At 43.1% G+C, this 453,139-nt stretch overlaps 16 protein-coding genes across 29 annotated transcripts; 7 read left to right on the top strand and 9 right to left on the bottom strand.

The window, feature by feature from the left end:
* The first annotated feature begins 59,212 nt into the window (after positions 1 to 59,212).
* On the top strand, positions 59,213 to 131,175 carry CCDC92 (coiled-coil domain containing 92). Of its 3 annotated transcripts, XM_074159331.1 has the most exons (10): positions 59,213 to 59,729; positions 59,816 to 59,880; positions 62,069 to 62,145; positions 62,954 to 63,027; positions 72,199 to 72,260; positions 102,735 to 102,916; positions 112,190 to 112,292; positions 127,050 to 127,196; positions 127,597 to 127,638; positions 128,379 to 131,175. In XM_074159331.1, exons 8-10 carry the CDS (start codon positions 127,067 to 127,069, stop codon positions 129,152 to 129,154), a joined length of 948 nt encoding a protein of 315 aa, XP_074015432.1. In that variant the 5' UTR covers positions 59,213 to 59,729; positions 59,816 to 59,880; positions 62,069 to 62,145; positions 62,954 to 63,027; positions 72,199 to 72,260; positions 102,735 to 102,916; positions 112,190 to 112,292; positions 127,050 to 127,066; the 3' UTR covers positions 129,155 to 131,175. The 3 variants fall into 3 exon arrangements, with proteins under 3 accessions (XP_074015432.1, XP_074015434.1, XP_074015433.1); XM_074159333.1 differs by lacking the exon at positions 102,735 to 102,916 and having other exon boundaries at positions 59,581 to 59,729; XM_074159332.1 differs by lacking the exons at positions 59,213 to 59,729; positions 59,816 to 59,880 and adding an exon at positions 61,648 to 61,715.
* A 331-nt stretch (positions 131,176 to 131,506) lies between these two features.
* DNAH10 (dynein axonemal heavy chain 10) lies at positions 131,507 to 188,562 on the bottom strand. Its single transcript, XM_074159792.1, has 79 exons — positions 188,325 to 188,562; positions 187,905 to 188,012; positions 186,193 to 186,338; positions 185,270 to 185,375; positions 184,197 to 184,312; positions 183,595 to 183,712; positions 182,900 to 183,057; positions 181,942 to 182,172; positions 181,091 to 181,281; positions 180,417 to 180,615; positions 179,765 to 179,959; positions 178,968 to 179,138; positions 178,041 to 178,217; positions 177,565 to 177,690; positions 176,700 to 176,869; positions 175,818 to 175,969; positions 175,255 to 175,419; positions 174,398 to 174,605; positions 173,340 to 173,496; positions 171,679 to 172,155; positions 171,064 to 171,222; positions 170,617 to 170,733; positions 170,443 to 170,545; positions 170,031 to 170,209; positions 169,019 to 169,230; positions 168,547 to 168,703; positions 167,878 to 168,111; positions 167,656 to 167,778; positions 166,629 to 166,862; positions 165,882 to 166,105; positions 165,127 to 165,396; positions 164,849 to 165,032; positions 164,265 to 164,399; positions 163,723 to 163,875; positions 162,538 to 162,726; positions 162,288 to 162,434; positions 161,204 to 161,395; positions 160,916 to 161,034; positions 160,589 to 160,747; positions 160,127 to 160,262; positions 159,875 to 159,997; positions 159,235 to 159,369; positions 158,732 to 158,948; positions 158,137 to 158,256; positions 157,074 to 157,219; positions 156,486 to 156,638; positions 155,685 to 155,945; positions 154,836 to 155,008; positions 154,131 to 154,224; positions 153,424 to 153,591; positions 152,909 to 153,097; positions 152,080 to 152,251; positions 150,938 to 151,141; positions 150,065 to 150,145; positions 149,466 to 149,663; positions 148,669 to 148,830; positions 147,943 to 148,117; positions 146,905 to 147,086; positions 146,027 to 146,163; positions 144,911 to 145,128; positions 144,299 to 144,520; positions 143,549 to 143,696; positions 142,754 to 143,033; positions 142,168 to 142,397; positions 141,186 to 141,459; positions 140,664 to 140,768; positions 140,008 to 140,162; positions 139,089 to 139,243; positions 138,666 to 138,849; positions 137,662 to 137,862; positions 136,272 to 136,481; positions 135,797 to 135,892; positions 134,878 to 135,049; positions 134,270 to 134,401; positions 133,975 to 134,186; positions 133,724 to 133,891; positions 133,282 to 133,462; positions 132,068 to 132,213; positions 131,507 to 131,653 (listed from the first exon to the last, which is right to left on the bottom strand). The coding sequence occupies exons 1-79, from the start codon at positions 188,560 to 188,562 to the stop codon at positions 131,507 to 131,509; spliced, it is 13,761 nt and encodes a 4,586-aa protein (XP_074015893.1).
* A 299-nt stretch (positions 188,563 to 188,861) lies between these two features.
* ATP6V0A2 (ATPase H+ transporting V0 subunit a2) lies at positions 188,862 to 208,240 on the bottom strand. 3 transcript variants are annotated; one of them, XM_074159762.1, is made up of 22 exons: positions 207,979 to 208,095; positions 206,556 to 206,634; positions 205,070 to 205,167; positions 204,097 to 204,234; positions 203,009 to 203,109; positions 202,165 to 202,291; positions 201,285 to 201,367; positions 200,837 to 200,930; positions 200,302 to 200,514; positions 199,534 to 199,684; positions 198,638 to 198,777; positions 197,501 to 197,650; positions 197,075 to 197,086; positions 195,997 to 196,016; positions 195,305 to 195,395; positions 194,571 to 194,689; positions 193,897 to 194,107; positions 193,239 to 193,358; positions 192,850 to 192,969; positions 191,584 to 191,701; positions 191,066 to 191,237; positions 188,862 to 190,090 (listed from the first exon to the last, which is right to left on the bottom strand). In XM_074159762.1, the coding sequence occupies exons 1-22, from the start codon at positions 208,093 to 208,095 to the stop codon at positions 189,988 to 189,990; spliced, it is 2,577 nt and encodes an 858-aa protein (XP_074015863.1). In that variant the 3' UTR covers positions 188,862 to 189,987. The 3 variants fall into 3 exon arrangements, with proteins under 3 accessions (XP_074015863.1, XP_074015864.1, XP_074015865.1); XM_074159763.1 differs by lacking the exons at positions 195,997 to 196,016; positions 197,075 to 197,086 and having other exon boundaries at positions 197,493 to 197,650; positions 207,979 to 208,240; XM_074159764.1 differs by lacking the exons at positions 195,997 to 196,016; positions 197,075 to 197,086 and having other exon boundaries at positions 197,493 to 197,650; positions 208,012 to 208,095.
* A 772-nt stretch (positions 208,241 to 209,012) lies between these two features.
* TCTN2 (tectonic family member 2) lies at positions 209,013 to 219,579 on the bottom strand. Its single transcript, XM_074159765.1, has 18 exons — positions 219,421 to 219,579; positions 218,517 to 218,630; positions 218,164 to 218,237; positions 217,194 to 217,389; positions 216,859 to 216,959; positions 216,420 to 216,616; positions 216,065 to 216,188; positions 215,281 to 215,416; positions 214,607 to 214,672; positions 213,645 to 213,773; positions 213,298 to 213,375; positions 212,898 to 212,978; positions 212,486 to 212,597; positions 211,982 to 212,085; positions 211,447 to 211,603; positions 210,624 to 210,749; positions 210,046 to 210,134; positions 209,013 to 209,265 (listed from the first exon to the last, which is right to left on the bottom strand). Exons 1-18 carry the CDS (start codon positions 219,494 to 219,496, stop codon positions 209,150 to 209,152), a joined length of 2,076 nt encoding a protein of 691 aa, XP_074015866.1. The 5' UTR covers positions 219,497 to 219,579; the 3' UTR covers positions 209,013 to 209,149.
* Positions 219,580 to 219,915: 336 nt separating this feature from the next.
* Positions 219,916 to 225,665, bottom strand: GTF2H3 (general transcription factor IIH subunit 3). 4 transcript variants are annotated; one of them, XM_074159466.1, is made up of 12 exons: positions 225,296 to 225,665; positions 224,846 to 224,952; positions 224,077 to 224,240; positions 223,762 to 223,824; positions 223,486 to 223,515; positions 222,624 to 222,652; positions 222,465 to 222,539; positions 221,885 to 221,938; positions 221,588 to 221,656; positions 221,325 to 221,460; positions 221,206 to 221,242; positions 219,916 to 221,120 (listed from the first exon to the last, which is right to left on the bottom strand). In XM_074159466.1, the coding sequence occupies exons 2-12, from the start codon at positions 224,932 to 224,934 to the stop codon at positions 221,051 to 221,053; spliced, it is 816 nt and encodes a 271-aa protein (XP_074015567.1). In that variant the 5' UTR covers positions 224,935 to 224,952; positions 225,296 to 225,665; the 3' UTR covers positions 219,916 to 221,050. The 4 variants fall into 4 exon arrangements, with proteins under 4 accessions (XP_074015567.1, XP_074015568.1, XP_074015570.1 ...); XM_074159467.1 differs by having other exon boundaries at positions 223,486 to 223,524; positions 224,846 to 224,955; positions 225,296 to 225,373; XM_074159469.1 differs by having other exon boundaries at positions 224,846 to 224,955; positions 225,296 to 225,373.
* Positions 225,666 to 225,692: 27 nt separating this feature from the next.
* On the top strand, positions 225,693 to 231,308 carry EIF2B1 (eukaryotic translation initiation factor 2B subunit alpha). The gene is made up of 9 exons (XM_074159324.1): positions 225,693 to 225,777; positions 225,851 to 225,952; positions 226,071 to 226,207; positions 226,288 to 226,404; positions 226,879 to 226,991; positions 227,914 to 227,982; positions 228,601 to 228,676; positions 228,877 to 229,002; positions 229,443 to 231,308. Exons 1-9 carry the CDS (start codon positions 225,765 to 225,767, stop codon positions 229,596 to 229,598), a joined length of 909 nt encoding a protein of 302 aa, XP_074015425.1. The 5' UTR covers positions 225,693 to 225,764; the 3' UTR covers positions 229,599 to 231,308.
* DDX55 (DEAD-box helicase 55) lies at positions 230,083 to 238,275 on the bottom strand. Of its 2 annotated transcripts, XM_074159322.1 has the most exons (14): positions 238,137 to 238,244; positions 237,797 to 237,847; positions 237,621 to 237,707; positions 236,928 to 237,019; positions 236,752 to 236,814; positions 235,915 to 236,064; positions 235,254 to 235,443; positions 234,616 to 234,698; positions 234,089 to 234,220; positions 233,029 to 233,121; positions 231,972 to 232,086; positions 231,493 to 231,661; positions 230,829 to 231,121; positions 230,083 to 230,333 (listed from the first exon to the last, which is right to left on the bottom strand). In XM_074159322.1, exons 1-14 carry the CDS (start codon positions 238,242 to 238,244, stop codon positions 230,166 to 230,168), a joined length of 1,794 nt encoding a protein of 597 aa, XP_074015423.1. In that variant the 3' UTR covers positions 230,083 to 230,165. The 2 variants fall into 2 exon arrangements, with proteins under 2 accessions (XP_074015423.1, XP_074015424.1); XM_074159323.1 differs by lacking the exon at positions 233,029 to 233,121 and having other exon boundaries at positions 238,137 to 238,275.
* Positions 238,276 to 238,638: 363 nt separating this feature from the next.
* TMED2 (transmembrane p24 trafficking protein 2) lies at positions 238,639 to 245,369 on the bottom strand. 3 transcript variants are annotated; one of them, XM_074159672.1, is made up of 5 exons: positions 245,116 to 245,366; positions 243,527 to 243,719; positions 243,087 to 243,107; positions 241,012 to 241,119; positions 238,639 to 240,139 (listed from the first exon to the last, which is right to left on the bottom strand). In XM_074159672.1, exons 1-5 carry the CDS (start codon positions 245,293 to 245,295, stop codon positions 240,015 to 240,017), a joined length of 627 nt encoding a protein of 208 aa, XP_074015773.1. In that variant the 5' UTR covers positions 245,296 to 245,366; the 3' UTR covers positions 238,639 to 240,014. The 3 variants fall into 3 exon arrangements, with proteins under 3 accessions (XP_074015773.1, XP_074015774.1, XP_074015775.1); XM_074159673.1 differs by lacking the exon at positions 243,087 to 243,107 and having other exon boundaries at positions 238,640 to 240,139; positions 245,116 to 245,369; XM_074159674.1 differs by lacking the exon at positions 243,087 to 243,107 and having other exon boundaries at positions 238,640 to 240,139; positions 245,122 to 245,295.
* A 3,143-nt stretch (positions 245,370 to 248,512) lies between these two features.
* On the top strand, positions 248,513 to 273,976 carry RILPL1 (Rab interacting lysosomal protein like 1). Of its 3 annotated transcripts, none has more exons than XM_074159256.1 (8): positions 248,513 to 248,976; positions 252,608 to 252,758; positions 258,790 to 258,908; positions 260,245 to 260,463; positions 263,919 to 264,091; positions 264,632 to 264,724; positions 268,888 to 268,975; positions 271,456 to 273,976. In XM_074159256.1, the coding sequence occupies exons 1-8, from the start codon at positions 248,677 to 248,679 to the stop codon at positions 271,459 to 271,461; spliced, it is 1,149 nt and encodes a 382-aa protein (XP_074015357.1). In that variant the 5' UTR covers positions 248,513 to 248,676; the 3' UTR covers positions 271,462 to 273,976. The 3 variants fall into 3 exon arrangements, with proteins under 3 accessions (XP_074015357.1, XP_074015358.1, XP_074015356.1); XM_074159257.1 differs by lacking the exon at positions 268,888 to 268,975 and adding an exon at positions 267,974 to 268,049 and having other exon boundaries at positions 248,596 to 248,976; XM_074159255.1 differs by lacking the exon at positions 268,888 to 268,975 and having other exon boundaries at positions 248,603 to 248,976.
* Positions 273,977 to 275,106: 1,130 nt separating this feature from the next.
* SNRNP35 (small nuclear ribonucleoprotein U11/U12 subunit 35) lies at positions 275,107 to 275,904 on the bottom strand. The gene has a single exon (XM_074159737.1). The coding sequence runs from the start codon at positions 275,902 to 275,904 to the stop codon at positions 275,107 to 275,109; it is 798 nt and encodes a 265-aa protein (XP_074015838.1).
* An 805-nt stretch (positions 275,905 to 276,709) lies between these two features.
* RILPL2 (Rab interacting lysosomal protein like 2) lies at positions 276,710 to 283,682 on the top strand. Its single transcript, XM_074159449.1, has 4 exons — positions 276,710 to 277,108; positions 278,328 to 278,479; positions 280,817 to 280,927; positions 281,418 to 283,682. Exons 1-4 carry the CDS (start codon positions 276,743 to 276,745, stop codon positions 281,458 to 281,460), a joined length of 672 nt encoding a protein of 223 aa, XP_074015550.1. The 5' UTR covers positions 276,710 to 276,742; the 3' UTR covers positions 281,461 to 283,682.
* On the bottom strand, positions 283,075 to 294,541 carry KMT5A (lysine methyltransferase 5A). The gene is made up of 8 exons (XM_074159448.1): positions 294,403 to 294,541; positions 293,981 to 294,075; positions 291,674 to 291,830; positions 289,510 to 289,726; positions 288,602 to 288,686; positions 288,183 to 288,242; positions 286,906 to 287,096; positions 283,075 to 285,788 (listed from the first exon to the last, which is right to left on the bottom strand). The coding sequence occupies exons 1-8, from the start codon at positions 294,539 to 294,541 to the stop codon at positions 285,578 to 285,580; spliced, it is 1,155 nt and encodes a 384-aa protein (XP_074015549.1). The 3' UTR covers positions 283,075 to 285,577.
* Positions 294,542 to 300,139: 5,598 nt separating this feature from the next.
* Positions 300,140 to 334,219, top strand: SBNO1 (strawberry notch homolog 1). Its single transcript, XM_074159541.1, has 32 exons — positions 300,140 to 300,244; positions 306,770 to 306,903; positions 307,551 to 307,655; positions 309,334 to 309,643; positions 311,771 to 311,871; positions 313,045 to 313,141; positions 314,683 to 314,843; positions 315,862 to 315,995; positions 316,143 to 316,233; positions 317,144 to 317,305; positions 317,831 to 317,966; positions 318,044 to 318,149; positions 319,416 to 319,569; positions 320,772 to 320,954; positions 321,168 to 321,265; positions 321,944 to 322,095; positions 322,684 to 322,881; positions 323,175 to 323,345; positions 323,433 to 323,602; positions 324,466 to 324,597; positions 325,348 to 325,483; positions 325,906 to 326,018; positions 326,119 to 326,190; positions 326,670 to 326,769; positions 327,297 to 327,371; positions 327,623 to 327,769; positions 327,849 to 327,943; positions 328,159 to 328,251; positions 328,696 to 328,833; positions 329,507 to 329,583; positions 330,327 to 330,520; positions 331,467 to 334,219. The coding sequence occupies exons 2-32, from the start codon at positions 306,772 to 306,774 to the stop codon at positions 331,607 to 331,609; spliced, it is 4,176 nt and encodes a 1,391-aa protein (XP_074015642.1). The 5' UTR covers positions 300,140 to 300,244; positions 306,770 to 306,771; the 3' UTR covers positions 331,610 to 334,219.
* An 11,982-nt stretch (positions 334,220 to 346,201) lies between these two features.
* Positions 346,202 to 361,451, top strand: CDK2AP1 (cyclin dependent kinase 2 associated protein 1). 2 transcript variants are annotated; one of them, XM_074159339.1, is made up of 4 exons: positions 346,202 to 346,597; positions 356,714 to 356,820; positions 357,659 to 357,785; positions 360,599 to 361,451. In XM_074159339.1, exons 1-4 carry the CDS (start codon positions 346,390 to 346,392, stop codon positions 360,664 to 360,666), a joined length of 510 nt encoding a protein of 169 aa, XP_074015440.1. In that variant the 5' UTR covers positions 346,202 to 346,389; the 3' UTR covers positions 360,667 to 361,451. The 2 variants fall into 2 exon arrangements, with proteins under 2 accessions (XP_074015440.1, XP_074015441.1); XM_074159340.1 differs by lacking the exon at positions 346,202 to 346,597 and adding an exon at positions 348,091 to 348,300.
* On the bottom strand, positions 360,734 to 366,946 carry MTRFR (mitochondrial translation release factor in rescue). The gene is made up of 4 exons (XM_074159341.1): positions 366,917 to 366,946; positions 363,687 to 363,997; positions 362,751 to 362,993; positions 360,734 to 361,689 (listed from the first exon to the last, which is right to left on the bottom strand). The coding sequence occupies exons 2-3, from the start codon at positions 363,960 to 363,962 to the stop codon at positions 362,781 to 362,783; spliced, it is 489 nt and encodes a 162-aa protein (XP_074015442.1). The 5' UTR covers positions 363,963 to 363,997; positions 366,917 to 366,946; the 3' UTR covers positions 360,734 to 361,689; positions 362,751 to 362,780.
* A 307-nt stretch (positions 366,947 to 367,253) lies between these two features.
* On the top strand, positions 367,254 to 400,928 carry MPHOSPH9 (M-phase phosphoprotein 9). The gene is made up of 26 exons (XM_074159490.1): positions 367,254 to 367,437; positions 369,933 to 370,065; positions 373,363 to 373,513; positions 374,903 to 374,992; positions 378,041 to 378,561; positions 380,404 to 380,527; positions 384,083 to 384,173; positions 385,453 to 385,559; positions 385,982 to 386,107; positions 386,907 to 387,343; positions 388,156 to 388,314; positions 389,425 to 389,512; positions 390,318 to 390,533; positions 391,413 to 391,460; positions 391,830 to 391,894; positions 393,356 to 393,457; positions 394,256 to 394,393; positions 394,782 to 394,793; positions 395,112 to 395,287; positions 396,066 to 396,230; positions 396,563 to 396,683; positions 397,467 to 397,570; positions 397,719 to 397,736; positions 398,408 to 398,619; positions 399,124 to 399,192; positions 400,345 to 400,928. The coding sequence occupies exons 2-26, from the start codon at positions 369,959 to 369,961 to the stop codon at positions 400,444 to 400,446; spliced, it is 3,549 nt and encodes a 1,182-aa protein (XP_074015591.1). The 5' UTR covers positions 367,254 to 367,437; positions 369,933 to 369,958; the 3' UTR covers positions 400,447 to 400,928.
* The last annotated feature ends 52,211 nt before the right edge of the window (positions 400,929 to 453,139 follow it).

The following is a 453,139-nucleotide window of genomic DNA, read 5'->3' as shown; positions in this document are numbered from 1 at the left end:
GGAGCGGGTTTGCCGCCGCCAGCCCGCCCTTTCCCCCCCGGGCGTCGCCCCCCGAGGAGACCTGAGGCAATCCCCGCGCACGGCGGTGCCCCCGGCCTTCGGGAGAGGGGCCTCCCCACCCGCCATCGCGGAGCTGCGGTTCCCTCTGCTGATTTCCCTCACTTCTGTCCGAGTTTTCCCTCACTTCTGTCTGATTTTTTCTTCAGTTCTGTCAGATTTTTCCCTCAGTTCTGATTTTCGTCTCTCTTTCATCCCAAACCAGATTTTCCTCTCAGTGCTAAGGCACGTGGGCCGTGAGGGAAGAGCTCTTCTCAAGAGCCATCATCCCTCTTCGCTTTGAGGAGGCCGAGGGTGGCTTCACCGAGGCAGCGGGTGACCATGGCAATGTTGGCTACCGGGGTGTACAAGCCCACTGTAGCCCCTGTGCTGGCCGTACCCTCATGGCGGTGCTTAAGTCTCCCGCTTAGTGTGGCCCAAACCACAGTCTCTCGGACTGGCTCCACAGCTGCTGGCCCACTGCCACCAAGGAGCCATCGTGTGTTTGAGGCCACCATAAATACAACGGGGGGACATGCCGAACCCCAGCACAGCCGCTAGCCAGGAGGAGAGGCTGCTGGCAGAGGCACTGCCAGCACTGAGGGGAATGGAGAGTCCCTGTCAGCCCTCAAGATCCAGAGAAGCAAGCAGCGATTAAAGAGGTCAGGTTTGCTGAAGCCGATGCGGACATTTATTGCACAATAACTGGCTGACTGGTTAACGTTATCTTGTCCGCAGCCCTGGTTATGCTTTTCTCATCGTGTTTTCTCTCTACATAGAGTCCAGACTGTGAGAAATTTGGGGCAGGCCCACTCATACAGCTCAGCCCGGTGGAGCTTTACTCATGGCAAATAAGTTTCCATGGGAAGCTTACCACTTCAACCACCAGTTGAAATCCAACTGGATGACTCCTTTTGGTCCGAGTTGTCGGCCTAGCACCCAGCAGAATGGTGCTGGGTTTGTGGCTGTTTGTGCTAAAAAAAAAAAAAAGACAAACACAACGTTTGTTGTGGCAGCTGATTAAAACATGAGGGGTCTGGTATTGCACCTAGGGATGAAGGCTTTCACGCCCAAGCCCTGAAGATGGCACAAAGTCCTTGGAGGTAGGGGTTGATCCTAGAAGGGCCCTCACTACATCCTCCTGAGGGAGTGGGTCACACTCTATGGCGGTAGGTGAATGCACTCATAAAGCTGGCTTTGTTTAGACGTATTCTTGCTCAAGTCAAAAGGAAAGGCCAACGATGCCCAAACCCACCCTTGACTGAAATGAGGGGCCCTCCTCAGAGTGACTGAAGTGATCTGTATGCACTGAGCTGTGCAGAGGAATGTCACTGATTTATAAATGTCAAACAGGCACCGAGCAGCCCACACACAAACCTCAGTGAATTCTTACCTCTGACCCGCTCATCGGCTCCAGCAGCCGCACTGCCTGATTTAGAGGCCCTTACTGTAAAGGCTCTAATGTCTCACACAGGCTACGGCTGATCTGAAAATGTCAAAGGCGACCAAAGGTCAAAATTTCCATAAATTAGGCCCTGGCTTGCTACCTATCACGTAATAGGATTCCCTGGCCAGTTAACACTGTGAACTCAGGCATTCAGCCCAGTGGTTCCCCTGCAGCCCTGTTCCCTTGCCCCTCTCCTGAACCGACAAGACCGTATGTGCAAGGGGAAGGAGTGTCTTCAGAGCTGCTTTCCTCCAAGGAGAAAAAAGGAGCAGGACAAAGAGACACTGGAGAAGGGTGAGTGTGCTATCCTTTGTTCCTAGAGAGGTATATTTTAACTTGGGGAGCAGTTGGAGGGAGGCTGTGTTTTTTCTTGTTTTGAGAAACTACAGTCCAATTTTTCCTGGAGCTAAATAACATATATTTTTAAAGCTAAATTTCAGTACAACATATGCCTCCAGCACAGAAGTGGGTATTTGTGGTTTAGGGTTTGCTGGGCTCTAAACAGTTGAAACTCCAGGTATTGTTGAGCATTGCCAAGCATTTGTAGGGCTATTGACTTCAAGTATGACTGGCAAAACTGCTGCTGGGTTCTGCAGGGCATGTGTATGCACACACTATGGTGCTATTGTTATTATTGTTGTTGTTGTTGTTCTGCAGGGCATATGTGTACACATATTATGGTAGTATTATTATTGTTGTTGTTGCTGTTTTTAGTATTATTATCATTATCATGTTTAAAGTTAGTAGTGGGTTGCTCACCCAAAGTGGAGCTCTCTTATATAAAGCACAAGGTGGGTAGTGGGTAAGAAATTTTCCTGTCTTGATGGCTGTGATGGAAATGACTCGTTCTTTGGTCAGAAGATCTCCTGGAGCCACAGTATACTGCTCTTGGCCAGTGAAAATTTGCCTGAATGGAAACTTGGTAAAGGATACAGTGTGCAGACACAGAAGTATATATGGGGTAGTAGAATTAGACATGTTGAAACAGGACGTAAATATCACATGGCGCCCTACCAAAGGAGAAAAACAAGTGAGGGATTTTCAGTTGAGGCCGTGTTGCTCTACTGAAACCCTCCTTAGTTCAGCAATTCTTAATTTGCTGGAAGAAATCACTAGGGATTGGTACATTCCTGTGTCTTGGCTTGGGAACAGGGAAACTGGGCCCTTGTGTGTATGGTGGGACAAGGAGGAAGGAAAAGTCTGGAGGGAAGTTTTCTGGAGCAGCTGAGTGCAGACAAACAGGTGCAAACACAGTGGTACAAGGGCAGCAGTGTATGAAGGCGTAGGCTGTGGGACACTGGCCTTCACCACTAGCACTAACTCTGAAGGAATAACCCTGCCTAGCTGGGAATTAGTGTAAAAAAACAGTAAATAAGGAGTGAGGAGCCAAGTAGCAGAAAACTAGGGAAAAATCCAGCAGGACTGTATCTGTTAAGATTCAGTCTTAGGCAGAGGTGTATTTCTGACAACATTGATTAAAGAGAGCTTTAGGAAGTACACACATCTCAGAACTTCTCCAAGTTGTTTTTTTTTTTCATTGATCTATTTTGTTATAAAATGCAACCCCAGTCCCAGTCCTGAAACGGGTGAAGAAACACATGTGAAAAAACCCTTGTGCTTTGCTGGGAGCTGCAGGGGCTTGGTGCTGCTCAGGACCAGAGACGTGCTGTGTGCCAGGCTGGTGATACTTCACCTGCCATTTACAGCTCTTCTCAGGTAATGAGCAGAGCATCAGGGATGGGATGTGATCTGCGCCCTGGCTCACTGGGCTGCATTCAGTTGTCTGAGGTTTCCAGGTGAGGCTTTACAACCCAAAATCTGCTGAGGGCTGTGTGGTCTTTACAGATGCCTCAGTTAAGTGCTAGAATTTTGTCCACATGCTTGGATGTTTGTTCCTCTTTGCTACTGGGCTGCCTTGCTAAGTACCATGGGACTCATGTCTGGCACTCCTTGCACTGGTGGTATTCCTGAGATCCCCTTGCAGCCTCTCTACAACTCTGACCTTTTCTCTGCCCTCCTTCCCTGTGTCCAGGTTCTGGCTGGACTGCTGTGTCCAGCACAACTGTGCTACAACATCCAGTAGCCCTTTATGGCCATGAATATCCCACTAGTAAGATATATCATGAACGCTCAGATCAAAATGCAAAAAATGATGCAGCACATGTGGGAATTCATGAGAGAGGGACTGAGTGGGCAGTGGGGGCAGGAATGCAGACAGCCTTCCTGGTGTGAGCAGCCCTGCTTCTGGATAAAAGCTGGTATCCCTCCTTGAATCCACTGGGATTCAAGCCTCTCCTTGCTTTGATGAGTCCTTTGCCTCCTGTTTTCCTAGCGGTTCTCTTAGCTAGATTTGAGTACTTTAGGAATCTGCCGTCCCACAGACATGGCAGAATGTCAGCATCACGTGCTAAATTTCCTTCCACTGCTGCCAGGCTTGAAAGACAAATACAGTGAGGGAAGAAAGAGACAGGATACAAACACCTACATCAGGACTTTTTCTGAAGCAGGCTGGGTGGCGAAATGGGAAGAATGCTCGGAATGTCCATTCTGGTTCCCTGTCGAACCTAATCCTTCAGAACACCCACAGCATAACTAGTCCCAGTAAGAATGGCTTGGGCCACAGTTGGATGTAACTATGCTCTTTGAGTTACCTCCAAAGAGGTGCAGCCTCTCCTCTCTGCAGTATATTCCTGACACTAGTGCTGAAAGGCACCAAGGGGAACATGACCGACCACAGAGCAGGACTTAGGTGCATCAGGCCCAGATCACCCTTGCCTGGCACCTCATGGAGTTGTTAACCTCAGCCCCAAATGCTCCAAAGCCCAAGGGTGGCATACCGCTGCTCATTGCACAGGTCCAGATGATGATACAAAAAGCAGGAAGCACATCCGTAGTGCTGGACCTGGAAACCACATGCCAACAATGATTCATTTTGTAGGGAAGCATGGCAGAGTTCAAATCAAAGGAACCATTCTGCCTGAAAGCTAGAGGCCATTTATCAAGAGATAAAATCACCTCCTGACAGGTCTGCTCATTTATTTTTAGGCAGCCCCCACATCAGATTTTTTTTCGACCTGGACTCTGAGTCTTGGCTGTCTGGTCCAGTGAAAGGCACAGCCAGGAAGGAAACAAACTAACACAGGCAGCTGCTTCTCCCAGAGCTTCTCTGAGGAGATATCTGGTCCTCCTCACAGCATCCTCAAGTATGGCTTTGCCAAGTCACTACAAGGGCTTGCAGCTTGTTCCTGTCTCCTGTTAGCACTGTGTCAGTCCTGCACTGTGGGAGCAACCAGAATGTTATGCAGCTCCCTCAAGTGATGGCTGCACCTGCCCTGGCCCTGTTACCCTCACCAGATAAACAGTCCCTCCTAACAGCAACTTGGAACAAACTGTGTAGCGGGAAATGGGAATGAAAGCCACAAAATCTCATTTTCTAGGGTCATGAGTGCCTGCTCTTGGCAATAAATCAAAGAAGCAAATTCCTTTTGAATATCCCGGGCTTGACATAAAGACAGTGCATCTCCCAGGCAAGACAGTAGGCTTTGCAACTACAGTAAAGACAGATGATCTTTGAAGAACATGCACAGGGTTATATGGAACTGTTGCCTTCTCACGTTTGACTGCAGTTTGTACAGTTTGTACTACAATCAAGGTGAAAAAAAAATAACTGAATGCTGTATTACAGAACAAGCAAAGGATCTGAAGCACAGAGAAATCATCATAAAGACTCTGCTTGACTTTGAGTAGGGCACTACATGCAGACTGTTGGATTACCTGTGGAGTCCAGTTGGCATTTGCTGATATTGTTACATACTTGAGTCAAAACATACTTCCTTGCCTCACTGCCCCGGAGAAGGACCTGCCCGTTATCCTGTGAAATTTCCTCTGCTTGTCTGTCAGGGCTGCTGTGCTGTAATCTTGGAGGATAATCAACAGCGAAACCATTCATAAATCACAGCTAACAGAAAAGACGCCGATAGGGTCTTAAATTTCAAGCCTGCAAAGCCATCATTTCAACAATGACAGTCAAAGGAGAGATTAAGAATTCTTTTATATGGAAAAGTTTTTCTTGGAAAAGCAGCCCTCTCTTTGGTTGCCTGTAAATAGAGTCATGTGGATTTGATTTTTACATGGCCCTTCTGCCTGCTTGCAGGGAATGCTCTGCAACCCCAATGGGGCTGTTCTTGCACCAAACTGGCGTGTGGAGGGACCACAGCGGGATTTGAATAAGGCGTCAAAACCGAAGAGCTAAAGCTTTGCCCGGTGCTAGCAGAGGCCAAATGGGCTGCCTGTTTGGGAGGCAGTGGCAGGACATTCCAGAGAACCAGACCCCTCTTGGCTCAAATCCACCATGGCTCTGGGTCCAACTGCAGAATGGGAATAAGACCAGTGCCTTGTTTTATGGTGCAAGTGAAGCATTCAGAGATTATCTGTACTTGAACCTCATGGTGTTTAAGGCTGTAAGGGTATCGTGAAGTCTATTGCCAAAAAGTGAATGCAGGGCTGGATTAACACCCCACCTGGAGGGTAGGTGATCTCTCTCTGATCCAAACTGAGTCTCGTCTTGCTTTGTTCATTTGGACTAAGCACTATACTAGGAAGAAAGGAGGAAGAGCGTCTGTGTGTAGTTCTTGCCCTCCCTCCTGCGGATGATGACCAGCAGTGCTTGTAGCATCTGTCTTCAGGTTCAGAAGAGCAAGTCCCAGACAGGCTCCAGACTCATGCTCATGGCTGTCCCCAAACAGCCCAACTGGAAATGAAGTCTGCCTGCTCAATGCATCTCTGGGAAGTTGCATGGAAGAAGCATGGATAACAGTGAGGATAACTCTCACCAAGAAGAAAACAAAACTTTTTTTTCACGTTTTTTTTTTTTTAAGTGATCATTTAGACTGCAGGACCAGAGGAGAGATGTAAAGCCTCACTGATCAGTTTACAGATTAAATTCTTGACTCAACAAATAGGTGTCACCATAAGGAGTCTTATAGTTCATATTCTTGTGATAGTGTCATGTCTCCTTGATTTATGACACATTATTCCCTCCTGTAATATCTAACAATCAATGGCACATTTCTTCTCCGGGTATCCATCCCAATTAGCACATTTATAAAGCTTGGAAGGACAACCACAGCTCTCAAAATTGCCTGTTGAGATGTGGTATGTTGAAAACAGGGCATGACACAATGACATGTGATAGACAATGGGTGAGATGGCTTCACTGGTATCTTAGCTCTATATCCTACAGCTCTAAATCAGGGATTAGATGAAAGAAATTATTTGTGCACCATATGGTGACCTGAGGATTGGAAGGCCATCTTCTTCCAAAAGCGGTAGCTGTCAACCTGTCACTTGTGGAAGGAAACCAAGAAAAGCAATTCTAGTCAGCTTAAATTCTCTGTACAGGAGCTGCATCACTGCTGAGTCCACAAATGGGAAAAAAACAGTCAGAATTCACTGTTCTAGGGACCTTTTCAAGTTAAAAGTCTTTGGTTCCCATGTCTACGTTAATATCCCGCTGAAAACCAGTTGCTTCACGATCTCAGCATCTCTCCCAATGAAAGAACTGGAGCTGAGAATTGAGCCTTTTTGAAGGTTATCAGTCCATAGATGGTGGAACTCAGTAAATCTGTTGCTAGAGGTCATTTTGCTGAAAAGTTTCCTTCTTGTTTATCATTATCATTAGGCTCTTAGCAGATCCCTCACACACGGCCCTCTTCCATGGCTATCCAGGAATAACCCTGTATTACTGGAAATCTACTCAGCCTTTTCTGGTTTCTGTAATAATCAGAGACAGAGAGAGACTGACCTCTCTGTATGTGGTGCTCAGAGGGTCTGACCTGGGTACTTCTCATCAGCGTCTGACTGTGCTGTATCCAGCTGCTTAACAGATGGGTCTGAAACAACACCCCAGGCATGGGATTCAGGCTTGGGCTAGGCTGGTCAAAGTTCTCTCAAAAAGCATTTACTGAATTGCCATCAAGTTGTTAGCAATGGTGGATGGCCAAGTGTGGTCACCTGTCCCCTGACAGCTGGCCTGGGACCACTGGAGTAATCAGCTAAATTACCTTGAATTGATGACCTGCAGATTTAAAGCACTACAACCCAGTCCCCATTATGCACACAGCTCCCATTTCCTTTTGTATTTCTTTAATAGAAAAATAACAGGAAAAGCAATTACTGGCCATATGAAATGTAAGTTCATATAGTATTTCCTATAAAACTTCAAGCAACTCCTTGTTAAAGCAGATAAGTTAATCTATCTTTTGGTTCAGGTCACAGTAGGTTTTCAGCTTTAAATCACCATGGCACAGTAACTAATGGCGTGTACCATAGAAATTATGTTGAAAAAACAAGGTATCTGGGCAATTATTAGGTGTATATTTCCGGTGAAAACAACCCACGTAAAGACAGTGTCAGAGAAAAGGGTGATTGATCATGTGGATTTTGCTCCCTTCTGTTTTCTTGCCCACTTTCTCTACAACAGTAGTATTAACTGTTGTGCAATTATCGTAATGAAATCTGCTAGTGGACTTTTCAGCGTGAGGAAGCCTGGCACTGGCAGGAGGGACTCAACAGGGCTTGTTACCCGTGGAGGCTGAAACTGCACAGTAAGAGGAGGATGGTCCCTTCAGGCACTCAACTTTCAGAAAGACCAAGGTTAGAGCTTTACCACGGTTGGGTTTTTTCCATTTTGAATTCTTGGTAAAATGCCGTATGTCACAGTCTTCGCTCAGAGCTCATTAAAGTCAATGCAAAGACTCTTGTTGACTTTAATGAGCAGTGGTTTGAACCCTAAAGCTATTACATGATCAAAACTCCCACCAAACTGTAAATATGGAGGTGTTTTGTTTGCGTTGCAGATATAATATTTGGCTACAAGGCAAGGATGCTTGGGATTGATTTCTGTATAGTCTCTGTGTCTCTTTCAGATGCCCAGTAGTTTTACTGGATTGTTTATAATAATAATTTTGTTTATTAGGTTAAATAAATTGGCCAGATTCTATCTCAATGTAAAACAGAAGCAACTGAAAGCTACTGAAGTCATTGAGTGAATTTTGGCTTCTCTTACAATATGTATAGTTTTTGTTCAGCTGTTGGCTCCTGGTCTGAAAGAGCTTGTTCTCATGATACATCTGGTCCATCCACATGCCACAGCACCATGAGAAAAGTTATAACACTGAACCTGCAGTACAGATTTTGCAGTGGGAAGGGCCAGTCCATGAAGCAACAGGAAGCAAAGAAAATCAATGTGCAATAGAAAAAAAAAAAAGTGCAATACACACAGAGATATTTTATTTCAAGCCTGCTCAGAAAAAAAAAAAAAAAAAAAAAAAAACAGGGAGAAAATCAAAGCTTGGAACTCAGAGCTCCTCACAGAGTGGTATCGTTCTGAACAGCCTTTGGAAAGGTGTGTCACTTGTTCTCTAGACTGCCACAACACCCTGGGATGCTGTAAAAATAGCTGGCAGTGCCTGACTGACAGGCAGGAGACGTGTGACCCTAAATTATGATGTTTTCCTTTTCATGATGAAATGAATGCTGCCTTAGACAGAGGCTGAAATACATCTGTTTGCGGTGGGAGTGCCATTTTAGGCCCGTTTCTTTTGAAACTAGGATTGGAATTGCCAGGGATCAGCAGAGCTATGGGCTCACAAAGAGGGCACTGTCTTTGAGGAATCTTTACATAAGCCCTGCACAACCGAGGCAACAGGAGTTTGCACAGCTGCTGCTGGAAGCAAACGTGTACTTTTAGCTGACCTGAACTGGTGACTTCGGGCGTTAAATCTGACGCTTTCCAGATGTACAGACCTCTCCTACCACAGTCCCCAAACATTCAGTCCCCAGGTAAAAAGGAAAATAATAACAATAATAATAGCAATAATAAAAGGGCACTGTAAATACCACACTGTAGTTTATATTCCAGAGCTGACATGTACAGATCGCATGGTCCAGGTTGAAGGTGAGTGGCATTATCTTCTCCTAAGAGCCGTGTTTTGAACCACATTTGATTCAGAGCTAATTAGTGCTGCAGCTACCTTTAGTTCTCATCTCTGGTCAAGCACCTTCTTCAGAAAAGGTGGCTAAATATCTAGAGCTCTTATTACCTGCTGAGAATTGGCGAATATCTGTCTGAGCATTAGACCCTCAGGGAATAGCCTTCAATTTGTGCTGGGGCCCAGGGGCATTCACAGGACAAAGGCATCTTGCCAAATAGGTAGAAAATTAAGTTCTGTGCTTCATGGCAAAACAGAACCTTGCACATCAAGGGACAGACTTAATGATGAGGATGGGATGGGATGTTTGTGAAGTATTGTCACTGGACAAGTGACAAGGAAGGGGCTGGCTGCTCCCCCACACTGTGTCCTGATTCCATCTCTGCTGCTGCATGTTATAAGCTGTGCTGCAGAAGTCAAAGATTACTGCACAGGAGGCTCTGGGATGACATTGTTCACTTGATTCTCAGAAGTAAATGGAAGCTTATCCTTGCTCCTGACCCAGCATAAATTGTTTTCCTCCCTATAATGGTTATTTTTAACAATAATTCCCTCTCCCATGCATGTCTGCAGCCCTTGGATGTTGAGATGTTCTTAGGGAGGGTGATGGAAGGGCATGGGGTGCCTGAAGAGGATCATTTATTTTATTCCATTTTATTTAGGTGTGGTATTTATAAAGGCTCCAAAATTGGCAGTGAGAGAAAGGTAAATATTCTTCTGAACTGGAGACCGCCCTGACACAGACAGCTGCAGCCCAGCCTCTCCTCATTCTCCCTGCCAGTTCTCTCAAGCATGACCTGGTTTGAGGACCACCTTCAATGAGATCAAAAGGTGATTCTCCCAGTGCTTGCTCCACATGCCACATGACTTTCACACTGCCTGTCAACTGGGTGGTGAGTATGTGAGACAGGAATGAATTCTGGCCTCCCTCAGTTGAACCATGAATAACTCGAGGGAAAACAATGGTGCAATGAGAGAGCCTACAAAACCCTGGAGATGTGTTCTTGCCACAGTGAGCTGGGGCATCCAGGGAAGTGGTTACTCAAGACTATCTCTCATCAGCTGGCAATTCTTTAATCTCTCCAGCCTGGGGGATTGCCTGTTGTTATCCTGGGAAAGGATCCTGGAAATATAAGGCAGACGGCTGCTGAGAGAGGGTGGATGTTTGGTCCTCATTTCTGCAGGGCTTTTCAGCTACAGAGCAGTAAACTTCTCACATCTCCTTTCTTCCTCACCTTTCTTGCTTTCTTACTAATTGCAGTGCTGTGAAAGGGAGGTTTGCTCCCTTGAAACCTTTGTTTCTCTCTCTGGCTGTGAAGAAACACCAATGTTTCCAAATTTTTCATGGACTAAATTTCAAAACATCTTGTTTTGCAGAGGGAAGTACATTTTACTTTGACGTTTTTTGATCAAAAGTAAATGTTTTGGCATGCTCCAAATTGATATGCTTCACTTCGGTTTGTTCAATTAACCCAAAAAGCTTTGCTTTAACTCTGTTCAACCCTGAATATCAGCCTTGTATTGTATTTCCTCCTGGCAGCTCTCATCCAGGAACTTAATACTCATATTTTTCAGCAGACAGTATGTAGGTGCTGTCATGTCTCACAGACCTTAGAGTCCACTCTGCATCATGGCAGAGGTAGTCCTCTAGGAAACAGCCTGCAGGAAAGATGAGACGTCTAAACCGCAGCCCCAGTGAGGCAGTGTACTTATAGGGAAATGAGGTTTTAACGGTTTATTGAACACATTCAAACCAAAACATAGTTTTCTGATTTTGTTCCAACTGGCCCTGAAGAAAATACTGCTTCTTGACTTTTCTTAATTGAAAAAAAAAAAAAAAGTGTATTTTTATTTCTTTATTCTGAAAGGAAAGAAGGTTCAAAATCAGGATGTTTTTCTCCCTGAAAATTTCAATTTTGTGAAAACTGCCTTTTTACTGGGCAGCCTTCCCAAAGGGAATCCCCAGCCAGCCCCAGTGCTAATATCAGTGCACAGTCTTTGGAGCTGATCCAGAGGTCATTCACGCCATTAGACATTTTTATCGTGGACTTGAATAAACTTCGGACCAGGCTCTTTTGGCAGGAGCATATGGAGTCTGGAAACCTAAAAATAAATCCTGATTTGGAGCCGGCCACAGCTTTTCAGCAACCATGATGGTACTAGGTATTAGCCTGTCAGAGAGGAGCTGATGAGGTGATTTGGTCATCTCTGTGCCCAGAGCATCTTCTGCTGTTCGTTGAAATAAACAAGTGGGAAGATACCACTCAACAAACTCCATGTTAAGAGCTCTCGATGAAGAATTTCTTTGTGAAGCATCAACCCCAAGGCTTAGATGGAAGATGTTGTTTTGAGAGGTGGCCTGGTTTTCTCTTCAGGAAGTTTTGCAGCAGTAATAGCTCCTGGAATATATAACACTGTCATCCTCAGTCCTAGGAAATGGACAGGTCCCTCCATGATGCAGTTTGTCTGCAACAGCAGTTTTGTGGGCCAGCAACAGTTGCTGTCCCAAAAGAGAAGAACTGGGCAAAGCACAGAATTTGCACTTTTCCAAATTTGTATCCTGTCCGTGTTGTGAGAGGTTTGCAGGAATCAAGAGTGAAAAGAAAACCCTTGGTCACAACAAGGCATTATCCTCTCACTCACCCTGCTCATTGCTATGCACTGTGAAGGGATTGCTCTGCAAATATACCGACAGCGAATCTCATGCTGTAATTACCGTGCCTAAACCCTTTCATCTGGAGCCCGCTCCAACTCTCTGCAATGACCTGAGTCAGATCTGTGAGCGGTAAAAGCAAAGCATTTCCAGCTTCTCTATTTTATTTCTACTGCCACAAGAGTTTAATTGGGTCTTTAATTACTGTTTGCTGTCTGATGAATCATTAGAGCCGAACACAACTAACTGGTCACTTGCTGTTGCTGAGTTTGTATGAGTGGCCACATTTTCAGCAATATTGTTTCGATTCAAAACAATATTCTCATTTAGCACAGTATATATTTAGTAGTCTAGATGTAGTCAAATTTATGCTAATTTTCATGGTCTAATGCATCTTTGACTCAATTGGGAAACGGCGGGCAGAAAATGACAGGGATTTTGGCTTTATAGACCCTTCCCAGGATCAGTAATTCTCTCTGGGATTCCTCTTCTGAAAAAGGCAATTACAATGGAGAAGGAGTATGCTTGGCACATGAGATCTGGGAGGATACAGTGAAGAACAGGTGGTTGCACCATGCCAGGATATGAAGGCAGAGGGAGAGAGACAAGGTGATAAGGAAAGACAGAGAAAGTTAGAGGCTCTTGGTCAGGTGGCAGTGGGCTTGCTTATGCTGACAGATTGTGGTGGATGCCAATCCTAATTCCCACAGCGCTCATGAGAGCATCCTGCTGGAGCAATGTTGTTGGCTGTGGTCATGCCACCAGGCAGTCCATATAAAGGGCTCCATCTTCAGCTGGTTGGTTCATCTCCTTCGTATACATCTTTTTCCATCCATCTGGGTACCAGATACTTTGTTTTCTGCATGCAACAGCAAAGAGTTTGACTCATCCATGAGGTTAATAGCAGGCACTCTTCTTTTCTGTGGGTCCTTCATCAACTGGTTGCTGTGATTGTCCTGATTCCCAAGACAGCTCTCAGAGCTGCAGCAGTCTCTGTTGAAGGGTGTTAAGTTGTGGCAGTAATAATGCTGGCCCTGGTGAGAATACAAATGTGTAGTTTGTTGATCCTGGACTGCAAAGCAGTACTACTGCCTGGCAACTACACCGCAAGAGCTGGCAGGCAGACCTATTTCCAGCACACTTCTCTGAAAGGGGAAAGGGTGTTTTCAAATTTCTTCTTTCCCTCTCTCTCTTCCAAGTGAGAGCCTGCCAGGAAGCTTTGGAGAGAAGCTCTGGTGCTCATCTGTGCTTCCCAAGCTGAGTATGATGGCTGGGCTCTTTCTCCAGGACTTGGGCACCCAGCAAACTGCTAGGTCTCAGCAGTAGGTGTGGGTCACTGTGGGTTGAAGGTGAGCCAGCCCTTCAGCACCTGGGGTGGAGAAGGAGAAATGTGGTCTTGTCATTGCATGTTTTTGAGGGACTCCTCCTGCCAGATGTGAGGGTCACTTCTAATCATCCATTGGACAAACAGGCTAATTCTTAAAGTAAGAGCCAGGGTGTCAGATGCTCATGTTGTCATACATTGTCATAATACATTGTGTTGTCAAACATCATACACCGGTACCCCATCACTGAAGAACTGAAGCACACACCAAATGTGGTTGGGTGAATCGGGACCTCTGCTCAGTTGTCCTGTGGCTTACGGTAAATTACCTCTGCTGAAGGGCAGCAGGGACACATTCAGAGCTGGGGGCACGTCACACCTCCACTCTGCACTGTCCAGGGATGTGAAGTAACACATACAGATACCTCAAGAGAGAAAGATGCAGATTTCTGCCCTTTACCTGTTTCCTGAACCTGCAGTGTTCAACCCAGGTCCTCTAAATCAGGGACAGATTATATGCAGTTATTCTAAGGCTGTATTTTGTGTCTGCCTTAGTGGGACTGTCCTATCTGAAGCTGTGGAGAAATGGAGCTTATGAGCCGTGTCAGTCGCTGGCACTTTGCCACCATCCCCCGTACAAGGAAACCTGCAAACCCTTTTTGGGATCAGCATATTGTCCTAAGCACAATCATGTGTTCAGTGCACAGAGCAGTTAAATGTGTGTGTTAGGGGCCAACTTTTCATTGAAGCCTTGTCCCATTTCAGTCTCTCTCCTGAATGTTCAAGTGTTCAGAGGCCTGAGCTAAATATGAGTGAAAATGTGCCAGGGGGCTTTGCTGTGGTTACTCACCAGCAAAACAACTATGCCAGCAAATTAGGGAGAAAACAAGCACCACCTGATCTGTTCTTGCCCAAGGGCAACATTAATTTATGCATCCTGTTTGCTCTGTGTAACATGGGAACACATATGTTACCCTGTCCAACCAGCTACAAAAAATGCTGCGGACCCTTTGTGGCCCCTGGGAGGCCTGGCACTATCTTTTCTTGCTATGTAAGTAAAATGTTTATATCTATGGGACTAAACATGAATTAGACATTGCTCCATGGTGGAGCAAATGCAGGGCACAGAATGGCCGTCATGCAGATGTTCCTGTGTTTCTTTGCAATGTTTAAATGATCTGGGTAAATCTGGGGAGCAGCTACATCATACAAATTGGGGGAATAATGGGGAGGGGGTGCCCCCATGGCAACCCATCATGTTGTAATCCATGGCACGCCTGCCACAACAGATAGTATGAAGGAAGAGAGATCATTCACCCCTTCCCTTCTTCATCCTCTCCACCATGGCAGATCTGTTCCTGCTTTTGAGGCAGGGAAACCCCTGTCATTGTTTCCCAGCCAAGTTTGGCAGTGTGGGGAAGAATACACAATATTCTTTCTCTATTGAAACTGCACACCTCTCTCATCTCCTAAACCAAACCTCGTGTGGACTTGCTCTCTTGTTTCTCCCCACTGCAGATGCAAGCAAGGAAGGCAGCTGAACCTACAGTGTGACCCTTCCCATCCATTTTCTGAGCCAACAGTGATCAACAGTGGTCTCACATTGGTCAGAGCAACTACAACGGCTGCGGTTGTCACCATTTCTGGATGCCTCAGGGTATGTTGCCACTGTAGAAGACAAGCATGCTGGTTGTAGGGGATTTAGCTAGCCCAGGGGACATAAGCTTTGGAGACCTGGCAGCCCAGCAACTAACATCAAGAGGTGACAAGGCCTGGAGGGCTGAGTTGGTGACCTGGACTAGTACCTTGCTGTCTTTGCATAAAGCAGTCCTGCAATTGTTTAACCCTGCAGGTCTCCATAAGGGACCAAAGAACTGATCCAGTGTAGTTAAGGTGGCACTGCTTCCTATCTGCCCAGGGGTCATTTTTCAAGTGCACCCTCATGGTCTATGAATTTTCAGCAGTTTCTTCATTAATTTACCCTTTACAGCAATAACATCTCCAGCTTGGTTCTACAGTGTCTTTCACAGTTTGCAGTATCAGATTTACCTGTCAGTGCTCTTGTGAAGATGGAAAAGCCTCTGGGTACAGGGGGGCTGGGGAGGGTTCACTCCTTATAGCAGCAGCATGGCTTTGGTTTGGAACTGGGCTGGGACATCAGTTTGTTTGTCAGAGTTTGCAGGAAGTATACCCAGAAACACATCACCTGCCACCAAGGTACAGCTACCTCAGGGTAAAAGACGGAAGCTGTTTCATCATTCACAGAAACAGTGATAGAAGAATATAGCGTATAGCTCAAACTTCAGAGGAGGATCTGTGCTGGCAAAAGTGAATTGCCCTGTTTGAAAATGGTCTAGAGAGAGGTTAATGCCCAGGGATTGCAGAGGCACAACCTTGATTTTCCATCTGCTTTGATATCTCAATTAGCAGAATTCAGAGCAAGGGCAAGGGGGAGCAACTTCTTCGCTGTTTCCAGCTTTTTGGGGGGGAGAAAAAAAAGATTTATTTATTAGAATAGGCAGAACACAATTTAACTGAGAGATTGCTAAAGGAATTCAGAGCCTGTGGGATTTATGACAAGGTGATGAAAGAGAAACTCTGATAGTTACCCAATAAGCTTCTTTTTCCAAAAACATAAAGTTAAAAAAAATAAATTTTAAAATTAGGATTTTTTTTTATGAATGGGTTCTTGTGGTGTGCAGGCTGCTAACACTATCAACATTGTTTCTGTGGAACTCCAGGCATCTAATCAATCTTCATTCTGTAAGAAAACGTTCCAAATTATACGAAAACCACATGGCTTCTCCTGTTTGTAGGGAAAAACCTGACCTGACCCCATCTGTGCTCCAGAGTGGCTGAGTCCCCATCGTAGGACTAATTCCAGCAAGACCTGTGATCTATTTTCATTGTCCTAGCACTCAGAAGAAGGCATTTAGTGTAAGGGTGCAGCTTTCCTTAGGAAAAGGGGGAGTTGTTCCAGGGAACGTGTGGAGGGAAGGATGGGGCTGGGATCATTGCAATGCACTTCCAGGCTGTTCATGTCCTTTAGCATGCAGAGGTCAGGGCAGAGGCATTCCTGATCTTTGCCTGGTGTAGCAAGAGCATCATTTGCCTTACACTGACTACATCCATTTACTCCATCCTCTGAGATGTCCTGTAATTTGGTGGAGGCAGGGTTTAGAGTTTTTAGGGTCAAACCAGTATCAGCAGCTGTTTATGAGACACCTCTTGGGTGCCTCCAAGGCCAGGTTCGTTGCCCATCAAGGCTGTGAAGCAGAAGCACAGCTCTGGGACAGCTGGAATGCAATGCCCGAGCAAGCCCAGACCACACAGCCTTAGCAGGCTCTCCCGTGTGCCCTCTGGCCTGCTCAGGCAGGCAGTTTGCTGTTTGGAAAGCCTTGCTATGGGAAGGAGGCAGACAGATCAGCCTGGAGGCTGTATCCAAGGCCATTCCTCGGTCCTCTATTTAACAGCAGAGGACAGCATTGTAGAGTCTTGTGGGGGGCAAATTAGGGTCATTCTGGTATTTTCCAGGTAGCTCCAGTCACAAAAGGGGGCCAGTGAAATGAGTTGTCCAGCATCAGCCAGCAGGGCAGAGCCACAGCTTTCCCAGGCCAGCACTCCAATCCTGCCTTTCTAATTATCTGCTTGAGCTTGTTTTCCCTGGAGACTCCTTGCTGCCAGAATCATCCCCACAGGTTCCATTCCTCTGTCAGATGCTGGCATTGCTGTCTGCTTGTGCTTGAACGCTGGCCTGCAGGAGGCCAGCCCTTGCTGGTTGCTTCCATACAGCATGTTACAATCCCTCTTTAAATTGCAGAGGGGTTGGGAGCAGTCATCTTCAGACAACATCTCTTCCAACACTTTGAGGGCAATTGCTTTTATTTGACCTTTATAGACACACACATCATGCCACAGACATGGTGAGTGTAAAATAAGTATTTTTTATATGTATACATATAAAAATGCAAGTTCACAAAGTGAAGGCAAATTTTCCTTTGAAGAAAAGGGACTGCTGCTGAAAAGATGTTATCCTTTGAAGACTAGTAGCTTGTCTCATAAATTACCCTGCTGTTTCTTCAAGATCTTGTGCAGAAGTGTGGTGCATCCCGGTCACTAGTTTCAAAGCCCAGTTCAAACCAAAGCAAACTGCAACAAGTCATCTCTGGAAAGCAATTGAACTGTGAATAGCTCTGGAGATCAAAAGAGAAAAGCTACAGACAACAAAACAGTAGGCTATTCAGAAATAGGCTGCAGTGACAGGGCTTGCATCCAGTTTTCAAACTCCAGCAAACACGGGGAAGGTTTTAGGTCCCAGACCTAAACGAGAATTATGAAAATGCAGAGCAGTGTGTAAATAAAATTAAAGGCAGCATGATGTACCACTCTGGATCATCACTAACATCACCTTTAAACTGCCAAATGAGGAACTGCATCTAGTGGATGGAAAGGCTGTAAGTGGTAGAAGTCTGGCTTTGCTCAGGAGCTAGCATTAAATGGAGGTAAATGAACTCCCACTAGTCAAAGTATCTCAAAAGGTTGATTAGCCTGGAATTTAAGTGCCTAAGGACAGTGATGTGCCTAAGACCTAGGACTAGAATTAAGAAAGATTTGGGATTTATATCTATGTTTTTAGGGACAGGAACAACACAGTGTCTGACAGAAGCAATAGAAGATGCTGGTAGACCTATTGAGATATTATGGCAAAATCAGTTGCTGAGTTTCAGTCTACTGAGGTCCTCATATAAGAAGACCCTCCTCAGTTGTTTATAGTATAATTGCAATCATGTAGGCTGAAATCTGTCCTCGTGTTTTTCCTCTTGTATCCCTGCTGTCCCTGCTTCTACCTAATGCAGCTGTGCTTCAGGCAGTCAGTTGGCCTTGAGTGCATGAGGAGGCTTTAGTGGCCCTGACCAGCCTCACCTGGAGCCTCCACACACACTTTCTGCCTGTGGGCTCCATTTAAGTTCAGACCCGAGCTTCTGCTCTCTCCTTGAGCTATGTTGTAGGAATATGTGTTAGTACCTCCCACAAGCCATGTCTGTGCCTGGTGCTAGACCTTGTTGATGTGGTCCTTGACCTATTGGCCCCGTTCTTGTCTTGACCTCAGATGTGCCTTGTCGCTATGAACTTGCTTGGTGATGACTGAACTGCATCTGACCCTGACCTGCCTTTCCAGCTTGACCTCAGACCAGCCCCATCAGCATGGACTTGCCTGATGATCTGGACTCAGCTGATCAGCTGAAGTTGGCTGCCATCTCCATGTCTGCCCTGCCTGCTTCACTCAGGTATTGTGGGGCTGGGTGCTGTTTGGAGGGGGCCTTGTTACTGCTGTCCTTGTCACCATGGTTGATGTTTGGCTACCTGTCCTGGAGGGAGCAGTCAGCCCTTGCTGCTCCCTGAAAAATCTTTATGCAGAAGATGTCCTGTTAGCAAGGGAACTATTTTGAATAGCTGTAGCCTTTTAAGTCATAGCACCCTCAGGCTTTACTTGCTTTTCTGGCCAGATCTGCTTAAGCGTCTTCCTGTTACAAGACTGGGCCCTTCTTGCTGCTGTCTGAATGGAGGAGTCTGGCAGAGCTGGCGCTTCATGGGACTGTTAATGATACACTGCTGCATTTGACCTCGATTTAACTGCCCTCCCCAGCCCGTTAGGAGGCCAGAGGGCTGAAGACCAATCTTTTAGCATTCAAAAGTGCTAAAGCCCAGGTCTCACCCCACATGGTCTCATATGTAGACAGCGTTAGCTGGTGTGTAGCTCCAGAGTCTGGTGCAAGGCTCTTTGTTCCTACAAAAGAGGGAGAAAGAAAATAACTCCTCTGAGGTGAACTTGCCTGTACAAATGTTTTCCTACTCAATGAATGTTTTTCTAAATATAAAACACCTGCCATCTGGCTAAATACGCCTCAAGGTGAAAGAGGTAGTGTCTGGGGCAGGTAAGCCTGCCTGGACCTTCTCAAACTTGTTTGGAAAAACACAGTCAACTGGAATATCCTAAATATTGGTGCCTCAGCACTGCTTTTTGTTGCCCAGAAAGCTTGGTTACCAGCATTCACATGACCAGACTGAGTGCTTGATATATTTAGTGATGTGTAGGCTCAAATGTCTCTTGAGAGACCAGTCTGTCTCATCAGCTACAAAAGCAGCTTCTGCCAAGGCAGTTATCTGTATGCTGTGCTGAAAGCGACATGGTCTAGGTGAGGGATGGAGAAACACTTCACTATATCATAGAACAGTTTAGGTCAGAAGGGACCTTTAAAGGTAACCTAATCCAACCAGCCTGCAATGAGCAGGGACATCTTCAACTAGATCAAGTCGCTCAGAGCCCCATCCAGCCTGACCTTGAATTTTTCCAGAGATAGGGCAACCTGTTCAGTGTTTTACCACCCTCATTGTAAAAAATGTCTTCCTTGTATCTAGTCTAAATCTCCCCTCTTTTAGTTTAAAACCATTACCCCATGTCCTATTGCAGTAGGCTCTGCTAAGAAGTTTGTCCCCATCTTTTTGTAAGCCCCCATTAAGTACTGAAAGGCTGCAGTAAGGTCTCCCTGGAGCCTTCCCTTCTCCAGGCTGAACAACCCCAACTCTCTCAGTCTGTCCTCATACGAGAGGTGTTCCATCCATCTGCTCATTTTTGTGGCCCTCCTCTGGACCTGCTCCTGTCTTTCCTGACACCCCTCTGGCCTTGGACCAGGCTTACCCTTCTCTTGAGAATCAGCTTTATTTTTTTTCTGGGGAGCCATGATCAAGTATGGTTAATGACCCTGGCATTCAATGCGCTGCAGAGCACCCCTCTCAAAACTTATGGGGCAAAGGTAGGTAAGGGAAATGTTGAAGGTGTTCTGGTTGGAGTGACTACGAAAGCAGTGGCATTTGTCCCCTCATGACTGTTCCTGCTAGTGGCTTGTCCTAGGTCAAAACTGGAGCAGGGTGAGGCCTAGATTGCCTGACTCCTGTTTTTTTCCTTCCAACCCTGCGTGCTGTAAAAACCACTACAATTTTATTTGTCCAGGAAACCGAGGCTGCTCGATAGCCAAACTGATTCCCTGAATGAGGAAAAAAAAATATGCATATTTTGAACCGTTTGTGTGGAACACACATGCGCTTGCTCTCTCCTTCTTAAATAATGTCAAGGAAAACTGAGAAAATTCAGCAAGAGATCTGTCCTGCTCTTTCCTTGTCTACCTTATGTGTGTTTTTGTTTCTTTCCAAAACAGTTAGATTTCCGGACAAAGAGAATTGGGACTTTGCTTTGAGTTTCTTGGCTCTTCTCAGTTCACGTCTCCCTGGCCATTCCTTTATTCGAACAGAGCCTTTTGTACGCGGTATATGAGGTTGAACTGAGGGCAAATATTATTACAGTCTCATGTTCTGAATCGACACCAGCCAAGCCTCTCTCTGCACTGCTCTAGCAGGAATTCGTGTCAAGTTGTTCTCCTTCTCCAAAGGTTTGACTGTGCCCTTCAGCACAGTCATCTGAGCCCTTTGACTCTGCAGGGCAGGGCTGTGAACAGTGCTGTTGAGAAAAACATTGACTTGCAGCTGCTGCCTGCCTGACTAGGACTGGGATGCCCAGCTGAAATCCAGGTGCTTTGTCTGGGGAAGCTGAGCGCTGAGAATTCCACTGGCCTTCTCAGTCAGAAAAGAGAAAGCGACAGTTAGATCTGGGCCCTGTCCATGGACTGGGAGCAACACAGAGCTCAGAAATTAGAGGTTTGAAAGAAAGCCATTCCTCCAGGGACAGGGTGGGAAGAAATAATTGGAGGATAACATCCAAGACCAGCCTTGAAGCTGCTAATAGACTGTTCGTTATCTCTCCCTACTTCTTTCATCTGACTTTTTTACCATTTTGCCTTTTCTTGATTGCTTTCTCTTTCAGCTGGTCCACTAATTACTTCCTTGCTTAACTTTGAAGCCCTCAATGGCTGTTATTTATTTTCCCTTTTAGCTGGTTAATTGTTTTCATCCTTTGCTCTCCTCTTTGGCATAAGCAAAGAGAAGGAGATGGCAAGCAGGAGAAAAGGAGTGGATAGAGGAGGTTAAGCCAGTAAGGAAACTGGTGCAATCCCTTTGTGGAGACGTTTTGAAGAGACTCTTGCTCTAATCAAACATTCCTGTGACGGCAAGTGCTGTATATCTAAGGAAACTATGGCCTGTCACATGCTGTCCCTGGAGTGGAGTACATTGTTGGGAGAAACTTTCAGTGAGCGTTCGCAGTTTTTCAGGGGTGTTATCCTGCCTTAGTCTTTGGTAGCACACGAACTGGGATTTGATAGAAGCTGTAGGCAGTAGTAGAGCCCTAAGATATACTGAAGTGCTAGACTGTATACAGGGAGAGGAGAGTGAAATCCATGTGGCTGCCTCTGGGCTTTACAAAAAGGGCACTTAACTTCACAGTTTGGTGGAGTATGAAGTATTATGAGCCAATAATTGCAATATCCATCTAACTGCTCACCCTGCCCTGTCCTTCTGTGTCCTCATCAGGCTCCATCAATGTTCTTGTTGACCCATCTCTTCCCCTGCTTTGCAATTTATGGTTCAAATGCAGCCTTCACCCTGCCCCTCTGATGGAAGCCTGCATACAGATGTAGCTGGGTGTGGGTCTGGCTCTCCCTGGGAACTGGTCCTCCTTTGGTGTGACTGCTGTCTCCTGTGAGCTGTTTGGCAAGGCTTCTTTAATCTTGTGCACTTTGGAAAGTTTCCAGTCTCTGTCTTTTTCTGCCCCTTGCAGACTCAGAGGCTAATATGCACATTGCTTTAATTTGTTCTTCAAATGAAACCCATTTATACCTGTAGGTGCCTGGCTGTTAAGTCAGTAATTTACTTCACGGTAGCTTAGCGTGTTTTTTAAAATGCCTGTTTTGCTATGGGGTTTCTGTTCATTGCAAGACTGTGCAAACCTCTAAAACAGCACTGGAAAGAATTTCTTTGGAAAAAAAGAGGCCCAAGGTGAACCATACCACTTTTCTGTTCAACCATAGGGCCATAAAAGAACTAAAGGGTTGGTGCTGCTTTACAAGCTTTCCAAACTTGTAGATTCTGCCGTAGTTGGTTTGTGTATTGGCTAAGGATCTGCGGAGAAAGGGACGGAGGATGTAACATAGGCCTTCTGTCTGCATTCTCAAAATGGTACCAGTGTGGTTTGTATGAGGTGGGATAAGCTTCAAGTATGAAAGCATTTCTAATCTCAAAACATCTCCCCAACACTGACAGAGGACCTAAAATCTCTCTCCTTGTGAGAACCATGTTTTTTCCTGCCTCTCTAGTGACACTGCATTTTTCCGTGTCCCATGCCTCTGTCCTGCACCTGTTATGTTGTGGGCAAGGACAGCCCAAATCACAAGTTCTCTGATAGAGACTGGACATGCTCCCTCAGGGGATTTACTGAATGATCTGAAGAAAAACAGAAGCCAGTGCTTCAGGGCATACATGTTGGCTATCGACCCAGCCCTTGTGGTAGCTAGAACAGGTGATATTCAGATGCACTTTGGTTCTGTGCACCAGTTTATTGCCATTTCTCTGCTCCTCCAGAAATGAAGGCAGCAAAGTAGGACACTACAGATGAAGGACTATTTTGCCGGGGCTGTAGAGACTTGCTGCACAGACCAGATGTGTGCTTTCATACTGGGGTAAACTGAGAGCAGCGTAACTGAAATCAATGGGGTAGTGCTGGTTAATGCATTGGGAAAACAATGGAGATGGGGGGAGACAGGGAGCAGTGGGCCAAAGGAGGAGGGACTTGGGCTGAGAGGAGGCAGGAAAGCTGCATTTCATTCTGCTCTGTGCTAATGGTGCCGTAGAGCCATCAGCAGAGCTGCACAGACTAAAAGCACATGGAGGAATCTGAGCAGCGGCTGCCGACCGCAGCACCACCAGTTGTGCTGAAGTGGGGGAAGCAGCCCTGCACAGCCTATGAGGGCTGCATAAGCAGTAGTACATCTATGCTGCAGCAGCCAAACTTTAGTTTAAACAAACTAAAAGCTAACTAACCTCAAAGCTGCAGGCATTCATCAGCCTTCACAGAGGCAATGTGTCCTGGGGCCAACTGGGGCCATTGCCTGAGGATTTATTCCTGCAGGAGCCCTTGGTTCCCAGCTGGGTTAAAATTCTAGGCAGTCTTCTGAACAAAGCCTCACTGGTCTGAAGGGATCTGCTTCTGAGGCTGCTTGAAGCAGGACCAAGGATCTTTGTGGAACAATTCTACATACCCAGCATGGACAAAGCAGCACCAGTCCTTTTATAGTGGCTGAATTTGAGTGCTTTCCAACCCATGTGCTTTTACTTGGTCCTCAGATTTGTGGTCCCCAAATGTAACAAGCCTCCTTTCAGCTCTGTTTTTGCATACATGTCTTTAAAACAGAAAAGCAAAATATTTCAAAGCTTTCTCTGTGTTAGGACTGTCTTTCTGGTAGCATGGCTTAGACTGGATTGCTGTATTCCATAGAACTGTTCAGTAATAAATGGTATTTGCTTCATTGGCAATATTCCTCTCTCTGCTGGCTACCGACTTACAAAGCAATCAACTACACTTAGCTTTAATGGGAGGCTCAAGCAATCTGGTGGGTACTGACTTCTCTCAGATGGTGTGCTTTGAAATGAGAAGAGAATCAAAGGATACTGCTGCTTTCCTGGGAACAGGACAGGGTCACCTCTCTTGGTAATGTGAGGTTCTTTAGGACTTTCTAAGAAATAAACAAGACTACACTTTCAGCTCTGAAATCTTGGTAGCCTCAGGCTTTGGAAAGCTCTATTTCATTTAGTTTCTGGCATTTACTTTTGTTTGCTCGGACTATAAAGACCTTTTTATTCTGATCCTCAAGAGCTGTTTACCATTCAGCACATGTGGTCTGCATCGCTCACACTAAAATCTTTTGAGGACTTGGCAACCCTTTTTAGTTCTCTGATCAATGCTGGCTAAGGAACAATGGCAAAACCCCATGGAATTGTGTTGCCCAAAATGTGTTGCCCCTGTTCTGATTAACTAGCAGCCTCAGCTGAGGTAGGGGTTGCTGGCTTGATTTTTTTTCAGTAATGCTGGTGTAAATCTGGAGTCACTATGCTGAACTGAAAGCAGGTGTGTCAATGTAAAACCAGAGGACAACTTTGCCAGTCACTTACGTGTCTGCACAGAAAGTTAAGATCTGAGTTTTGCTTTATAACCTGATTTACAGCTTGGTGCTTCTGTGCACTGTTGGCGTTTTCCTTTGGTCAGTTCCATGGGCAGCTGTTTTCTAAGGATGCATAAAGCTGGCACCAAGGACTGCATCCTGCAGGATCCAGCCTGGACATACTCTGCATTGAGCTTAACTGAAATTTTCTGTGCATGAAAACCAAAGTTTGGGCCTTGCAATGGCTTTTCTCTGAGCTCTCAGTACTCAGGGTATCGAAGAATCAAGAGTTGGTTTCAGACCCCCTGTGTGCAGTTGAGTGGAAGAAAACATGGCCTTTCTGCAGCAATTCTAGTTTAGCAGCTTGGAAACTTATCAGTCAGAGAAGCAACTTCCCACTGCTAAATATTGCACTTTAAATGGCTAGGAGAGATGTTTTCTGAAGGCAGGGGGATAACTGGCCACACTAGTTTTGAAGGGCAAGAGGATGGGGGAAAGAAACAGCAAAAGATTTACAATGACTGCTGAGAATGTCATAGCAACAAAGGCATCCTAAAGGGGAGCATTTTGCTCCCAGCATTTGCCCCGAGTCAGCCTGTGCTCCTAAAGAGGCTGTTGTTGGCTGAATATGTAAGATGCAGTGGAGTCTCTGAGCTGACATGGTCCACTGAGAAGGTGCTGTACTGTGGAGTTGAATCCATATATGTAAGGACAGGTCAAATTAACTTTTTTTTTATGATTAAATCCCAATAGCTGCATCAGCACAGCTACACAAGGTTTCTCTCCTCCTTTTTTTACATTCTATACCAGCACCATCCTAGGTATTAATTTTAGAGGATATCTGCACACATGGGTTAGAGCTGACTGTTGATCTGAATTTGCCTTTCTCTAAAGCTTTCAATGTGCCTGAAGCTCTGCCTTTATAAGCTGGTCCTCTCTGTAAAAGAGCTAAACCAACAGTATAAATCCAGTTCCCTCTACCCTGGAACTGGGGGATTTGTGGGTCAGGTGTGGAAACTGTCACCTTCTATTAAAGGTGATGTGAACTTGTTGGGATCCCCAGCTTGGGGTGGAGGAAGCAAGAATCAGGTCTATTACTGGCTGTAGGCAGTAGCCAATTCATAAACAGTTACCATTACCTTTGTAGATGCTTGAGGGCCCACGTTTCACCTCATGCACAGAGGTCTGCTCACCACAGGACTGGTGCATTGGCTGTTCATGGCAATGAAGGGCTGAAACCAAGCCCTCAGTGCCCTGGTAGGACTGTGCTGCTGGAGCGGCTCCCATGAAGAAGGAGCAGAGGTTCTAGGAGTCCTCACTCTGGAAAACTGACCCTGCTGGGCAGGGAGCTGTGAAAATGCAGAACATAAAACCATCCGCAGCCAGATGGCTTCCAGTTGCAAAAGCACTGCACTGAAGCACAGTCATAAAATAACTAGATGGCATTTAATTTCACTGATGGTTTTGTGTGGCTTGTAGAGGCCACAGCTTAGCAAGGCACCTGCCTAAAATTAAGCACACTGCTACCTCTATGCCCTGCTTTGCTTTGCTGAATTGGAGTAAAAAGAAGTGTGGTTCTCTTCCTATTGGTTTACTCAAGCAGCAAAGTGAAATAACTGTCCACTGTGCTGGCTGGCTTGCACTTTTTAGACTCTGCTTAAAGAAAAAATAAAAAATAAAGGGTGCAAGTCATGGGGGGTGGGGGGAAAGTCCGTCACTTCCTCAGGAAACACCTATAACAACAGCGTTTGGAAAAAATATTCAAGAAAACCTCTCCTGTTTGATTTAAAAAAAAAAATTCTCTGCTCTAGCTCCACAGCATTCTCCTTCTATTTATTTTTCTTGAGACATGGTCCAATTTTTATTTTTGCTAAGTTAAATGAGCAATAAGTAGTAATCAGATGTTGACATAAAGTTATGTGTACACCTGCTGACTGCCTCATAAAGAACAAGAATGCTTTTAGTTAAGAAATGGCAAGCAAACTAAAATACAGCAATTAAGTTCACTAATAAGAAACCCAAGTTAAATTACATATATTTATTAAATCACACAAGTCTTCTGAATGACCTTTTTCATTTGATGGTGCCTGATGAAAGCAGTTCTGACTCAAAAATCTGGTATTCTTCAAGGTTTTGCCAGTCAAACTCCTTTGAATAGGAACTCTCAGATGAAAAGGAGAGAAGCTGTGTTGCACATCAGTGTAAATTCTTATGTCCTCAAGTCTGGGCATGTGACTATATTGGATTATTGATACCTCATTGAATTCTTAAAAGGTGTAAAATTATCCCTCAGTGTCCAGTCAGAAGCACTGGAGTTCCATGAATGAGTGAACTGTAGATATATGCATGCACCTGTGTCTCCTTTGACACTCAAGGCATTGAACTGAGGGCCTGCAGTGTGAAAATGTGTGAGTTGCTGCCATTTCAAAAAGCAGCAGACTTGCTGGCTGGGAGCTGGAGTGGGTCTAGTTCTGAGTGCATTAGGACCTGTGGGGATTTCTCACAATTTCTATGGGCCTGAGGCATCCAGGGAAGCAACTACAATGACCTCCACGCTGAGTGTGTCTCTGTGTGCCTGAGGGGACTCTCATTGAGAGAATTTGTAATTTCTTTTTTTTAATCTGAGGAAGCAGAACACGTATGCAAAGCAACTAAAACATGAAGTGGAGAAGGTTAAGGTTCTTAATGTAAGCATTAATGCCGTTCTAGTTGTAGAGAGCCTTTGAAGGGTTCTTTCGATGGCTTTCAGGACAATGGTGTTTTAGAGAAAAGAAGCTATCAAGAAGGGCTGGGATGATGCGGCTGGAATTTGACTGTGTTTCCTTCAAGGCTTAAGGCCAAGCAAATACAAACTTTGGGATGGTAAAACCAGAATACTTAATGTAAAGGGGGAGAAGAGAGAGGAGGGGTGATATGGGGAAGAAAGGAGGCAAATGCAGTGGGAGCATAAGTTCTTCCTGACTGCTATTGGAGTCTTGGATTAAGCTTGAGAATTGTGAAAGCATCTGAGTTTCCTTTGGATATGTTGCATGATGGGGTAACAACAATCTGATGGAGACTCAACCACAGCTCTCATAGAAATTTTGGGTCAAACTGAGGGTCCTCTCTAATGGTAGGTCATTCTCCCATTTGCTGTGTCCAGGTATTAAGCCCTGTAACTGGATGAGTAGATTCTGCTTCTGGTATGTACTCTGCTTTCATACTAAATGTGATCTTTGAGTGCTCTCAGAAGACCTTTTTACTCGGAATGTCGTCTTCCTGGGTTTGATATTGTCGGACTTAGTTTAATCGGTTTTCTCAAGCAGAACACTGTGGACTCATGTTGGGCAGTGTAAAGTATTAGACCTCTATGCAACAAGACCAGACCGAGTTCAGAGCTGTGACATGTCTGTGAACAGCATGTCAGTCTTTAATGGCTTTCCAGTAAACAAAAAAAAAAAAAGTCACAGCAAAGGATGAAGTTGATCCCCTCACCATAGGGTGAAGGGAGAACAGAGAAGTGGTCTTGAATTTCAAGTATGAGACTTGATTGTCTTTGAATTGAAACTCTGGGCCAAGAAAAATATCTCAGTAACAGGATATGTGATGTGATTTTTACAGCCTATAGCTGCTTCCTAGGTAAGACAGATACTGATAAGCTGTACTCATGAGGTGTATTGTGAATTCCAAAGGCATTCTTGGTAATGTCTCAGTGGTCCCTTGCAATGCAGTGAATACCACCTGTCTCACAGGCTGTATTAGTGGTTGGGGAGTCTGGGAGTTCACAGCTGTTGGTTAACATGTACTAATCCAGAAAAACCACATGACTGTTTTAGTCATGAGGGTAATATAGATGGTCATGATGCAGAACTAGGCTGTTGACATGCAAGTATCTTCCTGGTGTTGAATGGTGGTATGATTTTGGGGGCTCTGTACACATGAGATGCTATGTAACCGCAGGGCTGGACTTCGAAGGGCAGCCACTCACTCAGAAAAGGGCCAGGGTCTGGTCTGCTGTCACATTGAGCAGTCTTCCCAAAGAGGACCTCAGAATGAAGGCAGACTGGAGCAGTCTGGGCTCAGAGTTGGAACTCAGACTCAGACAGCATTTCTGAGCTGAGGAAGTCTGGTCTATCAAAAGGCTATTTGACCAGCCTGCATTCCTGCTGCTCCTCTCTGCACCAGGCAGTTTGCTTGTACAGCAGTTAATGGGGATGAAGGGACAGAGCTTTACTTGTTCAAATTTCAAAGAGCATTGCAAGGAATGCAAGAAGTTGTTGGGCATGTTAATCAAAGAAAACTCATATTCAGGAGTTTGATTTATACCTGTGCGCTAGACACAGGTCATGTAGGCTGGTAGATTGATGCTCAGGCTACAGGTTGTAAAACTTCTCACACGGATTCTGCCCTCTGCCCCTTCCAGCTACATCAGACTCTGGAAGCAGCTCAGATCTGTGTCCCAGATGCCTCACATGAAAGAGGGTCACTCTCATCCCATCAAGAGGCAGTTGCAAACTCAGTGTTGCTCTGTATCTTCTGCTTTCTCCTCTTTAGCACAACGCTGAAGGATTAGGACACCAAGCAGGCCTTGTACAGGATCTGACCCTGTAATAGAAGAGAGTGCAGTCCCTAAAGCTAAAAGAGTCCCTCCAGCGAAAAAAGCAGGGGGTATTTATCCCTGTCTGCCATATCTGCAAGCTCCAGCTGGGATCTAAAAGCTGAACTAACATTTTTGTTGTCATTAGTGCCTCTTTGTTGAAGGTCTGGATTTCACATAGGAAATCCTGCACTAGAATTGCTTGCAGAATATATCCTTCATGCTAGAAAACAGAGATAAGTAACACAATGTGTCACAGTAGTGTAGCGTGCCCTCCATCTGCAGCTCACAGTGTGTTAAGCAGACAAGGAAAGGCCAGACTGCCCACAGAATGTATTCTCATGCTTATGATGCTGTTGGGGAGATTAGGAGCCAATCCCAAATTCTGAGCTCCTATTACCAACCCAGCTCATTCATGAGGCCTCAAAAAATGCTAGTAGCTTTGATCCTTTCAAGTCCTAGCACATAGCTGGGGATGCCAAGCTCTGACTTCAAAGTCTGTCAGTCCCCAGATCCATAAACTGATCAACAAGCGCTTGCATGTCATCATGCAGAAGGTTTGATGAGGGAGTGGGGTGGGAGCACATTCCTTCCTTCCTTCCCCAAAGCTCCTGGGCCATGCCTGGAGGAGGCTGGATGGCTTTGGTGTGATTGCTGCTGGTCTTTTCTTTCCTTCTTCACATTGTAAATTATTTAGGTGACAGCATCAAAGATCAGAGAGAAGCACATGAAAAAAAGATCTCAAGTATATGCTTTATACTCCTTGGGATCATCTGTCCAAAGAGCTCTACTTGCTTTGTGGGTATGGGCCTGTATTCAGCCACAAAACATCCCTATAATAGTTTACAGCTGGGGAAACTGAGGCATGGGGCTGTTAAAACGTGACTTGGCTAGAGCATCTGCAAAGTCTCTGCCAGAACTGGGAGGAGCATTCTGTCCCCCGACAGCTCCCCTGCATCTGCAGGAGCATGCTTCCTCCCTCCAGCAGCTTGCCAAAGGCTACACGAGGGAGACCCTGCATCTACACATCTCGCCTGTGCTCTATAACATGGCAATTCTGCTTCTGTGGCGACTCACTGAGCAGCACAGCAGACCTGCTCCACATCTACACCCAGCCTGCTGGCCAGTCACCCTGGCCCTGTCTCTCCAGTGTATTACATATGCCCCTACCTCTCTGCATTCCCATCCCAAAACATCATCAGCCTTTTCTGCAAAGCCTTGGCCCACGTGCAGACATTTTGAGGATGGTCTGATCCACTTAAGACTTTCCAAATGGCTTTTCTTTCACTTATTTTTCCTTATTGGAATGGGAAAGGGCAAATGTTTAGAGATGCTCTTAGGTTAGACTTTCCCCAAGCTCTGCTGGGTTTGATGCTCTACTGTCCCTTTCCTGGGTCAACATAGAGGATTGTCAGGCTCCCTGTGGATGCTTTCTGCTCCGCTTGATTTATCCAGCCACCTGAAGAGGAAGGATGTCTTCTTTTGTTTCTCTTCATCTGCAGAGTAACACAGTAGGATTAGCCAGCAGTGAAGTTCAAGGTTGCTATAAATAGTTTTCTGCCTTGTCACGGGAGTTACCCGTTTATTCTATTTCTCTTCCTTGTCAACAGCCTTTCTCAAAGTTGGCTGTAGCAAAAGGTTTGGGAGCCTGTCACTGCACAGCTCCCTTTGAAAATGCCCAGAGTGCCTGTTCTAGCATGACTGCACCTCCCTGACTGGGGCAGGGATGTCTGATGTCCTGAAGAGCCAAGCCTGCTCTAGCCATCTAGTTTTATAAGTTAATAACGTGGCCTGCAGCCTGTTCAGTGGGCCCCTTCTCCTGGAATGGGTCGTCTTGGATCCTTGCTAGTTCTGCAACCTCCTTCTGCTTCCCCTAGGAAATTCTAGTCAAAGATCTCCAAAGAAGGGGGGAATTATTTTTTAATTGTGAGAGGAGAACAGGAGACTCTCAAATGTGATTTAGGCTTCACAACACTACTTCAGGAAACACATCGTAAAAGAATTGCTTCCTTCCCTAGTCTCTCTCCCCCACTCCCTTTTCAAACGAGTGAAATCCAGCCACCTCTGGGGTGGAACACAGCATCCACTGAGCAGCATGTGGTAAAACCACCTGCCCGCGTTAAACATGGAGCCGTGCATGATTTTGTCCCTCTTGGAAGGCTACAGAGAGTACAGGAAAACTTTGTAGCCGGCCCGGAGGGAAGTGCCAGGCCATGGCTCTTAGCTCGGACAAAGATTGCTTGTGCTGAGAAAGGTGGTTAAAGGTGAACTGAGGTTTCTCACAGCCCTGAGCCAGTGAGTAGCCCCTGTCTGGAGTTTGGTGGTTGTTGGCTCTGAGTAGGTCAGAGGGTGCTGGAGGAGGTAGGTGTCCAGTGAGAGGTTATAAAGTTTGCGCTCTTGGTAGATCCTACATTTGTGCCTGGGTGCTGGCGTTGTCTTCAGCATGTGCCAGAAGGGTTTTGGTATTGCTAAGGGGTGTATAAAGCTTGCATCAGGAGCAGAGAAAGGCTTGCTGGCAGAGACAGCACTGAAAGGGCAGAGATCTCAAAGTTACCCCTATCATTAGTAAGGTGGGACAGGTATTTATTGCTTGGGTACCAAAATTAGGCTTTTGGGACCTGCCACTGGCTATTTTCTGATGTTGTCCAAATCATGTATGTGTCCTCACAGGTTTCTCACCTCTAAAATAAGGACAAAGCGTTCCTCAGCCCTTCCCTACCACACCATACAGCTACGGAAAAAAACCTGGTGTATACTGGTTTAGATCTTGCATTATAACTCCCAGTACTGTATGCCTTTAACAGCAATTCAGTCCAATAGAAGAAACCAACTTATAGGAAAGCTGTAAGCATGTACTATTTGTAACCTCACCAAAAGGATGAAACAAGAATATCTGGTCTCTGAAAGAACACATTAAGGAAATCCTCTTTTTCTAAAGCCTTTCAAGATCTTACATTTTTCCTCCTGAGAGTTTGTATGTCTTGGGAAAGTGGAGCCACCATTGCTTAGGTAAACTTGTTAATCTCCAAGGGAATGTAGAACAGCAGACATTGGACAAGAAAACCTTCAGTTTGGTGTGCTTTAGGGAATGGAACAATCCATGCCTGGGATGAAATGCTTCAGCCAGGCTGCTCCCAAATCCTCTGGCATTCAAACAGAGAGAAGTAATGTGTTGTCTTCTTTTGGCTCTGTCTCACCCCTGTATCCCAAAATGCCCAGTGCTTCTCAACTCCATTCTCTGCTTGGTTCCTACAGTCTTCACATGCACAGGGACAGAAAATTAGCAATTAGAAATTGAACTGATGAAGATGATTCATACAGAGCTTTCAGACTGGATGGAGATTCCTAATGTCCTGCTGGTAGAGAAACTTGCTCAGAAAGGCTTTTTAATGCATGCAGGAGTTGAATGAATCCAAAGGGAAACAGTGGGCTGTTGGAGGGAGAATGGGAACATCATGTTCCCCAAATGATGGATTTAGGACTTGGTGGAACACCCCAACAGCTGGCAACCCCCATCTGTCTTGGGGCTTCAACCTCTCACTGTGTTCCTTTAATGGATTCTTAAAATTGGTGGGTGCCTGGATCAGCTGACCAGGTTATGGCCCCAGTGCTATTTTTATCTACTTATTTAACAAGCAGTCTGAAGAGCTGTAGCAGACAGGAAATAAAGTCCCTCCAAAAATACTGAAGGGTAACTTTTAAGACGTAAATTTTTAATTGCAGTTTGAACAAACCATTTTTAGTTTCCATGAGTCTGCTCCTTTCCATCTCCTCTGCAATCTGGAGCTTCGCCAAAGATGAACTTGCTGCGGTTGTAACCTTATGGGCCCATGAGTCTGTGACCCTGCTTTCCATGAGCTTCTGGCATCGCTGCTAAGATCATGCAATAGCAGCCACAGAGAGCGCCTCTTCAAATATGTGTATCTGCAGTTGGGCTAAGGGGAATCCAGAAAGAGAAAAACCGAGGAAATTGCTTTCCCCCCTCTTTCGGGTATAAAATGTTCTCTTCTTTCAAGTTAATTTGTTCTGTGAAAGTTCCCCTTGAAATCATTTTCCAACTACTTTGAAAGATCAAATAGATTATATTGAAAGCTACTGTAAGATGAAGTGCCCATTTGGATTTAATAAATGCTGGTTTATAGAGCTAGCCTCATTATTTCTTTGGGATAAACCTATGCAGAATGGAGGGGAGGAAGGATTTTTAATGTTTCTGAAAAATTTATCTCACGAACAGTAAAAACATACCATAGAAATATATCAGCCACAAAAATGACATCTTAAACACAGTATTTATTGCATTCTATATTTGTTTTGCATAAACTTTTCTGGTTTCTATTACACATATTGATTTATGGAGTTTATTTGGAATAAATGTAGTGCATATTTAAAACTAACAGAGCCCAAATCTGTTAAGCGCCCAGGAGCTATAAAACCTCTGTAAGGTTCAAACTGGGACCCTCCAAGTCCTTTTTATCGGAATATCTTTTTCCATTTAAAAAACGCAGAAAAATAATAAGAAAGTAGATAAAGAAAAGCAATTTGTGAAAATATATCTAGCCAGTGTTTCGACTAGAGTTGGTCTGAACTTTTTATTCAGTGTCTCGTTCTGTTCCTTAATGAAATGTTTTTTATCCAAATGGAAATTTTACCACGAATATCCTTTTTCACAGATTTTTTTTTTTTTTTTTTTTTTTTGGGGGGGGGAGGGAAGTGTGGGGAGCTGACAAGGGCTGGAGGGGATGGAAAACTTCTCAGAACACATTTTGGTTTTACTGAAATTCATGTAACTTTGGAATACACACCAAACTAGAAACTTCTTAGCAATTTTTCCATTAACTTCAACCTTCAGAAGTGAAGGGAAGCAAACAAGGAGCAATTTGCCTGTAAGCCATCGGTGCTTGATTTGTAAATGAGCTAATTGCATATTTTAGCAGGTTGGAGGGAAAAACAGTAAAACAAGGATTGTATTTATTGATTTATTTTTAAAGCACATAAGTTGCATTTATGTCCACTTTCCTTCTGATCCCCTGACAGGTTTGGCACCTGCCCTGTTCCTTCCTGTAACTGGATTACTCATGTACTTTTAGTGCATTTCTAGATTGGCTAAAATAATACCTTTTCTGTATAGTTTAGAGTGGGTTTGCAAGTCATCACAGCACAAGGATTCTCTCAGAAACCTAACTGATGTCCTTTACATGCCCACAACAAAGCACCTGGGACTTGAATACCCAAAACCAATGCAATTGCTTGTAAGTGATCTGCAGACTGATAATTATTGAGTGACTAAAATGTAGGATTATCCTGATTTTTTTATTCAAAAATTGTTGGCAAATAAAATCTGAGGCTTGTCAGCTTTGAAATAACTTAAAATTATACTTTAAACTGCATTTACTGCAAACATGCCTGCTGCCAGGGTCTGAGTGGCTGCAGACAGGAAGACTGTATGGTTGTATTCTGTTCATAACTAATCAGTGGGTTGTTCTCCCAAGTGTGTCATCTTTCCAAAAACCATCTGATGTTTACTGTCATGAGTCTATTTTTCACAAACTATCTAGAGTTCTCTCTATAAGAAGATCCAAGGCTATAGTCAGACTGTCGTTATCCGTGCTAAATGAAATGAGGAGGTTCCCAGCTACCTCCTGCCTAACAGCCTGACCAGTATGATCTATGTAGTCTCTCCCTAACCCGTCTGATCTAGGGGGGGATCTCTTCCAGGTTAGCCTCAAGTCAACTAACTGCAGGTTTAAGTTGGACTGTCCAGGTGAAGTCCTACCTGTGGAGTTGTTCTGCCATGTGTTCCAAGACAGCAATAAATGGCAGAAAAGAGGGATATTTTTAATCTAATCAAGCATAACACACTGGAATGCGGCCTCAGTATTGGCATGGCCCCATACAGATTAAACCAGGTTTCTTTGAAAGCCATCACACATGCTGTTGGTCTCATCATTGACCGTGTTTGGTGGATTGTGTGCTTGTGTGCTGGGCTCTTGCCCGACAACTTGTACTATCCCCTTATGACTCCAGTGTAATCTCTTGTCTGTGACCCCACCAGCAACCCCTGAGAAACCACTGAGAGCACTGAGGCAAGGTATTGCCTTCTACCTTGCCAAGCAGGAAGGCTTGTGCACTAAGTGACTGCCCATAATTAGACACCACTTGACAGAAATAATTGGCTGTGGCACATGATTGCTGATGTAACTGGGTTTAGGAAGCATCTTTTTCAAGTTGGCTGAGTACAGAGCCATGGGGAATGGAGCTGTGGAGAATAGCACTAAGAAACAAATTCTCTCCTTCAGCCTGTGTGCACAAAGAGCTTTGATCCCCAACTGTTAATTGCTGAAAGGACACACAGATCCCTCTAGCAAGGCCTTCCTTAAGCATTTGACACTGCACACTGGCAGGGGAAGAGCTTTGAGATGGCTGGGTTTGACCCACTCTGCCCCAGTACAGCTTTAGTTGTAGTCTTCTGTCTCTCAAGGTTTTCAAGCATGGGCTCGGATTGAAGTTTTTTTGTATTTTGAGCTGCTCTATTCAGAAGTTATCCTGAGCTTCAAAGAGCAGAGTTGTTTAACTTTTCTTTGCCTTACTTTGGAGGAAGACCTGGGCTGCCTGCTCTCTGATGTACTGCTTGTTGTAGTTTACAGCCCTGGTGAGAATAATGTGGTGTTAAGGAGTAAAAAGCTAGAGTTGGTAGGATATCTGCAAACTGGTAGGGGAAACTGGAGCCTCATTGCCCTATGCACTTAAAAATCTCCAGGTGTATTGGCAGAGCCCAAGAGGCTAGGTGTTAACTTCAGATAGCAAACCTGGGACCCTTGTCCTGCCCTGGCCAGCATGGCTCTAGCGAAATGGAAAGAAAGGATACTTTGAGGTGGGGACAGACACACTTGTGTGGGCAGCTGACCTGCAAGATAACAGGCCTGTTTTGAATTTGGGAAGGAATAAACAACAAATTGATGACCATGCACACAGAGGCTCACCTCACGATGTAGTGTTATTGTTCCTCTTATTTTCTCCCTGGTGCTTTACTGCTCCAAAGGTCATCTTTTTCTTCCCCCCCATGCTCAGAGGCTCTGCACCTCCACATGCTGCCCTGATAGCTTTCAGGCAAACACAGAAAATGGAGCCATAGGAAGAAAACCCCAAAAAGCAAGCAAAAACAAAAAGAAAAAAAAAAAAAGAAAAAAAAAGTATTTGGATTATTCAGACAGTACCAAAATTCACCTGTCTGCTGGTGCGTACATATAGAGCAGATGTGCCCCCTGGCACCAGTGATTTATTTAGGGAACTGTGGATTCACAGGCATCGAATGGCCTGCGTAGAGCTCTGCAGCGGAGGGTGACTGCCAGGGACAGAGCGGCTCTGACTAGTTGACACATTCAGGTGAGTTTGGTCTGAGTAGCAGTGCTTCACTGTGGCCTGATTGCAGGGAAAGGGGCTGGGACAAGTCTTTGTGAAGGTTTACTAGTAAAACTAATTGTTTTAAGGATCTTTCTACTAATGGACTGGGTAAGGTTCCCCAGGAAAGCACTCCCTGGGGCACAAGCTATTGCTAGGGGTAAAACCCAGGGGACTGGACCCTCATTTCCTTCTCCAGCTGCTAGTTTTCCCTCAGAAACCTGTTTTGCTCTCCTGGATAGAAATAACTGATGTACTGTAGCATGTCTTGTTTGTGATGACCCCCATCCAAAGCCTACTGATATAAGAGGAATGTTTTGCAGGGACTCAGAGGGATTTTAGATCAGACCCCAACCTTTGCAGCTACTTTTGTGTTGCTTTCCTGCCAGGACTTACTGACCAGCCACCAAACTCCTGAGAAAGTCAGCATGAAGTGTCAGTCAGGGTTCAGTTCAAGTGACAGCTAAATATGCCTCTGGAGATGAATGAGAGCTGACAGGCCTGAAACACAAACAACCTCAGACAAAGCCAGCCAGTGTCCACACCAGCTTGCTTTTAAATCATACAGTAGCCTTCAGCCATTAACACTTCAAACACTATCTAGCCCTTTGAAAACTCAGTTCATTTATTAGTGTTCCTGTTAATGTCCCTTCCACACTCTGTTCACAGGATTGCCTTCTGGATTGGTCAGATGGTGGCTTCTCAATCCTATGCAAACAAGGATGAAAAACAGTCTTGAAATGCTTTAGGAGAGACAGCAGGCTCCAGTAGTGGGATGCGGAGGTCTGGAGACTCTCACCTGCTCTGCTAAGTATGTGCTCTCCAGTTTTGGGTGAGTCATGGCACCTTCCTCTCTCTGTCAAGGTTGGGAGACTGCTCAGACACACCGTCTGCCCCTTGTTGGCTGTAGATAAAACTGGCACAGTGCAGTTCTGGGACTAGCAGAGAGTTTCTAAATTCAAAGCACTCCACTGCTAGTTCCTACTCACTGGCATGTGCCTGAGAGCCAGTAAATGCCTTGGATCTGCCACGTTGTGGGGTGTTACCCTGTCTGACAAGAAACATTCTGGGCTGTGAGCTGGAGGTGCAGAGCTGCACTGAGATCTTCAGAAGTCTGTCTCTGGGTTCTCTGAACTTAAGGGTATGTAGGGCCTGTGCCTTCAATTCAGATTCCCCACACAGCAACTCACCTGCACATTCCCCTTGCTGGGTTTGGAGATCTCCTCTGCTTTAAATCTTCCTGATTTAAAAAAATGCATTTTAGAGCAAAAGAACCCAACTTCGTTGTCTTTTTTCCTGTTCCGTGGACAGACATAGTGCAAGCAGAGTAAGCATGAATTGCACCATACTTGCTGCTCACCAGCTGGCCAGGGAGAACAGTGCTTTCTTCTGTCTGGGCTGGGGGGCTGGAAAGGTGAGGCTAGCAGCAGGAGTCAAGACAAATAGGAGCCTGTTTTTGATTTGCCATCTGACCCCTGCCAGCTCAGAGCACCTTGTCTGTAAGCATGACCTAAATTAAGCCCAAATGCCATCAGCTAGGCTGTTGCTTTCTCTCACAATGCAAGTGTTTCCAGGTACCTAGCCAGAGATTTATAATCCACTTCTAATTACATTCTTGTTTGTGTCTGCTGTCATGCTGTCTTGGTCTTTCTGTGGTTTGTTAAGTCCAAGAGCGTGCCTGGCCCTTTGTGCTCCCAGCATGTATGCACAGACAGCAAGGGGCATCCACGGCTGACAGCTTAGCTGCTGGAGGAGACCCGCTGTGCTGGGCTGTGTGTCTTTCGTGGACGAAATATCATGGGAGGCATTTTGGCTTGTTAAATTCTTGACGGCACAGGTCTGCTGTCCACAGTAGGTTCACTTGATAGAAATAACTCTGGCAGCAGCCCATCAGCAAGAACACTGCTTTTCTCTTAAATGTGAAAGGAGACAAAGGCTTGATGTTCCCTGCCCAGGCAATTCTTGCCTTTTCAATGGCAGATGACCAGCATCTTTCCCTAGCTGATCTTAAGTGCAGTTTTTTTGCTATCAAGCTGAAGATTAGATTCTTGTAAACACAGTCTGGAATTGATTACCAGTAATTAGCGTAGATTCTTCAGTCACAGTGCTGGAAGGACCAAGATGGAATAACATGCCTCGTGATGCCACACGTGGTTACACAGTGCTAGTCTGACTCTAGGGAGAGTGCTGGGCAAACTCTTTCTGAGAAGTCAGTGTCTTGTCCCACAGGGCTTACACGCAGAAAGTAAGCTTTTATTCTGAATTACAAAGTCTCTCCTCCAAAATACAGGAACAGTTTCTGAAGAAACCCACCTTATGTATGTAAAACCATTGGCTTCTCCAAGAAGTAAAACTGAGCCTTCACTTGTATGCCCTGTGCTGATTCTGCTGCTCTGTGCCAGGTGACACCACCATAGCAAGTGACTTAGATTCCCCAAAATTGCTATGGGGAGAACCCTAGTCTATATTAGTGGAAAAGCAGTTCCAAACATAATCTCTGCTCTATCCTCCTTTTATTTTCTCCCTGTGCCAGGAGTTCTTGAAGTCTGTCCTATGATTGTGACACTGGGGCAGACAAGCCAGGCAAATACTTTACACACACACACACTCTGAGCAAACCAGACATCCGGTATTTAGAAATAAACAGTGTAAAGAGATTTGGGAAATTCATTGTTCATGCCAAGGCATTTAAGAGGCATCTTGGTTCAAGTAAAAGCCTCAAATAATTTCCTTTTTTTTTTTTTTTTTACTTTGTTTTTTAACTGCTGAGTTAAAGTTACTGCAAACCAAAATGGACCATTTCTATTTCCAGTTGATCAAAATGAAGGTAACTTGTTTTCCACTAGCATTTCAAGGTGCTGATTTTCACCTAAATATTTTCTCTGTCAATGAATAAGCATTTTACTGATTGCAAAATGTTGTGTTAAAGTTTCTACCCATCCCTAGTGATTCACAGAAATTAAAGCTGGCAACTCTTCATCCTAAACTATTAGGTTTAATTGCTGAGGAAGAAAGACCTCCCCCTTCCACTACCCAATGCCTGGGTGAGCAGTGGTTGGAGGGAGACAGCGGCCATTCAAGAGAGGGTCAGATTCCGCTGTCATCTCCTGTCTGCATCACCAAGGGGCACTCAGAGAGCTAAAATCTACAGACACCATAGTCTGTAGACTGGACACTATTGGTCTGCAGTCCAGTAAATTTGGATCCGATCCAGTCTGTGTTGGTTTGCTTTGGGGTCAGCAGTCATTAAAGGTGATGAGAATCTTGGAGTGAGACCTAGTTAGCAATCCTTAAACACAGGAGTACAAAACGGGTGGAATTATTTCTTTTTAGCAGTAAAGTATAGTTGTGCAGTGCATCTGTCCTGAAATGTATGCTTAGTTGTGGGATTGTGGTTTGTCTTTGGTCATGCTGTATATTTTTAAAGAGGATTTGAGGCCAATGGTATATACTCTGTCTCGTGTGTGTGCTAGATTTATGTGGAATGGATTTGAGAAAACATGACAGATGGGAAATGGATGGATGGCTTTTTCCATGAAGGTTGGCAGTTTTTACCTGCTAGCAGCTTAAATAATGGAGGCTGGGTGGTGACCAGGCATTAACACTTGCTGCTGCTGTGAGTGCTTTTCAAGAAGGGAGCAATTACTTCAAAATTTGCTCTCATAGTAGTCAAGCTAGTATTTAGAATCTAACTTATCGTTCAGATTAGTTTGGGTCACCCATTTTCAGACCATTTGCAAACATGCTTATTGCTGATCCAGACCCAGTTTCTGCCACATTTGTATGTACAAGTTCTGCTCTGTTTGTAAATAGGGTTGGATTTTGATTTTTGGTCAACAATATGAAAATAGTCTAGGGAGTTCAGGTTATGAGTGCATCTGGCATTTGTTAGGGAGAATTCGGGCAATGGTTACTGTGTGTTACTGGCATAGCTGAACATCAGGAACTGGAACTATTTACTCTTGTAGCCCTAGAAGATGTACCTGGCCTCAGTCTGGGAATGAGGAGAACCTCCATTGCCTCAACAGAGAGATGGGCTATTACAGCTGGGGCTGAGTGAAGAGGTACTCCTCTCCATCCACAATAGCCGTAGGCCATTGGATGCTTTAAGAGGTTTCAACTCGCTGAGAGCAGAGAAGTGCAGAATGACACAGATAATTTTTTTTGCCAATTTCCCTGTTGAGATTTCCAGGCTCTTGTGATGCCGCTGGGATTCTGTTCTGGGAAGCAGATGAAGAAAGTAATTTCCAGAAACTTGACACCTCCTTTTAAGGAGACGAGAGAAGTGGAAGGGCAACAGTAGAACCCTCCAGTGCCCCAGCATGAGATTTTCATCACAATCAAGGTAGGTCTTATAGAGTCACTGCACCTGTGGGAACTTGTGGGGACACCGTGGTAGCATCCTTGTTTGCGTTTTGTCTTGGCATCTCTTTTCAAAGATTCAGGCACCTCACTGCCCTGGAAGTCTCCCGCATTATCTCTGGAGGCAGCAGTACTCTAGTACCATGTTTCATGATACTGTTTGCACAGCTGCAAATGGCACATGCAGGGCAGCTTAAAAGAAATATTAACTTTATTGATTAGGTACATGATACACTGGGAAATACCTCCAAAAAACCAGCAGTGTAGGAGAGAAGCGCAAAATGGAGGTTGTATGAATCCTGGATTGGTACATTTGTTGTATGCAAGATGTACTGTTGAAAGAGATGATGCTGACAGAGGTGTCTGCAGCTCCCTGCATGCTTCCAGGATATTTGAGTTGAATTCTGCCAAGGAGAACTTTTCATCCTGCAAGCTTGGGCTCTTCTGTGGGGTTGTTGGCAGTTATTAAAACGCAAACCCCTTCTTGCCTACAAATCCATGTGCTTGATCTTTCCAGCCCAAATCCTACAAGTAACATGCACTTGTCCCCAGGGCAGCTTGCTCAAATAACCACAGCTCTGCCGGAAAAAGGGCCGTTTGAGCCTCAGGGAATTGGGAGGAGAGGTTGAATTATTCCCAGCATCCAAAGACCAAGAGGTTCCTTCTTCAGCAAATGTTTTCAGTTCCCACTTGGTGAATTATTGCTAGGGATTTTTTTCCCTTCAGTGTTTCCATGAATGTGGTTGAGGCTCTGATCCAGGAAATGGGGGGGGGGGGACGGACCTCTGAAAAATGTATCGCACCATTTCAAAACTCAAGTGGAATTAATTAAATCCAAATTTCAACAGTGTGTCCAAAGTTGAGCTGGGCTCAAGACACACTTCAGAAGGTTTGATTTCAAAACAATCCCTTTGCGCACATGCACATAATTTAGGGAGGTTTCTGTGTATCCAGTACAAGGCAGGAACAGGGAGCTGCTGGGTACCTGAGTTTAGAGGGAAAAGGTAGTATTTGCAAGCCAGCCTGGAGAAAACCTTTTTCTGCCTGATTCAATTTATCCTAATCCTCTGCTCAGCAAGCTGCAGATTGGAAAAAGAGTCAGGAAATAGTGTTGTGGAAAGAAGAGCCAAGCTATTTGAAATGGAGATGCTGTGGCTGGTGCTCGCAGTTCTGCTAGCTGAAGAGGTAAAAAGAAGTAAAAAGAGCTAAGGGACAGTACAGAAAGCATTCAGGACATCAGGCTTGGGCTGAAGCAAAACAGTTTGGCAATGAAAACTTTTATGAATGGTGGGGGATGAAGGTCATTTCCCAGCTCCACTGCTGAAGTGGGGTTACCTGGCAGCTCTGAGTGCTCCCATTCCTCCATCTGATAAATTAAGATAATGTAATTTACTGTCCCAGGGAAAACACAGTGAATTTAAAAAAATAATGCTAGTAGCGTGGAGCTTTCTCAGATGTTTTTCAGAGCCCAAATGCCAAATTCTTTCCTCATTTTCATGCATGTGTCCCAGCTAGCTGTAAGAGTTACACATGGGTCAGTAAGGAGAAGAACTGGCTCTTTAATGTAGTATTTAATAAATTCTTTCTGTTGTGCCTGTTCCCTGGTTTTTCACTCCTTGAGGAGGAAATGAGCATCTCTCATTTGCTTTTGCCTTGTAGTGATGACCTGGGATAAAGTTGAGGGGGAGGACTCCTTCTACATGAGAGATCAGTTATACCTCTTCAGTCTCTGCAAATGAGGAGATTTTGCCTTTAAAGCCTGGGAACGGGAGTGGTTCTACCTCATTTCTGCCAAGCAGCAACACATGCTGCCAATATTTTTCCTGTGGATCTTCTGCCTGGACAGGGATGCTGGGTGAAGGTTCTGATATGGCTACAGAGACAAAATATCTCTTTTTCTGTGGAAGTTCAGGTGCACTGTGAGTTGATAAACTCCATCGCAGGAGATGAGAACTGAAGCATTTCTACCAGGCACTGCTTGAGAGAAGGGAAACGGTAGGTCTGTGCTGAGCAACGAGCTTTACAGACTTTACTTCATCACTACAAGAACAGTTTTATCTGTAAATGTAAGTCATTGCTACACATACTGCATAGCAGCAGCCGTACCTTGAAATACTGTGGGGTTTATTGGATGGGGATTACACATTGCCTGGAGCAGGCTCAGAGTCCCAGAGTCATGCTTGAACCCTGGAATTAAAGGAACTGAATTCAGGGCTCTGACAGGTCTGGGAATCTATATTGTTGAACTCAATAGCAGCTAGACCCGCCAGTAAAACAGCGGTATTGAAGGATGAGATGAATGCATTTGTTCCAAAGACCTCCCAGCCAGATGTTACCCCTGCTGTATCACATACAGCTTTCTTCAGGCACAGAGTTAACACCGAAACCTGAGCCAACTGATAACAAGGGCAGGCAAGTACTGCTGGGGCTGTGTGGCATTACCCATCCACCTTTTCCTGGCAGCTCTAATATTGGAAACACATTAACAGTGTGGTTCAGTAGTTCAGGAGCTCAACCAATACAAGGGCCATGCAAACATTTCTCCCTGCGAAACAGCTACTGACAGCCTGTTTGATGCTCTAAGCCTTTGGTGGATAGTTGGCATATCAGAAATTCATTTCCTCCCGCTTCCTTCTGCATTGCATCAGCAGTGTTGCAAGGCGTATTGCCTGACACCTCATGGCAGCAGCATGACCTGAAGCAGCATGATGAAATTGCTTAGCCACTTTGTTTTCAAGCTGAAGAAATTCCCTTTCTTCCAGCTCTTTTCTTTTATCCAACAGCTCAGGGAGATTTGGCTTTGTTTTCATAGTGTGGACTTGTCTGATGGAGCTGGACCCTGCAGCACCCTGGTACACTAACCTGACAGCATCTCAACCCAAACACTGCACAGACTGTGACTCTTCCAGCTCAGCCAGTGCCACCAGCCAGGTAAGAGGAAGCAGAGAGTTTTGTCACGGTGGAGGAGCAGGGAGGGCTGTGCAGGTTGTTGCCAGGACCAATGGAGTGGAGTAAGACACTTGCTTGGCTTTTGTCTCCCTTTTCTGTGCATCCCAGCAGTGCTGAAAGGGCTCTGCATTCCCTACAAAACCCTCAGCCTCTTGTCCACAGCCTGTCCACAGCTGTGTTTGCTGAGGGCATGGTTCAGCCCCTCATCCAAACCATGCTTTCCCATTCTCCTTCTCTTTTTTGCTTCTTCTCATGAGTGTCGCTTCTTTCTCTCTGGAGGAGAGCACATGCTGGTATATTCCCCACCAAGCCACTTCAGGAGGCTGCCGTGTCTCCTTGCACCCTCCTATCCCTGCTTTCTGCTGGTACCTGGCTCTCCTACTTTCCTGTTTGCTGAGGCCTCTCCTGTTAGTTGGTTCATGTTTCCTCTGTCACTTTGTCCATATACCCTGCACCCTGTTTCATTGCAGGTTTTTCATGTCTTTCAGAGGTAAAAAGGAAAGGGAGGAAATTGTATCAGTATAAAAATACAATAGTTTAATTTTTTTTTACTTGGCTGCTCCTGGAATGCTTTCACATGTGGCAAACATACCCAGACAATTAATCTTGTGCACCCACAGGGTGTAACTGTAAAACAGTACATGACAGATAAAGATGTATCTTCCTTCTCTATTTTGCTATGTTTTGGGGATTTTTTGGAACTCCTACTTTTGCTGTGTCGGGGCTGGTTTCCCCACCTGGACCTCCAGGCATATTCTAGTAGATATAATAAAAGCAGATGCTCTATGTCTTATAAAAATTACATATTAGGATCATCTTCCTCCCTACTGTTCCTCTTCGGAGCAGAGAGGTAGCCAAAGTCGACAGAAACTCATAAACATGGAAGAAGGATGGGAAAGAAATGACTCGGAGCACTCTTGTTCTAGCAGAGCCTAGGCTGAAGTGGTTCAGGACATGTCACAGGGTGCACTTGGTGCAAGCAAGCAGGCAACAACCAGCCCATCTGAGAGTGCTCTCTACGGCCAGACTGCTGACAGGTCCTGCATGCTGTGCTGGGGTAGAGCACTCTAAACCCATGTAACAAGAGCACATGCTGCTGTTTGAAGTGCTGGGGGCAGGAAACTTCTGGATATAGGAGCAGTGACTGTTCCTTTGTATGTGTTTCTTCTGGCTGAGCTGGCAATGTCAGACTACTAACCCCCTGCAGTTCTGGAATCTGGTTATCCAGCCCGGATACTCCCTGTCCTCTCTGCCTTTCTTTGTGCATCTTGCATCTTTCTGCATTCTTCCCAGTATGCTCTATTTCTCTGTGTTATAAGCAGATATTCTTATATCAAGGCTTACTATTTACATGGATGGGATTCAGCCTCTATTCAAAAGGCCCTATGGACATTAATCCTTAAGGGACTTTACGAGGACATAGTATGTCCTTAGAGAGTCATTCCAATATGAAACTGAGCCTGCTGGGCAAGGCAGCCCACTTTGGGTTAAGCTGCCTTATGCAAATTACAGACCTGTCTTTCACAGGGTATATATGCTTGCAGGGGCTGTGGGCGAAAGGAGGGAGCAACATGATGGACTGGGTTTTGTTTAACGTGTCTATCCGTATTGTAATTAAGTTGGTGCCCAGTGCAACCCATGTATGTACACTGTCCCCCAGCACCTGTATCTTACACACACGTACACTGGGTCTTCCAGACCTACCTCCCCACTACACAGCCAGGCTGAGAGGAAGGAGCTCAGCAGGCAGCGAGGATCCAGGCAACAGGCACTTCTGCTTATGCAATAGGCAAACATTGTAGTAAATAACATGTGTAGCTTTGTTATTAAGCTTGATCTTGTTAGGGGAGGAATAAATGTTCTCTGTGATCATTTTTCTTGTAGAATATCAACACAGGATAAAATTGTGGCTCTGGCTTTGCTCTTCCTGCTCATTAGAGCTCCATGCTGCTTCATGCCATGGCCTCAATCTGTTGATGTTTGCCATGACAGCTGCGTGTCCCCCATTTCCTTCAGACTCATTTTACACTTGATAGATGCTGGCAGTTCTTGGGTTTTTTTCTTGTCCCTCCCCCACACCTCTTCTCACTTTTACAAAACTAACTTTACACCAAATTGTGTTTAATTTAAAAGGGATGGTTAAGGCAAGATACCTGTTTGCTGGAAAGCAAAATCAGGCACATCTGGCATTCATTGACTTTTAAAGGCAGAGAAATGACACAACTAAAATGCAGATACAGAGGATTTCCAGCTACTTTTGGGGGGATGTTATTTTAGTAAATTGAACTCAGATAGATTTGTTCTACTTGCTCCTAGCTCTGGATATAGTCTGGACTGGGTCACTTCTTTAATTATATACCACTAACAAACTAATAATTTTTTTTTTGTCTCTGTTCATCTGCCTTTGTTTTCTCTGCACAGGGTGGCTGCTTTAAGGCCTGAAGATACTTCTAGAGCCATACCCTGAGTCACCAGCCTCCATGTTTCTGCCAGAAAAAGCTGTTGTATTACATCCAGAGCAGGTATGTACACTGTACCTGGAAACACTTGAGCTGGGGACAGAAAAAGCACTCACTTCACCTCCAGTTTCTAGGCTGATTTACAATATGGGGTCCAGAGAAATCACTTGGTCTGGTTATCTGGGCATACAGGTGGGAGTGAGAAAGATGCTCCCCTTGAGTTGGCCTGGCAGTGTTGTGCAGAGGAGCTGAGTGGTGCCCTGATGGCCTGGAGCTGTGAGGCAGCTCGAGCAATTCCATCTGATCAGTAGTTATAGAACAAAAGCCAGCCCTTTCTAACACTTCAAAACAGTAGAGCTTTATTTGAACTTGAAGAGAATAAATGAGTCTTTGGCATTATGTGGGGAGAGAAGACTTTGCTTCTATCTGCCAGTAGTGCATACTTTCTAATTCAAGAAGGAGCAGCAAGGCAGATCCCATAGACAGCATCAGGCGCAAACCCAAAAAAATCCTGGCTTTACCCATGGAGAGACTGAGAAGTTGGATCCTCTAAAACAGAGGCTACTTTATGAGTAGTCAGAAACTGGGCCACACGCAAACCGGGTATGTGAGGGTAGCAGGGCACTGCACTGTTTCTTTTGCTGGGGGATCTCCAGGCAGGTCAGCCTGGGACATACAAGCCCCTGCCCCCAGCAAGCAATAGATCACTCTGCAACAATCTTCTCATCTGTATACAACAGGTTTCATATCAGCTGCCTCAAACTCCCCACATCCCTCTGGTGGCAGTGGCAAGGTCCAGATGAGTATGAAACTAGAGTCTTATGCAGGGCAGCAGTATAACCCTCTCCAGGTTTCTCTTACTCCCCTATTTGCCATTTCTGGCTGAATCCTCTAATCCTGCTGGATCTTCCCCTGGGGAACTGATTGAAAGAGCCTCAATGGTTTAATCCAAATTGCCCTCCAGTTCCCTGGTGATGCAATTGATTGAAAGCAGGATTTTTACCTCTCTGTTCTGCTTAAAAGTATCCCCTGGCCATCAGGCTCTCCTGCTTTGAGATCTAAAAGTCACTGTGCAGGCAGCCAGTGGGCTGTATTAGCTTGACTTTCTAAGTGGATAATCCAACAAGACATCAGGAATCCCAGTGTGGCAATCCCAGCCTCAATCAGTCTTTCTCGTGGTTGTGGGCTATTGCAGTTTAGCATCAGGAGTTGTTTCTTCCAGCACTGAAGCTTGCAGTAGCAAACTTAAACATTTTTCCTCATGGTAATCTGCAGTGGGAGAGGCCCCTAGTGCCTCCCCATGACAGATTTTCTGTTGAGAATATCTATGAAGCTGCTGTCCTTGACGCAGAATTAACCTTAATTAGAGATAGACAGGCCTTTTCTAGAGAGAATGTGCTGAAATGCAGTGAATCCCATGTAAAAATATTATTCCTGATACAGACAAAGTAACTCTAAGGAGACAAAATTTGAGCTGACAAAATTCTGAGAGCTGGGTGAACTAAGGAGAACAGTGTGAGCCTGGGATGAAGAGGGTGAGAGAGACTGTGGCACATTGTACCTCAGTTTACCTGCTTGACAGATGAGTAAGGGGAGGATAAAGACTGGAGAGCTGTACTGCTCCAATTCCTATTACTTGTCATAATTAGTTGTGAACAGGGTAGGGAGAGGTTTTAAGAATTTGGTCCTGTTGCCATAAGCTCTGACCAACAGTGTCCTCCTGCCCACATGACGCATGGTGGTGAGAGCAGACTGTGGTGGATACTTTGCAGGTGGACTCTGAGCCAAGGCTGAGTCCCAGTTTGGCTGCTCTTCCTTGCAAAAGGGAAGGCATATTTTGGTTTTCCTGAGCTGTCTGCAGTGCCTCTCACTCCAGTCTGGGAGAGGTGCCAGCCCCTTCCAATGCCTTTCCCTAGTGAGCTGAATAACTCTTACTTCCTTCAACCTGCCTTGAGCTCTCAAAATAGCATCCTCAGGTATGATACGACATATTCTGTTGCCCTGCTGTCTGCTGCAGACAGTCTCCTCTTTCCTTCTGCTTTCCCCTGCTCCAATTTATACATAGCCCTTGGGACTGGCATCCTTTGTCATATTAGAGATGCTGCAGAGACCTGGGGATACGAGGAAGCAAGTCTTGCCGAGAGCACTGGAGTCTGCTATAGAGTGCTAATTCCCACAGCACTAGGATGCATCTTGGAAGGCTCCTAGGCACATTCTGGACTGGCTTAATTTCATTTAGCTACCAAACTTTCCTTGGCATTGGAGCCCAGCACATCCTATAGCTGGGTTTTACCTGAGGTCGGAGACCCCATCCTTTTAGACCCCCCTGAAAGTAGGGAATTTGTGCAGACTATGAAGCAATGTGATCACAAACCTTCCTTCTCTAAGCACTGACTCTTAGCGAAGCCAACCCTCTGAGCATGAGTGCATTAGCCCATTGGAACAGCGCTTCCTTGGCTCCCAGCTCCCCTCCATGGCTCTGGCAGCCAGATGCCATCTCCGCTGCCAAGTTAAGCCTTGCCATGCTGTATGATGGGACAGGCTGCTCAGCATGCAGCCAGAGACGGGCCTATTTGCACTCAGCTACTGAGCATCCCTGCAGACACCCTGGTTATTCCAACCTCCGTCCTACACAGCCTTCCATACAGGCTCATATTTTGCCTCTAGAACAACCTCATCCTTTCATCCACACTCTCTCCCTATAAGAAAACCCATGTTTGCCCCATCCTTCCTTTCCAAAAAACTGTGTCTGGGCTGCTGATGCCCTGTAGAGAAAGTGGAATGACTCCTTGAAGAGACTGGCTGCGAGGTAAACAACCTGGCCCAGGCAACTGTAGAGCTCATTTGGCTGGTTTGGCCTCTTGCAGACTCTCTAAAAGACATCTCCCCCTCCCTCCTTTGTGTTCCTGCCAAGTGAGCTCTGCTGCACTGCGTCCCTGATCTTTTCTGACATTAATTACCCTTTCCTGGCTCGGGCTGCCCTGTTTGTGGCCAGGAAACCAAACTCGCTTGTGCTTGGAATCAAAGCAAGCTCTGGAGTTCGGAGGGAAGAGAGGGCGTCTGCTTCCTTGGATGGCCAACTGGAATAAGCAGGTGTCTCTGAGCCCTTCCTACCCAAGGGAGAGCTTCTAGAAGTCTTTGCCCATTGCAGCCTAGGCTGGATCCGGCCAAATGCTGAGCACTTGCTGGAGTGGCTGAGACCGAGGGTAATCAGTGAGCTCTGCCCAGCATCTTCAGAAATGCTCCAAACAAACCCAGCACAAGCGCAATTAGGAACAGCAGTAGGACTAAGCCCTGGAGGCAGCCCTTCTCCTTTCACATGTGACTTCTTAGGCCACTAATCTCAAAGGTTTCTGCCTCCACTTTGCCTGGGTGCCCCTGGCCTCCCACCTCCCTGTCACCTCCAAGCAGCCGTACCCCAGCAAGGGGTATTGCTTCCAGCAGGGAGGTATGAGGTCCCAGCACCTCACATCATGCAGCCTGTGGCAGTGTGACAATCCAGGGATGGATGCTGCTCTAAAAGCACAATTGAAGACGATCCTGGCACCAGCCATATCCCCAGTGCCACCTACTTTCTCAGAGTGACAGTGTTCCTTTGGAGGCCAGAGCTTGGCTGGCAGAGTTGAACACTGAGACTCTCAGGCTCTGTTGAGGGAGTACAGTTTTGCTGCTGGGCTTTTGGAGACTGCCTAGCCTAAATCAGGAGGAAGAGGGTAAGTCAGAGAAGGGTAAACATGAACATGGCATTGTTCCTTGACACTCTTTCTACAGCGCCCTGAAGTTCCCATCACACACCCAAAGGAAACCAGCAGCACTTGGAGTGTTTAACTGCCAACTCACCAGTTACAAAGTCAAAAACCCTATTAACTCCTATGCTTATAGGAAATCCTATGCTTATAGACAGAAAGGAAAATCCATACTTTCCTTAGAGAGAGCAGCAAAAAGGAGCATCTCTGTGTGTTTGCCACATCTTTGAGCCCGCATCCAATACAAAGGGACCCACAAGGCAAAGTTATTTCTAAAATACAGCACCATCTAGTGCTGCATTGCAGCAGCTCACAGCAGGCGGCCCACATGTCCCCACCTCGGTACCCCACAGCACCGGGGGTCCACTGCTCACTTTCACTCCCCAGCGTAGGGCTGTCTGCCTTTTGGAGTGGGCTTTGATTTGGTTCGTGTGTCAGATGGCGGTGTGTTGTCTGAGGGCTGCCTGAACAAGTCTCTTTGTGCCTCTGTGTACTTGCAGCGTTCCAGCAGCCTCTTGCATAATTCATGGAGAAATTCTGTCAAAACTTCATCCAAACCCCAAATCATATGTGAAATGCAGCTGGAAACCATCTTTGCAGATTAGAGCCATTGCAAACATCCCTTCCCCCTGCTCCACCGCACCTTGTATTCCTGTGTGTTAAAGGCAGGCAAAATTTCTGGTGCAGAAATCCTGGTGCTAAGTGACATAAATATAACCAGTTATCTGAGGAGTGGCTGTATCCCTGTGCTCTGTAGAAGCATAGAGGGTGATGGACTGTTGCTGAAGGGGTAAGAAAGATAGTATCAGCAGTTTAAAGTTCACAATTTAAAGCCTTGCATTTGCACTGGAAAATAAACTTCAGGCAGGTTGAAAACTGCTAATCTGAAGTATCTCTGAAGGAGGGATTAAAAGTGCTGCAAACACCATTTCCTAGGTGTTGAAATTGCTTGGCCAAGAGCAGAACTGGCTGATTATTATGGAGTTAATTGCACCTGCCTTCCCATTATCTCATTGTAAAAAAAAAAAAAAAAAAAAAAAAAAAAAAAAAACCCAACCTGAAAATGCTTGGCTTTTCCCCATACACAAAATTCAAGGTTTCAAGTTAAGAACAAATTCTCTTCAAGTGATATCCAGGATTCATGCACTTGGTTAAGCCAAATCAAAGCACTCCTCTCCCCTTCCAAACCCAGGTACTATGAGGTGAAACCCTTGAGTTGTAGGAGCATGGGAGGAGAAACAAGTAGGCCAGGAAATGCTTGCAGGTGCTGTGTGATGATTGACTCTTGCTGGATAGGCAGGTTTCCTCCTGCTTTTCTAGGGAGGAGGAATGTTGTATGAAGACAACATAGTCTGGCAGTAGCTTTGTCTGATGTGACTATGGGTAGTATTTGGGATGGAAAAAGTTTGTTCTTTGGTAACCAATACCACAATGGGGGATGATGCCTGAGAAACTGTTTATTTCACAAGTGCATGATACCTTTTTCCACGTCTATTTGACCATTTAACCCCAAAGCAAACACGTTGTTTCTTTGCACCAGGCTTTGTTACTTCCCCTTTTCAAGAGGATGAGGCCAACATCAGCATGAAGGTGTGAGAATTTGGAAGCAGAACTGCTTGCTGTGTGCAAAAGGGGGCAGTTTCCTTGTGACACCAACAAAATCAAAACTACAAAGTTTATAGTTTGGAGCTAGCCCCAATGGCAGTAAATATTAAATTGTCTATTTAGATTCTTTTGTTCATTGAAACACAAAAGCCAGCAGTGTAGGAACTTGCTTTCCATGGCTTGCAGCAAAGGCAGGGTTGTAGGACTGGTATGAGCTAGTTCTCAGACACAGCTGTGCCTGAGACCCCAGGAGGTTCTCCTCTCAGAGACCCAGGCCACAGTCACGAATGGTGCAGCCTTGCAAATCCAGCTGGCCAAAGCATTTTGCTGCTCAGCCACCAGGAACACATTTTGTAGGTGCTGTGGCACCTGCATATCTCTTTGGTCTTACCTCCACATGTCAAATGAGCTTCTCGCTGATTTTTTGCTCAAACAGGAGCTGCTGCCTTGCACTGGAGCAGACTGGACTCTGGTCTCATAAATTCAGTGTCTGCCCAGCAATGTCCTGCCCTGAAGGAGAGAAGTTCCTAGGTCCTGCCAATTATCAAACACCAAGAACGTGTCCCATGGAGACAAGGCCACACAGCAGCTTCCATGTGTGAGCACTCCCACTGAGTCCTTCCTACAGGCAGTCCAAATTCAGCTGTTCACACACTGAGAGTTCTGGTAAGCTAATATTCAAATAAAAAGCATTGGTAAGGCATACCTCTATACCCCTCCCCTTAGCACTATCTCGGCCTTTCCTGGGTCAATGTGGGATTCTTCCCTATGTCTGCTCCTAGAGCTTTTATTTTTACTTCTGCCAGCCTAATTATGAATGTCCTAGCTGAGAGGGCTTTTCATTTCCTTCATTTGCTAGGCAACCAAGCATCCATACATTTCCGTAGGGGTCTGTAAACATCCCATGGTACATTCTCCTAATTAGAAAACAATGGCTGTGGTTGTGTTTACATTGCTATGCTTATTAGGAAGTAAAATGCTGGGTTGGTTTTGTGTTATGTGCAACCTGAGATTGTACATTTGTGTGCTGTTTGGAGGAGTTTTTAATTGGTTTTTAAGAAATGTGTCTTGGGGGTTTCTTGGTTTCTGAATCAACACAGACAGAGGGTTTACAGCTAAGCTATTGTATGAAATTACAGATCGCGTGTTCCCTGTGAACTTTCCCTAAGTTTATTCAACTCCAAAAATGCAAGTTGAGTTAAAGAGGGAAACATTGCATGGGTTCAGGAATGGGCCACCTCCTTGGGAGGCATTACTTGTTATCAGGCAGTGAGTTTCAGGTCAGTTGGGCAAGTATCTTAAAGTCAGTGAATATCTGTAAAAAGGATAATCAGAGATTTCCCACATTTCTAGGAAGATTCATAATATTCTAGAAACATAAAGGTGGAATCCATGAGTTCATTAGTTCTGATGTTCTATATAACACAGACTGTAGTAATCAAAATCAATTCCAGATCAATGTCTTTTGAATTGAATAAGTGTTTGAGAAAGGAGTCCAATCTTGCTTCAGAGGTTGCCAGTAGAGAAGGGTTGATTGCTACCTCAGTAAATTGTTCCAGTTGTTAGAAATTTTCACTTTACTGCTACTCTAAATTCTCACTTCAACCCCCAGCCACTAAATCTCATTATACCTTTTGTCTGCCAGAATGAAAAGCCTATGGTCAGTTTTGTTCCCCGTATTGCTGCTTCAACAGAATGCAAGATCACACCATAACAAGAAGAATAAATTGCGTATTGGATGTTTTTGCTTGAAACCTATTTTCTAACCTTTTAATTCCACTCACGGGCTCTTGTCTGAACTTTTTCCATTCTATCAACGTACTGTGAGTGGTACACCCAGGCCCAGGCACTGTATTCTGCCAAATGCATCAGCACCAAATGCAAAGGTGGTGGAATCGCTCTTGGTTACTGATGATGTTACACCACAGAACCACAGAAATGTTGATTGGAAGGACCATTTTTGGAGACATGCTCCCCATCTGTTGCCTGACAGAGTAAGGCAGGTCTTTACTGTCTTTGACAATCTGGACCTGGCTCCTTTCTTTATTAGCCACCCTCGCAAACAGCTGAAAGCTGTAGCACGGAGGATCAGCAGTACAAGGTCTGTAGAAGTCCCCATTGTGTTAGTTACTGAGGACGCAGACATACAGTGGCGTGCCTCTTTGCCCGGCTGCAACAGAAAGAGCCCAATTCAATGCTAACTCTTAAGCAAATAGTACGCTGACCTCCCAGTTAATAGAGCGGCCCTTCTTGCTTATTTTATTCCCGGTATTTGAACTGCAGCGCATTCCAGTTGTGTAAAAAGACTTTGCTGTTTGGAGCATGCTGGAGTCAGGTGGTGAGCATACCAACAGCCAGACAGGATACTGCGCTTCCTGCGAGAGTAAATACTGAAAGTCATGCAAAGCATCTTTCATTCTGGCTTGGCCGCAACAGCCAGTACAGCCGCTGGAAAGGAAGGACTTCACAGAGACAGAGAGATTATTCTCCTCTGGCTTAGACACTACCTGGCCTTTTAATCATATTTGAAAATCTGTATTTTTAAAGTCTGCTCACTTTGTTGGCAGAATGTGTGCCCACAAACCCCTTTCTGCTGGAAGCTTGCAGTCTCACTCAGGGATGTGCTACAGGAATACAACCAGTGCATGGATGCTCTGCACCTCTTAAGTTTGTGCCTCAGACTACAGCATGGGATGACTGAAGGAGCTCTTGGACTTATCCCAAGTCTGTGTTCAAACATAAACTAAGAGAGAAATGTGCAACTAAGAAACAGTCCAGATTTGCCTTGAGTAATTGCACTTCTGGACAGTCTCTGTTTTACTCTCTGGTAAAAAGGGCTCTAAGCACTTTTTGCCACCAGGAGACTGACACTGGGTTTGTCTTGGGTTGTTTGGTGGTGTCTTTTTTTTAAAGAGGCATTTCAGAAAGTCATCATGGAAGTGTCTAAAAGTTTCAGCAAGCTTCATAGAGAGCAGAGATAGAGCTCCTTTGGCAGAAACTACCTGATCTATTAAGTCATCTTCAGAGTTCATGGGGACTAACCTGAAAAGCTAGATTCCTCCCCAAAACTACATGGAAACCATTTGTTGGGCATTCAGGACACTTTGCACGTGGTGTGGTTGTTGACATATGAATGGACTGGAACAGATGCCAATAGCATCCTTATGGTTGCATTTTAAAAGCTGCATCATACACAGTCTTGAGGCCAGAGTGAATTGCAGCCGTTCCATGCAGTTTGCTGACATCTCCAGATGGTCATAGTGAGGATGAGCGCAGGAAAGCCATTGGGATCACAGTAGCCAGCAGATTCTGCAACAGATGGTTCTAACCTTTCATCATAACATTCAGGTGTTGTATTTTATGCTATTTGGGAGCCTCCCGTTGGAGTGAGCTGGAAGGAAATCAAGCCCTGTCTAGGCATGTTTGAGCTGTGTTTCAACAAATCCTTTAATTTCCATAAACAAGTGCAGTTAGAAATCTGGCCCTTTACTCCAGTCTGCCTTTGTTCCCATCTGTAAAACAGAAATGGCAGGACAGTCTGGCTCACGGGGGTATCTGAGGAGAGAAATATCACCACCGTGCAGGAGTAGCTCAGTTAAAACAAGTCACAAGAGCATCAATCCCAGTATCTGCAGCCAGGTCCCAAGAGGATTTTTCCATCACCTTGTGGAAGGAACTTTTCAGTTTTCTAACAATCAGTAAAAATGAGATTATATTCTTAAAAAAGCTTGCCTTTCATGCTGGTATCCACAAAGTTCATTATGTTCAAACAAGTTTTCCCAAGTTGCTCTATTATCTGTGTTTTCCTAATAAAGAACTGAATATTTTCATTTTTACTTGCAAAACTGTATTTACATCAAGCTTTGTTTTGATTTTATAGACTCTAAAACTATTTTTAGGGTTTTATTATTCATTGAGGCTTAAAGCCAGTGGAGTCATCTTGGTAAGTTAGACTTTATGGCTATTTTCATGAGATCCGACATAACATCAGTCCAGGCTTTTGGAAGGAAATGGCTTTCAGGGCTGCCAGTTAATTTGTGAAAAGATACTGCAAGGATATTCTCTCCCCATTGTGCATTTCTTCTCTAATAAAACTACAGCGTGTTCTAATACTTTAATGTCTGGAAGGGTTTTAATACCTCTTTCCCTTGTCTAGCAATGTTTTAGGTAAGGAATCTGATATGATACCTTTTTAGTAGAAAATACAATAGCTTAAAAGCACTGTGATATTTTCTGGAGTGTCTCCAGTTGATCTGTTGGTCTTTGACAATTGGTCGTATTTATTGTCCATGCAGTATTTTTAAAGTATTTTATGGGTTCTTCAGTGGAAGCAGAGATCTTTGGAGAAAAGGAGGCTTGATGGGGATGTTTTGAGGGTTGTGTCCTGCAATGGGCTCTGCCTACTGAGGTTTTCATCATAAATCCTGGTGATATAATCCCATTCCCTAGAAACGTTGTTCTGCAGATCCCAGTTTTTTACCAACATCAGTTGTCTCCAGTATCCCAATGAGAAGTGTATTAATGTGGCAGTTTCAGCATGGGAAAATGAGGTACTGGAGGGAGGCTGACTTGCACGCAGTCTGTAAGGCATCAGTAATGAACACAGATTTCCCAAAAATTATTCCTCCAGGAAGAAGCAATCACAAATGGGTTGGTCCTAGCATCTTAGATGCTGTTTTTTCCTTTTGCAGCATACTCTGTTTTCCAGAATCTTCCACCTTTTTTCCCCAGGCAGTAGACTTGCTGTGATGGTCCCAACCTCCTCTACAATACATTTGTAAGTTAGGAGATTTGGTACGCACCTCTGTGAAACACCAACAGCTGTAGCACACCTCTGCTCCCCCCCTCCCTGATATCTTATCTTGGCAAGCCCCTCACTTTACATACCTGACCATTCCTTGCAAATTGTTTCATTCTCCAACTTCACCCTAATGTTTTTGCTATGGTGTCTAAGCTGAGCTGAAGATCTGGTGAAATGCACAGTCCTATGTGATTAGCTGTGCCAGTAATAATTGTTACTGCCTGAGCTGGTTTTTGACATCTATTCCAAAAAGCAAAGATGTTTTTCCTCCAGCATCTATCACATTACTCCAAATAGCCACATCCTTTCAAAACATGCTTCTGTGCTGTTCATACCCTCTGTCTGGAAACCAACTGCTGTTTTTCATGGTCATATGCAATTATCCACTTCGTGATTTCTGCTTCTTGCTCACAGTTGCTGTCTTCTCCCACAGCAGGAAAATGACCAACAGCTTCATACTTCCTATACATCACCTGCAAGACAGCCCTGGAACCACACAAAGATAGGATACAGACTGCTGTCCTGTCAGGAACATCTGCAGGGAACAGTTACTCCTCCTCCAAGGAGACCCATCTATATCATTCTTGTGCAACAGATGTTTAAGGATGTGGATCAAGACCAAAGGGATTCCAAGATTATATCCCACCCTTTGCAAAAGGTACCCATAGGATCTTGGATAAAGCATTGAGTCTCCCTGTCACACTTCACCTTGTGAAATGCAAGGAGTGCTTCTGCCCTTAGTCCTTTTGTCTACAAGGACAGTAAATACTTCAGTGCAAGCACTCTATGGAGAGGCCCCAGTTGTGTTTGGGATTGGTATTACACTAGCCTTTATTGAAAACATAATTGGAAATGTGAGTCTTAAAAAGTTACAAAATATACCTTTGAACTCTATTCCTCTCCTTTTGAGGGACAAACCAAGGAATGTAATCAAGTATTTGGCAGAAACAGTAACAAATGCATGCTCAGCAACTTCTGAATCTTACTCACTTAATGCCATACTGAAAAAACTCTTCTAAATATTGCAAAAACTCACGGACTGGAAGCTTTAAAACTTTCTTGTAAATTACAGAGCTATTATAACACAAATTTATATTAAGGTTTCTTTAGTGCTTAAAAAAAACTACCTGTCCTGAAATGAAACATGTGAAATTAATCTATTCCAATTCCTTTTGCATTATTCTCCTTACAAGCTGGAAACCTAACTTATCTGTATCTGATCAAGTGCCAATAATTATAGTCTTTAAGCAAAAACTTACCCAAATTCCTGGCATGGTTTAGTTTCATGATAACCAAGTACAGATTTCCAGGGTGTTTCTGTAACTGATTTTGTATTTGGTGTATATTTATAAGAGATTTCTGTCATATGAGAGAGGACAGGGTCATTCAGAGTTTGGCTTTTCACCTAAATTACTGGTGTTGGTATTTACTTCCTGGTCATTTTCTTTCGGCAATGGGAAGATTATTGACAGTCTATTGACAAGAACTGGGATGTGACAAGCATTATACCTGGATATGAGGATGTTGCCGTGTCTTGGTTCTGGTACAGAGGGAGGGTCTGGAATTAAACTGCATGTGGTGAACACTTAGGGTGTGCATTAGTGTATGAGAGTGTTATCTACTGCTATGTTTGGGCCCTTGCCCCTTTGCAGTTAAAGGATTTCCAGGCTCTGCACCACAGAAAGATCCTCACATCAGCCCTGCCAGGCAGGCGGGTGTTTCCTGTCCATAAGGCACAGAGGTGACATGTCCATGCCAAGGCCAGAAATGCAAGCCCAGATCAGAGACTAGAACTCTTATGACTTCTGTCTGTATTATTGCGTTGAAGCAGCTTCCAGCAATGTGAATCACAGTTCAAAACTATCCTCTACAAATGCAGGTCAAAAAGATTATTATTGCCCAAAAAAATACTTTCACTCCATGTGCAGCTTGAAAGAGGTTGGTGCATACCAGGTAGAATGGAATAGAGAGAGATCGTGCCCAGTGAGGAAATCTTGTGGCCCGTGCACCTCTGTGACACCACAGCTGTGTCAGGATTTTTCTGTGCCATTCAAACCTTCCCACCGTGGCCTGGATTCAGCAGTTTGGCTGGGTGCTGTATACTGCATGTCTTTGAGTGATTCACTAACTCCTTGAAGTCTCCAGCTAAGCCAGCAGGAGCACAGCTGTTTATGCTTTTATCTTGCTCTTTTCTTTTTCCTTAGGGTCAATCTTAAAATGAAACTTGCCTTGAGAAGCAGAGGGTAATGTGGGAGCCTTTCTGGTTCTGCGCTTACTGGAATGGGTACAATCATTCATATTTTGCCCAAAACTCAGTGAAATAGTTGAATATTTTCTAGACAGCTGCCATGTCTAATCACACTTATTTGTGTTTAAATTTTGACGTATGGTTCCCATTTCTGGGAAACCTTCATGCCATCTAATGGACACAACATTATTTTAAAATTGTGGACGCAGGCAGAAACACTGCTTGACATTAGACTGATTCTGAAACAAGGTAACCCCATTTAGAGTTAATTATGACCCCTTGAGGGGAGCTGGCATAAGAAGCCCTGAGAATATTTACAAAATCAGAATGTTAGTCCAAGGAACATTTATTGGGCTTGAAATAAACCCACCTTTTTTCTTTTCTCTTTTCTCTTCTTCTTTTTTTTTTTTCAGTTTGAGAGGAACAAGTATAATTGAATTGGCAAAGAATTCTCTCTGACATTGATTTTTACAACAACTTTACCTTTTAGACAAAGTCTCACATGTTATTGATTTGAAAATTCATTGTGAATGTTTTAAGATCTGGTTTCTGTCTGCTCTGGGAAAGAGAAAGAACAACACGCAAAATAGTACAGTGTAAAGTACAGGTCAGGAGCAGAACAGTACCTGTGACGTTTTCCTGCTTTTAAACCCAACATTTGGCTGTGTGTGTTTCCAGAGCTTCTTGCTCCCATTGACTTATTTCTCTCTGCAACTATAACAGTTATGAAAGGGACACAAGCTACCTCTAGACTAATTTATGTGTGTGCCCATGCCCACATGCCACACTCTTTAGATGTCAAACAACTCTTTTAAGCGGGGGGAAATAGTAAGTCATCTTTGGAAAATACTGTCTTACTTTTGGTTTTGATTAGCAGTGTTCAATTACATGAAGGCATTATCACTGTATTAATGGAAGACCCCCACCAACTCTTGTGAGGTCTAGAGAATCACCTTACACCAGAAGAAACCACATCTATATGGCAGCGGTCTTTCCCCAGAGACTGAGAGTACTCAGCTGTTAGAGGTGGGTTTATGCTTTGTCTCTTGAGTATTTGTTGTCTGTAACACCGTACTTCCCCTCTATGGTTTGTTTTTTTTTTTTCTTTCCAGGCAACGTTAAAATGACACAGGACTGGACACAGAGCTGTTATGTACGTGGGACAGATACTGTTTAGGTAGGCATTAGGATATGGCTTGTCTGAGTGCTATTCAGTACTTCCTGAATTTTAATCACTCATCTTTTAAGATATTCAGTGAATTGCTTTTGACTCTGCCTTTGCAACTGGGACCTCAGGATGGACCAACTCAGAGACTCAGCAGCCTACTCAGTAACACAGCTCAGTCTCATGTTCTCATTGCCTCCCTACTTGTGATATTTATGGTATTTCACAGCTACATCATCCTGTGGTGGCAATCAAGGGCAATGCAATCAGAAATGAGTCTTTGTCCATTTTAGAGGTATGACATTATGAGATAATTTCTCCAATGTTGAGCAAGAATTGATCAACACATGTACAAAGGCAATGCCATGCAATCTCCAGGCCTCTCAGGGCCCACATTGTACAGTGTTTTATACATACATCCCAAGTTTATTCACATTCTGGAAAGCTTCCCCGGGAATGTCTACAATCTAGCATGTAGCATATTACAGCCACGTTGCTTAAAACACCCTTCAGCCAGCAACTCCCACCCCGTTCTCTGTAGCTGCAGGCTCAGATGAGACACAGTCTCCCGCAGTGCAGGTGTTTGCTCACCCTGCGCAAACACCGCCATCCCAGCAAAAGCAGTGTGTGAGCAGGCTCTGCAGGTTGTTAGACAACGGGTGCGTGGACCTGTTGTGGTTTGGGCATGGAGAACTTATCACAAGCCTCCATGGGGGTTCTTCCTTTCCTTTGCTCCTTAGGCTCTTTTGGAGAATAGGTGACCTGGAGACCTGGTACCTGGTACTCAAAGCTGATATGAAGCCCAGCCACATTTCCTAGATGGCTCTTTGCAAAGAGGAACTGGTGCACTGACCTGCCTCAGATGGCAGTATCCAGAAGTACAGTGGAAAACAAAAGAACATGGTCTGAAAAGAAACAGAGCAAACCTGAGCAATACGGCCTCCCTAATTCACTCATCTACCCAGATGCCCAGAAGCTAACCTAAGTCTAAAGGGCTGCAGTGTTTTTTTAAGTTGAATAGTTCTTATCATTGGGGACCAAGGTAATTAATTGCCTCAGCAAAGTGATACGTACTGCACCACATTGCTTGCAGAAGTCACTGATGCCCAGAAGCAAAGATAATGCTACATTCCCTCTGTTCTCCAGCCTCTCCCCTGAGAATTCACATCAGTAACAACCCATTAGATCTCAACACTGTGTCCAAGAAATGTGGCTAAAACAGCATTTCTTTGGAGGTAACAAAAATAAATGGGACTCAGAAGAAAAGCAATTTACCTAGGAAACTCTGAAAGCTCCAAACATCAGCATATCTCAGCTTTCTTGGGATTTTTTATTTTTATTCTGCATTTTCTAAATGGCATGGATTCAGTCCCTGTAGATGGGCCGTGACGGCGCACATCTGGTTTTATGGTTAAGGAAATAGCTGATTGAATCGATACACTCAACACAGCTGACTGGAGTAAATAAAAGAGGATTTGAAGGAAGCCTTGTTTTCCCCCAGATGGATGAGTCCACCTTCAGTGCAATTGCCCTGGTCAGTGGAGTGACACAAGGCGGGAAGAGCAGCCAGTGTATTTCTTCATGAACTGAGCTTGCTTGTTTTCTGTCCATAATAACTTTGGTTTTGTGGAACACAGCTCTTAAAAAGCAGCAACCGTTTTCTGCCTGACTCACCGCAGTCAGTAACAGAGAAAGCTGGTGGGCAGGGCCCACTGCAGAAAAGTGGGACTGACCCATTGGGTAAATAATTTCCATCGCTGGACTCCATGATCACACCTAGTGATCTGTGTGGAGCAACTGTCAGACACGAGCTTCTTTGTTCTTCACAAGAAAGGATGGGGGAAATGGTAGGAGAACGTGGTGTGTCCAAAAGGGTAACAGTGGGAGGTGTCGGAGGTTCAAACCTGGCAGCAAATCCTGCCTCAGTGTAAACCAACTTCAAAACTCCCATAGAACCCTGGAGTTTTGGAGGTCGCAGGCTCGTGTTTCTCTGCTCCAACCTTTTGGGCACAATACAACTGTAAAAATTATCTGTGGGGACATTTGAAAAAAAGTCCCAATAGCCTTTTGCAGTGATGGGGCAGCCAGAGTAGCATCTGAAGAGGTTTTGGGAATGCACCATGGACCCAACCTCTCAGGATGATACCCTGGGTGGGCAAAAGGCTACAAGCACCAGTTTACTGTTCCCTGTGTTTGCCAGGTGCGTACAAGATTCCCACAGAGCAACTGGCTGGCTGTAACCATTCCAGCAACTTAGCTTTAAGCTGATAATTGAAGGTAAGACAGACCTTTAAAAAATACCTCAGTTTTATTTGTTGTCTTTGCTGTCCTTTTTCAGACCATACACAGTCTTTCAGGCCCCTGTTTTCTTTCAAAGCCTGTATCGATCACAGCTGTGAAGTTATTGCCCTAGGAGTGGTTTTTCCCAGGCAGTGGAAAAGTTATTTTCATAGGCACCTCATTGTCACTTCATATTCTTGGGAACTACTTAAGAGCAGGATCTGTTAGCTTTATGACAAATCCCTTTATTTACATGGAGGGATGGCAGTTCTTGGTTTATCCCACTAAAACATTTCAAGAATGGCCTGCAAACATGAATGCTGGTGCAAGGCTCACTCTGAGCCATCCCCAGGGCAGTTTCTCTCCCAGCTCTCACTGCTGCAGCCTGGATCACTTCCTACAAATACAACCTGCACCCTGGGTTTTATCTTCTGTCCTTGCTGCAGCCAGGTCACTGTCTCATAAAATCCAAGCAAAGACAAGGTAGGTGGATTTTTTTTCTAATACCTAGGGGCTGTTGGTGCTCTATGGCCTTAAAACAGGAGAGCTGGTCCTCGTTTAGCTGATTTGACCTCTCCAGAGGTGCCTCATGAACAGTCTCTCATGGGTAATTCTTGTGCAAAGCTGTAGGTGCTCTCCCCACCCAGAGAGGGCAGGGGCTTCCTCGTGTATAATTGCACGATGAGTCTGAGCAATGGGTTGCTGGTCTTTCTGAAGGATTGTATGCAAGTGTGTGGTTTATACGGTATCTGAGAAAACATAAGACTGAGTTGATGCCATTTAGTAATGCCTTTTTCTCCCCTAGAAATCACTTGGCTCTGAGAAGAGGCATGGAGGAAATGTCTGATGGATTTGCACCAGAGAGGGCAGCTCTTGCTGGTAAGTGAACTTAGCAAAGAAAGTGATCAGTATCCTCATTGTGGCCAGTTCTGGGGAAGGTTAGTCTGGGTTTGCTTCCTATGGCTTTTTTGCTACTGAGTTTGCTCTCTGCATCTCTGCTCAGAGCATTTGGCCCAGCATTAAGAGAATGTATCTGCTGTTAATGGAAATTGTGTTTCTGAGTGACTAACAAGGAGGGACAAGGGAGGAGTTTTCCAAGCTCTGCTAGTGTTTCAGGGCATGATGTGGAGCAAAACAGACTGCCTCTCCGCACTTCGATTGATTACTCTTGAATAAAGTGGACTCTTGATGCCTGCCCACAGGGGCGTTAAAAAATGTAAAAAGTATTTGTAAATTAAAATGCTTGAATGAAAGGCTCTGGTATGTGTAATCTTAGAGTATTGCATTAAGTAGGAAGGCAAACTGTCAGGGGAGCTCCTGGCGTTACATGGAGCCTAGCTTGTCTCACTTAAATAGATTTAATAAGCTCTGCTAGAATTGAAGAAAGGTTGAATTTAAACATATTTATTTGAATTTACATAAGCATGCATCAAAGCGAAAATAATCCAGGCTCTTGGTTACTTTAGTCTAGTTTTTGATAGTTAATACTTCATCCGTTCCAGCATATCATAAAGTTCCTTTTCATGGTCTCAGAAGAACATAAGGAACTGAGTGAAAGGAGCTGAGCTTGTTACTCTGTATGTCTGGAGGCTCAAGGTAGAGCTCTGTCTGTGTTTCATTGGTTTTTCCACGTTCATGTTATGTCTAACTCTCCAGTACCCTTAGACAAATGACAAAGCCTAACAAAACAGTGATGCATTACTTGGCCTTCCCCTTCAGGACTAAGCAGTGACTTTGATGAAGGTAGAGGGAACTGCCACTCTGGGAATAGGTGATCATTCCGTGGTCAGTGCAGGGCTGACCAACCATTCTTGCCCCTTTGAGCTGTATTTTATGCTTTTGGTATGTGTGAGAGCAAAAGACGCGTGCTACGTGCTCAAAGAGCTAAGAGTTATTAATGAGCAGGAGATGATGTGGGCTTCCTAATGTCCTAGGGAAGCTGGGTGCCAAAGCAACCCTGGATGATCACCGTCCCCAACAGCAGGAGGTTCAGTCCTGCAGCTCTGTCCTAGTTGGACTTACACTGCTCCTGAGTGGTGTGTAGCTAAGACTTGCATGTTGGCCTGCCTTAACTAGGGCATTTCCCTCAGAAAGGAATATATGGCACTCTTTCTCTCGCTGGGAAATGACGAGAGGCCAATAATTTAATCTTTCTGTATCTCAGTTTCCCAGCTAATAAAATGGGGCTGCTCATCCTGCTCCCCTCTACTTACACAAAGCTTTATCACTCCTGGCAGCTTTATGCTCTGAGAACCAACCCTTAACATAGCCAACTTGTACATCTTGAGTGACATGGTCTCATCCCTTGGCAATCACAGTCGGAACTTAAAGGCCAGTCTGTGGTCAGAAACAAGAGTGTGTTTTGTTAATACAAGCTACAGCCAACTCTGCCAGCTGTTTCCATGCTTTTAGCGAGTGTTTCCTACTCAAATAGAGAAAATGGTTGATAGGAACTGAACCAGATACAGCCATTCCAGCTAACAGTGAAGAGTTACACCCACGGAGAAGTTGAAAAAGACGCTAGATGTCTCCAATGCAGTATGTACCAAGCTGCCAGATGTTTAGGATCCCTTAAGTAATCTAACAGGCCTTTTCAAGGCGATGTTACTCTTGAGTATCATGGTTCTCCTGAAAAAGCATTAAAGTGAACTAATTTTAGCTTTGAATTATGAGATACTTTTTTCTCCAACAGAAGGTGTCCCTGAGGACATAAGGGTAGATTTTTATTTCCAAAACGTTGCCTTTGTATATTTTTAACGGATCATCTGGATGAAGTTCTAATGGCTGGTTAAGACAGTCTGATTTATAGCAACAGCTGTTCACCTTTGTAGATGGGGAGATTCTTGGAGATACAAAACACGTTTATGAACTTGATATTCCACACCCAGGGTCAGGTTTTCTTGCCTAATTTTTACACAGGTGTAAATCCAGATAGGCTCCTGTGAAGTCAATAAAATTGCTCCATGAAAGGCATGGAAATCAGAGTTCCCGGAAATGGCAGAACAGTTATTTCTTTCTCCAGTAGACTGAATTTTAGAGCCCACAGCAATTGGAAGTGATTGGGGTTGAGAAATGTACCTAAGTAGTGATAGGGTGTTCCTGCTGAGTGATGGGGAAAAACGCTGATTCTTGCATGATGCCTGGGGAGCCATTTCTTCAAATGGCTGTAGAAGAGGGCAATCAGAGCGCCCAAAATTAGGAAGCAGAAAAATGAAAGAATAATGAGAGGGGAGATACCTTGGGTATCCTATTGTAACTCTTTCATATTTTAATCCCTGTATTTCAAAAGGTAGGGTTCCTACTGCTAAAACATGCTGAAAAAGTATCTTTAATTTTCAGTATTGAAGTCTCGAAAAAGAGTTGGCCACTCTAGGTTTAAAAAAAAAAAATTAAAAAAACCTGCTTTTAGACAGTTGTGTCAGCATATTTTTTTCATCTTCAGATCTTTTTATTATTTTATTTACATTTAAAAAAAAAAAAGCTTTGAAATTCTCTATGGCATTTTCTTGTTCTGGTTTAGCAGATACTTTTTTGGCTTTAGAAATAATAAATGTTTTACAAAAAGAAAAGAAGTTAAGTGCCTCCAGATCCTATAGAAGCTCCAACCCAAGCTTATCTTTGGGGACTTGCTTATGCTTTCTTAAGACAAAGTGTTGCTGGAGCAGCAGTATCCGAATGAACAACCAAGGCCATATAACTTTATTATTAGCAAATCTGCTGTATTTCACACATTCACACTCTCTTCACTTCCAGCTATTCAATCCACCTCTATAAAATACTTTTAGAGCTGACCTGTTGATGCCAGCTCTGATCTAAAATGCTGTGATGATTAAGTGTCCTCCATACTCCACTAAATGGAATAAATAACATTAATTCAGTATGCAATTGTCTGGCTTTTTCCCCTTGCCTTTCCTCTTCTAGTCCCCTGCCTTGATTCCCTTTGTTGCCTGCGCCTTTTGTCAGGATGTTATTTTCATAGTTGACCTGGATTTGCACAGAACTAGTAATGCAAAGGCAAAAAACAGCTGGAGGTGTAAGTGGGAAGAGAACCGAGAAGGCTTCTCAAGGAGATTTTTCTCTTGAAAACAGGAGAGGAGTGTGATATTGCTGCTTCAAATATCTGATGAACAAAGAAGGAAAGCATGAACCAGGGAGCTGGCAAGACAGCCAGGTCTGCCAGCATTAGTAGGTCCCCAGCAGTTTGGATCATACTGCAGAAAAGACTTTTGCCACTGGCTATCCTGGGACCAGGCTGGGACACGTGTGAACTCTCATGTGACAAAACACGACTGAACTGCTTTTCTCTGTGGGACACCCATGTCTTTGCTCTCAATGCAAATTTGTTCTTAACATGATTCCACTGGAACTTTTATTCTTTGACAAGGGTATTTTAAATGTCCTACATAAGGCTCTTCATGCAGAGAAAGGAAATTTGAGACGTGTAGTTCTTCCATATCACCTTATATTTGTCACAGGAGATATTAGAAAGCTGGCTGTTTGGCAGCAGGAGTCTGATCAAACCTGAACTCAGAAAAATCTGTGGCTTCAGTAAGATTGTTTATGGAGGATTCCTGGTCAGAATAGATAAGGCTACTTCAGTCCAGCCCTTGATTGTAATTCAGATACACAGAGAAGTTGCAAGGAAAAGTTACGTGCAACTTCCTTGAAAGGGCTTTTTGCTTTCTGCCTCAGGAGAGGCATGCACCATCTTGCCCTGGGCTTACAAACTATTGGGTTACACAGATGCTCACACTGAATGTGTGAGGAGACGGTGTTGGCTTTCCCCGCCTCACCCCCCCCCCACCCATCATAACAAAATGCATGTTTACAAATGCATCCTTTCCATAAAGTGAGATAGTACTTGGAAAAGTATTGTGTTTCTAGTTGTGCTAGAGTATCACAATGTATCCTAACAGCATCATTCTATCAGAAGTACCTTTGGTCTCTAAAACTCCAAGGCAACCTACTCTGCAGCAAGCTCTAAGGGGTGCAGAAATCCATCAGGATTTCAATCCAGGTCATACCTGGGAAGTGTGAGCATGATGCAGCATTCCTTGTGCATGGCTTGTTCCTTGTAGCAGCTATATTGGACTCTGGAAAAAAAGGCATCCATCTTTACTGCCAGCTTTCCACTGCTCTTCTCATGTGCCCCTCTCCACTCCTGTCTGCATTTAGAGCCCCAAAATGCAGCCAGGGCCAGGATTGTTCCAGAAGCACAATGTGTTCATGTATTGTTTTGGATGAGACATGGTAGAATGGTGCCACAATTTTCCCAAGTATTGAGAGCTTTCCAGCAAGTTCTGGCTGGTCGCTGTGGCGAGGTCAAACCATTGGCAGAGACAAATTCGGAGATGTCTTCTGCCGTTTCTCAATGAGTGTGGCTGGTTGGTTGTCTTTAAAGCATCAGCACTTCCTGCAAAACAGAAACAACAAAGTCTTCTCTAGGAAACATCCAAATGCTTTTTCGTTTTGGCCTTTGTGAAACCTTTTGAAGTCTTTCAGCTGAAAAACAGAAAGCTTCCCGGGCGTGCGTATGTGCATTTGTTGGTACTTTGCAACTGCTGAGGACCAAAAAGTACAAGAAAGTCCTGGGGTCTGTGCTAGGAGGGTGCAATAGTAGCTGAATGTGCAGCAGAATGTTGCTTTGAGCCCTCCCCTGCTGTTCTCCAAAAGAAGCTTGATGGCAAATTTGTCTTCCCAGCCACAAATGAGAAAATGCAGTGCTTCATGTTGCCTGTACTTTATAGTAACTTCACTGTAGTTAGTCAGGTTAATTTATCTTGGCCCTGGCTTTTTTTAATGCTCCCTGGTATATATTCTGCTCAAAGGAAAAGCCACCTGTTTTTCCAATCTGCTGCTATGTCTACATTTAAGAGAGGGGATCATTGTATGAAGTCCCTGTTCTGAATTGCATCCCTGTATCGGGATGCCAGTTTTGCCATGTCCCAACCAGCTCATTTCTTTTATAGGCACAGAAACTACAAGAAAGTCCCTGGAGTGGCAATTTGGTGACAGCTCTTCTGCCATTAAGGTTGCATTATAAGGCATTTGTACACTGCTTTTGTCAGCAGTCATAGTAATCTTCACCAAAAGCTGAGCAAGGGAGAATCCCAGGCCAGCTGGGCTGAAAGAGCTTTTTGTACCTGCAGTGCTAAACAGGAGGGAGGGGAGCCCTGGATGAGCTGGAGCTGAGGTTGTGCTTTAAAGGCTTTCTCACATAATTAAAGTTTTCAGGCCTACTTGGAAGGCAGGACACTGCACCACTAGATTTGTTCCTAGTACATTCTGGCTTGGTCCTTTTGAAGGACAGCAAGCAGCTTTTTTAAGTTTTCTGCTTAACAGTCTGTGCATGTGACAAGGCAATTGCATCGGCCTTTGGCACTACTGGGTTCCTAGGCCACCTTATGAGCTACAGGAACGAAAAGCTCTGAGCCACGCAGGTCACTGGAGTCCAGGGAGCAAAAATCTCTGTGACACACAAGTCATTGGACTCCAGTTGGTTGTGTCAGCTGCCTATCTCAAATAACAGCAAGAACAGATGCCATTCCGGTGAATTTCCTTATTTACAAGAAAATACTTCAGATTCCAGATGTTTGGTAATTTTTTGCATATTTATAAAGTTAAAATGTTCCTTTAGGACTCAGTCAGCATAATTATCAGTCTAGGGTTTTGCTTTTAAACTGTATTTGAATTTTTGTGAATGTTGTGTGATTTGTATGCTAGTTGCTCACTGTCTACACTGGAGGCCAGAAGCCCTTGCCAGTGACAGAAGACAATCTCACAATATGTTGATAGAAGTTTAAACTACTGTTAACCAAGTGATAGAGCCGATATTTCTTTTCCCTCTGCCTTCCATCTGAATCATAGCTTATAACAGTAAAAAACTTGATTGTTTTGTCCCCGAGCTGGCTGTGGAAAAGGGTTTGTGTGCATGCTTGCAAATTGGGAAAAGGTATTTTATGTGGCTCCCTGCACTTTCTGTTCTTATTACATGGATTATTCATCTCTAGATTTGAGAACGTCCTCTGAGCAATGAGTCATAACACACCCAAGACTTCCCTGGGGAGTCAGATGCAGACAGCCTTATCCAGAGCATCAGCTGTACCTTCGTTCTTTTTCCACAGACAGAGCAAAGGCCCAAGGGGGCATCCTGCCTCCCTGGAAGGAAGGAGTTTACCTTCTTTCAGCTGCCTAAAGACATGTCTGGTTTTCCATTATTGTGATGAGAAGATCTCATTACTGTCTGCAGACCCTGCCCATTTCTGCCTTAAAGCGATCACTAGTACTCCACTGCATGAACTAAAGCTTTACTATCCATATCAGGAGATACTGCACTGTCTCCTTTGCCTGTCTAAGGTGCCAACATCTGACTTCTACGTTTGTTTGCTCTGGTAGGTGCTGTGAATCTGTCCTGGTGGTCTTTCAAGTGGTGCATAGTGCAGGGTCTGAGGGGATGGAGAAATCTGAGCAGCATCAGAACTCTGATATATCCTCTCTTGGTTTAGCACATTTGCCAGTGCATAGCCACCAGACATGATTTCTCCCTGCTCACAGACCCAGAGCCTTAGCACAAATATATTAGTAAATCTCATTCCTTGCACAGCATTTCAAAAGTGTCCTTAATGGTATGGGAAATAGGCCCTGCGTGTGTCCAGAAGGGGATGGTTCAGGCTTGATCACCCATTTAGCCCTTAGCTTTGCTTATTTGTGCTGGCTCCTGCATGCGCTGATGGGCTAATTAGGCTGCCCAGTTCCCACTCCCTCTGTGCCCTTTTCTTGGGATGGGGGGAACGGCAGGATCAGGAGAAACTAGTTCCTTTGGAGGGGGGCTGGAGTGCAAAATGAACAGCTCACAGCCCTCTGACCAGCAGTATTGCATTCAGGAAGACTTCCCGCTCCGCAGGGGATGGTCTGCTCTCTTTATCCACCCTCTGACATGATCTTGTATCCAGGCGCTTAAGAAGAAGAAAAAAGAAACAAAATTGAAAGCTGCTATTTTTAAACTCTGCCTTTGGCTCTCTTTGCAGCACTCTGCTTTCCTCCCTGTGATTCAAACAGTGTTCTTTTGAGAACTAGGCACCAGGGCCCTGTGGTTTCCTGGTACTTGGAACATAAAATCTCCTAATTCTTCTCTCACAGCAAGCTTCAGAGGCTGGGGAGTGATTGATATTTTCTATCGCTTCATTAATAGTCACGGCACAGTAGTTTCCTAATCTGTTTTTGCACTGCTTTTTATTTTGAATAATTTGTCTTCCAAATTTTCTCAGCCCTCCATGTGACACAAAGCGAACGCTGTTTGCTCCCCTCCTGCCTTTTAACCAATGGGTTGAGACCTTGAGGAGCTGGTGAGACTGAGCTGTTTGAGAGCTGGGAAGCTTGGGGACCTGCCTTGAGGAGCTTCCTCGTGTTTGTTTCAACAAGCTTGGCAAATCTACTGGGGATACGTCTCCCGGAGGGATCTATTGCTGGGATAAATTGGGAGTAAATACTGCAAGGGAAAGTCTCCTATTGCTCTGCTGGCTGATACTGGCACCCATGGTGTAAGTGTTGCAATGCTGTCTGCAAGTGCAGAAGACAAAAGATGAGCGATGCCCCAGAGAACCTGCAGTCTGTGCAGGCAAAGGGAAAGAGATGCAAAGGCAGAAGGTACTTGAGTCTCAGACACCACTACAGCAGGCATCGATCACTGGTAGAGACCACCTCTACCTACCCCCTGCATGGTGCTTTCCTAGCCCAGCCCCACCACTAAATTAGGGATGCTGACCATGCGTGGAGGTGATGGGTGGATCTGGAAGATACCCTAGATCTATTAAAGTCTAGTTCACTTCTCTGCAAGGAAGGTCCATTGAGAGAACTGATGATGGCCATGCTCAGAGCTAGTCAGCAATTTGGAGCACATAACAGACCTCTCTGCGCCACTGCCTCAGGCCCTGCTGTTTCTTCCTCTTTGGTTCGTGTGGTCTTTAAGCATACTTGTGTACATACCAAGTGGATGGCACTGAGAATGTGTGTGCGTTTCATACAGAGAAATAGTGTATCACAACAGCTGCAGCGCTCTCATTGTGGAGGCTGTGGGTTGGTGGACTGCAATGGCCCAATTAAAGTGAAATCAAAACGCTAAGGGTCCTCTTGGGAAAGGAGAGCTTCGGCCTTTTTCCTGACAGCCTCTGCTCACTGCCATCACTGTGCACAGTGAGAGAGCTTGTGCCACAGTACATTTTCCCAGCTTCGTGTCTACCCTTGGCTCTCCTCTTCTCCAAATCGGACCTATTCAAAGTCCTCTGTGACTAAGATAATGCACATTTCCCATGGAAGGCAGTAAGATTCATCTAGTTGGCAACCAGCATGGAGAATCTGTAGTGTCTCAACTGTTTTTCCATGCCCCTTACACACCTCTGCCTATCGATTCTAGTCCAGGGAATTATGAGTTTAAAACCTGGATATTAGACCTATTTCTGGTGGTAAATGAGGTGCTCAGGGCACAGGAACTAAGCAAATCCCTTGCAGAGAAACAGGGTCAAGGAAAACCTGGGGTGTCTCCTGCTGACCATGCTCTTCTGCACCTCATCTTCAGGGATAAAGCTATCCCAAATAAAGGCAGGAAAATGCAGTGGGACCCATTTGCCCAGAGGCTTGGGCATCAGCCCATGAGATGGGGGGTGGGGGGGGAAACAGGGACAAGGGCTAGCTGTTCTGAGCCAACTCCTTGCTACCACACTCTTCAAGCTACGTCTCCACATTGCCTTGTAAACACCTGGAACATTTACCTGCAAATGAGCTGGCTTTCCCAGGTTAAACAACTCGCTGTGCTGCTGGGACTCTCTGGCATGTCTGCAAGAATCCTAAACTCACTGTAAATTGCTTTTTCATTCAACCCAACTTGGAAAAAGGCAGACACGCTGTAGTCTAAACTCCCCAAGAGTCTGTATTTGCTTTGTTCCTATGTGTTCTAGCACAGTCTGCTCCCCTGCGATTTAAAACAATGTGTCTTTGTGCTTATCTTCTGGGCTTGGCAAGGCAGTTTTTACCTCTTAGTTTTTGTCTCAACAGGAGAAATTGCTGTCTAACATCCTTTGTGGACTTCCGACCAAAACCATCCAGTGCAACATATGGTAAGTCATTCAACGTTTTATAAACTCAGAGTCTCAACTATAGTTATTTATGGGTGGAAACTGGCATATCAATAGTTTCTTTTTGGTTACAAGGGTAACGAATTCTGGCTTATGTTATTATGACATCTCAGTTTAGGTTTCTCCAGCCCTTCCTTACATTATAATGCCTTTGACTTCACATTTGTTGCTTCTGGTGCCTGCCACAGCAGCTTAGCGCTGTGGCGTGTCAGCAAGGCAAGAATCTCTGCCACATTCCCCTTGCTCCAAAAAACACAGGCCATTATTACTTATGTTAAAGGAGAAGGTTTGTGCCCTGATGTTACACGTGGCAACAGCATGTGAGGATGTGGCATTGGATGATGCTGTATGTTACTGCACTGATGTATCCTTTCTTCATCATGTCATTCTCTGAAGAAAAAAAGGGCTGAGACAGTAGATAAAGGAGTATGACTTGTGGGATGGCTTTGTTTAAGTTCTCTTGACTCTAGCCATCAGCACTTGACTGATGTCTGCAGCGGAGAATAGTTGGGACTTACTGCAACCTCAGCAAATGTGAGGGATACACTGTAGAGTGGTGGAGAGAAACTGTGTCAGCAAGCTCCATGCCAGTGCAGAGAGTTATGCAGCTTTCAGCTTGCGGTGGTGTTCTGTGCTGGGTTGTTGTACCACCACTTAGGACATTTCTGTGCCCTAATTCCAGTACAGATTTAGGAGGTAAAACTTTTCATAGTTGTTTGGATCATATGAGTTTCCTCTGTATGTCTATTTCTGGTATCTCAAAAACAGTTGTCATGCATTGCAGGGGTCACCTGGAAACTGGGTTGACTCTCTGCAAGGTGAAATGGTACCTGTGCTTGGGAGACTGACCCACCCTCTTCCCTGAGGGATTGTTTCCAGGCCACTCCTGGGAGACGATTTCTGGGTTTACACTCCTACTAACAAAGGAGACTCCCCAACCTGTTGGACTCTTCATCCAGCACCTCCTGCTAGCACTGAATGCACCATGCATGTTATGCAAATTTTTTTTTATTACTTCCAGACACGAGCTCTTCTTGAGTTTCCTTTGTGGCTGATGCAGCCCATCTGTAGTTTAAAAAAAGCAATGTTCAACTGTCTTGCTTTTAGTATTTTGTGTAGTGCTAAGCTCAGGTTACCACTGTAAATGTGTTGCTCTCACTTTGCACTTGATTTTTCCAAAGTCTGGGGCTTCGTAGTCTCTTAGTTGTTCCAAGACATGTCTGTTTTCTCAAGGATCTTTATTTTGGGTGTGGGGAGAAAGACTGTATATAAGAGGTTCAAGGGGAATGAGTAAGATGGAGCAGAACGGTCTACACAAGTAGCAGCATGGCTTGGAGCTCTCCTGACACAAGGAACTCTGGACCAGGTAGAGTGAGGAGGGCTCACCTCTGAGGAGGCCTGATGTGTGATCAGTCCAACAGCCATGTCTCCAAATTCTTCCTTGCTGCAGCCAGGATTGTATCTAGAGGGAGATGTTCAAATGCAGCTGTTCTGCCCGGTAGTTTTCCTTGTTTTAAGACAGCCCCTTGCAGGAATAACTCTAAGGAATGGATTGCGCTTCACCCCAGAATTTCTCTGTGAAGTTTTATGGCAAAAGTCATATGACTTAAAAGTGCGCAGCCCAAACCCAGGAATCTTCAATAAATCTGCCAGTAAAAAAAAAAAAAAAAAAAAAAAAAAAACAAAACTGCCCTTCTCCTTTTTTTTCAAGGGTCAGAATATACCAGGACAGTATTTAGGCTTATATATTGACACACTAACATCAAACATGCGCTGTCTCTTAGAATGTGGAACTACCAGAGACAAAACAAGACTCGGACGTTGGCAAGGAAGTACTCTCCATGCCTGACTGAGCTGACATTTCCTAATTGCAACCAGAGCACTTACTCTGTGCAAGAGTTTAAAAACTTTACCTTTTTTCCAAATCATAGTGGTTTGCCCCTGTGAAAGCTATTTCCCTCATTGTTCATTCTTCAGAATAATTACCTACTAGCAACATTCAAAATTTCTCTTCACCTCTCTTTTTTCTTTTTTTCTTTTCTGGTGTGTGTCACTATTTCAACTCTTTAACTGTCCTGCTCTTGGGTTAACCAAGCAGAGATGCTCAGAACTCTGCAATGCTTAGAGTTGGGCCAGGGAAAAGGGGTTGTCCTAGCATGGAGTTGCCTTTAGCCCATGGCCTTCATCTTTTCTGTTGGTCTCTGAGCTTTGACTCCCACAACCAAGGAAATGTGTACTGCAGTCCAGATTTACTGTTTTGCACTTGAGACAAAACCCTCCCCTCTAACTTTCGCATTCCTACATTTCTGAGTTCTGCCTAGTAGCAGAATTAGAATGAGCAAAATACCACAGGAAAGATGATGCTGAAAGAAGTATTTATTAACTGTCTTACCAGATGCAGAATGGTAGAAAGCATATCCAGCCCAGATATATCTAGCCAAATTTAACTGAAGGTCATGAATCTGCAGAGCTTTTCTGACTACGTGCCCAATAGACATGATCTTGCTTGATCACATCCTATCTCTAATGTAGACATTGCTTGACTGAACTCAGCATTTTTCCCTTCCAGTCGCGCTAATTGAAATTCAGCAAGGTGCTAAGAAGCTAAGAGCTTCCATTTTCAAAGAGGGTTAATAGTTTTAAAAGTTTCGATTTGGGAAAGTCTGAATCTTGAGAGACCAAACTTATCAGCAAATACCTTCCACCTGAAAGTTTGGTGTCTCTTGCAGTGCCTGGGGATGGTTCTGCCAAGTCAGTGGTCACTTTGGGACATGCATAGTGAGGTCTTTAGTCCAAAGTCAGGCTCTCCTGGAAGTGTTTGGCAGTTTGCCCAAGAACAGGGATGGGCAGTTTCTCAGGCCTTGATTTCAAAAAGTAGCAAAAACAACATGACCAGTTTAAGAATATGTCACGTCCCACTGATCTGTGTGTGTGCTTATCTTTAACGATGTGCTTTCAATGGATTTTGGATAAAAACCAAAAGGAGAGCTTTGAAAATTCACTCATACAGAGTAATTGTATTTAGCCTGTGCTGTCAGTTCACACCATATCATCGTAAAGAATAATAAATAAGCAGTCCACATTCTTACAGTAACCTTTCACTATTTAGTACCAGGAGGTGAGGGGACATGTGCCTTCCCAGACATCAGGTATGCCTTGGTGGTGGTGGGAGTGTTTACTTTTGTTTTTAAACTTGACGGTAGCAGTGGGGGGATGAAGTTAAAAAGCAATCATTCCGAGTCAAATGGTAAGACCTAGGAAAACAGATGTGGGGTGTGTGCCATGAGCCAAGATCAACTTCACAGAACTCAGAAGATTAGTTCTACAAAAACTGGAGGGAGGGGGGGAGAGGGATATTATCCAGTCAGCGTTGTGACGGACGGGAGCAAGGAAATAACTCTGAACAGTCAAACAACAGAATCTGCAGCACAAAAATCTGGTGCCGTTATTTTGTCATAGGTAGGAAATCCTTTCAATGGTATCTGAAGGGTATTAAATACTGTCTTCCTCTGACATAAAATAGGAGGGCAGAGGCTTTTATTTCTCTGAACTGCTTCGGTACTCAGCTCCAGAGCAAAATTGCCCTCCTGTTTAAAATCCTGAGCATATAGGGCTAATACTTGTCTCCCCTTTCCCTGGGACTTTTTGTTGTTGTAGCAACTTTTTTATTTTTCTGTCAAGGAAATATGAATAAAAAGTTTCACTTTGGTCAATACTGGCAAAGTATAACACTTTGGGACCTTTGAGTTAAAGAAAGACTCCACTGCTGTTCATGGGGAGAAGCCCCCAGTCTGAGCACCACGTTTTCCTGGAATCTACACAGGGCTTGCAAATATTATTCTGTTTATTTCTCTAGTGCATCCACTAAAAGCTCAGAGCAGTTTTTCAAAGCTTCCCACAAGCTAAACCAAGCCAAAGGTTCCCTGGCCCACAATCATCAATACTACTGAGCTGCTGCCTAAACTCTGCTGTTCTTAGATGAATTGACATCTCTTTTCTTCCAAGGGCTTGGCTGCAGCAGGCTTGTTACCTTTGTGTAAGGACTCTAAAGGACCATTGAGGTCTGAGCTTGTTCCAGTCTCCTCACAGGACAGAGATGCTACAAGAACTTTATTCACCTGTCATCTGAGGAGAGGCAGGTCCTGCCTCCCTCTATCTTTCCACTGGCACCATCTCTGCTCAGCTGGACCGGCACTTCTAGGGTTGTTAGGTGAGCCAGTACCATCGTGGAGAAGCCTTACAGCTCTGAGGAGGGACTTTCTCAGAGGCCATGGAGACAAAGCACTTCACAGCCTCAGCCATAGGGACAACCCTGGTTTGCTGTGTTTTCTTGTCCTGGGTGAGAGGAGGAGCGATCCCTGTGCATCTCTAAGCCTTTGTGCTCCAGGCAAGAGGCTCAGAATGAGTCTTGCTCGCTCTCTGTTGGCTTTTACCCCATAGAGAGCAGTAGTTAAACCCTACAGCCTAGAAATCCTTTGGGTTTTACTGTAGGCTGTAAAACAGGCTGGGGAGACACTGGCCTCTAGTTGTTTGTCTCCAGAGGTAAACTACTGTTCATACGATCCTAGCCTCTGGTTCTCAGGATGAAATTCTTTTTCCATGCCAGAAAAGCAGCAGCTCCAGCCTATGGGAAGCTCATTTGCCACGCTTGTGCTGCGGGCTTATTTTCCTCTACAGTAGCACCCAGCATCTGGCTGAAAAGCATGGCAGATGAGGCCCAGCAGGCTCAGTAAAACCCCTCCATCCCCTCACCGGAATGCAAGACAAAAGAGCTGCATCTCTAATAGATGGCTCAGGCTCGTATCTCCCTCTGAGGAGAACCATTACAAAAATATTTCCCAGATATTTGGCTGGGCATCTCACAAAACTATCCAGTTTCATGATGCTAATTTTCCCATTGTCTAGACAGTTGCAAATCCAGACAGCATTATCAGTATGAACCTACTGTGCACACACGTACATACAAAAGCCCATTTTTCTGCCCATGGTAGTTACAGGTATGTTCTTACCCATGAGCTGCCTAGTGGTGAACTTCTGAATTGCTCCAGAGTGCCTGTATAAATCTCTTGGAGTCCCCATTCCCCTGGCAGGGCTGGTGTTTGATTCAAGCGATACTAAACTGTGTAGATGCTCTGAAGGTTGAACTAGAGGATCTAGCCCCTCTCTACCTACCTTCTCCTGCACCCAGAAGAAAAATAAACTGTGCTCGGGGTTGGAGAGTGCTGTGAGCCAAGCCTGGGCGTCCCTCCTCAGGACAGAGTCTCCTGCCATATTGGTGTTCCAAGGATGAAAATGTTCTTTTGCGGTTTGTGTGCTGGAAATGTTCATGGAAAGACATTCTGGGGCTGTAGGCATGTAGATGAGGTCCTGCTAGTCTCTGATGATGATAAAATGATCTGTGGGCATTTGTTCCTTCTGTCTGGCTTGAAATGTTAAGACCTGTGTAGAGGAACAGCACATTCTTGTTCTGCACATCAGGGGTGCCAGCCCACATTTTGAGGCGGGCTGTAGCACCTTCCCCAGACTTTGGCATAATCGGTAGCTGTATTTATAGCCTTTCTGTGATGCCAAGGGGCAAAAATATAGGAGGAGCAGGAGCTGTATTTACAAAGTAATAACTTGTGAATGAAGATGCTTAGCCAGCAGCAGCATTTCCCCTCCTTTCTCTTCTCTAACTTGCAGAGTTCTTCACTTTCTTCTCAGGGCTTCTGTCCATATGTGCATGGCTCTCCTGGCCCACTGAAGTGGGGGTACCCCCGGCTTGCTAGGCTGTACTGGCAGCCAAGGCTCTGTGCCCATGTCTTTGGAAGGCAGAGGAAAGAGTGACACAGGTGGAATACAAAGGGCTTGGCTGCAGCTCCTTTCCGGCTTTGTTGGAGGGCACAAGGAGTTTGGAAGGAACTGCCCCTGTGCTCCTGGGATGTGAATCCTGCCAGGCAGCTCTTGATTATGTGTGGGGTTGCCAGAGTGAATCCCATGACCGAGGCAGCAATATTGTTCTACTAATGAAAATCCAGGACTTGTAGTGTCTGAACAGCAGTGACTTGGGTCTTTCCCTGGTGAGGACCACAGCCAGGCTGAGTGATCTGTTTCCAGGAGGCCCTGCTGACTCCTGAAGGCAAACAAAAGGGAAGGAACTGAAATAACCACAACATGGTGGGTTCATCATCTGCCTCAAAGATATCTGTTACTAGAGCCTGGGAGCTGCGAGCAGAGAGAACCTAGGGGGACCTGAGCAGAGCTGAGATAATGTCCCAGACAGCCAGTCCACGTGGGAGCGGAGGAGGAGGAAGAGGGCAGTTCTAGTTCAAAATCTATGGGGCTTTGCAGTGAAAGTGCTGGGAAGGGAGACTGGAAAAGTTCTTTCTTCCTCCAAGATAGCTGTGGTCTGTTCCCCAGCTGGACTCTTGCTCCGTATCTGCTCTAATCCACATCTTCCCTCTACCAGCTGGGTTTGTTTTGCAAACTCAAATCTGATCTCCTTAGTTGGTCCTGTGTGTCTTGCTCAGTTTTCAGGATTCCATGTTTCCACCATATAAATTTTACAGCAAAGCTTACTTGCCCTCCTGTAACTAAAAAGGGGAGGTACTGTGGCTCTAATAAGAGCAGACAGTCCCAAGAAATCTTCTAGTCCAAAGTATTTTACAGAAGGCTGGCTGCATCTGTAACTTGAACTGCTGCAACTCTCATTGTGATATTTGACTTAATGAAAAGTAAAAGATTCAGCCTCATTCAAGTTTTATGCCCATGAAACGAACCCAGCTCTAGGGAGGTGGCCATGTCTGCCAGAACAGTGTGTAACATGAAGAGAGAGGGTGTTTCTGAAGCTCTACACCAGAGCAAAAGCCAAGAACTTGGTTAGATTTGGTATGCGCTGTCATATTTTCCATAAATGTTAACTCTAGGTCCATCCTCACTAACTCACAGAGCCAGACATTAGTGGGACTGGAGATAAGAAAATATAACCCCCTGGAAACTCATGGCAGGAGATTCCTTACACTGACTGAAATGCAGATCCCTTCTAGGGTAAAACCAATGTGCAAAGGATACAGACACAACATAGACACAGGTAAAGTGAATTCATATTTTGAATCATGTAAGCACTCAGGTATTTGGTCTTTCTAATCACAGAATGCAGATGTGCAGAAAGTTATCTGAGATTGGTTTTAGAGGAGGAGGAAATAAATTTACCTAACTTAATCCTTAAATCTGTGATACTGAGCAGAGCTCCTAGGAGATGCAAGGAAACTTAGTTATTCTGTGCTCTTCTAATAGAAGTAACAAGAGCAGATATCTACTTAAACCTTCTTGAAACAGGTCTCTGTAGATGAGTCGCTGATGGACTTTGCTCTGCAGTTCTGTGTTGTGGGTTTATCCATGGGCACTTGCAGCAGTCTGTATACTCGATAGCACTACCAGCTGCTGATCGGCACATCTGAGCACAGATGTGCTTTGATCTGTGGGAATTCATTCCCAAGCAAGTCTCCCAGCCTTTGGGCACCCTTATTAGACACTCTTTGTGCACAGAGCTGCTAAGAAAGAGCTGTTGCACTTTAACCCCATGCATGAGTCTGCCTGAAACCACTCTAGCATCACTCTCAGGGGCAGAAACACCATATCAGGCCCTGAGATTTGAGAGGATTGTCCCACTCCAGCCACAGCCCTCCTGCACACTGCAGAAGAGCCAGGCCTTTGGCTTCAGTGGAGTGGGAAGGAGTTATTTACCCAAGACTGGCTGCGTTGGAAGGATGTGAACCTGAGAAGTGTTTGACTAACAGGTGCCCAACAAAGGTCATCAGAAAGACAGGTCCAACAAAAGCAAAGACAAGGCTTTTTTAACAGGTGTGTAGAACCACTGTTGAAAGACATTGTAATAACCTTTTCTAAGACTATGAATATCCCTGAGGAAAACCCATTTTGGCAGCAGCCTGGCCTTCTGTTTCCCATCAATTGTAGCTTTGTCTCTTTTGAAGCCCCCTGCTGCAAATGAGCAAACACCTGGCTGAGAAAAGATGAATGGAAAACATTGCCTGTGCTAGAGAGGTAATGGCAAATCCCATGCCAGGAGGAATAATAAACAGGAGATTATTGATATAACTGTGCTGGTCTCCAATAGGTTTTCCACCAGGCATGTAGAAGCACCTACAAAAGAGGCATTGTCTCTGCTGTCACTGCAAGGGAAATGGGAGAAATGAGTTGTGCCTTGACTCGAGCCCAGTGCAGGAAGGACAGGTTTGTGTCTGGTGAACAAAATTGATCAGTATCAGCAGAATGGGGAAGCAGGGAGTGAGAAATTGCTGGACTGTGAATTCTGAGGATCAAAAGGTGGTGTATTGCAGTTAAGTGTCCAACAGGCTGTTGTTCATTAGCCCAACCCCTGCTCTAAATCCTAGATGGTAGGCTGGGAATCAAACTGCGGATTGGGGTCTGATGGTTGAAGCACATCTTGCCCTGAACCCCAGTACACGGCTGCCGACTGTCCATTTTGCATTGCAACAAGGTGCAGATTTATGAACGTGCAGGAATCTGTGTCATGATGTTAGCACAGCCCAGGCATGTGGGGATTTTAAGAGCATTGCACCGATTGAATGTATTTGTTTCTAACAGGAATGCTAAGTTAGGCCTGTAAGTGAACACTGTTGAAAATGCCTGGCTCTGCAAGTGATATAATGCAGAAGAGATTCCTCGAGGGCAGGTCATTGCACTTTCTTCCTGAGATCTTTCTGTGACATTCTTCTACCTGGGAAGAAGGCAGGGCAGCTTCTATAGATATGAATCTCCTGTTCTGGGGGGCTTCACAGAAACCTCTTCTGACACCCCAATTACATCTCAACCTGATCAAAAGGGATGGGGGAAGGATGTATCTCAACAATACAGACACCCTAAAGTTTTGAGCATTTGCACCTCTTCTCCAGCCTCTCTCTTTGCTTCCCTGGCTGCAGATAACAAGCATTTCAGTTCCAGTTTGACTGCCTGATTCTTGGAAACCTGAGGCAGACAGCAGACTGCTCCTCCAAAGTGCGGTAGAAAAAAAGAAAGGTGGGTGGGAGGGAGGAGGAGAAGAACTATTTCCTGCAGTGAAACTCAATCCTTTTCAACTTAAAAATAGGAGGAAAACAAATTCCTGTGGGTCCTGCTATAAAAGGGTTTGACAGTTGCCTACTTTCTGCCCCACCTCCCAGAGCTCCCCATTTGTCTGATGTCTTGGTAAGAGCCCTCTTGAACACAAACGCAGATCTGTCGACTGCAGCCCTGCTGCTGGGGAAAGCGGCTCTGCTCCATGCTGGGGGTCAGCTCTAGGGGAGTGTAATGCACTGCGACAGGTAGCAAAGCCCAGGATTAACTGTTCTTTGTGTGGAGCTACCACACAACCAGGTATTCCTGGGCCTTTTTTCCCTGCTGGAAATTTTGTCCAAACCATTATAAAAGTGCCCAAGATTTCTGAGCATTTTTGCAGGCCCTGTCAAGCCAGGAGTCTCACAAGAGAGATGACACAAATAGCAGCCAGAGCCCCCACCTGTGCTTGCATCTCCTCATGGTGGTCCTCTAAGCTGTAAGCCACAGCCTGTGGCTTAGGAGGAGTGGGAGCTCTGGGCACAGCTTAATCAGACTTCATTGCCTGATCAGGCTTAATTGCCTCATAGCCAGAGCCATCTCCCTGCTCATCCCTGCTGCCAGACTTCTGCTCTCCTCTCTCTTCCCACTCATCCTCTCACTCCTTTCTGCCTCACCGCCTGATTTCAGCACTGGGTGACAGTGCCACAGACCCCAATGTAGCAGCCTCCTCCCCTGCCAGATCGCTCTCCCCCCTGTAAGTCCTGCTCCCTCCTTCGCTTCACTTTCTCATTCTATCTCTCTGCTCCCCTCTCCCTTCTCTTCTCCCTCTTTCAACACTGTGTTGACAGGGTAGAGATGAAGGCAGCTGGAGAGGCAGGTTTTCTTGAAGCTCCTGTTCCTCTCGAGGGAAGAGAAAGTAAAGCTTTAGGAGGCAGAAGAGATAGCCAGAAAGACTGTTTAAGTAATGATCCAACAACGTTCGCAATGGCAGCTCCAGCAAAAATGCTGCTGCCTGCGTTTCTCCTGCCCTGGGGGTGCTATCAGACCTGGTGTGGCCTGGCCTCATGACAGGTATCGATTAGGGCTGTGCCATCCTTTCTCTGTCTCCCACCATCAGCCGATGCTGCTATTGTGAGTCACTTCAGCTCTTGGCTACAGTTACTGCTGAAAGGGGGAACGGCTCCCAACAGGAGTGATTCACCATGCCTCACCAGCCTTCTTTGATCTGCTTCCAGTCAGATCACCTCGAAGTTGGAGCACTAGAGCAGAGCAGCTCCAGTGCTTTCTCATGCCCTCGCTGCAGAGCTACTGTCCTCCTCACTGACCTCCTTTAGACCTCCCAGGTTTGTGCTGTTAACAATTCACTGCATTCTTATGATTCTTCCCTCCTGAGTCAGTAATAAACCGCTTCTGGTGCAGATCTAGGGACTGCACTGTCGATATGGGTTCAGAGCTTGGCTGGAACAGGACCGCACGTCTCTAAGTTAGGAACCACTCTCAGTCCTCATGTGAGCTTGGAGATCATTGTGCTCTGGAGCCAGATAAGCTGTTAGAGCCACCCTGCCGGAGCCAATTAACACGGCTAGGTACTTTTCCAAAAGCAGAGGGGTTTTAGCCTATGTATTCAGGCCAGCTTCTGCTCTGAGTAACCACATTATGCCTCACTGTGCTTGAAATTAGCCTTGAGCTAATGCATTGTACTTTGTGTGTCCAACAGGCAGAGTCAGTTACCACAGCTCAGCTGACGAGCAGTAATTCATTAAGCCTCTGTAACTCAGTCACTACAGTCATCCAGTCTTAACAGGGCCAAATATATTCCCACTGTGATGTCACAAGACTACAAAATTCCTCTTTAAAATAAAAATTGTCTGTTGTTGCTCAACCCTGATAAAGCTTCAGCTCTTTGGCATCTATCCAGACCAGCAATCCGTCTTTCCAAAGTCTGGTTCTACCTGCATAGCCCAGAGTTGTACCTATCTAAGGAAAACAGGTGACTTAGAGGAATGCAAACCTCTCTCTTGTACAGACATGTGACCAAATGCAATTGAACTATGGTTGCTCAACAAGTAATTGCCCTTCAGCTGAAGCAACATCACCATTGTGTACATGGTTGTAACTTGCCCAGCTCTTTCACTTAACTTACGCAATGTGAGAGCCTTAGTAAGAAACCGATGCCTGCTGAACTAATCTAAACCAGCTAGGGCTCCTAAGCCTCTGCTTGGACAATCGCTGCTGGGCAGTCTGATGTGTTACTTGTACTGCAGCTTCTTTCCTCCTCTGTATCCAAAAAGTTAGTTTAATTCCCATCTTGCAGGCTGTTTAACTGTAATCATCTGGCTTTGCCCCAAGATGGCCAGAGTGCATGCACTAGACCCCTTTAAACCAGCTCTTTCTCATCCCAACAGACACCCCTTCCTGTAGCAAATACAGCATCAGCTTTGTATACCAGTTGAACTAACCAACCAGTGGCTTTTAAACTAACTTTAATTAAACTGCTGTAAATTTGCATGTAGAATGACCTCTGTGGATGTGTTGCAAGAAGCCCTTCACAAGGCAAACAAATCCATACCTTTGATAGAGAAAGCATGCATGCTTTTGTGGTAGGCTGTGGTCCAACTGCATGGAAGGCTTTATAGAGAAATGTGTTGGGTTTGTTGTTTTTTTTCTTTTTTCTTTTCTTTTTAGCTGGCGTGGAAGAAAAGAGAGGATAGTTTCCAACAGGGAGGATAAAACAGTACAAATTAAATCCATTCTCTGGCCAGTGTAACAATTGCAATTTCCTGCTATTCCTTGGAAGCTCTACAGCCCAAGAGGGAGATATTTCAAGACCGGTGTGTCAGGGATAGAAGCGCATGCATCTGGTTATTTTTAATGGCAGCTCTGTCCCTAATTTTCACTGCTGGCCTTGATGAAATGCCAGCTCTGCTTCATTAACCTTTTGTCAGCATGGCAAAGAATAAAAGGTGGCTTACAACACTAGCACCTGAGATAAAGCTCCTTTTCCCAACAAGCTATTGGAGGTCCTTAGCTATACCAGGCAGAGTTTTCAGTAGAGAAGAGAAAGAAGAAGGTAAAAACCCCTGTATGAAGGTTTGTGTAACAGAGTCTATACAAGTCTCATATCTGCAGTCTTCATTACTGTCTGATGTGTGTTAGAACCAAGTTTCAATCAAGGTAACCATTTTCCTCTACAAGCCAAGAAAAATATTGGGTTTATTTTCAGACCATTAAGAATAGTCTCTCAGAACAGCCCTGTTTTCCTTGCTTCATATGGGCTGCTTAAAAAAAGAAAAGAAAAAGCACAATTTCACAACCGTGGCAGCTGTGAGCTGCACATGGGTTAGACCCCAACAAACAAAATCTTCACTGTGCCTTGGAAGAGCTTTCTCAGGCCCCAAGACTTAATCCACCACCACAGCCAAAGGATTAGTGCTCCAGCGGTAGAGCTGGGCAAAAGACAGGATTTTTATTCTGTGAGAAATGCGGTGGGTTTAGGGTGGGAAGGGGGAGAAAACACAAAGTCAAACTTCTTCCAAGCTCTGGTTTGTAGTAGTGTCAGCCTTAACGAAGCAGTACAATGCAGCTCCGGCTCCCTCCTCCCTCCATCTCCTTTGCAGCTATGACCAGTTCCTACCAACCACAGTCACTGTCACGGCTGCTACCTCCTCCCTCAGCTTTTTACGGAAACATAATCCATCACTGTAAGCCCTGCTTGTGAGACAGCGGTCTGAACAATGTGTTCAGTCTGGCTGGTGGCTGCTAGTTATGGGAAGGCTCTTGGTAGTGCTGTAGCTATTGCATAGTTCGGCACAGCTCTTGTGCACCCAGAAGGCTTATTTCAGAGCCGCAGTTTCCAAGTGGTGAAAGACAGAGCTGTTTGCTCTCTGGGCTGCAGCCTCAGGAGGTCTGGATTTAGCTTATCATGTGAGATCAGGATCACTGCTCTTAAAATGTCAGCAGTGAGCTGTGGAGCAAAAGGGGGGAGGGGGAAACCTTCCCCAAAATTCGGGCACAGAAGAAAGTCTTGGGGCTGGGAGGTTTGCTGAGGGATAGCCTTTCTCTGAAAGCCTCTCAGTTCTCTGCCAGGTCCCCATCATCTTGCATCGAGGCCTCCCACTGAGGGATGGCTCACCCAAGGCAGTGCTAGCCTGGCCAAGGGGCTGCCACCGTATCGCCTGACTGGGAGCACTGGCTTACACTGCAGGCTGGTACCAGCAGAGCAGAAGGGACAGGTACAGTATCTTCCCTGGATGCCTGTAGTCACCAGCAGCCCTGGGGAGCACCACCACCTTGCTAGTGTGGTTGAGGAAAATCAGGGCTGGATGTCTCTCGTGGCTCCGAGGCCACCATACAGGGGGACCTTCATCTGAGCGGAGAGTTTATGCTATAAAACCAGAGGAGAGAAAAGGCGGAAGAGGAGTGAGGACAGAGATCTCCAAAGCCTTGGCTGGTCAGAGTGATCAAAGGTACAGGCTTGGTGCACTTCTGAGCCAGACTTGCTGCATGAAGCAGAGCTCTGCCAGGCTTCTTGTTGCTGAGGGTCTGCTCATCAGGACAGGCATCCAGATAACCAGAAAAAAGGGGTTTTCTTTTCAGGCAGCAATTGTGACTCTGCCTTTGCAGGGGATGGAGTCCCATTTGCTCCAGGCACTTCCAGCTGTACAGAGCAGCTAAGGACGGCACGGCCTCTTTGGTGCAGGGCTCTGGTTTGGTACCTCCCTGGTGCTGCTGGGGCCGTGACACTGCAGCACATGTGCCTGCCAGGCCACCAGCTGCAAGCCACTTGCAGAGCATCCCAAGGATGAGTGTAGCAGAGAGCTGAGGGAGCCCCGAGCCATAGGCTGCTTTCACTGCTGCACAGAGGGCTTGTTAGAAATAAGCCAAGTGTTCTTGCAGAGGAAGCAATCCAAGGCAGGGGAAAGTGAATTACATTAAAAACTAAGACCAGAGATGCTGGAAATATGGATTCTTTAAGCAGTGGTACAATCCTAGCTTCAGCTTCTGGCATGTTTCACATCTAAACACTCCCACCCTAACTGCATAAAGCAGCAGGGCTCTATTGCATGCCCAGGTCAGGGTAAACTGCAAGAAATTGCTTCCATTTAAGTGCAGTCACCTCCAGAAGGGGCCCTGGGCTGGCAAGTACTTTGCATAGAAATAAATAACCAGCCTGGTGTCTAGTCTGGGAGGGAACCTGGTGAAATCCTTGGAGTCCTACCTGCTTGCACCATAGCTCAGTGCATCCGGTTCTTGTGATTTGTCTTGTCACACTGAAATGGGGACAAGTGCAGAGATGGGTACTGATTTATTAGAAAATCCACCAAGTAAAAGCAATTGGCTGGAAGCCTGCTTTCTTGCAAACCAGAACATTTCTTGTCCACAACAGGTAGCACGTTCAAAAGCAATGCCAGCACACAAAACCCAGGAACTAGAGGCCTGTAATTTCCCTCTGCCATCTGTGGGTTACTGGCGTTGAGTGAACATTTCATAAGTTTCATTATGGTCTCAAACTGCAAGCCAGGTTCTCCAGGACATCTGCTGTAGGCAGGGATTTGGGCAAAGAGAAGAATCACAGAATCTTAGTAGAGAGGTTCTTGTTTGTAGAGCCTGGGCTGGGTCTTGCGTTGAGGTTTGAGTGAACCTGGGCCATTTAGGTGGGACCCACTGAAGCTAATAGGCTGTGTATGGTTTGGATTCAAATCTTGGCAAAACTAAACTCCAACCTTGAAGAGCACGTTTTACTCTGTAAGCCTGGAAGACCCTTCCCGAAGCTCACTAAGGAATACTGTGAAGGGATGGGTGCGAAGACCGGTCTTGGTCAGTGAGGGAAAGCCGTGGCTGTTGTTCTGACTTCTCCTCTCCCTGTGCTTCTTCCCTGGTTGCAGATCTTAACTCTTCACAGGCCCAGATAGTCATCCATGGAGGTGTGGGATTATTGTCTGTCCTCAGAGATATGGGGCTCCTTCCCAGCCCCTAGAGAAGAAATAATTTCCTTCTATTCATTGTACACCAAGGCAGCAAACTTGGGTTTGCTGTATTGGATGGGATTTAGTCACAAGGGTGGAGCATGGTGTTACCTTGAAGCAAAATTCTGAAGCTGCAGCAACAGGGTCTCATCAGAACTGGCATGTCAGGGCAGACAGAGATTTAACAGTAAATGTGGGATTATACAAACCATGGTAAGCTCCCATCACAGCATTCTTCAAGGCTGAAATGACCAGCTGCAAAAGCATCCATCTAGCAAGGGATGCATATGTGAAGATATGCACATCATCTCAGCTTTGGATAGGCTGGAAGGATGTTTTTCTCATAGGCTGAAAGAAACAAAGAGGATTAATCTCAGAAAAAAAACCTGGGGCACTATGTTGAAGTGGGTTTTCATCAGCTTTTGCTATTGTATGCGTATCTCAGGTTTACTAATGATTCAAATGAAAAGTAATCAGGAGAAGTGCTTGGAGAAGGAGATTTTCCTGTATTTATTTTGGATGCATGTCCAGTGGAAAAATATCTTCCCAAGCATTTTGCTTGGCGATGTGGCCTGTTTCATTTGGAAAACAATTGATGGTGATGATGAGTGGTGTTAGATGGGATCACTGTTTGACAGCTTTTTGACTTGCCTGCAAGTCAAAGCAGCAAATTCCATGTGACTGCACACGTGTGCCGAGGAGAGGGTGGGGAGACAGAGGCCATGGACAGGCTGTTTGACATGTTCGATCCGGTCTTTGCCAAATTCTTACCAGGCACGGTACAGATTGTTAACCTGTCGCCCGGTTTTGCCGCAGTGTCTTAAGTGGTTTGTTGACTGTGCAATCTGCAATTTGATGAGATACCCCTGGACACGCACTGTCCTCATGTTGCGGGTGAACTGCAGAGATCGGTTTAACCTGTTAGTGGGGAATTTGCCAGTAGCTCTGTGCATGGTGCATTACATGTTTACAGGAGCAGACTGCTCCCACTGACTTTCTGTTCCCCATATACAATGGGGTGTATCCTCATGCTATGAGGATACTCATCCTTGATGCTACCCTGACACCATATTCACCCCTTTCCAGAACAGCTGTACCAGCTATAGCTCCCCATCCCTTCTCTCCTCCAGGTGCAGTGAGGATAAAGGGAGTAATATGCAAAAAACCATCCTGTCCCTTAGCTCTCTGCACTGGCCATTGGCAACTCTCAGCAGAGGGACCATAAGGAAGGTTAAATCAGTGAAGACTATTTGTCTGTCTTCATTTCTGAAAAGGGAAATGCCATCTGCCACATTCATTCTCTCCCTCCCTTGCTGAGGGCTTCCCAAGCAATGGCCTCTGGTCTTGGTGGCACAAGGGATAAATCCAAAGCAACTTTGCTGAAGTCTTCAGAATTGCTCCCAGGGTAACTGAGATCAGAGCAGGGGCCCCAAGAGTTTCCTAAGCTTCACAGCCATAGCCGCAAGGCAAATAAAATGAGATTAACCAATTACAATTAAAATGAGAGAGAACTGCTTTTGACAGTAATTTTGAATTTCCCCTAAAACCACTTCCAGCTGTGACCTCCGACTCGCGCAGCGTTCGCCTGAGATCTGCCCCTGGTTGTTTGTTATAACTGGTGCTTTCAAGGACATTCAGTCCTGTCTAACAAGAGGTTTCCTAGGCAAAAAAAAATAAGAAGTGAAAAATGGAAGAGGAACTAACACAGGGCATCCCTGCAGCGAGGCCCAGACACGAGAGCCCTTCCAGCCAGCAGACAAGAACAGCCGGGTGATCTCCAGTGAATTAAGCGGAGTAGTGCTTGCATAGAATTCCCCCAGGCCCGGAGAGCTGTGTTGCTATCATGCAACTGTGAACCTCATTCTGGGAATACCCTAATTCACGCAAGTGTAGAACAGATCTCTGCTCCCACAGAGAAGCTGGCTGTGCACAGACCTTGCCCTTGCTTTGAGAAGAGAGCAAGGCTGTGTCTACAAGATTGGAATTATTATCATTATTCTTATCTAGAGATATCAAAAAGTTTGTTATGCAGCAGTGTCACACAACTGGCTCTCATCTTAAGAGCATCCAATCCTTTCAGACTACTTAATTCTTTAAAATGAGTAGATGTTTTTGACTCATTCTTTGGCCTGTGCTACCATCCTCTAGCCGAATTTTTCCAGGTGCTGTTCAGAAAACAACCCTGGAGGAGAAAATTTTGGAGGACTAGTGAGGGAAGAATAATATAACTGGGTGTGGGTTTTCACCCAGCTATTATCGGCAATCTGCAGTCTTCTGCAGATGCTCCTGCCTCTTCCCATCAGGAGACTGGAGCTTCCCTTTGGACGGGATCAGAGAAGAACAGCACTTCCAGCAAATCCTCTTCTCATTTCAAAACTGTGCCAACAGCACTCACAAGATTCAAGTCCCAGCTCTCTTTGGACAAGGGTGTCTTGCATTTAGTTAGAGATCGGGTCTTGCAAAAGGAGGAGTTGGGACTGGGGTGTTTGTTAGGAGATGCCTGTAGATTTCTGCATAGGCTGATAAGTGAATAGCCTCCATTGCCTGCATCCACAGGCACGTTCGCTGGCCATGAGTCATTTACATGCTGCATTTCTGCCATTCTGGCATTTCCACATTCAGCCCAGGTGGAGGATGTGCCTGGCAGAGGAGTGGCTGTGGTCGTGAGGTGACACACTTGAAACTTCTCCATCATGCAGTCAGCAGGATCGATTTCCCATGCTGCAAGGAGAACAGGGCTGCGAAAACAGTTACTTGAGCCAGTGATTAGGAGTGTAAAAATGTATATAAAGTTGCTATTTTTGCTCTTCAAGCACAGAATGTGAGAGGGAGAATAGACAGAGATAAAGAAAAAGGTGCATCATTTTAAGGCTGAGTAACCGGAGTCAGACAATGTATTAGATTATTTATACTGTGATCTGCCAGCTTTGAAAGCCTTCCAGGTGCTGTAGCACTCTACTGTTGATGTCAGTACCATAGACACCTTTCTTTGCAATTTCCTTTGTCATTAGTGATTTTTAAGGAATGTGCTATCCTTTAGAGATGAGGTCTGAAAGCAATTTTGGAAACAGGAATGCTGTTTGTGTAACGTACCCCCACACCAATTATATTTATTTAATTTGAAATGAATCAACTGGGTTTCAGTGCTGTCACACCTGGGTGACTTTCAAAACAGTTTTGTGTAAGCAACTGTCTGCCCACACTCAACACAGTCTAGTATCTTTGCATCTGCAAAGACCATTGTTTGTTTTCTAAAGTACCTGAGTTTGCATCTGAATTGCTACAGTCTGTTCTTAAAAACTTCTTATGATGGACGTTTTCCAATTCCCTAGGTAACCCATCCCAGGGCTTTCTATTTACTTTGCTTTTCCTACAATCCTGTCTAAAATTTCCTTGCTATAAATTAAGCTGATTTCTTCTTGCCCTTCCCAAGGTTCTGGAGACCAGTTGCTACCCCTTTTGCAAATATTGGAAAATCATTATCATGTTCCTCTCATTCTTCTCTCTTCTAGACTAAACAAATTCATTTCCTTCCAACTTTCTTTACAGGTCATGTTTTCAAAACCTCTTTATCATTCATTTAATTCTCTTTGCACACACTCCAGTTAGTCTATTATCTTCCTTAAAATGTGCTGCTCCAAACTGAGTGGATGGAGTCTCCCACTACAGGGCAAATCTCTTCTGAATTCTTATCAACTTCATGACATCCTGTTTTGAGTTGTAGTCTGTGCAGCCAGACAGAGCATTCCCAAAATTATTTGCCTTTTGAGCTATGTGTTCTTTGGTGATATTCAGGCCAAATCTCAGGGCACCATTAGATGGGCTCTGTCTTCAGTTCAGAGTCCCTCCACTGGGTCTCAGTATGGGGTGGTGCAGGTGCTCTTAGTTTAGTTTTCACAAAGCAAATCAGAATGGCTGAAACCAAAACTGAAAAGGATATGTGTCTTAGTCCCTCTCTCTGCTCAAGTTCTCCCATTCATGGAAAAAAAAAATAAAAAGAGGGAGAAAAATATATCCTGGACATACTAAACAGCCCCCATACCTGCCTCATAAGATCTTACAGCCCTTCAAAATATTTGCTTAATCTCCCAGTATCTTGGCAGGGTACACAGATATTAGCACTCACAGGTGTTCTTATCCATTGATCTCAAAATATTCTCCTCCATGTTTTAAACATGGGGAGACTGAAGTGTTTGGAGGCTCAGTTTTCATAGGCAACAATGATCCCCTGCTCCATTTAAAGTCAGTGGAAAATGTAGGTTGCAAGCCAACTGGAGAATTGGGCTTTAAGTGACACGCTGAGGTCCCCTTGAAAGTTAATACCGGAGCCAGGAGTAAGAGCCCAGGTTTCCTGAGTCTGTCTAGAGTCCGATGAGCAGAACCAGGCTGTCTCCTGCGTGGTCAAACCCATGCTCTAATTCCCCACGTAAAACCTACTTGGTTGTGGCAGGCATCACGGCGTTCTGGAGAAGAGTTGGGTTGATCACAATTTGCTCACTAACTAGAAATCTTGTTCATCTAGTATTTGGTTGCAAGTTGCATAGCTGAAAAGCCTGTTAAAGAAAACAAATAGCACCTGCGCCAAGCCCTGCCGTACTCCAGCAGTAAAAGATATTAATAGTTTCCAGCTCTGTATTTCGCATGTTGGCTTGCCAAAGCTCACCTGCTCTGTGTGAAACGGGAGGCTGCTCAATGCTGGTCACTGAACAAAAGGCTGGTCTGTAAAAGACAAATCTGGGGGAATTTTTTAAATTCCAAAAATAGACGGGGGGAAAAATGTGCCAGCAAGATGGATCTCATTTCATTTCCCAAATCCCTCTGGTCTCCAGAGTTCATTCTTTGCTCTTAATGTTTCATGCTATGGCTTATTTTAGTCTCCTTAGTGGAAAGTTTAAAACATTTACTTAAAGGCAAAGCTTCAGCTGGCATAAACTGTCACAGCTCCCTTGACTTGAGTTGCCTTCAGCAGAGGAGCTGCCCTTTAGCATTTAAATTGCTTATTAGAAAGTGGAAAACTGTGTTGCTTGAAATCATCTGCAAAGACTAAAGAGAAAGGAATATAAAGAAAGGGGGCACAGTGTGGATTTCAACTGAGAAACAGGCTTTCAACATGGACAGGTGCAAATAGGGAGCACTCCTGACACACACTACTCTTCAAGTCTTTCCTCAGATGTCCCTCCAAAGCAGCTGCCAGTGCTCCCCCTGCCCTCCCCGCAGCAGCCCTGAGGGGCTGGTGGTGCCGCATCTTGCTCAGCAGAAGGAATGGAGGCTGCCAGCATCTCTTGCAGGACAGCACAGGCTGCAGAGCACCAGCAGTTTGGAGCAACGGAGTGATGTTAAATGGCCATGCCCAAATGGTGCTCCTTTGTGCCAGGGAGATGTGTCCAGAAGCACTAACGGGGTTCTAGTAAATGTTTTCCAAACTGTTGATTAATTGGAGGAGGTCTGACTTGGAACGCATGAGCCCACTTGCTACAGCCTTTGGGCCAGCTGGCTCCCTCTTACACCTGGCAAGTGCCAATGCCCCGACCAGGAGCCATTCCACCTCCAAACTCCATCCACACAGGCCTGTTTTGCAGTAGCACAGTACTGCCATTGCTGTCTAGCTCCCCGCTCATCTCCATGCTCTGTTTCCTGCCTTGCTGTGCTGTTTTCTTTGCCTCCAGAGAAGCATCTCATTCGCATGGCACAGTGGTTCAGGCATAAAAGCCTGTCTCAAAAGTATCATTGGTCCCTAATGAGTGAGTCCCTTTTCCTCTTCTTGCTCTTGCCTCCAGCATCAGATTCAGCTCCCTCAGGCTGGGCTGCGGAACTGCTGCTCAAGCACAGCTCAGCTCCCCACTCCTGTGTTGTCTCTCCCTGCTCTAGCACAGCCCTGGTGATCATGCAGGGGTAAAACAATACTGTCACAGTTGCCATTCAGCTCAGCACTTTTTACAGGGAACATCTGCAAGCTCTTCTTTTTGTTCAGCACATCCTAAAGGGAATGAAAAAAAAAAATTAGCAAAGGTGCAATATGTTTTTCTTTACTGTCAAGTTTAACAAGCAACAGCCATCTGAGCATCAATCACTTTATGATGTTGGGTTCCTGCACTGGTCCCTCTGTCTTGCGCGTCCTGACTTAAATTGAACCCACCTCACTGATTCTCCGGTAAATCGCATCAGCAGGGCTGTTCCAGATTGACACCAGCCTGACTAAGACCAGAGGAGGCTGCCAAAGCCCAAAGGATGGGAACAGTTATTTTGCCAGCACCCTGGCTGGATTTGTGTCTCTGCAGGAATGCGTACACTTCCCTTTGCTTTTGCAATGGCACCAGCGTGTTGACGAACTGCAGTGCTGCTATTTATCCCTTAATTACTCCCATGACTCACATTAAAGTAACAATTTTCCATAGAAACAAACACAAGCAGAGCTGACACCACTCAAACTGCTTTTATTCTGGAACATGTTCTGTACTCTGGGTTTTGAGGGTGGCAACTCTGGAGGCTGCTCCACGTTCCTGGTGCCAAGGTTTGCCAGAGTTAAGGGAAAGGAGACTCACTGGGCACTCACTTGGTCTGGGATGGGGAGGAAGGGCTACAGCCGCTGGACTACAGCCTGCATGGGGCTGGGGACCACTCAGCATGCTGTGATTTTAGGGCAGATGGACACTAAGCATAGCTCAGGACAGTGGGGCTCCTGTCTCCAGTAGTTCCTGGGTGTTCTTAGGATATGTTCATCTGCTGATGTTCTTGCCAGGACACTCCCTCTGTTTTATTTACCTGTGGGCATCTCAACCTGGGATGCTGCTCTGTGTTTCCACTTGTCTCAAGAGGCTCAATCAGGGAGAGCAACAGGAGTGACATCCCTGGATCTTATCTGGGAATATTTGACCTGTTCTGTGTCGTATTAATTCCAGATGCTACTGTTGGGTGGGATCATCCCTGGATGAGTCAGTTGCTTAAAATAACTAATGAAATAAATAGCTGGCAGATCTCAACTGCATCCTTTGGGCCAGCCTGGCATCAGTTTTTATGTGGGGTCCTCATGGACTTCAAATCCTCTGAAGCTCTTTCCCTGTGGTTGACCCTTGGAAAGCAGTATGCGTACAGGAGGCTGGATGGTCAGGAGGCATCTTTTTTCTTTTACAAACCTGCTTGCCTTGCCTTGGTACTAGAGTTGTCAAAAATCACCCTAGTTCTGTTTGTGCAGCCAAGAGAAACAAGAGAGAGCCAAAACTGTTTGTCTGATTTCTCTACTTGTAGCTAACATTAGATGTGCCTGGTGATGGTGTCCCAGTGTCTACTCCTCCTGCAGGGCAGGAGCAGGGATTCCTTATTCCTTAGGGCTGTAAGTCTGCCCTAAAATCATTCAACAAAGGGAGCCCTTCCCAGGCAGTGCACCCATGGCAAAGTGAACATGTCCACGTTGGAGGCTATTTCCTAGCCTCCCTATAGCCTAAGAGGAGGGAAAATGGCCACACACTATCTCTTCCCAAGGCAGACAATTGTAATGTCCAACACAGATGTAGATACGGGAGGACTCAGAGCCCTTAGCCAGGAAACAGGGCCCCTTCACAAAAACTGCTACACACAGTCCTATAAAACAGACCGTTCCTGCTCCAAAATGCTCCTAGCATCATGGGAAAGGCAAGAGCGAGCAGGTGGATGGAGAGAGGAGGGATGTGGAAGCACAGGGTGATGAGAGCAGCGGCACTGTCACAGCACCCAGGGCTAGGAGGTTGCCAGAGGTACCTGCTTGTCCTTGCTCTGGGTTTTGCTGCACAGGCTGGGGAAAGCAGGGCACGATGGAGCTGAGGAAGCAGAGCCCTGGAAAGCTTGAGCAAGGCCAGCTCCAGACAGGCAGTGTGATGCTTTTGCCACTGCATGTTTTAAGAGATTGTATGATTTGATGTAGAGCCTGTTAGAGTTGGCTGGTAACTTACTTACACTTTGTCTGTGCAGATAAAGTTGCCTCCATATTATACTTCTGTGCTCCCCACACACATACCCTTTAACTTTGCAAAGTGTGGTTTAAAGAAAAAAAATTTAAAAATGCAACTTTGGCTGTGCAGCCTTCCCAGGAAATGCCTATAGAAACTGCCTGCGCAGGAAACATCTACAAAGGGAAGATGGGCGAGGGAGGCAGGCAAAGCCTAACAGACCTGGATTCTTCTCTGCAGCTTCTTCCCCTCCACTTCCTCGGGGCCGTTGGCTGTCTCTTCATTTTGCTTCCCAGGCCCCACACGTTACCAATGCCTTTCATGAGGGCTTGTCAGCCTCCCACCATGCCAGAGTCCCGTCAAGTCTCTTCTCCTCTGAAGAAGAAACTTGTAAGGGCTCAGTAGCCATGACTGAAGCCAGATTTTCAAACAGGGCCAGCGCTCAATAAACCGCTGGGCTTTTCTGAAAGTCTGGCTCTGAGGAAAGCCTTTATTTTCTTTTTTTTTTTTTTTCCCAGCACATAGGAGTTGAACTAGGACTGAATCAGTAATATAAACATTAGGCTGAATAGACTGAATATCTCTTCCCTAGAGGACTGCTCTCTTTGTCTGCCTTCTTTATCTCTGCCAAGGTGCTGATAACCAACGTGTGCCTTATGGAACACATGGCGGGACTCCCGTGGGACTGACAGAGCCCCATTCCATGGGGATTTTCAACTCAGGCTGCAGAAAGGGCTGTGAAGGAGAGAGTCGGAAGCAAGCTTTCACTGGCAGAGAGAGGGATGGAGCAATCAAACAGTTCTTCCAGCAGGCAGAGGTGTATTTAGGCAGTGCAAGCCCTTGCTTTGTGCCTGAACACCTGAAGTTTCCAGGCGTGAGGCCAGGATTTCAACTTCTCCTTAAATAAGGGTGTTTTTCGTCCAGTCAGGGAGGCAGAGTAAAGTGTATCAGCTCCCTGAATGTAAGGAGAGCTACCTGTGTGAGCAGGGAGTGGAACTTGCCCCTCTTCCCTTTTCCCAGTTCCTTTTGAATCAACTTTGAATGATGGCACCCACCAGAGAGGGGCCAGGGCAGGAGCAGACAGGACAGGAGGGATGCCAGATAAGGCCACAGTGCCATCATCTCTTTTCTGTCCCACACATGACTCCTGTTAATCATGGGACAGCCGCTGTTCGACTGACCACAGCACAGTGTTGTGGAGGCTGTTCCCATGGGTGCAGGGATCCATGCAGGTACAGCAGGATCACTGCAGCGAGAAAGGACAAACAGAAACAAAGGAACTAGAAAAAACCCCAATGTCTCCCCCATTAAAACCTTCCCAATTCCTGTGTCCTGCCACAGGATTATTGCCTTGACTTGCCTTGCAGATTTGCCACCAGCAGATTCTGCTTTCAACACAAGACTTGAAAATATTTACCATTTTTTGAAGTAAGAAGGCAGAGAAGACTCCCTTATTCATTCTCCTTCTCCAGGTTTAACAGAGAACTTAATTTGTCTGAGATGTGAAGCACCTTCACACCTCTACCTGAACTGGACTATTTAGCTTGAACACTCAGACTCCAGTATCCCTTGTTACTAGGAGGTGGCCCTGCCAAGGCCCTTGTTCTCCCACGATGCAGAAACATCTGCAAATAGCATCTACCAAAGTTTTCTTTTCCTTAGAGGTTGGTGTGGGGTGACACCAGCAAGTGGTTTGTGTTTTCACAGGTAGGGGTTCCAGTCTTGTTCCAGAAAAAGAGCTTAATTGCCTCTTGCATTTCTCTTGAATCAAGGACATCTCTTGAGCCCAGCAGCTTCAAAGACATGTCCCCGCACTCTATCATAACAACATCTAGAAAGCAGTTTGAATTTCTTCCAGCTGGCGTCATGTTACAGAGATCCCTATCAGCACCCGGGAGGAAAGAATTAGCAAGAAAAACAAGTGTCTCTTTAAACTTCAGAAAGAAAAAGAAAATGCAAAGAAAAAGGCCATGTAAAAAGCATAGACTTAGCCCAGTGGCATCCAAACAATGTGCTCTTTTCCTAGGGTTGTTTGAGGCAGAAAGGAGCCTAATGATTGGATTTTCTTGTGTCAGCTGGAGACTTTGAACGCTAATGGCAGGATTTTATCGAAGCCAGATGCATTTGCACAGGTACTGTCTATATGACCTCCCTCCCTGCCATTGGAAATGAGCACCTAATGTGAGTATTAACACAGTGCCTGTGGAAGCAGGGAGTCACTAGAGCAGACAAGCCAACTCACGTGGATTTTCAAAGGCATCTGCTTGGCTTTTCATGCCAAACTCCTTTCATGCCCCCCAAGGGACTGCTTGTGACTCTCTTCCCCCAGAAAAGCGTCACAGTTGCAGACTTTTCCCTTTTACCAGGACATCAAGCAGTCGGGCTCAGGGTAAGCAGTGGGAAAGCCTGGAACAGGCAGCTCCCGGAGTAGCAGAGATCTTCCCACACCCAAGGCGCTCCCCAGATCTCCGCCAGCCAGTTTTGTTGTGGTTATTGCTGAGCCGCCTCCTCTTGTGTAGCTGTCTTCCACCCCAGCCCAAGCCCTGCAGCCATCCTCAGCATCTTTCCTTTGGTACACAGACTGACTTGCTGACATGTGAACAACTCCTTCTAAAGAACAGATACCCTCCGTTTCAAAGAGCAAAGTCCCTCAGGCAGCTGGGGAAAACTGGCAAAGGACAGAGACTGAATTTGTTTTTGCTTTGCACTCCCTGTGGTTCTTCACACGAAGAAGCCAGTGGCATGAGATGGGTCTTGGGGACCAGAAGTTGGTGCCTTTGCGTGTTAGAAACCATTTCCGTTAGCAAGCCTTACAAGCACTCTCTGTTTCTGTATTTGTGATCCCCACAGTGCTATTTTTCTGCCTTTCCCAATACTTTTTCTTCTTCCCTATTCAGTCTGCTGATGGGCCAAGCCTCTTAGCTGGCTCTCTTCAAAGGAGGGTGTTCTAACATAATGCCATCACTTCTCATACTGTTCTTTTCTCCGGCAAATTTTCATTATGGTTGGAAAAAAGTCTGGCAGCCATCACCTCTGCTCTTTGATGACCTTTGGTTGGTTATTGAGCTATTACTCATTATTTAATTGTCTTCACTTCACTTCTAAGTAAAAAGATGGATGGATGGATGGATAGATAGATAGATAGATAGATAGATAGATAGAAGGATGAAGGAGGGGGCGAGCCATTTCTGGTGATTACTGGCCCAAGTCAAGTTGGAAGAGGTGGGAAATTGCATCGAGCTGCACCTATTTATACCTTCCAAGATACTGACTTGCTCTGACAGTGAAACATTTCTCACTACCAGAACTCAATCTATTATTTGCTTGGGTTTAGTGGGCAGTTAAAGGAAAACTCACAAGATGCAATTAAAATAAAAGTTACAGATCAATATTTCAGCTTCTAAGCGTCAAAAAAGTGAACTTGAGCATATGTAACTTCAGAGACAAACCTAATCTTCCCCTCTTGCTGAGAAGATTCACTTAGCAACAGTGAATGGGGCTTTCTTCAATTTGCTTTATCCTGTGTGTATTTAAGATAACCCTTTTTTTCCAGAATTTCATTTAGCTACTCATACTACAAACACAAGGACAGATGGTCACCAGATCAAACTTAATCAGCATTCTGTATGCTGGATTTTGTGCTTAGAAATTCATCTGGTTCTAGTAAAACATAGTCTGAAACCTGCCTGATGTTTAACTCAACCACAGAACTGTATTAAATTTCTAAGCCTCCCCATCCTCACAAGAGATTGAGAAGGAAACCATCAGGCATTTTTAAAAGGGGTTGATTAGGAGTTTAATTATCAGAGATCAAAATTTGCTCTGTTACTGTGTCTCACTGGAGAACAGCATTTTTAACGGAGGACTGCAGCCCAGTCTTACCCATTTGTTTCTTCTTGAAGTTCATCACAGGGCTAGATCCAGCCCTGGAGGAAGAAGATGCAGTTTTGTTTACACCCCCTTACACCACGCCGAATTCAAGGTCTAGACCTTGGCAGTCCACCCTTGGTCAAGGAAATTTGAACTATTTTCCCATGGCTTCTTCTCATTCCTCTTCTTCCTCAGGCTCTTCCCTTTTCTGCCTCTCACTGCTGTCAGTCGTTAGCCTAGCAGAGCTGAGGTCTGCGCGAGTGCCCCCATCTCAAGGAGTTGATGTTACATAGGCAGGACAAGGAACCAGCTCCCCCAGGGCCAAGGCCCACAGAGAAGAGCTTTCAGGCTTTATAAGCCTTTTAGGCTTCTACATGCCCATGAGCATGCAGATATCCAGGTGCATTAAAAGACATATCAAAGCCTCCTTTGCCTTAAAGGAAGACAGGGTTTCACCATGTGTCCATAAATCCTCTGTCCTTCAAGCTGGTGGTGGTGATCTTTTCGCCCTCTTCAAAAACACTCCGCTATTTTATCCCTCGTGCCCCAGTCTGTTAGAGACGTGTATACTGCTGCATCGAACTTTGCTGCCTTTATTTGTATAACTGTGGCATGGGGCTGACTGGCCAGAACCCAAAAACCACTCCAAATGGCACAGAGGCGACAGCCATCTGTGTCTTTTTCACATTTGGTTTCATTGTTTTAGGATTAAATCCAACCACTGCAACCTACAGTAACTCTAGCCTTCTCGAGGCTCAGAGCTTTCCATATAGCGCGGTCTGTGGTTTCACTGTGGAGAAGCAAACCTGGAAAAAAACTTGTTGGACTGGATCAGAAGTATTTTAGTTAGTGCAGCAGGAGTTGCCAGTGGTGAAAATAGCACTGCTGGAGCATGAATGAACGGAGTGGTGTTTCATTCTGTGCTCATTAGACAATTTAAGCCAAACTCGGCATTATGGTTGCACTGGGCAGTTTGCTCTTGAGATACGTTTCCATTGCCACGTAATAAATATAAATACTCTTTATAAGATACCCATGCATGGAAGGCATCTAGTGGTTGCTAAGGGTTATTCTGATGATGTATATTCAAAGCCCTCCTGTTTGGCATTAATTAGCACAATGTACTATTTTGCAATTTCCCAGCACAGACACATCCAGATTCCTGCTAGGAATTGGAAGTGGTATCACTCGCCACCCACTCTCCACCCAAGCCAGACAGCACTGAGACAATCCTCCCTCACATGAAGCTTCTGTCTCCCCCACAACCCCATGGTAGGGGGTATCAGGGGCTGTAGAGGATGCAGGATTTTTTTGCGTTACAAAAGCAAGCCATTTCTAACGGGCCTGAGGCTGGGATCTTCATGAAGGTCTCTCCCATGGGTCCCAAAAGCCCAGTGCCATTAGCTGAGGGCAACCAGAAGCTCTTGATTTGGCATGTGGGCTGGTGTATCTCTGATGTCCAGGTTGAGGATTGCTGCTTGCAGGAAGGTGATGCCCACAAGAGCTCAGACCCCTGAGGGACTGATGGGAGCTTGTGACCTACACGCTGATTTGGACCCTTCATGTCACAGCACTGGGAGGAACTTGTGCAAACCATTCCCTTATGTGCTTCCCATTTCTCTGGGCTTGGCTTCTCCAAGCCTACTACTGCTGCTCCTTAATGCAATACTAAGGACAATGCATAGGAGGGACTATGGAGGCTGGAATCTCCCCTTGCTAAAGACCAAGAGAAGGGGATACTTGCACTTTTTCTGCCTGTTTATCCCTGTTAGGTGTCTGAAAAGCATTTGCTGCCAGCCCCAAGCTGCAGACAGAGATAATTAAATGCTGTACCAACCAAACTGTCAATGCATGAAAACTTGTGTGTTTCAATGACATTGCATGGAACATAACATAGCTAAGCATGTAATTAGGAAAGTACCAACTTACACTCATATCCTTCTTCTGCTTAGGCATCCCACCATGGGTAGGTTGCCCTGCTGTTCGTGGCTTCTGAGTTCCTTGTACTGGGCAGAGAGTGCTTTTTCCACTGACTTTGGTACACCGCTATTTTATGCCTTCAATGCAAAGGCTCTTTTTTGCCACTTTCTTATTAGTGGTTATATCTTGCCTCATGTAAGGACCATTGGCCTCTGACTTCTAATGCTGGAGCTGTTCATAGAATCATAGAATCATAGAATGGTTAGAGTTGGAAGGGACCTTAAAAATCATCGAGTTCCAACCCCCCTGCCATGGGCAGGGACACCTCCACTAGAGCAGGTTGCTCAAAGCCCCATCCAGCCTGGCCTTAAACACTTCCAGGGATGGGGCATCCACAACTTCCCTGGGCAACCTGTTCCATCTGCATTAATCTCTTACACAATAGCCATCCTCTCAGGCAGGCTATATGGTGTGAATTAGGTCCTTTCCCGCAACTAATGAAGAGTTGGGACATTGTGAAGCACTGATGGGGCATGGTTACAGCCCTACAGCCAGCCCCTCTGGGTGCCCATCACACCCACCATGGAAGACAGCCACCGCTGGAGCCTGCCTCCAGCATCACCATCCCCATAGCTTCAAAGCTCCACTGCAACTCAGCCTTTCCCAGCACCATGGTTTTTGCACGCTCTCCACAGTGCTGTAACAGGCAAGCACCAGTTAATTTTCTTTTTTATGCCTCCAGCCTCCCTCCAGATAAATTTATTTTTTTAACTCAGAAGTACATTTGTTGCAAGTCAGATGCCAACAGCTCCCAGTGCCAAGAAGATGCAGTGCTCCTTCTGCTTGTTCTGTTTTCCTGTGAACTTTATCAGTTTTTGCTTGTTTCTCTGTGACCTTTGGAGCCCATTCAAAGTCATCTGCCTTTTGCTTTGATTTAATTTCAGTCCAGTGCATGTTGCCAGCTTATTTGTTGCCTATTTTTACACGTCACCAGCAAATCACCACCTCTTCATATTGTTTAGACAGTCATCAAATCTAGGCTTGCCAGCTCTTTTTGTTAATGGGCTAGGAGGGATTGTTACATCGAGCTGATGTGACCAGAAAGGGACCAGAAAGCTGCTTAATTCCAGCTAACAAATCTTTAAAGCCTAATGTGGGACTTTTATGGCTGGAGCAGGGTCTGGCCTATGTTATGGACCCAAGGTCTGCCTGTATGTCTGCTGTACCTCATCTTTCCACTCATTAGCAGGGCACTTCAGCTACCACAAGCACTGGCTCCACTGTGCTGGAAATGTATCCCTCAAGTTGTTGCACCAGAGATTTGGCTTGTGCTGGTTCTGGGATGGAGACAGTTTTTATTGTAGAGCTGGTTTGGACCTCCTGGGTCCTCTCCTACAGCTGGTCCCAGTTATAGGCAGCCTGGGATCAATGGGAGGTGAAGGAGCCTGGTGGCTTGCAGTTCTGGTTATTCCTACAATGTTAGCAAGAGCTTGGGTAGACATGGGAGCCTCAGGTGAGGTGCAGGGTCCACAGACCATGTTCAGGCTCAGCTCCAGAACCACGCAGCCCACAATGTGCTTCTTCCATGCCTGGAAGGCTCCACGTTTTTCATGTGCACTTCGGGAGAGCTATATTGAGGGCCATTTGTGGTGAACGGCAGGAGTACTTTCTCCACGACTTCTGTATGTTTTTCTGCACATTTGTCTGTGTTGCCATTACAGCTCCAGATATCCTGCTCAATGGCTCATTTAAGACCAAGATTTCTTATGTGGGACAGGAGTAAAATTCGAATTTCCCTCCGGTACAGAGGACATTCAGAAGGGGAAGGCATAGCACAGTTGACCAGAACCCAGACTTGTCTGGGCACCATGGGCATCTCCCACTGCATCATTCAGGACCTGAGGTATGTATTTATTTCTTGAAGCACAGGCATTGTGTACATAGCTTTAAACTATTCTGACTCCATTTTCTCTGTATGAGGCCCCAAGTCCCTAAATAAGACAATTTAAAGAGATAAGTGCTTACTGGTTAGATGTAACTGTGATGATTTTACACGGCGCAATGAGTGTAGCATTTTCAAAGACGGCCTGCACACTTCTTGTGCTCTCCACAGAGGTTTACTGTTATTCTTTCTCCTGTTGTTGGTTCCCTTCCCATAAATCACCAGAAGGAAAACTTGTGGCTGTGCCACATGAGGTGGGGAAAGCCCGTTGCAACCCTTAAACAAAAAGTATCCCACGATTAAAAAATGTTAGTGTAAACAAAACCAGCCTTTTCAAGTGCCCTTTTCCCCAGAGGCATGCCCTGCAAGCACTAACAAACAGGGCTGGCCTGGAAAAGTGGGAGCAGCACATTTACAGGTAGATGCTCAGGTCAGTGCAAAACCTAGTACAATCAGCTCTTGCCCTGCAAACATCCATGCCCTTGCCTAACAGCACAGACAAGTCCAGCCCCTGAGGGAAGAGGGGCTGGACGTAGGCTTAGCCGTTTGCAGTCCTTATTTTGCTGTCCTGCATTCAAGCCTTGCAGTATAAAGATTGGCACAGGGTTGTGAACCACATGCGGCAGAGTCTCCCTCGAAGAGGGCTAAGCTGCACTGGGCACCCAAGAGCCCAGGGTGCCTCTCACCCTGCCGATCCGCTGCCACAAAACCGCTGGCAACTTGTGTGTTAGCAGCAGTGGGGCTGTGGGCTCCGACTCTGGCTTCTTCTGCATCGCTCAGCCCCCCCAGGGCTGCACAGCCACATTCTGGGAGAACTTTTATGTTCCTCCAGGCCATCAGAGCAGCCAAACAGGCTGCAGAGGTCAGGGATTAGTCCTGGCTTGGCTTCGATATGCTCTCATGAGCATTACCCAAATCTCAAATCCACCATGTCTGCAGTTACGTACCTGATCCAGACTGAAGCTCATTTGCTTGCACAGCCTTGCAACAGCCAGCTCAGTTCAAGCTCGGTAACTTAATGTTTGCCAAGGTTTTGCATTTTGCACTGAGACCTCTGCTGCTGCCATCACCCACGATGCCAAGTCAGCCCACACATCCTCCTGCCACCCATGGAGTCACACGCTCTGAGGCAAAGCCTGGTAATATCACATCTGGGGGGTTACAGACCCTGGAGAGGACAGCCACTTACAGGTCCCAGGGACCCCGGCACAGCCAGACTGCACGGTTTAGAGTGTTGCAGGCACATCTCAAACTTCTCATGAAAGACTAAGAAAAAAGGCACCACCAGAACCCTAGGGCTAGAAAGAAATCTGGGACAGGCCTGTCTCTTACTGTTCCAGTGCCCACGTGTGGCCAAGCCCTGAATCTTTTCCTCTTTTGCTTTGTTGCATCCAAGTGCCGGGCAAACTCTTTGCAAAGAAGGCAAGTGTCCTCTGCTGGCTGCAAGCAAAAAATGCATGTGGTGGTACCCTGGCTAGGGACAGCACTGGAGCAGGGATGTGTTCTGTGGAGTTTGTGACCTGACTTTTTTTTTAAAGATGGACGATAAACCAGCTGTGAAATGGAGCTACAAGCTGCCCGCTTGCAGCATGGGCAAGGGAAGGGGGTCGGGGTCTCTGTGCTTTCAGGCTGCGGGTGCAGGCCAGGATGCAGCCCTTCTCGGTCCCATTGCTGGGGGGTGGAACTCCAGGTGGGTCCCCCAGTACAGCCCAGGTGGAGCTTGAGATGGTGGAGGCTGGGAAAGATGTACTTTAGAAGGTAGAGGGCAGCAGCATAAGAGGGGCAGGAGATCAGAGGTGCCCAAGGCACAGGAGCAGAAGAGCTCTTCACCAGCACAAAGCACATTCTGGGTAGTGCCGGCAGAAAGGACGTAAGAGAAGGGGCCAGAATCCATCATGCGTTTGTTCTCTGGGTTTCTGAAATAATCCCTCAGAGATCAACGGGGTTTCACATCTTTCCCCATCTGTTCTTAATCTGTTCACTTGACAGATGCCAAACCACCATACCCTTATGGAAAAACACAAAACAAAATACAAAGCCTTCTATCTCCTCTGGTTTTATTCAGAAACGTTCCCCGGAGCCTGGCTCTAGTCACGCCCCAGTCGTGTGAGGAGTCCCAGGGAGGAACCTGCACCGGGGACAGATCTGCTGTCAGCAGGGGTTTCACAGCAAGGCCCAGAGAAGGGGTGGCCAGGGCACAGGAGGTATCTGATGGAGCAGCTTTGTGTTTATACAAACCCGATGACTCAGGTTGGTGATTATCTGCTGCTGGCATCCCTCTGCTGCCAAGAAGCCTCCACCGACATCTCAGTCCTGTTGTTCCAGACTTGCACAGCCAGGGATAGGCGGGAGATGGGCAGAGAGAAGGGAACTGCCTTGCTAAAAGTCACAGAGCAGATAGGGGCCAAAAGGAAAACCAGCACCCTGAACCTCCCAAAGCCTCCAGTCAATTGCTCAAGCAGCCTGTTATCCCAGTGTTATCTCAAAGTTCAGCCCTGCAAAATCTGTTGAGGGTGTGAGGAACAGCATATTAATGGTACCCATAAATACTTTATTTAAGGCTGAGACTCAGTGACTACAGTACTGTCATTATCAGTGCCTGGATCGAACCATCTCTAATAATAAATAATACAGGATAACTCCCAACATCTAAAATTATTCTATCCTCATCCTATCGATCAGAAGGTCTTAGTGTTTGCAACAGCTCATACAGTAAATGGACTTCAACTTTCTTCTTTCCAAATACTGAAACTGGCTCTTTTCAGGACACTGCCATGTAATTTACAGCTCTATCACCAGCTCCTTAATAGTTGCCAGGTTCTTTGGAGTCCTTTGAAAGTGAACACAATAAAAAGATAAGAGTGGAGACTGACCACAAGTTTCACGTCTGCAGATTCCTACGTGTCTTTTTTGGTCTTTTCAGCCAGCTAATGGAAACCAATTCTGTGTCTTCAAGGCTAAATGATGAGGTTTTAGAGTTCCCCTGACTAGTAACAGCAGAGAATTGCTACAGATCTACAGCAGCCAAATGCCAGCACATCTCTACATGGAAAGGAGAGATTTGCTCTTTGCATATCATTTGCTTATCAATCCTGCCAGTCTGAAACCAGGTTTGAAACAGTGGCAGTTAAACATCAGCGCAATTTGATCATTACCCCAGGAACTGGATATTTATATTGGTTCGGATGAGCAAAAAGGAAGGCTGGGAAAAGATTCAACAGCTGTGATAGGAGAGGGAAAATGGCACTGTCTTGGGCTGTTAGCATCACAGCATGCCCTGCTCTGTTCAAACACTGCTTCACACCAGCCCAAGCCTACATTAATTTAATAAATTAAAACATCCTGTGTCTCCCCAGTTTGGCAAAGGTAGGATTTGGGGTGAAGGAGATCTCCTTTGCTTATTCTGCATGTTTTGCCAGTATCCCCCAACTCCCTGAAATGTCAAGAGAAAGATCAACAGAGCGAAACGTAATCTCAAAGAGAAACACAATATTTTTTAAAATGTCCTCACTGCAGCAATCATAATAAAAATACAAACCTGAGGTTTGTAAAAATCTAGCAATAAAACCACAGACATCTTTACAACTCCCAGATACACAGTGCTCCCCAGCAGCAAGCACAAAACCCTCCCAGATGCTGGGGAACAGGCCTAATTGTTTTACAGCCTGCAAAAAAAAAAAAAAAGGCCACACATGACACCAATTCACAGGTCATTACCAGTCACCATCAGGGAAGATAAAACAAAATCTCTTCATTCTTCCTCACCTAGAGACCATGGAGCATTTGAGTGGTATGGTGGTGGAATGCTACACTTACAGGCAAGTGCGTGTTTTAGGTTCATAAAGCAAGTTTAGATTTTTGTGCCGTTTCCTGGTTATTTAAAGCCCTTTTCTTTTCAAGCCAGATTATAGGCATCTGTGCTTCCCCAGCTAACAGCAAGTGTGTTCTGGTCCATGGGAATAGAGATCATCTCTTTTAAAATGTGAGGCAGGCCCTCAGGCAATGCTGCTCAGCTTCCCAGTGTGTTCTGGCAGGTTAGTTAATATTTCCGTGCCATGAATCTCCCATCAGCAAAAGGAATCTTGTATTTCTCCCACTCTTTCTCCAGTAAGGTTTAAAGCTCTTCACGTGGGCACTGCTTATTACGAGGAGGCAATGGAGGACTGTGGCAGCAGAGGGCTGGTTGTGTGCAAGGTGATCAGGCTCACCCGAGTATGGAGCAGGATTATAAAGCACAGAGTGCAGTTGGTGGGGGACTTTCTGGAACCCCTGCAATTGTTTAGCCTACTACTTTCTTACATGCTTGACTTCAGTTGTAGTTACAGCCAGGATTTTGAATTGCCTGTATTGCTGAGGGAGGCAGGCATCAGCTTGCTGAGATGATGGTATTGATTCAGCTATTGACAACTGCCATGACTTGTCTTTTCCTCTGTCTGCTGTGGGAATGAACCCATTTGGTAGCAATGATGGGAAATTACACAGAGAAAAAAAATTCAGTGTAAACCAGGCTAAAAAGTTCAGAGTAAACACAGCCTCAGTCTAGTACTGTATAACTGTCAAGTCACATTGCAGTAGGTTTCTTGATGCTGATAATTTAACAATTCTTTGGCCCAAGGGTACATCTCCCACTGCAAATCTGCTTCTCCAGAGCTGCTTTATCACTGACCTGAAAGGAAGCAATCATGGCTTGTGTGTAAATGTATGTGATGAGTGCTAATGCATGGCAATAGCTACAGCACATCTAGCTGGTCTGACAAAACCGACAAGGTTCTGTGCGCGTGTTTTGCTCCTTGAACACAGAGGTCACTGGCCTTTTTCCTGGTGATACATATATAAAGCTGTCAGTGATTACTTGTACACTTAGACTAGATTTTTATTTTATTTTTTTTGTAAAAGCCATAAAAACCAAAAGAAAATGCAGATGTCACAGGTCATCTTTTGTGCTAGAAAAATGTTTGTTCTTTTCCTCTTATTTCTAGGTTATTCACAACTTGTCCGTTGACTTTTGTGGACTGATTGTCTAAGTTTAGCTGCCTAGTTGAAGAGTTTTTTTGAAAGCTGTTCTGGGTCTTAATGACACTCTTTCTGATAGTAGTGGAAACCTTACTCCTCAGGTTCCTGGGAAAGGCCCACTATATACTTGAAAGGTGGGAACTGCTTTTGCCTGTGTTAGGATATGTACAATCGCAGAATTCTGGGTAACATCCATCTCATTAATTAATGCTGAAAAATAACAGATTTTCTAAGAATCTGGTTGGTAAAGTGGAGATAAGGGAGCTGATTGAGTAAGGGGCTGATGCCTTCTCCTGGCCAGCAATTCTAGCGGTGTTTTACATTCAGGGAGTAGGTCAATTCACTTGCATATTTAATGGATGAGATAAAGGCCGCTTGCACTAAATTAGCTTTCTGGGCAATGTAGGATACCAGGGATGCAAAATCCTTCTGGCTGCCTGCTGCTGCGGGGAGCTGCCTGCGTGCTCTTCCAGAGCATGGCCTGGCAGATCTGTTTGCAGATGATGCTCTCCTGTACTAAAACCAAACGCTGATGCTCCTGAGCATCCTGCTATAAAGCAAATGATTGCTAAGGCAATGCAGGCCAAGATGCCGCTTTGGGAGACAGCTGACCACGCTCTGCTCAGCACCGTTTCATTAGTAGTAAGTCACACTGCAGCAGAGGTACAAGAAGGATCTCTGTTGTGCTTCCATGTGTAGAGATGCGTGTGCAGCTCACAGCAGCCCGCTCCCACCTTCTGCTCCTCCAGCCCCATAGGTCAGGCCAGATTAGGCTTCTCCTAGATCCTGACCCGCTTTCCTCAGTTCTGCTCCTCAATAGATGGCTGAGCCTCAGTTTCAGGACTTGTCATCAGATGTTACTTGTTCTGCAGCAGGAGGCTTCCTCTTGCACCAGGAACCCCGCTGGCCTAAGTGTTGTGCAAACAAAGGAAAAACAATAACTAAAAACAGTCTCTGCCTTAAGGAGCTGACAGCATCTCCCTTATTTCTCCCAACCACTGTAAATAAATCCTTGGTAATGTCACTGTTCTTCAGAGGATGATAAAAGGAACTGTTGTCACTCCCTGACACTGGCTGTTCCTGCCATTCACTAAGCTTTCCCCTCCCTCTCCCATGCAGGGAGAAGTTTGTTAAAAATTAGATCTCATCTGATGACTGATAATTATCTTAGAAGTTGTTGGTAAGATGCAGTGAAGGGACTAAAGAGTGCTCAAGAACAGCCCTGCGGGAGGAACACTGCCTTGGCCGGCTTCACTGATCGGAATTAGGCCTTGGGTATTTTAACTGATGCTTCTTCAATAGATTGTCTGATAGCAAAGGTACTAAATAAGGATTAGTATAGAAATATCTCTGTACACGCATACACACATTTATGTATGTTTGGTTCTGATTTTTAGAATCTTCCCTTTTGGAACAGGGAGAGATCACATCACCCTTTAGATTTTAACATTTTGGTTGAATTTCATCCTGCTGCTTGTTCCCTACTCTGCCGCAAGCTCTGAGAAAAGACTCTGCCCAATAACCCTCCCCTTGTCCTACCCTCAGCCCACTGCTGTCGAGAGAAGAAGACTCATTCAACAACCTATGGGCTGTTTGCTTGCAAGGAGAGACAGCCACTCCAGCACCATCTCCTTCCCAAGGAGGTGAATGTGAAGCTAATCCCAGATTCTCATCTCAGCCACACTGATCTAATTAATAGTAACTCTTTTGGCTTTATAGGGTGGAGGGTGTCTGGATTTAGATCTGCGTTACCGGAAACAAACTCTGCCCAGCTGTGGATGTTGATATTACAGATCCACGGCAAAGAGAAACAACATCCACGTGCAGTGACACAGGAGATGTGATGAACCTTTTCTGCTTCCAGCTCTGCAGCCCGCTGCTGCCTCCTGTCCCTGTAATCTGTGCTCTTTAGCAAAACAAAGCAAGTAAAAGAAAATAAGGAGAGAAAGGCACCTTAAAAGCCAGCAAGAGTGGAAGATGCACTGCCTCTGATGTCCTGGAAAATCTCTGTCGGCGCTCCTAGTAGCGCCTGGAGAGCAAACCCGAGTAGAGAAAGCAGAGGGTAGGAGACAGATCACCTGAGACAAAACACAGGACAGGATCAGCCTTGCCCTAACCTCTCCCTAATATCTTCCTGCACTTACGTCCCATTAACTAATTAGCATGGGCTTTTTAAAATACACATGGTCCCTCCAACAAGTAGACACCAATCTCCAATCATCCTCCTACCTGGGCCCTCTCTCTGTCCCCAGGCAGCACAGTGAGGAGGAGAAGAGCCCAGAGCCGGCGCTGGCAGGCGGGTGCTGCTCCTGCTGCTCTCGGTGCTGCTGGGAGCCCTCCTTGCTCCACAGGCATTAGACTGTCTGCCCAGGCTTTGCAGCTGCTTGATTTATTTCTATATATAAGCTTTGAAGATGTTTCGTGCAAGCGACGTGGCACATTTCCAATGCAGCCAGGCCAGCTCGCGGAGGGCACGCAGGGCAACGTGGCAGGGGATCAGAGCAGTTCTTCAGCTGCTGCAGGGACAGACTGGCCAACCTGCAACTCTCTGCTTAGCAACAAGGTCCCAGCAATCCGTGCAGATGATTGCATCCCGTCAAATCCACCCATGTAAGGAGTTTCCTGCTCTGCAGAGCTTGGCCATATAGCTGAAGAATAAGCCGTGAAGGGGACAGAGGTCTTTGAACCGAAGTCCAGGACTCAGAGGTCCTCAGATCTGGAGTCTGCTTGCTGGAATTTCTGCCTGATCTTGTCAAATCATGGGAGTCAAGAAATCTGGATTTTTATCTCCGTTTCCCCATGGATTTTCTGTCTGACCCTGGGGCGGTTGCTTAGAGCCGGTCTTTGAAGGGATGTCTGCAGTTTTCACAGAAAGCTGCAACTGCAGGAAGCACTGATAGTTACACTAGAGATACAACCCACAGGCAACATCGGGCCTTAAGGACTGCTGCACGTCATCTCACAGCTTTTTGGGATCTCTGATTTTGGTGGAGCATAAACAATGTGAGATTTTACTGTAAGATGCTCCTACCTCAGAGCCCTGTGTTTGCACTTTTGATGACCTGGGGGTTTGAATTCCTGGGGAAAAACCCCTTGGCCATCCCTGAAGTTCAGGAGTTGTGATCAGGGCCAGAGCTTCCTCCAGCCCAACCCTTTGCAAAGGAGTCACTGAGCTATAATTAACTGTATTACACAGCACCCTCCTTTTCAGGATTTTTAAAGAGCTTTGCAGCTATTAATGACACATAATTACCATGCTCGCAGCACCCTGCAAGACAAAGGTATTCCCATTTTGAACACGAAGAAACTGGAGCAGCTCAGTGGGCTGCTCACCTGGCGAGGGGCAGCGGATGCTACTGCTGAAGCAGAGCAGCCTTTTAAAGGGTGACAAATTGGGGGTGACGTTTTCAGACTGAAACTTCACAGAACCAAAAACTTCAGAGAAACCAGGGGGGCATGGAAAAAAAAAAACTGCTTAGGGACTGTTTCAGTTTTATCTCTGAATGAATATATTTTCATCCCTTTGTTTCCAACACATTTTCCTCACGTGGGTTACAGGGGTCTGTTTCTGTTGTATGAATGTCACATCTTAAGGCCAGTTAATAAAAAGCACTTTCTTTCCAACAACACAGCTGGGGTTTTTTCTTCATCTGTGTTAGGTTATTAGGGATCCATATTGAATTTAACATCCTTCTGTCTTTCCTGCCAGGATGATTCAAATGACAAATGCCTTTCTTTTTTGGCACAGGTCCTACCTGAATCAGCTTCTCAGACTAGCTCATCACTTAATGGGATCCTAAATTAAGAGTCCACATTTTATATAAAAAGCTGGATGGATCTGCGATAAAATGGATGGAAAAGTATGAACAGGAGAGGGCTTGTTCTCTGGGTCTATGTCTGCCTGACATCGTGCACTGGTTCTTGAGCTCAGCCTTGCTTTGGGCAGCTGATGACAGAGATGCCCCATGGAGGGATGAGCAGGGAGCTGCCAGCGCTGCTGCTGTGTCCTGGGCTGGAAAGGTGCTGTGGGGACACTGCTCACACCCCCTCTGCAGCAGTGGGACACAGCAGCCTGCTCCTTCCCACTGCAGGGCCTGTCTCCATCACTGGAGAACCTCCTGCACCAGTCTTTTCACTTTCAAATGTCCATTTCAAATTGTTCTTCTTTGGTTTTAGCTTTGGCTAAGATTTAATAAGCTTTCTTAAAATATTTCCCTCCAGGCTACCATTGCACTTCATTTTCCCCGGATTCAGGAGCCGCAAGATGCGAAGCATGTGTAGATCCGTTCTCCGTTTCTTCACACATAACAGAACCACATTGAAGGTATGTAGATCCACCAGCTTGCAGCTTAATGTTGAATTTTATATTGGTTAAGGCCTGAAATCTGTGTTTGATATAATACTTGGTTTTCTTTAGAAAATTACTATCTCTAACATTTAGAAGCTTTAATCAGCTTTTTCTGTTGTCTGCTTACAAAATCAATTTTCTATCTCTTAAGTCCCCTATAATGAGGTATTTTCTTTCCATTACAAGCGGTGTGTGCAAATCTGCGTGCGAGAGGAATCATACTAGGCTTTTCCTATGTTTGCCATTCATGGGGGCAATGTCCTGGTCATGGGCAAATCCCCGATTGTCCTAACTGTCCTGGGCTCATCAGTTGTGCGGGAATTCCTGTGCGTGTCCTCCAGCGCACACGCTGCTCCTCTGAGCTGCCGTGCATCTGCCAGAAATATAATCCCGTGCCAGGGACGATGCCACACGGCGTCATCTCCCACAAGGATTTATGCAGAAAATACAGATGCACGAAGAGTGTCCGACCACGTGTGGCTGCGTGCCCAGGGCCGCCCAGCCGGGGGGCAGTTTCGGGTCGCAGGTGGACACAGGTCACGCAGAAACGATGCTGCAGGGCCCGGTGCGTGTGGTGGGGATGGAGGGGCTGCAGAAATCCCACCCCTGGCAGCTTGCTCCGCTGGGCCCTGGTGCTAATCTGGGAGGGGTTGTGGGGAAATTCACACGTGTGTGGCCATGAACTGCTCGGGCACACGGAGACATACGTGACACAGTGCCAACAGCACTAACATTCCCCCTCCTTTTTTTTTTTTTTTTTTCCCCCCCACATATCCACGTTGTCATGGTCCTTGGGCGTGTGTGCAAATTCTGGCCACAGGCGTGTTTCCAGTACCCCTAATTCCCTTACACAGATGTGTGTGTGTGCATGCACGCTGCTTCATGCCTCTACATGCATGTGCTGCTCCATACACACAAGAGACACACACACACCCCCCCTTGTGCACCTCTCCACGTACCCGCGGGCATGCGCGACCTTCACATGCTGCTGCTCAGGCACTTACGGCTCCCCACACCCCTACATACGTGTGCGCTACTCCCCGCACATACACGCACACACCTGTGCGCGCGCGGGTCGTGCGCACGCGCCTCCCCCTCCTCCCCCCGTGGGCGGGGCCAAGGCCGTGGCCGCTGACAGCGCTGACCCCCCCGTTGCCATAGCGACGGGCCGGGCTGCCGCAGCCGCACCTGCGCCTGCGCCGCCGCCCCCGGGCCCGGTGTCCCCCCCACCACCACCACACGCACACCTCCCCTCCTGCGGCCGGTAAGTGCCGGCCCTGCGGGGCGACCTGCGGCTCCTTCGGGCTGGTGGCGAGCGAAGGGCGATGAGCGCCGGCAGCGCCTGACCCGGCGAGGGGTGGGCGGCACGCTGCGGCTGTGGGGGCCTGCGGCGGGAGGGAGCCGCCTCGGCACCGCCGCGGAGGGCTGAGCAGGTGAGGGGACGGCGGGCGGCGGCGGCCGGGGCCGGCTGAGGGAGTGGAGGCGGGTGACAGCACCCTGTCCCCTCCACCGGTTGAGGGGGCGTTAACGGCATCGTGATCCCCCCGGGACTGGGTGTGGGGTGGGTCGGCGGCATCGGCGCTCCGTGAGGGGGCCGAAGCCTTTCCCCCCTCACACGCACCCCCGGGCCCGCCGGGGAGACCCTCCCCGCCCGCCGCCGCGTTGTGAGGCGGGTAAACCCCCACAGGCGGCCGTTGTCGGGGCGCCCGCTGTCCCCTTTCCGCGTTAGGAGGGGCGGTGGCCGTCCCGGGTCCCGCGGCGGCTGGAAAAGCAGCGCCTCGGGGCAGAAGGGGCTCCGGCGGCGGCGGGGCCGCCCGCTGTGGTGCAACGAGGAGCCGCCGCCGGGCGCGTGGGGTGGGCTGCGGCTGCCGGTCCCGGGGTGCGCTGGCGCCGGACCAAATGCCTCCTTTTCTCCCTTCAGAGCATAAAAGGCACCTTTTCTGGTTACTAGAGCAGCTGAGGAGAAAAGGTGTGATCCCGCGGCTCTCTTTACCCCTTATCTTCCTGGTGCTGCGGGCTCAGGGACAAGGACGTTTCTTTCATTTCTGGTTGCGAAGGTGTCCGGGCTCAGGGGAGCCGCCCGCCCGCTCACCGCCCTCCCCAGCCTCCCTCTGCACAGCTCAGGGGGGCTGCTGGCTCCCACCCACACCCGCTGGGGCAGGCTTTACATCGCATCCTCCTTCATCCTGCACAGTCTCCTTTTGTATGGTACGTTTTCACTTTAGAAAGTGACAAGAGTGTCATTATCATGGGTAACACAGGGCCTGCAAAGGGAAGATGGATGAATGCATACATGGATGGATGGATTGTGTACGTTTTGGAGTAGGTAGGGAGTAATCTTCATTTGAGACGAGGAGATTTTTTTTCCTTCCGAGGAGAATGTCTGTCGCTTGTGGACGTGGTAGCAAAGTGCACGGCGTCCTCAGACATGGAGATTCTTCCAGCCGCATAGATGCTGTTTCCCTACGCAGGACAGCAGGGAGGGGTGGGACAGCAGGGAGGAAGGAGGGGCCCTTCCCACCATGGGCAAGAGTGGTATGCCTCTCTTGAGTGACAAGAGTTTGCCTTATTAAATTCTGTAAAGGTGAGACAATGAAGGTAAATAAGAGCACAGAAGCTGAGGCAGCCCTGAGGATGGAATTGTCCGTTTTGATCTGCATTGCAGGTGCATAAGTAGCATGCAGGGTACTTGTTGGCTCTGCCTAGATGGTAAGATGCTTAACCATAAAAAGCTTTACTGATGCTTTTGCAATATAAATTATGCTCCTTAATTAAAAAAAAAAAAAAAAAAAACAAACAGACAAATGGATATGACTGTAAATACAGTGCCTTTTTTCCATATAACTTGCTTATTAGTGAATGTAATTCTGTAGTGCTTTATTATGACAACCTCTGGGAGAGGCTAGATTAAATACAGTTTTATGTTCTTAAACTGCACAATGCTTTTTGGTTTGTTTATTTAAAGCAAGTGCTTTATAAACAGATAATGGAAGACTTGTAATATTGTTAATTTTTCAAACTTTTGGTTGTACTGAGGTTCCAGCAGTCATTTTTAGTGAAACAACAAAGATCAAGAGGTCCTGACAGAGGAAAGTATCAGCTGTTTAAGTAGACAAAAAGAATATTGGCTAAACTGATGCATAGCTATTTGTTTTCATCCTATTACCATACTTCTGCTTAGTATATCTGTAGTTTCCTCCCCCATTCCCTTAGAAAAGATGAAGGCCTCATGACCAATCCAAATGCTGTAAGTAGTTTTCAGTCCAGTAGTTGTTGCAAATTCTAAAATAGCAATCTTATTTCATTCCTTAAAGTTGTTTCCTTTACTTGAGATTTCAGATATAATTTCATACTTTCAGAGCTCTTAAATGATTTTTTAAAATGTGTTTTGTCGTTAGAGTTACAAAAATCATCTGTTCCTCTGTGTGCCCTAATTCAACAGGCTGTAGGTATTAAGGATAATATATATTCACCCAGATCTACTATGTTAGTCAATCCTTTAACAGCAGTAGACAGAAGAAAAACTCCCCAGTGCTATTATTCCAGAATGTGGACCATAATGTAAAGCAAAATATTTCTTGAAATTATAAACAGTATAGTAGAGGGAATATAGTTGTAATAAACTAGTTTGCAAGTTTACTTCTGGTGCTGTGTCAGACTCTCATTTCTAGGTGTCTCAAAAAAATCAGGTGTTAAAGTAGCAAAACTTTGAAGGATTACTTTTATATCCACAGGATTCACAGTGTATTTTAATACTTATTTGTGTAAACGGAATACTGTTATGTAATTAATCTTTTTACTCAAGTTTAAACTCATTTTTCATAGTTAAGTTTAAAAAAAATGTAACAAATTGTAGATTACTTTGTAGAGAGAACAGACACCTTCGTCTTCCTGATACCATTTATAATGCTTAAGAATTTTTTTTTTGCTGACAAGTGACACTTTCTGTATATATTTGTGTATCTGTATATATATGTGTGTCTGTTAGTAGCAGTGGTTTTGGCTAGCAGTGATTTACTGAAAAATCAGCGTGTCAGCTTAATGTTGATGCTTTAGGGGAAATACTTAAATGTGTTCTGACTAGACAAGTGCATAGCTTTTCCTACTGCTGGTTTAAAAGGCAAAGCCACTGATGAAGAAAGGAAAAATCTGAGGGTTTTGCAGTTGAAAAAAGATAGTGGCATGAAAGGTCGCTGGTTTGGCTTTCTGCAGCCTCTTTCATGTCTGCTGCAGCACACAATAAAACATTGTGAAACGTTGAAAAGCGTAGATGTCTGTGTGCCTTATTGCAGCTTCCACACTGTTGTTATTGACACAAATACACTGCAATAAGCTAATGGTGTGTAACCATAACCAGTATTGTCCAAACGGGCTGTGGCAGAGCTTGTCCTGGCCCTGGGAACACTGGTGCTGAGCGCCGCGGCCCAGGGCCGGGTGGAGCTGAAGCGGGGAGGGTGCCCTTTGTTCAGGCAGAAATATTATCACTAGAGCTCTGGTTTCCTTTGCATCTGCAGCGTGCCCGAACAAACTCTACGCTCCTTTCTTGCGTACTAAGCTAATGCAATATCTGAAAAAGCAAATGAAGATAATGAATAGTGCCTTTAGTAGAGCCAAGTTTGAACGTTAGCCCCCTGGTTGCTACCTGCTCTACCTCACCTCTGATTCCTTCACTTGCTTGGTGCGACCTGGCGTCCTTTATGTATTTGGCTGTGTTACTTCAACAAATGTGTGCCTGATTAGTCTCTGTGCTCATTTCTAAGTGATATAAAAATTGTCTTCCTCTAAACAAGGATGTCCAGCAGTGTGGTAATGGGTGTTAGTCAGTATCTCCATGTGATCAGCGAATAATTTTCTCTAATGATGTTACACGGTTATCTACCAGCTCATTTCTCCTGGTAATGTTAAAGAGCATGGTACTATAAATGGGAGCAACACATTTAATTGCTATTAGAAGTGAGAGGCATGACAAAATATTGCTGAAAATAATGTCCTCGGAGTGTGTCAGAACTTCTGCAAGCTGTTCGTTTGGTTTTTTTTTTTAATAATCCTTGAAAAAAAAAGCCTTTTCTTTGGGTCACTGTTTCTTTCCTGCTATTGAGGAGCATGTTTATTCTCCCTTCACTCCTAGGAAACCTTTGGTTTCTACTTAAAATGTTAAAATAGTTGCTGCTTTGTTGGTCTTAATTATTTGGGTGAGAGACAGCATTTAAGATCAATGTTATTTAAAAACATTGCTTGACCGAAGGCTGTAAAATTTCATGGCTTCTCCCTAAACAGAATGATAGCTGCCTCCAGAAGGGCTCAAAACATGCCAGGGAACAGTAGCTCCTTGTAATCTGAGTCAGTGCCCAGAGGGAGGGACAAAAGGTGGAGCGTATTGCATCTCTGTGGAACAGAGGTGTGAGTTTAGGAAGTGTCTATCTGTGTGGAAAAAAATCGTGTGAATTATGTCATTAGCAGCAGGTTTCCTTTGTCATAAAAGCATGTGTGCTTGTTTGCTTTCCATTCTTCATAAAAGCTTGATTTAAGCTGCGTACTGTTTTATGGTCTCAATTTGAGATACCAGGGTTATGTAAGTAAGAGTATAAAGCACCTCTGTTTGAAATTCTTTGTCCTGACATCCTATTTACTTAAAAAAAAATAAAAATCTTTTACTTGCTTAAGAGAGGACTTAGACATAGGTCATCACCACCACTAGATATCCTTCATCAGCAGATCTCAAAACCTTTACTTTAGCAAAGCAGAGACCAGTTTTTGTGTTTGATCGTAGTTGCTGTTCTAAAATAATAAAATCAATGGCTTATGAAACATCATCACAGAATGCATTAGTAAAAGCATACTCCTCAGCCTGTTAAACTTGCCTGAAAAATAATTGTGCTATTCCGTAGAGCTGCTGTTCCAGTAGCTGTTCTCTGTAAATGGATCTCTCCTAGGAGGACAGATTTATTTAGCTTGCTGTAAGGCTTCAGTGTCTTTTGACGTGTTTCAGAAATATTCCAAGTAAGCTCTGAAAAAATCATAATTTCTGCAGTTCTTGCAGTAGGAGCTCAAGCTCAGGTGAGTGCCTGGAGCTGGCACTGCTGCAGGAAGCAGTTCTGTCTGTAGCACCCTCCCACCCTGGTTACTGATTTTATTTTTAACATTTTAATTTTTAATTTTTTTTTCACCTTCCCCATCAGCCACACAAGTGTTTGCAGTGCTGCATGGTGAACCTGTCACCTGAAAAATAGCCAGTGGAAAAACGGGTTTGTTTTCAGCTGGACCAGTTCCCTGACCTGGTTCACCAGGAAGGTGATTTCAGAGCGTTTCAGAAATGCAACAGTAAATACTTGCTCGGTATCTGCAAGTGGAACTGGTGAGACAAAGACACGGCTCGGCTGGATGGCTAAATAGTTGCGTGTCTGTGTGGTGGCAGGTTATTTTCCTGTTATGGGGGGGAAAATGCCCAACCAAGGTGCTTCTGTGAAACTAGTGTAGTAATTTTTTTGATTTGTGTTTCAGCAAGCCTTCAGAACTGGCAAATTTTGAAAATGACACAAATACATTTTCTTTGAGTTCTTATGCAATTCACGTTACTGATCATGGAGAATAAAATTAAAAGAGGACATGAAGTGTTCATAAGTGAATATTTGATATCTAAAAAAAAAAAAAGAAAGAAAAGCTTTGACTTTTCTGTAGCATAGCATTCTTTCTAAGCATAAATTTGTATCCTTGTACAAAAACCTCCCACAGCTCACCTTATTGCCTTAATTCCTGCTTCAGCTTTAAGTGAAGCTGAAGAACTTTCTTAATGGCACTGGAAGAAATAGAATCAGGCTCATTTATATGTGTAACATTGATATTGTGCTAGTCTAGGGGAATTGAATATTAATTTTCTTGTCATTCCGCTTCTGACAAAAGAGATTGTCTTTACTAGAAAAACTAACGTGTCTTCGCAACGTAACAACTGACTAGTTGTGATTGGGTGCAATTTGTGTTCTGTGGCTTTGACGGAGGTTATGTTAAAATAACATACTGCTTTATCCTCAGAATGAAGGGGTGAATACAATAGAAAGGCCATTCATCAGGAACATGTGCTAGAAAGCAGAAGAGAGCCAACCTGTTTCTCTGAATTATGATGTAGTCTTACTCATAAGGGCTTTTAATGTCCCTTTAAAAAATAGAAATTACATGGATTTCGTCCTTATTAAAGTGATTCTTTTGAAGTAATTGGCGTTATTTAGATGATACGTTCTTTGTTTCCCTAAATTGAATTATGCTCAAATTAGGTCATTTTCAGTGTTTTCTGCCAGAGTAAGCTTTTTCTTCTTGTCACCTGTACAGCCATAGCATTGGATACCCTGGTACTGGTCAGAATAATTGTGTCTGTAAAAAATGCCACTGCAGGACCATTTGATTTGATTCTCTAATAGTCTTTGTCATGGTAGTGATCTTAACATAGGATTACTTTTAGTCTTCTTCCATTGTGACAGCTCTGGGTTTCTGTGGTCTCAAGGACGGAGAAAACTCCATGTGAATTATTCCTGTCAGTCCTCATGACTTCAGGCAGACAGTCGGGCACTGACACGTAAGCAGTCAGCGATTTCTGTGCCAAGTACCAGCTTGTTCGTTTAGAGCATCTAGCAGAATTAAATCACTGCTACCAGGAGTGTGTCCACTCTGTTATTCTTTCCACTGCCATACCAATTGCTGTTGGAATAACAAAAAGATATTTTCTTACTAAAATACTAAACCCTGTGCTTCCTCAGGGACGTTCAGAGATCAACGGTAAGAGTCTGCAAAATCTCTGATCAGAAAATTGCAGGGAAGCCAGGCAAAGAAACAACTGAGTGAAATAGCATGGAAAAGTGTTAGAAATAGAAAAGGAGCTGAGAAAGCAAAATCATATCCTTCCTCTGGGAGGAGAGTGGCGCGTTTCCTTTTTCCCTTCAGTCATCTCCAGGAAAGAACTACTAATTTTACTTGGCTTAAAACACACAAACGAAAATAATATGAAAACAAGTTATTGGGACAATACTTGAATGTCAGTGTTGTTACACTTTAACACAGAAGGCAGACATTTGGAGGCGGTTGTGCAGGCCTAGCACATAGTCTGAAAAACATCACCTCAAGAAATATTGAACTAGTTAAAAGTGGTTTGGTCTAACGCACAGATGAACGAGGGGCGTCCATAAATCTGAAACTGTGTAATAGGCTGTTATTAAAGTGTGTTATTGCCGGATCTACATTAGTAGAAGTATAATGGTACCAGGTTGGGGGGTGGTCGGACTTAAAAGCAAACGTCCAAGCAGAAAGATAGCAAAGCCCTCAAGTTGGCTGGAGAGAGGCCAGGGTTTCCTTTATTATGTCCTTCAAAATGAGCTGAACAAACACTTTTGGGACAGCATATGTCTCTGGAGATGGAGAGCTGATCTAAGCAAAGACCAGCTAAGTGTCTGTCAGTTGGGCATTTTATCATTAGAGCTACATAATTTAGAAATGTTTGGTCGGTTCAGTGACAGTCTTTAAAATGGGGACAGGCTAAAACTTTGAAGGTTCTTACGAGAAGAATCCAGTATCCTTAATTAGTTCTTGAAATTGTATTTTGTCTAGCATAGAAAAAGCATTTTGGCAGCTCTTGTCACATTTTGAGAGGGACTGGCTCCTCTCAACTCACCAGTTGGCACCAGTTGAGAGGAAGAGGCCTGCCTGCCCATCCATGTTTCAAGAAGATTTGGTTGTGTGTTGGCAGGGAGCTAAAGCAGCTTCTCAGGTGATAGGTGCCCCATCCATGTCAAAGGAGGTTATTCTGTTTCGTTTAGTGGATACCAGACAGGAATGAAAAAGTTAAATGACTTCAGTTGCTTGGGCTTCATTCCAGTAGCTTTCTTTGGACTGTGTCTAAAGTCATAGATTAGCATCTCCCTCCTCTTACCTTGCAGCAGGGTATAGAGATGGCCTGATTTTGTGCAAAGGCACCTAATACACAGCCAGATGCTTATTGCCTTGAAGGATTTTGAACTCTATCCAAACGCTTAAGATCAGAAAAGGCCTGGAGCCTGCACGTCATCTACAAGACAAGATATAGCTGTCAAAATGTTAGCAATTGTTTATGGTGAGCATGTGATGAAGTTGCATTTTGGAAGCTCTCGTTTAATATTTTTAATTTTCAATGTAAGGTATTTTTTTTGGTTCCCTCTAAAGGAACGTGCACTTGTAAAAGAGGACTGAAGGCTCAATCTTTGAGCTGTCTCCAGATCTACATTTCTAGCTGTATCTAGAAACATTCTGTGACGTTGGTGATCCTGAGAAGTGAGAAACGTTGGCGTGTTTAGGGGTGGGTGCAGCAGACCAGGGCTTGTGTAACCGACAGGTTCAGCACTGTCACTGCTCGGTGCGAGTCTCCCTGCCAAAGAGGAGGTGTGTTGCCGATGCAGAGCTGAACACTGCAATGCCCCTTTTAATGTTTTATCATCCTTATCAAATGCCACGTGCATTGCACAGCTCCTTTTGTATAAGAAGTTTTTTTTCAAGCTGCTTTGGGGACGAGAGGGAAGGGGGAAAAGCCATGGTGACATAACTGTTCTGTGGTGTATGCAGTTACAGCGTTCTTCCCAGCATTGGCTTGATGTATCTGATGAAATCCAGCCAGGGATGGGTTGCTTTGAGAGCTGTCCCACTGATTTCCATGGTGAGAGAGTGAAGATTTGCTCATCTGGGCTATTAAGGGCTTGGCTGACCTCTGCGTTTTGCCATTTCGCTTGTGCTTTTTGATCATAGCCTTGTTCTTGGCTGCACATTCTTTCTTGTTTCAGAGAGTGGGAGATGAAATCAGCTTAGTGCAATCCCAGAACTGCTTTATAGGGTTTCCTCTTTGAAACCCCAATGGGAGACGTACCTGAATAGATTATTTTTTTTCTTTGTTTTTCTTTAGACTGACCCCTCCCAAGACCATGTTTTCTGTAAAACCTCAGCTGCCCGCGAGAGCAGCTGTTGGGTGTGATTTGTGGCTGAGTGCTATGCACCAACAAACAGCAGGTTAAGAATTGCTAGGAAACTTGGAGTAGCTGTAAAACCCACTAACCAAACTCACTGGAACTCAGTCAAAGCATCCGCATAGGGAAGCGGCAGGAAAATGTTCACTGACTTGTATTAAAAGAAACTATTAATTCTTTTTTGATATACTTGTTTCTTTTTCATTACATCTTCTGAGTCCATCCCATTTTAAAAAAATTTCTGACTGAGATTGCACGGGTCGGTAGGTCTCGCTTGCATTGTATCCTATGAGCTCCTGTCAAATTCGAGACTAAGATTAAATAAAATGTTTTATGTAGTTTTCATACCGTAGTAGCTTTCACTAATGGTGAGAATGCAGAATTAAAGGGTTCCTGTTAGTTTATAATAGGTTTTTCAAGTTTCAATGCGTGGTTTAACTTTGCGACAGTTGTCAATGTTTCTGGCTTTAAAAATTAGTTCATATTTTTGCCTGGTGTCCTTTGATCTTTACACAATCTGCATAAACAAGGAAGTTGATCTCTTGTAAGACGTTATGAAACGTACAAAATGTGCAAACTGGCTCTAAGTGGGTAAAACAGAAATTAATGCCTTTAGTGTTTTAATAATCCAATTGTTCAAGTATTTAATAATCTAATTATTCAAAACTGACTCAAGAAAACGAGCTGTATGCAAATGACTTCCCAGTCATAAATGAGCATATTTTCCTGCTGCTTTAAATTTAAATACATGATTTAGGTGGATTTTTTTAAGGGCGTAATCTCACCAAATTGTTATAGTTTGAACAACATATAGCACCGAGTCTCTGTTGAAGCAAGTAATGTCCCCTCTTGCCCTGTCCTGCAGAAGCATCGTGGATGTGAGCATCCAGGACGGTCACAGCTAGGGTGTCTGCTTCTCTCCCAGGTTCTGTCCCTTTACAAAATACCCGTGGTGTCTCCAGGCTCTTTAAGGTAATCTTTATTCAGGTGTCTGAAGAGACTTCTCTTATCTGGGCCAAAAGCAGAACAATTGTCATGCTGAGAGGGTTTTTCCCTCCTTTTAACCCCATGTTTCTGATCTTCAGAAATGGTCTGTTTGGTAAACTTCCCCAACACCAAATGAATTGGCTAGGTTGTTGGCCTAAGTTACTATATATCCTATCCATATTTTCAGTCTTTTTGTGTCAAATTGAGTTGTATTAGCTCTAGGAGCATAAAACAATTTGATGCTATTCTAGAAAGATAAATATTTTCTCTGAGTGAGGAAGAGGAGCACGGGAAGGTTGCAGAAGGCTTGTGGGAAAGTCAGCCCTCCTATGCTTTATCCTCAGAGGGGAGGGGCTGCAGCTAAAATTCATAATGAGTTGATTTAATTGCTCTCACTGATTAACTTACCCGTGCTGCAGGGGAGATGATGCTCTGGTGCAGGTAACGTTATTTTCTTCCTAAGCCTATAAAACTAGCCTACCTCTGATTATTGTTTGTTTCTTCAGAGAAGGTAATTGCAGTGTGATCTTTAAGATGCAAGAAATCAAGGTGGAAAAACAACGGAGGGGATTAATAGTGACTGCCTTGGTTTGCTTTTTCTAACATTTAGAAACCGGCTTTTTAAAACCACATCTATTTGCAAGGACTGAGCTATGAACACCGTTTGTTTTTGAAGTCTTTTTCTGTTCAGATCACAGTTACAGGCGTAAAGCCACTGTTAGTAACCACTGTGAGAGGTAAGGCTTCAGGATATTATATGTAGGCTGTTCTTTCCCTTAGCACTGTCAGAGCTTAAGTTTCTTTTGGAAAATACATTTCTTGATTAAAAAATCCCTCCTGAGCCCTGATGTGCCATGGGGTCTGAGCTCCAGTTATGGTGGGGGCATGGGCTCTGCAGGATTTATTCTGCTGTCATCTTCGTCCATTAAGAGTATGATCACTTAAGAAATCGGGTGATTTAGTGAGGCTTCTGTCTGTCTGAAGTCAGCTTTGCCAGCAAGATGATGTCGCTTTGAAAATACACAGCTAAAATACCATTAATCCCTAAAAGTATAATGGTGCCTACAGTGATTGCTATGGACTGTGTAGTCCACCTTAGGATAGCGCTCCGAGGCTGTGGGAGTGAGGGGGTACCACTGTGGGAGTCTCCCGGTGTCCCGGTGCCTCTGCTCCCCGGCTGTGGAAACCACTCACGGCTCAGACGAGCTGCTCTTCGGAAGTCGTAGAGCAAGAGCCTGTACACACAACTCGGTTTAACTCATTTCTTATTTAGTCAACCCAGAAACCTCTTTTAAGAATATTTTTGGTTATAATTTTTGCTTGTTTGCTAATGATGGTGATTGCGAAATGACCCGTTCCACTCAACAAACCACAGGTTGGCACCGTTACCCTCATTCTTCTTGAGCACTGAATTTAACCTTTGACCTCTGTCACAAAGTAACCAGAAGCTGTGTTGCCCCTTGCACAGAAGTGGATTCCTGTGGAGTCTTTTACACCTTCACTTTATTATATTTTTTTTTTTATAAATACATGCTTCTGTGAGGATAAGTCAATTGATGATGATGTCAATTCAGGTCACACATGAAGTCAGTAAGAGGGGGGGTGGGGGAGTGGGTGTGTGTATTTGTCTCCCTCCTCCCCCCCAAGATGTTTTACCAAGGCGCAGGAGCACCGAGTCTGCTGTTCTTTGTGAGAGTCAAAAGTATAAATTTAAACGCAGGGTTGGGTTATATTTAGGAGCGACAAAAGTATGTTGCTTTCTCTGAGTATATGTTCTACCAATTCTAAACTTAGAGAAGCAATTTTTTTGTCATAAACCTACATAGCAAAAAAAAATCCCAATGGAGAACACTTGAGACGACAAGACGAACCTTGTGAGGCAGCCGTGGGACAGAATTAAGGTCTATCTTATGCGTAGCATGAGGTCCCGTAATTACAGCCGTGGTTGTAATGCCATTGCAGATGGTTGTCCGGGCAACGGGAGTCCTGATTCTTTACTTATCTTTGTAACCTAAATACTATAATTGTTTTTACAAAACTACAGAGAGAACTGAATTTAGCCTTTACTACTGTAATGACAAAGCTAATGCTCCTCCTGCATCAGCAGTGCTTAACCCAGCCTCGTAACCGCTTCGTCAGCCTCCCACCTCTGTGGCTGTCACTCCGGCGTCCCCATGAGCCTGGCTCTCTAGAATTTGTCCGTGCACCTCTTGTGCTGTCACTGTGCTCCTGAGCTGTCTGAGAAGAAGGTTGGCTTCCCAGAGTTTTCAGAAAGCTTCCCAAGCATGACAGGTTTTTTGGCTAAAGGAACTTAAAGTGTAGTAATGTGGAGTTTTTAAGGACATGTGTTTCTAGAAAGTTCTTCTCCTGTAGACCCAACAGCCTCTCTAAACTCACAATGGATGGAGCAGCACCGTGCGCCCTGGCTGTAGCAGCAGATTCTCTGTGTGCAGAGAGGGGTAATGATCACACAGCGAAATTCAAGAACTACCAAAAGCATACGCGAGGGATTTCGTGCTTTGAGGCTGCAGGAGGATTGCGTGCTGTCATTGTTGCTTTTTCTCATTAGTATACTTATTTTAGAGTTGAAATTTCACTAGGAAACAGGACAATAAACAAAATTGTGTCATGACAGACTTGGTGACTAGGTATCACTGGGACCTTGTGAGTCCTCTTTGCGCTTCTCTGGGTGCTCCTCCGGGTGCTCCTTTAAATGTTGCAGAAGAGAGACCCGGGCACAGCCTGTGCTTCTCCTCGGGAAAGCATCTGGCTGTGCCTGGTGCAAGGAGTGATTTTTACCTCTCTACCAGGGAATTCATTTGGGAGTCTGTATCCAGCTCCACCAGACAGCTGTGTCCTGGGCGTTTGGCCTGCGGGTACACGGAAAACCATTGTTGCCTCATCAGGAGCAGCAGTAACACTGGGAGCGCAGGGCTCTTCAGGGGTGCTGCTCAGCATCGCACAGTGAACCAGCTCCATCTTCATTTGAGTCCGACACTGCTGTAGTCAAGGACTAGTTTTATACGGCTGTTCCGCAAGGAAAAGCCAGCGGTGTAACAGTTTCCCATGTACTCATAACCTGAGCAAGAAAAATCAGTTTGTTTTCTGTTTAAATGAAACATTGTCCTTGTCAATTGTCTGTTCCGTGTCACTGGGTCCCATCAGGATGCCAGTCTCCAGCGCCGTGGGGCCTGCAGCAGGTACGGGATCCTGCTCTAGGGCTGAGGAAACACAACAGCAGCCAGAGCTGGCTCTCATGCGGGTCCCAGCGAGCGCACCTCATCCATAATGGTACTGCTGGGCCCGGCTGCGTGCCACGCTCCCCGTGTCGCATTTCTCTTCAGAGATGGCGCATTTCAATGCTTTCTTCCTTGTTCTTGTCCAGGGATGTTACTAATTCCTGTATCCCTGGAGGTAGGTGGAAAACCCCCAACAAGACAGAGGGACACACTAGCCCATTTCTCAGAACTCCGCTTTTATCTTGTAACAGGATTAGTGACTTAGTCTGTCTGAAATTAATCCTTTAAATGTGTTAACTCCAAACAAATGAGTTCCCTCTGCTGCTCTGGCCTAGAGTATAATTAGGCTTTCTATCAACTTAGAGCACTTCTAATTGAAATAGTTGTGAAACAGAAAAACTTTTTGTGGCATTTGTTTGATTGCGTATCGATTCATTAATAGTAGAGTTCAGCTATTCCTGCTGATCCTGGCTGAGGATCTCTGGATGTGCACGATAACTGACTGCTACAATTCTACCTCTGCTTACTGACAGGGTGACTGCGCGTCAGGATGGCAACGTCAAACCTGGAGAACCAGCTGCAGAGTGCCCAGAAGAATCTGTTGTTTCTCCAGCGAGAACATGCCAACACGCTGAAAGGCCTGCACGCGGAGATCCGACGCCTGCAGCAGCACTGCACAGGTAGCCGGGAGAGGGTGCCGGTGCCGGTCCCATGCTTAATTATTTTCACAGGAACGGAGTAACTCCTTCCCACTTCAGCAGACCCTGGCAGCAAAGCCCAACACCGGGGTATATTCTGGGTCATCAGCACGTATCTCAGGGCACAACTGCGTGATCATTAAGCAAAGATTTTTCTTTCTTTTTTTTTAATTAAAAAAAAAAAAAGTAACGTGTCACCTGATAGTTCCAGTTGTTTCACAGATTTGATAACTTGCCGTGGATCTCCTATTATCGCTTCGGGTGGGGGGAAGAGTTACATTTTTATTGCTTTATTGAAGTATGTCAGTGTAAACACGCTCACCAGACGGGGTGTGGGGTAGATGATGTTGTTCTAACAAAAATAAACAACTTTTTTCCTCAGATTTAACCTATGAGCTGACTGTAAAGAGTTCAGACTTGTCAGGTAAGGAACACATAGCATTTTTCTTTTCATGTTAAGCTTCCTCATCTTTTTCAATGTTTGTGTTTTCTCCATTACCAGTAGGTGAGAATTCTTTGCACTTGAGATGTTGACTTTGTCATTTCAAAAGGTATAGGAGTAGTTTTTTCCTTTCCAGACTTGCTGTTATTTATGAAGTAAACGTCACAAGTTCTTAACAAGGTCACACAGGAAGGAGCCAGGAATAGAGTGTAGAACTGCTGGCTCCTCTCTCTTACCAAACAATCAGTTCCCTGCCTGTTCTATAGGAACAGGGAACATTAATTTTAAGGGGCAGAAGAGTAAGACTATTATTAAAACTTAGCTGGTACTGTAATCACACCACAAAGCTTTTATTTATATAAATATATATCACGGAATTGTCAGAGTTGGAAGGGACCTCTAGAGATCATCTAGTCCAACTCTATATTTGCTAGATCCAACTCAATATATGCTAGATCCCAGTTATTTTAGATGTATTCTGTTATCAACAGGTGAAGCACAGGAATAAAATATTCCCTGGGAGCAACCTCCTGGATCAGGGATAGTGTGGGACAGGACGTATATTGCGGATAAGAGAGAACACGGGCAAATTTAGCAAAGCAATAGAGCAACTTTGCACGTGCTCAACATTATGTCTTGATATCGCAAAGGAACCCTATTGCGCTGTTTCAATTAGTGGCTATTGTTAACTTGGAACACTTCTGCTTTTCCTGTTCTTGTAGGAAATGGTAGTTCAAGAAGTGATGAACTCAAAAGAAAGTGTGAAGATCTCGAAGCTCAGCTGAAAGTCAAAGAGGCTGAAAATAATGAATTATTGAAAGAACTTGAACAAAAGAATGCGATGATAATGGTGCTGGAAAACACTATTAAAGAAAGAGAAAAGAAGTATTTGGAAGAGTTGAAAATGAAAAGCCATAAGCTCAATATGTTGTCAAGTGAACTGGAGCAGAGAGCGAGCACTATTGCTTATTTAACTTCTCAGCTGCACGCTACTAAGAAGAAGCTGATGAGTTCAAGTGGGACTTCGGAGGGGACCCCTTCTGGCAGTCCTGTGTTGTCCAACTATAAGCCGTCCCCTCCCAAAGATAAACTGCCGGAGACTCCTCGGCGCAGGATGAAGAAGAGTCTGTCAACACCACTCAACCCTGAGTTTGAAGAGGCCTACAGAATAGGATCGGAGAGCCGGAAGCTGCTGCTAAGGGAGCCTGTGGATGCCATGCCTGATCCCACTCCCTTTCTGTTGGCCAGGGAAACGGCAGAGGTACATCTCATTAAGGAGAGGCCGTTAGTTATCCCACCTATTGCTTCAGATCGTGCATCCGGCGAATCGCACAGCCCGGCCCGAGAGAAGCCGCACAAGGCACACATCGGGGTGGCCCATCGCATCCACCATGTCACCCCGTCCCAGCCCCAGCCGGAGGTTGAAACGCTGGCAGTGGATCAGGTCCATGGAAGCAAAGTGGTCAGAAAGCACTCAGGGACAGACAGAACTGTTTGAGTAAAATCACTGAAATGCTCTACTCTGTTGCTGTTTATGCACTGTGATCCTGTAGGATAAATAGCACCTGCAGTAAAGTTTCTTTTGATGCCCCATGCATGCCAAACTTCTTCCAGATACATCATTAATAGATTATGCTCCTCTAATGAAACCTAATACGACTGTGTTCATATGGCAAGGTATATAACTACTAAATGCTGTGGCCAAATCAGGGGTACCTGACTGCTTGCTTCTGAGCACTGCTCCATTTATTGTAACTACACGTGTGGACAAAGGCACAGGCTGCAGGCTGCGTTATTAATCGATATTAGTGAAAACAAACAACTATAAACCTGCAGCAACATGTATTGGCTGTTAACGTTTGAACTACCAGTGGTTCTTTTGTCTTCACTGTGTACGTAAGCACTTCATACACAAACACTACCCTCCATGACAAAGCCTTTCTCACAGCAGCGTTGGCAATTCTGCAGATGTACATACACTGTAACAAGGACTAAGGATGTCTTTTCCTTCACGTGCACATGCTCTCGATGGCAAATTGTGTTCATAGTTTCTCAAAATCCTGAGAGCCCCAGCAAGCATTACTTGATTAATCCTGAATACTTGTTGGTTTGTGGCTTTAAGTAACAAGAAAAAAGGGGGGGAGGGACATGACACTGAAGCACTCTTTTAAAGGGTTAATGATCCTCATAGAACAAGTATGAACACTGGATTGTTTAGGGTTGTTTGTTTTGGGTTTTTTTATTTAATTGAATGGCTCTGTTGTTACAGGTTTTACAGCGGTCACTACACTGCACTTGTAGCACCTTCGATACTGGCGCAGAGCTCCTTTTCCAGGGAGAAAATGTAACTGGCTGTCCAATGTGGAAATGGGTCTTTATGCTCTAACCTGCACTTTTTTGTAAAGGGATTATTTATGTTTCCTGAAAACCTTAGACTTGTTCTGAGCATCAGCAGGCAGTGCTGGCTTCTACCAGCTTAGAAACCTGAGCTGTCCCTCTAAAATGTGTGTATTTAGTTTTAAATTTAACTGATGTCACCAACTCATACAGGAGGAGAACCTGGCATCATTGATTTTTATCCCTGTGGATTGGGACGGACTCGCCTTGCACTTGCCCTGGTTCCCCTACTCCTTTCTAGTGAGCAACAGGTAGGCCCTTCATCTCTTAGACTACTTGATTTTTTTTTTTTTTTTTTTTTTCCTAGGAAAGAAAGGCATACTGAGAGCTGTGAGAGTATGTAGTTTTGGGAAAGGAGCACAAATTTGACCATTTTTTTTTTTTTTCTTAAATTCTGATCAGCACCTCCAGCTCACCTCTGCTTCACTCTTGCCTGCAGCCTCTGAGTAGGACCAGCAAGAAACAATGGTTCCCAAATGCTGCTAAGCTTCTGATGTGCCTTCAAAAACTTGGAACGTGTAATCTCTGTGAAAGCTGATGACGGATCCCTGCCTGCCCTCCTTCCTCCCCCTGCCAGCTGTAGTCTGCCCCTCCTCAGCTTCTCCTGCTGCTGCGTGTTGGTGTGTGTCCCCCTCTGGAGCCTTGGGTGACACTTCCCCTGCACAGGCCCGGGCAGGATGACAGAAGCTGGTACCGCTCCGTTTCCTGTGCAGCCTGAGAGCAGGGCTGGTCCCGGGCACAGAGGGTCGAACAGCCACGAGCCCTGAGGCCTCCTGCCCCCTGCACCCTCAGACTCAGTCACTCGCTGTTTGAAACACCCCTCAGTGTTACACCGTGCCAGCTGCGTGGTAGGGTTTGGTTCACGAGTGGTGGGGAGGGATAGGGAAAAGCTGTGTTCCTGGAAAATGGTTGGTTAAAGAAAGCGGGTTTTTTTCTGTGGTTTACTATTTTTCAGTGTTTTGCATTAACCAGCAGCGGGTTTGGGTTTTTGGTTGTTGTTGCCATATTTTTATGGCGATCTGTTGTATGCCTGATCTACCCTGCCACTTGTTCAAGGATGACAGAAGGCACCGCTTCTAAGCACAGCAGAAGTGATGCTTTGGGCAATTAAAAACATTTCTTACAACCATTCAGGCAAACCTTAGTCTTTGTGCGTGCGAGACCAACTTATTACCTCTTTTATATACATACACATATTTCTATATATACACAAAGATGCCAGCTCTGAGCTTTTCTAAAAGGAAGTACAAATTATGAAAAACACTTTTCAACTGTGTTTATTGATTGATCGTACTGGCTGAGTTGTGTGATACTATTTGCAATCATCAGCCTCAGCGAACTCTACCCCACCCATGGGCTGAATCTTTGCCTAGTTTGATTCTCTCCCCCTCCATCACCCCCCAAAAAAAGCATTGGATTCTGTGGAAAAAAATCTAGTGCCAAGTTCAAGCTGTCAGTCCGCATTCAGGGTGAGACAAACACCTTGAAGGACCCAGTGGGAAATGTGCTTTGTCGTGTAAAGATCAGCTTCGAAAACAAGGCCAACGCCCATCGCGTTCCTTCTCTGGGAGGTGGTGTACACGGGGGTCCGGAGCGTGTTCTGCAAGAGCGTGGGGGAAAGGAGGACACTGGGTAGTGCTTGAAGTACTGCATGAAACTGGAAACAAGAAGGGCTTCTGGGAGAGATCATTGTCTTCAGAAATTCACTTTGTTTTTTGTTTTAAGTCTTAAACATCTGATATCCAGAAAATGTAAAGATCCTTTATGGTAATGGGTAGTGGGAAAATAAAAGTGTCCCAAGATGCCTGTTCCATTCTGCCTGAATGGAAAAGAGGCAGCAACCCCCTTGAGTGTAACCCTTAGAAAAGAGAAACTGTAGTGATGCCTAATGTAAGGAGAAGTATATATACTGGTGGTAATGATACACTGCTGCTTGTGCCACCAGCTGTTGGGGTGTGAAACCAGAAGGCAGTTCCTAAGCTCATGGACCACAGTGTCCCCAGAGGAGCCATACCTGGAGTTTGAGCCTGTGTGCTTCAATGGGGATGATCTTCAGGATGGGTAACTCCACCACCAGGACCCCGGGTTTGCTTTTGGTGAGGCAGCTCTGCTCTATGTCCCAGTCCGCTCCTTCCAGAAACAGGCCAGAAACAAAGCAGCCTGCGCAGGCACAAAATGCAACACGGTGTGTAAATTGAGCTACTAAAAAAATTCATTTTAGACAACTGTTTCTGCAACAGCTGTTCTTGGCACTGACAGCCATGACAGACCTCCCTACGTTTCAAACTCAGCTACATGGAGCTGTTCTCAGCTGTGGTCCTTGTTTTCATAATACAACTGCAACCTACCATGTTTAAATATATTTCTTTTTCAAATTACAATTGGCTCAGTTGTACTATACATGATAAACATTATTAGGAATAAATACTGATTGCTTGCAGTTTTCTTCCCCACAGTGGGTGCCACCCTCCAATTACTTGCCCAAGTAATAGCCAAATTGCAAGAGAGCTTTTTAACTCCTATGGGACTGCTCGTTAGATCATTTGGACAAAAGGGGAAGGGGTTGGGATAGAGTTGTTCTGGTACAAATACCAAGAATTTTGATTAAATGTCAGTAAATAAAGAATAGTCTAGGTAAGCCCCTGACCTGATATAATAAAAGCCCCCTTTTATTTTTAACGGTAAATTCGATTTAGCAAAAACAATCAGATTTTTTTTCCTCCTCTGTTCCCAAACAGGTCAGAAGCATCACTCAGCTGTCCCCTTCACACAGTTTGTCATATTTAGTAATTAGAGCATTGCTAGTCGTAGAGATTTCATAAAGACATATTTACACAATAAATCGTACATATTTGTATATACTTCTTGTTTAAATATATTGTAGTATATTATTTGTGGTGTAAATGGATCTTTATAAACCTGCTAGGAGTGATAATGTTCCAGCCATTAAGGAAAAAGTATATATATAAAGATAGAGAGCAAGGGAGAGGTGTAAGTTCAAACCCGTGCCTGTGAGGGAGAAGAGCTGAAGAAAGATCATGTTTGTGTGTGCGGGGGCTCAGCAGGAACCAGAACCCCCCCCCATTGCCTGTGTGAAATCACGTGACAAGTAAAACCAAGGGCATTGTCTGCAGAGGTATAACCCCAGTACGTTACTCAGTGCGCCTGGCAGTTTCTCACCAATTAACTACTTTCTTATTTTTGCCAAATAATCATAAAAACACCCACCTTGAATAGACCCTTCAGTGATGTCTTCTGCAGTCCTGCAGGTGGTTACCTCTGTGTAGAGGGTGGAGTGATCCAGGGGCCACCTGTTTCTCCTGCAGGTGGCTTGAACAAGAGCCGTCAGGTAAGATTCTGGGATGTGCAGGCCCGAGAGCCACATCACCTTCGGCTCACACTCGTTAACCTGCAATCAGAGACAATCTGCAGCACCTGGTTCTGCCACCACACCTCCCACTCAGCCCAGAGGCCAGCGCTCTCACAGACTGGCCACTGGCCAGTCAATCTTGCATCCACACTTGTGCCATCATTCATTATTGTAGGTGGCGACTGGCATTAGTTGAAGTAACTTGTCTAAAGCGGGGTGTGATCACTGACTTCTGCACCGATTGGCACAGCAAATCATGCAGATTAAAACAAACCTTTCTGGAGGGGCTCGCTCACTCACCCAGCTGGTGTACTGCTTGTACCGCGCTCTGAAGAAAATAATCCAATTGGCAAGTGTTTTGAGTGTGTCGGGGGCTAACCGCCGCCAGATGCCAGGAATCTGCCCATTAAAGAGAGCCCGAGCCACATCATCCAGTTCACTGCTCATTCCAACTTCCCCAGCCAGGGCCTGGAAGGACGGTGAGAGTCTCAGTGCCAGCCCGGGGCAGGTAAACCTGACTGACGGCTTCTCGTAGCCACCTTCTCACTTACACGTTGCAGTTCAGCCAACGACTTTGCCATTCGAATGATCAGCTTATTAAAGCGTTCCAGCTCCTGCAGCAGCACCACGGTCGTAGGGGTTATCTCTGGTCCAAAACCTTTCCGTATCTGGTCAAGATCGAACACTGGCGGGATTTTGTTTTCTATATCCTTAGCAACATTTGCAATATATTCATCTCGACTAATTCCTGCGCCAGTTTCACCTGAAACCAAAACGTTTTAGCGAGAGCTCGCTACCTCATGACACCTTATCTACAAACCCAATTCCAAGTAAGGGAGAACACACCTGTTTGGGGCTGCAGCTCAAGAAGATGAGACCATATATCACGGACTGCTTGTGTGTAATAACCAATCTCAGCGTTTGCGTGAAGGCCGAACACCTCTGGAGTATTGGCAAGTGGCAGAGATTCTATCGCCTCTGCAAGAAAAAAAACACGCTTCCTAAAGATGCGATATATTAAACCGCAGCTGCCAGGCAGAAACGAATCCTGCAGAGAATGCCATGAGCAACTTTTGTTAATGCTCTGCTTGCAAAAAAACCTACAGCTGGTTTGAAACACTGCAAGGACCAAATAAACATTTTAAAGCATGAAATACACACCCTCCCCATGGAAATGTATTGCTTAATAACAAAATTAACATGCCATTTACCTGTGGGGGGGGTGAGGTGTGGGGTGTGTGTCTTAATTTTTTTTTTAAAGAAATGAGGAGCTGGCTGGTAAGCTCACGCATAAAGAACAGTATCAGCAGCGGGCTATAACTTTGCAGTAAAACACACACAGTGCCTGAAGTTCCTTTCAACTTCTTATCCCCGGTAACGGACACACAGAGCGAATGTATACTGCAAGTAGACTTTTTAATGCTAACTTACATGGCAGGAAAAGCATTTCTTACCAACATAGTCATCTTTTACAGTCCCATGTGGAATTTTATAATCAACCGTGTCGTTTTTATAAAAATGAAACACTTGGAATGTGTCAAATATGAAATCACCGAGGTACTCATCCATATAGACGGTCAGAATACGACGATCAAAGCTATCAATTGCGCGCCCGCCATACATGACCTAAAAATCAGTGACATCAATATTATAGCACTGGCAGTTGGGGCAGCAAATACAGTTAAAAATCACTGAGAGGTCCAAAACGCTCTTTGCTTTTGCAGTGACTGCACTGTGTAACACTGTCTCCCTTACGGGGTACCAAGGACATCTCCTCTGAGCCCCTCCCAAGGGGGACCAAGCAGGACGTATTTGGACTCAGTGTGGATTTGGCTGCTGTGGCCGCTCCTCATCACCCGTCTTGGTGGTTTTAGTGCAACGGCACCTTCCTCAGGTACCAGCTCACGCTCGGCTGTGATTAAGTGCTGCAAAATAACAGTTCCCCTCAGGATTTCGTGTCACAGCAGCTACGCAGACCTGGCCAGCAACTACACGGCAGAAACCACACTCAGCATTGCGAGAGCTTTAGAAATCCGATCGTGCAGCTCTCACATCAGCAATGCCCCACTCTACTAATACTACTGTAACACTCTGCTCTTCAGTACCTTTCAGCAGAGGATCCCAAGGGCGTTCTCACTCAAAATTAATTAAGCATCGTAACTCCCCTGTTGTGCAGTTACACACCATAGCCCGATTTCATTGAGACAATGAGATTAAGCGACTTGCTCAGGGCTATGCAGGAGTTTCAAGGTTGCCCAGGAGAGATTCTGAGCCAAGCTCTACTTGAGGATACCGCCCATGCGGAAAGGGAAGTGTCATTTATCTGGATTCTTTTACCATCAAGTGTTCCTGAGTGACACTGTAGGCACTCACCTCACCAATAAGATACTTGAGACTGCTCCAGGGGATTTTATCATCATTTTGTTCGAAAGCTTTTGTCAAGTATGTGTTAAGAATTTCCATGCAGACCTAATGAAGTTGTTGGAACATGTGAGATAAGGAGATCCATAAATCAGCCATACATATCCACAGATTTTATTTAATGTAGTTCTCATTTGAAAACTAACAATCATTTCTTTCTCAAATAATTAAAAAGTTAAGTATAAATCCCTCTTAAGAAAATAAACCCATGAGAAAGGCAATATAAACATGAATGATTGGGAATCTCAATTTTTAGTGGCAAAAATTGACATTATAGAAGATTGGGAATCTACATGAGTCCACGGCAGCAGAAAAAAATGAGGCAAAATGTTATTGTGAGAAATTGTTAAATCTGGGTAGATTATATGTTTTCAAAAGTAATCTGAGCAACTCAGGGATGTAAGAGCAGTTGTAATTATTTTCTTACCTGGAAATCAGATTCGTTAAAATCATATGGTACATTCCAGCCAACCTTCCCAAACTTCCTTCTCTCCTGAACCACAGCATGGAAAAATGCCAAGACGTAGACTAAGGATTTAAAGGCAGGATGTGGGCACTGCTCTAAGGCTTCTTCAGGAATTTTGAAGTAGGTGGCTCTCATGTTCAGTTTCAGACCATTAGGTGGTTCTGTCACAACCTACCAAAATAATTAGGGAAGCCATCAATTACTGGGTAGCCTCAGGAGAACAAGCTGTAAATGCATTACGCGCTCTAGGTAACCTGTACAATGCAAGCTTGAAAATTTTGAACAGCTTCCCAAATTCGTATCAATATGGATTCTTTTCTTAAGTAAAGACATGAAAAACCTTTTAAGTTTATCAAGGTAAAGACACATATGTAAAGAGAAACTTGATACTATTTTAGAAATAGTCATGTTCTTGGAAAGACATTAATATTTATCATACTTGAAGATCTAATTTACTGAAATATTACCGGTATTTTACATATTTCAGTTTGTCCTGCATATCACCACAGTAAGATGGCTTAACAGTCTTTAGTATGGCTTTACTGCTGATCAAACTGAGGCAGAGCCAGCTTCCTGGCAGCTTTTTCAAAGTGCTATAAAACTTTGTTCTCACTGCTCATGGCTAGACCTAGAAAGTGCGTATTTGCAGACTTTTAAAGCTCCATTCAGGCTCACTTCTCCCTCTGCAGCACTAAGCTCTGCTGGAGGTGAATACCCCAGAGCTGTCACTGATACACGGCAGCACATAGTGGGTGGGTCTGTCATGCCACTGCTTTCAAATCCGTGAAATAAAATGATGATGTTGACTGCGCTGGTTCAACACAAAGCAGCCACAGGAAAGAACATTAGGACAGCATCATGGCTTCTGCCTTCAAAATAATCAGCTCAGCTTGCTCGTGATAAATGCTGCAGCCTCAAGTAGCAGCTGGAAACCATTATCCTATTAGGACGTCTGCTCCACTGGCACTATTGCCAGGCGAGACAGAGACCTCAGCTCTGCACTTCAGCAGCAGCACTGACAGGGCTATTTCTGTCTCTCCGGATATTCCTCACTCGCGGCAGCAGCTGAATCTGAAGAGCATTTGTTACGTTTCCAGGTTTACTCACAAACCTCTGCTGTGAAATAACTGCTTCAGAAAAAAACTGCTGAACAGCTTTCACCCAAAGGAAAAATCATAAGATAAACAGTATGATGAAACAAAGGATTTGGTTTATAAAGACAAAGAGCTAGTACCTACAGCCCAAGCCAACACACTGCACTCAGCAGTGCTCCCCCCAAAGCCGTTCTGTTCTGCTGAGTAAGAGTGGCAGGACCTGCCCCCCTGGCCGGGGTTTCCCCACTGCTGGGTACCTTTAAGGACTTCTGCAGTATTCCAATGGGGAAGCCCTTGGTCGGGTCAGTGGTCAGCCAGAGGCGAAAGTCTGGATGAGGCTTTGTGATGTTCTCCAGGGCCTTTTCCAGATTGATAAGCCACTTCACCAAAAGGTGACAGTTCTGCAACATCAGCCACTCTCCACTAACCACCACATGCTCCAGCATCTGCAAAGCAATCTTAAGAGAGGGAGAGAACTGTCCGTGAGTAACACGGCCTTTATCCTGCACGCAAACCGAACCTGGTGGGTTAGTGCAAGGGATTTCCTCCTGCTAGCCAGCACACTCAGCACTTGAGTTAGTCTTAGTAGGCTTGCCAGAATGCTCCTGACTGAGAACAGGCCTTTTCCAATACCACAAGTTGCTCTGAGGTGCTTTCTTTTTTTTTATTTCCTTAATTCCTTTTGAAATTAAAAGTCATGCAGAGCACTGAAGTATTTCAAAACAGTACAGGAGTGTGCACGGCCCAGAAGAGGGTGAGCAGCAGAGCCCAGGAAATGGTGGTCTAAAGGAATCTAACAGGAGTTCTCCCACTGACTGAATTCACAGTACGTTCAGTCAGCTGCCAAGCTTTGGACATCCCTGCCTTTGTGTCTGTAACAAAAAGGAAAGCTACAGGAAAGACAGAGAGAGCAGCAGGGTATCTTTTTGGTAACAAACACTGTGACTTCCAATCAACCCACAGAGTCACTGATTAACCTTTGAAAGGCTGCAGAGTCACACCTTTTCAGCTCAACTATTTTTTAACAGACGACAATATCATTTTGATTCTGAATCTTCCAATCAGCCAAATGTCCCCTTTCACACTACAGAGAACCATTATTCCCAGGCTGGCAAACTGTGTGCTAGGTCTGAACCACAAAGTAACTCCCTTTAAAATGGAGCAGGCCTTTGGAAAAGACATTCGAACAGGCCCGCAACATTAGGAGCATGATTTGCAAAATGCTGTACACAGCACATCCCTACCCTCCCAACGAAGTTACCTTTTCTTGGCCTTGTCCCATGGCTAAGAATTTGAGTCTATCCCCTCCAAAGCCTGTCCTCTCGGCCAGTTTCATGAGGTCACTGACGGGATCAGAGCCAGGACTTAAGATAAAAACAACCGGTGAGTGCGGACTGCTCTGCTCAAAGACAGCTTCAAAGCTGATCACGGGGGGCTGCACATACCTGGTAGGAAAAGAAGCACAATAAACTGCTAATTTACACAAAAGCAGCCATTTGTAAAAGATGACTTTTACACAAACATCAGAGCTCACTGCAGACTGCAGATGGAAATGATATGGAGACAAAACACACTCTGTTGTTTAGGCAAACTGCAAAGTCATTTACATAGTTGATTACAACTCCGGTTCTGTGGCAAATACCTGAATGGTGTGATTCGGATTTGAAAGAAGAGAGTGACTTACTTCTCACTCATTGTCAGACTAACATAGTCCATTACTGCCCGATACAGCCGGTCCACTCGGAAACACCGTAAAAGCAGGAGTTTCTGAAAGTTTGTGAGATTGTCCTGGTACTGCATGGGGAACGGCATCTGCTCCAGAGCTTCTGTATCATACCACTGGCAAGAAAAGATGGGAGACAACACAAATGGATCAAATGGCTCGATCAATGAAATTAGTAGGAAAGCAGACAAAAGCAATTTGATTAATGAGGGGCCAAGAGACACAAGGAGAACAAAGTCAATCAGCTGCAAAGGAATATTAAAAGATTAAGTGAATGCAAAAAATTAATCTTTTTCAGTTTATACTGTATTCAAGTCCAGAAACACATTTGTACTTTCATTTCATGTCAAGTAATTCTCTGAAGACACAGAAAATAGCATCTCAAGCAGAAAGTATTAACAGATTGCTTACAGAAAGACTTCTTATAAAGCAAGAAGGCATGGAATGAAACTAAAGGCAGAACAAAGGAAAGTCTGTGTTTGTAACTAGCCTATAGAACTCACTGCCACAAGAAGATCAAAGTACAATTGAGCAGTACAAAAAGTAACAGTGAAATGTTGACTGTTGAAATCAACAGCAAATATTCCACTGACTTAACAGGGCAAATAACTCATCTAAGGCATTTGACTGGAAAATAAAAAAATCTACAGTATACCAGGGAAGATTTTTTTTGGTTTGTTTTTTAAATAATAAGAGCCTTAATTCTACTGGAAATAAGCCAATCGCTAACCGAGGTCAAGAAGAAAAGCAAGGCCTTGACAGAAAAAGCCAGTGGTGACATGCCTCCTGCCGAGTGCTATGGCACATTGCATCATACTTGAATGTTTAATACCAAAAGAAAAACAAGGAGAGAGAACCAGGATTGCAGAAAAGCACGTACATTTTTCCATACATCTGGATTTTTTTCCACATCATCTGGAAGAGATTCAAATTTCTCAGGAAATAGTTCAGACAAGCGAATTAGGTCTTCCCAGCCTTGATCTGGAAGCCAAGCATACGGTTTCTTTCGTGCACTCTTCTCCAGGGAAATATTGCCTAGTCACATTCAGAAACCAGAGTGAATGTCCATGTCATAAATTCTCCAATACATGACCACACGTACAGTCCCACTGCACAGAGAAACCAACTGGAAATTTGTTTCTGGAAGCACTAAAAAATTAAACTGGTCTGCTAAAGAAAAGATGGTATTCTCCAAGTGCTTGCAAAAGGCAGTTTCATCTTTGCAAACATTTCTAAAATTATTTATACATAGTCAGAAAATAACTAAAGGTTCTTTTTCTCAGATAACATCCCAACAATTATCTAATGTGACATTTGTCAATGGCTGCAGATAAAGATTAGCCTCTTTGCTGCTTAACAAAGTGAAAAAATAGAAATAGTAGAATCCACAACTTTTGTAAATCAACACAGTTCAGCTATTTTCAGTGGTCTCTCTAGGTTCTAGCTTTACAGCAAATCATATCTGGTCAAAATCTATCTTCAAAAGATCTTACAGCTATTGCTACATATAGCTATATATTTAAATATTCACTTTACCTTTCAAAAAGAACTCAAGTTCTTCTTGTGGAACTCGGCCATCAGCTTGTTCTATCTTCACAGTCATATTAAAGGAGAACAGTAACTTGTGTCTCTCAAACAAGCCTACATTAAAAGGACAATATTTTCAAAAATCAGCTGCTAAAAATTGTGGAACTGCAGCAATCTTTAAATCCACATCCTGCATCTGGTCACCCTACAAGACCAGGGTGATCAAAGACAGGGGTTTGGATCAGGCTTAGAGAGTCAAAACAGCATCTGTGAGCTACATCCAGGGATGTGAGATCCATAGCTGCATTCTACCATTAGTACCGTTTCTTTAGAAGTACAATGGTAATATGCATAGTTTCTTCAAACAGAAACAGCAGGGAGTTAAGTATAAATGGGGACCAATGCTGAGAACTGAACATTAGTGAATTCACCGTTTGGTAGCTTGCCTCTTGGATGTAAACCAACTGAGGGCACGGCTTTTAACAAGCATTTGCACAGCCCAGTATCAGCCCATCGTGAAATTGCACTAACCTGTGCAGCCGTAGTTATAGGTGTTGAAAGTCAGTGTATCCATGATGTTTTTTAACCTCTTTGGAAGAATAGGACTGGGCATTGATTTCCGAAGAGAGAGTCCAAAAACCTCTAAGAAGGAGACCAGCGAGTACTGATACATGATGTTGACAAGGGCCATTTCGGACAAAACAGAGAATAAAATGGCCCCTCTCCTGGCAGCTGGTCTGTAGCCATCTCGAAGACGATCAATATCCACTGCCGTCGTCTCAGCCAGATTCAGTTTTTCAATCACCTAACCAAACATTGATTTTATACGCATGTAATTACTGCGCTGGTCCACAGTATGTATATTCTATCACAATAAGCAGAGCTACTCAGTGCCTGCCTCTCTATGTTGACTTTATAGGGAATCTGGGCAGGTAACCCTAAAGAAGTAGTACGAATTGTAAAAATCAAAAGTTAGAGAAAATTAATCCCACCCTATGTATTTATGAAAAGTAAAGGCAAAGATTTACACAGAATCATGGAAATAGTGTGGGAAAAGCCCTCTGGGGATCTTTAGTTCAACTTTCTGCCCAAAGTTGGACTATGACCATCACTAGATCAGGTCAGCTGTGGCTTTGTCCAAGTACAGCCTGAAAACCTCCAAGAATGGAGATTCTACATCCTCCTGAGTAACAAATACCTTAACTTTTAATTTCAGATCTGATACAATACAAGACAAAGGTTGTTTCAGAGCTGAGAGAAACACATCACATGCTCTTTGCTTTAGAACTGTAGACAATCCTTACTTTGGTCCTGATAAGGACTTTTCTGAAGATAGGATTTGGTCCTCTGCCGCAATAAAATACTGCCCAACACTGAAAGATGCAAAATACTCAGGAGAAAACTCTCCATTTCCTTTCAAACTAATTCCTAATTCAAGGGTGAAACATGAAGCACAATACAAAAGGAAAAAACATGTTCTATTATATCTTCCCAAAAAGCCCAGAGCCGGTACCTCAGTAGCTTTGTATTTTGTCTCTTCCAGGGTTTGCACCAAGTCCAAGTTGTCCAACATGTTTCCTGTGGAAGATGTCAGTTCCCGAAGGAGAGAGTCTTCCAGATCTTTCAGCAAGTTTCTGTTCTCACTTGTCTCCTGGATGAGATGTTCTCTCTGTTCTTCCAATTCCTTTCTTTCAAAACCCGTGATGACGCTGAGCAACTGATCCTCTAGGCCCTTTAGTGTAACTACAGATACAACACATGTACACAGCACACAGTCTTTTTTTAAATACAAGGAGAACTTCCACAAAACTTATTTCATCTCCATCATCTCATAAAACTACAGCAATGCAACAGAGTGACTTGGTTAATAACTCTGTATCTTAATTCTACCAAAGCATCCTAACCTGACAGGTGCAAGAAGAGATATTTAACTCAGTTTCAGATTAGAAGAGAGAAGTGAGAAAAATTTTCTGTTAAATCAGATGCTAAGTATAAGGGAGCCTATCTAGTTTCACTGCTGTTTCAGACAAACAGCCAGGCCCTAAACGTGCACTACAGCATAGTCACTACTTTGCAACTAAATACACACTTTTGCTTACCTGTATAATTGATAACCATAGCTTTGCCAAACACAGAGGGCGAATACTTTGGGTTCGATAATTTGGTGTTCAGGTACAATCTAAAATTACTGTCATAGTCAACCTCTTTGTCACCCAGGACAACGAATGTTCGCCCCTGTGCAACTTTGATATTCTTCTCTAAGACATTGTCTATCACAGGATCAATGTATTCATCAACACCGTACAGCAAGAAAGGGCTTCCATACTTTATGGCCAGTTCTAGTTGTTTAAGGAAATCTGGATCATTAAAGGAAGCCATCTGCAAGAGAATAATGGGAAGATATGAAAAGAGAACTGATACTCAATTTGCTCGACATTATTATTTTACAATTGTTGCCAGCACTAAGGAAGTTGCTCTTTGTTGCTTTTTATCTTTCTTACAGATGATGTAAAATGCACTGGTACAAAACAGTCAAGGTGCTTTTTTTTTTTCTGATCAGTTGAGAATCATTTCCATTTGGAGTACTATTCTTCAAAGTTCCACCTGTGCCTCTGTTAATCGTCCTACATGAAAACTCCATCCTGGAGCTAAGATAAAACACAATCTACACCAGCCTTTTGGTTATACTATTTCTGCATCAACTAAGGCTGGCCAAAATCCCAAACAAACCATCAGTCCCAAAGTATTGAAAGTCATGTGAACACTGATATTCACTATCCATTTTAGAGACACAATAGACAACACATTTGTCAGTACATAATCGGTTCCCCATTCAAGGTGAAAGATATTTATGCAGCTTTTAAAACAACCAGTAAGTGATCATTTATCTTTACCCTCAAGTTATTTTTTTTTTCTTTCTTCTTAATCCAATGTAATGCCTGTTGTTGTGGGTCAATACAGAGTGGGAAGCGGCTTGCATACGTTGTCAGGATGCCATTCTGGACAGAGAGCTCATCTGGAGGCAATCCTTGGGAAACCCACCTGGGAACAGAATAGATCAAATACCAGGCTGGGACCAAAACTCAGTGGGAGAGCAGCACATTTCATTTGTCAGTCAAATTATGGAATTCATTGAGCACACTATTTAGACACACAAGGAAACATATAGTATGTGTGATTGTGAGAACAGCGACAAAACTCCAGCTGACTCATTGTCTGAGTCATTTGTAATTACATCGACTTGCATTTGGTGAGTAATTCTGCAGTAGTTGACATATGGGCTACCTGGGCATGGGTTTAATTCCAGATTCATTGAAGTCAATGAAAAGATTCATGTTGGGCTTTGGGCTTAACACGTATTATAGATAACACCTTTAAACATCTCCTAAAAAGGTATTACATGTGTCCAGGTTCAGTGAATGTCCCTGGAGTGTAAAGTACAATGGTTTGTTATAAAAATAGTCTCTGTTAACCAGAAGAAAAACAATTTGTCTCCTTGCCATCTTTGAAACGGGAAAGTAAAATGGGCTCTCTCTGGTAAGGCTGTGCACCTCCACCCACAATGCCACTTCTATGCTACAAATTCAGACTCCCAGTTCACGATTTCACATTCGGTAGTCACTGGGCTTCTTGACTGGACTTACCTGCTAACCTCCACCTCATTGGTCAGGAGGCTTTCTAAGCTAAATGGTTGACTGAGAGGAATCTCTCGTGAGAGGATATCTTCTTGCCACACTTGATAGATCATTTCGTTACGAAATTCCCAGTTGAATGCTCCTTCATAGCTCAGAAAAGCAGCACAGAGTAGACAGTCTCCAAGCAGCTTCACCTTTCGTATTTCATAGTCCTCTAATTCCTTTGTCCACCTGATAGAATTATAAGGGAATCCTGCGTCAGTCTGTACCAGGTAGATGGGGTTTATGTGCAGAATTTCCATCTGCTGCTACTTTAGATGTAGGTTGAGACAGATCCCCAAATTTACAGTCAGTTGTCCTCTCACTGTTATGATGGCCACAGACACCGAGTTGATCTGAACCTTCTTCCTTTTAATCCGAGTTCATCTTTTTCTTCTGCACTAAAAATTGTTATTATTTTTCAAGAGCTAATCGGTATTAGCTCAGAACAGATAGTAGCTCTTCTCAGAAACAAACATCACAGGAAGTGACCATTTCCAAAAATCTCTCAATTTGATAGATTTTATCCCTGGCACATGACCCTCTGATGTCAAAAATGTTCCTCTTTGAATCTAGACTTACCTCTTGTTTTCAGATCTCAAGCCAAAGATGAGCTTGTCAGCAGCCTCTAATCTTCTCTGCATAATCTCTGCTTCTTCTTGTAACTGTTTGTTTTCTCTTATTGCCTCTTCATATTTGTTCCCCAAAGCTTTAAGCTCCTCCTGAATGGCAGCCAACTCAGCCTTTATCTTTTCCAGTTCCCGCTTACTTAAGTAATAGTTCCGTTCTAGCCTAGCCACCTACATTACATTATGAAGGAAATGTAAGAGTATGAGAGGAAAGAAGGGCTTTGGAGAGAAGTCTTAAGTTCTTAGATTTAATTTGGCTATCTCATATATTTCAAAGGGTCGTGATAATAAACAGCATAAGCCAAAATAACTAGCATTGTTTCTCACCCGCCTCTTCCCATCCCAAATGTATACATCATGGGCTGATATTGCAGTTCCAAAGCAGATAAATCTAGAGTTTTGTATCCAGAAGGTATAATATTAAAGCATGTGAGCAGTCCTGCTGACACTGGAGGTTAGCAGGACTGTCATCCTGTGACAAAAGAGCAGGTTTGTCTGCTTAATAACAACAATATTAAGACCTCAAAAATAGTCAGACTCATCATGTAGTGAATATACTTTCTCATTAGCCAGCTGTATATAATTACCTCTTCTTGAAGAAAGTTTCTCAGCATCATCTGTTGGACATTAGATTTCCTTTGGTAATACAGCTAATTTTCTAGTCGTTCTAAAAAAAGTTAGTCAAAGGTCTGTGCTTAAGGGACATCGATGTTGTGTACTACTGAGCTCTGCTCTCTGCAAATGCCATGTGTCTTGAAGTCTGTTTTTAGCAGACAGTTATAAACTGTGTTTTTCTAAGCATGTTAAATTACAAAATTCCAACTCAACATGTTCCTCCCTCCTCCGTCGAGCACAGGCAGGGATTGGAACCCACATCCCAGCATCACGACACAACAAACACAGCAATTTATAACTAAGTACCTGCCTCACTTGTACTGCAATAGCTCTCCTAAAGACCTCTTTTTAAACACTTCAAAGAGGAGAAATGGGCAGTGTACAAAATTGTCAAGTATTATTTTTCTCATCAGGATCATGCTTCTTCCTCTGAGTTTGAATCCACACACTTTACCTTTTCTCTCTTTGGCTTGACTTCTCTAACCACATCACAGTAGCTCATCACTGCATCAACAAACTTTAACATTCCCAGTCCTGCTCTGCTCACAAGTTCCATTTCATTGAAGGATGTATTAAGATTCTTTAACAGAGCTAAACAGACAAACACAAAAATATTGCAAGTGAATTGAATTACAGTGCAGAAATCCTCAGAGAAATAGCTTTCCCTACCAGCAATATCGAGTAATGCTGTGACAGACAACATGAAACTTTTGTCAGAATATTAAAGAGACTCAGACCTTAAGATGAAGCTACTGGGCTATAACAATACAAGCACAATATTGCTAGTGATTCCTCAAGTTCTTTCTCCACGAAGGGAGTGCATTCAGTAGTTGATCAGCATGTTTGAGGATCACAGTTTGTTTTCTCTGCGGCAATCAGATGCAATTTTCTTCAAAGAGCCAAATTCCCCTCTTAATGGAACTACTCTGGATTACAACCTAGTGAGCATGTGCAAAGTTTCACCAATTAGCTTTAGATATAGCTTATCTTCTTTCCACTCTGTGCATATCACATTTTAATTGCCACCACATGGATGAGGTCACAGTTCTACTAAGTGGCTAAAAGCAGACAGCAGGCCTGCTCAGGTAACCTGTTTGTTTCTTGCCTGCTCTGAACCTGTAAGACCCTTGCTAAGGTATAAACTGGATGTAACACATAGCAGAAGGTCTTTGTACTCTGAAAAATCCAGTCATCCCAACAGTGCAACATCTGCAGCATTGCGGACAGCGCTGTCCCTCTGCATAAAGTGAATCCCACCCTCCCAAATAACCCTGGAAGGACGCTGACATTGCTGCACATTAACAAGATCCTATGTTCATTCCAGTAATTTACCTCGGACAGATTTCACTTGGCTATGAGTAATTCCATCAAAATCTATCTCCATCAGGGATCGCAGGAAATTTGCCTCAGACATCATTGCTTTGGCTGTCTTCCAGTTTAATTCTTTGTAGCCTCTGATTATAAGAACACATTCCAAAACAACCTGCACCTGCTTAGGGGGTTTTGCAAAGGATCTAGAAAACAGATGAAGACAACAGTAGAGGAGGAAAAGGAGGAGACAAAGCACATGATGCCAGACACACATACTTCCCATTAAGAGAGTCATTGCAATGCAACAAGAGCTAGTACATAAGACCTCCTACACAAAGTGAAAAAGATAACCCAGGCCAGACAAGAAATTATTAACTAGTCAAAAGCTCAAAACCTATTTTTGTATTCAGACAAATTGATCAATGAAATACTAAAGGATTTCAACAGTGGAAGGCCTAAAATACTGAGCCATGATATTCTTCCCTAGGGCAGTGTAGCATCTGTCCGTTGGGAGAAGCAGTACAGGAAGAATCCAGAGATCTACGAGAGAAAGGAAACTAAACAAGTGTGGCAGGGAAGGGAGAGCCATTGCTGTTTCCAGGAGAGCCAAGGACTGGATGTGCTTTCATATATATCCCCAAACACAAGATCTACTATAAAAGCACAGCAAGAAGTTAACTCAGCAGAGAAACACATTTTCATGCTATCAAAGCATCCCTGAAAAATAACTGGTATGTGGTACTGTATTCACACAGAATAAAAACAGAGGAGGAACGAAGAGGTTTGGACAGCCACCACTCAGGCAGAAAACCATAGCAGTTTGTGGTGCATCAGACACAGGGTAGAGAATCAAACATCAAACAAAGGAGTGGAAGATCAGGCTTGAGGGTAAGTCCTAGGCTAAGAATCAGGGGATTCTGTTGTGACCTCTGCACCCAGACAACTGATGTCCTGACCGTTACCCACACACCATGCAGGTGAGAAAGGTGAGGCGAAGGTTCAGACCCTGCACACAAGGGTGTCTCAGTGAATTTCCAAGAGTACATCCAAATGAGTCACCTGATTTCAGTAACATCAGACTTGTCAAGCTTCTGAAGCTCCAGTTTGGCAGCTTCTAAAATAGGCGTGACTTCAGCCAAAGCTGTCTCAGCAGCCGCCTTCTCCGTAGCAATAATCTTATTCTGTTCCTCTATCTCCACAGCTTTTTCTTCAGCCAGTTTTTTCTTCTCCTCAGCTAGGAATTGTAAAGGCAGGACCATAAATGGATTATTCAAATGTGTATACAGAACATCCACTAATACAGATTTGCTCTTGGCTGAAAATCAGAAATTACCATCAGTTCAGTACCTTTTTGTTACTAGCTTGCCAATGTTTACAGTTCCATCACCAGGTTAAGAATACTGTTAGCGTTCCACACAAGAACATACATAATCTTTTTTCCTCCCATGCTTCCCTTTATTTTTCCTCTAATAGCAATTTTCTGAATCAGAAAGTCCCTTTCTTGCTAATGCTTCTTTCCCACATTACATCCTGCACCTTGGAAAGGGAAGACAAGGGCAGGAGAACATAGGTATTGAGTCGCGTAAAATACTGTAGGCCAAATATATCGCAAAGATGGCAATCTAGCCAGATAGGGGACCTACTCTTCTAGCATGACACTAGATCAGCACAGACAGAACAAGAGGGTTACCTCTCGAAGCAGCTGGAGCTCTTAGAGTGTTGGGTTGGGGTCAACCCAACACAACACAGACTACATGAGGTTTGCTTAGCCTGTAAACTACCTACCTACTTCTGTGTTTGCTGAAATCTCTTGTAACAAAGCTTCACAAGCAGCTGCTTTTTCCGCTAATATAATCCTTTGCTCAGCAAGTTTCTTGTTCAGCTCAACCAGCTGTACACTAGCTTCCTTCAGTTTAACTAAGCCCCCATCCAGCCGTTTACATTGTGCTAGGTAGAAAAAAAAGGGAGAAATGTTAGTGAATCATTGATTGTGTCCTATCACACAGCAACAGACAATCTCACAGAAGGTAAATATGCTTATATGTGCACTTTGCAGCAAGGCAACCTTGGTTATGAAAGGAAAATGACTCTGAGAGACTTTTCCTTTCCTAAGCCTCCTGCCCAAGATGGTGCTAATGTCACTTGAGCTGCCGTATAGTAACCCTGTACCACAACTTGCTTTCCATATTACATTGTTCATGTTTTATCCTCTTCACATATTTCAGTGCCCAATGAAGTATGAATAAGAATTGCTGCTTGAGGAATAATGTCAAACCTTGAGCTCGGCTAGGCTGGTATTAGATTTAATCAGACTCTTCCCCAAGCAGTGTCTGGTTTGGCTCAGGCTGATGCACAAAAGAATTTGAAGAGAGTCCACCGTTTGACAGACAGAGTCCAAACACTCACATGTGGCCAAGACACTGGTCCAATGTCAAAACCAAATGCCAGCACAGCATTTAAGATAGTACTGATAAAGTTAGTTTTGTATAATGTGGGTAATATGTGGAATTCTCACCATTTTTTAAAAAATATATATATTTAAACCCCTTATTAAAAAGTCGAAAGCATTTGCACAGCCTTACCTAAAATGAACTCGTTTTTCTCCTCCAGCAATTTTGCATAAGTATGGATAAAATCAAGGTAATTCTTTGGTGTGACATGGTTGCTGCGTCTCAGCTTCTGCAGAAACCTCTTGCTGAAGTCCCCTACAGATTCGTGCACCATGACCATATGCTCAATCACTGACTTGGAGTTCTCTGATGGGACGCGTGTGTTTTTTCCTAAAATTGGGCAGAAAAAATTAAAAAATTCAAAGGTTTTAGGTTTTTTTAAGAGTCTGCCAATTACCATGTTTCTTACGTACATCTAAGTCAGGCACAAAAATAGTCTTTTCTGGGGCAAAAAGCAAGATCAAGGTAGAGTCAGAAGAGAACCTGAACCTCCTGGGAGGCAGGCCACATTGTCTGCAGAGTTGGGAACTTGAATTTTAGCATTTTTTAAAATCTATTTGAGTAAGAAACTTCCATCCAAAACCATATTAGACTGGAATTTTGCATCACCTGTTTAGACACAAGCGCAATGGGAAATCAAATGATGAAATCTACAATGACTGCAAAGTAAAGAATATATTTCTTAGGCTATCCCAAGGGCGAATGGGTTAAAATACTGACATTTTACATACCAACAAAGGATTGCGCAACTGCACACAAGGCCTGGCGGGGCCAGGGTAAGAACCAGTCAATACCAGTGTTGTTGACAAGACCTTAAAATAAAAGGACAGTGTTATCTGAAAAATTCCTTCATAAAACTAGACCCTAATCTGCCAGGCAGTCCAGTGCTTAACTTTATTTGCATCAAGAATCTGCAGGATCTGTCTTATTTGACTCCTGCTTAGCAACAATATTTACCACAAAGTCAACACTTCCATTTTGATAGTAAACAATCAGCTTTGCACCTGTGTCCTGCTAACTATTCGTTAGGCTGTACCATAGTACAGGATGCACTCAAAAGCTGCAACAAGGTGTTTTAATGCTTGAGTTAGGTTTCCCACCCGTACCCATCTGTCACATGTCTCTTCAGTCTCCCAGGGCTCCTTGCAGCCACCTGCTTAAGTGTAGCATCCACCAGATTCCGGTGTTTTTTCTCTCAGAGGGTGTTTCTCTCACCATGTCCTTCTTTTGGCTTTGGATACAAAAATGTTTCTCTTACCACCATCCTTGTTTCATAATGATTTAATACCACGCATTGTTCTGTACAGACTACAGAAGAAAGGGTGCAGACATAGGCTGTGTATTTCCAGTTCAATGAGGATGACTAATTGATTTCTAACTGTTCAGCTGGAAAATGAACTGATCTGGTAAATGCTAATCAATAATACCCACCAATGTGTGGTAATTAACTGGAAAAAAAATCATGCACTGCAAAGACTTAATCATGAAACCTGTGCTGCTTTGCTTTAGCTGCCAGACATCTCTGAGTGTCCACTGGAGACTTCTTCTCTCCTGCAAGCCTGTATTTCATGAGGAAGGGACTAAGCAGTGTAAACAATTGATACCTGGGAAATTTCTGCACCACGTTCTCAGATCATCCCCAACTGGGGACATGCCCAGGACAATATGAAGGTTGTTTGCGCATTTGTTTACAAAATATTGCCAGATACTCTCTTTAGCTGGGTTCATGCCAGCTTTAGTAGCTTCATCTCCAATCTGATTTAGAATGGTGTCTTTTTCATCATCTGCAAAAAGGGCTGGCACCATTCCTGTAACATAAGGACAGAAGAATGCTAGTGAGAACAACCAGTAAGGGAAAGCCATATGGCTGGGGACAGGGAAGATGAGAAACCAGAGCTACAAATTTTAAACCTAGTTTGTAAAAATTATTCTGGGTAGTTTTGAATGAACCTATTAATCCCTCTTATGCTTCTCCTCCTCCCTCCTGCCCCCACGGAAAACGGAGAGACAGTACTTAGGATGATGCAAGGGGATTTTAAGGAATAATTAATTCATTTTTGTTTGGGCTTCAGTAACATACAAAATGTCACAAGAACATAAAGTTCCTTTAACTCCGCAAATAAAATCTTCATTAGTCTCTACAAACTGTCAGTTCACATTTTCATTCTCTCAATCACGTGGCTAATATTGCATAAGTTACCTAATGACAGACATAAGCAGAACAGGAACAGGGAAAACTAGACCAAGGAAAGGGATAAGATTTAACACATCTGTTTTCAAATCAGACTGTGTAGAAACTTCTATAGAGAGAGTGGTCACACAGTGCCAGCTGCTGCTCATTTTCAGCTGCTGCATTCACTAAAAGATACTAAACTACAGTTTAGGACGTGTGCATATATATATACATGCTTATATAAATATATATAAGCAGCTGCTGCAGTTCACGTGAATGCTATTCAAAAGCCAATGGGACAGAAGGTGGGTTTGTAGCCAAATGCAGCTGAAATCTGAGACTCCTGCAACATCATGATCACCACGAATTAACTCTATAGCCTTCCCAGACTCTAGGAAGATGCCAAAATGCCATTATTAAGGCCAAGATCATTTCAGGTAGTACTGAAAGGTGTAACTAACTAAAGCAGCAGAGAGCACAGGGTGAAACAGTAATAGCTGGATCAAGGGTACATTTGAGATTATGAGTCACAAGTAGACACTGATCAGGAGGAACTGAGGCTGCCTGTGTCACCTGAAGTTAACATGTTGTTGATGAGTTCCAGGAAACTCTCTTCTGCTACATGGGCATCTGTAAACAAGAAGACCATTGACTTGTTCTCAATACCCAGCTTCTGGTACAAATTTTTCAAATCTTCTCGGAAATTATTTTCTCCATATCCTCGACTCAAGATGATCTCAAACACCTAAGGATGCAAATATATACTGAGAAGACACAGATGAACCCAAGACTTGATGCTAACTCTAAATTTCCATCAGACTGAATGAAGGGGTTTGGTTTGGCACCTATCATCAGTAAATGTGTAAGTATAAAAAAAAAATCCATGTGTTACATTCTTTTTTAAAATTACATTTGTACAACCCTGCAGGACTGCACTTTCAAGATTGCTTTGTGTTCATCCTCCTTTTTTGTTCTTCCCTTCCAAGCCAACAGCCTCTGTAAGAGACTGAAAGTCCCTGTGAGAGAGGAACATTTCCTATCTGAAATATTGCAGTATCAATTCCAAGGTTTCTCAAGCAGCACTAGAGTGCTGCTGTAATACAGTTAAGTAACAAAAGCAGTAGTTAGGGACTATTAGTTGTTCACCCTCAAACCCATCCTTGTTTTCTGTCCCCAGTGCCAAATCCCGGATTTAGGCACTGACATCTTCCTGCCCAGATCACCCACAGTCATCGTCTTAGACTTCCTGGCAATCACCTCCCCTTGTTTTTCTCTCCACAGGGAAGAGATGCCAGCCCAATCTTATCTTGACTGACTGACTTCCCCTCGCCCTGTTAATTTAATCCTGGTCATAATATTGCTTTCCTTGTTCTTTTCACTGCAAAGATGCAGGGTCACTAACCTCACATCCAGCTGTATAGGCAGCCAGTCTTGTTAGAGACTGTTTTCCTGAGCCTCCCACTCCTATGAGCAGGGCATGCCCGCGATCCATCCGTATGATGCGATGTACATGGATTAAGTGCTCCAAAGCATCATCAAAAAGAACCAGATTCATTTTAATATTAAATTCATTATATTCCTCCAAAATCTCCTGCATAGGAAGGTAGACAGAATGTTACTAGGAGACCAAGGAACAATTAATAACATTAATAAAATAACAACCCATGTAGCAGCCTTATTCCTTTCCGCTTCCTCAAGGAAAATAAACTACTGGAAAACACTGCCGAGCCTGTAGCGGATCCTCAGTTTTCATTACTGCAGACTCCAAATGGGTAACGTTACTTGAGTAACAATTGCACATAAAATTCTCTGTGTACACAAAAAGAGAACAGATTTCCTACAGTTTGAGGCAGGCTTCTGCCCATTCCTCAGGCACAGAGACAGAATCAGGCACGGTTCCAAGCTGATGCACATTACCTGAAAGAGAGCTTTTGCTGCATCATAGTCTTGGATGTCTTCATAAATACGAGGTTCTCCTTCATTCAATGCCATTCTAAAATCTCCAAAAAGAATAGGATCCCTCATGGCATGCTCCAAGTCATCTATGAAATTCTCTTCAATCAGTTTTTTTATATGACCTTGTACCTTCAAGTATATGAAATGAGTCAGGAAACACAACAAAGCAGATTAATCCAGTAACACTCAGAAGGGTGATAATGCAGATTCTTGCTCAAATACTGACTGATTTCAATGGAATACTTATGTCACTAGAAGATCCACAGACCGCAAGCCTCCTATTGTGCGCTATGTATGATCTAAAATGATCTTTTAGGCAGTTCAAGAACCATTCAAGCCAATGGACTGCAGAAGTTTAAGACAAAAAAGGACAAACTTGTTAAAAAAAAACACCTGTGCCACTGCTAACCAATTTTCCTGGATGGGCAAACCAAGTGACACTTCCCATTCCTACAACAGATCCGCTCACTTAGTCTACCATAGTTCACTTTATTTTAGAAGAGAAAACTGCATGGGCCCGTGTTTTAAATTAATGGAGCAACATAGTGGTTAGACAAGTCTGCAGTCTGACTGCAAGACCCCAGTGCAACAATTGGTAATGTTGCTGTTGCAAATTAGTTGCCATAGTAATAGTCAGTGACTACTAAAAACTGAAAGAAATTACTCACCAATGCTTTGTCTGCTTCATTAATCAGCCTGTCATGGAAAACCCTCAGGCACTCATTTCTCCAAACTCTCACCATCTGGGTCACTGTTGGAAACCTACATTAACAGTGAAATATCAGACCGCACCAAATGAGCTGACGTGATTCCTAAGGCCATATGTTAATAACACTGACCAAAGTCTGGATTGACTTTTTTTAACTCTTTTTGGTTTTGTACTTGTCATAAGGACAAATAATTAATTTGTTTGCGTTTTTACCTCTGGATATCTTATTTAAGAAAGACTAATGTATCAGTGTTTGTCGTCGTGAGTAGGATAGGATAGGATAGGATAGGATAGGATAGGATAGGATAGGATAGGATAGGTTATTTCAGTTGGAAGTGACTTACAACAATCACCTAGTCCAACTGCCTGACCAATTCAGGGCTGACCAAGTTAAAGCATGTTATTAAGGGCATTATCCAAATGCCTCTTAAACACTGACAGACTTGGTGCATTGACCACCTCTGTAGGAACCTGTTTTTGTGTTTGACCACACTCTCGGTAAAGAAATGCTTCCTAATTTCCATTTTAAACCTCTCTTGGCACAGCTTTGAACCGTTCCCACACATCCTGTCACTGGATACCTGGGAGAATTACCTCATCTCCACCCAGATTCATCCAATATAAATAGGTGTAAGATCACTGAAGGCAATTTTTCTATTCTTACCTCTCTGGAGTTGTAAGAATAAGTCCATTATACACCCTGGAGAGATCCCGCAGGTTAAAAATGTAATGGAATTTGGAAGGAGTAGGGGGTAGGTCATGAATAAGCTTTTTATAAAGCTCCAAAGTACAGACAGTAATCTTGTCAGAGATGGCTGATACAGACTCATTAAACATCTGAAAACATGAGAAAGAAAAAGTGTTTTCATGAGACTGCCCATAGAGAACTCAATGCTATTAAATATATTCCAGTTTCCAGTTTTTAACCTTGCTTGGCATATTTCAAATAACTGAGGGCATACATTTTCAGAAATTCTTATTCCTGTGTAGTATGAACATTCTGCAGTTAAATGTTTCAGGCAGGATCCATCTTCACTCCCAAGCCTGCACGGTGCTGAAGACACCAAACTCCATGACTGGGATTTCTACAGCACTTCCATAGCAGAAAAAATAAACTGCTCTTCTCTTATATAATGTTGCAGTTTACTTGCTAGCAATGCAGTCTACTGCATTATATTAAATTTTTTGCTGCCATTCAGGAAAGGGTTTGCTGACTTTTGTGTATTTGGTTACAGGTACCATAAACAAAGGGTTCACAGCTTTCAACCTATGAAAAGCACGAGTTTTATAAATTATCTGCTGACTTGAAAGTGTACATATTACTCAAGAATTTATGAAAACAACGTAAACTCATCTCCTGAGAAAGAGAAGAGGAAGGGAAAGGTTTGCATGAGGTTCTAAACAAGAAAAAAACTGGTAACAGAAGATTTCCGTTCTTGTGATAACACAGAAATAAATGTCTATTTAAAAATAATAAGCCTGTTGAACAATCCTTTAAAAACAGTGAAATTACCGCAGTGTGGCCTTTCAGGATGGAGGCATAGATCAAATTCAGTGATTGCTCAGAAGGAAAAGGTATGTTAAAAACACTGAAGAGTGAGATGAATCGAGGGTCAACTTCATTCCGACCTCCTCCAGCCTTCCCCATGGCAGCAATAAAATCCAGGTCTCGAAGAAGTTTACAGTTCATCTCCTTACCACGGTCGTACAAGAAACCTTTTTCTAGCAGCAGCTTCAACAAGGCAATGGGTTGCTGCGTGCCATACTCGTCAACCTTTGTAACACAAAATAGTCAAGCTCTTTAACACACAGTACATCAGCGTGCCACTTACTGCTATAAATGTGGAAATATCCTGCTCCATAGTCTTTGTAATGTTCTCCTGAGTAAGTGACACTTTGTAAAGCTCTAGCACTGATTGTGAACATTCATTCCAACGTCTCCTATGGGAAAAGTGCCTCTTTTCTGAGATAAACTAAATGCACACATACTCTTTTGCCCTATTTGTAAAGAGGAAGAGATGGTTTCTTTAGCACACAACCTGCAACCAGTATCAGGCCACAGAGACATGATTTTAACAGCAGAAAGAAATGATCCAACAGGATCTCACTTATATATAGGACAAATATTGTAACAGACGGAAACATTCCCTACTGCACACAAGTCAAACTCTTCTAAAGATCCTAAGCTGAAATCCAGTTATGGACTTACCATGAATCTCCTCGACTTGTGATTCATTGGATCTGTATATGAAGGGACCACATCAGTGCCACCCCAAATGTTTCTGTACTACCTTGCAAAGTATTGACACCTTACCCTTGGCATATTCATATCATCCATGAAAACAATGAGACGTTTTCCCATAGGAGGGCCGTAAGTATCTTTAGTTCGTTTCTCTACATTTGTCTCTAGGTTTCTCTGAATGTCCATTGATGTTGTACGAGAAGAGAAGTTAATTACTAGCAGCAGCTGCAAAGGGGAGTAAATGAGTAAGAATGGATTTTTACCTGGTCTTTTTTTAACTAGAGCATTCAAAAATATTCTTTATATTAGACTGTCCAGACATACAGGAAACACTTCTCTGGTTCATTTATTCACTTGAATTACAGATGACAAAGAAAAGTGATCCCATTCTTAGCTCTTCGATAACATATATTTCCCTTATAAATTCCCCTTATAAATATATTTCCCTTATAAAATTGAATCTATATGGTAGAACAGAACAAAACATCTTTGATCCTGAAGGATTCTCAAATCATTCACACACTGTGGGTCTGAGCTTGCAGTTACGTTACCAAAGTCAATATTGCTACCCACAGACTCAGGCTTCACAATGCAAATTTAACACAAGGATAAAGGACAAAAATGCAGCTTTAAAAACAAGGCAAAATGCGTCATACATACATTAAGGTCTTTGTTCAGATTGCTTAGGAAGTTTTGTGTGGTTGCTGTTTTGGATGTACCCGATTCACCTACAAGTATAACTGGGCGTTTTATTTTTACCATCTGTTCTAGTAACCAAGTAGTGCGTGTTGTATCCACTGTAGGCACTGAAAAAGATCATGAATATGATAGCAGGTTAAATTAAAATGCAGTACAGCAAGGGGATTTATATTTATAGGACAGTGCTGGATCAGACTCTCAAGGTATTAACATTCAGTTGCACAAAGACATAATCTGAAATATCAACTCACTAACAATGTTGAAAGAAAATTTTAATTGCTCAACTATCTCTTTTCAGCTTTTATTATTGGGATCTTTTCTCCTATAGATATATTAAAAAAGAAATTATCTTCCATATAGGAGGGTCATGGACTGGTTAAGCTCCATTTAATCCCTATTTCAAGGATATAATCAGGATTTATTTGGATCATAAGTATTTTCCCAGAACTCTACAGAGATGAATTTTGTTCTATGTGAATAGCCTGCCATTGGGAGCAACTTTAGAGATCATATAATTATCCCTTGTGTCAGTGAAGTTAACCTGTGCTTGCTGAAGTATTACTATAAAGTAACCTGCATTAATCTGTCATTAACTGCGAAAAGCACCTGTCACCATTATACAAGGCTTGAAGTAACAACCAGTAACAGCCTTAGGAGTGTAAGTTTTACCTACCAAGTGCCTGAACCACGGAGCTGACGTTTTTCCTAGAGTTTCTGGTAAAGCAGACTGTGAATCTCCTGCTATTCTGGCTTGTAAAAGGGACTGTTAGCTCCTATTAACTGAAACAACCTTTTCATCCTTTCCTCATTTCTTTATTACACAGTGCTGTAAATATCAACTCTACTTCTGCTAAGCTACTATGACAAGAACACTGAAAAAATTGATTTGTGCCATCACAAGAAACTGAATATAAGTAGATGACCTTCAGTACAGAAAGAGGATGTCCCATGTTGTGCCATGCACTCAGTGGTGACACGTTATAAATTAAAGGCATATCATCACTGTATTTTATCTTACACTCACCTAGAATGTCAAGAAATTTCACTTCAGGCTTATGAATATATTCAGGAACAAGTTTCATCCAAGGTACCCACTTTTTTTTCAATCCATCAAAATGAAAGTCGTACAAAGTTGGCAGCTGACCTGCAAACCATTAAGCAACTGGAGGTTTTCTAGGACACTGAAATATTTCCTAAGAAAATAATCTGATTGAGATGAAAGTTAAGGGTAAGATTCTGGACCAAGTTGGGCAACACTTCACTCTGTTTACTTGTCATTTAACCCAGTAAGACATCAGCCAAAAGTCTCCTAGTACAGCACTTCGATCATACTATCCATTGTTAAGCACTTTCCACTGGCTTTCCTTTCATGTTTCACTTTTCCTTTCACTGTTCACCTCTTCAGCTTGGCACAGAAAAGTACTGTTCTGTGAGGACAGACCAGTGGCTGAGAGTCATCTAACATCAGTATCACTATGTGGTTTTCAGTGATAGTCCTTCAGCAAGCATATTTTGCAGCCAGTACAGCTAGCTGGAAGGAAGAATGATATTCTGCCTTCGTGGAAACTAACACTTTTCTAATAAATCAATGGGATTCAGACTAAATTACAAGATCCTACCTGGCAGCTCCCCTGGCTTAGCCAGGATGTTATCATCATGAACTGTAGACATGCAGGAAATACGCTTAACATTTTCATCAAATTTAATTCTCCCAGCATCAAGAAGAGCAGCACCTAAGGAGGAATACAAAGCTTCCAAGAAAAAACACTCCAGAACATCAGGATCATAAGGCTGTACCGTAAGTAGAGCTTTCAGCATCACAGTCAACTGCACCACCTGTTGTAAAAAAAAAACAAAACTGTAAATAAACTTAGTATGTTTTCAGCTGTTCGAGTATTTGCTGATATTTTGTCCTTACAGGTGTATCTACTGATACAAGCATCAATGACAGTAGAAAAGCACTCTTAGGAACTGTTTCTTTTATCTCTTGGTGCTCATCACTAGCAAACTGACATTTCAGCATGGACTCTACTTCTGTGCTTTCTTCGGGAGGTTTTTACTCTCTCCATCGTTCCATTACTTTTTCAATAAACTTTTTCAACCTTTGCTCTTTATTCCTTACCATATTTAAATCTGTTTGAGGAACAATGGTCTTCAGCCTTTCTTCATTTCTGCCATCCACAATTCCCTCTACAATCATATCAATAAGGTAGGGCACATATTTTTCAAAGAGATAATTCAATTCATTTCTCTCTTGCTGAGGAACAGAAAGGACAATAATTCAGCACATGGAAACTAGACAGCCAATTTTTGACAGCAAAGCTTCCCTTCAACACCTGGCTGCCCAAGTACAATTGTTCTTGCAGGAATCACTTCTACCAAAGAGAGGGTACAGTCACATGAAGAAATGTGACACTGTGTTTTCAGCAGGTGAGGATCTGCATTCATCAGGTGCTAGCAACTAAGCTGTCTTACTTCAGCTCCACGTGGACTTGACTTTTTAATCTAAATGTAACAAACAAAGACCTAAGCAATCTCACTGTTAACTCTCTAAAGATCAGGTAAACTTATTTCTTGGTTCTTCACCTCTCAGAAATAACCAGAAGTTAGAAAATCTAGGAGCTCTCTTTAGCCCTCTGCTGCAGGCCTAGCGATTGGATTTGTCAGAAAATCAGGCTGCCTTTACAAAGTTGTTTTTTTACAGCTGTCAAATGTTCAGTATTTAATACAGATACTCTCTGAACAACACCAAAAATTCCCACCTCATTTTCTCTTTCTTGGACCCACTTCTGCCAGTAGGGCTTGTATTTCAGATTTTTAGGATCTACAAAGACCATTCCACAGCGGGACACCGTGGCAGGAGATGCATACTGTAAGTCACCAACCTATAATATAATCATACAAGATAATTATCCACTTAAAAAAAGAACAGCCACAGTAACTGCTTTTCAGGCTTTGTAGACCCATCTGTATCTAACCCTTCACATGTATTAAATGGTACAGTCATTACTTACCTCAAACAACAAAGCACAGTGCGACTGAAGTCTAATGCGCTCCCCATTTGCCAGGGTCAATAACTTGTTGTCATCCATGACAGAATTCATGTTTTCAACCCAGAGAGCGTCCACATCTCCATCAAACAGAATGTACCTGTGGATACAGAAGCCAAGGGGCACTGACTAGTCTCTGATTTTACTAACGTACTTCAGAATTCAGATGTGCCATCAGTAGCGTCAATGTCAGCCCACGTGTTTTGAAGCCTCCCATTCATTTTTGATAACTGCATAGTTTCCATCCATCTCTCTGAGGCTGGAAACTCACAGAAGACAGAAAAAACTCTAGACACTTTCAATTTATTCAGCTTTTTGCTTTTTTTTTTTAATAGTCCAGTATCAAATATTTAAAATAAAACAAAATAAAATATTGATGTAAAGCTCAGTATCAAAAAATCATGATGATGATTTCTAGCTGTCTACCTTCGCTCTTTCTTGTCAGTAGGTCTGTTGATATCCCGAAAAATGTTTGACAGGACTCCATCCGTCCAGTCTCGTGTGGTAGGGTCAAGGATCCCATACAGCTCAATCACACTCATAGCTTTAGGGTTCAATGTGTAAAGCTTTGTCAATAATCCCAGCCTAGAGATACAGCAAGAAAAGCAATATTAAAATGACACAATACCATCTCATATTAACGCAAGCAAATATTATGGTCAGCTATTGATCTTGTCATGACTACACAGGGCTGAATAACACAGTCTATGCCATTTTACAACCTGATTTCCACGTATCAAATCCTATACTCACTTGTTTTGTGCCTGGCACAAAGTATTAATGACAACTGACTTGCCACCTCCAGTAGGTCCAACTACCATTGTAGTGTGACGAGTTAACATCGTCTCGTACATCTGAACTACTTTATCCACCTGAAAAATAAATATTGATTCCACAGACTGCTGTCCGTAATTCTTCCAGGTACTAGACCAGCAGCTGGTCTATATCAATTAAGCTTTCCTCAAGTCACTCCAGAGCACAAAAATGCATATGCAGCCTGATGTTTACAACAAAACCACAAGCAATTAATATTTTTTATACCTGGTCTGGTAAAACAACATAACCCCCTTCTTCCAGCACTTGTTCTACAGCATCATTAAAGTTAGGATAGCGGACTCGAGGGCAATCCAAGCCAGGAAACAGGTCAGAGATTAGGCCAAGGAAGAGAGGTACATCTTCAAACACAAATTTAGGAAGATTCATATCTCGTAGAGCTCTCATCAATACAAGTTCCTAGACAAAACATAGCAGAATCAATCTTTACCAAATAGCTAACCAACTATCTTAAATGTAGTAACTTCAAACATCTCTAAAAACTATTGCCTAATCACTTCAGGACAGCTTTGAGAATGTTTTCTTGGCATCAGTTACTAGAGGAAACAAAGGCTTTTATAAGGATTAAGCAGACCAATAGCTAAGAATAACACACTGCCTTTTTCTACTATATTAACCAAATGCCAAATGCCTGGAGTGGCCCACACCACGCCACAGCTTCCCTGATTTGATGTTAAAACAACAAACTGTTTTACAAAGATACCCAAGCTCTGTAATCCCCTTGAGAGCATCATTTAGACCCCAACTTCCTGCCAATCTGCAATGTGCATCTGTATGTAATTTCATAGGAGTTTCCTTCAGTGTCTCCAAGTTTTTAAGAAGAAATTTTTTGAAGAATTTCCCAGGCAACTGGGTATCACAACCGTACACATAGAAATAAAAAATGTGTGTAAAAGAAAGCCACCAAAAGCAATGTAATATTGAAAAAAAATAATTTATAAGTATACTGTACTATTTGAGCTACACAATTAACAACTGCATGACTCGAGCACTCACTGTTCAAAAAACACGTTTCACTATTCATCCAGAGACATTCATCTGGCTATTTGCATCCTGGACTTAACTTAAAATACCTCATTTTCTATAGATTTCCCTCCTTTGACTTGAGTTCGGAAGGTAACTTCCTGGGCATGATGGCATAATGAAACTCAGTAAGAACAAAGTGAAACAATAAGACAAATAAAACCAGTGCTCCGATTTCCAATGCAGACAAACCACAGCAGATGTGTAAACTCATCATCTTCCTAATGAAAAAGATGCTCTGCCTAGGGTAACTAAGTACCAAATCTACCTCACTGAGGTCTGCTGATCCTCTTTTCAGTTCTCCAGCCATCACCAACACTGACTTAAGGGCTCGCAGTCCAAAATCATAATGATGTTGTTTAGAAAGTTGTTCCTTTGCCAGCTTGTATAGCACTGTCATCTTTTTGGCAAGCTTCTGTTTGAGATTTAAGTTAGAGAATCACAAATGTGTAAGTCACAACCAAACACTGGCCATGCATACATGGGTGTGTACATGGGTATGGGTAAAATTTTCTTACTTTTGCCATAAGGAACCCTTCAGAAAAGAGCATGATTTCACAGATTTGCTGAAGGTCTGGTACAATAACAACCACAGGCCTGAACAAAGCTTTTACAGACTCGGGGAGCTCAGTCCGTCCAGCATAGCCAGGATTCATCGTAATAAAAATGCCCATTCGGCTGTCAAGGGTAATTTCCTGTCCTTCAAACTAAAGGCATAAGAAAGCATTAGAACAATGTCTGTTTAGAATTGAAAAAAATAGTACTATTTGCTCAAAGAGAAAACCAGCAATACTGGGACACCTACTTAGGACAACATATATTTAGCTTTAGGTAGCCATCCAGATACATTCATCCCACTATTTGTACCTTGCATATAAGCATCAAGATATTTCACACTTCTCAATCAAATTTTCTGTCTGAGGGTTTTGAATTTCAACAAACATGACTAAATAAAGCCTCACAACCCACATCAAGTTAAGTTACTCCTCTCCTTAATTACTACTATACTATTATCCCATTTACTCACTATTATCCTATTTAGCTTACTTTTATCCCACTTCACAAAGGAAGAACCTAGAAAAGGATTAGGAAATCAGCAAGGATTTAACATTTAGGGTCACGCAAATGATCAGGGGGCTGGAGCACCTCTCCTATGAGGACAGACTGAGGGAGCTGGGGTTGTTCAGCTTGGAGAAAAGGAGGCTCCGGGGAGACCTCATAGCGGCCTTCCAGTACCTGAGGGGGGCCTACAGGAAGGCTGGGGAGGGTCTGTTTACAAAGGCCTGCAGTGACAGAATGAGGGGCAATGGTTTTAAGTTGGAGAAGGGGAGATTTAGATTGGATATTAGGAAAAAATTCTTTACCATGAGGGTGGTGGAACACTGGAACAGGTTGCCCAGGGAGGTGGTTGAGGCCCCTTCCCTTGAGATATTCAAGGTGAAGCTCAATGAGGCCCTGGGCAACCTGGTCTAGTTGGGGGTGTCCCTGCGGACTGCGGGGAGGTCAGACTAGATGACCTTTGGAGGTCCCTTCCGGCCTGGACCAATCTATGAATCTATCTATGAATCTCTGAAACTGAGAGTTTGAAATCTTCAGCACAAATGAATTACAGAAGCATCATCTAATGATGGGGGTCTAACTCTGAATCTTGGCCACAAAAACAAGATCAGCCTTCACAATTACTCTTCTTTTTTAATTTTTACCTGAAATGTTTTCAACTGATTCATTAAAGCATTTCGAATAGTCTGAATCTGAGAAGAAATGACTGAAAGCACGGAAGCATCGATACGATTGAATTCATCAAAGCATCCCCATGCTCCACACTGGGCGAGACCAGAGAAAATTTTACCAACTGCCTAACAAGAACAAGAAAAACATCTCATCAATGAATATATAAAACATTCAGCATCAGCAAATTTTGGAGTATGCTAAAACTCTTAATGATTGGGTAAAACCTCTGGATTTTTCCACATGCAGAAGGTAGCAATCTGTCATAACATCCTGCAATAATTAAGAGGAGCTTAAACGCATATTATCTAGTCATTGCTCCCCTGCTTGAAAGCACCTGAAATTCCTTCAAGAAATTATTCAAAACAGACATTTTTTACCATTTTTTCATTGTCAATCAGCATGGTATCCCTAAGGGAGGCACTTATTCAGAAGTTCAGAATATGTCCTTATTGTGGGCACTGAAAAAGAGTTGTAACCGGCACTTTATCAGAGAACACAGATCTTTAACTCTTACTTTGAAATCCATGCCTTCTCCGCAGTTTGTCACTACACACAGCAAGCCCAGTGCTTTGGCCAGATCCTTGGTTGTTTCCGTTTTCCCTGTACCTGCTGGCCCTGCTGGTGCTCCTCCCAAAAACATCGATAAAGCCTTTGGAGACAGACCAAAAAGCAAAGCAAAGCTTGGATTACATTTATATTAGGTTGGTAGCAAAACCACAAATGAACCCTTGGGTACAAAAAGCCTTAAATTTTATCTGTGGATGCATTCTTTATTATCTTTGATGAAGGACATCACAATTGTTCTCAAGCATATTAGCCTTCACATTGACATCTAGGAGTTAAGGGAAAGTGGCAATAAAACAACTATCTGATGGCCTAGAAGTGTATTTTGAAAGGGTTTGTTAGTAGAAAATCTCCTTGAACATACACCTGTGTAAGTGTCAGATAAATACGATCTGTAATACGATCTGTAATACGATATTAGCCTTCACATTGACATCTAGGAGTTAAGGGAAAGTGGCAATAAAACAACTATCTGATGGCCTAGAAGTGTATTTTGAAAGGGTTTGTTAGTAGAAAATCTCCTTGAACATATACCTGTGTAAGTGTCAGATAAATACGATCTGTAAGCGGGGTGATCACAAGACGTCCATTCAGACCCATATACTCATAACCGTATGAAAACGTGCCTGTGCACTGCCGCACATTGAGTTCATCTGGCTCTCGGTCCCAGTAAAAACGCAGCTGGCTTTCCCATTCAAACTCCTGAGCCTGCAGAATGCTACACAAGAGAGACTTGCTCACATGAGGTAAAAGGATGGAAATACAATTTATGCATTTGGTATTTTTTCAATAGGTTGGGGGGCAGGGTTTACCTGTCTCTTACGAATGTATCAACAATGTCTCTGGCATGAACATCAATAATGAGAACAGTGTTGTATTTTTTCCTGTCGTTTTTGCTCAAAGGCATTGTAATGCGGGTAACCAGCTCATCAATTTGCCTATGCATTTTTTTAGCATAGAGTTTCATTGCCTGTTTTTCTCCCTTCTTCACTTTCCGAAAGACATCTTCTACCTCCCAAGTCCACCACACCTGATTAGCAGCCAGTACCATCATGCCTTGGAAAAGTAACATCCAATCGACTCTATGGGAAATGCATACAGTGAGGGAGTCTGAGTCTGTTTATTCTAACTGATCAGGACAGAAAAAAAAGAAAAGGTAAAAGAAAAAAAAAAGACATTCCTCCTATTCTCCTATTCCTGCAACAACTACAACATGAGCCAAAGTTTACAGAGATGTACAGAAGTCTATCAAGGTATGGTGTAGTATTTCAAAAGCTTAAGGAATACTCTGATAGAAAAGCTGCCTATTCCACGTGTAAAGATTGCCAAGCAGAATTCATAGTGAGCAAAACATACTGTGCACACAACAGTAAAAATAAAAACTCAAGACTTACGAAATTAAATATGATAGATAACACGTTTTTTTCTGGTCAGTTAAAATACTACATATGCATGTATTCATATCCTTCCACATACAGAAAAAAATTAAGTTTTATTTTTCTGTATTGCTACAGGCTCATAATAACATATAAGGTATTTATGTTATCCCTGAAACTGATTGTTTCACCTGCTTCTGTCTTCACAGTATCGAAAAATAGCTTCCTTAGTGAGGAGTCTGTTCGTTCGTCTCATTTCTTCTAGCACTGCTGTCATCCAAGTCTCCACTCTGCCTTCTGCAGCTACAGCCTGACGGAACTCCATCACCTCCCCCTCAGCTGATATCATGGCTGTTGCGATTTTCTTATCACCGTCCCCATCCTGAAACCTCAGGGAGGCTATGTTATCATACATCTGAAATGCACCAACAGAGAAACTCAATGGCATTTGAGAAACAAAGCTTCAAAGATTTAAGTGTATCTAACCCCCATTTAATCTTGAAAGAAGATTTCCGTGGAGTCTAAGAAAAATGGACGTGACTGTAAGTAATGAAGTACAAATGCTGATAGCTCAGCAACCCAACTGCAGAGTAAAGAAACAGCCGATCTGGCCCAAATTACATTGATTTTCTTTTCTAGAAAATAAAGATCTATCAGGAGCTCCAGGAAGGTTCCTTAATGATTGATCATTCTGGTGTATCTTGAATGTTCCTCTACCAGCGTTCCTCTACTGTAACTGCTCCTGGCCAGTATGAGAGCCAAGAGAGACTATCGATCAGATTTGAGTTGGTTATTCAGAAGCTTCTTCAAGATGCTGCCAGGATGCTCTCTGTATGCAATAAATATTAGTGCACCCTTAACAGCATGTACAGTATAGTCTGTTAAACTTTTTAAAGCACCTAAAAGCACAAGGCACAGTGGAAAGCCAGACATTGTACCTTAATCATGTGTTCCTGGACACAAAGTGGGTTACTGCTGCCAAGGATACTAAGCAACTCCTCATCAGATATAAAGAAAAATCTTGGGAAAGCATTTCGCTTGGAATCCAGATAATCATTCAAGCTTTTCTGACATTTCTCCAGCACATCGTTTATATGATGGAGGTCTGACAGACGATCTGGGGCTTCACAGGATTTTTTTATTGTTGGTTCTTTTACAGTTTCCTCCATTATCTATATAAGGAGAAAAGGAAGTTTAGAAATACTGAACAGCAATGGACTATACTAAATTATATTTAACTAGTGACAAAGCACACAAGCAGCACAACCAGTATAGGTTCTTACAGAGTGAATTAGACAGTTTTAAATATGTTTTCCTATTGCTGCAGTGCTGTATGAAAACATGAGACAGTATGCTTTCAAAGCTGAAAGCATGGAGATACTACTGTAAAAGCAAGTGTAAGCAAGAGAAGCCTGTATCCTAAATTATGCAAGCATATGCATATACCTGACCTTGCTCCTGTACACAGTGGTAGTTCAAGTGAAAGACAAACGTAGCATTTCAGAATCACAGTAATATCTCAATTTTTCGGATGGGAAAAAGAAAAGTAATCCATATTCATAAATGGGAGTATGTGTTCAGTATGAGAACAGTGGCATTATGCTTGTAAAGCCTTTTTAGCATGTATGTACGTCCTCAACCTATAGAAACACATCTAAGCTTCTTTTTATCATGGTAAAGGTAAAAAGATGTATCCAATGAAAGCAAAGGGGATTCTGCCTTCCCAGTACTGCCAGCCAGGGATCTCACCTCTGCCCAGCTCAGCTAAATCAGGAGAAATCTTCTGTGTATGACAGATGTGAAGTAAAACACCAGAGTTCCTGGGTTCCCCAATTTCATATTAAATTCATTAAAACATACCATTCTCAGAGTTACAAATTACATAGAAGACCACAGCTAAGTATGAAATTGGAATTAAAATGCACTAAATAATTATGCTGATCGTAAGTCAAGTCAGTTACTTGCCTTTTTAAAAGTCCTGTCTACACTGTCAAATATTTTGGCTTCCTCTGGAAGCTGTGATCTGATATCTCCACCAATAAAGATGCTCTCCAGGTACATCCATTTTCTCTGAACCACCATCCAGATCTAAGACACAAATGTTATCATCAAAGAAAAAAACCCAAACAATAGAAAAACCCAATTATAAATAATAAACATTATTTAGTCCAGCACTTTCCTCCCTACCTCAATTACTTCACCAATCAATGACAGAGTTTTTTCCCAGTGGTGAACAATTGAAAGGAAAGGACCCACAAATCGACTGCTCAAAACACTCTGAAGATTGACATTGTTGTCATCAAGAGTCTCTAAAATTTCATCTACAGATCCCAGAATAAAGCCTCGCTTCTCAGTGCCTTTGAAGTATGTTTGTACAGTGAATTTCAGGTGTTCCCATGTTTCTGCTATGTCCTTCACACCCTGCATGTGAGCATAAAAAGGTGCACGTTTTAGTCTTCAAAAACCAGAGAACTATAATCTCAGCATAAAAATTAAATCAATAAATTCAGCAAATTTTTTGCACAGATTGTCTAACTCTGGTTTATAAAGAAGGGTCCATTTCAAAATATCATGATGGAAACAGAATGGGTCCTTCTTCAGATCATTTTTCATAGGCCAAACTTGCTTATGTAATAACAGAAATCCAACATACTGTTGCCAAAGCTAAGACAGATAGAATTCTGTGCCACATGATAGCTTACTAACAGAGCTATTGCTCTTAGTTGCCATCAGTTACAGCACGGCAGCTCCGTGAAGATGGCTGAACTTGCTGTCATGCCAATACAAAAATCTCAAATAAAACACAGACTGTTGTCTTCTATGTCTTTTTAGTTTTATTATGATTTTTTGCATTACCTTCTCAATGCTAAGTTCCTTAACAGCAGTTCCCACTATTTCGCTGATAACGTGTGAGTGTCTGTGAAGTTCCATAGCGAACATATTCTCCAAAGTGAATGTTTCGGGTGCCATTTCAAAACTTGTTCCTGTTTTCTCCATGAGGTCTTGCCAATGCCTGTTTTAAATTGACTCATCAACAACTGTACCAACACCATGATACATTAAAAATGAAAACAACTGTAATTTAATATATAATAACAAAACCATGTTTAGCGCTCTACTGTTTAAACAAGAAGTAGTATGTTGAATACGTAAAGTATCCTAGTCATCATAGTCACCTTGCATGCTATTACACAAGTTCATCAAGCAGAAAGTGAAGTTTCAAGCTGCAGGATACAGTGTAACCCCGGTAACTGAAATTAGAAGTTTTAACAAAACAAACAAAGTCTTCCTATATAGAGAAAAAGGATTTATATAAACGAAAGCAAACCTTTCTCTTAAAGCTTCATTTTTCAAATCAAGCAACAAAGGAATGGAGTCTCGAAATGCCTTCATTTTTGTTTCCAAGTGATAGGCTACTGGCATACTGCGGACTTGTTTGGGCAGCTTTCGAAGGGCTTTAAGAAATCCTTCGATTCCTTCCTGAAGAACCTGGACATTGAGGTTTATCCAGAGTGTCTGAGACCATTCCTTTTTAGCTGCCTGGGAACAACGTCATCAGGAGGAAAAAAGTTATGTTTCCTTTTAGTTCTGACCAAAACAAACAAAATCTTTCCACTACAGTAGGATCTAGAGACCACAGTCAGGATGCAGATGTAATTGTATTAACATTTTACAAACGGAGAAAGAGACAGATTCATGTCCAAGACAGATTCATAGCCAGACACAACCAGTTGTATAAGAAATAATCAAAAGGAAATATGGAGAACAGGAAAAGCATCCTTAAGAGCATATTTTACGGGGCTCTTTAATTTTGGAAAAATAAAACTTATTAAAAAATTATTAAGAGCCTGAGATACCCACTGTCACCTGTACACATACTATATCCAAAAGTAGTTCCACTGAAATGATCAGGAGACTTGTGCAGTAAAATGCCACCCAATAATTATTAGGGGTGGGGGGAGGTCTGTTCCTATCTGATAAGAGTATGTGTTTGGTCCACTATGTACACATTGTTAGTCCTGTACTAACATCATTAAAACCATTTCATGGTTATAGTCAACTACAGGTCACAGCTTATTTCACAGAATCATAGAATCATAGAATGGTTAGAGTTGGAAGGGACCTTAAAGATCACCGAGTTCAACCCCCCTGCCATGGGCAGGGACACCTCCACTAGACCAGGTTGCTCAAAGCCCCATCCAGCCTTAGAATACTCAAAGGCTTAGAACAGAGTCGATAGTAACTAGAGGACAATGCAGCCTCTTCTTCTCTCCCTCACCTTTTCTGTATGTATGTGCATGAACACGTGGGCCTCTGTGTACACACAGCGTAATACTCACTCTTTGTAATTCATAAATTTCATAGATCTGCTTTAGACCTTTCATGTCATTCTGTGCTTTCATTAAGTCAGGGTACACTGTAGTTGGCATGTCAAAAAGTTTCTCAACACTGCCCAGTTCCAGATGAACTTTTTCCAGTTTTTTCACTTCTTTTTCAAAAATGGCCATGAGTTCCAATCCTGGGACAGAAGAGAAATTTTTTGATAAACAATCCTAGGAATCATGGGTAATAAGCAAGACAGCATTTGCATAGAGTCTGTAGAAGTAATCATACTACCAATGTCACATTCCTGGTTGATGAGTTTGCATGTTAATAAGGAAAGCACAATTGTCTTGTTTTACATAAAATTTGAAGAATTGTCCAAAGACTTATATTTTTAAGACATCACTTTACATACGTTAATCCATTTACCTTTATCAAGATCTTCCCCAACAGCACCAGGCCCCTCGGTCATGAATTTCTGGAAAAAAACTTCTATCTCTTTGCTGTAGTCTTCAATTTGTTGCTCTGTAATCTAAAGAGAACAGTGTTTAAATTGTTTTCCTTTCCATTTTTATTTTTTTTAATATTAACTACAAATATTACCTTTGTGAATGTTTGTTTTATGCCTCCAAGGTTGTGATCAACTTCTGACGCTTCAAAGAAGAGAGCCTCCCATTTTTCCCTAATCTCATCGGCCATCTCTTGCTCTTCTTTAGCTACCTAAAACAAAACAAGTAGCACCTCTCACAAGAAATTATTAGTTACAAGAGAGTGAGGAATATGTGCTCATATTATACATTTACAAAAGAAGCATTGAAGTGACCTGAATCAGATTTAAACACACGCAATATGTCCATTTTAAAGTGGAGATGCTGTTTTGAGAACAGGGTTTGGACTATACAATCTCCAGACATCCCTTCTAACCTCAATAATACCGTGATTCTGTAAAATGTCTTAAAAAAAAATGTCTTCTTCATTCATATGTGAGACATTTGTGCCCCTAGCTCAAATCTGAAATGTTTTATGAGATAAGGCATAATATGCACTTACTGGAATATTGTACATTGCAAGAGTTCGGTATCTCTCCCAGATGTCCAAATATTTCAGTTCCACCTTGAAGGACATGCCTTTGATCTCTGCAATTGTGCCAAGGATAATTCTCAGATCTTCCAGGGAATCTGGAGGTCTCTTAAGATTCTGTGATAAGCTCTGTAAAAAGTAAAAATAATTTCCAGAAGCAACACTGACAAAGCAAACAGGCAGAATTATTAGTCAAACGCAAAACACAAGTGAATATCCTGCAGATTCATTTTCTTTAATCTATGTGATAAAGATAACACACATGCACACAAAAATCAACAAAAAGTAAACCCCAGTACAGAAGGGATGTTTTTGCTACAACAAAACAGAAGTTGTAAACAGCAGTTTAAAGCGAACTTCAGAATCACCAGAATGAACCTTTTGCCAACACAGGAGCAAGAAAGTCCTGGGTTTTCAAGTTAATACTCTCTCCTGTTTCCCAGCTACGGAGAGGGAGAGCTCACCTCTTCACATATGACATAGCAGAATACACCAGACAGTTTCAACCAATTTGGAGCATGGTTCAGATCGTCACCTACTACTCCGTGCTAGCTACATCAGACAACAGGAACTGAAAACACCCACCTGAATTTCCTCGTGAAGACTGAAGAGTTCTTTTCTTGCAGACTCATTAAGCAACTTTCCAAGTGAAGTCACCCAGCCTCTAGCATTATCCTGCACCATGTAGACTAAAGGAGCCAGCTGAAGCCTGATACATTGCTCATCTTTAATCAACGGCTGTTGAGTCACTTCTTGAGCTACCTTCAGATAAAACTGCAACTGTTCATCAAAGGTGACACAAGCAGGCTTTTCTGCAGCTAACCTCTCTGTGACTACACCTTTGTCTAATTTCCACAGCAGCTGGTACTTCTTCCATGGCTTCAAATACTTGCTGAGAGAAGCCAGGAGTTTGTGGACATTCTGAGTGATGAGAACAGCCTGTTCAATTATCAGAGGGTTCTGGGAGACGTCACTGTAAAAGCTGAAAGTGATAACTTCATCTTCCTCGACATGCTGAGGAGGGCATTCAATACATGTACCATGCATCCATCGTACAAAATGCTAGAGTTTTCAAGACAGGATTGAAAAACAGTTACTTTGTAGAGAGCCATTTTAATCAAATCATTCATAGAATCATTTAGGTTGGAAAAGACCTTTTAGACCAAGTCCAACCATAAACCTGACACTGCCAAGTCCACCATTAAACTACGTCCCTAAGTGCCACATCTACACGTCTTTTAAATACCTCCAGGGATGGTGACTCCACCACTTCCCTGGGCAGCCTGTTCCAATGCTTGATAACCCCTTCAGTGAAGAAATTCATCATTATTTAGGAGATTATGTAGGAAGTGGCGTGAATGATTTATCAAATCAATTGTTTTTCTGACAGCAAGAAAAGAGATTACATTTTCCCATAAACTTGAGAGAAGAGTTCATTCCATCCTCACAAAACCTTTCTATGTATTACTCTCTCTGCTTTTAAAATCTCCACTGAGCAACAACACAGCATGACACAGAGAAACAGGTATTAGGTCAAACAGGCTGGACGCAGCAGTGGAGCAGAACAGCAAATCAGCATAGGAAGCACACAATCTAATTTTTCTCATTTCAGGCGACATCTGGAATCATTTCTCCATCAGCACACGGCAGGAACGCTGCCACAATATTTGGCTTCTCTTCTGGAAAGCAATTCAATATGAACATACTTATGCAGGGAAATACTGCCACATATTTGCCAGCAAGCTAGATATTTCATCTGCTGTAAACCTGCTGTCCTAGATATGTTCTAGATGCCCTTCTCCCAACATTTTCTGAACTGGTTTTTTTGCTGCTTTTGAGGAGAGCCATGATAATGAGAAGGCTACTCATATTCCTTATTCCAACAGCTTATTCATACATCAGAAAGCAACATCTGCAGAGCAATCTGAAAACCATTTCCTTCTGATGTATGCTGATTTACAGAACCAAATCACGTTCTTACACTGGCAAAACTCCTGAAAAGTAACATATAATTTTGCCTGAGTAAAAATTGCATGAATCTTTATGGCAATTTTTTTCCTTTGTCATCAGTTTGTAAAATTAGGACAGTCTGTAAAATTAGAACAATGTACTGGATATTTTGATTTCAAGATAAAGCAGTATGAATCTTCCCCATGACATTTATGCTTGCCCAAACATAAAGCAAGATTAATTCATTAAAATCATAAACAAACTCTGGTATCAGGTAAATCTTTATCAAAAATCACCTTAGTGACCTCAACACAGTCTTGGATACATTGTACAGTCATTTTGTCAATCTCATTGGCATTAGGTTGCAAGACTATCTCAGGAACAGATAAAATGGCTTCTGTTTGGAACAGTGGCACATTTGCAAGAACAGCTGCATTGAAAGCCTGCAAATTCCTGGAAAAAGAAACAAATCATGTCAAAGATAGTAATAATCAGGTTCTGCCCCCATGGAAATGCCCAACAGAGACTGCAATTATCAGGTATGTGCTTAGATATGTAAGCGGATCTGTCTGAAATCAGTTACCACCAATTTCAGCTGGAAGCACTGATGCGTATAGGAGCAAAATTGTCTTACTAATACTGATCTAATGCAAAAGCTAGATTAGCTAAAAGAAGCTACTGGAAGGAATGAATGGGGATACCTTGGTGCAAAAGGACCTTGAGACCATGGTCAATTCTATTGCAAGAGTCCAGCCAAGAAAGCACAATGAAGCTTCAGAAATCAGCTGAGCGTGGAGAAGATTCCAAAGACATGAGAAGAGATGGCTGGGAAGCTTTTATAACCCTGTAATGCTCTATTGTAATAATAGATTGTTTATAATATAAGCCTTTATAATATCTTGCTACAGGAACCTCCTTGGCCCCAGCTGATGCAGAAGAGGTAAAACTAAAATCCAACAAACCTTTGTTCTTGTACTGGTGTGCCCTGCATTACAGGGATACACCTGGCACCCAGACAGCAAGTTCTCAAAATTGTATTCTTTAGTAAAGCAAAACCTTGATTTAAAAAATAAACCAGGGATATGCAACTACACACACTGCAGAAAATGTATCTTATTTCTCTCTTCTGCCAACAACATGCCAATATCCATTTTCTCAGAATTCGGTTTCTCCTGTATGTTGTTATCAGTGCTCCATTCTTCACAAGAAAAAAAACAGTATAAATACAAATGTGTCTCAAACTGCAAATCACTGAGGTGTTCAAACAGAGTATCAGCATACATACTGATCATCAGATCCAGAAAAACACAAAAATGGAAGACTGAAAATCCATTAAAGCAAACAATTTACTTACTTCAGAATTAACTGTGTCAACACCTGATAAATCCTATTTTCCCAGTATGCGTAATAGGAAGTTAATTTTGGAGATTTGCCATTGTTCGTGTTGGTAACTCGTCTTTCCACTTTCATTAGCAATTGTGGAATTGCAGAATATTTTCTAACCATGTGTGTCACATCTTTTGCTCTTTCACACTTAACATACTCAAAAAATTCTTTCACTTCTGCAAAAGAAAAAAAATAACACTATTCACTGCAAAAGACCTAACAGACTTGCATACTGGAATAATTAGCTGGGCTTTATTTGTAAGCATGAAATTGATCTTGTGTACTGATAAAAATATCGCTTCTTAATGCTTAATTTATTAATATTTCAGCCCTCTGATTTTATATGGATTCAATTATTTAATAGCAACTATTAGATGTGAAAGCAACCTTTTTGAGACTTACAAAGAGTTGAAAGAAATTTGATCCATCACCCACTCAGTCAAGTGACAGGGAGACAATCGCCTCACTGCAATTTCCATCTGAGGAAACCAGTTCAGTTCAGATGGCCCAGAAGGAGCTGACACTCCATGCAGATTGCAGCTCTAAGGCTACACTACTGCATACAAGAAGGACCAAGGGAAAGCTAGAGCGAAAGCGATCAGAAGCAAGGTAGACACAAGTTAAATTACCTATTTGTCTCATTGACACTCTCAGCTTCAGGGTATTGAATCTCTGCTTGTGCTTCCTCTGCTACACCATGAAATACTACTGTAACTAGTTTTGGTAACAATTAAAAGGGCTGATCATAGCAACTCAAAACGCAAAGTAGCAGACAGAGCAAAATAAAATGTCACAGAGCTTGGAAATGAAAATATAAACACTTACTAGGAAGTTCATCACCATTTTTTGAAAGCGGAAACTTAAAGAGATTCGTTGATTCTATGAACAGAAGTGTGTTCTTTATGTCTTCAGAGTTATTATGAATCTGATGGACAAGTGATTCAAACTTCCTGATGGCTCTTGTACATCGGGCAATAAAGTCACCAATACCTTGAAATAAATCACAACCATTTGGGTGTTTTTATTTCAAGAATGCCTCAAAATCACCACAACCAGATGTTTTATCTCTGAGAATGAACTGATGCTCTACAAAAGGATAGGTTAGATGATTTCTCAACTAATCCTTCATCTAGCTCCCTTACAGCTGTTATCTAAAGATGAGTATCTATCCATTTCCACTTAGTGTTTAAATATAATAAAAACAGAAGAAATAGCCTCCTGGATCAGAGTCTGTCTAAACTACTATTCTTACTCTGGCTGCGGCAACAGGATGTACCATTTAGGGATACTTTGTTGTCATATAACGTAAAAAACAGATTGCAGAACTGAAGAGATCTTTTAACTGCAAATCAGTATCTGCGTCCATTTTAAAATAGTATCTCCATTACCTAAGGAGCTCCACGTGAGTCTTTTGTGCCCTAATTTGAATACTCTGCATATTTCTTGAATACGGTCATCAAGAAGTTTGGTTTCTGCTTCGTTCATTGTTTCCATTAATTTGTGATAGCGATCCAGCATGTTTTTCAATCCATTTGTATACCTAAGGAGCATAAGAAACACAACAGTAACAAAACATAAAATCATGATTTTCTGGAAATACAGCTCTGAACTCAGTCCAAAGAGCACATCACTTCCATCATCCCATTCAGGCTTCCATATATAGCAAAATTTGCAGAAATAACCACTGAATATGTGTTGATTATAAATGCAATTCATTTCCTATTGAAAACAAAAGAAAATTTTCATATGGCTCCACTAGTAGCTAAAGAAACTCTCCTGCCCCAACTCAGAAAAAGTTTTGAAGACAGCCTCAGTTTGAAGCACATAAGCGAAATCAACAGCTGAAGTTCAAAATGCAGTTAGGGCTCTTATCAGCATACCCGTGCACTAAATGCCTGTCATAACTTGGACAAAAGTGACTTACCCAAAGCTTCACGAGAAGAAAGCATCTGCAAGTTTAAATGTTAACTGAAATCTAAATGGTACTAACAATTCATTGCCAAATAAATTACTTCCCTTGGTTTTTCTCAGATTTGATAAGATGTTAATTTGTATGACATTGTCCTACAGGGACAAGGATGCAGACAGCGTCAGAGAAAAGCTTATTAGTGCAACATGGCTGTGAGCAATTTTACCCTTAAAAAAAAAGTCACTAAGAGCTCTCACGTTCCCAAAATTTGATGACTCAGGGCTCATTCTGGTTTGGAGTAAAATCACTTGAAACACTGCCATAAGTTTGTATGTGAACAGATATTCTGTTACAGCCTTACCTAAGATATTTTTCTTCCTGTAACGCCACGTATCTTGCTAGTTCTGGGACTGGAAACCCTAGTTGTTCCAGGTACTTTGTTTCAATGATAATCTCTCGGAGTATGGGAGAAAAATTCACTATGAAGCGGACACTTTTCTTTGTGGTGACAGGCTCCTCTGTTACAGAGCACTACAACACAAGAAAGAGCAGCAGAAAGGAGAGGAACACCAAGCTTACAATGCAACGAAAAGGTTAGCTTTTGGAGACGTTTGATAAGGCAGTAGCGAAAAGTGAGATGTCTGACATTCAGAGCTTGTGGAAATGCCTTTAAAATTCAATAGCAACCTCAGCATTCCAGTTTCAGAAATTATACACAACTATCTCTTCCCTGAAAGCTGATTACAAGAAACAAACCAAACCACCACTGTTTACATAAGGCCACAACCAGTTATAACAGAAATCCCAATGGAAGTTCATAGTCAGACAAAAGTTTTGTTAGAACAGGATTCTGCATGATCTCTGCTGGGAACCTACCTCTACCTAACTTCAGACCCAAGTTTTGTTGTAATGTCCCAAAGATGTTGCACCAAAACCCCAAAACTAAAAGGAATTACAGCACAGAAGAAAACAGAGAGAAACAACATTTACCCATTTGCCAGGTCATTCAGCAACTATGTCTTATAAAGGACAACAAACAATTCTGAGCTCCGAACTTGAAAAATTTTCCTTTCAAAAGCTGTGTTTAAGATATTGTTCTTAGAAAAATGTCACTGACCATCAGACAGGTTTCAGTTCTTCCCTGTAGAGGTGTGATATACTATCTTCCTGTATCTCACCTGCTCAGCAGTCTCTGGATTAACATGAGTTGCAGCCCCATCAGTGACAACAGTCAGCAGAGTATTTTTCAATAACAGTGGGAGTACATGTTCTGTCTCATTTCTCCAGTGACTGTATTTTTGATCTTCATACTCTTTCATCCTCTTGGCCACTTGAAGATATATTTGTTTTACCTAGAAAGGAAAATTCCGTATAACTAATTTTAAATACCATGAAAAATGTTCATCTGCCTTAATATACTGTCTTAATATGGTTTCTAATTTTTATTAGATGAGAGGGCAAGTAATGCCTTGTAATTAATACAGGTGATGGAGATTTTAGGCTCTTGAATTCTGTCATTGATTCCATCACTGTCTCTCTGGGAAACAGTAGGAAGGTCCCAATTAGCTTTTCATGTCTGACATGAGTCGCTGTGTGCAAAGACATTCTTGAAACTTCACCTCACATAAGAGCGCTTCTACATCTTTGGAAGAAGGGTATGAAGAAAGTATTTCTTCATTAAATATAAAAAAACCGAACATACTTCCTTTCCATGTTCACTAGCAAGCAAGCCCTCTACTTCTTGAAATCGAATAATAGTGTGTTTGATTCGATAGAAAAGGGATCGGGACCAGTATATTGCGCCAGCCACTGGAGGTTGATTCTTGTACAAAGGTGGATTCTTGAGGTTCTGCACAAACATTTGCTTAACATTTTCAACCTAGAAGAGAATGAAATATTGCAAAGAATCATTTCTCCCCTTGCTTGTCCATGGTCAGTATCTAACGTGCTACACAGCACAAGCTCTGAAGCTAATTCCAGCAGTAGGATAAAAACAATTCTTTTTTTTTTTTTTTTTTTTCCCATCATCTCTTGTTTGTATTAATCACATTACAGGGAATGTCTTCCTTTCTGTATCCCATGGAACTGCTATTGTGGCAGTATTTTCTGTAAGATCACATTTATCGTTAAACTCAATGTCCTTTGAAATATCAAGGAAAATGCTATGACATGAAAAGCTTTCCAACATACAGGCTTCAACGTGTCAGAAATTAGTTCTGGCTTCACGGTTGATCTCTGACACCTTTTGGTAATACCATGAACTTCTTGTCCACCACAAAAAAGTTGTAGGGTGTGAAAGATGTATTTTCTCAGGAAGGACTACTGTTGAACTGCTGTTCACAAGGTAAAGGAATAGCCAAAAGCCTTGTTACATTCAGAGTACATGCAAACATCTTTCAGTCCCATACAGTGCCACATATACATAGCTATGCACATCCATTTTGGCAAATTAACCACACTATTTCTCCAATAGGCTCCAAAAAACTGAGAGTAATTATTATGTTTATTTTGTAAAACTTGTCAGTCTTTCAGGTAGTAAAGGAACACTACTTAGATATATACACAGATTTATGAATTTCACTAGGTAAAGAGCTTGATGTATTAGATAACAAACCATTAAATTAAATACCTCTTTACAGTATTGGTCCAAAATATCATTGAACTTCATCATCAACTGCTTATTAATAGTTTCTCGAGAGCGGATGTTTTTGAAGTTTAACAGCATGTCAAAGGCAGCTTCTGCTGATCGAAGGGTCTTAAAAGATTCATCAATAAAGTTTTTGGTGTCTTCTTCAATAACCTAAACAAAGGAAGAAGGTGAAGGAATCCTATCACTTAGAGACTCATCTTGCAAAACCAAGAAAAGAAGGTTAAACGAGAATACTTTTTTATAACAGTGATCAAGCATATTTTCACTATTTGTCGTCTTATAAATTACTAACAAGCTGATGGCTTTTCAGTAAGCTGCAGGAAATTAATGTCAACTAATGTGTCTGCTGGGCAGGTATATAAAACACAAAAAACATCATAACAATTTGTACTTTGTGGGTATTCTTAGCTGAGGGGTGAAGGACTGAATGAATCCAGAAAAGGAAGTTTTACTTCTTTGTAGGACACGATTGACACATGTCAGCACATGAGGACAGGGAGGTCATATGTAGCCTCTGTTCATACTGTAGCAATTCTGCCAATGAACAAAAAGCGTGCTTCACCATTTTCAAGATAAAGTGAAACTATAAACACACACAACTTGGAAACAAAATACTGACTTTAAAAATGGTCAAATTCCTCACATTTTCGTTTACATATTTATTCGTATATTCTTTTCTTTAGCAAACTTACATTTTCTTTAAACGAAAATGTTGATATTCTAGAAGAAATTTGTATATAAGAAGTAATGGGGGGATCACAGTATGTGGTACTTACTGAAACTTCTTCTTTAAATTCTTCCACAATTAATTTCCAGTCATGCGCATTTTCAATGCTAAAAGCGTCAAAAGTCAGTTCTTCCATAGGACTAGTTAGTCCATTTACTGCTCTCATTAGATCATCAACACGATCTGGATCCCCTGTGACAGCTTTCAGTTCAGGACCAATTATATTGTAAAACTCTTCAATGACCTGTTAATTCAGAAGATCATATCAGAAAACTGTATTTTTAATGTGTTTTTTCCCTGCCATTTAACACATCATTCTGGTATTTCTTTTAAAAAAATAAAAACAGCTCAGAGAATGATCAATTTGTGCTGTGATTTACATTTCATATACTAAGTAGTTTTAAGTAGTTTTATGGAAAAAAAAAAAAAAGCCTGTGAAACGGTTGTTACAAGCCTGTATGTTCATAACAGCAATGTACAGAGTAATATCTTTCCTCAACCAGTACCTTGAGAAGAGTTATTTCATCTCAAACGTTAAGTTCAGCTTTGTTGGAATCAAAGGCACTGCTCAGGTCTTAAACACAAAGCCACACACAAAACTAAAGGCTGTTAACATTTCAACAACTACAACACAAAATAATCTCCTCTACAGAACAAGACACTGATCACACAATCTCTTTATTTATTGTCTATATTACTACCTGCAACATATCATACAGATCTTGACAGATTGAAGCCATATAATCTGTTTTTTCAAATAAACGTTTTCGGTCAAATTCCCAATGTTCCTCTCTTCCTGATGCTTCAATTTGGGCACGAACAGCAAAGTAACATTTCCTCCATTGTTCAAGAGTGCTTTTGGCATCCACTAGTTTCTTTTTTGCAGCAGCTCTATCTTCTCTATTAATTAAATCAAAACAGTTAAGATACTATAAATAAAAAGACTATAGATAGAAAATTATATCTCAACTGGATTAATATACCCTGGTTTAGCAGCTTCTAATTATAAAAGATCTAGGCAAAACTTATAACTGTAAAGTCTCGATTTTCAATGTGACTGACTTCGAAAGGAGATATTATTTCAGTACTGATTTTTGTGATATTTATGCCACTTTTTTATCACTATAATTCTATTGGCTTTATTAATTTATGTCCTTTCAAGGTAAAAGAGGACAAGCACCTATTTCTTCAGGGCTGATTCAGTAATTCATGAAAATTACAAAATAAATTGACTTTTAATTGATCTTCTAATACAACTTCAGATAGTAAAAAACGCTGAAACCTATTGGATGAAAGTGTTATCTAGTGTAATTCCTGTGAGACAAGTGAAATTTTTAATAAATACAGCCTAGTTAAACAGGAATCCAGTACTTACTTAAACAGTGTGTGTAAGTCCACAGCTTTGTACACTCTTTCTGAAATTTCCCATGCAATTCGTTCCATGAGTGGTACCATCCGTTCATCCTTGTTGTAATGCCGTGAGACAATCCATACCATTCTCAGGGTATTCATCAGCGTAGGAATTGTATCCAAAACAACATTAAATCCAGTGCCGTATGTTAAAGCCTATTAAATGTATTATAAATATTGTAAATAAGATGTCATGAAAATACACAGATACATATTCTATAAACTAGTATTTTTTCTATAGATACTCAAAGTTAAGAAAGTCTGTGACATTATTAAATAAATAACCAAGCAAAAGAAACACCCTGGTGCGTAAGTAACACACTTGGGTAAGGGCGTGCAAATCTGCATTGATTCTCCAAATGTTTTTTAGGTCCTGTCTCATTAATATTCTCTTTTCTGTAAAAGATGTCCCATGACTGGTTTTGGCTTAACTCTTTATTTGGATGTTTGAAAGATCTTCAATAAAACTTAAAAACTGAGACATCAGCTGTAATCAGTGATAGAAGCCACCTCAAAAATGGAGTAGAGAAATCTTTATTTTCCCCAATTCAGCTACGCCAACAAATTTTCCCAAGCCTTCGATTTACAAACCAAGCTGTTCACAGCTCTCGGCTTCTGCTTTCAATTATTAGAACAACTGTTACTCAAGCAAAATAACCAAGCCTTTTTTTTTTATTATTAAATATAGAAAAGCTAGAGTGTATCTTTATTGTTGATAAAAAGTAAAAAATAACCAAGAGACGATTATGTTAACAGAGAAACCAAACTCAGGTACCTACAATTAAAACTTCACAAAGTTTTCTTAAGGATATATACCTTCAAATGGCGTTCGAGAGTTGAAAGAAACTTAACATTATCTAGAGCTTCCACATGATGTTTTCTGAGGTCACTTAAGACTATTTGTAAATCTCCAGTATGCTGAGATTCAGCTTGCTGCAATATTTCCAAGACTTTTTGCACTTCTGGAAGCTTTGTCTGTTCAGTAAGAGCACTTAAATTTTCATTTCTTTCACGCCAGAGGTCAATTTCTGCAAGTGGACCATTACCCTACAAGTAATGTGGAATAAAATAAAAATTCTAAACTGCCATTACGCAAGAGTGAACACCTATAACCAGCACTATATTTGTTCCTTCTTTTCAATATGCTGTATGCTGAGAAAAACCTGACATGATTCAACCATGCAAAAAAAAACAGACAGAAGATCCTTGAAATCAAAAGTTTTACACACACTGAAGGGAACTGCTCCTGGGGAGTATATCCCTGAGTTGGAGCTGGAGAGTTCAGGCTTACAAAAGCTTAAGCTCAAGTAACTTTGTAGACATGAAATCCCTTAGTATGTTTAATGGTATTACTCATATGTGTAAGTGTTTGCAGAATCAGAACCTTACAATTGGAACTTTTTTTTGTTTGAGAGGACTTTTTTCAAGCAAAAATATAGTCGTGTATGTAAGAAAAAAATCACTGCAGCTTTTAATATTTCATGGCTATCTTTAGAAGAGTGCAGATAACAAAAGTGCTTTAGTTTTCCACAGTTATCCCAAGCAGGTAGGATCTGCAGTGAGTTACTTTATATTCTATTTATATTCTATTTCCCAGAGTCACATAGTTACTCGCTAATTTTGTTCTACTTTACATCAATTAGTAAATGGCTTTCCAACAATCAAACATGAAGATGGATTAAAAATGAGCAGAAACCATTCAAAGAGATTCTTGTGGGGAAATGAAGTAATGTCTCTGGGAATAAAAGCAGCTTGGTGTTACAGGCAACATTACCTCTGGAACCTTTTTCATTTGTTCCTCTAGAGCTACGGATATTAATTTCTGCAAGGTCATTGCATAACTTTCCAGAGCTTCAACCACTTCTGGATCTGTGGCAAGAGCAGTCACTTCTCTATCTAAATTTACAGTTGGCATCTCCAGTTTAATATTTCCTATTGGAAGAAAAGGCACATAGAATTGTCTTGTTCCATCAGCATAAGTAAAGTACAATCACTGAAATGGTTTATGCCTTCTATCTTGTTAGCTGCTGGAGAATAGGTAACATACTGCCTGCTCTGCCTATTTGAGAATATGGCAAAAAACATCCAGTTGCTTCACAGTTAACACAGTGCAAAGAAAGAGACATTCCTAGAATGTTTACCCTCTCTCCTGTTCTTTCTCCAGACTGTTTGAAAGACTATTGCTGATTTCATCCATTTCTCCATACTGCCTGCTATGCTTCAGGGCAGTAAAAATACTACTGTTATCAGCAAAGAGAAACTTTCTTCAGGTCTGGAGCTTCCCCAGAAACTGTATGTATTTGTGATTATACATAAAGCCATTCCTAGGTGAACCTCTTTCTACTGTCATGTACTCTAAAAACCACAGTGCTGGCGTAGGTAAAACGCTCGCCTTCGGTCTAGTCTGCTGAGTAACACTTAAGAATTTTTGCCTGTTCATTTGAATCTCATTCCTCATCTGAATATTACCGTTTTCCACAAGCTGTTCTTTCTTTTCTGTCTTGGGTAAATTCCCTTTTTCAGAATCTGTGTTTTCACTACTTTCCTCAATTTGCTGCTGACTAAAGGAGACAGCTGGTGAAAATGCCTGTAATTCAAACAGGTACCACAGATTACATGGTTCATTTTAAAAAAGAAAACAATAAAAGTCAGCTTACTAGCAATTCACTTAAGCAATGGATAGTTGTTCTAAAATTTAATTTAAGTGCATGTCCTTCCATTTCACCTCTTTACCATCATTCTCTCTACCTCAAGTTCTGCAGGGGAATAGCTCCAGCACGCTTTTACAAAAGTCAATCGGCACAAAAATAGAGGTATTTAGTGTCACACTCTTAAATGTTTCTCATATAGGGCTAGACAATGAAATAAAGCCCATCTCCACATCTTCACAAAAATTTGGGAATCAAAATCTCAAATAAGGATTAACAAAAACTTCATTTTGGCATAGGAAGGTCACTCATCAAATATTCGTATTTCTTATGTATGGTTCATATTGTCAGCAGAATACTAAATTGGCAAATCACTCACAGAAATACTCAAGACTCCATATATAAAAGATGTTACACATTTACCTGTGAGACGGCGTTCTTTAGCATCAAAAGAGACTCATCAGTCAGTATACCAAACTTTATCACTTTAGGAAGAACCTCATTAGCTTCACTCAGGTCATTAGGTTCAGCAACTCTTTCTAAACAGTATACAAGCAATTAGCATAAATCTGATTATTTAATACAGAAAGCATAAAGTCCTTTCCATAATAAGCTAAAACTCCAATAAAACACTTAAGTGTCATCATCTGACTCTAAGTCTTTACAATTCAGCCTTATTGTTAGGAAATGGTTTTCTGTTCAAACAAAACAGAGGCCTTGATTTGAACTCCTGTTCTACAGACAGACTAGGAAAATTTTGCACAGAACTGCCATAAAATGACCAAACACACTATCATAACTTTATTTTTTTCTCAATTGTCCTGTTTCAACAAAAACTCAAACTAACAGGCACAGACAAAATACTCTGTAGCTTCCAAAAACACGTTGCTGCTTGGTGAGTCCACATAAATGTTTATGCTGAGGCCAGTCTCTGGCACTAAATTAGAGTTAACATACTGTTGATTGTTCCTGGACTTATGTGTGGAAATACCCGTTTGCTTTAGCGTAGAAGCTGTTTCCTAGAGGGCTAGAACTATATACTGAGGTCTGATTGCAACCTGAACCACAGCCACTACAGACACTGGAATAAATATCAGAATAAAACATACTGCTGTTGTGAATCAGAATTCGAGTCAGGTCAGGAAGTCTGATAACCCAGTTGTGCTTATCACCACCTTACAGTCTAACTCTAACATACAGCTCCTCATCCTCAAACACTGTACACAGTTCTAGCAGTTGTAGTAACTAAATCTTCTTAGCTCCTCTGAATGCAGCTTCATCCTTGCTGGTAAAATGTGGGAGATATGTAACCTCCCATAAAATTAATACGAAGATCATTCCTGATTCCTGGTTCTACTGTGAGAGTATTTGTGCCCAGTTAATTAAGCTGGATATGCACTATCCCGAATCCCAGTCGCTATCACCTTTTTTCGATGTGAAGTAAAGTTCAATGCGACACTGAAAACACTGAGCCTGCAGTTATTCAGGGCACATACCTTTGGCATCTCTCAGAAAATATACAGTAAAATTTGATACAAACTCTTTGGGAATTTCATCAAGAGCCACATAGAAACACACTTTGTCAATTTTCTCTTCCTGTAGCTGAAACAGAAAATAAAAAGGAAGTATGACTACTACTGTTTGCTGCCACGTTTCTTAACAGCAAGAAAATGTTTGTGTGCTGTGAGCAATAGGACAGTATCATTAGTTTAGCTCCATTATCTTCACATTTCTGCCCAAGTAAACTACTAACATAAATGAAATGTTAAAAAATCACCCAGCTAACAATAAAAGTCATCAGCTTTGGAAACAGTGTTGATTTCCAGACCAACAGGACTAAGAGCATTAGTGCTTGAAACATAAGAAACCAGAAAGCACTTAAATGCCTGCACCCCTCCCCCGCTTTGCCTTTCTGAGACTGTGCAAGCATGTACCCCCCTTCCACCTGCATCTCAGGCATAAACCGACTCTAGTTAGAAACCCCAGACTCCATCCTGACCATCTAATTAGGTGAAAGACTTGCGGTACAAAAGCCTTTGCTCACTGTTCCTTACATGCTTCTCCCATGGTGTCTTATCTAGTGACTATTTTAACTGCAACTTTTCTTTTGTAAGCAACTCTGGGAATAGCTAACATGGTGCCTGAGTAACTCTCTGCTGCATTTTCTCACCAAAAGTCAGCATTTTGCCAAGAAAATTACCTTTGCAGTGTCTTGCCAGTCAATGTCAGAGGCTGTGGCAGACACCACAAGCCATTGCTTTTCAATGGAAATTCCCGTTCTCATAAAATGTTCTGTTCTGCTCTGAGTACTTGCTCTGCACTGTACCTCCTTAATTTGCCTACCAGTTTTACTGAAACATTTGCATCAGAAAGCCAGCATCTTCATATCCATAACAGAACAGTGAAATACAACACTTACCTGCGGTGTGTGTTCCATATTGTCAGTTGTAAATCTTTGCTCCAGTTTACCCAATTCAGACTGACTAGAGAGAGCTGATACGTGACCTGACACACTTTCATTGTCTGTAGGTTGTAGAGGGGATGCCTTGCTTTTTTGAGTCATACCTAAGAAAGAATAATACAAGAGAATTCAATTAAAAAACAGATATTCCGTGCATATAAGATGGATCCTTCCAATTTTCTTCTCAAACTAAATGACTGAGCATTTTCTTCCAGCTTCAGCATCACCTTTCAACAACCAGCCATCAAAACCTAGTGTTAGTTGTACATTTTCCCATAGGACAGCACTATTGCTGAAGAACTGAATCCAAATATGCAAGTGACTACACTGCACTCCACAGGTAACTGGGCTTTATTTAGAATATCCTTAACAGCATTTTCCAACGCAATTGTTCTTTTATGAAAAAATAAGTAGATTAACACATTTCAAGGTGAAACCACTTTGTAAAACGAAATGCAAACAATAAGGGTTTCATCATGCCAGATCTACAATGTGGAAAATGTTTATAATTATGTCATGCCCAAGAGGTAATGGTGAAAACACTGTAAGACAGGAACAACTGCATGAATTCCAGTGCCAGTCAAGAATTTCAAACTTTATTTTATACTGTCTTTCAGAAGGTGCACCGTGTCTTCTTCCCCTTTCAGCACAGGCTTCTAGACACTTACAAGTAGTGCAAAAAGGTATAGCTGCATTCCCAACTAGATCCTTTGTGTGCTGATATTATTGTCAAGCAATAAATAATTTTCTCTGTCTTACTGCTCTTGAGCATTAACCTGCAGCACTGCAGCTGCCTCCATTCAGAAGTGCAGAATGGGAAGTTGAATTTTATCATTCCTTTAGCCTACTTACACCCACACCAGGCTTCAGCACTTAACTTTCACCGTCCTTTTTTTGCACAGTATGAATAAAATTCTTTTATGGATATAAAATAACAGGCCATGACTCTCTGCTTCTGCAAGTAACTGTTTCAGAATCATGTGGGAGTTACATAGATACCAACAGCAGAGAAGAGAATTGAATCTCTGAGCCATAGAAAATCATTGCTCCCTTCTGACACCCATTCTGTCACTTTTCCTTCATTTTTTTTCCAATTTTTTTTGTGAAATGCTTCTCCGCAATACTGTGATTAAAGTACTAGACCTATCTTAACTCTTTACAGGACCACTTTTATCCTCAATAAACTACATCAGAATAAAGCAAAGAGCTTGCAACTCTTAAGACAAGGGGAATGAATTAATTCCTACTAAAGGGAACATACTCATTTTATTTGATAAAATTAATCTCTAACAATCTGAAATTACAAGGCCAGTAAAAGATGTCTCAGACAAAGACTGGATGCTTCCATCCAGTACATCCAGCGTGTTTGTGGGTTGATTTTGTTCATCCCAGGTCAGCCTCTCTCTTTCCACCTGTTTGGAAAAGATCTAAGGGCCAAACTAGGATAGGCTTCTTTCAAACGAACATCCTGAGGCAGAAAGTCCTGAGAAAATGTTAATTAGCCACACCACCCAGGTCACCATCCACAAAATCAGATCTGCTTTCATGGGAAAAGCAGCTGTTGAAGATACAGCTGGATCTGCTCACAAGAACCACGTTAGCTAGTCACGTTTAGCCCCCACAGCAGTATAGCCTGCAACAACTACACTTTGGCCATCCAAACCACCTACTTCCTTCTAACGCCACAGAGGAGGCTGCTTCAGTCAACTGCTCAGGAAAGTGGTCATCTGGGCCTTCCTCCTGCTGCTCCTCTGCAAACTCTTCTGTGTCACCTGTGCCTGCACACACACAAAATGGCAGGAAAGCGTGACAGAACCACTGGGCAGTGGGGATGGTGCAAATCCCACTAAGGCACAACCAGAGAGAAGAGCGTGGAAACGGGTGGGATAAAAGGGGTTCAGGAGGATTGGACACAGCCCTAGGGATGGAAAGGCAGGGAAAGGAGTAAGGTAATGGAGCTGGGACTCAGGAGGTGGGACAAACTGGGGCTTGAGAGAAGGGGAAACAGGGAGTTAGAGAGGGAAGGACGGAGTGAAGGTGCTTGTGGTCAGGCAGTGCCCAGGGGAGGACTATGCAGGCCGGGGCCTCACCCGCTGCCTCCTCGCCGTCCTCGCAGCGCCACTCGGCCCGCAGCAGCAGCAGCGTTGCGCCCGCCTCCCCCTCATCGTCCCCCTCCTCGGTGCCACGGTCAAAAAAGCGCAGCACAGCCCGTCTCTCCTCCCCGTCGCCGCGGTTCAGCAGCTCCTCGAAAGGCGCCGGATCGGTCAGCCCCAGGGCGGCGAGCGCTCGGTCCCGCAGCCACTGCACCCGCACATCGTCCAGGATCATGGCGGCGACCCCCGGGGCCCGACAGACGCCTCCCGGTGGCCACGGCAACAGCCCGGGGCGGAGCGATGACCGCCGCCCGCCCAACGCCTGCTGAAGAGACCGCCTCGCGCCCAACGGCCGCCTCGCGCTTCCCGCCCTCCCCCCCTCAGGGGCGTTCCGTTACCTCAGCCCCGGCCCCGCAGCGAGCGTGGGCGCGCGGAGCGGGAAGGGCGGCCCGGCCAGGGGGGGTGCATGCCCGTCCGCCCCCTTCAGCGCTGCCAGGGGGAGGGAAAGGGCAAGTACAAACGTAAGGGCCCGCTCCGAACTGAGCAAACTAGGTTTTATTCGTATTTTGTATTAAACGACCGCAAAATTTAACTTAGGCAGTTCTTGTGGCACAGGTGTTGAAACATTGTGGTGATAGCCCCATTTTCACACCGATACAAAAAATAATACAAAATGACCCCCTTTCCACCTATTCAGTATAAACTTTGTTTCAACATCAGGTAAGTAACACTGTATGCTGAAATTAAACAGGGATCGAGGCCAATCCTTCATTCCCCATGCAAAAATTACTAACGAGCAGAAACTCCCTGAGACCACGCTGTAAAAATGGAACCCGGGATAAAAACTTTTAGCAGGCAGTTTTGTTCTTTTATTTGTGTCCTCACCCAGACAGGATAAGGCTTTTTCTGAGGCTTTCAACCCACCACAGTCAGGGCCCACGAGATCCTTCTGATCTGAAGGGATCAGAAAGCGCCTCAGCACAGGGAAATAAGGGGGTTAAAAATTCCCCTTTCCACTTCTAATCCTGCCTTCTTCCATAGCATTAAATACCACTGTGGCTTCTGAAAGGTTAAAGAAATAACTGAGCAGAACTCAGAAAAATCAGTTAAACACTTCCGGCGCAATTTTAAATATGGCCAAAAAAAGAGCACGTTGCATTACTATATAAAAATTTACATTTCATAATCCTTCTGGAATAGGTACTGAAAACATACATTGCTTCTTGTTGCATTGCTGGATTGTTCCCAAAGTGCACGAGATGGTAGCTTAAGTATGTGATTAGTAATGAATATTTAATATGATACCTTTCAGATAACTTAGAAGTAACCATTCAAGAAAATAAACAGTCTCAATAAAAAAAAAACCACGCCTACACTGGTTTTAGGACAAGCAGTAACAATTTTTTTTTTTTTTAAGAATAAAATTAATTTACAACATTAGTTTATCAAGAAAAATGTACATTTTATATCTATATACTTTACAAGATGCTCCAGATCTGCTATGTATTTCTATGGGAGGTATATATTACAGAATTATTTGGCTGCATTATAAGGCAATCAGTGAAGAACACTTTGTCCTACAAGAAACCATTCACAGGTGAGATCCAAGCACATGATTATTTGCAGACAATTCCAACTATTTCCGCTGACAGCAACCAAACTACGCCCTATCATCTTTATTAAAATGTAAAGAAATGTGCTTAAAAGAGAAAGGCGTAAACTTGTATCCTCCACCAGAGTAGAATTTGTTCTGAAATTCCACCCTGAAACGAGACAAAAAAAAAAAAAAAACCAAAAACAGAAAATAAAAAAACAAAACAGAATCCGTAAATTAATCCGAAGTGACCGGTTGTCAAGGGATAGAACTGTGCAATGCAAGAGGCTGAACAAAGCCAACCCTAATCCTGTCCCTTTCGCTTTCTGTGCGCATATTTAACCTTCCTGTCACATACCCCGGCAAATGTTGTGGTTCTCAGAGACCCAAACACACCGACATTGAGCTCTAATGGCTCATTTCTCACTTCTTACTCTCATTTGGTTTTGAGTTAGTTGCAGATAATTGTTTTGCAAATATACAGTATCATGAGGACAATCTTCGGTAACGCACACAGCTCTGCCTCGTGTTTTTATACTATATGTCTGCCTTTTCTTATACTGTAAGTTTCATCAGGTTTCGAAGTAAACATTCTCTGAATCCACTTCAATGTGCAGAGCTCATGATATCAAGACAGGGTTAAAATACTTAAAGGCCAGCAACCCCACTTTAGCAAAAGTTTTGCTCACTAATATAAATCATTTCTGAAGTGATTCAGTGATATAACCAGACTTAAATTAAAAATACTTACCCACATTACTAATATTCTACAGTATGAAAAACTGTAATACTATAAATCAAATGTATTCATAGTCTGCACCAAAATAAACTCTGAATGTGGTAGAGGGTAATAGGCATCATAAGCCAATATAATATTTGAATTTACTGAAAATACTCCATACAAACTATCATATTCAACTGACAAGCCATTTATTTAATATGATTAAATGAATCATATTAAATATGATAAAATATGGTTAAATAAAGCCATTTATTTAATATGATTAAATAAATCTATTGAAGTAGCATAGGCTATTGAATTTTACACTTTTCTTCTTAATAAGGCATCTAATATTTTGACTCAAAAATTCCTCTTAAACAAGTCGGTATACATTAAAGTGGTGTAAAGAAAAAATGAACTTACCAGTGAAGTCGTATAGCATGGAGAAAAGCAGAAAGCCCCTCCATGACCAAAAGAATAAAAACCGTTAGCACAGCAAAAAAGGCTAGAACAGGGACTAGCAGTAAGACACCGTATGTTGCATCCACACGAAGACCCGCTCTCATCACCATTTGCCACAGAACTTCTGATAACTCTATTATAAAGAAAAGTTTTCATAGTTACTGTTGATACTGCACACGTTCACCCAGGGAGCTGCTCCGACTGACCTGTATTCCAGTTTAAACAATACTACAGGATCTGCTGAACGTGGCAACCCCCTGCCCCAGTTACTTGCCCCCCTTCCCTCCCCCGAAACACTTGAAGGTACATCTCAGCTTCAAAATAAGATCTACTGATGGCAAGATTTTACACCATTAGCAAGATAATTTCATAGTAGCATCGCTTCAAAAGGACAGGCCCCTCTAATCAGCATAAAAAAAAAAAAAAAAATCAAGACAGATGAAAAAAACCCAACAAACCAAAAAAAACCCCCCACTTACGTGCATGAGCAAGACTTAATGCCCAGAGTCTCAGATAGGAGGCCGTATTAGAAATACATCCTAAACAGTATTCAATGGTATGAATTGCTTGATTCATAAAGACATCTGCAAAGTTAAGCTAAAATATAAAAATACATTAGGAGAGAACAAAGACATTCATCTGCAAACCTCAATACAGTTAGAAGAAAATCTCCATAAAAGGGCAATACACTGATTTCATATCAAATAAAAAAAAAAATCTGCTACGCTTAAGATTCTTATTACAGAGACAACATTAAAAAAATAAACAACAGATGCTATGGTTTTCCAGTTAGTTTCCTCAGTTACTTTGCTGATAGACAGAAGTGAATGCAATTTATGTTTTCCACAAGGAATATGATCTAATACTTGAAAACTCTAAGTAGTAAAACCCGTCATGGTTCTAATTCCCATTCTATTGGTGTCGTAAGTTTACAATGTCAATTTTTGCATCTTTAAACCCAAGATTAATTATTAGTAATGCTAGTGATTAACTATGTTCATACTGTAAACTCTAAATCTACGTACTTGTTGCTAACAAAGAGTTCCAAGACTAATATTACTGCAAGTTTCAACATTTACTTTGCATGGAACTATGACACGTTTTATTTAAGCAAACAATCCTTGCATTTTCTATCCGTAAGAAGCAAGTGAAGCAAGTACTACTATACATAGTCTGCACATTGGGAAACTGAAGCTATCCTTTGTCTTTCAATTCACATGAAACCAGGGGAATCAGTCAAGACCTTTAAAGATTTGGCAGCGATAGGCGAGGACTAGGAACGCAGCCCCCATAGCAATAATCCTCATCACAAGATGTAGTTTGCAGGCATAAAAAGACTTTTGTCTGGATGAAAAGCCAAGATTAATTAACAGGAAACTAGGCGGTTGTCCTCTCGCCTTAATTTTAAGAATCCATAAAACCATACAAATCCCAAGCTTTTTATCCCATTCTTCCATTTAAGAAAAACTATAGTCTTAGATGCAAATAAAGCACTCTTCCTGTTCTCCACTTCAGAGAGATCGTGGTTTAATGTAGCAATTTGAATATACCAAGAAATAAGAAAATATAAAGATAAAATAGCAACAAATAAAAATAAGTACATTGGATTCAGGCATCAAGATCTTTGTAAAGGCTCAACCGATTTTCTTGAAAACTTCCAGGAACTCAGTGTGCAGGTTAGTCTTCTTGATTTTCCACTTCTAATTTGCTTTTAAGGACATACAAACTAGAACTTAAGTCATTACCTCCTCTGCGTCCCCCTCTCTGTGCCCACTGTCTGAATGACTGCTTCCTTCTTCCACATCATGAGATCTCAGCAGAGAAAGTTCTTCTTCACTTTCTTTTCGAATTAGCTTGTAGCCACTCTGCAAAATGGAAATGCATCGTGTCTTTGTTAAGAGGACTGACGGTGTCATTTTAAAAATTTATTTAAAGTAGTCACAGGCAAAGGCAAAAAGAGAGCTAGAGGAACAAAGCACTGTTGTGTGTTACAGTCAAAAACGTTCCAAGTTGAGTAGAAATAATAATAATAAAAAAAAAGTGAGTCCTAGTAAGGACATTTCAGCTGCTGTTGTATTGCATAGAGAGTATTCTTCTATACTGAAGAAATGTGTAAGTGTCTCTCAATACTCACCCTGTACATCCTAATGCCTCGGCCTCCACTGTGCAACCAATATAAATAAAGTGGTTTACCAAAAAGCATTACAGGAACAGAAAGAAAAGCAATGATAAGTAAAAACCTCTGTAGAGCAACCTGTTAGGGAGGGAAAGAAAGAAAATTAGATTAGATCACAAAATCCAAAGCAGGAAAAGCTTTCCCATTTTCCTCTAAAGGCCTGTTTAAGCTTAAGAAAAGCGCTACTGATTTCAGCGGGCAGGTACTCCAAATTGAACGTACACATTTTACTTAATCAGGCCCTTAAACTGGGTTACAGACATCCAGCATCTTCAGGACTGGGTTCTAGATTAGGCATTACTGATAATTCAGTTTTGTAAGATTAGGTACAGCACATACAAAAGCATCAAAACTACAAGTATGAGACTGTTCTTTAGCCTTAACTTTAATCTGGGAGATTTTGTTCTAGAAACAGGTATTTTCACAAGTCACTACGTAAAATCGTACAACCAGTTAAAGAGTAAATATATTATTTAATCATAACGTTTATCCAATTTCCCCTTAGTTTGATACATTCTGCTTCCTAGAGGAACACTCAGCCATCAGCATTTCATGACTGGTGTCACCTGCATAGGGAACAACAGCATCTTCAGAAGCTTGTAAGAACACTACTGACCTGTCCGGTGTAGAAGACCTCTGTATCACCTCCAAAAAAGAGGAACATGTTAATAAACTGGATCATAATACTAGGAGCAGATGTAGAGCCCTCTGCAGAGTACGCTAGCCATTTAAAGAAGATCAGAAACACAAGGTAGCCAAAGATGCACATCATGAATAAAAGTTCAGGAAGAAAAACCAAATAAATATTATACTTCTTCTTGAAATGCCTGCAAGATAATAATGGGGGAAAAAAATGAAAAATAAGTTTTACAAAGAAAGATCAAGATAAATACATGGCCCAAACATGATTTCAATGAAACAGAACAGTACCCAGCCCTTCTGAACAGCAAGACTGAAATTACATTCCAGAACCGATTTCTTCATATTCAGTGAAATTTTAACCAGGTTTGCCAGTGGAAACCAAGACCACAAGAGACACGTATCTCTATTTAGCAACAAGTGAAATAAAATCTTGTATTAATCGATGTCTGCAGAATTTTTGGCATAATACTGATACATCTTCTTTTACTGTCTTTTTTTAAGAACAGTTTTTACAGTTATTATTATTCTGTAGTTAAAAAATTGTTTCAGTTTCTCTTACCAGATTAACTTATAATTCAAGACTTGACAAAAACTATAATGTTACATTATCTTAACTATATGTATACTATCTTAACTTCTTGTACTTACAAGTGGTTAAATACCCCCAATACAACTCCAAACATCATGTGAGTCACGCCAAAAATCACAGACATTTTCATTTTGAAAGAATTTAAAAAACTGAGACGGTTGCTTGCCAAGTTCCATATCTGAAGAGGAGAAGACAAACCCAGCATTAAAGAACAGTGTAACAGAAGGAACAAAACAGCATCCTTTCTCTGTTGGAGACCAGAATTCTACCTTAAACGGGGATCACATGCGAAATTTGAGTTTCGTGAAAATAGTTAAATCTTTCTTTGACTCATTAAAGGTCTTTTTGAATGGAGAATGCAAGCAGAAACGTGGGTTTTTCTATCGTAAGATTTATTTTCTTAACTGTCGTGGTTTCAGTTGGGGTAGAGTTAAGTTTTTTACTAGCAGCTGGTGTAGTGCTATGGTTAGGATGCAAAGCTGGGAGAAGGAAGTGGGAGACTTTCGGAGTGATGGCGTTTGTCTTCCAAAGTAACCATTACACATGACACAGCCCTGCATTCCTCTACCTATTAAACTCTCTTTATGTCAACTCATGAGGTTTTTTCTTCCACTTTGACTTTTCTGATTCTCTCCCCCATCCAAAATGGGGGGGGGAGGCGGGGGAGTGTAAGTGAGCAGCTGCGTGGTTCTACTTGCCTGCTGGGGTTAAACCACAACATTAACACATACCAAAATCTAATTTACAAATGACTGATCATCACAAATGGGCAATTTAAAAGAATAAAACTAACCGGATCAATTCCAAAGGGATAAGCTCCATTGTATACACCAGTAACATTCGGATCCAGTGTTAAAAACCGATTAGACTTCAGATCATCAAGACTGCAGAGAAAGAAAAATACAGTCAGATCTGCCATTGTTTAAATGTAGTGACAACGTGTACTTTCAGTTCTGCAGGACACTGCTCCTGCTTTCCTTTCTATGACTATCGCTAACCCACTGCCAGACTTTAAAAGAATACAAGGATTTCTAAGCACAAAGGGCCTGACTAATAAAAACAACAGGAAAAAAAAAGTCTCTAGAAACTCATAATCTGGGCTTAATTCGCACTGTCTGTGAAAGAAAAGTTTCTGGATTTTATTTCTCACTCCCCTAGAATGGAAAGTTTCATTTTAAAAGCTCACAATTTGCTTTTATATAAAATTCACTAACAAATACCCAAAGAATAATAAATATCTCTTTTCCCTTTCTGAATCCGGATGAGTTTCCACTCTAACTTCATATAGTTTTAATTAACACAGTATTCACAACCTGTTCACACTTTTAACCAAAGTCAGTGGTTTTGACTCTACTATTTCAAGCCACTTCTCGTTTTGCCTCAAAAACAGGATGCAAGCTCTGAACGCTTAAATACCAAAGGGCCATGACACCTCAAAACAATGAGGTTACCCCACTTTGTGAAGAAGTAGGTTTGACAATTCACAAAACCAACTTTTTTTTTCTCTTTTAAACTATCAAGAAAAGCTGTGCAAAGACTAATGATTGATAGGTAATTAATTTATTTCATTAATTGTTAATTTTTTTACAGTAGATAATGCTGCTTGGCTATTTATTCCAGACGTGTGACCTAGGACAAATTTCTCCAAAACTAGCCCTGTGTTTTCTAATCCCCTCAGAGTCTGATATACATATTCAGAAACCTCTCCTGGAAAATACAGTAATTGGAGGCAAATTAAAACCATCAGCATAAAGATAAACCACAACAAAGGAGGCAGTTCGCTTTTAATGAATAAAAACAATACAAGACTTAGTGCCTTCTGTTAGGATTTTACAATACTACTGAAGCCTCCAGTGATTCATAAGAACACCTTTGAGAGACCACAAAAAAGATGCAGAACACACCCGAGGAGGTTTAGGGACAGAATAAACCCTAGAAATATCACTTCATATAATTAGGTGCAAGCTCTTATCACCAATAAAAAGATACTATGCCAGCTGCAGTTTTTAATGACTAAAAGCTCTCAGCTAACATATAGCATTAGGATACAGCAACCGAATTTGTTCCAGGAGAAGACCGATTGTCATCTGTACCAAATGATAATATTCTAGGAAATGTTCCAGGTGTCTGAGGACATGTAAATCCAGTAAAGCAGCACTGATAAATACGAGATTAACTTGATAGATTGACTGAGTTAAATATAATCAAATTCTAATAGTGGTTTTGCATAAAATTGTGTTCTCTGTGGATTTAAGATAATAAGCAATTTGATTTGTTTTTAAATAACTATTACTGCCTTTTTTATTTTAAGGCTAGCTGTATCACTTTGCCCTTAGCACACTAGCACTTACTACCTCTACAATTAGATTTAACAACAACTGCCTGAGCAACCTAGTGGCCTTCTATGATGGAGTGACTACATCAGTGGACAAGGGATGTTGTCTACCTGGACTTCTCTAAGGCCTTTGACAAGATCCCCCACAACGTCCTGCTCTCTAAACTGCAGAGATATAGACTTGATGGGTGGACTGTTCAGTGGAGGAGGAATTGGTTGGATGGTCACATCCGGAGGATACTGGTCAACGGTTTAATGTCCAGATGGAGATTGGTGAAAAGTGCTGTCCCTCAGGAGTCCGTACTGGGACCAATACTGTTCAGTAGCTTCATCAGTGACAGGGACAGTGGGATCGAGTGCACCCTCAGCAAGTTTGCGGACGACACCAAGCTGAGTGGTGCAGTTGACTCACCTGAGGGACGGGATACCATCCAGAGGGACCCTCCCCATGGCAGGGGGGGTTGGACTAGATGACAGTTAAGGGTCCCTTCCAACACAAACTATTCTCTGATTTTGCTAGATTTCACTACATTTACTTACTCCTCTCAATAAAAGGACAGTTAAAATGAGTGACCAAAAGGCTTAAACTGTTGCAGGAAATACATTTTTGTTTTAATGGTATAGCAAACAGAGGCACACTACTCACCGCCAAACCTTCTGCTCAAACATTGCTGAAACATTCCATCCAGAACCAAATATATTTAAGGACTTTGAAAAGCAGTCATTATAGATCAATCCAGTGTATACAGAAAACAGACCCATTAATAAAATGACATACCGGCCTTCAAATAACATTTTCATTATCTGCAAGTATTGGAAAAAAGACAAAAGAGAGAACATCATCTGCTACGTGAACAATCGTTATCTACACACTTCTAAGAGAAACACATTTTTGGCCATACCAAGACTTCTAAAAACTAAAAATTCTTGTGAATAGTCATAAAGGAATACGACGAAACCTATGGCCAACCAAGACGTAACACAGAGCATTTTGCTTTAAGCATGTAAATACGGGATTTACAAATGGCAGTCACCAGATGGGTACAGTTCATCCCCCACGTTCGCAGCTTTATGTCAGGTTTATATGCATTAGGAAATAGAACTAGCAGCAAGAATTATATTCTGAAAGACGTTTGTGGTTTAAATTGAATGCAGAAATTTGAAGTCCCCACACAAGCTCCCATGATACAAACAGAGACCTTTCTCATCGGCATTGTTACGCTAACGAATCGTCCTTTTAAACCACGTTTCCTTCCTGGGACTAGTTTTCAAGAAGTTAGTAATTTGCAGCCATTCTTAATTAAACATAATTCTAATGAGAGGTGCACGAGTTGCTGCATTCCAGCCCCGTATCATTAAAAAAATCAGTTAACATTGTTTAAAAAATTTCAAACTACAACTCTTTTTCAGAAACAAAAACAGAAGATGGAATTAGAAAAATAACTTTCTCCTCACATTAGTCACTGTAACCACATTCTGTAAAACACACACATCACTAACGAGCCCTGGCAGAAGGAAAGACAAGCCCAACAATATCAACTAATTTTTGTCAGTCTCTCATTCCATCTTGGTTATTTCTGCCCTTTCAAAAATAGTGAGTGAATCAGTTTGTTAAGATTATCATATTAATCTTGAGTAACAGGGTAACTTTAAACACAAAAAATCCCAAAACAAAGAAAAAAAACCTTGTCTAATACATGTGCGATAAATAGCACTTTTCAGAAACATAGTAAATATTCAATTGAAGTTATCTTTCTGGATGGGGAGTAAATTATTTGCAATTCCTTTTACCTCATCTTGTGATCTTTGTAATCTAGGGTGGTTTTCATACAGTATTGTCAGGAGTGCAAATATGACCACTAGTAGCCCATGCCCAAAGTCTCCAAACATAACCGCAAACAAGAAGGGAAAAGTGATGATGTTATAGAGAGCTGAAACGACAACAGAACAGATTTCAGGCACGCAGCACAATAGAATGATGTGGATACCTGAATTTTGCCTAAGCAATCCAACTACTTTAACCTTTCAAACAATTTTCAGCTTTAAGTTTGAAAGACAGTTCACCCACTGTTAGTAAGTTTTCTCCCACGCTGTAAATTTAACTTAGTTAAAAGCTTGCTTGTGTCTGACAACTCCACAGTTGAGCATTAGCCGACAATTCTGAGGATAGTAATATGAGCGCAGCAAATAAAAAACAAGCAAACTGTTCTTCCTCTGTAGCTATTTTGGCTCTGTACTACAACATACATTCTCCTATACACAGACAGACAGACAACTCAGCTGCAAAAATACATAAGGACATTAAACTAACTGGGCTACACAACAAACTGGATTTTTTCAAGGATGAGCTCTACGTTTCAGTAAGATCAATAGTCATTACCAAAGTGGGTTTTTTTTTCCCCCTAAATATCTTATCCAAGGTACAGCATATGAAGAAATATTATACAGCTATTATCAGTATAATATAATTGCTAAAATAACTCAGCAAAATCAGATCCCATCTTACTGCTCAGAGCACCATTTGTACTTTCGTTGAGCTACTGAAATTTTAAAACAGCTATTAATAAGCAGTATGGCTGTCACCATTTTGCCTTTACAAGTGTCCAATTCAGCAAGGTATTTAAACACATAAGGCGTCAAGCAGTAATGGTAGCACAGCTCACAGTTCAGATTTCAGAAGGACCAACCTGGATTAACTTCTCCATAGTTTCCAACTCCATAAGCATCAACGATGTTTTGGAACCCTGAGGTGAATTTATTGGTACGTATCAAAGTTGGAGGAGGTTGTGTTGTTGGGATGGTATTCATGAATGAAGAAATCGCAGCCCCACTCTTCCTCTAATTGCAGGCAGAAAGAAGATACATTTATATAAAAACTCAAATGATATTTAATCTAAACTAAATGAAAACATTTTCTCTATCAGCAGTTTCACTGATCCTGAAACATCCCGAAATTAAGCCCCAAGTTTAACGTTTATCCATCCGTGCCTTCTTAAAAAGAAATAAATCTGTTCCTCTAAGAACACTAATTATGTACAGTATTCTCATTCTTACTTTATATGAAATACCAAATGAGAATCATCAGTCAATATTATAAACCAAAAATTTAATAGTAAAAATTCCCTCTTGTAAAACAAAAAGATGGAGCCACATTCAACACAACTAACATCAGGAAATTAGCACCTCCTACTTCACTTCAAGTAGCATTGTGAGCCCAGTCAGAGTTGGGTCCAACAGAGAAGTTCTCATTCAAGAAAATAAGAAAAAAAAAGAAAACCCCTCAAAAAATCAACACAGCACTAAATAAAGGCTAATAATGAAATTGTGTTACATGAGTTCATAGATAGCCAGACCTACCTGTGCCTACTTTTAGCCTATTATAAATAATTGTTTTCTTTCCTTATCTGTAGTTCAAGACAAAAGTTTTAACATCAGTGAGCATTCAGGTGACTTACTGAACCTTCCTCCAAGGCATGGCGCAAATTCTGCAGATCAGCCACAGGACACCAAACCTCAGCGATTAAACATTTATTTGTGACATCAAAACTGCACAGGTTGAGTACATGATAAATGGCTTTCATCTTCTTCACTTGGATAACCCATGTATAGATGGATTCAGATGCTTTACACAAGACTTGGCGTAAGTAATCCTCAGTTTTATGCAGCACCTTGTCCACGGAAAAAAACAAAAAGATTGGATTGAAAATGTACCAGTGGTTCTGTTAACCACAGTGAGAGCACCTGCTACTTGTCCACTGCTGGATCACGTTTGTAGGAGGCCACACCAACCATGGCTTAGAAAAGAAACCTATGTCAAGTGCCCCAAAGTTTAATAGGTACATGCAACACAAGACCAGGGACGCGACATACAGTCACGTTCAGATCCAAAGCTGTAAGTATTTTAGAAATATATTCATGTATTTAATGCTGTGATTCATCAAACAATTTGGTGCAATAACTACAGCAAAGAGAATACTGTTATTTACTCACAATGTTAAGATCCTGAATACGAACATTTAGTCCTTCAACAACTGTCCTGCGCTCCTCCAGAGTGTTTGGATAGGGATACACGTGACAGTGATAGCTACAGAAAAATTGAAGTTTGTGTTAAATAACCAAACTAAAACAAAACAAATCACCCAACCCCGTGGCCCAGTCAAATCTGCAACACACCATTTAATAACCATGGAAGAGATTCAACTGAGAGAGTCAGTATTTTGCCTGTATTTAATAAGGACTGCAGATAAAATGACTCATACATTTATTTGTATATTGCATAATGATAAAAGTTCGACGCAATGGCAGGAGAAGGAACAAATTTAACTTCAAAAACCTTGCCTAAAAATCAACACTTACAAGGAAGGGGAGCAGGGAGAAAACCAACAAGAAAATAACTTCGGTATAAAGAAATTTTATCTATATTATTTTTATTTCTTACCAGTCACAAATCTTCTTAACTTTCTGGCCAATTTGTTCACCCCAATAGGACACTAAAAAAACAAACCATTTTGTGGTTTCACCCTAAAAAAAAAAAAAGTTGAAGTTTATTTTTGACCAACAACTCCACTGTGACAAAATTATAGAGCAAAATAACACATTTGAATAATTAGAAAAAGTTGTGTTAGTGCCATTTTAGTGCCATTTCCACTATTTTAGTGAAGATTAAAATATAAAATTCAAGTGTGCCAATCTCTTTTTTTGGTAAATTGGAGAAAAACAGAAAAATTTTTCAGGGAAAATAAAAGAGAGAGTATATTTTACCATCTCAGAATTACTAGTAACAAAAAAAGTCTTAAAAAATTAAAAATGTTACAAATTAGAATTGAAGCAAAATTTAAAAGTGACAGATTAGGTAGCCACAATTGCCGATTTACAAAAAATGAATTTTTCTAAGTTCAGAAAAAACACTCATAGAAGACCGACTGTATTCCAGGCTTTTTTTTCCTTAACTACTGAATGAACAAATAAATTTACTTTTAAGAGGTAATGCATTGTACAGACCTAGTTAATAAATATCCAAGCAGCCATTAATGCCACGTATTTTGATCAAGGTAGCCAATCATAAGGTCACTACTATAGCACAATGAAGTTCTGCACTCATCAAGCAGAACCATGATAAATTAATTGCCACTCCTATAGTTATGGTGGCGTCAAGACCTCTAATTTTGAAGTCTTAGAAGTTCTAATACTTTTAAATAGTTTTCCCTCCAAGGGCACTGGGAAATCACTTACATTCCCTGCAGACATGAGCAGCAATTCTTCCAAGTCTCAAGAAAAGTACAGAACACAATGAACCGATAGTTACAATATTTACTCACTGTATCTGGATCTTCCAGACACTCATCCAGCTCTGCATATGTAAGAATATGTAAACCTTTACAGACTCTCCACAGCATTTTTTCAAATGCTTCAACTTTTGCTATGTGAACTAACCCAGATATGAATCTACGGAAAAAGAAGAATTTGAAAAATAAGCTAAAATCCACAAGAAAAATTGAAGACTCAGCGTACATCATCACTCAGGATCACAGTAACAATAATTTAACATCTGCCATCTCTAGAGAAGAAAGCATCACGCTAAACTGGAAGGAACTGGTATACAAAACAGAGTCAATTTCTGTTTGAAAAACAAATAGATTGTAGGCCTGGAATACTATTTGACATAGTTCCCTTCTATGACAGTAAGGTTCTTAATTTTCACTTGGTAAGATACCCCTCTCTTAATGGTGTTGCAGAGACCAGTATCCATGTATCATTTTAAAGGCAAGTAGGCAACACATAATAATGTCACATTTACAACTGACACTGCCAACTGATTAAAAAAGTGTGTGCTTATCTTAAAAAAAGTTTGAACAGTAGAAGAAAGTAGTGATTTAGAGCATTTAAAGATTTTCCTTAACACATACATTTGGTTTGATGGAAATTCTGTGACAGTTTTTTTGGTGCTGTCCTACTTACCTCTTCAAATAATCCAATTTTGTTAGAAAGGTACATTTGGGCCAGACTCCTACCCTGTCTAAAACCGTTTGGCTCATCTGAAATCGCTACTCACACTACATTCCAGCTTTTAAGAAAACAGCCCATTATTTACAGCAGCTCATGGAGCAGTTTTGAAACAGCACAAAGTGACAACCTGCCATAAGTGGACTGAACCACACCTACCCCAGCTTGGCGCCCAGTCTGTGCATACAGTTGTAGTCCATTAATTGCTCATTTTCCACAGATGCAAATTCTTCATAATTTGCATGTAAACGGTTTTCATACTAGCAAATAAAAGAAAAGTCATTTAAAGCTTTCAGAAAAAAAATTATTTTCATCCATAGAATTATCTAGGTTGGAAGGGACCTTTAAGATCATCTAGTCCAACCATCAACCTAACTCTGATAAAAACCATCACTAAACCATGTCTCTAAGCACTATGTCTACCCATCTTTTAAATATCTCCAGGGATGGTGCCTCAACCACTTCCCTGGGCAGCCCATTCCAATGCTTAATAACTCTTTCCGTGTAAAAATTTTTCCTAATATCCAATCTGAACCTCCCCTGGCGCAACTTGAAGCCATAATTAATTTATTACTCTAAAAAGGAAAAGCTAATTACATAAATTCTTTCATTAAAAATGTAGAATCACAGAATGGGTTGGGTTGGAAAGGACCTTAAAGATCATCTAGTTCCAACCCCTACCATGGGCAGGGACACCTCCCACCAGCCCAGGTTGCTCAAAGCCCCGTCCAGCCTGGCCTTGAACACCTCCAGGGATGGGGCAGCCACAGCTTCTCTGGGCAACCTGGGCCAGTGCCTCACCACCCTCATAATGAAAAAAACTTTAAAAAACATACAAACTTTGCTGTGTTCAATTCAGACAACAGAACGATCTTGGGATCTCAAGCGCACTGCTCTTAGCAATTGCAGACACTGTTGCAAAGATTATACGGTAAGTTTCTTAGCACAATTCATGCACCAAAATAACACAAATCCTCCTTCATTTTCAGCAGGCATCAGCAGTAATATCCAAACAAACCACCAAAGAAATCACAAAGCTCCTCTAAGTTCAGGGCTGCATTTTGCTATGGATATGAAGACAGCCCAGCACAAAAGGCTGCCAGCCAGGTTCTCCAGGCACTGAGCACGAATAACAAACAACATACAGGGCTGTACAGCCCGACAGCAAGTCACGCGCTTAACTACTACTACTAACAGTATGCAACCAAAATGCCACACACTCCCCATCAAACAACATAAATCAGTACCTCATTTGTTCTCCTGACAAATCTCTGCGTGACCTCTAACATGTGTGTGTATTCTGTCAGTTCAAGCAGGTTTTTCCTCAACTTTTCTTTGTTTTTAGTCACTTCCCTCAATTCTGTCTCCAGCTTCTGCAACTGTTCCTAAGACATGGAGGAAAAAATGACACAATCAGTTATCCTGCTTTGAAAATCAGGGGAGGATGAGTTTTAAGCACTTGTTAATTTGCTGCAATGATGGGAATTTCCCAACTTTTTAATTAACTTAAGCTCCATAGGTTTTATCCCTCAGTCTGCCAAAGATTGCTTTGTATTGAGTACACTTGATCCTCCACAGGCATCTGTTAAGTCTCCTGTTCTGACCCTAATTTGTGTCCGAGCAAAGTAACGCAGATTTGGAATTAGAACTTCAGACAGTTCAGGGTGCAAGACACTTATCTATTCTATTAAATAGAATGACAGCAAAACAGAATGTCATTCAAAATTATATCTGCATTTTACAACCTTCTACTTCTAATGCAATACCAGAAAAAGCATTCAAAGAAAATAGCACCATGTTTTGCTCTGCAACCAGCACCGGATCCTGCAGAGCCTTGGGCATGTAAAATTCCCACATACCCTGGAAATTTTGGATGCTCAAAAAGAACCTTAGGTAAGTCAAAGATAGCAATTTGCTTGGAACAGTGTAATATACCAACCCATCAAAATAAAACAGGTTACTGCAAACCCTGCGAGTTAGCTTTGACTCTTTCACGGAAATTTTGTATTAATATCAAATCCTCACTGGCAGTCTTTGAAGTAACACTGGTAGAAAGAAGAAAAAAAAAATGGACAAAACCGAAAGCAAACGCTTCTGCCCTCCCTGCCACACCCCTATAATTTAAGTCATAGGTCATAAGATACCAAGTTATGAAGTTTGAATTAAAGTTCCAAGATCCAGAGCTACACTTTTGGCATCTGTTGTGTGGAAAAAAGTTACCTGGATTTCTAAAGTGTGTTTCAGCAAGGGGGCAGGAGGAGCAACATCGTCTTCAGGGAGTGGAATATCCGCCTTTTTAATTTCTTGAACTAAATACCCTGGAGTGAGAAGAAAGACAGAATATAACAGAAAGGAAATGGCATTTCCTTATGCTTCCTAGAATGCTGCAGAGTTGACCTTCAGCTGTTACTGATGGTGCTGATCACACTGCAGCATCAGGCCCAAGCTATTTTATTCATCTATTTTAGCAACACCACACACACATCTTCAAAAAAGAGTGGCTTATGAAGTGCTAGGAATAAACACACAGAACATTTCTGTCTTGGAAGTTTGCAGAAGTCAGCCATCTTCAGAGTCCTCTGATTAAAATTTTCCAACCACAAGTACTTTTTAAGCAGCTTTTAACATTTCATAGTATCTCTCTGCTGCTGCAAGATACCACTTTCTGCTAATCATGCCATCTGCCTAAAATTTAAGTTCTGCTCATTGATCCACGTTTGGAATAAAAAGTGTTCAAACAAGGCGGCTTAAGCAACCTTGACAACAAATACAACTCCCACTGGGCAGGGAGGCTGCCAAAATAGCTACTGGGGATGGTTTGGCATGATCAGCACATGCCTCTGACGAGATTCCAATAAAAAGAATCCTTTAACAGTGACTTCTCCTCGGGATACAGTGAAGAAATCTGCATCTTGGTTGTAATGCTCTGCATATCCTTCTCTATTCATTAACCACCATGTGAATACAATTATTAATAACTTGAGATATTTTTGAGGGTGCTTAGAAGTTCAACAAGATTGAGTTATGTAAGATTAAAAACAGGGTTTATTTTACAATCAAGGAAATATTCAGGATAAAGCTTCCATTTTCCTAGCAGGGTTTTAAGCAGCCAATACTGAAATGGTCTCAACTATTTATTGGCAACACATCAGCAACTCTCCCTCACCTCTGGGCTTAAAAAAAAAATCCCCAACCTATATTTAGCACATACATGTTGCAGTCTAAGTAAATTTTAGAGCTCACAAAATGAAGAAACAGAGATCAGTGGTAAAACACTGGAAGAGATAACCCAGAGAGGCTATGGAGTCTCCACAATTCAAAATCCCACCAGACACAATCAGGGACAACCTGCTCTAGCTGGAGGGTGACTAGGTGATCTCAAGAGGTCCCTTCCAACCTAAATGACTCCGTGATACACTCAAAACTGATGCAGCATGTCAAGACAAATTAAGGAATATATTTGTATGTTCTGACACAATTCAGTACTACAGTCAAGTCATCTCCAGCTCTAAAAATCTTCATAAAGCCTACATATGTGTATTTTTTCATACATATAAAAATTCTGTAAGACTACAGCGTTCAGATCATACAGGACTGAGAAGATTAAAAAACCTGTAGCTGAAACCTCCACTGTAGTTCCACTCTAGCAATGTAAACTTCAACAATGTCACAGACAAGAAGGAGCAGACATGAAAACAAAGCTCACCAAGTATTCTTTCCATTTCTTCACACTTCTTCACTTCATTCACAAATTTTCTCTGAAATACACTTACATTTGGGTTAAGCTGAAGGAGAAGGACAAAACGCTTATTATTTAAAATAGCAACGACCCCCCCAAAAAACACAGCTCTTTCTGTGACTTCATGGGGACAATTTTGCACGTATTCTATGTGCTCTCTTTTCTACAAAGTGCTTTTCAACTAAGATGTATGAAAACCTAGAAAGTCCTCAAACAGCAAGGTTGGTTTTATTAAAGCATAATTATCAATGCCTTTTGTTAGTTTTACTCAAATAACAAAATAACTAGATCAACTGGAGAAACCATTCCTAATCTTATGTCTAGAGTTTTAAAATACTGCTTAACAACTTCAAATTAACAAACCAACCTTTCTACAAGTAAATTTTTGTGATGGATTACCACAGAATCCATTTGAAATGTTAAGTTTTGAAATAACCTTTTTACATACATCCCCATATTACGAGTGTGCCATGTCTCTGACTATTTATTCAGCCTTTAAATCAGACCCACTAACACATTATTTCTGGAATAAGTGGTGTGCCAAATACCTGGAATGGCATCAAAATGTTAAACATCACACCCATGTAGTGATTCTTACAGGTTTGTCTCCTCCTACCTGCCATACCTACTAACTAGCTGTTGATTTAAATTCTCCCAGCTTTCATTTTGCAACCTATACTTCTGAAGAATACAGGAAGAAATTTCAAAGTCAGCACACGAAGATCATATAATTACAATGAGGCAACGCAGAAACAAGGTTAATTATTACCCAACCCAATTTTATGTCAGTCAGACACATAGTTTCCTCCAAGGTGAGCTGCTCCTCCAGGAACAGACATGTTTTACAAACCAAAAGTCTGCGGTGTTGGAAAAATAAGCCTACAGAACAGCTAAGATGTCTCTATCGATCTGTCAATGGGGTGGGTGTATGTATGAGCTGTGCATGTACACTCTGACTAAAGGCCGTGTGTCTTCAGGTGGGAAATAGGCTCTCCCACGGGATCCTACTGCAAAAAAATCCTAAGTTTAAACTAATTCTGTGGAAGAGGTAGGATACAGTCACCCCAAAACAGCCCTCCCTCAAGTCTCGGAGAGGCTGGGGCTTCACACCGACCTCCCATCGCCCAACCTTCCTCTCAGGCAAACGCGATACAGAAACAGCCATGTATCTGCAACTCAGAGCCGGGGAAAGAAGGAAGACGAGCCGTCTTGGGAGTCTTTCACATCGCACCATCGGAACGAAGGCTACACCTTCCCCACGGCAACTACCCCACCCGCCTCGCCTTTCCCCGCGTCGCCCACCCGCCGGGCCCCCTCGGGGTCCTTCTACCTCCCCCAGTTCGTCCCAGAAAGCCCCGCCGGCCGCTTGGGCCCCGCAGCCGCTACTCACGTCTCTGAACTCGGCCAGGCCACGCTCGCCCACCTCGCTGAGGCACTCGTAGGCCGAGCCGCTCTGCAGGAAGAGCTGCGCCAGGCACATCGGCTCGCCGCGGAACAGCGAGCCCATGGCGGGCGGGCGGAGGGTGGGCGGAGGGCGGTCGAGGGGCTTAGCGAGGCGGGCGCCGAGGCGGCGCGGCGGGACGTCCGGCGGTAGCCTGCGGTACGGCGGCCATGGCGAAGCGCCCCAGCCCGCCGCCGGCAGTGCGGCCAGCTGCTTCCGGGGGGCGGGGCCCCGGCGGCGGCCAACCGGCGGCGAGCGCGGAGGGGCTGCGCGGCCGCAGCGCGGCCAGGCCGGCACCCCCCGGGAGCAGCCTCCCGCCCACGGCCAGGCCGGCACCCCCCGGGAGCAGCCTCCCGCCCACCGCGAAGCCCGGGGCCGCGGGGCAGGAAACCACGGGGAAGGAGGTAAAGGAGAAGATACGTTACTAACGGAATTGTAAGAGCCGAACCACTGAGCACCGTATGTGGTCTACTGAAGGAAACCGGTCGTAAATGTTTTCTGTACCCTGTGTAGACCAGATCGGATACGGGTGGCCAAAGAGTTAACTGGAAAAGAGAATTACAGATCAATAAATTACAGATCAACCTTTCCACAGCTCCAAAAACAGCAGGGCATGACTGGCTGGCTGTGGAAGAGAACTGCCACCGTGACCCACTGTGCCAGGGGAGGAGAACACGCTTGACAGAACAACAGTCCATCTGTGAGGATGACAACGGTCTGTCCATAAGGACAACAACAGTCCATCTGTGAGGACTACAACAGTTCATCTGCGAGGATGACCATGGTCTGTCCATAAAGACCACAGCAGTCCATCCCTGAGGACGATCCCAGCCCCTCTGCAGCCTCAGGGCTGCCCTCACCATGTGCAGGGGGTGGTGCAGAGCCCACCCTGTGGGCATCAGCTCCGCGCTCCTGCGCACCCAAACCCAGAGCCAAGCGATTAAAAATAGTTCTTTTTTAAATAACACAACCATTTCCTGAGTACTGTAAGAGTATTCATTTTATGTGTCTTTAAAAAGTTTATATAAAACGTCTACAAAATCCAGGAATATTTATCCATACATTTTACCCAGAAGTACTTAAAATATTAACAAAAGTGGTCCTCTTTACATCAATATTTCTAAACCAAGGAGCTATTCCATAATTTAGAAAACCAAGGGTTACTCATCATCGCTGCAAGTAGAACAAGAAATGCCAATGACAGGCCTTTAGCAAGACACTGGGAATATGGTTCCCCTGCAAAAAAAAAAAAAAAGGAAAAAAAAAGTATTAGCATACAAGAGCTAAATTTTAGTTTAGACAACAACCCAAAGTATATGCATAGCCTGAATAAAATAATGGAGCACAAAGCAAGGAATTAAGATGCTTCATACTTATAAAGCTTCACACTTGGTATAACTTTAGTCCCTGAAGTTGTGCAGATAATACACACAGGCCGTTGCCTCTGTCCATGCGGCTCTCGCAACAGAGTGCAAGTGCCTCGATGCCCTTTGAAAGGCCAGATAGTTAATCTACAGTCTCCCCCAAAACATAATCCAGCACAGTTTTACACAGAGGAAATCTAAAAATTATGTTTTACCAAAATGGCAAATTTTTACTGGAACTCGCGTGAGCTGACTGAAAAACACATAAATGGCAAAGTGGGAAACAAAGTCTCCCTCCACCCTTCGAGGGCGATGACACGCACTGACAAGGCTACAATTACAGTAGGAAATGGTATCAGAATGCTGTCATAAAGTGATTTATTCTCCCTCCAAACTCTACAGGGGAGTGAAAAAGAATCTCTGCCAAACAGATATTCACAACATTTCAATCTTATCCACAAAGTCCACCTAGTAGTTATTTTTTCCACTAGTCTCGCTAAAAAATTAATGTATTATCAAGGAAAAAATTAGACTAACAGAAATTTTAATTCCCTGCTACAAAGCATTCTTTCAGACTAAACTCCACGCAGCTAATTATGTTTCAAAGAAATATGGCCAGTTCACGGCATTCCATGCTGCTTATTGTTTTTACCTGTGTAAAAGCGTGTCAATGGATAAAAAAGTTGTGGCCAGCACACATCCTTTCGATTGCAGTCAAATTCTGTATAATTAATCTGAAATCTGAGGAAAAAAGGAAAACAACAGGTTTGTTAACTACAGGACCAGAACACCAGCACAAGTGGAAAAAACGGAGTGAAAAGGTGTCCAGATTACAGGAAAAAACAAAACCAAACCTCAAGCTTCTTGTTACTCTCTTATGACTTTTTTCTTTAATAACAACAGGAGCCTCCACTCTACTCCATTTTTGACATTTCTAGTCAGATGTGTCTTTTTGTGATGAACGTTTTCAGGCAACAGAGAGTTTGGCAGCCTCACTCACCATCCCTTGTCCACTCAAGTAACCACCACAGAAGCTTGTCTGCTAAAACCAAATGACAGCTTTGCAGGGTGATTTACAGCCCTTCATGTTCTTCTGGGGACATAGCAGAATTGTTACTCAATAAATCTGTGAACCAGGCCTTCCTGCTCCACTAAACCAAAGTAACCTTTTGATCAATGCTATTCACATCTGCTTAACATAATGTGAAATATCCGCGTTTTTAAAGTTACCTTGTCATTGGAATGGGTGGCTGAGCTGGCACTTTAATAAACTGAACAGAAGCAGTGATAGGAAGAAAGCTGGTGCTGTTTTCACAGATAAGCCCGCACTGGAATTGCCATATGACTGTTGAGTAACTGTAAGAACATGCATAACTATTACTTGAGGGCTGTAAACACACATTTAGAGCCTAAACATAACCATGAAAGGACAAACTACACAGTATATTAGGAGGCAGTTAATGATCTCTGGATTTTCAACACCATACAGGGAGAGAACTTGCAAAGTCTGGAAATGTGGTAACATGGAATAGAATCCCATGTATTTGATTGGGATTGACTTGGGAGGGGGAAAAAAAAAAAAAAAGGCATTTACTAAGTAAAAATTGTCTCTTTCAGGAAAGAATAAAGCGTTTACCACAGCTCTCAAGAAGAGCTCTACATTGAGGTAGCCAAAACACAAGACAATGTTATCACTTCCACCACGTGACAAGAAATGAAAACGTTCTTCTGACGGAATGCCCTTCATATGCCAACTACTGGCAGCATCGTAGATTTTATTTAATATTTCAGTGAATTAGAAATATTATCTACAAGATTATCTACTGTTAACCATTATTATTTTTTTAATTATTATTTTCATGTCAGGGGGAAAAAGGCAAACCTGGTTGTGATCAAAGAATTTGGGCTGCAAATACAAACAAAAGGCATGTAAAAAATTAGAAATAACAAAATAACGTTTTTGTTTGTAAAATTTATTCCAGATGTGTTAGGTAAGCAAGTCTCAAAATGAAACATTTATTTGTCAGATAGCCAGAGACACAACTCTCTCTACCTGATCTGCACAGCAAGAATCTCTCGCCAGGGAATCCCTTGTACTGCACCCACATCAGCAAAGATTATGCGAATATTCAGATTTGCAGGAATATCTGGACAAATGCCTTTTAAGTTTCCACTGCTCACATTGGTATCAGAATTAAATGGATCAAGACCTATGGTGGAGAACAGAGTTATTTAAATGGTGGAGAACGTTATATTTTCCATAATTATATTATTGTCATAGTCCAGTAAAATACCAGTAACACACAGGAACACAGTAAAAAATACACATAAAGAAAAGGAGTACTTTATCAACAAAGAACTAAAATAGCAAGCCATATGTGTACTGGCTGACAGTAAAATACATGTTACTGTAGTATCCTTATACATATTGAGTTATATGCGTGTGTGTACATGTATATGGATGGATGGATGGATCCAGACACACAGATCAGTCTCTTTAGGCATTTATAATTACAGTTTGGTTTTATTTTGAGATATTTATCATATGGGCATGCTTATACTATAAACAATAACACAACCTCACTTACGTATAATTTCCACCCAGTCATTTAGATCACTGTAACTTGAATTGTCCCTCTTTCCAACATGAGTAGATTGTATTAATGAATTAAATTTCTCAGTTACGTTTCCTCTGCAAAATAAGAATGTAAAATTACACAAAGAGTAAATCTATACTGTCTGCCACTCTGAGTTGCAATATTATTGTATCATACAGTCAGTTTCCTCTAAAAGTTGTTATAACTCAACAGAAACAAACTTGAACTATTGAATTATCTGCTGAATGGAAGAAACGGCAAAGCATTCCACTCCAACATAATCCTCATTGGAATACACAGAGATCTGAGTGCAACCATTATTATAATTTCCTTTTTTTAAAAAAAAGTGAGACTACCAACCACAGGAAAAAGCTGAAATGCATGCATGACCATTTAAAAAGAATGTAACACTGCCAATAGTAGATACTTGTAGAGAACCATGTGATAAGCAACAAGAGGAATGCAGGGGAAAACAATTCAACCTACGTAGCTCACCTTAAAAGGCTGCAATCTTCGTTAATACCAACTTCTAAAATGCACCCAGAGAATGAATCTAGTCCGAATAAAACTGGTGTAGAAGTTGCCAACGTACATAAACCTCTGCCAGCTATGAAATGAAAATATCTTACTTGAGCTTTCTTATATCATCAACCTTTCGATCTCTAGCTTTCAATTTTGTGCAAAAATATCAAACATTAGAATGCAAATCACCAAGTGGCATAGTTCAAATATAGATACAAGTCCATTCAACTTAGTTTTCCAAGAAAGCATTAGAGGATTACTCACTGACTGGCTACGGAATAGTCTAGAAAAGCAAAAGTTGGAAGAGATTCTTAACTAAAATATGTTTAAAATAAATCATTTTAGCGTTAACTACAGTTGAAGTTGCAGCCTCCCAAGCCAGTACCTGTCTGCCAAATGTTTAGGCTTCCAAAAGTATCAGAAGCATTCATATTTGCAGCTTTCACTGGTTTTCCAACTTGGTAACCTAAACATAGAAGGGTAAATTGTGAACATCGCATAAGAGTCTTTAAACATTAGCATTGTTTGAATAATAAATGTCATCAGTCTTGAAGGAAAGAAACAGACATTTCCATTACAGTAGGAATATATTCACTTTAAATAATCAATATCTATACAACAAAAGCCTAAGAACCAATCACTGCTGTTACAATTTCCAGTTCATTAAGACAGGAAGGTGAGGGCTAGCAACAAAGATGTATGAAAGAGATAATAATGCTAACAATAATGATCTGTACCAAATTTTTTTATTTTCACTTTTAAGAGGCAAAATAAAGCATTAATACCTGGATTCCCAAACAGTTCTGTTGCATTAGTACTCTTTAAACTTTGAAATTTGACTGTGAATCTCTGTGCCAGTATTTCTGGTAAAAGAAAAAAAAAATTACTTTATTTTTAAATAAGGAAATTAGCAAAAAGTATGCTCTATGTAGGATACAAACTTCCATCTCTCATTAGTAACAGAATATTCAAAATACTACAAATTAATGGAAATCAGCCCCATAAATTCTATTTCCAGAGTTCAGGGAAAATTCTCTTTAAGAAGTATTAGTAAGTAAGAGATTCTATCACATAATTTCCACGCTGAAGGAAAAAAATTAAGTCAAAAACTGTAAAAGAAATGTCATGATACCTCCATCACATAAACTTCCGAGGAAGACTGTGACATTTATTCGCTCTATGTTCTTGTCTCTCCAAACGAATGTATAATGTTCTGCAAAAGTTACATTTTGACATAGAACCTCAGGAGCATAAAGGTTTTCTAGCAGAAGAAAAAAAAAGAAAAGCCATAATGAAAAGCACTGCTAATTAGAAAGCTGTGTTACTGTAGCTGAAAATCAACACATTAAAAAAATCTGGCAACATTCTGGAAATTACAACATTCCTCTTTTTGATAATTTATTTTACTGTTTAAGTCTCATCTTATTAGGACACTGTGAGAGTACAATCCCTCAGCTTATCAATATTTTAACATCAGTTCTAGGTCCTTTTGTAGCTAAATCTCTTCTGCAGAACCCAGCATGGGACTTTATATCACCAGCTGATGCACAGCTCTCAGGAATCCTTCTGCTTCTGTCTCCTTCCTCGCAGTGAGCCATCACTGCCCAGAAAAACACATTAGTTTGAATTCCAGTAGTTCCATTTGTGCTGCATTACCCTCCCACTGACTGGGAACTGTTCTGCATCAAATAACTGCTTCATCAGCTGGAAAAGGCCCTTAAAAAGGCATAAGAACTTTCAAAACAGAGACATATACATCTGCTTGCGGTCTGCCCATCCCACTTACATGCTTATCCTGTAGATTTTTTAAAGCGTTCCTTGTCTATGTTTATTTTTTTATTATTATTTTTTCTTCTCAAAAATTACTTGTAATGTAAGCTAAGGACTCAATTTCTTGACAAACTTTTAATGAAGATCAGGTAAATGAAATACTTTCTGCTTTGCAGTAAGCCAAACAGTTTACTTTTGGGGCATTAGATAATATACAAGACCCCTCCTAAGAACCACAGGAAGTGTTTTAGGCATCAAAGTCATCTATTTCTTAGATAGTCTGGGTTAGGTAAGAAACGTTTTTATTAAATGCAAGAGACGTACCACTTTCAGTGATGAATTTTCCCCTGTCAGTGATGGTTCTATAGATGACATTTTGTTGGATGAACTCTGAGAATAAAAAACAAACACTGCAGTAATCCTGCCTAATAAGAGAGGCAGGCATACTGTTTCACAAGGTGCAATCCTTTTTGTTATGAAAAATGAGCAGAAAATTACTTAGAAATTTATAAAAAACCAAGTAGTTTACGTATTTTGAGAGCATAGCTAGTTGTCTTCATGCAGGTAATCATATTATCTCAAACTCCAGAAGGACACTTCATAAGTACATGCTTTTGTAATATAGAAAGCAACTACTTCTCACTAATTCTAAAATGATGATACTGCACCCTTTTGACAGAAAAAGGGCTCTCCAACAGTCTGAAAATAGAAAGTAGGAAAGATGCTGCTCTTTTATGTGCAGCCATAACTGGTACAAGTCACTAGGAACAGGTAAATGTGAAACAAAGGCCAATTCCACTTTTTTTTATATCCTAAATCTTGGGAAATAGCTGGAAGGTCATTAGAAACAGGAATAGAACATTCCCAAATGCTGAAATAGAGCCACCAGGTAATGAAGATATTACATGCAGTAACTATGTCAATGGCACTCTGGATGTTCTGTTCTAGCAGCTCTGAGAAACCTAATCCACATTTCTGTTAGGGTTTATGCAGCGTACCTCCAGTACCGGAGTTTATCCTCACGTCGTGGGGCAGTCCTTCCTTGTAAGATGCTACATTGGTGAGGCATTTGACATCAAAGTTCTGGAGATAAGCTACGGGGGCATTTCCAACACACTGTCCAGCCATGGATTGCTGCAGGTAGTTCAATAGAAATAAGTACGTTGGACCCTTTTCTAGCCTCTTACTTTTAATTTTAAGACTATTTGTTAGTGAAATGCTCCAAGAATGTACTACAGCCATTTGACACTTTGACAAACCAATAATCTGATGTTATCAAAATACCTCAATCTGTAGTAAGAGAGGGGTTAAAATTTTAAAAGCACAGCTTTCAAAACAGTTTCGATGTATAGTATGGCTTCATCCCAATTTGTCAAAATAATTATAACCAACAAATCTCTCTAAAATGCAAAAGGAATTAGAATAAAGTACAACCAGATGACTTATATTCAAAAGGAAAAACAACAATAGTGCTCAGTAATGCAGCAGGCAAACCAAAAAATACAGAAATATGATAAGCCATAAACTATCAATTGGGATGCCAAGCTTGATTTCACTTCTTGAAATAATTAAGCCATTACCACTTAGGGGGATCAGGGGGATAATATTTACTTTTAATAATGATTTTGTGGTGGGTTTAGGGTTTTTTTTGTGAAAAATATATTCCACTATTTCACAACAGCAAATTGCAGAATCTGGTTACCAAGCCTTAAGGAGTGTGATGTAAGGAGAACATCAAACAAACCAAGAGTAACCAAAAGCTCCTAAACACGAAGTGATTACCTGGGGGATGGTAAAATACTCATTTTCTTCTGTCATAATTGGATCTCCTTGTCCATAACCAGTGAAAAGTTTCCCAGGAAAAGTTTGTAAAGAGATCTTAAATGGAGGAACTCTAGGTGTAGAACTGCAAACAAGTTTAAAAATTAAACAATTCTTTGCTCTCTACCTCACACAATTATACATTTCCTTTCATGTCCCATGTTCTTGTGTAGTACCAATGACATTTCTCCATTTGCACTTAAAGTTCATACCCTAAAACTCCAATTTCAAAATAACTTTCATTATAAAAACAGGTTACATTTTTGGTAGCATGCCTAATGCGTGTGTTGAGAAAATACATTTTCTTAAGACTTACACAGAGCCATGATAAAAGTAGCCAAGAAATGGTGTATTGTTAAGAGAAGACTGTACACAAAGGAAGGGAAACCAATCTGGGATATATTCCATTGACTGAGAAGAGCACAGCTGATCAAAAGGTGGGTTTACATCCCCACCAAACACTCCAGTGAAACATGATTCATTGAATAACTGCTTCAAGTCTGGGGTACATTCCTGAAAGGGAAAAGAATGGTCACTTTTTAGCACAGTAATTGCATTACCATAGGCATTATAGCTACATGAAACCAATTTTGTAGAGAGAGGTCCTATTTACTATTAGAAATACTGGAAAATCCAAACAAACCCTGTAGCCCCATCTGGTCTAAAGCATTCAGTACCTCTCTCTCGTCCCAGACAATAGAACAAGCCTAGAAATTTTGATAACACTTAATCAAAGTTTAATATGAAATAAGTACCGAATCACAGCAACAACGAACATCACAAGCCCCAGCTGTCAAATCACAAGGACAAGAGCCCAATGGCTGAAACACCTGGTTTGGGATGATAGTTGCATTTTCTGTAAAAGAATTTAAAACAAACAAAAAAGAAGAAAAGAAAATCAGATTAAACGGACTGGAATACAAATAAATAGACCATGCACATTGCAGTTTATTCTGACTTTTTTTAAGTTTCATCAATGATTATTCAGTACCTCTTATTGCTGCCCAGATCCCAATTTTTATTTTTTTCATATATACAGGAAAAGACCAGCCAAAATGCCTTTTCTTCTTTAGCATAACTAAACACTTGCCTGACACATTTCCTGTAAAAGAGGAGTTGGCATATATTTCAGCTTGAATCAGGAGATGAGCCAACAGCACTGAATCATGGCAAGCTAAAACCTGAAGTGTTTCAACCACACAGAGAGGTGTTGTGCAGCAGTCAGTGGCGTTGGGCAAACACAACTGCAGATTTCTAGTCAAGCTTATAGTCACTCTGGAAGCACTCTGAAAAAATGCAAAATAAAGTTTGACAGTTTTGACAGCTTGTATTAAATTTCTCTTATTTATACCATTCATCAGCTTCTGATAGAGAAGTTTCGCTCTACATCCTAGCACAGGATTTCGCTACTATCAGCTCTACAATACAATGATATTCATCCTATATAAAACCAGACGTTTGTTGAGAGTGGAATGACAAAGGGTTTGCTACCAAAATATGCAAATACAGGGAGGATATGAACTGTACACAGGACGTTTTAAGGCATGCACACAGATTAAGTTACCTCAGAAATGCCATGCACATTTCCAAAGAAAAGAACAACTACCAAAAAGTGAATTTCAGTTTTTACAGCTAACTTCAGCTGAAAAAGAATGACTGCAGAGTTGATAAAACCCCTAAGGAATTCTGTAAAACATAAACATATCACTGAAGGCAAAGCTAATAAATACAGATGTTTTAGAGCTCATGCCCTATAAAAGCACCACTTTTATTTCTGTTAGCTCCTTCCAGCAGATCTGAAACACTCTCAAATGCCACAGCCAGCCAGGAAGTACAGGCAGTTCTGGAGAGGAGGAGGACAAGACAGAACCAGTGTCAAAGCTGCACCTCAGCAAACCCCAGCAAAAGCAACCACAGAAAGAGATATGTCAAGGAAAAAAGGCAAGGGCAAGACATTAAAACTAGGCTGTTAATACATAAATATTTTGCTAGTATTTCCTTAGTCCTTAATATACGGCAGTTCAATCCTTCCCATTTTGAAGAATCAGTATTTTACATACCATACCAGGTGTTACAGTCAAATTCCAATCACCAGCTCTTTTACTTCCACTGCAATTTGCAAGTTGCAATTTTCCTATATCAAAATAAAAATTAAAAAAAGTATTCTGCTGTCATTGAGAAAAGACTAGAAAATTAGAAATACATTTAAACTCCTTTTGTGCCTTCAAGTCGGCGTACCCTCAGGCCCAGCTGACAAGGAGGCCTAATCAACAGAAGCCTTTTGGAGTTCCTATTTCAGTAACATGAAGTGTGTTACTGTTCCTCCAGTAATTTTAGTGGCAGAAAAAATATTCCTAATTCAAACATATTTATTTACATGCTATTTGGGAAAGAAAAATTGAAGTGTTCTTACCTGTCTCTTCGTCTACAGAACTCAAGACTATAGAAAAATTAACTCCTGAAGAATTTCCAAGAAAAAAGGAATTTACTCTGGGCCCTGACATATGGATAAATGAAGGCTGAAAGACTAAAAAAAAAAAGAAAGAAACAAGTCTTAACACACAGAAAAAGTTGACATCTGTAAGACAATATTTAGGTCTTACAGTTGGGCTAGCTTCTTACCTTCCTATACTTCAAGTTGCCACAAATAGCATGAAAATGCCTCACAATGCCTAGGATTGTATTTACATTCTCCCAAAGTGCTAGAGCAGTGGGTTCACCGTAGCTTTCTATACTTAAAGTTTGCATTTGTCAGGATGCGCAGTGAACACACAGCAGTACAACAACATTAAGGCAGGAGAGTGCAGCACTTGCTGGCCCATGCAGATACTACTCAGGTCAGACAACAATATATTTAGCATTTCTTGCTGACTTCAGGTCATGCTTTTTTGTGGTATCAGGGGTGTAGCACTACCCGTGATCCAGTAATTGCAGACTGCCTTCAGCACATGGATGTAGTTTCAAGTTTAGTGCTCCAAGTCAGGAGTTTCACTAGAATTTCCTTTACAGACTTTACCAATGTTGAAGGGTCCAACAGCAGCAGCTCCACGTTCCCCCCTCCTAGTCTCCTCCAGCACCATCGGCTTAGGCCACTAAAGCCCCACGACCTCCCAGCCCCAGGGGACACCCACACCATCCCCCGGGGCCTCCCCTCACGCCCACCCGGGCAGCCCCACCGTTCTCCAGTCAGGGAAGGTCCCGCCGCAGACCGACCCCCTCTTCCCCTCACCCCCGGCCGCCCTTTCAGCCCCCTTCCCTCAGCCGCCTCGCCCCCCGGAGGCCGCCTTTTATGGCGGCCCCTGACGCCCTCCACCCACCGGGGTGCCAAGCCCGCTGGCCGGGGCAAGGTGCCGCCAGCAGCAGCAGCAGCGCCCCGAGGAAAGCCGCCGCCATTGCGTCTAAGGAGGGCCGCGCCGCGGAGCCGGCTGCCGCCCGGCCGCCATCTTGGGCGCCAGCGCGGCGCCATGGCAACGGGAAGGGGCGGGAAGCGCTGGCGGCGGCGCGGCTCCCTGACGGGGGAAGAGGCCCAGGGACGGCAGGGGACCACCGGCGGGCGGCCACACAGCCCAGCGGTGCCGCCTCACATCCCCCTTCGCCCGGGAGCGACCGCACGGCCGAAAGCGGGATCAACCAAGGCAGCCCCGATCAAGTCCGACCCTCATCTCCCCACCTCACTCCACACAGGCCGCCGCCTCCTCCCTCAGGCACTGCATCCTCGGGCAGGTAGTGCTGTTACACTTTCACACAATAAAATCGCAGTAAAGCCGTGTAGCTCAGCCCTAAAAACATCTCTTATTACAGCAATACCTAACCACATTTTGAAAAAGCTTTTATTAACAAACGTTGTATACAAAGTAAATTATCAATACAGCCTTCAAACAAAATGGCTTTTGGCAACCCAACCAGCCAGTAAAAAACTGGCACTTATTACAACTGTTACATGGACAAAAACCTGATGCAATTATCAAGACATGACATAAATTCCTGTATATGCCTTGGGATAAAAAAAAAAATAAATTGTCTTTTTCTATGTGGGAAACAATTACTCTCTGTATTCAGACATCAGTAACACCAGTCACTAGCAACAGATAAAAACACCAAATTATACAGTAACCTTTTAAAAGTGGGAGATTATTTTTTTTGTTTGTTTGAACCAAAGCTATGTTCAGAAGTACACAGCATACCCTGACATAAAAAACACCAACCCAAAAGCACGTGTGCCTGCCGTCATATTACATAGAATTATTTTTTTCATTTCAAAATACAACCTTAAAGACTAACCAGCTAGTTCGCATTTATTGAAGTTATTTTAAACAAAGGCAGACCTTTTTATTCATGAATGAAGAGATACCCAATTGAGAAAGAAATACCATACAGACAGTACACTCAAAGGAATATGAATACAGGTGAGTGCACATTCAGGGGGACTAGCACTTTTTTAAAAAATAAAAAAGTGGGTTCTAAGCCATCTTGAAAATATTGGCTCAGTTTTTTTTTTTTCAAACTGATGCTGTTTCAGTCCAAAAATTGCTAGCAAAAGCTAGCAAGAAGTTGAAGTCCCTGAATAACAGTGCTGCAGTTCTGATCCTACACACCAGAAATGGTCATTCTTACTTTTACACCAGCATTATAAAAAGAATCAGAGCTTTCTTGTCTTTGAAAATAACTTGGAAGTGTGAAACTTTGCAGTGCCCAAAACAGCTGCTTCACAGCATCTGTCTCTTAACAGGCTGTAACTTCTGGAACAGCACAGGCTACACGGTAATACAGTGATTTGTTACTTAAAGGGCTACGTAGAAAACATAGGATTTAAATATTTATCCCTTAAGAAACAAGTAGTAACACTGTTACAGTTCTCTTTCATAGCCAATAAAAAGTGCCATCAATTTCTCAAATATATCCTATTTCATGGAATTACTGGAGGAGGTATGACCTATTTACATAAAGTTACACAGCTAACTTTAATTTCTTCTTCTTAGCTTTCATGACAGGTGGCAACGATATTTTGAAAGCAGTCCTGAAACAACATTAAAAAGGAACTGTCAGATACACTCAACATACACCCCACACCCACCCTTGAACCAAGAAGAAGAAACACTTACTCGCATGTGCTACAAATAGGACTGAAGTTGCAGAATACTGGGAAAAAAAAGAATCGGCTTTCACTAAAACAGTTCATTTGAACTTAAGAAATGAGATTCTTAAATATGTATAAACTTACTTGACAAGCACACAGAGCACACATAACCAATTTCAATGAGATTTCGGTGACAGAAGCATGCAGCTCTGTAGTCAACGTGAATAGGAGGCGGAAGGACAAGCTGGGACCTCTGCTCTTGATCGGGGAGAAATACCCACTGCGTGAGTAGACAAAAAATATTTCGCAAATTAGAATGGTACTGCTGTGTCACCTTGTCAATGAAGTCAGTAAGAATTCACGTCTGACAGAGAAAAAACACTGAAGTGTTTTTTTAAATGACTTACCAACAAATACTGCAGAAGGGATGGCATGTGGGGCACTTTCAAATATATGCCACCCGTAATGTCACAAGCCTGGAAAGCAGAGAGCGTGATCAGCTTGTTATGGTTTATGAAATTAACATATATTAATGGATATTTAAAACATGGATATTTAAAACATCCACATACTGCTCAAGGCCTGTATGTTGGAACCCACTCTTGAAATAAAGGCAAAAACAGAGCTTAAGAACATGGCAAACCATATAGCATGAAGTATCTACAAATAAACGTAAACAGCAAATAAGAATAGAAAGTCTGTACCTGTTGTAGAAGACCTGAATCAGAGTCCAAGACACAGGCATCAATCAAAATACTCTGCAAGAGATGAAACACATGAAAAACAAATTCAGCTAGAACCAATGCAGCCTCATCAGTGCTATTGTCATGATCTGTTTCTGCTATAAATACACTCCATATATAAATGTACGTGCTTTTGCAGCTGCAGGGGCACCACAGCCATAGGGAAGCTCTTTCACTTGATCAGAACACAAATCCAAATTTCCAGCACCTCCCTTCTAACACATGGTAATAAAAGAACTATCATCAAAGGTAACTTTGTACACATTACCCACAAGGAGGGACCAAAGGCTACTATCTGTACTTCTATACTAATCTTTAATTCATCTAGCAAACCATTTATGTTAAGATTTAGTGATATGGATCTGGGTTGGTTTGTTGTGGCTTTTTTTTTTTTTTAAAACTTGGTTACCACCTTTCACCCTGGCCATGACAGGCTTCACTTCAAGGAGTCTTTAACTAGATCATAAGAGAAATGAACAATCTTGTCGTCTTTGCACATTAATAAAAGATAATATCTATAAAAACAAAATGCCAGCTTCACCTGTTTCTGTGCTGCAAAGATCACATTCATGAAATTCATATATTGCAATGCACTGTCTTCTGCAGCTTTTATGACCTAAATAAAGCAATTCAGACTTGTTATTTACATAATATCACCAGACTTCAAAACTAAAAGAAACGTGACAGCAAAAGTTCTTACCAAAATCCTTGATTTCATTTCTTGATTGGCTATGTATTGAAAAGAAAAAGAAATACATGAGTACGTTGCTTCTATCAATCACCTGTAGTTTTGCCCTTGAAATTCTGTAGCATCTAGCATCTCAGACGTTAGATATCTAACATCTCAGTTAAAATATGCACATGAACTGTGTCCCAGTGGCATAGAGAGCAGCAGGAATATTTGGCAAGTATCTGTAGACTAATTCAGACTTGTTGTGAAAGTAGACCCGTTTAATTTATTGTCCAAAAGCAGTTAGATGTTAATCAGGAAAGAAGTGTTCAACGTTGTTAATTACCAGCTCACTGCTTGAAACACGTATCTCAAGTTATATGGTATTTCTCATTGATTAAAGTGATCCGAAATATATAGTTGATTCTAGTCCAATCTGCTCCTTGCAAAATTATTTGCACAAATAGCACTTTTCCCAATTATAGAAGTCACAAAAGGAAGACCAAAACTGAGTAAGGAATTCAACTATCAGCACAGCTCTGCAGGTGGACCCTTTGGAGGAGGATCTGTGCATTTTGTGACTTTGAAAAAGTTCCTCTCAACCTCCAGCTACCCTAAAGAGATTCCACTCTCAGTTTTACTCTTTTCACTTGCATGCAACAGAAAATCAGGATAATAATGCAGACTAATGATCAAGTCCTTCACTTCACCCAGACCTAATTTAAACTGAGCAACTTTAAATGATTGGGATAAACCTGTACCTATTATTGCCAATTTTGGAAATGGCCATGTGTCAAAACATACGCGTATTTGTTTGTACATAAATATGCATTTATATCTGTTATTCTGATTCAAACATTTATGTAGGTGCTCAGAACAGAGGGGGTGTTACCTTTTACCTCTTTGCTCATCTTGTTGATATCTACATTAGCTGACATTAAGGAATCTACATTCCGCTCTTGGAAATAACTCGTATCCATACCATGCATTCAGCACCTCACCCAACACACATCTTAATACACCACCACGGTTATTAGGCAAACATTTCAGTTTTGAGAATTATGACAGAACAGGAATAGTAAAACCTATATTGAAACATAATTAATATTATAAGAAACAGTCTTAAAAATACATAAAGGCTTTGAAGATTCTGTGATCAAAAGGATACAACAAAGTGCCTTAGCAAGTGATCCTGCTAAAAGAGTTTCTGTTTGCTGGCCCTTCATGTCAGCTGCAATACAAGAAAAGTTGCAAAAGTTACTTTTATATATAAAAGCTGGAGCTGACCATAACAAGCACTACAAGTTTTACCTTTGCAAAAAGCATTAATGCAGACGCCTGAAATGTCAAGCACAACAAACTAATCTACTTTAAAAATATTAAAATTCACATGATCAAAATTAAGGAAATTCCTACAACGCCTTAACAGTTCGAGTGTTTTGCAATTCTGTATATTAAGCCACAAATTTTTTCTTTTCCTTACTTTTTGTCATGAGGTCTTTAATCTCTTCTGCAATTGCATCATTTATGGCTGTTAACAATTCGTATTTTCCATCCTTGCTGCCAGAGCAATTGGATTCCACGGAGCTACTGCCATCTCCAAAGAGATCTGCAACAGCCCAACGCTTCCCAGGGTACAAGAAACGGCTGAAACAGAAGAAAGACAAAGGATTCATGCTTTGCCTTTAACTTTGTAAGAAAAAATGCCATACACTAATCAGCTGTACATAGAAATACTCTGAAGTATAATTTCAAATAATTTTAATCCTTTAGAAATTAAAGAGACTATATAAGGCAGGCAATCCTCAAATCCAAAATGAAGCAAAGCCCGCATTCGCCTCCCCTCTTTCAAGACACGTTTTAAGAGAACTGGCCAACAGGTACCACACCTGTGCTTAAGGGTATATCCTGAGACTCACAAGTGTCTGGGGAAAAACTATGCACTAAACAGGAAACTTCTGCCACTTGCATTGTCCCGCTCGCTGCATCTCTACCATCCCCTCTCTCCATATATTTTTAAGTTAAAGTCTATCTAAATCTTCCTTCTGTCTTACAAGCCTTTTTGTCGCTTCGTGTCATACGCTGTCAGATCATTTCTCTCCTACACAGTTTTAGTTCATTTCTGTTCTTAAGACGACACTATGTTACACATTTTAAACCTGGCTTCAGTTATATACTTCAATCCAAGAAATCAGGTGATAGATACAGGAAAGTGCACTTTAAACCTTTACACAATTTAGAAGCAACTATACCTTTCTTGCGTGTGACTTGCTATTACAGCGAGCTTGTTAGTACGATTCATAAATAAGTGCGAATTTCCCAGTACCATCACTGCATCCATGCATTTTGATAGAGTGAACTGCTGGGAAAAAAGAATAAAGTAGATATAGCACCATAACATTTACAGTTAAGTAATTCAGAAGAAATCCCTCAAGTAACTGCAATTAAAGAACTCGAGTTTTAAGATGTCGAAAGAACTTCCTTTCTTAATGGGGAGCATTTAGGAAAAAAGCCTTGAAAAATACACAACGCTGAGTCGCTATTTTTAAGAGAGTATTCTAAAATTCATTATAATCGCTTTCACAATTTTAGCATAGCTCAGAAATCAAAAGCTAATCCCATCTGTTGCCTAAAGATTTAAAAAAACTAAATTATTTCCTTCAGAAAGCTCCATCAGAAGTACCAACGCCCAGAGGATGTACCTCAGCTTCTCCTTGTGCCTTCTTCCCCCACCAGATCGGGTTGGTGTCGATGATGATGACCAGCAGGCTCAGCTCGTCATCTGAAAAAGCCACAACACGCCAGGGTCACCTCAGGCCCCCCGCGAGGGCCGACCAGCACCGGCTGAAGGCCCCCGAGCAGAGGGGCTCGCCCGGGACCGCTGGCAGCTCGGCAGAGCCGGGCAGATCCCAGCCCGCGGCGGGGACACAGGAAACCGACCACCGCAGCGGCCGAGGGCCGAAGCCCGCCGGACACCGGCGGCGGCTGCTCCCTCCCCCGCCGCCTCACCCGCGCTCATTGCACCGGCCAGAGGTGCCGGCCGCTCCCGGCGCCTGAAAATGACGCTAAGTCACGGCGCTACGTCATCCAGGCGCGTCACTCGGGCGGCGCCACGCCCAGGCGAGGCGTGGGGCGCGGCGGCGGCCGGGCTGGAAGCGGAGCGGCGCGGCCATGAGCACGGACGGTGAGGGGAGCGGGGGGCGGCCGGCGGGGGGAGCCGGGCCGGACCGGGCCTGACGCGCTCTGTTGCTTTGCAGACCTGATCGAGACCTTCCGGGCGCAGCTGAGGGACGACCCCGATGTCGCCTCGGCCGTGGCTGCCATCCGCGCGCTGCTGGGCTTCCTCAAGCAGGACCGAGGTGGGCCCGGGTCCCCCCTCAGCCCCGGGCGGGACGGGGACGCCTCTCTACCCTGGGTGGCCCCATGGGGAGGGCCGTGCCGGCTCGGCCCCGGCCATACGCCTCTGCCTCCCCGCAGGTGAGACCATCCAGGGCCTGAGGAGCAGCCTGCTGGCCGCCATCAACACCCTGTCTCGAGTGGACTCCTCGGTGGCCGTGTCCTCCGGCGGGGAGCTCTTCCTGCGCTTCATCAGCCTCACCTCCCTGGAGTACTCGGTAAGGGCGGCCACCCCCGGCCACGCTGCCCACCGTGGGGGACCCTCCCGCCTCACAGCAGACGTGGCCCTGTTTTCCAGGACTACTCCAAGTGCAAAGAAATCATGATCGAGCGCGGGGAGATCTTCCTCAGGAAAGTCTCTCTCTCGAGGAACAAAATCGCCAAGCTGTGTCACCCTTTCATCAGAGACGGTGCCGTAAGTAGGCTGAGGCAGGGCCGCTCTCGTTCCGCTGCTTGTAGTACTGGAAAAGCAGAAGGGGAGGAGGGGGGGAAGTTCACCAACATTCACACCGGCGTTGTCCGATGGCGATTTCTGGGAGCGCATAGGTGTAACATCACCCTTCGCTTTGTTTTGTTAAGACTCATCTCCCCCCCCTACTTCAGTTTCCATGCAATCCAACTTTAACTCGTGCTCTACTGCTTCTGAGAGGTGCTGAGGAGTTGCAGCTTCAAGTTTCCATTTAAAGCACTAAACCATCACCCCTTCCCCGCATAAAGCCCAGCTTGCAGAGTGGTTTGCTGTCCTATGATTTGTAGAATACGAGTGACGTACATTCTTATTTAACGTTGATGGACAGTTTTGTGACGTAAAAGCTGTGACACCGTTAACAAAAGTAAAGGTTTGCCAAAGCTCAGCAAGAAGTAATTCCTGATTATCTTTTTCTGACAGCGGATATTGACACACGCCTACTCAAGAGTGGTCCTCAGAGTGCTGGAAGCAGCTGTTGAGGCAAAGAAGCGATTCAGCGTTTATGTTACTGAATCACAGCCAGATCAAGCAGGGCGAGTACTCGTTAATTTGTCTTTTGTCTTGGTTAACAGGATAAGTTCCAGCTAGCATCAAATCTGTCATACCTTAAGAAAAGCGGCTAAGCTTGTTTGCAGCATTTTAAATGGTAATTGTTGCTAATATCATCATGTTATTCTGGACAAGTGAAAAAAACCCCAACAATATTGGCAAGTAGTTTCCAATACTAAATATTCTAATAAGAGTGTTACCTAGGTTTTCCTGAAAGGTTTACAAACTTTGAATCAGTGCCAGGCAACCTATGAAACGTAGGCTGGGCAGTGGGAGACAATTGATTTCTATTAGTCTGCTTCAAAAGCAGGCTAAAATAATCAGTATTATCTTAAGCATAACAACAAAAAAAACCCCACTATTCAGCTAACAACGTTGTTTGAAGATGCCAAATAAAGTATATTACTGATAGCAAAAGAGCACGCTTTCCCTCCTCAGAGCATACACCAGTAAGTGAAGCAGTAAATCCTGCACGCTGGATAACACACAACCATCTAACCTGTCTCTCGCTGAATCAAGGATGTTCAGCCAAGAGAAACACATAGGATTTTCCAGCTTCACTGAAATAACTTCTAGCAACACACCCCATGCTTTATTTCTTGTTTCTTATACTCTCTTGATGGAAAAGCTGAGACAGTTTAGGTAATCTGTCATCTTAATAATAGTTCATGGACTCATCTTTCGGTAGATGTAATCCCTGACCACTAAAACAAACTGATACTTTTTGGGGGTTTGTTGTAGTCTGTTTCCTTCCATTTCTGCACAATAACTTACTGTCTATTGGAGAGAACATGATAAAGTGAAACTACAAGCAAGGGAGCATGGGCAGTCATGGGTTTCAGTCTTTCAGACAATATTTTTCTAGCAATGTCTTTTCTAAGTTTCAAACTTTTTTTTTTTTAATAGGCAAAAAATGGCAAAAGCCTTGAGGAAACTGAACATTCCTGTGACTGTGATTCTGGATGCTGCAGTTGGGTAAGTCTGATCCTTAAATCTTAATATTGTTCATCACAATTTTATTTTGATAATGTTATATGTAACTTTTCTAGAAGCTTGTTCAAGCTACAGAGGTTGTTACTTAGTTTGTCATAGTCGTCAAACAAGTTAAACAAGTTACACCTTTAGGCGCACAATTAGGAGAATACACCTGCTACAAAACAATTATTTGATGTTTGCATGTTAGAATGAAACATGGAGTCAGACCTAAATGCAGAATTTGGGGATGAGGAGCATCCTCTGTATTTGGCCAAAGTTATTACGGTGTAGTTACACTTCAACTGTGTAGTTAGTATCTTACCACAGGCCCCCAGGTCCTGTCACTGAGCACCATTCCTGGTCAGATTTCAACTTCTTCCAGCATTTACAGAATTGCGAAGGTCAGCTGTGGCTGGAGAAGATACGGTTACTTAATATTCCTGCCAGGGAAGCAGATGAAAGCTCACTCCAAGGATACATAACAGCATGTGGCTTTACATAGGTAGATGAAGCTAGTTCAGAAAAGTGAACGACTGTTTGAATTGCTAATTTCTGTTCATCAGGTGTCATTTGTCATATTACCCAATAAGACTTGTTTTTTTTCCCCCCTTTGAACAGCTACATTATGGAGAAAGTGGACCTGGTGTTAGTTGGTGCTGAAGGTGTAGTTGAAAGCGGAGGCATTATTAACAAGGTAAGAGGTAGTGAGTTTATTACATCATTCTGTAAACTCTAGACTTTTAAAGTTTGGTTTCTTTGAAGAACTCAAGGCTTCCTGAAAAATCTTTTCTATTTGGACGTTATCCGGTAAATATCTATCTATTGTTGGAAACTGGGCAGTATTATGTTACGCTATCACTGAGGCTGCATGTTGTTTTCCACCTGTCTCCACAGATTGGCACTAATCAAATTGCTGTGTGTGCGAAAGCTCAGAATAAGCCATTTTATGTGGTAGCAGAAAGTTTCAAGTTTGTAAGACTTTTTCCTCTGAATCAGCAGGATGTCCCAGATAAGTTTAAGGTAAGAGAAATTCAAATTACTTCTTAGCCAGCTAAGATGCACACTTACGTGTCCATGAAAAATTTTCATCTAAGCATGTCTTCATTTATCTGGATCTCTCTACTGTAGCTTACTTTGCATGATATGGAGCTGCTCCACATTACAGACACGTCACGCAGCCATAATTTGTCATAATACTAACATTTAGTTCCTAAAGCAGTTCCTTTGGGGCACAGGGGCAGCTGAGGGCAAGAGGGCAAGAAACAGTTAAATCAATACATTTCAGAACTACAAATTGTACTTTATAAAGAAGATAAGCCAGCTAAGACCAAGGTGGCACCAGCCTGTGCCTCATTTTAAAGCAGCCTACCTCCTTCGGTTTTACCACAAACGTGCTCGAGACCCATAAGCGGTTTTAACTTGCAGTTGTGTCTTAACTAATGGTCTCTGTTTCCTTCTAGTACAAAGCAGACACTCTGAAAACAAGTCAGAATCTAACAGAGGAGCATCCCTGGATTGACTACACATCACCATCGCTAATTACGTTACTGTTTACAGACCTGGGTGTGTTAACTCCATCAGCGGTCAGCGATGAACTTATTAAACTCTATCTGTAACAGAGGACTGTGTACAGGATGTATCATCTTCAGTGACTGTCAGTTGTAAGAACTTGGAAGATGGTACGAGTTACGTGGATGCGGTAAGAAGATAACATTATTAGGATTAATGTAATTATCAGCCTTTTTGAGTTTTTAAAGCAAAACATTACATGTGGATGGACCACTGTTAAAAAAAAAAAAAATCCCAAACTTACTACAGCTTCTAAAGCCCTAAAATAAATTATTTTAAAGATGGGTGGAGTATTTTGCTATTGGAAAATAAAATACTTTATGGTGTATTCAAAGTCATTCTGAGGTATGCTGTTACTTCCTGATCTGTGGTACGTACCTGAAAAACATCAAAGTTAAAAATTGCACAAGGCTGCTAATGGCAATCTGCAGCTCCTGCCACACCGTACCCGAGCCGTGCTTTTAGCTGCAGGCTTGTTTGTATGTCTTTATGGATGCTTGGTCTCTATGAAGAAACGAGATCAGTTCTGTTCTCTGCATCATTATTTTGTTATAAAAATACAGTTTTATTGAAATTGGCAGTATTTCGATGTAAAAGTGGGGTTAGAATAACTGTCAACCTTCAGACTCTAAGTCAGCAACAGTTTCTGCTTTGAGTCTACTCTGGCTGCCTGTCAGTCTCTTCTCAAACTCTTCTTCACTAATTTTTCCTTTTTTTAATCTTTTCAAGAGTCTTGTGTCATTCAGCAACTCTTCCATATCCTCATCTTCAATATCAGAGCCCTGTTGACAATTGAAAAATAAAAAATTAAACACACCACCAAAAAGCTTTCATTCTATACAGCTGAACACAGGAGAAATTTATAACTCAGATTTTGCCATGAGTTTCTAAGCAGGAAATAATACTCAGTTTCTACCTGTGGAACTATCTACTCTCAGTTAAACTTGTTGAGAATTGAAAAAAGCAAAGAGAAAAGAAAATAAAAAATCTAGTATGGGCCACCATAATGCCATACCGCTGGATCTCTGAGAAATAAAAATCTGTGCTACCTACACTGGCAGCATTATTGACCACCATCAGAGGACTGAGAAGTTGTTTTAGTGTGGGACTTTAAAAAGTCTCTCTAATTTTTTTAAGCTTTGCCTGTCAACGTCCTAAAAAGTTAATTTACAGTCGTCAGTTCCGTCACACTAAAATCCCATGGCTCTCTGCCATTTGGAAGTATGTCCCTATGCCACAGTAATCACATGCAGTTTAATAGAATGGGCACAGTTTACCTCTTCACGCTTCCTTTTAGCTGTTACTTTCTTTTTCTTCTCCCTCTTGGCTTTCTGCTTTGACCAGGCTTTGTTCTTTATGAATTTCTTTTTGGCTCCATTTTCCTCTCTTTCTTTTCTTTGTTGTTCTAATTGCTTTTGTCTCTGTTTTTCTCTATTTTTGTCCTTAAATGAAATGGAGTCTGTATTAACAGTGACTGGAGTAAAGTCTGGAAAACATTTTCCTCTTAGTTCAGGCATCTTCGGCATTTTTAACAATGCAAAACCTTTGGCCAGGCTAGCAAAATCCAGATCTGTTAAAATAAGGATTTTCCAGTCAGTTTCCTGAAAAAGTTAATTTAACTTAGCAAGTCACGGGAAAAAAAAAACACATTCTCTTACTGTATTCTTTGCATTCTATAGTTAATACTAGTAACAAAGTCACTTTTATTTATGCGTATGTCAGTTTGGTCAAACTTGCTAATTAAACATTTTCTCTTGAAAACAATGAGAAACAAGTTGCTTGAGAAAACAGTTTTGTCAGAATCTGATACAGCAGATAGGAACTTTGAGAACAGGAATCGGTAGTTGAGGCTTGCGGACAATAACACTATGGTTTTTTCCCAAACTAAATCCTGTCTTCTGAAAGGAACAGTAAAAGGCACCAGCTGCTGCTGGGAATTACCTTTTATTCGGAAGATCAGATTACATTCGTGTTTGGCGTAAGCCTGGACGTAAGACACAAACGCTTTCATCCCTTTCTCAAACACTGCCCTGTCAGCGAGGGCCATAGACTGCAGTTTGGGAAGAAGATCCAACACGTTGGTCTGCGGTTTCATTTCCTGCATGGGACACTGAAAACCGGAACAGAAATAAAAGAAAGCCAAAGGAAAAGTTCAGCTAAATGATTCAAAATGCACTGTGTAACTTCAAACACACACTTCTTCTCCCGTTAATCTTCAGTCAATCATGTGGTAACATATAGTTACATTTGGTGATTAATAAGCAGCTCGTCTTTTTTTTTTTTTTTTAATTATGCACCTCTGCTATAACATTATCTATGCATATGACCTTGAGTCCTACAAATTCTGATTTCAAAATCCGTATCAGTAAGCCTGTCCCCTTGCCCTTTCCAGCTTTGGGTCAAAACAAAAGTCTACTAACCTTTTGGTTGATTGAGAGAAAGCTGATGTAAGATTCTTCCATGGGAAGCAAAAATACGAGCGCGCTGCCGACGTTGCCGATCCGTGCTGTTCGACCACACCGATGCACAAAGGCACTGAAATAACACAGCACAGCACTAACTGAACAGGAGACAGTCTGACTTTAAAGTATTAGACAGACAGCAAAAGGGGAAAGCTGATGGTGTGGAAAATAGAGAGCACTATACAATTCTGAACTAAAGCAGCAGGAATCAGTAAAATGCAGTACCGTAGCAGTCCCGCTCGATTGTTAGGACTGTATACAAAGACAAGGGGTACCTGTTTTGGGGACAGAGTTTAAGCAAGTTGTAGGGAGAACTGTAGAAGTTAAAACACAGAGAAAAGCACTTTTCATGTGAACTTTCCAAGTACCGTTCCTTGAAGAGCTCTGTCCCCGCTCTTATCTCTCTTTTCATTCACGCAAGTGTCTCACCTCTCATTTGATATTCTCATACCACGTGCCTCTTCGCACAAATATAAGTGGCAAACTCTCATTTGACTTACCCACATACAACACAAAGTCATTTGTGACTGTAGTCACAAATGTAGTGACAGGACAAGGGGTGATGGTTTTAAATTGGAAGAGGGGAGATTTAGATTAGATATCAGGAGGAAATTCTTTACCGTGAGGGTGGTGAATCACTGGAACAGGTTGCTCAGGGAAGTTGTGGATGCCCCATCCCTGGAAGCGTTTAAGGCCAGGCTGGATGGGGCTTTGAGCAACCTGCTCTAGTGGAGGTGTCCCTGCCCATGGCAGGGGGGTTGGAACTTGATGGTCTTTAAGGTCCCTTCCAACTCTAACCATTCTATGATTGTATGATTTCAATTCACAGCAGTTAAAAGAAAATTTGCAGTCTTCCAGCCTCCCTTGTTCATGCATTGTTCTGTGTGTTCACTCAGACTAACTTCCAGGCAGCGATTACATTATTTTCCGCAGCTGCATGTTCCCAGTTTATATCTAAACAGTACAATAGCACGACCACAAGTAGAGTAAAGGTTTTTAAGATCTCAGGTTGTACCTTGCACTGCTCGGAGGGTCATACTGTAAGACCCAGTGTACTTCTGGAATGTCTATGCCACGGGCCATCACATCAGTGCAAACTAAAATGCCACTAGAAAATAAAAAAAATCATACTTTCATTAAACTGTCATTTGAGAAGAGCCAGTCTCCTCCCAACTCCGTATTCTGCATCTACGCCGCAGAATGAGGAACAGAACTTTTTAAAACATTAGCTTTTTGAAAAGAGACAAAATATTATAAGGTAGTTGCAGCTTTCATCGACTAGAATTCTACATAACATTATGAAAATGTAATTATGAATATGATTTATATTATAGCCAACATATCATTAAGGAAAAAAATCAATTCCCTATTACAAGTTCTATTTTAAATCACTATTGCATCCACCACAGCTGAACATAATACTATAAATGTTTTAATAAAAGACCTAAGAGACTGACAGTTTTAGCATGCAATTTTAAACAGTTGTTCTTCCTGTTCTTCTTCGCCTGTTGGTAATTATTTTTCTTATAATGTAAAATGCTAAAACTCAGGTCCCATGCACTAAAAAAATGACAGCTAAATGGGAGTTTCTAAACAACATCCTGCAAAGCTGACACAGAACACTTTTCTGCAGGTAAATTACAGCATCACGTTGCCATATTCTTGTTCATATACTAATAAAATAGTATCCTGGGTTTCCACTCTGGTTACCAATCAGGAAGAGGTTATTTTCACTACCAGTTCCCTATCAATGGCACATTTATACATCAAGGCTAATGTGTGACTGTAGCACGTGACAGTACAGTATTATCCTAAATCCATGTCCCTATGCCTTCCATGCTGCCACACGGATTATCTAAATTAGCCTGGACACGCTCCAGTCACATTTTCATTTTGTGATCGTAATTTGAGTACCTAAACACAGTTTGTTATTATAAATATATTCAGAACGAGCTAAGAGCGTCCTTCTCCTCAGCACAACAACACTTAAATGGCAGAATAACTTTGTCAGACAAAATTCCACATCCCTTACTGTTTTTACTTTTGGCTGGCTTAGCCTATTCATATGTTCTTACCCTGGGAGTTTCCGAAACTCAGTAAAGATCTTGTTACGCTTGTGTTTCATTTTCCCATGAATGCTCATTATTTTCACTTGTTTAATTAAGGATTCCAAAGCCTTCCCATAGTATTCCACACAGGCACATGTGCTGTTGTGATAAAGGCAGACATAAAAGCAAAAGATTATGCTGCATTTTTTAACCAGTTTAGACGGTCAAGATAGAGAGGTCTGAAACCTTTCAAAAATATACACTATTGCCTATTTTTATTTAAGTGTGTACATCATTTTTATAATTAACATATAATTACCTATAAGGCCTTACTTTAGAAATGCATATAAAATTTATGTTTTGCTTAATCAAGTTCAACACAATCCTGACATGAAGCAATGATCAATCTCTTTTTAGGCACTATATTCTACAAGACATCTATTAAAATGAATCACTTTTAAAATGGTCACGTCCCTGTCCAAACAGGGCACAGTTTTGGAATTTAGGCAATAAAACACCATACTGTTTTCACGATGAAACACAAACAGAATTACCTGAAAAAGACTAGATGTTTTTCCTGTTTGTGCTGTCGAAGAAAATGCACCAACTGATTAAATTTTTCATCTGCTTTGCAGATCTACCAAAAAAAGAGAACCAAAAAGTAAGCAAATGGACTTGATACAAAGTGTTCTGCCAGTTTCCCCCATTCGCTGTGCACTGATAAATGCCTACGGACATAGTTTGTTAATACTGATCATTTGTAGCACAGTTCATCATGTGGAATATGACTCTCTCATGTATCTTGTTTTAAGTAAAAACAAATACTTAAGCTCCCAGTCTTCCATCCCCAATACCTCTCCCATGTTAGTTTCTCAGGTTTCCCTCAGCCACTTCTCCGAAATTGCCAAAGTCTCTCCCTACACCCATTCACTATAAGCAGGTGGAGGAGCCGCAGCAGAGCAGCTAGTTTAGGGTTACAACTGCTCCTGGCCAGCCAAACAGAACTCACACAGCAGCAAACAACAGGGTTGCTCATTCAGATCTTTCTCCTCAGCTTGGAGCTTTATGTCTTTGTGACTTCTGGTTCCTCTATTACTGTGATCTAACTGGCCAAGACTTAAAAACTTACTGACAGAACCAGGAAAAAAAGGAGAGGGAACAAGAAACTATCACAAAGCACAAAGGTTCACACCATGTAATAGTTCTCCAGGCGCGTTGGAGTTTTCTGTGTGTTGCTTGCTGCCACTCCCTTCTCTTTCACCGAGATGCGGACAGGATTCCGGAGACCTGCTCTCACCAGGTTCTCCACCTCTTGAGTCTGAGTCGCTGAGAACAGACCTGTCCGCCTCTGCTTGGGCAAAAAGTCCAGAATGGCATTTAAGCTGCAAGTAAGCACATGTAAAACGTAACTGTCCCAAGACTTCCCTCAGAAAGAAGCTTAATCATTGGTAATAAGAGTTTATAAACAAAGTAGCTCTTATTACAAAGTATAGAGCATCTTCTGTTGAGCTAATTATCTTAATTTTAAGAGAAAAGAGACATCAAAGCTTATTTGTTAAAGTGCTTTAAGCCATTCCAGTGCATAAATATTCAATCAAGCATTAATACAGCATGTGCTAATATACATCAAGAAAAAGAAATTATAAACTCTGTATTCATCAAGGATCCACTTTTCCTGATTCTCTTCTCCTCTTAGTAATTGCTTTATATAGTCTACAGAGCAAAGAGAGGTAAAAGAACAAAACAGAACAAATCTAACTTTAGAGGTCATTGTAGGCCATCCTCATTCACATCAATCATATATAAACTCATTTAAAACTTGACAAGTATTACTAGAATTATTATTTAAATACCTTGCTTCAAAGCCCATATCTAGAAGTCTGTCTGCTTCATCTAATACCAAGACATCGAGAGACTTCACACAATTTGCCAGATCCAGCCCATCTGCTTTTCTTCTGAACAGATCCTCCAAGCGGCCGGGTGTAGCTACAATGATGTTCCCACTGTTTGTGAACAAGACACACAGCAATTTTGTAACTGCAAGGTAAGGGCTTGGGGGGAGCTGTTAACACAATTAACATGGCACAAACCTGCACTCAAATTGACTGCATTCGGCAATAAAACAATTTCAGTTTGTCACCTCTAACCGTGTTCAAATTTCAGTGCCTTTCAGACACTATCTTGATGGGAGAAGAAACGCTCAGGTGAAAGCACACCATTTGTGGTAATAAAATAATCAGCAACTATGAAAAGCAACTATCAGCTAGAAGAAATATCTGGTACCTCTGTGCAAAAGCCAGTGGTAAATACGATTGCTTCAAAACTTCATCAACATCAAACAGTTCCAGAAAACTATTCATCAGCACCGTCTCAATCTCACTAGATCCTACGGCTAGTACATTTACACAAGAGGAACTGAAATATTCAGTGAAGACAGTTTTCAGCTCACCACGCTGCATGTTCTTCATCCAAACTTCACTTCATCAATGCTACCAATTTCACACATGATGCTTTCCTATTGTCTCATTATGAAAGAATCCACAATTTCCTCAGCATACACCCCAACAGACTCATGCAGTACCATCACATTTTAGCACCAGCAAGACCAAAGCCCTAATTTGGAAGCCCTAAAAACAAGGAGAAAACCACAGTGGCGAAGCATTGATAAAAATTAATGACAATCAACTCACCCGTGCTCTTTAAACTTTTCAACATCTTCCATGGGATTCCTACCACCAATTAAAAGAATCTGACTAAAACAATAAAGCAGAAAGATTTAGGTCATCTTTAAGCTTTGTTAGTTTACAAATGACACAAGTCCAAAGAAAAAGGAACTACGGTCACGACAAGGCTGAAGTTCACTCACCTAAACCTGGGGAAGTGTTTTGTGAAATGTGACAGCACCTCATTAATTTGAATAGCTAATTCTCTCGTTGGTGTGATAATTATAGCTCCAACCTGCACATGAAAAACAAAAGGAATTTATGGAAAAATAACAGACTGGAAGAAAGATCTGGGCAAAGTTCTCCCTTACAAGCTAAGTGAATATAAGCCACATTTACGATCCTAGTTTTAGACAAAACATTTCCAGAGAAATATAATAAAATATACAAAATAACTCAGAATGTCTATGAAACAGGTATTATACCAATGTGCAAAATACCTCTGCTAAAGAGCAGAATCTAATAATGGTATTTAATAACAAATAAGAGGGCAAGTTCTCCGTATGCTAAAATGTATTCAAAATCAATGGATGCTAAAAAGCATTCAAAGACTCTTGTTTTCAGTACATCATCTTATCTGGTATTTTAAGACACTCTTCTAACAGCTCAGAAACCAACAGGTTGATCATGTCAAGTTGTTGCTATATGTAAGTGCAAAGAAAGCACCCCAATATTTATTCTCAAGTTTTAAACAGTTTATCATTACTATATGAAAGAGCTGAGCACACAGTCATTTTATGTGTATGCAATTTTCCTTAATGGTACTTTTCCTGAAGTTGTCAGATCTTACTGGAACATCATAAAAGCACACTCAGAAGTGAGTAACTTAATTTTACCTGCATTTTCTTTAATTTTTCTTCCCGTCTGAGAAGAATTTCCAGTATGGGAATTACAAATGCCAAGGTTTTCCCACTGCCTGTCACCTGAGAGAAGGGAAACAGAGTCAGCCCCTTCCCGGCTCCAGAGACAAACCAAAGGAAAGCACCGAACTCGACCAAGAAAAAGCACTCACCGCTTCTGCGGCGACATCTTTGTTATTCATGAAGAGCGGAATGGTTGCAGACTGAAAAAAGAGAAACATCACACGAATGCCTGAATTTACTATGGTGGAAGTAAAGCCCACAGAGGCCCAACCCCCCAGGGACACCAAAGCTCTCTGTAAGCACTGCCCAGAGACAGCGACGGGAAGGCCAAGGGCAGCGACGTCCCTCTCTCTGCCACAGAACCCACTGCCGGCTCCGAGCTGCGGCCGAGTCCACAGACCCCGACCCGCTCCTGCTCCCTCTCAGGCCCTGCCTCCCCTTCCCGGGACAGCCGCGGGGCCGGGGGCCGCTGGCGGAGCGTCCCCTCACCTGCACCGGGGTCATGCGGGCGAAGCCGAGCTCCCGCAGCGCCTGCAGCACGCCCGGACTCAGCGCCACGGGCAGCGACTCCCAGCTCCCCTCAGTCACCGCCTCCATCTTTGAGGGGCGCCTGGGCCCTGCCGCCGCCAGCCCCGCCCCGCGGTCCGGCCTCGGCGGGGCCGGGCGGAAACAGGCGCCGCGGAACTTTGGTTCCGGCCCGGGCGGATTTTGCCTCCTCCATGGGATATAACCAAAAAAAAATTCCTATTTTTATGGCAAGCGGCCTATCACAGTAAGTTCTTCTGGGGGTCATAAAGAAGCGTTGCGACCCCCAGCTGCCCATCTATAGGTTTCCAATTACCTGCAATTTCTTCCACCTGCCCAAAGAGTGGGATGGCATTTGGATTAATCCCCAATATCCCAAGATATTTATAAGAAAGCTTTGTGCTAAACTGTACGTCTTTATAGTATCAAAGAAAAAAAGAAAGACAAAGTAACTTTTTTTTTTTTTAAAGAATTTGTTTATTTATCGAACCTGGGTCATATTTAGATTCACAAGCAATTTTTAAATGTACATCTTAGAATTCAATTTTAAGTGTTTTACACAAAAATATTGGCACACAACAGTCGCGATAAGGTGTAACAGCCACCTTTCTGAAGAACTGCTGCAAGTGTTTGCCCAAGGTTGAAAAAACTTTACCTGGAACATGAAAACCTGTAACAAATTTTAAATTAATTGTACAAAACTGTTGTGTGTTACTTGTAGAGAGGCTCCCCCCTGGAAAAGACCCCACCCCACCCCCAAAAATGATTACAACTAATATACATCAGTCACAACATAATCCTGGCTCAGCACCCACATCAGACGCTTCTTTAATTTTTAAACCAATCATCAGATACCGAGGAAAGTAACTTTATACAAAAACAAATCTACATGTGCCTGAAAAAGAAAACACACCAGTATTTAGCATTACGCTAATTATGATCAGATAATGGCAGAGACTGCCACTTAACTTAAATAGAAGGGCTGCATAGCATCGCAATAAACCCCCGGAATCGTTAACCCTTTGGCATCAGGAGTCCAGACATCCTGAACACTAATGCACCCCGCAGCAGCGCCAACAGCCTGAGCTTTGGACCTGCAAAAACCAAAGGGCCAACCATCGTCTGCCAAGACACTGCACACAATCGGCTTCGGTATAAAACCCGTGAACAGCTAAAAACGATGAACATTCAGTCACGAGAGGAGAAAAATGTATTTTCATACCAGCTATTTAATTTAAAAGAACTTCGGGAATAAGTTGATGTAATCAGGAAAGTTACTGAAGACTTTCTTTTAAATAGCAACTCGGTATGAACCCCAGCTTGGGAGCGGTCAGCTCTCTTCTGTTCATGATCAGAATAAAGTTCCAATCGCTTCTCCTTGGCAGTTTATGTAAGTGAAGAAGGGACTGTGTCAATTTCATAACACCTACTGCAGGGTTAAAGATGTCAAAGATGCAAAGAGTCGTGTTTAGGGCCTTGTACCGTTTCCCTAGATAGAACTGCAAGTACGAAAACAGGGCGGGGGGGGGGGGGGGAAGTTAGAAAAGACATCAACATTGCTTGTTACTACAGTGGAATTACAGCATTTGCAGCTCGCTTGGACCTGGCTTAGCGTACAGACTAGGCAGATTTAAGTGAAAAAAATTATGCCAATTAAGTGACAAGATTTCAGCACAGCTTTCGCTACAGAAGATATATAAAAACAATTCATTTTTAACTAGGAAGGAACATAAGCAAATAAGTTTTACAGTTCAGTAAAGAGGGTTCAGAAACTAATTGACTTTTTTGTGACCAGGATGTTTGGTAGACAGTGAACTGAAATCCGCAACCAGAAAAGTACTCTTAAACAACCCTTCGGACTTCAAAAAACCTCTTCAGGTAGTAGATTTGTCCCAGTGTCATGGCAACTAGTACAAGAGCTTCGAAGAATGACCAAAGAACCACTCTGCTGTTTGTGTTGTCATTAACTGTTCAGGAGAACAAACAAAAACAAAACAGTAGTAAGTTACAAAGCACTCAAACTTAAAACATACTTTGTCACTTAACTTCAATTTAGGACATAACACTGCAGCATCTCTCTCTATTCTGCCCACCTTCAGAGAGGTCACACAGAAGCTTTTAACTGCCAAACAGAAGCCACCTGCTTTTTCAAGTAACAGTTGCATATTACGAGCTCAAAGTCAAGCAGGGAATTTCTAATCTCTAAAGGTTCATCATTTTTGGTTCTAAAAATTCAGCATTTTCTTAAATCGTTAGTAATGAGTCACAAAACTGGGGGCATCCATAGGTTCAAAAACTTAAGGGGCCAGTGCTTTAACGTAACGTTTTATTTTCACATTAAAAGTACTTGCCCTTTATTCTCACCGGGTTTCTCCTAATGCACCACTTAGTGATCTCAGTCATATTTTAAAGCCGTATTTCAGAAAGTGAGGGTTGTGACTGGAGAGTTAACTATATTCCCTACTTGGCAACAACAGCAGTTCTGCACTATTGCAACAAAATTTTTTAAAAAGACTTTGGCTCAACTATTAAGCCACACCCACTTCAAGGATGAAGTAATAGTTTACCCAACGTGTGTCCCTGGGAACCATACCGTTACTGGTATCTTCATGAATATGCCATTCAAATAATTTACATCAACTAAGCAAAGATTATTTTGCATAAGAGTCTTCATCAGATGAGAGGCAAGCCAACTTAAAGAAGACTGGAACCATCAACTACATTCTAAAGGCAGGTCCTTTAAAACTTGGCTTGAAATAGCTTTCATGGACTTGTACTTTACATCACATTTTCTAAGTTCATTTAAGAGGGGAGAAGCATTTAAGTCAAAGACACATACTTGCTCTATGTATTCTTTCACGAACTTCCATGTACTCCTGTTCATGCTTTACAGCTGTCATGGCCACTGCTAACTCATTGATCATCTCTTCTAGCTTGTTCTGATGAGCTGCGGAATAATTTCAGAAGCATCAGAAAGTCTGTTATTGACTCAAAGAACAACTTGTTAAAATTTATGAAGAGTTACATTTCATTTCCTGTCGCAGAAGTTCTGAAAAATGCAGTCTGTACAGCTGAAAACTTTCTATCTTTACCACAAAGTTTAGTTTTCATAGCGCCATTTTTCCTAACACGTCTCTATGGTATTTAGTAAGTGGGAAAACATCTTTCTCCACATCCGACTAGACGGCAGAAGACATACAACTTAGAGTCAGTACAGACCACTTGTTTCTAATATCAGCATACTTTTCCAGAAAAACAGAACGTAAGAACACATGAGATCAAAACCACACACTAGTATCTATTTTGCCAATATCATCCAATGTATTCCAAGCAAATTATCTTAACATTACAGCTTTTCCTAGTTGTTAAGCTTGCAAAAATAGAACAACCGAGAATTTAGCTTAAGATCATGATGCTGGCAAAACGAGATCACTTTCTGAAGCAACGTATCACATCTTGTGATCTTCCTGTTCAGCTGAAGCAGAGCGTTCAGCAGCGACAATGCCAAGGGGGCCTGGCAGAGGGCGGGAACTGGCTTCAGGTTCTGGTCGTGAAAGCAGAAGAGGAGGAAAATACCAAACCAACAATAACAGAAAACTAGCTGGAGACAGTTCAGCAAATGGAAGGATCTGAGATCCCTGATTTAGTGATTTGACTGCCAATCGCAGAACCTTTTAAATACATTCCTGGTGAAAGAACTGCCCGCTTACAAATTTATAAATTATGCAACTAATTTTCAAAGTTTCCTAGCACCAAGAGAAGTTCAAGATATTGTTCCACATACACACCCTGGGCAATCAGCTCTTACAAAAGTCACAAAACCCAACATATTTTCCACTGAAGGGATATACTTGACTTTGAAGTTGCCTTATTATGTTTTTATTTACAAATTAAGTGTTTCAGATCACAATCTGAAAATAAAGCTATTCAAAATACATGCTTTATGGGGAACAGTCAAAAAGAGGACCAGAGTATAACACTCATACAAGCTACAACTGAAATTTTAAAGAGTTGTGTAAACCACACTCACTTTATCATCAGTATCCAATACTCATATTTGCTAATATCATAAATCCCTTATTTTCATGGCCAACTGGTCATTGCAATAAATGCAGTTTATTAGTAAGAGAAGAAATTACAGTTGCAGGGATTGTTTAGACCCACTCAAAAAAAAAAAAAATCAAGAAAAAGTGTTTGCCTCAAAAATTTAAAGCTGCACTAATATTCTTTACAACAGATATATTTAGACTCAAAATATTTGAGTCTTTAAAAAATATCGAAAGTTAGGAATTTGTTACTTTTTAAGTGATATCAAACACTCAATGTGCACAGTTATTTACTTGCTAAAATAGAAAAGAATAATTTATTACCTTTCTACCTACAGTTAGTGATTTCTAAATAAAACATTTAAACTCGTTACCCAATATATTCATTTATTTGTTTTGCGGCAAGTTGACAAGTTTGAAGTTTTTCCCCCCGTGCAACATTACTGATAATTAATAACCTAAAAGATTATTGCTTCCAAAAGCCCTTGATTATTCAACACCCATTTTAGCAACAAAAAGCAAACACCATCTAAAATACCCAGTGTTCTTGGATGCTCAGTGTTTTAGTTTAATTTCCCCTAAACTTCCAAATTAAGTGTTCTCTTAGCCATAAAGAACCACCTGAAGACAAACTGTCTCGGACAGTTCAAGGACCTGATCCCAAGAGCTGCTAGGTATATAAACCTCTCGATGAAAGCTTGCAGGTGCTCGGCATTGCTCAGAATCAGACCTTTTATGTAGTTTATTAAAAAGACATTCTCATGCTACAAACAAATGTTACAGAGAAAAAAGCAAACGTTAGCTGTTAGTGAATAAACGTATGCAAAAGACAAGATGCTAATGAGCTTTCAAAAAGCAGTACACATACCATCCCAGGTATCTCCACCACCTAGAGAAAAGTGTAAGAGATGAACACAAGTACAGGACAAAAGGCTGCAGATAAAACAGTAATTTACTCAGCTAAGAGAAATTTTTTATATTAGCACATTTATCAAAGAGCTCAACTAATGCATGTAGTAGCCTACATACTGCTGAGCAAACTAGAAATCAGAGAATGAAACTGATGAAAAGACTAAAGGATGAAAGCATTAGTTTCTGCAGATGGCCAAGTGATTCCCTGGTGATTTTGCATTAAATTGTGTAATGAGGTCTAAGAACATCCATATCCATTTTAGCTGTGCAAGAGAACAGCTAACTAAACAGCCTGAAGAAATAGGAATTCTGAGAATCCTACTCAGGTTCAGAAGTCATGCATGCAGGGAAAAGCCCCTGAATTGGAGCTATTTTTTTTCTAGGAGTCTTTCTCACCTTCTGTCTCCATGTCTTGCCCCTTTGGAGCTTCCCCAATATCAATAGTGAACATCACTATCTTGGGAGTCATGGTGGACATTCTGTTGCTAAAGCAAAACTTGTAAGTTCCATCCATGTGGGCAGCAAATGTGTATTTTCCACTGGACTCTCGATCGCCTTTATAAATTCCTTTATTATCAGGCCCTGTAATCTGGATGGGGAAAACAAAATATCATAAATTTTATTTAAAAGTCAGTGGTTTAAAACACACTGTTACAGCTCTGCATGCATATTCTGAAGTTATCCAGTCAGATTTACAAACACCATCCGTAATCTGACTAGTCTGGCTTTCTTCACACTGTCCCTCCCACAACTCAAAAGCAGTGATGCATTTTGCTGCACAGAAATCTTTAAAAAAACAAAACAAAACAACAAAAAAAAAACAACCAACAAACCACAAAACCCAACAAAACTTCTTGGTAAAGAAAGCCATACAAAAGCCTCTCTCACTGGCCAAGATTACTGACCTTCCGCATTCAAGATAAGAAGCATTCAAGAACAAGTAAACCATAAGCTATCGACAGCCCTGTTAGCCAGATTAAAACTGCAGGGGAAACCTTATCTCTGATGTTTGAAGGAAAACAAAAAGGAAAAAAAGAAATTCTTCCCTATATCAATACTATTTTAGACATACAGCTGTGCACTGTTGCAGTTGCCATTTCAAATGGACTGAGGGCCTGAGTACTGAGCGCTCAGGACCACTGTGATCTCAAGGCTTCCATCCCACCAGGCCACCAAACTCAGCTGCTGAGCTTCCACTAGTGACATTTGACTGGGATCTCACAGCTTCCCAACTCTGCCCTGTATCAGAGCGATATGAAATTTTAAACTATGATATCCACTCCCAGCAACGACTCTCACACGTTTGGGTTACCCCAAACAAACAACTATCTGCTCTTCACCAAGATGAAAGGAATTCTTATTTATTCTTCTCCAACGGATTTGATGCCTCTCATTGAAGGAAAGGTCTTACCTACAACTTCCAAGATGCCAATCAACCCGATTAAAGCCAACACCTTTTGACTCAAGGGGAGACACACTGACCCCAGAATAACCAACACGCTTTGGGAAAGAGTCACCCTGTTCGTCCTCCCCGACAAAAGGCTTATTACGACCAGACCACACCGAGCAGAAGGAAATCTCCAGAGAACGGCTCTGAAAGCAGGAAGACCGCCTTCTGCAGCAGCAGCAGGAACGACAGGCAGCCTCAGGAAGCCTTAGCCCCGGGAGAGGCACCTCCACCATGGGGAGGGGACCACCGTGCCAGGCCCGCTCCCGCCGCCCGGTGAGCCCTTACGCCCGCCCGGCCGAGGGCGAGCCCCGCGACCCGGCGGCACCGTCCCAAACTCCACCGGCGGTTCAAAGCATCCTCAAGTCGCTGCTGGCCCCTTCAGGTCACCGCCGCCCTCCCCGGGGCTGCCCGGGGCCGCCAGGGCCTCCCCAGGCGGCGGGGGACGAGTGCAGAGCCCGGCCCCCGGCAGCCCCACAAGGCCCGGCCGCCCCTCCCCTCAGCAGAGCACGGCCGGCGGCAGCGTCCCCCCCCTCACCTCCACGTCGATGTCCAGGAACCCCCCCTCCGCCACCTCGAAGATGAGCCCCATCTTCGTGCCGGACGGCACCCGCTCTAGGAAACACTCCTCAGCGTGCGCGTCGATGCTGACGAAGTAGGCGGCAGCCGGGGCCGCCAGCGCGGCCAGCAGCGCCAGCACCGCCCGCACCGGCGACATGGCGGAGCCCAGCGGGAGGGGGCACCGAGCGGCGGGCCAGCAGGAAAAGGGGAGGGGGGACTTCCGGTTCGAGCCACACCCCTTCCGGGGCACGGGGCCGCCGCTCATAGGCCGGCGCGGCCCCAGTGCCACGTACGGCCCGTGCTACGGTGGCCATTGAGGGACCGTTGGGAAAGGGCCCGCCTGAACCCGGAGGGCAGGGACCGCGCGGCGCAGGAGGAGGGGCCCCATCCTCGGCAGAAACCAATGAGGACGGAGCAGGAGCAGAGCGGCGGCGGAGAGGAGCCAATCGGGGCGAGGCGGGGAGAGCTGTCCTGTCAGACGGAGCCGCGCGCGGAACGGGATTGGGTGGGCAGCGGAGGGGGCGTGGCCTGCCAGCGAGGGGAGTGGCGGCGGGAGGTGCCTGAGGCGATTTGAGCGGGAAGGAGGGAGGGCGGCTGTCGCTCACCGCGGCCCAAGCTGCTGCTGAAGCTCGGGAAACCCAAACTTGCCCCAGCAAAGTGGAGATCGGGGCGGGGGGCATCTAACGATCAAGGAAGTAACGGGGAAGCCCAGCGTGCGGGGCTGTTCGTTGCACACAAGAAAACACAAGGCACACGGCAGGCCTCTGCGTCGCCAAGACAGGCTGTGCATGAAAAGCCATTCCCCGCATGGCCGTGCTTAAATGCCGATTTTCAATTAAACATTCCGGTCAGAAACACAGAATGTCGGGCTTGAGCTTAAGGAAGTCTGTTTTCACGACTAACTGCTTTAATTACCTGCAGGAGATCCCTCCCTTTGGAGTCCCCTTCTTTGGAGATTTTCAAGACCCTCCTGGATGCAATCCTGAGTAACATGCTCTAACATGCTCTGGGCAATCCTGCTTCAGCAGGGGAGTTGGACTAGATGATCTTTATGGTCCCTTCCAACTCTAAAAATTCAGTGAAATTCAGATGTAAAGGCTAAAGCACAATCTGCCTTTCCAGCGAAACATTTATGCGTGCGGGTTTGCCAAGTAAGCGCCCGTTTATTGTACTCCTGATAGTGCTCGGACCTTGTGTTTGTCTTCAGCTGTATGACAAATGGAATCCAAATGCTTGGTCTGCGTAAGTAAATTCTGCTCACCTCGCTCAGGCTGCCAGTTCTGAGCAGGCAGAGCCGGCCGCGTCAGTGCAGGCTCGGGGTGTGGACGCAGGTGGAAGGGAAAGCTTTCAGCAAGAGAAGCACGAACCCGAGGAGCTGCGGGTCACACTCGTGACGGGATGAGAGACCTCTCCTGATGACTCACTGAAAAATTCCATTGTTTCCAACGAGTTTGGATCAAGCCAACCCTGAATCTACTGCTTTCTAAAGCATAAACTGCTGTGCTGGTTTTTCCTTTATCTCAAAGTAGTTTTAGTCTTGCCACTGGCATGTTCTCTAAACTATTATTTTTTTCCCTCTTCGTGTATTTGTACATGACAGTGGGAACTCATTTAATACTGAATCCTGGCAGCATGAACTCTTTCCTCACCTCTAACTTGGACAAAATGGTGATTTCACAGCGTATCTGTTCCCCTGAGGTACTGCAGTGTGTTCTCCTAATGTTCTGCTCGTTCTGCTCCCCCTTCCCGTGCTTTCACACGTGGCCTCTGCCAGGAAAGGCTGACTACGCCATTACTCGTCCTCATGCTCCCTCTGGAACTTTGTGCAATATCCTGTGGTGTTCGGTTTTGGCAATACATTTCATGAACGATATGGAGATATGTTTTCACATGATATCATCGATTGTTAAGGTAAGTTAGGCAACTGAATGTCAAACTGAGATGTTCAGAGAATGTTTTGTTACCTTCCCGTCCGCCCAGCCCGGTGAAGGTGAGTGCCTGGGGCACGCACGAGGAAGCTTGAAATTGTGTAACCGGTGACAGAATGAGATACTGACACAGTATTGCTTGTAAAAGTTTCTCTGAGTGTCAGAATGTTGCATTTCACATCATTCATAACTCCCGTTCGCATGCGTTTGCACTTTGCATCTGCTAAAAATAGAGAATTAGTGCTGTATTCACAGCACACAGCGCGTATCAGTCATTCCAAGCTTGGCTTTGCAACCCCAGTCTCGTTTCCCCTGACTAGTCCCAGTGTTTGATGTTATTCATAGTATCTTGTGAAAAAAAATAGTGTGTTATTCCTACACTGCATACAGCAAGTGGCAGGGTTGGGACCTAAAATAATTTTGGGGCAGATGTACTTTATCTCTCAAGACTCATCCAGAGCACCTCTTACAAAACACTGTGAGAAGAACATTTAAAAGCGCGCAGGCACACCTGAAGGCAAAAATACTGAAAAAATTTAACCAGCGAAATTACATTTTGGTTTTAGTTTAAATTCCTCTGTAAGCAGATCCGTGCCAGCAATGTACGGAATCTCCACACATGCTCTGAGCGTGTGTCCAGGCCCAAGGACTCTCTCGCTCCGCTCTTGCAGATGGAGGGCCTGCAAACCCTGACGCCGGGCCAGTGCTCTTGGAGACCCCCGATGCCCTGAAGAAGGACTTGTTCGCCCCGTGATGTTTGCCAGCAGCCATCTGCTAGCCTTCCTCCTCTCTCTTGGAGCAGGAGAACACCTTTCCTTCCCCCTCTCTTGGAGCAGGAGAACACCTTTCCTTCCCCCTCCTTAGCCTTCCCCCTCTCTTGGAGTGGGAGAACACCTTTCCTTCCCCCTCCTTAGCCTTCCCCCTCTCTTGGAGCAGGAGAACACCTTCCCACCTCCTGTCCCGGTACCGTACAAGCCAACTTTGGATGTGGGCGCTGCTCTCACTCACAGACACACCGGTGTGGCCCCGCTGCTGCTGCGAACCAGCTTTGGTGCTGGGTTCCATCATCGTGGGATCCCGCATCCCCAACACGCGTGGGTGTGACTTCCGACCCCTCGGACACGAGGTTGTTCCCCCCGGAGGACGATGCCTTGGGTTGATACCAGGAGGAATCCGGCTGCTGAAGCCACTCAGCGCAAGACACAGCCAGCACCGGGAGCGCACACGGAGAGCCTGGCAGAGCCCAGACTGTCACCCCGGATTCCTCCCGGGAAACTGGCGGGGCCGGGCCCGAGCCGCACCCCCAGCAGCCCGGCGGGGCATGCGCGGGGCCTCCCCCGGCCCGCCCGCCGCCCGCCCTCCCGCCGCCGCCGCCGCCGCCGCCCGCTCCTCTCCCGCCGCCCGGCCAAGTTTAAACACCCCCCCCCTCCCCGCCCGAGCCAGCCCGAGTCGGCGGGAGCTACGTGCGGCAGCGGCCCGTCTGAGGGAGCGCAGCGAGAGGAGGGTGTGGGCTACCGGGGGAAGGGGTGGGCTACCGGGGGAGGAAGGGGCGCCCCGCGCGGAGAGCGCCCCGCCGCCGCCTATGAAGGCGCCGCGGGGCCGGGCGAGCCATGGACGGCGGCGGCGGCGGGGCGCCGCCCGCCCTGGAGAAGAACGCGGCGGAGCTGACGGTGATGGACGTCTACGATATCGCCTCGGCCGTGGGGCAGGAGTTTGAGCGGGTGATCGATCAGCACGGCTGCGAGGCCATCGCCCGCCTCATGCCCAAGGTGGTGCGGGTTCTGGAGATCCTGGAGGTGCTGGTGAGCCGCAACCACATCAACCCCGAGATGGAGGAGCTGCGCCTGGAGCTCGACCGCCTGCGCCTGGAGAGGATGGACCGCATCGAGAAGGAGCGGAAGCACCAGAAGGTGCGGGCAGGGGGAGCCGGGGGGACGCGGCGGGGCAGGGCTGTCGCAGCCGGTCGGGGGAAGAGCCGGGCACCGGCCCCGCCGCCGTCCATCCCCCGCAGCCGCTGGGGAAAACAAAGCGGGAGGCCGGGGTGCGGGGCCGGCGGGTACGGCCGGGGCAGGCTCACGGGCTCGGCGTGGATGCTGCCTTAGCGTCGCTGAGGGTTTGGGCGTGTTGTTATGGTTGGTTGGTTTTGTTTTTTTTCCTTCCCTCCTGGAAGTTTCCTTCCTCCTTCCCTTTCTCCACCCCTTCCCCAGTCACTGCGTTTCATTTCCCTCCTGTCTGCCCGATTAGGACTCCTGCTCCATCCCCTCTCCTGAGGAAAGGATAGTGCTGCTTCCTGCTGGGCCAGGAAAGGTCACTGGCAATAATACACTTCTCTCCAGAGCTGTGAATGGTTTAGCAGTCTAGTCTTCCTGGTGCACTCATCGGGTAGGCAAGTCATAGGAGAGAGATGGAGGACTAAGTGATTTCAGGGCAGAGTTAGAGCTGAATAGTAGGGAAGAGCACTCTCCCGGATTCCTGCTCCATCCTCTGATGGTAAGATGTTGTCCCTTGGCTTGATCTGGGGTGGTCATAGCGTTCCCTGACGCCGCTCCCATGAAAGCCCAAGGTAGAGATCATTTCCCATATCCTGTTACCCTCGTGTGGCAGGACAGCACGAACCGCTCCACTTACTGCTGTGGAAAGGGCAGATTTGAACCATCCAGATAATGGATTTAAAGAAGTGGTTCTTCTAGCCAGTGACAATGCTAAATCATCACTGCTGCCTTATGCCATTCCTGCTCACACACACAGATTCAGAATGAAGAGCAGACAGGGAATTTCTGGAAGAGAGACCTCAAACTTCAAGAGCTGACTTTAATTTAAATAAATTCAAGTTTTATGCTTTGGAAAGAGTCAGCTAGGGGACTTTTGCTTAGCATACGAAAAATTCAGGATAATTCCTGCAACATTTTGCAGAGGAAGCCTCAGGGCAGTGTTGAAAAGGATAGTAGAACATCTTTAATGTATAAAGCCCTGGTAAGTCTACAGAATGTGAAGTTAAAAGGTCCAGAGAATACATACAAGTACGTGTACCAAACCTGTGCCTTTGCCCTTCTAACAGATCTGACTTCGAGGCAAGTGGATGGTCTGTTGTGCTGGTCCCAGGCTGTGTCTGGGCCCTCTGATAGAATTAGCTCTTCCCGAGTTATCGCTGGCAAGAAGGTTTTTTTGAGGACATGTCACCTCTGGGAAGAGCTGCCATTAAGTCAGAGCTCTCCCCATTGATTGCACAGAGACTGCTGTGCGGCCAGTCAGCAGTAATGCTTGATCTCAGATATTTACTGAATGCTGCTGCATGGCGAAGTGGAAACTGAACTGGGCCTGGTAGCAACACTCAGTATCGTTGTACAAGTCGATGTTCTGTGTAGATGCTTCTGAAGTTCATGTATGTATTAAAAAGTTTCCTAAATGTGTCAACTGCATCACTTGCAGGTCTCAACTGATCCCCTGCCAGTTAACCATCTCACTCTGCCAGCTTCTCATAGCCATGAAATGGCTCACGGCGTGTTCAGACCATCCAGACAAAACTTTGGTGGAAATATATTTTTAACAGGGAAAATAAAATACATGATACATACATGCTTTTTTTTTTTAATCAAGTTGATTCCCAGTGCACCGAGTCCCTGTAGAACAGTAGTGTCACATCCATCTGTGTTCCAGCGTGAGGGTTTGAAGATTTAACTCTTTCACAGGACAGGTACTGGGCAAGCAGAAAGAACCAGAGACTGAGAAATAGTTGCGACCCAAAAACCAACCCAGACAAGCCTTTAGTGGTCCTTGCAAGCATCAGTTTATGAGATTTTAGAACTTAAAATCTTTAGATGTGAATCTGTTTTGCCCGTAGACCTGGCTTAGCACCACCTCGACTTTCCTGAGCGGGCTGGCACCTACTGGCCCGTTGATCTGCCTGCTCTGTCTGAAGCTTCTCCTAATGAGGGTTCAGAAGTTAATTTCTGCTCCAATTCATTGGGCTCTTCAATAGCAATAAGTAAGAAGGTTTGTCTAGGCAAACCTCCATATAGTTGTGTGTTTACAGAGCGGCCACACATAAATGATAGAAGTTTAGATAGTTTGGGGTTTTATGTGTGTTCTATTTTGTTTTTAGCAGTATGCTTATAATTGATGAGTGCGCTGTTTTATTATCTAACTAGGTCAGCATGTTATTTTCGCTACAGAGTTGTAATATGCAGCATCACTGTAAATAGTCTAGGTATTTGGCAATATAAAGTTTCATTACAGGTTTGCTTTTCTCTTAAGATAAAGAGTTTCATGTAAAATAGAGGTGATTCATGAAATTTTCTTTACTTCTTAATAATTAAGTCTATAGCTTACAGTGCCTGTATGTTCCTTATAATCTATTTGTCATGTAGTGTTTTCTGCAAAGCTTTTGGGAAGCGTTACAAAATGACAGCAACGCAGTAGTAAATGCTGGAATAAAATGGCATTTGGGCCCGGAAGTCAATAGGAACATGATTTCCCATTATCAGAGTATACATTCAAAGCAGAAAGCTATCCTTTAATCTCTCGGCAGAGCTTATTTTAGCCTCGAGCTGTGCTTGGCGGGGTTGTTGTCTGAATGTGTTTTGTTGTTAGGTAGGGAAGGGGCCTGCTGGATGAATGTAAAAGTCAGCAAGTGACTCAGCCTGGCTCCAGAGATTTGCATGCAGCTTTTTTTTTTTGTTTGAAGCACATACATGAAAATGGAGCAGAGAATGCCCCCCCGCTGCAGAAATATGATTTACGGCAAAGGCTTTTGGAACAAGCAAAGCTCTAAATACGACTGTTTTTCCTTGAGGACCTTATACTTTTTGTCCTAATTTGACCTTTGCGGGGATTGGTGACAGCTGCTCTTGACACACAGCGTCCTGACAAATGGGAGCTGTTTTGACTGGTCTCACTGCTGCTAACATAGATGCCACTCACGGCATTCCATATAGAACAATTTACATAAGAAGCAGCACAGTTTTGTCTTGTGTTTACCATGTGGACTAGGAGCTCTGGGTTTGCTGCACAGTATCCTGTGCTTATTCTTTTACACTTGTGTTTCATAACAGAAATTTAGACTAGAGATGCTACTCTTTCAAAATGAACATGCCCAACACCAACTCCCCTGGCCCACGCTGTGTGATGTTTCTGGGGTGTTTATAACAGCCTTTCTGGCTGCTTCTGGGGGTGCAGGAGGTGATTCTTGCTCATGTTTAGTTATCTTGCCTAACACAATAGTGTCCCTAATCTGGTCCTCACAGCAAAACGGGGCATAAGGAGCCATCCTTTGGGTAACTTGTGTGTCAAAAATATTTGCATTAGGAATTATCTCCTTGTGTTTTTACACTCAGCGTATAGCCTAAGGAGACTTTGATACTTGGTTCCTTGATGCTGGCATCAGGAAAGTACGTGTCTTCTAAGAAATTCAAAGTAGCCTCATTTAATTGTTTTCTGTAAGAATCATAGTAGGATTGTTAGTAGTTTGATCTGTAAATAGTCCAGTCAAAGACTCTTGACATGTTTAAAAATATAAATGTGTTGTCCCGGTCTACCCTTTAGGAATTAGAACTGGTGGAGGATGTCTGGAGAGGGGAAGCACAGGACCTTCTTACCCAAATTGCACAGCTGCAGGAGGAGAATAAACAACTGATGACAAACTTGTCTCACAAAGACATTAATTTCACAGAAGAGGAATTTCAGAAGCATGAAGGCAAGTTTGATACTTCAAATTCAGTACTTGCTTTTGTTACAAAAAGCAATACTTTATCAAAATATTTTGACTGGATATTCTGGCTTTTTTCCTATAGATTGATGCAGGTCCGGGTGTGGGGGGGTTTGGTGGTTTTATTTTTCCTAACTGAATAGAAAATCTCTGAATATGTGGTGATACTGAAGACATGACAAGAGGTGGGGGTAGGAGTGAAAGAAAAGGCTGAACAAATCTTTGGCTGAGAAGCACCTCTGAAAGTGAAGTCTAGCATCATTTTTTGGTCTATCACTGTTTTTTTTCATTTTAGTTTGCACTTCGCAAAAAACATTCTTAAGCCCACCTTATGCTTTCTAATACAAACGGAATAATCAATTCAGCAATGTTTATTTCACACCATTATGCACAAAAATAGGTGCAACTGTTGATCTAGTCAGGATAACTGTTTGTAAAGCAGCAAATCAAGATTTGTCTGAATTATCAGTCCACCGTATGGAGATTCTCTAAGAGAATATCATGATATTCTCCTAGAATAGGAGACACTGATTGTACTTGGTTTACCTGCCTTTAGGGTTCCTTCACTTATTTGGGACTTATAGCCAATTTAGAATAAGTGAAGATATTTCTAATCACAGAATCCTTTGGGTTGGAAGAGACCTTTGAAGGTCATCTGGTCCAACCCATCAAATCCATATCTCTGCAATTTAGACAGACGGATGTTGTAAGGCCTTTGACACGATCCCCCACAGAAGTCCAGATAGATGACATCCGTAGCTCTTCCCTTGCCCACTGATGTAGTCACTCCATCATAGAAGGCCACTGGGTTGGCCAGGCAGGACTTTCCCTTGGTGAAGCCGTCCCGAACCACCTCCCTGTCCTCCGTGTGCCTTAGCATAGCTTCTAGGAGGATCTGTTCCATGATCTTCCCAGACACAGATGTGAGGCCGACATGTCAGTAGTTCCCAGGGTCCTCCTTTCTACCCTTTTTAAAAATGAGTGCAAAGTTTCCCTTTTTCCAGTCACCAGGGACCTCATCTGACTGCCACGACTTTTCAATTATCATGGAGAGTAGCTTGGCAACTACAATGGCCAATTCCATCAGGACTCTGGGATGCATCTCGTCAGGTCCCATACACTTATGTATATAAATCCATAGACTTATTACGTATAATCCAGGGAGTGGGTGAATCCTAAAGAATTGAGACAACCAATTTGTGGGCAACTTCTTTCTTGAAATAGAATGAAGTTCAAGACACGAGGTTCTTACTTGCAAGGACAGGTAGATTTTACTGCAGCAACTAAAACAATTGCTGTCCTCAGCTCTTACCCACAGCTCAGCAAATAGCTCTTTCCCAAGAGCAGGGGCAGATGAAGAGATGTCTGTTTGCTCCACAGTTCATAGTACGTAATCTGAGGCTGCTGGATACTGAGCCCATTTCATGACACTTTGCTGGCATTTAAGCTGAGGAGTTGAAAAAAATGACTGTGCAGCTTTGGGGAAGAGGCAGCCTTGAGCTGAGAGATGGGGCAGACAGCTGAGAGTGGTAACAGCGTCGCTCCAGTGGCAAAACCTGCCTGTGACGGTGAGTCAGTCTGGAAGTGGGTGGCTTTCTGAACTATTTGTACATGGACGGGACTCTGTCCCACTGCTTCAAGCCACAGCTCCACTTTCACAGCTTCTGATTCAAGGTTCTGATTTTCAGTAAAGTCACGGCTCCCTCAAAAGGCATCCTGTGTGTAGCATGCAAAGGCACCAGCCAATCTGAAAACCAGACCACACCGCTGAGCCATTGCAGCTCTCCAACAAACAAAGGGATATCCTTTTCCAGACACTGGAGGTTGGGATTAAATGGAGGCTTCTGTAGGTGGATGAAACTCTGTCCAACACTGCAGAAGTTGCAGTTGCTTTCTCCCGAAGGCTGAGTACAGCTCGCTTGCCCTTGGAAGGAGTATAATGAAACCTTCAAAAAGTAAAAATTGTTAAACCTCTCAAGATGACCGATTTTTTTTTTTAAAACAAATGCAATGCTTTCAATTTAGGAGTGAATTAATGGCAAAAAAAGTAGCTCAACATCAGCCTTACAAACTCCACGCAAAACTTCAGAATGGCAGTGGTGAGTCATGGACCATGAAGACGATGACATCTTGTTATAAAGAGCCAACTTCCCCTTTGTTTTCTCTTCTTTTTTTTTTTTCTTTTTTTCTTTTTTTTTCTTCCAGAGGATATCTAGCTCACTGCAGCTCATGTGCTTGTATTTAAATATAGCCATACTCTTCACATGCAGCTAGCCAAGCAAATGCCAGGCATGCTTTTCATGTTATTTTTACTGTGTCTACCCAAGTATAATAACACAAACAAAACGCATAAACCCACGCCAGAGATCAGATTCTGGGATCACTGATATTCTTTGGCCAAAATCATCAGTTTAAGTCAAATCACATTAATTTATAGCAACCCCATCTTATTATTGGGACCTATTATATGAAACCCAACTGTTTTCCTTTCAGGAAATTTTGTCATTAGTGAATGGGGATAGATTTGTCTCAAGTGACTTGTTCAGATAGTGTCAAAAAGCAGTCACGCTGCTTTTTTTCAGTCTCCATCATTTGATCTGACGTGTAGCATCTGCAGAGGCTGGTCTTCAAGCTGAAAAGCTGAACACTTTGTTAGCTGGGCTAACTTTCACCAGACTCCAGTCTTCCTATCTCAGCGTGATTTAGTACTGTGATCATGTCTCCCCTTAGTGGCTAGCCCCTGGGATTAACAGCTTGCTGCTTACTCACCAGACAGTTAAAGGAGTTATTTTTAGCACAGGCAACAGAGGACAGTGATTTGGGTGTGCAAGACCCCGTCTAAACAGGAGTGTTCTGCACAGAGGGCATCTGCTGAGAGTCTGAGCAGAGCAGAGCAGAAGGACGTGTGGCAGAACACAAAATACACAGGAGGGGTTAAAGATGAGTCTGCGACATCCATTAATGCTACTCCTCCCGAGCTCAAACCGAGCACTGCTTGATGGTGCTGACTGATTGGAATATCCTAGTAACATGCCACAAGCAAACCTGCCCCAGCGTGTGTCAAACAGGACAAGCAGGCTGCCGCTCCATGGCAGCAAGGGGAGCTGCTGGCTCGGGCTGGCTCTGGTAACACAGACAAGCAGCAGGATGTCAACCCTCGTGTGAACCTCTCGTGCGAGGCTGCTGGGGAACCTACAGTTCCCTTTCCAAAGGGGAGGCAAACTTCCAGTCTGAATATTTAGGCAGTGGTATAGTGCCACAGGTCCTGACTGGCACTTTGGCCTGTTGTGATAGATGTTGTATAAGCATCTACGGTAAGCAGGTCCCCAAGAATGGTTTGGGTTTTTTCTTATTTTCCTTTTTTTCCCCTTTTTTTTTTTCAGCTGCTTTCCTTTCTCTTCCTCGAACAATGCTCTGATCACAGCAATTCACAGGAAGCTGCTCATAGGATGTGCCTAGGGAAGCCGGCTGGGTGTGCCATTTAAGATTTTGCAGATATTAGACTTTGAATCATTTAGAGATAATTACTTTACATTTAGGGCATTTAGTGATTTCCCTCTCCACTTCCCCAGTGCCTGAAGAATTGGAAGAAAATGTGACTGTCTGACAAACACTTCCCACCTTTCCTTTCCCCTCCTCCTGAAATGAAAAGGATAATGTAGTGATCTGTGCCCGCAATCGAAGTCTTTTATGCTCACCAAATGCTGGGGAGAAAAATGAGTACAGTGGGAGGAAAGGCAGTCAGCACCGAAATGGTACTTTATTCTTTAAATAGCACTTGCTATCTAGAGAGCTTAAAGCACCTCGCAAGTACTAATGAATATAGCTGCACTCACTATTCCTAGTTCCTACTGGGGTGACACCACCATTCTGAAGTTTCACTGCAGCCCCTCTGTACTTCAAGGCAAAGTTTTGGATTTTTTTTTTTGTTTTTAAATACAGCTGGTGTTTTAGGCCCCAGCCCTGAGACTGGCTGCAGACGGTGGATCCAGGAGCCTGTAGTGGGGTTTGTGGATGCAGTCACGTACCCGACCTATGCTGTGATAGCAAAGTGGGGGTCTTTCACAAGAGTTAAGTAGCAGGATGTCTCAGGGCCTACTTCTCCTCCCTGGTGAGTATAAGCTGTTAACACAGTGAAGAATTAAAGTTACCCTGCGTAGAACTAGAACCTAGAGCAGAAAGATGATAAGGACCAAGGTCTAGAAACAGAGTAGGCAGACTTCGCACAGAATTTAAAAATTTGAGGATGTAATAACTAGAATGTGAACACCATGTCACTCTCAGCTGTTTTCAGGGATTTGCAGCACAACATCTGAACCAAGTTCCCTGCCAGCCATGATCACCATCCCTTTTCCCAGCAGAGCAGTTACCCGTTCTCTGCTGTACCATAGCTCTGGGAGATTCTTTAGCAATGAGAGATTGGAGCTGCTGTTCCCTCTGTTTGTAGTAGTGTGCTTTTTATGCCTGCATGGGAACCCACAGCTGCTGCAAGAATGCACATCCAGCAGAGTTACTCCCTTTCTCTGTCTCTCTCTCTCAGGTTTGTCTTCCTCTACTATATTATCCATCAGTTCAAACTGTAGATGCTCTGTAAGCTGGAGTTCCTAGAGGCATGCAGCCTACATGCTCTTATGGGAGCAACTTTGGATTTCTCTGATGAGGGAAGAACACAACCAGAAAGCCTGAGCTGATGTTAGAAAGTAGAGACTGGACTGGCTGGATACATCTGAAGTGTATGCATCCTATTTCTGATGTGGGAACTGCTTTAATATATTAAAAAGGAAGTGGCTTTCCAGCCACCCCAGAGGGTATCACCATTCGCAGTTCATAGATGGAAAAAGCTGAGGACCCAAGTAGCTGCTTTGCCAAAGGTAATAGAACAAGACAGCAGCAGACCCTGGGTTTGAGCTCCTGCTTGGGCTGAACTTTCATCCAGAGCAGCCACACACTGCCCTGGTCACAGCCTCTCATCTTCAAGCCATCCTATGGGATGTTGCACAATGTGATTTCATGTGATAGTTTAGGACCATCAAACTGCATGTTTCTGTGCAGTTATCGGGAAAAGTCAGTGTAGTAGATTTATCATCTCACTGAGTTAAACCATCTGGTCTGTGTTTGCTCTGAAGAGCTCATCACTGTAGTGCCAGGAGTTCTCGATTATCTCCATAATGGTAAATAGTGGAAGAATGCTTCCTGTTTTGTGATTAGTGACATATCCTAATGATTCGTTGGTCAGATTTCAGGTTAATCTAATCCTTTATTTATCTTCACACAGGATCAATGTTGGATTCTTGGCAATGTTCCAAGCATCTTTCACGAGTGAAATGCCATGTAGTGTTTTTCTCTGAAGTACAATTCTTCTAAATGTGAATTATCACACAATAGAACGGGGAAAGGGCTGCAAAACATGGGAAGAAAATATGTGACCATAATTCAGACTAAATTTCTCTTCTAGATTCAGGGTGGGGTACCCTCTGAAGGTCCTGCTTCATCTCCCTTTCACCCAACACAAAACTGGGTTTCAACATAAAATCATTCTAGTCCAGTGCACCTGAGCTGGTTTGGATCTAGCTGCAATCCACAACAGTGACATGTTGTCTCAATTTTGCTGAGGATACAGACCATCTCTTTTACAATTTTCACTGGGTCTTGGCCAGCTGATTCTACCGATTATCACAGAGATAACCAAGCTCCCTGGGGCATACTGTGAACACTGGCATAAAACTACTGAGGCAGCAAGACGTAGCAGTGTCACTTCACTGTTAAAAATGTTTCCGAGGCCTGTCAGTTCCTTTTTTTATGGAGTTTCTGTGCAGTGGCTTTATGGAGTGGATTGTGTCATCTGTGTTCCCTGTTACCCTTGATTAACCTTCAAAGCATCTTCCAACAGCTTCTGTGTAATTCTACCAGCAGGCAACTTCCAGAGTCTTTACCTAACTATTTCTCGCTGTTACTGTTCTCAGTCCCAGCAGCTCCTGATTGTCCTTAGTTTTTTTTTCTGTGTTCTTTTTTTAACCAGGAATGTCAGAGAGAGAGCGGCAAGTCATGAAGAAGCTGAAGGAAGTGGTAGATAAACAGAGAGATGAAATCAGAGCAAAGGACCGGGAACTCGGACTTAAAAATGAGGATGTAGAGGCTGTAAGTGGCTCTTAGTCTTCCTATTTCTCTTCTTTCTCACCGCTACTTTCACAGTCTAGTTTTAGGTTAATGTAGAATTTGTCAGCAATGCCAGATTATTCATCCAGTAACTGAAGTGTCCAGTGTAACCGTGGAGTGTCCAAAATGATTAAGCAGTCTTCAGTGCAGACACACACCCTCTGCTGCACTCAGAAGGACCAGGCACACTTGGAATATGACTGGAAACAAGTGTAATAAGGAAGAAGATGGGGGAAGGACAGGTTGTTTTCTTTGTTTCCTTAAAGACCTGGTACCTCTCCTCTTTCATGGGAACAGGACGGGTAACTTCTCTGGCTTCTTGAATCTGCTTTGGCAGTGCAAACTTCCTCAGCACCCCCGTGCCTCACCTCACCCAGAGATCCCTGCTGTAGGTGAGCGGGCTACAGTATATTTTACATATGATCTCTGCAGAGTTTGGCAGCAGGGACTCCATGTGTGCCCTCCCACACCAGGGATGCAGTGTGGATTACCTCTTTGCACAGGAAGGGGGTAGGAGGAAGGGGCCTGAGCCCCACCCAGGTCACTTGCCTTTGCCAGCAGTGAACAGAAGGTCACTGAGGGGATGGGTGGCCCTGGGCACCACAGCACAAGAGACCTGACTTTAGTCTTAGATGAATCACACACTCCACTGTGACTTTGGGAATCACATGATGTCTTGGTTCTTTCTGTGTCAGAGGAATGACCTCCTTACCCATATTTTGCTTCCCATTCTAACGCTGCCTCATCTCCTTAGGCCATGGGACTTCTCTGGTGCTAGTGAGGGCCAGACCTAGATGATCTCTGCTCTACCCAAGTGCCTCTGGCGGGTCTGTGGCCTTTCAAATTGGTGCTGTCCATATAATGCCCACCAGGACACCTCCTGCCTTATGAAAGGGCCTAAGAGCTCAAAGCAAAGCCCTTATATTATAAATTGAATAGTAAAGATTCCTCTGTCTTGTCTTTATCACTTCTACTCTGGGTTAAGATTTAATTCAGAATCCCGTAAGCCACCCTGTTCTTGAAGTTTGCTTTTTTGAAGCATAGTATCAGGAGTGGTGGATTTGCTTTTAGCTGGAGAATTCCATGTGCTAGGGGAAAAATGCCTCTTTACTCTAGAAACCAATTAAATTTTTCTGACTGCAACTGTAGTAGATAATTAAATACTTAAAAAATCTAATCAGGGGGTGAGGAGGGGGGAGAATTTTCCAAATTAAATTCAACAGGTACCCACTACTTTTTCTTTAACATGATGTTTGGGACTTGGCCACCATGGCTGGTGGCTGAATGGATGCTGACCCATTGCATCAATGTTTTACAGCTTCAGCAGCAACAGAACAGGTTAATGAAAATTAACCATGACCTGCGGCACCGGATCACCGTTGTTGAGGCTCAGGGGAAGGCACTGATTGAGCAGAAGGTGGAGTTAGAAGCATATTTGCAAACCAAGGAGCAGGAGATGGGCAACCTGCGAGCAGAGCTGGGGAAGCTGAGAGAAAAACTACAGGGGGAAGACAGCGAAAATGGGGAGGAAGTAAAGGTAAGAGGCACTTTAAATCACTTTTTAAACAGCCTTTTAAAAAGCTTCGGACCTTATACCAAGTACCTCTTCTTTGGATAAATGTCATTGATGCACACCACAGGCAATGGTAGGACTTAAGGACAGCATCTTGTGTTTGGATGTGACATACAGAGAGCAACGTCACTCATTGCGCTGTGACAGGAAAGGCTCCGTTAGGGTGGATGATGACCCAGTGGAACAGACCTCTCCTTCCTAAAGGAGGAAACTGGTCACACAAGAGGCAGAGTGGCAGCACAGGTTGGCAGTGGGACATCTGCATTAGAGAACAGCTCTCCCCTTAGACTTGGCCACCCATGACGTGTCCTAGGATGTGTAACCTTTGGGTCACGCACTAGGCTGCAGAATTCACCAGATATCAGAACAAATCACTGCTTCAAAAGAGAGTGCTCTGTTAAAAACATCATGAAGCAAGCCAAAATCTCTGGAGTATCAGCTGTCAGTTTGTATTGGAGGCAGATAGTGTTTTGGTAGTGTTGTATTAGTATGTTTGGCTTCTTTTTGATTGTACACATCAACCCCTTTCCCCAGAGGAAAACAAACGGATCCCTTAAACAGTCTGGGATTTCCAAAAGATAAACAGCTGACAAGTAGCTTAAGCTTTGCCAAGTATGCAAATATGCAAGCCCTAATGGGTCCTGAAGGTGCAGTGCTTTATGATGGTGGTGGCATGTGAACCATAGTAGAAAAGAAATTGTGTCAGAAGCAGTCCCAGAGGCAATGCAGAACTCCCCACGCTTGGTCCTCACAATGCTCATGGCACTTTTGATCTGTCAGGACCGAGCTGGTCTATCGCTACCAAACCAACGTATAAATATTTGAAGGCACCTTTTAGAGGAATTAACTTTGGCCTCATTTCTGGTTTTGCTTCCTATCAGAATGTGTGCAGTGAAGTGTTACTAGCACACATTCATGAAAAGCGAACGTTACTGCTTGCATACTCAAGTACCTGCAGGAAGAGGCAAAGTGACAAGCTGCAAATTGCGGTGGTGCTGAGATCAGAGCAGCAGGGATGCAAACGGGATGCGTCGGTAAGGGCTGCAGCACCAAGCAGGATTGTAACTGCCTGACAGGCTGCAGCGGAGAGTGAAACATCCAACTCGCTTGTAGTGGGCAGGGATATATATCAAGAAGCAGAGGCAAAGGCTGATGGGGTGCCCTTGTCCCCCCGAATGTGACAACCAGTGCTGTGTTAACATGTCACTGCCGAATTGGGCAAGCACTGTATTAATAATGAGAAGGATGATTTCATTGCTGTTAGTTCAGCCAGGACACCCAGCTCGGTAAATGGGGCTGTGGAGCCTAGGACTGGAGCCAGCAGGAGTGAAAGTGTCCTCAGTCTCTGGAGAGAAAGGATGCATTCTTTACCTCGCTCTAACTCATCAGTTCCATGGCAATGGCGCCTCTTCTAATGAGAGCCGTTCCCCGTTCTCTTTGCCAGGATAACGGTTAGACAGGAATTGCAGTGGCAAGCAGAAAGATGGAGTAGCTGCATGCTCTGGAACGGACATTGCTTGTTGGCTTCAGTCAAGTACATTTGCATTGGCTACGGGCTGCTCAGTCTTTGCTGATTTGAGCAAAATCGAGCAAAAATAGCTTATTTGGGCAAAGGTGTGGGGCAAATATACAACCAAAAGAAGAGGCATCAGCTCAGACCCTAATCTAAAAGAGCAAAAGTGTTCGGGTAATTTCCTTTGAACCTCTTGTTAGGTTGCATCAATCTTTATTTATTGTAGTCTGTGTAAAGAAACGTGTTTGGATGAATGGGGTGAATCAAACAAGCAGACAATTGAACACCGCTCTGCTGCTTTGTCTTTGCAGGACAAGGACTGCAACCCCTGCTGTAGAAACTGGTATTACCTCAGCCTTAGCCCAGCCAAGTTTAACCTGAAACCATATAGCAAAACTGTTTCACAAACACGTGAGCTTAAAAGAGGGGTAGGGTTAGGCTTACAAAAAAGGGACTCTTAGCTCCTCAGATTTCCAGCTTGTATCCCAGCGAGGCATCACTGCAACACAGGAGCTCTGCGACTCTGATCTCTGCATCCTACTGGGAGGGCGGGTGGCTGACCTGGCTGCTGGCACCTCTGATTTCATGTGTGAGTTTCTAGTCAGTCCCTGCAAAAAGCATCGCGTTTCAAACGTACTTTGCTGGAACAGAGTGCCCTGCATTCATTTCCATTGTTAGAAATCCTGCAGACCTCTAAAGGCTTGTAGCTGCTCTTCAGCATCTTGATTCCGAGTACCCTTCCCAGAAGCTTGTGATTTCTCGTTAGCTGGTCCTCAGCTCTGTGCAGCCACCGAGTGGAACAGCAGTAGAAGACCTCAATGGTGGTCTTCTGTATGCTGTGCTTATACAGCCCACATTTTCACAAGCAGTTAGGGCCAAATAGTTCTGTGCAGGTGCTAGAGCCTGCCTGGGTGACAGGAATTCCATAGGCCTGGGAATCCAACCACGTGCCCAGACTGCAAGTTCTGGCTTGTTGGGAGCCACAGAAACTGGGGGGTGGGAGATAAAACTCCTTCCTGTTCCCAGTGAACTCTTCTCAGAGGAGAAGAAACAAGGGTACACATGTACAAATGCCTCATCTAGCTTTCGACTGCAACTTTCGTCCACCTTGTAGCTAGATCCTGGTGCTAACGCCAATCCTGCTTTTTTAATAAAGGCATTAAGGGGATATAAACTTAAATCTCCGGTTGATATGTTTACATCCAAAGGAGCTTTCTCTTTGTGGGAAAAGCTGGAAGGAACTGTCATGATCTTTGCTATGCAGCTTTTCCACTGTTTATATAAAAGGCTGATGTTTGATTTAGCCCATTTGTTAAGGATTTCATACTTTTAAACTGACTTGTTTATCAAAAATTGGACTATACTTTTTCAGTGGACCTTCTGGCAGTGTGGAATCCCCTGGATTTTCTCCACAAGAAAACTTCCCACTTATAAAGTGTCTCAGGTTGGACCCTGTGTTCAGGCCTGCTAGAAACAATTGGTGTTCGTTTGTTTTCCCAAACATGTAGCTCTGTGAAAGATTCCTGTGAGCACAGGGTTTTGATTGTCAGTCACAACTCTTAGGTCTTCCTTTTCCCCTGAAGCCGAGGTGAAGAGAGGTAAAATAGAGCTCAGAACGTCTTTCAGAGGCTTGCCATGGTCTCACCACTCCTGTGTGTGTCATCAGTCAACCTGAGCACAGGGAAGAACAAAGTGGTCAGATCACTGAGCTGTTCTTGCTGACAGTCCTTAACATCAAAAACTAATTCCTTCTACATTTTTTTCCTCTTAAAATTGCCGTGTTTCTCTTAAAAGAGGATTTAATAGAGCTGGAACGAAGAGGTTGGGAACTAGAATGATAAATACTTTAAGCTCATCAGACATGGCACTCGCACGGTGAATTTAAAGCCCACGTTTCGCTTCCTAGACAGAACCAAACAACGATGACTGCCTCTCAGAGTCAGAAAAGATGGCAATGGACTTGAAAGATCCAAATCGTCCAAGATTCACCTTGCAGGAGCTCCGGGATGTCCTTCATGAGAGGAATGAATTGAAATCTAAAGTGTTTTTACTTCAAGAGGAGCTTTTATATTACAAAAGGTAGGTTAGATCTCCTCTCCTGTTGCATGCTATACACAGAGGAGCCATAGGGCACGTCTAGAAACAATAAATGTTCTCTTAAGTGGTGTCTAACAAGCTTACAATTCTGCAAAGGCTTAAAGTAGAGACCGCAAGCATATGGCTTTAGTTTCAATCTGGTTCCTCAAAATGGGAAAAAAACTATGTCGTTCCCTAATTCCCAGGTTCCCCCTGAATCTCAGAAAGATTACAAACATTTAGTGCTTTTGAACTTCAAAAATGAAGATAAGAGTGGGTCTAAAATGAAAATTCTAGACCTTTTATTCAGTGCGTTCCTCTTCTCCCTCTCCTTGTCACAATGAGAAGAAAATACTGAAAGGAGACCCAGTTCTAGGTGCTGTTCCCTTGGTTGATAGAAAAATCTCCCATTGATTTCAATGAGCTTGGAACAGATCTTTTTGCATTTCTTCATCAACAGTACTGCTTCAGTTTGAATTTTAGAACTTTAAGCTCTTCCGTGGCTTGGGAGGAGAACGTTAATTACCTTTTCTTTCTTTCAAGTGAGGAAATAGAAGAAGAAACTAGATCCCCTCAACCTACACCCATAATTCAGTCAAAACCCTCAACTCAGCCTGAATCTGGAATCAAACGACTGTAAGTAGATATTTTCTAAGGATACTGGATATAGTCTGCAAATACTAAATGTTTCTTATGGGTAGGACAATTTTAAAGAATAAATTAAGATAAAATAAAAATAAAAATTAAGATAACCACATCCCTCATGTGTGTGGGAGAGACATCGAGCACTTGACAGGTATCATGAAACAGCAGTTGGCTTTGGCCAAACTTTGTGCCGGGTTCTGGGTCAACTTTCAGTCTCGGATTGCTTCCCGTGGTATCTTTTGCTCCCTACATGCAGACAGCGGCATGGAGCCCACCAGTAGTCCATGTGCTTATGTTTAAGGGCCAGACTGGTGTGCCCAAGAAGCCCACTCCGGTTCTAATGTTTCCTTCCTAAGTACACTATTCAGGACAACCAAAACCAGCAAGTGTCGCAGTGTTTTATTCTACCCAGTATGAGCTGGTGAGCTCTTAACCACACACACCTGATCTTCCTAGAGAATTTTCTTGTCTGGGCCACATAGTCATACTCCAAAGGGTACCAATTGTGGTCTTGTTCAGAGCCCTGCTCGGCCTGTCCTGTGTGCCCAAAACTGAACTCAGTGCCAGATCTCAGTGTTCCGGGATTGTAGGAACAATGATCCTGTTGAAGTGCAAGTCCCAGTTCCTTAACACACAGATCCTAAGGTGGAGGAGTGTCAGAAACCACTGGCCACCAGGTCATGCTCAGAAGATGTGCAAAGAGTGTTGTTCAGAAGTAAAACCAGCTGCAGACCTGTAGCCGTTGGGTGTGGAGAGCAAGGTTTCCCCACGACCTCGCTGTGCCCGTTTCCCTGTTGACCTAAGCCTGTAGACACCAAGTTGCACAATGTGTACAGCACGAAACCCTTGTGTTTGCTGAACAAATTCACTGCTGGAGAGGATGCCAGCTTTCTTGGCTATAAAGAACCCCACCTTCTTCAGGTGAAGTATTTAATGTCACTGTTCAAAACCTAACCTTACTGTCAGAGGCGTGCATTTCCTAGTATATCGCTTAATTACAAAATCACAGTGTTAGCTAATCCATTTGCCTGTTGCAACTCCCTCCTTGAACATTTACTTATTCCACATTAAGTCTTGTAACCTTATAGCAAGTCTTTGGATTTTTGTGATACTGGAAGTTAAACTTTAACTGCATAAATGATTTTGGAACAGTCATTTTTTTTTCCCACGTAAAAAGCTCTTCCATCCCATCCCCGTGTCCATAACCCTCAGCCCTTGCTTAATAACAGCAGCAGCCCAGTGAGAGAAAGCTCCATTGGAAAGTCTGGACTGATCCAAACCACCATAAAGCCAGGAGGGCACTTTTGATTATTTTCAGTAGCCTCCAGGCTCTGTCGGTGCTGCTCTGTTTGCTGAGAGAACCCTTCCTCTTACATCGCTAGAAAAGACACTTTGAGATTGGACTTAAGTTTTCATTCTGCAACTGCAATGATAGTAATAATACTTGGTCTCACAAGATCACCACCGTAAAGCCGCTCTTTTCTTTTAAATTTATTTTAGTATTTTTTAAAGCTTATCCTGTTGTTGGGGGGTGGGATGGGGTGGCTGGTTTCAGCTTACGCAGTTTGTGTAGATTGCAGCTTCCATGCTTGATTCATGAAACTAAGGCAGCATAAAAATGTAAATAGACGTTGTAAGACTGAGCACATGCTGACGAGGTATTAACTTTGACTCTGCCTTCTGCATACATGCATGAGCAACGCCCGGAGCCGTGGCAGGAGGCACCGGAGTGTTTTCAACCAGTTACCTCAGTGCTTTCCTCCTCTCGGTTAATTTATTAGTGAAAACCTGTTGAGCATCAGACCATTCAATCAATGCACATTTTCAGACACCTGTAATCTTTCTGTTTCTCAGATTCTGTGTCAAATTCATGTAACTAAAACCACACACAGTAAAACATAAAATCATGTTGTTTTGGTCCCTTTCAGGAGAGGCAAGAGTCCTCTTCTGCTGGCCAACGGAAGCACGTATTGAACCTGCTGTTAAGATGAAATTACTTTCTTTAGCTGTCCTGCTCTGTCCCCAGGTTTCTTTCTGCTCTCTCTTCATTTAGCCATCATATTAAATAAGGGAAGATAAAACCATCTACTTAAGTAACCTGAAGGATGGTAATAGTTTTTGGGTTTATCTTATTCTTGCAGCCTGTCTGGATAGGATTTGTCTAGTGTGGGTTTGTTTTCTTTTCCCCCTCCTCTCTGTGTGTGCTGTCAACAGTGTACGTGTAGATGGCCTTTAAGAAGACAGGAAATATCACTGCTGGGAAAAACAAAGAACCCAAGAGCAGCATCTGTTCTATCACCCCCCCTGCCCCACCTGCAGCCCCTGCCTGCTGTGAGCTGTCTCCAGAGCTCCCTACAGGCTCCAGCACCTCCCTGTAGGGCTGCCTGGGTAACACACTGGCACATAAACTCTCCAAACCAAAGACATGATGAAATCTTGTAATGCTGATATCTGCGTGCAGAGTGCCTTTAGAAATGAAAGGAGGATTGCTTTTCCCTCCATTTCAGACTCTTCCTCCTGACTAAACAAAAAGCTGAAGTACAAAAATAGGAGAGACTGTTGCTGTCCTCTCGTGAGAAGTTTCATGCTCACCTGTGTAACGTGCCCTTTTTTCCCTGACCACGCCGTATCTCAGGGAATGAGACACGTGTATATGTAGCCTGTGCCATCTAAGATGTGCTCAAGTGATTCTGTGCTGCCTCCCCATAAAGAAAGGAAAACAGAAGTTAGAGAAATCAACATTTTTTCACTCCCAGGGTTTGCATGTTTGGAGCAAACTCTGAGTTCTGATCTCCGACTGATTGATTTCTACATTTGTCTCTGCCACATCACATGTCAGAGTTTTGATGAAATAATGTAACCAGGAGGCTTTACTGAGGAGGAAAAGTACAAGGATTAAAAATGCTCCCTCTGTTTCGAGCAGTAAACGCCCTTTTGTTTTCTCTTTAAGGATACGTGTGTGTTTGTCACTGATGTAATGCCTGAAACAGCCATAAGTTTTCTTCCTATTCTTACAGTCTACAAAAGCTGATGTGTGTCTCATTTCTGCAGCTAACGGACTGTGCCACGAGGCCTAAAAATAGAAGTTCTAGTTACTTTTAACGATACAACAATGTTTGCTTGTTTGTTTTCAATTTGAATCTAAGAATAGGAGTTAGAGTGACCGTGTTGGGGGGAGCTGCGTTTGGTCACAAGTGAAATGTCTCTCACGATTTCAACTTAATCTTTAATTGACATTAGTCCACAGTTCAAAAAATTATTTGGCACAAGGGAGAACCTCTGAGGAGAACCCTTAGAAAAACAGAGGGTGTTCCAGGTACGGTGGAAGGTGTGTTGGGAGGTTGGTGTGGGGCTGGCTGGGCGTAGAGCACCGGGCCAGCGCGCGCTCTCTCAACCTCTAAGTTGCATGAACTGTATAACGATGTGTAGTAAAAGTGCTGAACTCTGACGAAGACGCAGTCTTGCCGCTGGCCAGTTGGAAAGTGTTGCTGCCAGAGTAGTTGCGAGGTTTCAAATAAATGTTTACCTGCCTGCAGTTGGCATCTTTCTGCATGTGAAGCACTGCAGGTTCCTTTGGAACAGATACACGGGCCCTTTAACCAAGTAGCTTGCATAGGAGGTTATTTCAAGATTCCCCCTGCGATACTGGTTCTTAACGTGAAACTATCAACTGTAACATTGGTAAAATCTTTAATGGTAATGCTGGTCCTGTCTAACCCTGTTTCCCCTGCAAATATCCAGTAGTCACGGCAGAGTTTTGTATTTCTTAACATACACCTTCATCCTTCATTTCATGATGTATGTGCCTGTTTGTCTCTTGGAAGACCGGTGTGCACTCTGCTCTGCATTGCTACAGGTAGTAATACCTTGATGAAATCCAACCCGGATTGCAGGCTGCCTCACAACAGAAAAGTGGTATCTTTTAGAAATTCAAAAGCAATTTAAACTCTTTCAATGACTGCTTTCTCTAAATAAGTTTTTCACTGAGGAGAACTGTCTTGGGTGATGCAGATCCACCTCTCCCTGTAACGTGTCCTGTGTGGTAATCCAAAGTAACCCTGTGTATCATGTTTGCCTCTTTTCTTTTTAATGGAATGCTTTTTCTTTCCCTTGCTCCAGTCTTATTTCTTCTGTGTCTGTACTTTCCTGACCAGGATCTTTACAGCCATAATGCCCATGGTAGCAGCTGGATTGATTCCAGATGATCCCACATTGCAGCCAATAAGAAGACTTGTGTCCCTTGTAGGATTTTTTTATTTTATTTTTTTTAAATGTTTGGTACCATAGTTTCCTTTTGCATGACCCTGTGTTAACATGTGCTGCTGGTTACATTCTCATCGGCTGCCTGTGGGATCACAGAAGGACAAAGTGCCAATCAGAATGACCAGTCAGTACACACCTCATCATAGTCCTCCATGCTCATCCTCCAGTATTGACATTTTGTCACCTTTTGCCTTAATGTTACCGTGCTGAACCGATCATTACTCCTTTAGAAAATTGCCGCAATATGCAATTTTAACCAGCATCTGTTAATTTTGCTTACTAAGCCTGCCTATTCACAATTCACACCAATGCTTTTTCAGAAACCCATGTCATTCTAATGACTTGTTAGAAATCAGTTAGTTAGATTTACAGAACGTAACGGCTGATATTTACATTAACTTCCAGTGTTAATTATAGGCTGTTGCTTCCATGTCTTTCTATCTATACACTCTATATTTTGTCTTTAATTATGTATTTTGGAATAGAATATACACTCTCAGTAATCAATTCTATCATCCTTTTCTTGGCTGTCCCTGGAAGACATGCGGATTGTTGTTAATGCAAAGTCTCTTTGGATTAGAACTGCTGCTTTAGTGATCTTCATATTTACAGCAGCAACACAGCATTTACATTCCCTTCCTCTCCACGCAGACGTGCTTTCTCCATACATCCTCCAGGAGAGTTTTCTAGGCATAATAACAATTTTCATTGTTTCAGAAGGAATTAAAAAAGCCTAACCCTTCTGCTGCGTGTAGAGATTTGACAAACATTTTTTTTTCTTACTTAATTTCATGGTAAAGTGAAAAATTACTGAACTTTGACATTTGAAACTTACTGCATAAATACAGCAGTCCTTTGTGTGGACTTCAAGATACCAAGGCTGACCAGGCAGGACCAAACGTGCTCAGCAGAAAGCCTCAGTGATTAGACACTTCTTTTATCCGCCGGAATCGGATCCGGCCCTGAAAAGACATAGCATATGTGTGTGAATGTATGAGCTCCTGTGATAAAGGTGGTAGAAAAGTATGAGGCTAATGAAGTGCAAAAGACTTATTTCACTATTAAGGCTGCACATTTGAAGCCGGGAAATGCAAAAGTTCAGGTCCTGCTAGCAACGTTGGTTATCTGGCATTGCACTCGAGTAGCTTTTTTTATATCACTTTCTAGTCAAGAAATAATTATTCTTAATATTCTTAGTATTTACCATCATGCTTACCTGCACCTATGATAGGGTATTTTTTCAGGAAAGCTGCCTTAAACCTCATCTGACACTCGGATACAGCCTCCTGTGTGACTAGAGACACTGAAGGCAGAACGCCCTGGTCTGTACAAGGCGGCTTGGACAGTTGGGATCATGGTACTGGGGGGGACACGAGGGAGTGTGGGGGGAGGATGAACACCGAGGACGGTGGGGTGTGAACAGAGGGTCAGGCTTATGCCCTGACAAATACTTCATCACCTGTCAAAGCTGAGTTTATATTTGCTTAGTCTCATACCGTAGAAGCATTTAGCTGTTCCTGCCCTGGATCAGAACTGCGTTGTACTTGGTACTGCGCAAGAAAAACAGTATTTACCTCCTAAAGCGCGCCATTAAACCCCAAAGGGCGTGCAGCCAATTCAGACCTTTGGTAGCTGGAACCAGTACTTTTGCATTTCTCAGCAGCCCCAAACGCTGCACTAACACCTCTTGTACTGAACTCATGACAAACATGGAATTTGCCTAATCGAGTAACTTCATCCTGTACAAATAAAACGATACTAAGGATTTTTCCAACTGTATTTTTTTAGCTCCGTTGTCAGCTGGCAATTTGTTGTTGTATTAAATGGCTGTTGGTTCATGTACGTCATTATCTTAGAGCACCCAAGCCGTGTGACAGGAAATGACGTGCACACTTGTGTGCATTCACTTAGAGCCTTCACCCTGCAAACTCTTGTGCACCTCCGTGCATTTATTCATTTATTTTTGCAGGAATCGAGTCTATGTATCCAAATCTGTGCACTTGATACAAATGTGGAGGCTTTATTTTCTTATCTGATGAACTTCACTGCTGACACCCTTAAAAACATACTCTATTTCTGCTTGATGGTAAATTATACAGATTTAATGCCAAAGATACCACTTTACTTATGCCAAGAAACTAACCCGTGTTGTGTCGCTTTTTTATCTCAGGGCTGGGGAAGGGGGGAATAAGCATCTAAAATGATACCTGCACCTTGGAGAGTCAACAGCTTTTAGAGCTTATTTGAAGCTTCCATAGCCAAACCGCTTGAGATTGCAATGACTTCATCTCTAATAACATTTTGACACGCACTCCCATCAGGCTTCACTGCCTTGATTTTTGCAGATGCAAATGGATTTTTTTGCTCGGTGTTTTGTTGTGCTGTGTATCGCGTCGGGTGTTTGAAGTATTTTCAAGATGGTAAACGGTTCTTCTTTCTTTTCCCTCCCCTCCTGGAAGGTTTAGTTTCTTCTCTCGTGATAAGAAACGTATGCAGGCATCACAGAAAAATGTCCACTTCCAGGATACTTTTGGAGAATGGTCAAATTCAAATAAAGATGACTCCTACACCGAACAAGGACAAGAAGCCCTGCAGCACCTGTGACTAAAAGCTTGAGGTGTTCAGTTTACCGCGGTAGTTCTCGACAGCCTAGTAACAAGAAGCTTCTGTAAAACAAATCCGGCAGCTCCTCACTCCTGTTTGCCTTGCACACCTCAGTGGCTGTGTCTCAGATGTACTCTTCAAAAGGGAGCCCTCACTGTTTTTCTTGGTGACTGTTTGCTGAAAACAGAATCCAAGCTCTGTAGTAACAGTCGCTGATACCCTGGGACATCGAAGCTTCTACATGACTTGTTTCGTGCTGAATAACAAGTCCACGGTCTTATTCATGCATTAACTACAGTAACACAAGCTTCTTTAAACCAAAAAAAAGGACCCGTGCCATTATTAGGAGTTTGTTTGCAGTGTACAATATCTAGTGGCAAAGACTCTTTTCCCCTGTTTGTTAACACTATCGGTTGTTTGCTTTTTATTTCTGTACGAATTTTTTTCGAGAGGGATACGACAGCCGGCCACTCTCCATGGCGGGTCTTAGCACTGCTGTGTCCTGTCCAGTTCAGCTGGCATCTGCGTTTCGCAGAGGAACCGCTTGGAAGTCCACCTGATACAAACTGATAAACTGGAGTAGCCTTGAGAGGGACAGTGCGTGTACGTTTCCCTTCCTGCTTATAGTGCCTAAAGCATGAAGAAACCCATGTATGAGGTGAGCGTGCCTTGCATTTTGCCATGAGTTCTGCAGTATTAATGGAAAACAAATTGCTTACAAGGAGGAATTCTAACACTTGAATTTTGTCCTTCTTACCGGGGACTTCCCCCTAGAGCAGCAGACACCTGCTGGAAAGGAATTAGGTCTCTTTCCCACAGGTGGGTTTTTAAGTCACACTCCACTTCTCTGTCCAGATAAGGCTGCCTAACTTCAGTGAGACACATCCTCAACGAGCTGACAAACACTATTTTAACTGACTTAGAGAAGAGGTTTTCTCTGACTAGTCTAAACACTACTTGGGCAGAGCGGATGAATCCTCTACGTGCAGGCTGCTCCCCTGGTTGATGTCTGGGGGGCCGGCAGTTACAGGGGCTTCACTTGCCAGCAAAAGCCAGTAAAGCTCCAACTGCCCCAGGTCCTGAACGTAGGAGGAAGCCTCAAGGGGGCTCCGGGGTGACAGCGAGCCAGAGGGTGCCGGCCAGTTGGCTTTAATACAGGGTGAGCCAAGACTGGGTGTATGGGCAGCAAACGGTTCTCGGCCCATCTAGAATGAAACTGCCAGGGAACTAGTTTTGCAGTGATGGGCTGGATGGGGCTCTGCTCCCGACTGTAACTGTGCTGTGTTTTGGACACAGACCTTCCACATCCTCTAGGCAGAGAAAGCGTTCACTGTGCCTCCGTGGTGTCACTGCAGTTCGGGGCAGGGGGAATGTGGCCTTATATGAAAGACATCTGCGTTGGAAATAGTGACAGTAGTGTCTGATGCTAGTATTAGGCAGATACACTTTTGCCTGGTTACGTTTTGGTAACATATTTTTAAGTTCTATGCTTACAGAAAGCTGTATCCCTTAAACAGCAGCACTTCCCACCTTGCCTGAAAAGCAACTCTTAAATGGGGGGGGAGCATCTTCATTTAATGATACTTTTGTTGCTGAGATCTCGATTTCATTTCCACATTAGAAAAAAAAAAAAAAAAAGTACACTACAGTTGTATCAGGCAGTTAAAATAAACTGTGAGTGATGCCTGTGGAGTCTCTCCTTAGCAGAGTTTACAGTCGTTCGGCACATTTAGAAGAGACGCGGTGATCAGAAACAATGCAAGAATGCAGCGATGCATGGCCTGAATAAGCACATCACTTTTGAAATCAGCTGAGAGCAATGAGCTGGGATAATAGAAACACACAGACTGAGCTGTTTCCCAGCACCTAAGCTGGTCTATCACAAAGGACGGCTCCCGGCCTGGTGCACGTAAAGCTCGTTCCGCCGGAGGCCAGGGCACCATTGTCGGGTGAAATGTGCAGCCAGTTCCAACAATGGCACTAAGCAGTACAGCCTTCCCCCACTCATCTCTGTAGCCCATTACCTCAAAAATCTAATTAATTACTCCTGACCTGCTAAGCATTAACCACTTTGCTGCTCATCCTCACGTAAGAAATGCTGAGTTGAACCACTCCAAGTGCCATCGGAAAGGATGGTGTGTAGGGCAGAGTATGTAAAGGCTTGAAGACCTGTCACGTATTGTTTCTCAATATTCAAGTAGAATCTGCTTTTAGCAAAGGGGCCAGGATGTTGTCAGGTAAGGGCCAGAACAATCCTGCCTGCAAAGCGCAGGATCACTGACGGGTTTTTTGGGTTGTTTTCTTTTTTTCTTTTTTTTTTTTTTTTTTTTTTTGGTTGAGCAGTAAATCATTTTAACAGTTTAATAAATATTTCTGAAAAACAAGTATTTCTGCAAGACTGGTGTCCTTTTGTTTGTGGAAAGTTAATACCATCTCTATGGATCTGTCTTTCCCCTGAAAAAGTCTCACACAACCCTTCATGGAAATAAAGCCTCAAACCGGGCAAGGTTCAGCGCTGGGCCATTCAAAGGCTGACTAAAAAAATACAGTTCTAAATACATTAGCAAATATTTAGGAATTGCCTATGATGACAACGCTACAGAGCCTTTTCTAGAAAACTCTAAGCTGCTCAAGGGAAGATGCGTGTCTGTATGTACACATCCTGGTTCTGAAAAAAGGAGAAAGGAGATGCTTTGCCCTGTTTTCCTCAATTCAGGTACAACCAGCAGCAAACCCGGTTTCCAGAACCAGATTTAAGCCCTGTGCAGGCAGGGCTTCACTCGCAGAGAGGAGAGGCCAGAGCGGGTGCAGCAGTGATTGTCCATAGACTGATCAGGAACATGAGAAGCTTCCTGTCCTGCTGACTGCTCCTTTGTGCACATTCCTCTAATAAAAGGGAATAACATCCTCCCATGATGTAAAAAAGAGATTGCTTCTCTCTCACCTCACATAGTTAAGGCCACAGTATTACTAAAGATCTCACCTGTCCCAGTGTTTTTGAGAAAATAAAGTCATTTCCCACCATCTTCTGTTTGGGGCACACTTTCAGAAGCCTACTTTGTTGTTATTCCATTACTATTTCTTCAACAAGTGGCTATTTCATAAAGGGCATCCGTCTCGCTAAATGAGTGTGGACATCGGGCACACAAACAATTAAGTACAGAGCTCTCTCGTGAACCCTAACCCGGGCAGCCGGATGGGTATCTATCGAGGTGTGCACTCAGTTTCAGTGGGATGCCCGTAACGTGGCACATTTCTTACATTCACCAGTTCAAAAATATTAATACAAAAGTTTATTTCCTCTGAAGAACAATTCAACACGTACCTTAACCGCATTAGCAACCGAACTACAGAGAGCTTCTAGCAGGCGAGTCACAGGCACAAGACAGCAGCAGCACAGCTCCCTGTGCAGGGAACACTGCTCACAGCCCCGAGCTGAAGGCCACGTCTGCAGCGGAAACATGGATGTCAGAGCAGACACCACAGCCCAGACAAGGCACCGTCACCTACCGATGCTTGTCATCCTCTCTTTGTTTCTTGGTATCTCTTTCCCTGCTCCGGTCTCTATCCCTGTCCTTCCTGTCTCTGTCCTTCCTCTCCCTCCCTCTGCTCCTCTCCTCTTTGGAGTCCCTGTCTCTCTCACTTTCACCCCAAGCCCACGACCGCTCCCTTTCCGGCCATCGCTTGTCTCTGCTCCTTTCATGGTCTCGGTCCCTTGTTCTCCAGTCCCTTGTTCCTTCACGAGACCAGTTTCTTTTCTCTGCTGAGCCTTCCCCATAGAAATCATTCTTCATGTTTGGCAAATTGATGGGCTTTCGGAAAGGTCTGTCCCGTCCTCCAAACCGTAGCTGCCCAGATTCTTTTTTGCCTCCAAAACCACCTCCAAGCCTCCGAGGAATCCATCCTTTGAGAGTTCTCTCCAGTTCAAAGTCCACAAAGATCTCATGCTGATCTATAACCAGCCTGTTGGCATCTCTGTGGGCCTTCAAGAGAGCACGCTCCTCTTTGTACTCAATAAATGCGTAACCCTTGGAAAATCCCGTGACCAGGTCTCGAACCAGACGGATCTTTCTAATGTCTCCATACCGGGAAAAGACCTCCTTTAACTTCTCTTCTGTTGTCTGAAGATTGAGCCTTGCCACGAACAGGGTTAGGTGAGGATCTCCTGTGACTCCCTTGTTGGGTACGTAGCGTGCCAGCATAGCCCTCCATATGGCACGGTCGTGGGGCTCCTCATCTGTGCCATCGATGCTCCCTGCTTTGAGGGGGTCATACTCCTTCGCTATGGGGGCCCAGTCATTCATTGTCTACCGGGAAAAAAACAAGCATCACACAGGTATTTTAAAAAGAGGAGCAAGTAGCGCAAGAAGCACTTTCAGCATTGCTGTATTTTTCAACAAAAAATACCCCGAAATTTGATAAACTTCAATAAACCGGCAATATGGCTGTTGTTTGAGTTCACCTCCCCGGGAGGAGCCACGTCGGGGAGCCCGGATCCGCCCCGGGCTGGGGGGAGCCCGGCGGCCCCTTCCCTCTCCCCGGCCTGAAGGGCCCCGCGGCCCCGTCCCGTCCCGTCCCGTTCCCCGCCCGAGGAGCCCCGCGGCCGCCAGGACCCCCCAGCCGCCGCCCCGCTCCCCTCACCTCGCCCGGCGAGGCGGGATGGCGGCTCTTCCCGTCGGCAGAGGCCGATTCGCCAGGCCGCGGCGGGCCGGGGGGTGGAGGCCGGTTCCCGCCGGTGTTAATTTCAACCCCTTTCCCCTCTCCCCGTCAGGCGGAGGCGCCACCAACACACACGGACACCGTCCCTCCCCGGAGCCGCCTCGCCGTGTGGCGAATGTGGTGATGAGGAACGGCCGATGCGTTCGCCTCCCTCCCCCCCCGGCCCGGCCCGGCCCGGCCCTGCCCGGTGCCGGTGCCCAGCCTGGTGCCCTGGGAGCCACCCCCGGCCCTTCCCCGCCGTGCCCTTACCGGCGGCGGGGGGTGTCTCCTCAGGAGCAGGCCGGGAAGCGGCGCTGAGCCGCGGCCTCCTCCATGGAAACGGCCGGGGGCGGGAGGGCTCGCTCCGCCCGCGGGCCCCGCCGGCAGCGCCGCCCGGCCCGGCCTTCCCCGGGGGAAGGAAGTTAGCGGCGGGCCGCGGCGGGCATGCAGCAGGGCCGGGAGGAGGAGGAGGAGGATCTGGAGGAGGAGGAAGATGATGATGATGAGGAGGAGGAGGGGGATGGCGGCCTGGAGAGGGCTCTGGAGAAGAGCCCCTTCCAGCTGACGGCCGGGGATGTCTACGACATCTCCTCCCTGGTGGGCCGGGACCTGCTGCAGCTGGGCGCCGGCCCGCGGGTGCCCGCCGCGCTGACCCGGCTGCAGTTCCGCATCGTGCGGGTGCTGGAGATGCTGGAAGCGCTGGTGAGCGAGAGCAGCCTGGCCGAGGAGCAGCTGCGGGCGGAGCGGGACAGCCTGCGGCGGGAGCTGGAGGCGCTGCGGGCGGCGGGGGGCCCAGGCGGCGACCAGCAGGTGGGTGCCGGGGGGCGGCCGGGCCGGGGCGGGGGGTGGCGGCTGCTGGGGGGGGCACAGGCTCCAGAGTCCACTTCCCCGACACTTGGCCTGTCCGCTTGGCCACAGGCGGGTGGTGACGCCCGCCCAGACACCAGATGGGTCAGAGGATGCTCTTTGCGCAGTCACCGGTCTCTCTCCTCACAGCAGAACGAGCCTCAGAGAGTTTGTTTCCCATCTTTGGGAAAGATCATCTCTCTCATCTGACAGAACGAGAGGGAATGGCTTCAAGCTCCAACAGGGTAGGTTTAGACTGAACATTAGGAAAGAATTTTTCACAGAAAGAGTGGTCGGGCATTGGAATAGGCTGCCCAGGGAGGTGGTTGAGTCACCATCCCTGGATGTGTTTAAGAGACGTTTAGACGTGGCGTTGGGGGATATGGTATAGGGGAGACCTTGTAGAGTAGGGTAGATGGTTGGACTCGATGGTCCCAAGGGTCTCTTCCAACCTAGAAGATTCTATGATTCTATGATTCTGTCTTTGTAGAAGGCCGTGAAGCCATTTCCAGAGCGGAGATCTCCAGTGCTGTGGCTCCCTCGCTCCTGTTCCGCTGTGGAGACTAACACCATGCTTTTAGCTCAGCAAGGTGCGGCGCTGGCAGAGGAGTCCAGACGCACACGGGCAGAGTTTCGCTGTACAGATCCACCATTTTACAGCTCCTACACAGCACCAGCCCCACAAAGACAATTTCCCATTCATGCAAAGGCTAAAACTTTGTCACTCCGTGCAAGGGAAACTGATGTCTGTGACCGAAAAAGCCATTACCACAAAGGTCTTAAATTAGGAAAGGAGAATTCATTTCTCACCTCTCTCTGCCACAGAGTGTTGGTGTGACGTTTAGACAGATTGCCCAGTCTCTCTCGTCATCAGAAAAGCAGATAAAAGCAGCTTCTTGGCAAACTGGATTGCAAACTCTTTGGGACAGAGATGTTGCTTTTAGCTGCGGTCAGAGCCTGTTGCAGTTGGGCTCTGTACTTGGCTGGGAAATGCAGGCACCAAGGAAATACAAAAATAATATGATAAACTATAATGAACTGGTTGGAAAAAAAATCAGGATTGCAATGAACTCATACTGGTTCTAAGAATTACTATGTATTTCTAAAATTCAGAGTTTTTACTCTAGGAGTGCTCTGTTTTTGACAGGTTACAACATCATGACCACCATCGTTTATTTTACAGCTCAGCCTTGGACCAGATAAAATGGTAATAGACCTCACAGATCCAAATCGCCCCCGGTTCACATTACAGGAGCTGCGAGATGTATTGCAAGAGCGTAACCAGCTGAAAGCTCAGCTTCTTGTGGTGCAAGAGGAGCTGCAGTGCTATAAGAGGTATATCCTGAAGCCAGCAAAGATCTAATAACAATTACTTTTGTCTGGGGAGCTTACCGGATCAGAGTACTGCGGGTTTGAGCACCGGGATTGGGTTAGGCACTGTCCAGACGTACGAGAGGCATCTGTGCTCCCAAGAGCCTACAAATGAGCAAAGAAAAAGGAGGGAAGGATGAAGTCTCTACGCAACATAATTTTAAAACTAAACTGCCTCTTACTCTGCGCAGTTTGCAGCCTGTTCCCATTAATTACCGCTGTAAGCCTACATGCGGTTACTCCCACTCCACAGACAAGCTGGATTCTCATGCACATGAATCGATCTGTGCAGCCACAGCAGTTGCACACGTACTGTTCTTGTCTAAGGCCATGCTACATACCAAAGAGCACGGGGGTTTCCATCTCGTGTTTAGTCAAAATTTCCTTCCTCCTCCAGCTTGCCGTCGGGGACATGAGCTTATCTACTGCTCCTTTGCTCCCGCAGGGGTTTGGCACTGACCTAGAAAGCAGAATGTTAGGCTCTTTCATCATCATTCAATATAAGCTGTGGGGTTTTTTTTTAAGACTACCAACAGAGGGTTGTGTTAAACACTTAAATGTGCGAAACAAGAAATATTTTGGGCTTTCTAGAAGGGACCAGCCTGGGAGAATCAGCGTGAGCCAAAGGGTGGGATGCAGGAAGGGTCTTGCTCTCGGTGCTACAAATTCCTTCACCACCAAGGCTGCTCTCCCCCAGCCTCTGCCCCTCATCATCAGGTTGTGTTATACACTCTTTGGGGCAAGAAACTACTTCTTAATCTAGACACAAAAGTCTGAGCGCATTAGATTCCAGTTGAGATGTCTCGGCAACAGCTTCTTAGATACAGTAAGCCCACCCTTTGCCTTGGCTGTAACAGGCAGGTTAAGCCAAGAAGTTAAAGTTAAATCCAAGAAGTCATTTTACAAACTGCTCGACAGGACTTCTCTCAGCACCGAGGGGCACCGCTTCCCTGGCTCAGCTGCCTGCCTTTGCTGTGCAGCCATTGGAATGGTGTCTTGCTTTGATTTCCCAGCTGTTACACAGCTTATTACAGGCCAAGTTAAAAATTAACAGTGTGAATGTTTTTAGGTTTTGAGTGATTTAAGTTGCAGAGCTGTGCACCCAGAGAGTGCATCAGGGCTGCTTCTCAGTTCAAGTAATTTATGTGCTTATCTCCTCGTACAGTGTTCCAGCTTAAGCCAAAACCACCTTCCCTTGAAACATTGACATAAAAATCTTAATTATAATTGTACAGCCATAAAGAGTAGTTGTGCAGGTGAAGAGGATTAATATATATTCTAAAATGTCTTGTGTGTATTGGATGCAAGTTCCATATAGCACACGGCAACTGACATCCTCACAGAGAATGGCTTAAACCAAGTAATGATATTTGAGGTTTACATTTTTAGTCATGATTACCGAGTAAAAGGTATCATGCAAATATTAGAGATCTGCAGTGTCACCAAACAGCTCCTGGTCCCATTTCTCTAAGAGGAGAATCTGCCTCAGAATTATCCCATGCCTGATATCACACCAATTTCTAGATGCTCTCCTGTATTTTTATGTCCAAGGTCCAGAGGAGTGTTGCTCGTTAGGAGCGTTGCTGAGCTACTTTCAGGCTTCAGCTACTGCAGTCACAAGCTTTGATCCACTCAGCTCTCCAGATAAATGAGGTCAGCTCAGGACAGTGAGCTGGCATGCTGTGAAAACACAGCGCAGTACGCAAGCAACCCCATTCCAAGCAGGGGAAACATCCTTTGGTAAAACTGAAGCTTTTGCCTAAAATAGGCAGTTACAACCTTGTAGAGTGTAGCAGATGATAAAATCTACAGCTTGGGCAAAGCCTTTCTTTTCTCCTCTGTAGGATGGAAAGAGGAACAGGCACCTGCCTTGCAGGGAAGCTGGGAATCTCCCATCTGTTCCCAGCTGCACGGTGTGAGCCTTCGTGGCTACGCTGAAGGTACCGCAGATCCACCCATGCAGAAACTCACCATCTGTGTCTGCGCCCTGCTGTTGTCTTTGGACTTTCGTACAAATCCAACGTGTAATTACGCTTCCCCTTCACTCCTGTTATGATTTGCCGTTCTTCCTCTGTGGAGAAGTCAGCTCGTTACTTGTTTGGTGTTCTCATTAAAGTATAGCTAAGCAACATTTTGTTGCAGTATTTAAGGAAAATAAGAGCAATTCATCACAAGAAATAGGCCAGGCTGCCATCCCTGTCCTGTGACCACCCATTAACCCACCCCTAGGCTGCCCAGGGAAGGGTAGAACATAGACAGGATAAACCCATGAAAAATAAACAAACCTTCTTCTTTTCCCAGTGGGATCATCTCACAAAGAAGGGACCAAACTGAAGAACTGGAAAAAGAGGCCAGTGGCAGCAACCCTGGCAGCAGCAAGGACAGTGAAGAGAAGACAGTCATCAAACGGCTGTAAGTTTGTCTGCATCTTTTTTGGCAGAATACGGGAGAACATGGCATGCTTCAGACTTAGTGAATCCAGGGATGTATTCTGAACTTTGGCCTACTTGGCTGGATATTGTTTTCTTCTGCTCTCCCTGTAAAATTAAAACCCAATAGAGAAACCCTTTCCTGTGGACAAAGCACTCCACAGGAAGGCAACCTCCACCCAGGCAAGCAGGGCGTCACTTTTTTCTAGGAAAAATAAGCATTTCAGGACAAAGCTATGTGATGCTCGCCTCCCCTGCTAGCACGTTAAGACTCCACTGTGGTAACGCGCCAGCTGTCCCCAGAGGGTTGTTTACATTGTGTGCAGCAGCTGTACGCAGTACCCACAAGCTCAGGCTGTGGCCCCAAAGTTCCCCGAAATAGCAGAACATGTTGACACAGCCAGCTCACTCCACGTTCCTTCTTTTCCAGTTGTTCATTGTTGTCTCCCTTTTGTTGTCTTTATTTATTTTAGGTTCTCTTTTAAACATGGGAAACAAGCATCCTCAAGAACTTAACCACTCCTGTTCAGAAATGGCACAGATGAGCCTTTAAGGCATTAGGGGAGTCAATGATGGGAAGAGAAAGCATCACTCCTACTGTAGAGAATAAGCAGTCTCACAAAAATTGTGTTGTATGATATTCTTTCAGAATAGATTTTACTTTGCCTTTTTTTTTTTTTAGAAACTGTTTAAGACAGACACTTTTTATATTTCTTAGATTCTGGCCAGACGTTATCCACATGTAGAGAACATTTATACAAAGGTGATTTTTATTCTTATTAAAAAAGCCTGTGATGATCTGTAGTACCCACTTATTTATTCTGTCTATCAAAATGCACATCCGAAATGATTTTGCAAGATGAAGGTATTTTTAAGAGCTACATACCATTCACAAGTGCATTCAGAGCAAAGGGCTGATCGCAGTCCTCACTGCTCTTACATAGAAAGTAATTATCTTACACAACACAGAACTGCTTGAAGAAAACCCCACCAAAGGAAGGTGCAGTTGGGCTGTGACAGCAGAGCCCCTGCACACACAGGAGTGGCCGTTTGGGGTCAAGATGAAAGATGGTGGCAAAGAGCACAGCAAGGGTAGAAAAGTTGCTGCATCGTCCTCTGCCCACATGAAGGACTGATGTCTTTTCAGAGGTGCAGATGTGCTCAAACTGGAACAGATGCACCAAACTTTTCATTTCTGACAGCTAAAGGTCTGCTGTGGTAGACGGTTGTATTTTTCATAAGCTCTGTTCTTTCAGTCATCTGTCACAAGCTGGGTATTAGCCTCAGTAATGAGATTTATCACTAGTGGAAGCATATAGGGCAAACAGAGGAGTAGAAAATCAGCTTGAAATATACCAATTAGGATCCACGTTTAGAAAAGTAGAATTTCCAGAGCAGAAAACTCTAACAGACATAAAAGGAGCAGTGACAGGTATCAAACTATGATCTTACTGTCTTCAGAAGTGTAAGCAGGCTCTGAAATCCTTTGATTCCCTCTCATACGCTAGCAGCATGAAAAATGTAGGACACTTCACACATCTGCTCAGATGCACAATGTGAACGCGGCTTTGCGGAAGGTAGAACTGCAGTCTCCTGCCAGAGGGAATTTGTGAGCAACTGTACGTTAGCGAAGCAACATCAAAGATGTCTGACCCAAGCAAGCTAGTCCAGCCAGGGCACAGAACCGCTGAAGTGATTTTGCCATCTTCAAAATATTAATAAGCCTTGACCATGTCCCTGTGACATATTTTCTAGAGTATGGTAGCAGGGAAAGAAGTCACTGCATTTCCTTAGCAGAGGCTTTGTATTTAGAGAAAAACAATCAATCGCACATCAGCAACAGCCAGGATACACCTCTGAGCTTAAGAGATGTTTATGCAGGGATATATTTTCTGATCACCTTTAAAAATGGGGGGGGGAGGGGAATTATGCCACAAAACACACTAATCCCTCTTCTAAGTCTTAATGAAACAACTGCAGGTAATAAACTGCACACATTAAACAGAGCTGTGCAAAAGTAACAACCTGCAAGGCAGGCACAGGAGACTGCCACAGCCCTAGGCCACTCTTTGCAGTTAGCTGAAGAAGACAATAATGAAAGCTGCAATTATTCTTTCCAGTTTACCATTTAAGATGCTCTTTATTAAAAATAAATAAATAAATAAAGGTGGGAGTTCACCAGTTAAAGTAGACAGGAGAACACCTCAACCTTTTTGAGCTAGTCTTTCTCCGGATCCATCACAGTTGCATCCACTCTGTGCCAAGTGAGCCACGCATTTTCTCTTAAAAGGGGAACAAATTCCTTGGCTTATGGCTACACCAGAAGAGGCTACAGTCCTGTTAGAGCAACCCCACTGCCTCTGGCAAAGCCACAGCAGCCTGACAAGCAGTTTAGCTTCCAACCAAGGGCATCTTTCCCTGCAAAGTGCTTTACATCTTGTTAGAAGATGAAGCCTTCCTATAAGGCACAGGGATAAGAATTCAAGTGGCATGTTTCTGTGAAAAGTATTTTGATATATATATATCTCAGTTCCTAGAAAAGTAAAGAATACATACTCAGTGCAATATCAGCTTTATTACCATCTTCCGATGCAGTGCTACTTGATTACCAGTTAAGCGTTTTGGAGAAGACAATTTTTTTAAAATGTAAAATAGGGAGAGATCTTCCCCCTTTCTTGTTTACAAAAGTGACGCTGAAGAACAGAGTTTTAAGCTATTTGACCTGATAGAGAACAAGCAAATGTTTAAATAAAAAAAAAAAAAAAGAGAAGCATTTTATTCCAATTTCGACTTCAGGGAAGTGCTCTAGTAAAACAGGATACTGTACATTGCTGTAGTCTCTGTTACTGAGACCAGAGGGGGAAAAAAAAAAAAAAAAAATCAGTGCCAACTCAAATAAGTCAGCCAACAAACCTTACCTGTAACTCAGTACGTGTAAGATAACAGGTCTCCAGTTAATGCTTCAGAAATGGTGAAAATACACAGGCTGTCTCTGATGAGCTTGCCTTGTGTTAAGTGGTAAATAATATAAAGCATTTTATAGCTAATCATTTTCACAGCTTGCTTTCAAAATGCTAATGATCTGCAATGGAGACAGGTACTATAGCAGCCACTTCATCAATAATAAATATATTCTTTATTTTACAGAGACATTGTCTTCAAGTTTTTAATTTAAAAAATACATCACTAAGCCACCTCTCTTGCTGCTGGAGCATACAACCAGGATGTTGTTGCTATTTGACCTATCACATAGGCAAGCATATAAGATTGTCCTAGAGGGCATTAGCTGGAACAGCAGCAGCCTTCAAGACATGAGGAACAGGAGACATTAACAGAGCCACAGATCCCTTGCTGACATCTTCCAGCAGCAAGCGTGGCTGATGGCTCACAGCCATTTTCATCTACACACATGCCAAGCCTGCCTTGGCAAAAATTCCAACTGGTAAGAATTCATCTTTAACATAAAGGACCCGCATTGTATTGCCCGCCTATATCACAGATTTGATTCTCCAACAGTAACGTTACAAACATCGCCAGATGCTAAGCATTCGACTCCCATTTAAGACAGTGGGACCAGACCAAGCTGGACAGACCTACAGGACCAGGCAATAAGGAATCTACTTTCTTCATTGCATGAACTCCATCAGTTTGAAGCTGCATATGAAGAGGACTCCTATTTTTGGAACCGCTATGCTCTACTTCAAGCATTCACAGTAAATAAATAGCTTCTGATGTGGCTAATTAGCATAGGAAGGTAATAAAAAACTTTTGGAGACAGCTTTTTCTTTTACATCTTGAAAATCCTCTGGGCGACACCTCCAAGAATCAGCCATCAATTATAAAAAGGTACCATCTTAAATTTTAGAAAATAAGTAATGTCAAACGTTGATTCTCTCTGTGAAGTTCTATCTTCACAATTCTGATCGGTATCAACCCAGTCTGTCAAAATCCATCCTCATTTGGCTTGGAGTCATTTCTCTGAGGAAAGCAGCCAATTTGACCATCCATTTCCCTCAGCGCCAGTGCATTTAAAGTTCATTGCCAACATGAGATACGACACTGGAAAAACTGGATCCCTACTACAAATTATTTGAAAACGATAGAAACAGTCCCATCCGTCTCAGAGAAGCCTGTCAGCACTGGGTTGTAAAAAACAGTCTGACAAGCAGTCAAGCCGTTGGATGTACGAGTCAGAGTACAGAAGTACATCTGCTGTCATAAAGCTAATGCCAAGTTCATCGCCCCACGAAGTGGAGCATGAGATTTCATCGCAAAAGCAGAAGCACAACCCAAGTGATTAAGTTTCTGTGCAAGTCTTTGAGTGCATGTTCAAGTGACCCTGGTCGCTATGCAGAAGTATTCAAATTTTAGGGAGGGTTTCCTTTTACAATATGGAAGTTTTGGCAATTTAAGATCAATTATTCAAGCCTGCCTGGAAAACTGTAATAGGTAATTAAATACTGCAAAGCAAAAAGGTAGTTTTTAAGGAGCTCGGAACACCATAAGCAGTCCACTAAGAAAGCTGAGGGAAGTGAGGACAGGGGGAAAAAAAAAACCAAACACATCCACTGGCTCCTTGCAGAGCACTCAGTCCAAAAAACAAAAAGAAACAACCCCAAACAAAGAAGATGAATTAGTGTTTCAGCCATGGATGAGCTTCAATGGAAGCTTTGCTTCTGTCTCCATAGTCGTACAACAGTTCTTCACCTGCTTTAATGTCTCTGGAAGCTATCAATATGAGATGAGGCACACCATCAATGTCATGAAGCTTTGTTTGACAATTGCCACATTTGCTGTGATTAATCAGTCTTCCCAGACGATTAGTTTCTTTTGTAGCATCAACACTGAAAGAACAAGAACAGAATGCAGGATTGCTGCATATCATGCAGTCACGCTTGTGGATAAAACCCAAAGTGCAAATCAGATAAAGAACTAGGAATCCACACAAGGCTTGAAAAAGTAAGGAAAAAAAGAACATTACAGAATATTCATATGGTTGAACAGACAGCACATAATATGGCAGTTTACCTAAATTAAAGCAATTCTGGGAGATTAAGTTAGCACACAAGCCAGAAAATGGTAAATTTTGGACTATGTTTTTGAGCTGCCTGTTTCCAAGCAGCTCTCAACTGTTCGTGAGGAACAGCAGAACCCAGATGTAGACCACCACCAGAAAGGCTTGATGCCTTAAATACTCTCCCCTCAAGAAAGCTGTCCCCAAGCTAAGTAGTATCCACTGAGTAAGCCAGCAAGAATCTCTACTCACACAGAAGGCTGAAAATGCCTAAATACTACATGCCCAACTTCCAGAAACCTGGATCCTAAAGCTCTAGTGCCCCTCATTGCACAAAGTACTATTACAACAGCTGTCATTATGGTATCTAGACTGGAAGTCAGACACTTAAAGTATAGGGCACTTCAAGGTAGTTAATGTACAGATTAAGCGACCCAAGCTCCAGTATCATCAGCCAAGGAAGAATGTAGTTGCTTTGAAAGAACTGGAGTTTGGGGCAAACGCCACAGCAAATAGAGGGATAAAGCATGAACACGGGGTGGGTGTCAGGTACCAGAGAAAAAAAGAGACCCAGTCAAAAACAGTGGAAGGAAATGTTTCTCTTCCAGTAAGTGTCCATACTGCTTTTCAGACAAAATCCTTGCAACTCAGGAAAAGTAGTTCATTTTACAAGAGAATAAATTTAGGCAGAAGTCTACAGCAGAGCCAGAAGTCTCATCTAAGCAGGTACAACTCTCCGTATAGCTTGTGCTGTACTTCATAGAACAGGTCTTTGAGTCACCTACCTTTTAGCCCAGAGGTACAAGAGGCTCTTGGACCATGAAAGAGTGCTCCAAAAAGATTATCCTAATTCATGGTTCCCATTAATTTTTTTTTTTTTTGCATGAAAACAAGAAAAGACTTAGCAGCATTCAAAGCCTCTATTGCTCAAGGGAAGAAAAGCTTACCAGTACGTTTTGCTGAGGTACTGAAAATAGTACATATAGCAGCCTGTGGATGGATCTTGAGCGTACAGAGCTTCTCGCTTTTTAGCATCAGTGATCTCTATGAGATCCCCATGATATTCAACTACAAATTCTCCTCGATTAAAATGTTTAGTAGCAATTACTCCTCTCCCTTTGCCATCGATGTAATCAATCTGTTGAGTTGAAAAGAAAATCAGCTGGGAAATTAGAAAGTATTTACATGACTGGAAATATGCTGTTTACTGAGACATGAGTGATTTGTCATTAAAAAATGCTATAGCAGGATACTTGTATTGCAGACAGCTGTAGAAGCACAATGCACAGCATTGTGGAAGAAATATAGCATGAGTTTGGGACACACCCTGAGTTACCAGGTATTTTGATACAAAGCCTTCTAATCAAAGAACTAAGAATTGCTTTAAATAAACCATACACAGAGAATAGTTACTTATTTCTGCTTTTAAACTACCTATTAGCTGAGGCAGTAAGCTTTTCCATTTCAGGTTCACCATCATCACCCTTCGCATGCACAGGTTAAAAAGTTTATGGAACAGAAAGATTGATCACAGAAAACACAATTATCACCCAGCAGTGTAATTTATTATTCCTGCCTCCCCCTGTAAATTGGAGAACTCCAAGGAAGTTCTCCTATCACTGTCATAGATGTGACAGTGGGAACTGCAGGCTGCTGCTTTTCAAGAATCGCAGCTCTCTGCACTTCCAGTAGATATTTCTGTTTTAAATTCTAAAAAGGGTGAGATCAGAGTAACCCAAATGGTAAGCACTTGGTCCCAATAACTAGTATTTGCAGTGGAAGGAAAACCAGTACAACCCATTATCCTAAGTGCCATAATGAAGACCCACAGCAACCGGCTGTAAACAGGCTAAGAGAACTTGTTACCATACAGACAGTATATATGGGTTTTGCCTTTAAAGCATATGACAATTAAGATGCTATATCTAACCCCATTTCTCAAAGCTAACCCAAGAAACGAGATACTGAAGGGAGCAAATGCATTTTCAGTAAAAACTATAAAGCTTCTTTAATATTTATGATTGAGACTGCACATACTTATTCTTCAGAGCCAAACATTGCCCATCCAAAAGGAAAGACAGCTCCAGTTTTGCTGCACTTTCATCTTACTATCGAGGCACTGCAGCAGTTCTGAGACTGAGTTCTGCTACCTTCTGCTTAAACAGATCAACAGCAAGATACCGTATAAACAGTACATGGCTACTTAGGCTGGCATTGCTGTTACCTTCATTCCTTCTTCCTTCCCACTTGCAATTAGCTCATCTATTTTCCTCCTCTCCTCAGTCTGCAGAAGAAACAAGAACAAATAAAACCACAGTGTTGTTGATAGCTTTTGTAGCTTATTCTATAGCTAAAAGGAAATTATTAGCCAGTGACACTCATTTTTCCAAACCATGCCACATTTCTAGCAAAACTGAATGGTAAAGAGACAGACTTCTGTCCCTCAACATATAAGTAACTAGATTCTATCCTAGAACTGGATCAGCATTTCCAAATTTTAAGAATGTTCTTAACAATAGTCACAATGCACAATGCTATTCATATTCGGCGAACAGAAACCATTTACACATAGTTATTCACTTCCTCAAATGTTCAATTACCCCACAACGTTGTAAGTAATGTCATTTTAACAAGAAGCACTACCTCCAGTTCAGATTTGCTCTTCCTGGAACTTCTTCTAACTGGGTAATAATCTGTCACTTTTCGATTTGGTGTCCTTCCTTGTGTTCTAAGGGATAAGAAAAATAGAGAAAACACACATACTTCAGACTATTTCTGAAGTTACACCTTTAGGACAGAGGTATCTAAGAAATTTTTATTTTCAGCTTGGTTTGTTAAAAGGTGATCGATATGAATCAGTATTTCTTGTCAGTAGTCTTCACTTCAAGCCAAAAGACAGATCCCCTTTTTGTTCCCCACAATATTTCCATTACTCTAGTACTAAGTCTTTAACAACAAGAATGAGATGCCATTGGAAACCAACTGAAGGTCACATTACAAATCTGAAGCCCCCCCGTGTGCCTTGCCAGAAGGCACTCTGAAATTTAGGTCATGAAAACCGCTTGGCAAGGAATTCATTAATGTTAGGTCACATTACTCCAATATCACAAGAAAGATTATCGGCTCAGCCAGGAAGCCTCCAACTGTAATTAATCTAATATTCTGTTTCTGACAAGATACATTCCCATTTGTCCACAGAAAAGTAGGTCTTTATGGCTCATTAATTTCTTTTTCTGTTGGTGATCAGCAAGTATTTCACTTAAAATACACTAGCCTTGCTTTCAAGAAAAACAAGAGTCCTCTGCAAGGTAGATAAATACTTTGAGTGCTATTTTGTATTTTCAAACATATTATTCTTGAGAAAACAAAGAAGCCTCCTTTAAGATTTGTTCCCCTCAACATCACCATTTGCTTAAAAAAGGCAACAAAATAAGAGTAACAATTAATTACAGGGTCTAAGGGTAGTTCCTGAAGGAAAAATGCAGATCAAAGCCTTCTGGTCCAAAAGGACACACAGAAGACAAGCTTTTACAATTCCAGAAGTCACTTACTTCCTCCTTGGTCCACGTTTTGCTTTAACCATCTTTTTCTGAGCTGGCTTTGCATTGGCCTCATCAGCGCAGTCTGAAGGCAGGGGTGTCTTTTGGGTTTCTACAGTTTCTTGGTTTTGATCAGAGGAGGGCACCGAAGCATTGCACCCACTTTCTTTATCTTTCTGGTCTTCTGGTTTCATAGCACCTTCAATTATATTGCCACCATTCTTTTTCTCTGGTGACAGGAAAATAAAGTAAGGCTCTGAACTTAGGATCATCTATACCAGAAGGCTTTACATGAATTCCAATGGTTTCTAGTCCAAGTTTCTAGTTCTGTCAAACAGGAGAAAGAGGAAGGGAATGATATGATCTCTTTCTACTAGAACCCAGAGACAGGCTGTTACTCTTCTTTTGACTAGTCATTGCTACAGTGCACATAGTACAGAGAGAGGGGTGAGCAGGGAAAGGGTAAAACAGAGCCCAAGTACTTCATCATGTGAAGTTTGTGACTTCTTTTAACTAAACCTGATGTCATGGTTTAACCCCAGCCAGCAACTAGGACCATGCAGACACTCGCTCACCCCCTTCTTCCCCTACAAGGGTAGGAGAAGGAGAAAAGGAAAGGAAAAGAAACCCAAGCTCGTGGGTTGGGTTTTTGCAGATCCCTGCCCCTGGCCAACCCCCATTTATATACTGAGCATAATGCCTATGGTACGGAATATTCAGTTGGCCAGCTTGTCCTGTCTATGTTCCCTCTCAGCTTCTGTGGAAAGCTGAAAAAGTCCAACTAATGTAAAACAATAGCTGGCAACAACTAAAACAGTATAAATTATTAGCATCACTCTCACACCAAACCCAAAACACAACAGCTACTAGAAGGAAAGTTAACTCTATCCCAGCTGAAACCAGGACACCTGAACACACAGCAACTTCAGTGCAGCGTCTGAAAAAAACACACAGTTTGCATCTGGCATACTAAATTATCAAGTTGCCATAAGCCAATCGACATCCTGCACTGAAGAGGGAAAGGAAGCCTCTCTGGATCCTGCACTGCTGGGATCAGTAGATGCAGATGCTGATACCAAGTGGCCAACACCACTCAGACAAAATCCACAGGAGCTAAAGGGCTGGGACTTACAAGAAGCCTACCCCCCACACAACCAACATTTTCTTGGTTGTGTGCAATCCTACCTCGACATGACCACATCCTCTTTTCTCAGCCAACTGATTTAGAGGTAGGTGAGCACGGCTTAAAGCTGTATAAAGTTTTTATTTAAAGCGAGTCACGGGGTTTAACAGTCCCATCTGCTAACACAGATGCTTCAATATCACTGGAGAAACGAAACACAGCTGTAAGGCCACAGCAGCGGGACAAGCCAAAGCCATCTTCATTTTGTCAAAATTGGAGAGCTAAATTAGGAGCTAGAGGCTCTATGTTGCCAGAAAACCTAGCACTCCCTGTGTTGAGTGGGACTTAAAATACCTGCTTGCTAAAAGTGTTTGCATCAAAACGTTTTGACAAATTACCAATGTTATTAAACACACCTTTAAACACAAGACAGCTTCCCCCCCCCCCCCCATAAACTTATGGAGCATTCCCATTTCTACTCGCTACAATGAAGCATCTATGAAGCATGGCACTCAGCATCCACAATCTGTGCTCCTCATTTTCACTGCCTTTAATTCACCCTGAAACTTTAAGGATTGTTTCTTCTTCTACCAGTACCTCTACCTCATACCAGATTTGACTTTGAATTGCCTTTATACAAATTAATATAAAGTAGTTAAATTATAGAATAAATCAGTTCTAGGTAATAAAACCAGCAAAAAAATTATTAGATAAACTGTCAAACACTGACCTCAAGATGGACGGTAGTAAGAGAATTGCAAGGAGATTAGGGCTTATTGACAATGCAAGTATTAGCTTTTTATATCCAGAGAGACAATGCAAACATAGCCAGACAAAAACCAGAGGAAAAATGGCCTGGTAAATCTGTGACCTAAATTTTGAAAAGGATAAGGGCACCCTCATCTTTGTAGCGTCATAGTTTGCCAATAGAGCTGTAGGGAATGCAACTGGGCCAGGGGAGGTGCCTGGCCTTCTCGACTATGTATTAAAGTTTTCAAATTGGGAGTGGGGGAGCACATTTAAGGAGGCAAGCAATCCAGAGATCAATCTTACCATCTCCTTTCCTGTAGGTTTCGTTTAGTGTTTTGCCCTGACATTTCACCTCGTGATACATGACAGAGTTTTCCTCTTGAAGCGGGGGGCGAGCACCAGGAGTTTTGTTAGGATTCAGGTAGCTGTAGATTTTGGATTGACCAATAAACACATTCTCCTAAAACAGACCCACACAAGAAGTCAGTACATCACAGAGATGCCAGGTTCATCAAGTCGGCATCCACAACATGCTACAAAGACCAGGGCTGACAACTGGCTCTGCTAATGCAAATTATGCTGCTTTAATGCATCATCCTTGCTGCTGTTGCTATTTCTACTAAGTAAAAACATAACGGTGGTAAGCACTCAGAGAACTTTACTAATACAAACTCTCAGTCCAAGAGGACTTTCATATGAAACGTGGCAGGATGGGGTAGTCATAACTAACTCCAGCCTCCACCCTGTGCTTCACAGTATGAACTCTGGTGCAAAGAAAAAAAAAAACACCAAACCAAAAAACCAGCCCTGAGTTCCTCGGGAGGAAGACAGCCTTAAAGAGTGCAAGCCAAAAAAAAAAACATGAATAACACAGCAAAAATTGCCCAGGCCTAGAACATACCTCTCATAGCCAGAGAGCTATGAGCTTACTCAAACACTCTTATGAGGTGTCAAATGTTACTGCAGTTAATTATTCACTCTGAGCAAGACAGAAGACAGGAATCAAGTCTACCTTGAGTGACACCTCTCAGTGAAGTCTGGGACATAACAATGCTACCTTTTATCCATTACATTTCACAAAATAAAGTGTAGAAGTTGTTCATGGCAAAAGAAACATTAAAGAGTCTACACAAAGCACTCACGCGCAGCCAGGAAAATGGTAAAACCCTCTGGCACGGTCAAACCCCACAGAGACCGGGGTCTGTACATCAGCTTGGGCCAACAGTGAGCAGTATCAAATTTAGCAAAGCTTAGTGGAATCGTGACACCTTTGCTTTTACCATCTCCTGCCACCTCGCCAAGTTTGACTACGCAGTGTATGTAGGGCACACAAATTTCAACTGTGAAATCTCGGTGTCGGGACAAGATGCAACTTGGCCAGAATAAGTTTGTCTTGGCTATAGTTTGACTCAACTAAAACCAATTTTCAGGCACTGCAAGCCAGTTAAAGCAACAAAAACATGCATCCATTTTTTTCAGAAAAGCACAAAGATTCCCATTAGTTAAAAAAATAGCTCAAATATAGCTGGCTAAACAAATACTCCAGTATGTGTAGTAACACAAACAGTAAAAAAAGTAAACAAAACACACAATAGAATACATAGGGTAATTTTAATAATTAACATAATCATGAGTAACAAACTTAATGTATACATAATTCACACACAAAATAAGACCAGTTAAAGGTTCAACTCTCAGTCCACAAATAAGCTTTACTAATGACTAATGTTACAGTAGAACAGCCTGAGAAAAAGCAAGTCAGTCAGAGACTTCTTGACCCCCAATATTTCTGAAAGGTCTATGAAAGGCGAGACCTGTTTATTAAACTACTGGGACTTTTAACGATGAAATAGTGTGAAAATACTTCATTTTAACAATTGCAAGCAGTGAACCCTGTGCTGCAGAGTTATCAAGATTTAGTGAAGAGTTTAAACACGGGCATTTCTGAAGAAAGCCATAAGCAGTGAACTGCAGCAGTCCACCTGCCAGTGGAGCCTTCTCATTTTTAATACACCACTAACAGGAAACTAACAACTATTTTTCCAGCATAGTTTCCTGCCCTCATTCCGAGCTCCCTGCCTGCTGCGCTCCTGGCGCTACCGAGATGCGGCTGCCACGTCTTTGTCTGTGCCAGGCTTAAGACCCTCAAGAGCAGGGATTTTCTCAGCGGAGCACAGCACATGAAGGGCTGCTGAGGAGCTCTAGGATTTGATGCAACAGCCACAAATATTTCCACGGGGGATTTTAATGCACAGTGACGATCAACCTCCGGCCAACTGCCTGTCACAGCACTACAGGACAGGGAAGATGGCACAGAGGGATTGCCGAGCCTGGGGCCTGGCTGCTGGCTGACAGCCCCGGCAGCGCCCCGCTCTTGCAGGGCAGCTGCGGCAGGGCACAGGGGAACACGGAAAGAGTCCGATTCCAGTTAAAGTTAACCCATTTCTGAATGATCCGAGGAGCCGCAGAAGCCAGGCGCCCGGGGCCGCGCGGCTCCCCGGGGCAGCCCGCAGGCCAACCCGCTCGCATCGTGGGGGGAAGCGGAGGGCGCGGCAGACCCCCGGAAGCCACCCGCTCTTCTCCGCCCGCCCAGGCCCGGGCAGTGCTTACCCCGCCGGCCCGGGGGCGGCCGGGGCCCTTCCTCTCGGCGCTCTCGGGACTCGCCTCCTCTGCGCCGCCCGCCCTGGCCTTGGGCATGTTCTTCCCTAGGAGCAAGGGGGGAAGATGGGCGCCTGAGCCATGTCCGGCGCGGCCGCCCGCGGTCATCGCCCGGCCGCCGCGGCCTGCGCCATGTTTAAAGGGCTGGATGCGGCAGGGCGAGCCGCGGCGGCCCAGCCCCTTCCCGGCGAGCTGCGCACACCGCGCGGGGGAGGAGTCCCGCCGGCCCCGGCGCCCCGCGCCTCCCGGGAGGAGCATCCGCACCGTGGAGATGCCCCGCGCCGCCCGGCCCCCGCCCTGCGGCGACAGCCCGCTGCGCCCCCGGCCCCACCGCGCCGCCGGCTCCGCTCTTCCCCGCCGCCGCGCCCGCGCACCTTTAGCCATGACCGCGGCGGCGCGGCCCGGCGCCCGGCAGCCCCCCGCGGTCGGGCTACGCCGACGGTCCCCGAGGAGCTCCCCCGCCGAAACCAACCGCTCCGCAGGGAGACGCCGCGCTCCCCTCCGCAGCCCCATTGGCCTAACGGCGCGCCGATAACCACTTCCGCGCCCCTGATTGGCACACGGAGCCGCACCCCGCCCTCTCCCTGTCACAGCGAGACGGTCGCAACTCCCGGGAACGGGGTTTAAATGTGAGTTCCCTGGGCGCTGATTGGCCCGTGCGAAGGGCAACCGGCGCTCTGATTGGTGGCCCGGGAAGCAACGCCCTTCCGCGGCAGGGCCCCGCCACGTGGGTACGAGGCGCCGCCGGCACGTCCGTGCCCCGGGAGCGGCGGCGGGACGGACCCCCGCCCAGCCCGGCCTCCGGTGCACCGGCAGTACCACCTCCCTCCTGTGTGCCGCCTCGCACCCCCGCCACCTCACGGCGGGGCCCGGGGGACCCCTGTTTCTAGCGGGGCTGTGGAGCTGCGCTCTGCGAAATTATTATAGTGCTTTATGCAACGTCCTGCTTAAATCTCCCCGGTGCAAATTTAAGTCTATTAGTTCCATCCTCAAAGCTCGCCTGGAGAGCAGACAACACTCAAGTGCTAAAGTCCTTCTATTCCATAACAAGGGCGGCTAAACGTGGCACCACCACAGAGCCGTCATCGCCAGGAACAGCTTTTGGCATTGAGGAGCGGAGGACGGGTCTCGTACAAGCCCTTGCGAAATCGGGAAAGTCTGGCTGCGAAGAGCAAAGCGGGCACGAGGCAAGCGGGCTCAGCGACCAAGGGATGCTGAATGTTCCTTTTTCGTCAGGGTATGTCATCATGGAACTACCACACAGGGCCTCCTTGGTGCTCCTCGTTAAGTAGAACGATTATATTGAGCAACAACATGTGACTAGTTTGTCTTATACAGAATCACAGAATCGTCATGGTTGGAAAGGACCTCTGAGATCACCGAGTCCAACCATACACACACACACAAAAAAATCAACCCTACAATCCCAGGCACTAGAGCATGCCCTGAAGTGCCACATCTACACGTTTCTTAAATACCTCCAGGGATGGCGGCTCCACCACCTCCCTGGGCAGACTGTTCCAGTGCCTGACCACTCTCTCAGTAAAGTCATTCTTCCTAATATCTAATCTGAACCTCCCCTGCCACAACTCCAGACCACTTCCTCTGGTCCTGTCATTATTCACTTGGGAGAAGAGGCCAACACCCACCTCTCTACAACCTCCTTTCAGGGAGTTGTAGAGGGCAATGAGGTCCCCCCTCAGCCTTCTCTTCTCCAAACTAAACATGCCCAGTTCCCTCAGCCTCTCCTCGTATGACTTGTTCTCCAGACCCCTCACCAGCTCGGTGGCTCTCCTCTGGACACACTCCAGCAGTTCAATGTCCTTCTTGTAGTGAGGGGCCCAGAACTGAACACAGCACTCGAGGTGAGGCCTCACCAGTGCCAAGTACAGAGGCACCATCACTGCCCTGCTCCTGCTGGCCACGCTATTCCTGATACAGGCCAGGATGCTGTTGGATTTCTTGGCCACCTGGGCACACTGCTGGCTCATGTTAAGCCGGCTGTCCACAAACACCCTCAGGTCCTTTTCTGCTGGGCAGCTCCAGCCACTCTTCCCCCAGCCTGTAGCGTTGCCTGGGGTTGTTGTGACTGAAATGCAGGACCCGGCGCTTGGCCTTACTGAACCTCATACAATTGGCCTTGGCCCATCGATTCAGCCTGTCCAGGTCCTTCTGTAGAGCCTTCCTACCCTCAAGCAGATCAACACTCCCACCTAGTTTGGTGTCATTTGCAAACTTACTGAGGGTGATCCCTGTTAGCTTTTTGAAGACCCACCTAACTAACCCCTGTGTGCCCAGGATGCGGGCTATCGGCACAGGGGACAGCTTCCCGCCCAAGGCTTATCTGCAGCCACAGGCGCTGCTTGTCTCTTGGGCATTCCTACAGCCAGTTCAGGATAGCGATACAACCAAAAACTCTGCTTTTCCTTAAGAACAAGAGAAAAAAAAAAACCCAAACCACTGTCAACTTCAGCAAGAAGGGATGGCCTCATCCCTCCCAGGCTGTCCCTTGGCAGCTGGGGAGCAGACAAGACACGGAAGTGGCTGGACCACAGAGGAGATACCAGAAGGTGTCTCAGTCTACCCTCTCTTCTTTGCGTGTCAGCTCTCTGCACGAACAAGCACTTTGAGAAAAGGCAAAAGAAACCCAGTTCTGTGTTATCACCATAATTTCTTATGTTTGCATCTTCGCTAACAAGGCACATATACGCATTTCCCAGAAAGGCACCCAAAATGTTCTAGGTGTTTCCCCGCAAACTCCAGCAGATTCAAGCTGGCATCAGCAGGGCATCACGTTTGATGAGCTCCTCCATCAAGGCAAGTACACCATGCTCTCCAGAGAAGCACCGGAGCCCTTCGGCAGACACTGGTCTGATTTTTCCACCCCAATTCACACTGTTCTTTTCACATAACTAGGATGTGACTGGAAAAAAATTATTTATAAATTACTAATGATGATTTCCTTCTTGCAGTAATTGAGGAACACTGTTCCTAATGTCCTGGGAAAGCTCTGGAAACATCTTTACTGTGCTTTTGCTCAGCTTCTGGGGGGTTGGATATTTTTAATATTAATTTTACGTATGTATATTAAACAAAGCAACCGAGTTTGCACTGAAGCTGCCACTAGAGGGCAAAGCAAGCCAAGTATTTATCTTCCGTAGAGCAACAAAGAAAACAACGTCATCCCTAATTGGCCCCCGCTACCAGCACGGTGGGATCACGCTATGAATTAACAAAACACGCTGAGCTGCGCGCCCCGCTCTCCCCCCCCCCTCTAAGCTCTCCTCAGGGAGTTATGTCCAAAAAAGCCAGTCCCGAGGGCAAGTTAAACTGCTGTCACACATAATAAGGCTGTAGCTCCTAAGAGGTCGCGTCTGGCTGTAACCGCCAGTCACCGTGACTCAGGGCGCCCGGCACATGGAGAGTGGTGGCCGGCTCCTGCGCTCCAGAGGGAGCAGCACGACTCCCACCAGCACCAGCTTTAAAAACCCAGTGACCTAAATATTATCTCCAGTAGGGCCGTGAGGGCAGCTCCTGAGAGCACTGTTTTAATGCAGAAACGTGAAGTTGTTTTCCGGGGGAAGGGATGAAAAATTAATAAGGCGTTGGATTTGCTCAGAAAGGAAAGGAAATCTTCAGAGTAAATACCTTCAGTCTAAATTTACACTTCACCTAGTTTAAAAAAAAAAAATCTTATTTTTTAGGACCTTTGAATTCAAAAGTTAACAATTTCTTTCAAATATACCAACAAGACACGTTTGTTAAATATTTCCACCTGAGAGCAAGTTCTTGCTGTAGTTCGCACCCAGCACCTGTCATATCTGCAATTAAATAACTATCACAACGTTTACACAAATTCCTTATTCACAAAATGAAATCCTGACAATTTGTGTTTCAGCCACTGTACCTCTCCATTAGCAGGCAAGTAAAAACAACAGCCTAGGGGTAACTGTTGAGTGTTAGAATAAGCGACATTATTTTATAAAGTGAAATAGTAAAATGTCAGCAGGTGCTAGCTACATTTCATAGTTTATAAAATATAACTACATTCAGAACCGTATCTACCAATGATAAAAAAGAGCACCAGTGTCCAAAAAAAAGTCCATTCAGTGGGATCCTTAAGTCACATGCAAAATCCTGGGGCATCAGCGTCCTGCAGGTAATTCCGCATGTGCTAATGTCACACCAGTAGGAAGCAGTTGCCACCAGTGGGATTACTCACCTCTCCCAGTTGAGGATGATCTTAAAGTCTGCTTGTAGGCCTGACGGATAACTATCTTTTCAACGCAAGACATCAAAATTATGTTCACTTTCTTGCCATGATTGTAGGGAGCTGCTTAGATGCATTTAAGGTTAGATACACCGCGTGGGAACTGTGTTTCATTGTGCCTTCATTCGAAGCGCGTAGAGGCCGATAATCAAGACACAAGCTGGCGTTTAAATTGTTCTTCTCATCTCTGGCCAGACTTCTATCGTCTTTTTCTTCAGTTAGTGTCTGAAGCATCACTGATTAATCTGAATTACTTAAGTCAGTTTAATTAACATTGCATTGTCTTTAAATAGCTTAGCCTAAATCTATCTAATCCTTTATTGGTTATCTTAATCCTTGTTGAGTTTGTCTAACAACAGAGTAAGTAAACTTGTACAAAATTGAATAAGCAGTACTGAACGTTTTAAGCAGACTTCATGACTTCCCACATTTCATTTATGTCTGCTTCAATTTTATGTTAACGTTCTTAAAAATTTTCGTGTTCTTACACAACTGGGAAAGAAAACATTGTAATGGAAGACTGTCTCTTAGCAGAAGTGTCAGTCTGAGGGCTTTAAGTGCTAATAAGGTCTCTCCAAATGTAAAACTAGTGTAAGTAGTCATCAGGTTTTCAAGCATCGTTAGCTCTTTGCAGCAGAAAATTTCACATTAGCAGCTTGTAAAATATTTGCAAAGGAAAACGCCTGTGCCAGCACATCCCCAGGGGTGTGGCAGTCCCAGGCTGGCCAGCACGACTCTGTCACCCCTCATTCTCTCAGGTGAGCCCAAGAAGCTCTTGTGAGGGGAACACCGGAGAGCCGTGGGACTATGAGGGAGCGGAGGGCTGTAGGTACCCCCAAGGCAGGTCGGCACATCATGCGGCAGTACTCAGGAGCCCTACAAACCCGCCTCAGCGAGCTTTCGCAGGGACGTACGCAGGCCCGGCTCCGCAGGAACCCCAGCGCCAATCGCGGCGGGATAGAAGCGAGGGGCCGCCTGAAGGGAGACGCGTTCAGCAACAGAACCACGGGCCGGGAAGGAGGCTGAGGCAACGCCATTTCTCCTCAGGCCGGCAGCCCCAGCGGGGGCAGCACCGCGCCCGGGGCCGCCTCAGCGCGGCTCAAACCGCCACCCGCGCCGCGCGCCGCCTGAGGCGGGTGCGCAGAGCGCGTGCGCACGAGCACGACACCCCTCCCTTCCCCCCCACCAAGCGTGCCCGTGAGCTGCACGTCATCGCGGCGGCGGGAGCCCCGCCTCAGGCCCAGAGAAGAGCCAGATCTCGCGAGAGCGGCCACTTAGCGCGACCTCGCGTCGGCCGCCATCTTGGGGGGAGCCGGAATCACGTGACCGCGGGCGGCCGTTCGCCTCCGCCTTCCCCTCCCCCACCCACCGGGAACCGGGCCCGGATCGCCGGACCCAGCTCCGGCCGCCGCCCTGGGGTTGGGCCCGCCCGCGGGGACGTCGCTTTTTGAGGACGCTGGAAACGCCGGCTTTTCTTTTTGGGAGTTTGCTGCCTTCCCCTGTTGCTGGGGCGGGGAGAAACGACGAGCGCCATGTCACGTGACGGGGGAGCGCGGGGAGGGCGCGCCGAAGCCCCGGCGGCGGCGGCGGCGGGGGGGGGAGAAGGGGGGATGGGCGCGAGACGGTGGCGGCGGCAGCCGGCCACGTGACTCGGGAGGCCGGGGGGGGGAGGGGGCCGCGTCACGTGGAACGGAGCGCGCGCCAGCGCCGGGCGGTGGCTGGTGTCACGTGGGGAGGGTGCGCCGCGTCGGGCGGAGGGGGGGGGAGGTGCGGCGGCGGTCACGTGGTGCGGCGCGGCGGGCGGCCCCAGCCCACCTCCCCTCCCCCTCCCCTGTGAGAGGGGAGGGAGGGCAAAGATGGCGGCGGTGAGTTAGAAAGCGGCGGGCGGCGGAGCCAGCAGCGGAGACTTCCAGGACTGGCTGCGGGAGGATCGAGAGCGAGAGAGAGTGAGTCCCGCTCCGCCCTTTCGCCTGGTGGTGGGCCTGCTTGGCCGCCGCGGCGCTCTTCCTGCGCGGTGGGGCCGCGGCGGCGCCCCCGGGGCTCGTTTCCCCTCAGGCGGCGGGGTGCGTGGCGGCGGAGGGGTGAAGGCGTCTGTGAGGGAGGTCGCCGTGCCGGTAGCAAGCTCCGCATTTCCTTCGGCCCCTCAGTTTAGAGCCGACCGCCCCCGCTGGGGGTCCCCGGTGGGCCGGGAGTGGCGCGGTGTGCGGGGGAGGGCGCCGCCGCCTCGGCGGAGCCGCCGCTTCCCTGGGAGTCGGGCAAAACTTTGTGCCGGAGGCTGTGTAGGGGCTGAGGGGCCGCCTGGGCGGGCGGAGAACCCCTCGCCCCGGCTGCGGGGGAGCGTTTCGGTAGCGGTTGGCGGAGCTGGAGGCGCGGGGGTGGGGGGCGGCGGTGGGGTTGGCCTCGCTTCCCCCCCCCCCCCCCCCCCACTACCTCCCTCCGCCCTGCTTGGGCAAAATGGCATCGGGACGGCGGCGTCTCCCCGCCGGGTCCGCGCCGCTCGCCTTTGTGGGTTAATTGTTAAGGTTTGAAATGGAGCCGCTCTGGGGAAACGGGGCGGGGGGGGGGTTGGGGGTGATTTATGGTGCTTGAGTGGCTGCGAAGGCAGCCGTGAGGCGCAACCCTTTCGCCCTTCCCCGCCATCCTGAGTGCTATTAAAGGGATCTTTAAAGAGGCGAAGGTCTGAAAACAAAAAGTCGCGCATGGGACACAATTACGCAGCCAATTCGGGCCCAACCCGGAAGTTTATGTCGCGAACACGTGTTGGCGGGGAAGGTGGCGAGGCCGGGAGCCGGGACACCCCCCCACCCCCCTCCCCGCCCGCCCCTCCGGGGGCCCCGCAGCTCCCGGGAGCCAGCGGCGGGGCCCAGCGACAGACCCGGCCTCAAAGTCCAGCCGCTCTTAACGAGCGCACCTCAAACAGAGGTTGCTAGGGTGAGTAATTGCTTAACATAAAAATGCCCTTACAGTCTGAAGGGGAAGAGGCCTTGTGGGTTTTTCTTCTTTTTTTTTTTTTTTCGGTTGTTTCATTATTATTTTTAGCTGACCAGGTTCCAGACTGTATTTGAGGGTGTACATTAGAACTCTGCTTCCTTCCAGGTGTTCGTAGGCTTGTTTTAGATGTTTGATACCTGTTAAAGATTAGGCCGACTGTTTAAACGTTTATTTTTTTTAAAAAAAAAAGGTTGAATTGATGTATTAGGTAACTTCAAATTGTGTCGTTTGTCCACGCTAATAATTTTTTATTTTTTCTACTGGCTCTAGAGTTAAGAATTAACTCGGTGATAGGCTGTTTGGCTTTTTGAGTACATAGGTTGTGTCTGGATTGAAATTATTTAAATATATATGTGAACGTTTTGCAAGCTTTTTGTTTCCTCCCCCTGAATTGAAAAACCCGTCTTGATCTAAAGCACAGAATTTATTATGGCAGTTGTGTAACAGCATGATATTTCAATTGTTTTTCTATACCTTCCTTACTAGCACGGTATGTTACATTTGAATGCAATCTTAGTCTTTAAAATGTGGGCAGTTTGTCTTGTTGTCCAGACAAGTTCTTTGGCGTCAGAACTGGCTGATAGCTACTCTAAAAGCTATTGAAGTAGGTACCAAATATAGTTAATGCATTTCTTGTGCCTTGAGATACACCTAGGACTGACTTCCAGGCCAAAACTGAGGACGGGTTCAGTGCTCGTATACTGTATTTATCTCTTTTGGGTTTTTACTTCTTAAACTTTCACTGCTACCTAAATTATGACCTCTGGCCATTTAATCCGAAAGCTAATTTCATGCCAAATCATTGCATTGTTTAGTCTCATTAACAGCTTCTGCATTTCACGTATTTAGACTGTGTATCCTGAACTACTGTATATTTTATAAAGCAGTATAAGAGAGCTTTGAGGCGGAGTTGACTCCCACAGTATCTTGAACTCATGTCCTTACAAGCTTTGACTTTAGAGAGAGAACCAGCATTTGAAAAACCGGTATGTTTTTTACAAGACTGGAATTGTTTTCACAAAAATCAAAAGTTAACTTTGTACATTTAAATGTAATGTTAACTACTAGTCTTGAGCTTAAAGCATGTAAGGATGGGTGAGTTCACTAATTAGTGTTTTAATCTTTGATTGGATGGTAACTTGGAAAAGACCAGAAGGGATTGGGATGGTTGGGTTTTTCCTTTTTTTTTGTTGTTATCCAGGTTGCCTTTTGGAGCCAAAAGCTGTGAGATGGGCAGAACCCATCTGGATATCCAGAGAATCGTTAGCAGCCCTTACACCTCTGTTGTGAGAGGCTGAAAATGGGAATGTGAAATTTTTAGGCTGATAATAGGTCACAGTTTAGGCAGCCAGAGAATTTGGGGGACATATCTATCTCCTCTCTATTGTCTCAGAATTTGTGTGATACTCTAAATGGCTTCCAGTATAGTTCAAGTGATGTGTATTCCTCAGGAAGCCAGTGGGAAAAACCCTCCTAATGAAAGGAAAACGAGTTGCTTAACCACACTAGTATCCCAGGCCAAGCATTAAAACCAAAGTTTGCAGTTTGGGTCTGCCACAGAGGCCAGTTGTCTGAAGGGGTTGGAAATAGCCGTGCCTAGTTGATTGTGGGGTTCATTAAGTTGCGATAGTGTAGTTAGTTATGATTTTTAAATAAGTCCTTCAGGTATATAGTGTTACAATGTGTAACTCTCAGACCTAAAAATCAAAAGGCCTTTCATCATTAAGGATTCTACCATTATTCTTCTTAGGGGAAATGGAGAACAGGTTGCTCGACATGTGTTTTAGAATATCTTTTTTTTGTTGTTGTTGTTTTGCTTCTTTGTACCAAAGCTAAAATGGAGGGAGGGAGAGAGCCAGGTTGGCATGGATACATGACATAATATTAAACATGGCATTCTGGTTTTGTATCTTTAAATCAGAAATTATTTACATAATGTGCACTGGTAGCAAACCTGTCTTTTTATCAAAGTTTTAGGCTCTATTATTCATAAAAATGCTTGGTGTGTTTTGGTAGCCCTTTTTGAAATGGCAGCAGTTTATATTTTTTTTTCTTAACACAAAGAAGATAATTGAGATGTTACTACTGTTGCAATTTTGTAAATTTTTTTTTTTAAGTTTTATCGAGCAGGTTGATTCTTGCTTAGTGACATTGGACAGCCTGACTAAGCATAGACAACCTTATCTGCACGATTCTGCGTTTTCAGAACAGTTCTTTGACTGGCGAAATGCTCAGGAAACAGCTTGTAGTATTCACAACTTCTTTTTTTTATAAGTATTTTCTTTTGGAGATTTTTAAGCTGTGGCACACAGGTCCTTATATAGTATTGCCAAAGCTGAGCTGCGGAGCTTGATAAAGTTGCTTTCACTTATGTTAACTAAGGAGCCTCCTACCTTGTAAGATTATGGAGCTGTTTCAGCTTGATAACGTTTTAAGCTTGACTACTGTATGTCACAAAAAATAAACTAAGGTGTCAAAATGGAGCTTCTCCTCTTTTTTTCTTCTCATTTAATTTCCTTACTAAATTAAAACTATACGAGGGGGAAGGAGAAATTAGAGGGGGGGGGGAGGGCAGCAGTGGTGCTTAGAAGTTTCACAGAGCCTAAAATTGGTGCTAAGTATTCAGTGATTTTTAATGTAAAAATTCTAGAAGTTTAGAATTCCTTTTGTTCCAGTTTCAAACAATGCAGCTTTGTTCCTAGTGTACAGAAACAAAATAAGTGAAACTAGTCAAAATTTCACTGTCTAAACTGTCTGACAGGCAAACAAGCAATTGCTGTTGTTTTACTTAGCTTTTTGCTGGATTGTTAGCAACCACTAATTTTTAAGACTCTTAAAATTGGGGTTAGCATCAATGAGAGAGATGCAGCTGGGGGATTTCTTATGTGACAACAGCTCTGCTAAGAAAGGGATGCTTTTAAACGGAAGGTACTTATCATGGGATTGTAGGAACTGCTATATTAGTTTTTCATCGATAGTCATCTAGTGAAAACTTTGAAGTAAGCAATTAAAGTATTATGCTGTGAATGTTTTTTTTCTGAACTTGGTGAGACTGTCTTAAGCTCTCCAAGCCATTGTGTTTTTAAAGGTTAAAAATGCAGAGTTCTGTGTCATTGTGGATGTGTTAAACTTGACTTGAAACGGACTTGATAGGTTGTGGCGCCATTTTAGGATGGTTAGGGAAGATGTGTGTTTGTGTGGTGTTGGCATGGGGGTTTTTTTTCTAGCCTTGGTTTTTGCTCTGAGTCTTGAACTTCATAGAAAGGCCTTTCCCTCGTATTTTGCAGGAGTAGACTAGAAATTATCTTGAGTAATTTTTTTTTTGTCCTAGTTCTTTTAAGTAAACAGCCCCAAGCTTCTGACTTTCCATGTGACTATTCAGTTTAGCCACTTACCTCTCAACCAAATTTTAGTCACACTTTCTTTTAGAGATGGCGTGATCAAAACTACATGCAGACTAAGTCATGACTTTTCCTTTGTACATTTAGGCATTTTTGTTTATTTGATCATGTTGAGCAAAGGTGTTGCACTGTGTGGAAGAGTGTTCATGCCTCTTTCCCAAATTGATACTGTAAAGTTACAATTGTAAAGTGTTTCGGAGCTGCTGGTTTGATGGGATAACCCCTGTTAATTCCCCTTCTGTAGAAAAATTCACCTTCAATGACTGCTCTCAATTTCCTAAACCAAAAGTACTGATGAGCTAAAACTTCATCTACAAACTTCATCTTTCTCATCTCACCTGTTTCTAATTAGTAAACAATGTTGTAAGCTTCTAAAGTTAGATATGATGATTGCTGTTAGTATTATAGTCTGATGAAAATTAAGGTTTTATCCCACCCAATTAATATATATTGTTTAGTCCCCCTTTTTTCTTTGAGATGGGAGGCTTAATCCTTCTGAAAGGTAAAGCTAACAGGCTGTTACTGATTTTTCTTGACCCGTTCAGAGGTCTAGGAGACAGACTAGTGGGAGGTGACATCCTTTGAAGGAGCTGTCACGTTAATTAAATCTGCTAGATGTCTTTTAATATTTCTTAGGATATTCTATACCTGATAACTACAAACTATACTGTTCTACCAATTCATCTCATCACCTCAAATGCTTTTTAAAAAAATATAGTCTAGTTTTGATGCAGCAAGTGGTGTTTAATGGAATTGCATGTGGTCAGTAGCAGTCCCACCAATTACTGTGTGTTGCTTTGCTATTCTTTTGGGTAGTACAGTCTTTGATGCTTAAAAGTATATCTTTCCCTTGTCCCAGTTTCTTACATCTACTATTTCAATTGTCCTACCATCTCAGTATTAGTCCACTGAAGGTATCTCCCTACGATTGGACAGACTAAAACTAGGAAGAGTAAGAATTAAGTGCCCGAGGCTTTATTTATTACAAGAATTACCTGTTCTGCCGAATGTGCTAAGTAATGTGTGTGACCAACCAGCTGGATGTGGCTGAGCTGCACATGTAGAGAAGGATAAGCAAGTGAATGCTGTTCCAGAGTTTGTGAATGAGTGATACTAAAATGCCTGCTTTAGAGTAGATGTTTGGCTTTGTTAGTTTTGATGTTTCGTTACCAGGGGTGTGGAGAATAAATGAAATTAATTTCTACTTGTGGTGTACCTTAAAATATATAAGCAACTGCTCAAGTTATGTGGACTCATTTAATTTTTGTCTTAGTACTAGGGCAAATGGGCTTCCTTCTTAAGGAAGCAAAACACATTGTCGTCCCTGTTCATCTTAAAACATAGAGTAGCTTTTTTAATAAGTTTTTATGCCGTCTAGAATAGGTTTTTGAAATTAATTTTGCTTGTCCTACGCATAAAGGAGTCTGTGACCTGATGTTAGTGTCCTATTTAATATGTAGTTAACATACTATGATAGTGGTACAGTTGTTCCTTTCACTATACAAACCAAAATTTCTACAATGAATGAATTACTACCTTATGTATTGGCAAGTAAGAAATAAAAGCTTTCCTTATAAGCTTTTTATTGCTGACTTGTTGTTACAAGATAAACTAAATGAGTTTTAATTGTGCTTCCCTTGTGCAGTGTGCTTCACTGACAAAGGCACATGATTAACATAATACAGTCTCACCATTTCTGCCTCTTGGTATTGCTTGTAATGCTTTAAAATGTAGTGTGATGAAGACTAGAAAAGGCATCTCTTTTTTTTTTTTTTCTTTTTAAGGTTATGGGTATAATAGCATTTTGTGTAGTAAACTCTTTCATTCTTCCTGCTTCTAAATGTGGTGGGTATATTGAAAAGATTTTAAAAGAAAAAAAAGAAAACCAAAACAAAATAGAGAAAAAAAAAATCTGCAAACAAAAGAGAGCAAATCTAGAAAGTGAAACTCTGTGCAAGAGACTGCATTGCGTATGCCCTTCAATCCGGGAAAGGAAACTTTAAATGTGAGTGTGTGTGTGTAGGCACAAAACAAATCAAAATTAAATGTAACTTGTACTTATGATTCTAATTTTCTTAGAGATGGTGGAGCCAGGACAAGATCTGTTGCTTGCTGCTTTGAGTGAGAGTGGAATCAGTCCAAATGATCTATTTGATATTGACTCGCCGGACGTGGTTCTTGCAAATCCAGCACCAACTCCAGCTGTTCAGCAGGTTAAAACAAGAACATAATGGTTTGCTAGAGGGCATAAGAGCTTGTGCTTGATGTATTGGGAGGGCGGGAGGGGTATCCATAACAAATGGTTAAAGAATGTGGAGTTTTCATAAATTTCTTGCTTCATAGTATTGAGATCAGAAAACGACTTGCTAATTATTTCTAAACTTTTATACAAAAAAGCAACCTGAAATACACTACTGAAGGCCATATAAACATAAATATACTTCTGGATGTTAAATGGGGGTATTTTGTCGTGTATCCATGGAGAACTTTAGTACCACAGGAGTCTAGCTGCTCTCCTATAAAATGAGCAAAAAGTGAAATATAACACAGTTAAGCTCCATGACAGCATTCAGTCTGCAAGAACATAACCATTTCAGACATAGGCTGAGAACAGTAGTATGTTGAATGGTGACATCACAAAACTAATTACATTTTCACCACAGTTAACTAATAAGGTGTTATATGTTTAACTTCTTCAAATGTGGAATCAACCACTTGATGATCTTTATTTTCAGTGAAACCTTTGTTAGCGAGCAGTTATGGACTTCCCCATTAACTTCCACTTTATGGGTGGATATTTAGTCTTGAGGTTTTTTCCTTGCTAATGTGTTTCCTGATGTGTACTTTCTTTCCTCTGCAGTCAGTGCCACTTAGTGCATTAGAACTAGGCTTGGAGACTGAGGCCACAGCTGCTGTGAAACAAGAACCAGAGACTGTATCAACTCCAGCCTTATTAAATGTTCGGGTAAGAGCTGGTACTTTGGGATTTTGTATGAGTGTATGTGGTGGGATAACCTTGGCTGGACACCTGGTGCCTGCTAAGCTGCTCTGTCGCTCCCCCTCCTCAACTGGAAAGGGGGAGAAAAATGTGATGAAAGGCTTGTGGGGTAAGATAAGGACAGTGAGATCAGCAGTTACTGTCATGGGCAGAACAGACTCAACTTGGGGAAATGAATGTATTTCCAGTTAATAACGGAGTAGGATAGTGAGACATAAGAACAAATCTAAAAACACCTTCCCACCATCCCTGCTTCTTGGGCTCAGCTTCACTCCAGGCATCATTACACATTGTCTCTGCCACTCCTTCCTCCTTAGGCTCTTCCCCTGCTCCAGTAGCTCCTTCACAAACATTTCCAATGTGGGTCCTTTCCATGGGGCGCAGTCCTTTAGGAACAGACTGCTCCAGTGTGGGTCACCACGTGGCCACGGGTCCTGCCAGCAAACCTGCTCTGACGGGGCACTTCTCCACAGGGTCACAGCGTTCTTTAGGCACATCATGCTCTGGCATGGAGTTCCCCATGGGCTGCAGATTGGATATCTGCTCCACCATGGACCTCCATGGGCTGCAGGGGATCAACCTGCTTCACCGTGGGCTGCAGTGGAATCTCTGTTCCAGCACCTGGAGCACCTCCTCCCCATCCTTCACTGACCTTGGTGTCTGCAGAGTTGTTTCTCTTGCATGTTCTCATTCTTCTCTCCCAGTTGCTGATTGTGCAGCAGTTTCTACCCCTTGTTAAATACGTTATTACAGAGGCACTACCAACATCGCATTCTGTCTTGTAGCTGGGTAGAACTGGCTATATCGGACATCAGCGAAGCTTTTCGCATCTTCTCACAGAAGCCACCCCTGTAGCTGTCCCACTACCAAAATCTTGTCATATAAGCCCAATACACTATGTTAGTAAAATGTACGAGACGTGTGATTGTAAAATGCCATTGTCTAGGTTCTACTTGTACTGAGACTGTGAAAGCTTAGTGTACCCCGGGCTTATATGATTTCTGTGACAACACAAAGAAGGACAAAGCAGTACGCAGAAAAACATTTTGACGTGTCCTGTGTGCATGCAAATTCTGAGGATAGGGAGATTGTGTAAACTTGTCTCCTCTACCTGAACTGTGTATCACCTTTTCTAGCTGCAGATAGGTCTGAGCACTGTAGTCTGGTGGTTGCACCTGAAGTGAGAATATAACAAGCAGCTCTGCAGGAAAGTGGATGTTGTTCAGCATGTCTGAAAAAGGCTGCATATGTATTTTAAGTAATCCAAGCTATTTACTCTGACAATTTTGCAGCTAGTTTGTATATGGCAATTCTCTTCAGCTCAGGGTTCCTGTATCTGCAGTAGTCATGTTTTTTGCCACCCTTCATCCTATTTTTTTTATTTCCTTTCTCTTACTGTAAAACAAAATTTAAAAATACCATTCAAAAATACATACAGCAATATATTGATAAATAGACACTTTTTGCTCAGACTGTTGCACCGCAAGGTAATGACTTTTCACATAACATGCTGAAGATGCTAGGTATTTCTTATTACAAGAGTCTTTTAGAAACTGGTGACTCTTATGCTCTGGATGAAAGGCTAATAAAGTCTGCTTTTTCTCCCCTCTGTCTTCTGAAAATTTCCTTGGTTCTTTGTTGCTAGCAACCACCATCCACCACAACCTTTGTGCTGAATCAAATAAATCAGCTTCCAACTTTGGGGACTACCATAGTGATGACAAAAACGACACCTGTTACAACTACGAGGCAGACTATCACTGTAGCAAAAATCATTCAGACCAGCACAACTACTCGCCCCTCGGTTGCAGCACCAGCAGTACGCAATGCCTTGACCACTACACCTTCAAAGGACCAGATTCAGCTGAAAGATCTGCTAAAGAATAATAGTCTTAATGAACTCATGAAGTTGAAGCCACCTCCTAATATTGCCCAACCAGTAGCAACAGCAGCAAGTGAGTTTTCTTCTTTCTTTGTAATTACAGTATTTTAGACAAATAGTGAAATAATACAATGTGAAGATCTTTGCACGTATTGTATTTTCATTGATTAGTAGAATATCACAGTAAAATGAAATGGTCCAGAAAAGCTGATAAATTCTATTCTAACTTTAGTAGTTTTAGAATTCAGGGTGAAGTAATATAAAACATCAGGCTTTAAAAAAAAAAAAAGTCAAGCTTCTAATTTACTGCAAGGAATAATGAAAATGACATTTTAGATTGCAGCTGGGAAATCGGTAAAATTAATTCATGAGCATTACTGAAGTTGATTTGGCTATCTTGAGTCTACATCAGTTTCTGTTCTACTGTGTGCTTGCAGTGGAATTATGACAAATGAGTACTTTTTTTTGGCATTTTCCAAACTAGATTTATAGTACATGCTGGTAGTCCTATAATAGGGGGTTTCCATAAAGCATCTCCTGAGAAACAGGGACAGAGATCATCTATGTTTCATGGGAGACATCAGATCTATTGTTTAAAAACTTAAATCCTAAACACTTGCTGATTGTTCCATTTACTTCTTAAATGCGGTGTTAACTTAAATTCCGCAAGTATTTTGTTACTACACTCCACATCTTCAGTTTGTGATTCCTTGTATGTTACTTCTAATATGTGGACAGCTTATATGGTCAGGTTAATATAAGGGGAAACACAACACATACGTGTTTTTATATGATATGATCCTTTCAGGTTATTCTGGTTTTAGCTTGAGGTTAAGATCATCAGGTTAAGTTTGAAAATACCTCTTGCTGCTTTTTCAGAAGGGTATGTAGGCTTTTTCTGCATTACTATATTTTTCATTGTCTCTGAACTAAGATTTACTGATTTTATAGGCGGGCTTGGAAGTAACCTATTTTTTTCATATGCATATAGTGTGCAATAATTGAAGTTGTCTGTTAGGACTGAAACAAAAAGAAGAGTGTGCCTCCTTGTTTCATTGCTTTCTGTTATGTAGTGGTTGACAGGAAGTTGAGACGCCAACTGGAGTTGGGGTGGGGGGGTAAAGAAGTGAGGAAGAGCAGGGGAGAAGGTTTTATAGGACTGACTTACGTCCTTCTGCTAAATGAGAACTCACAGCGGTACATAAGTAATAGGTAAAATCAATACTCAATAGCTGTTGTAGTGGCATAGCTGCAGAAAATAGTTGAATCTGTAGCTTCTGTATTGAATGAAAAGGAGATATTCAGCTTCTGCATTTCTAATCATATTTCTGTGCTTCTGTTTCTGGATCTTTCTTTGTGCTTATAAAAAGAATAGACAAAAAAAAAGACAAATACTTGTAGAAAATTCAAGGGCAGAGAAGCTCTCGGAAGGAACCATAGTCTTTTATAATTCAGGCAGCAGGACTTCTAGATCGGAAAATACTGAAAAGTTAAATTATGCAACCTCTTTGAGGAAAATTTTATTTGTGCAGTTGTCTTAATTGTTTTTTAGGGCAATTATGCTAAATTCGTTACATGCATTGATTGTCAACATGATGGAAACTTGACAGCTGCTTTCAGTGTTTTACATCTATCCATGTGTAAATTTTAGTTCTGTACTGAGCCCTATTGCCAGTTGCTTCCAAATGTGGCTGAGGACAGGAAAGTTATTAAATTGTCCTCTTGAAGGATCCTGTTATAAACTTTAAACAATTGAGTCCAAAGTGTTGACTTCTTGTTTTACAGAAGTAATTGTAGTTTCTCCTAAGGTGGTAAATGCCACCAGACCAGGTAAGTTCATTTCTATTTTAACACTGGGCTTACTGGTTTGTTGTTAAACTTCAAAGGCTCACAAAATGGAGTATTTCTAAATATGATGTATAGATTTGGTGAAGGTCCAAATTCTTTATTTATACTGAAATTAATACACAACCGTCAGATGTAACAGTATTGCATGTGAAGTTTCTTCAGTCAAAGGAAGTAACAGGATTTAACTCATTGCTCAGGGGCTTGTTAATTTGGACAAAAATAATGTGTTCTTGAAGCATCAGTGTGCTACTGGACATCTTAAACTTATCTTGCAGCTCATTAATACAGAAGGATGTTAATTTGAGTCAATGTTTGGAGGGAATTCCTGTAAAACACAGCTTTCTTTTTGTAGCTGATCTAAGCAATGGTGCAGTGAAGAAGGAGGCTTCCACAAAAGAGGTAGCAAGAATATGGATAAATGATATTAAAATGAGAAGTTTTTCACCAACTATGGTAAGTAATACAAATGGTTAACTTGCTAAAGGGATGTGTACCTCATTGGCCACAACCACCTGTGACTAGTTTCAGTAGTTACTCATATGTGCCTTTTGTGTGGTGGAATTACCGAGTGCATCTGTTTGTTCAAAAGGTTAGTTTCTCCACTGGATGATTACTTGGTTAGATGACTAAAATAACAGCTGTGTAGAGCAGACTGCCTATATAGTCAATGATAACTTCAATAAATTATTGTCCTTAACAGAACCTCTTTGTGTGGACAAAGAAGGGTGTGCTCCAGTTAAAACTGATAAGCATATCACTTGCTCTGTGTTTTATGACGTTTTCTTTTAAAATATCCCCATTTGTGTAATTACCAACAAGGAAACTTGAAGACTTTCTCCAGCATGGCTGACCTCTTGGGCAGTTTGATTTAAGATGTAAATGGAATATCATTCAATTTTCTAAATGTAATAAAAATACAGTCTGATTTTTGTAAACACTTGAGTTTCATCTTCAGTGATGGCTAGAATCAAGCTGAAGTTTGTGATGAACAAGTGCTCTTTAGTGACTGGCATACAGAAGGATTTTCAGATTGCTTTTCTTATATTAAGCAACAACAGTAATTGTGGAAGTTTTTCTTATGTATCTAGCGAGTACTTTAAAAATATTAATGTATTTACATTGATCAAGACCACAGTAAAAAATGGCTGACTGTCAGGCTTCAGCGAGTACTGGCTAGAGCTGTGACTACTGTAACTATTCCCCGATATTGTGAAAGTACATAACGAATGGGAAACTGCAGAGGGTTCATGGGAGTACTTGAAAGTTTTGGCTGTTAACTAGCTGTTGTGTTTTCAAGGCAGCTTTCTTTTAAGTCATAGTTTGCATTTTGTATGCTATAAGAAGTGCTTCTTTTTTAATTCTGCTGATGTGAGTTTGGAGTACTTGAGTCTCCTTGCAAAGCAGAGGAAGTTCCCTGACTCTGTGTCTGTGAAGGGTTGTTCAGAGCGTAACAAATCTACGTTTCCATTTGTAGTTTTCCCAGCTGCTCACTGGTTCATCTAGTACCTGTGTTACAACATTCAAGTGCTTATTTGTGCTCATTTCTTTCCTTTCTCGTGTTAGTTTCTGGGACACAGAGTATTAACAATGTGCTGTTTGACTAATATGAGTATTTCTGTATTCTAGAAAGTGCCAGCAGTAAAAGAGGAGGAGGAACCTGAGGAAGAAGATGAAGAAGAAATGGGCCATGCAGAAACTTACGCTGAGTATATGCCAATAAAATGTATGACCTAGTGTTTTATGTTGAAAGGCTGAAATGTTTTGACAGCTAATTTGTTACTTTTCTGTAGTTATTAACACCAAAACCTAGATACATTACTGTCTGAGTCAACTGAAGAGGATATGAATTTGGTGGGGTTTCCTAGGAAATATATCTTCTATAGTGCTTAGTTTTGAAAGGGTTTTTTTAACAGAATTATCTAGTGTATCTTTGAGCAGTACTTGTTTCAGAAATATGGTTGAACCAAGATCTGGCTTTTCTTACCTGAGTTAAGACACTTTGTGCCTCAGCAAAGGAAATTTTGTAAAGGGATTAAGTGGTCACTGCTACACTTAATCTAGTTTGAGTTTTATGCTGTGAAATTACCCTAAGCACATTCTTCCTGCATTGTTCCTGACTGACGACTTAGACCTGTTTTGTTGTGGGGTTTTTTTAGAAAAAGTTAATCTTCTACTGCTTTTAATTGCTATCCTGTTTTTCTCCTTTCTCTTCTTTTCTCCTTTCTCTCTGCCACTGATTTTTGTAATCAGTGACAAAAAGCTGTTATCTTATTTCCTATGTACGTTGCTGATCTGTTGTAAAAGCAAGGCAAAAAATTTTGCGTGGAGTTTGTAACTAAATAGTTAAATTTTTATTGTCACTGAGGAGATCTGTCAGCAATTAAACCATGTCCAAAAAAGGGCAATGAAGCTGGTGAGGGGTCTGGAGAACAAGTCTTCTGAGGAGCAGCTGAGGGAGCTGGGGTTGTTCATCTGGAGAAAAGGAGTCTGAGGGGAGACCTTACCACTCTCTACAACTGCCTAAAAGGAGGTTGTAGCGAGGTTGAGGTTGATCTCTTCTCCCAAGTAACAAGTGGTAGGACAAGAGGAAATAGCCTACAGTTAGGCCAGAGGAGGTTTAGGATAGATGTTAGGAAAAATTTCTTCACCAAAAGGGTTATCAAACATTGGAACAGGCTGCCCAGGGCGGTGGGGGAGTCACCATCTCTGGCGTGTAGATGTGGTGCTGAGGGAGACGTGGTTTAGCGGTGGACTTGGCAGTGCTGGGTTAACGGTCGGATGATCTTAGAGGTCTTTTCCAACCTAAAGTTTCTATGTCTGTTCTAAATCTTTTCTCCTCTCATACTACTTAAAAACAGCACTGTATAAATAGTGGGAAGAATGTTGCTTTTGCGATTCTGGCATCTTGAGGCCACCTCTGACCTTTCGAGAAGGCAAGGTTTTGACCAGTTTTTCTCAAACATGTAAAGTACACAAATATTTTAATTTTCAATGAGTTGAATTTTATCTAATTTCATAAAAGTTGAAGTGAGAAGAGAAATAAAGTTAAGATTGCAGTTACATAAACTCAGGTTAATATATTCCTTTGTATGCGATACAGTTTAACACTTGACATACTGTTGCAATGAAACATAGTTGTTCTTAAGTTCAGCTGTTGCAATGGACAGGTGTAATTTTGTTTTGGTAAATATAATAACCTGTGCTGCAGCAACAGAATTCTGTATTATGTTGTCATTTTCTCCCTTCCTTCTCCTCCCTCTTCAGTAAAAATTGGTCTACGTCATCCTGATCCGGTGGTGGAAACCAGCTCGTTATCCAGTGTAACTCCTCCTGATGTGTGGTACCAGACATCAATATCAGAAGAAACAATTGATAGTGGCTGGTTGTCAGCTTTGCAACTTGAAGCAATCACTTATGCAGCCCAGGTATGCTAGACATTAGTACAGCTTAAAAGCTAACGTAGAATTTAAGAAGGTAAAACTGCTATCTGACAGGCACAGCTATCTCAGTTTTACAAGGAGATAAAATAGTAAAAGCTTAAAGGTTTGGGTTGCATTAGATGGTGACAGGTGAGCTTCAGTTCAGATAAATGTGAGGTAATACACCTTAGAAAGTTTTGTCTAAACCACTTCCATGATGCTGATCTCACGCTGTCTTAAAACTCAGGAAGGACATCTTGGTCATTATTTTTATTTCTCTGAAATAACTTAATGGCTGCAGTAGCAGCAGGCTGGGGAAGCCAACACTGACTGGCATCATTGAGAAAGGGTATAGAGAACAAGATGGGGTGTTATTTTGCTGCTATATTAAACTTCAGTGGGCTGACATCAGATGTGCATGCATCTCTCTGCATGTTGGGGGGGAAGGTAGTGAAGTTAGAGGACAACATCTCAGGAGGGAAGAAGTTGCCTTATGAAAAGAGACAAGACTGGGGTGCCTGGAGCTGGAGAGAAGAAAAATGAAGGGGAATGAAATAAATGTTTACATAATCAGGAAGGCGGTGAAATCCCACAAAACAACAACAAAGCAGAACTCGGTGAAACTGATGGATTGGTTTAAAACGGATAGAAGAATACTTCATTACACAGGCAGTGGATGTCTGGGTTTGCTACCACAAAAGGCTGTGGGATTACGTATCAGTGGGTTTAAAAAAAAAAGCAGTCAATGTGGTAGTGGACACTACAAGAACTAGACAGATACATACAGGAATTTTACAGCAATTCTAGGTGCTGAGGGAAGAAGGGGGAGAATGATCACATGAAGCATTTATGCTCATATACTCTTCCCTAAACAAAATCCCTACTTCCTGCTGGGAGGAGGCTGCTTGGCTGGGTGAACTGCTGGTCTCATCCAGTAGGATGTTTCTTATGTTTGCTCATTTCTGACAATCCAGTGATGCTTTTTGGAGAATGGGTACAAGTTTTTATGTTCTTTCTCCTGCAGCAACATGAAACATTCCTGCCCAATGGAGACAGAGCTGGATTCTTGATAGGTGATGGTGCTGGTGTAGGAAAAGGAAGGACCATAGCTGGAATAATCTATGAAAATTACTTGTTAGGCAGAAAAAGAGCGGTCTGGTAAGTGTATCAGGATTTGTTAGAGCAGACACTGTAGTGACTATAATACTTAAATTCAGTGTAATCTGTCTTCTGACATGTTCTAGCAACAGCTTTTTGAACTTCTGCTGTAACTTACAGAATATATGCTTTGTTTCATGTCTTCAGGTTTAGCGTGTCAAATGATCTGAAATACGATGCTGAAAGAGATTTGAGAGATATTGGAGCAAAAAACATATTGGTTCATTCATTAAACAAGGTGTGGAAACTTTTTACTATGTACAGTTGAGGCAATACTTTAGGTACGCTTGTGTGACAAGTTGTGCATGTTGACTGTTTTAAGAGCAAGAATGTACTAATTTCAATAAATTTACTGTCTAGGTCTTGTTTGACAGGCCTTAATCTTACAAAGAACCACACAGGGCTTAAAGTTAATCATGTAAATAGGCCCCTTGTAGGATTAAGTCTCAGCATGTGATATTTTTTAAAAAACATTACTCTTCAAGCCACTACTGACGCTACTAGGAGAGTATTTTCTAGACTTCAAATCTTTTAGACTTTGTAGCGTTTTAATTTTTTTCCTTTCTGTCTCCCAGAGTGCATTTGATAGGTAATACATTTTGTATGTAATACTTGAATAATAGACTTCCTCAGTAGTGCAGTTACTTCTGGAGACTGTGCCTTTGCTCAGGGTTAGCCACTTAGAGAAATTCTGAAGTGTGATTACTGAGTGAATTCACTGAACTTAAAGTTTGTTTTGAGCTAGTATTTTTGTTTTGTGAAGTCTTAATTTCTAAAATACCATAAGTGACAATTTCTAAAGCTTTACTGTATCAGCTGTAAATACACTTGACTTATTGGCTCCAAGGCATGCATTGAAACTAAAATCTTAATTGTATTTAAGCTAAGGAAGCCATGTAGACAAAGAATCTGGCTGTTAATCTTTTGAGGCCTTAGATCTAGTCTTCCTTAAGTACATATTTAAGTAAGGCCCTGTATAACCCCTTAACCACATTACCATATGCCAGCTCTGCCCTAATCATGATGTAGGGATACAGGTGGTTCAAAGTGTACACACTTCAGTGTTAAGACCACCAGCATCCCTTAATGGTATGGTAGGTGGGTTTGATGAGGGATCTCTTGAATAATTTCTTATCTCTTCATTGCAGTTCAAGTATGGGAAAATTTCTTCCAAACATAATGGAAGTGTAAAGAAAGGTGTCATCTTTGCTACCTATTCTTCCCTTATTGGTGAAAGCCAGTCTGGTGGTAAATACAAAACCAGATTAAAGCAGCTTCTTCACTGGTGTGGTGAAGACTTTGATGGAGTTGTATCCTTTATCTGGAGTTCAGTTGATTGTAACTACATTGCTACTTAAGCTTGCATCTTTTTATTTGCTGTTTTTTTTTTAGGTATTGTTCTTTATTCATGACAGTAATTGCTTGTGTGCGTGTTCTGACATTAGACTTGAAGTCTTACGAACTTCGTGCCAAATCTATTACCATCATACTGTTGCCACACAGTATCTGGTACAAGAGTGAAGCTTCTGCTTTTTCTATAACAAACACATAAAATTAAAATATGATGGTTAAGAACCTTAAGTTTACACTGAAATTTTCTCCAGTGAATTGTTAATTTTTTTTGATTCATATGTTGGTAATTGTGCTCTTAAGTACCTACTAGCTAAATATTTTCCCCAAAATTTTTAGTGAAAAATATGACTAGTCTCTGAGTTTACAATTGACTACTGCCACCTACTGTAATTAGCAGATTTTCTTGTCTCCTGTTTTAGCTCCCCATTCTAAAAATAAGTGGGACAAAGTTTTTTTTTTTTTTTTCCTTAATTACAGTTCAGATTGTATTTGATGAGTGTCATAAAGCTAAGAATCTGTGTCCTGTTGGTTCATCAAAACCAACAAAAACAGGTCTGGCTGTATTGGAACTTCAAAATAAACTTCCAAAAGCCAGGGTTGTTTATGCTAGTGCCACAGGTATGTACTATTTGGTTTGGATTAAATGTCTCCCTGTGTTTTTACTGGCACTGCTACAGAGTGTGTTCTTCTCCTAGGTGCATCTGAGCCAAGAAATATGGCATATATGAACCGTCTTGGAATATGGGGTGAAGGAACTCCATTTAGGGAATTCAGTGATTTTATTCAGGCTGTTGAAAGAAGGTAATATATGAAGAGCTATAGCAAGAAGGCATATGGTTGTGATTGACTGTGCTTTCCAGTTCCTTTGTCTTCACTCGCTCATAGTCCTCTGCAAACTTCTTCTGTCACACTAAGAGCTTCCTGACTCTAACTTCTAAATCTAGCAGAAATGTAATTTATCTTATGTGGTGAAAAAGGGGACATTTCCCTCACAGAAAATTGCGAGAGCCTTAGAAGCTTCCTGGGAAAATAACCCTCTTAAAATTTGTTATGAAATGAAAATGTTTTGCTGCTCATTGTGAAAACACACTGTATGTGCCAAGTATACTCAGTATAGTTGATGCCTCACTGTATGCAGAAGCCCTCTAATGTTTATGCATTCAGCTTAGGCAGTTTAACAGGAAGAAGCCTTGTTCTTCTGCTTTCTGGCGTAAGAACCCAGTTCAGAAAAAATACGTATGCTGTTGTAAGGTACTTCATATTTCAGAACTTACTGAAAACTAAATATGAGAGGCCAGTACAAAATGCAACTGCTATTTGGTAGGTGAACATCTTAATGTATTATGTTTTGCCTACTTAAAAAGAATTTTGAACACTTTAGGATGCTACAGTAGGGCTTAGTATGCATTTTCTTGCATACTATCTACCTGATGCATGATTTTTCTGGACTGTGCAAATGTAGGCTCTGCTTTGTTACTGAGTATGTATCAAATGAGCAATAATGAAATTACAGGTCCAAGCTTGTGAGCAGGTTAGCTTTGCGGTTGACTTCTGTACTCTCAAGGTATTGCTAAAGGTGTGTTGCTGTTGAAAAGAACTTAAGTTACCTACTAATTTAATTATTTTCATATCAGCATAAATCTGAATAGCTTTTAATACAGTTTGTATTCACTATTTTAAGTCTTTGGTGGAGCTTACAAAATTGCAGTGCAAGATTTTGTTACATATTTGGAGCAACTTCATTATCCTTTTACAGTCAGTAAGGTACTGTCTCCTAATGCGTACTAGGTAATTCAGGGCCAAAAAAAAGTGTTTCAGTATTTATACTTCCTAAGATACGCTTAATTCTCACGAGGCAGGTATATAGTTTTATGTGAAGGCTAAATTTCAAGACCACCTGATTGGATGTGTTTAGCAAGACAGTATTAATGATTTTGAAGACATAGACCTTCATACTTGTAAGCATGCTATTTTCTTCTAAAGCACTTGAGGGTGGTTTGGGTTTTTTTTGACAAATCCTTGCTTTTGAAAATTCTAATATTGACTTAATTTGTTCCTTTATTTTAGAGGTGTTGGTGCCATGGAAATAGTTGCTATGGATATGAAGCTGAGAGGAATGTACATAGCAAGACAGTTGAGTTTTTCAGGTGTAACTTTCAAAATTGATGAAGTTCTGCTTTCACAGGAATATGTTAAAATGTACAATAAATCTGTGAAACTGGTAAGAACATCTTCTTAAATTTGCTTTCTGCATTGAGTTCTGAGAGGTTGAAGGTTACTTGGTTTAAACTTGAATGCTCCTGAAATTTCATGTAGTACTGTTGCCTGTTAAGAGACAGGGATGGCATCTTCTTGTCTCACCTTAGTGTAAAGATTTCTCCTCTTAAGACTTCGCAAAAGCTGTTAATTCATGTTCTGAGTCATAAAAGCTGCAGTGTGGGGTGCATCTTCCAGTGTTTACCAGACCCACTGCCTTCTAGTGGTAGTTCAGAGACCGTGGTCATTGTTGCCTAAGATAAAGCCATTCACCTGTTGGTCATATTTTTGTGCTCCAGTCCTCCCCCTTTAGGCAACTGAGCTGAGAACAAGCTACGGAACATTAGGCTGCACGAACTTCTTCATTGAAGCGCTATGGTAGAGTGGTGCCTGTAGTTAAACAGCGCGGGGTGATAGTTTTATGTGGCAGATGAAATCCAAGGCATTGAAGCTGATTATTCAGCCACTGGTTATCTTTTCATGTTGTTCTTGACTGTTTTGTCCATATGCTAAGCTTAGTGTCTCTTTCCTAAGTGCACATTCTGCTTGTACATTACCACTGCTGTATAAGATAAAAATAATTACTCCTTGGACATAGATTAAAATGAGCAGGGTCTTTACCTGCCTAAGAGGTGCTTAAGTATGACTCTGTATTCAGGTGGTACAGCTACAATAATTAATCTTTGACAGATCTCTAACAACTTTAAAACAGCTCTTTACTTTATGAATGTAGTTTGAAAGAATCACTGGCATCCAAAGCTTTTTACCTTATCTGGAAAGAATTGGTGTAACAATGTTATAGAAATGAAGGCAGTGGGATTTTTCTCTTCTTGGGATCTTGTTTTATACTTAATTATGGGCAGAGCTCTTTGGTTTCTTAACCTGACTGTATTAATGGAGAAACTAGATAAATAGAAAATATTGTCTGTTTGCATTGGTAGTAATGTAACTGTGTCTGCTTTTCATTATGAGACTATTATATTCTGAATTTATTAAGCCATAGCTGTTTCCTTTTGTGAGCTTTGTTTGTATGATGAGTTTCCTTGACTTGCAGTCCCATAGAGCTGTAAATTTAAACTTCTGTTCTGTCTTTATTTTGATAATATACAATGTTTCTGTGTAGCCTTGAAATATGACATGTAAAACAATTGACGTTTTCTTCTTCAGTGGGTCAGTGCTAGAGAGAGGTTTCAACAAGCAGCCGATCTTATTGATGCAGAACAACGAATGAAAAAGTCCATGTGGGGTCAGTTTTGGTCAGCTCATCAGAGGTTTTTCAAGTACCTTTGCATAGCATCTAAAGTGAAGAGGGTGGTGCAGCTGGCTCGGGAGGAAATCAAGAATGGGAAAGTAAGTTATTCAAGACTTGTTTTTAAATATCTTTGTTAAATGTAAAGCTATTAAATATTCTTTTGTTTATAACAAGTATTTTCAGACATAGTAGTATCATGGTTTTGTATTTTATGGTATTGAAGCTTTTTAATGAGCAGAAATTCAGAAAAAAAAACTTAGAAGTCAGTTGTCTTACTGACAATGTATTTGTTGTATTCATTTGTCCTTTAGTGTGTTGTCATTGGCCTGCAGTCAACAGGAGAAGCAAGAACATTAGAAGCTTTGGAGGAAGGTGGTGGTGAACTGAATGACTTTGTTTCTACAGCAAAGTAAGATTGAAGTTTGTTAGAAGTGTCCAAAACTGTCCTTAATCCAACTTAGTTTGTGTAGTAATTTATTCTTTTATGTGTAAAACATGCATCAGTGCCCAGAAAGTTGGGTATCCTTTAGCCATGTGCTTTACTGAAGCTGCCTGTATGTAAAATCTGACAGTATTGCTCAAGTGAACCATTGGTTCATTCCTGGTTCTCCTGGCACTCAGAAATGTTTTGAGGTGTGAACAGCTGGTACTGCTCTACTCAAACTGGGAGGAGTGGAAGACTTGCCATGTGTATGCTGCTTTTATACCAAAGCAAGTTACGATCGTGACTTCCCTCTTTTACCAGATGAGCCACATCCAATCCTGAGACTACCTTGGCTGAAGATCTTAATAAATTGAGTTAATCTGTCGTTTATACTCTGAGCAATAAGAAAATGGCAGTAGCAATATCACTTGATACTAAAAACAAACTTAACAAGTTATAAGTAACAGTGTTGTAAAGTAAATGTCTCCTACTTTTAACGAGGTGACAAATACAGTAATATGTGTGATAATCATACAGAGTGCTTGTGTAATTCCATTCATAAGGAATAATTCTGCAGAGAAGTCAAGCAAGCAGTTAAAATGTTACAGCTTTCTACTTCAAATGAATGCAAATTTGACTGAAGAACCCTTCTTTCTTAAACAGAGGAGTATTCCAGTCTCTTATTGAGAAGCACTTTCCAGCTCCTGACAGGAAGAAGCTGTTTAGCTTGTTGGGAATTGATTTGACTGCTCAAAGTAATAACAATTCACCCAGAGACAGCCCTTGCAAGGAGAACAAAATAAAGAAACGGAAAGGTGATGTTTTAAGTTCTTACACTAATGCCATAGTGAAAATGGCAATTTTAGAGCTGCCAAAGAGTGAATTCTGGAAAAAATATGGGAATGTAAATATCTGTACACTCTTTCATGAAAGAGCATGTATTATAAGTCTCTAAGACTGTTAGACACTTCTATTAACAGCTTTTAAAACTGCTGCTGATGCAACATAACCTGTAAATTCTGGTTGTTGCTTTGCTCAAAATTGGGTTGATCAATTATGGACCGTATCCTGAAATGCCTTGTACAGGTCAGACCACTTCCTGAGTCTGACAAATAAGCAGTCACACAAATAATTGCTTTCTTTTTCTTGAGGCTCAGTAAAGAGAAGCCTAATACGACCTCCCTTCCCCAACTGGTCACATTCTTACTGAAAATTAGGTGATAATAAATCTTGGGAGAAAGGTCTCACTTGAAACTTCGATTAGATTCTTTTAAACAGTTCTGGTTTTAGAAATTGAATATTTTTCTAGTTTGTATGCAGTGGTGGTAAAAGAAACCTCAAAAGTAGAGTACAAGGTCTAAAGTAATCTTTTTTTTTTTCTTCTTCTGGGGTGATGGAATTAGGTGAAGAAATAAGTAGAGAAGCCAAAAAAGCCCGCAAAACAGGTGGCCTTGCAGGTAGCAGCTCTGATGAGAGTGAAAGTGAGTCTGATGCTTCAGATAATGAAGAAAGTGACAATGAAAGCTCCAAATTTTTGAGTTCTGGAGATGATGATGACTTCAACCCATTCAGAGATGAATCCAGTGAAGATGATGAAGATGGTAAGGTAGTTTGTGTTTCATCAAGCGAGTAACTGTATTTGTAGATTGTAAACATAACATCTTTCCTAACCATTTCAGTGAGCCAAAAATAAGAGTGATTGATAAGCATGTAGTTTAATGAGACTGGAATTAGTTCTAGAATGTTGATCTGTAGCTTCTTTAAACAGGTTTTACACACTGGAGTTCAGACTTCTGTCGCCCACCTTTTGTAATGAGAATGTAGCTTTTCAAAGTAAAGGAAGACTTTTTAGTAAATGCTTGAAACTTTCTGAAAATATTTTCTTTAACTCTAGATCCCTGGTTAATTAGAAAAGAGCATAAAAAAAATAAAGACAAGAAAAAGAAGAAAAGTATAGACCCAGATTCTATTCAAAGTGCCTTACTAGCTTCTGGTCTTGGATCCAAACGACCTAGCTGTTTTACTTCCACCGTTGGTACCACCACCTCTAGTACCAACACGTCAGGTAAGAACAAGTTTCTTTGACGTTGATTCACTTTCTTAGCAATCAGGCAGTGAAATTCTAAATCTTAAAGTCTCTCTTAAATTTCAGCAAACAGTAACGCAAACAGCAGCTTTGTAACAAGTCAGGATGCTGTTGAAAGGGCCCAACAAATGAAAAAAGAACTGCTTGATAAACTGGAAAAGCTGGCTGAAGATCTTCCACCTAATACACTGGATGAGCTTATAGATGAACTGGGTGGTCCTGAAAATGTTGCAGAGGTAGGCTGATGTTTGCATTGAGAAAAAAATGCTTTTTCTACTGCAGCCACACATTATCTGGCAGCAGTAAATCGGCGTTGTCATTCTTCGAGGTTGCATGTGACCTAAGTATCTATTAAGAGAATTTGTTTATCGGTTTTAGACAGTAATCTCACAGGGATAAGAACGTAGGTTACTCCCGCTGAATGTTTCTGAATGAAAAAAACTTGAAGATAGTATTAGAATACAGAGAAGAGCTCTGAATGGGTAAATAGGTTATTTCTGAGACTGACAGTTTCTTGTTGGGTAAATCATACTAGCTTCTCTTTTGCTTTATAGTGGTATATTTCTCTAACTAGCCGTAGTCATTGGAAGCTGGTGTATATGAGAGAGAAAGCAGCTTTAGTTCATCTTCGTAGGCAATGAATATTAAGAACATGTATAATAAACTGCGATAGTGAAAAGCTTGATGAATTATCTCTTTAATTTCAGAAACATGTCTTTAGTAAGCTGTCTCTATCAAGTAGAATTGTCACTGATTTAAAAAACCTTGTTAAAATCAGTGACAATCTCAGCTGTCAGTTTAGCTTATTTTGTTAGTACTTTTGGTAAATCCCTTATGGACAGTAATACAGTACTACATCATTTCTACGTAGATGTGCTTTGTTATACTTCCGATTCCCTGAGTTATCTCTAAATAGCAGTTAGTGACATCAACCAAAAAATAATCCAGCTTCTCTAATGTAGTTTTGCTCTTGGAGTAAATCACCAAGTCTATTTTAAGGTTAATATACAATTAAGTAGCATCATTGCTTGAATTTTTTGGTTATGTAATAATTTTGCTATTACCATAATGAGCTTGTTATACCCTTTTATTTTTAAAGATGACAGGCCGCAAAGGAAGAGTTGTAAGCAATGATGATGGCAGCATATCTTATGAGTCAAGGTCTGAACTTGATGTGCCTGTTGAAATCCTGAACATCACAGAAAAGCAGAGGTTCATGGATGGAGATAAGGTAGTCCTTAAAGGGATACAATTTAGAAAAATTTGCCGGATGCCATAGTAACACAAATTTATTCAAATTGTGGCTCTACCATTATCCCACAGTGACTTTAGTTGCTATAAGTACTGGTTAGAAAGCATTTTCCATTCACAAAAAAACTTTCCTGTGGTTCATTTGAGACATGCTACCACAAGAGGGCAAATCAAGTAAACGTAGCTGTTGTGTGGATCTTCTGTGGTCTGTTATTACATTTGAGGGTAAATATTCATGTTCCTGTAAGTGACACATGCACAGTCCAAACATTTACATTCTTTCAAAGCAAATGCATTCAGATACTAGACTGGCCATATCCTTCCTTATACAGTATTAGCAGCAACTTTTCGTCTTCTCTATGGTGTTTGCTCTCAGAGCGAGTCTCCCTGTGTCCTCTCCTTTTCTTTCTGAAGTGCAGGGCGAACATCAGAGAAACCTGCCCTTTAGAATGGCAATGTTGCAACAGGCCGCCTTTCTTCATTTGCACAGAGAGGTGTTGCTGAAAAGTAAAGCAAAACCCCCTCCTTTCACTCAAACTCTTGAGCATTTCTAACTCTGATAGAGAACCATACTTTTTCTCCCCTCCCTGCTTCTTGTGACTGGAAGACTAACAGTGAAACCATTGCACACCCGTGTTAGTAGTTGTAAAATGAAATCTTTTTAGAAACTGAAAACTGAAGCTTGATCTTGGATTTTCGGTTAACTTAACAACTCCTTTCTTAATTAAAGAACATTGCCATAATCTCAGAGGCTGCCAGCTCCGGTATATCATTGCAAGCAGATCGCAGAGCTAAGAATCAGAGACGGAGAGTTCACATGACTCTGGAGTTGCCGTGGAGTGCAGATAGAGCAATACAGCAGTTTGGTAAATAACTTTTTTGTATCCTTCCCCTAGCAAACGCAGTAGTGCTAACTGAACTTACTGCTAATTCATGGAAAATAAGATTGACTAAGTAACCTCTTAAGGACCCTTCCAATTTCCTTTAACCATGAACAGAATCGGCTTTGTTCATAGTTGCAACTAACAGTCTTGAAAGTTTTGGAGAAACCTGGCAAACAAACTCACATTGCAGCTTAGGGGGGGTTTCATGTATCGGGTGTCTTTATGAAAGTTGCTACGACTCTAGAGCATTTGTGTACTACCTTCCATTGGCTGTATTACAGCAGAAACTCATTTTCAGCAGGATTAAGTTCTAGCTTTTTTTCTTTAGTCTTCGAAATTCATAGTTTATTAGAAATGTTCAACGAAGTGGAATTTATTTAATGTATGTGCTTGTACTTATCCAGGAAGAACTCATAGATCCAATCAAGTGACTGCTCCAGAGTATGTGTTCCTAATTTCTGAATTGGCAGGAGAGCAGAGATTTGCATCTATAGTTGCAAAAAGACTGGAGAGTTTGGTAAGATTGTTTCAAGAAGTCTGATCTTTCATTTGAGAAAATACAACTTAAATTTCTTTTTCTTAAAATTTGATTTAATTACAAGGGTATGTCTTAACAGGGAGCCCTCACCCATGGTGACAGACGGGCTACAGAAACTCGAGACCTCAGCAGATTCAATTTTGACAACAAGGTGATGGTTCTATTTCTGTTTGAAAGCTCATGCTGTGGTGCTTATTCCACGAATGACCTGTTGAGGAGAAATATTTCTTCCATCTCCTGTGAAGTGTTTTACTTTTAACTGTATTATTTCCTGAGAGGAGGCCTCTTTCTGAGGTAGACAGTAAACATTCTTAGTTCTCTTTGCAAAGCCATGTGGAACACGAATGCGTGTGTAAATTATTTCTTTGCATTTACTAACAATTCAAATAAACAGTATGTGTCCTTTCAGTCACAACTGAAAGATTAATTTGGCAATCCTAATTGGAAATTAAGACCGGGCTGTTTATATAATGTAGTTTGTAATTGGAAAGCTAATAAGCAGTTCCTTGTACTATTGCAGAGAAAAATGTTTTCTTGTGAACTACAAATGCTTGTTAAACCGTGTGCGCTTGGGGCTGAGGCACAAACACTGGGTCACATTGTTAGAGCAGTTTTCTTTTTCTTACACAGTATGGCAGAAATGCTTTAGAGATTGTTATGAAATCCATTGTGAACTTAGACTCCCCAATGGTCTCGCCGCCTCCTGATTTTCCTGGAGACTTCTTCAAAGGTAAGTGTAATTCACTGGATGTAATAGCTACCTTTTGAATGTTCTCTATTATACAGAAAATGCAAATAATTTTAGAGCTAGAAAACATTGTTACTGTTTAAACTGATCAGCTGGCCCAGAAATGCTCTCACTGGATGTTAATCCTATGCACATTGCTTGAATGTTGAAGGTCATGTATGAAACAAGATGTGAACTCTCAATATAAGACGTGTTCTGTATCTGTTTGGTCGAAGTATTACAGACAGTTCTTTTAACTTCATTTTCCTGTTACCGGTTGCAATATCTTGTTCTGGGCTCCTGTGTAGTGCCATTAGCGGTTTTCCCTGCCTGTGCTTCCTGGAAGGACAGAAGGCAAAGTTCTGTCTTGCTTATTGATGTATTAGGTAGAAATTGCAAGTAATGTATTTGAGGCGTGTCAGAATTTTTGGAATTGGATCCTGAGACAAGATTGCAAAACAAGCTGTTACTTCACTGATTTATTTTTAGATGGCAAAGCAGCTATGATTTAACTTGTTTCTTTTTCCTAGATGTTCGTCAGGGATTGATTGGCGTAGGCTTGATAAATGTAGAAGACAGATCTGGAATACTAACACTTGACAAAGGTATTTGTGTGTTTAGTGTATCTTTAGAATGTTGCTGGGAGTATCATAGATTATGGTAGTGGATTCCTAGCAACAGAACTGAGGTTGTAATTATCTAAAAAGTCGCTTTTTGGGGGAACTTCAGAATGTTTTCCTCATTTCTGAAAGATTTAAGTAGTCTTTTTGAAACTCTTTGAATACTGACTGAGAGCTTGTTGTCATCAAACTTAATCTTCGCTCACCTAATATGTGTATTTCTTATTCTTTTTAAGATTATAACAATATAGGGAAATTTCTGAATAGAATTCTTGGTATGGAAGTACATCAGCAGAATGCTTTATTCCAGTACTTTTCTGACACATTAAATGCAGTTATTCAAAACGCTAAAAAGAATGGAAGATACGATATGGGCATCTTAGGTGAGTAAATCAGTTTTTCAGTACTCTTGTGCTTCAGTGAGAACAGACAAGCAGAATAACTCTTTCCTTTCCTTTTAAGATTTGGGCTCTGGGGATGAGAAAGTGAGGAAGGCAGACGTTAAGAAGTTTTTAACTCCCGGATATTCTACCTCTGGACATGTAGAACTATACACAGTAAGTTAATTCTGTATCATCTTTCTATGAACTAATAAAACTTGCTTGCTGGTAAGGTTTTAAAACATGTCAATCGGCTAAGTGTGTGCTGATTGAGGGAAGGTTCCAGGCCTTTCACTGGGCAATATTTGATTTTTATGGTTCTTTAGTTTCTATATCTGTAACTATTTTAAAGTCACTTCCCATTTAAATACCTCTGCATGGCTCTCTTCTAGATCAGTGTGGAGAGAGGAATGTCTTGGGATGAAGCAACTAAGATCTGGGCAGAACAGACGGGTCCAGATGATGGATTTTATTTATCATTACAGGTAAGATTCTTTATCTCTTGGATTATAATCAGATAAGTTTTTGGGGGTGCTAGCCAAATATGTTGTCTCATCTGAAAAATTTACTGTTCAAATCAATTACTGTTCAGTTTTGCAAAATGCTTTCAATCTTACATTAATCCAATGCTAAGTATGAAGCACTCCTTTTTAGCTGCTCTGGACATTTTGTGATAGGAATGTGAGCCCAAATTAGTATCTTTTATTTAAACCTGCGTCAAGAAACCAGATGCTTTCAATGTAAGGAAAAGTTGTGAGGTTAATGTGGATTAGTGGTACTGTCTTCTAAAGGTGTCATTATTACTGGTTGTCTTTTATTGCACACACATGCACTATTACTCTACAAAGAACACAGTATCGAATCACTTAAGGTAGATACTGTTGGCATGTTTAAGCTTGCAAAATTTTTGGTTTGTGTTTCTTTTCCAGATACGAAATAACAAGAAAACCGCTATTCTAGTAAAAGAAGTGAATCCTAAAAAGAAGCTTTTTTTAGTGTACAGACCAAATACTGGGAAACAACTCAAACTAGAAACGTGTGCAGACCTAAAAAAGAAATATAAGAAGGTAACCATCAAAATTATGCTAATGTTAAACTTAAAATTTTTTTGAAAAGAAATATAAGGCCTTTCTTCCTCTGGTATTTGTGTGTAATTCCAGCAAGTCAAAAACTATGCTTATTTTTCCAGAGCAGAGCTTGTATTTAGGCCTTTTAAAGTGAATCTACGTGGTTTCTGCATTCCTATATACAAAGCTTTCTGAATATAAATAATCTGTGGTGTGGTAATGTAAAACAAGGATTTTTAGCATTTAGCAAGGAAAAGCCTTGCTTCTATGTAAGGTGTAAAAACAAGCTCTTAAATAAGCAGCTGTGTACAGTATATTCTAAGCAATGCTTATGAAACTTCAGCTGTTTGCTGGTAAAGTTTTCAATACTGTAATGGATTATTTTGTTTAGAGGCTGGTAAGATACCCGATACTTCTCTTAAAACAATTTTATGGTATTGAATTTGCAAAAACTTCAGGAAACTCTGAGATCAGGCTGATTTGCTGAGGTTCTGCTGTGTTCAAGCATTTTGTTCACCCGTGGAATAGCCTGAAATTATAGGATAATGTACCTCTCTTCACCATCAGAATGTTGGTGTTCCTGCTTTTCTCATAGTAATGACCAAATTGCTTTTGTTCTATGCAAGTCTTGGCGTGTTTTACTTCATTATAATTCCCACTTTAATTTTTCCAGGTACCTTCTGAAGATGCTCTGCCACACTGGTTAGAGCAGTACAATTCTTCTGCGGATACCTGCACCCATGCTTATTGGTTAGTATTTCTGCGCATGTAGATGCTTTAACTTAAACTGTTTGCCTAAACTGGTTTATCACTGCTTTTCTTTTTCTGCTCTTCATGTGAAATCTTGTGTTTCTTGCTTAAGAATTGTCCCAGTCAAATGACCCAACCTTTGAGTGGCAACATGAAGCTTTGCACGTGCCCTTAAAATCCTAATATATTAGATGCATGCTAATGTATAAATTGTACTCCAGGAGTGGCTTAATGCTTTGTGTCTTGACCTGACCTATTACTGTGGTAGGATAGTTTTGGGGCAAAGAATATTTATACTTCAAGTAGAGAAGAGTGAGATGTCAGAAACAGCTGTTCTTGTGCTACCTCTTCTGTGTCTGAACTCAACAGCTGAGGTCTTAATTCATAAGGAACAGCATAACTGGTAGAAGTTTCAGATTAATATTGGAGCTTCTGAAATACGCTGGTCAGATACCAGTTTCATATGTAACCTGTTCAGGTTCTCAGGAGATCTAAATGGGTAGTGTCTTTGGCTTAGAGCTCTATTTGTACATTTTGAAGATCTGGTCCTAAATAGGCCAACGCTTCTCAAAGCTTTACCATTAGAGGCATAATGTGGATAAAGTGTCCCTCCCTTACTGTGCACTTGCAGCCCTCGCTCAACTCTGAATACGAGTTAAATAACTTCAAGTCTCATTTTTAATTGAATTGGCTACTTTGTGTTTGCAGAATTCTTTTGAAAGCTTTTTTTCTCCCTGGTGTAGGAGAGGCAACTGTAAGAAGGCCGGCTTGGGATTGGTTTGTGAAGTGGGACTCCGCTGCCGAACTTACTACGTCCTGTGTGGTTCAGTATTGAGCGTCTGGACAAAAGTAGAAGGCGTTCTAGCCTCTGTGAGTGGTACAAATGTGAAAATGCAAATAGTTCGTCTAAGAACAGAAGATGGGCAGAGGATTGTTGGTAAGTGGGTTGTCTGCTCCTTTGTTTCCATCTTGAAGTAGTAGAAGGCAGTTGTGACTTACAAGTCACTTCATGTTGACAGTGACGTGGGAAACTTTATAGAGATGCTTCCAAGAGAAAAGGCTCCTCAGTGTGTATGTTGGGGAGGGGCAGAAGTACAACTGGCAAACTGTATTTGTAGTACAAACACTGGTTTGAAGGTTAAGGAATAAATACTCCTTTTTCAGCCAGGCTTTGGAACACTTATTCTCACAGTTCTTTTGATTTACTAGAAACAAAAAAGTCATATTTGGCCTGTTCCAACCAAACTACCTCTGAAGCTGTAAGGGCTGCACTTTTTTCCCCACTTACGGCAAAGAATAGTAAGCCTTTGAAACGGTGGTTTTCTTGGGTTTTGAGCTACTGAAAGTCACATGTACTCAGTAGTTTAGAATGACTGCAAGAGGACAATGTCATTTCTTGTCGTTAAACCTCTTGGTGAAGCCCTCATAGCAAGTACCTCACAGGCTGAAATCTCCATGTTTTTTTACATGTGGGCTTCCTGTGGATGTGTTTTGCAGCTCGTATGCTAGTGACAGTTTTCTAAGATGTTGAAACTAGGTTTTTTGTGTTTGAACTCTCATGGTAGTGTAACTTCCGTGAGACTAGAAAAGCAAAAATAGGTGACTTCTCATTTTATGTGGCAGTGGGTAACATCAGGAGAAAAATTGTCTTTGGGGGCAAAATTGCCGTTGTCTATTGCTTCATGACCTAAAGGATCAGGTGACTTCTGAAGATAGATCTCTTCTCGAGAAGCAGGACTTGTAGCTGCACTTGATTAGACTTGACATTACAAGTCTTCACTGTTGACAGTTGCATAAATTAAATGGTGGAATCATCAGCCTGAGGTTTTAATGAACAAATTGTTTACACGCTTATGAAACAATTGATTTATTGCTGTTTCCAGGTTTGATCATTCCTGCAAATTGTGTATCGCCCCTTGTAAACCTCCTGTCAACGTCAGACCAGTCTCAACAGCTCGCAGTACAACAGCAGCAGATCTGGCAGCAGCATCACCCGCAGAGCATCACCAACTTCAACAACGCATAAGAGGACAAACTACAGGTGTTGACTTTGGTGTTTGAGGAAAAGGCTGTAAAAGCATATCTCTTGCATAAAAATCAGGGACAGATTCCAAAGAAATATAACTTTTTCAGTTCAGTTGTGTGCTCTCAAATACTTTGGGAATAAAGAGATCTTAAAAAGGTTGGTAGAACTGAAAGCCAGCAGTTGTTCATGGTGGTGCATCTGTCTTTCCTTATGCTCTCTGTAGTGCTTCCTGTTTGCTTTTACTTTTGGCCTTTTAAGCTACAAACCACAATTTGTTTGAAAATGCTTGAAAATCCCCAAGCAGGCTTTATTTTTATCTTGTCATACAGTGCTCAGGGTTTAACGCAGTGCATCAATGCCATTGCTGTGGGAGATATCCTTGAATGCATGTATTGAGTATATATATAGAAAATATATATTGGGTTTTTTCTCTTCAATTATGAGTTTATAAAAGCATGAAACCTAGAGGTTGCACATCATGCATTCAGGTTCCTTCCCAGTTTCTGTTTGACAGTGCATGTCTTTGGAAACGGGCATGGACAGGATAAACACACAGGACAGGAATTCAGAGAGAAACACAATCTTAGTTGTACAGCATTGGTTATTGCATTTTTATAGTGTTTATACCCAGGTGTTGCATTTTTTCTGGTTCTCTCCTGGGGGTTATATATTTGAGTCTACAACATGTTCTTTTTGTGATAAACATCTTAAATTAAAATTAGTTCATTTTTAATGTATTAATGGTATTCCTAATGTGTACTGCAAAGATGGCTGGATGCCTATTTTCCTTAAATTGAAGCATTTCCTTAATCCGAGGTGGTTATGGAAACTTAAGTGCAAATTCACTTCCATCTCGCATACAATCTTATATTTTTTACTTCATTAATGTAATTTAATTTGTCACTTGTAAGATGAAACCTTACTTGAGCTGTAAATTAGAGAATGGGAAACACTTGAGGGTTCCGCTGTATGTGCTGTTTCTGTTACCCAGTAACTTGAATACTGTTTAATATGTTGTAAGACATTGTAGAGTTTATCTGGAGCTGTTTAAAAGAAATTGTAATGTACAAATGTGAATAGTCACTTATCTATAATATGGGTAAGTTTTGTTTTGCCTATAATAGTAGATGTTTATAAGAAAGTGAAGGACAATGTTTGTCATTTCTTGCTTGCACAGGTTGCACTATTGAAAAATTGAGATTGTATAAACCTGTCCAAAAAAACTACAAGATAACGATCTTGTAGATGTCAAATAAAAGTTATTGTACTAACAAGAAGTGGAGTCTTGTTTAGGCAATCACTGTATTCCAAAAAAACTAACAAGTCTGTACAATTGGAATTCGACAGGACTTGGCATGTTCCAGGCTGCTTTAACCAGGCTTCTGTCTTGCGGCCCGACTGTTTCGGTTGAACTCATTAAAGAGGCAAGAAGGAAATTGTGTTTAAACCCTGATGCATGTTTTAAGTGAGGCTCACCTGACAGAGCAGCGATGCGCTGTAGCCTGTCTCACTTCTGTAAACAGTGAGCCAGAGTCAAGTGTCTTTGAGTTGTTCCATAAGTAACGGGGCCAGAAGTTCCACAGTTTGGTGAATTATTTTGCTTGAGGTTCTGTTACTGCTGCCTGTGCTGGCACCCCACCGCGGTAACGCGCGCCTGCCTGTGTCCTCTGCTCCCAGTCCCAAACAGTCGGGGGGATGAATCCCCTGCACATGCTTGTTGCTAACTGGAAACGCAGATGTAGAATAAATTGCCCTGTTGCCGTAGCACCTACTACATCTCTCTAAAGAATGTAGTGCAGGTGGTAGGTGTGTTGGGAGTTGTTAGTCCTCTGGTAGTAAAGGAAGCCTGGCTGGGTGTTGCGATGCCAGCAGGAGCTGATGGTGCCCTGGAAAACTGTAGACCAGGGTGTGGGGGAGGATGTTCATGTGTTTTATTCCCACCGTTGGGTGTATTTGGCATCTGGTCCAGGAGAAGCAATGGGATTTGGAGAACTGTGTTGACAGATTACTGTTGCAACAGATAGTGAACCAAATAGCTACTAACAGCAAGCTGTGTGGACTTCACTGTCTCTTTGTTTTTTAATTATTTGGTGTAGAAACTTCTACCATCTGAGATGGTAACATTTTTAGGTCTTAGTCCTCAGTAAGGTGGTTCTAGAAGTGGTAGGTTCACAAATAGTGATTTTTTTATTATTATTATTATCTTTAAACAAGTTATCTATGATTCTATTATTTAAATACACTTCAGTTCCTAAGTGCTCTTCTCAGCCTGTTGTGCTAACTTTTGGTTGTTGGGAGGAGCAATTACTGAACAGGATATTCTCCGTGTTGATAAAATAGTATGGTTTGGTTATTTTACGTATGTAGCATATGCTGTTCACTCGCATCCTCTTAAACTTCCAAACGTTTTGTGTCCCCTCGAGGGGCAAAACCCAAGAGTACTTACAAAATCCATAAGAACCATTCCCGTTCTGGAACTCTGTTCCCCACTTGCTGTCCTTTGCCTTCTCTCTGCTGTGTGCCACCATCAGCGCCTTGGCTTTGTCATTCACCTACTAACGCATCTGCATCCACCGCTCTGCAGCGTTAGAACATCTTCCATGTTAATACAAAAAAAAAAAAAAAATCGGTCTTCAAGCTACAGAAACATTTTTATCTTGAAAGTTACTGATCGGTGGTTGGGGTGTGGGGTTTTGGTGGTAGTTTGTTCTTTGCATGAGCTGCTGGTAAAGGTTGGAAGAGAAAAGGAATATAAATAGTGCTGTGGATGGGGTAAGGCACAGTGGGGCCCATCAGACAGACATCCTCCCAGGGAGGAAAAAGGAGAGACCAATTGTCGTGTCATTAATTATTAGGCGAGGCAAGAGTAGTCTCTGTGTTTTTCCTGTGTGTGGGGAATTGATCTGCTTCATACGAATTGCCATCTGAAATGGATGTAAAATTCATAAAGGACACACATCTCTGGTAACCGGCAAAGCTAAATGTAAAGCGGCAGCCATTTCTGTACCGCGTGAGTTTCGGAAGCTTGCTGTAGAAGGGGAGCATGTAGCTATTTAAGTTGACTTGCGAATCGAAGGGATAAAATTTTGGGGTTTCTTATTTAAAGTGTCCCTTGACAGCAACTAAATTTTGACTTGCTAACTAGTTTCGTACTTACGCTGTCTGACATGGTGAATGCGATTGTAACCCATGAACACCCCTCTCTGCACAGCAAGTTTACAGTTTTCTTCCAGTTGCTGTACGGTCCGTTGGGGACACACACCTCTTGTAAGGACTTAAAAGTTCCCCAAAGATGCTGGTTGTCTGGTCAGCGTGTGGCGTTTCCTTTGTAAATGAAGAAAGCTCTGCAACCTGTAAATGTTTGTCAAGCGAGTTACCGAGGGGGTTTTGTATTTTTCCTTTGCGTTTGGAATAAGCTTCATTCAGATCCCATGGCAGTCTGTACATATATAGAAAGAGTATGTATGTATATAGAGATGTTAAAGGCTACTGAATTATTGAATGTAAATAACTCTTGTTTTCCTTTTGTGTTTGGGTTTTTTTTTTCCTTTCATGACTTTCCCAAGATGTATTCCTATTTTCTCAACCTGCCAAACAGGCAGTTTGTGTGTACTTTGAAATATATATAGCATATATAAAACTTCCGAGGGATGTCTCCATACATTGTAGATGTTTTATGTTGTCATCATTTTTTTTTTCTGTCCGTCTTCCACAATCCTTTTGATGCAATGTGGTTTTATTCTATATTTTTAGCATATAATGCATTTTCTTGAGAGGAATTGATTCCCCATGTCTTTCAGTGGCTGGTGCTATTCACTTCTTAGTGCCTGTATCGGAGAGAAACAAATATTTGAATTTTCATGTAGTTTGTTTTCTTTAGTCTTTTCAGTGCATTTCCGATCTTAAGCTTTAATCCTGGATACGTTCCCATTTTCTTCCACTTCTTACCATCTCCAGTTGTGCATTCAGTGAGCGCCAACGATACAAGTTCTAGAATTAGATGCATTATCAATAGGACTTGCCCTCTGTCCTAAAATGTAAAGGTACGATTACTACATTCACATGAAGTGTTAAATGTCTCACTCTAGAAAGGTAGGTAATTCGAGAGGAGAAGAGATACATCTGTTGTAGAGTATTTCCTGGGAAAATTTTGAGCTTCTCCTTTGAGGACAGGCTGAGAGTTGGGGTTGTTCAGCCTGGAGAAGAGAAGGCTCCGGGGAGACCTTAGAGCCCCTTCCAGTCCCTAAAGGGGCTCCAGGAAAGCTGGGGAGGGACTCTTGATGAGGGAGGGGAGCCATAGGATGAGGGGGGGCAGTCTCAAACTGAAAGAGGGGATATTTAGATTAGATATTAAGAAAAAATTCTTTACTGTGAGGGTGGTGAGAGCCTGGCCCAGGTTGCCCAGAGAAGCTGTGGCTGCCCCATCCCTGGAGGGGTTCAAGGCCAGGTTGGATGGGGCTTTGAGCAACCTGGTCTGGTGGGAGGTGTCCCTGCCCATGGCAGGGGGGTTGGAACTGGATGATCTTTAAGGTCCCTTCCAACCCAAACCATTCTATGATTCTAATATCAAAATGTGCAAAACGGAGGCAATGGAACTTTCTTGCCTTTGAAAAAATGGTACATATTTTTAATTATCGGCTAAAAATACATATATCAAAATTAGAGGTTAATGAGAAGTCCCTTGAATTGTCTGTCTCTTACTTAGCCCTTAAGCTTCCAGCAGTTGTCACACAGGCTTTGCCCTTCTCTTGCTGGGAAGGACCGTGTCCGTAGGGTTGTTCCCTGAATGGAGCGGTTTGCAGCCTGTTGACTGGGAGAGTCGTTGCAAGAAGCGTCCAGCTGCAAATAGCAACAAAACACTTCTGGTAGTTTCTGTGGTCAATACAAGCTTTGACAATGAACGTGGAGAAATAATGGAGGTGTGGGTGTCACGTACCGGCGGGTGCAGCGTGCGGTTCCCTGTCACAGCCTCCCGCGGTACAGGCGGACAGGGCCGGCAGAAGCACTGACATAACCCAACGGTGGCGGTGCCCGGGTGCGGAGTGAGGCCGGGGAAACCCCCGGGGGTGACGCCGCGGCCGAGAGCAGCGTTGGCCTCGGTTGCCGGGCGGGTTGTGCATCGAGTCTGAGACGCAACAACTCTCTTTTTAAGGAGAAAAACACGAAGGAGGGAAGAAAAGACTGGGAATAGCAGTGTTTCCCAGCCGGGCTTACGAAGCTGAGGGTGCTGCCTCTAAAAGCTTCTGCTAAAGAGTGATAAGTAAAAACCAAGCAGGAACTTATTTGATTTGATGTGCTTTGCCGTTTCTTAATTGATCCAAACCAATTTTTGAGTGAATGACGTTCGAGGCAGAAATAAGATTGAAGAACAGGAACTGGACAGGTTTCAGCTGAGGCCAAGACTCCTCCAAGGAATTTTTCGCCTGCTGTCATGAACCGATACCGCGGGATTTTCTCAAACTGTGTAAAGGACGTCGACGCTCCTTTCCAGAAAAGACATTTGCGCTGAGAGGACAGGCTGAAGGTAATGGATCTGCCGCGCTTAAGCAGGCAGCTCAGCCGATACAGAAACGCATTCGGATTTAAGCAACATCTTTTGGTTATGAAAATCCTGCAACGTTTAAATACCTGAACCAACACCTGTAAGGTTTTATTTTTTAAGAACGAAGCTTGGTTAGCGTTTCTGAACTTAGTTGCGCTTAGGGCGTAACTTTAATGAGACGGGACTCCTGCAGAAGGGTAGTTGTCCTGTATTTGATTTGCTCTGTGGAGGATAAAGAGACATTTCTGCTGACGTTTCTGTTTACATCCGTATTTATGTATCTGCTTCCCCATTGATAACCGGTAACAAGCCAAACTCATTGCACGTAACGGCATTTTTATTTGCCAAGTCATTTGGTTTTTTTTTTTTCAGTCGTTGACCTGAAGTCCCACTGAGTTTTATTTGAGGCGGGTGTTCCCCACCTCAGCGCCTTCCAGCAGCCCCCGCGGAGGGGGTGTCCCGCGCCCCTGCCGTCCCCCTCTGCCATGAGGTTCCCTCTGCGCGACGGAGACGCTATTTTTTTACAAACAGAACCTGGCTATTAGTGCTTCTTCAGTCTACACCTTTCATAGTCCAATGCGACGGAATTCCAAAGACGGGTAACATTTAAGGTGAAGTGTCTGAGTCTGCCTTAACTGGAGATGTTTGCCAACCTTAAAGACGTCACCCTCCAGCGCCGCGCTGCGTGTCCCTGCGTCCTCCTGCCAGCAGACAGTACCCGTGCCTGCCAACTGCCCTCCTACAAAGGGGCAGAACTTCCAGTGCCCGGCCTAAAAATATTACGGCAAAGTTTAGAAAGATTTATACTCATAAAAATTACAGCCTGTGGAACACAATGAATTCTGTATTGAGTTGGGTTTGGGTTTGTTGGGGTTTTTTTGGTAAAAAAACGTTAATTAAACCAACGTTGGGTTTTTTTTCTCCCTTTTAATTTTCTATTGTGGAACTTACCCACGCAGGTTGTTTACACTGGGACGCCTTTCAGCAATACTTCACACATTAAACATTGTCGCTCCATTTTAGGATCCTACGGACCAGTAGAAGTTCCGTTGTAGTAATCCAAACATCTTTTCTTCCGATCCATTTAAATACCTGGCACTTAACCTGGTTAATTTCACTGGTTAATTAAAGTGGCTTTATTTGTAGTTAAGAGCAGATTCACGACGTTCTTTGAATGCGAATTGTAATGATCTTAAAAGAAAGAGGAGGGTTTATAAAAACTGTGTCAAGATTGGAAAGTATCAACTTCTTCCTGTTCCCTGCATAGCATGCGAGTGCCTTTCCTTTGTCCAAAGAGGTAGTTTGGGATAAACAGGCTAATTTAATCTTATTTTTGTGTATTGTTTTATATCGATTTTTGTTCTCATTTCCCCCAAATCTGGAGAGGTGATGATGCCAAGTTCTCAGCCATAAGTGAAGATGCCCAAACCTCAGAATTTAATTATTCATTTTCATAAAGCAGTAGACTTTGTTCTGTAAGTAAGGGAGAAATGTCTCAAGAGAGGTTTTGGTTGGCTTTTTTCCAATATGTAAATAATACACGTTAAAAATGCCAGGGAGGCAGCTCGTGAGCTGACGGCTTCTACCTTTGGAAGCCCAGGTCTGGTTTGTATGTTCCTTCCTTCCACATTTATAAGCTGGATAAATTGACTGTGCTAAATATACAATGAATTGCAGGGCATGAAACGGAGATCCGTATCGGCTTAGCCACAGTGACCAAGTTAAATCATAAACCAGGGTGCAAGTGATTTAATTACTCCCGGGTAAGATCTCCCCTGAAGTTACTTGGAGTGAATAAAAAGGTAGCTGTGAGGAATGGAACCGAAGATCTGAGCCTGCAGCTGGTCCCTGCAAACCGTCCCCGGCGTTACCCTCTCCGTGCCGGAGCACTGGCCTTTCGGAGCGGGCAGTGCTTGGGATTGGGACTTCCCTGCCTCCTGCCTGCTTTTGTGAGGGACCCTCGGTTCTCCCACCCCCAGCTCGGGCTTTGGGGCTGCAGGGTGGCTGCTGAGCCACAGGCGTCCCACCGGCCCTTTGCCGCTTCCCAGGGTGGACTCCAGCAAAACACTGGTGTTTCCTCCCTTCCCTGGCAAGAGCAAAGCACGTCCCAGGCCCGCGCTCCTGGGGAGGGGAGGATGCCGGGGCCTGGCCTGCCCTTCTGAGAGCCCTTTTGGGCAAGCGGACCACACTTCGGGGGCTCGGGGGCTCTGCCTTCGGCTCATGCCTCAGCCACGCCGTGTTCGATGGCGGGCAAGGCTCGGCCTCAGACTGCTCTATTCAAATTACGGGCGACGCTACCTCCTGTGACGAGCGTCTGCCAGAGCTGTAAATCCTTCACATCCGGGATTGTCCCTCCCTTTCTCTGCGCACACGTAGAGACCCCGACCACGGGGCCGGCACGGCGGCTGCCAGGCTGCAGCCTCCGCCGGGGTGGCCGGCTGGCCCGTGGCTCCACGGGGAAGACCCACAGCGTGTCTCCTCCAGAGAGACCTGGGGGGACCCCACACGCTCCCCTCGTTGCTTTTGTAGGGGGAGAAGGAGGGGTTCGCAGGCCGTATTCCAGGGCAATAGGCTGCTGCTGTCGCTCTTCAGGTAGACATTTCGGCAGAGTTTGATCATTCGCCTGCCTAAAACCACTCAGCATTTCCAAGCCCTAACGCTGCGGGCATCGTCCCAGCCCACGGCCCCCGCCGGGAGAGTTGAAATCCAGCAACGGGCACTGCAAGACTCCACACGCTCTGTGCTGAGCTGGGCACAGAGGCTTTTACCCCCGCCGCCACCCTCGCACGCAGACGCCAGCTCAGCCGGAGCCGTCCATCCTCAGGGCTCTCACTCGGGCACCGAGCGGTGTCCTGGGGCAGGAGCTCAGCAGATGTGTTGGACTCGTCCTGGCAAAGGCTGTGTCTGAGGTTCAGGCCTGGGCAGGGGAAGGCAGCGCCGTGCCCAGCAGTGTCAGCTGGGGGGGGGGGGGCCGTACGGTGCCTGACCTGAGACCCCCCCAGGAGCTGCCCGTGCCGTGCACCGTGCTCTGCAGCAACCTGCGTGGTCGTTGTCGCTGCCATTCACCCCCTGGTTTTCCTCCTTCCCTCCGCTCTGTGCTCTTCTTGCACCCCCCCATTTCCCACCCACACCCCCCCCCCCAGTTGTTGTGAAGCTCCACATTCCTTTCCTCACAGTCATTTCCATTTTCCAGCCCTGGGCTTTGCTTCCAGTCTCTTCTCCGCTTCCTTTGCTCAAATGACCAGTAACAAAACAATTAGTGATGCTCCCATCTGGCTTTAAAGTCAGTGTCGCAATAAGGCGATGAGGGACAGAGGTGTTTTGTGCCTCTTACTTGTTTCGGGAATACGTCACCGGTCTGGTGACACTTGGTTTGCACTTGGAGAGTTTTCTGTGAGACTTAACCCCAAAGGGTCCCTCCAAAAAGTAACTCGGTCCTGCAGCCATCGCAGGTGACACGTGGATGCTTATTCCACGCCCCGGCACAATTTGGTTAGAGCCTTTGGGTGCGTGGCACCAGCCTGCCAACGGGAGACCCTTCGGGTGAGCCAGCGCTCAGCTTTGCTGCGGATTCCTCCCCCCCCGCCGGGTTCCCGGAGGCAGAGCAGGTTCAGGAGCTTTCCCAGACAGGGCTGGGATGAAAGCAAGTCTCCAAGGCTGCTCTGCCCCAGCCAAAGGGTGGGGAACTGCCAGCTCCCCGGGCCGGGCCGCCCTCCTTGGCACAGCCTTCCAGGGCTGGAGAGTGGGAGGGTAAGGAGAGTCCAGCCCGCAGGGCGAGAAGGGAGAGTCCTTCCAGGCAAACCGAAGGAGCCGGGCAGGGTGGAGCGCTGGTTTGTCTGGAAAGACGGCGCAGGGAAGCCCTAACGTGAGGATAACGTGGTAATCCCTGCAAGCAGCAGCAGCAGCAAGGAAGGAGGAGCCCCTCTGCCCGAGCCCCCCGCTGGGCAGCCCGCCTGGCTTCACTCCGTGCTCGGCAGGACAGGGAGAGCTCTCCCACCACGGAGGGGGGCTCAGTAGCTTTATTTGCCTGTTCTTAACAAGCAAAACGAAGCTGTTTCCTTTCTGCTCTTATTTTCTTTGCTGGTTTTCATTGGAATCTGGGCTGGTTTTGATATTGGTGCCTGGTGCTTGTTTGCCTGGCAAACTGCAAAGAGGAAAAGTCTCATTAGAGAGATTCCAGGCCTGTGCTTTTGCGGCTGAGGGCTTGGAAACTTCTCATTCCCGCTCTGTGGTCCTCCAGGGAGACCTCCAGCCCGAGCAGGAGAGAGCCGGCTTGCTACTCCCGCTACCTCAAAGGTAAACCCAGAGTAGCGTGAAGGCCTCTTTATCTTAAACATTTCCAGCCTCTTCCGACACCTTTACAGGTGTTGTTTGCTTTTCCTCCTTCTGGTGGACGCCATCTCTAAGGCAGAACATCCCCCTCAAAGATGGAATGAGCCTGGAATCGGCTCCTCAGCCCACAGGGCAGCACCCGCGCGGCGATGCTGAGCAGCTGTCTGCCTGGCAGGGCTGTTCCACTTGGCAGCCAGACAAAGGACTCAGGAGTAGGAGGAAAACAAGGCTGGGAGGGAAAGTCGCTCCAGATAATACGGCATCTGGCCTGGGAGGAACCATCTCAAAGTGGGGAGCAGGGCTCGGCTGGGGAAAAGGAAAGAAAACCAAAAAAAAAAAAAAAAAGTTTGTCTGGGAGAATTTAAGGGGAGAGCTTGTCGGGAATAGGCATCCAAACTTCGATCCAAAATCCAAAAATCATTGCGAGCCCGTCTGCTGACGCGGGCCAGGCGCTGGGAGAGGATTTCCTGGGGCCTGGCTCATGGCAGCTGCTGCTGCGGCACTTCTGGCTTCGGCACTCAGCATCGCAGCCCCCCGAAGGTCTCAGGGGGCTGCTTCCCGCAGGGGGGGAAGTAATCCAGAGCTCCCAGGGGAATTTTGAGGTGAGAGAAGAAAAGGCAACAGGGTAGAGCTGGGGAACCTGCGTTTCTGTTCAGGATTGGGTGTTTCTCGTGCCTTTTGGTGAGGATGGGGCAGTAAGTGGCAAACACTAGCCAAAAAGCAGATCGCAGTGGAGGGACACCAAGGGCCATCAGCGTTATCTCGGGAACAAAAAGAGCAGGAGGGAAACCTTGTCCCATCGGCAGGAAGCAGTTGTAGGGAACAGAGTCAGGAATGTAGGGAGCTGTAGCAAGGCGATAAGAAGGGAGCAGCAACGGAGCCAAAAAGGATAAAATGCGCAATTTCCCCTCTGTGCCAGTGTCCCAGGCAGCGCCGGGAGCACGCGAGGTGTCCCCGGAGCGGGGCCTGGGGAAGGGGGTGTTCTGCACCAGGGTCATTACAATCCCAGTAAGAAAGGTACTCGGCTCTGTAAAGTAGCTTTTGAGATGTTATTTGTCAGAGCTGCCACCCGCTTGCATCCACCATGTGTGCTCTTCGAAGAGGTTAAGTCTACCTTCACTCAAGACTTAAAAAGCTTCATTTTCAGCCTAGGCCTATCAGAGACTTTTCACCTCATTTTGGATGATCATCTCGGTTTTAGCACAAGAGAGCAGTTTGGAGACTAAATTAGCGCTTGGAGTTTGCAGCTTACATTAGTGCTCAGAAACTTGGAGTAGGTGCATCTATGATTACTTTATGCATGACGCTGGATCCCTAGAAATGTGGGGATAAACATCTGAATGTAAACCCCTTCCAGAAAAAGGAACAAATTTCCCAAGTCTTTCCCACTGCTGCTACACGGGGCTCTGTGGCGGGCAAAGGACAGTCAGAACATCCCCAAGTGACTCAATTCATGAAACCTGACAACAACTAATTACATTGAAATTAATGCGCAAATGTAATGTTTTACACGTGTCAAAAACACGCCAGGAAAACGCAGGGTCTTGCCGTGCCGCCTTTAATTCTTCCCGTTGTTGATTTAGTCCAAGATGATAAGAAACAAGCCCAGTTCGTGCTCTCCATTTGCAGGTCTCCAGGAGCGTTGCCGCACAGCTCCGCAGACACTGATGGCTATTTAGCTTTATTTCCAGATAAAAGCGGACAAACAAGTTTGTCTTTAAGCATGGCCCAAGGCCCCCCAGCTCTACCGCGGGGAATCGTCCTGACAACCAGCTGCCAGCGCCTTCCAACATCACGCTTTGCATGCGTATTCCTTACACCCTCGCCGGAGGGGCCCGGCATCCAACCTTGCGGAGTTTTGGGAAGGGAAAACCTCCCTGAGATCAGTCAGAGTTTGGCTAAGCAGGGGCTGGGAGGCTTACTCTGTGGAAGCGCTGGCTGCTGAGTATTCCCAGTGGTTTGGGAGGAGCAGAGGTGAGAAAGTCAAACCAGGAGAGGGAAGAGTGAAAATACAAGGGGAAAAAAAAGAGGAGGGCGACGGGGTGAATATTCCAGATCTTACACAACCGGGAAGAGGTAGCCACACCTGGAAAATATATCATCTGCATTCGCAAACGACTGAAGAGACAGGCACCTCTTACTGTCCGTCCTCCCTTGCTGAAAAACAAGCACAGGCATTTATTTTCAAGTTACCTCTTAGCGTGGAGAAGACTTGAAAATGTCACACGTGTGATAAAATGGCTCTGCTGTATTTCCTGCTTGATGACTTGGCCACTTGGCGATTAAGAGCTGCTTTTGCTGTCAGTAAACAAGACTGTGCCACCGGTCTGCAGAGCAGGGACCTGTGGCTTGCTGCGAACAGCCTGGAGCCGTAGGCGTTACACTCGATGCTGGGTTTGCCTCTGCAGAAGACAGCTCTCAGCAGTGCAAGCCATGCTGCTGACTTACACCAAATTTAAACTGCAGGCAGCCCCTCTGAGGGAGCTCAGATCTGTGGTCACCCTGCTGAACTGTTGGCCCCGGGCCCAAGCAGGATGGTGGTTTTATTCTTGTGGCCACACCTGGTTCAAAACAACTGAAGTGAACGCAGAGAGCACATGGCAGATGGGAAGAGCTTGCAGGTACTTCCTACCCAAGCCAACTTCAGTGGTGTCTGAAAAAAAAAAACCCAGAGGCAGCTCGTAGAGTCAGTTGAAGCCCAGCAGTAAGGTTGTCATTTATCAGGGTCCCCGTGTCTTGTGCCACCACAGCTGCCGGTGCCCAGAGAGCTGCGGAGCAGACATAAAGGGCCGAGATGTGACACTGCTGGGTTCCTGCGTATAGCACAATTGATCTGGCCCTACCTGACCATCTCATCATCCTGACCCTCACCGTTTGCTCCAGAGCTCGCAGTGTCTTGTGCTGAAGAAAGGATAATCTCTACAGGATCATCTCCTTATCCCCCCTCCTGGAATACTGTATATTTTGAAGCTGTCATTATAAAACTCAAGTGAAACACAGGGGATCCTGTTCTTCGCCGTGTTGCTCTGAGCGCAGTTTCGTGGAGTTGGTGTAAAGCCGTGAAAAACACGGCAAGCTCGGAACACTCCCATTTCGCACTCACTTGGTGTGACTGTAAACAACCGCACAGCAGTGGAAAATCCCCAAGTGGCATGGCATGCCCCTTGCCTGCAGGGCTCCGCTGGCCTTCCAGGAATCGACAGAAAGGCAGTTATTTACAAACTTGGGAGCAAAGCTTTAGGGATGCAGAGTTCTCATCATGCAGTGCTGGATGTGAGGGTTTACCGGTGTGATCTTTCAGGGCTCTAATAAGAATTACGCAGTTAAAGCCCCAAGCACCAGTGTGAAAATGTTGTCACTGAGCGTGTAATTCTGCCCCCGGGGCTCTCGGGTCCCCTCTCTCGCAGACGGGAGCGTGGGTCAGTTGCTGTACGGATGGTCTGTGCCACTGCGAGCTTCGCCACGATGGCTGGAGTCACGCACTCACACTGGAGATGAAATACAAAACCATAACAAGATCACACATTTCATCTGGCACCACTCATGATTTTTAGATGTTTCTTTCACACAGTCGCTAGGGCATGAGCCGGGGGGGTTCAAAGGCTGCCTCGCTTTCCCCACTCTGCCTCGATTCTCCTTTACCTGGAGGAAATCATCCAATTGCTCTGCGACTATTTCCGTGTCTCTGCGATGGAGATGCTGCCCCTGCAGAGCAGCCCGCGGTGGCAGATACTATGGGCCTAAATCCCTGATACTTAGAAGGAATTTGCCCCTGACTTCCCCGGAGCAGGATCGGGCTGTGTTTGCTGTCACCGCCATTAAGAGCAGTATATAGCCTTGGATAGACATTAATTAGCATGTGCAATTAGACCACCAAGTACCTCACCGATCTCAAGAGCGGCTTCTGCTGAGATACAGGTGTGGGTCCTGTGGGTCTCAGGCTGAGCTGTGTACAGGAGGAGAGGTTGTCCAGGTCCCAAGCAGTAATATTGGTGTAAATCTGGAGTAATTTAATGATTATAGAGGTGTGCTTGAGATTAATTGACAGAAGAAGCGAACCTGAGTGTCTCGCACCAAAAAGGATGAGTTCTGGAGCGGCAGACACAGGCTGGAAACATTAATAATTTAACCTGTGAATTTGAAAAAAAAAAATTTTTTTTTTTTTTGTGGGGAAGTTTTACTGTGGCTTGCAATGAGAAGAAGAAAGAAAATGAGTCAATTATCAACGAGATTCGTATTTATTTTTTAATCCCTCAGAAGCTGCAATCTACATTAACCTTCAAGTGGAGAGAAATAGTGGTTTTGAAAGGAAAAAAAAAAAAAAGGCAAGACAGATTTTTCCTTGGCGGCATCTCGGAAAAAAAAATAAAAATCTTTTATTCTAAACTTATCAACAGGTATTTTCCATCGAAATTAGCGGGTGGGGGGGAGTAGGGGAATAAACCAGAGGTGAAGGGCTGATGTGAGGTGAGGGGGGGGAGGCGGGAAGGCAGCGACAGTCGGGCCACCCCGAGGGACCCCTCAGCCTTCCTCCCCTGACAGGGGCGGCCGGCCGCGGCCCCCCCGCCGCACGGCGCGGGCAGAGCCGATTTAAATGAGAAGTTGTGCCAAAACTTTCCGAAGTTAATTAAAACGCCCCCTTCCCTCTCCCCCCCCTCCTTTCTCGCCGTCGCCGGGCTCCCCGCAGCCCGCCAGCCCGCCCTCCCCTCCCCGCCCGGCTCCTCTCACGGCGGCGTCCCTGAGGGGAGCTCCATTGTCTGTGAGGGGATGGCCGCGGCACCCCCCGCCGCCGCGCCCCCTCCGCGCCCCCTCCGCGCCGAGGTGCGCGGGGCGCCGGGCCGCCGCGGCGGGTGGCTGCCTCGTCTCCCCCAAAGTTTTTGGATCGGCGTCTCCTCATGATGTATGGATGATATATTGCATTGTGGGTGTCAATATAACTGACGGCCATATTTGCCGGTGCTGCTACTGCTGTAAACAACCCAAAGTGTCTGGGAGACACGGAGACGCTTCACTGAATTTCAGGACGCTTCTCCTCCTCCCGCTGGCCATGTCTCTGGGAATGTCTTACAAGCCCAACTTGAACGCCCACATCCCCGGGACTCCCCTCAACCCGGGTAAGTCCGCGGCGGCAACTGGGTGGCAAGTTTGGGAGGCGTGCGGCGGGGCGCCGCGGTGCCGCACCGGCACCTGGGGGGGGAGGGGGGAGGGAAGCCCCGGACTCGAGTTTTTGCCCAGTCCGGTATGGCGGGGCAACGGCTCCGCGCCGCCATTACCAGCGCCCGCCCGCCGGCCGGGCGCCCTGAGCCCGCACGGCGGCCGCCCCTCCGCCGGAGCGCCGCGCCCGCCGGGTCGGCCCCGCGCCGCCGCCGCTCCGGGGCTCCGGCCGCCGGGTTTCCTCCATGCTCGGCTCCCCGGGGCGGCTGATTGATCTGGATCAGGAATATTCCGCCGGCGCCTCAGCGAGGACCGCTGCTGGCGGGACGCCGCAAGTGCCGCTCGCACCGCGCCTCGCCTCAGACGCGCGGCCGCCCAGCCGCTCTCCTCAGGCGGAGGGGCCGCCCCGGGCCGCTCTCCTCAGGCCGAGGGGCCGCCCGGGACCCCGGCCCCGCCGCCCTGCGCCGCCGGGGGGGACCGCCAGCGCCTCAGGGGACCCTCGGGCACCGCTCCCCCCCTGAGAGCCTCCCGGCTCCGCGGAGCAGCCCGGGCGGAGGAGCCCTCTCTGCTCGCCGGAGGTTTTTTGGAAGGGTGGGCAGCAGTTGCTCTTAATTTCTTACAAAACCCCTTTTTAAAAATTATGCCTTTTCCTTGGATCTGTACAGGAGTCTTTCCAACTTTCCTCTCTAAAAAGTTTCCTTGATGGCATTAACTTTTTTTTTTTTTTTAACATTTCCCCCTCCCTTCTTTTTTTTTTTTTTTCCTTCCTTAATTTCCGAAGGTAACAGCGGGCGAGTGTTTTTTTTGGTTGTTTTTTTTTTTTCCTTTTTTTACCTGGTGCCGAGGTGTTTGCTGTGGAAGTGGGTCTCCGTGGCGGGCAGCGAGCGTGGATCGGCTCAGCCCGAACAAAGCCGCAGCAGCGATCGCTTGGCTGTGGGATATTTGGGGGGGGATCTCGCTCATCTGCGCGCCTCGGCTGGTATTAAACAGGACCAAAATGGAGAAGTTGGTTCTGACTTAATAAAATAATATTCCCCTCTCCCTTCCCTGCAGCCCCAGCCTGCAGGGCTGGCATCCGCAGCCAGAAATCAGGCTGATTTTCTTTTTTGAGAAGGGGAAAGTTTTGCAGTTGGGTTTAGGAAGGAGGGAAATCTGCCTGGGTGATTTTATTACAGCGCAGTTTCTGGTTGTAAACCCAGGGAGATTGCTGAACGCGAGGGATCAACAAGATGCACCTCTGTTCTAGCTACCGGGAGAGCGGCACAATCTTATTTTACTGCAAGGAATCGTCACCAGCTGGTGGATGAACCGGGGTCCCTGTGCCTCAGACACTTGGATCCTGCGTGGAGCTGAGCTCGGGGCGGAGGGGGGGGAGCCGTGAGCGTGTCGGGGCTCGGTGTGCCGGGGCTATGCTCCACGGGGAGCACCGTGGGCCCGAGCGCCGCTCTGCAGTGGGATCAGGAAGCAGGGGATGTGCTGAGGATTTTTTGACAAAAAGCAGAAGTGTCACCGGAGGATGGAAAAAAAAAAAAAAAAAGAAACAAAAAAAAAAAAAAAAAGAAACAAAACAAAGCCCAGCAAGGGAAACCGTTCTCCTGCCGGCTCCCACGAGAACCTGTGCCTTGCTCTCCGGAACAGCCGTAAAATTGCAGGGAAAACAAAGGTGGTATTTTGCGATGGTGGGTGAGGGGTGGGGATTAGGTCATGCTATGGGGGGGGGTCGGAGTCTGGCTGCTCTGCGAGCGAGGACTGCGAAACCCCGGGTCAGACATGCCGCTCACAATGCGAGCCGAGTGGTGAAGTTTCTGTCTCCGTTCCTTTTGCTGCCGTGTCTGTGTGCTTTCTAACGCTCCGGCTGCGATCAGGGTTTTAGGTTCTTTCATGCAGTTTTATCTTTCCCTTCCCCCCTCCCCGCACTCCCCGCTCCTTTTTTTTCCTCGTAATGGCAAGTTAGCAGCAGTTTGCTGTCATGCTGGAACTATTCCTGTCTAAGTTGTCCTCTCTTCTGAGTTGGGATCATCCTCAACACCCCCAGAAATCTTTTCAATGAACGAACGTCCTCCTCTGAATCCAAAATGGGCTCTCTCTTCCCTCCCTGCCTTCTGCCATTATCCTCACGCACCAGCTCTTCCTCTCGCTAGTGGTATTGCCAGCACCGTGGCCTAAGGCCAAGGGAGTTAGACAAAGCAGTCCTTGCAGTTGCACATATCGCATTCAGAGTGATATGACTGCAAATGGCCCCCTCCTTTCTGGAGCTTAATTCTGACTTGAAGGAGGTTGCTTCTCTATTGTGCTTAAATTAAATGCCCCCCAGACAGGAGGAGGAATCCTAGGTTTGCTTCCAAACCTGGGGTGAAGGACACCCCCCGCCTCGACACCACCCGCCCCGTCCTGCGGAGGAGAGGAAAACAGGAAATCTGTCCCTTTTGGCCTGAAATCAGCCCTGCAGAAGCCTCTCTGTATGAATGCTGAATATTTTGGTCTCGGCCGACGGAGGGCTCTGGGCAGCTGTGGATCTCACAGGGATTTTCCTCAGGGAGGTAATGCTGCTTCCCTGCAGTGCAGGGCTTCTGGTGCAGGAGTATTTGGAAAGGCAGTGTCAGCTCCTGGAGCGGCATCCTTGCTGCAGAGCTAACTCCTTTCAAGTTTCGGCTGAGAGTGGCCACTCTGAAAAATCATGTTTAAAACTGCGCTCAGGAAGGGGCTCAGTGAGATGAAGCAGTTGTGATTGATGGGTGACTGTGCTCTGTTCTTGCACGGGAGTGCGTTGGGGACTCAGCAACCTGGGCTGAAGTCCTGAGAGAGAGGAGCTGGTTGGGGGGGAGGAAATATGGGGCAGAAGGCTCTGTGGGTTGTTGGCAGATCTGGGGATGGCAGCGGGAGAGGGAAATGCAGCTGCTCCGCAAGTGACTCAGGATGCTGGAAGCATCCGGGTGCTGACTCCTCTGCCTTACACCAGGCTGAGGGAAGGAGAAGGTGTTGTCACAGCAGAATTCGGTGCCCGTTCCTCTTCCCCATCACCCGGGTTAGTGGTGACAGTTGACCCAGGGTGTCTGCAACCAGGCTTGCAGCGAATTATCAGTCACCTTCCTGGAGGGCCTGTGCTCTGGGAATTGTGCCCCTGCGTGTAGCACTCCAGGCTGTCCGTTCCAAACTGTCTGTTCTTGGGGAGACCTATTTAATCTTTTGCACAAGCAGCTTCTTGTCCTGGGCCGTAAAAAGGCACTTTGTTAGGGGCCTGCAGTACTGTGGCTCTGCCTTCCCAGCCTCACCTGACCCTGCAGTGTCCTGCAGGAACCTCTGTGCTACCCTTTCCAACAGCCATATTTTGATTTGCTTGTATTCTTTTGCTTATCATACTGAATCCTGCGAAATACTCGTTCCTCCTCATCTGTCTTGTGTTTCGTATTGTTTAACTGTTTCTCTGTAAGAGGGCCAGCGGCTGAGCTGAGGTGAAGTAGAGCATCTCCATTGACTTCAGTGAGACCAGAGGGATTTACACCAGATGTGAACTGGTCTGTAGTTTGTCTTTCCCCTTGTATCCATGTGTTTTCTGGCTCTGTGGATATTCACCAGCATTCCTATTTTGCTCAGAGTTTGCACAGGTCAGAGAAAAGTAGTTTTAAGATGCAGAAGCCAGCAGAAACAGCTTGGGATTTTCCTTTGGTTTTATTCTAATTCTTGCAGAAATGTCAGGTTTCAAGACAAAACCCCATTCCTGTAACAAAGCTTAAAAACCGTTGGATGTAGGGTCTGGAAAAACAAATTCCATCAGTCTGCGACAAGGGAAGGAGCTGCCTCTTGGCTCCAGATGAACAAGTGGTGGCCTGTACAACAGGTACCGCTGTAGCCGAGGACCAGCAGGGCTGTCAGTGCACCTGCCACACCTCACAGCAACCAGAAGTTTCTTGGTGAAAAGCGCAATTTCTCGCTGAGAGGTGAAACAAAAAGAATTTCCCTTACTGGGGCTGTAACTTGCAACTGGAGAGACCAATTTCTTTCAGTCATGAGAAATGACACCAAGCACACTAGGCTGTTCCTTATATTATTAGGACTGCAGTGCAGACTTGCATAAGCAAATGGCTTGCTTGTCGCCCTTTACAGAGACAGCTTATGTTTGATATTGTTGTCCATATTGAGACGTTGTTTTTGGAGTGGGAGTGCTGGAAAGAATACTGTTTGTAGGCAGAGCAGAGAGCGAAGTGTTCATGCCATAGCAGAGGGGATAATTTCTAGGAAATACACTCCCCCCTCTGATTCAAACTGAAATTTGCTGGTTCCCCTATCTCTTGAAGTCCATGTGAAGTTAGAAATGACCTGAAAAGAAACACGCTAAGCTTGTTCCAGAATTAGCAATTTTCCAGTGGACTTGTTTGGACATTTAGAAAACGGGCATTTTTGGCTTTGTCTACCTGAGTGTTTAGCTTCAGAGCGATGGTATGCTGTTCACCATCAGCAAATCTCCTCATTGTCCCCACCCTTCTCATGTTGGTTGAGTTGCAGAGTGGTTTTGGTTCATGCTAACTTGATTAATTTTGGATAAAAGTAAACCAGTAGCTCTACTCCAGTTGTGCACCACTAATACTCCCTCCTTTAGTGGGAACACAAGGGTCCAAACCAAAGATTGGACAATTTTGAACCATACTCTCAGTACAGACACTTACGTGTCGGGGGGACCAGACTAAAACCTAGTCTGAAGTTGTATCCGCACACCCCAACTACATGTGGTACACACGTACCAAATGCTTTCATCTTTTGATCCTTTCCTGTTGTGCCAAATAACTTGCTAGTGTAGAAACAGCCTGTGTCTTACGCTAGAAAAAAAGAATGGTGGGGAGTCCAAGTGTCTGTCTTCTGTTTTTCCGATTTAAAAAAAAAAATGGCAGGGGGGTTGGAAGAGGAGACATAAAACATGACCGTTATCCACATGGAAAGATTAAGTAGAACGAGAGTACTAGAGGAAAGGCCCAGAGTGTGACAGATCAAAAGAGCAAGGCCTCTGGCTGTTACGATAAAGAATGTCCTAGTTCTTGAGAACATATTTATGCGTGTGCGCATTGGATTTTTTTAAAAGGAAATAGTTTTATTCAAAGAAAGGTCTGTTTCTACCACAAGGGCTGTTTAAGGGGGAAATAGTGGGTGAAAATATAACTTTCATGGGCAGTGCTATAAGGAATGTTTTGTGCAAATGAGAATGGGGTCCATTATTTTAAATTAAAAAATTTATTGGAAGGTTGGGGGAAATGGGGGCTGTCTGTTTTCGCTCTGGGTTGGCAACTCCTGTGGAGTTCAGTGTGTGGCTTGGCTGTGCAGCAGATCTACTTGTGTAGACATGCGTGTGGTATCCCATGAATGGCAAGGAGTTCTTGCTGAACTTAAGCCAAAGTGTGTAGAGGGCTAAGGAATCAAGTATTCTTGTAGTCAGCTAAAACACTCCCAACTGTGATTCAGGCTGTGTTCGGATACTCGCTGCAGAAATGGCTGTGCTGGTTGAAGATGTTACTGCTCCCCTTGTGCTGGAAGATGCCTCACAATGTACGTTGGCAGAGCAGCTTACATGAACGTTTCTCGTGTGTTTTGTTGCAAAATTGTCTGGTTTAAGGACAGAAAAACTTACATCCTTTCAGTTAAAATATTCCAGCCTGTTTGTCTCATACCACATGCCATCAGGAATCAAAGTGCCATCATCTGAAGCAGATGAGGAATGTTCTCCAGTTGTGTGGCAGAGGCAGTAACCTCCAGCACTGAGCTCTATATAAAAAGGTGATGACTACTAGCCATCTAAATGGCAATAGCCTTTATGTTGCCAAGAGCTTGAAGAATGAAGCTCTTCAAGGTTCTTTCACAGTTTGAAGAGACTGTGAAATAGAGATAGAAGCAGTGAGATTCCACAGACTATACCATGGACCTTGGATAAACTCCAGGCTACAGGTATCTCCTCTTACATGCTGTCATGTTCATGTGTACAGAGTTTGTAAAATGGCAGGAGTTTACCTGGGCAGTTTTATAGGACCTTGTGAAGTACAGAGCAGTAAAGACACATAAATCCAGTGGGGTTGGCTCTTAACTTGTCTAAGTCAGTTCTACATGAGTAACTCGGCAAGTTGAGTAACTATTCCTGATTTTACTTTGTGGTTTGTGAGAGTAAAACAGGGTGGCAGTGGAGCTGTGTAGATGCCATGGCGTCTGCTGGGAGCGGAGCAGGTGAGTACCCCACATTCCTGCTCCCACTGCTTCCTTGCAGGGTGCACAGTAAGCTGCCGTGCCAGTTATTTTTCCAGCAAGCCTCAGCAATAGAAATAAGAATTAAAACTTAGACCAGCAAATTGGTATCACTGGTCAGGCTTGGAGACAGTAGCAGAGGAGCTGAAGGGATCCATACAAACCCATCAGAAATTAATGGGAAGATTCCTGGTAAGTGGGAGTTTAGGCAAACAAAGATTGATTCTAGATCCTTTGTCTCCCAGGGTATTAATTTGGGCTCAGAGATACGATTGGAAGAAAGAGATTTTGACACAAAAATCTCATTTCTGTTTGCTGTATTGTTAAACCCCCCCCTCAATTAAAAAAGATTAATATTGATTAACAAGAAAATCACTATATTTTTGTGGGGAAAAACGCTTCTGGCAATTTTCTGTTTGAATACAGAAATAAAAGACATTGTTGGCACAAGAATAAATGGGTATATAAAAGGTTTTGTGTACGTTTAATTAGGAAAGTGGAGGGAGGAAAGTGTGTATATTAATTTAGGTTTTAAACAGCAGTAAGCACTAAGACAATTTGGGATGTGATACAGGGTGTTACTTAAATTCAGTACCGAGCACACTCCCTTTTCGATTCTGTCAATTCTTAACTGTCTTGTCTCCATTGTCACTTTTAACGTGACAGAGCAAGCCTCAATTTAGATCCCCCCCTCCTTTTTTTCTCTCTAGTGAATACCTCATCATCACACTGATTTTTTTGACTGGGTATTGACTGTGAGACTTGCTGCCCTAATTTCTCTTGCTAACTATAATAGCAATAGCTGGTGATTTAAAAAAAAACAATTATGTTTTTTTAAAAATCTGAGATGGGATGTTCAGACATGCACATGTATTTTGGGTTAATTGAGTAATAGTCCTCCAAGACCCAGGGCTTCTCCTTGAGATTAACATGGAAAGTGATAGGTCAAAAAGCTTAAGGTCCGTTACCCTGTGAGATACTAATACACTCCCGTTTAATTTCGTTTTCATGATGGCATCATCTTAAATTGAGGTGAAATCAAGGATTTTTCTTTTTTTTTTCTCCCTCCAGCTGAGTTTGACTGGCACAACTTCTGACATGGGTGTATGGAGGCTGGTACCATGGCCAAGTCAAATCCTTTTCTTTGTTCTCTGGGCCTGCTGCTGCTGATAAAGTGGTCGGCGCATGGCATTATGTCTTATTACATTTTTGATGCAGACTGCAAAGAAACGGGTAAACTCACCATGGTTACCACGATCTGTCATTTGGCAGGGCACGCCGTACTCAGCGATGGCCTCTAGTGTCTGCAGCACAGCTCTGCATACGTGGTGGGTACAGTAGACAATACAGCTCTCTCAGCTGCCGAAGCCACGCAGCTCCACTCATCTGGCTGCTAATTCAGACGGGGAGCGGTGCTCCAGCTCGGCGGCAGGTTCTTACTCATAGTTGCCTGCTGAAAGTTCTTGGGGTTTTTTTGTCATTCAGTGTTGACTTGAGTCACTGCTGGACTCACGCTCCCATGCTGGGACCAACTACTGGCCAGTGCAGCGCCGTATGTTGCTGGCTTTCACATCTGAGAAACTTTTCCTGGGCGGCCCCTGGATTCACTGCTTTCATTTGGCACAGCACATTTCTAGTAGGGTTTTCTTTCTTACCTAGACATACCCTGCTGTGTTATTTCCTACAGACCAAGCACATGTCATTGCTTAAATCTGAAACAATCACTGAATTATCTGCGCTATATTACCATTAACTGCTGTGGTGGTGATAAATTAGTTTTTGTTTTGCGTGGGCCGCGGCTAAGGTTTACTTGGTGGGTAGAGCAGGATCCCTGAGCCTGGCCGTTGCAGTCCTTGCCTTCATTCTGAACCTGTTTGGAGCTCCCAGCTCTTGTATGTGACTGCTTGCAATAACAGTTTGGGAACAAGTCTTTGCAGGATGGGTCTTTTTGTTTTATTGTACATGAGGAAAAATCGCTTAAGTCTTTCTCTGCTTAATTGAGGTAATTAAACCTTCCTACCTTGCAGCACAAGGGGCTCATTAATGTTTTTGAAGCATTTTGAAGTCCTTGGAGGAAAGATGCAGTTTGCTGTTGTGTCATGTTTGATAACTGTTGAAATTTAGTCATCTGGACTTGGAAATATAGACTGAGTTGTACATACAGAAATCTTATAACTGTGTATGCATTTTGAGCTGATAATGTGAAGAGCTAATTGAGAGAACAGCTGACAACTGGGGTGTTCCTTCACAGTGCCCTACTCTATAGGTGTGTTGTTTAGGTTTTTTTGGGGTTTACTATGCTTTAGCAAAGTCTGACAATTAGGTCCATGTGAAACCTTAGCGACGGAAATGCAGATTGTAATGCCATAAAATTTAGCAGCTTAGTTAAAGAGAAACCTTGCTTTTAGAAGGTGACCTAGTGACCAGCCCAATTTGCCTTTTTTAGGATTTCACATCTGGTTAACTAGTAAAAATTAAGAACACACTCTTCTCTTGTAAAGATGACAACACCACAGTGATATCTTGTGATTAATTCTGAAGTGGAAATAGACTTCCCAGTTGAGGACAGGAGTCTGTTCCACTATCTTCAGCATGGCTTTTCACAGTGTAACTGCCGGCTCTTTCTTTTGTAGTCAGGGGAAAATGTGAATTAAATCACTTGCAACTTTAAAACAAAGCTAGAGATTTACGTAGTTCTGGGCCCCAGTGACTTTTAGCATCAGTTTAATTTAGATTTAAATGAAGGCTGGTAAATGAGATTTGTTCCTCATATGGAAGGCAGTTGGGAATTTTCAGCCAAGGAGTCTGAAGGAGTCTGTAAGGGGGGAGATTTTCTCAGACAGCAGGCAGTCTGTCTGTGCCCACAGGCAAAGAGGCAGCATCAGTGGGTGCAGGGGCACTTCAGCTGCAAGAGTGAACAGGTCGAATGGTGTAATGCTGCCTTAGTCCTGAGTGAATAGTCCATAACCAGCAGGTCCTCTAGCACTCTTGTGAAATGGGAAGCATAATAAAGCCCCTAAGAACAATCTAAAAGTTGTTTCTCAAACCCAAGTTCCTGCTGTTGAAGGTGAGAGGGAAGAAGTGTTTTGATTGCTCATTTCTGAAGCAGTTTGTCAACGATCACATTAGAGTCTGTTTCTGAACTCTTAGTTGACTCAAAACCCTGTGGATCTCAATATAATCTTTTATAACTTTACCGAAAGTGACCATAACCCAAAGTGATGTTGTTTTTCCTTTGGTTTACTTACATAACACAATTTGACTGGCTAAAAACATGGGATATCACATAAAGAAGAGTAGAGGTAGCACTCTTTACCTTGGATGTTATACAATAAGCAGCAGATCTGATGTACCTCAACTGACTGTTCCCTAGGAATACTTCTGGCATTGGCTGAAAATAGTACTGAGGGTAACTTGCATTGACCATGTGATGACACTTTGAGTTGCAAAATTACTTTCAGATAACTTGCACTGAAAAAGTAAAAATAGCACAGTACATTAGACTCATCTTTGTGGAATGTATATATGCAAAAATAGGGCTCCTTAATATTTACAGTTTGTCTAGGCAGAACAACCTGTCATGTTACACTCTGTTTCACTTTTAGGCAAACAATTTGCACTGATAATGTTGCAGGCTGTGCTATTTTCAAATGTACAGCAAATGTTAGAGAAGCATTAATTTAACCATTCTCTTCCTAGCAAATAGTGTGACTCTGAAATGCCATTAGTGGGCTCAGACAAAGGTGAGCAGTCACAGCTTTAGAAAAAAAAGCGATCTAAAATGTGTCCCAGTGTAACAGACTAATTAATCTTTAGATAATAATAGATTTTTTTCTTCCTTTTTCTCTTTACAGCTGGGAGTGTTCACTCTCCCTCCACAAGCATGGCAACATCTGCGCAATATAGACAGCTTATAAATGACTACGGACCCCCATCTCTAGGCTATACACAAGGGATGCAGGTAGAGCTCTGTTGCTTGTTTTGCTTTAATCAGATCGCTGATCCTACTTTTGCGTAGTAGCATGGATTGTGGCCTGTAATCTGAGGTGTTCCTCCCTCCCACCAAGATCTGAAATCAAACCCAAATGGCAGACTGATTCATCGCACATGTCTTGGGATCAAATTAGACTAAGCAGTGCTGAGTGAGATTGGTTACTAATTAACTGTTAGTCCCATCCCTTCTGAGTCACAGTGAAACACATCTTGAGTTATGTTCTGATAGTAAGGGCTCTAACATATTTTAAAATTGTTAAAAAATGAATATTTCTGTACTGTTTTTCATTAGCAAAATTACACTCTAAAATTTAGTCTCATGAAGTATGTGTCCTGTGGGCTGGTTCAGGAATCCGGTGGTAAACTTTCTGTGAAATGTATTTGATTTAACAGGATTTCCATTATCATCTGGGCAGTTTTGTGTATATCTGTTTCTCACTCTGCCCTGCCTACCTAACTTCTCCACAAAATACACACCTAAGCATTGATAAAAGCAGAAAGAGAGTTAAATAAGCAGTTCTCTGTTTTCTTTTCTTGCAGGACTGTTTTAACTTCTGTTTCACCTAAGGTCCCTGTCTTGCAGCTGCATCGTCCCAGTTGATCCCACTTTTTGAAGGGCACGTGGCATTGTGTAGCAGCAACTGCAAAAAGAAAATCCTGTTTATATAAAAAAACTGAAATTTTATTTTTTTAAAAAGTGGCTTCCAGGGCTATTTCTGGTCCTCCATGAATTTCCAGTTGCTGTTTGTTGTAATTGTTTTGGTTTTAGCTGTATTTAATTGAGGCTAATCTGCTTTCTACTACAGGGTACCAGCAGCAGTCAAGTACCGCAAAGCAAATATGCAGAACTTCTAGCTATCATAGAAGAATTAGGAAAAGAGATTAGACCCACATACGCTGGGAGTAAAAGTGCGATGGAGAGGCTAAAAAGAGGTAATGTTTAGATTTATTTAAAAAAAATAATAATTGTGTCACATACACTTTGTGCACTGACTGCTTGTATACAGCTTCATGACAACCGTTTCCTTTGAAAGGAGACAGCTGTCTTGAGCTCATCATGAAACGAGGTGTATTAACAAGACGCTGAAACCTTGGGATACTCTATTCGTGCTGTATTTGAGAGATAAACCAGTGACCAAATGTCTTTCATGTGCACAAGGGGAGTTTCACTTAATAATTCACACCTTACTTTAGAAGCCTTAAGGTGTCTAATGGACATGTTCTTCTAGATTCCTGGTTACTGACTGACCCCTTCAATTCCCTTTTCTCCCCAGTCTCCAAAATACACAACTGAGCATTGTTTACTTTTTCTTATATACATCACCCATCTACTTGACCCAAGAGTCTTTACTAAAAGTGCCTTTTGCTTAAAGAAATACTACGTTGCGGTAATTCACACTAAGGCTGGTGGAGAGAAGATCTGAAAAAAAAAAAGGAAAAAAGGTTGCCAGTGAAGGCTGTTGAGACCGAGATGTCAAACATACACCTTCCTCCCCTCTGGAGTGCTGGGCTGCTTGGCTGCCATTACCTGCTGTCAAGTGGATGTCATTAAGAGTCCACTAGTAAGGGACATAGAAGCTTTTAGGCCTGGCTGATGAGGTCTCTCTAGCTTTGCTTTGTCAGCTAAAAGGGGTAATAAATGCCCTTTCCTTGCAGTGTAAAAGAAACCCCCGCATACCCCACTGCTGACATCAACTTGACATTGTCCTCTGCAGGGGACGTGCGAGGGATATTTCTGAAGGAGCAGTGGGACATTCCACTGCTCCAGCTCCTGAAATGACCCTGAAAGGCCATCGACCACAGTTGTGCTGGCAGTTCTGCCCTTTGCCAGGATAATGTAGTTGCCTTTTCCTCCCTTTCCTTGGTCCTCGTGCTGAGTTTGGCTCATGCATTCAACCCTGAATGGGAACGTTACTGTAACAGACTAACTTCACCACCTTGCAAATCCCCTTTACATTTACCCAAGACTACAAAGCTTTATTTAAGGCTCAACCATTATGGCAGAGTAATATATCTGCCATGACGTGCAATAAAATGACTAGTAGCTGTTCTGGGAAAGGATGCAATAAAGTCTGCTGATGAGTGGTAAGTGGAATCTGGCCCAGCTAAAATCAATGTTGCTGGAGCCTCTCTTTATTGCATTGCCTGAGTCAGTATTAATAGATCATGAATGGCAATAGGCTAATGGGGACAACTTGAGAGAGACCGGGAGAGATGCAGACGTTCTCTGAACTGAATGGTTCCGTTCGGTGAGGAAAAGTCGTTTTGCTGCTTCTTGCAGTGAGTGTTTGTTTTGTTGGCTAACACAGGTTTAAGATTCAATGCTGCCACTGTGATTTGCCAGTGTTGCAAAGAATCCTAAATAAATACTTTTTGCTGCCATCTTTTGGTCACAAACATACCTCTCTTTCCATTTTGGGAGCCTAATGGCTGCAGGAGAATGTGCAAATGTGAGAGCAGAAGTGACTAAGGCTAGCCACGTGACTGCAGCCTCCATGGCCGCGTGGAGATTATTCCTGAATAAAGTCCCTGTCCCCAGCTCCGCCTGCTCCTAAGCACAGAGGCTACTGACCTCTAAAATTGGCCAAATTCCCAGCATTCTACATAATTCAGGGTAGTTCTGCTGCATAAACTGGGCGTCCTGCCACCAGATCCAGGTCTAATGCACCGCTTTGAGTAGGCGTTCCTGCATCCCACAGCTGTGGGATGCAGCTTTACGTGTCTGTATCAATTTAACCCTCTGCAAAGCGTTGTGCTCATCAAGTCCCAAGTCATTACTTCTTGGATGTAAACTCTGTTGCTGTGATCTGGGCTAGCAGCCCTCGAGAAACAGAATCCATTATCTCCAAACAGAGATTAAACCTCATTTATTGCCTTATTGTCCTTTCTCCACCTTGTTAAGGAGCATGATCAAGAGGAGAAATCTGCTTCTATCTTGTCCTGTCAGTAAAATATAACCTCGTTTGTTGTAGAAAAATCTGTCCGTCTCTCATTTTAAAATCTTATCTCAAGCTCTGTTCTCTCAGCAGCTCTGTGAACATGAATCTAGATTTAGTTCCAGGATTAAGAATCAAGGTCCAGATTGCTGGAACTCAAGGCAACAGGACTTGTCGTGGAAAATTCCACATTATGTCTATCAGATGAGAGTAGATATGGCAGCGTGTAAAGTGGTGATGATTTACACTGGGAGCTGAGCCAGTGTTAGGAGGTAACTTTTTGCACACACCATAAAAATTTCTTCTTATACTTAGAAGAGACACAACTTGTGTTTAAGCAGTATTATGAAGGCTTGAATTTTGATGCATCCTCTCAGAGGAGAATTATCCCAAGGTATTAAGACTTTTAGAGCTTGTTAAAATGACTCCCCAAATAACTTTGCATTTTTTTCACTCCGCTGTAGCAAAATAACTCACAGGTAGGTAAGATGATTTTTTTTTTCCTTTCTAGTTAAGTCTTTGATTTTAAATAGGCCTGAACTGCGCATTAAGATACACCTGTCACTGCAGACCTACACATCTTACCACGCTTTGATTCCTGGTTTAAGTCCCTTTTCAGTTTATAACGTTGGGAAAGCAAACTTGTTTAGCAGCAGCTGATGTTTGGGAAGCGAGGGATCTCTTCCTTTTCTGAGGCATGCCGTGGTAGCCTTGGCAACTCGGGACAGAAATACGTAAACGTTTCTCTGAACTGTCATTGCAAGTGTGACCTGAATGAGATGATTTAAAATACATCCAATTCTTTTGCAGGCATTATTCATGCAAGAGGATTAGTTCGGGAATGCCTGGCTGAGACGGAACGAAATGCAAGATCCTAGCCCATTGATTCAGCTGCAAGATTTTCCATCTCTTAATGAGGAAAAAGTAACACTCCTTTTGACTCTTGAAACATTCAAATTCCTTTATTTTGAATGTTTTACCTTTCTTGTTTTGCCCTTACAAAAATGTATAGTTAAGAATGAGAAAACAAGGATTTTTCAACTTACTGAGGGTTTGCATTTTGTAAAGACGTTAAAACTCCCTAAAATGTTTCTAAAACATGAAAACTGAACTGCATGCAGAGGAATGCTCTTTCTCTCCCAGGCTATATTTCAGTTCTCTTCTTATCCAGCCACACTCTCATTCTGTTTTTTTTTCCTTTGACTGTATTCACTTAACCCCAAACTGTCAATCTTTCAAAGTTTGACATAAGCTCTAAGGATTTTTTTTAATAAATGCAGAATAGCATGCTGTACCTAGTAGTCTGCTAAGTCACAAATTGTCATACAGCATAGACCCTGCTTAGAAATAACCTTCCCCTCCTCTTATTTTTCCTTTTCTGTTCGTTTGGCATAAACATTTGCATGACTGTTAGTGCTTTGAAGTCCATTTAAAGTGCATGAGTTATATGGAAAATAGGGAAACCTATTAAATAATAACAAGGTCCTGGAAAGCTAATTTCTACATTAAGGCTGGAGATTTCAGTTTAAAGTTTGCCAAAAAAAAAAGAAAATTCTGGATAAATTACTAAAACTGTTATTTGCATCTTTGTATGTATTTATTACTTGACGTAATAAAGCTTATTTTCATTAACAATTTGTATTAAAGCTATGTACAGTCACTTTAATCAGATTTATACTTCATGAACAAGAACTCTCAACAGATAAAGATTCAAGCTTCGTGCAGGAGGCTGAAGTTCAGGAACAGACAAGGGAAGGGGCCTGCACATTGCTGGAGAGTTTCCATCCATGATACAGTCAAGATGCAGTCGGTCTCTGTAAGAGGGCAGTATAGTTGCTAGTAGTCTCCATTGCCTTCAAAATACTGCTGAAGGTGAGAACTCAGTGGCAGCTCATGAGGGGCTGTCCAAAAATTAAACAGAAGTTCTGGTTTAGCAATTAAGAGCTCTTAACAGGATCAAAATAGGCAAGTACACTTCACTTGTGGCTCCAAAGTAACAGTAACAAAGGAAAAGCAGCTGCATGTATTTGCATAAAATGGGAAACTGTCAAAATGAGTGAAGATACCAAAATTCCCAAGCTTAACTGCAGAATAGCATAAACATAATAAATGACTGTAATTCACTACTGTACAATCAAATCTATATCCTAAGGAAGATGAGATATTGGGGATATCCAATACATATGGAGCTATGGGTGCTTGAAGAAAATACAGTATTAAGAAGCAAAGTTAATTACTTCACAGCTTGGATGAACTGGATTCTGTTGCCATGGGAGGCAGCTTCCAACACGCATTGTTCTTTACCCAGTTCTACCTTTGAACTGGAATAACATGACTGAGCAGCCCTCAGTTCCAGGAGTGCCTTCCCCCCAGTGCTCATCACCGCTCCAGGTAAGATTTGTAAAGCTTCTGTTTAAACCTCCTTCAGAACTGAGCAGGGCAGAGCATTTGTTAAGCTCACAGATCTGAAGGAGGCAACCAGTGACTGGTGTCTCTATCAGCACGTCCGTGTGCCCCGTCAGAACCAGTATCTAAATCTGGGCACTGTTTATAAAGGATTAGTGTCAGTAGAGACATTGCCTGAGCAACGGTGGAAAGTTATAACCTTTTAGTGCCGCTCTCTGTATGTACTGGAACTCCTACGAAGCATCATAAGGTATCATTTGGGCAGAAAGAAACCTATTGAATTTTTTTTTGTCTCCGTTAACAGGGGTGGAAAGTTTACAGTTCCTTTATAACAAGGATTGGTTTATCATCTTCTGAACTTGGCAGAAGAACTGATTGTTAAATGTGATTAATGAGATGATGGCAGACAGCAGTAGGAATACGTGACTGCTTTTATCACTTCGGTTTTACAGTAATAGCAGGTCACTGCTCAGTATTTCACTTGTTCTTACGAAGCTCTGCATCATCTGTTAGTTTGAAAACTATGTTTAGGTGTAATGACAAATGTTTCCCTTACCCTACTAGGGCAAGTCAGTATTTTACATGTTTATTTCTTATCCAGTTGTTGCATCTCTTTAAAATGCTTTTTCCTTTCTAGGTTTTCCCTTGCTCTTCTTTTTTTCTCCTGCTTCTTCTTCTCTGATGCTTTCTTCTCTTTAAAAACATCACTCTCTTCACCTTTGTAGAACAGGTCAACTTTCTCCTGCAGGATTTCTCTGGCTATCTTCCGGTTCTGCTCCACTGATCTTGTTTGATGACACTGGAGAAATACAATAGGACATTTTTACTGGAACTTTAACCTGTTTATTTTTCTGCTTTCCCTTTTAGTCTAAATATTCCTGCCACTACAGTACAGAAACTCCACCCCAGCCCCAAGCCAAGAGCATCCTCCTACCAAGAACTGCTGGGACTTTTGTATATTTTGGAGAGGCTGCCAGATAATTATTTGCAACTGTAAGTTGTCAGACTGGGTTTTGCATTAATCTTTTGATTCTGTCAGCGAACAAGACTGCTTCCATATTACCTTGGAAGACTTCTTCTGAGTTTAACTGTGTCTTCCCTTTGTGATAAGGTAGCAAAGATTAATTTCAAAGTATTAATCCACAAGTAGGTAAAAGTAATGGTTAAAAAGAATGCAAAATGAATACGATCAACTTGTTAAGGAAGATGTTTTAACTAACACACAAGAGGGATGAGAATGTGACAGCTGCCACTGAAAGGCAGCTACAATGAAGATAAGTTTAATTGAAAACTACATGTCAAAGCCAGGGAGATCAGCCATGACCCCAACTTTATTTACCTACTGATAGGCAAAACTGCTTCTTGCTGAGATTCTTTACAATACGTACAAACTCCTCCTCCGTGACATTTGCACTGTGATTACGCTTTACTATGAAAGGAGACTTGGAAGACATGGTGCAATTTCTGACTTAATGAAATAAAATCTAATTACCTTCACTACAATCCCAGATGGAATATGCTTCAAGACAACACAGTTGTTTGTCTTATTTGTGGCTTGACCTCCTGGGCCATCACCTCTTACAAACTGTTCTTCTAATTCTGCCTCAGTTAGTCCAAGGAGATTGAGAGAGTTCTTCTTTCCTGCTGCCTTAAGTAAGGGCGCACTGGGGAGAGAAAACTGCTGCTTCCTCAAAATCCATGGTCTCCATAACGGTGTTCGTACTTCTCTCAGTAAGAATGTCAAATGAAATAAACTCGGAACATTCATATGGAAATGAGGACACAGTTTCTTTGGAATGAAACCTGAAATAGAAGTGGGGAATGGAGTTTACCATGAGAATCCTTGTTTTATGATGATCTATTTCCACTGCACAGCTTGAGCGATAGCTTGATATTCAGATTTGTTTTCAAGGATATTTGAACTGGTTTCGTAGGCATTTGCCTTGAAATATTTACCATACTGAATGGAATTTCAGTTCTCATTGCAATGAGGTTTCTTAAAATAGTCAAGATTATTATTTTTTTGTTGAAAGGGATCTGGAAAACAGTAAATAAATTAGTACTCCTACCAACACTTGGAAAATATTAAATATATCCCAAAAAAAAGGAGAGGAAAGGCAAGGTGTTTCTATTTTGCAGTCAGACCTGTACCATCTGAGTGGGAAACCTTTGTTGACACACCAGTTGTGCCCGGGTTGTGTCTTGCTGGCAACTATACCTGCAATTCACATGTCGACATGTGGTTGAACTACACCAGGGGAGGAGAGGTGAGGGTGCAGGAATCCAGGAATCCTCCTCTGAGGTTGCTTTAAACAGTGCTCTGAACTACTCAAAAAAAACCCAAACCCCACAACTGGTGGAAGAAGCAGCAAATTTACATTATGTAACTGGCCTAAGAGCATCTGGGCTTCCCATCTTCGCTGGTTTACAGTCATGGACGACTGCAAAGGGGAGCTGGTGGGAAAACAAAATCCAAAAAAAAAGACAATCAAAAAAAAAAATATAGAAAGGACATGGACCTGATGGAGCGGGTCCAGAGGAGGGCCACTAAAATGATCAGGGGGTTGGAGCACCTCTGCTATGAGGACAGGCTGAGGGAGCTGGGGTTGTTCAGCCTGGAGAAGAGGAGGCTCCAGGGAGACCTAATAGCAGTCTTCCAGTAGCTGAGGGGGGCCTACAGGAAGGCTGGGGAGGGTCTGTTTACAAAGGCCTGCAGTGACAGGACGAGGGGCAATGGTTTTAAGTTGGAGAAGGGGAGATTTAGATTGGATATTAGGAAAAAGTTCTTTACTATGAGGGTGGTAGAACAGGTTGCCCAGGGAGGTGATTGAGGCCCCTTCCCTTGAGATATTCAAGGTGAAGCTCAACGAGGCCCTGGGCAACCTGGTCTAGTTGGGGGTGTCCCTGCGGACTGCGGGGAGGTCGGACTAGATGACCTTTGGAGGTCCCTTCCGGCCTGGACCAATCTATGAATCTATGAAAAAGAACAAGACTATGTGGAACATTTCCGTGCCAAGGATATGGATATCAGAAGTCAGATCTGGCAGAACAGAACTTGAGGAGCCTAAACAAGTCAGAATGCAAAGATGGATTTTTTACCTGTAAGAAGGATGCATGACTGCTCAGTCAAACCAGCCGACTGACGCTACACAGCAGAACTCCGGTACGTAGGTTTACAGTTACAGACTGCTTTAGGATTTTGAGTTCTGAGATACCTTTTTAATGACAGGGTAGTACAGTAAACAGTAATCCTTACCCTAAACAGATTACGTGATCTAGACTTGTCTTTTGACCTTGGTCCATTACAGTAGTTTTCCAAATTTTGAGCTCAGGCTGTAGCGTGCGTAGGATTTGGCGAGTGGTCCGATATGGCAAACGTGGAAAACTCGGTTTCAAATCAGAAGTATTCCTCTGTGTTGATCCTGTTAACAAGCGTGCCCACCCTACTCTACTCCCAGAACTTTCTATATGGACTATAGAGATGGAGGAAAAAGAATCCAGGAGTAAGCAGACCACTGGGGCTCCAACTACTGCTTCACATGCTGGTATTTCCCCGGTCAAGTTATTAAAAAAGGCAGGAAACACATAGATACGTTATCCTCATGGAGAATGAGGAATGGCAGGTCCTACTGCTGTCAAATAGCACTCTTCAACGAGGCATTAGGTGAGCAATGAAAACAATACATGCTGTGATGCTTGAAATATTTTATTTGATTCAGAAGAAAATACTTCAGCACGTGAAGAAATGGCAATAAACACCTGTAAAAGTTGGACCTAACTGTTGAAATAATAACTTTTAAGGAAGCTTTTATTGGAAAGTAAAGACGTCCACTTGGTGGCACTAGAAGGTAGTAACGGGGGGTGGGGTGGGTTTTTTTAGCTGTAAAAAACATGCAGAAAAAAATGAGCAGAACTACTACTTGGTCCTGAAATGAGCCTTTACCCACCGGCAGGTTTAACGGGGCACTGCCCGTTTGAAGCCAAGACTGACGACTCCCCAAGCCGCCCAACCTCAGTAAAGGTAAAAATATCACGTTCGCTGTAAGCCTATTTCCACTACTCGACAGTACAGCTACAAAGCAGGACTAAAATGAGAAGAGAGTAGTTTTCTCCTGATTTCGCTGCGCGCAGGAAGTCTCTCCAAGAAACACACGCCTTACGATGAAAAATTAAAAATTCTTTAATTCTTCAAAAAGCTTTGCTTACGGGATTGTAAGGCCAGGCCGGATGGGGCTTGGAGCAACCTGGGCTAGCGGGAGGCGTCCCTGTCCCGAGGGGCTGGAACTCGATGACCTTTAAGGCCCCTTCCAACCCGAACCATTGCGTGGCTTCGAGCACAGAAGAGCTGTGTCAGTGAGAACACGAACAGCCCGGGTTTTAAACAGTTACACAAGTGACGGGCCGTTCTCAGCTGGGACACCGGCCGTGAGGCTGCAGCGACACCGTAATTAAACCGTGTTTTAAAGCAACAGTTTTGCTGAAAACCTCGCGCAAAGCGCCGCCTTTGCTCTCCCTCCCTCCCGCCCGCCCGGGGAGCGGAGCTCGACAGCCGGTGCCGAGGTCAGGGCAGCGGCCGCCCCACACACGCGGCTCGGCGGTCCCTGCGACGCCACCCTGGCCCTCCCAGGCCTGCCGCCTCCCTGCCGGGCTGAAGTCACGAACGGCCACAGCCCGGTAACAGCCGGGAGCCCGGGCCACCCCGGCCCCGCCGCCATCGCTTACCTCCGGCCGCTCGGGCCCCGCACCGCCGCGCCCCCCCCCCCCCCCCCAATGCGCATGCGCAGCCCACAGCGCATGCGCACAACGCCCTATGAGGCCCCGCGCGTCCCGCCTTTGCGCATGCGCGCCCCAATGGAGAAAGGCGTTGCCACCAGGCCGATTGGCACTCAGGGAGCCAATCGTTGCGCAAGGGGCGGGGTTACGCACACCTTCCGTCCACTCCCAATCAGGTTCTGGGAAGCCGTGCGGCGCTCAGCCGCACTAGCCAATCCCCTCGCGGCGGCGCGCGTACTTTGCCGCGTAGCGAATCAGAGCGGAAGGCGCGGCCTGGCGCGCGGTCAAGCCGGCCAATCGCCGAGCGCGGCTCACGTCTCGAGTGCACTCTGCCCCACCACGTTCGAAACTCGGCCGCCAATCGGCGGGAAGGAGGCGGCGGGCCGTGCCTGTTTATCGCCTAACGGCAGCCGGAGGAGGCAGCTCTTGGGCCGCTGCGGACCCCTCCTCGCAGGCTCCCAGAAATGCGGGTAGGAACCGGGCGAGTCCCGAGGGCGGCGGGCGGGGACGGAGCCGGCGCCGCTGCCGCTTGGCCGCCTCCCAGCGCCGCGAGGCCGCCTCCACCGCCCCGCCCCTTTCCCCAGCGAGTGGCGGGCCCACCAGCCAATCCGAGGCGGTGGCGCCGTCAACATCCCGGAGCGCGAGGGGCAGCTGCCCAATGGGAGCGTGGGGGCGGAGTTTGGCCTGAGGTCGGGGGGCGGTGGGGGCGGAGGGGACCCTGAGGGGGGACAGAGCTGAGGGAAAGGGGTGACTTGGGAGAGGAGGGGAGCCTGAGGGGGCCGAGTGGAGGGAGGGGGTCACTTGCGAGGGGATGGGGGAGAGAGCTGGGGAGGAGGTCGCTAATCGAGGGGAGGCGACCCTGAGGGGGTAGATGTGGCGAGAGGAGGTCACTTGTGAGGAGAAGGAGCCCCTAAAGGGGGCTTAGCTTTTGGGGCGGGGGCGTTCCCTGAGGGGAGCGGCGAGCCCAGAGGCTCGTTGTCCCTTCTCAGGGTCCCTTGGGAAGTCCTTGGGGAGATGGGGGCTTGGCGGCGGGAGGGAACGCGGGGACCGAGGCGGCCCGTCGCCCTTTGGGGATCTGCGGGGAAGAGCAGCGGTCGGGTCTCGCTCGGGAAGAGAGGCAGAACCGCGGTCTCCGGGTCTGTGCTGGCCCAGGCGTTTGCATCTAAATCAGCACTGGTACCTATGAGTCAAAATGCCTTGCAGCTTGTTTTTTCAATCCTGCTTCTTTATGTAGGCACTTGGCCGTATAAGGATTATTCTGTGCTATGGAAACAATAGATGACATCTTAGCTGTTCCCCAGCCCAGTTATAGCTCACTTAATTTTTTATTTTTATTTTTTTTTTTTTTTAATGCGAACAGACTTCTAATGAGGTTATGAAACGAGCCTGTGTCACAGCTAAGTCCCACCCACCTGCTGTGCTGCTGAGATAGGCCACCCATGATTTCATCCTGGGGAGCCGGGGGTGACTGATGTAGCCCCCACCCACTGCCATCCAGCTGCTCCTGAGGCACTTGCAGCTTCTGCTTCATCTGGCAGGTTAGGTGCCTGATAACCTTCAAGTTTTCCAGAATTCTGACTGCTAGAAAAAGAAGAAAGGCTTTATTTTTATTTCTTTGATTTACCCTAAGAAGCTCTGCCAAAGGGATACGTGTATCTGTGGTAACTTCTTTCCAATTATTATGTTTTCAGCCCTACTTAAAGGAGATAGCTCGAGTGAGTACCTGGAAAACGTTTTACTGCTAAAGCCAAACAGGCTCCAGTAAAAGAGGGAAAAATCGGACAGTTGTCCATCAGTTTCCGTCTGGTAGAAATAATTTTTTATACTTCCCAAACTGTTAGACATGTATCTCTGTGTAATTACAAATAATGAAAACTTAAATCTGGAAAAGCCGGTAGCATGTCCTTGTAAGCCTTGTAAAGACGAATGGTTGTGCTTTGAAGGTGTTGTGCTTCTTTAAGGCAGCAGGGATTTATTCTTAGTGTTGTCACAGGCTACCAGGATGATATTTCTTAATGCCTCTTTGTTCTCCATCCGTGAAATGATCATAAGGTTCTTCTTCAGTGTTAGAACATAGAATGAATTCACCAGGGTGTAGAAGATGCTGAAATAAGCACTATAGAAGAACAGATTAATCAATGTATTTCAAGTGTTTCCTTAGTGAAAATATGGAAACTTGAAGAATATTTTAGCCTCTCTACAGCCGTTCTCGTAAACTGCTTCTCTGAGTGCTGTAAGACCACCACACAAGTATTTTGTATTTATTTATTTATGATGTTTTCAGTTAACCAGCTGCTGTTTTTAACTGCTGTGGGATTCCTCTTTGACTATGTTACTATTTTTCGTGGGGTTTTTTGGTTAATTGGTAAGAAATGTAGCTCAAAGCAGTTTCAAAGCTTTTTGAATTAACATTATATAGTGATAATAAAAACAAGTGTTCTGTGAAAAAAGTGAGCTAAATATTACACACACAAATGGCAGAATTGGTCAATTGCAGTCTAACTCAGTGGGTCTTGATGATATTTTTTGGAGGGGGGGTCTGTTTCTTCCGTGAAGGTGCAGATCCCTGTTCAGCAGATTTAAATAGCCCCTTTGATAACAGTCCCGTTGATAATAGGCCCTTTCACCGAAGTCACAAAAGCTGTCTGTGGAGCCTCAGATTTAAAAAACTGAACAAACAAATGCCAACAACACTGTTCTACCTGGAATTTTGGATTCAGGCACCCTTTACAGCCCAGTCTAGATGCACAGCTAGGAATAAGTTTGATTCATAGGAGTCCCAGCAAGTACGAGGCTGGATAAATAGCACCTGTTTGCAAGCATGGCACAGGACAAGGAAGAGAGCACTTTCTTGGGTGATTTGGCTGAAACAACTGTGTCTTTAATCAAATTCTGTTTCTTAAAACAACAAAGTCAAACGGCTTTTTAAAATATGAGGGTGATGCTTACTTCTTTATATTTTCAGGCGAATGTCAGACTGGAGCCTGAGGTATGGAAAACTGTGATGTGGTGAATACTGTACAAGAAGTCCCTTCATCTTCTACAGACTCCGATGTCAGAAATACCCACAGCTCTGTCTGTAACTTGAATTGTAACAGGTAATGTGTTGAAGGAATTCCTATGTTAAAGAAGTTTCTTCACCCTAGGTTTCCCGTAACAATCTCAGGCAAAAATCCTCCCCTCCCTCCCCCCAAATAATTAATTTGAATGGTGCAGCAGCAAGGAGAGCTTGAGCTGGGTGCCTCTGGAGAGGGACCCAGAACAGATCACTACTGGGTAGAGCGTGTGATTATAGATTCCTGTAGCTGTTGGTGACCATCCAAAAAGAGTTTCCCCCTGTCGGTGTTCTCCATCCTTCTTCACTCTTTCCAAGACATGATGTGTCTCTCGCTGTCCATCTTGATACAGAATTAGAGTGTATTGTCCATCGTTTCAAACACGTTTTAGCAATTGATACAGGTTATTGTGCTGTACCACTTTTTTCACCAGTGTAAGATTCATTCTGATGGGGGTAGGTAATAAATCTTTAGCCAATGTATAACTGGATTGTAACAACTGATGAAACATAACAGGACCTGAATAATTAGTCACATCCTATAATGTTAGTAAAGTTACAAACACAAATATTTGAGTGATTACTTATATCTACAGTAGTGTTATCTACGAACAGAGATTCACAGAGGGTTCTTATACAAACACGTCCCTTTCCGATATACACAAGTACAATTCCAGGGTTTTCAATGGGATGTGTAACAAAATGACAAACACTTTGCTCAGTGTGAAGACGAATGCCTTGAGCTTTGAGGGTGTTACTCTAACAAATGAATCCCTGTTGTTCCTGTGCAACACATGCATCAATATTGACAGTTTGTCATTTGTTTCCATTTTACTGGGCCCGTACTCTGTGTTCTAATGGACAGAGTGATTTAGATAGATTGTGATTTATTCCCAACACAACGATTGCATATATGGTGTATACTGAAGCATTGCATATCGTTAAGACAAAAGCTATGGCCTTATTATTGATAAGTTTATAAGTGGGATTGGCTAGATACCACTATGATTGGAATTCTTTTTCAAATTCAGTTGCGTTATCCCAGATTATTTTTCAGTCTCAGTGGGTAAGATACCCTCTTCACCTTCTTTTATGATTGCGGCTACTAGGAATGCATCTGCAGCTGTGCTTGGATAGAACTCAGAGCTAGTGAAGCATTATTTTGGACTACCTCAAGTGCACCCACAATCGATTGGTGATCTTTTTCGTTACTTCTTTCCCACTGAGGCAATACACCAGACAAGAGCCATTGGTTAGGTCCCGATGTTAACAGAGAAGACTGTAGTGGGCGTTCTAATTTGTTTAAATCACTTCTTGTTGTGCTTAATTTATTCGCAAGCATCTCAGCATCTAAACTATTTAAGACTCCCAGCCTTGTTCCTAGGATACCAGTCACATCTCTCTTTGTCCATCTTGGGGAGGGAAGAGCTCATCCATGTAACCATGCTAACCATCTGTCATAGGACGTACTTAAGAATGGAGAACAGGTTGCTTTGATCATCGAGATATTAATTTGCATCAATAGTTCTACTCATTTAAGAGACCACGACAGATTGACTAACACTTGCTGTTGACCTGTATTTTTGATTGCATATGGTCTAATTCCAGAAATTTGTGGGGTCAACTCCTCTCTTTATCTATGGAGATGTGGAAACTAAGCTGCTTGTGCTGGGCATAGGGACAGTGGTTGGTGTCAAGTAAATTTTTTTCACAGGTTATGTTAACATATATTCTGTTTATTTGAAACCCAGTGCCCAGCCACATGCAGCAGCTGGAATGAAATGTTAAACAACAGTTGGTGGCATTGGGACAACGAAATTTGGTTTTGCTGGTTATCTCTATCAGAGTAAGATCATAAGCTGTATCTCTTTCACAGAAAAAACCCAACTGTTCTTTCATCAGGTTTTCTAGGAGTTTGGACACCCATCCCATAAAAATCTATGTGAACTGTCTCCCTTTTAGTCTTATTAACTTTACACTGCACTGGGTCATCCATCAGTTTTATACTTAGCTTTGCTGTAGTGGTCATGGGGATTAACGGCACCAAGAATGGTGAGATGTCCCACTTCATTTTTATTGGTTTAAGCATTCTTCAGAAGTCAGTTACTCATCAGCTGGTTGGGCACCTGCTGCTTGTTTGACATGAGAATGGTGTATCCAATTTTCTTTTCTTAAAACTTTAACAGCAAAGTAAGAACATAGTAAGATGGTATATGGCCCCTGCCGTTTAGGTTCTAATTTGGATTTTTGTGAAAATACTTTAACACTGTTGACGGGTATTAGTTGTTTAGCTTAAATAAGTAAGTTTTAATTAGAATAAATTACTTAAAGTTATAATATGGTGTGATTTATGCTGTTTGCCTCGCTTTGCTTAGCATGAGTAGCTAGATTTGCTGAAGTCTTTAGGCCCCAATAGAGTTAATTTTCTTAGTAATTTTCCTAGCGGCTGGTACAGTGCAGGTGACAGGGGTTATGCAGGTTTCTTTCTACTCCTAACAATTTGTACAATTGATTGTATTTACTGTAAGATGAGCCCACCTCTCTCACTCAATTGACTCCAGCACCCCGTATCTTGGTATAATTTCTTTCAATAAAGCTTTTACTACTCCTTTTGTGTCAGCTTTTAGTGTTGGGAAGGCTTCCATCCAGCCTGACAGTTGATCTACTGGGGCAGGGGGGAAACCTGTCTTGGACAAATTGTAAGAGATCATTCTTTGGAAAGATCATGCATTGTGCTAAGGCATTTGTAGAGAACAGCAGCTTAGAAAAACTGAATTCTTTTTCGGTTCAATGGCCAAAGTATTCTCAGTGAATAAGGACTAATACGGACTAGTGGCCTAAGCAACAAATTAGGAGAGGTTCTTTTTGACTGACCTGTTGAGAATTACAAGTTGCTTACTGCATCTGTAACTTCTCAAAAGGGGACAGTAGTCTCAGACTTCATAAATCATTATTACACAGAAGCTTGCATCTGTAAGCTTCTGACCTCAGAATCTATGAAGAAGCAGGTAGGTTTGATGAAAAGCTGTATTTATTGATTTTTGTACTAGTGAGCAGTAATATCTGTGCTGATTATGCTGTCTTTCTTGGAAAACTACTGCATTTTAATAATATGTAGGATGAGAATGAAGCATGCTGTGCATTCTTTGACATTTTCTTGAAGAACATCCTCATTCTTATGAATGTATCAGGTTTTTTTTTAGCATGATGAAGGTCACAATATAAATTAAGTGTATAATTCTTTTATGGCTGCGTAGCATATGTAGTATGTTATTTTGGCCACTACGTTGGACAACTGGCACAATAAATAATTGAAATGCTTTTCCTCATGTTTCACTAGAAGTCCCTCATCAATTCCCAATGGAGTTTCTGGTTACTCAGGGAATACCAGGTCCTCATTAACGCCTGGTTCTGTCAAGCTACTTGCTTCCTTTATGCAAGATATCCAGAACATTGGAAATGCTGACTCAGAAATTGTGAAGAACTGCGAGGTATTTGATGTTAAGGTTTATTTATTTATTTTTTAAAAAATATTAATGTATCAGTTTTGCATTTTGGAAGACAGACCTAATGATGGTATAATTTAGCAGTAAGATCTCTACATGTATGTGTTTATTCTTCATGATGGAACAAACCCTTTTACAATGTATGAACTAATCCTGTGAATGGATTTTATTACACTTCTGTCTTAGCTTTTACAATATCTTAGCTCTTTATCTTAGTGTTTTACAATACAGATATGAATATTTTTTTTCAAAGCTACAGTACTTAAAGATTGCAAGTTTTTGAACTGAAAAATGTAAACCTTTAAAATTCTAGCACTTCAAACTGGTCTGAAGCAATCCTAGAAATCAGAAGTTTTCTTACTAAGAATGGCTCTGTTTCAGTTGAATTATTTAGTTGTTCCATTTGTAAAGATGTGTAGATGATAAGTTTGTTTCCAGATTTAAAACAACACAAAAATAATAACGTAGGTTCAATGAGCTAATTCTCTCAAAGCCTTTTTTTAATGTTGGTTTTGTCCCTTTTTATTTAAAATTTTGTCATTATTTTTAGTCTCCGTAAGGAACATCAGGTTTCCACACCATGAGCTTGTTCCTGCAGAATTTTTGAGCTTTCTGGCTGTGGTCCATCAAACTGTCTCTTGACAGATGCTTAATTTGGTGCTCTTTAACAGCTCCAAGAAAAGAATGTAGATGTCTGTGTCTAGGCACATGCGTTCTATGTCTCGTGTCCTTTGCTTCAAGTACCAGGCTCCATAAACATTAGCATAAAATAGTTTTTAAAATTCAGATTTTACCACATTTTAGGAACCCTATGTATTTTGACTTTTTAAATTATCTTTGTGTTTTCACTGCTTATGCCTCATGTCCTTTAGCTGGATTGTTGAAGGGAAGAGTTTCTTGTTGAAGGAAATGATTCACTGGCCATGGGGATGTTTAACTATCAATTTAAAAATTGCCTATAATTTATTGAACTGGAATCAGCCTTTCCAAAACTTGACTATGCTTTTCTGTCAGCTGGTTTTACTTTTAAGTAATTTGATTTTTTTAAACTAGAATAACTCTCTTCCCTTGTTCATTTGTTTGTTGTTTTTTTTTTTTTTTTAAATGAAACTTGATTGTAGAGATGTGTTACCTTGCTGTCTAGAAGGACCTTTTTTTAAGTCAATGTGTCCATAGTGAATTGTTTCCATTGATTGACATGATAGGGGGCTGCCCGTGTTGTGGGGTGGGCAACCACAGTGCTGTTATTAAACCTTGTATTATGGCAACACCTAAGTATAAGATTGCAAAATCTGATCTTATTCTGTAGCTAGAGTAAAAGGTAAGAGATGCAGTATCACTGTGCTTTAATTATTTTTACTTTGTGATTAATAGACAAGGTGGCTACAGTTACTGAGACTGGTAGAAAAACAATGTCAGGAACAAATAGTCGCCCAGCAAGAGCAGTTTCGCCATCAGATCCAAGTAAGTAATGATTTGTTCATGTAGGTAGAATAGCCTGGATGTTTCTTTTGTCCCCCCACCACACCCCCCTGCAAACCAGTACAATACGGTCTCTGGTACTCCTGTGTTTTTCTGTAAGTACATCAGACAGGCAGTTAATGGAAGTGGATGACTGGAATGCTGATTTACAGGATGCGTATTTGAGACAGTCTTGGCTAATTAACAAAGTAACTGGTAGGAACCATTTCAGAAATACAGATTCTTGGATTATTTATTTTCAATTGTTCTGTTTTCACAAACATTTGGTTCAGAATGTCCACACGATAATTGGATTTTGTAGGTACAAGCTGTTTTTTAACTGTTGGACTGTATAATTTCTAATTTTGAGACATTGCAGTTTTCTCTTCATTAGAAAATGTTACGCAGCTTGTCATTCCCTCATCTAGACAGTACGTAGCATAGGAATACATTCACTGTAATAACTGAACACTTACTTCACCCTTCAGTTGGACACTCTCCTTTCTAAGAATGAAAAATGACCCATGTGAAGATTCACATTTTTGCTGAACCGTATTTATCCATTAAAACTGAAGAAATGTATATATGTATGTATAAGAGACAGTAATTCTATAAATACATAATGCTTAATATCTTCATCATTTTGGTTGCTGTTTTTCCCTTCCCTTTCCCGATGCCCTCTACACTAGTAGTAATCAACAGTTCCTGAACTGAATTAACAAGAGGTACTGTCCTTTTATCCTATCTCCTGTTTCTCCACCACCCTCTGGCGTTTTTTCCCCCCTCCCATCTCATTATTTCTGTCCCACCAGTGTTTCCTTACCCTTGTATTTCCTTCCTCTTACTGTAGTGGATTGATTCACTTGTTGCTAATTGTAGTCTTGACTAATCCATTGTGTTGACTTTGCCGGTGTTTGTCTTTGTTAATAGGAAAGGCTACCTCTGGAAGAGTTGAGTTTGTGGTATCAGCAGGGACTCACTAACTGCATGAATTGCCACATTAAATATAAAATTAACAGCTGTAACTTACTTTCAGTTATATGAATGCATTAGATAAAATAGATGTAGATGGCCCAAATTTAAACTGTTGTATCAGTGACCTAGTGAAAATACTGAAATACAGGCAACTCAAAACATGCTAATAAGAATAATAAAAAGACAAAACTAATCATGTACTATTTGGGGTAGAAAAGCAAGATGCTTCATTAGCATTAACATGACTCTGCCATAAGGCTTGCACTATGCTCTGTTTAAAGACCTTGTAAAAATACATCTACATCCCTGTGAAAATATGGATCAAGAGACCTTGAGTTCATTTTGGAATCACTGGGGTCAGCTCTTGCCTTAAGTGATTTATACACTAGAAGACAAGTGTGCTAATGACAAACTATCACCACCCGTGGATCATCCTGAGATCAGACTTTACTGACGAGGATTTAAAAAAAAAAGTTACCTACAGCCCAAAACTATAGAAATGTCATCTTTTCTTCTCTTGGAATTATTTGTGACTGCAAAGAGAAGTAAAAATGCTATTTAATTGGAATAGTAGCCTTTCATGTTTCCCGCACAAGGTATTAATGACAGAGATTGAATGTCAGCAGAGAATCTGATCAGTTTGTGGGGTTTTTCCTTCTCAGTTCTGTTTCTTCCCTTTTGTTCTCCGTTCCCTACCTTCCTCAACACAGTTGAATCACAGAATTAAAACACAAATGATTGCTGCAGTCATGATTTAAATCATTAGCACAACAAAAAAAATTTGTTATGGCAGAAAATTTAAGCCCTGTTTTTGGGCTTTTTTGGGGGGGGGAGGGTGTTGGTTTTTGCATAGAAAGACTGAGCTGAAATTGAATTGTTAAATCTATTGGCAGTAAAAGACATGAGGCTTGGTTCTGACTAGCGTTACATATAGGTTCCTCTGAAATTAAATTTTATTTTTTTATTTCTTACTTTCAGAGAACAAATGATTTTTGTTCAATGTGTGCTTTCCACTTGCTATTCATGTGTGAGTAACATACTGTAGTTCTGTGAAAAAAACATTAGTAGGGTTCCATGTTCTTAAAATTATTGCAAGTTTGTTGTTTCCTCCCCCCGAGGGAATTAGTTTGAAATGTGTTCTTGAAAACAACTATGTACTTGAAAACAACTATATACTCTGGTCTTGTAATGTGCAATAAGAGTTGTGTGCTTGCGCAGAGTTCAGTAATCTCAGTGTAACTCTGCAGAAGTGCTCATCGCTGGCCAGAGGACGCAGCCGCGGGCAGTAGTGTGAAATCTTTTCATAGCCCTTGGCAAAAACATTAGCTGTTTCTCCGAGCTGTTTCAGTATTCCAGTGCACAACTGTAAAACTTTTAAAAAGTTATTAATTATCTAATATATTGAAATAACTTTCCGCAGACATTGTAGACTAAAAAATAAATAACCTGTTAAATGGAGTGATCTAGTTATAGGGTTACTCCACTCCATCAGATACCAAAACAATCAAAATACAGATCTTTGTATTATATGAACCCCCTAATAACATTATCTAAATCAGATATTTTAAAGTCAAGTTTTATGCAAATAATCTTACAGAGGTACATTATTCCTATTGGTGTAATAGATTAATGGTCTATACTTCCATCAAAGCATCCTTGTAATCTTTAAAAATGTATATCCAAGTTATAAATTCTTTTAGATGTAAATTTAGCAAAAGACTTGTCCACCTCTAATGACATACATAGGTGTTTCTATTTCTTTAGCTGGCTGGTAGGTAACTATGGTTCTGAAGGCATGTAGTGAATGCATGGGGGTTTTTTTACATTAATAAATGACTACTGAGACTGTAATTCACTGCATGGAATTAAGGATTGTTCCCATGGACATTTTACTGTTATGCACAGTATGCATATATCTGCTTTATGCATGAGATGTCTACACATTGAAAAATTTGAATTATTTGAAATAAGTACTTTCTGATTCTCTCACTAATAACATGAATTGAAGATGCATCAAAATAGAAATGTGATTTGTGGCGTGATCTCACAGGAATTTTGCCTTTTGTTTTCCTGTAGCTGATTCAGGATGAGATAAGGCAGTTAGTGAAATTGCAGACCAGCAATTGGGGCGCCGGCAAGAGCAGAAGTTTGCCTGCCAAGCTTACAGACACTTTCTCATCACTAGAAAGTCAGATGGGGATGTGTTCTGAAATCTTTGAAGAACATGAGGGCATTGTCAATCAACTTAGATCTAATGAAGCAGAAAGTCAGCCAAATGCATCTGATCTGCATCAGGAATGTTTTGCAAACGATGCTTCGATGACTAGTGGGTATGGTACGCTTTCTGCCTCCCAGCTGAACCCCAGCAAATCCAACGGCATTAACAAGTGCACAGACTACATGGAGAAAACTTCCCAAGGACAGGGTGATGCAGCAGTATTGCAGAGTGATGCAGTTGTAGCCAGTGTTCAAAATAAAAGAGAACTTCCCCCCCAAAAAATAGAGGAAAATTTTTCATCAGGAAGGAACGATATTTTAGCTTTTTCTGCTGAATTTGAACATAAAGTTGATGAAGCTCAATGTGGAAAAAAACCCAGGTAAGTGATAAACTTTCCAAATATGTTAATTTATTGTAGACAGTCCCCATTCAGTAAACAGCTGTTGGTAACTGGAAACATGTAAGAATTGAATGGAACCTCTTGATTGTAAAAAATACTATGCTTCTTGGTAGATAAAGTTATTTGTTTAACCTAATGTTTCTGTGTGATGCGTATTTGCATCTGCAGTGTTTGTCTGTTGTAGATACATTGGGAGGGAGAATATGAAAATCTACTTTCTACTGCAAATTTTAGCTAAGATAGAGTTTGCGTATAGTGTTTAACTGTGCACCAGAATTTTAGGTGACTGATTTTATATGACAATTTTATATGACTGATACTTAGCTATTGTGCTTAACCAGTCTTTTTTGCTAGCTTGTGTGCGTGAGTTACAGCATTAAATTGTATCAGACAACAGTCAAACGTGTTGGTTTTTTTGGTTGATATTTGTTTTGCTCTATTCAATGGGCAGGTGGATCTACCAAGATTTTTTTTGAAAGATTGACTGGCTAATTTGACACTAATACTGACCAAGCACTGCTCTAGTTGTGCATAACTTGACAATGTAAAGTCTGTCCCTGTCAGCGTAGGCTGTAGTGGCAGTGGCTCCATGCGGTCACGAGACGTGTCAGAGGTCTTGTGGGCGGCTCGTTGCCTGTGAGTCCCTGAGAGTAGTTTGCAGAGATAAAAACTTCTCGCTCTATTGGGAAAATGGAGAATCGTGAAAACAAACTTGCATTTTGCTAGTAGATAATAAACCACAGAAGCAGCTTTCTTTAATTTAATTTGGAAATGCCTTATTTCAGCCTATCAGGTAGATTGTAACCTCATTGATATGTATGTTCTCTTCCTCCCTTCTGTTGGGATTTATTCCAGCATGTGATTCATGGAGCACAGTTCCATGAGGGAAGTAGCTGCAATTCATGGACCGCCAGGGAAACCTGGAGCTCAAGTAGCTCAATTCAAAAGTGGTTTTCAGTCTGAAAAACCTTTCTAAGACAACTTTTGAAATCACTCATGTATGATTTTTTTTTGGGCTCCATTTTATAAAAAAAATACAAGGTTCTTTCTTTGAAATTGCTTTCTGTTTTGTATTTATGTATTGTATTATATAGTTTGAAGGAAGAAAGGGTTCAAACCAAAGTGGAATAGTTCAGTTAACCCAAAATGTGTTTGCTGTTGTTTCTTAATTTTCAGTTGTAAACTTTTTTCATTCTTTCCACTGTATGTCCCAAAGTGGGACAATATGTAGTTTTTCAAAGTGTCACTTTTTAACAAAATGGGGAAATTGTTCCACATCTGCCACTAAGAATTTCAGGATGTTTTTGTTTCTGTTGCTTCTATATCTTGTTTCAATCTTCCTTATTGTTGAAGATTCTCTTGAGCTGGAAGGCATCCTTAATTTGTCTTAGTTGACATCATGTTTACAACCAGACTGATAACACAATAAGAAAACCCACTGCATTTACATTCCAGCTTAATTTTATGCTTTTGATCAGTAGCTGCTTCAACAGACCAAAAAAATAGTTGCCTGGCTAAAAATACGGAGCTCTTAGTTATGATTTTTTTTGTAGTAGGAAAGCCGTTTTGATGATGGGTGCAGTTGATTAGCACCTTTCCTTTCAGTGATTTGTGGTGGTGGTGTTGTTGTGTTGTTTTGCTTTTTACAACAAGCGCCCTAAAACATTTCAGCATGCATTCCTTCGTATCATTTCTCAAAAATGCACAAAGGCAGTGGAGTTTTAGTGCCTGTGTTTCACCTTGAAGAAGAAATTGATTTCATATCTCCACTAGAAAGGGCATATGTACTTACGGTATATGTGTGTGTCTCTTACCTTTTAGTAGATCTTTAACATCATGGGCACAAAAGTTGAAACAAAACCAACCAAAAAGAATAAATGCTGAAGGAGGATGTGTGAACTCTATGCAAGAAAATGAGCAAGCAAAGAAAATACCACTTGAGAACGTAAGTTTGTCATTTTATTTTATGGTGTCTTTCTAATTTTATTCTTGTCACTTGGTATTTTTTCAGTGTTATTGTATTTTCTGATTCAGTATGTGCTTTCATAGTTAGCTTTTAGCATTTCACTGAATTTCACTGAATTTTTAGAGTTGGAAGGGACCATAAAGATCATCTAGTCCAGCTCCCCTGCTGAAGCAGGATAAGCAGCAGGATTTGAGTAGTGGTGTTCCCGTTTGTGTGTTTAAAATTTATGGATCATTCTATACATACTCACCGAGCTATTTTGTCTAATTTTATTCCTTGCCTAATTTTTATCTTTATTTACCAGCAAGGCTTTTGACACTGTCTCCCATAACATCCTCATTGGAAAACTAAGGAAGTGTGGGCTGGATGAGGGGACAGTGAGGTGGATTGAGAACTGGCTATGTGACAGGACCCAAAGGGTAATGATTAATGGAGCAGGTTCAAGCTGGAGGCCTGTAACCAGTGGTGTCCCCCAGGGGTCAATACTTGGTCCAGTCCTGTTCAACGTATTCATCAGTGACCTGGACGAGGGGACAGAGTGTATCCTCAGCAAGTTTGCTGATGATACCAAGTTGGGTGGGGTGGCTGACACCCCGGAGGGCCGTGCTGCCATCCAGAGAGACCTGGACAGGCTGGAGAGCTGGGCAAGGAAGAACCTCATGAGGTTCAACAGGGAAAAGTGTAAGGTGCTACACCTGGGCAAGAAGAATGTCAGGCACCAATACAGGTTAGGCATGGACCTGCTGGAGCCAAGCTCCGAAGAGAAAGATCTGGGAGTCCTGGTAGACAGCAAAATGACAATGAGCAAGCAATGTGCTCTTGCGGCCAGGAAGGCCAACGGAATCCTGGGCTGCATAGGGAAGAGTGTGGCTAGTAGGTCGAGGGGAGTCATTCTCCCCCTCTACTCTGCACTGGTGAGGCCACAACTGGAGTATTGCATCCAGTTCTGGGCTCCCCAATTCAAGAGGGATAGGGAACTACTGGAAAGAGTCCAGCGAAGGGCAACAAAGATGATTAAAGGATTGGAGCATCTCCCTTATGAAGAAGGGCTAAGAGAGCTGGGACTCTTTAGTGTGGAGAAGAGAAGGCTGAGGGGAGACCTTATCAATGCCTATAAGTATCTCAAGGGTGGGTTGAAGGAGGAGGGAGCCAGACTCTTTTCAGTGGTTCCCAGTGACAGGATGAGGGGCAACGGGCACAAGTTGGAACATAGGAGGTTCCACTTGAATATGAGAAAGAATTTCTTCACGGTGAGGGTGACAGAGCCCTGGAACAGGCTGCCCAGGGAGGTTGTGGAGTCCCCTTCTTTGGAGATTTTCAAGACCCGCCTGGATGCAGTCCTGAGTAGCATTCTCTAAGCAATCCTGCTTCAGCAGGGGAGTTGGACTAGATGATCTATACGGTCCCTTCCAACTCTAAAAAAATTCAGTGAAATTCAGTGAAGTGGCACATGTTCTCTCCTTAGAGAGTAACAGTCACATTCTCAATTGAAGCTTCAGGTCATGGTAGTTTATTGTGCTCTATAATTTGTAGAAGGAAACCTGAAGTCAAACCCTGTTATGGTGGTTGGCATGCATAATTTCCATAAGAAATTTTTGGAAGGATCTTTGATTTCAGCTGGTAGTGTCACTTCTAGTACACAGAACTCTGTGTCTGGAGGCATTAGCCACTTTTTCAGGACAGATAGTATTCATCCAGATTGGGATTTCAAGTTGCAGGGATTTTTTGGTTTAGTTTGATTTGGTTTTTTTAGTCGTCTTAGCAGTCTCTTATGCTAAAATCCAAACTTTTATATAAATCATTTTTATTTTTATTTTTATTTTATTGTTTATGTAAGAATGAAACATTCTTTTATGACTGTGTATGACTATGATTTGGCTAAATTGAACTACTCCAAGCACAGTTACAGCACTGGTTACCAAAAGTAACTGACCCCATAATAGACATTTAGAAAATCTCTTTAGAAAATGGCTCTTTAGAACCATTTGTAATAGTGCCTATTGCTGTGACTGCTGAATTGCCTCAAAATACTACTTTTGAGAAGAATTTGGTGCCTTTCCCCCCACGTTCTTGAGTTAATGATTATGTATGCACACAAATCTGATTATTTTGGAAAGTTTAATCACACATAATATTTCTGATCCAAAAGGACATTTTGCAACATATTGTATGTTACATCATACATGTAACTATGAAGTTTTAGAATTACTTTCAGTATATTAATTGTCACAAACCTCTCTCCTTATGCTATTTTTAAGGAAATAATTCCTGAGATTCTGTGAATGACTCCACCTACAAGAGAATAGGAGACCTAGCAAATATGAACCACTTAATTCAAGGCAGGGTCTGTTTTCTTTCCTGTGGTCACTTTGGGGGTGATGCAGAGAGGGTAAGAGCAGCTGGTTGGACTTGCTGTCTCTAGTCTTCTATTGTCCGTGGAAACAAGATGTTACTTGGGGATATTTCAAACCAGGAGTTAAATTTATCTGCTGTGGATTGTCGCTTTTCTCTCTGAGCTTTTGAAAATACCTTTATCTTTCTATTCCTTTGTAAGAATTCAGTTGATACCCCTTCATTTTCCTTTCTTCCTCCTTAGGCAAAGGAGAATACCTAAATAAAAACATTAAGAGGGACAAAATAGCCTTGAGGTGAGATGGTACTTCATGCAAAAACTTGAAAAGCTTTAGTTCTAAATTTTTTTTCTTACTTACTTTTGTTAACTCAATGGTTACTACCCTGTTGAAGTCCTCCGTTGTATAAGCTGTGTAAATTTGCCAAAGGAACATGACTGTTAAGCTGCTGTAGTGGAACAAAAAGCCCTAGGTATGCTCCTAGAAAGGAGCAGTGCAAGATGACCATTTTAAAGCTATCCGCCCTTACTCAGTTGCTCTTGTATCACTGTGTTGTATCAATGACACTTCTTTTGATTAAAGAAAATGAGAATTGTAGCAAAACTTAAATTATGCGATTTTTTTTTTTTTCCCATGTATTGGTTGAAGATGTTTCTCTAATGAGCTAGGGAGGTTGCTTAGAAAATTTGGAGTGAAGAAGGGAAGGGTAGGTAGTATCTTGTCTATTTGAGATGATGGACAGTGTTTACCTCCAGATTTGTGGTAGGTGGAGTCATAACAGCTGAATATAAGAAATTCCAATCTTAGGATGAGGAAAGAGTAACACTTTATTGGTTACTCATCCCTCTATATACTTGCATCTCCTAAGGAGCAAGAAAGTTTAGATGAGCATCTAAAATACATATTTTTCTAACAGTTAATCTCAAAAATGCTCCACAAGTATGACATAGAAAATATTGCTGTCTTTTAATTATGTGACTTAGCTTAGTTCCCCTTTTGACTCTGGTTGCCCTAAATATAAATTGCATAGATTTGGATCATGCTGTATAATTAAATGTAATCTCTTAAAAAGACTAATAATGTTTACCTTTTTTTTTTTTTTTTTTAAACTGTACGCTTGTTTTTTTTTTTTACCTTGCATGGCAATTTTCGTTATAAATTTGTTTTTCCTTTGTAATTTTAGACAAACCTTACTGATGCTGCTTTGTCGCATTACACTTTTTACCTCAGTCAACCAAAGGAAAGTCCAAATTCCTTAGCATCTGAAGCCTCAGGTATAGTTAATTTCTTGTACTTAAATTTCCTTTTCTTTTGAATTATCATTTAAAAAAATTTACTAGACTGCATCTCCAATAACTTTGGGGAGGTGAGAGGGTTTGAGCACCGACAAGCTATTAAACTTTGATATAGCATAATCCTGCTTTTCTTGCTCTTGTGTTTGAAACTGAGGGTAGCTCCTGTGTGTCACTGCTGGCAGATGTAGGACATGCAGCATTTTTTTCTCCGCATTTCTCAACATTTCAAAGCTGAGCTTTATGTTCAAAACTGCTTCATAATGTAATTACTATTAAAATCATGGTGGGGTATCAAATGAATCTTTCAAATATTAGCATTATTTGTCTAGTAATCACAGGAGTGCATGGTAATAGAGACAGAATTCCTGTAAACCAAAGGCAGGATTCAATAATTGTGTGAATTGACAAGAAAAAAAATATGCATATTTAATTTTGGGGGGGAGATGTTTGCTTTCTGTGTTTTGGTATAGTTTTGCTTGTGTTGTTTTGGGGGTGTGTGTGGTATGAGGGGTGGTTGGTGGTGGTTTTTTGGGGTGGTGGTGTATGTGTGTGGGTTTTTGGGTTTGTTTTGGGGGTTTTTTGGTGGTGTGTTTTTTTTTTTTTTGTGAAAGCCAAACAACTAGTTCACATATTTTGATTGTAACAGGGTGAATTCATGTCAGTAACAAACAAGGGCACAGAGATGCAGCCCTACAAACTGTAGATTTATTGCTTCTTCACAACCCATTGAGAGAGGGACACACATAAGAAATTGAAGTGGGATTGAGACTGTATCTGGTCCTCTTGTGCCATCCCGTTTAGTCCTGGTAGTCTGTTTCTTTGCATGCTGTAGGATGCTGCTGAGTACCAAACCAAGGATTTTGTAGTTCTGTGTGGCTATCTAGGATTATTCCTTGGTAATACAAGTTTTAGGTGCTATAACAGAATCAGTAGAAATATAAAAGTTTGTGGTAAAGGAGGATTTGTTCCTTGAACACCAAAGAGTAAATCTATATGTTTTCACTGATTTATAGCTTTTGTTACTGATGCTGTGTGATGTAATACTCATTATGTTGCTTGAGCTTTGCATTGAGACTTTTGTGACTTCTGATAACAAATGCTTTAGTGAGATTCTTAAGCAATAGATGCAAATACTTCATACAGCATTCTTGTTAGCTGACAAAGTAACATTTTACTAATGGATTTTGGGATTCCTGTTCTATAGTCATGAGCTCGAAATTTGTAATTTTTTTTTCTTTAATTTTTTTCTTCTTATCAGGACTTTCTTACTGGAAACTAGATGAAAAGGAGATGTATCACTCCTTACCAGAGAATTTCAGAAGTGAGTTCACTGATATTTTCTCCACAAAAGTGTCACCAGATCAGGTAAACTTTATATGTGTTTTAAAAATTGTCTTATAGTTGCTTGTTATCTTTGGTTTTTTCTATGATGGAAAGAATCAGCCCTCCAGAAGCTAACTTTTCTCTGAGAACTCTTTTGTTAGCTCAATATTTTGTATTCTGTTTTTGCATTATTCATTACCCTCCCTGAAGTCACTTGGAATATGTTGACCTTGTTTTGTCATTTAAAAGAAACTGTGTATGTAGGAGATTAAAAGAGACTAACTAGTATGTTAAAGGTGTGTGTGCCTCATTGAGGACCCTTTTTTAGATAGGGAGCATTGAGTAAAGCCTTATTCTGTTCTGAACTGATTTGTTAGCTAAACCCACCCCACAACTTATTTATCTATATTGGGGATGGAGGGTTGCATTCAGATAAACTCATGTTGCAATTTTTCCTGTTGAAGTTATCTTCTGCTGATGAAACGAAGCCATCATCATTGAAGGATATTTATCATAAAAGACAGAGGGAGAACAAGCAGCTGCCAGACCAGAATTTTATGCTGCCTTCGCAGTCAAGTCACCCACCAGAGGTAAAATCAATTTCCTTACTTCTCGGCTCAGTTTGAAGATACGGTTACAGACTGGTTTCACATTAATTGGCCCCTGCTGCCACCTCCAGTGTTATGCTGGAACAGCAATTTGTGAAGCCCAGTGATGAAGCAGATTGGGAGGGGATCCAGCTGAAAAGAACCTCTAAGAATACCCTGGGTAAACGGCACCTTTGCTGCACAACCTTGAGGATGGCGCAGGGACGGATCTGCTTACACTGAGGCTGCAGCTGATGAAATGCATGTGGAACTGCAGTCACAGGAGCAAAGTTTTCTTACTATTTCCCACAAGACAAGTTAATTTCACTTGTGAAACAGAAGAGGCACAGGTTGTAGAAATATTCTTTATCATATCTGTTTCTTTACACAGCTTTCGGTCTTGTTCAAAATCCAGTAATGATGGCTGCTGCGTGACTATCTTGTTCACATAATCTATGAAGTGATTTCTCATAACGGTACAAAGTTACTGTTTCAACCTACAAGTAGACATCATAGTCTTTCTATTTACATAACTGAAATTTCAAAGGTTTTCTAGACAGCTACAGATGTCTTTTATTCTTAATGGAAACTTAGAAACTCAAGTTGCAAACGATGGGAATATGCACGATCATCTAAGCTGTTGCAGGTCCCTTCATCTTGCTTGTTGCTACCAAATGATTGTAGTAATAGTAAACATAATTCCTGCAGTATATTATATGGATTACTGATGTCTTCAGATAAACTCTGTTTACAGGAACAAAACTTAAATCATAATTTTTTTTGCATTATAACTTTTTCCTAGATCTTGACGTTAGACCCAACCCTGCATATGAAACCAGGTCAGCAGAACCCAGGATGCTGTGTTTTCAAGATTCCTGAAGAGACTACTCCTTTTTCTCCAGACTCTATGGCGGAGCCCGGGTTTCCAAGTCATTGTGACACAGACTCTTTTTCACAGACAAGTAATTCATCTCAGTTAGATGATTCTCCAAAATATCCTGCCAGCAGCAGAGCTGTGCATTTGGACCTCTGGAGAAATCGCCCATTCCAAAATGAAACCAAGACCAGCTGTCCCTTTCCAATGGCATATACGGATGCTAATAATGATAATTCAGTCAACACTGAGGAGGAAGAAACACTGACTCTAACTCCATCTTCTGTTACTCAGTGTGCTGACAGCAGTTTGCCAGAATATAGTCTTTCAGTGACATCTGTTGAAGATCCTGTGATAATGTCAAAGTAAGTAATTTTTTATTTTTTTTTTAAAGCTGTAGAGTTGGTACTTTTATGAAAGAAGTGAAACTTAACGATACTAGTATAACAAACAAAATTTTTGAGTTCTGTTTTCTTAGAACATAGCTGGATATTGCTGCTTTTTCCCCTCCTTTTTTTCCCTCCCCTGAAGTACGCATGGCATATAAATGTAACGGTCATTTTCCACTTCTTAAAATTGTCTTTCTTTAGACCATACTATTTAATCTTCTTTAGATCGTGCTATTTAATCTGAGGCACAGTATTTATGCTCTGTCTTCCTTGGATGTCAAAGCCTTAAACGGAAGGCAAAACAATTTTCTATGTTTTAATGCTTTGGTTATTTATTTTTATACGTTAAAATAAAGATACATGCTTCCTTCATAGGCTGTATGAGGGAGTTAATTTAGGCGGAGAATATCAAAGTTGTGTGGGGATTATGGTTTCCTATTTAGAGTCAAATGGTGGGAGAATTTCAGAATTACTGCACTTAGCAAATGGGAGGTACTTATTTTTCCTATTGAAGCTCTCACGATTTGCACATGGACAAGCAGACATGGCATATAGTCCACGTGTGGGGGCTTTTGTAGGGGTCATGGTTTCGAGACAGTGCAGCGTTTGGGTATTCCTATTTTAATTTTACATGCATAGTTTCCAGTGCATAGCAAAGGAGAGAAAAGAGTATGTATAATTTCTCTATATTGTTATTTATATGCTGAGTTCATTTTGTGGGAATGAATACAGCAATGCATGGTCATGTGGATAGCTGGAAATTTTTTTGTTCTTAATTTTGAAAATAGGATTAGGCAGAACTTGAGGGAAAAACATGCTCGACACATAGCTGATCTACGAGCTTACTATGAATCTGAGATACAGAGCTTAAAACAGCAGCTAGAGGCAAGCCATAAAAATGCTTCATCTGAAGACTTGAAGAAAATCAATCAAAATCTTGCTGACAGGTACTGTTTGTCCTCACTTGTCCTCGTCCTCTGTTACATGGTTTTCTTTCCACTTTAAAAACTGAGTATGCTTGTTTATAATCTTGAAAAGTTTATGCCCCTCTTCAATTCTGAAGATTTCATGCATCTATGACAGTAATATTTTCCTATTAAATATAATTTTTACGTTATTTAATGCAGCTGTTTAAGATCAGTTTAAAATTATTGGTAGGCAGCAAGTGTGATGTTTGGCCCAGAGGTCTTGTTTGACCTGATTTTTCCTGATGCCAGTGTAAGTTTTGCTCAAGAAAGGGTGGCAGGCTGAGGTAGTCATCAGCAATTTGCAATGGAACCATCTCTGTTGTAAGAGTGCTCACCTGTCACACTGGTGAACATCATCCCTCTTTACCTTTCCTGTCAAAACTACAGATGATACAGGACCAATCTTGAATTCACTGGTAGCTTTATAAAGCAAATTTTCCAATCAGTGCTCTTTGACCGGATCTCGCTACTGGAATCTGTGTGCCTCACCTATATATTCCATTAGATGTAGCTTGAATGTTTGCTATATATAGAAGTTTGATGTGATTTTTATATCATTATTGCCAGTCAAAATACTTATTGTAAATTTAGACAGCTAAAATGCTTCACAAAATTTATGCCCCTCAGAATAATTGAAAAAGCGCGTGGGCAGTTAGGACTCTTTTGTACTTATCTTCCAGCGCTAGTGTGTTATAACTATTAAAAGTGACTTCTGAGCAGTCATTAATTGAGTTAAAGTAGCTTGTGATATGATTTCACTCATTAATTATCACACAGCATCATCAATTAGCTGAAGTGGAGCTCTGCGCTGGTGCATCTCAGCTGCTTTCGGTTCTGCAGCTCTTACGCTCCGAGCCATCTGGAGTCCCTGCACGTGTTCCCAGTTTGCTGCTTGCCCTCCATAGGCACCACAGCCCTTCCCAGCAGGGACTCCGGGTGCTCGCTGCAACGGCCAAAGACTATGGGAGAATGTCACAGGCTGGGCACCCAAATTCGTGGAGATGCTTGAGGAAGGAAAAAAGGCTATAAAATGTAGACTTATTATTTGAAAATTTCAAGAAGTTTTTGTGATCTGTATCTTCCGAATAGGTGTGACCAATTAGATGCAGCTCTGAATGAAGCAAGCGCTCGCATAAAAACCCTTGAAGATAAGAATAATATGCTAGAAAAGCAAGTGGTAAGTATGTATTCTCAATTCAAATTGCTTTTTAACTAAAAGGGTAAGAGAATGCACCTGTTCATTATTAGGTTGATCTGTGTTTCCTTACCTTTCTTTATTTTCAACCTTTCTCCTTAATATATGACATCAGCCAATATGTTACAGCGGTGACTTTCCTGGCTGAGTTCCTTAAGACTCTCTATTTGAATCTACTTTTGATTATGAACTTCCTTTCCAGGTCATCAGGGATCAAACAATGTCCAAGAGTGAAATATTGTGATGCGTTTATGGTGTCTCTCTTTGGTTTGGGTTGGTTTTTTTTTTTAATTGATTTTCGTTTAGTTGCTTTCTCTTTAATTTCTTATTCGAGCTGTGGTAAAAGCAAATCTCATCTGCACGAGGGCACAAATATTCTAAGTATATTTATAGAGTCTTTCTGGCTAGGTCAGAGCAGTTTGCTTATGGCTGCATTTATTGGTCAAAGAACAGGACACTTTTCATGAAAGTTAGAACACCTGGAGAGACTAATCCCTTCCACCTTTTTTAGACATATTTCTGTGTTGGGAAGCAAGACAATCAGCTGGGATTAGGGGCCTAACCTCTAAATATTTTAAGTCCCATAAAATTAATAGAACTTTTGGGGTTTTAGTCTCCTTTTTCATTCTTTATACATCACAGAAATGAGCAAAAATCTTGTTTAGTTCCTGTACAGATGTACTCTTTGTTTTCTGTGTAGGTGATTTTTTTAGATTATGCTTTGTACTGAAATAAAAAAAACCTACCAGGCAAGCGTTATGATGGATGGGGTATTTTTCTCTTACAGGCAGATTGGAGAGAACGCTTTTATGCAGTCAGTGATACTTCCAAAGTTTTGCAAGAACGTATTGAAGAAATGCGCACAAATAATAAAGAGAAGGATAACACTATCAGTCGACTAAAATCGAGGCTTAAAGATCTAGAGGAAGCATTTGAAAAAGCTTACAAGTTATCTGATAATAAAAATACAAGGCTGAAGGAAGAAAATAAAATGTTCCAAAACGTAAGTAAGAGAATGGGCAATGGTGTTTACAGTTGCACAGCGTGTTACAAACACAGTCCTGGGTTTTGTAAAACTGCTCAAAGTTTACCATCGTAAAGTCTTAATGTGCAGCTAAAAGAACAGATATTATTCAGCTGACTGCTTAGTAGGCGAGATGTTAAGTGACACTATGATCCTAATAGGTATTTGAAACCAGGTATTTAATGCAGCAAGTGTGTACTTGATGTGATAACACTTGTCATAGTCCATCTCAGGTATTTTATTATGCACTATTAGTTCACTTTATTTTTAGAGGAAATTAGGAAATTATTTTGGAACAAGTTATTTTTTTCCTCTCAATCTTATTGGGAATGGACTGAATTTCTTTAATCATCACAGCTTGATAAAACTGTTAATTTTATGTGTGACTTCAGACTGAATCAAAAGAATTGTTCCTGTGATTCTTCAGTAATACCTTCACAGAATGTTTAAATGGATTTGTTTTTTGCAAAATGGGCATTAGCTGGAAAAGCTACATTATGCTTTAACTCCTTTTTTAAATTAAAATTTCAAAATACAAAGTCAGCTTTAACAAGTCAGTGAGGAATTTTACTGGTTTGTTCTGGTCCTTTGGTTTCTTTAGAGATAAATAATTTGAACACTAGAAATCCGTTGTGTAAATAGCTCTGTCTCCTCTTGTCCTGTCTGTAACTTTTTGTTCCAATTGGAAGATGCTAGAACTTAACAGATAATACTAAAGTACATTGTGTGTCCCCTGTAGTGCTTCTGCCTGTGTTAAACAAGCAGTTTAGATGACTTTACAGCAGTCAACAAAACTGTTAATTGTATATAGTCTCAGTGTGGGTTTGTGTGTTCCTTTTTTGTTTGTTTTTGCTTTAGCTTTTAGGAGAATACGAGTCCCTTGGAAAAGAACATGAAAGAGTAAAGGTAAGTACGTGCTAGTTAATTGAAAATACCAAACACGCAAAATACATGATAATGTGCCACAGAATTAACTTAAGTATTTTGAAAAAGATCAAACAGAAAGATCCATATTTATTTTAACTGGTAGCTTCTTACTACATCTTCAAATCCCAGGAAAGGGAAAAGGAGGGAGTTTGGAATGTATCGTTTTCCAGTCATAGGCAGTAAAAATATTGTAAAGTCAAAGCCAAAGAAATTTAATGGACTTTGCTTTCAAATAGGAAGGTGTATTTAACATACTGTTGTCATGACTGATGAAGAGTTAGTAATTTTTCTTTTAATACAGTTCTGTAGTTCTAGGCTTTTTACTTTTTTTTCTTTGTGTACTTGTAGGATACATTAAATGCAACTGAAAACAAATTGCTTGATGCAAACACGCAGATTTCTGATCTGAAAAGGTAAATGAGAAACTGTCTTATTGCTATTTTAACAATATGAAATATAGACTATGGCCTAAACATTTACTCCTAGATTATGAAGGCTGTATATCTCACAATTTTAATTACATCTTGTGAAGCATTTTATATTACTTTGTTACTTTGTACACATTGTAAATATCTTGTTCTTTTAGGATAGGTGTTTGGTTTTTTTCTGCTTCCTCAAACACAACATCTTCCAGTGGGATGTAATTAATTGCTGCCTTTCTGCTGGTTGTCACTTAGCCCAGCCAGGCCACTGCTCAAGCTTCTACTGCTACAGTTGTCTCCTCAGGAGCTCCCGTCTTCAGCTAACCAGTCTCTGCTGTGGTTTTCAGGAGCAAGGATGCTGACAGGAGTTTGCTGTTCAAGATTATGGCTCCTAGGCATGAGTAAAGGACAGAAAGATATTCTGTGTATAGAGCAGGGACAATATATCCTGTAGATGTCCCTCATGCTACCTGGATCTATTTTTTCCTTGGGAGAACAGAAATTCATTGAGCTTTATACTTTCTGGGTAGGCCCTAGGCAAAACGTATGTGACCATCAAGGTGTTTACAGTTATAACGTATCCTCTAGTTCGGGATTTCTCAGCCACTCCTTGTCAAGGATGGTAGACAGCACACTGGCTCAGGGAAGTCTGGAGGGGTGGGAGGAGAGGACATCTGAGAGGACTCTAGGGCAGGCATTGTAGAACTGTTAATGAGGTGAAGTTCCACATCATTCATCTCCCTTTGAGCTTCTTCTCTGGGTATGTGCTGTCATCATTTCCTTTCATGTTTTTATATGAGCAGCTGAAACCCAGATTGCTAGGAAGATATTTTTGTGTGTGTGATTTTTGATGATTCTTCTAGAAATGTGGCTACAAGTTTCACCTCAAAAATTCATTCCAAATATCACTGCCACCAAGCATTAACCTGTACATAGTCTTCAGCCAAAACCAGAAAAATAGCAAATGTGGTCCTTGGGAGATGTCACAGTCCTTTTCTCTGCTGCTTAGACTACCCAATTTTTCAAGAAGAAGAACAGAAAGAATGAATAGAAAGAATTTAAGAAAGGAATAGAAGGAAGCCTTCTGGAACAGTGGAGTTACCTGAGTGACGCACAGGAGAAGGAGCCACTCATTAAAACCAGTCAGGGTGGAGGAAAAATGTTCGTGTTTTACTTTCCCCAACCCCTCTGAGTTGAATGCTTTGGTCCACAGCAATATCTCCTGGTCTTGTCTTTCTAGCTAGGTTACCTAATTTATTTAACTCAGAATTCCAATACATATTTATATATGTATTTCGATAGATAGCTACATAGATAAGACGTAGTAGTTGTTCTTGTTCTGCTTCACCCAAGATATCTGAATAAAAATGAGTAAACTTTAAGTATTTCTTAGGTATCTCTTTTATGTCTTTTAAATCATCTTATAATGCATCTTTGCTTCTTCCACATTAGGACAATTTCAAAACTTGAAGCTCAGCTCAAGCAGGTAGAACACGAAAATATGTTGAAACTGCGCCATATTACTGAAAGTCATTTAAGAACCTCTTGTGCCAAGTAAGTAAATGTTCTAACAATGTGAAAACAGGTCGTGTGTTTTAGAATACTTTTTAATGTGTTTTGCTAAAAATTGGTAAAGATAAAGATGTCTGTCTATAGGCTAAACTGGATTAAACATGTGATGTAATCCAGAGACTTCACATGCCAAGAAATTATTAAAAATAAATAAATAAATCGGATAATACATGCGTGACTTGGCAGACTGTCTCTAGTCTTCCTAAGTCAGTGTTTGATAGGTCTCAGGTGCTCAGGGATTCCCATGCTCAACAAAGATCTTGGGAATAAAATTTAATAGTCCAATTAGACATTAGAGGTTTTCTTTGTGTCATTGATTTGAAAAGCTGATAACTACATCTTATGTTTCTAAATACAGTTTGTACAGGTATCCTGAGAGTAGAGTGGAAGTTCAAATAGAATGCGTACTCTAGTTTGAATTGCACAAAATCACTCTCAGGTCATCAACAGTGACTTTTTCTTGTTCAGGTTTTTTGGTTTTTATTTTTCTAATAAATGGCAAAAGGAAAGCTGGGGTCAGATGCTCTGAAATATTGCAGTAATCTATGTCAACATATGGTTTTGGGTTTTTTTTAATATTTTTTTTTTACTTTACAAACATGTTTTAAAAAACAGGGTTTTTTTTCCGTGGTATTTATGAGTTTATTGCATATTTGTTATTGTTTCTGTTTAACTAGAATAAATAGCTGGATTTTCTTTTTGTTTTCCCTTAAATTAAAAAAAAAAAGGAGAAAAAATTCTGAAGCCTTTCATAATTTTTGAAGTTTTTTGTTCCCACAGTAAGTTGGCAACTCCTGATGTCAGCAGGCGAAAGTGGTTGATACCAGGAGCAGAGTATTCAATCTTCACTGGCCAGCCTTTGGAAGTCCAAGAAAGCCCCAAAGATAACAGATTAGAAGAAACCTATATTCCTTCTAGGTGAGCTGGTTTCCTTCAGTCTCCACTATGATGTGAAATCCTAAAATACTGAACTTCTAAAAATAGTTTTATCCAAAATTGACTAGATCCATATTTCCAGATTTTCTACTTGTTGAGTTCTAAAAAAATGCCTTGATGTTGTTGATGCTATACAATTCCTTACAACCAAACCAACCTCCTTCCTTTGCTAACCTGGTATGAAGCAACGAGCAGCAGCCTTCACTACCTTCCTTGAAATACCAGAAAGCTTCAGCTGCATCTTCTGTCACTGTCTTTACGCTCTGTGTTTGTGTCCAGTTCCACTCTGAGTTTGGACACAGTGAACTCTGTTGTAGAGTATATGAGCTCTAGATGTTGGCTGCAGCTTTCCATCAGTGTGAAGCTTCAGGTGTAACTTAGGGTGCAATTTAGTAGTTTGTCTTCTTACTCAGCAGTTTCTAAAGGCTCTGTCAGCACATATTTAGTTCTGAGAACATGTCAAGTCACCAAATTTAACTCACACTGTTCAACTTTAGATTCTTGAATTGGCTATTAGATGATCCTCTGAGGTTCTTGGCTGAAATTAAAAAGCACCCTTAAAATTCCTGGTTTGAGGACTTTAAAGCTCTAACCGAATTTCTCCAGGTTTTTGTTTATTCAGCCAGTATTTGGCTATATGAAATAAAGTAAAAAAAAAAAAAAGATCTTTTTTTCCCTTTACTGCCTCGCTTGCTTTAAGGCACCATTCTCCTCCTGAGAAAGACTCCTCACAAGACGACTCTTCAACAAACACAATAGTAAACAAAGAGAATGAGATGTCAGAAGCACCGATTATACAAGCATTTAAAGAACTTGAAGAAGGAAAAGCATTTAAAGACTGGGGTACACAGACAGAAAAAGAAGATACATCAACTAGTAATTTTTATTTTTATATTCCTGAACTTGTGTTTATTGGCTTTTCTCTGTTTGCATATCTTGGTTTTGTTATTCTCAGCATTAACGTCCATCGGGCTTGAGTGATGAGATAAAAACAGTTTTAGTATGCAAACTTGTGGAGTTTTCCTAAGAAAATTCAAAATGATATAGCTAAGTGACTTGTTTAAAATAGAGGGAATGCAAAGGTTGCTGTTAGGTCTCATGCTAGTGAGTAGTTAATGTCCTTTTTCTAAGAATATCTCGGTATTTATAAACAGTTAATGGAGTCCTAACAAAGCTCTGGCTGGCTCTACATCCATTTAAGTTTTGTTCTCATGGGGTTGTATCAGAATGTTATGAAGAGAGCTGGTGTGCGTGCTGTAGGACTGCACCGGGGTGTTCTAACAACACTGATTTAGGAAGCCTTTTAATTAGAAAACATCGAGTCTTTCATAAATGCTTATATTCTTGTTTCAGGCAAGTACTCCAACCCTCTTTCCCAAAAGATGCTTTTGTCCTGCTTTCCACTGTCTCTTTATTAAATCAGTGTTATTTAGCATTGTTTCTCCCACATTTCTCCCTTTTTAATGCGTTAAACTATCTGTTTCATTAATATGATGAGCAGGAAGTGAGACTTGAGCGAAACAGCACAAATATGTTGAAGTGAGGCAGACTAAGTGCAGTCTTTGTACACTGAAAGCTGAGTACGGGAGAATATTTGTGAGTTCTTGTACTGAAAAAAGATTGATTAATGTAATAACTTTTTCCTCTTAATTAGAAACATCAAATCGACGTCAGACTGTTGGGTTTGTTGAAACTTCTTTAGTTGCTAACCGATCCCCAGAGAAAGGAAAAGATCAACACAGACCGAAACGGTACAGTTCTCCTTGTGGCCAGAGGTCATCGTCCCTTCCTCCTGCAAACAGGAAATCGAATACTCCAAGTAAGTGCTTTCCTGAGGTTTGGTTTGTCTTACTCAAAAAGTAGAAACAAATAATGAAAGGCTGCTCTAGAAGAAAGAAAAATGAAGGCAGGATTTCTGCATTATTCTATGAGAGAGTCTGAAAAATACCCTTGTCTATAATCATAGAAAACGTGAGAGTTCTGAGTTTATTTTCATTATTCTGTGGTACGATGGACTTTTCATCTAATTTAAATAAACATGAAGACAGCTTTGAAAAGCATTCTTTTAAAACGTAAGCATCTGATCACACGAGTGGGAGATGCTGCATTGGGAGAAGTTTTAGGTAGTTAAACGTACTTTGTCTTTTGCAGCAACAAGAGAGATAATGTTGGCACCAGTGTCTGTGACGTACAGCCCGAAACGATCTCCAAAAGAAAACCTCTCTCCTGGATTTAGCCATTTGCTCAGCAAAAATGAAAACACAGTGACGAGGTACGAGTTTAATGAATACAATTGTGTTCTGATCGTTATTAGAGCAGCAGTATGTTCATGCAGGCTTAATGCTGCCACTGCTGTTTCATGGTCATTAAGTCCTAGTAAATGAGTCATGTGAAGATTTCTGAATATAAAGCTAAGTCTTACTTTTTAAAATCTGGCAAGAAAAATCTAGAGTGATTTCACCAAGATCAGACGTTGGTTTTACTATTGGCACGAGATTGATCAGTGACAAAGAAGTGATAGAATTGTTTTGTGGAGTAAGTCCAGATCCACGTGCCGCTTATCAGGAAATGTAAATAAAAGTTGAAAGTAGGATGTACCTGCCTATCGTGGCACTTACAGACATGTTAAAAGATACATAAACTGAACTTTCTGCTAACTGTACTAGATACCGTGGTTTCTATAGACATCTTTGCTTGGCAAGGCCTGTAGAGTTTCAGAGAACATACTTAGCTGTGAGATCCAAGTGCAGGACATGCATGAGGAAGAAGTGTGTAGCACTGCTCCGGTGGTTCTTGAGGATGACAACATGGGAGCTCAGCGTGTTTGGGAGCGACAGCTTGGCCTGCTCCTGAAAGAGAGTCACATGAATGAGGTATTTGGTGTGTGCAAATATATCTGGGTACAGTACCATTAGCAGTCATCAGAAGACTTGCAATGCCTGTGGGATAGAAATTGACAATTTGTTTATTTAACCAAAAGGTGAAAGTAGAAAATAATGTATCGGTTGATACATAGTTTCTAGCAAGTAATTGTGGTGTGCTTCCTGTTCTGTAGATTTGACATACTTCTAGATGACCTGGAAACTGGTCCTACATCTACTTCACAGCACAATCACCCAAGAAAAAGGCTCCAGTTTCTCTCACTAGATGACGCAGAAGGTAATCTGTCAAAAGTGGGGGAAAATTCTTCTTTATTTTTTTTACCACAATTTCTTCCAGATTAGTAACAGCTGCTTAAATAGAAAGCTGACACTTTATGAAGTCCAACTTTTAAAAATCCTCTAGACCTTGTCGTATTCCTGTACAGAGAAATACCATTCATACAGTATTTTATGTATTTGTGTGTGTGTGTGCACACACACACTGGAACAACAAAAATAATTACATTGAGAAAGAAGGGCAATATGTTTTCCTGTGCTTAACTCAGTTATAAAATGCATATATCAGTAGGGTCTATATGAAGATGTACATACTCAGCCATACTAATAAAATTCTATTGCTAAACATTGCATTACAGATAGTAAAGAGCAACTCTAATAAAGCCAGTTGTTTCAGTTTTTTTAAACTGTTTGATTGAACTAAATCTTTTCTCACTTTTGTAATTCTTGTCACAATGTTCTGCTTTTGTTTTTATTAATGCTTTTATTTAGACTAGTGTTTTCATGACAACTAGTCTACATGGTGATATTTAGAAATGCTGTACCAGTAAAAGTAATTTTACTAATTTTTCCTAATTAGCACAGTTCAGTAATTTGTTTGTAACCAAAAAAATGTGCTGTGTTATAAAGATCACTCGAAAGATGACCCATACAAATGTTTCACATTCTTCTGAGAAGTTTGCTGAAGGCAAGCTAAGGAGGCTTTGCTAGTCGCTGTCCTCAGCTTATATACCTCCAAGATTCCACTCCTTTTCTTGTTGTTAGTTTCTTTTTCTGTCCTGTGTAACACTTTCAGACAATTGCAAAACAAATAAAAAGACCCCTATTTTGTTGACAGGAAGGCAGCATTCAGGCGTCAGGCACAGCTCCTGTGCTGAATCCATCAATACTGGAATGAAGAAGGCGGCAGCGTGGGACGAGAGGAGCGTGGCACAAAAATATGAGCCAGTGCTATCACCTTGTGAGGGAGACTTCAAGTACGCAACGAGGATTACGACTCTGGCTGAAACAGAGAGGCTTTTTGATGAGCTGACTCAAGAAAAGCAACAGGCAAAGATTATTTTTATTATAAAGTTGTGATGAAACATAGTTGTATGAGCGGTGAGGGATGTAGCTGTATAACTGCAATGCGTGGCTGAAATTCACGCACAGTTTCTAGGAATGTGCCATTGTCCTTCCCTGCTCTACTTCCCATACTCCAATCCTTTCCTGTCCCTAACTTCATTAAAGGAGAGGCACTTTAACGTAAACACAGTGTGGATGGAAGAGTTGGAGTGAATTTACTTTCTTCCTTAACGGACAATGTTTTAAATCAGCCTTTCAAGCAAGGAAGGTTATTCTGGCAACTAAGAGTGCTCTCTTCAAAATAATCCTAGAGAGGGTCTGCTTATGAATGTTAACTTTTGTATCAGTTTTGTATGGCACAGTATTTAAGAACACTGAATATGTATCTGTATTCTGTACACATCGTTTCCCTTTCTGTAAGGTTAGTCAGGAAGGTTTATATTGGTTCTTGAAACTATAATTTACAGCTGAAGTATTTTCTGTTATTAGATCGAGGCTGCATTGAGTCGAATACCTTGTTCTGGTGGAAGAATGACCTTGCAAGCAAGATTAAATCAGGTGAAAAAGCTTTTACATATGACTGTTCTCTTAAGCTGCTCTTCCACAATTTGAGAATATATAGTGTATATCAAAGTTATGCTGTATAACAAGTGGAATTACTATGGGAGTTTTTTCCACAGCACTGAGAATTGTTCCTGAATATGGCTGAATTTTGAATCTGTCTGAAAGATGGTTCTCTAGCCTTTACTCCATACGTGCAAACGTTTGATCCCTCCCCACCACCACAAACTGACAACTTTTCTTGTGTGTGTGTGTATGTATACAAGAAAAAGTTTGTGTATACATATATATCATATATATTCATACTACACAGTGTATATTCTGCATAAGACTGTTTATATCTTCTATTTTTTGTACGTGGGATGTATTTTTCCGAGTTACTACAAGAATAGTCTGCTGTTGTGGTAACGCTGAGAGGTAGATAAAGGCAATACATTAAGAAAATGCAGTGACTGTGAAATAAATCCCTGCAGCTGTAGAGAGGATGTTAGGCTGTAGAAGAAAGTGCAAAGTTTAGGTTTCATTTGTTTGGTTGTTTTTTGTCTACTTGAAAGTATAAAGAAGAAGAAAAGAAGGCAAAAATAGAAGTGTAGGTGGAATACAGGAGAGAGCCCTCTTGGGAAAGCTCTGCAGACTCTTCTAATAAAAACAAGGGTCTCAAAGTTGTGTTTTAGAGGTCTCTGCAAAGCCTACAACTTCAGCATTTCCTAAATTGTAATCCCAGGCTTTGTTATCAATTTATCAATTTGAAAATAAAAGTGCATTTTAGTAAATCAATACTTCCACTCGCTACAGTTGTCTGCTGTTTCCTAAAAGTGTCTCCCTAATTATCAGCCTATCTTACTTTGTGTCAAGTTTATCTCATGGAGTTTCGTAAGTCACATTGGGGAAAAAAAACCCAAAATACCTGAAACAGTTTAAAAAAAAAAAAAAAAAAGCCAACAACCCACAAATACAGACATAAAAGTCGTACAACAAGTTTGTAGGTCTGGCTGTAGTTTTTGGGTGCTAACAGAATGCTAGTAATGCGTTAAAAAAGATACGTAGTAGGAATAATAGTAATTTCTTCATTTTAGAAGGATCATTGGATTTTCCTGTATGTTATTATAATCCTTTTTTTTTTTCTTTTTCTTTAACTGTTTCTTTTAGGAAGCCCTGGAAGATCGCTTGGAAAGAATTAATAGAGATTTGGGGTCAATACGCATGACTCTGAAAAGATTTCATGTTTTACGTACCTCTGCAAATCTTTGACAATTCTCTCTTGAATGCAAATATGCTTTCTTTTTTTTTTTGTTTGCACTAATATGTAATGATGCACTCAGTAAATGCAAATTGTTTTGTATTTTTATAAACCCTCAATAGTAGTTTTACAACCATGTTATCCTTTACAAACAGCAATATTTTGTACTTCAAACAGCCACCTATATTTTAAACATATTTTTGTTACACTTGAGAAATCAATGTTTATCCTGTATTGTAATATTTTTAGAAATATTAATTATTTTTAAATAGTGATATTCAATTTATAATAAGAATAAGAAACTAAAAGGCAGCTTGTTTTCAGAAAATGATAGTGTTATCCTTTTGCACTTCGTTTTCCTCACCATTTTATAAATATTTATGGTATGATGTAAATATTAGCCAATAGGACACTTTGAACTTTAATACAAAGAGCAACATGAATTACCTGTGTTAAAGATAACTACTGTTATGCGATAAATCCTTTTAATTTAAACCTTATAGCGTGTATATTTTTCATTGTGACGAAACTGTGAGCAATACTTTGATTACCACCGGCTGGCTGCGAATCGGTCTGTGTTTTGCTGGCTGCGTTAGGGAAATACTGCTCTGAATTATTTGCTGTCTCCCAACAGTCGCTGTGAGTAGTGTTTTGATACCGCCAGTACCAGGATTCAGGAGACTGACAGCAGCCACCCTGTCTCCCAGTGAGCAGCTCCGCTCCAGCCGACGCTCCAGGACTGTAACTACTTAACCCAAGTTACCGTTTTAATCTGCCAGACTGGGGTTTGTGCCAGTGTTCTGGTCCCATACATTTCCAAACCAAATCCAAGCTGTATTTGTGAACATACATATATTTTTCTTGGTGAAAAATACATTATTTGCTAGTTGGCTTCTTGCTGAGTTACTGTCCAACATTGATATTTTAGTTTGTATTTTAATATTAAATAAATGTTTAATTAGATTCTTTCCTCCTGCCCAAGAACAATAATAGGTTCTGGGATATTACATCAGCGATAATGTAGGTTTTAATCATATTGTGTGTTTCAAATTCTGTCCTTGTTCAAGATGTTTGGCCACCAATGATGTGATTATAAGGCCAGAATAGCTGTCATAAAGGAAGCTTGTGAAGATCTGATTCTAAAATTAGAGTGCTGTGTTTTAAGATATTTGATGAAGAACTGTCCTACCCATGCACAGTCTTTTAAAAAAAAAAACCAAACCTTATTTTTTGCAGCCAATTCTGCCCTGTGGGTTCTTTTAATACAAGGTCAGAGCAAGAGAGAAGTCAAGGATGTTAGTTACTTGTTTTTCCCCTTTACTCTAAAATGTAGAAATTCAGCCTGAATACTTGGAGATAACTTGCTCAAATACACTTCCAAGCACATAGATGTACAATTTGGATGCTATTCCATATTCTTACTTGTAATTTTTACTCAGAAGGGGTTGAGTGAGGAAAAAAGAACCTTGACTTCCTTGAGCAGCTCTACCATTTAGCTGAAGAATTTTTCCCACCATTTTAAGTTAATAACAGGTACAGTTTAAAAGTGTCTTTCAAAAGTATCGTTCAGCCAGCAGGGTTTTTCCGAGGAAAATTTCACATGGGTCCACTAATGGTCTTGTTTTCTTTCATCAGCACTACAGCAAAACCAAACAGAATTTTCCTGACAGGCATTAGAAAGGGGTAGGTAAATCAGTTCGGCCATTTCACTGCCTTTCCTTATAACCTCCCTTTATCTCCACTCCATTCTTTCCAGTGCTATTCATATTCATGTACTCTTTTTTTATTACAGCCAGAAAACTGAATTGTGAGTCAGAATTTATTTTTTAATCAAAAGTCCTCCTCCATCTGTTGGAGCTCTTTAGGCTATTTCTGTTCCATTATAACACTGAAGGGGGGGGAGGTGTGAGTGTTGCTCTTAGTAAACTTCTAGGACAACCTTTTCAAATAACTGTCTGGCTCCGGGTGACCTGTTCAGTATGGTGCCTTCGGCCTGATTCTTCAGAGGGGCAGAGGATCTGCAGTTCCAGATTAAATCAGTGGGAGGCCTGAATGCTCGCTGCTTCTGAAAATCAGACCCGAAGCATGAAAAAGTGGGGCACACGAAGCGCGTGTTTACGGTGGAAAACGTGACCGCGCTTGCTGTGCGCTTTGCTGGACGCTGGCTTTTGTTTCATTAATCTCTTTTAAAATTCTTTCCCCTTAACACGAGCAAATTGCCTTGTTCCATGTTTGGGGACAAATAAGGACTTCCAGAAGCTTATGCTTCCTCTGAAGAGGACTTTAATCATCTCCCTCTTGCGTTCTTCCACCTGACACCTCCCAGCTATGTAGGCATTTATCGCCTTTCCAGATCTACTAGGTTTTGCTGGGAGCCCCAGGCTTTGTTCTGTCTCAGGCTGCCCTTGCAAGACACTCCCATGAATAGTTTTCTCTATGATAATAAACACCACAGCTCCTTCAACTCAGATTTAACCTTTGGAAAATAAAATATCTATTTGTCCACATCTCTAAAAAGCAAATAATAATATAAAAAAGAAGGTGTGTCTGTACCATCACTAGCTTTAGGGTATAATCTGCCTTCCACGGGGAACTTTGTCTCTGAAAGGAGCTGTAACACAGACTAGAAGTTCCTGTGGCAAGGCAGGTGGTGTTTACACAGCAAACTGGCTTTGGGGGGTGGCCCACGGGAGCAGGGGTGACCTCCAGGCAGGACCCGAGGAACAGCAGGAACGGGAGCAGATTTTGATGAGGGGAAGCGAGGCATCCTTCAAAAACAAAACATGCAGCAAACTGACAGATGTTTCAAACGGTACAGCACATTTTGTTGCTCTTTTGGTTTGTTGTTTTTTTTTTTTTTCCTGAGGTTTCTGAATAAATTGATCGCTGAACCTTTAGTGATTTTTCTCCCAGGGTTTGCAGGGGGTGAAGTTCCAGGAGTTGCCAGCGCTGCCCCAGCCTGCAAACCGCCGGGGGCAGCGTTAGAGCGGAGGCTGGGCTGGGGCTTCACTCCTACCGTTGAAGCCCGGCTCGGTGCACCGTTACCCGTCCTTCCCGCGGCACCCGGTGCCGGTACCGGCCGGGGGAGGGAACCCGGCGCAGGGCAGGGAGCCGGTAAGTGACCCCACGGCCAGCTGGGGCTGCCGGACGTGCTGGGGGGTGTGTGTGTGTGTGTGTCCCCGCGGCTTCGCCCCCCGGCCCGGCGGGTGGCGGTGCCCTCTGGCGCTCCCCGCCGCGGCCGGCAGGCGGTGCCCCCGTCCCGCCCGCCCTGCGGGAGCGCCGGCCGCCGCGGGGAAGGAAGTGGCGGCTCCCCGCGGCGGTGGGCACGGCTCGGGCGGGGGGGAATAAAGCTGTCCGGCCGCCGCGGCAGGGCACGGGCAGCGCCGGGATTCCTTCGTCTTCCCCGCCTCCGCAGCGCCCAGCTGCGGCAGCGGCCCGGCCCGCCCGCCTCGCCTCCCCCCGCCTCCGCCGTCCCCGCGCCGCGGCAGAGCCGGCGGGCGAGGAGCTGCCTGCGCCCGGCCCACCCTCGCCGGGGATTATGCCAGCGGAGCGCGGGCATGTCGGCAAGCAGCGACTCGTAGGCAGCGACAGCCGCCGAACCGCCGCGGCGGCATCATCATCATCCTCATCCTCCTCATCCTCAGCAGCGGGAGCCGCGGCCGCTGCGCCGGGAGCAGCCGGTGCGTGGTGGGGGGACGCGCGGGGGGCGGCGGGGCGGGCCCCGGCACCTGGCGATCCCCCCGGGCCGGCCCAGCCGTGCCTCGGCGGGGGCGGGAACCGCCGCGGGCCCGAGGGGAGGCGGGGGGGGGAAGGCCGGGCCCGCGGGGCGGCTTGAGCCTCCCCCGAGGGGCCGGGGCAGCTCGGCGGGCCCCTCCCCGGGGCCTCGGCCGAGGAGGAGGAACGGGCCCGCGGCGGCGGAGGGTGCTCGGCCGGTACCTCCGGGCGCTGCCGCGGCCTCAGCGGGGTCGGGCCGCCTCGTCCCCGCCGGCGGGATGCGTCGGCGGTAAAAGTTTCCCGAATAGAGGAGTAAATGACAGGGAGGGACGGGTCGGTTGCGCCGCGGGGGTCTGCGGGCGCTGCAGCCATCGCAGCCCGCCGCCTCGGCTCCTCGCTATCGCACACGAAATAAGGATCCACCGCCTCGCCGGTGTGCTGATGAGGGTCTGTTACACCGTATTCCTCACGTTATTCCTTTCCCCGTGCTGGCGGGTCGCAGGCAGCCGACACCTCCCTCCCCTGCCCTCGGCCGGGGTTCCAGCGCCGGCAGCCGGGGCCGGGCGCCCTCCGCGCCGGGTAATGGCAGGGGAACCTTTTCGGTAGGTCGCGGCCGGGCGCGCAGGAGCCGCGCCGGCAGCCTTGGAGCGCCGTGTGTGAGGCCAGAGCGCACCCTGCCCGCCCCAGAGCCTTCGTCCCGGCCCTCCTCCTCCTCCTCCTTCCTTTCGGGCTTGGATTTCAAAGGAATTCGGCTCTGGCAGCGGCACCGGGCGAGGGGGTTCGTCCTGTGTGGGCCGTGAGGAGGGGGCGAGGGCCCTGCCCGGGTGCAGCCTCCCCGCCTGCGGTAGGAGATGGGGGGCGAGCCCCTCATCTGGGCCTGGCACAAGAAGCGCCTTTGACTAATTACAGCTGAGGAAGAACCCGGTGGGTTTTGGGGGCTCGAGGGGTCAGTGAAGGGCGGGGTGGCTGACTGGAAATCGGCCGTGGTCCTGAGGCGGTGCCTCCCCTCGGGAGGGCAGGAGATGGAGTTTTTTTCCCCCTCTAGAAAGAGGAGAATGGCCATTCCTGAGCTGGACGATGGGTGACAAGAGGGGATCCTCTCTGCTGGGCCTGGCGGTCCCTTCTCCTTCCCATGGCTTGACAGAAGGGGACCATGCCTGGTGCTCCCGAACAGCCCTGGGCTCCGTTCTGGAGCGTGCTGCTGCCCCACGGCAGCAGGAACAACTTTATCTTTCTGTTGAGCTAAATTGCATCCTTCACCTCCTGCCCAGCCCCTCGCGCTCCACAGCAGGAGCCAAAGCACAGAGGAGGCACCGAGGTGCTGGAGCGCCATTAGCTGAGCCAGGAATGGGGAACCCCTCAGAGTAGCACCCCGTTCAGTCCGCCGCACAACTGAGTCCTGTCACGTTTTACGTTAAAATGCCGTGACTGAGGCAAAGTTTATTTAAATTGTGTATTTAAGAGTAAAAAAAAAAGAAAGTTTCTTCCAGTGTTGGTACCTGCTCTAAAGTGAGAGCTTCCATCTTCGATGTCCTCTGAGCAGTTGGAAGCAGCTCAGCGGGTAACACGGTGCCAAAAAATGTCTTCAGTCTTTGAAGGCAACCCTGCTTCAGCAGGGGAGTTGGACTAGATGATCTTTATGGTCCCTTCCAACTCTAAAAATTCAGTGAAATTCAGTGAAGACATAATCTGCATGTGCTCAGCTCTGTACACGACAGGAGTTCAACAGGACAATGGTAATAGATCAGTCTTCCTGGACATCAGGGCTTAAATAGGGGGTGGTTTGATTGCATGTGGAAGTATCTGTGGCCCGTAGGACTCCTTATCCTCCTATTGCATGCTAATTCCCTCTCCGTGCCTACATCTTTTCGCTCGCGCTGTATTTTTATCGCGTAGTTTATTTTTGTCGTGACTGCGTCGTGCTCCCGAGTAACACAAGAAGACTGACTGCGTTACAGAGTTCAGCCCTGGCTTCTGAGTGATTTTTTTTTTTTTTTTTTTAAATTTTTTTTTTTATTTCCACTGTTGGGCGGGAGGGTGCTGTTTGCAGGGCAGCCTTTTTGCCGGCCTTTGGCAGACCTCGTGCCGGCGGCGGTCGATGGATTGCTGTGTAGCTGGTTATTCTGACAGGTAACCAACTCCTCGTCTTAGCTCCAGGCTGCTCGGTAATTGAAACGCCTCCTTGGGATATACAAAATAAAAGAACGGCCAGACATGAAAGCACACTTGCGGACTTGTCCTGGCTTGCTGTCTTTTTTCACAGGAATGCTGCTTCGTGGTCCTTGCAATGTGTTCTGATCGTGGCAGCATCTCTGAGGGGAAGAGAAACGAGCAAGTGAGGGCTGGAAACGCAGCTTGTTGTGCTTCGTGCTTTTGATAGAGCAGACTTCTGGTAGGCTGCTAGGTTTCGTTAATCATATTTAAGTTTCTGTCACTAACTTTTAATTAAAAGCATGGTTGATACCACTTTAATGAATGTACGGATGTTAGCCATCTTCATGCATAAAAATGCTTTTTAATTCCCTTACTATTCCCTTTATGGCACTTAGATGCTTTTGTTACCATTTAAACAGCATACAGTAGCAGCTGTTTATCTTCTTAATATAACTTTTTCTTGCATCTGTGTTCAGGAAACAGTAATGGTTTGTGTAAACAATTCCCTGGTATCCTTTAACAATATTTTTTTAAGTAACTTGGCAGAAAGGGTCATAAGTGATGTCTAAATAATGAACTCCAAGGCTCTTGCTGACAGTAGCCCTCAGCCTAACATAACTGATAAAATTCTTAGTTGTTCCTCATGCTTCTGTCAGATGGTGACGAAAGGAAAAAGCCCTCAGTGTATGACTTCCAATTCTGATGAACTTAACAAGGATCTTTCCCCCCAAATGATAACTTCTTGTTAAAATACCCTTTCTATTTTGGGTTTGCCTCTGATCGTGTATTTCAATGCATTTGTCTCTTGTTGTGCATCTAACAGCCCAAGCATTTATTGTGATTTACCATCTGGCGTGTGGGAGTTTTATCTAACTTCTCATTTTAGTTGACAGCAACCAGTTTGGAAAGACCTTGTCCTGATTTTTTTTTTTTTTTAAATAGAAATTCTCAAAACTTACAACTGACAGTGGTGCTAAGGGGTTTTGAATTTAAATAATCTTTTTTTTACTCACAATTTGTTTCTGCTTCTGCAAGCTGGCCAAATAGAGCAGCAGTTCATCCTTCAAGCAAGCTAATTTAAAGAAGGTTCCTCCAATTAGTCCAAAAGAGCATTAATCGCCCCCCTACGTTCTAATAAAAATGGTGTCACTCAGTTGCTGTCTTGGCAGCCTGACTGGAAGGCTTCAGAAAATGGCAAGTGAAAGCTGATGCTTACTCCTGAGAGTAGTTTGACTCATGCCATTCATGCATATTCACGGTGATGCCCTGTTCTAGGGCCAGCGGTCCATTGAGAAAGGGTTTGTGGGTTGTTTTTTTTTTTTTTCACATGATGGTTTCTCTTTTAGGCTCCCTCTTACTCGAGAGACTTGCCTCATTTTGAGGAGAGGGGAGGAACAGAGAGCAGTGTCTTTCTTCTCTTTATTTTTATTTTCTTAGAAAGAAAAAGCAACATCTAAACCCCATGGTTTTCTTAATAGCCAATTTGTCTAAATGGTGAAGATGCCTTCTAAATTAATTTTAAAGCTGTCTGACATAAAGTATGATGCAATTAATATTACTGCTTATCTCCCAAAATTAGTAAGATATGTCTAAATTTAATTTTGAGCCTGAAAGCGTCTTATAAACAAAAATGTTCTGTAGTATTCAGTGTGAATGGAAATGGAGTAATTAATGTGGGGGAAGGAAATTAAAAAAACACTTTATTTTTAACTTTGTTTCCTGAGTGTTGGAGGAAATCCAAATGCCACAACATGGTCTGGGTTAGAGGAGTCTGTGTGAACTCACCCAGGAACTGAAAGGGAATGTAGCTTCCCTAATCATGGTGTCCATGCCAAGAGTCCTATGAAATTTTAAATTAACAAAGTAGTGAATGATATTTAGATGTTCTTACATTAAGAAGAACAAATAATTTAGCATGGGGCTAACTCAGATCTTATCACTTCAGGGAGTTTTAATCAGCATGATGCCAAGTCAATACAAAGAACTCCTCAAGTCATACTCCTTCATTTTCCATAGGCAAGGTTTGTTGTTTTTTTTTTTTGGTTTTTTTTTTGTTGTTGTTGTTTGTTTGTTTTTAATTAAAATAAATCCTTAGATGCTCACAGCAAAATGCTTCAATAAATCCCACTGTGGGACTTAGAAACCAGTGAGGGAAAAGGTGTCTTTCTTTTTGAAGGGTGGCTGTGGGGATCCAGGGGACCTCCTGAGGGAGGGCAGTGTCTGTAGGCAGAGCTGCTTCCCACTCTCCTGCAACCCTTCCTGAGTGTGTCAGACACAGGGTCGAGCTTCAGAGGGGAGAAGAAATAAGAGGTTGCTTAGGCAAGTGGAGATAAATAGTTATTGAGCGTATGCGGGTGCAGAGAGCTGCGTGATTTGCCATGAAGGAGCAGGAAGAAATCTAATGAGCATAGGGCTAAAACCTGCCCTGGAGAGCTTGGGCACATCTGAGGTGATCCCAGCAAAGGAGGTGCTGACTTTGTAATGAAAGACCGTCCAGGAGGGGAAAACCCCCTCCTGCGTGTGGGTTTCCATATACAAGGGATGGTCACAAGGGTAGAATTATCTTGGGTTTGGAGCTCAGTGCAGCCCGGGGCAGTGATTGGCGTGGAAAGCTGCAGCGAAGCCGTCAGCCCTGGCAGAGCGCTCTCGAGTTCAGGAGTGAAGGTGTCGGGGTCGTTGCTCCTGCGTCCTCCTGGCCCCTGCCTGGCAGGAGGGCACATGCCAGCCCTCTGACTCTGCAGCCGCAATGCCACCGAGGGCAGGAGCGGAAAGCAAACACCTCGGCTGATTAAGAAGTGCGCTGGGCAGAATGCAGCTCTCCGGGTAGGAGCGTGGGCACCCCGAGCAGCGGCTGGGTCTTCCAGCAACTGTTGTAGCACAGGCTGATCTTCCGCTTCTCCTTACAGAGCCAGTGCTTGGGGACTCCAAATAGGACTTTTTTTTTCTTCTGACTTTAAAACAGCCTCCGGAAAATCTTGCTCAGACAGATTTGAAGAGCTACAACATCCAGAAATCTGCATCCTTGTGGACCTCGAGTTTTTTTCACAAAAAAACCCCAACCCTGAGCGCTGAGTATCTTGGATAGCAAGGACTCTGCACAGCTTTTACAGTCCTGACTGTGTTGTGTTTGGACAGCTGAGGTTGGTGAGTGCTGTGACGTTCTAAGCAGGAACCTTAAAACTCTCCTCTGCAGGAAAGTAGTTGAGCTTAGGTAAATTGAAGGGACTCCCTTGATGCGACGAGGAAAAGTGATTTGCCACTCATCCTTTTCTGTTTCTTTAAACAGCTCAGCCTCCTGTCAGAGATCAGATACTGGGATTTCTACTTGGGGTTTTTCCACCAGTTTCTGTAGTCTAATCATGGGTGGGGGGAGCAGAGATCCGGACAATCCAGTCATGAAACAAGAGGTAGTTTGCTATAGCTGGGAAGGCACATCTGATCCTTGCAGTATAACAAGGAGGACTTGGGAAAGAGAATAGTGAATGAACAGCTGAAAGTTTCATAATTCGTCGTCGCGGCAGCGATTCTTGTAACGGACAGGGAAGTTAACTCCAATTTGTTTGGATTGCTGGCACTTACGTAATGACCGTGGAGCTTCGGGACACTAATTCAAGCATATTAGCTGTCTTAACCCACAGAGCAATGACCTGGGAAGGCGTTTCTCTTTAACGGCGCAATAACTAATTGGGAGGGTGGGAGCGTGTAATCACATCAGCAGGTTGAGCGCTTCGGCATATCTTGGCGCGTTAGGGGCGAGGCGGCGTTATCTCCAGCTCCAAAGTAGTTTGATATTTGCATGACTGTTAACTCTGGGTATGTAGTGGGGCCTTAATTCCATTATGTGCTTTAAAAGGTTACGGAAGGATTTCAGGTTTTTATAGTACAGCCGAGGTAAACTGCGGTTCAGCTTCTGCTGTGTCCTGTGTGGGTTACTCCTAAGGAGTCTGGTTTGGGACTCGGTGGATCCCTCTGCTGCTTTTTCCAGATGATTTGGGTTGGAGTCGGAGTTACCGTTCCACAGGGAACCCTGAAGGGCCACGGGCATCTCTTAAGAGGTAAAAAATAACGTGCCGCCATGAGCCACTAGATGTTTGGAATGAAGAGCAAAACAAATTTATGTATGTATTTATATATAGACATGGTGCAATTATGTTTTATATACGTTTGAAGACAATTCAATGGGAATAACTGGTGATTGTAACTTGTTTCAAGATCAATACAGTAACTTAAATAACCTCCTCCTAAAGGTAGAAACGCTGCAGAATCATTTTCTCTATGTGGGTGGCTTACCTATTTTAATGCAACTTTTTTTTTTTCTTTAAGAAGGAAATAGACATTTTTATATTTATCATATCAGATGAAATTGAAATCTAAATATTTACATCTTCTTGCTGGATCTGAGGTTGAGCACCAGTTGTAGGCGTTGCCAAGCTGTTTAGTTGTCTCCTTCACTGAGTAGGTTGATTTTCTTCAGGGTGGTGGAGAGATGGAGCCTCATATTTCTGTCTATTATCTTCTAGCCAGTCTCTGCAGCTGGAAGTACTTCCCTCTGTGGGCTTGGTGACCTGGCGTTACATTCAGAGGGTGTTCTAGCCTAAACATGCTGAAAGCTAAACATGTGTTATCTCCAGCAGAATGCAGAGTTAACTGCAAACTGTGAAACCGGAGGGGGAGTTCAGGATACGAGTATGTAAATAACTTGGAGATATTTTGTGAAAAAGAACAGAAGGGGGAGGAAGGCCTCTCGCTTGCTTTTTCTCTGCTGTCCTCATCTCCTCGGTAGCTCTCTCCATGGCTGACTTTCAGTGCTTTTTACAAGCAAAGGTGGAGGATCACTTCTGTTTTAAACAAGGGTAAACCAGTAGCAGACGTTTGAAATGTTGTGGGTCACAACCCTGTAGGAGAGACAGTAAAAATCCTGGAGTTTTCTGCCTCCGGTTTTGCTGTTGTCCAGTCCAACGCCCAGTCTTCCTGGGATGTGCTAGCGGGGTGGCTCCTCTTGTGAGGAACCTTGTTTCCAGGTGGGCTGTTATTTTTTGGGCAGGGCTAGTATGGTGCTTTCAGCCTCTGATCTACCACAGCAAGCTGATGAAGAAGAAGAGCAGATAGCTTGTCTGTTCTCCCTCTCTCCATTGTTTTTAAGCGTCGTTTAGCCAGTCTCTTGGGACCCATTATTTGTCTAACCTGTATCTGGATTGTATAATATTGTTCCAACTTTTTACTTCAACAGATGGTAAACACCTTCCAGCAAATATCCTCAAAAATGTGTTTAGCATGGACGCCAAGCACCCTTTGTCTGTTTTGGGACCACAGAACAATTTTTAATGTTCTCTTTTGCTTACATTTAATGCCTATAAATAGGCTTTTCAAAAAGGCACGTTTATCTAACACACTACCTCTGTGAGAGGGAAGAGCATATTTGGGTGAGCCTACTTGAAGGATTAACCTTTTTAGTACAGCTTCTGTGCGTTGGTTCTGGCTTCCCAGTTTTAATCTATCATTTTGTTTAGAAGAGCAGGAGATGGTTTGACTTGCCTTGCACTTGGTGTGCGCTTTGATATCTCTGCTTGATGCTCTGCTCGCAGAAACAGTGGAATTGGAAATGCAGCATCACCGTGTTGGGGTGGGGAGGGAGAAGGCTCTGGACAGTAAAATTTTTCAGAGTTAGAGAGTCTTATAAACTGTTTTCTAACAGCAATAACTGTTTATGCAAAGCTGTAAGGAAAACTGCTCCCTCCCTTTCATAGGTGCTTTTTCTTCTGTGCCTGGCCTTCAGTGGACCCTTGTTTAGGTCAAGAGCCAGATCTACTGCACCATGTCTGCAAAACTATCCTCTCTGCCTAGACAGCCCCAGTGTAAGGGAAAGAGCCTTTGTCTGTCCTCCTCCTGTCTTTCTCCTTCATGTGGTTGCCCCAGCAGGAAAAGGAGCTTGACATAGAGGGAAGAGTTCATTTTCTAATGGAGCATCTGTACTATCAAAGCTAGATATGTTAGAACACTTCCCCCCCTCCCCGCTGTTTCTGATGGTGTCTGTATGTCATTTCGCTGACAGAACTTGTGTTTTAGTCCTTGTTATCAAAGTAGAACTGAAAAAAAGAGATAAGAATGTTTTTATCTTAAACATCATTGCCAAAAATCATCAGCTAAACTGTGTTGAGAGATTTTTATTCCTGGTTTAAATGCAGACTATAATTTGTCTTTTAGACCTCCTATTGTTACTAAATCAAGTTCATGGCACCAGTAGCTAGGAGAGTCAGCTTCTGATTATAAACAGGTTTGGAGCCGCCAAAAAAAACCCCCTTGAAATCAGTTTGACAACTGTTTGAGAACCACCTTTTTAATATTCTTATTGAGTATTCTGCAGAGGTCTCTTGTAGCGATCTTGTAGATCTTGTAGATATCAGTCTTTCCTGCGTATTTTAGTTGACTTGCTGTTCAGCTTTCTAGAAGAATATATGCAGATAAGCTTTTCAAAGCTTATAAAAAAAATTACTTTTATATGGAAAGCTGGGATCAGCTAAAGAGTTAACTAAAACTGCTTGTGCTGTGCTGGGGAGGTCCAGTTGGTGCTCGGAGTGCCTTTGCTTTTGTTTGTGTTTTCTTGAGGTTAAATCCCTGTTTCTCACCACAGTTTCTCGCTGTGACACCCAGGTGGGTGACTCCGGACCTGCGGAGTGTCAGAGGCTGTGGCCAGGGGAGGTGTACCCAGCCCACTGTGGGTGATGGCCAGGGTGAGCTGGGTGAGTTTCGGGGTGCGCAGACCCAGCCGGGGGAAGGCGAGGGAGACTAATTACTAATTGGTGCTTGTTTAAGCTTTATCCTTGCAGTCTGTATGGCAGCAGCTGGCCCCAACCGCCTGGCTTGGATAACTTGAGCAGTTACTAAAGGCAGTATAAACACAGGCACGCACTACAGAGCCCAGGGGCTTAGCATTGCAGTTATCAGAAGGTATTCCATCTGGAGGTGGAAAAAACAGCCCTTACAGGGTTTCTTTATCTCTAGGCTGGCAACGAGCGCAGAGTGAGTGACATGTTTCCATTTGACTCATCTGTTGTCAAAATGGTGACACCCTTGAGTCACATTAAAAATGAGACCTTGTAGCTGAATTGGCACATCATTCTGGTAAGCACGGAGCAGGTGTTTGTCTTTTTTTTTTTTTTTTTTTTGTTTTGTCCTTATTAAGAAAATTATTTTTTTCCCCTCCCCAAGATGGGATGAAATTGATTAATGCTATGGCTAATGTTCTGGGTTAAATATAACAGGAGAACCTGATTCAGGTGGAATGTTGGATGTTAGCTGTAAACATGTTTAAATAACCTGCTTTACAACTATTTAAAGCCCTAAAAATAAAATAAAGTTAAAAAAAAAAATAGTGCCCAGTAGCCAGATGGTTGGAAAAGAACTCCCCACGATCAATGAGGCAATATGTAAATATTTTTGATCATTACCACAGTACTGCTGTGTTGACATTGAAATTCAAAGTGCTATTCCATGGGACTCCTCATTGATCAGCAGATGAGCTCTGATAAAGCGGAGGATAAAAGCACAATACTGAGCATTATTACGGATTGTGGGTTTCGTTTACAAGGACAGGCTTCCATCAAGGTCTACGAATGGATTTCAAAGCCTCTTTAAGCATGTTACTGAGACACTCTGTTTCTTTGCTGGATGTCAAGTACAGATTAAATGGTGTATTATTTCTTGAGCTGCTTTATTTAAGGTGAAATACTGCGGAGTTGACTAATTTTTCTGTGCTAATTGCCACATTTATATGGGAAAGGGCAAGGTGGAAGCTGATGCAGAGTTCTCTGCTTGAAATATACCCAGCTAGAAATGACTGGAAAGTAATGTAAATCAAATGGTTGAACTAAAATAAACTTTTGGAAAATAGGTCCTCCTAAAAGCAGGCTGTAGAGACCTGTCTGGTTGATTCACTTAATCTTCTCAGGGGTGATAGCATTCTTATGCATAAAACATGAAGTGCCTTTACCATACACAGGTGCTGAACCCACCATGAGGTTTTTTTTTTTGTTTTTCCCCTCCTCCCCAGCTTTTGTGCTGCTGGGAAAGGAATCTCTCAGAGGGGAGTTTGAAACTTGATTCTAAATAGATGCTTATAAAAGCTGCTTTTTAAGATCAGAATCCGTAACTGCCCACCTCAAAACAACACCCTGCCAGCGGGGAGCTGCTGTTTGCAGTTCCTGGGATCCCACCGTGGAGGCAGGTCATCCTCTGCCTGGGAAGGTGAGATGTCCTGGAGGACGTGGGGAACAGATTCCCACTGTCAATGTGCGATGTTAAATGTGAACTCTGCCCACTTCACATAGACTGATGTAAGGTTCATAATCTTACAAGGGTGCATATAAAGTGTAGGTTGGGTTTTTTTTTTATGTATTTTTCTTGCAGCCTAATCAGAGGATTGGGTTGTAGCACTTCACATCCCAGTCTCCCATTTCAAATAAGGGAATAATGACTTTTAAGAAAGGCGGGAGAGGGCTTCGCAAATGAAAAGCTCGTTATGGGTACAGCACAGGCAGCTTTCTGGAAACATGCTGTTTGCTTTCTCTCCCTTCCCCTTGGGTCTGGCTGCTCACAGTGAGGCCAGGACCCTGTGCTCCTCAGGGAACATAACCCCAGAGGCACTTCAGAGGGTCCAGATGCTACAAGCATCAGACAGGGGAAAATGGTTTAGGTGCCTTTCCAAGCTGCTCGTGTTTCCTAGTTAACTGCTGTATTTATCTTGCACGTTCATTAATTTCCTGGGCCATCCTGGAGCCTGTTCCTCTGATTAGAGTTCTTCAGGATTTTGAATTTATTTCTTTCTGGTTTGTTGCTTTTTAGTTGTTCACTTACATCTCCTTAGTGTTTTAGGGTGACTAACGATATGAGAACAGAAAACACCTTCTCTGCAGATAAAGGACTTGTGACTATCAGTGGTCTGAAACTGATGCTTGCAAACCCCGGGCATGCAGTGTTTGACCACAGCTGACACTTGTTAGGGCTTAGTATTTATTAATGCAGATTGTGCAAAAGCAGTAGGCTGAGCTAAAGCAGCTGTGGTGTTCGTTAGGAAGTTTTGCTAGTTCCTTTATGCCTGAAAGATAGTGTTGTTAGTGTCTCTGACTTTGCAGAAACAGCACGCGAATCTCGCCTTCTACTGCCTTTGCCCTTGCTCGGCAGGACTCGGATCTGGGGCGTGAGGCCACGGTGTCCTGGTCTGTGGTTGTCACCAAATGTGTTTGTTCAGGTGGTGAGGTGGGGATTCTGCCCATCCCACCAATATGAAGTGTTTCAGTGGGTGGCAGTGGTGGTACCTCCTTAGGAGCAAGGACTGAAAAGTGGAGCGCAACACATCAGTTAAGCAGAGAAGCCTTCAGAAGCCAGCAGAAAGCGTCGTATAATTAATTGCCCTCCGCGGAAAGGTAAATGCCAGTTCTGTTAGTGTCATGTAGTGTTTTCATGTAGTGCTAAAAATGAGCCGCTTGCCACCTGCTGAGTGGCACCTCTTCCTCCTCCAGATTTGCATGTGAATCTGTCTGCTAATAGCTGTGGTCTGCTTTCCTGTGCTTCCTGTGATGAACTATCCCTGATGAACTACTGTGCTGCTCCAAAGACAGATGTGGTCTTTGCATGGGTTCGGTTCTGAGCTGCTCGGATGCCCAGAGACTTCCTTGGAGAGACGCTTCCCTGAAAGCCTTTTGAGAGAGGGAGGGAGTTTGTAACGTTCATCTTTGCAAATCACCCATAATAAAAATGTTCTTCTAGCCTGTTGGGAACTCCTGCATTAACTCACGTTTCTTAATGTTGTTGTTGGGTTGCTTTTTCCTGGTGGTTTGCTTTGGACAAATGTGTCCCTTGTTTAATAATGCTGAAGTCTCCCGCACTTCAGTAGTATAATTTTAAAAGATAAGCAGTTTTAACTGTGTATTTGATTACCACTTACCACAAAATGTTTCTGAAATGCAGACAGAGTTAATTATTATCAATCTAAAAGAGGCTTAAAAGTGACAATTTTTAGGCTTAAATTTTAGTCTGTTCTCACACCTAAAAAGTCAATTAAGAATAGCATCAGTTAGGCCTCTGCAAACTACAGTAAGTTTTAAAAGTGATGACTTGGGAATACAGTCAAGGTGAATTGTGTATGATTATTCCAGAAAACAGGTTTTATAATTATGTCATAATGTCCTAGACTACAGTAATTATCTGTTACTTTCATTGTTTACTGTAGAGAAAATGCTGCTGTTTATTGTTTTCCCAAAGGCAATACTTTCAGTTTCTGTTGTTCAGAAACGTTTTTGCTTTTAATCACTTTTGATTTCAGTACTGTTAGCAAGTGTGTAGAAAACTTTGTCTTTCTGTTTGGAGTAATTGTTTCAGACTTGCTGTCACTGAAAATAAAAAGTTTTGCCATCCTTCCCCAAAGGAAAAAAAAAAAAAAAAAACAACCCTGAAACAAAAAAGAATAAAGCAGGTAGGAAGATGGATTTATTTTTTTTTTTCTTAAATTGAGGAAGTTTTGTGTCTGTGCTTCCAGGTTTGTGTAGCTGCCCAGTGAGGCTTTCAAGATTGCCCCCCACAGTGGGTCAACTGAACACTGAAACTCACTCTGAAACCATGGGTCCAGGCCCCTGCTAATTCTGAGAATTGTGCTTTGCTCTGCAAAACCAGTGAAATGGAGCAGGGCTCTGGGCTGACTCCGTTTTAAAAAATATATTTACTTAAGTGTAGGTTATTGTGAATGTTCCTTTTGGGAGGATGTTGCGTATCCAGCATCTATAGAAAATTGTCTAGCTTGTGAAAACTGATATAGAATGGATATTGACGTGCACTTGATGAGGAGTCAATTATTGTATAACATTTAAAAAGTGATAAGACTCAATCAGGCTAAATGGGTTAAAAACTGTGGAAATAATGAATCCTTTTAAAAAGGAAAGGTAACATGAGGATTCTTGCTTACTTGCAGATCAGTGTGGTAGAATGGCTAATGAGATACTTGCTTTCCTGGAAAAGCACTTCAAAGTTCAAATGCAAAGCAAAATTAAAATGTTAGATTTAAATATATTTCCATCATACAGATTTGAATTGGTGATTTGGAGTGAAAATCCTTTGTGTTTTAAATCATAGCATTGTGTATAACAGTAAGGGAAGAATCACTGTAAATTTCCCTTCATGAAAGAAAAAATCACTTAAAGGACTCCTTAGGAATTTAGTGGGTTAATTCTGCCTCAAAGCACACACACAAATTTTTGACACAGGTTTGTATCTATCAAATCATCAAATATTTTTCTTCAGTTGATTTCAAGATGTAATTTTAAAAGTAGTAATGATTTTCACTGTTAATTTTGTTGTAAGCCTACAGAGTCCATTTTATTTGTGATCTGGTCTTGACTATATTAATACTGGGAACAAGAGTGGTAGTCAATAAAAGAAAGCTAAGGTTCAGCTTTGTAGCACGCTGCAGTCATATTTGGGTGACACCAAGGAATGGCATCCAGTGAGTACATAAGACAACCGCATCTACGTACGGGTGTTGCAAATACTGAATTGCAGCTCATCCTGGGTTGCTGGATCAGGTTGGCTGTTCAGATTTGGTGCTCTCGGCTCTCAAAGCTCCTGGCAAAGCTGAGCGAATGCTGCAGTAGCGTTGTGTGGCCGGTGTTTCCTCTGTGCTGCGCGCGGGAGGACGCAGATGTGTGGTGGCTGCTTTGAGACCGCAGTGGAAAGCTGTACGTGAGCCAGACCTAGCACATGGGAATCCCTTGTTTTTTAAAACTTGTAAGACTTAAAAACATCAGAGGAAACCTTAGATCAGACTCGTAAACCTTAGATCTAAAGACTGGACCTGGAGTTTCCAGCCCAGACGGATCCACGTCTAATAGTTGCATTGCAGAAGGTTTTGAGATGGGTTAAGCAACTTGCTGCCCAACTCCTTCAACTTTTTAAAGCCAGGCTGGGAAAGCAGAAGTGGCATTTGGGTTCCATGCGACTGGCTTAGCTGCGAATCAGCAAGTGATGTTAATAAGCATTTGTGGACTAAATATATTTTTAAGCTGTCTGGCTCCTTGCTCTTGGTGAGATCTATGAGATTAATGGTCGTGAAATGTTACTCACATTTGTTTGCTCTTCCTTCGGGATGAATCTGACCTGTGCAGGCACTATTATTTTTTTTTAAATTGCTGTGCAAGAAGGTACAAGAGTAAAGAGCGGTTACTTGTTTCTTAATTGTTGGTAAGACATAAATCTGTTAACTGAAGCAGAGTATTGCAGCTAAAGCTATCAATGGTTTTTCCAAGCATTTCAGGTTCTTTGGTTCAGGGAACAGAGAATATTGTTGTTTTGGTTTTTTTGCATGCCTTTGGTTGTGGCATGGATCCAGGTCCCAGTCGAGGAGATGCCTTTCATGTGTCAATATGGACTGAGATTTGCGTGTTCTGGTGCAAAACACAGCTCCTGCTACAGGGACAGACAACTGTGCCCTTCCTGACCTGAAGGGGAAATGAATATTTCTGCTGCCGGGGAGTTCAGCAAATTAAGGTAGCTTTAATCTGAGCGGGTGGTTTTCTGGAGTGTGTGGTAGCTGCTGAGACCCGGTTGTCCTCCCCACACGCGTAGCCAAGCTATCTTCTGATCTCGGTTGACTTCCTGAAGCCGTGCTGGCTGCCCGTGGGTCGCTCGTCAGGGGAACGGCTGCAAATGCTCCGGCCGTCCTTTCTCCATCCTCCCCGTTAGACCTCACGCTACTGAGAGCCGTTGCTCTGTCCTGGCTGTTGCTTAGAGGACACCAGGGGCAGGCAAAGCAAGGATAAGGCAAGAAATTAAAGAAGACCTAAAGGAACATGAATATACTTGGGGAATGATGGCTGGGAGGGGTGACCACATGTGCGTGCCCTAAAGTGCAAGCCGGATGCTTTAAAAGCAGCATTATAAACAAGTTTCCAGGGGTTGGAGGTAATGATGAGACTCTGCCTGAAGGAATCTCTTAGACAGGCAACCGGCTGCTTGGCATAACGAAGCAAACCACATAAGCTGCTCGGCAGGTAATGGTTACAAGTTCCTTCTAGCCCTCAGCTCTCCTGACAAAAATCAGCCTTGGGGGAAAGCAGGTAGCTGATGGCTGGAAAATGAAGTGTAAATGGGCTGCCTGGGGTTGACATTTCCCCAAGCTGTGTGGGAAGGGAGCTGGATCCGTCCTCCTGGGTGCTGCTGGTTCACCACCCCTGTCTTTGCCATCCCTCAGGCCTGGCTGTGTCGTCCTCTGCGGCAGCCATGGGAGGTGCCTTCTCCTCACCCCTCCAGGTGTGGAAGGACTTGTGGGGTTTATAAAGGCAGCTCCAGCTCTGTTTCCATCCTCCGACATGGGAACCTGCCCTGTCTCCAGGGAACTATCTGGAAGAATGCTGTGATGTGATGTTCTTTGTCTGTGATGATGTCCCCTTTGTGGAAATAGTTCAACACCCTATTTAGAAGGGAAATGCTGTAGGGGGAAGTTATGGTATTGTACAGAGGGAGTACATGAGAGTGGTCACTGCAACGCGTGTGCGTGTATCTTTTTCTCCTTTCTCTCTCTCTTTTTTTTTTTTTTTTTTAAATTTCCATGAGTTAAAGATGACGATGACTCATGGCTTGGAACGTACTTTAAATCCCCGAGGTGCTCATTGCCGCCTACTATCACGTATTGAATTTCTGACATACCGGAGGGATGTCTGCAGAGAAACTCTGATGTGCAATTATAAAATGTTGTAGCTTTATGTTGTTTGCATAGGAGCCATTAGCATGGTATAACTGTGAAAATAATGCAGCTTTATTCTTGCTGTTGATTTCCCATGGGCAGGGCAGTTAAGCAACTGTGTTTTATCTTTCTCTAGGATGTTGACACATGTGGACCAACAGTGACATCCTTTTTCAGCAATGCTGTCTTTACTCCCTCCTGCATTCAGAAGCATCTAGAGAGATTTTTTGCAGAAGGTAGGTTCTGGCATTTCAGCTGGATGGCTGTTCTTTTTCTTCTATATTAGAGAAAAACATTTAGATGTTACTAGGGAGAATGGTAATGAGTCTGACGGATACTAGCTCGCTGCTGGTGAGAGAGGGGATTAACCTTAGCTTGGGTTCCACTTGAATAGATGCTCGGGGGAAACGCGATAAAATGGAGTCTGGAAGAATGGCTGTATGAGTTGCCTTTGAGAAGGCTTGGCAGTCACGGGACATGGTTGGCTTAAATTGCACAGATGTGTATTGGTAATAAACCTCTTTTTAAATAAAACTCATGCTCCCCACCTTTTTCTGCTTAGTCAACATCCTTGTTTATTTAAAATCTTTAAAATAAATAAATTAAAAGGGAGAATGGCTGCACAGGATGTGCAATTAACATAAATTCTATGTGTATATTTAAATCTTGTGTAGGTATTTTCCCCCCAAAAAATCTTAACCTTCTTGCATTTTATTTGTGTTCAAATAAACAGTGTGCAGCCTCTGGTATTGCCATAAAATTGGTGTTAATTTCTACCTTTTTTTGTCCTCTGAACTTTCAGTTTGCTTTACATTGCCAGGCGGATTGACATGCAGAACTTCCCTGGTAAAGAGTATAGATGGGGAAGCAAGTACCCTGTGGTGTTTTTTAACAAGTAAATTTTAAGAGGTTTTATGCTTTTTATGAATGTATTTACCTGCTGTTGTTATGGTGTAACCTTTGGAGTGTTGCTTGTAGGTTCACTGTGTGTGTGTCCAGCTCTCACCAGACCTCTTTGTGTGAATTCTAGAAATGTGTATCAGTAGCGTTAAATCTGCTTACAAAATCAGTGGCTGGACAGGAGACTTTCAATAGATGGGGCGTCAGCCTTTAGACTGACTGTGTAGGTTTACATCTCCTTATTTTCCTCCAGTACATTCCTCACCATTCAGATTTTTTTTCTCCGGTGTCAGAGTGTTTTTAACTCTTACCTCCATCAAATGTTTCTCTTTGTGCTGATACTGTGGTAGAGTAACTTTGCATTTTTGCTGCTGAATGCTAAAACTCAAAAATTGCTGGTTTTTTTTGGTTTAAAAGTAATGAGTTGCTGGGAAGAACAGAGAAAGGATAAATGAGTTTGGATCTGAGACTGTTGACTTACCAGACTGAAATGTGTTTTCATTTTCCCTGGATTTATACTTTAGGATTGCAGCAGTTACACTGAAACTGCAGTGACACCAGCTCTCTATTAACATGCAATATCTTTACCAGAAATCCTTGAAAACTGAGGGTGATTTGAATTCCTTAATTATATCCTGTTGGGAAATTGGCTCCAAGTGAATTCATCACCATTCCCCATGACAACTGCCTTCGTGAAGCCCCTCTCTTCAGGATTAGCAGGGCTGAGGACCAGTCTTGGGTAGGCTGCTCCCAGTGCTGGGACTTGTCCCTCTGGGATACCTGACTTCCTTGGGAGAGAGCCCCAGCAGTTTCTCTTCTGCCCACCACAGCTCTCTGAAGGAGCTGCGGACAGGTCTCTCTGGGAAGAAAAGCTGCTGTCAGCAGCTCTAATGGAGGAGTTTATGCTCATAGAGGCATTAATTGCCGTGTGGATTTGTGCTCCTGTGCTGAGGGACAGCATCTATGCCCCAAGAGCTTTGCCTTCCTTCCTTTAGGTCACACGCTCCCCCTTTGCTCCCCTGTAGGCTGTTGTAGAGGAGAGTGTGTTTCTCTGAATTAGTGGTAACAGCAAAGAAGAAATGCAATCCTTGGCAATGTTTAGGGTTTGCTTTGCCCTGAGGCGGTGACTCTACTCATTTCACTTGCCTGAAGGACTTAACAGGGCGGACGATTCTCGGTAAGAGAGGCACCAAAGTGGTCATTAATTTCCTGGGCAGGTGAGGGGAAACTGCCTTCAGAATTGTATTCACAGCAAAATGAATCCATGTGGCTTGCGTCACTAGAGAGCAAGCAATGTTCGTGGATTGGCAGGTAAGGAATGTAGGGAGAAAAATGGGTTTTAAACCTTGTCAGGAAGTGCAGTGTTCATGAAAAACAAAGAGCTGAATAGCAACGTCCAGGAAAATGCTGTAGGCATCGGGTAATTTTCCCCTCTCTTCTGCCAGCATTCCTGTGCAGCCCTTTGTTTTTCCAAACCTGGAGGCTTTGAATCCAAACTGCTGGACAGAGTGAAAATGATGGGAGGGGGTTCCTCTGCGAGTCGTACCTAGGAGTGTTTTGCATAGAATTATTTCAAAATCTAGGAAAGCATCCTCAATCCCTGGTGCAAGCAGAAAGGCAGAGCAGAATCTAAGGGGCATGTGTGCGTATTGCAAGCTGTAAGTGCCTATGATGGTCAAAGCGTGGCTGTGGGACCTTGGCAAGAGGGCAGTGGGAGAAGCAGTGTGATGGGGGGAGAGGAAGGATGCTGATGCAGAATGAGGAGGTACGTGCTGCTCTGGCTCTCAGCATCCTCACTTCTAGCTGTCCAGGGGCAGCTAGAACTGCAGAAGCCTGGATGGGAGGAGGCGTGAGCGGTTCCCTCTGCGAGAAGAGGCAGAGACTGATGTTGAGCAGGAGGCTAATATATAGGAGAGGGGAAAGCGAGTGGAATTACAGGGTGCCTTAGCCTGAGAAGTTGCAGGGCAGGCTGGGGACAGAGGTCTTGGGCGCTGGGGAAGCAGTGTCCACTCTTAACTGCTTTGTGCACGTCACTGAAGGAATGTATGGTGTCCTGTCAAAAGGTAGCACAGGTTTGCTTTGCACATGGTTCCTTCTAATGCCCCTCTAGCACTCCCTGCCTTGCCTGTAGTGCCTGTCTTTGTGCCTGTGCCACGCTGTGCTGTGATTTTTTTAGGTACATTTCTACTCCTGGCTGTGTAATGTGACAAGCTTTTCCCCTTCCAGAGCCCTGTGCCCTTTTATATGGACACAAATTGGACTGAATCTTACTTTTTCTGCGTGCTGTACTTACCTGGGGACTTTACTGTGTGACCTATTAAATGAGGATTGTACCTCTTGTAAGGGGTGAGTTTGTGGAAACCAACTGTGAATGTGAATGTGACTTCTCTGTGAATGCAGAGAAGTCTATCCTCGTGTTGGATCCTTCATAGACAATACTGCAAAACACTTTACAGTGAGTTAGATCAAGCCGATAACACTTCAGAGAGCTGGGTGATGTCTGCTTTTGTGCTGGCACGGAGAGGAACCCTGTTTGGCAGCGTAACCAAGCAGTACAATTGTGGCATTCCCCTATCTCAGCATGTAAAGGTTGTGGGTTAGTGTGGCACTTGTTACCGTGCCAGGCAGGGAGAAGGGGGGGCTGTTAATAGGTAAGGGAAGGGGAATGGGATCTCGTAAAGGCAGGAGGTAGTTACCGGCAAACTGAGTTAAACCTGACAGTCTAGGTCATAAATATTTGGAAAGGTACAGAAGAATCTCCTTTCAAAAAAGATAGTCACTTGTATAGTCTGGTGCTATGAAATTTCTAGTGGAAATACGGGTGAGTTTTTTTTCTTTTGGTTGTTTTCCTCCTTTTACAATAGAAGCACTAGACACAAGGAACTGTTTGGACATACGTATTTAACTGGGAGGAAAGAGCTGTGACAGTGGTGTGGTTGTAACCACAAACTAACTGACAGTTTCCTGCTGCAAGTAACTTTCTATAGATTTAAACCTCGTTCATTTGTGTTTGTCTGTGCTGTTTAAATATCTGAGGAAGATTCCACTGCTTCTAGGCTTTTTGTTTTTGACAAAGTCTTTGTTGTAGTAATTTGGGGGATGGTGGCGTGAAGAGAGATCGTTACAGCACTAATATAAATTCAGGTGCAGTCCGGAAGGCTTCTATATTTTACAGTCTTTTATAATGTAAAAGTCAAGAAGCAACTCTATTAAATGTGTCAGACTGGTTTTGCAATTACATTCGCATGTACAAAGCTCTATTTATTTCTGAGGAGGTAGGATGTAATCACGTGAACCTACCTGTGTGGCTGAGACCTCTTCATCTGGTATTTCCGTGGCATCGTTACTTTTAACTCTCCTCCCTCCTCCCCGTCCTTTTCCCCTGTGATGTGTTAAATATCACGGCTGCAAAAATGAGAGCACGTTTTTCCCTGCTGTTCCCATTCCAGCTGGAAAACTTGGACAGATCCTTCCCTTGTGGTTTGTGATACTGTAAATAAAGGCTTGGGAGGTCACACGTTTTCCATCTCAAGTTATTTTGATTCCAGTGCTGGAATTGGGGGAGGGAAGGAGGAGGGAAATAAATAAAAAAAAAGCAAAACCCCAAACTGTTCTGGCTTATTGTGGGAAAAAGAACTCATTAATGCTAAGGAAAAACAATTGGAAAAAAGGCCTTTACAAAGAAGACTTAGTCTTTGACTAAAGCAGAGACTTGGAGAATTAGAGTCAAGGATTTCAAAGGAATCTTCTATTAAGCTTTGAAAGAAAAGTTACATACAAAGTAAAGGCTCTGAACTCCAAGCTCCTGTGATCTGCTGCTGTTCTTGGATGCTTCTGAAAAAATTGCTGTCTAGCTTTAAAGGTGTAGTGGTGAGTAATTTTACCTATGTTCATACGAATATGGTTACTCATATGCTTAAATGTCAGTTAAGTGAGCTTTTAAATAAGGACTTGAGAAATTCTGGTTGTGGGTCTTACTGGCTGTGATGCACCTTGTGGTTCGGCTGGCCTGAGTCAAGGGCAGTACCTGGTGGTCTGGGGCATGGTGGGTGGAAAACGCGTACGCACTCTCGCTTGGGATAAATGATACAGTTCTGCCTTCTGGAAAATCAGCACAGAGCGAGCACGATATGTTGCGGTGGCTGTGACTGCTGCTGGTCACGGCTGGTGTCCTACATCTGGCAGGTTTGGTCTCCTCAGCTGCGTCCTTTTCCACGTTGTGGTTTGGGGCTTTGAATATTTGCAGAAAACACTGCTTAGTTTAAACTTACATATTGTATTTTTGCTTTTGGTATTTGTATAATCCTGGTTTGGATTTACTAAGAAATGAGCTCAGAACGAGGTCTGTTGGGCTTTACTACTGGGTGGTGATATGCAGAGTATGATTAATATTGGCTTGCAATGGAGAAGCTAATAGTTACTGGCAACCGTGTCACTTACTTTTGTTGAGTTTTGAAGAGGCCTTTTCCCAGTAAAGATTTTTTTGTTATTTTTTTATCAAAACAGGATACAAAATGTGAATATAATTTGTCACTACAGAACTCGCATTGTACCTTGACGCTACAAAAGTATTTCTTTTTCCATAAACTGTTATATTTATAAATGTACAGCAGGAACAAAAGAGAAACATTCCACATCTAGATGTTAATCTCTGCACAGGATAGTCTTTTGATTCAATAACTTTTCTTCCTTGATCTTCTTTTGCATTTTTTTTTCTTTAATGGGCACATGACATATGGACATAAAAAATAATGGCCCAGTTTCACCCCTGCTGTAGCTCATTGACGTCATTAAAGCTACAGCAGGGATGACTTGGCCCAGATTCTTTAAAAATAAGACCTGATGAACAACCCCTCATGGAAAAGCTCTACAGAGAAGGTTGTCCTGAGCATAGCATAGAGCAGGTGCTGTGCAATTCTGTGACATTCAATAAAATTCCCATTGGTGCCCTTCCTGTGAAATGGAGGTGAGACCCTTCCTGGAGGGGACAACAAGGCATGTGCTTGTGGGGCTGCTCTTACCATACCTTAATGGTGTGATGGAAAGGGGCAGTTAATGAAGTGAGAGGAGGCCACTTAAAGTAGAGGTAGATCTGGGTGGAGACCTGACTTGCTTGGAAGTTGTCAGAGATGTTTTCCCTGCCTGAGGACTGGGCTTGCATGTGGTGAGCCAAAAAGGTGGAAACCGTGGTAGAAACGATCTGTGGAAAACTCTTGCCTTAGGCAGATTTTTAGGAAGACTGTTTGTATCTGTTTGGTTTTTTTGTACTTTTTTTCTCACTGCTGCCCAGTGGTAGTGTTCTCTGCAGCATCAAAGTATTGTCACACAAGGATTAGCCATCTGAACACGGCAGCTCTCCCTTCCCTGCTGTATAGGGGCACTCACAGGTTCAATATCTCAAGGTAGGTCTAAGCTGCAGCTGCTTTTGCAGGCCATGTTGCCCCATTTATAACTTGGCATAGAAATAGAAATTCCAAGAGTGTAGATGAAAGAAGACAATGCAAATCATGGCAAAAATAGTAAATTTGACCTTGACTTAAATGCTCAGTCTGAATTAAGCTGAAATGTACTTTGAGATCTGAACAAACTGAAACCAGAGACAAATGTGAAAGGTTCTCGAGAGCTGTTGACTGCTTTCCATTTACTAAAATAGAGGTAGCGATTCATGGATGGCAGTTCTGAAAATCTTTACACTAACTTACAAAGTGAGTGTTTTGCTCGCAGTTATTTATAACTGCAGGAAGAAACACCCTTTAAAGAGCAGTCAAAACCCCAAAGCTCTATCTGTAGTGGGTAAACACTTGATCATTGTTTGAATAGCCAATATTCATTGCCTAGGGCATCTTTAATTTAACTGATTTCTTGGTGGTAATAACTGTATCTGACTAAGACAGGTTCTCTTGCAGTGAGTCCAAGAAATCAGATAGTTCTTTTTCTGATGCCAGACTCTTCTGGTCCACTGAATATAACTGCAAGAACACATAGTTCCCAAGAAGGAAAATGCTTACTGTGTTTTTTGGTGACAGCTGAAGCTAACTTGGGGAGGGAAAGATGGAGCGAATAGCGCTCTTGTCTGCTTATGAGAGCATGTTCATTTTAAGGGAATTTAAGTCAGAAAGTTTTTTTTCAGTTGAAAGCCAGAATAGTGTCAAAGTGACATTGACTAGTATAAATAGTGAAGGGAGAATTAGATCTCTAAAATTTATTCAGTCTTTTGATTAGTCATCCAAAACTCTGCTGGTAAAACAGAGAAAGAAATCTGGATTTAACCTGATAAATGTCCTTCTAACAGTGGAAAAAGTCAGAAAACGCAAGGATTTAATTCATGATATCCAGAGAGACCATCAGTGGCTGGCAGCAGACTTCTAAGGGAGAGTATTAATGCTGGTGAAAGTAGAGGAGAGGAAAAGGTAACTGAAAACTCTGCAGCCTTAAGGGTTTTTGGAAGCAAAAGATATTTGATGTAATGCAGATAAGGATGATGTTACTTTCTTTTTATTGCATAGGATACACCCTTATCTGATGAAACTATCTTGCTTTGAGACTCTCTTTCCTTGTATTGTCTTCCTTCATCCATTGCAAGTTCTCCTATGTCATTGTGAGTGGACCTGTTTAGGGTCTAATCCTAATTCCACTGAGGCCAAAAGCAGAATTTTCTAAATTTGAAGAGAACCCACTCTAGCTGGAGCCCCCGCCATCTCTCTCCAACCAGACTGATGAGCAGCATGAGTTGAATGTGTGTGTCAGATCCAATAAATGCTTGGTTATTGGAGAGAAGGGTGGAAGAGAGAATTTGGAGTAAGAGAATGTTTGAAAATCCTTAAATTGTATATCTTTTTGACTGACCCATAGAGTTAATTTTCCAGAAGCAGGCTAGTTTGTGATGGGTCTTAGTGGAGTGCCAGGTCCGTGATACAGGAATGATTAATTTCTGGGATATATGGTATAGAGAGCCTTGTCTGAGGCTTTTCTGTCCTTTGAAACACCAGTGCGTGGCTGCACACGTCGCACATGCATCCCCAGGGTGGATGTAGATTATCAGAGAGATAACCCCAGCCGAGCCCTGGCACTAAAAGCGTTCTGGCGGCTGTGGCTGCGTGGCTGTGACCACTTCTGATTGCATCGTGGCTTTACAGCTTCCAGTGGAAACTGTCCGAAAAGCTCCAGTTCTCACCGAGGCGGTATGTTCTGCAGCGCAAGTTCGCGTTAATCTCTGTGCAGGGGCTTGCTGGCTCTGAGTGGAGAGAAAGAGACACCAGCCCGATATTGACTGACTCTCTTGTGTATCAGTTTTGTTTATGAAGAATGATGAGTTGAAAATCAAGATGCAGAACAGGAGTGCTCCGAGAATCTAAAGAAAATCCTTTGACTGTGCTGTATCCGCATCATCCCAGCAGTTGTGTTTATTAAAAAAAAAAAAAGAGGGGGATGCAAATACCGTATTTGTTCAGATTGGAAAGGAATTTGGGGATGGAGCCTTAGAGAAAAGGGGAACCTTTCGGTGCTGAAGGAGTACTTCCAATTTATTTGATTGGAAATTTTAATCTATTCTGGATGATTTAATTATTAAGCTCTAGAGCAATAGGCTCCCTTCAGCTCATCACATACTAAGTGTTTAGATTCCGCTGGGTGCTCTTAAGTCCTATGGAGGCCCGTAAGGTTCAGCTATGTTCTTAAGAGCTCATGCAGAGTGACAAAGAACGAGGAAGGGGAAACTTTCTGACAGCACTATTTGTGTTTAAAAAATAACTGTCTAAGAAAATAACCTTGAAATTAATTTGACCTATTCCCTTGATCAGTGACTGTAGTTTGTCTACTAATTCTTCTGTATGTACCTAGAACACAATCTACCAATAAAAGTTGGTGGTGTTTTTTTTCCTCTTTTTTTATTATGTTGAGGTTTATTTTGATGGATTATGTTTCTAGGTAACTGCTGAAGCTTACTTCTGGGAAATGCTGCCAGAATGCTTATTAACATGTGACTAGACCCAGGTAGATTCCCTTTTGAATTATCTGGCTGTTCTGTACATCCTCCGTGAGGGGCAGTGACTGTGCTGAAGTGCGCGAGTCCTCCCAGTTCCCTGCCCACGCTGGGCCTGGAAATAACTCTGTCGATAGTAGAAATGTCACAGCAGGAATGACTCGCTGGATGTGCCCAATTCCATTTATCTAAATGAGCTGTGATCTTGGATTTAACATGCTGTTTCATAGCTAAGATAAGAGGCACATGAATTAGATTATTGTTGGAAAAAAATAGAGAGGTGCTGATATAAATACTTCAGTGAGAAGTTTAGCAGAGCATTAGCAAGTCTTTTTATATTTATGAACAGCAGTGGTCAAAGTAGTATCCTGCAAAAGATACTTTCCACATGATACTAACTCCAGTCATTAAAAAGGCATGAATCAGATTAAGGAGTGTAGGGCTTTTTTTATTTGCCTTTGAGTCTTCAGATGTCAGTGCAAGCTTTAATCAGCAGCTTGAGCTGTGCTGGCGAGAAACTGCCCTGTGAAATGGAAGCAGGGGATGTGGGCAGAGATGCTCCTGAGAGTGGCTTAGGGCTTCCCAGCACCCGGGGGGTTACTGCCCCACGGGTACTTTGCCTCTCAAGGATTATATGAGCACTCTTGTCCCTTTCATGGCTTTGTCACCAGCAGCTAAGGGTGTCCCTGAGGATTGTGGAGCTGAGGAGGTGTTCAGCAGAGGGGCAGTTGCATGGATGACGGAGGTGGGTGCCCAAGAGCTCTCCTGCCTATGAGTGAGACTCCTGGATAAGAAAGTGCAGCATCTGGCAGAAATATTACAAGTCTTGTGATAGCAACGGTTGGCAGCTGACTATTGACTGTAAGGTCTCTTAGGCAGTTGTTTGATGCCATTCTTTCAAGTGGACTTTAAAAATACTACTTCCTCTCCCTTCTGGCTGTTTCCTCTGCAGGTGGAGCAAACTTCTTGAGCCATTTCTCTTTTGTTTCAAGTCAACCTTCTGGTCTGTGCTCTCCGTTGCTTTGAGCACCCTACTGTGTTTCCTCGGGCTCAGGGAAGAGGGTTTGAAGGAGGTACAGCAATGACAAATGTTAGCAGCTCCAAGTTTATGTGTATACTTAATATGCAAAATGTTATCTGTTGTAATTGACTTTGCTGTTTTGTGTCAGAGGCAGTGATGAGCAGCTCTCCCACGCCCTGTGTTCTGAGGACAGGGATGCTCAGTTTTGGCCAGCGATTGCATTGCGAGGAGCCAGAAGCAGCAGGGCATGGAGGGTGTCCCTTCACAAGGTCGTGGTGGGTAGAGCCCTACTGCTCTGCAGAGCTCAACTTCCAAAAACCTGGAGGGAAGGGACTGTCCCAGCACTCTGACAGTGCCGGAGGGACTTCTTAGTGCTCACGTCTGGGCAGATGGCTGTTTTGTGCAGGTCATGGTCAGGGACAAAGGCATATTCCCAGGACAGGATGGCAGGAAGTTCAGGAGGTGGGACGGCAGGAAGCAGTTTAATGATCCCTTGCTACTGCTGGTAAAAACTGCCCTTGCTTTTAGATCTGCACATGTTCTGTGTTCGTGAGGATTGTGTTTAATTTTGTGGTGTGTTCAGTGCAGTACCTGCCGTCTCTCTAGACAGCTCTACTTAGTCTTATTGTTATCACCACGGCTGTTTACTAATGATAAAGGCCAAGCTGAAGAGGACTAGGATCCAGATACTTGGGAAATGAGCAATGCTTTAATTTGGGTTTGTCTCTTGCAACGGACAGAGTCAAGACAGTATGTGGATCTGCCTCCTTGAAGACCTAAAATATGCCTTTACTGACTCCTCGGGCTTTGTGAAATCATGATGGAAGAATGTAGCTAAACCATTGGGAAAACTTCCCTTCCCCACTTCTTTGTGTTGTCTTCTTAATAGCTGCCTCTTATGAATTGAAATTCCTTTTTCTTTATTTTAAATGAGCTAGTGTGTATCATGAATAAATACGTGAACTTAATAGTACAGTTGCTTTAAATCAGGTTGCTTTATTGTTTCCAAACCTCCTGTTGCTGGTAGCTCTGGGAGGTACTCTGTCCAGCAGAGACTTGTTGATGCGCTGGGGCTGCATCTTCTGTGCTGTGTCCATCTGGCAGTGGCCTTCCCCTGGCAGAAAAGCAGGATTTGGGGAACTTACCTTACACTAGCCACCCTGCATAATTCTGCCTGCCATGCTAATTTAAGGGAAAGCAGCAATTCTCTCATGTCCTTTAATGAACACCATCATGAACTCCCTGGCTGTGCCACCTACCAGCTTTCCATGCCTGTGGATTCTGCCTCTTCCCCTCTGCTGTATCGGAGGGTGGCATAAAAGTGGAGGTTGGGTGACTGCAGGCTGCCCGCTGGTTTTCGCAGTCTTGAGTGTGAGCAAGTGCCGAGGTGTCGCCTGGACTATTCTCAACTAACCCCTGAGCTAATGGATGCTGCTTCCTGATGTAAAAGCAGACGAGAAACTCTGGCCAGGAGCTGAGCTACATCAAGCCGCGCTTTCAGAGGTTAAGCTGATTGCAGATCTCTCATAAATAAATCTTCCTGTATTAATAAATGCTTGCAATAGTTGCTTTATTACAGTGCATGGAAGCTTTCAGAAAGAAAAAAAATTTCCCAAATGAGCCATTTCTGCAGTCTCTGCTGACTTTTAAAGATTGGTGTCATTAATTGAATTCTGCCTCTTCCATTAGAATGGAGTGTGCGCGCTTCGCTTGCACGTAGGGTTGATGTACTTGAAAGAGTGTGGGAAGAGAGAAAATATTCAGAGCTACTTGCATTGCTTCTGTGGCAGTCAGGCTACTGGGTTGTTTTGGGAAGACTGGGCAGCCTTTCAACGCGACTGTCTTCTACTTGGGTCTTCGAGAGTGGGAAGGTTTCCCCACTGAAGCTCATGCAGTGGTTGTTGGTTGGCTGTGGAGACCTGGCTGGGTGTCTGCTGCTGACTCATTCTTCCTGCAAAATTTCTCTTAAAAGAAAAATAAGATGGTTTACATGTTACAAGTAGCCAAATTCTTCTATCTACAGGGAATGATACTTGTTGGAAATCGATCTCACCTAATCCAAAGCATTGCGAATGTAATAATTAAGATCTACCTAATTTCCACACTTGATTGGTGGGGAGACAATAGCTTGTTCTTGAAACTATGCTTTGTCTTTTGAACATAATCTTACCAATGTTACATAAATGCCACATTGCAGCCCGCCCTTATTAGCCACTGATTAGAGGGTCCTTTGTGAAGTGTTGTCTGTTTCTGACATAATTTAATTAATATGGAACCGGTAAAATTCCTATGGAAACAAAACAGGAGCAAATTTAATACCAGATAAGTGTGTGTTCTGGGCTATGAAAGTGAACACAAGCTAATTTCTTAATGGGACTGCTAGAAGAACAAACAAAGCTACAGAGACACGGTTGTATGCCTCAGCTAGAAATATATGTTTGTGGATATAATTAAACTTCAGTTAATAACATACTGTCCTCAGTCTTGGCGAAGAACTTTATTTGGGCTGTGGCTATGTGTCCAAAGCATTTTTACTAGATTAACTTCTCCGTACAGCATGGTCTAGAGCTTTCAAAGCACTTGCAGATCTTGGGTGGACTGTCTTGCGTTTCAGCTCATTCCTCGCATAGCTCAGAGAGCGCGATGAACCCTTTCCTTCACAGGGATGATGGAGAAACGGGCGACTGTCCCTGTCACTGACCTGCTGTAGGAGGCAGTGGGCGAGCTGGAGAGACAGACTTCAATAGCAATGCGTGAGAGAGGGTGAAGTGTGAAGGTGATGCTTCATGATTCACTTTTTGCATTGCAAATCCTGTTTCGTAAGCTGCTTCCACCGATGCATTAAATGATTTATTATCTCTCAGAGCTTTTCTTCACCCGGGAAAAAAACAAAAGATGATCAGTGTTTTTAAAGCTCTGTGCTGAACATTATATGATTAAGTTGTAATTTTGAAGTGACGCATTTGGGCATATAATTTTCAAGACCATCTTTGGTTTCAGGGATCATAAATACTGGTTCCAGCTGTAATGAAGTGCTGTGCTACTTACTATGTTCCTATCATTGTGTGTGTCTTTTGTTTAAATTATTAAATCACAGTGGCTATGGCCATAATAATGTGGTTGTTTTATGTCTTGGAACAGGGGAAAATAATTTTATTTAGTTGGAATAATGTAATTGTAACATGCCTCTGGGTTTGAGTTAAAGGGGGAGGTGGTGCAGGTGGCTGGCAAGACAGTGCTGTTCTCTTGATGACTTTCTGCAGCAAATTCCACTGCGGTGGAGCGGCAGCATATTTGTTTTTAATGGAACAACTTGTGAGCAAACATTGGGATGTTTATGATGACAAGGAAAGCACTAGAAAAATAGAGGCTATAAAATCCCACTCGTTAAGGGTAGCAACATGGGTAATTGGCTCAGTCAGGTGCATCTCGGGGGAGGAGGTGTAGATCTGGGATCTGGCTACACACTGCCCAAGCCGTTACGGGTAAAACATTTAACTCCCTTGCACCTCTGAAGGCCATCTGTAGGGTAGGCAGCTGTCTGCCTGGGCGGTTTTATGAGGGAAAGTGCTGGGAAAGGACTCGGAGATTCTCTGATGCAAAATGCTTTACAGATGAAGTATTTATTTCCCCTTTTGAAGGCAAAAGATGCGTGATGGTTTCTTGAATCAGTATGACTGCACCAATTCAGATATAATTTGATAAATGAAGTATAAAGTCCCAGTGAATGACCTTCTGTAAAATACAAGAGTGCCCGAACCATTTGTGCTTTAAATCTTGCTCCACATCTTTGTATTTCCTGCTCATGCTGTTCGTTAGTCTCCTGTGCCCTGTTGTTTTTGGGCTGATAATGGATAGCTAAGTGGTGCACGCTGAAAAGAAAATTTCTGTATAAAAAAAAGCGGTGTGCTTTTCTCTGCATAAAGTATTTTGTGGATGTAGGGCAGAAATCCTTCTTTTTTCCCCCTCTGTTATGTTTGTAGCTGGGCCCTGAAATGTATCGGTGCTCTTTACATATCCCCTGGAAGCTGAGTTTATTGAGGTATCCCTTCCTCACTGTGAAACCCTTCACTTATGTGGCTGCAGCACAGACTGTGGTTTCCTCCCAAATTAATCATGAGGGTTTTACAAGCTGTAAAACTTCTCTGGAGAGCTCAAGGGTGTGACCGGCTTATAAGCATGGATGAAGTTTGGTTTGGTTGGGTTTTTTTTTTTTTTTGTTTCTAGTTGGGGGCTGAATATATCCTGAATGTCTGTTTGATGCTTTTGATTGCCAGCAAGAATTTTTTCCCCCTTCAGATGGGATGCAGCACAATCCCAGGCTCTTGCTGCAGCTGCCCACAAGGCTTTTGCTGGGACTCCCTCAAGGACTGGGTGTAGGAAGCGATAAAACTTCATTAGTGTTAGTTCCTTTAGTCTATGTAAACTTTTTATGAGGATTAAGCTTATGCATTTGGAGGACAAAAGTTGCCCATCTCTCTGGCTGGGCTTTGCTTAAGGAAAACATATCTTGCTCCCTGCCTGAGCAGCTCTTTGCCCACCCCCGGGAGGGCTGCTGCCCTGTTCCTTGTTGAGGCTGATTTGACCAGTCCACCTCATCCAAGCCACTTCTCTCCAGATCAGTGTGACCTCCTGGTGTTCCCTGTTGAGGAGTGTGATGTAAAAGCCCTGCAAAAGGGACTGTGCGATGTTCCCTTGGGCTTCTCACCATGCCTGGTGAGCTCTTGTGGCAGGTGGGGTCTTATAGCTGGGAGGCTTTGTGTGCTGGCGCCTGCTTGCCCCTACTCTGTCACCACCTGGAACTCGGAATTTGTGAGCAGTCCTGGGGAGAGCTGGCAGGAACACCTTTGTCTCTGGCATGTGTGCAGGGCTGGGAAAGTCTGGAAATCAAGGGTGTTTCCAGTGGTTTTGAGCTCTGGGTAGGAGCCTGTTAGGTGCAGTCCTTGCAGAGTGTCGCCCATAGCTCTCCCTGGGTTTCTGCAGCCAGTCCCTCTGCTCTGGCTCCACTAGAAAGCAAGTTGGCTGTCCCAAAGAGAGACATTCTCTTCTCTGGCCAAGAAATCTGGAGCTGGCAATGACATGGAGCTGGCAGAGAACAAACCAAGCAGGTAGAAGCTGTCAAGAGGTCTGGGAAATTAGAGGGGAATCTTTTTTTTTTTTTTTCTTTTTCTGGCATATGCTGAGAGTAGGTAGTGCAGAAGGGGAATACCTGGCACAATGTGATGGCAACTTATCCAGCTGCCCTAACGGGATGCTTTTGCCAGGAGCCTTTGGACCTATTCTTCTTGGTGTAAATAAAATCAAATAAATGAAACACTTGTTACTATAAATACAACCAAATGAGCATGATTACCTGGAGTCTCTGAATGCATCTTTGTTCCTTTCTCCCTCTGCAGGCAATTAATGGAGAAAGAGGGGACCATCAGTGTGCACAGACCTCAGCCAGGCAGCATGAAGGCTCATAATAACTTTCTCCTATGATAAAAGAGATATTTTTATGGTCTGAATTTTTTATTTTACTTTCCCCCTGTGGGAGAGAATTACTGGTGATGATAGTTGGTAGACTTGCTCCTGTTGGGAAGCACTGAATGGAGGAAGGAGTTATTGAAGGAAATGTGTGGCAAATTTCTTAATAAGGAAAAAAAGTGCTTATCTAAAGAGGTTGTTTATAACTAAGAGACCATTAGCACCCAGGACGTAATTTTGTTGTAGCAGTACCTTATTGAATGAAAACTTGGTAGTCTCTGGATGGAAGCCTCGGGAACAGCCCCCGGATGATAGTGTACCTAAGCTTTTTTTTTTTCTTCTCCTTTTTACTTCTTTAAATGGAGGTTGGTGCAGCTCCTTCCCATGTAGTTTAAAGAACAGCTTGCTGAAGTACATGTCAGCATTTGAATTATGCTTTTCATTTACTGTAGCCAATTCTAATACTCTCCTTTCACCCCCAGGGTTTCTAGAAGGTTTCTCAACAAATCTTCCCCCCCCCCTGCAACCCAGAGACAAAAACCCAAGAGCTCCCTTGCATGATGCCTGGCTGCTTTGCCCCTCTTTCTGATACAGTTAGAGAAATTCTGTGACTTTTTTTCAATGGATACTAAAATTGGGGGTGCAGAATTATGCTGTAAAGAGTCCGGTAAGGTTACTGCCCACAGCTCTCCCTGTATTAAGGAATGGGCAGAACTCATCAGCGTAAAACCTTCCACACCAAGAGAGTAAACAACACAGATTAAATGGTAAGGGATGCTCAGCACTCTGCATCCCTTATGTGAAGTGGGGTTTGTTACTTCTGGCTTGAATAGTGCCCTAGTACTAACAATCCTATATTTAAACAAACCGGTGAATTTTCCCCACAGTAGCAGTTGAGAGATATGAGGGAGAATTGTGTGGCAAAAACAGAGTATGGCAAAGATTGAGGATCATTGCTAGAACAGAGTACCTGTTTGGTTTAAAATAGTCTTTAATGTGCTCAAAGAAATGGTAATGTTTTTCAAATTATCTCCACCCTAAAACCTTTTGAGCTGTTGCTGCAGGATGGCTGATGCAAAACCCCTTTTGGTGGAAAAAACTGTGAGGAAGGTCATGTGTATTTTGCATCTTCCCCCTTTTACCCTCCCTCCAGTTAAAGCATGTTTGGACTAGAGTGCACTGAGCTACCCAGGTGCAGAGGATATTATGGATTCTCCATATTGCTAGCCCTAATTTTAGCTACACGCTGCACGGTTTGTGCCAATACTCACCCACTACATTTGCACTTTCGGTAGCAGTCATTACACAGTGTGAGCTTCACACATGTGCCGCTGCTCTGGGAGCTCAGCTGGCAGCACCAATTTGTATTCCCCACAATAAAATAGCAGGGTTTGCGTGGGGTAAGGGACTAGTGGGAGGCTGCTCACATCTGTGAACGTGTCCCTGCGGAGCGCTGCTGTGGCAGCCCGTTGGAAGCAATTGGATGGGAGGAAGGGGAAGAGAGTTCTGTAATCCCTTCTGCTTTTCATTGAAGTGGAGAAATGGCTCTGCATTGCATGTTATGTTCTCTCGTGCACTTGCACTGTGCAAGGACTCCCAGTCCAATTTGTCAAGGCAGAGACTTGACGTGAGTCCAAATGCACTTGACAATAGTCTCTCTGCTGTCAAAACCTCTCCTCCTTCTGTGATAAAAACAAAGCTCCCAAGTAACACTCCTCTCCTTCCTTCCTTAGGCTCTTAAGAAAGACTTGGCATCCCAGAAGTTTTTTACTGTATTCAAAACACTTATCCATTTTCCGTTTAAGAATTTGACAGAGCAGTGCATTCAAAACAAGATAGCCACAGAGAAATTATTTGGATTTATGCTTTCTTTAATTGGACCATGTAAGATTTTATTTACTGATAGTGTCCAAAGGGAGCTGTCGAAATATTGCAGAAAGAGTGAATGCGTCCATTGTGGTAATGTGCTTTTGATAAATGCATTATGGCATAGTTATGAAGTCAGGAAGAAGCCTTAATTACTGTTTTGAAGCCATTAGAGTCTAAAGCAGCAATCTGAAGCTCTTGTTGCAATTGTGTTTTATATTTCTCCACCGAAGACTTCAGCACAAAAAAATTGTGCTTGTTTTAGAAGATAATTCATGCCTTTTACTTCCTTTGCCTTTTTAAAATGGTGCAGAAGTGGCAGCAGGTACTTGAATATTATAGCAGTGAGCTCCGTGGATTCACGTAAATAAAAAATTCAACCTTTACACCAAGCATGTACTGCTCCCATTGGCAGGGAAGTCAGTGCCATATGATCTGCTGACTGTTTTCTCCTGTTACCCATACCCATATAGCATAAGAAATTGCTGAACTCAATTCTCCCATCTTTAAAAAAAACAAACCAAAACAAAAAAAGGAGAGAGCAGGAAAGGTAGGATTACTATCCAGGAGTCTTGTGTAAAGCTTCCTCTGGGGCTAGGGAAGGAGAAAGGCTGGTCTTGGAAACTTTTTACTAATGAAAATTGCTTTGGGACATCAGTCAGTGTTATAATCTACATATGGGGTCAACAAATTGTCCGTCCCCGGAAGCCTCCGCTTTCCCCATCAGCTGTTCCTGCAGCACGGCACGGAGCCTGTGCCGTCTCGCTCGGGTCTCTCGTGACAGCAACCACAAAGCAAATCATTTGGAGCTGACTCTTCTACCAAAAATGCGTGCAAGGAAGGAGTTTAGTTTTCAGATGTTTGTTATCTTTTTATCTTTTAAGTTATTCAGAGAAAGGCTGCTTAATGCTCAGTCACCTGTTTTTAGTGCTTTGTAGATGTTCTTTGGCTCTCGGGTAGTGCATTTTTTATAGCAGATGTTAATTTAATAGAGTGAACTTTGTTACCCTTCAGGATATAAGCATCTCAATTTAAAAACCAAAACTGACAGAAACGTAGTTGTAAATCAAAGGTTAACAGGCATAGCAACATGAAGGCATTGTTTGCTTGGTCGTTAAAGTGATACTGTGGTGCTTTCTCAAATGGAATATTTCTTTAGTGACAGGAAGGTTAAGTACAAGTTGTACTGTAACGAGAAAGGAGGAATGAACCTTACTTATTAGTGTGTTTCTAAAGCTGATTGCTTAAAATTAATGCAGGTGCAATGTGGTAGTGCTGTCGGCTGCCTCTGGCCACTTCATTTTCACAGAATCACAGAATCTTCATGGTTGGAAGGGACCTTTGAGGTCATCGAGTCCATATGGGGTTCAAGCTGGCTCTCACTTGTCCTCAGTTTGGGCTCTGACTCTTGGCTGTTTCTGGAGAGCAGCGAGGCCTTTTGCTCATAAGCTTTTGGTTAAGAAAGTTGAAAGATCCCTTCCCAAGAACAGGCATGTTCTTGGCATACCAAACCTCCCCGTGCAGTCAGGCTGGGAGGATGGTGGCCTTCATGTGTGGTGTCTGACCCTGGGGCCATGTTGTTCATGCTGGGGGGGGGGGGGGGGGGGGGGAAGAAAAAAATCAAACCCAAACACTTAACTATTTCAAGGCTGTGTGCTTTTTTTTCTCTGTGTGCTTTCAGCATATTGAGCTGGGGAAGGTGATGATGATAAATATTACCGCCTTGTTTCTGAAAGCTGTTGGGTAAGATCTCTCACTGCAGCATCTGAAGCATTACTGGAAATATTCTGAACTGTTATAACAACATCTCTGGTGTAATTTTTCTTTTCCAAAAGTCTTTCCCCTCCCCCTATTTCTGGGTAGAAGACACTAATTAGCAGGGAAATTCAGGTGTCAATGAATGTGCCAGGCTCTTGAATCGTGCAGCAGAGGGTGAGTGCCGAGATGTTCCCCTTCCCTTCAGATGGCAACACTAATTCTCAGAATAGCGCTGCCGCAGGTTGCGTTACGTTTGTGTCTTTCCAAACATCATAACTGGAAGCATTTTAAATTTGTCCTGATTAATTGTTTGTTATAGGCTTGGTGTTCTGAAATTTGGGTAGACTTCTTGAAGTCTGGCATATGCCATTAAAATTCTCAGAGCACTACATCTCTGTAGAGTGACAACGCTCCAGATTAAACCTAAGCACTACTACTCCCAAGGAGATAGGCTAAGTATTTTTCCTCTCCAGAGTACTCTACTCTGAATAGCTCTACAATTAAAATTGATGTATCTTTACTTGGTTAATCTAATACCTATTATTTCCACTTTGTTTCAAATTTGAGTAGTTTGGACCAGTTCATGCTTCAGAGATCTAATTTAAATGAAGTTCACAGCTATAACCTTTTGGATGTATTAATTGCTTAACGTGAAGCTCTAAAGAGCTTGAAGAGTCCAGAGAAATTTAACAAGATGATTCCCTAACTTTCCATGCCTGCTCCCGCCTGGGCATGGTTCTGTTGGGTTGTCATCGTTCTAGCCAGTCTCGCCAGCCTTCGGCAGAGCCCATCCTAAACTGTGTGTGTATTTATTTATTCAAAGGATTTGGAGTTGATGTCTAACTTGCAGTCTGGTGCTGTTCCACAGTTTTCTGGTTTGTTAAAATTTTCCCCAGAAGGTGCCTGGAGTTACTGCAGCGGCGTTGCTGGATTTGCATTTCCACTGGCAGGTTTGGGGGCAGGTGTGTGTCGGATGGGGGGTGCCCAGCTTGTCCTTGCCCCAGCAGGGGGATTTCAGCCAGTTCAGCTCTGTCCCTTGCAGGGTTCCCAAGGAAGTGCTTCACCCCAACGACACACACGCTTTAGCAGACACTGAAACCAACTATTTGTCTTCAGGCATTTGGGGCAAACGCCAACAGAAAATGGCACAGAGGACAAAAAGTAAATTGGCCTTCTAAAATCCTTTCAGCTTTAAGTATTACAGATATAATTAGAAACACAGGCAAGGATTATTATCCTATAAGTGCCTTTCTAGTCTGTTCTGCTTTTGTAACCTTTCTTTTTTCATCTGTCATTCTGTCTTGCTGCATTGTTTCTCCTTGCAGCCTGGCGTCTCCACCATCATGTCCCATTGCTGCCTGAATGCTTTGCACTGAGTCTGTTTGCTTTTCGCCTCTATTTACGTCATAGCTGTCGTCTTTTGGCTCTGCATTGGTGTTCCCGTGAAGCCACCATCGCTCAAACAAATAGGTAGTTCTTACTGCTGCAAGAAAATGAAGCGCTTCCCTCTGCAACTGCTCTTTCAGCTCCCCAGGCTGCACATCTTCCCCCTCTGCTACTTGGTAGATTAATTTTATTTTTTTTTAATTGCCACAGAAGTGGAAAGTTGAAGCTTTGTGTGAATTGGTCCCTGTAGGTGCCAATGTGGGAAGCAGAATGGGTCTGTCGGAGCAGGGGTGCAGCTCCGCACTGGGAAACCTGCTGCCAGGTGGGAGCTGCCTGCGGATCACCGCGAGGGAGAGGTGCCACTTTCCTGCAACAACACACCCCAGTTCGCCCAGGGGTTGCTGTCATTCGTCTTTAAGCCCTTTTACACTCAGCAGAACGGTCCCCCAGTGGACCTTAAAATTCAGGGAGGAGAATATTGTGGAGTCTTTTGCAACAGCTTTTTGTCCCTGCTCTGTCCATAGTCTGTTGCAGGCAACACTTTAAATCTCTGAGGCTTGGTCTATTCCGAAAAGCTTTTTGGCAGAGCCATCTCACTTAGGAGAGAAGTATTGTTTCCACCACCACTGCCAGTTCGACAGTTACTTTGATTAGGAGTGTGCAGTTCTCAGCCAGCAGGTTCCCCTCTGCTTGTGAGGTTGCATCTCCCTAGCCTGACCAAACAAAACCCAAACCACAAACAAAAAACCAACCAAAAAGAAAAACCACACCCAAAAAAGAGCCCCTGAGTAGGAGGGGGATGTGCCAGTGAGCCATTGGAAGTGCTCAGACTGCAAAGCTCTTCCCTGTCTGCACACTGTGGTACCTGGGAGCTGGGGAACGCAGGAGAGGAATCATCTGATGCAGCATGAAGGTGCTAATCTCCAAAGACCTTTTTTCAGGATCCTACAGTTCCTCCCAGAAGTTATCGCCTCAGGCAGGATTGTGAGTGGAAGCTGCACTTTGTAATGTCATTTTCTATATGCACTGTATATACATGCTTGTGTCAGTCTTTAGTGGCTCTTGAGGATGCTCAGCAGCTCCAAGACGGGGGTCCAAAACCTGTTGGCTTGAGCACCCAGAAAGGAGTGGCAGCTGCTTGTAAAACAAACAATCCCCCTTAAAATACTCACGCTCATTGTTTCTCAGATACAACAGAGATGTTCAGCCCTGCCCAAAGGGAAATCAATGGTGTGTTTGGACTCCCTGTTGCTCTACGTGTACATGAGTGTGTTTATTTTGTTTAAGGAGTTGGTACATAATCAGTCTTAAAATTAACTGACTGCCTGTTGACTTGTCACCCTGTGAATGAAAACACATTGCTTGTAATTTGTTTGACATTATTCTGTCCTGTTGTCAGGCTTCTAATTATGTTTAGAACATAACCCAGATGTCTGTCTGTCTCCTTCTGTCTCTATTATTATTATTATTATTATTATTATTTATCTTTTTTATTGTAAAACATGGTAGGAAGCATTTCTCTGAAGTGATGGAAGTCTGTTTCCTCCTCTGTCTTTCCAGGAGATTAGTAGGTGGTTGCAGGTTTATCTCTTAAAAACTGTGTTCCTGTTAGAAGGTGTCAGTTGGGGCATCCAAAATTGCTAGTCCCTTGTGACTTTGGATCGACCTTCTGTATGCTTTTGGGGTATTGAAACATGTTTGTATCTACATTAAAATGTTTCTCTAGATACTGCTTTCTAAAAATGATCACATTCCCCACCTTATTTATTTTTAAAGAAGAGATAAATTGCTTGTGCTTTTAGAAGATTAAAATATTAATGTATTTAAATATAACAGTGAAAGAGGGGCGAGGCAGAAGGGGTTGTCCTTTCAAAATGTGCACAAATGAGCAATCTTGCATTCAATCCATTGGATAAGCACGTAATATTCCTTGCCAACATTGACTTTGGATAATTAGCAAAGAAAAAGTCAAGCTGCTCAGTGTGAGGTTTTATTGCTCAAAACCAATCCTGTAACTTGAATTTTCCTAGAGCCACAAGCTTTTAAGCACCAGAACCACAGTTTTCCAATAGTGTACTGGATCTCCAATGTACTCAAGCCCTATATTCCAAGAGCTTTAAGTCACTTAAACATCAAAAGGCAGCTACTTTCTTTATGGGACTTCTGAACACTTTACCTCTGATCCCACTTGGAGAAGGCTGTGTTGGTGACCAAGTGAGCTCCATTCCCTTTTTGGTGGTTCTGTTTTAGCTGATCTAAATTCGCAAGGCAACGGGGGTGTGTGGAAACTGTTTTTAGGGATAAGAAACTTGACTCTTGGTCCCTGCTGACTTGGGTTTTTTTGTATTGTCAATCGCCAGCTTCCCTAGCTTGTGAGTTGTGGGAGGTTACTATTATATTTAAAGGCTGTTTCCTTTAGAGAAAAGAGCCTGATCTGGCTGGCTCCAGCAGGGGACAGATTTTTCTGTTCTGCAAAGCTTTGCTCAAACAGAGCTCGTGGTAGGGGAGAAGGCAGAAGTATAGGAAGGACACAGTGGGTCGCCATGGGAAAGAAAAACTGGAAAGTAAGAATAAAGGAAATAAAGCCTGTGTTCATTACAAGTGATATATGTGACACTTGGGTATAGAGACTGCAAATTATTATGTGGTCCCTGCTATTAAATACAAATACATCCCTGATTTTCCCCTCTGCATCCCAGCCAACAGGATCTTAATGAAGGGCAAACTATGCAAACGAATCCCCCGAACCACTTGTGCCTCGGCTTGAAGCAAGCTGCGTTTTGTGTCGCCTCCGTTGTTCCGTGTGGCTGCGATGGTGCTTTTTGATCTGCTGCTGTTGTTACTTGGGGTCTGGGCGTCTGTTAGACCTGCCACCTGCAGCAAAGGGCTTCTGGCTGAGCGGCGAAAGGTCATTTGCCGAATCTGGAGTAAAAGTGTGCCAGGAAGCCCTCTGCTAGGGACAGAAACTAAACCCGGGGGTTTTGCGATGGGGGAGCCGCTACCCCGGAGGGACAGAATGGACTGGCAGGGTCAGGCTTGGCTAAAATACTCCTGGGGATTGTGTGCCGAGTGTGTCGTCATGGGGTTCGCTGTGGGGAGAGAGGCTGGAGGGAAGGATGTTGTCACTTGAAGTTCCTCTCTGATCCCTTCCCGCTTTTGTTGGCAGCTAAAACAGTTAAAGGGGGGAAAAGGCATTTCTGGCTCTGGGCATCTGAGCCCAAGCCTGGCTGGCGTCTCAGTCAAAGGTCTGCTGGCCTCAGCTGCCTTTGAAGATCTTGGCCTTTATAGGAGCTGACAAACAAGAATTAATTGATGACTCACCAGCACAATAATGTCAGAAATGCTAGTTTTATTTTGCTGTTCCTGCATGTTCTTCAACCTATAACTCTTCTAAGCGTTTTTTAGCCCGAAGAGAGGTTATTGTGTCCATGTACAGCAAAGGATGAAAATTGAGAGTGGATGCTTTTGGAAGAAAAGTGTCTGTGGAGCAATATAATGCTGTTATGTGGATCGGTTTGCTTCATGTAAAAGAAAAGAATGGGGGATTGCCAAAGCCTGGTTGTGAGAAGCTGGTTTCATCATCCAAGTGGCAAAAAAGGGTTTCTCTAAAGGTTTAGTGTTTGGTTTTCACTTTTGTTTTTTCTCCTAAAGCAGCGCAAAACAGGACTGTGCTACCTAGCTACATTTGTAACCTCAGGTTCAGGAAAGCTGTGTGTCCACATGTGTGTTCGCAGGTTTGGGGCTTCAAGTGATAAGTCATTTCTACTGCGAGGGGAAAAAAATCCTTGAAACAGCAACGGAGCAATAATGCAATATGGTAGTTACAGGGAGGAGGGGGGAAAATCTTAACAGAAGAATTAAAATGCTGGTTTATAATTAAGCTAATGAGGAAAGGAATTAAAACATAAAATAAATGGTGTGAGTTGTCATTGTAGTTGTTAGTTACTGTGGTCACTAAATGTGGTTTCCAGTGGGTATGGCTTTTTTTCTATGGTGAGAAGTTCCCTTAGTTTATTAAGAGATTTATCAGCAGAAACCATGTGTTTTCCAGCCTCAGTCAGGTCCAGGGAAGCGTGAACCCCTTCACCTTTCTCTTCGAGCACGTAGCAGCCCAGTGAAACGCCCATTCCTCCTCGGTGTGAGCACTTCGCATGCTGCCCGGGTCCCTCCTCAGCTGCGTGTGCTTTTGTTTTGGGCAATCTGTCACTTGTGACCATACATTAAGTATCTAAACAGTCTGAACTGTGGGGAGGAGTGTGGTTGTTGTATGGGTTTTTATCTAGTTTGACTTTTCACCTCCTTTTAGCCCTACTTTCTTGTTGTCTCACAATAAGTTTGGATATTAATTATATGGTGTTCTGCCTCTCTATCCTCTTCCTCTCCCACTGTGACAGTAACAGCTCATTTTGGTAAGAATCTTACCTTTGCAATTGAGACCTTCAAAAAAAAAAAAAAAAAATAAAAAAAATCAACCAAAAAACCCCCCCAAGCCATGGAAAAAAAAAAGCAACGAGGCTTTGAAGAAATGTCGAAGTCGTATTTAAATATGTAACACATATAGCTCATAAGCTCAGGCTTTCTCTCTGTACCTGCTACCAAATTTCCCTTCTCTCAAGAGCTCTGACTAACACTGGGATCTTTTCTTTGAGCTCTGCTATTTATGAATAGAGCAAGTCTTATCTGAAGCCTTGTGAACACTTACAAGTCGGACGTGCGCTGAGATGAACAATGTGCATAAATACCAAATAGTTGAAGGACCGAGTCCTCAGAATAACAATTGAGAAGAGATGACCCTGTTGAATATGTGATGAAGCGAACAGCTTTCCTGCCTGTCAGCTCTTTGGTTGCTGGCCCTGGTGAGGATAAGAGTGTATTTCTGTTACAGGACTTGCCACGCAGAATTAAGTTGCGCCAGGCACTTGGAGGTGATCTTCTCTTGAATCCTGCTGATCTTACCGGGCTGAAGAGATGCTTTCAGTAGGGTAATCTTTTGAAATGATGCTGAGGGCACCTGCAATAGAATGATGATTTATTTTCCTTTATAATCAGCGTTGCTGGCTGAGTTATCCTTCTGCTGCCCTGCTTTCTTCTTTACAACAGGCTGATTTTCAGGAGTAATCCTTGGTGCACTCACTTGCAAAAGGCTCCGTCTTTGACACGATTATCTCTAATACTCTTCCTCCTCTTATTGCAGCCCTCCTGCATGTATTCGCTAAACCAGATGTTCACATCACACTTCATCTTCCTCTGTATCTCTGAACTATAAGGGAGAAAGCAAGAGTGCTTGTTAACCTGTGGAGTGCTCCTCTGAAAATGGAGTGCTGCCTCCCCATCCTCACCAGGAGGAAAGGGAGCAAAGTTGCACCTACAGGTTGCATTTCAAAGGCTTTTTTAAGTGCTTCCTAGTCCTTCCGTGGAATGATCCTGGGAGCACAATGTTGTTGCTTATTTAATTACTGTAACCATGTAGTGTGTTTAGGGCAGCATTTTAAGTGTAACTGGCATAAGGGATTTGGTAAACTCATTACTTGTTCCGCTTCTAACAACTCCAGGGTCTCCCTGGCCCTACCTGGGGAATATTATCCACTTAGAACATCTTGAAAGAGGGAGCCTGCTGAGGCCAGGGCGATTCAAAATATGTGGTGATAATGTTGATGCTCTCATTTTCTGCTGGGTGCCTGGAACTTCTGTTAGCATAGAAGATTGGATACGCTGGTTGCAATGCAGAACAAGCATAAAAGTACCCTTAGCTGGGTTTCCAGGAGGCGGCTAACATGCATACGTTATCTCTGTAACATTTCAGTGATGATAAGGCATCTGTAGCTCTTTCCGTGACACAGTTTAGTAAATCCAGCAGCAGCCCTTTGCCTTTACTGAGCTTGCCTGTCTGATGTGCAGAGAATCTATGGAGTTGCATTTTGGCTCTGCTGCAGAAATTGGTGTGTAATGAGCACTGTAAAACCTGGCCGTTTGTATATTACGCACAAACTCTTTCATTTCAGTCTTGTTGGGCTCTGGGTGCTCAGGTTCAGTTGTCTTTGGTAATCCCTGTGCTAGGAACCTGCTTCACATCAAGGACGTAGACCAAAACACATCACATTTTTTTGTTGTCCCCTTTCACATCCCTTGAGCATTGTGTAGGTAGATTCTGCCCTCTCCCTGGGAGAACTGTGCTGCTGATGTGCACATGGAGTACAGCGCGGGATCACAGCGCTGCCGAGGAAACTGATTGGGAACAGCAGTGGCTCAACTAGGACTAGGGCAGATGAGGGCTGTTGTCGTGAATGTGGTGATCACACTGCAGTACAGATACGTATTTCTACATGGTATTTCTGGTACTGTCATGAACCAGTCCAGCTTCATTATTAATGTTGACCTTTTCCCTGCCCAATGAGACATCCATCTGTAGCACCCACTGGAAAGGTTCAGGACAACAGAATCTGGACACCTGTTGTCAAAAACGTTCCGATTTCCCCTTGCCATAAACTGTCTCTTGTGATCTTTTCCAAATGGCAACCCTAAGTATGTAAAGATGCATGTGTTTTCTGTGAACACAGCTGCTGCTCTTGACCCATCTGCCAGAAATTCTGCTCTTCAGACACAGCTTGCTTCCTCCCGATGTCTGTCTCCCTGTTCCATTGGAAACAAACATTTTAACACAGCTTTGCTTAATGCAAAAGAACAACTAACTCTCCTTTTAAGGGCATGTTTCTGAGCATGAATGAATCCAAGGATGGGCTGAATCTACTGTCAAATAGGTGTTTTAGTTTGGACAACTGTATAAAGTATTTGTCACTGTGGAAAATCTCTTCTTCTACTGCATAAAAATTAATTAAGCAAGCGTGTCTGGGCGATGCCAAACTTGGTTAGTCCAGGGTGAAGCTTCTTAGAGTCTCTGTCCTCCCTGCTCGAAAGAAAACTGAGTCCATGCTTCATCTTTAATTGAGCTGCTCTGGTGCAAGGGCTTTCTCAGCAGCACAACCAATATTGGTAAAGGAGAAAGAACAGCAATTAATTTTGCTACTTACAAGAAATAATGGGAGTGGGGAAACAAAGCAAAAAAAAAAAAAAAAATCCACCCAAAACAAATACAAAAAAACCCAACCCAACCACAAAACACAAACTTATGAGCAACCTGCTTTTAAAACACCTGCCTCTCACCTCTGCTAAAAGGGGCACGTAACTGAATTACGGAGGGCCTGGATCATGCAGTCAGGAGTCTTTCCACATCACGGTCTTCTTGCTGCCAAGGGCGTGCTCAGGAGATGTCCTCTAATTCGGTTAGAAGTGCTCTTCCAGGAACCATATCATTATAGAGTTTGAAATTCTGGAAACTGAGTGGATGCAGTAATACAGGATAGTTAGTGCTCCTTCCTCCTTCATGCTAAAAATGTCTCTGGAATGAGTTGTGTCCTGGTCTGGCCGCTGCTCCTGCCGGCTGGGGACAGTGGCCTCTGAAGAGCTCCTCTCCCCTCCTGGTGCCCCAGCTCCTGGCAGAGGCAGTGACAAGGGCTCTGCGGAGCTGGACGAAGCCCTCCTCTGTCCCTCTGCGCCTCTCTTCTCTTCAGGACTTGCTTCATCTTGCTGATGAAATGATAGCATCTTCTTCCTCGGGCCACCAGTAGTGGCCTTGTGAGCTTTTCATCCTACAGGTTAAATTTTTGATATATGTGGGTCCTGCTGGACAGGCAAAGCTGCTTTGGTCCATAGACCGTGGTGCCTGTGCCTGGATCTGAATGAAGAGAACATCTCATTGTGGTTGGGCTTTCTGCCCTATGGGGCTGTGCTTTGATGGGAAATAGGGACAGACACCGAGGAAAATTAGCTGCAGCCTTTGGGCTCTCAGTTAACACCTCTTAACTGTGCTGTGGGGTTTTTTTTATTTTTGTTTTTGTGAGCTGTGGTCTGGACAGTCTGCTTAACTGCCTCTGCCATTTGGTAAGTGTGTGCTCTTTTAAAGAGCATGTTTGGAGTAACAGCTTCCTAAATTCTTCCTGTCGAGCAGTTCTTCCCACAAAGGAGCAGCGTTGCAGGATGGATGGTGACTCTGGGGGAGCAGCCCTCATTCCCTTGAAAGAGAGCTTCCTCGGTGCGTGCTTTCTGCAGTACGATGATGGATCTGATGCTACCCTGTCCAGAAGATATCTGGGCCTTTTTATTGTAATCATGTTTGTGCATTCAGACCAATTTTGATGGTTATGAAGGTTCAAAAAAATCCCAGAGATCTTAATAAGCTAATTTGGTAACTGTTTGTGGCTTTTGTTGTTCCTCTTTGTTGTGAGGACAGAACTGGCTCATGCTGATGAGTGCTGCATGAAAATTATATTATTAGTAATTACTGGTAATTTCTTGTCTGGAAGCTTCAGGTTTGTGGGAGCACTTAAATGCATTTGCTTCTGTATTCCCTCTGGCTTTGCTGTAACGTCTCTCGGCACCGTGTACCTCAAGACTCTTCAGCAGTTCCCTTTTCTCCATGGCAACTTCTCACAGCGGTTCCTGTATCGCAGAAAGGCAGTTCTCTCTCTTTCTGCTTGTGAACGTGGCTTTTCTGCCCGGTCAATGTGCATCACGGTACTGTACAGGCTTCCCCGAAGCAAAGGGAGCGGTGCCAGCCCTGGGTCATTAAGGATGTCAGTGCAGGGTGATGCCTCGGTGATGAGGGGGAAGGCAGAGGACCAGGGTGCTTCACGTGTTCCCTTCCCCCAAAGATAAAGTGTAATTTTCTCTTTATTTTAAATGTGGTGTGGTAATGCAGTGGTTTTTGTCAGCTGGCAAAGCTGAGGATTAGTCACAGAGGCTTGTTTTGTTTTAGAGAAGCTGGCAGAAAGGTAAAAATTAAAAAGCATGCCATTAAACAAAAGTCCCTGGAAAAAAACAATCTTAAACCCCCAACTTTTCAAAGAGAATTGCAGTATTGCTGTATTTGCTCTGCTTGGGGAACATCACCTGGCTACAGTATCTCAAATCCCTCTTTTTTATTTAAATTAGGGACATTTCTGATTTTGAATTGTGCATTGAAATATGCAGTGCGGGTAATCTTACCTGGCATAGCTAAGGAAATGGAAATAAATGGAAATACTACTTGCTTATTAAATTTTTTTCTGTACGAAATACTGAGTTTTTTCGTCAAAGATCATCGTTAGAATTGAGACACTTTTATTATCCCCTCAGACAGAGATTAATAGAGGTGGACTCCTTAAAACCTGTATCTTGGTTTTGATTTGGTTTCCGGCATCCTTATTACCTCTACTTCTAACCATGGCTCTGTATCTCCTTTCCTTTCATCTTCCCAAGTCTGATTAAAAGCAGCCGCACTCCAGAAAAGCCGAATGAAGGAAATCTTTTCCATAGGTGAGATAAGCAGCTTTTGCAGAGGGGGACGGCCGGTGGCTGGTCCTTGCGCAGGACCCGCAGCCTGGGTGTTCACTTGCTGCCCCGCGCGATGTCGTTCCCTCCTGGGGACACAGCCTGGAGGTGGGCGGCCGCAGGGTCGTGTTTTCAGCCAGCTCTGGCAAAGGGTGGTGGTTTGAGATTTGCCTGGGAATAAATAGTAAGTACGCCCTGGGATATACTTGGTGAGGCAGTTTGTGCAGATGTTCCAAGCTTTGGTGAAATGAGCAAGCAAAAAAACCAGTGGGCTTTGCTGCTTTTTTTTCTTTTTTTTTTTCTTTTTTCTTTTTTTAAGTTGTAGTTGCATTAGGTTTTGTTTAATGTGCAATTCTAATGACCAGATACTCTTAAAAATAAAAGTTGAATTCCTTACTGATTGGAGATGATGAAGGGAATGGGGGCTCCGGGGCATAAGCCTAAGGCTCTTTAGTCCAGGTAATAAGGTGGCAGCAGCTTTGATTCCACGTGTCAGCATCTTTTAATGACTTTTTGTTCAGGAAGGTAAGTAAAGCTAAAGGGCAAGCAGCTTGTTCCCTAAGCAGCGGGCTCACGGTCCAGGTTGAGTTTATATTTGTAGCTTTGTTTTGAATTTTGTTTTTATTGGCTAAAGAAATGCTTACGCTCTTCTCGTGCTCTGTGAACTCAGCTGCTGTGCCCTTCAGTGCCTCTGTACTCGGAGAGGGAGGAATGCATGTTATTTTGTGCGATGGAAGTGCCTGTTTTCAGAGGCTTAGACTCTCAGAGATGTGTAAAACCTTTAAATGCCAAAATAGCGGCAGAGTGACACTAAACTGCTGCCTTGTCCAGAAAAGTAATGGGAGATAGTCTCCGATTTGTAAAATAATAATTTCCCACTAGTTACTTCGTGTAAACACTGGCTGGGTTTTTTATGAATTGATTCCCCCCCTCCTCCTGCCTTTGCAAGAGATATTTAACAGCACATGGAAAATGTGACTGACCCTTAAAGGTCAGATTCTGGTCTACCATTCTGCTTTTATTATCCCGCTTGTCAGAGAACACAACATTTGCTCTATCTCCTGTCCAGCTTTGCTTTTTTGTGTATATCTTATTTTTTTCCATGTGTGAATTTTAAATAGGGTTTCTATAAAATACGGTGGCAGTAAATCTGTTCTCGGAATGTAATTTACTGTATTTTTATAGCTTCTGCTGATCTTTTTTTTAGTTTCTTGCTAATGATATTGATTGGAGCATGGCATTTTTATGCAACTGAAAGGAAGGGTTATGCTATTACACAGATTTTATTTTTTTTTAAAGACTCTCTTACAATAATAAACATATGCAGGCAGCAGTTACCAGAACTCATTATTAAGTAGCTGTAAAACCTCTAACAAGATAAACCGTTTAATGTATTGACTTGTTAGTGTCTTTAGCTCTGATTTTGATGAAGTGGTAGGTAGAGTATATATTTAGAAACTAATTCCAGAATAAAACACATCTGTCAGACTAAAGTATTTTTCAAGACCCAAAAAGCAATCTTTTTTTTTTTTTTTTTTCCTAAGCAGAAAGTCATGTGCTACGTATGAAAGATGCTAGTGGTAAAGCTTTGGCTTACCAAAGGGAAAAACAGGGGCAATCGGCTCATAGCATCACAACCATAATAGGAGAGCAAGATGCACACATCGCATTCTTGCTCGTGTAGCTCCCCATTTGACGACCGGCGCCATCCGTAGACTTGTATAAAGCCGAGCAGAGGGAACAGCAAAGATCCAGGGGCGTGAGCTGCTGGGTGTAACCTGCCCATGATCTGAGTGCATGTGTGCCCGGAGCAAGTGGTGTTAATTTGAGGTGGGCTGTTTGAGCAGAACAGCTTCTCTTTAAGTACTGCAGGCAGCTTCGTGTTGTGGCCACGGTAAGCAAGCTTGCTTTTTCTTGTGTGAAGATGGTGTTTGTCGTGGGGAATTTCTGTATGGTCCCGGTGACAGTCACACTAAAATTTGTTGTTCTTTGAGCTAATGAGCCTGAACCAAACATCTCTGACCTTTTGAAAAGTGTGTCCAGATTTGCCTGGAATTTGGCTTGGCTTTTATTTCTGGCTTTTCTAGAAAGGTACTGTCGTGTGTAGTCAATGGAGCTTAGGACCGGGCAAGCTGTGGATGTTATTCCTCTATCTGGGAAGGGTTTGGAGATGCATCAGGCATCTCACCGAATGATTCAGTTTGTAACAACCAACCTCCTTCCATGCATGTTTGTGTCTCTCCCGGTAGAGCTGGCTTGCTCTGCCAAGCACTGGAATATGACTTAGTTTTCCAGAAGAAGAGCAGAGCATCCCAAGTGATTTAAAAGCCATCGCTTAACGTTCTTGACTGTTGTTGGGGGTTTTTTCATATTTTTTTCTTTTTCACTGTCACACAAAAACACTTCTCTGAAGTAGGCAAGTGTGTAATAGAACATATTTAAGCTCTTTTTTGCTGGGACTGGCTTACTAGTTTACAGATGAAAATTTGTGCTGTTGGCAGTAATGTGGGTTTTTTTGTTGGGTGTTTTTTTTCTCTGCAGGGATGTTTGTTTGACCAAAAGAATCAAATGCTTCTCTTAAGCATTCCAGTATTCATTTGCTTAATTCATCCTGCTAATGAGGAAAATGTATGTTCTGGATGGCTTTGACCAATCTAAGGAAAAGTTAAGAAAGTTCCTTTGTGTTTAGTGGCACAAATAAGAGCACTCCTATAAGTAACAGGGAAGAAAGTGGCTTATATTGCTTAACAAGTTAGTCCTCTGAAATATCCCCACTGGGGAAGTATGAGGGACAGACTGAGGGACTGAAAAACGTTTTGTTAGTGTCAATTTGGTGTTAACTGTGTTAGCTCTGAATGCCCAAGCTGCTGGAGAACTGAGGAGCATCTTGCACATGTATATTTTCCCACCAGTTACTTATTTCACCATGTGTGTTTTATCTTGTCAGCTTTTTGAGGCTTTTCTGTTTCCCACTGTGGTTTCTATGGAAATGTCATGGGTTTGGATGGTGTGTAGTAACCCTCATGACTGCAGCACAGTCACTCTCTGTATTGCTTAGCTCATGCTAATTTTGTGCCTGAATCGTGCTGCAGGAAAGGGGCAGAGGGTGTTTTACATTAACTAGGGATGCCACTTACAGAAATGGCAATCCAAGAGATGCCTTCCCCTGGAGTTGAGAAGATTAAGCCAAAAAGCAGCAGAAACCAATGTTGCCAGGCAGGCTTGAGGATGGACCTTACGGTCACCAGTCCCCTGGCGAGTGATGCACACTAGGAGCAGTCCCAGGGACAACACTCCCCAGATTAGGGGAGTGGAGAAGGATGAGGGGCTTCTGTGGCTGACCCCAAGAAGGACCCTTCTGTA

The sequence above is a fragment of the Numenius arquata genome, chromosome 16 (genome assembly GCF_964106895.1).
Source record: "Numenius arquata chromosome 16, bNumArq3.hap1.1, whole genome shotgun sequence".
NCBI classification, from domain to species: Eukaryota; Metazoa; Chordata; class Aves; order Charadriiformes; family Scolopacidae; genus Numenius; species Numenius arquata.
The sequence above is the reverse complement of the archived record's forward strand: the minus strand, read 5'-3'. Positions and strand labels throughout refer to the sequence as shown.

What these genes read in the sequence shown, in the direction of transcription:
- CDK2AP1 (XM_074159339.1), top strand. Translation starts at nt 346,390, where the DNA reads ATGATATATTGCATTGTGGGTGTCAATATAACTGACGGCCATATTTGC. An exon ending in CGGGACTCCCCTCAACCCGG is followed by an intron (nt 346,598 to 356,713) that starts GTAAGTCCGCGG and finishes TTCTCTTTACAG; the next exon opens with CTGGGAGTGTTCACTCTCCC. An exon ending in GATGGAGAGGCTAAAAAGAG is followed by an intron (nt 357,786 to 360,598) that starts GTAATGTTTAGA and finishes ATTCTTTTGCAG; the next exon opens with GCATTATTCATGCAAGAGGA.
- GTF2H3 (XM_074159467.1), bottom strand. Translation starts at nt 224,934, where the DNA reads ATGGATGCAGTGATGGTACTGGGAAATTCGCACTTATTTATGAATCGT. An exon ending in ACTTGCTAAGGCACTTTGTT is followed by an intron (nt 223,525 to 223,761) that starts GTATCCTTTTGA and finishes CCTTAATGTCAG; the next exon opens with CTAATGTAGATATCAACAAG. An exon ending in ATTCAGGTCTTCTACAACAG is followed by an intron (nt 221,657 to 221,884) that starts GTACAGACTTTC and finishes TCTGCTTTCCAG; the next exon opens with GCTTGTGACATTACGGGTGG.
- DDX55 (XM_074159322.1), bottom strand. Translation starts at nt 238,244, where the DNA reads ATGGAGGCGGTGACTGAGGGGAGCTGGGAGTCGCTGCCCGTGGCGCTG. An exon ending in GAAAAGTTTAAAGAGCACGG is followed by an intron (nt 236,065 to 236,751) that starts GTGAGTTGATTG and finishes GTTCACAAACAG; the next exon opens with TGGGAACATCATTGTAGCTA. An exon ending in AAACATCTAGTCTTTTTCAG is followed by an intron (nt 234,221 to 234,615) that starts GTAATTCTGTTT and finishes TTATCACAACAG; the next exon opens with CACATGTGCCTGTGTGGAAT.
- KMT5A (XM_074159448.1), bottom strand. Translation starts at nt 294,541, where the DNA reads ATGGGGCTGCGGAGGGGAGCGCGGCGTCTCCCTGCGGAGCGGTTGGTT. An exon ending in AAACGTGGACCAAGGAGGAA is followed by an intron (nt 288,687 to 289,509) that starts GTAAGTGACTTC and finishes CTTATCCCTTAG; the next exon opens with AACACAAGGAAGGACACCAA. An exon ending in AGAGCAAATCTGAACTGGAG is followed by an intron (nt 288,243 to 288,601) that starts GTAGTGCTTCTT and finishes TTTCTTCTGCAG; the next exon opens with ACTGAGGAGAGGAGGAAAAT.
- TMED2 (XM_074159672.1), bottom strand. Translation starts at nt 245,295, where the DNA reads ATGTCGCCGGTGCGGGCGGTGCTGGCGCTGCTGGCCGCGCTGGCGGCC. An exon ending in TCCTGGACATCGACGTGGAG is followed by an intron (nt 243,720 to 245,115) that starts GTGAGGGGGGGG and finishes TTCCCCATCCAG; the next exon opens with ATTACAGGGCCTGATAATAA. An exon ending in TGGTGGAGATACCTGGGATG is followed by an intron (nt 241,120 to 243,086) that starts GTATGTGTACTG and finishes ATTATTCCGCAG; the next exon opens with CTCATCAGAACAAGCTAGAA.
- CCDC92 (XM_074159331.1), top strand. Translation starts at nt 127,067, where the DNA reads ATGGCAACGTCAAACCTGGAGAACCAGCTGCAGAGTGCCCAGAAGAAT. An exon ending in CCTGCAGCAGCACTGCACAG is followed by an intron (nt 127,197 to 127,596) that starts GTAGCCGGGAGA and finishes TTTTTTCCTCAG; the next exon opens with ATTTAACCTATGAGCTGACT. An exon ending in AAAGAGTTCAGACTTGTCAG is followed by an intron (nt 127,639 to 128,378) that starts GTAAGGAACACA and finishes CTGTTCTTGTAG; the next exon opens with GAAATGGTAGTTCAAGAAGT.
- SBNO1 (XM_074159541.1), top strand. Translation starts at nt 306,772, where the DNA reads ATGGTGGAGCCAGGACAAGATCTGTTGCTTGCTGCTTTGAGTGAGAGT. An exon ending in TGGTTCATTCATTAAACAAG is followed by an intron (nt 316,234 to 317,143) that starts GTGTGGAAACTT and finishes TCTTCATTGCAG; the next exon opens with TTCAAGTATGGGAAAATTTC. An exon ending in GACATGTAGAACTATACACA is followed by an intron (nt 327,944 to 328,158) that starts GTAAGTTAATTC and finishes GCTCTCTTCTAG; the next exon opens with ATCAGTGTGGAGAGAGGAAT.
- MPHOSPH9 (XM_074159490.1), top strand. Translation starts at nt 369,959, where the DNA reads ATGGAAAACTGTGATGTGGTGAATACTGTACAAGAAGTCCCTTCATCT. An exon ending in AATGAAAACACAGTGACGAG is followed by an intron (nt 396,684 to 397,466) that starts GTACGAGTTTAA and finishes CCTGTTCTGTAG; the next exon opens with ATTTGACATACTTCTAGATG. An exon ending in TGCAAGCAAGATTAAATCAG is followed by an intron (nt 399,193 to 400,344) that starts GTGAAAAAGCTT and finishes TGTTTCTTTTAG; the next exon opens with GAAGCCCTGGAAGATCGCTT.
- TCTN2 (XM_074159765.1), bottom strand. Translation starts at nt 219,496, where the DNA reads ATGGCGGCGGCTTTCCTCGGGGCGCTGCTGCTGCTGCTGGCGGCACCT. An exon ending in TGACTGTAACACCTGGTATG is followed by an intron (nt 217,390 to 218,163) that starts GTATGTAAAATA and finishes GCATTTTTTCAG; the next exon opens with AGTGCTTCCAGAGTGACTAT. An exon ending in CCTAAACATTTGGCAGACAG is followed by an intron (nt 212,598 to 212,897) that starts GTACTGGCTTGG and finishes TTCATTTCATAG; the next exon opens with CTGGCAGAGGTTTATGTACG.
- ATP6V0A2 (XM_074159762.1), bottom strand. Translation starts at nt 208,095, where the DNA reads ATGGGCTCGCTGTTCCGCGGCGAGCCGATGTGCCTGGCGCAGCTCTTC. An exon ending in TTGTCAGGAGAACAAATGAG is followed by an intron (nt 203,110 to 204,096) that starts GTACTGATTTAT and finishes TTTATTTGCTAG; the next exon opens with TATGAAAACCGTTTACATGC. An exon ending in CATGCTATACGACTTCACTG is followed by an intron (nt 190,091 to 191,065) that starts GTAAGTTCATTT and finishes GTCTCGTTTCAG; the next exon opens with GGTGGAATTTCAGAACAAAT.
- EIF2B1 (XM_074159324.1), top strand. An exon ending in CTTTCATCAGAGACGGTGCC is followed by an intron (nt 226,405 to 226,878) that starts GTAAGTAGGCTG and finishes TTTTTCTGACAG; the next exon opens with CGGATATTGACACACGCCTA. An exon ending in TCACAGCCAGATCAAGCAGG is followed by an intron (nt 226,992 to 227,913) that starts GCGAGTACTCGT and finishes TTTTTTTAATAG; the next exon opens with GCAAAAAATGGCAAAAGCCT.
- RILPL1 (XM_074159255.1), top strand. Translation starts at nt 248,677, where the DNA reads ATGGACGGCGGCGGCGGCGGGGCGCCGCCCGCCCTGGAGAAGAACGCG. An exon ending in GGAATTTCAGAAGCATGAAG is followed by an intron (nt 252,759 to 258,789) that starts GCAAGTTTGATA and finishes TTTTTTAACCAG; the next exon opens with GAATGTCAGAGAGAGAGCGG. An exon ending in AAAATGGGGAGGAAGTAAAG is followed by an intron (nt 260,464 to 263,918) that starts GTAAGAGGCACT and finishes TTCGCTTCCTAG; the next exon opens with ACAGAACCAAACAACGATGA.
- RILPL2 (XM_074159449.1), top strand. Translation starts at nt 276,743, where the DNA reads ATGCAGCAGGGCCGGGAGGAGGAGGAGGAGGATCTGGAGGAGGAGGAA. An exon ending in GCCCAGGCGGCGACCAGCAG is followed by an intron (nt 277,109 to 278,327) that starts GTGGGTGCCGGG and finishes TTTATTTTACAG; the next exon opens with CTCAGCCTTGGACCAGATAA. An exon ending in GAGCTGCAGTGCTATAAGAG is followed by an intron (nt 278,480 to 280,816) that starts GTATATCCTGAA and finishes TTCTTTTCCCAG; the next exon opens with TGGGATCATCTCACAAAGAA.
- DNAH10 (XM_074159792.1), bottom strand. Translation starts at nt 188,562, where the DNA reads ATGATCCTGGACGATGTGCGGGTGCAGTGGCTGCGGGACCGAGCGCTC. An exon ending in AAATTTATGAATTACAAAGA is followed by an intron (nt 169,231 to 170,030) that starts GTGAGTATTACG and finishes CGTTGTTCCCAG; the next exon opens with GCAGCTAAAAAGGAATGGTC. An exon ending in TATGGTTATCAATTATACAG is followed by an intron (nt 142,398 to 142,753) that starts GTAAGCAAAAGT and finishes TTGTATCTGTAG; the next exon opens with TTACACTAAAGGGCCTAGAG.
- MTRFR (XM_074159341.1), bottom strand. Translation starts at nt 363,962, where the DNA reads ATGAATGTTCCGAGTTTATTTCATTTGACATTCTTACTGAGAGAAGTA. An exon ending in CATCTGGGATTGTAGTGAAG is followed by an intron (nt 362,994 to 363,686) that starts GTAATTAGATTT and finishes GTATTTCTCCAG; the next exon opens with TGTCATCAAACAAGATCAGT.
- SNRNP35 (XM_074159737.1), bottom strand. Translation starts at nt 275,904, where the DNA reads ATGAATGACTGGGCCCCCATAGCGAAGGAGTATGACCCCCTCAAAGCA.